General features: G+C 41.4%; 1 protein-coding gene and 1 long non-coding RNA gene across 4 annotated transcripts; one reads left to right on the top strand and one right to left on the bottom strand.

The window, feature by feature from the left end:
• Positions 1-13,059: 13,059 nt before the first annotated feature.
• TAS2R1 (taste 2 receptor member 1) lies at positions 13,060-460,863 on the bottom strand. 3 transcript variants are annotated; one of them, XM_065546093.2, is made up of 4 exons: positions 460,734-460,863; positions 278,727-278,803; positions 31,515-31,584; positions 13,060-15,725 (listed from the first exon to the last, which is right to left on the bottom strand). In XM_065546093.2, the coding sequence occupies exon 4, from the start codon at positions 15,643-15,645 to the stop codon at positions 14,866-14,868; it is 780 nt and encodes a 259-aa protein (XP_065402165.1). In that variant the 5' UTR covers positions 15,646-15,725; positions 31,515-31,584; positions 278,727-278,803; positions 460,734-460,863; the 3' UTR covers positions 13,060-14,865. The 3 variants fall into 3 exon arrangements, with proteins under 3 accessions (XP_065402165.1, XP_015306696.3, XP_065402164.1); XM_015451210.4 differs by lacking the exons at positions 278,727-278,803; positions 460,734-460,863 and adding exons at positions 103,054-103,273; positions 104,956-105,112; XM_065546092.2 differs by lacking the exons at positions 31,515-31,584; positions 278,727-278,803; positions 460,734-460,863 and adding an exon at positions 17,483-18,498.
• LOC135971084 (uncharacterized) lies at positions 240,594-244,888 on the top strand. The gene is made up of 2 exons (XR_010587159.1): positions 240,594-241,788; positions 244,666-244,888. It is a non-coding gene; the product is annotated as an uncharacterized lncRNA (long non-coding RNA).
• Positions 460,864-576,716: the final 115,853 nt, after the last annotated feature.

Below are 576,716 nucleotides of genomic sequence, written 5' to 3' on the forward strand. Positions count from 1 at the left end.
TTGTTCATTATCTAATTCTGTATTCTTTTTTTTTTCTAAAGTGGCTTACAAATTGCATAAGCTTTAGACCACAAACACCTCCAGCTGGGCCTCTTCCCACTGCTTATGGAAGACCCCCCAAGGGCCCACAGGGGAAAGCAGGCCTCTCGTCTCAGCAGAATCTCCCAATTTCTTGTTATTTGGTTGGTCAGTGTAGTCACTTATAATTAAAAAACATTTTACCTTATCTGTTTTGTCTCCTTTGTAGTCACTGGTATAATTTGTTTTTGTCTTCTTCTTTATTTAATAAGCTATGTCAGATTATTTATTTTATGAGATTTTCTTTAAAAAAGTTTTTGCTTTTATAGATTTTGTTTCCTTGTTATCTAATTCAATTTCTACTATTATCCTCTTTTACTCTTTCTGCCAAAAAATACAGACCAGATTTTAAAAATCAAAACAAAAAGCTATGGCTACAGCAAGGATGAAGGCCAAGTCTTCACTCCCATGGAAATTTTCTTCCAGCTAAGGTGAGGTAAGAAAACAAATTAATAGCTGAATGTATAATTTATTATTCCAGCTAACGTGAGGTAAAAAACAAATTAATAACTGAATGTAGAATTTATTTTCAGGTGGTGACTGGTACTGTGAAGAAAAATACATGTAGGTAAGTGGATATGGAATGATGGAGGTGGCATCTGCTTTAGATGGGATGGTCAGGGAAGCACTTTTCAGGAAAGTGACACCTGAGCAGAGACCTGAGTAGGTGAGGAAGAGAGCAAGACTGTGTGTGTTCTGGGCAAAGGGAGAGCAAGTGCAAAGACCCTGTGGTAGAAATGGGATTGGAATGTCCTAGGACTCGCAAGAAGGCCACCGTGTGCCATGCAGATCAAGTAAGGAAAGCAGAGAGAGAGGTTCCAGAGCTCAGATCTTATGTAACCCTACAAACTATAGGGAGAGTACAATTTTTATTCTAAATACAAAAGCAAGACAACAGAGAGTGTGGGGCTGGAGAGCGCTGAGGCAGATAGACGTATAAATCTACAACAACCGCTGGTAGGAAAACCTCCCTTGCATTTGACTCTGCTTCTCAGAACTTGCTTGTTGGTCCTAGAAGCACAAAGGAGCTGGGTCCCACCAGGAACAGCTGGGCAGCAGTGAGTGCTGGAAAATGAGAGAGGAAGAGACAGATGGATGAGGATTAGAAGAACCCTCCAACGGGTCCAGCTTTGAATGTGAGGTGGAAAGTGGGAAGGTGAATGGAGAGTCACTGACACAGGGACAAGTGCTAAGACTCGGAACAGGGGGCAGAAAATGCTCAGCAGAAGTTAGAAGGAGTCTCTCTTCTGCCGTTATTATTCATTTGTTCCACAAGTAACACACGTCATTTGTAAACATATTAGAAAATACAGATAAAGAAGAAAAAAGTCATTTTAAATTGCAAATCTAAAGATTGTTAGACTAAATTGCAAACCTAAAGATTGTTAGATTTGCAATTTAATTGTTAATATTTTGGTCTGAACAGTTCCATCTTTCCTACACATTTACATATATATAAATGTATATATACATATATTTAATGTACATTTTTTACACAAAATCATATTTGCATTATACTCTAATTTTTGCATTAAATATTTTATAAACATCCTCATGTCAATAAAGGTAGGTTACTCTTAACATTTTTAATAAGTGCAGGAAGATTGCTCTGTATATTTTTACTATAGTTTATCTAAACACTTCCCTGGTCATTTAGGTTTTTTTCACATTTTGCCTTCATAAACAGCCACGTAACAGAGCTGTCTAAATTTAGATGCTGGGCACTTGTTGTTTCTTGATACTAAATACCTACATAGGCTATCGCTAGGTTAAAGGAGTAAAGATTTCAAACCTCTAGATATATTGGCAAGCAATTCTCAATAACTATTGACTTAAAAATTCCCCCAACATGGTGTTGCTACTACCCCCACACCATCACCAGTACTAGCTACTTCATTATTTTGCATTTTTGTTATCATCAGGTCAACTGTGACACTACTTAATTGTTGTATTAGTTTTTACTTTTGTTACTAATTTTCATGTACTTATTCATCTTTCTGGAACTGCCCAGTTCATATCTTTTGCCTACTCTGTTGAGCAGGCTTGTCTTTTTCTCATTGTTTTTGAGAGTTCATATTATGTTTATAGTAATTCTATTACATATGTTATGATGGTTTCCCAATTTTTTTTTTTAATTTTTTTATACAGAGTCTCACTCTGTTGCCCAGCCTGGAGTGCAATGGCACAATCTTGGCTCACTGCAACCTCCACCTTCCAGGTTCAAGTGATTCTCCTACCTCAGCCTCCCGAGTAGCTGGGACTACAGGCGCCCGCCACTACGTCCGGCTAATTTTTGCATTTTTAGTAGAGATGAGTTTAGTAGAGATGAGTCACCATGTTGGATAAGCTGTTCTCGAACTCCTGACCTTGTGATCTTCCCACCTCAACCTCCCAAAGTGCTGAGATTACAGGCATGAGCCACCGTGCCCGGCCCCAATGTTCTATTACCATGGTGAGATTTTATTTTCCTGTAGAGATAGTTTAAATTTTTTATATAATCAGACCTATGAAGTTTCTGGTTGTAACGTCCAAGTTCGAAAGACTTCCCCTGCCCCAGAGGTCTATCAATACTCATTTTATATTCCTCCTGGTAAAGATTTATATTTACATTTTAACTTAACTGGCTACCCTAGTCCTACTAGCATTACAGTGAGAAACAATTTAAAAACAAAGTCACCCCGTTCCACCAACATCCCTCCTTACACCAGCATTCCCCGTTCCACCAGCCTCCCTCCTTACACCAGCATTCCCGTTCCACCAGCCTCCCTCCTTACACCAGCATTCCCCGTTCCACCAGCCTCCCTCCATACACCAGCATTCCCTGTTCCACTAGCACTCCTTGCGCACAAGCTCTCTTCCTGACTCTGTCTTTTTCTCGTAGGTTATACAGTGTCCTGAGAGTAATTAATCTCTAGCTCTGACAACAGTGAGGCTCAGCAGGCTCCAGTCATATAAGGCACAGTCCCTAAGGCTTGCTTCTATCTTTCCTCAGGGGAGGGCTGTCCCCAGCTCCTAGAGTGGCCCCTTGTGTCTTCTCACACACACAGGGAGGAAAAAGATGAAGGAATGACACTCCTCTTAGCCTGCCTATTTGACTTGACCTTTCCCTACATCTGTCTAAAGTCATGATGGATGGCCATACTGGAGTCACTGCTAGACTCTCCTCAGAAGACTGTCTGGACCACCAGTGACCCTTAACACAGACAAGTATGTGCTGTGGAAGAGTAGCTTCTAGACTTTTCTTCTTCCTCTGCAGCCACCCCCATTTAGTATATGCCCCCAGAAGGCAATCAGGGTATCAAATCATTCCGTTTGAGCTTTAAAAACAGTGCTTTTTAAAAACAACCAATACAAGGAAGAGGTAAACGTCTTAATCCCCACAGACTGTTGATCTTCTCTTGAGATTTCTGTTCAAATGTCACTGTGAATTTTCTACTCCCTAAATTTATTAAACCAACAGCATTCCCAGAGCACATGTACATACTCGGTATTATTGAAATGCTGTCACTTTGGGGAGAGAGCAGCTGTTTCTTGGAGGCAGTAAACAATGGTTTTCAACAGGAAGCAGGAGAAAACATGTCCGGAGAAAACTTTCTGGGAGAAAAACAAACACTGACTAAGTTTGATTCTGGTCAAATGACACAGTTTTGTTTTATCTAGAAAGTGATATCACAGAAACTCCATGTTCTAATATTTAATTATATGATTAATACAATGATCACAGATTACTTCATTACAAAATTGTTACTCTACATATATACTGGTCCATTTGCAAAGTAAAACACATGAGTTCCTCTATCAGTGTTGTTCTTGAAGGCAGGGGTAGGGTAGGGTGGGGTGGGGGGAGCAATTTTGCCTGCCAGGGACATTTGACAATGTCTGGAGGCATTTTTTTAATTGTGACAACTGGGAGGGGTGCTACTGGCATCTAGTGGCTAGAGACCAAGGATGTTGCTCAGCCTACTACAATGCTCAGGACAGCCCCTGCCGCTGCTCCCATCAAAGCAAAGAATGACTAGCCCCAAATGTAAATAGTATCGAGAGAAAAGCGATCGAGAACAATTAGGAAAGGCATCTCCTACACATTCTCTCTGATTTTCTCGCAGTTTAATGCAGGAAGAAAAACATTGACCTATGCCCAGAAGGACACTAGTGACGCAGGAAAAGTGGAACCCTAGGAGGCAGGAATCATTGCCTGCTGATGGGAAGGTCCTGGGAACATGGAGTATTAGAACCATGTTTATGGGGGCCTAGTCCAGTCCCTCACCCCGGGTCTTGTTCCCTCCATGTCACGACTTCAGTGCCCTCCACACTGTAAAAGTCACCAGTGAATGGCGTGTGAAACTTTCCAGACTTTCTTTGGTTGGGAGCATAGGTGCATGTCAAGTGTTGTTGAACCCTGGTCTCGGGTCGGCTCAGCTCAGCAGCTTGAGCTCCTTATCAAGCTCCATCTTCAGCTCCTTATCATGCTCTTCCTCTCCACCTCCTTTCTTCTTTTCTTCTCCTGGTTAAGGTTAAGAGCCTGCAGTCCCATCCACCCCTGCTCCAGGAAAACCTCAGCAACACTTCTCTGGTCTACTCAATCCCTTCTTTCCTAGGGGCTCTTTCTCTTCATCTGTGATCTCCCAGGAAGCAAAGTTTCCCTTGAACCCATCTACCGTCCTCTCCCCAAGGCTCCAACTCACCTTCTTGCAAACATGGTTTCAGCTATCTCCTCTGTCATTGATAATAATGTGTGCCATGCACTGTGCTAAGAATTTGACCCTCAATACCCTAAGGAGGTCAACATTGCTATTCAGCCCATTGTACAGATGAGTTTGAAAACCTGGGTTCAAACTGTGGCTGTGGCAGTCACTCAGCCTCTGAGTCTCAGATTCCCTATTTGTAATGGGACCAATAACATCTTCCTTGGTACTCAGGTTTTTAAAATATAGGATCAAGTGAATTAAAGCACATTATCATCATCATCACCATGAGTGCTTTCATGTATTGTTGATTCGATATTAATTTCTAAAGAAACCAAATAAGGAGACAAGGTAAAAATCATTTAACATATTCCTGACTTCCTATCTGTGTCAAGACTGAAGAAATCACACACAGGGTCTGTTTCCCTATGCCCAGCCCATCAACAACAAGCCCTCAGAGCAGGGACTGTGCAATCCGATCACCTGAGCCAGAATCCTCATGGCTGAGTGACTGCAGGCAAATTATACCTTCCAGTAATCCTGTTTTCTTATCTGGAACCTGAGGATGAAAATAAGGATGCCTTCCGTGCTGTTGGGAAATTCATTCAATTAATCTTTTACGATGAGCTGAGGACAGAGCCCAGACCATGTTACACACAAGGTATGTAGCCGATCTTACCACAGCTCTAGGGAGAACTTGCAGTAAGCAACGTCACTCTCTGAAACATCCATGCTTATGGCCATGAGCCTTCTCTGTCCGCCGCAAGCAGCCGCCAAGTCTCTGGCCTCTGCTGTGCCTCTTGGAGAATTTCTGTCTCCTTCCATGGCCACCCAGGCCCAGCATGCATTGGCATCCCCCATGTGCCAACCTGCATGCCAAAGGCAGATGTGGAAGGTCCAGTGACTTGGGTAATCTTGGTAGGACACAGGGGGTGCAGAATCCTTCACATGCTAATTTTGGAGGTCTCTAACTTGCTGAGATTTATTGAGAAAACGTAAAAGCTAATTAGGTTCTATGTCAGGCCCTAAGAAAAAGGCTTAAAAAATGAAGATGAAAAGCAAAAGTTACTGGATAATTATTTTAAGAGAGAGATTTGCAAATTAAAGTCTCTCTCTTTGCACCTATTAAATTAGCAAATGTTAAAGAATAAGATATTAACTAGCAATGTTGGCCAGGATATAAAACACCAGCACATTGGTGCACGGCTAGTGGAAATGCAAATCCATACGATTCCAATAAAAAGAAATTTGCCACTGCATTTCGTAGCCATTGATCCAGTAATCCTCACTCTCGGAACCTTTGTTAGTGAAATTGTAAACAGTAAGAAAAAAATCCACAAAGGTGCCCACTACATATTATACATAACACTAAAAATGGGAACAAACGCAATGCCCCTAAATAAGGAAGTTGATAAGTAAATCTATTAATTCATATTTCCAACAAATATTTACAAATTCCTCCATTTCTGAGTTCTCTGCTATATCAGCTCAATAAAATATCTTGCAGTCATTAAAATGATCAATAATAAAATATTTAACATGAGAAGTGAAATGAAATTCATAAAAATATACTTTTGCCATGATTATAATGATGCAAAAATTAAATATTTTTATTTGCAGTGTTTGAATGGGAACATGGACAAATCAAAATTGCTCATTTATTAAGATGGTGAATTCTAGATTATTTTCTTCTCCACTACTTGTTATTCATTATTACATTATTTGGAATGAAGAAAAATCTTATTAAAGATGTAAAAAGGCCGGGCATGGTGGCTCACACCTGTCATCCCAGCACTTTGGAAGGCCGAGGCGGGTGGATCATCTGAAGTCAGGAGTTTGAGACCAGCCTGGATGACGTGGCGAAACCCCGTCTCTACTAAAAATACAAAAATTAGCTGGGCATGGTGGCAGGTACCTGTAATCCCAGCTACTCGGGAGGCTGAGGCAGGAGAATCGCTTGAACCCGGGAGGTGAAGGTTACAGTGAGCTGAGATTGCACCATTGCACTCCAGCCCGGGCAACAAGAGCGAAACTCTGTGTCAAAAAAAAAAAAAGATGTAAAAGTCCCCATTCTTGCAGCCCTGTGTGAGCCCTGCTCTGAGACTCCCACTGCCGATCATAACTCTCTGCACATGAGTAGCACAAGCGGCCTGGGTCTTGCTTGACCATGGCCACAGGAGGGCTCAGCCTGTGGACCTGAAGCTACTTTCCCTGGAAGCCCCTGCTTGTTTCTCCGGATTGCTCTGCTGTACTTTATTTTTGCTCTCTCAAATACGATTTAAAACCCCAAAGAGAATACATTGGAGAGTCATTTCACAAGAAGTCTAGTCATTCTATTCCTATAAAAACAGGGAGATAGCCATTCATCTTGGGATCCCTCTGGGCATTCTTTAGAAGCAGCAAAGCTCAGCCTATAACTGACAGGCTCCGCTCCGCACATTCCAGTGGATCTGGGTGCAAAAGCTGACCAAGCAGCTGCGATTTGCAGGGGGTGGAAACCTGGAATGTAACAAAATACAAAGCATGGGAAAAATGTGTGGCATTTTCAGTTTAAATTGGCCAGCTGAGCTAGCTGAACTAAGCCCTGGCTAAACTCATACGGTGGCAAGGGCAGCTATCCCCAAAGATAAGCCCTCTGAGAGTGCCTTGAGAGGGTTTATAGCTATAGATATGGAAACCAGTCCCACCCAAGAAGACATTTTTATTTTTAACATTCTGGAAGCATGCCATCTGTAATGAGTTTGTTCACTCTGAATGAGCTCGAATGATTGAATCAGTCTTTAAAATTCTTGACTACAGGCAATCAAGCACAACTTTGATGCCCTGAGGGGTTAGAGTTTCTATTCCCTGACCATTTGCTCCAAGCACTTTCTGTGAAAGAAAGGAAAGGAAAGGAAAGGAAAGGACAGGGGAGGAGAGGGGAGGGGAGGGGAGGGGAGGGGAGGGGAAGGGAAGGAAAGCAAAAAGAAAAGAAATATGCTTTTTAGGTTTCAGTTTGACCCTTAAGATGAGTTTCAAACTAACCTCATTTTAAAGACAACGTTCATGGACTTGGTTCTTTTTTTTTTTTTTTTTTTTGCTGTATTTCAATCACTGCACATGCTTGTGTTCAATGGCCTGTAAAATGTCTTGTGTACTCGGAAAGGAGAAGGAGTTCATATTGGAATGGCCATTGTCTATTTGGATTCTAAAAGTATCTGGGCGCACAGTATTTATCTGTTAGCCTAAACACAGTATTTATCTGTTAACCTATAACATAACCTGATTCTAATGGGGAAGACTAATTGAGGTTTAATCGTGAGTTCATTCACAATGGAGATTCGGTCACCTGTGTTTTCCCTGTGAACAGGACCAGAGTATCCTGGTAGAAGTACACCTCGTTCTTCTCCTTTTCTTTTTTGGTAGAATTATATTTTTTATTGTGGATATATATATGTGTTATATATTGTGTATACATATACACACAATAACATTTACCATTTTAGTGTATAAGTCAGTGGCCCTCAGTTGTGTAACTATCACTACTATTTCCAGAAGGTTTTCACCATTCCAGACAGAAATTCTCTATCAATTAAGCGATCACTCCCCATTTCCCCTGCCCCCTAGCCCCTTGTAACTTCTCTTCTGCTTTTTGTCTCTGATTTTGCCCTCTATGTGGGATGGTACAATATTTGTCCTTTGTGTGTGGCTTATTTCTTTTAGCATCATGTCCTTAGGGTTTATCCATGTCATGACATGTATACAAACTCCGTTCCTTTTTAAGGAGTGTTCCATTGTATTAACATGCGCTTTGTCTCCGCATTCATCTGTTGGTGACATTTGTTTTATTTCCACCTTTTGACTACTGTGAATAATGCTGTCATGAACATGGGTGCACATGTATCTGTTCCAGTTCCCGTTTTCAGTTCTCTTGGATGCATATCTAGGAATGGAATTGCTGAGTCATGTAGTCATTCTATGTTTAACTTACTGGGGAACTGCCAAGCCACTTTCCATAGTGATTACACCATTTTACATTCCCGTATGGTAGGATGATTTTATCCCTTCTCTGAGGAATTCCATATCTCTCCTTTTTACACCAGGCTTGGCTGCCTGATTTGCAAGTGGATATGACAAAAGTTTTAGACCTCCTCAGTCCCCATTGTTTTCACTCTTTCCTCTAGCCTGTCCCAAACAGGAGCTGCTCCTGCAGGAGTGTGAACAGTAACAGGGCTGCTGTACAGCCACAGCCAGTGCACAACACAAGTGAGAATGAACCTGTGTCTTGGAGGTGCTGCCGTCCTGGCGTCATTTTGTCCTGCAGCAAAAGCAACTCCACGTACCTTTGATTGTTCCCTTGGCCTCTCCTCTTTTCACTTGTGCATGATTCTCTGTGGGGTTTCTGCTGCCTTTCTTTGCCAGGTACTTTTACATGTGCTGTTTCCTTTTTCTAGAATTAGCTGTCCTCCAAAACCTGTGACTGTTTATTAGGGGGAAGCATACAAAACTGTCATCGTTGCAGATGGAAAGTCATCAAAGTCTAGCAGTTTCCTCCGGCTAACATAACTAAAAACAACAATGGCAGCAGCCAGGCATTGTGCTGGGAACTGGGTTCCACTAACCACTCAGCTCCTCTCATTAAGCTTGGAATGATTCCTAACCCCATTATGAAGATGAGGAAATGCGAGGCTCAGGCTCATCAGGTCATTTAGCTCATTAGTGGTGGATCTAGACTCCAAATCAAGCTCTTAATTAGGACCCTCTACTGTTCAACGTTTTCCCTCCTGTGCACTCCTCTCTTCTCTGGAGGGGCTGCTGGGGATTCCTCGTGACAGTACTTATTACAGTCCCCATTACCTGGAGGTTACATTCATGTGTGCTCACAATGGTGAAGAAGCTTAGCCAAGCATGTGGTTTGTATTATTCTTAATCCCATTTTGCAGAGGAAGAAATTGAGACTCAGTTCATGACAGGGCTTACTGCATTGCACAAAAGTTGCCTAAATCACCAAAATAAGCAGGCACGGTTCCAGGCAGGAGAACTGAGGAGACTGGGTTGCTGGCTTTGTCAACGCAGCGCTGTGACTTGCCTACGGACTAATGACTTTCCTCTCAACAGGACTACACATATCCAGTCAGCCTCCCAATCTAAAATGTCACACTCTAGGTTCCCTCTCATCCCACAGAGCTGCTTCTGCACACCCACCAGGAACCGATGCTGCTGAAAACATCATACCTCATTATCAAAGGCATAAGCCCTTAGTTCAGGAATTTCAAATATTTTAGCAGATAAGCAGTGGTATTTTGGAGACTATTAATCATGAAACTAAACTTCCTGACCAAATCCTATATCTGGTCAATGTTTCTAGAAGCCACCAGGCTGCGTTTCAAGTGAAGTAAGACTTAGTAATTTACAATCGCAAATGCAGCATCTGCTGTTCAAATGGGTGGGTTTTTTGCCAGAGGACAATCCATGTATTTAGTGATATAAGATCCTACTCCACTGTTAGCCGCTTATTTAATTTCTACACTCCTTTTCATCTGTTCATCCTCAGAAGAATCTGAAATTTCCCCAGCAGCTGTGGAACTGGGGTCATTCAAGCGGTGCCCACCAAGTGCCAAGTCCAGTCTAGCTACAGGACTTAGTCCCTGCACGCTCCCGAATTCAAATTCCACCCGGCACACTTACGTGCGTGCTTATCTTGTAGGACTTACACCGATCCATGGGAGGGAGAGAGTTTAAGTCATGGACGCGAAAGCTCTCTCTAAAGAGCATGCATTCCAACTTCAAAAATAGAAACAGAGTTACGCTGTACCTTTTTTCCTCAGAAACGTTGAAGTTTAAACAAAATGAATCTTTAGTATTTTAAAAATTGACCTGGGCCAGGCACGGTGGCTCATGCCTGTAATCCCAGCACTTTGGGAGACGGAGGCAGGCAGCTAACCTGAGTCTGGGAGTTTGAGACCAGCCTGGCCAACATGGTGAAAACCCGTCTCTACTAAAAACACAAAAATTAGCTGGGCATTGTGGCACACGCCTGTCCTTCTAGCTACTTGGGAGGCTGAGGCAGGGGAATTGCTTGAACCCAGGAGGTGGAGGTTGCAGTGAGCAACCCAGGAGGTGGAGGTTGCATCACACTCCAGCCTGGGTGACAGAGCAAGGCTCTGTCTCAAAAAAAAGAAAAAAAAAAAATTGACCTGTCGTCAGAATTTGAAGCAATTTTTGATTTAATATTATGTTTATGATCTTGTGGAGAAATGTTTAAAATAGAAACAATATAAAATGCCAAAAATAATAAAAGGAAATCCACACTTCATTGATTTCATTGATATAAATACGTTTTCAATTTTAGGATACAATTGCCAATTCCTGATCCCTAGTCAAAAAGATTAAGTAGATCCAGATGTCACAGATATGAATCCACATGTTTATATCTTGAAAACAATCATTATTTTAATCCTACCAAGGTATAAGTTGCTGTATTAGTGAGAGAGAGAAACTAGTTTTGTGTAGAAAGACAGCAGTGAAGATGGCAGTGAAACCCATGTCCATGAGGTATCTTGAATTTGTATTGACTGTCCCCAAATCTTAATGTTTTCAGCTTATTGAGGAAATTTTCCTAGTACATGCCCTTCTCCTGGCATAAAGTTTTCCTAGAGAGTCTGCATTTAGGTAACAAAGAATATTAATAATAAAAAAGGAACTTTCTACTGATCTCAAGCTTGTGTTAATACAATGTTCAGTCTAACTCCGAACTCATTCCCTAGCAAAACCCTCTTTAAAACATGTGGGTCTCCCTGCCCTCGTCATTTGGATTTTTCTCCATTATCGGTGCCATCTCTCTGTAACATCTGTCTCCCCTTTGATTGCCAATGTGAATTTCGATGGTCTGGCTGGTTTCTTCCTCTCTTGCGTATTTCTGAGTACCTGTTTCTCTTCTCACCCAAAGAGGTATAACTCTACAAGGACAAAAGTTATGGAAACTATATTTTCAAACCTAAAATCACAATATCCTTAGCATGAGAAGTATGCCTGTACTTAAACATACAATGGGGCAAAACATTTGAACTGTCTGAAACACCTGGGATGCCTGGTCATCAGCCTGAAGAAGACAGATGGCAGACATTAGATGTCTTTCTAGCACCTTCTTGTCCGTAGCACTGTATCTTCAAGTAATTGTTACACTTCAATGAGTGGCTGAGAATTTAAAGGCATTTATCATTGGTGAGGCTTTTGAACTTATGTTGAACATTAAATTTTGACTCTCTCTATATATAGACACATATAATTTATTTTTTTAGAGTCTCACTCTGTCACCAGGCTGGAGTGCAGTGGCACGATCTCGACTCACTGCAACCTCCACCTCCCAGATTCCAGTGATTCTCCTGCCTTAGGCTCCCAAGTAGCTGGGATTACAGGTGCACACCACCACACCTAGCTAATTTTTGTGTTTTTGGTAGAAACAAGATTTTGCCATGTTGGCCAGGCTGGTCTCGAACTACTGGCCTCAAGTGATCCACCTGCCTTGGCATTCAAAGTGCTGGGATTACAGATGTGAGCCACTACATCCGGCCAACATTTATATTCTTAACAGTCTATTTCTAGAGCCACCACGCCCAGTCAACGTTTATACTCTTAAGTCTTTTTCTATAAGCATACAGATTTAGCCTTCTCTGTTGGTGTTATCATGTTCAGTCAGTGGAGATTGTGCAGAACCCCTGGGACTGGGGACTGAAAAAGCCAATGATAGAATAGACACTGGGACAGAGTAAGATAGCCCTTCTCTCCTGATTTCGGTCTGCTCATTGAACTTCCATCTAAAGTGGAACGGAAAAAGACTGCTGGTTCCCATTTCACTAAGAGTCAGCCTCCTAGTGCAGAGTCTATTTGGAAGCTACAACCAGAAGCCACTTAACTGAGCAGCAAGCGCTGAATCTCCTCGGGGAGCCACAGGATGTAGAGGAAGTGTGGCACCACCACGTCCTGCAATCAGCAGTCAACTGCCCTCACCTACGGGCATGCCATTCCACAGCCAAGACTCCCCAAGGCTATAATGTCCAGCCCCATCTCTAAAACTACAAGAGTGAGTACAAAAAGATGTTGCACCATGATAGAGGTCAACCCACTGTTCAATGTGGAAAAAAGCAATTTGGCAAAGCTGGTGAGTGCAGATAAGCGTGGCTCCAGAGAGACAAAGGCTCAGTCTGTTTTGCTTCTAAATTTGAGCAATTAGTGTCCTATGCAATACTCATCAACTCAATAGCTAGGCAACATTTCTGGAAGAAATATATTTCTAGGAAAGTAGACTATGAAAATGTTTTTAGAATAGTTTGTTTTATTATGAATTCTTTTTAAAGCATTTCTTGATAACAGTATACGAACCTAGTCATCCTTAATAGTTATCTAATTAGCTAACATTATTAAAGCAGGAGTTGCATGAAATAGAATCAGAATTTAATATCAGAAGAAAAAAAAAACGCATGAGACTTGTATCATGACAAATTTCTCCCTGAATGTTTGAAATTGCTCCCACTCTTTCAGGTACACATATCACAGGTTCAAGGAACAGGATATTCTCTGAACTTGAGACAAATAAAACTGACTTTTCTTTGTCCTTCCCCCCAATCAGAAGCAATAATTACATCCAGGATACAACTGATCTTCCCACAGTTGGCTTCCTGAGTGCGTGATTAGCTACAAACCTTCCTACCTACTGGGATGTGGGAAAATGAAATAGCAGGAAGATGGAGGCTGACATTTTGCTCCTTGGGGAATGAAGTGTGAAACCCGTGGGAAGTTGAGAGTACACTCAGAGCTTAGTTCCCATGCCCAAGAAGATAAGTATGCCCCTGAATCTTCTGAAGCTAAATCCTTCATTTGTGTATTATAACCAGGCCTGTATGGCTTGGGTTAGAAAAGCTGTATTTGGGTTCCTATTACTGGTGATGGGCAAATCTAAACCTAAACCTGCTTTGCATCATCGCACCTGAACTACAAGTTACAGCTAAGCTTGAGAACATTTTTTGCTTCATTTACTTGTCTGGAAGCAAAATGGTTCTGAAGCTGCTTTGGAAATACATAAGTATATCTATCTCCATAATTATCTATCTGTCTGTCTATCTATCTATCTATCTATCTATCTATCTATCTATCTATCTATCTATCTCTTAGTATTCAAAATCTCAACCAAAGAGAAAATGCATATGTGACTTCAAGCAGATGGGGACACCCCCAGCCCCAACCACCTACTGATGTTGCTTCATTGGGAAGACATGCAATGCAGGAGGAGTTCCAAATTTCCACCCTTGGCTGAAAGGGTCTCAAAGTCAGGCACACAAATACAAAGTAAAACATCTTTGCAAGTTATTGTCTGTTCAGAGTGCACAGCTAGGAGAAATGGAAAACAGGCATTCAGCCTTTGACTCATCCTCCTCCTCCTCCATCTGTCTTCCCCTTTATCCTTTGATTGGCCATGTCACCATGGCATCTAGACTCTCTGCAGAATGAAGTAGTAGAATATGCTTATAAGGATGGAGAAGGCCTGCTTGTCTTTGCTTCGTTTGTGATCTGAGGAGAAAGAATGGCTCCATTGCCTGCAACTCCAACAAACAGAGCAGAAATAATATCCAGGTAGACTAGAAATGAACAGTCAGCCCGTTAAGGTCAGGATAAATCATCGAAGACTAGGCGTCAGAGAGTCATGGACCACACAGCATTCATGTGTCCTTCTGATATCACAAGTTCAAACATGTGCTTTTCTTTTTCACCAAACTTTTAACTATGAAATAATTGTAGATATGAATGCATTTGTAAGAAGGAATACAGAAAGACCCTGGATCATTTACTCAGTTTTCCCAATGGTAACAACTTGCAAGATGATAGTACAATATCACAACCAGGATATTGACATTGATGTAATCCATCAACATATGTTGTGCTTTCAAAATCAGTTTAACTGCTTGAAAAAGTAGCAAATCCATAAAAATACCTCAGGCTGGATAAACAGCCTGAAGGGGATGTGTTGCATATTTATAAACAGGCTGCTTTGTCTGGCTGAGGGAAGTGTGGCCGGCGTGGGTAAATCATTAAATCATGGGTTCTATAAACTGATCAAAGTTCTCTCTCACTGACAGCACTTACTGTGGCAGAGGAACTCTTTTGTATTTTGTTTCAATTTAGGATTTCCTAAAATTAAGATGAGAGAGTGTCCAGAAGGGTATGTACCAATCACAAGGATGCAGAACAGAAAGACGAACCTTTTGACATGAAACTTTAGAGAAGAGAGAAAAGCTTTTATCAGGTAGTGGGAGATGTAGAGGATCAGGAAGGACAGGATGGACAGCAACGCGCTGATGTGGGCACCCCTGCCAGGAACCCTGCTGCCAGCCACTGTGTTTCTCATTTGCCGGGTGTGCCTCCCCAGAGAGAAAATCAAGAGCAGAACAGCAACAAGGAAGATAAGTAATGGCACTAAGAGCTCAGCAACAAAAGAGAAAATCTGTATAGCCTGTTTAACTTCTATTTGAATTGTGGCATTTTGGAAGAAAAGGTTCCTTAAGAAGTACGGGACCATAAACCCTGTATATTTGCTATGGAAAATACAAATCACAGATACATATAGCAGAGACCCCAGGATCATCCACGGGACTAACTTGGATATCCTCATCTTCAACCAGACGAAGAGTGGGTGAGGGACGCTGGCAACCTTGGCACAGTAGAAAACGCCGAGCCATGTGGCAAGCCAAAGTTCCAATTCATTTACAAATACGATAAATGCACAACTCGCAGAACACGTGATGAATTCTATCAAGAAGATAACAACCACATTAATGTAGAAGATGAACAACTGCAGAAAAATTCTAGAAACCGCCAGGCAAGAAAGAAGAAGATCCAGCGGAGCCATTTTTCTGTGCTTGATCAAGTCGATGCCATTCACCACCACAATGATGCCATTCGTGAAAGTCCCAAGAAGAAATTGTATCACTGCAAAAAGAAAATAGATAATCAGGTGTGACTCTAGCATTTTAGGAATAAAAAATTATTTACTTAAAAAATAATGCAGTTATAGAGCTTTGGACCAGCTGGGTTATTCACGTTATTCTTCAATTAGATCAGGATTCCTCTGGAGAACAAGACAAACAATAAAGGCATGAGGCAGGAAGGTTGTGTATATTTGTTTATGTCACTGCTTTCTCAATTTAGTTCTGAGACAGTCAAATAAGGAGGAGATACTCTAGCAACAATTTGCTTCTTATTGATGGCTTTTGCATTTTACAGGTTTACCTAGCTTTCAAAGTCATCACAGGCAAATAATGCAATCAGACACCTTCAGATGGCTGGGAGAACGGCTCCTCCACAGTAATTAGTCAAAGATACTCAATTCTTCATCTCTACTACAAATAATTGATTTTGTCTACAGGTGTGATTCTACTTAATGTTATCTGTGTACTCTTTTAAAATACATATTTTTGAAATTTTCACTTCCGTTATGATGATATAATACAACCAGCAACATAGGACTCCTGAGTAGTTCCCCAATATGCAATGGTTGAGCAATTCAAAACTATCTATAAAATAGTTATAGAATAAAACATACATAATAAAACAAAAGTATCACTAAGTATAAAAGCAAAGTAATTAAGCTTGCACATACGTGTGTACACCAGGTCAAAGGCCTAAGGGAAAGTAAGGTGCAATGAAATGAAGACAAGCACTCAGCACTGCTCACTCTGGTCAGCATCTGCAGGGTAATTCAGGGGTTAAAACCTTTTCTCTCTTATTTTTTCCAAAACTATGAGAGTTTTATGACATGAGCTAGTTGTTCTAGTAGAAAAGTAAAGATAAAATAGTACATGATTAAATTTGTTGCTTTCACTGTCTAATGCACTATGAAAAATTAACTTGGTATCTCTTAATATGTATACCATGCCGCCTGTAATGCTGAAGTGGGTTTTTTCAGTCTTCACACTATTGACATTTTGAGCTAGATAATTCTTTGTTAGGGCAGGGGCTGTCCTGTGCAATCTAGGAAATGTAGAGTGTCTATGACATTCCTGTCCTCTACCCACTAGATGCCCTCCCCAGGCTGTGACAACCAAAATATTTCTAGACATTGCCAGATGATCAACAGTGGCAGAACCACTATGAGGGGACAAAGGTAGATAAAGAATAGTTTGTATCTTCCAGTCATTCCAAGACTAAAGGCAGAGCAAACCACATATATAATGTGATATAAAACTAAGTTCTCTCTCTCTCTCTTTAGAGACAGAGTCTTGCTTTGTCACCTAAGTTGGAGTGCAATGGTATAATCGCAGCTCACTGAAGCTTCAAATTCCTAGGCTCAGGTAATCCTCCTGCCTCAGCCTTCTGAGTAGCTAGGACTATAGATATGAACCACCATGCCTGACTGCTTTTTAAAAAACTTTCGTAGACATGGAGTCTTGCTACATTGCCTAGGCTAGCCTTAACCTCCTGACCTCAAGCAATTCTCCTGCCTTGGCCTCCTGAGGTATTAGGATTATAGGCATGAGCCACCACTCCCAGTCAAGTTAGTTCTTTAGACAATTCATCACCAGAGCACAAAGTGGGGACCAATTCAATAAACATTGAGGGAATTAAAGCATCTCCAACTTAGCACTTAATCAAAAGTTACCTGGCAGACCCGATAATGAGACATATGTCTTAATGAATGTGTTACTTTGTCTAAATTTGTCGTAAAGAATACTTAAGATTAATCTTACTTTTAGAAAACTGGAAGGGAAGTCATATTTAAAAAAATTAGTAGTGAGAGTAAATCTGTAGGTTCTTTTATGGCTCTTCTCTGAATAGGACCGTCTATGCCATCTTGGGCTCACTTTGTTCTTCCTGACACAACTACAGTGAGATGAAGGAAAGAGACAGGATCGTCTTCAAGGAAGCACCAAGGGAGGCGTTCATGAGCAGATGCTATCAGAATAGGTCCAAATGCAAGCATGCCAGGAGGATGAGCCTTGTTTTCCCTCGAGTAGAAAGAAGAAGCAGCTTTGAAATTTCACATTCTGCAGCTTAGAAAAACAAAAATATAAGGGCATGCAGCTATGAAATACAAGCATACTTCCATAATACTGTGCATTCAATTCTAGACCACCAAAATACAAGAATATTGCGATAAGGCCAGTCACACTAATTTGTTGGTTTTCCAAGACATATAAAAATTATGTTTATACTAAACTATGGTCTATTAAGTGTGCAATAGCACTATGTCTTAAAAAAGATATACATACTTTAATTGAAAATACTTTATTACCAAAAAACGCTAATGATCATCCGAGCCTTCAATGAGTTATAATCTTTTTGTTGGTGGAGGGTCTTGCCTCAATGTTGATGGCTGCTGACTGATCAGGCTGGTGGTTAATGAAGGTTAGGTGACTGTGGCAATTTCCTAAAATGAGACAACAATCAATTTTGTGCATTGATGAACTCTTCCTTTCACAAAAGACCTCTTTGTAGCATGTGATGTTGTCTGACAGCATTTTACCCATGGTAGAACTTTCAAAACTGGAGTCAGTCCTCTCAAACCATGCCACTACTTTATTAACTAAGTTTTGAAGTGTTCTAAATCCTCTGTTGTCATTTCAACAATGTTCACAACTTCTTTACCAGGAGTAGTTTCCATCTCAAGAAATTATTTGCTCATCTGTAAGAAGCACTTCCTCATCTCTTAAAAACTTCATCATAAGATGACAGCAATTCAGTCTCATCTTCAGGCTCCAATTCTAATTCTAGTTCTCATTCTATTTCCACCACATCTCCAGCTATTTCCTTCACTGAGGTCTTGAACCCCTCCAAGTCATCCAGGAGGGCTGGAATCAATTCTTTTTTTTTTTTTTTTTTTTTTTTTTTTATTATACTTTAAGTTGTAGGGTACATGTGCATAACGTGCAGGTTTGTTACATATGTATACTTGTGCCATATTGGTGTGCTGCACCCATCAACTCGTCATTTACATCAGGTATAACTCCCAACGCAATCCCTCCCCCCTCCCCCCTCCCCATGATAGGCCCCGGTGTGTGATGTTCCCCTTCCTGAGTCCAAGTGATCTCATTGTTCATTTCCCACCTATGAGTGAGAACATGCGGTGTTTGGTTTTCTGTTCTTGTGATAGTTTGCTAAGAATGATGGTTTCCAGCTGCATCCATGTCCCTACAAAGGACACAAACTCATCCTTTTTTATGGCTGCATAGTATTCCATGGTGTATATGTGCCACATTTTCTTAATCCAATCTGTCACTGATGGACATTTGGGTTGATTCCAAGTCTTTGCTATTGTGAATAGTGCTGCAATAAACATACGTGTGCATGTGTCTTTATAGCAGCATAATTTATAATCCTTTGGGTATATACCCAGTAATGGGATGGCTGGGTCATATGGTACATCTAGTTCTAGATCCTTGAGGAATCGCCATACTGTTTTCCATAATGGTTGAACTAGTTTACAGTCCCACCAACAGTGTAAAAGTGTTCCTATTTCTCCACATCCTCTCCAGCACCTGTTGTTTCCTGACTTTTTAATGATCGCCATTCTAACTGGTGTGAGATGGTATCTCATTGTGGTTTTGATTTGCATTTCTCTGATGGCCAGTGATGATGAGCACTTTTTCATGTGTCTGTTGGCTGTATGAATGTCTTCCTTTGAGAAATGTCTGTTCATATCCTTTGCCCACTTTTTGATGGGGTTGTTTGTTTTTTCTTGTAAATTTGTTTGAGTTCTTTGTAGGTTCTGGATATTAGCCCTTTGTCAGATGAGTAGATTGCAAAAATCTTCTCCCATTCTGTAGGTTGCCTGTTCACTCTGATGGTAGTTTCTTTTGCTGTGCAGAAGCTCTTTAGTTTAATGAGATCCCATTTGTCAATCTTGGCTTTTGCTGCCGTTGCTTTTGGTGTTTTAGACATGAAGTCTTTGCCCATGCCTATGTCCTGAATGGTACTACCTAGGTTTTCCTCTAGGATTTTTATGGTATTAGGTCTAACATTTAAGTCTCTAATCCATCTTGAATTAATTTTCGTATAAGGAGTAAGGAAAGGATCCAGTTGCAGCTTTCTACTTATGGCTAGCCAATTTTCCCAGCACCATTTATTAAATAGGGAATCCTTTCCCCATTTCTTGTTTCTCTCAGGTTTGTCAAAGATCAGATGGCTGTAGATGTGTGGTATTATTTCTGAGGACTCTGTTCTGTTCTGTTGGTCTATATCTCTGTTTTGGTACCAGTACCATGCTGTTTTGGTTACTGTAGCCTTGTAGTATAGTTTGAAGTCAGGTAGCGTGATGCCTCCAGCTTTGTTCTTTTGACTTAGGATTGTCTTGGAGATGCGGGCTCTTTTTTGGTTCCATATGAACTTTAAAGCAGTTTTTTCCAATTCTGTGAAGAAACTCATTGGTAGCTTGATGGGGATGGCATTGAATCTATAAATTACCTTGGGCAGTATGGCCATTTTCACGATATTGATTCTTCCTATCCATGAGCATGGTATGTTCTTCCATTTGTTTGTGTCCTCTTTGATTTCACTGAGCAGTGGTTTGTAGTTCTCCTTGAAGAGGTCCTTTACATCCCTTGTAAGTTGGATTCCTAGGTATTTTATTCTCTTTGAAGCAATTGTGAATGGAAGTTCATTCCTGATTTGGCTCTCTGTTTGTCTGTTACTGGTGTATAAGAATGCTTGTGATTTTTGCACATTAATTTTGTATCCTGAGACTTTGCTGAAGTTGCTTATCAGCTTAAGGAGATTTTGGGCTGAGACAATGGGGTTTTCTAAATATACAATCATGTCATCTGCAAACAGGGACAATTTGACTTCTTCTTTTCCTAACTGAATACCCTTGATTTCTTTCTCTTGCCTAATTGCCCTAGCCAGAACTTCCAACACTATGTTGAATAGGAGTGGTGAGAGAGGGCATCCCTGTCTTGTGCCAGTTTTCAAAGGGAATTTTTCCAGTTTTTGCCCATTCAGTATGATATTGGCTGTGGGTTTGTCATAGATAGCTCTTATTATTTTGAGGTACGTTCCATCAATACCGAATTTATTGAGCGTTTTTAGCATGAAGGTCTGTTGAATTTTGTCAAAAGCCTTTTCTGCATCTATTGAGATAATCATGTGGTTCTTGTCTTTGGTTCTGTTTATATGCTGGATTATGTTTATTGATTTGCGAATGTTGAACCAGCCTTGCATCCCAGGGATGAAGCCCACTTGATCATGGTGGATAAGCTTTTTGATGTGTTGCTGAATCCGGTTTGCCAGTATTTTATTGAGGATTTTTGCATCGATGTTCATCAGGGATATTGGTCTAAAATTCTCTTTTTTTGTTGTATCTCTGTCAGGCTTTGGTATCAGGATGATGTTGGCCTCATAAAATGAGTTAGGGAGGATTCCCTCTTTTTCTATTGATTGGAATAGTTTCAGAAGGAATGGTACCAACTCCTCCTTCTCTGCATTAATTATGACCTTCTCTGCATTAATTACTCTAGCCATCAATTCTTCCACTTTTTTTTCAAGATTTTTAGTTTCTTTGCGCTGGGTACGTAATTCCTCCTTTAGCTCTGAGAAATTTGATGGACTGAAGCCTTCTTCTCTCATCTCGTCAAAGTCATTCTCCGTCCAGCTTTGATCCGTTGCTGGCGATGAGCTGCGCTCCTTTGCCGGGGGAGATGCGCTCTTATTTTTTTTTGAATTTCCAGCTTTTCTGCCCTGCTTTTTCCCCATCTTTGTGGTTTTATCTGCCTCTGGTCTTTGATGATGGTGATGTACTGATGGGGTTTTGGTGTAGGTGTCCTTCCTGTTTGATAGTTTTCCTTCTAACAGTCAGGACCCTCAGCTGTAGGTCTGTTGGAGATTGCTTGAGGTCCACTCCAGACCCTGTTTGCCTGGGTATCAGCAGCAGAGGCTGCAGAAGATAGAATATTTCTGAACAGCGAGTGTACCTGTCTGATTCTTGCTTTGGAAGCTTCCTCTCAGGGGTGTACTCCACCCTGTGAGGTGTGGGGTGTCAGACTGCCCCTAGTGGGGGATGTCTCCCAGTTAGGCTACTCAGGGGTCAGGGACCCACTTGAGCAGGGTGTCTGTCCCTTCTCAGATCTCAACCTCTGTGTTGGGAGATCCACTGCTCTCTTCAAAGCTGTCAGACAGAGTCGTTTGCATCTGCAGAGGTTTCGGCTGCGTTTTTTATTGCCCTGTCCCTATAGGTGGAGTCTACAGAGACAGGCAGGTTTCCTTGAGCTGCTGTGAGCTCCACCCAGTTCGAGCTTCCCAGCAGCTTTGTTTACCTACTTAAGCCTCAGCAATGGCAGGCGCCCCTCCCCCAGCCTTGCTGCTGCCTTGCTGGTAGATCACAGACTGCTGTGCTAGCAATGAGGGAGGCTCTGTGGGTGTGGGACCCTCCCGGCCAGGTGTGGGATATGATCTCCTGGTGTGCCTGTTTGCTTAAAGCGCAGTATTGGGGTGGGAGTTACCCAATTTTCCAGGTGTTGTGTGTCTCAGTTTCCCTGGCTAGGAAAAGGGATTCCCTTCCCCCTTGCGCTTCCCAGGTGAGGCAATGCCTCGCCCTGCTTCAGCTCTCACTGGTTGGGCTGCAGCAGCTGACCAGCACCGATCGTCCGGCACTCCCCAGTGAGATGAACCCAGTACCTCAGTTGAAAATGCAGAAATCACCGGTCTTCTGTGTTGCTCGCGCTGGGAGTTGGAGACTGGAGCTGTTCCTATTCGGCCATCTTGCTCCGCCCCTCAAATTCTTTTATACTCCTGTTATTGATTATTTTTTTACCTCCTTCCATGAGTCACAAATGTTCTTCGTGGTATCTAAAATAGTGAATTCTTTCCAGAAAGTTTTCAATTTACTTTGTTCAGGTACATCAGAGAAATCACTATGGCAGCTGTAGCCTTATGGAAAGTATTTTATAAATAATAAGACTTGGATGTCAAAACTACTTCTTGATCCATGTGTTGCAGAATGGATGTTGTATTGGCGGGCATAAAAACATTTATTTCCTTGTACATCTCCATCAAAGCTCTTAGTTAATTAGATGCATTTTCAATGAGCAGTACTATTTTTAAAAAGCTATTTTTTGCTGAGCAATAGGTTGCATTCACTTTTTATGGCTTAGCATTCCATGGGGTGTGTGTGTGTGTGTGTGTGTGTGTGTGTGTGTGTATATATATATATATAAATTTTCTTTATCCACTCATTCATCGATGGACACTTAGGCTGGTTCCATATTTCTGTATTTTCAAATTGTGCTGCTATAAACATGCATGTGCAAGTGTCTTTTTCATATAATGACTTCTTTTCCTCTGGGTAGATACCCAGGAGTGGGATTGCTGGATCAAATGATAGTCCTACTTTTAGTTCTTTAAGTAATCTCCATATTGTTTTTCACAGTGGTTGTACTAGTTTACATTCCCACCAGCAGTGTAAAAGTGTTCCCTTTACACCACATCCACACCAACATCTATTATTTTTTGATTTTTTTAATTGTGGCCATTCTTGCAAGAGCAAGGTGGTATCTCATTGTGGTTTTAATTTGTGTTTCCCTGATAATTAGTGATGCTGAGCTTTTTTTTCATATGTTGTTGGATATTTGTATATCTTCTTTTGAGACTTGTCTATTCATATCCTTTGCCCGCGTTTTGATGGGATTATTTGTTTTTTTAATGCTGATTTGTCGGAGTTCCTTGTGATTCTGGATATTAGTTCTTTGTCAGATGCATAATTTGTAAATATTTTCTCCTGTTCTGTGGGTCATCTGTTTACTCTGCTGATTATTTCTTTTAATGTGCAGAAACTTTTTAGTTTAATTAGGTCCCACCTATTTATTTTTGGTTTTGCTGCATTTGCTTTTGGGTTCTTGGTCATGAACTCTTTGCCTGAGCCAATGTAAAGAAGAGTTTTTCTGATGTTACCTTCTTGAACTTTTATGGTTTTAGGTGTTAGATTTAAGTCTTTGATATATCTTGAGGTTGTTTTTATAAGGTGAAAGAAGAGGATCCAGTTTCATTCTTCTACATGTGGCTTTCCAATTATCTCAGCAGTAATTGTTGAATATGGTGTCTTTTTCCCACTTTATGTTTTTGTTTGCTTTGTCAAAGATCAATTGCCTATAAGTATTTGACTTTATTTCTGGGTTGGCTATTTTGTCCCATCGGTCTATGTGCCTGTTTTTATAACAATACCATGCTGTTTTGGTAACTACAACTTTTTAATATAGTCTGAAGTCAGGTTTTGTGATGCTTCCAGGTTTTTTGTTGTTGTTGTTGTTCTATGATCTTGCTTTGGCTATGTGGTCTCTTTTTTGTTTCTATATGACTTTTAGGTTTTTTCTAGTTCTGTGAAGAATGATCGTGGCATTTTGATGGGAATTGCATTGAATTTGTAGATTGCTTTTGGCAGTATGGTCATTTTCATAATATTGATTCTACCCATCCATGAGCATGGGATGTGTTTTCATTTGTTTGTGTCATAGACGATTTCTTTCAGCAGCGTTTTGTATTTTTCCTTGCAGAGATCTTTCACCTCCTTGGTTAGATATATTACTAAGTTGGTTTTTTTTTTTTTTTTGCAGCTGTTGTAAAAGGGATTGAGTTCTTGATTTGTTTCTCAGCTTGCCCATTGTTGGTGTATAGCAGTCCTACTGATTTGTGTACAATGACTTTGTTTTCTGAAACTTTACTGAATTCATTTATCTGATCTAGGAGCTTTTTTGATGTGTCTTTGGGGTTTTTTAGGTATACAATCATATTACTGGTGAACAACAACAGTTTGACTTCCTCTTTACTGACTTGGATGCCCTTTATTTCTTTCTCTTGTTTGATTGCTCTGGCTAGGACTTCCAGTACTATGTTGAATAAAAGTGGTAAAAGTGGACATCCTTGTCTTGTTTCAGTTCTCAGGGAGAATATTCTTAAGTTTTTCCCATTCAGTATAATGTTGGCTGTGGGTTTGTCATAGACGGATTTTACAATCTTGAGGTATGTCCCTTCTATGCCAGTGTTGCTAAGGGTTTTAATCATAAAGGGATGCTAGATTTTGTCAAATGTTTTTCCTGTATCTATTGAGATGTTCATATGGTTTTTGTTTTTAATTCTGTTTATGTGATGTATCACATGTATTGACTTGTATATGTTAAAATATTCCTGCATCCCTAGTATAAAATCCACTTGATCATGGTGGATTATCTTTTTGATATGCTGTTGAATTTGGTTAGCTAGTATTCTGTTGGGGATGTTTGCATCTATGTTCATCGGGGATATTGGTCTGTAGTTTGCTTTTTTTGTTATGTCCTTTCCTGGTTTTGATATTAGGGTGATACTGGCTTCACAGAATGACATAAGGAGGATTCCCTCTTTCTCTATCTTCTGGAATAGTTTTAGTAAGATTGGTACCAATTCTTCTTTGAATATCTGATAGAATTCAGCTCTGAACCCCTTTGGTCCTGGACATTTTTGTTGGTGATTTTTTTTTTTTTTTTTTTTTTTTTACTACTGTTTCAGTCTTGTCACTTGTTATTGGTCTGTTCAGAGTTTCTATTTCTTCCTGACTTAATCTGGGAGGATTGTATATTTTATCCACCTCCTCTAGATTTTCTAGTTTTTGTGTGTAAAGGTGTTCATAGTTGCCTTGAATAATTTTTTATGTTTCTATGGTATCGGCTGTAATATTTCCTGTTTCATTTCTAATTGAGACTATTTGGATCTTCTCTCATCTTTTCTTGGTTAATCTCACTAATGGTCTATCAATTTTGTTTATCTTTTCAAAGAACCAGCTGTTTCATTTATCTTTTGTGCTGTTTTTATTTCAATTTCATTTAGTTCTGTTCTGGTCTTTGTTATTTCCTTTTTTTTTTTTTTTTTTTTTTTTTTCTGCCAGGTATGGGTTTTGTTTGTTCTTGTTTCTCTAGTTCCTTGAGGTGTGACCTTGGATTATTTATATGTGCTCTTTCAGACTTTCTGAAGTAGGCATTTAATGCTAAGAACTTTCCTCCTAACACTGCTTTGGCTGCATCCCAGAGGTTTTAATAAGTTGTCTCACTATTATTGCTCAGCTCAATGAATTTTTTTAATTTCCATCTCCATTTCATTGTTGACCCAAAGATTATTCAAAAGCAGATTATTTATTTCCATGTATTTGTACAGTTTTGAGAGTTCCTTATGGAGTTAACTTCCAGTTTCATTTCACTGCAGTCTGAGAGTGTACTTGATATAATTTTGATTTTCTTAAATTTATTGAGACCTGTTTTGTGACCCATCATATGGTCTATATTGGAGAATGTTCCATGTACTGAAGAAAATAATGCATATTCTGCAGTTGTTTGGTAGTATGTTCTGTAAATATCTATTAAGTCCATTTGTTCTAGGGTATAGTTTAAGTCCATTTTTTCTTTGTTGACTTTCTGTCTTGATGAGCTGTCTAGTGCTATTAGTGGAGTATTGGAGTCCCTCATCTATCTCATTTCTTAGGTCTAGTAGTAATTGTTTTATAAATTTGGGAGCTCCAGTGTTAGGTGCATATATATTTAGGATTATGATATTTTCCTGTTGGATTATCCATTTTATCATTATATAATGTCCCTCTTTGTCTCTTTTCTACTGTTGTTGCTTTAGAGTCTATTTTGCCTGATATAAGAATAGCTACTCCTGCTTGCTTTTGGTGTCCATTTGTATGGGATATCTTTTTCCACCCCTTTACCCTAAGTGAGTTCTTATGTTTGGGTGAGTCTCTTAAAGACAGCAGATACTTAATTGGTGGATTTTTAATCCATTCTGCCATTCTGTGTCTTTTAAGTGAAGCATTTAGGCCATTTACGTTCAATGATAGTATTGAGATGTGAGGTACTTTCTATTCATTGTGCTAGTTGTTGCCTTAATACCTTGGGTTTTTTTCCATTGTGTTATTATTTTATAGGCCCTGTGATATTTATGCTTTAAGGAGGTTCCATTTTGGTGTATTTCAAGGTTTTGTTTCAAGATTTAGAATTCCTTTAGCACTTTTTGTAGTGCTGGCTTAGTAGTGGCAAATTCTCTTAGCATTTGTTTGTCTGAAAAAGACTTTGTGTCCTTCATTTATGAAGCTTAGTTTTGCTAGGTACAAAATTCTTGGCTGGCAATTATTTTGTTTCAGGAGGATAAAAATGGAACCCCAATGCTTTCTGGCTTGTAAGGTTTTTGCTGAGAAGTCTGCTGTTAATCTGATAGGTTTTTCCTTTAAGGGTTATCTGATGCTTTTGTTTCATAGCTCTTAAGATTCTTTCCTTTGTCTTGACTTTAGATAACCTGATGACTACTTGACTAGGTGATGATTTTTTGTGATGAATTTCCCAGGTTTTCTTTGAGTTTCTTGTATTTGGATGTCTAGATATCTAGGAATGCCAGGGAAACTTTGCTCAATTATTTCCTCAAATACTTTTCCAAACTTTTAGATTTCTCTTCTTCCTCAAAAACACCAATTATTCATAGGTTTGGCCATTTAACATAATCCCAAATTTCTTGGAGGCTTTGTTCATTTTTTAAAATTCTTTATTTGCCTTTTTCTGATTGAATTCAAAAGCCTTGTCTTCAAGCTCTGAATTTCTTTCTTCTACTTGTTCAGTTTTATTGTTGAAACTTTCCAGTGCATTTTGTATTTCTCCAAGTGTGTCTTTTGTTTCCAGAACTTGTTATTGTTTTAATGATATATATTTCTCTGGATAATTTTTCATCCATAGCCTACATTTTTAAAATTTCTTTTAAGTTGGTCTTCACCTTTCTCTGGTATCTTGTTAAGCAGTTGAATAATCAACTTCTGAATCCTTTATCTGGCTCTTCAGAGATTTCTTCTTGGTTTGGATCCATTGCTGGGGAGCCAGTGTGTGTGATGTTTGGGGGTATTATAGAAACCTGTTTATCATATTACCAGAATTACTTTTCTGGTTCCTTATCATTTGGGTAGACTATTTCAGTGGAGAGGTCTAAAACTCAAGGCCTGCTGTTAAGATTCTCTTGTCCCATGGGGTGATCCCTCAATGTGGTGCTCTTTTTCTTCCCCTAGGGATGAGGCTTCCTGACAGCTGGAATGACTGCAGTGATTGTTGCTATTCTTCTGGGTTTAGCCATCCAGCAGGCTACCAAGCTCTGGACTGGTATCAGGGGACGTCTGCAGAGTCCTGTGATGTGATCTGTCTTCAGGTCTCCCAGGACATGGATACCAGTACCTGCTCTGGTGGAGGTGTCAGGGAAGTGAAGTAGACTCTGTGAGAGTCCTTGATTGTGGATAGGTTTAGTTTGCTGGCTTTCTTGAATGCTGGTTATACTAGCAGTGAAGTTGTCATGTGGACAGACTCAGGGCCTCTGCTTAGCCCAGGATATTGCAGGCAGTGGAATTAAGTGTTGTCTTCTCCTTCCTGGGGTCAGTGTTATTCTGTCCTGAGTTGCTTTAATGGCCTGAGTTGGTTGCCCTCCAGCCAAGAGATGGCACTTTCAAGAGAGCACTAGTTGCAGTAGTAGTAGGGAGCTTTAAGCTTGCCCTAAGATGGCCAGGGTAATTATTTTGGTTTCTCAGGTGATAGGTGGGGCCATAAAGTTCCCAAGAATTTCTATGTCTTGAGTTTGGCTACCATGGAAGGTAGGGAAATACCATCAGGTGGAGGCAGGGTTAGTGGGTGTGGGCTCAGACTCTCCCTGAGTGGGGCTTGCCACAGCCACTGTGGGGGATGTGGGCGGGGGAGGGGGTTCTCAGGCCAATGGGGATATGTTCCAGAGAGAATCTTGGCTACCTCTGCTGTATCATACAGTTCACCAGGGAAGTGGGGGACAGCCAGTAGCAAGAGGCCTGACCCAGCTCCCACACAGTTGGTAAGGCCAGTCTCACTCCAGCAGTGCCCCCACTCAGACCTTGCCCAAGACCATGAGGTACCCCACTGGGAAAGCAAGCATGGCTTTCAGACCTAACCCCTCTCCAACTGCCCACTCCATTGGCAGCAGCTCCTGTGCTTGCTTGCTTATACCTACAGCAGCTCCTACTCACCCCCCAGACTCTGCTCAAGAAAATTTGTACCCAGTCAAAACTATTACCAATTTCTGATGGGAACTTCCTTCACCCCGCAACCCCTCCCCAGTTGCATTGGCTGCCTTCCCCAAGGGACCCTGTGAGATACAGTGATGCCTTCCCTGGGCTCCAGCTGGAGACTGGGAGTGCATGCAAGGCACTACCCGCTGCTACTTCTACTTTTATATTTGGCACAACTCGCTAAATCCACTTTATCCCTAGGTAGGTTAAATCCTTCTTCTGTGATCTGGATTTTCAGATTCCCCAGTGAGTATGCGTGTTCAAAGGTAGGTTTTCCCCCTATCATGCTTTGCGAACTCACAGTTTGTTGCCTGTTTTGTGGAATTCGCAGCAGCAAACCACTTCTTTCAAAGGATCTGTGAATTATTTTGGTTTTCCTGGCATGTTCTCGCAGTGGTTCTTGGAGCAAAAAATCATGATGTTAGTCTCCATACGCTGTTCTGCCATCCATGTGGAAGATGCACGTTAGGCCTTTCCTTTATTTGCCATCTCCCCCCAATCTCCTATCCTAGCTAAATCTTCTGAATTGCTGCAGCTTCTACATAAGCAGTTGCTGCTTTACCTTGTACCTTTATGTTATAGAGAAGGCTTCTTTCCTTAAACCGCATGATCTATCCTCTGCTAACTTCAAACTTTTCTTCTGCAGCTTTTTCACCTCTCTCAGCCTTCATACCATTGATGAGAGTTAGAGCCTTGCTCTAGATTAGGCTTTGGCTTAAGGAAATGTGGTGGCTGCTTTGATTTTGTATCAGAGCCCTAATACTTTCTTCATGTCAGCAATAAGGCTATTTTATTTTCTTATCACTTGAATGTTCACTAGGGTAGCACTTCTAATTTTCTTCAAACAGTTTTCCTTTGCATTCACAACTTCAGCATTTGGCCTATCATGGCTTTCAACGTGCCTTTCTCACTAAGATTAACCATTTCTAGCTTTTAATTTAAAATAAGAGACAGACAACTCTTCCTTTCACTTGAACACTCAAAGGCCATTTCAGGGTTATTAATTGGCCTCATTTTAATATTGTTACAAGTCAGGGAATAGGGAGGCTCAAGGAGAAGCAGTGCAATGGGACAGCCAGGTAGAGGATCAGTCAGCATACACACAACGTTTATCAATCAAGTTTGCCATCTTGTTTGGACACAGCTGGTGGTGTCCCCCAAACAATTACAATAGGAACATCAAAGATCATTGATCACAGATCACCATAATGATACAAAAATAATTTAAAAAGTTTCAGATGGTGAACGAATTACCAAAATATGACAGAGACATGAAGAGAGCACACGCTGTTGGAAAAATGACCCCGATAAACTTGCTTGACACAGAATTGCCACAAACGTTCAATTCCTTTAAAAAAAAAAATCTGTAAAGCACAATAAAGTGAAGAGCAATAAAATAAAATGAGGTACGCTTGTAGGAAAGCCAAGAACTCTCAGAAGAGCAGTTACTGCTAGTTCCTTGGTTTCTCAATCAAGCGTCTATCATTGCACCTGTCCTTTCTATTGCAAATCTTGGTTAACCCACCTGTGCCCTGCAAGACTCAGCTCTGTGAAGCAGATTTGTGCTTTCTTCTCATCCTCAGCACTCTTTATTCATTAATTCATTTAGAGTTTAACATATGGTGGGTTTGTTAAGTATAACCAGACTCAATTACACAAGGGAGGAAAAGAAAAATAAGTATTACCAGAAGAAAAAAGTAAATATTACCAAGCCACTTTGAAAGACAGTCATTGTTTTCTAGCTCTCTCTTCCTAGAGAACCCAGGCCATAATACCAGCATGGAGTTCATCCCTGTTTGCTGTCATATTGCCATGACATTTATATACTGATCCCGTGGTGTGCGCCTTCAGCAAGGTCCTGGCATTTCAGTATTGCAAGAAAAGTAACAAGAACACTAAAGTGGGGAAGTGAAAAAAAAAGTTCACATCCTGAGTCTAGGATAGCAATACAGTTTTTCAGTACTGACAGAAAACTAGCAGAAATAATGCATATTGCACCAAAGACTTAAAAGAAATAACGAGTCCAATTCTATTTGTTAGCATGTTATTTGGCTTTTGGATTCTAGTATCCTGAGGGGCCATTTGGTTCTCAGATATTCTATTATAACTTTTGTTAGAACTAACTTGGAGAGCAGAGACAGTCCTTCATAGAGAGCTTTATTTTGTGTAGAACAGGTCTTCTGAATGGGAATCCACGGAGTGAAAAATAAAAATTCGTAAGGCTTGTGCTACATTTTTTTCATTACATAATTCCTGTCACTGTCTCTTCCATGAGCACACACAGAGGCTGCCAAAGATTCACCGTTCCTCACTCTCTTGAGACTCACTCTTCTTACCCTGAAGGATGGAAGTATGAGAGATATCTGTCTGCAGGTGTGCAGCATTCATGTGACTGCTAAACTAATGTCCCCTTTTGCTTCCTGAATGAGCCTCCTTTCAGTGCTGGGGTGGAGACCTCTAAGGACATGTTCTCCAGCCTTCCTCTGAGGATTCTACTGCATCAATCAAGCCACAGATATTGGTCATGCTCTTGCACTAAGCAAGAGTGAACTAAATATTTTAACAATCAACACAACAAATACAATTTTTAAAACAATGGTCCTGAGTATAAAATCCTTTTAGGTCTTTAAACAGTTTGCTTAGTAAGAAGGGCACATCAGAGAATTTCTGGCTCTCAGATGAAAAACGTACATGTCTGGCCTCACCTGTCAGTCAGTGGCTCAGAATGTTGACAGTTTTACATGGACAAATGGCTTGGAACAGATGGGACAAGACCTGATGTGGAGAAATTCACATGATTATTACCCCGTATTACCCTGATTAAATCCATTCACTTGCACTCATCTTAATGAGCAATCATTAAAGGAGACAGCACTAAATATTCTTGAGGTAACTGACAGGCGGAAAGAGTTGCTTATTTATATTCAAATCATTTAGCTCCTCAAAAGAAAGTGCGAATTTTTTTCACATGCAGTTAGATTGACGTTGGAAAGCTTTTCATCAGGTAGAAGGCTGTAATGTTCATCTTTCTGCTTTCCAGCAGCACTTGGACATTTGCTTTGGTATTAGAGGCATCCTGAAAGTGAGTGGTGGTTTTAATACCTTTCCCAAGTGGGCCCTCACACTTCATTATCAAGGGAACAATTCCTGCTTTAAGAAACATGTGCATGTATTAACATTGTTGTATATTTAATAAGACCATTCAATAAGAAAGAAATAGACCTTGAGCAAACCAACCCAGACATCCTTTCTGAATCTTCCCTGTAGCAGAGCTCGTCCCTTGTAAAGCCTATTTGGAATTTATTTCATTTAAAATTCACAACATCTTGGTTAAAAAGCACCAGATTCTTTCAGGCTAATCATTCTTCAAATCTATTCATTTGCTTCTCTCCACTTGAATTTGCAGTTGATCTTTTAGACTAAAATTTTTGTCTTTAATATTCAGATCACCTTCATATACTTGTCCCTTCCCTTGCTCAATTTATTCTAGTAATATATTTCTGTGCTTTTTCTTACTCCACTCAATATTCTGAGATGTATTTGCATTGCAGCAAATAGAATAATGGAGCAATGCAATACACTGAATTTAAGTCTTCCACATAAAGAACTCAAAGTGCTTTACAAACAAGAATCCCTTGTTAGTTACAATGAGGAAACAGAAGCCACAGATGCGGCAGTTGAATCATGGGAATAGTCTCTAGTCCTCACGATTTTGTCTTCAGCTCTAAACTGAGTTCCTCTGTGGAATTTCAAATCCTTCCTTGCTTCTTCCCTCTCTCCCTCCCTCCCTCTCTCTTCCCTTTCTTTCCTTTTTCCTTCTTCACTCCCTTCCTTTTTATCCTTCCTCTCTTCCTCCTTCCCTCCCATACCCCAGCACACACTTATTGTTTGTCTTATGAACTAGGCACTGTTCTAAACACACAGCATTTACAGCCATGCACTGCTTAATCACAGGGATAGGGGATACACTGTGAGAAAGTAAGCCATAGACAATTCCATTATTGTGCAAACATCATAGAGTACACTTACACAAACCTAGATGGTATAGCCTGCTACACACCTAGGCTGTATGGTATAGTCTATTATTGCTCCTGGGCTACAAATCTGTACAATACGTTACTGTCCTGAATGCTGTAGGCAGTTGTAATACAATGGTAATTATGTATTATTTGTGTAGCTAAACATAGAAAAAGTACAGTAAAAATGGGGTATAAAAGATGAAAAACGTCATATGTGTGTGAGGCAATTACCATGAATGGAGCTTGCAGGACTGGAAGTTGCTCGGGGCAAGTCAGTGAGTGAGAGGTGAGTGAATGTGAAGGCCTAGGACATTACCCTACTATAGACTTTATAAACATTATACACTTAGGCTACCCTAAATTCATAAAAAATAAAGTAATTGTGTTAGGACATTACAATGGCTTTGATGTCACTCGGTGTTCGAAATTTTTCAACTCTGTTATAATCTTCTGGAACAACCATTGTACACGCAGTCCTCTGTTGGCCTAAATGTTGTTATGTGGTGCATGACTATAGTAATGAACAAGACAAAGCTTCTGTCATCTTGGGAATCACGCTGTAGTGGGGAAGAGGAGAGTTGAACAAGTGAAGAAATAAATAATTCCAGGTAAAGTAGAGAGAGGTGCTATATTAGAAAATGTGGTCAGGAAAGCCTGACCTCCCCAGAGAGGAGGTGATAAAAGACCTGGATGGAAGATCTGGGAATGAACACTTCAGGCAGAGAGAGGAGGAAATGGTATCCTCACTCCCCATCCCATCAATAAAAGAGATCGCAGCATTCCAGGAATAAACAAAGCCCAGCAACCCTGCAATGTGTGGGGCAGAGCAGAGAGGAAGTTCGAGGAGAAGGCACGGAGACTGCATCTCACCCTCAATTGAATGGGAACCCACTGAAGTGTTTGGGTGAGGGGGAAGCTTTGTTATAATTACATTTGTATCCTACAACATTTACTCTGACTGCTGTTATTTAAAGAAAGGCATTTACTCTGGAGAACATACGTGGAGGTTGGGAGAAGGCAAGTGTGGAAGCAGAAAGAACAATTTGAAGGCTGTTGCCATAGACCAGGCAAGGCATGTTGTTAGCTTAAATTAGGTTGGTGGTCAAGATGGGAAGAAGTGGCTGGATTTGGAATAGATTTTGATGGCAACACCAACAGGAAATTCAGTTGGCTCTGAACGGGGAGTGAGGGAAAGAGAGGAATGAAGAATTACTCTTGGGTCATTGGCATTATCCCCTGGTGAGCAATGGAGCCATTTTTCAAGAAGGGGAAGGTTGAAGGAAGGATAAAATCAAGAGCTCTGTGTGGACATGCTCCTGAGATGGCTACTGCAGGTAGAGATGTTATTATGTAGTGGATGGTAAGTTTGGAGTTTGTGGGAACTATCAAGTTTGGAAATACGCATTTGGAATTTGCTAGCATATAGAGGATATTGAAAGCCATGAGGTTGGATAAGATTATGTAGGGATGAGATTGTCAGCTGGAGTACCTGAGCACTGTAAATAAGAAATCACGTTTTGTGCATTCGTGTCTCTTCGATTGTCCTGTCTGATGCCATCTCTTTGTGGAAGGAAGCCCTGACGAGAGCAGAGTAGGTGAGTCAGAGCTTGCATTCCTGAAAACAATTGCGGAACTAGTACAAGTCATGGTTTCCTAATATCTTTATGTATGGCTGACTTTATTTGCTGTTTCATTTAGAATTCTTCCTCCTTCTAAGGAAGATTGGTCTGTAGATTTTTATTGGTGCTATATTTAATAAATTTGATTATCTATGTTATGCTGGATTTATCAAAAGATTGTTAAGCTTTTCTTATTTCTATGCACCAGAACAAATTAAATAACATGGGAATTATCTGTTTATTTGTGGGATGGAAAGAATTCACAGTGAGAAATTCTGGTGCCAGAGGCATTTGGGAAGAAGCAGAATACTTACCATTCATTTAGTGCTAAAAATGCTAAACAATTGAAAGGCATAACATCAATTTGCCCTCTTGACAACTTTATGAAATCAGTATTCTTTCCACTTTAGAGATTATTAAGTTGAGGTGCACAGAGGTCTGGAAATTGCCCTCAGTCATGCAGCTAAAAAGCAGCATTTCAAGATGTGGGCCACAATCTGATTTCAAATGCTCTACGTGCATTTAGCCATTAAGTATCACTGTCTCCTATGTTAATACCCACAGTGAGGGTGAAGATTCCTTCCAGTGGTTCAGGCATAAAATTTGGGCAGCTGCCATTTACTGCCCATCCGGCATTTGTCCGCTTGTCTTCACCCTGACTTTCTTTGCAGGAACCACTCTCCTCCACCCTTGTTTATAGGGCTCACTCCATCCCTGAATCCAGGAGCAGTCACAGAAACCCAGGTGTGGCAGTCAATACATCCACTCACCTGAGCAAAAGAGATGTATTCGGGGATAAATATGAGACCCAAATTCATCAAGTCAGAACTAATACCAAAACTTCTCACTGGGCAGGCTCTCTGTAGATAGGATGGTTGCCTGGCACATCCATCTTGCCACCGTGAGAGAAGGACTTCAGCCTGCCCAAGAATGGATTCTATCTAGAGGACAAAAGTGCCCAGAAAAGAGAAAGCAAGACCATATTCTGCTCAGAATATGTCAGCCTCAGAAACAGCCCTCACTTACTGCTGGCCTTGACATTTAAATGAACCCGTAAATTCTCGGTTGTTACTTCAGTGGGTTCCCATTCAATTGAGGGTGAGATGCAGTCTCCGTGCCTTCCCCTCGAACTTCCTCTCTGCTCTGCCCCACACATTGCGGGGTTGCTGGGCTTTGTTTATTCCTGGAATGCTGTAAGTTCTTTTATTGATGGGATGGGGAGTGAGGATACTGTTTCCTACTCTCTCTGCCTGAAGAGATGGTATTTGGTTGAGATGGTTTTTTGTCCCATTGGCTGTGCTGCAATAGTTGTGGACTATTATAGAAAGGTAACGATGTATTTTCTATTTCTCATATTTAGTCATTGGAACCAGATAAGTTATCTGCCTAATGCCAGTCATTTAGTGAGGTAACTAGGGCCCATACCTGTGACTTCTATATTAGAGTTTTGAGTATTCTATTTACTAGATCATACAGTTTTCTCAAACATATCTGTGGAAGAGTTAGTTAGAAAAAATAAAATACAAATTTTTTTTCTGGAGTCTTTCCCTATACATTTATTCATTTTCCAACACTTAGTTACTCTGACAGTTCAGATTTTACTGTGCTATAGAAGAGTTCTCAAAGCATAAGGTTACCATATGGGCATCAGAAGTTTTATTCATTCCAAACCAAACAGAATGTCTTTGGCATTGACTAGCTATGCTTTGTTCAACAGATGTATGGCCCAATATATTTTAATATGCATTTGCATATATGTGGCTGCAACCATTGGATTGGACACATGGAAGATGATAATGTGTGCTCTTGAAACAAGCAGTGCCTTTTCTGCCCTGGTCCAAACTCAAATGGTTCTCTTTTGTCCTAGGAGTCAAATTTACTTTTCCCGACCTTCAAAGATACAATACTTGCTTACAAATTACCTTGCAATGATAGAGCTGGCTATCCCAGATTTTCACATATAGAAGCTGCCCTGGGTCTTGCTGCTGCCTCTCCCCTTCAAAGCAGCCATCTCCAGATACAGGTCTGTCAACTTCCAGAAGACCAAAATTGTTGTGTCTTGCTTTGTTTTTCCAGAATCTGGGACCAGGCTTTGTGGTTACTTAGTTCATGTGGTTTGGGGAGACTGAAGCTATCTCTTGCACCCTGGAATAGACATAAATGTCTGGGTACAAATAGGGATGCTCTAGAAACAGCTGCTGAACTAACAATGAAAACAAATGAATACAATTTCTCATCTTTAGGATGTCCTTGCTAGCCAAACTATTACTATGCAAACTATGTAATGTCTGTCATAGCACATAAAATATTATTCTATCTACCCGTATTTGTGGACATTTGTAGCAAATAAGTGGGGTGAAGGATAGGGATTGTGACCAAGATATGGCATGAATCTCACTGACTCAGAGGAAATGAAAAACCATGAACTTGGCTTTTAAATTCAATACAGTAAACTTAATACAGAACCGCATCAAATCAGATCTGTAAAGAATATTAATGATTATTTGTGTCAACTCCTTACCATATGTAAAAAGAGAAAATAGAATTCCAACAAAGATGCATAAGACCCTGCACCTTGACCCAAGGACTATTCAGATGTCTTTTATTCTAGAAAAAGGAATATTGTGGATTTATTTGCTTTAGTTTTAACCAGTACAGCCTCCACAGAAGCATAGTGCAACAGAGTGGGTGGATGGGACAGTGGTAGCTGTTATCACCCCAAGGCAAGGCTAGTGACCATGCTTTTGAGGAGAGCTGTGCAACCTCACATACATACATCTGAATCTCACCACAGTTGACTGAAAAACCTAGATATAGGAGTTTGCAACTCTTCCTTAAAATGTGAGAAAAGTAAAAAACATTTAGCAATGATACTCAACGTCCTCCAGCCATTTGAATAGAGTAAAATTGGTCCAATATATTTCAAACCGCAATAGCAATATATTAGAAAGGGAAATATGAGGGAAACTTTTAGTTATAATTTTCTGTAGACATTTTTATTCTTGTGTACATCAGACTTTCTACAGATAGATGCCATAATATAGAAGATTCATTTTATAAAATATTCTTTCTCAATTATTCACAAATCTGAATGTTGTCTTGTTATAGTTAAGTACATAATATGAATTTATTATCTATTCTCCCTGCCTGGCATGAAATATAATTTAGATAATCATAGATTCTACTGAAGAGGAGGAAATTTGAATAATGTTAACAAGCAGTTCATAGTGGGGGCTTTTGCTAGGTTTAGTCAACTTTATTTTTCTAGTTTGACTTAACATAGTGACTCACAAAGTTTACTTCCTCCTAAGAATTCACATAACCATGAAAAAAGTACTTTTGGTCATAAAACAGGATGAGATCAAATGTATCTCAAAAGCAATTATTATCAGCTATATTCAAAATGCATCATTCTTTGAGCTAAAATGGAGAACGTAAGTGTGGCCATGGCTACACAGCAGTATGGATTGGGGAGAGGATACTTCAACATGCAAGAGAAAAATGTTATCTTAATTATAGGGACTTGTAATTAATGCATTTCAGGCCTTGATATTCAGGTTGCATTTTGGTAACTTTTAAGTAAATAAAAATTTTAAATGAATAAAGCTTTTAAGTAGTTTTTAAATAAATAACTTAAAACTACGATAAGAAATCTGTTTTTATGCCTTTTATTTTTTCCAATCAATCAAATCGACAATTTAACAGATCTGCATTGTTCCTGCATCATTTCAGGTGGCCTGAAATTTGACAAGAAGAGGACATATGAATGTTTTCTGTAAGGTTAGATGAAGATCCCAATGCACTGAGCCAAGGTATCTGAATTGTGGGGAATATGAGGTAGTTACCCCAAGCAGAAGCAGGGGCCACATCCCTCAGCTAGGTGTCCAGTGGCCCCCACATTCATTCAGATTGGGAGATAGAAGCAAGGAATGATACTTTCTTTGCAATACATGGTACTGTCAAAATGAAAAACTCAATAATCCTTTACAAGATCTCCATATTTTTTTTTTTTGGTGGAGGGGGCAGGGGCTAGGGACTTATAGACTCTGTACTAACAATCTTTGCCCTTAACTAGAAATATCATGGCTGACCAGTGATCTTTTGGATACATTTGTACCTCAAGCCAAATACAGCCACAGCAAGGCCACAGGCTCGTGAAGAGGAAGAAAGCAGGGTCGGTGCCCAGGCATCCTTCAAAAACCTCTGTCTCCAATTTTTCCCATCTGGAAAGCCCCTGTTCCTTTTGCTCATTGTAAAGTCTGACTTAACACTCTTTTATCTGGCAGTGCTTACAATGAGTTTGACCTGAGGTCCACGATTGCTAGTTGTTGAAAGAGAATTAGAAACACTTGCTTAATTCCAAGGGTCAACATCAAAAACAAACCTGACTGAAGTAGCAGAGGAACTATTTCACAACTAACAACCACCTTAACCTTACTTCCTTTATCAAATGTCCTCAGGATTATGACACACCCAGATCTTTGGCATTGTATTTTTTGTCCACTGAACAAAACTGGGAAGCTACCAAAGCCATGCATGGAATTCATGGTACCACTAGCAGTGTGTGAGATCAGCAGAATGTTTCTGAAAGCTAATAGATGTATTCAAAGAACTGATCACAATTGCATTTGAAATAAGTTATCTGCCATGATTTCTTTTGGCCATAATGTGGCAAATGTTATACAGACAAGAAAATATTTAGTAAAAGTTGGAAGTAGTTACAAAATATTTGTGCAGAAGTTTGCTGACTTTAATTGTATGACCTCATCGTAGTTGCTCAGGGAGACTCCAGCTACATCTTATCTTTTCAAAATACTCCTGAGCAATGGCTTTCCTACAGCCTCTCTGGAATGTAGCATTATCAGCTTCTATTTCCCCAATTTCCTATAATTCAATAAAAAGTCAGCAATAACATGTCCAAGGGCAAGCTCTATCTCAAACATGGATTTTAATGAAACACAAATATGCCCATGCATGTTTCAGCAAATTGTTCTGTACCATGCAAAAATACATTAAAAGTGGAGCCACATTTACATTTGTTTTGCATTTGTTATTTAAGAGGTCAAAATATGCAAAGTGCATCCACTTTTGTCGATAGCTTCAAGGAAAAGAAAGTTTTGTTAAAGTTAGATTCATGACAAACAGATAAGTTAGTATCTGTCATTTGGGGGAAAAGGTTTGGAGAGGCTACATTTTAAAAATAATAGGTATTTATTACTTCTCCAAAACTGAGAATACTTAACAAATGTGCCTGTCTATTTTAAACCAGGTATACTGGTCTGCAGGTAAATTTCCAATTAAAAAGCAAACTTAATTATAAACAGTTTACAGCACAAAGGGAGATTGTTATATAGTCTGGAATTGGCCCTGGAAATTTTAACATAAAAAATGAAATTAGTAATAGAAGAATAAAAGACATTTAGTGATTTCCAAAAAAACTTTGAGACAATTCTTGCTCAAGATTTACAGATAAAGAATGCAATAGAAAAGTTGGTATTCTAAGATGATAGAAAACAATATATTATAGCATTGCTTAAGAGATATAATCTTATATACTTGCTGGATTTCTTTGTGGTTGCCTTTGCCAAAGGAAACTTTTTTCAAAATTAAAGTTTTTTTTTTCTAAACCAGCCTCTGCCTTTGCCCCTGAATGCTGGAATAAAGAAAGCGGGGTGTGCAGGAGGGGTGGGCAAAATAAAAATTGTGTGTGTGTGGTACATTTTCTCTACACTCCTGCCTATGTAGGATGGACAGACCCATTTCTGCAGTGTTACCTGGATTGTCTATGTAGCTACAGATCTATTACATTGGGTATTACACAACTCTATGTCTCTAATATTATGTCACTCTTTGTTGGACCCAGCACACAAAGGCCAGGGTGGAACTTGTGGTGTGCACATATGCCATCTGTGAAGCCTGAAGTCTAACGTGCTTAGGACGTTCCTTCTTCCAGAGTCACATGGATTCATGACCTCTCCTAATTCATCTCTATTCAAATGCCACTTCATCAAAAAAGACTTGGTCCGATTATTACACCCCATGTCACCAGCACTCTCCTCATCCCTTTCCCCTGCTTTGTTCTCCTTATTTGGTTAGTACTTACTACTATCCAATATATTTTCTGTCCCTCTTCCTAGAATATAAAGTTCCATCAGAACACAAACTATTTTTGTTTGCTGCTATATACCCAGTAACTAGACAGTGCTTGGCACATGGTGGGTGCTCACCAATTTTTGTGGAATGAATGTATAATAAAATGTTTAAAATAAAAATACACCTGCTGATCAATGACATTGCAGAAAGGTCCACTAGAGAATGTAGCCTGAAGATTGGCTGGGAAATAATTAATGTAATGGCTGTTGTTTTGAACACTCAGAAAGTATCAAGATTACTTCTACCTGCTTCTGACAGACTCAGAGTATAAAAAGTATCAAAAGGTTTTGCTGTGGTGTGGAGAAATTCCAAATGGAAAAATTGAACATATTCTCTCATCGGCTCCTTTCACACAGATGGTCTCAAGGTGATCAATTTGGCGGCCCTGGGGAGGGATCGTTTCACATACACATCACTGGATTCATCCTCATTGTGTTATTAAATCGAATTAACATAAATCTGTGCAGTGACTTATGTTTTAAATGATGGGGTAATTATTTAAATACTTTCTACTGTGAAGGGAGTTAGGGGCTTGGGTTGCAGAGACATAGCCAAACCAGAAATAGGCAACGAAAGACTTTGCAGAAGAAAAATGTGACATAGTCCAATGCTATGAGCGTTACTTAAGAACACCCAATATGCTAAATACTGATCTGACAAAGAAGATAAATTGGGAAATGATGATTCACATTCCTGAAGATTTTTTTCACGTTAATATAAGCATATATAATGGAGAAATCTGTAACAGATTTTAAAGATTTCATTTTCTAAAAGATTACAACTCATATTTTTAGAAACATATGTATGATATCAACAGAGGTAAATCCATCTCATTTGAGTGAGTGCAGCTCCAGCTTTGTGTAGATCTTGAGCATCCTGGGTGAGGGCTTGAGAATGAAGAACATTCCAGAAACCAGAAGCAACTTACAACTCACCAAAGCTGACTGCCACCCAGTAGCCTTCTAAGCCCTCCATTCATTCCCATTCCACTTGAGTGCCAAGCTTCGGAGATGGGAAAGTCGCCTACAGCCCACCAACGAGCCGTGAGTGGCTGGGCGTCCATCTCCCCATCTGTACCAGTGGCACACATCACTGTTCCATTCATCCCATCTATGAACTTGATCTGATTTTTGTCATGACTGTCATTATAAAAGTCACTCTGCATGAATGTCAGAAGGAAACTTAGGGGTCTGTTGCTGAGGTAATATATTTTCAGATCAAAATGTGGGTGAATTGAAATAATTATATGTATATTCACATGACTACATATTATCATGTTAGGAGATGGGACTGATCATGGAGACGTAGTATCTGTCTGCATCCCACGAGAAATATCTTTCTTACACAGTTCCCACTGCTAGGAAGATCGCTGAACTTTCCAGAAAGACGTTCACCAAATACGCTCTTCTAGTGGGACCCAACTGCATAACGTCTGTGGCAGAGACCTACAGTTCTCATGACTATCTGAGCATCTTCTTCGTGGACACACAGCTGAACATTTCCCAGGATCCCTTGGATTATGTGTGTCTCTGTGACAAAGTCCAGCCAATGGAACATGCCTAGAATCAATGTGGGCCATTCCGGGGCTGGGCCCGTAAACGCTACCCAGTTACTATCCTCACCCTCTTCCTCTTCACTGGTTGAGTAGAGAGGATTCCAAGGAGCTATAGGGAGGTGGAGCCACAAGATGGAAGGATGTGGCTTCCTGAATAATGGGATGGAGATTTACCATGCCTGCCTGTCCCCACCAAACACACAATGGACAGAAATAAGAGAGAAAAGTAAGGTTTTATTGTATTAATCCATCCAAATTCAGGGCTTGTTTTACGATTAACATACCCTAACAAATAAAATGAATTTGAATGGTTTTTCAGAATCTGTTGCATTTCATTTTCTAAAAGATTACAACTCAAATTTTTATAAACATATGTATGGGGTATCAACAGAGGTAAATCCATATCTCATTGGAGTGAGTGCAAATGAGATATGCATTTTTCTTCTGTTGCATTTACTTTTCTAAAAAATATTATTTTAATTGTGGTAAAACACACATAGCATGAAAATTGCCATTTTAATCACATTAAGTGAACAATTTAGTGGCATTAAGTACATTCACATTTTAGTGTGCATTACCATCAGCCATCTCCAGAATGTTTTTCACTTTGCAAACTGAAGCTCTATACCCATCAAACAATAATTCACCATTTCCAACTCCCCACTCCAACCGCTAGCATCCACCTTTCTGCTTCCTGTCTCTATGATTTTGACTACTCTATATACCTTTTCCAAATGGAATTATATAGTATTTTGCCTTCTGCGACTAGCTTATTTCACTTGGCATGGTGTCCTTCAGAATCATCCATGTTGTAACATACATCAGAATTTCCTTCCTTTTTATCACCCACGTTGTAGCGTATGTCAGAATTTCCTTCCTTTTTATCACCCACGTTGTAGCATATGTCAGAATTTTCTTCCTTTTTATCACTCACGTTGTAGCATACATCATAATTTCCTTCCTTTTTAAGGCTCAATGATATTCCATTTTATGTATAGACCACATTTTGCTTATCCATTCATTTGTTGATGGATGCTTGGTTTACTTACACCTTTGGTTGTGAATAAAGCTGCTATAAACATGGGTGTACAAATATCTGTTTGTGACCCTATTGTCAAGCTTTTTGAGTGCAAAGCCAGAAGTCAAGTTGCTGGATTATGTTGTAATTCCATTTTTAATCTTTTGAGGAATCATCACTATACTGTTTTTCACAGCACCAACACCATTTTACATTCCCATCCATAGTGCACAGCCATTCCAGTGTCTCCATATACTCACTCACTCTTATTTTCTGTTTGGATTTCCTAGGATCTTCACTTCCAGAAAACACAAACAAAAGAAGTGCATGATAGTGTATCATTTACTGTCTTAGATTTTAATGAATATATCTGAAAATTTGCTTCAAACTAAGAACTATTCCCAAATATTCAACATCTACTGTTCTTTCCTTGATAGGAGCCACAACCACTTTCTCCTAAGACCAAGCTTTTTGGTTACAAGTGATTTCGATGTCTGCAGGTAAGGTTACAGCTGGCTTTGTGGTTAGTAAATAATCTCTTGGTAACAGACTTGCTTCATCTGTAGGTGACTTCGTGAAGTCAGGCTGAGGGCTGAGTCAGACAGCTCAGCTGAGCTGCTCTGGTGGCATGCCTTGAGAGTGTCATAGCCATATCTGGAGCAGATTAACAAGAAATGTAAATTCCCTTCCAAAAAGAGATTCCAAGAAGTAGAGAATTTTTAAAATTACTTTCTATAGGAATTTCCATGATGCCTGAAGCTCTAATTAAAAAGACTTCTGAACTCCAGCTAGCTAGGTATAGAATTTTTGAAAAACTCTTCCTGCATTCGCTATGTAAGAATAATACCTAGTGTTTCTTTTTAAATAATAATAATAATAATAATATTTTGTGCTGTTATTTTCTTGGGCAAAAATTTTTAGAAGGCTGAAACCATCCTGTAATTTTGTTCTCTATCCTTCCATCATTCCTTTACTTATAAAAAATAGTATTTTTATTAAAATAATCCTGAACTCGATACAAGATGAAACACATGAGAATAGTCAGCAATCTTTTGGAACAAAAAAAAGAATGAAGAGTGACTTTCACTATCGATACCTGACTGTATTATGAAGCAACAATGACGAAAACTGAGTGATAAGGAGCCCATGGGAATAAGGGCATAGTCCAGAAAGAAAAAGAAGTTTATAAAATCATTTTGGTATTTAAAGCAATGGAGCAATTATGAACTATTTGATGAAGACAGTATTATAGGAACAAGTGGCTAAGCCACTAGAGAAAGATAAAGTTAGGTTTCCATTGTCTCAAAATTTACATAGAAATTCATTAAAGTATGAAACAAGTCTTAGTAAAGACACAGAACAATAAAAACTTCCATTCCTTACTGGTGAGATTGAAAATAATACAGCTATTCCAGAAAACAGCATGCCAACTTATTATGAAGTTAAACATACATCGTGTCTGTGATCCAGCAATTCTACTCCTGTTATTTGTCCAAGAAATATGAAAGCACGTTCCCACAAAAAGACTGGTATGAAAATGCTCACGGTAGGTTTATTTATAATAGCCCAAAATATGTAACAACATGGGTGAAACAAAAAACACTGCATTGGGATGAAGGCCAGACACAACAAAGAATTCACTATGTGACTACATTCATAGGAAGTTTTAGAATAGGCAAAGTTAATCTATGAAGTCAGAAGAAGGAATGGCCTGAGGCCTGCCGGGTTTATGGGAAGAATGAACTAGAAAAGGGCATGAGGGCCCTTTCTCAGAGAAGAGAAATGTTCTACATTTTGATTGTAGTCATGGTTACATGAGGCATGTATTTCCCAAAATTTGTCAGTACAAACCTTATCATAAGTCTCATATGTATCTCAATAAAAATTAATTGGGAAGGGTTTAACATTTAAAGGAAAAGACTGACAAATATAACTACTTCAAAATTTAAATTTCTGTAGGTTCAAAAAGACTATAAATAAAAGATGAGTAATAACGAGAAGAAAATCATTGACTAGGAGACTGAGTTTAGTTTAATTAAATTTAATTAAACTAAATTCAAATCTCATAACTGAAAAAACACGAAAAACTGCTGAACATCTCAAAGGAAAAACGAACAAAGGTTACAAATAGGCAATTTGTGAAAGAACTATATAAGCCTCAAACAAAATTTAAACAAAATTTTAAATGTATGATAGGCTAATATATCTCTAATGTAAAACTGTTTATAGAAATAGGTAGAAAATACTGTACATTTGGATTTTTAAAAAGCAGGCAAAATATAGGAATAAACAATTCACAAGAAAAAACACATGCTCAATAAGTGTCTTAAAGTGTCTAGCCTCTCTAGAAATCAAGGAAATACAAATTAAAACAACTATATACCATGTCTGACCTTGCTTCTGCTTTTTCCTGCCTCTGTGGTTTTCCTTTTATTATTATTATTATTATTACTATTTGTTTGTTTTTTCTTTTCAGAACCACTGATTCTCAACTCAATGCCTGGGAAACTTTTATTAATGTTTAAGTTATCAACTTGGACGCCACTTCTCTGGTAGCTTCCCCTGACTCTCAGTGCTAATAGGAGCTCTGCTTTGCAATGCTATGCCACTGAGTATGTCCCCTAGCAGGGCACTCATCACACTGCACTTACTATCCAGTTTTCCTACAATCCCCACAAAATCAGTTCTGTAAGGGCAATGCTACAGTCCAAGTGCCTACCAAGCACAGTACCTGGCACATATAGGTGCTTAATAAATATTTCTTGAATGTTTTATTGAGTGATGTGGCATTTTCAAATTGGGAAAAGCTAAAGAAAATTATCCAGTATTAGCAAGATTTAAGTTGCGGCACTTTTACTCACTACTGCTAGAAGCATAAACAGTTAGAATGTTTTCTGAAGATGTAGTAGATGGAGTTCTCCAGAGAAACTGAACCAATTGCATATGCAGAGAGAAATAATTTACCATAAAGGATTGACCCACATTATTATGTCCAACATCTGCAGCTGGCCAGCTGGAGACCCAGGGCAGCCGACAGGTTAAGTCCTACTCTGAGTCTGAGTCTAACTCAGAAAGCAGGAGAAGATCAATGTCCTTCCTCAAAGACAGGCAGGGAAAAAGAATTCTTTCTGGCTCAGCCTTTGATACTATTAAGGGCTTCAACAAATTGCATGGAGCCCAACCATGTTGGAGAGGGCAATCGGATTGACTCAAACCTGTGATTCTGATGTTAATCTCATCCAGAAACTCCCTCTCAGACACATCCATTAAAATGTTTAACCAAATATCCAGGCACCCTGTGGCCCAGTCAAGTGGACACATAAAATCAACCATTGCAGAAGGTAATTTGCCAACATTTAATAGAAGTCATGAAAATGCTTAACTTCTTTGATCTGGCAGTTCAGTCTGGAACAATGTTTTCTAAGAAAATTATCAGAAAAGTGTCTCTGAATACCTGTTAATGGCATCTCGCTGTTCATTGATTGTAAGATAAAAGAACCTAAAGAGTAACTGAATAAATTATAAATTACAATAAAATATAATTCAATAATTAACGATGATGTGTCATATAGACTTGCAATCATTGATATAAAAACATATTCACAATATGTTAAATGTAAAAGTCTATCAATAAAGACAATTGTAATATGATCTAATTTTAATTTTAAATATACAATATATACAATAAAACTTCCAGAAACATACATTTAAAATTTAGTGTGTCTTCTTTGGATCTAAAATTATACATGAGTTTTTTTCCTTTTCATTTTACTAACCTGATATTTCCTAGTTTCAATTTCAATTTAATTAATTCAATTAATTATGTAATTTTGAACAACCAAAAAACTAACCATATGCTTTGAAAGTTTGACTTAGATCGGCTACATCTCAAAAGCCTGTTCCAGTCGGCGATTAAAATTAAAGCAATTAGCTTAGATCCTTTTCCCTTAAGCGTTTCATTTGGGGTCTACTAAAAATACCCAGCTCTGATTGCTTTGGTCATCAGCCTAAACTATTCCTCCTGATAGAGCCTCAGCGGGACAAGAGACAAGATGATGTTTAGGTAGAGGATTGAAAGTGATCTGAAAAACTGACAGGTGTGGTGTGGTATGTCCATACAATGAAATATTCAGCCTCAAAAAGGAGAAAACTACTGACCCACGCTACAACATGGAGGACATTAAGTGGAGTGAAATAACTCGGATTCATGAAGACAGACGCTGTATGATTTCAGGAACATGGAGTTCCTAGAGTAGTTACATTCTTAGAGACAGAAAGTAGAATGGTGGTCAGCAGGGGCTGGTGCGGAGTGGGGAATGGGGAGTTACTTAATGAGCGCAGGGTTTCAGTTTTGCAAAATAAAAGAGTTCTGGAGATCTGTCTCACAACAATGTGAATGCACTGTTACTGAACTGTACACTGGAAAAAGATTAAAATGGTAAATTTTATGTTTATTTTACTGTAACTTAAAAAACAAAGCTGACATATCTGACTGGGGGAAAAAAACAGAGTCACATAGACTTGACTGGTTGAAGGATTTAGAACTGATGAGGGCTGTCACAGTGGCTCAGTCTTCCTGCCAAATCCAGGGCTCCTCCCCTTCATCCCACCACCTTTCCGATGCTGAGCTCTAGGCACATCAGAGCAATTAAGACAGATACTTCTATATTCTCAATCGATCACCCCTGGAATGAAAGCAATAATAATAGCTAACACATACAGGGTGCTATTAGCCGGGTAGTATTCAGAAAACACTTTGCATGCATTGACCAGACAATTCTCACAACTCTGTGAGGCAAGGATTATTATTAAATCTCATTTTACAGATGAGAAGCCTGTGTCTCAGAGAGGTTAAGTAATTTTCCCAAGGGCACGCAGCCTACAGTGGGATATCTACAATGCAAACCCAGGCGTTATAGCCCTAGAATCCATTTATGTAACCTTTGTAACCATGATTCTTATACTTTAAAGAATCACCTGATAGATTTGTCAAAGCCGTTTCCTAGACTCCACCCCAAGAGAGCCTGATTCAGTAGTTGCTGTTAAGGCCTGTGAATGTGCCTCTTTGACAAGCTCACCGGTGCTGCCAGTGCTGCTTGGCTGAGAGCTGCACACAGAGTAGAACAGGGATTGCAGTACTTTGTAAGTGTTGCAATAAAGCACCCCAGTTATGTTCTGGAATTAAATCTAGTAAATAATCAATAATGGATGAGTTACCTGTGGATCAAATTAATTTACCCCAAATGACTTGCTATTGATATGCACGTAATTGGTAGCAGTGTGAGTTGATAATCCAATTTAAAAGCTGTTACTTATTCAACTGTATTGTGGCAAGTATGAGGCAATGTGTTCTCATGACAAGCCTGCTAGGAATCTAGAGAAATGGAAAACCAAGGAATATCATTTAGTGTAAAACCACCATAACAGCACAACACGGTCTTCTAATCACTAGAGCATCATTTTCAGACATTACAGAAGATACAGTATGACTATAGCATTCCACAGAATCCTCACACTCCCCTTGCTCTCAGTCTATACCCTGCCTTTCCAGAAGAGGTTGCCTTGGATACAAGTATTGTCATGCCTGTAAATTTTATCCCCTGTGGCAAATTAGCAAATTGGCATCCAGGTTTAATAAATCTGTCTGTTATTAATGAATAAATCTAGTCTTTCTAGCAAGACTCATACCCACAATGTTTGATAACCTCTGAGAAAATGGGTAAAACCAGTTGGTGGACTCTCAAAGTGGACAATTGCACCCTACACCCATGTGACCCAGGGGAGCACAGGGACCCCATGAACTACTCCCCCCAGGGGAGTGAGTGGTATCCCTCTCTCAAGACTCTGGGACTGCAGTTAGTGAGGTTGGGTTCTGAAAAGATGCTTTCACATCCCCGATGATGACTACCACTCTAGACTGTCTTAGACCAGCTGCCCTAGGGAGAAGAAAGACAGCCCCACATTTAATAATAGATCTCAGGTTTCACTGCCCTCACTAGGAACAATCCACCCAGCTTAGAAGCTCTGGAGCTGTTTTCCCACACCCCAAGGTCTTCTATCGGTTTGAGAGCCCCTAGAGATGGCCCACGCTGCTGGCAAGGGGACATAGAGAGTCACACAGCATCACTTAGCTCCCCAGTCAGGTCTATTGCAGTATGAGAAACAGGGGAGGGAAATATTAGCTATTCAAAGATAGAAGGAAAAACACATGGCGTGAACATTTTTATTAGGTCATAAGGGGTCAGACTCAATAGAAGATCATCACTTTATTACTGGATTCCATTTTATACTACACTGCCCGAACAAGACTCTCACGATAACACCAACAGATTTGGCTTCAATGACTTCTCCCTTGTAATTTCCAATCACCTACACTTAAGGACCATTCCCCACCATCAGGAAAGTGATGGTGGGGAAATACTTCACTGCAGTGAAGACCCTTAAACTCCCAAGATTCAGACTCACCTCCCTGAGCCCTGAGCTCACCAGTGAGTCCCTCAAGACCGGGTAATGAATAATGCTAAGCATTCATCAGCTCTGAAGGAGTTCCTAAATAGGATGAGGTAGTTAAAAATATTTTTTTAAGAATAATTAAAAGGCATTATGGAAAATCCTGAGATATTTCTAAACAGACAAAAAATAGGGTCAAATATGAACTCATTCTTCCTTATATAGAACAATATATATACAGGTCACCTATTAGTCACCAAGGTACTTAGATTTCTTAATTGGTTTGTTCTTTGAGCTAATACCTAAAAGATGACTAACCTGGGAAGTGAAACCCAATGGTCATAACATCCTTAAGACCCATGCATCCAATCATCCTGTGCCTCTGGGTAGTCTATGGCAGGCTGAATGATAGTCCCCCATGGATGTCCCTATCCTAATCCCTAGGACCTGTGATTGTGTTACTATACATGGCAAAAGGGGCTTTGCAGATATGATTAAGGCTACATACCTTGAGATGGGAAAAAAATGACCCTTGATTATCTGAGTGGATCCAATCTAATTGCATGAGTTCTTAAATTGGAAGGGGAATCCAGGGTGTATCATAGAGATAGCAACATGAGGATTCAGTGTGAATGGCTGGTTCTGAGATGTAGGGACCACATACAAGGATCTGAGAAACGTTCTAGGAGCTCAGAGCAGCCTTCACTTGACAGACAGCAAGCAAATAGGGACCTCAGTCCTACACCCCTAGGAACTAAATTTTGCCAACACCTGAATGAACAAGGTGATCTTTTCCTTCTAGAATCTCAAGGAACACAGCAATGACAACACCTTCATTTCAGGTTAGGGAAATCTGTACTGGACTCAAAGAATTATAGAATAATAAATTTTTGTTGTTTTAACCTACTAAGTTTTTGGTCATTTGTTATGGTAGAAACATAAAACTAATGCACAGTTTTCATCCAAGTTTTCCTTCTAATTAAAACCTTACCACTTTGACAAATCCTATTATTTCTAGCCACAGGCTCTTAGCATGAACTCCAGTTTCTTTTTGTAAAGCAATCCTCTATAACTTTGTATACTAAACTTTCTATATGAAAAGCATCAGTAGATTTCCTTGCTGCATTTCAGCCCAAATGAGCTGGGCTTGACTAATCACAGCAGGGTCATTTAGGAGTGATGTAATCCTAAACACAATCCGGAAGGTGAATGCATGCTCTCTTTTCTGACCTTAAAGGTGGTCTCAATCACGTCTGGCACTGATTGAAAAAATGTATTCTGGAATGCCTCAGGATGAAGGAAAGAGAAACAAAGATATTGATCTTCCAACATCACAATCTGGTTTTAATATCAGTTGTCTACAGGAAGAATCCGCTGTTAGAGAATGATTTCCTCAAGTCCATTTTTAAGATCCCTTTAATGTAGCCATCTGCTAAATTATCTTGATACAAATGAGGGGAATTTCAGTGAACATCTGAATTTCCTTGTTTATAAAACAAAAACTGGATCACATTCCTTAGCTAGCCTGGTGATAAGAATTAATTTAATGTGGAGATATATATATACACATATCAGGATGTGCACGTAAATCATATACACAGATTTATACTACATACACACAGATGTGTACCGATCAGGGTAAACTAGTTTACGCTGCACCATTATCTTCTGCCTCAAACAAACCACCCAAACTTAGTGCCTGAAACAGCCCAGGTTTACTCCCTCCCAGTTCTGTGTGTCAGCCGTTTGGAGTGGATTCGGCTGGAGGTTCTTCTGTTGGTTTTACCAGGGGTCACTCACGTAGCTGCTGTCATCTGGTGGCCCAGTTGAGGTGGCATGGTCCAAGACGGATCCATTCACATGCCCGAACGTGGGTGCTGGCAGTCAGCAGAAGTTGTGAAGCCTCAGAAGGCTTTTACTCAGAACGGCCTCCCTGCCATTTCTCAGTCCCCTTTGATGTAAGCAAGTCACAAATCCAGCCTAATTTCAAAGGGGTAGAGAAAGAAAATCTATTCCTTGACGAGAAGAGCAATAAGTCACATTGCAAAAGGGCACACACATGGTGGTGGGAAGAATTTGTGGCTATTTCGATAATCTATCAACACCCCCAAATATCAAAGATTTATTTTTATTCCCACTGCATGGCCATCGTGGTTCACTGGGGGCTCTGCTGCCCGGTATTGCTTATTCCAAAATGCAAAGTGATGGATGATTCTGCCATGCAGAGCACGCTGTGCTGGTTATCAGAACCAAGGGGAAAATGTCAGAGAAGTGGCCTGCAGGAAATTAAATACTTCCATCCAGGAGTGACAGATGTCACTCCCAGCCAACTCCAAGTAAGTCATACGGCCACATCTAACTCCAGGGGAGTTGGAGGTGATTTCTTACAGGTGCCTAAAAGAGGAGAGCTGAAGTATGAATAAATAGTTCGAACAGGTAGCACAACATACATGCATGCTCTCACACACACACCCATACTTAACATCAATCTTATAGTTTGTCACAGGCAGCTCAAACATTTGGAACTACCCAAAACTCTATCAGTGTTCTGGAAATGATATTCTCTGACTATAACTCAGTTAAGAAAGAACAAGAAGATTGATAGTGTTTTTGTCATTTCCACAAGAAATTGTGTTAGAACACTCTTTCTTATTTGTTCCAGAGATAATGATGTAAATAGAATTCACTTGTCAACACCCAATTACTTTTGATCAGACATGAAGGGATTGTATCTACAAACTGAATTGTAGATACAAAATTGTAGATATGAAAATCAATTGTCATTTTGAAGTCAGTACATTATCATTTCTTTGTAATTCAAAGCTGTGGTAGTTAGGGCTATTCTCAAATAGTCTAACTTTTTCTCCTTCTGGTTGTACTTTCATCCACTTAAATGTGGTCATGTGACTTTCTTTAGTCAATAAAATTCTACGTTACACTTGCAAGCTATTCTATACTATAAAGCATTATTATATATATTAACTCATAAAGTTATCAGGATAATAATTGGAAATTAGCTTAATCTCATGCAAACTTTGCAAAAAAGGATGATTCTACAAATAATATATGTGCTAAAAGAAAAAATGACAAGATAAATAATACTGAATTACTACAATCTCCAACTAAAATTTTCAGACTCAACTAAGGCAATCAATTTTTACAAACTGAAATCAAAGTAGAAATATGTTTTAATTGTATTATATTTCTTAATATTTTCTTATTTTTAAAGTTAGAATATTTGTAAGTCTGCAGTGGAGGAGGATAGATTTATAAATTCCAGCTGCCTATAATAGCTCAACTTTTTCAGAGATGTAAATATTTTTCTTCTAAGAAGAAGCTTTTCACTTCATGTAGAAGGTTATACTAATATTTACCTGAACCCAGATTAGGGAAGGTTTATGTCATTGTTGTTTAACTTAATATGCTATCCACATTAATTCACTATACTGAGCTTGCTTTCTTATTTTCTCTTAGCAACCCACATTTATAAAGCTACGTGCTATTTCTCAATAAGTTTTAGGTAGCAGTCCTTGTAAGGAGTTGACTGTGACCCTCAGAAAAATCTCTAGGACTGGTGAATGCAACTTTATTTGGATAGAGAGGTTTGTAAATGTAATTAGATTAAAAATTTTGAGATGAGATTATCCTGGATTACCCAGGTAAGCCCTACAGCCAACAACCAGTGTCCTGATAAGAGACACAGAGAAGAGGGGAAGGCTGTGCACAGACAGAAGCGGAGACTGAAGCAACGCATCTATAAGCCAAGGAATGCCAACAATTGCCCACAGCTCCCAGAAGCCAGGAAGGGGTACGGTAAGGATTTCCCTCAGAGCCTCCAAAAGGCACCACCAACACTATCGACACCTTGATTTTTGAATTCTTATCTCCAGGACTGTGGGATAATACATTTCTGTTATTTTAAGTCACGGAAGTTGTGGCGGTTTGTTGCGGCACTCCTGGGAAACTCAGCGGCCCCTATCATACCATGCCTCCCTCATCACCCCAGGCTGGCTTTCCCTTCCACCTCTTCTATATTGGCATTTCCCAACAAGCCAGCAGGGCCATTATCTCTGCATTAACACTATCGAAAATTCATTTCACCATCTAGCCTCCTTTGAGTTCCGCAGAAAAGCAGAGGTTGTTATATCAAATACATCAGATGTCAATTGCAAATGTACATTTTTAACCATGCTTTCCTTTAGGTGCTGTGATGCATTTTATGCAGAAACATTTGAGCTCTGTGCTAAATGCAGGGTACAAGGGACAGGGGAGAAAGAAAAATGAGCCATGCACAGTCCCTCCCCTTCCAGGCAGCTATATGAACATATGAGCTATAAACCACGGTATATATTCTATACCGATTTCCATTTCCTTTGCTCCTGTTCTGTTTTCCAGGACTGAAAGTTGCCTCTAGAAGATGCCACAGTCTGCTATCAGTTATTGTCTTCCACCCATTAAAATGCAAATTGGTATTTCTATGCAGCATGTGACAGGTTTGGATAAACCCTGGGATTCTCTCCTCTCAATTCTTTACTGATTGAATTTTAATCTGGATTGCCTATCAAAGCTCAGCCTATTCCTTGAAGTTCAGATAAAGTGCCACATCCACAACTAAAGGTCTCACTGTTACCCCCTTACAATGCATTTTTTATACCTGAGAAATGTGATTACATTTATTTAACTTACTATGTCTCGGGCACCATGATTTCATTTAATCTTCAGGGAACACACCTACCATTAGATACTCTTTACAAATGAGGAAACAAACTTGGCAGTGTTCAGGAACTTGTCTAAAGTAATCGTATTAGTGAGCTAGAGATGCATAACAAAGTCCCACAAACTTAACAGCTGAAAACACCAATTTATTATCTCATAGTTCTGCCGGTCAGGAGTCCAACACAGAACAGCTGGATTCTCTCCTCAGCCTCTAACAAGGTGTCAGCTGGGCCACATTCTTTTCTGGAAGATCCACTTCCAGGCTCCTCCTTGTTGTTGGCAGAATTCAATGGTGGTAGGACTGAGGTCCCATTCTTTGACACATGACCTCCGTCTGTGAGTAAACCATGACATATCAAGCCCTGTTCATGCCTTGGTTCTCTCTGGCTTCCTCTCTCTGCTCTTAAGGGCTCCTGCTCCTGTGATAACATCCAGGTCATCTGAACAATACTGGATAATCTCCTCATCTCAAAATCAACTGATTAGTAGCCCTAATTACATCTACAAAGTCTCTTTTCCATGTTCAGTAACATTTCCCTGGGTGTGGCATCCTATCATCTCAGTTCCCACTGATTGGGGCGTGGAATGTTCTTGGGCCATGATTCTGCTTCCCATAGTCATTGACAATCAGTAAGAGACAGACCAGGGATTTAAATCCAAATTTGTTTTAGTCTTTGTACCATGTCCTGCTTCCTCTCTAAGACACACCTTAAACTAAAGCTGTAGACGTTGGTGAGAAGGGAGAGTGTGATGTCTAAGACCACAGCCTCTGGGCAGCCCTGCCTGAAGGCAAATCCTCAGCCCTTTCATCAGTAGAATAAGTATAAAACAATGTCTGCCTCTAGGGCTGTTATGAGAATTCAGTGGCTTAATACTTGGAAAGGGCTTGTATATTACATTGTCTGGCATATAATAAGCATTGTAGAAGAGATGTTAAATAAATAAAAATAAAGGAACATAAGGCAAGAGAGAAAAAGGACAGCAGTGTAGAAGGCATTTGCCCATTTTATTACACCATGATAATTCACAACTTTTTAAAAGGTGAAATATTTGTAACTGTAACATTACCCCACTTTTGAGCTAACAGTTTAAGATGTAGCCTTGCTAGGTTTCAACCTACTTTTGGGCAAGGAGTACGATTTATATGCATTAGATACTTACTAATCAATCAGGGAGTTGAACTGGATTCAGGAAAGTTATATAACAAGAACTTCATGATTTTTTTTAATATTGCCTATTTCCAGACAGATTACTAGTGGGAAAATAATTATGAGGAGAGAGTTTTAAAAATATTTTTAAAAGCTTTTGTTTTTAAAATGAATTTGGAGAGAGTTCTATTTATTGAAGCAGCTGCTCTGACTGGAAGCAAAATCAAAATCTAATTAAAAAAGAGTTACAACAATCTCTGTGACTGAAAGACCCTTGATGGGCCTAGGGTACTAGAGTTGACATAGCAACACATGCTAGGTCTGATGTGTGATAGGGAGGGCTCTATGAAACTCATATCTGCTCCTAAAGTGCCACATCCCCTGGCCAACCACAGCTATGTTCTTAATGTCTACAGAATATCTTCATTGATATTCATTATATCTGGGAGGAACAAGGGGCTTCATCAGTGAAAAAGCATCCAGGAATTTATCAGATGGTTGAGAGGAATGAAAGCCTGATTTTTTCCTTGATGATGATACTTACAGAAAACAGATTCAAATTTGCTAGTAAAATCATAGCACTGAGTAAGAGTAGGAAAAAAATAGGTTGTATATCTATCTTCCTACTGCTGGGTGGGGTAGGGGCAAAAGAAACGAAAACTAGATCTGCAGATAATAGAGAAATGAAAGAAAAGAAAGAAGAAAACAGAAAACAAGAAACAAGAAAGCAAAACTAACAGGTTAACATCAGTTACAACAACAAATGTGAGCTGAATTCCATTACAAAACAAAAGATTCACAGCATCATAAAGGAAATTCTATTATATACTATCCCAAATGTATCCCACCTAAAATAAAATGATACGTGGTTTAAAAATAAAGTGATGGGTAAAATATATTAGGCACACGAAATCAAACACAGAAAAGTAGAGACAGTGATATTAACTAAAAAGTCAAGCTCAAGGCAATTTTTTTTAAAAAAAGATGGAAAAAGATCCTTATATGAGTATAACAGATACGTTCCAAAATAAAAATACATAATGCATGAAATATTTTTTATTGACTTCTTGAGTCCATTTTTTCTACAAATTCTAATACATGCATACCATGTGCCTGGCATTCTGTTAAAAACTAGAAATACATTTAAACTAGACATAAGTACAGTCAGGACTTTACAAGTTTAGACTTCAGCACTCCCACTTCTGCCTCAACTTGCAACTTCCTGTTGTCCAGGAAAACACCCTGATGGCAGGGTGGGCAACTCCACCTACCCCACCGCTCATAGCCAGGAGAGCTTTACCTGTTAGAGCTTCCAGCCTACAGGCTCTACCTCTGCCTGAATTTGCCAAAGGGTACAGCCTCCTGTTGCCCTGGAAATACCTGGATGGCAGGACGGGCAACTCTGTCCACCCTACTTCTTGTAGCCAGATGGGGCATACCTGCTAGAGCTTCCTGCCCAGTGTTCTCACTTTTGTCTGAATTCTACAGGCAGGCATAACCATATACTCCTCCTGTCCCCTCTTGGACAGCAGATTTGGGCTGACCTGGAAAGGATACAGCCTGTCTGCAAGCTTTGGTTCCTGCCTGAGGGAGACACATGGAGGAGAACACCCAACAGAAGAAATGTGGGCATAAAGATAGTAATCAAAGAAGGCTCCTCCAAGACCCAGGAGCAAACTAAAATTGAAGCCAGTCAACTGAACCCACTCTATACCACAAAGAAACCCCCAAGAGTATCAACGAAAAAAAAAAACACCCAAAGGATAACAACTTCAAAGACTGAAGGAACATCAGCTCACACAGATGAGAAAGAACCAATGTAAGAATTATGGCAACTCAAAAAGTCAGTGTTTTCTTACCTCCAAACAACCACACTAGTTCCCCAGCCACGGTTCTTAACCAGGCTGAAATGTCAGAAATATAATTTAGAATATGGATAAGAACAAAGATCAGGCTGGGCGCGGTGGCTCAAGCCTGTAATCCCAGCACTTTGGGAGGCCGAGACGGGCGGATCACGAGGTCAGGAGATCGAGACCATCCTGGCTAACACGGTGAAACCCCGTCTCTACTAAAAAATACAAAAAACTAGCCGGGCGAGGTGGCGGGCGCCTGTAGTCCCAGCTACTCGGGAGGCTGAGGCAGGAGAATGGCGTAAACCCGGGAGGCGGAGCTTGCAGTGAGCTGAGATCCGGCCACTGCACTCCAGCCTGGGCGGCAGAGGAGACTCCGTCTCAAAAAAAAAAAAAAAAAAAAAAGAACAAAGATCATTGACATCCCGGAGAAAGTTAAAACCCAACACAAGGAATCTAAGGAATGCAGTAAAATGATGCAGGAGATAAAAAAAAAAAAAAATGAAATGGCCATATTAAGAACCAAACTGATCTGATAGAGTTGAAAAACTCACTTTAAGAATTTCATAATATAACACAAATATCAACAGCAGAATCTGCAAAGCTGAGGAAAGAATCTCAGAGCTCAAAGAGCAGTTGTCTGAAATAACTCAGATAAAAATAAAGAAAACAATAAAGAAGAATGAACAAAGACTTTGAGAAATACGGGACTAGGTAGAGACCAAATGTAAGACTCACTGCACGAGAAAGCAAGCAATTAGAAAACTTGTTTGAAAATATCCTTAACTAAAATTTTCCCAACCTTGCTAGAAAGGCCAATATTCAAATCAAGAAAATTCAGAGAACCCCTGCAAGATACCTTACAAGATGGCAATCCCCAAGACACTAGTCATCAGATCCTCCAAGGTCAAAATGAAAGAAAAAATGTTAAAGACAGACAGAGAGAAGGGACAGGTCACCTACAAAGGGAGCCCCATCAGGCTAATAGCAGATCTTTCAGCAGAAGCCTTACAAGCCAGAAGAGATTAGAGGCTTACATTCAGCATTCTTAAAGAAGAGTAATTCCAACTAAGAATTTTATATCTGGCCAAACTAAGCTTCATAAGAAAAGGAGAAATAAGATTCTTTTCAGATATGCAAATGTTATGGGAATTTGTGACCACTAGACCTATCTTACTAGAGGTCCTTAAGTGAGTGATAAATATGGAAAGGAAAAACCATTACTGACCAGCACAAAAGCACACTTAAGTACATAGACCATTGGCACTATAAAGAAACCACACAATCAAGTATGCATAATAACCAGCTAATAATATGATGACAGGATCAAACTTGCACATGTCAATATTAACCTTGAATTTAAATGGGATAAACACCTCAATTAAAATGCAGAGTAGCAAGTTGTATAAATAAGCTAGACCCAACTATATGCTGTTTATAAAAGACCTATTTGACATGTAATAACACCCATAGGCTCAAAGTAAAGGCATAGAGAAACACTGGCAAACAAAATGAAAAACAAAAAAAGCAGGAGTTGCTATTCTAATTTCAGACAAAACAGAATTTAAATAAACAATGATAAAAAAACACAAAGAAGGGAATGAGAGAATGGTAAAGGGTTCAATTCAAAAGAAGACCTAACTATCCTAAATAAATGTGCACCCAACACAGGAGCACCCAGATTTGTAAACCAAGTTCTTAGACATCTACAAAGAGACTTTGATAACCGTACAATAATAGCGGGAAACCTCAACATGCCACTGACAGTATTAGACAGATCATCAAGGCAGAAAATTAACAAAGGTATTCAGGATTTGATCTCCATATTTGACCAAATGGACCTACGAAACATCTACAGAACTCTCCATCCAAAACAACAGAATATATATTCTTCTTATCTGCACATTTCACGTACCTCTAAAATCAACCACACAATGGCCAGCAAATTTGCCTCAGCAAATTTTAAACAACCAAAATTATACCAAACACTCTCTCAGACCACAGCACAGTAAAAATAGAAATAAATACTAAGAAAATCACTCAAACCAATACAATTACATGGAAGTTAAACAACCTGCTCCTGAATGACTTTTGGGCAAACAATGAAATTAAGATAGAGATCAAGAATTCTTTGAAACTAATGAAAACAAAGTGACAGCACACTAGAATCTCTGGAACACAGCTAAAGCAGTGTTAAGAGGGAAGTTTATAGCTGCAAAGGCCCACATCAAAAAGTTAGAAAGATTTCAAATTAACAACTAACATCACAGCTAGAGGAACCAGAGAAACAAGACTGAACCACTCCCAAAGCTGTCAGAAGGCAAGAAATAACTAAAAGCGAAGCAGAACTGAAGGAAATTAAGAAACAAACAAACAAAAAAACAAAAAAACCATATAAAAGATCAAAGAATCTAAAAACTGGTTTTTTGAAAGAATAAATAAGATTGTTAGACCACTAGCTAGACTAACTTAAAAGGAGAAAAGATCAAAACAAACACAATGAGAAATTAAAAAGGGGCTATTACTACCAACCCCACAGAAATAAAAAAAAAAAACCCTCAGAGATTATTATGAACACCTCCATGCACACAAACTAGACAAACTAGAGGAAATTGTTAAACTCCTGGAAACACACAACCTCCCAAGATTGAACCAAGAAGAAATTAAATCCCTGAACAGGCCAACAATGAGTTCTATTAAATCAAGTTTATCCTAAAGCTGCCTCCCTATATTTTTTAAGTCTGGCCTAAAGGTTTCTCTGTACATAGTGAACTATCACCAAAATGGAGCTAAACAGACTGTAAGTTATTCTTGGGCCAATCACTGAGTTTGGGCCAATCGAAGAGGGCAAATGTTGAAACTGTGTTTAGATAAGACAAATGCTGAGCTGTTTCTGTGCCTTACTATTGTTTTCTGTATATCACTTTCCTTTTTCTGTCTATAAATCTTCTTCCACCATTTGGTTGCACTGGCATCTCTCTGAGCCTACTTTGGCTCAGGAGGCTGCCCACTTCATGAATCATTCTTTGCTTAAATAAACTCTGTTAAATTTAATTTGGCTAAGGTTTCTTTTTAAACAGTTCCAAAACTGAAGCAGTAATAAAAAGCCTGCCAACCAGAAAAAGCTTAGAACCAGACGGATTCACAGCCAAATTCTACCAGATGTATAAAGAAGAGCTGGTACCATTCCTACTGAAACTATTCCAAAAAATTAAGAAGGAAGGATTCCTCCCTAACTCATTCTATGAAGGCAGCATCATCCTGATACCCAAACCTGGCAAAGGTACAACAAAAAAGGAAAACTTTAGGTTAATATCTTTGATGAACATAGATGCAAAACTCCTCAACAAAATACTAAGAAACCAAGTCCAGCAGCACATCAAAAAGCTAATTCACCATGATCAAGTAGACTTTATTCCTGGGATGCAAGGTTGGTTCAACTCATGTAAAACAATAAATATGATTCACCACATAAACAGAACCACAAACGAAAAGAACACGATTATCTCAATAGATGTAGAAAAGGCAGTTGATATCATTCAGCATCACTTCATGGTAAAAACCCTCAACAAAGTAGGCACGGAAGGAACACACTTCAAAATAATAAGAGCCATTTATGACAAACCCACAGCCAACATTGTACTAAATGGGCAAAAGCTGGGAGCATTCCCTTTGAAAACCAGAACAAGACAAGGATTTCAACTCTCACCACTCCTATTCAACACAGTACTGAAAATTCTAGCCAAAACATCAGGCAAGAGAAATAAAGAAAGGCATCCAAATAGAAGAGAGGAAGACAAACTATCTCTGTTGACAGACAATATGATTGACATCTAGAAAACCCCATAGTCTCTGACCAAAGCTCCTAGATCTGATAAACAAATTCAGCAGTTTCAGGATACGATATCAGTGTAAAAAGTCAGCAGCATTTCCAAACATCAACAATGTCCAAGCTGAGAGCCAAATCAATAATGCAATCCCATTAACAATAGCCACAAAAAGAATAAAATACCTAAGAATATAGCTAACCAGGGGATATGAAAGATCTCTACAATGAGAATTACAAAACACTGCTTAAAGAACTCAGAGATGACACAAACAAATGGAAAAATATCCCATGTTCATGGACAGGAACTATCAATATCACTAAAATGGCCATATTGCCCAAAGCAATTTACAGATTCAGTGCTATTCCTATCAAACTACCAACATCATTCTTCACAAAACCAGAAAAAAAAACTATTTTAAAATTCATGTAGAAGCAAAAAAGAGCTCCAATAGCCAAGGCAATGCTAAGCAAAAAAAATAAATAAATAAAGCTGGAGGCATCCCATTACCCAACTTCAACACACAACAGTAAACAAACCAGCATGATACTAGTACAAAAACAGGCACATAGACCAATGGGACAGAAGATAGAGCCCAGAAATAATACCTCACACCTACAACCATGTGATCTTTGATGAAGTCAACAAAAACAAGCAATAGGGGAAGGACTCCCTATTCAATAAATGATGGTGGGATAACTGACTAGCCATTTGCAGAAGATTGATGCCAGACCCCTTCCTTATATCACATACAACATTTAACTGATGATAAATCCAAGAGTTAAATATAAAACCTAAAATTGTAAAAACCCTTGAAGATAACCTAGGACATGCCATTCTGAACATAGGCCCTGACAAACATTTCATGATGAAGATGCCAAAAGCAATTGCAACAAAAACAAGAATTGACAAATGGGATCTAATTAAGAGCGTCTGCATAGCAAAACACATGATCAACAGAGTAAACAGACAACCTACAGAATAGGAGAAAATATTTGCAACCCATGCATCTGACAAAGTTCTAATATGCAGAATCTATATGGAACTTAAATTTATAAGCAAAAAACAAACGACCCCATCAAAAAGTGGTCAAAGGACATGAACAGACATTTTCAAGAGAAGACATATACACAATCAAGAATCATCTGAAAAAATGCCCAATATCACTAATAATTAGACAAATGCAAATCAATACCACAATGAGATACTGTCTCACACCAGTAAAAATGGCTATTAATAAAAAAGTAAAAAATAACAGATGTTGGCAAGGTTGTAGAGAAAAGGGAACATTTATATGCTGCTGGTTGAAACTGATTAAAATGTAAATTTGTTCAGTCATTGTGAAAAGCAGTGTGGTGATTTTCAAAGAACTTATAACAGAGGTACCATCTGACCTGGCAATCCCATTATTGGGTATATACCCAAAGGAACAGAAATCATTCTCCCATAAAGACACATGCACATGTATGTTGATTGCAGCACTATTCACAATAGCAAAGACATGGAATCAACTTAAGTGCCCATCAATGGAAGATTGGATAAAGAAAAGGTAGTACATATACACCATGGAATACTACACAGCCATATTATGAATAAGATCACGTCCTTTGCAGCAACATGGAGGAAGCTTGAGGCAGTACCCTAAGCAAACTAATGCAGGAAAAGAAAACTACACATTGCATGTTCTCAGTTATAAGTAGGAGCTAAAGATTCATTACACATGAACACAAAGAAGGGAACAATAGACACTGGGGCCTACTTAAGGGTGGATGGTGGGAGGAGGGAGAGGATCAAAAAACTACCTCATGGGTACTACTATTCTTATTACCTGGGTAATGAAATAATCTGTACACCAAGCCCATGTGACATGCAATTTACCTATATAACAAACCTGCACATGTGCCCCTGAAGCTAAAATAAAAGCTAATCAATAAATAAATAATTTAGGCTTAAGGGTACATTAATATGCTCATAATTTAAATATACATGCAGAAGGAAGTCAGTGGAAGGAGATACAACAAAGCCTAACTGTGTAGGCATTATGGTTTTTCTTATTTATGCTTTTCCCTATAATTTTCTATACTAATAAATGTTATAAAATCATCACATATTTGTATCTAAGTGGCTTCTTTAAACCCCTCTATTTTTTATTTATAAATACCGAAATTCAAAGTATAAAAATCAAAATAAGCATTTTAAGAGATTTTTAAAATTACATATTTTATTTCTTTTTTTTTAAATTTATTATTATTATACTTTAAGTTGTAGGGTACATGTGCATAACGTGCAGGTTTGTTACATATGTATACTTGTGCCATGTTGCTGTGCTGCACCCATCAACTCGTCATTTACATCAGGTATAACTCCCAATGCAATCCCTCCCCCCTCCCCCCTCCCCATGATAGGCCCCGGTGTGTGATGTTCCCCTTCCTGAGTCCGAGTGATCTCATTGTTCAGTTCCCACCTATGAGTGAGAACATGCGGTGTTTGGTTTTCTGTTCTTGTGATAGTTTGCTAAGAATGATGGATTCCAGCTGCATCCAAGTCCCTACAAAGGACTCAAACTCATCCTTTTTTATGGCTGCATAGTATTCCATGGTGTATATGTGCCACATTTTCTTAATCCAATCTGTCACTGATGGACATTTGGGTTGATTCCAAGTCTTTGCTATTGTGAATAGTGCTGCAATAAACATACGTGTGCATGTGTCTTTATAGCAGCATAATTTATAATCCTTCATCGCTGATCCCCAAGAGAGGGATCTGAACTGGAAAAGCAAACCTCTCGTAACACTAAGCTTTTTTACTTCCCTTTTTTTCTGGAAGAAGCTGGTTTTTTTTTCCAGCTTCCTTTATTGGTTAAGAAACAAAATATATAGAGAAATGGGGAAAGGATATATTTTATTTCTTAACCAATAAAGGAAGCTGGAAAAAAAACCAGCTTTTTCCAGAAAAAAAGGGAAGTAAAAAAGCTTAGTGTTACGAGAGGTTTGCTTTTCCAGTTCAGATCCCTCTCTTGGGGATCAGCGATGAAGGCAATAAGGGCAAGGAATCTGTGCACAAGCAAAATTCTTCTTGCTGTCCCTTGTGGCACTTCTCCACCCCCTGTCTAATGGAATGGCTCTGAACCAACTGAGGCTGCTCCCCAGGCCCAGCACAACTACTCATTCCCTAAATGTGAGCAGGAAGGAATAGCTGCAGCCCAGTCCCTGCACCCACCCATTGGCTCCCACCCAATGCTCCAGCCTCTCTGTCTAAGCCAGGAGATGCTGGAGGCTCTGCTGAAATCTGTTCATGCACTTCTGAGAAGAGGTGATCCTTCACAAATCATGACATCAGCAATATGGTCCTCTCAAAGTGTCTGGCATCTGGATGGCTATCTTCTCTAGTTTTCAATGCTGATACAGGGATTGAGCATAGACATACGTGTAACAAAAATATGGAATAGCCCCAATAACTGTATTTTATATGCTAGCTATGTCTGGACCTACTGGAGAGTCAGGTCCTATGCTCACATGCCATTCAGTCTTCAATAAAGCAGTATATTATGGTAGCATATTATGGAGTATTTCAAATATTTTAAAAGATATACAGAATATTATGATAAACAACAGTATTCCAACCACATGGCTTAAGAAACAAAGAAGTACATCCCACATGGTCCTACACACCACATAATCCAAATACAATTAATCTTCCCCTGTTATAATGTTTATATAAAAAATTATATATGGTTAGAACCTGGGGCCAGATGGTGTAGGCTTAAGTGTAATCTCTACCACACAACTAGATAACCTTAAATAAGTTACTTTACCTCTCCATGCTTCTGTTCGTCATCCATATTATGAGCTGATAATAGTATCTACCTCACAAAGATGTATGAATATTACGTGGGTTTAATATATGTAACTGTATTTAATTACATATACATGCATTCAGTTACATATATTAACTAGAATTCTACAGTCCTGAAGATCATTTCTTAATTATACTACTTTCTTGATTAGACTACTATCTTTCTAACTCCTATTCCATTTTTCACATAACCCAGAAATTCATTATTTAAAAATGAAATTATTCGAACAAGGGAAGAACATCTCTCTCCTCACTTCTATTCGAGATTATCCTGGGAGTTCTAGCTGATGCTGTAACACAAGAAAAGGAAATTAAGTGTATAAGGTCCAGAAAAATAAAAATAAAACTGTCTTTGTAGCTGACATTCTCGTATATGTGAAAAACTTTAAAGTATCAACAATTTAAAAATCATAATGCTCATAAGCCATTATAGCAAGATTAAGGATACAAGGTTAATTTACCAAAGTTTATATATATATATGAACAATTGAAATTTGATATTGAAAATAAAAGCCCACTTATAACATCCAAAACTGAAATAATATATATACATCTAATATATATATGTAATTTATGTACAGAAAACTCTGATGAAATAAATCAAAGACGACCAAAATAAGTGGAGAGATATTCGATGTTCACAGATTGGAAGAATCAGTGTTGTTAATATGCTAATATATTCCAATTTGATCCATAGATTCATCCTAATCCCAATCAAAATCCCAGCAGGTTATTTTGTAGATATCAACAAACTTATTCTACAATATATACATATAGAAACACAATTCATTCTCATATGTTTATTAGTACCCTGCAACTTTACTGAATCCATTTATTATTTGTTTTTCTTCTTTTTTTTCTTTTTGAAACAGAGTCTCTCTCTGTCACCAGGCTGGAGTGCAGTGGCAAAATCTCGGCTCACTGCAACCTCCGCCTCCTAGGTTCAAGTGATTCTCCTGCCTCAGGCTCCTGAGTAGCTGGGACTACAGGCGTGCACCACCACACCCAGCTAATTTTTGTATTTTTAGTAGAGATGAGGTTTCACCATGTTGGCCAGGATGGTCTCAATCTCTTGACCTCGTGATCCACCCACCTAGGCCTCCCAAAATGCTAGGATTACAGGCATGAGCCACCATGCCTTGCCCTATTTATTATTTCTAACAGGTCTTGTGTGTGTGTGTGTGTGTGTGTGTGTGTGTGTGTGTACAGACTCTGAGATTTTCCACATATGAGATCATGCCATCTACAAACAGAAATCATTTTACTTCCTCCTTTTAGAGGTGTATGACTTTTATTACATTTTCTTGTCTAATTGCTCTGGCCAGGAATTCCAGTGTTACACTGAATTAAAGTGGTACGAGTGGGCATCCTTGCCTTGCTTATGATCTTAGAAGAAAAGCTTCTAGTTTTTCACCATTAAATATTATATTAGCTATGAGAGTTTTAAATATAGCCTTTACCATGTTGAGATAAATTCCTTTTATTCCTATCTTGTTGAGAGATTTAATCCTAAAAGGGTGTTAAAATTTGTCAATTTTTTGCATCTATGAAGATTTTCATGTGATTTTTACCTTTTATTAATGTGTCATATCACATTAATTGATCTGCATACATAGAACCATCCTTAAATCCCAAGGAAAAATCCCACTTGGTCATGATTATACTTTTGATGTGCTGTTGAATTCAGTTTGCCGGTATTTTGTTGAGGAGAAGAAAACTATATATGGAAATGCCAAAGACAGAATATCCAATACAGTGCTGAAGAAGAACAAAGTTGGAGAACTGACACTGACTTCAAAATGTACTAAAAAACTGCAGCAATCAAGATAGAGTGGTATGAGTGAAAGAACACACACAGATGAATTGAATATAACAGAAGGCCCAGAAATAGACCTACATAAAATATTCAGTTGAGTTTGACTATGGAGCAAATTTAATTCAACGAAGAAAGGATTGTCTTTTCAACAAATAGTGCTGGAACAATTGGGTATACATACATGCAAAAAAACATAGACACAGACCTTATAACTTTTACTAAAATTAATGCAAGATAGATTATAAATCCAAATATAAAATGCAATACTATAAAACTTCTAGAAGAAAACATAGGAGAAAAATCTATGTAATCTTGGATTTGGAAATAAGATTTTAGATACAATACCGAAAATGTAATCCATAAGAGAAAACTTTGATAAATTAGACTTTACTAAAATTTAAAATGTTGGCTTATGAAAAACCAGTTTTGATGGTAGTTTCTTTTGCTGTGCAGAAGCTCTTTAGTTTAATGAGATCCCATTTGTCAATTTTGGCTTTTGCTGCCGTTGCTTTTGGTGTTTTAGACATGAAGTCTTTGCCCATGCCTATGTCCTGAATGGTACTACCTAGGTTTTCCTCTAGGATTTTTATGGTATTAGGTCTAACATTTAAGTCTCTAATCCATCTTGAATTAATTTTCGTATAAGGAGTAAGGAAAGGATCCAGTTTCAGCTTTCTACTTATTCCATCACTGACAGATTGGATTAAGAAAATGTGGCAAATATACACCATGGAATACTATGCAGCCATAAAAAAGGATGAGTTTGTGTCCTTTGTAGGGACATGGATGCAGCTGGAAACCATCATTCTTAGCAAACTATCACAAGAACAGAAAACCAAACACCGCATGTTCTCACTCATAGGTGGGAAATGAACAATGAGATCACCTGGACTCAGGAAGGGGAACATCACACACCGGGGCCTATCATGGGGACGGGGGAGGGGGGAGGGATTGCATTGGGAGTTATACCTGATGTAAATGACGAGTTGATGGGTGCAGCACAGCAACATGGCACAAGTATACATATGTAACAAACCTGCACGTTATGCACATGTACCCTACAACTTAAAGTATAATAATAATAAATAAATTAAAAAAAAAAAAAAAAGAAAAACCAGTTTTGGTGGGAGTGTAAATTAGTTCAGCCCTTACGGAAGACAGTATGGCTATTCCTCAAAGACCAAAACAAGAAATACCATTCAACCCAGCAATCACATTACTGGGTTTTTACCCAAAGGAATATAAATCATTCTACCATAGAGACACATGCACATGTATGTTCAATGTAGCACTATTCATAATAGCAATGACATGGCATCAACCTAAATGCCTATCAGTGATGGACTGGATAAAGAAAACGTAGTAAATACACACAATGCAATACTATGCAGCCATGAAAAAGAAATGAGATCACAGACTTTGCAGGAACATGGATGAAGCTGGAAACCACTATCCTTAGCAAACTAAGGCAGGGACAGAAAACCAAATACTGCATGTTCCCATTTGTAAATGGGAGCGAAATGATGAGAACACATGGGCATAGAGTGGAACAACACACACTAACACCTGCTGGAGGGTGGAGGGTAGGAGGAGGGAGAGAATCAGGAAAAACAACTAAGGGATACTAGGCTTAATGTCTGGGTGATAAAATAATCTATACAACAAACCCCCATGACACAAGTTTACCTATGTAACAACAAACCCGTACTTGTACCCTTGAACTTAAAATAAAGTTACAAAAAAGAGAATCAAAAGACACGGCAGAATTTAAAAAAAAATTTGCAGGCCTCATATCTTAAAAAGCATTTGTATTCCAAATGTACAAAAACTGAACCAATACCTCACCAAAGATTAGACAAACCAAAGGCAAACAAGCATGTGAAAAGATAATCAGCATCATACATCATTATGAAAATTCAAATTAAAACATTATGTTACTACTACACACCTATTAGAGTGGCAAGAATCCAAAACATTGACAGCACCAAATGCTGGCAAGAATATAGAGCAAAAGGAACTCCCATTGATAGCTGACAGGAATAGAAAATGGTACAGCCACTTTAGAAGACTGACAGTTCCTCACAAAGCTAAATGTGGCCTCATCGTATGATCCAGTAATGGTGCTCACAGGTATTCACCCAATTGATTAGAAAACTCATGTCCATACAAAAGCGCACATGTGAATGTTTCATAGCTACTTTATTCATAATCACTAAAAAATGGAAACAACTAGTTGGGCATGGCGGCTCATGCCTATAATCCCAACTACGTGGGCAGCTGAGGTGGGAAGATTGCTTGAGCCCAGGATTTCAAAGCTGCAGTGCAAAATTTTTGGAATCTACCCATCTGACAAAAGTCTAATATACAAAATTTACAAGGAACTTAAACATATTTACAAAAAGACAAACAACCCCATTAAAAAAATGGGCAAAGGACATGAACAGACACTTCTCAAAAGAAGACATTAATGCAGCCAACAAACATATTAAAAAAAACTCAACATCACTGATCATTAGAGAAATGCAAATCAAAACCACAGTGAGATACTATCTCATGACAATCAGAATAGTGATGATTAAAAAGTCAAGAAACAACAGATGCTGGTGAGTTTGCAGAGAAAAGGGAATCCTTTTACACTGTTGGTGGGAATATAAATTAGTTCAACAATTGTAGAAGACAGTGTGGTGATTCTACAAAGATCTAAAAGGAGAAATACCATTTGACTCAGCAATCCTATTAGTGGGTATATACCCAAAGGAATATAGATCATTCTATCATAAATATACATGCATATGTATGTTCATTGCAGCACTATTCACAGTAGCAAAGGCGTGGAATCAACTCAAATGCCCATTAATGACAGACTGGATAAAGAAAATGTGGTACATATATACCATGTAATATCATGCAATCATAAAAAGCAATGAGATTATGTCCTTTGCAGGGACATAGATGGACCTGGAAGCCGTTATCCTCAGCAAACTAACACAGGAACAGAAAATCAAACACCGCATGTTCTCACTTACAAACGGGAGCTGACCGATGAGAACATATGGACACATGGTGGGCAACAACACACACTGAGGCCCGCTGAGGGGCTTGGGGGAGGGAGAGGATCAGGAAGAATAGTCAATGGATGCTGGGCTTAATATCTAGATGATAGGTTGATGTGTGCTGCGAATCACTATGGCATGTGTTTACCTATGTAACAAACTTGTATATCCTGCACATGTACCCTGGAATTTAAAATAAAAATTGATGGAAAAAAATGGTGTCTTTTAATAGGTGAGTGGATAAAATAAACTGCACTGCATCCAGAAAATCAAATATTATTCCACAATAAAAATAAATGAACTATCAAGCCACACAAACATGGAGTGACCTTTAATGCCTATTACTAAGTGAAATGAGCCAATCTGCAAATGCTACATTGTGTCTGATTCCAAATATGTGACATTCTATAAAAGACAAAGTATAAAGATGGTAAAATTATCAGTGGTTGTCAGGGGACAGAAGGGGAAAGGAAGGATAATGGGTGAAGCACAGGGGATTTTTAGGACAGTAAAACTATTCTAAATAATACTGTGATAGCAAATATATGACATTATGCATTTCTAAAGACCATAGAATGTTATAGCACAAAGAATGAACCTTAGTGAATATGAATTTAAAAGATCATTTTGAGATTGGGGGATCCCAGGAAGAAATTTAAACCATGACCAGAGAATCTAACTGTACTACAAATGTATTAAACATTGATAAAGGTGAGAAGAAAAAATTTCGACTTAAGTGACTTTGGAAATGAGTAAAGTCTGTGAAACAAAAGGCAACAGGAACAGCACATAAACACTGTACTCTAGTTGATAAAGTTATATACCAAAAATAAAGGCTACCAATGCTGATACTACTTATACGTACACTGGAATTGAACAATTAAATAAATGAATATCAGATGGTAGAATCCAGGCTTCTCACTGTGGAAGTGAGAATTTATAAACAAACAAGGGGAAGGGGCTAGAATGATACATATGGAAAGGGATTAGAGCTAGAGACATCAGTATGACCTCATGTTTAGCTTAATATAGATCTAAATGGTAACACACATAAATATTTATAGATACATGTACATATGAGGGTTAGTATATGCCCCTATATTCCCTTGCTGTGTCAGCTGTGCAGGTCTAAAGAAACAACACCCCAGTAGCAATGAGTACATCTAGCACCCAGATCTTAGGTTCTAATATCATTCTCCAGTGGAAGAAACCAGGGCTCCCTGGAGAAATGGCTAATTCTAGTACTGGGGCAGGAAATATACATGATAAGCCTAGAGTATCTTATAGAGTCAGATAGTAAGGAAGTGCTTAAGGGAAAACCCCATATTAATGGGAGTCTGTCAAAGGCACCCAGGAGCCACTGAAAAAGTTCCCAGCGACCAAAAGTTTTTAAAGATTGTGTACACCAAAAGAGTTCTTAGTGACCAATTTGAAAAACATAATAACATTACTGGACTATAACCCAAAGCATACAATAAATATTCATGAGTCCAAAGAGGTGTAAAGAAGTGATTAGTAATTACATACATTTATAAATGGGGAGAAGAGACAGTCTTACACGTGGAAGAATTCCCAATAATTTATGTAGATATTCTTTCCTCAAGAAGAGGGAGCAGAAGTTCCACTCCCTAAAGTGTGAGTTGTGCATAGCAACTATCTTCCAAAAACTGCAGTGTGGAAAGGAAGAAAAAAAGAATAACTTTATAGAGGAGAAACTTGGAAAACACTACCTCAAACAGGTGATCAAGTTCGGCATCAACAGCCACAAATCACGTTGATAATATGGACCTTTGATAAAATGAGATGAAAAATGGCACTTTACCTCTGTGGTCACTCTTCAAATAATCCGTAGCCCCACTCTTCTCATGAAAAAGTCATTTAAAAAATTCCCAATAAAGGGGTATCCTCAAAAACACCTGACCAGTATTCCCCAAAACTGCCAAGGTCATCAAAGACAAGAAAAGGATCAGAAACTGCCACAGTCAAGAGTAAACTAAGGAGGCATGCCAATTAAATCTAATGTGGTATCCTGGCTGGGCATGGCGGCTCACGCCTGTAATCTTAGCACTTTGGGAGGCCGAGGCAGGCGGATCACTTGAGGTCAGGAGTTCATAACCATCCTGGCCAACATGGCAAAACTCCGCCTCTACTAAAAATACAAAAAAAAAAAAAAATTAGCCCGGCGTGGTAGCATGAGCCTGTTATACCAACTGCTCAAAGGCTGGGGCAGGAGAATGGCTAGAACCCGGGAGGTGGAGGCTGCACTGAGCCGAGATCATACCACTGCACTCCAGCCTGGGTGATAGAGCAAGACTCCATCTCAAAAAATTAAAATAAATAAATAAATAAATAAATATTTAAAAAATAAAATAATAAAAATAAATCTAATGTGATATTCTGAATGGAATCTTGGACCAGAAAAAGGACATTAGGTATAAATGAAGCAAATCTGAGTAAAGTATGCACTTGAATACATAATAGTGTATTTTATTGGTTCATTAATTGTAACAAATATACTCTATTAATGTAAGATGATAAAAAAATAGGGAAAAATGGGTGTGGGGTGTATGGTGACCCTCTGTAATATCTTCTAAGTTATTCTGTAAATCAAAAAACATCCTAAAAACTTAAAGTCTATTAAAATTTAAGTTGGATAACGAAAATTTCCTTTAAGCCCTTTAATGTTTCACATTCCTTGCCGGGTAAAATTGAAACTCTATCCTTAGTACTGTGTATCATCTCTTATCTTTGTCCCCTTTCCAACTCTCACTCTCTTCAACACTTCCAGGGGACTTCTCATGTTCCTGCAGAAAACAAACATGATACCCTCCCACTATTTGCTTTGGAGATATTTCTTCTGCATGACATTTGATTACCCTAGATCTCTCCAGGAAAATGGCTTGTCTTTGAAAGTTCAGCTCACTCGTTCCCTCCTCAGACAAGTCTTCTGTCACCCTACTATAATGGATTGATTGGGAACCTTTTCCCTGTGCAATTTGGCAACCAGAGATTACAATTTAGTCCTGCTTCTCAGTGTGGGCCATGAGCCAACAGCATAGGCATTACCAGGGAGTTTGTTAGAAATACTGAACCTCAACTCATCCCAAACCAAAAGAACCAAAAGTGGCATTTTAACAAGATCTCCAGATTATTTATAGACTTATTAGAGTTTAAAATGCTTTGAGTATCTAGAATCTAGCTCTCCTTAAGTCCTTAGCATATGGTTCTCTGGTTGTTTTAATTACCTGTGTCCTTGCCAAGTTATGAAAACACCTGAGTGACAAGGGTTATGTTTCATTTTTTTTCTTTATCTTCAATATGATCACGGTATCTGGAACATTCAGGGGAACCAAAATGAATTAATGACTGGCTCAAGGACATATTAAATGAAAGTATGTGTTACAAAGCTTTACAGTGTTTATAGGTTTATACCTAACACTATTTTCCTTGCCAAAATTTGTGAACAACTGATAGTCAAGAGTCCGACAGATGATGTACAAAACATCGAATTTATTGCAGACAAAGCAGGTTTGGCAGAACATGGCTTTGTTGCACAGCTAAGCAGCTTTTTAATACTTTGCCCAGAATTAGGCAGACAAAAAGCTTACCCAAGGTTTCCCTTTGCGGGTGGGGATCTGCTCTTGGAAAACCTAAGGCATGGAGGAGCAGCCCTGCCTTGTGCTTTCTGCAGGCAGAGTCCAAAGAAAGTAGAAATAGAAATGTCTTTCACTCTGCTCAGCTTCATTTGCCAAACTCACAGTCAGCCCTCCACCCTTCCTTCTGTGTGACCCTCATGAAGAAATAAATACACCCTGTACCCAGTGGGAAACTGAGAAGAAAAAAAGGAGGAGGAACAAAAGGATAAAAGAGAAATACAACACATGAACTATGATCATGATGATTTTAACAATTCACGGGGAAGATCATGCACCTGACACTGAGAAAGAATACTGAAGGGTGCTTGACTTTTAGGATGAGGCCCTCCAACCTGCCAAACTGTCAATCAAACTAGAACTGCATATGTGGATTCTGAGGGTCTAAAATGCCTCATTCAGCCTACAACCCCAACGAGGACACCCAAACTAAAGGGTGTGGTTACAATCACTGCTTTATTTACCTCTGCCAGTGGGTTCATTGTTTTCCAACAACTTCTTCCTCTATTGACTAGAAAATTACATAATATGAAATGTAATGACATCCTTAACCTGTTCAGTAAGTATCAACTCTAAGCAACCAACAGTGATAAACTAAATTCTGAGGGAGCCAGAGACATAAAAAGATCCTTTAATGCAGTCTAATACGAAAATACAAGGGCTCAGATATTGTTATTTAAAGTATTATTTATTCTTTGCCTTTTCTGTACCATTGAATACTACAAAACTTGTTTTGTTTTCCTGCAAACCTTTGGGTAATTTACATTATAGTATAACATATATCCTAATAATTTAATATTAATATTATGTATTATAATAGCTTAATAATCTCATACATATTATAATCCTCAATCAGGTAGAATGCCATATTCTATAAGTTCCCAGGCCTTTTTGAAATGCCATTTAATATATGTGATTTAAGGTCCATTTGTGTATCACCCTAAGTGATTAAGATGATGATACTAGTTATACACATTTAAAAAATACACACATTCAAGTATATCAACTGTCACAATTCTGAAAGTTTTGATTGCTGATAGTATTGTCAAGGGGGAACAGAGTTTTCGAGGCCGGTGGTTTTACCCATAAGCCTGCAATCCATCCTAATGCCCAAGCAGACATGCAAGGCTGGTTTCCCCTGATCCTTTGGAAAAAGATCTATGTTAGCAACAGAGGATGTGAAATACTCAGCATGCATGGCCATACACCTCTAGCTAGTGCCCTTGGCAGGCATTACTAATTGATCACAGCAGACTTCTCCCTTGACCTGGATGTTGCTTTCTTGAGCCAGAACTCAGGACAGCCACTATTAATTGATTGGAGTTTGCATGTGAAATAAAAACTATCTGATATCCCACAGGCTTCTATGAGCTGGAAACCTTCTCTCTCAATCTCCTTCTCCCAACCTCAACCCAAAACATAGCTGTATGTAGATGCCTCAGCCTCTGCTTTGGTTGTGTGTGATCTTTTTCCAATGTCAGCTCAAGGTTTCCATTCTTTACTGCCAGGTTGCCAGCATCTAGAGAAGTGTGTGGTATATATTTGTTCCAAGAATGAAGGAATAGGTAAAGGTAGGTGATGAAAATTAATGCAGGCATTATAGGAGAAGACCAGGTCTGGACAAAGTGGAGGTTTGAGCAATCCCACTACTGGGATTCATTTCCAAAGGCCATGAAATCTGTATATCTAAAGAGTATCTGCACTCTCATGTTTATTGCAGCACTATTCACAATAACCAAAATATGGAATCAACCTAAGTGCTCATCAGTGGATGAATGGATAAGGAACATGCGGCATATATATACAGTGGAATACTATTCAGCCATAAAAGAAAATAAAATGTTGTCATTTACACCAACATGAATGAGCCTGGAGGATACTGTGTTAAGTGAGTAAGTCAAGCACAGAAAGAGAAATACTGCATGTTCTCACTCATATGTGGGAGCTGAAAAGTTGAGCTCATAGAAGTAGAGTAGAATTGTGGTTAACAGAGCCTGGAAATGGTAGCAGGGAGAAAAGGCTAAGTAGACGTTGGTTAACAGATACAAAATTACAGCTACATAGGAGGAACGAATTCAGGGGTTTTGCTGCACTGAAGGGTGGATATAACAATAACTTACTGTATATTTCCTCCTTTTTAGAGATGGGTCTTTACTGTGTTGCTAAGACTGAAGTGCAATGGCTATTCACAAGTGTGATCATAGCTCACTGTAGCCGCAAACTCCTGGGCTTTAAGTGTCCTCCCGTCTCAGCCTCCTGGCTAGCTGGGACTCAGGCACGTCATCACACCCAGCTAGTATATTTCAAAAAGTTAGAAGACAGGATTTTGAATGTTTCCCACATAAATAAATGAAAAATATTTGAAGGGATAGATATAATTACCCTAATTTGATCATTACACATTGTATACATGTATCAAAATCTTGCTCTATGTCACATAAATATGTACAATGATTATGTGTCAACTAGAAGTCAAAGGAAAAAAAGAGACAAGCTTTGAAATCAAGTAATACAACAATAACAAAGTTCAGGTTTGGACTGAGTGAGCCTAAAGTATCTGTGAAGCATCTTCCTCCCCTGACACCCTCTGCTATCGCACAGACCCCGGGAGCACAGGAGGTATGCATGGTTCAGAACAGGGCCTGGAAGCTCACACAGGTCCAGTCAGTATTTGTTGATGGAGGCTGAATTCACAAGCCCATGGACTGTATGTGCCTGGAGAGCAGAAGGGTCTGGATTAGCAGCACAGATCTGAGAGGCATTCAAGGTAAAGTCAAAGGGAGAGCTCTGGGTGAATAGAAAATAACCGGGTAGGATTCATCTTTTATTGATGAAAGTGCTGGAAAACAGTTTTATCATTTCAACAACCCAAGCTGAGACTTTAAGAAAAATATGAACTTTTGCTCTTTGAAATGGATTAATTGGCTACACAATATAACCTTGCAGAAACATAGAAAACACCCCATCGAGACTAAAACATGTCAAGGAAAAAGACTTTTGGAGAGCTATAGAGGTAAAAATATAACAACAAATACTTATAATAACAAAGTTATATACTGCATATTTATCACATATTATATATATCATAAATATATTTATAGAAATAAAACAGGGCAAAATATCTTTGGAAAATCAAGTACACTAGAACCACAGCCCACCATGAGTACTCAAAAATTTAAAACCTGTGTCTAAGTTTAGGCAGGCTGAGGAGGTTGTTAAGGATTCACAACAGATCTCAGAACTTTGGATGGCTTCTGTGCAAACACCTATCCAGGTCTGATGGCTGCTGACACAATGACATGCTCCAGTGTATGGCACACTGTATGGTGTCCAGGGAAGGTTGCTAAGTATTTCTATACCTATTTTTTTAAGTATAGTGCATTGTACTACATACAGAATTAAATATTCTTAAATTATGCAGGAAAATCCTTTAGGTATATAATGCCATTTTGATTTTTTTTTTTTTTTTTTTTTTTTTTTTTTTTTTTTTGAGATAGAGCTTCGCTCTTGTCACCCAGGCTGAAGTGCAATGTCGCAATCTCAGCTCACTGCAACCTCCACCTCCCGGGTTTAGGCGATTCTCCTGCCTCAGCCTCCCGAGTAGCTGGGACTATAGGATGCACCATCATGACCAGTTAATTTTGTATTTTTAGTAGAGACGGGGTTTCACCATGTTGACCAGGCTGGTCTCGAACTCCTGACCTCAGGTGATCCACCTGCCTTGGCCTCCCAAATGCTGGGATTACAGGCGTGAGCCACTGCGCCCGGCCTTGATTGCATCTGTTAAGCTGCGATTGGATGACTCTTTTATGCAAGATCTTCATTTACTATTAATCTTACATCTATTTCCTAGCACCTATACAACTGTCCTGAATGCCAGCGTGTCACCAACAAGACAAAGCTCTTGCCATTGGGAAAATACAACCTAAAAAAAAGTTATCATCATTGAGGAAGAAAGAAAATATTGGTCCAGCAATAAGGATGTTATCCCTTGGCATTTCTCAGGGAGTTAGTCACGAGATGGGAAATCCAGCCCACGGTGAACTCCTTCTTACTGGTCATTCAAGAATTTCCCTGGGACTTTGCTGTCATGTAATTAATCACACACTAGGTCTGCAATCTGATGTTCACTTTAGCTTTATTTACAAGAGTAAGATCAAAGGGGAAAAAATCAGAGAGAGACAGAGATGGGGGGAAAGGAGGAGAGGAAATAGGTAGAAGGAGGAAAACGAAAAGAGAAAGAAAATGTATCACCTAAAGGGCCAACATATGGGGAAATGGGCAAATTATATTACGTTCACATGACAGAAACTTTATGCCTGCCAACATTTTCTTTTCAAAAAACTTAATATAGGGAAATCCTTCTAATAAATGTTAAACTTTTAAAAGCAAAATTTAAAGCCATATCTATCAGATAATTGCAATTTCATTTGAAAATATCATACAGAAAAATGACTATAATAGTGAAAATAGTAATTATATCTTGGTAACAGTCAGATTATTTTTATTTTCTTCTATGTGTCTTCCTGTATTTATTTACTTATTTTTTGAGATGGAGTTTTGCTTTTGTTGGCCAGGCTGGAGTGCAGTGGCACAATCTCGGCTCACCGCAACCTCCGCCTCCCAGGTTCAAGTGATTCTCCTGCCTCAGCCTCCCGAGTAGCTGGGATTACAGGCATGTGCCACCACGCCTGGCTAATTTTGTATTTTTTAGTACAAAATTAGACGGAGTTTCTCCATGTTAGTCAGCGTGGTCTCGAACTCCCGACCTCAGGTGATCTGCTCGCCTTGGCCTCCCAAAGTGCTGGGATTACAGGCGTGAGCCACTGCACCCAGCCATCTTCCTGTATTTATCATCCTGTATTGCTCCCCAAACAAGCATGCTTTATTTTACAAACTAAAATAACAAATGCTACCTTTAAAAAATATACCTGATTATCTTTTGTGTTTTTTAAATACATGTAAAGTACTCAACCAAGATTAAAAAGTGTGATGTGTTGGGGCTCAGAAACCAATACCCCAAAATATGGGGTTTTGACGCATTCTGAACTGAAGATGGCCCCTCTGACCACCCGCCCCACCCCCACTGTCTCTCCCAAATCGTAGCATGAAGTCGTTCTCTGAAGTTTCTTATCTGCCTGTAGTTCAGACCCCCCAAAGAAGAAAACAATGTCCTCTGGTTGGTGCCTTCCCTGAGTTTCCCTAACTGTACTCCTGTCACAGGAAAAAAGATTAAAGTCTGTCAACAAACCTGGACAGACTTTTGTCACAAACCATTTTCTGCTCCGCGGGCCCAAGAGGCTTTGTTTGGAGCCCATGGAATCCTCCCTTGTCATCACCGATTACCCCTCAGCAGAAATCCTCATCTCCCTTTTCCATAACCTGTTTTGCCAGGATCCAAGTCCCCATTCTTTCTGTAACCTCAAGACATTTTATAAGCTTCTGCACCCCATGAGGGGGTGAGTGTTCATTCTGATCTTTCTGTGTATACACATTAAATAAATGTGTATGCCTTTTCTCCAGTTAACCTGCTTTTGCAAGTTGATATTTCAGCAAACTTTCAGAGGGTCAAGGGGAATCCTTCGACCTTACAGATATTTCCTTGATGGACAGCAAAAAAATAACTTGAGTTATTAATATATAATTCAAACAGATGTCCTAACACACATGACATATTCTAATTAGGAATCACTAATATATATATTGTAAACAGGATTCATAGAACCCATGCGATTTGACACGGTGTGTCTATTTAGAGTCTAGTATATTTCATCATCTCAGAATTGAGCATGTTAAGACAGAATAACAGTAATATCACCAAAAAGGAGTTTTAGAAATATAAACATCCTCAGCCCTGCCCCACCTCAATATTTTATTGGTGGTCTTGTTATTTATAGTAAACTATTATCACATAACAAAAGCCACCAATGAAAAGGGAAATACATGGACTCTGTTATCTTCTCAGGAAATGTCTTCAGGTAAGGCTGGTGTCTACACTGCAGTTTTATTTCATGACTTCCTCATCCCTGTCTGGGTGAGACGGCCCCATAGGAGCTGGTAAACCTGATTGATTATCAAGGCTGAATAGAAGGGCCGGATAATGCAGCACTGTGTGCTTTGGTCAAAGACTCCAGGATCACACCTAGACCCTCTTTTTCTACTCTCTTTCTGTCATCCTACCTCCCGTGGCCACCAAAGTGTCCCCAGCACCTCTAGCTTATTCCCCAGGGAGCTCCACGGGCCATACACAGAACAGGGCAGAAATGCTGGTCTGATGATGGTGTGTTTACCAGTGCCATCCCAGAGCTGCCAGCTTTATCTCGCACCCTCTCTAAAGCTTCCCCCAGTCCCAGAAGCCCACACACGTGCTTTGTAAAAGCCACTGTCTGCAGCGAGGCACACCAGGGCGGGAATGGAGCAGTGGGAACCTCTCCTGTGTTCACAGCTTCCTGCTTGGGGACTGGCTGCTTTGGTACTGGACAGAATTGCTTAGTCAGAGCCAGGCCCTGGGAAAAAGTGTTGGGCAGAGACGGCCCCGACCATCACGGCATCAGCACCACTTTCCTCTGCTGATACAGGGCATTTAAAGGCTCCAGAGAACTCACCTGCTTCAAGAAGCTTTTCCAGGATCACTCTCAATGGAGGACTTCGATTCTTGCCCATTTGCTGACTTTTCTCAACTCTGTGGCTCTGCTCTGACCTGGCTAGCTCACTCACTCCATCTATCTTCCTAGCTACCTAGCTCTCATCTATCTAGCTATCATTTATCCACCCCTGTGACCTTTAACATTTTTGCTTATGTTTCCAAATTTATCACTATTGTAAAACTATCCAGTGGACTCCCAAAACTATGAGACAGTCCTTCTCAAAGGGTGGTCCCCGGACCAGCAATGTCAGAATGACCTGGGAACACGTCAGAAATGCAAATGTCCAGGTTCCACCCCAGATGTACTAAATGAGAAACTCTGAGAGGGTTTAAAAATAAGCCACCCAGGTGATGCTGATTCGTGTTCAGGATTGAGAACTATTGCCGCAGGGATTTAACACCCACCAGTATCCATTTAAATATATATATATATATGTAATCATAAGCTGTTTTTTAACAGTTGAAAAATTTATATCATTCTTTTTACTCCTTGGACTCTTCTTCCACAGATTTTTATCACAATGTAATACATTTTTCAGACTTGAGAGTCTTTTGTTCATTACTCTATCACACTTCTCTGGAATAAAGTTATATACAAAAATATTATCACTTTAAAAATTTTCTGTCTCTAAGATACTAAATATTAAACTTTTTTCTAGCTGTTATAATTATACTATTATAATAATTTATAAAACATCAAACTTTTCATAAATATTATTCAACAAATAAAATATTATAAATTCATCTCCTAATAGGATGAGTGAGAATCTCTTTATTCTCAGTAGTTCACACATCCTCTGATGAACTAATCATCTTGCTTACTGCATGAATGAGCTGGGAGTCAGCATCAATTCTATTATTATTTAACACTAAATGTTAAAAAACTGTGTTTGCCTAAATAAGTAGATGAGAACAGAAGTTTTGTTAAAACAGTTCTTAATTGACTCTTTTCTTAACTATATAACCAAAACTGTATAGTAATCTCACATTGGAAATTATTTTCAAAACCTAAAAACATGACTAGAATCCTCTTCAACTTTGTTGAAAGAGAAAAACTAGAACCTGCTTATCTGGTAACAGGATGTTACCCTGCTATTAAAAAGTTCTTATAATTTTTGTAATTTCTGGAATATATATGCCCCCCAAATATTGACCAAGACCTATCAAATGACTTTCCTGAAGATGTACCTTTCTTAATATAAACATTTTGGAAGATCAAATGTTGTGATTTGTATTATAGTAATTTTTAACTAGAATATCCCTGTCTATGATGATGCTGCACTGTAAAGCTTCTACTTAAGGGAATGGCATTGGCACAGCCTCTGATACAGGTCATAGTCCCTGGATATGTGCAATGTGGTGGCCCTAACATGCTTTTGCCTTATCAGTTACTTAAAATATATTTTCATTAAAATTAAGAACACAACTCAGTTTATGGAAAATAACCTTCATGTGGTCTAATTAGCCAAATGAGGAATCGTCGTCAGTCCAATCAAGTCAGCCTTAATTTCTGTCAGAGGAAAAAAAAAAAAAAAAGGTGTGACTTAATTTTGAGTTAAAAGTGTTGATATGCACCCCTTGACCAACCGTCTTGCTTCTGAATTTGTAATTGGACACAGAGATAAATGAGGAGAAGATGCTTGCTGTGCATTACCGACCACATGAGATAAGGGGCAACAATTTTCATGCTAAAACCTTTGCCTCAGTTGTCCTGGGGCTCATCCTCCTGAGCAAGACATCCTTTACCAACAATCAGGACACAGAAGGGAGGTCACTGAAAACAAAACAGGGCAAAGCACTCTTTCCACTACCCACTCTGACACAGATCTGAACACAGTCCATTCGAAAACAGGACAAAGCCCCTCTTTCTACCAGGCCTCACTCGACAAAGTGTGCATAACCCAGGGAGAAAAACCAAGTCCTGTGGGTGTCTCTGCAATGCCATGGGTTGGATAATGGTCCCCAGAAAGATACGTCCACTGCCTAATATGCAAAGCCTGTGAATGTGACTTTATTTGCAGATGTAATTAAGTTAAAGATCTCAAAGATGAAATCATCCTGGATTATACTGGAGGCTCCTCAATCCAGTCGCATGTGTCCTCATAAGAGACACTCAGAGAGAGACAGATATACAGGGAGCAGAACAGAAGGCCCTGTGAAGACAGAGGCAAAGACTGAAGTGATGCAGCTTTGGGCCAAGGGATGCCTGGAGCCCCCTAGATGCCGGAAGTGGCAAGGATCCCCCCCTGGAAACTCCACAGGGAGTGTGACCCAGCTGGCACCTTCGTTTTGGACCTCTGGCCTCCAGAACTGTGAGAGTATAAGTTTCTGTTGTTTTAAATCACCAAGCTTGTGGTACTTTGTCTTGGCAGACACAGGACGCAGACACATGCACTTAGGCTAAGGGAGGCTTGCCAAAGCCAGTCTTCCTCACTGCACAGCATCTGCTGTTTCTCAGCTTCTTGGAAGATGCCAGATAAGTGTACCCTTATTACGTATTGTAAGGAAAGGAGATTATAAAAAGGGGATTGAGAAAGCAAATGATTGAGAAGCATGATTGAAGAAGTGAAGCAAAAGCATCTTCTAAAACAGCCAGGCAGGGGCTGGCCAGGTAGGGCCTGTGCTCCAGTTAAGGACAGGCGGAACCCTTACATGCATGTTACTGGGTAAAACAAACTGAGATGTTTGATGCTTTCTTTGAGATCTGAGTTTTTGGTTCTATAAATAGGAACTTACTCAATTGAGACTTAAAAAGAAAATATGTCCCTAGAGTCCTTGTCCCTTAATAATGAAGCAGAGAATCAGGTCTGGGCAAATCAGATCATAATTTTCAGAAGGATAAAACAGGGATGACATATTCTCCACCCCAGGCCCCTTTGCACTTTGGGTTCAAATGAGTCATCTCTCCTCCAGCATTTGGAGTCCATGGCATTCCATTCTCCGCTATTCTTTCGTCCCTGTGAAGAGGAGCCATGGGCTTGGCCCTGTCTCTGGGCCTGTGTCCTCATTGGGCTCCCCAGTCTGCATCTCATGCTCACTCTAGCTCCAGTGATTATCAAAGTCTGTGTTTCTCCCTTGGTTGGTGTGAAGGACATCTGCACTCTACGTGCCTGTCAGAGCGCACCTGCAGCTTAGCACCAAGCCGGGATCACCAGTTAGTAGTTCAGAGACAAACTATGTACATAGGACTGCCTGAGGGGTACAGTGCACCCTTGCTCCAGATTGGTACTTCTGAAAATGGAAGGTCACACTCTTTCAGAGCCTGGTGAAGGAATGGACTTTCAACCATGTGCTACACAATCATATTTTTGTATACAATTGTGGGGGAGTACAGAGACGCTCCCCCAACAAAGTCCATTCCTATGAAACTCAGTGGTTATAGATATCCTTGAAGTTATACAGACCATCAAAAAGCTGTACACCCAGTCTCAGAATTTATTTCCCTGTTAAGATGTTCATACCAAACTGCAGTTTAGCCTCCTGCCATCTGCTTCCAGTGAGGACTCCTGAACAAAGGTGCTCTGCACTTCCCCACTTACTTTGCAGTAGAACTATTGTGAATGATGTTCCTCCTAATATAGGGCATTGTCTTCATGACATAATGAGAAGACCTTCTCCCAGATCTGCAGGCCTCTTTCTTTGTAGAAAAAATAATTATTCACCATTAATACAATAAATACATTTTTTAAAAAATTAAAAAATAAGTGAGGAAATCAGGGTTGAGAAAAAAAAAAAAGATATGGCCAGAACGAGGCTTATCTACAAAGAGGAGAGCAGCAAATCCAGCTCCACATCACAAAAAGGATATCACACTGGGTCACGGACTCCACCCACATAAACGCTTATCCAAGGAGGCCTGGCTTTTTGAGGCCTGCAGATATGGGAGAAGGTCTTCTGATTTCAAACTATACTACAAGGCTACAGTAACCAAAACAGCATGGTACTGGTACCAAAACAGAGATATAGACCAATGGAACAGAACAGAGCCCTCAGAAATAATACCACACATCTACAGCCATCTGATCATTGACAAACCTGACAAAAACAAGAAATGGGGAAAGGATTCCCTATTTAATAAATGGTGCTGGGAAAATTGGCCAGCCATAACTACAAAGCTGAAACTGGATCCTTTCCTTACTCCTTATACAAAAATTAATTCAAGATGGATTAGAGACTTAAATGTTAGACCTAAAACTATAAAAACCCTGGAAGAAAACCTAGGTAATACCATTCAGGACATAGGCATGGGTGAGGACTTTATGTCTAAAACACCAAAAGCAATGGCAACAAAAGCCAAAATTGACAAATGGGATCTAATTAAACTAAAGAGCTTCTGCACAGCAAAAGAAGCTACCATCAGAGTGAACAGGCAACCTACAGAATGGGAGAAAATTTTTTCAATCTACTCATCTGACAAAAGGCCTACAAAGAACTCAAACAAATTTACAAGGGAAAAAAAAAAAAACAACAACCCCATCAAAAAGTGAGCAAAGGATATGAACAGACACTTCTCAAAAGACGACATGCATACAGCCAACAGACACATGAAAAAATGCTCATCATCACTTGCCATCAGAGAAATGCAAATCAAAACCACAATGAGATACCATCTCACACCAGTTAGAATGGCAATCATTAAAAAGTCAGGAAACAACAGGTGCTGGAGAAGATGTGGAGAAATAGGAACACTTTTACACTGTTGGTGGGACTGTAAACTAGTTCAACCATTGTGGAAAACAGTGTGGCGATTCCTCAAGGATCTAGAACTAGAAATACCATTTGACCCAGCCATCCCATTACTGGGGATATACCCAAAGGATTATAAATCATGCTACTATAAAGACACATGCACACGTATGTTTATTGCAGCACTATTTACAATAGCAAAGACTTGGAATCAACCCAAATGTCCATCAGTGACAGACTGGATTAAGAAAATGTGGCATATATACACCATGGAATACTATGCAGCCATAAAAAAGGATGAGTTTGTGTCCTTTGTAGGGACATGGATGCAGCTGGAAACCATCATTCTCAGCAAACTATTGCAAGAACAGAAAACCAAATATCGCATGTTCTCACTCACAGGTGGGAATTGAACAATGAGATCACTTGGACACAGGAAGGGGAACATCACACACCGGGTCCTATTGTGGGGAGGGGAGAGGGGGGAGGGACAGCATTAAGAGATATGCCTAATGTAAATGACGAGTTAATGGGTGCAGCACACCAACATGGCACATGTATACATATGTAACAAATCTGTACGTTGTGCACATGTACCCTAGAACTTAAAGTGTAAAAAAAAAATTTTACTCACCCAGGAATATTACAATATCTGGGGCACATGCTGAAGGCGGTTCATTTGGTTTCTCTCTCTGTGGACTTTTTCTCTCTTATTTCCTCCTACTCCTCTCTTTTCCCACCTGACACTTCCACCCAGACATTTCCAGAAGAAGAGCTTTCAAGGGCTACTCCTCATCACTGCATGAGCCTTTCTGGGCATGAGCAAAACACTCCACAGAGACTGACAGGTGCAGCTGAGATGGCTTTCTGCCTTCATCCCCCAAAGTGAAAAACAAATAGGTAATAATATAAATCCCTATGAATATATAGATTGTACAATGCTTATTTTAAAAATTTGGTCTCTTGGCCAGGCGTGGTGGCTCACGCCTGTAATCCCAACACTTTGGGAGGCCAAGGTGGGTGGATCACTAGAAATCTGGACTTCGAGACCAGCCTGACCAACATGGTGAAAGGCTGTCTCTACTAAAAATACAAAATTAGCCAAACGTGGTGGCACATGCCTGTAATCCCAGCTACTTGGAGGCGGAGGTAGCAGAATCGCTTGAACCTGGGAGTAGGTGATTGCAGTGAGCCAAGGTTGCACTATTACAGTCCAGCCTGGGCAACAAGAGCAAAATTCCATCTCAAAAAAAAAAAAAAAAAAAAAAAAAAGAAAGAAAGAAAGAAAAAAATAAAAGAAAAAAAAAGAAAGAAAAATAAATTTGGTCTCTTGCAGACATTTGTGAAAAGGTTCCTCAAGCCTGTTTTTTTTTTTAATAAAGAGGCATAATAAACAGACAAATACATTTTTTAAGTTTCTATTATCTCTATTCCTCATCCAATAATAATACCATGATCTCTGTCCTTATGCTTTCTGTCCCCAGAGTGAGATTGCCAACTACGTTGCCTTTAAAAAAAATACGTTTGTGTATCACACAACTAGCAGTTAACTGAGGTTTAGTCAGTTAGACAGGTGTATATAGGATGTTGGTTGTTATATAGCAGTTTAAATAATATGGCCAGTTGTTATGCTCAACAACAATTTAGAATGCAGTACATTTCAGTAGAATTAAACTGGCTATTATAACTCAATAACCCTCACCTCTAGGTGTGTCTTCAAAGAAATTACAAAGGTAAATTGAGAAGAACGAGCTTTTTAGTTTTTCCCCTGAGAGGCATCCAATTTTAACAAAGCTATTACTGGTCTAGTGCTGTCACATAGGAAAACTGATTCTCAGTAATTCACAAAGGAAGATTTGTAACTAATTAGGTCCCCTTTGCCAAAATTAAGACACAAACCAATTACAAAATTGACACTTTTAAGTGTAGCATCAAAGATGTTTGCAGCTGTTGACAACAAGAAAGCAGATGACAAATTGTAACAATGAAAAAAATCAAACACATTTTTAATACATGAAAATGTGGAGGAAATTAATAAGAGATCAAAGGGAACTGATTTTCAGTAGTTAAAATCAAACAAGAGATAAACCAAAAATGACTTCTTGTCTTTAGCTTAATAGCCACCAAACCAGAGCCTTGAAAAAAAATGTTTTTGTACACAAAAAAGTAAAAGAATAAGAAAATGGGATTTTGTTACCCTACTTACAAAACAAAGATTTTCTTAATTTGGGCTTCAATCATTTTAATAGTTACCATTTTTTGTTTGAGTATATTTCCTTCTTTCACAGCCCATAAATCTGTGAGAGAAAATGTCAAAGGACCATTTTCTTTCTAATGAGTTTCTATTGTCTGATCTTAATTGTGGATCTTTCATGTTATGTTATTTTAAATGTAGTGTAACTCATGATATATTTTGCCAATAACTTATGTCAGTTATAAACACTGAGGAGGTTGGTATGTAAAAATTAATTTAATAACTGTTGAAACAATTGCTCTCAAATTCTTTTTATCATATTGCTTAGTTCAATTTTGATCATTAATATCCCATGAGGGTCATTACACAGATTTGCCTCTTTCTGTAGAATTCACCAGTGTTTTAATTTTTATCATTTTATTTCACAATTAAAGGATTTTTCTCAAATCCATGACATCATTCAGTGTTTTATTCTTGAGCTCTAGGAGTAGGTTAAATGATATATAAAATCCTTTCTCCTTTCAGTTCATGGTGCTGATTCTAGCATTAACCACCTGGGTCAAATCCCAAGGGCACTGTTTACCTGCTGTGGGACTTAGTGCAGTTATTCACCAGTATGTGACATCTATCTGTAAAAAGGAAGGAATAATGTTACTGATCTCACAGAGCAGATTAAAACAATCCAATCACTCATGCCTAGTCCAGGGGAAGCTCCTAGCAAAATCACTGCTATCATTGCTGTTCTGACTGTAATTAGTAATAATATGATTACTGTTTTTGTAGTTTTAGTTGTCATCTTGCTATAGTCCTGAGAAAGCCTCAATTCCCTTCTCAATAAAATAACGTTGAAGATACAGGGAAACTTTAAAATTTATAACGAAATGAACAAAAAAATCTTGGATGAAGTCCAAGTTACTTTTCTGTTTTTGGCCTATGGAAGAAGTTTGCACCAACTCTCGGTAGATGGAACTGGGTTGAGATAAATTTAGGTAAATAAAGGTTGGACGACCTTTGATGTTCCCTACAGAGTCCACTAGAAAGGGTGAGGCAAGATGGGCCTAGATGCTGCGTTCTGAAGATCTGAAGATGGACAAACCTCCCTCTGATCATCTAAAAAGTGACTTGGGTGCACTGGGGGTGGGAGTACGGCTGCATGGAATCCAGAGATCCAAACGTGGAGAATTGCCAGGTCTCCAGGACTCTGCCCCTGAGGATGGCCTTGGGAAGGAAAAAGACCACAACCAAACACTGAGAAAGTACTAGCAGACATCATCGTGAGACCTCAGCTAGGGTACATGCCTCAGTCAGAAATCAACCATGGTAACTGAAGCCTGACTCCAAACAGAGCCTGCGGGAGGCAGGAAGAGAGACAGCCAGAAGCCATGAGAAGCGTGCAGGGAAAGGCTTCTGGGTGAAGAGACGTTACATAAAATTTGTTTTTAATGTGTGATAAAAACATTTTATAAAGCGATGAGCTACATTAGGGTGGGAAATAAAGTAAATTATATGGTGGACGAATTTAAGTGTGCTACTGGCTGTGCAGAAGACAAGACAGGCAAGATAGAAAATAATAACCTAACGAATAACCTGTTTGGAAAGTCTCAGATTATATAACAAAGCCAGAAAGAGAATAAAACATTTGCAGTTTCTCCTATCACTTGGTAGAGTCAAGATTCAAAAAAAAAATTTCAGTATTACCTTTAAAAATAAGAGGTTAAACAATTTTTGAAAAAACTTAAAAATGATAGGATATTTGACATGACCACTGGCTCAAAATGAAAATCAAAACCATAGTGCTGGGATTACAGGTGGATCATTTGAGGTCAGGAGTTCAAGACCAGCCTGATCAACATGGTGAAACCCCATCTCTACTAAAAATACAAAAAAATTAGCCGGGTGTGGTGGCGCATGCCTGTAATTTCAGCTACTTGGGAGGCTGAGGCAGAAGAATCACCTGAACCCGGGAGACAGAGGTTACAGTGAGCCAAGATCATGCCACTGCACTCTTGCCAGACTGACCAACACGGAGAAACCGCGTCTCTATTAATAATACAAAATTCGTCGGGCATGGTGGTGCATGCCTATAATCCCAGCTACTTGGGAGGCTGAGGCAGGAGAATCGCTTGAACCTGGGAGATGGAGGTTGCTGTGAGCTGAGATCATGCCATCGCACTCCAGCCTGGGCAGCAAGAGCAAAACTCCATCTCAAACAAAAGAGGAAGAAATTCACAAAAGGCACTGCACAGGAAGGAGGAAGAGGAGAAGGAGAAAGGAAAGAAGGAAGAGGAGAAGGAGAAAGGAAAGAAGGAAGAGAAGGAGAGAAATAAATAACACAATTGCAGGGGAAGTCTTTTAATTTGAATTAAATCTAAAAGATGCCTTTTTTGTTTAAAAAAAAAAAGACAACCTCTTGAAACAACAAGAGACAAACAAAAATTTCAAAAATCAGGAAAAATAAAAAAGTAAATTGTCCTCAAAAGCACAAAAACATATTTGTTCAAGTTCAAAATACTGCATATGATATCTAGCCTTTAGAGGTAGATCATTTTATAGATGAGTTCTTTGAATCTTCAAAGAAAGTAGTAGTTCATATAATAGGTAAATTATTCAGGGCATAAAAAAATAGAACCAAGTTACCCAGTTCATTTTATCAAGCTAGTAAAGGCACATTAGGCCAATGAGTGACAAATACAACACAGAATAAATTAAAGTTCAAGTCCAATTTCATTTGGAAATACAGATGTTGAACACAAATCAACTATTCATGAAAAAATAATCTGCCACAGAAAGAATTATTGATCCTATTAATGCAGACTAGTTTAGTATTAGAAAATATATATTTTTATACATTTAGAGATCCAATATGAAAAACTAATAATCATTCTATTTGCCAAAAAAATGTTCAATGAATTTCAAAACTATTTGCTATATTTAAAAGTGCAATAACAAATAGAAGACTTCATAGATATTGTTTTACAAGTCTCAAACCAGCAGCTATTATGCTTAATTTTAAAATGTTAAAGACATTCTGGTTAAAATCAGGAATAAGATAATCACAATTGTTATTATCTTATATAATTCTAGTTTACACAGTAAGATATGCAAATAAAGAAAAAAAATAACCACTAAGAAGGTTAAGACCAAAGTTATTAACAACCGCAGATTTAAAAAAAGATTTTAAAATCCAGCAAAATTATTTTAAAAATTTCTGAGCTTAGGAAGAAAATTCAATAAAGCAACAAAAAGAAATCATCAGTCTCCACCTCAGCAATATAAAAAAAACTTAACAGGTGGGGATATTTTCACAGCATATTAGTAATATAAAGCACTAAGGAATAACATTTTTAAAAAAGGCCATTTTATTATGAAAAATAAGGAGCAAAAGGCTATGTTCTCAGATGGGAACCTGTTGAATATTTTAATACGTTCGTTTTCCTCAGTAAATGTGTAGTCCTAATGCAATTTTAATCTAAATCCCAGTGTATTTTTTCCTGGAACTTCAAAAATATGACTCAAAAACCAAAAGAATAAGATTGTACAAATAGCTTAGGTATTTTGTATTAATAGTTTTCAAGTGAATTATTTATGTTTGATCACTACAGCAGTATCATAAAATAACTCGTATGATATTCTCAAATGTTGTCAACATGATGTCAAAGTTGGCATCCCAAAATTTCCAAGTGATATTTTTCAATGGTTGTACAGAAAGCATCTTTCTGGTAAGTTGTCATGTTTTGTCTTTTTAACAAAGCTGAGGCAAATTTTCCCACTGACTTTCACTCACAGTTCAAAAACGTGCTCTCACAGGAAAATCTAAGAGGGGAAGGGAAATAGCCTCCAGACACATAAACACAACCGAGAAGTCAGATGATTTATATTTAACAACAACAAACAAATTCCTAAGTATTACACCCTAGAAAGGCAGAGTGTCCTAGAAATGCCATCTTGTGCCGTGCAGTCTGTGGATTCCTGTGAGCGCCAGAGACAAGGGGCTGAACCATGATGAGATATGCAAACACCAGAAACTTCACAAAAGAATATTATCTTGTAAATAGCTTCAGAGAAAATAATTTTGTCCATGCTCTTTCTGTGTGTGTGTTTTAAATTAATCTTTCCCAATATTTTATGCAGCATATAAAGTATATAGAGTATCAAGTATATAAAGTATATATATTGAAAATGGAGTGGCATCCTGTTTCTGTTTTTACAATAAAGGAGACACTTCTTAAGAATTAAGCTCAAAACAGTTCCTGGCTCACTCAGAATACTTAGTACTCAACTGGAGGAATTTCAAAAAGATGAATGTCAGATGGTAAATACAGAAGAATAGAGGTAAATTGTGAAGTCAGACAGAATGAATCCAGATGCAAGAACATCAATTCGTTCTCACAGTTGCCTGCAAACTACAAACTAAACACAGTGATTAGAATGTCTATTTCATGTAAACATGTTAAATGATCGAACACGTAAGTTCAATCAGAGATGCAATTAACTCTGCACACCAAAAATCAAAGTGATGAAGCTGAGCGTTCACGAATTGAATCAGTTCCCTTCGACGCTTTCATGCTCCCATTAATATGTAGCTGATGCCACTTTCTGACTTCTAAGGACGATTTATTCCTCTGAGGAAGATTTATATGAGTTGAAATGATACATTTCTATTTTATTACTTGTGCCTCCTGACCTTGAGCCACTACCAAATCACAGAGATTCACATCGAAAGCCAAAGTCAGATTCTGTCACCAAAACGCATGGTCTCAGGGATTCTGCGATTTTTTTTTTCCTGGCATCTAAACTCTGTCTGTAAACACACTGTCCCTGTGGACTGTAATTACTCACAGAAGGACCAAGTGCTGCTTTTATGAAGTGTCTGATGTTTGCCGTATCTCTGGACCGTCATGATAGGAACCTGATGAGTTGAAAGCTGACTGCCCGTCAGCCACCTTGTCTTTCTTCTTTCTACAAGCCTATATTATTTTAATTGCAGTATGCTGCTGCTGATTCTTAACTACTTTGCCCTCTACAAAGACATTATTAGCTAAAGCCCTGTAGCATCTTTGAAGTAATGATTCATTTTTTTCTTAAATCAACATAAAGTTAGCGGACTCCCTTGGGCATTCTTAGTCCAACGAAGAATCGCAACTATGCATCCCTGACAAAAAAGAAGCAATCCTGTTTTTTTCCAAAGTTCTTCAGAAAAAAATATCCCACAATTTATCAGGTAATACATTCCAGTGTCTTTATTAACTCAAAAAAATCTGGTGTTTAATCTCATGCCAATGTGTGAAAAACAGAACTTCACTATACCTTACAGAAACAAAGCTAATCCATAAAATCCTGAACACAATGAGACATTTCCTCATCTGTTCCACCACTGTCTTCTCATCAAGATTCTGAGTGTGTTGATTTTTTAAAAATGACCCTGATTCAGTATCCAGCTTAGGTTTCCTAACATTGAAATGGAATCATTCATCAAGGTCACAATTACAAAATAATGAGGTTTCCAGACTAGAATCTATGTGTTTACCTAGTTTCATTATAGGCCCAATTTAACAAATAATAGAAATTGTGATCTTAGGCAATATAGAATTCTATTACAGACCAGTCATAAATTCATGGAAAATATACATGCCACCCTGGAGGTGCCCTTTACTATCCTTGCACCCATTTTCCACCCATGGACCCTGTTTTTCACCCATGCACTTGGCCAGGAAGCAGTGGAAAAGATAGATTAAGAAGGCCATTCTCAGGAACTCAAATCTATATCACATGATCACTCAGGAGCCTTGGGATATAATGCACTTGTTTGCTAGGACACCCATGACAAAGTACCACAGATGGAGTGGCTTAAACTACAGCATTTTATTTGATCACAGTCCTGGAGGCTAGAAACCCAAGATCAAGGTGTCAGCAGGGTCAGTTTCCTCTGTGGACTCTCTCCTTGGCCTGTAAATAACCGTCTTCTGTCTTCATGTGGCTTCTTTCTGTGCACGTCTCTGTCCTAATCGCCTCTTCTTATCAGGATGCTGGTCGTGCTAGATTTAAGACCCAACCTAATAACCTCATTCTTAACTGAATCACCTCTTTATAGACCCTGTTTCCAAATACAGTCACATTCTGAGGTTGTGGGATTTAGGACTGCAACATATGAATTGTGTGCAAGTGAAGTGTGGGGACACAATTTAGTTTGTAACATAGAGAAAGCATCAGCATTGCAGCAACATTTCTCAAAAAATGATGGAGTTGTTCAACACTCCTGACACAGGTGAAACCCACTGGCAAATTAGTTTCTCAAAAGTAGAAGTGGGAAGAACAAATTATATTTCCCTATGTGTGTGTGTGGAGAAGGGGAGGCAAGGGATTCGTGCTGAACAAGATTATTATTTCATTAGCAACATGTCATGTGCACGCGCGCATGCGCACACACACACACACAGAGTCTTATAATCATATTCATCTGTTTCTTCTTGGACCCCTCCTTTCAATGAAATTCCTTCTCTTTACCCATCTGGCAACAAGACGAATTGCAGCTTTCCTAGCTCTGGGTTGAGTAACTTTGAGTTACTGCAGGGAGAAAACCGCCTTTCTGACAAGAAGAATGAAATATGAAGGGGTGACTTTGGGTGTTTCAAAACTCCTCCTCAGCATCTTACAGATATCGCACGTGCTTATAACCTGGTACAATGACAAAGGGGGAAAAATGCCTGTTTCTCTGGGAAGCAAGAAACCAACCATCAATAGACTGACATGAACTAAAGGAAATCTAAATGCTAGAAATGATCAATGATGATTAGACAAATACTAATTTTAAAGCATATCTATGTGTATTGACTGCAAATGCTTTTGTAAATTTATTTCTTCATATATTGAACAATTTTCTCCAATTCTTACCATAACAGTTTTTCACATGTTCTTTATGTTTTATAAGATAACTAAACTTTTCCCAAACCAATTTACACACCAAAATTGTAGTTCCTCTTCTTTCTTGCAGTCATATTGTTACTATTTGTAATCAAAATTTTGCAGAAAGTAAAAAGAATCTTTTTTAAGAATGAACAATTTCTTAATTTAATATAAAGTTTCTGTTAGAGTGAGATATACAGGGGCAAAACTGCCCAAAAGGTCAGTTTATGTAGATAATGAAACAGAAGTTAGATTTCCCATCTTCAGAAACATTTAGGAGGATGTTGAGCATGAAATCTACTCCTAGGGCTGTATGCTTTAGGTTCTCTCATTTCTCCAAGTCAGCCAGTTTCAAGGCCATATTCTTCTTCTGTTTCCCTTAAACTTTCGAATACTCTTCCAGATAAACATCTATCAAAGACCTGTCCAATAAGTGCCAAATACTTCTAACAGTTTTGCATGTGTGGGTGTAAACAAGGCATTTATTCATTAACTACGTATTTATTAAACTCTTACTCTTCTAGGTACTGTGCTAAGTCACTGCTTCTGAACCAGGGAAAATTTTGCAACACACCCTCAGGATATTTTCAATGTCTGCAGACATTTTCATTATCACACTGGTTGGGGGAGAGGGTTGCAACTGGCATCTAAGTAAAGACCAGAGATGCTGCTAAACATCCTAAAATGCACAGGACAGCCCCTCCACCAAAGAAATATCTGGTCCAAACTGCCGTTGGTGCCAAGGGGGAAAAACTATGTAGATCCTTGAAAATAAAAAAGAAAGTCATAGATAAAGACTGGAAATGATTAGAAACCCACCCTGCTGAGCCTGGCCTAAATTGTCAAGCAGAAACTATGAGTTAAATAGTTACTGTTTCAAGCAAATACGTTTGAGGTTGATATGTTTCATAGAAATAGTTAAGTGATAAAAATTGTTAATTAAAACAATGGGCCTGAATGACAGCACCCAAAATGATGTTGTCACACCAAAAGAGATAGGGCAGAAGGATAGAAGGATGGAACGCTGGTGAGAGGCAGGTTTCAGAGGACTGGTGGAGAGACAAAGAGGAGCCAGCAAAAGTAAGGGCGTTGCGGGTGGGGAGTATCAGATGGAGGGAGAAAGAAAACAAAAAAGACAGAGATAAGGGAGTCAGCATGAACAGTTACAGGAAAGGAGGGGAAGGCAATCAGATGAAAGGGAGAAGCCAGAAACAGAAGTATTAATAGGAAGATCCTGTTAAACAATACCTCCTTTAACATCACACCTTAAAGAAAAAACAAAGCTAGACTCCAGGAATCTGTTTTTAGGCACAGGGACCAGGGTTGGGCTGACACTTTACTGGCCTCCTGAGAGAATGAGCAGATAATTGGGATTCTGGTTAGTGCCCATAATACCAGAATTAAGGGCAAATCCCTCTGCCAACAGCTGGAGAACTTCCTCACTGGGCAGTGAGGACATCTCATGTGTAGCCACCAAGATTTCATCAGGCCCACGGCTTGTCACTGTAAGGAGCCCTTTCAGGTGTGATACTGTTAGGTGGGGCTATAGATTTGAAAACTTTTCAAACCAACATCCTCCAAACAGAAGGCTGAATAAAAAACAGTAACTAAGTCTATAATATTGATGGGTGCTTTAGGCAATGAAGCTTATCCGACAGGTCCAGCAGGCATTTGATAGAAGGGCACTTGTTCCAGGGAGCCTGTAGAGCGGCCACGAGGGCACCCACTGGTGAAGGGAGCAGCAGGGCCACATGGAGAGAAGAGGGGGATTGTACCTGCACAGGGACTCCAACACATATATACAAAACACCCCCCGATCAGTAAGAGTGATAAGAATGAAGTAGACCAATCCGGTAAGCTATGAGGGCCAGCCATTGAGTAGAACTTAAATGACCACCAAGAAACCATGAAATAACAAAGTCTTGGGAAACCCTGGCATTCCTGTCACTCTCCATGTGAAGATTCAGAGGCTTGCTTCCATTGTGTCTGTGCCCACAACTGTCCTAGGTCAGCTGGAGTGGATGAGGAGGCAGGACTGGGTGTTAGAAGGAGATTTTATTCACAGTCTTCAAAGGTAAAGCATAGCTGCTCTTTTAACTACTAGACTAAATGCATACTCATAGAACAACTAATATCCTAAGTTCAAGATTTTCTTTAGGAGTGAGAGGTTCAACTTTGCAGTAATAGAAACTGACTCCAAAGTGGTCAAAATTATAAAGCTGATTTGTAGTAAAATCACACAAAATATTAATTTGCCCTGGATCCCTAGTCTAGAAAATTTTTGACTGCACTATGTTCTACTGAAATTAAACAGGAAATATTAATTGGCACTGTGATAGGTGAATAAATTAAGGGACAAAAACTGAGGTGCAGTGATTTCCCTACAACTAGACACAGGTAGGATGAAATTCAAATCCAGATCATAAGTGTTGGACCCCTTGAGCTTAAGAGTACCTTAATTTTTGTTTTATGTTATGTTCATCTCAATTTTCTGCATTACCATTTCTTCCCTCAAAAACTTACACCTCCCCAGAGTATCTTCTTTTTTTATTGACCCATGTTCTTTATCTACTTTCTGCAGCAACAGCTCCACTGAGGAAAAAAAATCAGATATTACAAATCTAATTTAGTAACATGAAATAGTTCCCATGAGCTGCAGGCTGGCTGCTTGTGAGCTGTGGTGAGATTTAAGTATTTAAATGTATATGGTTAATACCCTCAAAGCACAACAAAAGGCAATTCATGATGAAGAAACCAAATAAAGTCATTCTAAAATTGCAGATTTTTTAAGAAGCAGAAGCATACAGATGTAAAAAAGGACAAGGAAAAATAATGGACAGATAAAATGAAAAATTAGTTCACACACAAAAAAGTATTAGACAAGTGGCCAACTAATATACAACTGAGGTTCACACTTACAACAGAATGCAAATAAAATTCTAGTTTCTCATTTTTACTATCAGATTGCTAAAGATTAAGAAGTTTAATAACACTCAAGGATGATAAGAGAGTTGGAAAACAGACATTTTCATACATTCTTAATAGAAACGTAAATTGGTGCAAATTTCTTGAAGGAAAATTTGGAAGGAACTATCAGAATGCAAAACGGACGTGCCCTGTGGTATTACCAGTTTACTTCTAGCAATCTATCCAACAGGGGTATGTGCACAAATGAACTTACAAGTTTATTCATTGCAGGATTATTTGTAATAGCAGAAAACTAAGCACAAGCTAAGTACTCATTAGTGGTTAATTGGTTGTTCTTCTTCAATAGGAGAAAAACTATACAATCATTCCGTTTTTAATGGAAATAAATGTATACGTCTTCTTAGGGCTGAAACTTCACACTAGAATTACTGCAAAACAATTCCCACAACAATTCAGAAAACTGCTTGCAAGACATCCATGCGTGTGTATAAAGAGGTTTATCTGTGCATGAACCCTTCATAGACCAACACCAGAAGACTATTCAGAGTGGCTATCCCTGGCTAGAAGTTCTAGGGGAGGTGTGAGTAGAAATGGAAGATGATCTTTAATTTGTATACTATGCTCCTTTGTCATCTTTAAATTATATTTTGCAAGCATGCATGTATTGCTTTTCTAATAACTAAGCTATTGAACGAAAAGAAGTCACACTGCTTCAGATAAGTAAACTAAAATTAAAATTCAGTTCTGATTGATTGTATCAAATTCTAAGTGCCATTTTGGTCCACTGAGTCCTGAGCCCAGGGGATTTTTAGAGTCACCAACTTTGCTGGTGTGTCTGAGATTGAAGGGTTCATGGGATATAAGACTTCTAATGCTGGCCAGGTGCGGTAGCTCACGCCTGTAATCCCAGCACTTTGGAAGGCTGAGGTGGGCAGATCAACTGAGATCAGGAGTTCAAGACCAGCCTGGCCAACACAGTGAAACGCCATCTCTACTAAAAATACAAAAAATTAGCCGGGCATGGTGGTGCGTGTCTGTAATTCCAGCTACTCGGGAGGCTGAGGCAGGAGAATCGCTTGAACCTGAGAGGTAGAGGTTGCAGTGAGCCAAGATCGTGCCATTGTGCTCCAGCCTGGGAGACAAGAGTAAAACTCCATCCCACCCCCCAAAAAAGACTTTCAGTGCTAAAACTAAAGCAGTTCACGGATGAGGAAGTAACCTTACTGGGCTTGGTGACAGGAAGGGACCTGGGTGAGTGAGGTTCTTCTACAAAGACCAAATTCCCCTTGGGTGGATCCAACAGATTGAATGGAAGAAGCTAGAAGTCCCTTTGGCCCTCATACCTAAATTACATTCTCCAAAATCACTTCTTTTAGAAATAAATACAATGTTCTGATCTCCAGCAGAACTCAGGGAGAGAAGATGGGTTTTATTTTATGAGCCTTCCTCAAATCCACAACAAATAATTATATACCCGCTACTACACACTAGCACCATTTTTTATGGTGACAATTCAAATGTCCTCACCTCACTTTTCAGGAGTGCTGAGGCTACCTTGGGCCAGTGAGGAAGGGAGGAAGTAGGGCCCTGGCCATACTCAGAACCAGGGGAGCTGGCCTGGACTGCAAATCCACAACCCCAAACCCTGGTGCCCAAACCAGGCTCTATCACGCCAAGATATATACAAGTAGGAACTGTCCAGCGGGTAGACGGGGTCTTCTGAGCAATTCCCGGACTCTCAGAGGCATTCATGGCTCCAGGTGCTCTCTCCTATTCTAAGCAAAACCCAAAAGCACTGGTGGGGACCAGGCTAGTGAGAGTTAGACAAAATGTCCATGCTCCAGGGAATGATTAAAGGTTTTAGGGAAACCATCTTTCTCATTAAGGGAGATAAAACATCAGAAACCAAAGAAGATGTTGAGTTGTACAGACATGAAACCCTGTAGTATCTGAGTAGATGAGAGGGTAGGAGGGAGACAGGCAGGCAGAAAAATGGAGCTCAGAGGATATTTGAGTGCTCAGAACTCATCCCATGCTACATGACGGAAAGCAGAGAGGAAGTCTTGGTCCACTCCCTGGGTGCTGCTGGGGAGGGAGCTGCAGGCATGGCAAGGCCTGGCTTAAGCAGGTAGTGGAATTTTAAGCTTCTGCTTCCCCGACAGGGCAGGGCTGGAGAAAGCTGGCCCTGACATTAAAGAAGTATTTTTGAAATACTAAATGATGTGGTTTTTTTAAAAATATTTTTTCTTCCCTTTATTTCTCTCGATCCCAAAGCGTCCCCCATGCACATAGATATTTATTAGTTACTCATCTTACTCTTGCTTCAGGATAGAGATGAGACACAGTGAAGGACAGAAAAATCCTAAGCTCTTTAAGGTTCTTATTTCTAACAGCAGTCGCTGCCCCAGAGCCAAGAGAGGATCTTAGGCAGAGACAAAATATCCAAAACCTCAACAGGAGATGGAATTTTCTGAAGGCTCGGGAAGGATTCCCTCAAGCTGGTGGTGGAGCTGGGAGAGGAACAAGAAGGCAGGAAGATGGGAACAAAGAGATCCATGAGTCCTGCAGCCTCCCAACTCCCCAGCACACTCCAGGCCCAGGATGACATGGCAGACCCTCAGGAGGGAACAATAGCAGGCTACGCCCATCCTCATCATCCAGGACTCTCAATGGCCCATCAGACATTTCCATCCCCAAGTCATCTTAAAAGACCAGAGAACTATTTGACTTGAAGAAAACATAGAGCCGGAGCAAAGTGCTGATGTCAGGAGTTCAAGACCAGCCTGGCCAACATGGTGAAACCATGTCTCCAGTGAAAACACAAAAATTACCCAGGCATGGTGGCATGTGCCTGTAGTCCCAGTTACTCAGGAGGGTGAAGCAAGATAATCGAGAATCATCTGAACCCAGGAGGCAGAGGTTGCAGTGAGCCAACATCGCACCACTGCACTCCAGCCTGAGTGACAGAGTGAGACTCTGTCTCAAACAAAACAAAACAATACAAAACAAAAAGGCACTTTTGCAGCTCTTGGTGCAAGTCCTCCCCCGAGCTTTTGTTCCGTGTAACGTCACGGAACTGTGGCCCAACTCAGGGAGGGAGATGGTGCAAAAGAACTGAGGCCAAGTACTGTGCAGGAGCTGCAAAGACCCCACGGATGCCCCTGTGCCACTCGCTGGCTAGAACAACACTTTGCTCACAGCCTCTCCCTGCAAACACATGTGACTCTGCCTGGAGCTTCTTCTCACCAGAGTTTCTGGATGAACTGACTCATGGGCCTCAGTGTGAAGCTTTACCTCTAGTGTTTAATGAAAGTGAGGAAACAGAAAGGACTCCACCATGAATATTCTGTCTTTACGGTGCAAGCTCCTGGCTGCATAGATCAGCATGTGAAGGCAGCCGAGGAAAATGAAACAAACTTCAAAGTCCAAAGAGGAAAAAAAGAAGGGCCCATAGAATATTCTTCAAATGAAATTAACTGACCAACAGATGCTCTGAGGTTTTCAGGCTACTCAGCTTAAATCAGAGGGAGTGTATGCTAGAGATGGCAGGCCCTGCTTGGTTGCAGACTGTCACTTTCTTTTGGTTCTCAAGTAAGCATCCTTGAGGTGCTGTGCCGCAGAGCAGATTCAATTTTGTTCACTTAATTTTCATCTCTCCTACATGGTTTTCTTCTACAAAAATGGAGACACCATTTTCTTCAAGGGCCATTTACCATATAAAGAAATACATATAAAGAGAGTAAAAGAAAATTAATATAATCTAAGGCAATGGATTTTCGTCTCTCCTTTTAGGCAGTCTGACTTCTGCATACATTGATTAAAAGCTCCACCAGCGTCTATCACATACTATTTATACAGAAGCTTTATCACAAAACAGAAACAAATGGTCTTTTTTTTTTTTTTTTTTTTTTTTTTTTTGGTCTTCATGACTGCTACCTGGGTTCAGGCCACCCTCCTTTCATAGTTTTTATCTTACCTAGCATTCAACCATTAAATCTTGGGGTTTGGAGATAAGGCCTTTCTCTCTCCCAAGGAATGCTTTCAGCAGAAAGTCATGGAATGCCCAACCTGTGCTGACTTAAACTCCTGACATTTATTGCTATGTAACAAAAAGTTCTAGGTTTGATTGGCGGCTCAACAGTATCTCCAAACACCCAGGCTCTGTCTGTTCCCCAACTTAGCCACATCAAGCATAATGATTTCTTACCTCACTATCACAAAATAGCTGCCACAGCTCCAGGCATCATGCTCCCACATGGTTATATTCAAAAGCAAGAAACTCAGGGAGAAACCAGGGAAGTGAGAGTGCCTTTATCTTTCAGCTCTTTCTTCTATGGAGGGAGAGCATTAGGACAAATACCTAATGCATGTGCGGCTTAAAACCTAGATGATGGGTTGATGGGTGCAGCAAACCACCATGGCACATGTATACCTATGTAACAAACCTGCCCATTCTGCATGTGTATCCCAGAACTTAAAGTAAAAAAAAAAAAAAAAAAAAAGAAAGAAAAAGAAAAAAGAAAAAAAGAAAAGAAAACCCTTTCCAGAAATACCTTCCACAGACTCACTCATTGGCTAGTAGTGGGTCATTGTTTCAATTGTAGGGCCTCGCCGATTTTATTTTTTAAGTCATTGCCAATTCAGTTTCTTTCTCTTCTTTCTAATTGCTGCATTCCCCAAATCATCATTCTACTGAACCAATATCCTCCTAAAAGGTCCCTGCCTCACATCTACCCTCCACACCAATGCTACTACAGTACTCAATAAGGTGGCCAGTCCTCAAGAGGCCCCTGTGACTCCTGCCTCCTGGTATTTATACCCTTATCAAGTCCTCTCCCACATGGTTGGTGTGGCCAAAAGAACATGGCAGAAGTGGTGGGATTTTGCTTCTGAGGTTAGACGATAAAAGACACTGTGTTTTCCGTCTTGGTCTCTCTCATCTCTTCTCTGAGGACAGCCAATGCAACATTTTGAGGATACTCAGCCACTCTCTGGAGAGATCCACAGAGCAAAGATGGATGCCTCCTGTTCAACAGCTGCACGAGAGATCTTGGAGGTGAATCCCCACCCAAGTCAAGCTCTCAGCTGACATCGTGACTAACACCTTATGAGAAGCTCGAAGCTGGAAATACCCAGCTAATCTGCTCCCTAATTCCTTACCCATAGAAAATGTGAGATAATAAGTGTTTGTTATTTTGAGCCACTAAGTTTGAGGGTGACTTATTATGCAGTGATAGATAATGAATTCACTTACTGTGAAATTGTCCTGGTTAAAACTTATAAGTGGTCTCTATCACTTACAGCAGAGAACCTGCCATTGCCAGCAGGTGAGTTTTGATCCACAGAGTCTTTTGAAGTATTTTGAACTGATGTTTCAAAATTGGGAGATGTTGAACAGAAATCAGAACATCTTGCCCCTCAACTGTGTGGGGGCATGATGCCTGGAGCTGTGGCAGCTATTTTGTGACAGTGAGGTAAGAAATCAGAACATCTGCCAACCACAGAACACTCAAGGCCTGGGCCAGAGGATTGAGTGCCTCCTTTACAAAGAGCATGTGCTCCAACTACCCATGGCCTGGACCAGAGGACCGGCTGTCTCCTTTACAAAGAGCATGTGCTCCAACTACCCATGGCCTGGACTAGAGGATCAACTGTCTCCTTTAGAAAGAGCATGTATGCCAACTCATTGAGTTCCCTCCACTCACCTAAGGCCTGGGCCAGAGGATTGGCTGTCTCCTTTAGAAAGAGCATGTGCTCCAACTACCCATGCCTGGGTCAGAGGATCGGCTGTCTCCTTTACAAAGAGAATGCTCTCCAACTCGTTGAGTGCCCTCCACTCTAATTCCCCCAATAGCAGTAAGGACGTGTCATAGTTGCCACTTTTTGATGCCTGCTTGAACCATTACTTTAGTTATGTCTGAGATATAATTTTGTGAACCCATGTCGCTTCCAAAAATGGGTAAACAATAGGAAAGGAGGGAAGGAGGGAAGGAGGGTAGGAGGAAAGGAAGGAGGGAGGGGGGAGGGGAGGGGAGGGGAGGTAATAGAAGTTGGGAGAACATCTTTCTTTGTTAAAGAGAATGTTTTCATCTTTTAACATGCAAACAAAGTATCTAAGAACTATAAGCAGGTCTCAGTTCACTCATTTATCTTACCTGCCTGGTCCCTTTAGACATCAGTGTTTATGATCCCAGGTCTACGGGGCAATGGTGCTTCATAAGCACAGTCCAGGTTCTCTGGAATCCAGCCCAGACCACCAAATCTTGCTGGCTCACCACTTTTTGACATGGCTCCCACTGTGATGGTTAACATCATGTCCTGACTTGGCTGCGATATGGTGCTCAGTTGTTTGGTCAAACACCAGTCTAGATGTTGCTGTGAAGGTAAGTTTTAGATGTGATTAACATTTAAATTGGTGGAACTTAGTAAAGCAGATTATCTTCCATCTTGTAGGTGGGACTCATCCAATCAGTTGACGGTCTTAAGAGCGAAGACTGAGGCTTCTATAGAAGAAGGAATTCAGCCTCAAAACTGCAGTACAGAAAGCTTGCCTGAGTTTCCAGCTTGCCTGGCCGGCCACGTGGAATTCAGACGCCAGACTGTAACACTAACTCATACCTGAAATTCCAGCCTGCTGGCTTGTCCAACAGATTTTGTTCAGCCCCCACGTCATGTGACTCAATTCTTTAAAGTAAATAAATGTCTCTAGCACGTGCGCTGTCTCTCTCTCTCCTTCCTCCATTTATTACACACATACAGATGGGTGTGTGTATGTATGAAAGGAATGTGGGAGGGTGGGTATATTAGTTAGGGTTCTCCAAAGATGCGGAACAAAGATACAGAACCAGTGGGAAAGATAGATCTTTGTGTATCTTTGGAGAACCCTAACTAATAGACCCACCTCCCACATTCCTTTCATACATCAGACTGCCAGTTTCTATCCTCCATGTCCTTGGTCATGCACTTGGCCCTAGTTATGCCACCCCCTTCCACAAGGCCATCTTGCCCTCCCATCGCCCCAGCAATGCATTTTCCTTTAACTCAGTCCAGCTGTCCCCCTGCCCAGGAAGCTCCCCGTGACCACGTTTTTCTCCCCGATGACGCTCATTTGTGCAGATCCCTCTCAACCCACACATTAAGTTGGAACATGACAACTTCCTTTATGTGGCCTACCAGAAGAGGAACTGGGTCTTCTTCTGTCAAATGAATGAAATAAACAAAGGGATGAATCCCAACGTGTTATTACTGAGGAGGACAAACATAATAATCTTAGACAAAAGTAGTTTTATAGAATTACCATGTAAATCACTATAGAATAGAATAAATGCTTTGCAATTTAGGGGGAAACAGAAGGATTTTCTGGGCTTCTGGCAAAGCTTTTTCCTAACTAAATCATTTCAGGCACAGCTTTTGCAAATGCGTCTTCTGCTGGTCATAATTATGCGCCTCCCACCCCCCACTGCTTTGAATTACTTTGTGCTAACACCAAAATTGTTCCACAGAGAGTCGGATTGATTTGCTGAAATGTGATGAGGAGAAGTGGGATAAGAGACATACTTCACATGCGACACCCGTTGCTAGCACAGCTGTATTTCTGAGAAATATATTTCCGTCTTTTGGCTCCATTTCTTTTGTAGTTTAATAACTGAAGTACAAAGCTCATGAAAGCTGGGAATGTGTTGGAAGGTCAGTGAGGAAAAATGCACGTGGTGCAGTTAGGAGAGACAAGGGAGTTAAAATAACAGGAGAAATTGATCACTTATGAGCTTTCTGGTCAGTGGTTTATGGCTAAATATCTGTTTCAGCTGAAGACCAAACACTGGCTCACAGCCACCAAAAAGTAGAACAATTAAGAAACTCAGCAAGGAGAATTCCTTTTGTACCTCTATTATAAGCATATTTTTTATTTAAAATTATTTTATGTAATGCCAATAGAGTAATATCTTCATGTCATTATATAAAAGTAATGGCAGTGGCTAGTTTCGCCATTGGATGACAGTCCTACACATTGGAACACATTTTCTCACCTAGCAGAAAGCCGTGCCTGCAGCACTCACCAAATGCCTCCTACAGTATCTTCCTCATGTGCACAAATGGCTTTATGTCAGAAATCAACATCCACTGAGACACCAGAAATTTGAACAGGTCCCTGAAGACAGGTTGACTGCTTTTCCTCCCTGTGGCACAGTCATTTGCAGTCTTTACTTGGTATTGCATCTGTAAATGGGATGTAGATAATATCTCCATCATTTCCAGGGAATATAGTGTTATCCACATCAGCGTTCATGATAACAAACACGACGTCCCAACTGAACTTTTTAATCAGGACTTTTGGGAGAACCAAGTCTGTTTGAGTTTAACAGATGCATTTGATGTTGTTATCTAACCATCTGACGCTGTGATGAAGCACAGAACGCAGGCTTTGTCATCAGCCAGCGCTACACCATACCCAGGGCTGGCCTCACCAGATGTGTGATCCTGGGCAAGACGTTTTGCCTCTCTGACCTGCAATACTCCGCTCTATAAAAGGAGGTCCATAAAAATCTCTTTGGAGGATCAATATGAAAATCAGAAACAATAAATTCAACTATTTGGAATAGGGATTGGCACGTAAGAGATGATAAAAAACAAAAGAAGTGCTTGTAATAGAATATGGCTGACACTATTCCTGCTGCTTCAGGATTCTGGCTGAAGCTTTAAACTGAGAATGGAAGAAAAGCCTTTCAGGTTCCAAAGGAAAGTGCTAAACACATTTCTCAGTACTTCTGAAAGATCGAAGAGCCAATCTAGAAACCAAACTGTGTGTCTAGCATGATACCTGCAATATGTGTGCAACATGCAACTTGCAGGTCTATACACCTATATTATGTGTGTATATGTACATACAGTATCTAGATACACACCTAGACATACGTAAATAAAGCTCATTAAACAGAATGTGCCAATTTGTCAGCCAATGGGGAATTGATGTGGATTCTCCCTCCATCATGAGAGAGGGAACTAGGGTGCTTGCCCACCCTTTCAAGCTAAGGAAAGGGGACTCCAGGAAGATATGTCAAAAGAAGCTACTCACACTTCAAGAGGGAGAGATCGGCACCTTGCTCCCCAGCACAGCCAATGCACTACAGACTGAGCAAAGTGTAAAGGCAGCTCCTGAAAGAACTAAACGTGTGTGTGTCTAGGAATTTGGGGCATATGGAAGCAGAGACTGCTGCTTCTCCTATTCTGAGTAATTCTGAAGATGGGAAGCTGGCAGGAGCAGGGCACCATAAAAGCCAGGGACTGAGGACACACTTGGGGATGCTACAGCAGGTGGTTGAACCTCACAGTTTGAAAGCACCCACCCAATCGGGCATCCTGCTGGACTGAGGGCTCCCAGCACCAGGAGGCTGTGGGTATGAGGCCAGTGGAAGCAAAAATAGAGGAGAACTGCAAAAGGCTCTCCATACAGATTATTGATTTATTTGCAGAGGCTTCTGCGGGGCCACTAGGCAACCACAAAGGTGCTCCCCAGGGAGGGCCAGCTTTGGGGGCCAGTCACATGCAGAGGGGATAGGGCAGGTGAGTTTCAACAGCCTCACATACAGGAGACTTGTCTTCTTTCCTCCAATCTATTTTCCCCCAACCCCTGCCCTGGAGAGGTGAGGAGAAGGAGGGACGCCGCAAGCCGGGGAACAGAAGAGCTTTGAACTGGATGGGAGACTGAAGCTTTCCCTCTACCTAGACTGTTAATACCTGACAGTGAATCTTCTCCACAAACTGAGTCAGAGCATCAAGAAGGCTATGAACGAACCTCCCTGAGATGCCTTCAGTGAGCAGGGAAGGGAAACCCAACAGAGCAAGATTGAAATACAAGTGGGAGAAAAGTAAAGCCATTTCCTGTTTGTATACTTCAGCCTTCAGAGGCCACAACAGACCAGCTACATACGATTATGTTATTTCGGAGCCTCCAAATGGAGTGACACCTACTCTTTTATTACCAATTACCAAGGCGTGGAAGGTGGGGAGAGGAGTCTGTGGCTCCTCCGCTCCATCTGTTTGTGGCTAGCACGTTGACTTCAACACAATGTGACTTAGGTACCCAAATTATTATAGTATTGGGACAGGCAAGTGTAAAGGGGTCCCCGGAGAAAATTCCACCAGCCTGCTCACTGGGAGGAGTGTGCACTGGGGAGGGGCCTTGGGAAAGCAGGGAGCAGCCTGGCCTCTTCCGTTCTGGGGTGGGGAAACTGGGATTCAATCTGTGAGGCAGGAAACCAGCTAGCAGGACTCTGGTTTTGCTGAGAGTCCCTGTTTCCCTTTGGTCCCTTTTCACTCAATAAACCCTGCCCTTCTCACCCTGAAGTGTCTGTGAGCCTAATTTTTCAGAGTCGTGTGACAAGGACCCTGTTTTTAGCTAACTAATGAGAAAGTCCTACAACAATATAGTGGGACAAAACCCAGGGACAACAAGCAAATTCATCCCATCCAGATTCTACCAAGTCTGTAAAAAAAAAAAAAATATATATATATATACACACACACACACACACACACACACACACACATATATGCTTACGGCTACTTCCAAACCTCTTTTTCTCATAATCACCCAAACCTAGACTAATGGATTCCCCCATTTCTGCTCTCGAAATTTCTCCAAACACGTCCTTTTCTCTAGAGGTACAGAATTCCTCATCAGCTGAATATGTACCTTCTCTTTGCACTGTAATCTATGATCATGCATAAGTCTTTCTCTGAAGGGGGAAAAAAGGACAACTTTTGACTTGAAATCCAGCTCTGGATTTACCTAGAAGTCAAGCTTTTTAAAATATGGTCCTCAGGGTTTAGAAGACAAGGGTGGGCTAATTCTGAATCTCAGCCTGCCTACAAAACCAGCCATACAATCGATAAGGAAGACAGATAAAGCCACACAGGACTCATGCCTTCAGCATGACCAGACAACAGAGAACTCTGCAACCTTCAAATTGCCTGAAAGTAACAAATTCCAACAGAGCTCTCACCACCTACTCACAGCTGCTAAGAGCCTGTGGATGCAGAGAGCAGAGAGGGAGGCAGAAAAAAGAGCTCAGAAAATAAACAGAGGGAGCAGAGGGCTGTGAGGAAGCACAAACTTGCCCTAGAAAGAGGAAATGAAATCGTCAATGCAAAATAACCCAATAGCAGTCAGGACTTGGAGATTAATAGGAAGGCACTGGAGAGTGGGTGAAGCCAGAAGGGGTGGCCTCAGAAGGTACTACTTGTGGGGGATAATCAGATCTAAAGAAAAGATCTGATGCCCCTTGGAGATGAGACAGAGATGGGAAAGAAGGACTTAACGGGGGGGAATGAGGAGCCTGCAGAAACACAACAGTAAACTGGAACAAGTGGAGAGACCCCTTGCTCTTGATTTGGAGGTCTCAGTGTTATCAAGATGTCAATTCTCCCTAATTTATAAATGTAGTGCAAGACCAACAAAAATTCTAAGGAGCTTTTTAACGGTGACAGACATGTTAGAAAACAACACACAGGAATATCTAGGAAAACATTAAAAAGGAATAACTTGGTGGGGGTGAGAAGGGGATAGTACCCCTAGCAGATGTTAAAACATAATAAAGACTCCCCACAATTAAAACAGAGTGGCATTGGCACATGAATAGACTGACATCAAAGAAACAATAAAATGTCAAGGAAAAGATGAAAAAATAGAATTTCCATTTGGAAAAACATAAAAGGAGATCCATCCCTCAAACCCTACATAAGAATAAACTCCAAATGAGTCAGAAATGTAAATGTAAAAATAAAAGTACATATACCAGAAAAAAATAGATAAATTCTTCTATAACCTATGCATATAGTAAAAGGCTAGGTCTGACTTAAAATTTAAGTGCAATAAAATAAAATACTAATATGTTTATTTGCATAAATTAAAATTTTTAAAAAGGTTGTATGGAATAACTACACCAGTAGTAATTTTTTTTTTTTTTTTTTTTAGGTGGAGTCTTGCCCTGTAGCCAGGCTGGAGTGCAGTGGTGCGATCTCGGTTCACTGCAACCTCTGCCTCCCAGGTCTCCCAGGTTCAAGCTTTTCTCCTGCCTCAGCCTCCCGAGTAGCTGGGACTACAGGCATGCACCACCATGCCCAGCTATTTTTTTTGTATTTTTAGTAGAGACGGTGTTTCACCATGTTGGCCAGGATGGTCTTGATATCCTGACCTCGTGGTCTGCCCCCCTTGGCTTCCCAAACTGTTGGGATTACAGGCGTGAGCCACTGCACCCAGCAACCATAAGTAAATTTTTAAATGACAAAACAGAAGAAAAATTGGCAACAAACATTGCAAATAGAAGAATTAATGTCACTAATGTACAAGGCACTTTGCAAAATCAGGGATCAAAATATCAAAAGTTCTACAGAAAAATGGGCAAACACATGAAAAACTATTCATGAAAAGAAATACATGCATGGCCTAGAACCATATGAAAAGATGCTCAACTTTGTTTATAATAAAAGTACACCAAGACACTGGGTACAGTGGCTCACACCTGTAATCACAGCGCTTTGGGAGGCTAAAGCAGGAAGATTGCTTGAGTTTCAGACCAGCCTGAGCAACACAGAAACCCTCATCTCTACAAAAAAAAAAAAAAAAAAAATCAGGCTGTTAGTGGAAAAGGAGGCAAAGTTTTTGACCAGGTGATCAAAATTACACCACCCATGTGAAGGACACAGCATGTGCTTCCAGAAGCGATGACAGAGGACACAGTATCTTCTATGCAGCGTGCTGTCAACCCAATCACAAGGAAGCTTCGGTCAAGCATAAAATAGGGAGCATTCTGTTTAAAAATTGAAGAGGCTACTGTATTCAAAAAAAAAAGAATCAACGTCTTAAAAGGCAAAGAAACATTATGTAATTGTTATAGATTAAAGTAGGCTAAAGAGTCACGACAATTAAATGCCATGCCCAGTCCTGAACTGAACCCTATACTGGAGAGAAAGTGTTACAGAAGATATTAATTATTATGTTTACTGAAAAAATTGGAATATGGGCAGTGGATTAGTTAAAGGTATTGCATTAATGTGTGTGTAAATCTATAGTGTAACATCATTAGTGTATGTGGTTATATTAATAAAAGATATTTTTCTACTTTTAGGAAATACACACTGAAGTATTTAGTAGGAAGGACATACACATAACTTATCTGCAAATGATTCCAAAAAAATTGTGTGTGTGTGTGTGTGTGTGTGTGTGTGTGTGTGTGTGTGCGTGTACATAGAGAAAGAGAGAGAGATTGAGAGAATATAAATGAATCGAATGGGTTAAAAACAAGTGATTCTGGGCAAAGAATGTAAGGATGTTCCTTGTACTATTTTTGGTTTTGCAACCTTTGGAGATGTAAAATTATTTTTAATAAAAAGCCTAGAAGTAATACTGGTTTCACTCTTCACTCTTCCCACTTCCTCGCTTTTGTCTACCCTGCAATTCACTGTCACCAAGCCTAGGTCTCCACTCTTCCACCGAAAACTATTCTGACAAAAGGCCCCAGTGTTTCCCTAAATGGGACATCCAACAGGAGTTCTAAAACTCTTCTTCTTGCTTAGGTCGGTGGCAGCAATGGACTCTTGTGGCTTCTTGCTGCTGCTTAAAAAGCTACACTTCTTAGATCTCTATGCTATTTTCTTTTCTTGCCTTCATAACCACTCCTCTCTGGCTTTCCTTTCTTTCCTTTTCTTCCTCTGCTCGCCTTTTAAATGTGAGTTTCCCAAGATTCTTTATTTAGATCTCATCTTACTCAACATTTCCCTGAGAATATTCTTCCATTTTTATGGCTCCAAATATCCTAAACTGGAGAGGCAGTTAAATAATTACTAAAACTCGATTAGTATGAGTATATTACTTAGCTCTTGCTGTATGCCAAACCACCACAAACTCTCTGTAGCATTCCACAAAAAGCGCTTCCTCTCATGGATCTGTGGGTTGTAGAGTTTGGCTCATCCGGGCTGGGCTTTCCTGGGCATGGCTTTAAGCCACAGGGTGGGCTCATATCTCCTTAGTGGGTTTCTCACCCTCTGTGGAATGGTGGGCGAGTTGGGACGTCTTCTCATGGCAATGGCAGGAGGCAAGAGAGCAAATTGAAATGTGGAATGTACCTCTGAAGGCCTAAGGCCAGGACTGACCCACTGTCATTTCAACCCACATTCCTTAGGTCAAAGAAAATCATAGTCAAGTCTAACGCCAAGGGGAAGGGAAATCTGCTCCATCTCAGGCTGGAAGGATTCAGAGTCTGATGAGAAAGAGAGTGGCTGCAGGGAAGGCTGGGGAACTGCACCTGTCTCCAGTAGGAATGTATGAACTGACTTGGAAACTGTTTCAACCTGCCCTGGCAGGAAAGGATGAGCTACGGGGACCAGAGTTCCTCAAGGTGAGGCATCAACAAGGACAGATGAGAGGGAAGAAGCAGAGAGAAGCAGTCCACCTTGAAGATTCACTCAGTGAGGAATTTTAAAACCTCTGCATCTCAAAGGTTTTCAGATTTTCTTTCCACCCTGGCATTTTCCAGGGAGCCCCAGGAGTGCCATGCTCCACTTGCAGGGCTGCTGTGCCCATTTCTCTTGTCACATTCCCTTAGACAGATGCAGCAGTTGTTGCAATGCTGGAAAATCTAGAACATGATGTGCTGTTCGACTAGGGCTGCTGCAGCGCCCACCCTGCCTGCTGCAGGGCAGTTGCTAAGAACTGTGAGATGCGAGGTTTCCCTTGCCCGTGTGCAACTTGCTTACCTATATAAATAGACAGCTGATCAAGCCTTTTTTTGGCAAAGATTCTCTGACAGGGTAGGAGCAAAGCACATGCCAGCAAAGGGCAAAGGGGCTCTCCATAGTCTATCTTTGAGGGTTCTTGTGAAGTTACTATGTTTGACATGAAGGCTGCTTACATTTTTACATGTATTTGATCTCGTTAAAATGGTCCAAAAGAAAGTGGCGTATGAAAGTACGTTCTGAAACCAGAAACATGGAGCATGATACTTCAAGCTACAGGCTCTGGAGTCAGGTGGGTGTTTCCCGGTGCTGCTAGCCAGCTTTGAGCTTAACTCTCCCAAGGGTCATCTCTTCATCTGGGAAGCATGGCCAACGCTAAGTCACAGCATTATATAAGAGTGAAACAAAAGCCTGTGTGAAAACCCCTGGTGTCCTGACTAACCCACAGTAGGCGCTGAATGAATAAAACCTTTGAAAGGTGTTGTCATCATCATCATCCTTTGCAGCATTGCTGGACCTTTTTCTTTTCCTAGCTCACCTCCTACAAATGTGTTACTCAATTGTGACACATATGTTTTTGGACATTCTTAGTTTACAGCTGCAAGTGATATTGAATATTGCAAATTAATTCACAGTTTAATGGCTTAGAGGATTTCTCTTACTTTGGGCAATTGGAAAATAGGAAATTAGAGGAGAAACAAATATGATATTATTTGAGTATTATTTGTGAAATATTTCATTTCAATAAAATTTCATGTATTTTCCAAAAAATATCAATTTTTTCTACTATACTACCTTCCACTTACCCAAAATAAAACCTAATAAGCAATAGTAATAGTTAACAGTCAAATATTGACTAACTTATGTTCTAGGCAGCTTCTAACATAGTTCCCAAGAAACCCTATCTCTTTATAGGTGGCCAGACCAGTAACTTAACTTGCTACTTCTAAGAAGATGTTTTAAAAGACCCTTCCTTATGACTGCCTCTCTCTCTGTCTTCTTACTTGCTCACTCTGATGGAGCAAGCTGGCATTTTGTAAACCTAAGGGTAAAGGAACTGATCATGATGATGGTCTCTGGCCGACAGCTGGTAAGGACCTGAGGCCCTCAATCCAACAGCCCAGGAGGAACTGCCACCAAGAGGACCCCTCCCCAGGGGACCCTTGAGGCCACCATGTCTCTGACTGCAACCTCATGAAAGACTCAGAGCCTCTGCACCCAACTTAACTATGCCCAGATTCCTGACCCATAGACATGGTGAAATAATAAATGCTGTCATTTTAAGCTACTAAGGGTAATTTTTTTACATACCAATAGATAACTGATACGACTACATTGTACTAACACTATCTGGAAGTTTAGATTTAATCTACGTAAGATGGAAAGGTTAAATTTGCTGCTTTCTGGAGAAACCCAATGGATCTCTTTGGAGACAAAATGTTCTCTTTCCGTGTCCTTTGGAGCAGGGGTTGTCATGGAGAATTCTTCTTAGAAAGTGAAATGCTAAGCTTCAGCATTGTGGGTCAGCCTCAAACTTGCAAAGCAAAGGTTTAGATCTCCATATTCTTTTTACTTGTGTTCAGTAGTAAATCTTCCTGTGTTATCTTCCTCCTTTCCATTGCCTGAGCTATTGTCTGCATTACTGATCCCTCACACAGCCATCTCAGCTTACTACAGAAAAATACCTCCTGGTATTTAGAATGTTTAAAGCACTTAAGCAAGCATATTCACAACCCATACTGATGCCAAGGCTGAATAATTGGGCTTGGACTATGCCTGGTACCATGACTCCAGATGAAGCCCTAGACGACTGCCATCAGCTCTGCTTTGCCCATACTGCTTACATGGAAGCGGTCATTTAGGCCGTGAAATGGCCAGACAGAGGAGCTCACCACTGAGAAGCCTCTGCTGCATGACAAACCCCTGCCTCAATGATTGTGCTTAATTCTTGAGTGGGCAACCTGCCTCGGAAGCAGATGGACAGAGTGAAAGCAGGATGGCGATGGAGAACAAGCACAGAAATATTTCAGTCTAGGGTCATATTGGCATTTGGGAGCTTGCCACCATCTGCTGTCCCCGGGTTCTCAGCTTGCTAATCCAGCTTGCAGATGGATTGACATTTTTCAATTTCTTAAATCTTGGGAAGAGTTTTGGTGGTTCTCTGTTGCTGCCATGAAGACTGTGCCTGTTCTCTGTCAAAAGGCAGCCAAGGTCTATAGCTAAGGCACCTAGATTCTACCACTTCATTATCGCGGGCTTGGAGTCTTTTCCTGAGGGGAGAGTGCACTGATAATTGTGGGCTGCAGGGCAAAAGCTTATTACCTGTCTTCACATCGTGTCACATGGGCCCAACAGCACATTGTTATACAGAGAAGACAATAAATTTGAAGAGATGAGGCCAACTCCTCTCAGCTCCTCACCTCCTGCCACCCCTGTTCCCTGTGACTGACCAGTCATGGACAGTATCTTACAAACACTTCCCCTTCCCAGGGCTCCTTTCCTTAGGATCACTCCCAGGTGTGCGGTGCCAGGAAGAGGGGAGATGCCCACCCTCACTGCCAAGGAGAGGCAGGAGTATGCCAGGGCACTTGGGTGCAGGGATGAGCCGCCATTGGCAACTCAGCTGGGCCCACTGGCCATGCCCTCGCAGGATCTCAGCTTTCTGGTGCACCTGGGGATGCTAGTGATGCTCGTCAGGGGTGAACTCACCTGGTTGGCATGATGGACGGTTGTGCTGCCGGGCACAGGGCTCCCAGCTGCTCTTTGCTCTCTTAGTCCTGGGAGGAGCTTTGCACTGGATCCAGGGAGAAAGGAGTAGTGCTTGGACATTGGTCCTAATGTCACCAAAATAAGGCAGAGGGCTCTTTCTTTGTTCTTCCTCATTGTTCCTTTGGCATAACCCTGACCTATGACCCGTGGAACATGGAGCACATCTCAGTCTTTCTCCTGTTGGGATGTTGGGATGTAGCTGAGAATTGCATTGATCACTTTGCAAAAGGGCTTCCTTGTGAAGACTTAAGGAACAGCTCATCCTTCAGTGTCAGGAAGAACAGTCTTCAATTCCTGAAAAACTGACCAGTGTACGCCTTATCGAAATGTGACTGTGGCTGATTTCATTTGCATCTTCCCATTGGCCACATTAGGCCAAGAACCATATTTGTGGCCCACCTCCCACCACATACAAGGCTGTGTGGCCAGCAAGACAACCTTTTTTCCAGGTCTATTTTAACTTCAGACCCTTTAATCTTTATTTGACCCTTTAAAAATGCCTATTTCTTTTTTTTTTTTTAACTACGTTGAAATATTGTATCCTTTAAGGTCATTTTCCCTGTTCTTTTGCAATGAGCTAGAACATAAATAGCATATTTAATATGCTAAAATAAACTTTTCTCCCAATGGTTATTTCCAAGATAAAAATCCATTTTATATCCCATCCCACCATGTATGGACTGCAAATGTAGTCTTTGTGTTGTCCTTAAGCAAATCTACCAATAAGATAAAGCATTTTCCAGGAAACCACTGAGGCACGCTATATCCTCTTCCTGGGCAGATTACAGTAATAACTGACAAATCTCCGACGTCACAGAGCCAGGTGGGGCACAGGAATGACTTCATTCTTCAATAAACATGAGTTTTCCTTGGGAGAGCTTTGAGCAAGTCTTCCCTGGTGTGTGGCTTCGGGGCATGTCCATGTGTAGCCACTTGGCTGGACACTGGGAGCAGAGTCAGAAAGTGGGTACGGAGGCACTTCTCTCAAATGACTTTACAATTTAGGAGAAAATCCTGATTGCAATGTAATTCTTCCAGAAGCAATGACTAAATCAGTCAACGCAGCATTATAGAATCGTTCAAGTGTGTGCATTAAGCCCTGGAAATAATGGAGGCATTTTGCAGGGGCGGCCCATTTGAAACACACTGGCGCTGTGCTTCTGTAATTTCCAGCAGCCGCATGGGCCACCTGAGTCACCGAGCTGCCTGAAATCAGTAGTGTACAGGGGATGAGGGGGACTCCTGAGAGAAGGGGGTGAACTAGATGATGGCATCCTAGGACCAACTGAGGATGATGGCTCACGGATTTCCCAAATTTAAAACTGGGACTTCTCAACAGAGAAGCTGAACAGGAAAGCTTCACAAAGTCATTTTCCTTTTGATAAGAAAGTGCTAATTAGCACCATCCATTCTCCATAGAAGACTTGTTTTCACACTAGTTTACCCATGGATGGAGTTTTCATGTAAACTGTGAGTGGCAGAGGGGCCCATCATCAATGTTTAAAATGGGATCTGTACATGGTGTTCCTCAACCTCTTTGAGAAATATGAGTGCTTTTTGTTTCATATTAGTGGTAGAAGCAGTCATTTGAAACTCTAGTCACAGCAGTCCCTGAGCCACAAACATACCCACAAAACACATGCTTGGATAGCGTGTGATCTCACCTGCACTGTCAATGTGTTTTGTTTACACTTGATCAAGCTTTTCATACTGTAGACAGTTCATTTCTTCCTCATTCCATCCTTGAATTGTTAGGCCTCAAAGAGATGAGGTATTACATGATAGTCATCTTTGTTCCTCAGATCTTAGTACATTTCTACCAGGAAGCAGACGTTTAAAAATGATCATTGAATAAACAGAGTTAATGGAAAATAAAAACAATTAGTCTCAGATACCATTTTTTGGAGTTAACTGACATGATGTTCCCATATTTGCTGGGACATTGTATCCCTCTCTATTTGAGAAACCAGAAGAGTAGACTTCATCAACTAGGTAATCTTACAGCAGAAAGCCGTGAGAATGCTTTGGAGAGTCACAAGTCTAGATCCTAAGTAAAAGACTGTCAACTCTTACCACCCGGGAAAGAAAGGGATTCCCCAGACTGGAGAGAGAAGAGAAATCAGATTGAAAATCATGGCAGCTAAGATATAGGTGGCCTCTGAGCAAAGGGTGGTACCAGTGTCCAACCTACACCAAGCCTCAGGGGTGCTGACAAGGAGGGCAGAACAGCTGGAGCCTTGAGAACAGCAGAGACCTGGTCCCACGTAGATGGTAATGAAGCTGCAAGAGCCAGAGTAGAAGTGTCTGTGTGGTCGGCTTCTTGCTTGAGGGCCCAAAGCAGCCTTGCAGAGTTCCCAGGGCCCCAGTGAGGTGCAGGACTAGCTAAACACTCCATGCGCCCAAGAACTTAGCCTCATAGGGTTGCCCTGGCCCAGTGAGCATGAGTAGGAAGGGGTAGAATGCATCTTGGGTATGAATGCAGAGCAGTTGCCAGATCTACAGATGAGCCAAACAGAAAAGGGGAATGATGGAGACATGTGAAGCCTGGAAAGCAAAGACCAGAGATGCAACCGGAGAGTCTGGACTCTGAAAGGACAACTAAGTACGACAGATCAAGCCCCCTCCCCCCAGATTAAATAGAATCCTAGAAAGGTTGGCAAAACCCGAATTGGTAGACTACATTTCTACCACCCCAATGGAATGGGCTCTCAAAGTTGAGTTATAGAAAAAAAATCATTTCTTGCACAGAGAGATAATGTAGATTAAACTTTACTGCTGTGCTGATAACAACTATATTGCCGCAATACACAAATGAAGATGCAATATATCTGATATTAGCACAGTTTTCATTGGTTTCATAACAGACATTTTCAAAAATAAGGGAACAAAGGTCCAATATGACATTGTATTTACATAGTGTTTTCACGACCTAAAATCCAAGTGCTTTTAGATAAAATCGTTCTTTACACAGTCACTGCTGGCAGACCACCACCAAGTAACATGTTTTCAAATATTCAAGGTGGGAGAAAGGGTCAGGACTCATTTAGGAAGTCTGGTAGAAGTCAAGTTTACAAAAAATGAATTTACCCAAATGTATAGAAGGCTTGCCCTACTAGGGTGGCCTATTTCATGTGGATGTAAATAGTTCATGGGGGATGGGAGCTGCTGGGAAGTAGGGGAGTAAGGGATAGGGAAGTCCATTTCCCAGATGAGCCAAGGAAATGGAGAGCGAAACCCAAGGACAAGCGGTACGTCTACAAGTAGAGCTCTTGCCAGCCCTTAGTGGCAGATCTGGAAACATGGGGTTTGCAAGACTCAACACATTCTATTCTTGGAGGAAACCAGTGGCTCCTTGAGACACAGAGACAGAAGATTCCATGGCGTCTCTATCTCAGCAGGGAAAACTGAGGCCCAGGGGCAGTTAGGATAGGCTCTCTTGTTCAGGACTGAAGAGGCTTCCCTGATGCAGGCAGGGAGTTGGTCAGTGTCTGCCAAGGAGACAAGGCATGAGCTATCTTCTGGCTCAGAGAGAAAGAGCAGGCAGGAAGAAAAACCAGCATCCACCTGTGCCACAGTTGTGCTTCCACCTCTGTCTTGCCCTCTGACCCTGGCCTTTAATCCCATTTTATAAAAATTCATACTCAGAGGCCTAGCTGGGGTGGACCCCAGTCTGACCGACCCACAGCCCAGGCTGATCACAATGTGTGCGTGTGCTTAGCAGTGGGGGGTGAGAGGGGCAGTTTTTGAGGACTGCAAAAGGAGGGTCTATAAAGAAGAACCTCATCTCTCACTCTCTAGGGGCAGCCTCTGAGGGAGGACCATGGTCCCTGACATCATGGGACAATCATGAGTGAGGGTCTGTCCTGGGGTCAGGCTGGTGGCCAAGTTGGTCTGGCCTCTCCACAAGGCTGGCTCTTGCCTCCCCATTAGTCAGTGGCACTGCTGCTCGTGGCTGTTTTTAATTTCTGCCTTATGACCATATTTGACACACTTTGCCTCCAACCTAGGGTCCCTATTTATTCTTGGACACATGCCTTGGTGACATGCTACCACTGCTCTCCCTGCCCAGATTGTGTTTGGCAAGCTGTGGAGAAGCTTCCAGAATCCAAAAGACCCTTTCTTAATTTGAATGGAGACAATTAATTTAAAGTAGGCACACATAAAGCTGGAGGCAGCACTTAGCAATAAGGCACAAATGTTTCTTTAAATGTTGTTCTAAAGTCAACCTTGACTTTCATCCTCAACCACTTAATTGACAGAAACACAAGTGTATTTGCCAATACGTGGGCCGGTTCAGTGACCCATCCACTGAAAAGTAGAAAGTGTATCATGTTTTGAGTTACAGCTTATTGAGCATTAAGCTTTCTTCCTGTTTTTTCTCACTTTTCATGGTGATATCCACAGATATTTTCCTGTACCTGTGTGTAACATGACTGTGCCCAATGTTAGACTGGTGGATGGTAGATAAAGGGAGCAAGAATTCACAAAAAGAAAGCTCTGGGAAAGGAAATTGAGAGTTTATAAATATATGAATGCCAGCTCATTTTTATTTTTTAAATAAAGTACTCTGCACAACACACCAACATAAAATCATAGTATATAGTGGTGATGATTGCCATTTTTCTGCATATATCTTTGGGTATTAATTTTATGAAAGATATAAAGACGATTTTGATGCAGACGGATTCTACATGTTACTGAGAACATGAAAAGGAGGCTCAGAGAGAAGTAAGAGAAAAATTCCACCTTAGGCTCTTTCTTGCAAGGTGCAGTTTCTCCACCATTGACATCTCCTCAGACCTCACAGTGCACTGGCAAGTAGGTCCACGGAAGAGATTTCTATAGTATCTTGGCTTTGAATAAAAGAAAACGGACCCAAAAACCTCATCTTCACAAGACGACCTTTTGGAAATAGATAGAAGACTTGATACCAAATGTGCTTGAGGTGTAGCTCCAAAGCAGCAAATAAAGGCAGGTGCCACACCTGTGCAGGTACCACACCCATGCAGGTACCATCCAGTGGGGGCCTGGGGCATCATATAAGGAGGCTGCCCAGCAGTAGGATGTGTGGCTTTCGAGGACTCAAGGACACATAGGGCTCTCTGCTTCTGAATCTCCAAGAGGATGGATAGCTGAGGCAGGTGCACCTCTGCAGTGAGACACCAGGGCATGAAGGGTGGCATGATATGGTTTGGCTGTGTCCCCACCCAAATCTCATCTTATACTGTAGCTCCCATAATTCCCATATGTTGTAGGAGGGACCCGGTGGGAGGTAATTGAATCACGGGGCAGTTCCCCCATCCTGTCGTCATGGTAGTGAAAAAGTGCCATGAGATCTGATGGCTTCATAAGGCATTTCCCTTTTCTCTTGGCTCTCATTCTCTCTTGTCCACTGCCATTTAAGGGGTGCCATTATTGTGAGGCCTCTCCAGTCACGTGGAACTGTGAATCCATTAAGCCTCTTTTCCTTTATAAATCCCCCAATCTCAGGTATGCCTTTATCAGCAGTGTAAACATGGACTAATACACAGCACATCGGTGGACTGAAATCCGCTGCCCCCCATGAGTGTGCACTGACAGGTATGCCCTCCACTAGCTGAGCACACCACCACTCACCTCCCCTCCCCGACCTACTCGCAGCCAGTCCACACCCAAGCCCTGCTGACGTTGGTCTCCTTTATCTCTCAGCCTGACAACTCCCCTCCTTCCCCACTCACACTCCACTCAAAGCAACATCGTCTATCACCCGAACCTCCTCACTGATTGCTCTGTCTCCTCTCCTGCCTCCCTCCCATCCACATCTGTCCCCAAGCTGCATGACTCCAGGGAACACAAACTTGGCTGCGGCACCCCCTTCGGTGACTCCTCCTTGTGTCTTCCGTTGCCCTCGTAGTAGGGACTGACATCCTGATGTGGCCCATGTTTGCCCCCGGGAGTCTGCCCCAGGGAGGCCCCCAGAGTCTGCCCCTACCCAGCGGCTTCCTCACCATCATGCTGGATTCCCCCTTCTGAACTTCTCCTAGGCAGCCGTCTGCCTGTGCCTCCAACATTCTACGCTCCCTTCTACCACCAGGCATTTGCACACCTGCAGTTTTCTCTTTCTGAAATATTCCTTCAGCACTCCTTACTTAATAAATTCCTACTCATCTTTTAAATACAGCCAACTTCCCATTCTTCTGGAAAGTATTCCTGGATCCCTGGAAAGGCCACAGTTTCCATGATATACTCCATGTGTGTCTCTTTGCAGCACTTACATGATTTCCATTTAACACGTGGTTGTGTCACTTTTTGATTACTGGCTGTCCTCCTACTAGACCAGAAGCTTCTGGCGGGCTGGACTTGTCTGCTTTTGCCAATCATGGTAACCATGGTACTTAGTTTAGTTGTTGACATGTAGTCGGCACTTTCTTACGATTTGCCAGTTATGGTTAAGGCTGTGCTAAGCTCTGGAGTTTTAAACAATGAACCAGGCAGGCCAGGCCTTGCCTTCATGGTGTTTTTATTTTACTGCAAGAGAAAGATACAAACACAATAGTTAGAGATTACAAAGTTTAAAAATAAGGACTGCTATGATACAGAATAATGGCAGGATACATGGAGTCATCGGCAAAGACCTCCTGAAGCAAGTGATATTAAGATAGAGATCTGATTGGTGGGAAAGGATGAGATTTGCCTACACCAGGGAGGAATATTCCCAACATTGGAAGCAGCAAAAGCGGAGGCCCTGAAGCAAGGACGAGGGCAGCCTTTAGGAATGTGTCCAGAAGGCCCGAGCTCTTGGAGCAGAGCATTGAAGGAAATGGTGGTTGATAATACAACTGGAAAGATTTGTAGAGACCAGGAGAGGAAGCGTTTGGATGTTATTCTGAGTGAATGGAAAGTCATTGAGGGGACTTAGGCAGAAGAATAACCACACCTGGTTTATATATAAGACTCTCCAGGTGGTATTTATGGAGAAAGGATTGGACACAGGGTGCCTTGGACAGGGCAGAGCCATGGAAATGGGGAAGATGGAAGGAGACCTGTCCCAGAGGCATAGACAGGAGGCCAGGACGTCCTTAGGAATTCTGGTTTCCATAGCAGAGTGGATGGTGGCTCATTTACTGAGGTGGAGAAGACTAGTGAAAGAATGCATGAGTTGATGGATGAATAAACAAGCAAACATGTAGAGAAAAATGTACAATAAAGGAGACTGAGCCTTCAGGGTGAGATATATTCATAAGGCATATAAGCTTCCGTATCAGTCAGGGTTCTCCAGAGGAAGAGAACCAATGGGATATGTATATAAAGAGATTTATTTTAAGGATGTAATTCACATGATCATAGGGGTAGCAAGTTGATATTTGCAGGGCAGGCCCACAGGCTGGAAACTCAGACAGACACAGATATTGCAGTCTTAAGGAAGAATTATTTTCTTCCCAGAGAAACCTTTTATTTTTTTCTCTTAAAGCTTTCAACTGATTAAATGAGGCCCACACATATTATTAATGATAATCTCCTTTACTTACAGTCACCTGATTATAGATGTTAACCACATCTGCAAGATGCCCTTCACAGCAACACGTAGCTTTGTGTTTGATTAAAAAACTGGGTACTATATATACCTTAGATACATTGACACATAAAAATAACAATCACAACTCTAAATGATTGTTCCATGGAAACCACTAGGCTCTACCAATAATATAACTCAGAGGTCAGCAAACTACAGTCCATGGGCCAAATTTTGCCTTCCCCCTGTTTTTGTGAATAAAGTTTTATTGGGACACAGCCATGCCAATTCATTTGTGCATTGTCTATGGCTGCCTTTGCGTAACAGCCGCAGAGGTGAGCAGTTAGGACAGAGACCAAACAGCCCGCAAAGCATAACATATTTACTATCTGGCCCTTTACAGGAGAACTTTGTTGAGCCCTGGTGTCACTTCATTTTGTGGAATTACTCAGGCAAGGTGACTGCTGCTAGGCAATAGAAAAGATTCAGGAGTCAAATGGTTAACGGGTTTGAAACCAGTGGAGATCTGGGAAAATTTTAAAAGAATAGTCAAACATGACAAGAGGTATCACTGGGGAAAAGAAACCCAAAACATTAGCATTTGGCTTCCAAGCAGCTCACATTCTGACCTTAGACAACTGTTACCTCATTGCTCAGAAATGGAAGCTTGGAGCCTGTGTGGAAAACCGACCTCCTAATAAATCTCACACAGAGGATGCAGCAATTTGTTATGTGTGAGAAAATGGCACTGGGAAAGCAAAACACAGCCAGCTTGCTTCATATCACAAGTAGCAATTGGGCTCAGATTTTCACCTAATTTTTAAGCAGCTTATCATCACCTCCTAAAAAAAAAAAATTCTAAAAATTGCATTGCTGTTTTTTTCTGAGAAGAGCATATTATGAAGTGTAAACATTAAGAAAGTCATTTCCCAATATAACTATTTCCAAGCTTTGTCTACCACTCGTGCTATCATCCAAATGTTGGTGTCCCCTCCTCCCTGCAAATTTGGATGCTGGAACCTAATCTTTAGTGGGATATTACTAGGAAATGGGGCCTTTGGGGAGGTGATTAAGTCGTGAGGGTAGAACCCTCATGAATGGGATCAATGCCTTTGTAAACAAGATGTGAGACAGCCTGTAAGAGAGTCTGTTTGCCCTTTCTGCTATGTGAGGACACCATGAGGCTACTTTGCATAAGATGCAAGAAGCAGAGGCCCTTCACTAGACATGGCATCTGCTGGCACCTTGATATTAGACTTCACAGCCTCCAGAACTGTGAGAAATAGACGTCTGTTGCTAATAAATTACCCAACCTAAGGTATTTTATTGTAGCAGCCCAAACTGACTAACACAACTCACTATCTTCAAATATTTTTGTCCTGTCAATACAGCTCCCTCTCCCTTTTTTGAGGAATAAAACCTTGCTGAAATGAACTGACTCTAATATCTTGATTTATTAACCCCCATCAGAGCCAAAATAATGTTTGTTTGAGAATCTACTTTAAGTACTGACTGAAAGACACTGTATAAGAGTATTTTATTGCCAGTGTGTGAGAAAATGTCAGAGATAAGATTAATCTTTACAAGAAACAAAAAGCTCACAATGTTTTGCCAAATAAAATTAACTTTCACAATTTGCCTACTATGTATTTACTATGCTATGCTAGCTATTTAGCATACAAACCCCCTACAATTCCTACAGAAATCCTAGATGGTGCCTACATTTTAATCTCAGGTTTATAGATGAGAAACTAAGACAACCTGGACTTAAAGCCAGGCCACCTTACTCCACAGGCCACATCCCCAACCATGGTGAAAGCTACAGCTGTGATGTTAAGAAAACAGAAAATGGCTTCTCCAAAATAATAAATTATATATTTATATTCCCTTTGACTCATCTGAATAGTGTTCATTTTTATTTAGAAATGTAACTGTATTTGTTTGTTCTCATATTGCTATAAAGAACTACCTGAGACTGAGTAATTTATGAAGAAAAGAGGTTTAATTGATTCACAATTCTGTAGGCTGTACAGGAAGCCTGGCTAGGGAGGCCTCAGGAAACTTACAATCATGGCAGAAGGCAAGGGAAGCAGGTACGTCTTCACGTGGTGACAGGAGAGAGACAGCAAAGGGGGAAGTGCCACACATTTTTAAACTACCAGATCTCCTGAGAAGTCACTCACTATCATGAGATCTGGAAGGGGGAAGTCCGTCCCTATGATTCAATCACCCCCCACCAGGCCCCTCCAACACTGGGGATTACAATTCAACATGAGATTTGGGTGGGGACACAGAGCCAAATTCCAACATCTTGATTTACTAACCTACATCTGAGCCAAAATAATGCTTGTTTGAGAATCTACTTTCAGTAACAACTGAAAAAAATTTATAAGAGTGTTTTATTGCCAATGCATGAGAAAATATATCACATACTGACAAGATAAAATAAGATTAATATTTACAAAAGGCAAAAAGCTCACAAGGCTTTGTCGAATAAAATTGGTAATTTGCCTACCATGTATTTACTATGTTATGCTGTTTATCAAATAAAACCCCCTACAATCCCTACAGGAATCCTAGACGGTGCCTACATTTTAATCTCAGGTTTATAGATGAGAAACTAAGACAACCTGGACTTAAAGTCAGGTCACCTTACTCCACAGGCCACATCCCCAACCACAGTGGAAGCTACAGCTGTGATGTTAAGAAAACAGAAAATTGCTTATTCAAAATAATAAATTATATACTTATATCCCTCCTGACTCATCTGAATAGTGTTCATTTTTATTTATGAATGTAACTTTTTTAAGAATGCAAAGTTTTATTGAAGAACCTGCAAAGTTATCTCACATAACAGCAATGTTCCTGCCATCACGCTGCATATGGAGATAGATACCTGTAACAATCATCTTTCCCTCTAACATTGCTTCCACTTTCTCCAGTGGATGACAGAGATGACAGACAGGACCTGCACATCCAGCTTTCTCTGCTACCCCTTGAAAAAGCTCCATTTATTCCAATCAGTGGACACGCAGCTTCCTGGTTTTCTTACACTTACTGTTACTCATAATCTCGTGCTGTTGTTTGCATTTTTACTAGTTTCAGCTTATTGTGGGATTTCAATTAACGCACAACTTTGTATTAAAAGTCATAGATTCCACTGCTCCTCCCAGTGTTTTACACAGGTTTTACTGAAATCCAAACCCCTGCCTAACACACCTCTTTTTCTTCCTCACTTTTCATGGCAAAGTCAGAATTTATTCTTGAGATTTCAGTCTTCTCAGTCTTTTAGCTTTCCTGGCTATGTGACCACAGAAAGCTGGCATTTCAGCTATGGTCTAGCAGGTCACTGTCCCAGTCTTATTCCCTCAGCACTTACCATTTCTGTGAACACCAGCTCAGTATCCAACCACAAGCCCCATCTGCTCTCCTGTGAATTGTCTGGCATTAATGCTGCTTGGGCTGACAGTAGGTGGATCAACATCCCAGCTCCCTCACCCTTCCTGTAGATGACATTTCAGGTTCATGTTCTATACTGTCTCCAGAGTTTCTCAATGGCGCCATTCTCCGGTTAGCCACAGTGGTAAATTGCTTGGTGATGTATTTTGTATCTCTGTTGTGCCTTGCAAAACTCACTTTCTAATTGCTGTTCCTTGGGATGGTCTCCCAAATAAAGCACTTGTGTTCGAAATCTTATTTCAGGTCCTGCTGGGGAGTCCAAATTAAGTCAGCATGATGTATAACATACCCCATCTCCCCTCTCTATAAGGACACTTCTTTTAGACTATCTCTTATTTCAGTCCTGAGCTCTACTCTGTCAAGTATTCTGGATACCCATGAGGGCTTAGCAAAAGGGCCTACACCTGTCACCCTGGATGGGAAGTAGCCACTTCAGGAAAGCTCTGGGTCACAGTTAGAAATGCCCCCACCCTTAAGTTCTCCCTACCCTTGTTCACATTTGGCACTTTATTTAACTCTTTTCATTCACATATTTTTAGACCTAGGCTGAATTTAGCAACTTTACATATTCTACCCTTTCTCATTGTGCTAGAGACTTCATCAGGGTCATGCAAATGGGGAAATAAAGGTTGAGCAAATAGGGAAATATTATTCTCCATATGGATTGTGAGAGTGTGCAACCTACACCACTACCAGCAGCAGCCCTGGTATTCATCCAGCCCCATTGTATTCTGAGGTACACAATCCAGCCTCCTACTAGACGAACCCAGACTCTTGTTTCTCCATTAACAATGGGGGTGTTGACTCACACATTAGGTCAACATAGTTGCAGGAGGTTCTGGAATCTGGCCACTTTGGTCTATCGCTTATTAGCTGAGTGACCTTAGACAAGCTATTTAACTTCTCTCCAGCTCAGTTTCTCATCTGGAAATTGAGAACAATAATGATAACAATGTCATAAAATCTTTGTGTCAGGTGAAATCGTGCATGCTGAGTGCTTTGACAGCACCCAGCATTTTGCAGGTTTTTGACAGATATCAGCCACCGCTGACTCTCTATCTTCCCCCTCTGCAGGCCCAGCCTCCAGGGCAATGACAATCGTGAGAGAGAAATATGAGCCCAGCCTGCCAGGTCAGGAACAAGGAGAGCGAGGTGCTGCCTTTCCTTTTCCCTGGCTCCTTCCAAATGGCAGTGTGGACAAACAGAACAGACAAGACTTTGTGGATGTGGAGCACATCAATTCATCACGCACATCAATTTAACCAGAGTCAGTTAGCAGTATCCCAAAGCTTTGAAGGACAGGGGCTCAATTAAGCTTTAAATACACAAATCAAATTTCTCGTCTTCATGACTTACTTCTTTACCAGCAAAAAGCCTCCAAAACCCTTCTCAGATCCTTGTCCAAGGTGAGGCTAAACTCTGCCACTGGTGCGGCTTCCTCTAATTCCCTGTGTTGTTTTGTCTGCTGTGACGTTATCACTCTAAGAGGGAGGCTGCATTCCAAGAATAACAGAGAAAGACATGTACGGTGCAGTGTTAACGCAGACCTGTCTCTCCACCTGGCTGGAGAACTACGCTCCTCTGCCTGCCCTCATGCTTGTGGTTAAAAGAATATAAATTATTTCACAATTCTCACCCCTTAAACACACTATTTCTCTTTCTTCCTGTAAGAGTTGAGTGTTTTTTTCTCTTCAGGATCAACTAGCACATTCTTTTAATTCCCAGGAAATTATACGTTTCCAGGGATGATTACCAACCACTTTTTTTTTTTTTTTTTTTTTTTTTTTGAGAGGGAGTCTAGCTCTGTTACTTAGGCTGGAGTGCAGTGGTACGATCTCGGCTCACTGCAAGCTCCGCCCCCAGGTTCACGCCATTCTCCTGCCTCAGCCTCCCGAGTAGCTGGGACTACAGGCGCCGCCACCACGCCCGGCTAGTTTTTTTGTATTTTTAGTACAGACAGGGTTTCGCCATGTTAGCCAGGATGGTCTCGATCTCCTGACCTCATGATCCACCCACCTCGGCCTCCCAAAGTGCTGGGATTACAGGCCTGAGCCACCACGCCTGGCCAATTACCACCCCATTCTTAAGAGTTTATAAGTCCAAAGCTAAGACCCTGATCCAATTGGAGCTGGAGCTACTGATGAGAATGAAAATGAGAAACCATCTCTGTGTGCTCCTGGACTGTGAGAGGTAAAATTTGGAATCTGGTAGCTGTCACATTTCCTGATAAATTAACCAGAGAAGTGGAGGGAGAGGGGACGCCCGGGGAAAAGGCGCTCCTCCTAGGCTTCAAGTCCTGAAGCCAAAGCATATTCTTCACTTTGACTCCCAAAAGTCAACTCACTATTATTCCAATAATACTACCTTTGTTTAGTCTGATTGCGGTATGGTTTCTGTCACTAGCCAACCTAGCGATGATTATTACATTATTTAAATTTGCCATCCATTTCTATTTTTAGGAGGCCCTCGTGGGTGATCAACCTCCTGGTTTATGAACCAGTTCATGCTATGGTAGTGATGGGAAATAACAGTTACCACACTACCCTCTGTAATACCAACTTTGCCTTGACACCCAATGTTTAATGCCTTGACCTAAAGTAATGACTAACAAACCCCAATGCCAGCAAACAGGAAGACCACAGAGAACCAGCATCAGTGCAGATGAGTCTCGAGGCAACACCCAAATATCCCATTAGGCCTCTCTCTTCCTACATACACATATGTTAAGGCTTGAGTTTAATTTTTTTCTCACACTATAAAGCTAAGCTTGTGTCAGTAATCCCCATGCCAACCTGCTGGAGAAAAAGTCAATCTAACATCATCACATTTTTTTGGCTATTTTAATTCAGTTAAGAAAATGAAAAACGACATTTTCCCTAGTACCTGCCTATTTCTAAAGCTAAGTGGAAATCAGAAACAAAGAAGACAGCCTTTCACTGCTTTACTAATGGGAGCTTGGTCATGTCATTTCCAAGTTCTTCTTTTTCCAAAAGACCCCACCGATAGTCCCGTATTCATAAGGCACCTGCTCCCTCACTGCTACAAGTTTGAATCCGGTTTTATTTCCCCTTTGGAGCTTTTCCTGGTGAAATTATAGCTTCTCAAAGTGAAGGTGAACAGTGTGCTGGCTTATCTGGTCCCTCTGTCACCTTCTCTACCCCTCATCTGCCCTCTGCAGGTCAGGGGGTCAACAGTCTCCAGGACAGGTGTTAACTAACCCTCCCCTGGAGGCACCATGTGTTGGGCAGTGAGAAACCCAAACTACATTCCAGACTCACTCATTTGAAAATGGAATTAATAAAACTGGGAATTAATGAATAACATTATTTTAGAAGAAGTCACAATTGCAAGGTGCCCTGCTAATCCAGCATCCAAAAACCTGCTGGAATTTACTCTGTCATCGTTGGTGATACACAGCATTATTACATCTTAGTTGCTTAATCCATAAGAAGCAGGTAAGATGCCAAGCAATTCCTTGGAGTTATGGTAAAAGTTATTCATGCAAACACTATATTTGTTAAGTGATTCAAGCATAAAGGTCATTCAATGCTTACGCTCTTTCTAATGCCCTTCTTATGCTTCTTCTTTTAAAGCCTGGTGGCAAAAGCAGTCCCAACTCAGAACACAGGAGTACAACTTGAATTCAGGGAATTTAAGATGATCTCTAAATCAGGATGAGTCTTAACAATCCAAACTATGTCTCAGAATTACATAAAATAATGGTGCATTTTATATAATCGGTGGCATTTTAGATTCGATGAAATACAGCAACTGAATTAGTCCTCCCAGAATTCAAGGTCTTTTTAAAGTGGGATTTAATTTATATTTCAGTAGCTTTCCCAAAAATTTTCAGCAATTGCACCCTCCCCGCCTATTCATGAAGTTGAGAGAGATCACCGAGGTTGTTAGTCCCATGTCCCCAGAGATGTTTTCTGGTGACAGACTTTAACCAATATGACCTCTGGTATTTAGTAAGTCTGCAAAATGTCGCGTCAAAGTTTTCTCAGAGCCTTTTATATGCTAATTGAAATTATGGATTTGTCCGAAAGGTGTTCTAGGCTTTAGGATTTCCCTCACTTACTTGACCACTAAACCTTTTTGCCTAGGACTGATTTGTACGCGAATAAAAATGCTGAAAAAAAAATGAGGCCTTGAAAGATGACACAACCTGCCCCAAAGACCCAGCTAAAAAGTGGTGCAGTCAGGAATGCAGTCTGGCTCTTCTTATTCCGGTTCTGACTCTCCTACCACACAGCACTGCTTCACGGATCAGTTTTCAATGAAATGAGGAAAAGGCACCATGGTGGAGTTACCTCTTCACTCACGCACTTCCCTGAGAATTTCAAAACCAACAAGTTAACAAAACTTAAAGACAAATTTACACTGGAAATCAACAACCGCCTAAGCTGTGGGATTTTTTAGTGCACTGTGATGTCCATTAAAATCTGTCCCCCAATTGCCTTCCAAAACCCCAGAGCAATTGAAGCACGCAAGCATTTTTCAGTGGGCAGGGGTTAAGGGGCAGAAGCCAAGACAGGATCACAGACATCTCCCAATAACATAGGGGCCCATTTCCCCGAACCTGTCAAAACCTTTGCACAGGTAACACCCGAGGAGTGGGTCTCCTGTAGCTGGCTTTGCAACTCCTTCTCTTGTGATTATGAAAATATCCTTCTTACCCTGCACTGCACCATACTCATTTGCATTTTTATTGTTTTCACTCAAAAGCTCCTAAGTTATTTAGATAAGCACCATTAAACAAAAATCTGAGTAATTAGTTCTTTTGATGTGTCCTAGTGGCAGCTGAGGAACTTGAAGATGTTTATTAACCGTAAGATCAGTCCCAGGTGGGACTTATTATAAACAGAGCTTAGCCCCAGAGCAACCGCTCATTAGATCCTGAACAGGAATTAGGAATTTCTCTCTTCCCATGCCATTTTTCATCAACCAGCCCCTGCCACTTGGGTAGGATTATTATATTATATATTTTATGCCACTAAAATACCACAAATCATTGCTTACATGAAGTCCCAGAGGTGGGGCTAGAAAACAATCACACCCTCCTTTAGAGACTGCAGACCCAGAGAGAACAATCAGAAGGGACTCTCAGAGATCCGCTACTTAATCCTCTCATTTGACTGGTCAGAGACAGAGATCCAAAGAAATTAAGAGATTTCCTCAAGGCCCACAGCTGGTCAATGGGACCCGCTTCTCCCGGCTCTTGCTTTTGTAAATTTTCCATGCCAAGACATTTCCAAGTGCTTGGCAGCCACCCACAGATGCGGAATGCTCTGAGTGATCTATGGCAAACCACCCACTCTTTTCCCAGAATGATAAATGTTTCTTATGTCCAATGTTGATAGAAAATATATGAAAACAAGAAAACTTCGGGGATCTTAGAAAATGATCAAAAGGAAGATTTACATGAAATAAAAATGAGTGGTTTGGAAAACAGACGTTGATTGGCATCTGTCGCAGAAGGGGATCTGGGTTCTCACCTGTTCCCACCTGTTGAAGCATGCCCAGGGCAGCCCTCAGTCCTCAAGTCTGTAAACCAGGCTGAACAGACCCTGCTGACTGGGACGCAATGAGAAATGAGTCAACTAACCCCTAAAAGCTCCTTCCGGTCCCAGTCGTGCCTTCATTCTTGAAGGCGAGTTTCTCTACAGCATAAATGTCATTATTCATAAGGCTTTCTCCTCTGTGTCATGTAACATAGGGCAGCACAAACAAGACAATTTTTTTTTAAAAAATAAATGGAGTTTTGCTCTTGTTTCTCAGGCTGCAGTGCAATGGTGCAATCTCGGCTCACCGCAATCTCAGCCTCCCGGGCTCAAGAGATTCTCCTGCGTCAGCCTCCCGAGTAGCTGGGATTACAGGCATGAGCCACCACGCCCGGCTAATTTTGTATTTTTAGTAGAGATGGGTTTCTCCATGCTGGTCTCGATTTCTTGACCTCAGGTGATCTGCCCGCCTCGGCCTCCCAAAGAGCTGGGAATACAGGCGTGAGCCAGCACGCCCGGCCTGCACAAACAAGATTTTAAATATGTTTCTCGGTTACTCTCCGAGTGTTTTGCTAACAGATGATTTGTGAAGAATATACATAGAAAGACAGCCCTCATTTACCCACTGAGAATCAGCCTCCTGAAAACTTTAGGCAGACTCAATAAAAATAAACTTATCACTACATCCTGCTCCTAAGCACCATGCAGAACACATGTCGGGAGTCTGTAGCAAAATAATTCTACTCCCCTGACAGATTTCTACATGCTAATCTCAATGTCCCTAACGTAGCATTTGACAGCTTCGCCAGCCACATACAAACAGAAGAAACACCACGTTTTTGTGGGGAAAACATTTCAAAAGGACAAAATATCTTTGAACCTGACTCTACCTTACTATCATTTCTCATTTTTATGTCTTATTTAAGATCTAGGAAAAACAATCCAAGGTTTAGTGTTGATTTTCTTAACAAAAGAAAATACTCAAGGTTGTTTTCATAAATAGACAATCTTAACTCAATTTTCTTCTGTTACCACTTGCCACATTTAAATAACCTCAACTGCCAGGAAAACTTAAAAAGGGAACTTTCATGGGTTAGGTGGGGCTTGTCTGCATGTAATTCAGTGTCATTCACAAGAAAAGCTAAAAATCTGTTGGTGGGATTGTAAACTAGTTCAACCATTATGGAAAACAGTATGGCGATTCCTCAAGGATCTAGAACTAGATGTACCATATGACCCAGCCATCCCATTACTGGGGATATACCCAAAGGATTATAAATCATGCTGCTATAAAGACACATGCACACGTATGTTCATTGCAGCACTATTCACAATAGCAAAGACTTGGAATCAACCCAAATGTCCATCAGTGACAGACTGGATTAAGAAAATGTGGCACATATACACCATGGAATACTATGCAGCCATAAAAAAGGATGAGTTTGTGTCCTTTGTAGGGACATGGATGCAGCTGGAAACCATCATTCTTAGCGAACTATCACAAGAACAGAAAACCAAACACCACATGTTCTCACTCATAGGTGGGAACTGAACAACGAGATCACTTGGACTTGGGAAGGGGGACATCACACACTGGGGCCTATTAGGGGGAGGGGGGAGGGATTGCATTGGGAGTTATACCTGATGTAAATGACGAGTTGATGGGTGCAGCACACCAACATGGCACAAGTATACATATGTAACAAACCTGCACGTTATGCACATGTACCCTAGAACTTAAAGTATAATAAAAATAATAATAATAAAAAGAAAGAAAAGCTAAAAATCTTTATCTGCCTGAAGTTCTTAATGGAAGGGGAGGAAGAAATCCAGAAGATAAATGAACAATGCATGTCTAAATTAAAATTGAACCAAAAAAAAAAAAGACATCAGTGAGAGAAACAGTCAGAGAAACAGGAACCAATCAGGAACCAATCAGAAGCACCAACCTGAATTTGCTGATTAATGGAAAGCAAATGTGACACACACACACACAAAAAAATTTATTTTTCATTTCTCCAACCAAACAACCCACGAAGACACTACACTTATGATACATTCCAGATTAACTTTACCAACCAACTCTCTTGGAGTTTACTGTTAATTGGTACAGAGGTAACTCCCTTTTTTCTCTTCTGCCTCCCAGGATTCCCCTCTGGATGCTAATGAAGTAGGGAGATTTCTGTTTCATCGTCTCCGTTCAGCAGTGCTATTCTTTTCTACAGGCAATATGGAAAAAATAAACGTGGAGGATTTCTGGATGGAAACAGTTTACAATCAAACGTCCCACTGTTGACAAAATCATCATAACTGTCACTTCACGCCTCTTTGCCAACTGTATAATTAGTGTCATTACCAGTAAGTCATGGAAATATAAATGACTGTGGATTATACAACACAAAACTGCATAAATATGAATATTTTATGGTACCTAAGCAATGTCACAAATTGTACATGACATAGACTTGGCATTTGCTTCCAGCAGATCTTAAGATTTCTCACCCAGACTAAGTGCACAGTCTTACCATATAGTTTTAGAAAGATGTTTCTGAGTGGATGTTACCAAAGGCAAGTGAGGAGAAGGAGAGGAAGGAAAAAATTCTCTTTGGAAATGATTTTTTGAAACATAATTATTAGCACATTTTTATGTTTAGGACACGAAATTCCATTTTTATATTTTCCTACATGGAATATAATTTCAAAAGAAAATATTTTTAAAATAACAGTTTAAGGCCAAATGTATTCAATTTTGTATCACCTTCTATCCGACCATTCATGTTTGGATACTTTGGCAAATATGTTAGACCAGATTGCTCTGCACCCAAGTAGTCTGTACTCTCCCTGACTGGAGTGGTCTCTTCCTTTCCCCTCTGCCCAAGACCAGCTCAAGACACACTACTCCCTCCCTTCTTTGAATTTCTAAAGGCCAGACTCTGGAAAGCACAGGTTTTGACATTTTTTAGACTCTGTAGATTATGGCAATCAAACTCTTTTTGTTTGCGCATACATTTGGAATTGCCATACTTCTATAAGCACTCCCCTTTTTAGTGTCTAATATTGGGCCAGTGGGTCATAGGTACTCTGTCAATATGTAAGGAAAATTATTAAGTGGGCATGTTCACTAGCTTTTATGGAAAATAAGATCGGAATGGAAAAATATTGGATGAAACCCAACTATTCTTTTCAACAGAATGAGATCACACCTTGGTAATCAAAAACCTCCATACACCAACAAGTGGTCCGTGTGGTCCTTAAAACATGCCAGTAGGGATTGAGAAATACCCTCCTAATCAAGGTGATTATTCAGGACAAACCTGGATAATAGTAAGGGGCAGGTGAGTCTTTCATGACATCACCAGGTTATCAGATCTTTGAGGAAACAAAGTTGTGTCTGGTTTGTTTATAGCTGTGGTGGGCAAAACAATGGCCCCCAAAGACATCCACATCCTAATCCCTGGAAGTGGCGACTCTGTGAGGTTATACCAAGCAAAAACAAGCACAATGTGTTCTTTTTTCTTTAATCTTAACCTAGAAAATGTTTATCATATTTAAATTATCCATTTTGACTCGGTGACTGTGCTTTCTGAACATGTATCCAATGTCATGGTGAAGTTTCAGAAAACTTTTGAAATCTGCAACTGCATTAGACAAAGAGTATAAATGCACCTGTTCAAAGCTCAAAACATAAATTTCTGTTTGTAAAATGAAGATGGACTGATAGGTTGGAACTTCATCTTACAAGGTGTATGGCGACACAAAGCAATTAACACAATGACATTTGTGCTCGAGGAAACTTACTCTGGGTACATTGAAGAGAATGAATTGGTGGAAAAAGGCTGTGGGCAGACCAAGTAAGAAGTTGTTACATTAACCCCAGCAAGAGATGCAGTGGCCTGGCCTTGGATCATGGCAGTGGGGCTAGGCAAAAGTAGATGAATTCTAGGGAATGTTAGGAGGTCATATTGACAGGAGTTGCCAACTGGAGGAAGAAGAGGAAGAAGTCAATGGGACCTAGACCACATGGTGAATGACAACCATTCAGTAACGTGCAGAGCATGAGATATTATGGTTGATTATGAAATTTATTACGGTTGGACATAATATAATAAGTCCTGAGTTAGGCATGTGTTTGTAATAGAAGAGGTGATAATAAGTAATTGTGTTAGATAATGATAAATATTCGAATACATAAGTTGAAGGGAGAGATTTTTCAAGAAACATAGATTTGGAAGTCATTGATATATGAATACAAATGGAAGTCACTGAGTATGAAAACACCCAGGGTAGTATAGCCAAGACAATCCTAAACAAAAAGAACAAAGCTAGAGTCATCAAGCTACCTGACTTCAAACTATACTACAAGCCTACAGTAACCAAAACAGCATGGTACTGGTACCAAAACAGATATATAGACCAACGGAACAGAACAGAGACCTCAGAAATAACACTACACAACTACAACCATCTGATCTTCAACAAACCTGTCAAAAACAAGCAAAGGGAAAAGGATTCCCTATTTAATAAATGGTGCTGGGAAAACTGGCTAGCCATGAGCAGAAAACAGAAACTGAACCTGTTCCTTATAACTTATACCAAAATTAACTCAGGATAGATTAAAGACTTTAAACGTAAAACACAAAACCATAAAAACCCTAGAAGAAAAGCTAGGCAATACTATTCAGGACATAGGCATGGGCAAGGCTTCATGACTAAAACACCAAAAGCAATTGCAACAAAAGCCAAAATTGACAAATGGGATCTATCTAAACTAAAGAGCTTCTGCACAGCAAAAGAAACTATCATCAGAGTGAACAGGCAACCTACAGAATGGGAGGAAAATTTTGCAATCTACCCATCTGACAAAGGGCTACTATCCAGAATCTACAAGGAACTTAAACAAATTTACAAGAAAAAACAAACAACCCCATCGAAAAGTGGGCAAAGGATGTGAACAGATGATTCTCAAAAGAAGACATGTATGAGGCCAACAAACATATGATAAAAAGGTCATCATCACCGATCATTTGAGAAAATGCAAATCAAAGCCACAATGAGATACCATCTCACACCAGTTAGAATGGTGATCATTAAAAAGTCAGGAAACAACAGATGCTGGCAAGGCTGTGGAGAAATAGAAACACTATTACACTATCGCTGGGAATGTAAATTAGCTCAACCATTGTGGAAGACAGTGTGGTGATTCCTCAAGGATCTAGAACCAGAAATATCATTTGACCCAGCAATCCCATTACTGGGTATATACCCAGATGATGATAAATCATTCTACTATAAAGACACATGCACACATATGTTTATTGAAGGACTATTTATAATAGCAAAGACATGGAATCAACCCAAATGCCCATCGATGATAGACCGGATAATATAGCACATATACACCATGGAATACTGTGCAGCCATAGTAAAGAATGAGTTCATGTCCTTTGCAGGGACATGGATAAAGCTGGAAGCCGTCATTCTCAGCAAACTAACACAGAAACAGAAAACCAAACACCACATGTTCTCACTCATAAGTGGGAGTTGAACAATGAGAACACATGTACACAGGGAGGGGAATATCACATACCAGGGACCATCGGCGGGGTAGGAGGCAAGGGGAGGGAGAGCATTAGGATAAATACCTAATGTATGTGGGGCTTAAAATGTAGATGATGGGTTGATAGGTGCAGCAAACCAGCATGGCACATGTATAGCTATGAAACAAACCTGCATGTTCTGCATAGGTATCCCAGAAGTTAAAGTAAAATTAAATAAATAAAAAAGGTAAGTGTACACATTGAGGACCTAGGGAAAAACCTCTGAGGAACATCATTTTTAAGGAGCAGGACAGAAGACAAATTGACAAAGGAGGCTAAGTTCATGACTAGATAGAATAAAAACCAGGAGAATTTAGTGTTATGATAGCTAACAGAGAAGCTTTCCAGATGGTGGATATTATCCAAGGTATCAAATGCTGCTGGGAAATGAAACAAGACAAAAGCGTGGGTATTGGAGTTTGCAATATGGATATCATTAGGGACCTGGATGAGAATATTTTAGTGAAGTATTGGGGACAGAGATCAGTCTGAAGGGTGTTAAAGAGGGGTGAATGTAAGACTGTGTCTCTATGGTGCTATACAGGAACACATGAGGCTGGGTAATTTATAAAGGAAAGAGGTTTATTTGGCTCACAGTTCTGTAGACCATTCAAAAAGCATGGCACCAGCATCTGTTTCTGGTGAGAAATTCAAGCTGCTTCCACTCAAGGCAGAATGGGAGGGGGAACTGGCATGCAGTGATCACATGGCAAGAGAAGAAACAAGAAAGAGGAAGGTGAGGAGGTGCTGGGCTCTTTTTAACAACCAGCTTTTGCAGGAACTAATAGACCAAGAAGAGAACTCACTCATTACCATAAGGATGGCACCAAATTATTCATGAGGGATCCACCTCCATGACCCAAACACCTCCCATTAGGGCCCATCTTCAACACTGAGAATCAAATTTCAACGTGCAGCATAAGGGACAAATATTCAAACTATAACAGAGCACAAGGTGAGAAAGTAGGAAAAACCAGTGGGACACCTCTTTCAATAAGTTTAGCTAAAAAGGAGAACAAAAAATGAGATGGTAGAGATTTGTAAATTTTTTTTTTTTTAAAGAGAGAAATGCTAATCTGGAGAGGCCAGCAAAGAGGACGAGGTTGATACTTCAGGTCAGCATGAGGATAACTAGTGTCACAGGGTCCCTGGGGAGCTGGGATGGGTCTAGCCCAGGGGTTAGGGGATGTGCTATGGATAATAACACAAAACATGTCTTCACTGTAATGGGATGGAGTGAGGAAAGAATGGACATGGTGGCTGCAGGTGAGATTTTGAATTTGATGGAGGAAAACTGAAGCAGTTTTCTTCTGCTGGCTTTTTATTCTTCTGTTAAGTAGGACATGAAGTTTTCTAAATGTGTAATTTTGAAAAGAGAGCTGTTCTAGCATTTAAACCAAGCTTTTAATACAAATAAATGTACCATCTCTGCATAGGTCTAAATTTTTATTTATTTATGTTTTTGAGGCAGAGTCTCACTCTGCCACCCAGGCTGGAGCGCAGTGGCGCATTTCGGCTCACCACAGGTCTAAATTTACAAGACCACAATCTAATGGTTGAAAACAATTTTAAAAGAGGTTGCAATGTTATTTGATGCTCAACTTTATAAAAGAGCTTGTCTTAGTCTATTTACTGTAGCTATAACAGAATTTCTGAGATGGGGTAGTTGATAAATAAAAGAGGTTTATTTGGCTTATAATTCTGGTGGCTGGAAAGTTCAAGATTGGATATCTATATCTCATGGGGCCCTCAGGTGCTTTCACTCATGGTGGAAAGTGGAAGGGGAGCTGGTGTGTGCAGAGATCACATGCCATGAGAGGAAGCAAGAGAAAGAAGGAGGGAGATGCTAGGCTTTTTTCAGCAACAAGCTCTCAAGGGAACTAATAGAGCAAGAACTCACTCACCCCAGAGGAAGGGCATTAATCTATTCATGAGGAATCTGCCTCCATGGCCCAAACACCTTCCATTAGGCCTCACTTCCAAAACTGGGGATAAAATTTCAATATGAACTTTGGAGGGGACAAATATCCAAACCATAGCAGAGCTCATTCATAATACACAAAAAGAATTCTCAACCCCCTTTGACTCCTCTACAAATGTCTCACTCCTGTAGCTTCTCAAGAGCCTCCCAAACACCAAAAATACCCCTCCATATCCAGCCAGGGCCAACGTTCCTTTCTCTCTTCTCATTCTCTGCTTTCTAGCTCTCTATTATGAAAATAAACCGAAGACTTTTAGCTAAATCTTTTTCTCTTTCCTCTTATTTTTAGACTTTTTCTCCCTCTATCCATTTTCCAGATTTAAAGTTTTCCATCACAATAGAGCCAGAAGCAGGTCTGGAAAATACAGAATTTTACTCAGAAGACTCAAATAGGAATATAAAATGAATGAACATAGGGGAAAAACTCACACATTATTAAGTCACAGCACAGCCCTCTCATCAGTAAGACACAAGCTGCCCTTATAGAATGTGATGCCAACGTTGGAGAATGGCCTAGCATAGCCATCACCATTTGTGTAGACCTTAAATGCTCAGGGCTGCTCCCTCCCAAAAGAACAGAGGGTAAGTGGATAAAAGAGTGATCAATAACTCTGAAAAATTGATCATGGCATAGTGATGTGGCTGATACTGGATTATTGAATTTGAATTATTGATCATGTACAGCATCTGCAAATTTAAAGCATTAATTCTTCAGATACTGAAAGATTTTAAAAGAAAGGAACAGGAATGTTGACCAAAGGACTTATTGGAGACTATAGGTTAGGTTGAGCCAGGAACAAAATCCCCCTTTGTGTTAATAAATTTAGTAAACCGACAGGGAATGTGGGAGATGCTTTCCACTTCCATGTCGCTGTTGAAGGGCTCATTATCTTTGCAAACAAACAAGAGAAACATCAAAATTTCTCCTCAGAGAAGTTGTCTTATCAGTAAAGTACGAGCAACAACAAAATCACACGGGATTAACACAACAAAAATGATTTCTTGCTCATGCAAAGTTATTTGTGGATCCAGCAACCTTGGAGAACAGGTGTCCTCCAAGGCAATGTCTCAGCCTCCTAGGCTGCTGTGAACCTCTCTCTTCTCTGACTCAACGTGCATTCATATGGCCACTAAGGGGAAAGAGTACTGGAGGGTTTCTGTGCTGGACATACCCCTTTGACTCTTGAGAGACCGTCACCAGCATTCTCCACCCTGCTCTTGGTTGCAGGAGGCAGATCTATTCGGAATGCATAAATGAGCTATCTTGTCTTCTTGCTTCTCATTAGATTTGACCAATAGGATGCACCAGCAGGATATCCAATGGCAGAAACTGGGTGAGTTTAGGGTGTTATTCCTCCACTCACTTCCTGTGAAATCACAGTGGCCTGGCTGCACCCCTCTACTGAGAACCAGCACTTGCTCACATACTGTCTGCCTCCCTATCTCTTCCACTCTCTACATTCTTGTACTTGCTCTCTTCCCTTGCCTTTTCAAGCTTAGGTGCTGTAAGACCTCCCCAGAGTATACCACCATCCTGCTTCTTTCTTAAAACATAGCCCACACCTTTGCAAACTTAAAATCCAGCCTAGTCCCTTGAGTAAACTCTTCCATTACCCAGATTTTAAATGATTTGCTCTGAAAGTGGCCCACATCAGTTCCACTGGAAATCATATACCAGAATTAGTTACATTCCTTGCTTAACTATAATGGGACTGGGAAGTTTAATCCTCTCAATTACCCAAGAGAAAGGAGAACCAGATATTGGCAAAAACTAGAAATCTATTGCCGAGACCTAGCAGTAGACGTAATGTGATTTACATGATAATTATTATAGAGAAGCAGGTCACTTTGTCACCTTCATCATTAGAAACAGCACATAACTCATCACAATCCGTTTTCAGTGTGCTGCCAAACAGTTGGAGCACTTCCAAAAGCAGTGATCAAATACAAAATTACCAAATTAATCCTCAAATTGGCGATCAGATGGAGATAACTGTTTCCTCTCAGGTTAGAGAAGATTAACCATTAGCTCTTTAGAAGAATAAGCAGGGCAGTCACAGACTTTGTGGAGTATTGATTGGATGTGTCCTCACAGACAAATGCCATAGAGTAGCTCTCAGAGAGCTATTAACACAACTGTCTCAGGAGAGGCAGACATACCATGTTATCCTTAATAGTTGTATGATGATTCATTAAAACAACCAGAGGTAGATATAGTACTAGTTACTGACCAGTCCAGAAACGACCAGGGCATGCAGAACAAGAATAGATTGGAGTCAGGAGCTGGATGTCTTTGGCCACATCTTTTAGTCTGGTTCCTTATATGTAAACTAAGGCAACTAGATCAAAGGTTTTTAATCTGTGATAAATGGATCTATCTCATGAGATCTGCTAAAATGTTACAATATTGGAGATATATTTGCTTGTGTGATTTTCTAATGGAAAATATTCACAGGTTTCATAGGACCTACAAAAATATCCTATAACCCTCCCCCACTCCCACCAAAAGAAGTTAGAACCACAGGGCTAGATGATATCACACACTTTTTCCAAATCCAACATTTAATAATTCTATGGTCACTTCTGGTCAATATATTGGTCTGATGAAAAAAACATATAATATATTCTCATGAAATAGTGAAACTTTCCTAGTATAGAGACAGCAGACAGGTAATGCTCAATAGAGGTATGTAAATCTGAATCTGTATTTATTTTTCCTGATTTTTGAATATGTCATTTGTAAAAGGTCAGAGAAACATCTGTTATAAATGATTCTGTTTTCTTTTTGCTTGTTATTTACTCAAAAATAAGGATTCCCTCAGTGCTTTACATTTCATATTTGTTTTACTCTCAGTGACTCTATGTAAAATAAGAGGTATACAAGAGTTTCCTCCAAATGAGATTACAGGACTATTCAACTTTGAAACAAGATTCTGAAATACCTATTTAAACAACCAGTAATTGTTCTGCACAAAATCTTCTCCAAAGAACAAACTTTAAAATGGTTATTAGCAACTCTTAATGGACCAAATTTTCTAACTTGATGTCCTAAGGTACCTAAACCACCTGCTCTCAGCTTCATTGTCCAGTTGCTTTAATTAACCATAGGTTCAGTTTAACTTGCATTCTAGTTGGGTCCTTGACTAATTGTGCATTAAATACTTGGTAGCGCAAGGCAGATAAGTAACTCCCAACTTTAATTTGCACATAGAAAGCAATCTGGGAAGGCTTAGGATGTCAGAAGACTGCAGTTGACGGTTTCCCATGGAAACAAAGGAAGAAGGAAAAGATTTAAATGACTCAAAAGCATGATCAATACCCACAGGCATACATCAGAGATTGGAAATCTTTAAAATAAAGTTGTGTGTTAAGTTAGATACACTATCCATTCTGGCATTTTCAAAGTGTATTTAGGGTGAGGCGGAATTCAACTCCAGGATTCAGGAGAGGTTGAATGTGCAGATTCTTATAAGAAAGAACATGTGAGTATATGTCCTGGTATTCACTGTCCTGTCAGCCAATGTTAGTTTTTGGCAATGGCAGAAAATAACTGAGTCCTCTGTACTCCAGGGTCCACGTAGCACTACTGAAAACTTGTTTCTTCTTTACATGCCCTTCTCTCCACTCTGGCTTTCCTAACACCTAAATGTCTGATGTCCCTCTTTCCCCAGCAATTACTTAAATATTGGTGTATTTCTGGTCATCCAGCCTTAGGTCCCTCACATTGTTTTCATGCATGAACAAAGAATTCCCACTTAGGAATTCTTAGCAAAGATACCATTTATAAAATCTTGTCTAACATAGTCTTCCTCTAATTTCCATTTTAGGTTTTAAAAATTTTTGATAAGACAAGGGATCCGTCAGATGGGTGAATTCCATCGTTTACAGCTCATTAGCCCAATTCTGCATACCCCCAAAACTTTCAGACTAAGAATCCGAGAGTCCTAGAGATCCTGCCTCAGTCTGGGGTTGTAGCTTTGTTACCAGAAAGGAGTCCCGATCCAGACTCCAAGAGAGCACTTGGATCTCACAAAAGAAAGAATTCAGGGCAAGTTCATTCAGTAAAGTGAAAGCAACTTTATTAAGAAAGTAAAGGAATAGGCCGGGTGCGGTGGATCACGCCTGTAATCCCAGCACTTTGGGAGGCGAGGCAGGTGGATTGCCTGAGCTCAAGAGTTCAAGACCAGCCTGGGCAACAGGGTGAAACCCATCTCTACTAAAATACAAAAAATTAGCCAGGCATGGCAGTGTGCGCCTGTAATCCCAGCTACTCGGGAGGCTGAGGCAGGAGAATTGCTTGAACTCAGGAGGTGGAGCTTGCAGTGAGCAGAGATCATGCCACAGCATTCCAGCCTGGGAGACAGAGTGAGACTCCATCTTCAAAAAAAAAAAAAGAAAAGAAAAGAAAAAGAAAGTAAAGGAATAAAGAATGGCTACTCTATTGGCAGAGCAGCCCTGCCGAGGGCTGCTGGTTGTCCATTTTTATAGTTATTTCTTGATTACATGCTAAGCAAGGGGTGAATTATTCATGAGTTTTCCAGAAAGGGGTGGGCAATTTCCCAGAACTGAGGGTTTCTCCTGATTTTAGACCATATAAGGTAACTTTCTGACATTGCCATGGCATGTGTACACTGTCGTGGCACTGGTGGGAGTGTAGCAGTGAGGACAATCAGAGGCGACTCTCATAGCCATCTCGGTTTTGGTGGGTTTTAGCCAGCTTCTTTACTGCAACCTGTTTTATCAGCAAGGTCTTTATGACCTGTATTTTGTGCTCCTGTCTCAGCCTGTGACTTAGAATGCCTAACCGTCTGTGAATACAGCCCCGTAGACCTCAGCTTTATTCTACCCAGCCCCAATTCAAAATGGAGTTGCTCTGGTTCAAATGCCTCTGACAGTTTGGCAGCAGCTAAATGACGTCAGTTTGGAAGTTTGTACCCCAAGAGTCTACACGAGGGAGCATAAGTAGTTCAGAGTGCCTGCTATAATCTTTTCCATGAGATCTAAGAGTAAAGGCTAAACTGTTGGCCTGTACCTTATGTGAGAGCCTTCAGGGAAGCATCAGAGTAAAACAAATATTATCTGGAGATGACAAAGACTTATGGTGTGGTCAATTTATTACTGTAATTAATATCAGAATGCAGGAGGATACAATTCCCATTAGAGTATAGAGAATAATTATTTCATAAGGGTTTGATCAATATCTCCCCTGAGAGTAAGGCAAATCCCCAGAATCTTCTTATAAGGCATATACTTTCTGAGATACTCATATTCATATTCATAACATTGTACCTCTACAAACTCAAGAGAAGGTTAAGCATCTCTTCTAATTTGACATCTTTTCCCATGGGACTCTTGCAATACTGTTGGGCCAATTTAAGAAATACATAGCACATAAAACAAAATTATTTTTTATGTTTGTCTTTTCACACAGTAAGAAAATAAATCTTTGTGATTGGTCGGGGGCCTTTGGGAAATTTCAAAGGTATTTTTTGGTGTAAAAGATATCATGACATTTTTATTTTATTTTTTCTAAATATAGGAGCTGATCTTTGCAAAGCAAAGTCAAACGGGTTGTCAGGAGATTTGGGGCACTTGATTTTGATTAGATCATAAGTGCCTGAGAACCAACTGCACGATGATCTGTTTAATCAACGTGACAAGAAAATATTTTGAAATAAACATAAAAGATAATATGCTCATAAAGAACATTAGTTCTTTCACATGTGAGAAAATTTTGTTCTTTGGATTTTTCTTCAACAATCAAGGACATAATAAAGTCAACATAAAGCACACACATAAAGCACAGAAAATGGTTCTGGTAGGCACAGGTTCTCTGCTCCCCAGATAGATTTCACAGAAGGTAAAGAATAATCTTTCATCCTGTAAACGAAGGCATTAATCATCAAACCAAGGAAATAAACCCATCAAAATGAACCAACATCTAAGATTTTAATTTACTTTATGACTTCTTTTCAGATTTAGTTATTAAAAACCAAGGCAAATAAAATTCATTTTCCAGGTCTCATATTTTACTAAGCTCTTTCATAGTGTGGAACAAATTGACTTTTATATTAGGATAAAACTAGTCTCCTTTTTCTCACAAAACAAAGGCATATGCTCACTTGTGTTTCTCTGTCATGACCTCTAATATAGTCTCAACCACAGATATTGATTACAGTTTCTCATCAAGGTGAATATTTCCTATTTCACAGAGAAAACTAGAGGGTATATGATTGAGAAGTGTCATTCTGCAGCATTTTAGCAGAATAGCACAGCTCATGAACACATTTAACACAGCTTTTGACAGTCACAGCTATCCCTTTTACATCTTCTTAAAGTAGCAAAAATGACATTCATTAACATGATATAGACTCTTCAGCATGTAGAAATATGAAACTTAAAATTAAGCTTAGACATCAAGATATCAGTATGCTGTATTACTTAGACAATGTCTAGATATCCAAGAATTACCCACTAATTAGCTTAATTTAATATTAGTTCAAGACTTTAAATTACCTAAAGACCTTGGAAATTACATTTAAGCTGGCACACTGAAAAACATAATTGCCATTGACACAAAAGTTTGTTAGAAAAATGATTCAATTTAGTCGAACACAAATTACTTTTCTCATAATCTTTAAAACAGTGTAGGAGTACTATTAGCTTATTTTATCCTAAAACCTATATAATTTTAGAAAGTTTAGGCTATTTTCTTCATGAGAAAAACAACCCAAGTAAAATAACATATATACAAATATACAGTTAACATCAATAAACAGGAAAAAGATGTAATTTTTAAACCATGATTATTAAATAAATTGTTCCAGTTTTCCAAAGATATATATTAATTATGTGAACCTGGATTCTTAAAAGTTTTCAATCTAGCAGTTTGTGTAAAAATAATTTTTAAAGTGTAGCACATTTTTAAAAGTCTAGCACTTTTAAAGTATTAGAAATTTGATTTTACTACTTTAAACAAATGCTAAGAATATTTGATTTACTTAAGTATGTATTTATCTCTTATAAGTAATCAGAACAAAGCTCTTTTCACTGAAGAACCGTAACAACCTAATTTATTAATATCTCCTGGAGGAAAATCATACCAATCCAATGAGGGATTACAGCCTTTGTCAATTATATATACACAAACACACAGACATGAAAACATACAGAAAATTTACAGCTTCAGTTCTACAGCAACTGCCCCAGGTCAAAATAAACATCGACACAATGAACTCTGTGGTCCAGATTTCAAAGAGCTGTTCTCCTTCCCAGAAATTTTTAATGGGTTGGAGCTCAAAACAGACAAACAAACAAAATCTAAAAGAACCCAACAAAGAAATCTGTCTCTCACCCCACAGAGAAGAGACCATTATTGTCCATCTATAGAGGTCAACAAATTGTAGATAATAGAACCAAATTTCCAATCCTTGCTGACTCCAAGAAGGAATAAATTAGTATCCATGTGAGCAAGAAACAAAAACAAAACACAAAATCGGGGAAAAGGAAAAAAATAAAGAGAATATCAAAGTTAAACTTCTACAGCTACTTGGAATTTAGACAGAGCCAAGTAAAGACACCCCGAGGCTTCAGTAGCCCATGAGGTGTACCTGTCCCATAATAGTTGTCAGGTAAATCCTGTCATCTCCCTGGGGCTTCTAAACTAATAAAGAATAATTTTCAAATGGTAAAATTCTGACTGTCATACAAATATAAAATAAACAGGGGTGAAAGGTTTTATTTTCCTCATCAATTCATGAAAGAACACTGATATTTACGCATCTATGCCCAGAACATGCAACTGGAATGGTGAACCATATAATTTTGCACAGCTTCCTTAAGTCATAGCTATTGGAACTGTAGAAGTCAAAGCAGATGGTGGTGACTCCATTCTTTAATCTGGTTCACAAAACATCATATCTGTCACATGCTCTTTGTGACATCTAAGGTAATTACAAACATTTATTATTTAAAGTTTGATTTTTTTTTTTTTTTTTTTTTTTTTTTGACGCGGAGTCTTGCTCTGTGCCCCAGGCTGGAGTGCAGTGGCGCGATCTCGGCTCACTGCAAGCTCCGCTCCCCCGGGTTCACGCCATTCTCCTGCCTCAGCCTCCCGAGTAGCTGGGACTACAGGCGCCCGCCACCTCGCCCGGCTAATTTTCTTGTATTTTTAGTAAAGACGGGGTTTCACCATGTTAGCCAGGATGGTCTCGATCTCCTGACCTCGTGATCCGCCCGTCTCGGCCTCCCAAAGTGCTGGGATTACAGGCTTGAGCCACCGCGCCCGGCCTAAAGTTTGATTTTTATAATTGTCAAAATACATTCAAAATTTAGTTGGCTAAATTGGTTGAATGATCAAACTGGACAAGCATCATTGTACCAGGAGGCTGGAACCATGGGCTCAGTCTCTCCCACTGACACTGACCAACTTTGCATTCACCACTCTGGAAATCCAGCATCTCTTTTATAAAATGTAGAGGTCAGGATGCCACTCTTTGAGGGCCTTTCCAGCTCCAAGGTCAATGGCAACATTGTCAATGAAAGATCAGCAGGTCAGTGCCTTATACCCAGAGTGCTTGTACAGTTAAAAAGTTTCTGGCCCCCTTCCCAGATACACCAAATAGAATTTGGGTGGAATCCAGGAAGCTGCATTTTAAATATCCACATTATTCTTACACAAACTAAAGTCTGAAAATCATTAGTATCTGGATGTTTTTCCCCTGGACAAAAACCAGTTACGACTGAAAAATAGTTATTGAGTGTTTCCGGTAAGTGGTACGCTACTCAGTGCCTTCAAGTAAAGGTGATCTACATTAAAAGTTGTCTAAAATGATGTTTGAAAAGGAACCAGGTTGTCAGGTTGTCACTATTTTTAAAGTGGTGGTTTATTATGGTACATGGTTCATTATACCAACGATAAGATTTTGAGTGTATGCTTAGTTCCCCGGTGAACAGCGGTGAATCAAAGTGCAGTTTCTTTTACCCATTCCTCTTGCTTTTCACTTTCTTCTTTCTTATAAGTGGTTTAGAGAAAACAAATAAAACCAAAAGCTGGTTCTTTGAAAAGATCAATAAACTTGGTAAATCTTTCACTACACTAACAAACAAAATGAGAGACAAGACACAAACTACCAATATCAGAACTTAAAGAGGGGTCATAACCACCAGTCCTACGGTTAATAAAAGGCTAATTAAAAATACTAGCAAGAATGTTTTACCCACAAATCTGATAACTTGGTAAAATGGATCAATTCCTTGAAAAATACAAATAATCAAACTTCATATGAGGAGAAGTAATTTGAATAAGCTTATATCATTAAAGAAATTAAATCAACAAGTAACAACCTTACAAAACAGAAAGGACCTGGCCCAGCTGGAATTACTGGTGAATTCCACCAAACATTTAAAGAAGAAGTAATACCAATTTTTACAATGGCTTCCAGAAGATAGAAGTAGAGGAAACATTTCCCAACTTAATATGAGGCCAGCATTGCCCTAATATCAAAACCATGCAAAGACATTGTAAGAAAGGAAATCTGTAGATGAATATTTATCATGTACACAGACTTAAAAACTCTCAACAGAGTATTAGCAAATAAAATACAACCAAGTGTAAGAAGAATTATATACAACTAAGTGGGAAATTTTACAGGTATGCAAGGCTATTTCAACATTGAGACATCAATCATTGTGGTCCACCATGTCAACAGGCTAAACAAGAAAGATCATATAATCATATCAATGGATGCAGAAAAAGCAGTTGACAGGGTCTAACACCCAGTCATGATGAAAATCCTCAGTACACAAAAGAGATAGAGGAACTTTCTCAACTTGATTTAGAGCCATCCCAAGATGTCAGGAGCTAACATTATACTCACTTGTGAGAAACTGAATGCTTTCCTCTAAGATCAGGAAAAAAAGTAAGATATTGTCTCTCCGTATTTCTACAAAACACTATTTCTACAAAGCATTCTAGAAATCCTAAGAAGTGCAATAGGACAAGAAAGGGTTATACAGATTGGAAAGAAAGGAAACTGTCTTTGTCTACCACCATACCACCATGAACGCACCCAATCTCATCTTGATCTCGGAAGCTAAACAGGGTCGGGCCTGGTTAGTACTTGGATGGGAGAAAACTGTCTTCATTCACAAATGATCTGTGCAGAAAACTCCCAAAGAATCCACAAAATAACTCCTGGAGCTAATAAGAGAATAACAAGGTCATAGGATATAAGGTTAATACACAAAAGATAATTGCTTTTATCTTATAAATGGTTGCTCTTTCATTGTGGAAAAATGTTCACCCAAATAAATGGGCCTTGCCACTCTGAGAAGGTTGTGGCCCAACTGAGGAGAAAATACATCTTCCTCTGAGAATTAATAAGCCTCTGCAAGGAATAGCAAAACATATTTTTTTCTTTTCATTACTTTATCTTTCTCATTTTTTATTTTCCTTGGAGTTGAATAGGAGGGATGCTAGCTAAGAATTAAAGGCCAAATGGCCTTACTAGAGGAAAGTCTTGATGGTTATACTTCAAGTTTCAGAAAAAAAAAAACTGTACAGTTAGATGAAGGAAAATGGAGATTTATGGTTGCTTTGCACAAATAATAAAAAGACTTAAATCTTGACTCTACTTGAAAACTCCAGAAGGATAGAAGAAATTGCATTAATGTCTTTTGCAAAAATATTTTGATAACTTTTTCTTACCTATGTGTTCCATTTAAACAAAGCCATTTGTCATTTTCTCTAAACTACACCTGCCCCACCTTGAAATGTTTTTATCTAGGCTTTGAATGCCTTTGCTCTGTTATCCAGTGGGCTATGATCCTCCGCGTCTGCTCTCTGATGATGTGTGAGAGCATCAAATGCAAGGGTTGCAAGAGTAATTACTACTCTGTTACTGCACAGGTCCGTAATCATGACAATAAAATCTGGTTTAAATGCTCCGACCACATCTTAGCCTGGTTCCAGACAGTTTTCATTTCTGAAGCTCACTTTACTTGGCTTTCTGTGTAGCTTTACTGAAAAGTTTTCTGAACCTTTGAAATCTGGCAAAATTCCCAAATCCCAGGATTCCTCAGGAGAGATGCAGCAGTGGAAGCCGAGCTGACTGCCTTTAGGCTGGGTCCTGGCGTCCCCATGAGCCTTGCGACACCCACCATCACTTCCTTGTCACTTTAGAGCCCTCAACAAGACAAAAGGACTCACCAAAAAAACACCTCCTCCTCTTTATTACAAGAACCTGGAAACCTTTTTTCCAGCCTCACACTGGTAATAATAAAAGAATATGCTGTCTAAAGTCTTTCTGTTTTTACCTCGGAGATGGAAGCCGCTAAGGGTGGGTCATTAGCCTATCCTGTAAGCTTTTCACTGTTCCACCTCCACATACAACCGTCCCCTAAAATAAAAGACCCCTATGTAGCAAAATACCTGCTCAAAGGAATTTCTGCAGATAAAGGCACAAAACAGGATATTGTATCTTTCATATTTTTGGGGAGAGTCAAGGGACCCCAGTCTCGGATTATTAAAATTACTAAACCTGGTTTATATCACCAAGTTCAAAGGGGGTAAAAGGATTAAGTTTCACAGCATTCTACACTAAAATATATCACTAGTAATGTGTCTTTTTCAACCACAACAAAGATGCCATGTGGGTTACTACATGGAGAAGTGTTCGAGCATCACATGTCGCAATATAGACGCGGTAAATTGTCCTGGGAACTTTCACTTTTCCAAAATGGGTTTCTGTGTGAAATTTTGCAATGATCTGAATCTTTTCCCTTCACTCCTGGTGTTTAAAAGATAACACAAAAGCTGCTAAGAAATCTAGGCTTGACACCTGCTAGCTAGAATTCGAAAAAGAAAGAGTGGCAAAGTTCACACCACTTGAGAAGAAGGTCTCTTTCAGAAATAGCCTTGTGGCAATGGATGGCAATTTGCAATTTGTAAGAGCTCCTTGTCTCTAAACTTACTTAGGAAATTATTCCACTGGGATGAGATTTGCCTAAATTGGAAACATAAAGAATTCTGTTTGGAGAATTCCTATCAAAAAGAAAGGAAAAACCATGTCTCATTGCCATTTCTCCATAGAATTCTTTTCTACAAACACACACCAAGATAACATACATAAGACTCCAAGAAGTCCATTCAGAGAAAAAACATATATACAAAATGCAAAAACAGAAGATAATTACTGAAAGGACCAGCATAAATTAACTTTTTGCTTTTCCTAAAATAACATCTATATTGAAATTTTGTTTAAGCTTAACCTTTGGAGAACTGGTTTTGAAGGATTTTTAATTAAACTAAAGGAGTAGAATCAAGAAAACTGCAAAAAAGGGGAAGCTGTTAGAAATACTATGTATGACCAGGAACAGTGGCTCATGCCTGTAATCCCAATACTTTGGGATGCCAAGGCAGGCGGATCACAAGGTCAAGAGATCGAGACCATCCTGGCCAATATGGTAAAACTCCATCTCTACTAAAAATACAAAAATTAACAGGGCGTACTGGCGCGTGCCTGTAGTCCCAGCTACTCAGGAGGCTGAGGCAGGATAATTGCTTGAACCTGAGAGGCAGGGCTTGCAGTGAGCCGAGATTGCACCACTGCATTCCAGCTTGGGTGACAGAGTGAGACTCCATCTCAAAAAAGAAAAAAAGAAAGAAAGAAAAGAAAAGAAAAATTATGTATGAGAGAAAACAGCAATGCTAGAATTTGTTCTATGACTCCATGAATGGGAACAAGGAAATACACCATACGAAGTTACTGTCTATAAATGAACCAGATGTGCAGCAGCATCTGCAAACCTGCTCTGCCATAGGGCACCGTAGGAAGAAATGCAAAAGCGAGAATCGGAAGAACAAAGGAATGAGAGGGTAGAGCCAAGTGCCGCAACCCAGCATCCAACCAAGAATTAAAGACATCAAAACCCGGGGATGAGGCCTTAGACTCTGCCAGGAATAAAGAAGTGGGAAATAAACGTAAAACAAGCCATTTTCAAATGAATTGCTGGGTGCTCCTAACCAATCCAAAAGCGCATCATTTAGCTAGTAAAACAATATGGAAAATAACAGTTAATGTTTGTAGAAATTCAGAAAGGAAAATAATGCAAGAATCTAATTACTTCCCAATTTAAGGAGGATAAAGGAGAAGACACAAAAGATTGAAGTGAAAATTGAAATGACCTCCTACACCTTTATCCTTCCTAGATTTCAATAGGCTTGATATTCAAAAATAAATTAAAAGGTCGTGTGTTTAACAGTCAGACTACAGAAGACAGAGAGATTATTTGAAATTTATAGGAGATAAACTTATGTTTTAAAAACTAAAATGCAAAATTCACACTTGTTTTCCCCTAATTCTGGGAAGGGTTATATTACTTCTGCATCTGAAATTTTCAAAAAGTGTATCAATATGGCACTTACTTTCCTGCCACCCTGTGTGACTTTGGGTGGTGTCTGATACATCTGTGACACTCAGTTCTATAAAAAGTTCTAAGAGTACTCTTAAATGTTAGCATTTTTAAGATTGAAGTACCCTCGGAGTATTGAGGCTTTCAGTATTAAAATAATTTCTGGCTAGTATTTTTGAGCTGCTCCCAACATCATATTAAATACCTACAGGAACCAGTTAGAAGACTGAAATTCACATTTTCAGCAAACTAAGACTCACAGTCAGTTTACAGCTTGGATCTAGGAGGAATTTCTACCAGAAAATGACAAATCGGAGAAGAATTAGGATGTGTTCACTAACGAGTGGGTCTCTCACACATAGAAGCATATATGCAAACACTGCCACCCTTAAAGACAGGAACACATCAGCTCATTCACACTCTGTCCTATAGCAGAGAAGCATTTTGGATGGAAAACAATTTCTCCAGATATATCAAACAAGAGAACACGGCACAGGATCCAGCAATTTCAGTTCCAGAAGCCATGTCTAAAGAAAGAGCCAGAGATGTTGACCAAGGTTTATGTATAAAATTGTTTATAGCACCTGTTTAAAACCAAATGAGGAAACTACAAACCACTTGCACCACCACTAGCAAGGGAAGAGTTAAATAAATCATCACACAGCCCATGAGACTAGTTACATAAACTCTGAAAAAAAAAAAAACACCATGAAAATGTGCTCACAATACAACATCAAGTGATAAAGAGTACAAATTTAGAATATAAAATGTATTTATAGTATAAACCCAGTTCTGTTAAAATCTCACACACACACACACACACACACACACACACACATCTAGAAAAACTCTGGAATTCAATAAATAAATGAGTTAGTAGTGGTTGTCTCCAGGAGGCAGAAACAAAATGACAACATTAAAATTTCTCTACACTGAGCAGATGTCTCTTCTATAATAATAAAATTAGTACAAGTATTGTTATTTACATAAAAAAATTAAGCACTCATTGTGAGGCTTAGAACAACATTGAACTTTTACTATCACTTATTCTTGTCTCAAGAGAGACAAATTCATTGCTTATTCCTGAATCTCAGATAATAACATATGCCACTGGGTTGAGATGGGATTAAGTGAAATAATTTAATCAAAATAATATATTTTAAGTGCCAAGTACAACTCTAGCACAAATTAGGTGTGAAAAAATGCTGGTCAAATCTGTATACATACATTGGTAGTCACTGATCTGTCCAAAAAAATGTATGTATATCCATGAAACTTCATTCCCGATAAGCAATTCAATTGCTGCTTCTCCACAGGCATGGGAAGCTCACACCCACAGTGCTGATCTCCAGCGCCCGCCACCATCTGGAAGATGCCTTCCAGTGCAGTTTGGGACTCTCCCCTTGATGGATACCAGATGGCACGGAAAGTCCTAAAGACATGCTTCATACTGGTGGCAGAAACACGAGCAAGACACACAGAGATGAAAATAATGGAAGACCTAATGCAAGAATAAACGATCCAGTACCTCATTCTATCGCAAGTTCTCACATCAGTGCCCCTGGAATAAATTTAGAGCATATCGTTAAAACTGTGTTTTCGTGTCCCACAAGGACATAGACTAGATTACCCGAAGACAAAAGCATCAATGTGTCAAATGTGCATATAGGTGGCCTAAGGCGATGAGAAATAGGTTTTCATTTCGTTGTATTAACATTTTATCTGAATTGCATTTCTCTTTGTCTGGTGCTCTGTGATCACACTGGGCTGAGTTATTCACAGCCAGGATGCTACTTGGCCTTCCAGATTTATTCTTCATTGTCTCCAAATAAAATAATTAAATTGTATGCAGGAATACAGCACAAAGCCAAAGATCTTGTAATGCGTTTTTAAAAGTAAATCATTATCATCCGTGCAGAAAAGAAATACAATGGAATATTTAAATTTCGCCAGTGAAAACCTCCAACAAACCTAGATAATCCTGAATCTGTAGGTGTTTAATATTTTTATTGCAGAAAGATGTTAAATAAATGTTTACAAATGCTTACCTTACATTCAAAATCAGTTTCTATGTGAAGCCAAAACATGTAGGAAAGAGGGGTCTAGAATATTTTTAACAATTTGAAGCTGGCTGAGGATCGAGACTAAACAGACTTCAGGCCCTTTTTAGGAAAACAAAACAGAAATGCTGGAAGAAGGTAGGAGGCAGAGTAATCAATACAGAACGGCAGTGAAGTAGGATTTTCTACAGTCATTCCTGCCTGGGGCAGTTCTGAGTACCCCAAAGGATCCCAGAGGTCACCTGGGTTGGATGGGTCTCATAACCGCTGACAAGGCAATGATCACATATCAGTATCTACCCTTCAGCTTTTGTTGTCCCAAGTACACATCTGTCAGCTGAATACAAAGTAAGGGAGGTGTTCCGAATGTGGGCCAGACTGGGCACTGTGGTGGCTGGTGTCTTTCTCTATGCAGGCCTGGGTTTCCATTCCTGGGCAACCCTGTACAGTGGAGGACTGACTCAGACCAATGGCCAGCCTCTGAACTACAGGACTGTGGCAGAGGGTTAAAGCATACAGAGAGGGAAGGAGGGTGTCACAGCCAGGAGCTCACAGAATCTGCCCTTGGTTTCCTCCACTGCCCTGGCTGCTCCTCACCTCCTCATTGATCACTGATGCTGGCATGCCTTGGGCTCCATCCTACGCTCTCTTCTCTCCCATCCACGCGCTCTTCTTTCATGAGTCTAAACATCACCTACACATGGATGGAGCCCAAATCCACGTCTCCAGCCACAGCCTCTCCAGAGCTTCAGGGAGTGCATCCGACTGCTTACCCCACGGACCCACTGACATTTCTGGAAGACACCATAATTTAACATAAAGCCTATCATTTCCTCCTCCAAATTTGCTCCTTTCAACATTCTTCCCGTCTTGGCAAATGGCACGCCCTCGCCCTCAACCCCATGCATCACCCAGGCCCCAAATCTAGGAGGTATCCTTCATTTTCTCTCTCTACCTCGGTGTTCATATGCAAACCATATCCTGACCCCACCCGCTCCTTGCCAGCTCTCCTGCCTCCTGCCTTGTCTGAGCTGTCCAGATCTCTTGCTCATACAAAGAGCCTCAAAGCTGGACCCACACTGCCAACTCTTGGATCCTGGCTCTACCCCTTATTCACTGAGTCAAATCTATGTGCCTCAGTTATCTCATCAGTAAAACAGGGAAAATAATATTCCCAATCTCCTAGGGTTGCTGAAGGGTTTCATCGAAATAAGGCTGGCACCCAGCAAACACTGCCAGCAAGCACTGCCTCACAGGGTCTTGATCCTCAGCAGACCTCCTGATGAGGTTTTCCCAAATATAACTACAGTTTGTTTCCTATGTAACAGCCAGGGTCACCCATTCAAAACCAGGTCAGGTGGGGCGTGGTGGCTTACGCCTGTAATCCCAGCACGTCGGGAGGCTGAGGATGGTGGATCACTTGAGGTCAGGGTTTGAGCCTGGCCAACATGGTGAAACCCTGTCTCTACTAAAAATACAAAAATTAGCCTGGCATGGTGGCGCATGCCTGCAGTCCCAGGTACTTGGGAGGCTGAGACAGGAGAATCACTTGAATCCAGGAGGCAGAGGTTGCAGTGAGCTGAGATCGTGCCGCTGTACTCCAGCCTGGGCCACAGAGCGAAACTCCGTCTCAAAAAAAAAAAAAAAAAAAAAGCCAGATTACATCATTCCCTCACTCGGAAGCCTGTACTGGATTCCCTTTTTAATTCAAATAAAGTGCCCCCACACTCCTTCCTCGGGCCCATAGGCATGATCTCTCTCCTCCCCCATCTAACTGCATCTACTATCAGGAGCCTCCTTGTCCATTACCCATCCGGCACGCCATCTATCCATCCTTGTGTTCCCCACACATGCCAACACATCCCTCCCTGGAGCCGGTGCACTCTCTCTGTCTGGAATGTTCTACCTGAAGTCTGCACATGGCTGGCTTCTTCCTGTCCTTCAGGTCTCAGCCCAGATTCACCATCTAAAAGACACCTGCCTTGGGTCCCAGACACTCTCTCACATGTTTGCGCTATTTCATTGTATTCACAAAACCCCTCATTTCCTTCTCTCCTCCCTAAAGTCTCTCAGTTTTGAATCACATGTGATCAAATTGTATCACCCACTGACCTTCACGAAGCTGTCAGCTCACTCTCAACATGTCTAGCAAGTTTGATTTCTTAGGTCAGCGCTGCTCTCCCATGACCACTCCTGTACTATCCTTGGTCACCCCGCGGCCTCTTGGTTCCTTAAACACTTCTCTTCCACCAGTCTCAGCCACTGGATCTTTTCTCCTCCCTCACCTCCTTGCTGACCTCTCTCTCCTCCTTACCCAACTCCCATTCCTTGAGCAGTCACTACCGTTTTCTTTGGCCAGTGCCCTCAAAACTCTTGGCACTCATACTTCGTCATACTTGCTTTGCAAAGCAGCTACTCTGAAATCCAGTTCTCTACCAACTGAATGCAGTAGAGAAAACATGTTGACTAATTGCTTGTTTTTTAAAACAACTGTTTTTATGGTTACCTAATATATATATTTATGGGGTGCATATTTTGATATAGGCATACAATGCATAATAAGCACATCAAGGTAAATAGGGTATCCATCAACTCAAACATTACTTTTTCTATGTATTACAAACAATCCAATCCTTTTTTTGGTTATTTCAAAATATACAATAAATTATTGTTGACTGTAGTCACCCTGTTGTATTATCAAATGCTAGATCTTATTCATTCTATCTAATTATATTTTTGTACCCATTAACCAGCCCCACTTCCCCCCACCCTCATCACTACCCTTCCCAGTCTCTGGTAACCATCATTCTACTCTCTATTTCCATGACTTCAGTTGTTTTAATTTTTAGCTCCCATAAATAAGAGAACTTATTTGTCTTTCTGTGCCTGGTTTATTTCACTTAACATAATGACCTCTAGTTTCATTTCTGTTGTTGCAAATGACAGGATCTCATTCTTTTTTATGGCTGAATAGTACACCATTACACTTATGTATCATGCTTTTTTTTCTATTAATCTGTTGGCGGAAACAGGTTGCTTGCAAATCTTGGCTATTGTGAATAGTGCTGCAATAAACATGGAAGTGCAGCTATCTCTTTTATATACTGATTTCTTTTGGGTATATACCTAGCAGTGGGATTTCTGGATTATATAAAAGTTCTATTTATAGTCTAGCGAAGAACCTCCAAACTGTTCTCCATAATGGTTGTACTAATTTACATTCTCGCTAACTATGTATGAAGGTTCCTTTTCTCTACATCTTTGCCAGAATTTGTTATTGCCTGTCTTTTGGATATAAGCCATTTTAACTAGAGTAAGATAATAACTCATTATAGTTTTGATTTGCATTTCTCTGATGATCAGTGATGTTGACCCCCTTTTCATACACCTGTTTATCACTTGTATGTCTTCTTTTGAGAAATATCTATTTGGATATTTTGCCCATTTTTGAATTGGATTTTTAGATTTTTTTCCTATAGAGTTGTTTGAGCTCCTTGTATATTCTGGTTACTAATCCCTTGTCAGATGGATAGTTTGCAAATATTTTCTCCCATTCTATGAATTATCTCTTCAGTTTCTTGATTGTTTCCTTGTCTGTGCAGAAGCTTTTGAACTTGACATGATCCCCTTTGTCCATTTTTGCTTTGGTTGCCTGTGCTTGTGGAGTTTTACTCAAGAAATCTGTGCCCCAACTCCAATGTCCTGGAGAGTTTCCCCAATATTTTCTTTTAGTAGTTTCATAGTCTGGGTGTTAAATTTAAGTCTTTAATCCATTTTTACTTGATTTTTTATATGGCAAGATGGGGTCTAGTATTGTTCTTCTTCAGATGGATATCCAGTTTTCCCAGCATGTTTACTGAAGAGATTATCCTTTCACCAATGTATGTTCCTGGCACCTTTGTCCAAAATGAGGTCATTGTAAATGTATGTGTTTGTTTCCGGGTTCTCTACTCTGTTTAATTGGTCTATGTGTCTGTTTTATACCAGTACCATGCTGCCTTGGTTACTGTAATTCTGTAATTATTGGTTACAATAATTCTATAATTTGAAATCAGGTGAAGTGATACTTCCAGTTTTGTTCTTTTTGCTCAGGATAACTGGCTATTCTGGGTCTTTTGTGGTTCCATATAAATTTTAGGACTTTTTTTTCTATTTCTCTGAGACATATCATTGGTATTTTGATAGGGATGGCATTAAATCTGTAGATTACTTTGGTTAGTATGGACATTTTAACAATATTGATTCTTCCAATCTATGAATATGGAATATCTTTCCACTTTTTGTGTGTCCTCTTCAATTTCTTGAACCAATTATAGAAATATTTCACTTATTTCATTACATTAATTTCTGGGTATTTAATTTCATTTGTAGCTATTGTAAATGTGATTGCTTTCTTGATTTCTTTTTTGGATTGTTCACTATTGGCATATAGAAAAGGTACTGATTTTTGTATGTTGATTTTGTATCCTGCAACTTTACTGAATTTATCAGTTCTAATAGTTTTTTGATGGACTTATTAGGTTTTCAGAAATATAACATTATAACATCTGCAAACAAGGATAATTTGGCTTCTTCCTTTCCAATTTGGTTGCCCTTTATTTTTTTCTCTTGTCTGATTGCTCTAGCTAGGACTTCTAGTACTATACTGAATAACAGTGGTGAGAATGGGCATCCTTGTCATGTTGCAGACCATAAAGGAAAGGCCTCCAGCTTTTCTCCATTCATTGTGAAGGTAGCTGTGCATTTGTCATATATGGCTTGTATTGTGTTGAGATACATTCTTCTACAACCAATTTTTGAGGGTATTTATCGTGAAGTGATGTTTAATTTTATGAACTGTTTTTTCAGCATCAGTTGAAATGATCACATGGTTTTTATTCTTCATTCTGTTGATATGATTCATTGATTTATTTGCATACGTTAAACCATTCATTTATTTGCATACGTTAAACCATCCTTGCATCCCTGGGATAAATCATCCTTGATTATGATGAATTATCTTTTTAATGTGTTGTTGAATTTGATTTGCTAATATTTTGCTAAGGGTTTTGCATCAATTTTCATAGGAGATATTGGCATGTAGGTTTATTTTTCTGATGTGTCTTTATCTGGTTTTGGTATCAAGGTAAAAGTGGCCTCGTAGAATGAGTTTGAAAGTATTCTTTCCTCCTCTATTTTCCAGAATAGTCTGAGTAGTATTGGTATTAGTTATTTAAATGTTTGTTAATATTCTGCAGTGAAACCATCAGGTCCAGGGTTTTTTTTTTTTTTTTTTTTTTTTTTTTCTGGGAGACTTTTTATTATGGCTCCTATCTTGTTATTATTAGTCTGTTCAGGTTTTGAATTTCTTCATGGTACAATCTTAATAGGTTGTATGTGTCCAGGAATGTATCTATTTCTAGGTTTTCCCACTTATTGGCATATAGTTGCTCACAGTAGCCTCTAATGATCATTTGAATTTCTGAAGTGTCACTTGTAATGTCTCATTTTTCATCTCTGATTTTATTTATTTGGGTCTTCTCTCTTTTTTTCTTCATCTGGCTAAAAGTTTGTCAATTTTGTTAATCTTTACAAAAAACAACTTTTAATTTTGTTTGTCTTTTTTATTGTTCTATTTATTTCAATTTCATTTATTTCTGCTCTGCTCTTCATTATTTCTTTTACTCTACTAATTTTGAGTTCGATTTGCCCTTGCTTTTCTAGTTGTTTAAGACGCACCATTAGGTTTTTATTTGAAGTTTTTCTTCTTTCCTGATGTAGGCACTTACAGCTATAAATTTTCCCTCTTAGTACTGTTTTTGCTATATCCCATAGTTTTGGTATGTTATATTGCCATTATGATTTGTTTCAAGACATTTTTCAATTTCCTTCTTAATGTCTTCATTGACACACTAGCCATTCTGGAGCATATTGTTTAATTTCCATGTGTTTGTATAGTTTCCAAAATTTCTCATTACTGATTTCTAGTGTTATATCATTGTAGTCAGAGAAGATGCTTGATAATCATTTCAATTTTTTAAATGTTTTAAGACTTGTTTTGTGACCTTATATGTGGCCTATCCTTGAGAATGATCCTTGTGCTGAGGAGAAGGTTGTGTATTCTGCAGTTGTTCGATAAAATGTTTGGCAAATGTCTACTAGGTTCATTTGGTCTATAGCGTAGATTAAGTCCAATGTTTCTTTGTTGATTTTGTCTGGAAGATCTAATGCTAAAAGACAGGTGTTGAAGTCTCCAGCTATAATTGTATTGGGAGCTCTCTCTCTCTTCAGTTCTAATAATATTTGCTTTATATAGCTGGGTGTTCCAGTGTTGAGCGCATATGTATTTAAAATTGTTATATATGCCTATGAATCGACCCCTTTATTGTTATATGATATCCTTTGTGTCTCCTTACAGTTTTTGTCTTAAAGTCTATTTTGTCTGATATAAGTATAGCTACCTCTGCTCTTTTTTGGTTTCCACTTGCATGGAATATCTTTTTCCATCCCTTTATTTTCAGTCTATGTGTATCTTTATAGATGAAGTGTTTTCCTTGTAGACAGTAGGTCATTGGGTATTGTATTTTTCATCCATTTGGCCACTCTGTGTGTTTTGATTAGAGTTTAGTCCACTTACTAATGTTACCATGTACCAATATCATTATTGATAAGTAAGAATATACTCCTGCCACTTTTTTATTTTTCTGGTTGTCTTGTGGTCTTCTTTTCCTTCTTTTCTTCCTTCATTTCTTTTTTTTAGTGAAGGTGATTTTGTCTGGTGGTGTGATTTAATTTCTTGATTTTCATTTTTTTGTGTATCTGTCATGTTTTTTGATTTGAGGTTACCATGAGGCTTGCAAATACTATCTTAGAACCAACTATTTTAAGCTAATAACAACACTGCATAAACAAACAAGCAATCAAAAAGTAATAAAAACTCTACACTTAAACTTCAACCTCTCTAACTTTTTTTTTGTTTCTATTTACACTTATTGCATGTAATGTCTATTTCTTGAAAACTGTTTGTAGCAGTTTATTTTGATTGGTTAATCTTATAGTCTTTATACTTAAGATATAAGTAATTTACACACCACAATTACACTGTTATAATATTCTGTTTTTCTGTGTATTTACTACTAGCAGTGAGTTTGTACCTTCAGATGATTTCTTATTGCTCATTAACATCCTTTTCTTTCAGACTGAAGAACTCCCTTTAGCATTTCTCATAGGACAGGTCTGGTGTTGACGAAATCCCTCAGCTTTTATTTGTCTGGGAAAGTCTCTTTCATCCTTGAAGAATATTTTCACTGGATATATTATTCTAGGATATAAGATTTTTCCTTTAGCACTTTAAATGTGTCATGCCACTCTCTCCTGGCTTCTATGATTTCCACTAGAAAGTCTGCTACCAAATGTATTAGAGCTCTATTAAATGTTATTTATTTTCACCTGCTGCTTTTGGATCCTTTCTTTACCCTTGACTTTTGAGTGCTTGATTATTAAATGTCTTTACGTAGTCTTCTTTGGGTTAAATCTGCTTGATGTTCTATAGCCTTCTTGTACTTGAATGTTGATATATTTCTGTACATTTGCAAAATCTTCTGTTATTACCCTTTCGAACAAAACTTTCTATCCCTATCTCTTTTTCCACCTCCTTTTTAAGACCAATAACTCTTAGATTTGCCCTTGGAGGTTATTTTCTAGATCTTTCAGGTATGCTGCATTCTTTCTTACTCTGCTTTCTTTTGTCTTCTCTGACTGTGTATTTTCAAATAGCCTGTCTTCAAGTTCACCTAATTATTTCTTCCATTTGATCAATTCTACTGTTAAGAGACTCAGGCATCCTTTGGTATATCAATTGCAATTTTCAACTCCAGAATTTCTGCTTGATTCTTTGTAATTATTTCAGTCTCTTTGTTAGGTTTATCTGATGGAATTCTGAATTCCTCTGCTGTGTTATCTTGAGCTTCATTGAGTTTCCTCAAAACAGCTATTTTGAACTCTCTGTCTAAAAGATCACATAATCTGTTTCTCCATGATTGGTCACTGATACCTTATTAAGTTCGTTTAGTGAGGTCATGTTTTCCTGGAAGGTCTTGATGTTTGTGGATGTTTGTCAATGTCTGGGCATTCAAGAGTTCGGCATTTATTGTAGTCCTGACAACCCGCATTTGTTTGTACTCATTGTTCTTGGGAAGGCTTTCCAGATATTTGAAGGGACTCAGGTGTTGTGATCCAAACTTTTGGTCATGTAGCCATATCTGCATTAGGGGGCACCCCAAGCCTAATAACGTTGTGGTTATTGCAGACTCATAGAGGTACCGCCTTTGTGGTCTTGGATAAGATCCAGAATAATTCTCTGGATTACCAGGCAGAGACTTCTGTTCTTTTCCCTAACTTCCTCCAGACAAAGTCTCTCTCTGTGCTGAGCTGCCTGAAACTGGGAAAGGTGACACGGGCACCTCTGTGGCCACCACCATTGGGAGTGTGCCGGGTCAGACCTGAAGCCACCATAGTGCTTGATTTCACCTAGGACTGGTGTAATCACTGCCCAGCTACCGCCAATGCTCACTCAAGGCCCTAGGGCTCTACAGTCAGCAGATGACAAAGCAAGCTTAGGCTTCTGTCCTTCCCTTCAGAGTGGCAAGATCATCTGAGTCTCAGGCAGGTCCAGAGACGCCATTCAGGAGCCAAGGCCTGGAGTCAGAAACCTTAGGAATCTACCCTGTCCTCTATTCTAGAGTGGCTGAGCTAGCACCTAAACCGAAAGACAAAGTCTTTCCCACTCCTCCCCTCCGCTTTCTGCATGCAAAGGACTCTCCCTGTGGCCACTGCCAACCCAGGCCTGTGGTGAATATTGCCTGGCTACTGCCAATGTTCATTCAAAGGGCTCTTTAGTCAGCTTGTGGTGAATGCTGTCAGGCCTGGGACTCTTCCTTCAGGACGGTGGGCTCCTTGCTGTCCCAGGGCAGTCCAGAAATGCTGAGAGTCAACTTCTGGAACTGGGGACCCTGACAGCCTACTTGGTGCTCCATCCCACTGGGGTTGAGCTGGTACCTGAGGCATAAGACAATGTCCCCTTTACTCTTCACTCTCCTTTTTCAAACAGAAGGAGTCCCTTCCATAGACACCATGGCTGGAAATGTGCTGAGTCACACCTGAAGCCAGGATGTTTCTGAGTCTCACCCAGGGCCCACAGTGAGTACTGTCTGGGGGCTACTGTTGATTATTCAGGGCTCAAGGGTGCTCTCTCTCTCGTCAGCAAGTGATGAATCCTGCCAGGACTGGGCTCTTCCCTTCAAAGCAGTGGGTTCCCTTCTGGCCCAGGGTATATCTAGAAATTTTGCCCAGAAGCCAGGGCCTTGAATGGGGGCCTCAGGACTCTGTTGGGTGCCCCATCCTACTGTGGCTGAGATGATATCCAAGTTGCAAGACAAAATCCTCTTTACCTTTCCTTCTCCTCACCTCAAGAAAAAAATAAATAAAAAGGAATCTCTCCCAGAGCTTTGAGCTGAGCTGCCTGGAGTTGGGGTAGGGAGGGGTGGCACAAGCTCTCCCTTGGCTGCCCCAACTGGTATCTCCCTAGGTTGCATGCTCCCCAACTCCAATGACTCTGAGCCCAGCACAGCACCCGGACTTGCCCAGGATTTGCAGCTCTGATGACCTAGACTGCGTTTCAGGTTGATTTAGAACCCCAGCAAGGCTTGTTGGAACTCAGGTTCTCACCATTGGGATGGGCGATTCCCCTCTGGCTAGGGCTGGTCTAACTGCTCCCTCTGTGGACACAGGCTGAGTTCTGCCTAGTTTTGCTTTCCACTATCACAGGACAGCACTGTGTTCCAATGCAAAGTCCTGTAGTCACTGCACTCTCCCTCCCACAAGCACATGGATTCTCTCTCCATGCCACATGCCCACTGCCAGGGAATAGGGGAGGGATGCTGTCAGCAATTCAAAACTGTCTTTTCTACCCCCTTCAGTGCCACTTTCAGTGACATGAAATTAAAATGAGGTAGTGTGATTGCTCCCATGACTTTTGGTTTTTATGAAGGTGTTTTTTGTGTGGATAGTTGTTTCTATCCAGAGTAATTTGGTGTTTCTGCAAGGAGGATGATCAGTGGAGGCTTCTATGAACCCATCTTGTCCTGTTGCTTCTCCTAATTACCTCTCAAATTCATGATGAGGAGATTCAAGTGGGCCTTTAGTGAGGTCAGCCACAACCACCCATAGAGCCCCATTTTACTCACTTTCCCATTCCTCCTAGATGACTATTTCACCTGACTTTCAGCTAATGACTCAGCTTCCTGCTTGACATGGAAAGTGGAAGCACTCAGAGGAAGATGGCCAGACTCCCCACACCACATTTTCCTTCTTACAGTCGTCTACGTTGACACATTCCACCTTCCAACTACAGGCATCCCTTGGAGATATTGCAGGTTCAGTTCCAGACCACCACAATAAAACAAATGTCCCAATACAGTGAGTCATATGAATTTTCTGCTTTCCAAGTGCATAAAGAAGTTGTGTTTACACTATAATGTAGTCTATTAAGTGTGCAATAACATATGCTTAAAAAATGTACATACAGTAATTAAAAATACTTTTTTGCTGAAAAATGCTAACGATCATCTGAGCCTTGAGCAAGTTATAATCTTTTTGCTGGTGGAGGGTCTTGCTTCTATGTTGATGGCTGCTGACTTATCAGGACGGTGGTTGCTGAAGGCTGGGCTGGCTGTGGAAATTTCTTAAAATGAGACAACAGTGAAGTTTGCTGCATTGATTGACTCTTTCCTTCATGAAAGATTTCTCTGAAGCATGTAATACTGTTTGATAACATTTTACCCAGAGAACTTCTTTCAAAATTGGAATCAATCCTCTCAGACCCTGCTACTGCTTTGTCAAATAAGTTTACATAATATTCTAAGTCTTTTGTGGTTGTTTCAATCATATTCACAGCATCTTTGCCAGGAGTAGATTCCATCTCAAGAGACCACTTTCTGTGCTCATTCGTAAGCAGGAGCTTCTCAACTGCTAAAGTTCGATAATGACATTGAAGCAATTCAGTCGCATCTTCAGGCTCCACTTCGAATTCCAGTTCTCCCACCATTTTCACCATATCTGCCATTGCTTCCTTCACTGAAGCCTTGAATCCCTCAAAGTCATCCAAGGGTTTTGGAATCAACTTCAAAACTCCAGTTAATGTTGATACTTTAACCACTCTGACAACACTGCCTCCCTGTGTTCCTGAAAGACAACAGACACACTCTGCTCCAGTGCTTGGACCCTGGAATACTCCCTCTGCCTGGGATCTGCTTCTCCCAGATGCCCACATGCTCTGCCTCCTGTCTTTCCACGAATCACAAGTGTTCTTAATGACATCTAGATGGGTGAATCCTTTCCAGAAGGCTTCGGATTTGCTTTGCCCAGATCCATCACAGTAATCACTATCTATGGCTAGCCTTATGAAAATATTTCTTAAATAATAAGACTTGAAAGTCAAAATTACCCTTTGATCCATGGGCTGCAGATTGATGCTGTGTTAGCGAGCATGAAAACAGCATTAATCTCCTTGTACATCTCCATCAGAGCTCTTGGGAGGCCAGATGCTTTTTCAGCGAGTAGTAATATTCTGAGAAAAGTTTTTTTTTTTTTTTCTCTAAACAGATCTCAATGATGGGCTTAAAATATTCAATAAACCATATTGTAAACAGATGTGCTGTCATCCAGGCTTTGTTGTTTCATTTATAGAGCAGGAAGAGTAGATTTAGCATAATTGTTAAAGGCCCTAGAATTTCAAAATGGTAAATGAACACTGGCTTCAACTTAAAGTTACCAGCTGTGTTAGCCCCTAACAAGACAATCAATCTGTCTCTTGAGGCTCTGAATCCAGGAATTGACTTCTCTATAGCTCGGGAAGTCCTAGATAGCATCTTCTTCCAAGACAAGGTTGTTTTGTCTACATTGACAATTGGTTATTTAGTACAGTGACATTCATAACCTGTCTTAGCTAGATCTTCTAGATAACTTTCTGCATCTTCTATGCCAGCACTTGCTGCCTCACCTTGCACTTTTATGTTATGGAGATGGCTGATTTCCTCAAGCCTCATGAAACAACCTCTTCTAGCTTCCAACTTTTCTCCTGTAGTTTTCGCACCTCTCTCAGCAGAAAGTTAGGGCCTTGCTCTGGATTAGGCTTTGTCTTAAGGGGCTGTTGTTGCTGGTTTGATCTTCTAACAAGACCGCTAAAGCTCTCTCCATGTCAGCAATAAGGCCCTTTTGCTTTCTTATCTTTCGTGTTTTCACCGGAGTGGCACTTCTAATGTCCTCCAAGAAATCTTCCTTTGCATTCACAACTTGGCTGTTTGGCACAAGAGGCTTAGCTTTCAGTCTGTTTTGCTTTTAACATGCCTTCCTGAGATGGTTTGGACGTCTTCTCCCCTGCAAATCTCATGTTGAAATGTGACCTGCAGTGCTGGAGATGGGACCTGGTGGGAGGTGTTTGGGCCATGGTGGCCCAGCTTGGTGCTGTCCTTACAGTAATGATTTAGTTCTCACTACAAGTTCATGTGAGATCCGACTGTTTAAAAGAGTCTGGGACTTCCTTCCTCTCTCCCTTGCTCCATCTCTTGTCATGTGACATGCCTGCTCCTGCTTAGCCTTCCACCATGAGTAAAAGCTTCCTGAGACCTCACCAGAAGGGAAGTACCTGCCAGAGTCATGCTTCCTATATAGCCTGCAAAACTGTGAACCAATTAAATCTCATCTTTATAAATTACTCAGTGTCAGATATTACTTTATAGCAATAAAAACAGACCAACACACTTCCTCACCAAGCTTAACCATTTCTAGCTTTTGATTTACAGTGAGAGATGGGCAACTCTTTCTGTCACTTGAACACTTAGATGCCATTGCAGGGCTATTAACTGGCCTATTTTCAATATTATTCTGTGTCATGTAATAGGGAGGCAAGAGGAGAGGAAGAGAGATGGGCAAACAGCTGGTCAGTGGAGAAATCAGAACACACACATTTATTGATTATATTTGATGTCTTATATGCGTGCAGTTTGTGATGCTTCCAAACAATTATGATAGTAACATCAAAGATCACTCACTGATCACAGATCATAACAGACATAATAATAATGAAAAAGTCTGAAATATTGCAAGAGTTACCAAAATGTTACACAGAGACCGAAGTGAGTATATATTGTTGGGAAGCGGCATAGATAATCTTGTTGGATGCAAAGCTGTCACAAATCTTCAATTTGTAAATAACCCATTACCTGCAATCTGCAGTAAAGAGAAGCACAATAAAATGAGATATGCCTGTACTCACCCTCAGCTGACTTCTGATGCACACTCGAGTTTAACAGTTTAACAAACACTGCTAGAGATGAGCCCACTTTCCTGTCAAAGGCCAACCTTTCTGTGTGGCACATTCCCTCTGACCTATTCAAAGACATTGTCCAGCATGACCCCTTTTCTCTCCTGCACCATCAGTTTTCCCCCTTTCTACAAGATCATTTCCTTCGACATAGAAGACTGCTGTTAATCATCTCATCTCATGGAAAAGAACATCACCCCCTCCCACTCTGACAGTTACCTGACCTGCAGCTCTCTGCCCCTATGCAGCAATTCTCCTGGGAAGAGGTTTCTTTACTGGACTCTTCTTTGCTTAATTCCTCTTCTGGAATTATTTCCTGGACCCATTTTCACCACGTTCCATCACCAGCCCTCCACTGCACTGAAAGGTTCCCTGTTACAGTTACACAGGACCTTTGTGTCACAAAATCCACAGGTCAGTTCTGAGATTCAGATCCCTTTGGCTAATTGGTCATCAGCTGCATTTGACAGAGCTGGGACCCCCTACCCACTAATACACATTGCTAATTCTGTAACTGTCCTGGCTACCTTGTCGCTTCTCCATCTCCACTTCTTTGTGAATCAACATTAAGAAGTCAGAAGAAAGGGCTCTTCCTTCTTCCCTAATGGTTATATTCTTTTGGTAAATTCAACCAAATTCATAGCTTCAATTCTATCTGTACCAGTCAAGATTCTCCAGAGAAACGGAACTAATAGAATGTGTGTGTGTGTATGTGTGCACGCACTCACACAGACATGCATGCGTGTTAGGTTATAGTACAGTTATTTAATCAAATACTAATCTAGGTATTTTTGTAAATGTGGTTAACATCTATAATGTGTTAACTTCAAGATAAAAAGAATACCCTCAACTCGGTGAGGAATAGGCCTCATGCAAGTAGTTGCAGGCCTTAAGAGCAAAAACTGAAGTTTCCCAGAAAACAATGAATTCTGCTTCAAGACTGCAGCATCAACTCCTTCCTGAGTTTCCAGTCCGCCAGCTTGCCTATGCATTTCAAACTTGTCAGCTCCCACAATTGTATGAGCCAATTTCTTAAAGTAAATCTCATAATGCATAATATATTTTATGTAGGATATATATTCTACAACCTAGCCAAGTTGACACATAAACCTAACCATCAAATGATCCATGTACCATGACCCTGATTCATATTTCCAGTCCAAATTGTTTTGTGTATCCACTTGCTTACTCAATATCTCCACTTGGGTAACAACACAATTTTTAAAGTTGAACTTTACCTGCAGCCTTTTCTCTCTCATTTGGTGGCGACTTGATCCTTCCTGTCCTGCAGTTTGAAAATGTTAGAATCATCCTTGGCTCCTCTCATTCACACCCTGCATTCAAATCCTGCTGGCTCCAACATCTCACAGCCTCCACTGCTCCCACATTTGTCCTCAGCACCATCTCTCCCCTGGACCACTGCAATGGCCTCCAGAGCTGCTTCTGCCCTTGTGTGCTGGGGTCTGGATTGCCAACACAGCAACCCAAGCAGCTCTCCTAATCTGTAACTGAGATGAGCTGTTTCTTCACACTAGACCACAACACATCTCCATGCAGTAAAAGCCACGGTCCCTGCCCAGAAGGCCTCCTTTTCCTCACTGACTTAAATTCCCCTCTCTGCTGTATGTGTAAACCACTCTGACAACACTGCCTCCCTGTGTTCCTGAAAGACAACAAACACACTCTGCTCCAGTGTTTGAACCTGGAATACTCCCTCTGCCTGGGATCTCCTTCTCCCAGATGCCCACATGCTCACTCTGCCTCCTTCAAGGAACTTGAATAATGCCCTTCTCAGCAAGGCCCCCTGCATGTGCCATTTGAACCTGCAGCCTCTCCATCCAGCATGCCTGCCTATCCTCACTCTGCTCTGACTTGTCCTTGTGTTTGAAGCCTTCTCACCTTTACCTGTACTATTCCATTGACTCATTACATTTATTGCCTGGTCTTTCTTCCCCGTTAGAATGGGGATAGATGTCTTTCTGGTTTTTTACACTGATGTTTTCCAAGCACATAGAATAGCACCTGGCTCAAGCGGGTCCTCAATAAATATTTGTGGAATAAATGAGTCATTTGTGAATATATCTTCTTGGTGGGCTATTCCTTCTCACTCTTGAGCATTAGAGTGGAAGCTCCATGGAGACAAGGGCTTGCCTCTCTTATTCAGGCCCCTCCAGCAGTCCATGCACAGGGCAGGCCTGGCAAATATTTGTTGGGAGCTTATAGGATCTCATGGTCCTCTTTTCCCAGGGTTCATTGTGGTGGGATTTACAGGTTTCCAGAAGATTTTGAAGTGAGCACTCCACTTTTAAAGCCACAGTATCCAGTTTACTGATGAACCCCACTCTGCCTTTTCCCCTTCAAAACCTGATGCCCTTACCAAGCTGATTTCCCCTGGGTGGGCATCCTGATGGGCAGGGGGGAGGTCCCACCCACACATTAAGCCCTGACTTGCTGGAACTGGTCTGAACATTTGTGCCTCAGGGCAAGTCAAAGCAAGACCCCTTTGCACCAAGCCAGGCCTTGTTTTAGAACTCTGACTCCAGCGCTGCAGGGACCTTGTCTTTACATCGCTGATGGGCGCATTAACCACAGACTAAGAGTCCTGCATCTAAGAATTTCAACCTACTTCATCTGTAGCTTAAAAAAACTTTTAAAGGTAATACATCTTTGCTTTTCTTTCTAAAAGAACTAAATGTTGCCTTGCCCTGTGGAAAAACAAAATCTACTTATAAAAAGCATTCTTTGGGGAAAGAGGGAGTGATTCTTATCTGAAAACCAATGGAGCAAAAGGACTAACATTTTACAAGCTGCAGTAAAATCCAGGAAAACCTCTCAGAATGAGGATAGCTAGGGAGGACAGAAACCCACGAGCTAGAGGGAGGTCAAAGTCCTGGCTCTTTAGTGGGTGTTGCTGAAGTTGACAAATAGCAGGCGTTCGTGTGGTTTGCAGACATCGCTGTCCTTGCCTCCCCATGGCTGCAGAAGGGGCCTGTCTCCTGTCTTCATCAAATCTCTGCAGCCCCATTGCCGTCTCCTTGCCTTACTCTATTGGCTTTTGAATACTTCATTAACTTTTAAATCCAGCCATTTAAATGCTTGCATAGCCTAGTTCCCCTTTACCTAAAAGAATCATTATGACATTGTGTCTCTCCTCATATACTTAAATCATCTCACTCGGGCATCTGGAAAGATAATCTCAACGATTCTACTTAAACTCCTTAGCTATTAAGAAAGGCAGTAACATCAACAGGCTGAGTTGGCCCTTGAAATGGGAGAAGTTCCTCACAGCATCTGGTCAGCTTAGGTGATGCAATTGCCAGGCTGGCCTGGAAAAGGCCCCATCCAGAGAGTCATCCCTGCAGAACCAGATGGCTTCAAGAATATGTGCATCCGTGCTGGGCCCTGGGAATACCTTCGGACCTGCCGGGGCATCCTTCCTTGAGTGGCAGCCCAATTTCTCAAGCCCCTATCCTCTTCTTTTGATTACCACACTGTAAATTATTGAATAAAATGTTCATCCTGATTTCCTTTAAAGAATCTTGTGCTTTTTTAATGGAATAAGAATATTTCAATCTTTCTTTCTTTTCTCTTGGTTATTTCTAGTGCTTTAAAATGTGAACACCAAAACTTTTTTATTATAAAAGAAAAGCCGAAATAGCGTTTAAAATATGTGTAGCCAAGACAAATCTTATGATACATGCTATCTTGGAAGAATTCGTGCACAGTTAATGGGTTGATGAGTGAAGCAGTCAAGACAGGGACTTGCTCAGTGCTGGAGTGTCCAGAGGTCTTGAGGGTCCTGGTTAGGAGCCCACTCTCCAGAGCCACGCTACCTGGATTCACATCCCAGCTTCATCTCTTCCTGGCTGTACGACCTTGGGCAAATGACTTAACCTCTCTGTGCTTCAGTTTTCCACAGTAAAATAAGTGTGATAACACTACCTAGGGCATCAGGATGTGAAGTTTAAATAAGTTAATAAACTTAAAGAACATAGGATGGTACTGACCATTGCATGCCATACAAGGGTTTACTATAAACATTAGCTCTTAATGTTCTATAATTGAATATCATTTTGATTTGGAATATCTATATAACCAGGCTAGCAGGAGTCTTTCTTCTGGTCTCTGGGGTGTCCTGTGAAGAGGGAAAATCACCCAAATCCCCAGGCCGGGACCAGGCCAAGGTCCATCCACACAGGACACTACTAAGAGCCCTTGGGCTCTCATACATCCAGGACTCACCACAACTGCTGGGTCTCCCTGAGGTCCATATGCCAGGACACACTTCTCGAGTACCTGCTCATGTGTGCCATCCCCAGCACCTGGCATGAGGCCTGGGAGTGTGCCCAGCACACCGGCAGATAGCATTCAATGCGGGCAAAGGAAAGAACAGACAGCCTAGGAGGATAGCACAGGGTTTCAACCTTATGCATAAGAATCATGAAAAGGTCTCATCCTCAAACCCCCAGCCTGCCCCTAAGAAGCAAGCCAGAGTAAAAAGGTTCAGAGCTCACAACAGAAATGTACTGCCTCTCAGTTCTGGAGGCTGGAAGTCCAAAATCAAGGCATCAGCAGGGCCCCATTCCCTTAGAAGTTCCAGAGGAGGATCCTTCCTTGCATCTTCCCAGCATCGGTGGCTGCCAGCAATCCTTGGGTTTCCCTGGCTGGTGGCAGCATTGCTCAAAGCCCCGTGTGTCTCTGTCTTTGCATGGCCATCTTTATATAAGGACACCGTTCCGATTAGATTAGGGGTCCATCCCGCTCTAGTACGACCTCATCTCAACTTACCTAATTATATCTGCAGGAATATTGTTTATAAATAAATCCCACTCTGAGATCCTGGGGCTTAAGACTTCAACATATCATTTTTGGGGAGACACAATTCCACCCGGAAATGTATCCCATGTTAAATTAAAGGGGCTATATATTTTTCAGCAAAAAAGAGGAATGCGTCTCTTTATAAAGACACAGACATACTGGAATGAAACCTTATCTTACATGCCCTTTTCACCATGGCTACCACCTCCTTCCAGCTCCCCACTCTCTCTTCTCCCCACAACCAGGTGAGTTCTGTTGCCATTTGTTGCATGTGTATCCTTCCATATGCTTCTATTTACTCAAATGAGCCTGCACGCACCTATGTAGGCAGATATTCATTGTGTAAATATGCATCTTCAAGGGAAGTTTTTGTCACTGTTCTACAAAAATAGAATCAATCATTTCAAGTGCCTTTTGTAAATTTTGCTTTCATCACACAGTAACATCTGGTGGAAGTCCTGCCAAGCCATCTTCCAAGGCTCTTAAAGCATTATCTTTAATGATTGTATTATGTATTCTGCAGTGTGGGCATTAGCCAAAAATTAACAGTGATTATCTCAAACACTTGGGGGTAGGGTCTCTCTTCCTTTATCTTTTGGAGATTTGATAGCTGTTCAATAAACATGAATGTGTTTGCATTGAAGCTGAAGCGTTTTTCAAAAATCTCAACTCAACTCTGATAGCATTGATGCCATTTATACAATCTTATTCCTTCTTGAGGACACTATTTTAGGGTTCCAGAGACTATGTTTAACATTCTCTATAAAACATCACATTTATTTATCTTAGCAGCCCAACGAGGTTAAAGTCTGCATCTGGAGACAGGGAAGGAGGTTCAGAGACCTAGGCACACAGCTTAGTGGGTAGACTGAGGACTCAAATCCTGAACTAACAACCTCCCACACCCATCACTCTCCACCATACTAGTTTCAAAAGTTACACATCATCTCATACGTTAGACTTGGCTCTGGAAGTCTAGTTTTGGTTGTTCCCAAAACCACCCTCCAAAGTTATATAACCACTGAAAATATACAAAGTAATGAAGCAGAGCTAAAAACTAAACAAATAAAAAAGTTTTAGTAATCCATGACCCCTGCTGCTCTGCAGAGAACTGTCCTAATTTTCCTTTGCTTATTTAAAATCAGTGACTTGACTTCAGAGTCACATGTGCTACACATACATGATCTAGTTTCTAGAAGCAGAATAGAAACTCTTACTCATACGTGACTGGGCAGGATGTCATTAGGAAAAGGTGAGGGAGGTGACAACCTGGGGTTTCAGGCCCTGAGTTGAGGGAGGACAGTGGTGACTTAATAAACTAGACAATGGCTAAGACTGTCATGCATGCTTGCCATCTCTGAGAGCATATTTCCCAGGAAAGATGTTTAGGAGCAGTTGACAAAGACCCATACGAAAGTTCCTTCACAGCATATTTTTCCTCTAATTGCCTACGAATTCTTGCGTGACTTTGATATAGATGCTGTAAATTTTGGTACACAAAGTATCCAAGTCCCTTCACAGTATGGAAGGGATGTGAATTTGAAAGGCGAGTAAGTGGTGCCTAGAATTTAGCTTTCTTACCTTCCTGAAATAGCACATACAATAACATGGTTCTCAATACTCAGGTGGGCTGAGTATGCTAACCACCTAGGAACTAAAGAGCGTTAAAAGTGCTGACACATGTGTTTCAGTGAATTGATTTAATTAGCATAGGATGTAGCTGAGCATCGAGATTCCATAAACTCTTCAAATGACTTGAATATGCAGCAGCAGTTGAGACCCACACCCCTAGGAGATTTGAGGGGAAAGCAGTAAAATTGTTAAAAATTAGAAGGACTCTTTGTGAAATAACATAAAATTAAGGAGATATAACTTCCTTTACTGAGCAACGTGGCCTTTGATGAGCCGCCCCCAACCTTGCTCTTCAGTCCCACCTTCCATTCTTCCCCACACTTTTTTGCTGCAGCTGAAACATACTTTCTCTGCACAAGCCAATCATTCTTCTCGTCTTACTCTTTGTAAATGTTTTCCCCTCTCCCAGGAATCTTTCTCTAAATGAATCCTGTACTTTCTTGGTGATTCCATCTAAGTGGTCTATTTGGGTAGAACCTCAGTGGACTCACTGCATTGCACTCAATTATCTGTTTTGGCCCAAGTTTCTCCACTTGACCTCAGTGAACACCAAACAGACAGAATGCCCTATGCATTCCCAGCACCTACCCAGGTGACTGGCACATCACAGACAGTCAACAAATGGCGGTGGGGTGAAGTCAGGAAGCAAAAGAGCGTTAGGAAGTATGTATCAACTTCTCACCAATTGTAGTATTGAGAAATTTATCGTCTTGACAGGCAAACACATGTAAGAGAAAATTTGCTTTGGAAATTTTGCACCCAAAAGCTTAAAAGAAAACATCATGGAAAAGACAGGCAAAATTGAACTCACTCCATCTAATATGGTGTTTAAAAATTTGTCTCCATTTTTTCTTTGTACTTATTATCAAAAACCGGGTATTGCAAAAGTATATTGGTAATCGCATTTCTTTTTTCAGTCTGATGGAAATACAAGATACAAGTGGTCCTAGAGAAGAACTCTTCCCTTTGGAAGATTGAAATGCCCAGCAACACATGGCTGCAAATGTTTGCTGACATCACTAATCAATCCCCCGCAAGCTCACCAGCCAAGTGGCAGTGACACTTTGGAAATATCAGAACCTGGTCATTTATTTCTTGACTGTCTTCCCAGACAATTAAGGACCTAACATCTGCGTGCTAAGCAACCCTGGGCTACTCCTTTCCAGCAACTTTCCAAGAAACACTGTCAGAACTCCTTAAAAACAATCAACTCTGAAAAAGAGGACTCCAGAAAGTGGCTGCACTTGAGTGAATGCTGCCTAAGCAAGGGCAAACTTCTGACACATACAACACACGTTTTTAAAGATGAAGTTCTCATCCAGGGTGTCTGGCAATTGTGTGGCACTTTGAATTAGGCTTTGCAGAATGACAGCAATTTGACCAACAGCACCTGAGTGGCAGATGCTTTATGCACACTGTCAAGCTCAACATGGTACAATACAGACGATTTTGCAATGTTGGGTGCATGGTCAGCCTGCTGGGCTGTCAACAGCCGCACAAAGTGAGGCCGCGCCAGGATCATGGGGTGGTCAACATTCAAAGAGAGCTCAGATATCACCTCATTCAGCCCCTTCACAGTACAGATAAATGAAGCGAGACCAGAGAGAGCTTAATGATTTCTTGCTGAAGGATCACACAGATAGGTATATGTGTGTTCAATCCAAATTTGCAGGCTTAAACTCGAGTTCTCTGCCTGCCTAATCTAAATTGGCTATTTGCACTGTCCAAACACACCAGTTGATATTCAGAACTTCCTTTGACTTTCCACCCAATAAGCAGTTTAAGGATGACTGACTGTATCGACTTGCACAAGCCAAGCTGGGTCTGCACGGATGGTCTCTATCCATGGCTTCTGCTGTGCATGGCTAATACAGCTCCGAGCCACTGGGTAATCCTTGCTAGCATCCAGTTATTTTGCTGTCACTCACCAACTCTGGGCAACCCTTATCTCTGACCTAAAAATCCTTGAGAGCTAATTCCTAGAATTTAAAGAGTTTCCAACAGGTGTGTGAGAGCAGAAGCATTTCTACTAAGATCTTTTTCTCTTAAAAAAATAATAAAAATAAAATTTAAAAGACGAGGAGATAGTCACAAAGAAACAAGAAAATATAATTATGGGTCTATTTGTCTTGCCTTTCATCTCAGAGAAAAATGTGGCGTCTTGTAGAGCATGTGGGTTGATTTCAGCTGAACAACAATAAACTCATTAGAAGCTACAAGATGGCATATTTTAGAAAAGAATACTGAGTGGAGGTTGTAAGTGAAATATGAAAATGTTTTTATTCTAAAACTACAATAAATTTTCTATGTAAATTTTCTTCACAACATAGAGACAAAATTAAGAGAAAAAGAAAAATAGAATGGTCTCTAATTATTGCCTCCCCATCACAAAACAAGGGCTTTGCAAGGACAATGTATATGCATTTATACGCACATCTACGAGCCACGAGTCTCCATTTTCTTGTTTGTATCATGGTTTCACAAAGATATTATCTGTCTCCTCCTTCTTCACCTCTAAAGCAGATACAACAAAAATGAGCTAGTAGACACCATTCCCACTCCTACCCCCAAGTAACTTATCCAGTGTTTTGAAAGAATTACCAACCAAAGGAGAAAACAGGAATCAACCCAGAAGCCTGGGAAAGGTATTTGATACAAAGCATCGAATCCTCTGGGCATTTGATACTAAGTAATGACTTCAAAAGCAAGGTGACCACAAGAAGCTTTAGATCGTCCCCTGCAGGAAGAGTTTGACTTTTGCTTTAAACATGGCACAATTTAATCTTTATTTGAAAGGTATACATACCGAGTCAGTTTCTTCATTAAGTTGCCTTGACATGCACAGATCCTTCAACAGATTTTTAAATCAAAACGCTTAAAAAATGGGCACAAGTGATCTGGCATGTGAAACGGGATAGGGTCTCCCCCAGAAAAACACGGAACTTCAACATGGAGCCGATAACGATGTCGCAGAGATTCTAAGACATCACCAATTGCAAGACAGATTTTCATTTTTCAAATGACTGAGAAAAAAAAATTGTGAATTAAGGTTTAGCAGGATCCCCCATGATAGCCTGTGTACCAGTCTCTCCTTACGTTAAATATCTTTATCCTGCTGTGGGGATCTGGCAATTTCTCCTGCCTTCAGCAGCATTGGTTGTTGTGCGCTAGGCAACTCTTCTCCACACATCTTAGTAGTCATTCGTGTTCACCTGCTTCTTTTCTTGGGTTTGGTAAGTTAGGCTGTGGCAACAAACACCATCCAAATCCCAGGGACTTACAGCAACAAGTATATTGCAGCAAGTCTATTGGCTGTGGCTCTGCTTCACAAGTCCTGCAGTCCAGAATCAAAGAACAGCCCCTACTGGGGACATGCCATCCTCGTGGCAGAAGGCCAAGAGGAACTGCAGAAGAGTGTGATAGCTCCTAAGGCCTCTGCCCAGAAGACACATATATCACTCTGCCCATGTTCTTTGCCAACGAAATCACATGGTCAGACACAACATTATCAGGATGTGAAGTATGCTCCTCTCGCACGCAATGCACAAAGGACAGGCCCTGGAAGGAGGGATCCAGTAGAGAGGGGCAGTGAATGTTTTCAACAAATGTTACCATCTACCATTAAGCCTTCGGTGGTCACTTTGCAAGGAAATAGAGAATGTGGTTATTCTAACAAAGACCAGTATTTGCTCCACTAACACATTTATACCCTGCCACCCTGTTTTCATGCCTTTTTGTATATTTAATAATTTTTACTTTAAATGCCCAAAACATGTAAATTCTGGAGATAATTTAAACATCAATTAAACTCAACTATATAGTTAGCAACAACATACATGACTCAACTGAAACCACATCAGTGTAGCAACTGGGGCTGAGTCTACCCAAACACAGGCAATGCCAACTGTGTCACCTGTTTCCCATCAATGGCAAGCGGAAATCATCATCATCTATAAGATGCATCTCACTTGCACATGTGTTGAAATGTGGGGGAAAAAAAATTTATCTTATAATTAAATACAGCAGTGTGTTTGTGTGTTTGCATGTGTGTGTGGGTAAAATACGATTTTTCTTTTTTTCTTTTTTTCTTTTTTTTTGAGACAGAGTCTTGCTCTGTCACCCAGGCTGGAGTGCAGTGGCGCGATCTCAGCTCACTGCAAGCTCCGCCTCCCGGGTTCACGCCATTCTCCTGCCTCAGCCTCCCGAGTAGCTGGGACTACAGGCGCCCGCCACCACGCCCGGCTAATTTTTTTGTATTTTTAGTAGAGACGGGGTTTCACCGTGTTTGCCAGGATCGTCTAGATCTCCTGACCTCATGATCCGCCCGTCTCGGCCTCCCAAAGTGCTGGGATTACAGGTGTGAGCCACCGCACCCAGCCTTTTTTTTCTTTTTTGAGACAGAGTCTCACTCTGTCACCCAGGCTGGAATGCAGTGGTGTGATCTCGGCTCGTTGCAACCTCCACCTCCCAGGTTCAAGCAATTCTCCTGCCTCAGCCTCCCGAGTAGCTGGCATTACAGTCACCCACTACCACGCCTGCCTAATTTGTTTTTTTGTTTTTTTGGTTTTTTTTTTTTTGATATTTAGTAGAGTTTTTTAGTGGGGTTTTGCCAAGTTGGCTAGGCTGCTCTTAAACTCCTGACCTCAAGTGATCCGCCCACTTCTGCCTCTCAAAGTGCTGGGATTACAGGCGTGAGCCACCATGCCTGGCCTGTAAAATAATATTTATTTATCAGCTCTTAAATACTCTGCATTCTTGCTCTTTGAAGCATGGTCTGTGGACCAGCACTATGGATATCTTCCAGGAGTTGGTTAGCAATGAAAAATCTTGAGCCCCAACCAAGACTCCTGACTAAGAATATTAACAAGATCTATGGGTGAACCATATGCTCACTAAGTTAGATAAGTAGTATTCTAAATGGCATTAGTCTTACAGCTGTGAAGTGTATTATGGTAGAGTGAACACACACACACACACATATACGCACACATACATACACAGATCATGGGTACAATGAGATGACTCCCCTCAGAATCCTCCCTTGCAGCCTTGGCCCCAGCATGTAGAGTGAGAGGGAAGAGCATCTCAGGGTTATCCCATTCAGCAGGATGAGTGCAATGACAAGGACAGATCAGGTATTTCCAACCCTGGCTGTGCATTAACATCACCTGGCAAAGTTTTAAAAAATGTTGATACCGGACCGGGCGCGGTGGCTCACACTTGTGGTCCTGGCACTTTGGGAGGCCGAGGCAGGCGAATCACTTGAGGCCAGGAGTTCGAGACCAACCTGGGCAACATGGTGAAACCCCATCTCTACTAAAAATACAAAAATTGGCTGGGCATTGTCGCACGTGCCTGTGATTCCGGCTGCTCAACAGGCTGAGGCAGGAGAATTGCTTGAACCCCGGAGGTGGAGGTTGCAGTGAGCCAAGATCGCGCCACTGCACTCCAGCCTGGGCGATGGAGCAAGACTCCATAGAAAAGAAAAGAAAGGGAAAGGAAGGGAAGGGGAGGGGAGGGGAGGGGAGGGGAGGGGAGGGGAGGGGTGAGGAGGGGAGGGGTGAGGAGGGGAGAGGAAGAACTGATACCTAGACCCTGTCCTCTGAGATTCATTTGTTTTGGGGCACCTGTGTTTTTAAACACCTCCCCAAGTGACTCTATTGTACAGCCTGGGTGTGGGGCTTCCAATGTAGAGGGTGCGTGCAGATAGAAGGTCTATTTGTGAACTCTTTTGTGAACTAGAAACAGAGCTATCCAAGCTCTCTGTGAGCAGCTGAATCTTCTTCACCGTCAAGATCACTGTATAGATAATATGTTCTCATATAGGGGGCAGGAAAGGGAATGAGATGTGTTAGATAGGTTTTAGTGCCAACAGGAGTCTTGATTCAAGTGGGGTAACAAGGGCTTCAGATTTGATCTGATTGCAAATCCATGTGTCATATCTAATACACATTCAATGTAGGGAAACCACACAAATGTGAAGTCCCAAGACCTGGATCTGGAACTTTTTTCTACTGATCATCTTTTTTTTTTTTTTTTTTAAAAAGATCTATATATGAATCTTTACTTCTACCCTTGAATAACCCATCTATGCTCCCCAAGGCCCAGTTTCAAATATGTGTACATATCACAGAAACACACACATATATGCATATTATGCATGAACATTCACATAGAGCAATTTTTAAAGCATAATGAACCTCTGCTATTTTATAAGTTTTTTAGGTTATCAGGGTCATAAATACAGAATGAACCCATCTGTTCTATCTGGTATCCCATAGATATAAACCCGGGGTTGATGACATGATTCCTGGAGGAAGTGGGCTTTCTTCCTGTGTTTTAACTTTGAAATGTCTAACCCATCTTGCACTAGGTTGCAAACATTGGCAATGATCAACCCGACCTCTGAAGTGTAAAAATTACTTGCACGGCAGCTACTGAGAACAGGACTTTCTTTCCAAAAGGACATAAAATTCAAAAGTGAGTGTGAATGTTGGTGATCCTATATTTCTTTGCTCAGGTGTCAATGCTATATCCTTGGGAAGTTCCCAAACGACTACTCCTGCTTGACAACTTAGGAGGAAACATGGCAGGGATCATTAATCTCATGGAGAAAGTGGCATGTGTGATGAAAAAAGATCTATATATGAATCTTTACTTCTACTTTGGGATATAAAAAATAGGACTCACTAGGAGAAAGAAGATGAAGGCCTCTAGATGATCTTTCTTCCTCCACTCAGTTCTGCCTTTCATCTTTAAAGGGGTGACATTCTGATCAAAATGTTCATTCTATCCCAAATCCAAGCATATTCTCTTGAAAGTGAAGGAGATCCCACCATTAAAAGTAAAAAACACAAGATCTCACCACTGTGCTGATAGGAACAATTCCATTGCCTATAAAAGATGCATTTTCTTAGAAAGCATCTTCATGAAACAGACTTTCCTCAAGTCCACCCATAAATAGGGCATGAAGATGATCAAGAGACTCTTCTAGGAGTTTCTTCTAACACACCCAGCAAACCACAGTCCTAAAAAGGCAGGACCAGAAACAAGAGCTACTCAAAATACATGAGGTACTTGTTGTCTTTGAGGGCTTTTTTTTTTTCCTATTAGGGGAGGAATTGAGGGGGGAAGGGCATAGGAAATGATGCAGGCATATTGTAGAAATTAGGAAAGGCATAAGCTAATTGAAGATAAAAGGGAATAAAACACACATGTTAGGGAAGTTCGGTTTCAAAACAACTCAATACTACCTATGCTGTTATGGGATAATGAGCAAAAAGGTAGTTCTTTCAACTCAAGTAACAAAGAAAGAGAAAACTAAGCTTTGATCACTACAAAGGAGACCAAATATGGTAAATGGGAAAACCTTCAGGACAGATGGAGAAGGGGAGTATTAAGTTTGTAGAGGTGTCATAAGATAGCAGGCCTTGGAAGACACAATAAAATCAGCTCAGATACCCATATGCACGCTCACTGCAGGTGCTCTGCTGTATTTCTCAGTCAAGGACCAGGCCTGCAGTCTGGGGCGGTGAGTCCTTCACCATTGGATTTGGTGTGTGGTCGGGCAGAACAGAAACCAGATGCAGCCCTGGGGTGCGGGGTCGGGGAATGAGAAGGTGTGCATTATTAGGCTGCTGTTTTTGAAAAGTGGATACGGAGACAACATAAAACACCAGGAGGCATGGACAGTGAGGCCTGGAGAAGTGCCGGCACCCTGCAAGCAGATCATTCTGGGTGTTGTGCCCAGACCCTGTGTCTCGGTCCAGAGCCACACTCCTGAGCTGAGCCTCAGATGGAAGCTGGCCCTTCCTGAAGGATTCAGCAACATTGTACTCTGGAAGATACAGAAGAATTCGGAAGGAACGAAGCGAAACTAACCCACAGAAGTAACACTTCTGTGTTGAATTTAGGAATGAACTGTTTAACCAGGATTTGTGTAACCAGGAGTTTTTAAGATCTTGTAACCAGGATTTTAAAAAATCTCTGTGTCATTAAATTCATTTGAAACATCTCTGTGATTCCAGCATATTGGAGCATGGGACTTTTTGGCCTTGGGTTTTGATTTAAAATTTTTTAGTTGATTCTAGACTTGTGGTTTGAATTTGAAAGAAATAAGATTTAAGTTTGCAAAGAGTCTTTGAGGTTCAAGAGAACTTGATTGATAGATTGATTGATTGATTATATTTATAAACACTAGGTAAGTGACTTGAAGGAATTGGTTTCTTGTGTTTGTAAGTTAGGGACTTTTAAGTTAAGGTAAGTTAGGGACTTGTCCCTTGTTAGGGACAGGAAGGGATTCAGATATATTAAATTTACCAAATATTTATTAAATGCTTAAAGGAATTCAGTTTATAAGTTTTGAGTGCGTAAGTGAATTGTATTTGTTCAACGGATGAGTTAATCAACAAATATTAGTAAATAAATACAAGTGATCATTCTTATTTTATACAAAAATTACTAAATTTATTATTTAAAACAAAGTTTGTCACTTTAACAGGTTAAGAAAAAATTTTCAACTTAAAAACTGGAGCCTCTATTTAAACAATTACCCTAAATAATCTTTTCTGAGAAAATATCTTTACTAAAATGTTTTTTCTTAAATCTTAACTGTTGCATACCTCATATGAATTCAGAAAGGGGTCACATTTTGCTTTGAAACGTGGTTATTCTATTTTCCTTACTACCATTTGAAGGGAGAAAAAAATGATCACAATGTTGCAGCTAAGTTTAGAGTCCTGTTGTGGAGATACAACCTTTCTTAGTAGAACGTCAAGCTTGCAACCGAAGTCAAGCTTGCAACCATTCAACCCACACACATTAATAATAATATAATAATGATAATTTCAGTATTTGGGTTTACCTTTTAATTTTGCAAAGAATAATTGTACATATTCATGAAGTACATAGTGATGTTTCAATACATATAATGTATGGTGATCAGATCAGGGTAACTGGCACAACCATCATCTCAAGACCTTATTATTTCTTTTTTGTGGGGGAAGGATATTCAATGTCCTCTTTCTAGCTATTTGAAACTATATCATATAGTTAACTGTAGTCACCTTACAGTGGTACAGAACACTGGAACTTACTCTGGTCATTGGCCTATCTAATCAGCATTTTCTACAAAGCAACCAGAAGCAATTTATAAGATTCTTTATGTCTACTTGAAACCTGTGGACACATGCACCTTACTAACGTCATGATGAAGTGTCCTTGGACTTGACCGCTAAGACCTCTCCATTTCTAGGAGACTTTTTCCCCTTGGGGCTAGAGGACAAAATAATATCTCCGAAAGCTAAAAGCTCTTGAACACAAAAAGGGCCCAGCACCATGTCTAGCACATAACAGGGTTGCAACATACCAAGGTTTCCCTATTCTCAGCTCATTTACTTCAAGCCTTAGTTGCCTTCTACCTCCAGGAAAGAAAAAAAAAGAAGAGCCAGGTCTAGGAGTCAGGATACCCTTGGGAGTTTTAGACAATGTCTTGAGGACTCAGAAGATGAGGCTGCTATAGGGCATAATTTCCCTTTCCTGGTCACACTTGGCCCCATCCCAGACAAAGTAACAATTTTCTTCAGCACAGGCTCAAGTGCTGAAGAAGTTTTTCAAGTTCATCCCCTCCTGGTTTTGCTTGTGCTCTCAAGAGTTCCTAATCTAAGGTCTAATTCAGTGTCCTTATTATGATCCTTGTGCTCAGAGGAACATGGATGTGCTTTGGAGCAGCCCTTGAATTTGTCTGTGTCGGTGTATTTGTGTGACAAATTTGGGGTAAGTGTAATTAAACATTGTCATTTTATAGGGAGAGGATCCACAGCTTCCATCCTGTTCTCCAAGGTCCAGAAAAGTGAAGCTCAACCACCCCAGACACTTCCCAGGTCCTCTCCCTCACCGAAACATACTGACCTCTGTCCATTTCCTGGGAACTTGTCTGCAGGCAAGTAGACAAATGACAAATTAACCCCAAGGAAAATGGCAGGAGATGACAGGGACCTCAGGGTTGCTCTTCAAGAGCCAGAATAAAGTTCATACAACAAAAGAGCCACTGATGTGGCATGTCAGGACACTGATCAAGGTATTAAAGGTGTTTGAAGATTGTAGGTTAAGAATTTAAATACAGCAGAATAATTTAACTCTTACAAGACCACACAGTAGACACACAAATGCTTGCTGAACAGATGTGTCCTCAGTAGCCCTTCGTTGTGGACAAAAGTCTTTCATTGACCCACTGCTCATGTCTACCCCATTGGGCCCAGGCACCAGCCCCAGCAGAAATGCAGGGACTCTGTCACCCTACCCACTTGCCATGAGCAGAACCTATATAGCTTCAGGGTAGGGAGAGGACAATTCAAAAGGATATGGCCAGCAAGAGTCTCAAATAGGACTTTATGCATGATATTGCTTCTTTGAGTAAGGTGAACAACTGTCTGGGTTTTAGCACTGAAATTCCTGCATCCTGGGAAATCTCTCAGTCCCCACAAATTGGGATGATTGGTTGCCCTGCATACAAAAATCCCCAAATTTTCTCCTTCTGGGAAGTATTCAGAGCTCCTCCTAAACCAAAACAACAAAGGAGTGGCCTGAAAGTCATTTAAAAATGTGTCATTTGAAAACCTAAAGGAAAACCTTTGGTGCAGAAAATAGCTATTTTCTGCAAAAAAAAAAAAAAAAAAAAAAAAAGCAAAGTGTCCCTCTGCCACTGGCACCACACCAATTCCTTGCTAAGTGGCAGACTTGGCCATCTGGTGGGAGGCCGCTTTTTGACTCAAGCAGCACTCAACTTTGAATCAGAGTTGAATGAAAAAGCTCTGCTTCAAATTGTCATATTTTCATCCACTTGTTTCCCGTAACCTCCCCCTGCTAGCCCAAACATGTTTCCCTTCATAGGACTGTCCTGACTTAGTCGGCAGACATTGTTGCTACAGTCACTGGGAAATACTGCTCCATATATAGGCGATGTGTCTTGGAGCCACATGGTCTGCCCTTCACCACCCTCCTGGGATCCTCCTGGGCTGCTAGGAGGTATTTGATTGGGCTCACCAATCCTCAGCCTTGCTAGATGAAGAGCATTATGGGGGATGAGGGGATGTCACAACTGTCCCCTAGACCAATGCTTCCAACCTGGATGATGGTGCCTCCTCCCCTGGGAACATCTGGCAATGTTTGAAGATGTTGATTGTTGTGATTGGAAGGTTTGCTACTGGCATCTAGTGGGTAGAGGCCAGAGGTGCTGCCAACATACTCTACAATGCACAGGATGGCCCCCGACAACAGAGAATTCAATGTCAATGTCAGTAGTCAGTGATGGTCCTCTCAGAGGCTGCTTAATAGCATGTGGGGTACTTGGAAGACTAGGCAGCTTGAAGCTTGCACATTTACCACCTTCTCTGAGACACAGCCTCACTGCTTCTGAATGAGAAAAAAAGCTTTGTTTTAGCGGGAGACAGAAGAAAGCATGAATTAATAGCAAAAAAATTCTAGTCTGTAGAATAAAATTATCTCCTACCCATCTCAGGAATCAGGAATGATTAGTGCTTAATAAAGGTTGTTGACGATGATGCCACTGGCGATTCTGCAGCTCATTCCTCTGCTGACTTAAATCCCAGGAATCAGGAACAATTAATGCCTAATAAAGGTTGTTGATGATGATGCCACTGGTGATTCTGCAGCTCATCCTTCTGTTGACTTACGTGGCAGGCTGTTTTTAGCTTAAGGTTGAACTCTTTTTGGAATATTTTGCAAATTCTACATTTAAAAAAAATCTAAGTGGATTTTTAAAAATGAATTTGCAAGGTATTCCAAAGAGAGTTCAACATTAAACTAAAAACAGCACTCTACATAAGTCATATTCAACTTATACACCTGCATATTTGCCTCCAAAGATGTGTACACGAATGTTCACAACAGCATTATTCACAATGGTTTAAAAATGGAAACAATCCAGATATCCATCAGCTGGTGAACTGGCCATCGAAGCGTGGGACATCCACACAATGGAATACGTGTGGTAATAAAAGGGATTGAGAACATAAATGAGCCTCAAAAACATTAGGCTAAGTGAAAGAAGCCAGACAGAAAAGATCGCATGGTGTAGGATTTGATTAATATGAAAGATCTTTTCTTAAAAGCAAATCTATAGAAAGAGAAGATTTGTGGTTGCCTTGAGTTGGGAGAGGGCTCCTAGGATTGGGAATGGAGATTGATCACAAAGTGGCATGAGGAATGTTTCTGGGGTAGTGTAAATGTCCTAAAATTGGATTATGGTGATAATTGTACAATTCTGTAAATTTACAAAAAAAAATTGAATTGTATACTTAAAACAGGTGAAATTTTATGGTTGGTAATTACACGTCAATAAAGCTTTTACCAAAAATCTACTGAACTTGGATTTTTTTTTCCTGATATTTGATAGGAAATGTTATAGAAAGAACATTTAATTAGAAAAAATTATATTTATGTCCTAGCCCCGATTCTACTCAAAATTAATTGCATTACTACAAGGAAAGCATTGATTTCCTCCTGGACTCAGTTTCCCCATCTGTAAAATGCTGACAGTGCCAGAAATACTGTTTATCCCTCATGCTGTGAGCTTTGGTTAACTGACTGCTCACATTTCAAAAGCGGATGGCTATAACTTAACCCATGAGCCTGGGTCACTACTTTACAACAATTAAATCAGGCTTGAAGTCCGCTTTGGTTTACAGAGAATAAAGTGACTGTGCCAACATAAGTAAAATCCAGCACCACATGGGCAGCTGAAGCACTCTCTCCCCCACACTCACCCTGCTTATGGTCAGAAAGGATGTTCTTTCCAAACAATATCCCTCAGAGGTACAGACAGAGGATGTCTGCCATCTTCCCACACAAACCCAGGGAAGGGCCAGGGCGCTGACTGCCTCTCAGGCAGGCACATGCACGCCCAGAGAGGTTCCTCTCCCCTTTCTAAGCCCAGCTATAGTGCCACTTCACCTGCTTTAGACCATCGCTGGGACATGCAGTGACCCAGAGACCAGTGTCTGTGGCAGGACAGTGCCTCTCCCTCAGCAATGCCTGTGAGGTTGTCTCTCTAAAGCGCCACTTCTCACTGTGTGGGCAGAAAAACACAGCTCTACTTATCGCATTTAGGTCATTAAAACAGCAACAACAAATTAAGGGGCCACCCCAGTTCAGCATATTTTCCAATACACAGACACTTTTTTATTCACAAATTCCCACCTGTGTCATGCATGGTGTAAACGAATTAACCAAGTATCAGTGACAATCATAGCTCCTCAACCACAAAATTATCTTCCAAGGAGAATTTCCTTAGCAAGGTGAGATTTAGCTAGGCTGTATCAAATCAGAAACATCATCTAAGAAAGCCAAAACTGAGGGATCCTGAGGCAGAGCGTTCACCTTGAATACTGGCTGGTGGCCAACATTTATTAGAGAACATGTTTCAGTGAGAACAGTAGACTACGATACACACCAGTCCAGAAATATTGGATTATTTCTTTTCTTAAAACAACTCAGCTGTGTCTTTTTCCACCATACTGTTTCACTGATCCTCTGAAATAATTTGCAACTCTGTCACTACATCACTAAATTAGGGGGCATAATTCTCCCAATTAAGCATTTAAAGTCAAACAAGAAGAAGAGAAAGAAAGAAACGTCTCCCGGCATCTTTTACTAAACTTTAAAGAGACTGAAGATGTGTTCTTGCCAAACGGTAAGTGCTAAATCCTGAGGGCTGTCACAGCTTCAAACGAGCTAACAGATGTTTGTTCTCAAGCACATTTTCCTCTCAGTGGCATTTTGAGGGTATCATAAACTTCCTGACACAGTATTTCAGTGGAAATGTTTTTTGTAAGATTATTTTGTCATCATAAAAAAAATCCCACAAGCATTTTTGAATATATGATGTTCTATAGGAAACAACTAATGAGATTTAGCAACGTGGAAAAAGGTAGAAACTGCCAAGGTGAGTTCATTCACATACACACTTGGAGATGAACCTTAAAGCAGGCCTATTTGTTTCCTCTTTTGGCCTACCTCCTATAACTCCTAGTATAGAACAGAGGGACAATTGGCAATGGCTGAAGACATTTTTGGTTGTCACAACTGAGGATGCCATTGGCATCTAGTGGATGGAGGCCAGGGATGCTGTTCAAAATCCTACGATGTTCCAGACAACCCCCAACAACAGAATTATCCAGCCCCATATGTCAATAGTGTAGACATTGAAAAACGTTGGCATAGACAGAATATAATTTCATTTGGGTTCGTATCTCTGGGAATGAGACTTATTTTCCACCCGTGTTTAGCTTAGTCTTAGACCAGACACATAAACATAGGTTTCCAATGTAATACAGAGTTCTCTCAAATACAGCAGCCTTTGTGGTGGGAGGGAGGGTCTGCTGTGGAAAGAATGGGAGGTGGTGAAATACACTTAACACAGTGAAGAGCTAAGGAAGGGCTTCCTAGAGGACATAGGCCTGTGATGGAAGATAAGTAAGAATTGGCCAACTAAGGAGAGGGCAAGGGCAAGCAGATGTGTAGTCACCTCCAAGTGCCTGTGTATAGAGTGAAGGGAAGAAGGGCCAGCTCTGCAGCACCTTGAATGCCAAGCTGGGGTTTCATCTGGTGGGCCATGGTCATGAGAGTCATGAGCCACTTCTAGTCCTTCTCATGCCACCTCTTTCAAATTATCCATTGGCCCTCTTGTGGACTAAATGTTTGCATCCCCCTAAAATTCATATTTTGAATCCCTATCTCCCAGTGTGATGGTATTAGAAGATGGGGTCTTTGGGAGATAATTACATTTAGATAAGGCCCTTGGGGTAGAGCCCCCGTAAGAGTAGTACCCTTATAAGAAAAAGACGAGGCTGGGTGCGGTGGCTCAAACCTGTAATCCCCACACTTTGGGGGGCCAAGGCAGGCAGATCACCTGAGGTCAGGAGTTTGAGAACAGCCTTGTAAACATGGTGAAACCCCGTCTCTACTGAAACTGCAAAAATTAGCCTGGTTTGGTGGCAGGACCCTATAATCCCAGCTACTCAGGAGACTGAGGCAGGAGAACTGCTTGAACCTGGGAGGCAGAGGTTGAAGTGAGCAGAGATCATATTATTGCATTCCAGCCTGGGCGACAGAGTGAGAGAGAAACCAGATGTTACTTTCTTTCTCCACCATGCAAGGATACAAGAAAAAGGCAGCCATCTGCAATGGAAGAGGGCCATTACCAGAATCTGACCATGCTGGCACCTTGATGCGAGACCACCAGAACTGAGAGAAATCAATGCCTGTTCTTTAAGCCACTCGGTCTATGATATTTTGTTAAAGAAACTCAAGCTGATATTTTTGGAGGATTAAGATGGCAGATAGGAGGCAGGACCACCTTGCAGCTCCCACTCAGGTGGACACAGCAGTATGTGAGACTTACATCGTAAACTTTTGCTCCAACAACTACTACAGGAACATACCAGGAAAGCCAAGAGAATCCACAGACCCTTTGAAGGAAATGGATCACTGTTGCAGGCTCCCTGAGATGCCAAAAACTGTGAGTCTGCTTGCTTTTTCAAGGGGGAGGCTGGTGGTGTGGGGCAAGTTCTCAGTCCTGGTCACTGGCTGCCTGGAAATAGACTCAGTGCTGTTGTGGAGCACAGTGGGAAGTGAGACCAGCCATTAGGGCTGCCAGCTGTGCCAGAACGGGGCGAAGCCTGTGACTGCCGGCTTTCCCACACTTTCCTGGCAACCTGCATGACACAGCAGAGGCAGCCATAATTCCCCTGGGAACATAACTCCATTGGCCTGGGAACCACTCCCCCATCCCCCACAGCAGCCACAGCAAGCCCCACCCAGGGAGAGTCTGAGCTCAGACCTACCTATCCCTGCCCCAACCTGGTGGTCTTTCTCTACCCACCCTGGTAGCTGAAGACAAAGGTCATAATCTCTTGGGAGTTCTATGGCCCTGCCAACTGCCTGAGAAACCTGAATACTTAACCAGGCATCCCTAGGGCAAGTTTGCATCCTCCTTATAGTACCACAGCTGATGCACTCTTGAAAGCGCCACCTCCTAGCTAGAGGCCAGCCAACACGAAACCAACACACTAAACAAAAATACAACCAAGGACCCTCACAAAGTCTACTTTACTCCCCTGCTACCTTCACGGGAGCAGGTTCTGGTATTCATGGCCGAGAGACCTGAAGACAGGACTCTGCAGGTGTTCCCCAGTACCAGCCCAGAGCTCAATAGCTCCTCTGCGTGGCTAGACCCACAAAAGCAAAAGCAATCACTGCAGTTTAGCTCTCAGGAAGTCCCAACCCTAGGTGAAGAGAGCAAACACCTCATCAAAGGAGCACCCCGTGGAACAAAAGAATCTGAACAAGCAGCCCTTGAGTCCCAGATCTTCCCTCTGACATAATGTACCCAAAGGAGAAGGAACTAGAAAAGCAATTCTGCTAATATGACAAAGCAAGGTTCTTTAGCACCCCCAAAAGATCATAGGTCCAAAGATCTATGGATCCAAACCAAGATCATAGATCCAAACCAAGACAAAAATCTCTGAATTAAAAGAAAAAAATTAAGAAGGTCAATCATTAAGCAAATCAAGGAGGCAGCAGAGAAAGGTGAAGTCCAACTTAAAGAAATCAAAAACATGATACAGGATATGAAAGGAAAAATCTTCAGTGAAATAGCGCAAATAAAAAACAATCACAACTTCTGGAAATCAAGGACACACTTAGAGAAATGCAAAATGTACTGGAAAGTCTAGGCAATAGAATTGAACAAGCCAAAGAAAGAATGTCAGAGCCTGAAGACCAGCCTTTGAAATTAATTCAATCCATTTAACACAAATAAAAAAGAATTTTAAAAAATGAAAAAGGCCTCCAAGAAGTTTGGGACTATGTTAAATGTTCAAACCTAAGAATAATTGGTGTTCCCGAGGAAGAAGAGAAATCTAAAAGTTTGGAAAACATATTTGAGGGAATAAATGAGGAAAACTTTCCTGGCCTGCTAGAGATCTACACTTCCAAATACAAGAAACTCAAAGAACACCTGGGAAATTCATCATAAGAAGATCATCACATAGGCACATAGTCATCAGGTTATCTAAAGTCAAGACAAAGAAAAGAATTTTAAGAGCTGTGAGGCAAAAGCGTCAGGTAACCTGTAAAGGAAAACCTATCAGATTAATAGCAGATTTCTCAGCAGAAACCCTGTAAGCTAGAAGCGATTGGGGTCCTATCTTTAGCCTCCTCAAACAAAACAAATATCAGCCAAGAATTTTGTATCCAGTGAAACTAAGCTTCATGAATGAAGGAAAGATACAGTCTTTTCCAGACAAACAAATGCTGAGAAAATTTGCCACTACCAAGCCACCACTACAAGAACTGCTACAAGGAGCTCTAAATCTTGAAACAAATCCTTGACATACACCAAAATAGAACCTCCTTAAAGCATAAATCTCACAGGACTATATAACAATAACACAATAGAAAAAAAGGTATTTAGGTAACAAATAGCATGATGAGTAGAATATACCTCGTATCTCAATACTAACATTGAATGTACATGGTCTAAATGTTCCACTTAAAAGACCACAGAATGGCAGAATGGATAAGAATTCACCAACCAAGTTTCTGCTGTCTTCAAGAGACTCACCTAACACATAAGGATTCACATAAACTTAACATAAAGGGGAGGAAAGAGATACTCCATGCCAACAGACACCAAAAGAGAGTACGGGTACTAGTCTTATATTAGACAAAACAAACTTTAAAGCAACAGCAGTTTAAAAAGACAAAGAGGGACATTATATAATGATAAAAGGACTAATCCAACAGGAAAATATCAGAATCCTAAATATATTTGCACTAACACTGGAGCTCCCAAATTTATAAAACAATTACTCTACTAGACCTAAGAAATGGCATTGATGGCAACATAATAATAGTGGGGGACTTTAATACTCCACTGACAGCACTAGACGGGTCACCAAGACAGAAAGTCAACAAAGAAACAATGGACTTCAATCACACCCTACAACAAATGGACTTAACAGATATTTACAGAACATTCTATCCAACAACTGCAGAACACACAATGTATTCTTCAGCACATGGAACATTCTCCAAGATAGACCATATGATAGGTCACAAAACAAGTCTCAGTAAATTTAAGAATATCAAAATTATATCAAGTACTCTATCAGACCACAGTGGAATAAAATTGGAAACCAACTCCAAAAGAAACCCTCAAAACCATGCAAATACATGGAAATTAAATAACCTGTTCCTGAATGATCATTGTTTCAACAATAAAATCAAGATGGAAATTAAAAATTATTTGAACTGAACAATAATAGTGATACAACCTACTAAGACCTCTGGGATACAGCAAAGGTGGTAATAAGAGGAAAGTTCATAGCATTAAATGCCTACATCGAAAAGTCTGAAAAAGCACAAATAGACAATCTAAGCTCATGCCTCATGGAACTAGAGAAACAAGAACAAACAAAACCCAAGCCCAGGAGAAGAAAAGAAATAATCAGGATCAGAGCAGAACTAAATGAAATTGAAACAAAAGAAAACAATACAAAACATAACTGAAACAAAAAGCTAGTTCATTGAAAAGATAAATATAATTGATAGGCCATTAACATGATAAACCAAAGAAAAAGAGAAGATCCAAATAAGCTCAATTACAAAAGAAATGGGAGATACTAGAACTGATACTACAGAAATCCAAAAGATTATACAAAGCTGCTAGGAACAACTATAAACACATAAACTAGAAAACCTAGAGGAGACAGATAAATTCCTGGAAATATACAATCCTCTTAAATTAAATGAGGAAGATATAGAGACTTTGAACAGACAAATAACAAGCAGCAAGATTGAAATGGTAATTTAAAAATTATCAAAAATAAAATGTACAGGACCAGGCAGATTCACAGCCGAATTCTATCAGACACTCAAAGAAGAATTGGTACCAATCCTATTGACACTATTCCAAACAATAGAGAAAGAGGGAATCCTTCCTAAATCATTCTATGAAGTCAGTATCACCCTAATACCAAAACCAGGGAAAGACATAACAAAAAAAAAAAAAAAACTGGAAACTACAGACCTATATCCCTGATGAACATAGATGCAAAAATTCTCAACAAAATACTAGCTAACCAAATCTAACAGCATATCAAAAAGATAATCCACCATGATTAAGTGGGTCTCATACCAGAGAGGTAGGGATGGTATAACATATGTAAGTCAATAAATGTGATACACCACATAAACAAAATTAAAAACAAAAATCACATGATCATCTCAATAGATGCAGAAAAACATTTGGCAAAATCCAGCATCCCTTTATAATTAAAACCTTCAGCAAAATCAGCGTAGAAGAGACATACCTTAAGGTAATAAAAACCATCTATGACAAACCCACAGTCAACATTACACCGAACAGGGAAATGTTGAAAGCATTCCCACTGAGAACTGGAACAAGACAAGGATACCCAGGTTCAATACTTCAATTCAACACAGTACTGGAAGTCCTAGCCAGAGCAATCAGACAAGAGAAAGAAATTAAGGACATCCAAGTCAGTAAAGAGGAAGTCAAACTGTCATTGTTTGCTGATGACACAATTCTATACCTCGAAAACTCTAAAGTTTCATCGAAAAAGTTTCTAGAACTGGAAAACGATTTCAGCAAAGTTGCAAGACACAAAATTAATGCACACGAATCAGTAGCTCTGCTATATATCAACAATGACCAAGCTGAGAATCATATCAAGAACTCAATTCCTTTTATAAGAGCTGCAAAAAAATAAAATAAAATACTTAGGGATATACCTAATCAAGAAGGTAAAAGACCTCTACAAGGAAAACTACAAAACACTGCTGAAAGAAATTGTAGATCACACAAATGGGAACACATCTCATACTCATGGATGTGTAGAATCAACATTGCGAAAATGACCATACAGCCAAAAGCAGTCTATAAATTCAATGCAATTTCCATCAAAATACCACCATCATTCTTCACAGAACTAGAAAAAACAATCCTAAAATTCATATGGAACCACAAAAGAGTCCACATAGCCAAAGCAGGATGAAGCAAAAAGAACAAATCTGGAGGCATCACATTGCCTGACTTCAAACCACTGTAAGGCCATCATCACCAAAACAGCATGGTACTGGTACAAAAATCATAGACCAGTGGAACAGAATAAAGAATCCAGAAAAGAAATAAAGAGTCAAATACTTACAGCCAACTGATATTCAGCAAAGCAAACAAAAACTAAGTGGGGAAAGGCCACCCTACTCAACAAATAGTGCTGGGACAATTGGCAAGCCATGTGTAGAAGAATGAAACTGGATCCTCATTTCTCATCTTACATAAAAATCAACTCAAGATAAATCAAAGACTTAGATCTATCACCTGAAACCATAAACATTTGAGAAGATAACATCAGAACAACTCTTCTAGACATCTGCTTAGGCAAAGAGTTCATGACCAAGAACCCAAATACAAATGCAACAAAAACAGATAAATAGATGGGAATTAATTAAACTAAAAAGCTTATGCACAGCAAAAGAAATAATCAACGGAGTTAACAGACAACTCACAGAATGGAGAAAGTCTTCACAATCTATACATCTGACAAAGGACTAACATCCAGAATCTACAAAGAACTAAAAAAATATCAGCAAGAAAAAAACAAACAATCCCATCCAAAAGTGGACTTAGGACATGAATAGAAAATTCTCAAAAGAAGATACACAATTGTCAACAAGCATATGAAAAAATACTGAACATCACTAATTACCAGGGAAATGCAAATAAAACCACAATGCAATACCACCTCACTCCTGCAAGAATGGCCATATTCAAAAAATGAAAAAATAATAGATGTTGGCATGGATGTGTTGAAAAGGGAAAACATTCACACTGTTGGTGGGAATGTAAACTAGTACAACTACTATGGGAAACAGAGTGGACATTCTTTAAAGAACGAAAAGTTGATGTACTATTTGATCCAGCATTCCCACTACTAGGTATCTACCCAGAGGAAAAGAAGTCATTGTATGAAAAAGATACTTGCACATGCCTGTTTATAGCAGCACAATTTGCAGTTTCAAAAATATGGAACCAGCCCAAATGCCCATCAATCAACTAGTGGATATGGAAAATTTCGTATATCTATATACCATGGAATACTATTCAGCCATAAAAAATGAAGTAAGTAATGGCATTCACAGCCACCTGGATGGAATTGGAGACTATTATTGTAAGTGAAGTCATTCAGGAATGAAAAACCAAACATCACATGTTCTCACTCATAAGTGGGAGCTAAGCTATGAGGATACAAAGGCATAAGAATGATGCATTGGACTTTGGGGACTCAGGGGAAATGGTGGGAGGTAAGGGATAAAAGAGTAGACATTGGGTGCAGTGTGTACTGCTTGAGTGTAACCAAACACAACCTGCTCCCTAAAAACTTATTGAAATAAAAAAACTCAAAACAAACTTAATAAAATAAAATAAACTTTTAAAATGAAGTATTAGAACATGAAAAAAAAAGTAGCCCAAGTTAACTGAGACAGAAATTTGTACCAAGAAGTGGGGTGTTGCTGTAAAAAAAAAAAAAAAAAACTCCTTAAAATGTGAAAGCAGCTGAAAGAGACTGAAAGAGTTTTGAAGTGCATGCTAGAAAAAGCCAAGACTGCCATGAAAGGACTACTAAAGGGGAGTCTGATGAAGTCTCAGAAAGAAAAAGAGAGAGCTGCAGAGAAACCTCCACCTTCTTAGAGACTACATAAGTGATTATGAACAGAATGTTGGTAGAAATATGAGTTATTCTGATGAAGTCACAGATGAAAACAAGGAACATGTTATCAGGCAATGAAGTAAAGGCAATCCTTATTATATAGTGGCAAAGAACTTGACTAACGTGTTCATAAACGAAGTTAGATATTTAGCTGAGATTTCTGAGCAAAGTGTTAAAGGAGTGGCTTGGTTCCTCCCAACTGCCTGTAGAAAAATGTAAGAAGAGAGAAATCAATTAAAGAAGGAATTGTTGAGTAAAAAAGAACCAGAACTTAAAGATTTGGAAAATTCTTACTCTATCCATATTTTAAAAAGAGAGAATGTTTGGAAGATAATATTAAGGGTATGGCTGACTATTTGATGAGGAGACTAGTGTGAGTGTCAACCACGGACCTAATCAGCCACACCAACAGAAGCAAGAAATGGGATTATGTTAGCAAAAACTTTGTCAAATGGGATGAAAAGAAACAGAGAAAATGAGACAGAATGAAGGCTGCAAACATATACCATTCCTCAGAGAATAAAACAGGATGATGGAGAAGACGATTCAGAGATTATTAGGGCTCCCACTTTCACCACAGGCTTATGAGGTGGAGCTAGTTCCTCCTTGGTCTCAAAGGATGGGGCTACCTCTTTCATTTCAATAGGTCAGAATGTTCCCACCTATTGCCATAGGGGTGAGGCCACTGAAGATATCCTTGTGGGTGGGTCCCCATGGAGCAGGACCAGCCCATTGCACTGTGAGAATGATGTGCCATCATTGTCTTGCTAAGACAAATTTAAATTTTTGTCTTGCTAAGAACTTCCTTATGACCCATCACTCCTTCTACCTTCTTTCCTATTCTTCCCTTTTGGAATGAGAATGTCTATCCTATACATGTCTCATCATTGCAGTTTGGAAGCACATAACTTGTCTGGTTTCACAGGTGCATAGCTGGAGAGGAATTCTGTCTCATGATGAAGCATACCTCAAGTCTCTCTTTAGGCTAGACTTTAGACTTTAAATTTTAGAGCTGATGCTAGAATAAGTTAAAATTTGGGGGACCATTGGGATAGAATACATGTCTTTTGCATGTGAGAAAGACAGGAATTTCAGAGGGCCATGAAGGGAATGTTATGGACTGAATATTTGTGTTCCCTCAAAATTCGTATGTCAAAGGCTGAACTTCCAATGTTCCCTTCATGGTATTAGCAGGTGAGGTCTTTGGGAGGTGATTAGGTTTAGATGAGGTCATGAGGGTGGACCCTCCATTATGGGATTAGTGTCCTTATAAGAAGAGGAGGAGATACCAGGCCTTATGAGACACAGCAAGAAGTTATTCATCTGCAAGCCAGGAAGAGGGCCCTCACCAGAACCCAATCATGCTTGCATCCCAATCTTGGACCTCTAAAACTGTGACAAATAAATGGCTGTTATTTAAGCCACTCAGTCTGATATTTTCTTATAGCAGCCTGAGAAGATGAAGACAGGTCCTCTCCACTTTCCACTTTTCTCCACGTCTGGCTTAAAATCCTTGATCCACTAATAAAAATCACATCACCACCTTGATTACATTCTCTGTTCTTTCCACCTCTATCCTTTATCAATGCCAACCAAGACCTTCATTCTTAAATGGGATCTCTTTGTATTCCTTCTTAGAGCCACACATGAATCTACAATTGTCTCAAAATAAAAGACTTTTTAAAGTGCACCTTCTTTCTGGATGATGCCAACTATCTGACGTGCCTAAAAGTGAACAACTCAAGTTACTGAAGATACTTTCAGGCTGATTGTGGTCATAAACTTGACATGGAACCTTTCTCCTCCATACTTTCCTTCTCTTACACTCATTCTTTTATTTTTATTATTGATTCTCATGTGTGTGAAACACAAGTAGAACAGAGGCTTGAATGTGCCTTGGTCTCTGGGAGACAGGACAAGCCCACTTTTAGCATGTGTGCTAGGGGAAGCTACATCTCACTTACTCTTCAACAAACTCCAATCTGTCTTTTGTTTCCACCATCCAATGAAAGGCAAGGTCACCAATGTCTTTATCTGCCAAATCCAAAAGGTGCCAGTGAGATATTACTTGACCTCGCATTAGCATTTGACATATTCTCTTCTCTGAAAATATTCTTCTCTCTTGACTTCTATGTGTCCCCTGTGGCAAGATATGAAAGTTTCAGCCTGTGTGAATACAGAAACTTCACCATGCTGGGGATTTTCTCCATTTGTTTTGTGCTGTATGAGAGAGATTAAATATGAATGCTTCTCTTCACTTGCGGAGGAGGTTGGAAGTCTTTGGTCTTCATGAAAAGGCAAGCCACACCTTGACTTACTTTGGTTCTGAGTTTAATGGGCCATGAGGAGTAAGAAGACCGTGGGTTTCAGGGGACGTGGGGGTATAAAGAAGGTTTGAGATGAGGATGCACAAGAGAACTGCTAAAGGGATACAGAAGCAATGGAGAGATTGCCACCAGATGGGACCCCTGGAAGTGAGGTGCTAATATCTGGAAAACTGCTGAGAAGGAGGAGGATCCATAATTCAGGGAGCATTAGAAAAGTGGACCCTTCTGAATACCATGGCAAAGGGCATTGCTTGAGGGCCCAGGAGGCTAAAAAGAACTGAACTTTGCCTGACAATCACCCAGTCTTCTTCCAATGGAAAATGTTGCACTATTTGCACATGAATGTCTTCTCTTTGTCTACACCCACACCAAAGAAAACTCTCTGTCTATATCAGCACTTTACCCCCTGGCTGAAAGCCCCTGGCTATGCCCCAAAACTACGCCTGGTTCCCATCCCATGACCTCCTGTGGATGTTCCATGTTATGGTTTAAATGTGTGTGTTCCCCTAAAACTCATATGTTGAAACCTAATTACCAGGGTGGTGTTATCAGGAGGTGGACCTTTTGGGAGATGATTAGGTCATAAGAGTAACATCCTCATAAATATGATTTGTATCTTTCCAAAAGAGGCCCCAGAGAGCTGCCCAGACACTTCACCATGTGAGGATGCAGCAAGAAGAAGCCATCTGTGAGCCAGGAACTGGTCCCCACAAGACACTGAATCTGCTGACACCTTGGTTTTGGGGTTTCCAGCTTCCAGAACAATGAGATGTAAATCTCTGTTGCTTGCAAACCACACAGTCTATGGCATTTTGTTATAGCAGTCCAAACGGACTAAAATTTTCTTACATATTTTAAAATCCCCACACCCATAAGCCTAAAGAGTGAGGTCTGTTTACGAAGTGGGCATCCCCTGCCCCCTGAACTTAGTGGTGAAGAGGGACAAAATATGTAAGCATAAAGGCCACAAGCTAGGACAGTTGTTCCTGAGCCTCGTCTTACACTGCCTTCCCCAGCTCTTCCTCTGACGTTGCCAGATGCATTTGCTCCATCTCCTCTGCTGGTTCCTCCCTGGTTCTGAATCCCTCGAAACTCTGTCCTTTTTTCTTCTTCTTCTTCTGCCTAGAAAATCATATCTATTATCATGACTTTAACAACACCCACATTCTGATCGCTCCAAATTGATACATTCAGGCCAATGAAATCCAGGTTTAGACATCCAGCTGCTTAATTCATCTACACACCTGTGTGTTTCATAGACATCTGAAGCATAGCATGTTGAAAATCACAAGGCCCTTATGATGTGTTTCTGCTAATCTCTCCTCCCAAATGACAAGCCAGTCTTTCCCTCAACAGCCTCTTGGGCACCCTTTCGTTTCTCAGACATGACACATTCATTCTCATCACAGGGGCTTTGCATGTGATATTCCTTCTGCCCCAAACTTCCTTCACCCCGCATTGCTTGCTCTTGTTGTCATTATTTCAACTGTCATCTCCTTAGAGAGACTTTCTCTCCCATTCTGTATCTAAAGTAGGTCCCACTGTTATTTTCTATGAATTCACCCTCTATAGCACAAATCACCATGTGTATATATCTGTATTGTTCTTCACCCCCCCAATAACCCATGCAATTCATGAGGACAAAGACTATACTACATTCCCAGCACCTGGAATAATGTCTGGTTCAGAGAAGAAGAGATGTTTCATAAATATTCATTAAATGAATGGTAAACATTAGAGTATATATATGATATTATAATATGTATGTATATATATGAAGTTGAAGGGGTGTAGAGAGGTGGGCAAGTGATGAGTTTTATTTCACATGTGTTGAGCTTGGAGGACATAGAGGACAAATGGATGAATCCAGCAGATGATCAGGCTATAAGTGTGAAGGTAAGGGAGGCCAGAGATAAAGATATAGGAGGAGGTCAACGAAACTATGGCCAAAGTCACAGAAGAGAATGAGATGGCCCGAAAATAGTCAGTAGAGAATAAAAAAGTCACTAGAGAATAGGGGACCAAGAACCTCATAGAAAACTACCTAGAGGTTACCTGCTGCTCAGTCACCTCTATTTCACCATTTCCACCAGGCTCTCCTGTCTACTCCTCCGCCTTGTCTAGAATAGGGGGCCAGGAACTTAGTAATACTCCCCATGGTAGGTCCTTGGAATAAACAGTGACCAAAACAAACTTGGTCACTGCCTGAGAACAGTTCATGGATAGTGAAGGCAAGCCATGTGGACAGTAACTTGGTGGCAGAGATCGTGCCTCTCAGTTTCTTTCTCTTCAGTTTTAGTTGGTCATCTGACTGCCCAGAGGAAAAGCTCCATTTCTTAATTGCCTTTCTTGCAATTTGGTGTAGACCTGGATTAAGTTTTAGCAATGGGTTGTAAGCAGAAGGAAGGGATTCTGTTGTGAGTTGAACTGTGTTCCCCACAAATTCATATAATAAAATCCTAACCCCTGTGGAGGAATGTGAACTTATTTGGAGATAAGGTCTTTATAGAGGCAATCAAGTTAAAATGAGGTCATTTTAAACAAGGACGTTATCTAATATGACTGGTTTCTCTATAAAAAGGGGGAAATTGGACACAGAGATACCTATAGAGAGAAGACAATGGAAGAGACAAAGGGAGAAGATGGCAACCTACAATCCAAGAAGAGAGGCTTGGAACAGATCTTTTCCTCACAGACCTCAGAAAGAACCAACTGCCAACACTCAGTCTTGAACTTCTAGCTTTCAGAATTGTGAGACGACAACACATTTCTATGGTTTAATCCATCAGTCTCAGGAACTTTGTTACAGTAGCCCTAGCAAACTAGTAGAGAAGCCACTTCGAGGTCATAACTCTAGAAAAGGATATGTATGAATCTCCTGGCCCTTCTCCCTTCTTGCTGGCCTGGGGATGACTAGACTTGCAGCAACCATATTGGATCCAGAGGTGGAAGCCATGTGTTGAGTTTGGCAGGGCCACACCACAGTTGACAAAGCACCCTTGACTGCACCCCTCTGGACTGTTATGGAACAGAGAAGGTCTGTTTGTTCTAAGCCACAAGGTTTTGGGTCTCTTTGTTACAGTATAGATTCCTTAGCCTATATTCTAACTGATACATATTGCATAAAGGTCATGGATAACTATAAATAAAGTCATGTATGACTTTCAAAAAATGCTTGAAAATGAATTATACTTGACCGCCTATCCTAATTATCCATTCTGCAACAAATTTATAGAACTAAAAGTACATCCTGCCACATCTGTCTCTCCCTCCTAAACCTCCAAATTGGCTGGTCTCATCAATTCTAACGTGGTTTTCATTATTGACTTCATCTCTCTTCCCATTTGCAGACCACTCAAAGAATCTCTTCCAAGATTTTTCCTTTATATTCCTCAGGTTACCTTAGCTCCTCTATTTCACTCCAGTCTGGTTTTCAAGTTTAAAATGCTTTCCAGAATACAAGTCTGACACTCCACTATTCTTTTCTTTCCAATCCAGGCACAATTCAACATGATTCAGTCATCATCATTACAGGTAAAGCACTTTCCTAAAACACTCATCTACCTCTGCTCTGTCTTTTGCTGAGGCATGCAGCCCCCTTTGATGTTAAATGGATTTCTTTCTGTGACAGTACTCGAAGACAATAGGATCTGGCTAGACATCTTCAGGCTTTCTTAATGTCAGCATTAAATACGGATTTATTGTTAATTGATACATTTATGCCTGACTTTTCTAAATCAATGGAAAGCAAAAAAAAAAAAAAAAGTTCACAAAATGCTAAGAATTTTATCTGACTTTAAGGAAAGTCCATGGCAAGAATGTTCTCTTATCTAAGCAGGAATATCTGGAGTAAAAAATTTGGACATTAAACATGATTACTGTGGTGTTTTTATTCTAATCAAGTCCACTGTTCTCGAGCCCATTTTTTTCATCCAGATATTCCATGAAAGTTAAAATAGGGAATACATTCTACATTCCAGATCAAAACTGAAAATCACTGAAGCATTTGTCTACAAATGCAAGTTGATCAGTCAGTCCCATATTTTTTCTTTATTCTAGAATGAAGAACAATGTGGATACATCAGAATCATTCAACAATGATATAACTTACCTTCTCTATGACCCAATTTACTTGCCTAATTTTGGAGACTCAATGGACTAAGAAGAAGATTAAATATGGAGAAATTATATTTCTTTTCCTGGATCTGTCAGAAAAAAAATGTACATGACTTTGGGGAGAAAAATATCCTTCCTCCGACTCTGCTTCCTCATTTGCAAAACAGGGAAAGGAAAGTCCCACTAATTTAGTAATAAATTATCTCATTACTGAGTGTAAACACTGTTATTGTTTAGCATTTATTTCTGCAATCTGTCAGGATATTTTGAAATTTCTGCATGAAATACACATCTTAATGCAGTGTTTCTCCTTCTCTCTCACATGGTGTGCCGGAGAAGGCGAGGCAGAATGGTGAACACATGGGTGATGTAAATGAAATGCTGTTTAATTTATTTTCAAATGGATAAAAGGAAATGTAATTAAGCTCCCTAAAAGCCTCCCAAATAAACTTCCCTTAAAGGAGTAGAAAAGGAGGTTGTAATTGATCAAAGTAGCTACCTCAAGTGTTTCAAGTGTCAGATTCCTTGACACTTGGAGACAAAGACCAGATTAAGATAGGCAGCAGAGAATCAATTGTAGTACAAGCCAGAGGCTTCACAGGATGGGAGGAAAATACCAGAAATGTGGATTAGATGCTGGTCAGCATCAAGAAGCAAACACACTTCATGTCTGAAGTCTCAGGCTTAGATGTACCACTGGTGTAAGTGAATCCTCTCTCTTCTTCATGCACAAACAAGTAAATGTGTGTTTATATTAGATAAATAGATGATAGATGATAGATAGATGGACAGACAACAGATAAATAGATAATCTCCTATCTGTTTATTTAATGAGGAAAAGCCAAGATATCAGCCTAAAACCACTAAAAAAGAGAGACAGAAAAAGTCTTACGGGTCTACTGGTCCCAAGAAAAAGACTTCCTTCTGCTGCATTGCATGCTACCAAGGACAGCAGGGGATCCACAGCAAATAATATCCACTCACGTCTGTACTGTACATTTGCTAAATTCTGATCTCTGACAAAAAAAAGGAGCCCTGGTAGAACAACTATAAATATATACACTCAACATCTCACATATCGCATAGTAAGTGCCACAAAATGAGCATGCGTTGTATTTGTTCTAAAATTGTTACTCTTCAGAGTATTCAAACTAAAAAACAAAACTATATTTATATCTCAGGATTCTATAACTCCACCAGCTTTGGAATGACAAGCATGAGAAGTGGTCACCCTCTTAGGGTCATTAAGGTTCCTGAAACTTACACTTCATAGAAACAGGCATTTTTATCCTTTTTAAAAATATATGTGTATGCCCCAACTAATCAACAGCCTGGACACATAGAGAGACCCAACTTTGAACTGACTGTGGAATTAACTCTCATGTGTCAATAGAGAGGAAGTCATCAAGGTGTAAATTTCCTCTCTCAAGGATTGTATGTCTTTATCATATAAATCATAAAATAAAATTCATGAGTTTCCATTAAAAAGTGAATATTTTATGATCCACAGTTTATCAACTGTCAGCTATACCCTGTTTTGATTCTTTGCTTTCCTCTTTTTCGACATGATCAAATATGAACATGCTATTAAGTCTTAACCCTAGCATGCTATTTTTGAAAAGATAGTATATAATGAATATCTGCCATAAAATAGTACATAAGTATGTGTGATAATCAATTACAATTGATTATTTTAGTTTATTGTCTTTCCAAAAAGACAGTGAAGATTTGAAGCAATCTATTGTTAAAATAAGGTTTTAAAAACAGAAACTAAAAAAAAACCAAAACCACCAGGAATGGAGAAGAATTAAAGCACAATATAAAACCCCTGTAATAAAAAGAGTCATTGCCTCACAGATGAACATAAATTGAAAAATCTATTGCATTTTTTCTGCAGACGTTCCTCAGGATAGTGCCATACTACCATTCATGGGAGATGTTTATCACAAATAGTCAGAAATAATGTATCTCAGGGAGAAGCATTTCATTATTAGGTATGATGAAAAGCAATATTACTAGAGGCATTCCATCATCAAGTTCTCTTGGCCTATTTTGAAAGGTCTTTAGGAAAAGTTATTCACAAGCAGGCATGAAAACTATGAAGCATCAAAGCGATTGATGATTCTAATAATAGTATAACTGATCATTTATACACTGTGAATATAACCTACTGAGCTCATCATAATGATCAAAGTTGAGGTTTAAATTAAGACACTGTAAAATAAATGTTTAAATGAAACACACTGAGATGACCACAGTAGTTAACTTAGAGTGGGTCTGATTAATGGTCTTTTAAATTTCATTACCTCTAGCTTGCAAATTTTCTATAATATATAGGTAATATTTTTATAATAAAAATTTAAATTTTGTTAATTTTTTCCAGACTTACTAATATTTTCACCTGCAATGTGTTTCCAATGTGTATGAGTCAAAATCTTTGATAGGACTTTGAGGTCTACAAAAGTGAGCAGAATATCAGGAAAATTAATTTTAAGCCCACATGTCACAAGCCAAAGGAGCATGTCCGATTTAAGCTCTCTGTGCATGAGCTTTAATATCTGTAAAAACATCTTCTCCCAGAAAAAGATACCCCTAACTGAAAACAGCCGTTGTGTCATGGAGATGGGAATGAGATTAGATTTTATTTTCTGCTTTGCACATGCCTATGCTTTAAATTTATTTCATTTGGAAAAAATAACTTTCTGTTTTCTCAGAAAAAGTTTGACTTTTTAATGACAATTTTACAGGCATCATAAATTATGCACTTTTTGACTGCACAGTAAGAACTGATCTAGAAAAAAAAATTGAATTTGGATACTTTCCAAACTGGAAGAAGTTTAAGTCACTCAGATAATAAGTATAGGGTTTCTTTTGCGGGTGATGGCAATGTTCTAGTTAGATAGTGGTGATGGTCGCATGACCTTGTAAATGCCGTAAAGACCATTAAATTTAAAATGGAGAATTTTCTTGTATGCGAATGATATCTCAAAACAAAACAAAACTAGAAGACACTGAGGAAGAAGCATCAGATTTAGGAAAGAATTATCTGAGCTTGTATTAGTTTGTTTTCATGCTACTGTAAAGATACTACCTGAAACTGGAAAATGTATCAACAAAAGAGGTTTCATTGACTCGTAGTTCCACATGGCTGGGGAGGCTTCAGGAAACTTACAATCACGGTAGAAGGTGAAGGGGAAGTGATTGTGTCTTACATGGTGGCAGGAGAAGGAGAGGGAGAAGGAGAAGGGGAGAGGAAGTGCCACACTTCAAAATCATCAGCTCTCATGAGAACTCACTGACCATCACGAAAATAGCATGAGAGAAACTGCCCCCATGTTCCAATCACCTCCCCCCATGTCCCTATCTCTACAGGTGGGGATTATAATTCGAGATAAGATTTGGATGAGGACACAGAACCAAACCATATCAGAGACCATTCCCTATAATCACTGTCTCCTCCTTGTCAAAAAGTGAGAGACAGACACAGTTCTCAGGGACAATCAGCAGAGGCTGTCACGCCCTTAAGGCCATCTCATCCACAACTCAGATTTTTTAAAAATCAAATTGTGTTATACAAGTGGACTCATTTGGCCACATCAAGGGGAGGCTGTCAGTGAAGACATTTTCCTACCTCATTAGGACAAGAAACATCCTTGCTCTCGCAGAGTCAGAGATTTGGGCGACATTATCTCTTTAGAGTATATGCCTTGAGTATGGTCGCCCCAAGCTTTTCTCTATCCTCTGTAGCCCATGTTGATACCTCTCTCAGCTGGCTTTGGCTGCATAATTAAACATCCCCAAATTTAGTGGCTTAAGGAAACCACCATTCATGTAGCTCGTGTATACAAGTCAGCCATGTGGGCTGAAGCTCTTCTGTGCTCAGCTGCTCAGGTGAGTGAGCTGGCTGTGGGCCAGGGTGATGGGCAACTGGGCAGTGTCTCCCTCTTCATACAGCAGGCAAATCTGGGCTGTCTCATCCAGCACAGCATGCTTCAAAAAGAACAAGTAAAACGTTCAAGATCTTTTAAGCCTAGACCTGGAACAGCACAGGCCACTTCATCCATATCCTCAGGGTGAGACTCGGTCACAAGTCCATCCTGGACCCAAGGGGTGGGGAAACAGGCCTCACCTCTTGATGGGAGGAAGCACAGAGTCACATTGCAAGATATGGGACACAAGAAGGGAAAACATGCTTGGAAGCAACCTACCATCACACAGCCCCAACAATAATAGATTCCAAAATTATAAACACAAAAGAAAGAAACATTCAAGGGCTCTCGGCTCACACAGTTAATCTTCCCAGTGGGACACAGGGAATATAATGATTTAATGACTTCAAAGTCATGTATTATTCAAAGAGGAAGAGTTCTCACTAGAGAAAACATCCCAAGTAAACTGAAATGCATCTGCACTCATTACTGTTCCTCTCCCTCCCTCCCCTCCTTAGAGCACTCAGTTACTGTATTAGGTAGATAAACAGGGTTTGATTCAACTGAAAGGGGAGCTGTAGCCCTTATACAAGCTCAGATGAGGATTGCTGAGAGAGATCTAGGGATGATAAATGGAGATTCAAAGACTCCTCAACAAGTCTAAGCCTAGGGAAGGTACTGAATTTGTGGTTCTTAAAGCAAAGGACTCAAGGTCGCCACCGCTCAGAGATGAGACGATCTAGATACGTTATATATTTCCTCAGATTCATTATATCCTGGCTTAATTTTTTAAGGTGAAGGTTTCTGTAACCTGGAAAACAAAGCAATAATCTTACAATACAGTAGAATTGGGCAGAAGTCCCCAAATATCTCTGCACATCAGAATTGCTCAGTACACTTAATAAAAACACTACGTCTCAGGCTCCATCCTCAGGCATTGTGATCCAGTAGGTTTGGAGTTTAGTGCAGAGATGTAATTTCAGCAAGCTTCCCAGTTGTCTGGATGAGCTTGGTTTTATTAGGTAAGAAATGGGGATAATTGTATCTGCTCCATCTGGATTCCACTGATGTATCAATAGATACGGATGGGTGCGGCACGCTGATGTGAGGTGCATTAAAGCAGATAAGCCATATCAAAAAAACAAAACCTCTGCAGCAGACAAGCTTATACTGGGCATACTCCAACCTTACTTTCCAAGATGTCCATTTTCAGCTTCTTGCCATCTACTGATTACTCATTAAAATCTAGGACATTCATGTTAACCCAGGCATACTGTAGGATTGCGTATAGCTGCAAGTTACAAACACGCAAAAAAAACAGTACTGCACAAGATAGAAATGTATTTGTTCCCACGTAAGTATCTCAGCCCTGTCATGACAAGCCAGCTCCATGAAACATAAGAGACCCCCAGCTCCTCCCGCCTAACCACTTTGCCATGCCTCAGCCTCATGATATAAAATAGAATTGGGGATCCAGAAACCACATTCATATCCCAGGCAGAAGTCTGGAGAAAGGTGAAAAGTTGAAGCAAACAGCCCCTTCTTTTAAAGAACATTCCCAGTTTGCACACTGTATTTTCACCTGCATTCCATTGATCAGAAATTAGTTACATGGAAAGGAAGTCACTAGAAAGACTGGAAGATTCCATCTCTATTCCAGACGGCCATAGGGGGCTGAATTTCTGTGGAAGAAAGATAAATTGTAGGATAAGAAGAAATCCCTGCCATACCCAGGCTGTGTCAGAACACCTATCTCTGCTTTGAGCCTATAAAATTTTTATACCTCAAAGTGTTGATTGTGGAATTATTGATTGTAACAGTAAAAATTTGAAAACAAATTAAACAGCCAATAGGAGAATTCTTAAGTCAACTACAGGACATCAATTTAATAAAATAACATAGAATCACCAGAAAAGTTGGTTACCAAGATTACACAATCCTTTTTAGCATGTAGTGGTGTCTAGCCTCTTCCACTTTCTTAAATACTTGCAAAGTACAAACACTCATAGCACTGAAAACCTGGCCTGAGAGGCAAGCCAGTTCCTCCGTCCTAGAGGAAATAACCACAGGCAGCAAAAAGAGTTTGATTAAGACAAATCCACCCAGGCTTCAGTTCACAGCAAACTCAAACTTTGCTTTATGAAACAAATTCCTCCTGAAAACAAAAACCAAAGAACAAAAACAATAAGACATTTTCCATCCCCCAAACATCTGTCCCAAGGCCCTGAACTAATTAGCATTCTGGCCCAGGATCCCAGGTCACCCTTCCAGAACTGGGAGATGAACAGAGTCGATTTTCCCACCAGCATTCCTGAGCTCTCCCACCATCATCAGCCTATATCCACATGGAAACACAAATCCCAGGAAAGAGCTTGGCAGGAAATCAGGAGGAAGGAGATGCCAGCAGAATCTCAGTGCTTTCTGGCCGAGGATATCTCAGGAATAACGCTTTATAGGTGGAGAGGGAGAAAGAGAGAGACCCTTGATAGCAGTGCAGGCCAACAACTGTAGCTGTGCAAGAAATTCACTGATTCTAAGTATAAAAAGCAACACAGGGAGGGCAGATGTACATTAGGTGAGAACCTTAGAGACTGAGAATCCCAGCAGGAGCTCTGCACATAAAGCAGCACCTCCCTTTCCTCTGTAGGCTCAAGAATGGATTCTTTCACTTTCTAAGTGAGAGAGAGAAGACTTGAGTACACCACCACCACCCCTGCATTCTTCTTCACAGGCACGGGACAGGAACACATATTTCCATGCTTGGTGAGGAGTATCAGTAAAAGCACAACCTCAAGTCTGGAAAGGTCACTGGAGGCACCGCTCTTTGATGAATTTGTGCATTAGACAGTTGAAATTTATAGTCATTATTTGGCATCTTAAGTAGAATGTGAGAAGGTCTCACTATTTTGAAACACCTGCAGAATGTACACAAGGCTAGGACCAACTGAAATGAAGAAACAAGAGCATGATCTAAACAGGAGGTGCCTGGGGACGATTCCAAAGAAATTCAAGATGCTATGGCAAATAGAACATTTCTGAAAGGATACATGAGAAATTGATAATAGTGATTGCCTTTGAGGCAGGGAAGTGGGGAACCACAGACGCCAGCATTAACTGGAAAATCATTTGATGGTATGTTATTTTGTACTTAATTGTATCAGTTATGTTTATTAAATTTTCAATAAAAAAGAGGGATACTTGAGACAAAAACAACACTTTCACTTTGGCTCTTTCTCCATTAATTTCTAGCCTTATGACCTGGAGAAAGATATTAAAATCACTCCACATGTCGGTTTCACATGTATAAAATCTAAAACCTGAAAGTCTAGAAACGATGCCCAGCCCTGGCAAATGTCACCTAAGGCCGGGGCTTGGAAGTCACCATCAAGAAGGGGAAGGAGCATTCCAGTTGACTCTGTGATCACGACCACTGCTCTTGCTGTCACTAACACCTGTAATCACACTACACGTTTGTGAGATTGGCTTCTTTCTTTTCCTCTAATACACTAAATTCTTTCCTTCCTTAAGACTTTCATATAAGTTAATCCACTAGTTTTTAATGTTATGTTTCTAATTTTCACATGGCTATATCTTACTCAATTTTCTGATACTGATTATCAGATGTCACTGTTCCGATTCTTTGATGTCACTTCCTCAAAAAGGACTTCCCTGATCCCCCATTTATACTTTCTCAGAAAATTTTATTTTCTTTCATAATATATATGTATGCATCTGTAATTTTTTTTTTTTTCAGACGGAGTCTCACTCTGTTGCCCAGGCTGGAGTGCAGTGGTGCATTCTCGGCTCACTGCTACCTCTGCCTCTGGATTCAAGTGATTCTCCTGCCTCAGCCTCCCAAGTAGCTGGGACTACGCGCACCCACCACCACGCCTGGCTAATTTTTCATATTTTTAGTAGACATGGGGTTTCACTGTGTTAGCCAGTATTATCTCGATCTCGTGACCTCATGATCCTCCCGCCTTGGCCTCCCAAAGCACTGGGATTACAAGTGTGAGCCACGTGCCCGGCCTGTCATATTTATTTCTGTAAAATATATGTAACATATGTTATATATACGTATGTCCTTTCCCTTGCTTTTTCACACATAAATTTATATGGCAGTTTATTGCATACTATGTATTCAGAGTTAGATAGCATTCCAATGGATAATCTGTGATTTTTAGTCAGTCCCTTATTGATGAAATTAAGATAATTTTCCCATTCTTTTGCTGGTAAAAATTGTGCTACAATAAAAAAAAGTAATAACTTTTTAAAAAGATACTATGACAGAGATAACGTTGCAAGGGTAGACAGTGCTGCTACTGCAGAAAGTAGACAGCAATGATAAGTCAAAGCTGACTCCTCTCTCAGAATGAAAGCATCTCTTCCTCCTCACCAAAAAAAAAAAAAAATATATATATATATACATATCTCTTGACTTGGAAAAACAGAACAAGAACTGTCCAGGACTTAGGTTTTTCAAGAATAACTATAAAGTGTCATGAAGAATAAAAAAGACTTAAATAAAAGTATATTTTTCTGGATTAGAAGGATTTCATAATAAAAAACAAACCAGTCTTCCCCTTTTGATAAGAGTGTAAAATGCTATATTTTGGGAGAGGAGGCAATTTGGCAGCTTATCATATTGTTTCTCAACTATTTTTCTTTCCCATTATCATTCCCTTAAAAAGGCTTTTTAGATATTTTTCCTCATGCTTTCATGCATGAAATTTTAATCCTACAAATATGCTGAATATCTGTTCATATGCTTTATATATAACTGTGCTCTTTACATAGAAACAGCAAGAATTTTTCATACACCTCCAGACAGGAATTGGGCGGGCAATGAATGGAAAGGAGGGAGAAAGGCAGAAGGGGGAGAAAGGCAGAAGGGGGAGAAAGGCAGAAGGGAGGGAAAGGGGAAGGGATAAAAGAGGAGGGGAGGGGAAAGGACGGGAGGCAAGGAGAGGGAAAGGGAAGAAGGAAGGGAGGGAAAGGAAGGAAGGGAGGGAAATGAAGGAAGGGAGGGAAATGAAGGAAGGGAGGAAGGAAAGAAAGGAGGAAGAAAGGGAAGGAAGGAAAGGAAAGAGAGGAAGAGAGGAAGAGAGGAAGGGAGGAAGGGAGGAAGAGAGGGAGGGAAGGGAGGAAGAGAGGGAGGGGAGGGAGGAAGGGAGGGAGGGAGGGAGGAAGGGAGGAAGGGAGGGAGGAAGGGAGGGAGGGGAGGGAGGGAGGGAGGAAGTAAAGGAAGATGTGCCCCTTTGGGTACAATTTCAACCTGACTGAAAATGCATGCTCACTACTAATTCGAATAGAAGTTGTCTCCATCTGGGTCCAGTAGGAAGAAGAATTCAAATCAAATGGTTCAAAGTGCCACTTACAGAATGTGGGCAACACTTACAGAACTAAAATGATGAGAGACCCGGAGACAAGCCACATGGAATGGTGCTGTCACTCAAGAAGGCTGCCTTGGAGGGCTGGGGGAGGAAAGTGTTGCCTGCCTGCCCCCTGAGAACTGAAGCTATGGAAAAGGAACTGCCCACCCAGCACAATTAGCAGATGTGTAGGACACAGGCACTGCCAAAACCTGGCACCAGCTTTGCAGTGGGAGGAAGTGCCTCCTTCCCGCTCTCCTGCCAGCTTTCCGTCTTCTGCGCCTGACTCCCCTTAGTCAAGCTCACCTGGAGGTCACACCTATAAAACTCACAATAATTCCTGAAATCATCGAATACCCAGTCCATAATCCTATCTCTCCAGTAGTCCCCCAAATGTCCTCCCATCTGGCCTAGCCAATCAAGGACCACTCATGCTTCTAGTATTTAGGGTTGTTAGGTCTTTTCTGATCTGGAACTTTCTTCATAAAACTGACATGATGGAACAACAGCCAGGTAGTGTTCTGTGCAATGTATCACCTTCTGAATGCGGCCAACTGCTTCCTTATGGTGCCATTTAGCTTGGTATTCTATCCTGTGCATTTCCTATAAACTGGAAATGAGGCATAAGGTCTTGACTAATGTTAAACTTTTCTAACATGATTACATCACGGGGATGGGTAAGGCTGTAGTCCACCTATGGTTCACTGTGGTGCCTCATGCCTATAATCCCAGCACTTTGTGGGGCTGAGGCAGGTGGATCACCTGAGGTCAGGAGTTTGAGACCAGCCTGACCAATGTGGTGAAACCCCGTCTCTACTAAAAATACAAAAATTAGCCAGGTGTGGTGGTGGGTGCCTATAATCCCAGCTACTCGGGAGTTTGAGGCAAGAGAATTGCTTGAACCTGGGCAGCAGAGGTTGCAGTGAGCCAAGATCATGCTACTGCACTCCGACCTGGGCAATAAGAGTGAAAACTCTGTAAAACAAAAACAAAACAAACAGAAAGAAAGAAAAAAAAAAAGAGACACGAGGTATCTATCCCACCTGGAGTTATGCAAACATGGACATCTCCTAAGTAGAGGTGATGACAACCAGATGCTTGCACTGTAAGATACAGCCCCCAACCCAACAGAAAACTGACTTGTGCAGTGTTTAGCTTGGCACCAAAGATGCAGGCTTTCACTAATCTACTGCCTAATGGTTTTTTAACCAATTGATGAAGCTGTTTTAAATAAATTATTTCCTGATATAAAATAACAATGTCTAATACTATCATTTCCTTTCCACTTACTAGGTGGTATTCTGTATTGTCTGTTCTCATGCTGCTAATAAAGACATACCTGAGACTGTGTAATTTATACAGGAAAGAGATTTAACAGTCTCACAGTTCCACATGGCGGGGGAGGCCTCACAATCACAGCAGAAGAGCAAGGAATGTCTTACATGGCAGCAGATAAGAGAGATCTTGTGCAGGGAAACTCCCCTTCATCAAACCATCAGATCTTGTGAAACTTATTCACTATCATGAGAACAGACAGGAAAGACCTGTCCCCATGATTCAATTATCTCCCACCAGGTCCCTTCCATGACACATGGGAATTGCGGGGGCTACAATTCAAGATGAGATTTGGGTGTGGACGCAGCCAAACCACATCACATTCTTCTGTAAGATGGAACTTTCTCTTAACAACTAGGCTATTTGGTTACCCTAAAAAACAGCTCCTGCTGGGAAGGCATGATGAATGCTTAATTTTCCCCCTTTGCAAATTAGAGTACATGGAATCGCTGCTTCAAATAAAGTCAATGAGATTTTTCAGGCTTTTTCTTTTGTAAATATTGTTAAAGACACATGTATTTCCACACATTCAATCTGTAAAAATAACAAAAATAGTTTTCATGCTCAAATTTTTATAAATTTAGCTAATGGGAGCACTTTCAAGCTTAAACCTATTTTTTTGTTTATTAATCTGAGAAACCTTCCTTGCTTTCTGGCACAACAAGAGATTCCAGACTCATTTTATACCTTTCTCGGCCTGCAATAAGTCACTGCTCCAAGGAGCCATGATTCCTTACAGGGGTAAATGGTATTAAAGGCCAAAATCCAGTGCATTAGGGTGCCCATTGCTACAAAGTTGATATTGTTTCTAGGCCATTTCAGTGGTCAGAAAAAGAAAAGGTAATTTTTATAATTACATTTAACATTTACATTACCTTTAACATTATAAGTTATGGATTTATGAAATATTTTTAATCTATCATAATGTCCTTTATCTTATAAAATATATAAAATAATTTTTGTATAATGATGCTAATAATATCATTACTAAAAACAAATCAATAATCCACTTGAAGCTTATAAGTTCTATGACTTTTCTTGAGCTGTAACAAATTAAAGATTTCTATTCAGTTCCATATATTAATGTCACTTAAAATAAATCTTTTCTATAGTATGATATGAACTTGACATACAATTATGTTTCAACTTGCTTTAAATTTTACTAATACCTACATGATTCCAGGGTTAAAACAATGTAAAAAGAAACACACTAAAATTTCTCAATTGGAAGCTATTTCATTGGTTTCTTATTTATTCCTGCACATTTTTACAAATATGTACATAAGAAGAAAGAATAGTCATTTTCTTTTGTAAAAATTCAGCCCACTGAAATACATTAATTAGTAAATTTTCCACTTAATATAGGTTAGGGCTAACCTATATCATTTTAAAGGCTGTTCAAGGTAACTTTTTCATAACTGCACATAAAAAAGAGGTTTGCTTTTTTCAGTGATCACGTACTACTTCTGACCTTAAAACATATTTTTGAAAAAGGAAAACAAATTTAGGGACACATTTTAGCCCCAGTCTTCTTTGTCCTATGGGCAGCATTTGGCATTTACTGGTCACCCCTCCTTTCGGAAACCTTCTTTTATTCCATTTCCATGGATCCACACCCCTTGATTTTCCTGCCTTCTACTTACCAAGTTCCACTGGCAACGCTGCTCCTTCTCACCAGCTCTTACCGCTTGGCATTCTTTAGGGTCTCCCATACTTCTAACACTACACACCCTCCCAGGACAATTTAATCCACCCTTCTGGTTCCAATTTCCACCTCTGATAATGAAATTCAATTCTATAACTTTACCCACCTCCTGAATCTCAGAAATCTATATCCAACTGCTGACAGGATGTCTCCCTTTTCCGCTCACAGACACAATATTTTCAACAGGCACCAGCTTGAGTTCATCATCTTGTGCCCCTTCCTCCTTCCTCCTCCAGTCTTCCTGGTGTTAGAAATGGTACCAACCTAAGGGCACAGGCATCAGGCTTCCCTTCATCCATCACCTCCTTTCTTACCTACCTCCAGGGCAATCCCAATCCTCTCAATTAGGCCTGTAACCCAACATCCCCGTACATCCATTTCTCTTAGTCCAGTCCATCTCCTGGATTGGGCAAGCATCGTCTCTAGTCTATTCCAACACCTCCTGCTTCCCATTTTTACCCTCTGTGACCCATTTGTCATGCTGTATTCAGAATAATCTTTTAAAACATAAATTAGGCCAGGCACTGTGGCTCATGCTTGAATGTCAGCATTTTTGGAGGCCAAAGCAGGAGGATGACTTGAATCCAGGAGTTCAAGACCAACCAGGGCAACATAGTGAGATTCCATCCCTATACACACACATACACACCCCCAGGTGTGGTGGCATGCGCGTGCACACACACACACACACACACACACACATCCAGGTGTGGTGGCACGCACCTGTAGTCCAAGCTACTCAAGAGGCTGAAGTGGGACGATCACTTGAGCCTGGAAGGTTGAGGCTACAGTGAGCCATGATCATCCCACTGCATTCCAGTCTGGGTGACAGAGACAGAAGGAGACCTTGTCTCTAAATAAATAAAATAAAAATTAAATATCAGATAAATACCTTTATCTGATTAAAATCCAGCAATTCCTTATTATCACAGTAAATTCCACGTTTATGTACTTATATTTCAAACTAATTTACCTACTTCTAATCCTTGCATGATGGAGATTTTCAGCAATACCCTCTATGATATTTTGCTTTGGTAAATGTTCGTTTTATTTCTACAATTCAAAATATTTTCTAGTACCTTCATATTTTTGCAAAGCTGTTTTTCCTCTACCTAGAATATTACTTTTCTCCTCAACTCCTCTTTCATATTCATTCTTTAGTTGTTGTTTTGTTTTTTCTTTGAGACAGAGTTTCGCTCTTGTCACCTAGGCTGGAGTGCCATGGCACAGTCTCGGCTCACTGCAACCTCTGCCTCCTGGGTTCAAGCAATTCTCCTGCCTTGGCCTCCTGAGTAGCTGAGATTACAGGTATCCACCACCACGTCTGGCTAATTTTTGTATTTTTAGTAGAGACAGGGTTTCACCATGTTGGCCAGGCTAGTATTGAGCTCCTGACCTCAGGCGATCTGCCCACCTGGGGCTCCCAAAGTGCTGGGATTACAGACATGAGTCACCACACCCGGCCTGGGTCCATGTTAATTACTACAACTGAGGCCTGGGAATTACAGCATTTTAAGTATAACATATAATAATTCCAAAGTACTAAGTATATGGTGTGACATGAGGCAGGTTGTTAATAAATGTTAGCTATTTATATAATTTAGGGCGTTCATGGATAACAAAGTAATCTCCAGACTGAATTCATCTTTGAAATCAACTGCTTTGCATTTGCATAATTCATATTCCTGTTTTTCCATACTGGAAGCTAAAAACTGTGATTTTCTAATTTTCAATGTCATGTAGAGATAAGCGGGAGATAACTTATTCTGAATGATACAGTTGAATTCCAGACCATTGTAAACAGCTGTCCATTCTTAATGCTGTAAATTTTGCTTTTTGTCATATATTTATGTTCTAAAACTGCTTTACATCAGAAAGATGATATGTCAACCTTGAAGCATCACTCTCTAGTAACAACAAAATGCCAAAATAAGACATAACTTTATTTTATTTTACTTCAGGTTGGTGGAGAAAGAGTTTCATTAGATCTGCTGGGTATACGGACTCTGTAGGAACATTCATTGTGAGGCTGAGGCCGTAGCCAGTGCTGTCATGAATATAGAGGAAACGGGTTCCTGCATAGCATGGGTAATAACCAGCAACTGATAAAGAACCTCAGCTTTGTTGAGAACTTGAAATAAATGGACTTGTGTTGGAAGGGAAGCCACCGAATGCAAGGCTATCTACTGCTAGAGAGAAAAATTACTGCAAAGTAATCATTGTTTAGCCAGAGGCTAAAATTTCTGCAAAAGCTCTGAGATAAAAATTTTGAATAATCAAGGCATTTAAATTTAAACCTCACTAGCACTTCTTCTTAATCATTCATAGACCTAATAATTCTCTTAAAAACAGAAAAGTTCAACTCTTCACCATATGATGGCAGGTGGGAGACACAGAAGGGGTAAAGAATTATATCAGAGGGAAGGGACCAGAGACACCCCCCAGTCATTCCTCTCAGGATGCTGAGACATTATCTTATCTTTGTGACCATAGACAAGGACATCATTTGACCAATGACCAAAATCATGTCTGTTTCTAGATCTCCTCCTGATGACCAAATTAATTGTACTGTGATTATTGAAATTAGAGTTCAGATAGATGTCTTTTTCTGCTTTTGATTGTAGTGAAGAACAATAAGCAGCACTAATTTCTGTCTCCATTTTCCTGCTGGAAAGGAGGAACCTGGCCTGCTAAACCCCAGCTGAGGGCTTAAGCCATGGGCCCAGGAATGGCAGGCAACTGTCCCTTCAGCTCCAGAATAGTGAGTCATGGTTGGTGCAAATAACCCAGAGGAGCATTCCTCCAGAAATCAAGACAGAGAGGTAAAGTTGAAGGGTAAGCTAAAACCAGAGGCAGTGCACCCCAAGGGAAAAAGCATTTCAGAAGAAAAAAAGAGGCTGAGACACAGAACGGGGGAAAGAATCATGGCACAACGAAGGGACCAGAGACACCCCCTGGTCATTCCTTTAATAATACCTCAGGACCCTGAGACTTGATCTTACCTTTGTGACCATCGACCTTGTTACATATGGTCACAAGGATAGATAGAGCTGCTCCCACAGCAGGTGGGAGGCCACAAGCATTTTTGCATAGACCACTCACAGCTTTGGCCATGAAGGGAAGTAGCTCTTAAGGCTACTAGACCTGCTCCAAGAGTTACTGGATAAAACAGGAGCAAGAGAGCAGATTGGATGAATGGATGGATGGATGGATGGATGGATGGATGGATGGATGGAGAGAGAGAGAGAGAGAGAGAGAGAGAGAGAGATAACAAAGGGAGAGATGATAGACATAGATAGTTATAGACAGATGACAAAGAAAGATGACAGATATAGATAGAAAGACAGGTAGGTAGATAGTTGACAGACACAGATGACAGATGATTGACAGATAGTTAGATAGGTGGATAATAGGTATATGACAAAGAAAGAGAGAGAGATGATAGACATAGAAAGATAGGTAGACAGATAGATGATAGATAGATGACAGACACAGAAAAATAGATGACAGGCTAGATAGATGATAGATCATAGAAAGATGGATGACAGAAAAAAAAGAGATGATAGACACAGAGATGATAGATGGTTGGTAGGTAGGGGGGTAGGTAGGTAGATAGATACACACACACACACACACACACACACACACCAGAGACAAAACAGACATACATAAAGCTTCTGAGTTTCTGCGTTGGAAGGGATTTTAAGATGCCTACCTGATACCAAAGTAAGAATCATTCTTCTACTATCCCCAACCAATAAGGTACTAACTCTGAGGTCTTCTTCCTTCTCTCCTCACTCTTCTCCAAGAGAATATTTTCATAGTCACAAAGATCATCCAGTCTGATACTTTTTAAGAGGTGAGCATCAATGTAGAGAAGACAGCAACTCAATCAAGCTGTTGGCATTTTTCCTGAGCCTCTGTTGACTCAGAGGCTTTAGTCTTTCCAGTAAATTCCTATGCATATGAATTTTAAAAAATCATCTCATGCTTGCATGTTCTTGGAAAAATCTAAGTCCATCGGGTGATTGGTCAAAACCATTAAGATGTCAGCAAATCAGTGGGCAAAGTTTATGAAGAGACATTTACAAAAAGAAGCAGCAAATCTCATTAACAAGCATAATATAATTATAATATAACTTCTGGAGGGTATGGTGGTGACAGGGGAAACAGATTGCAGTTAGGACTGTAACTTGGTAGAACTCTTCTCAAGGCAATTTGAGAACATTATTAACAACAGCAAATATGTTTATTTCCATTGACCTGGGAAGCTCAGCAGTAGTATTATATCATGAGGAAATACAGATAATATAGAGCAAAGTATTATGCACGTTTTCCACAGGGCTATGACTAGAAGCAAAAAATAATATAGTTATATAAACTGTGACATAATGTCACAAAAGAATAAAATTTTATAGCATTTAGAAGTGTTTTCTTCTAAATTTAAAATAACAGAATACAGAATTATATATATGCAATGTAATGTAGACATTTTTAACTAGAGAAAACTGCTAAAAGAAAATTCAGTGAAAGATTAAAGGTGAGTATGGGGGATGCAATTATGTTTTTGCTTCCCTGTGTGCAAATTTTTGGCAATTTTGTTTTCTTTAATGAGCATGGTTTTTTTTCCAAATTGTAACATATTCGTTTTAAAGAAAAACTAGACTTATTATACTCGTTTTTGTAGATTTCTGTTTTATCAAGGGGTTACTGTAATATCAACCCCTTTTCTTTTCTCCTCCAAGGCAAAATAATTCTTGCTTACTAAACCTTTCTTCACAAGTCTTACCTCCCAACTCCTTAATTATATTTGCGATTTTTCTCTGTAAAGGTCATTAGGTATTTCTTTAAAAATTTTCCAAAGAAAATTCTGATATACTAGAGAGCCCACCGAATCACTTACTTCTTAGGAAATTCTTAGAGATATTTCAGTTTAACGCCGACATTTTTGCAATGGAAAAGAAAAAGGAGGCCGAGGGGAATGGTGCGCCCTTCACAGTTTTAGAAAGCCAATTGGCACCAGGGCCAGCCTTCTTATTTATTTACTCTCTTTTATTTACATAACCTGTCATCAAGTCCAGTTCATCTCCAGCTTAGGTTCTCCTTGTGTCTTTGATCTGCTGACCACGCTGGGTCTTATAGTTCAGTAACAGGTTAAACATAAGGATCAATGAAAATATGCATACATTGACATCTTGGCACTTCACCAGTTTTCAATGAAACAAACGAGCAACAGTTTTCCTTCTTTTGCTCCAGATGTCCATATGCCTTCCTTGTTCACATACAAGGAGCAGAAATGAGGTTAAGCAAAGTCCAGCACATCACTCATCAAAAGATGCTGGTGATTGTCCTGAAATATGATATCAGACTCATGGCTGAACATAAGTGTGCATTAATGTTTGAAGGCTTTACTAAAAAGGTGAATCACAGATAGAAACGTAAGGCAAAATTATAGGAAGGGAGAAAGTGGACCTTTCTGCCATCTTCTGCTCCCAGCCAAGGTTCTCCTGTAACTGGAAAGCAGTGCTTCTCTCAGCCGCTGTCAGTAGGAATCTCCACTTCTCAAGTGTCCCTCTAAGCAGAGGAGAAAATTAACTGTTGGGATTCAAAGGTGTCCCTTCTAGGTCACCTTGCCTCCATGTAAATCAAAAGCAAAATGAGCAAAGTATGTGGCAGCTCATTCTACACAAGTGGGCAAACTTTGGTGTAAGACTAATGAAAAGAAATGAAAAAGATGTAGCAAGCCAAAATACCCATAACACAATTGAAGCGCTTTGCAAATATTCCTCTATGTGTTTGTAAACAGAATGTTATCTGAGACAGGTCTCAATCAATTTAGGAAGTTTATTTTGCCAAGGTTAAGGATGTACTCATGACACAGCCTCAGGAGGTCCTGATGACAAGTACCTGAGGTGGTCAGGGTACAGCTTGCCTTTATATATTTTAGGGAGACATCAGACATCAATCAATATGTGTAAGACATACATTGTTTTAATCAGGTAAAGTGGGACTACATGAGGCAGGGGCTTTCAGGACACAGGTAGATAAGAGACAAAAGGTTGCATTCTTTTGAGTCCTCTATCAGCCTTGCACTGAATACACAGTTTAGTCTGGCTCAGTGAATCTGCATTTATCACATAAACAGCAAGGCAGAGGAAGCAGCCAGGTATGCATTTGTCTCAGACGAGCCTCAGAGAGACGACTTTGAGCCCTGTCTGTCCTTTGTCCATAAGGAATTTTCTTGTAGGCAAATTGTGAGAAAGGTATGCAGCTTTTTAACCTTTGTAGCTATTTTATTTAGGAATACAATCGGAGGCAGGTTTCTGACACAGTTCCCAGTTTGATTTTTTTCCCTTGGCTTAGTGATTTGGGGGTCCCAAGATGTATTTTCCTTTCACATTTTATAACTGTAAATTTTTAATGCTGTTGCTAAAAGTATCCTTTATTATGGAAGATTTTCTTTGTGAGCTGTGAAAGACAAAGTTAAGGCAAAATGACAAAGAAGGGTCACAAATAAAAAGATGGCCTGATGCTGATGGATAAATGCAAGCTGGAAGACAGCTGGGTGACAACTTACATCAGGCGAAAAGGGACACATTGATGGCATCAAAAAACAAAAGAGGATTCAGAACAAATATCCATAAAAGAAGAAGAACAGTTGTGTGGTACAAAGGAAAAATCGCCCCATCTGATGAGGCAAATCTGATTAAGAGTGAAACATATGAATATCATAAAAATATAAATACAGTTGTATCATATGAAACTGCTGTTTTGGGAGGTCAAGAATAGTTGAATATTGGCAGTTTGAAATGGGTTTAGCCCAATGAATTCACTTAGAGCAGGCATAGACTTCCTGTTGCACGTGAGAATTGAGTTCCTGCAAACCAGTTCTTTTATTATTGCTCTAAACTTTCCAACTGTTATAAAAGACCCTGAGGCATCAGTGTTGGCCTCTCAGAGCCCCAGGTGAGTAAAACAGAACAGCTGACATGGTAAGCGGGCAACTCCTGTCTGGTGGGGCCACTGGCTAGTGACTCCTTTGTTCAGTACAGAGATGGCTTCAGCTCCCCGGCTGCTCCCTTAATCTTCACCACATTCCCCGTCCAGGCCCTGCATGGAACAGCATAAGGTCCCTGGCTGTAGGGAAAGGGGAAGAAGCAGAGCAGAACTGCTCAGGAGCTAGGAGCTGGGTGCACTGACTTGGGATCCCAACTGCCTGGGTCTAAACCCCAGCTGTGCTTCTCCCCAGTGTTTCCTTAACATCCTGTTTCCTCATTTAGAAAGTGAAGCCACAGAATCCCATCTCAGTGGGTTAAGTGACCCACAGTTGAGTGAGCACATGCAACGCGCTTAGAATAAACCGTGCCTGGCACAAAAAGAAACTCAATAAATGTTCGCAATTGTGATTTTAATCTTTTGTGTGGATGTGTGCAGTTGCAGAAAGGAAAAGCTGGGTACGCATAAAAACAGTTTTAAAAAATGCCCAGAGTACAGAGTTATTTATGCTAATGTGTTTACACCTATGGAGAAAAGTTTGTAGAATGAAAAAAAAAATCTTTTAAAGATCAATTACAGCAAAGCAACCACAGCAAATACTTGTATTTCTCTAGTTTCATCTTTAGACATTCCCCAGGGACACAGGCAATAGCTCCCTCCCCTGCATTAGAAAGATGACTGTCAAAATTAATCTGCAATATTAGGGGTAGTGCTGACAGTTTCATCTCTCTAAATGTTATTACTGCATTAAAAAAAAAGAAGAAACCCACAAACCTCTGCCCATCTTTCTAGTCCAGGCACTTGGAGAGTTCTTACGGGGAGAAGCACTTCTCCCCATCGATAGAAATTCAATTTGCTGCACAAGTTAAGACGCAGTAAACTTTTCTCTCCCTTGCTTTACTGCTGCTTTCACAAACATAAAACGAGCCTAATGTTTAAATGTTAGAAAGCACTTAATATTTAATTGTTGGAGATTAAGTCTTTTTCATGATGCCTGAGCTGCCCAGCAACAGGTTAGAAATTGAGCGTCTGCCGACTCCTAGGGGCACAGCAGCAGCTCAGCTTTCAACATCTGCCCCCAGCTTTCCAAGGCTCAGAAATGCCAAAGGAAATGAAAAGTTTCCTCTTCCAAAGCAGTTGCCAGTTCCTAGCAGCCAGCACACGGCAGCATCTAGAAAGGCCTAGCGGAGACGGATGTGTGCACATGAAAATGCGTGATGTTCTGAGACCCAAACATCTGGCAACAGGAGAACAGCAGAGCCGGAGCCTCAGAGAAGCTCTCTCCACTGTGCCCAGGAGGAGCCCTTGTGTCCCCACATTCATGTGACCCCACACTAGAAACACCTTTTTTCTGCCCACTGGACATTCATTCAGTGTCAGGTGACTTAGACCCATTCACAGATATCTGCTGGCACTTCACATCGTCCACATTTTTTTTTCTTTTGTGCCTGTAAATAAGAACAGAGAACACAGACAAAAGAAGGAAAGGAATAATTGCTTGTTGTCACCTATTCAGCCTCTAACAGAGCCAATTCTGAAAGAAAAGACTTCAGTGCTACTTCCCAGCAGGATGCTGACACCATGAATGACATCATACAGCCAGACCTCAGGCTACCAGGAAGCCCACATGAAAGAGGAGGGATGTCAAGGGAGAACACCCGTGGTGCCACCTGACAGCCGCTTCCTGCTGAGTCCTGCAAAGTGGCAGGGGGAGAGGAAGCCTGGGAGGCACAGGGCCTGGGCTTAAATCCCTGCTGGGCCCCTCTCCCACAATCTGATGTTGGGCAAGAAGAACCTCTCAACTCAGTGTGCTTGTTATAACACCAGGCTTAGGATGCCTTGATCCCAGGGTGGCTGAGCTAAACCTGTAGGAAAAATCGTTTTTAGGAAAAACCCTATAAATGTTTGTTGAAACTGGATCTGAAATAAGTTAATCATCAGATCCCAGATAAAATCAGTTATTCATGTGTGATATGGTTTGGCTGTGTCCCCACCCAAATCTCATCTTGAATTGCCACCTGTTGTGGGAGGAACCCAGGAGGAGGTAATTGAATCATGGGGGCGGGTCTTTCCCATGCTGTTCTCCTGATAGCAAATAAGTCCATGAGATCTGTTGGTTTTATAAAGGGGAGTTTCCCTGAACAAGCTCTCTTCTCTTGTCTGCCACCATGTGAGACGTGCCTTTTACCTTCTGCCATGATTGTTGAGGTCTCCCCAGCCAGGTGGAGCTGTAAGTCCAATAAACCTCTTTCTTTTGTAAATTGCCTAGTCTTGGGTATGTCTTTACCAGCAGCATGAAAACGGACTAATACAGTGTGTTATTTGGAACTTCAACTTTAAATAAATTCTGTCATCATCAAATCCCTTCATGGGTTGAAGTTTCTTGACCTTGGCACTACTGACATTTTGGGGCAGGATCATTCTTTGTTGGGGAGCTGCCACATTCATTGTGGGGTGTTTAGCAGCATCCCTGGCCTCTACTCACAAGATGCCAGTAGCATCCCTCCATTTCCCCCTAGGTTATGACAACCAAAAATGTCCCCACATATTGACAAATGTCCTGGGGCCAGGGGAAAATCACCCCAGGCAGGACCCACTGCTATGTATGATGGAACACTAAGAGGAATAACTGCAGAAGCTATTTTTTGCTGTCTATCTGCTGCATATTAAACACAGTGAGATAACTGTGGACAGAAAATTTCTTTTTCCTGGTGGTTAGTGACAACCTTTCCATAAAACAAATAGCAAAATCACCCCTTGTTCCCATACCTAAAGTCAGGTCTCAGCATACTCCAAGGACACAAACACAAAGTCTGACTGTAAGGACAAGGCTTACACTTGAAAATTATTGCAAGATTTTGCTTATTTATGTCAGCAAAAACTCAAGTAACATGCATGAGGATCTAATGATGTCCAACTAAGGAGCATGAAATATAACACCGAGTTGGTCTTAATGTTTTAATCAGGGTTCATTGCTGAGATATTCCAGATTTAATACATTATTTTATGCAGATGGAAGTGGCTCTAACACATGATTGGTCGGCTGGCTAGCTGAAAGTGGAACTCAACGGTGACCTGTTTTTAATGAGGTTGAGATGCCAGAACTTCCCTGAAATACTATAGAAGATGAACCCAAAGGCTTAGGAAAATAGATATATATGACTACAACATACATGCACATATGCACACATACACACAAATACACACACATCACTACATCCACAGAGAGCTCCCAAAGACTCTTCCCAAGGCATGGAGAAGTGAGGAGAGCCCTCCATCCTGAAGAGGTCTGTGCCGGCTGCTCTCTGTCAGCTGGTTATGGTGACCTAAGGGATCCTAGAATAGCAGAGGCCACATGGCAGCCCTTAACTAGAAGAGAGGGTGAGCATATTTACCATGGGGACAACAAGGTTTCCAGGAATGTTTTAATTCACAGGAACCTTTGGTGGATGCCAATTGCTCAGAGCATGCCTTGGAAGTAACTAGGTGGGCAGCTTCCTAAATTGTTCCTGGATCTACATATCAAGGATGAATTTGTCTCTGCGGATCAGAATGGAGAGATGGCCCCTCGCCCAGTTTCCAGGCTCAGGACCTGCACATTCCTGCGGGCCTGGCTCCTCCCAACCTTCTCACCCCAGACTTCTCGCCTCCTGCTTTGTTCTGTTTTCCTCCATCACACACACATGTCTCCATTGGAAACACCTTCTTCATTTCTTTGACAAAGGCCTTGTACACAGGAACTGCCTTGGCTTTGGGATACAGATGTGAGCAAAACAAAGACCCCTGCCTCATGGAGCGACAGCATGCTTCGCTGATTATCGCAGCGTCTGGGATGTCATCTGTCTTGTTGGTTGCTGTGTGCCCAGCACCTAGAAAAGCACGTGGCATGTAGAAGGTTCACATTAGACAGGCACTGAATGGATGCCTGCACTGTCTGCTCGCCATTGAGTAAGACAGTCTGTGTCTCTTTCATGGTCTCTCTTTACTCAAACATCTTTGAGTCCCAGCCTTGCTTCCTCAGTCGGATCACATCACAGAGCAAGCTTCGGCTATGGTGAGCATCTCTGTCAAGTCCATGGGTGAAATGCAGAGACAACCCCCGCCCAGGGCAGGAGTCTCCAAACCAGGATGATATCCGAATCACTTTGAGAAGCTTTGAAAAAGCACAGATCCCTGGGTATGGACCCCAGAATTTCTGACTTTCCAGGTCTGGGATGGAGTGTGAGTATCAGTAAAAGTGCCCAGGAAGCTTTCGGTGCTCTGCTGTGGCGCGCCCACTCTCTGCATCTCTAGCCCATCCTCACCCTTCTCCAGGAATATCTGTGGGCCCCTGGTTTTTTCCCCAGAAGCTGAGTCTGAGAAAGATCAAGAGGATGTGAGAAAGAGGAGAATGAAGGAGCGAATAGAATACACCTCTTAAAATACAGACACCCAATCTAAACATCTGCCCCTCATGCCAGCCAAGACAGCTCCTGAGTCATATTTTTCCATCCCTGATATACAAAGAAAAAGCTACAAACCTGCAGGTGTGCCTGTTATGCATACGTGATGTGAAAGGACACGTCAAGGTACAGATTTCTGTTCTTCGGCAGCTGAGGTTATTACTGACATTTGCCTCTGATTCTCATATCCACAGTTATGAAGATGGAATAAACCAGGGGTTCTGAGAGCTTTAAACGCTGGATAGTACTTCCGCTCTGAAAGCACAACTCTCCTCTGCATCAAGTCCTAGCAAGCCCAATAAAATGGATTCTTGGATATAAATTTTTTAGGAAGAGAGTAAGATGTAATGATCTCATAGGAAAAGAAGCTCAGTTCCTTAAGGTCATCTTCAAAGCTGGAAATGATTCACATTTAGAACACTGACCTCCCGTGCTTTTTCTGAGGTGTGTTTCAACGCCAACAGCAGGCTAAACCAAACATCTGAAACGCAGTGAGAGCTGGAAGGTTAGAAGGCTCTGGTTTCAGACCTGGACTAACTGGACACTGAAATCTGCGCTGGGGTGCTTATTCCAGAAGCTGATGGAAAAAACATAACGTTTTAAAAATCAAATTCTTGACTCAGGATCATTACATAATCAGCATCAAGCAGGTCTCTGTTATCACTACAGTAATAAAGCCTGAGCTGAGCAGCCACTAGGGTAAAGAGGGCTCTGTGCTCAGCTCTGTGAAGACAAGAAGCCAGATTCTCAAGAGCTTAGAGCCGTACACAGCTGCAGAGTAGGCAGGGATGAACGCAGGAGAGGGTGTGGGAAAGCCGCACAAACACGGTAAAAGGAAAAATAATTTAGGCTGATCGAACGCTCAGGTTTCTGACACTCAAACTGCCATGCTTTTCACAAGTGGTAAGAATTCATACATGATATCAGCAATAAAATAACATCCTGTTGTAGAACAAAATACACAAAAAAATACACTGAAAGACAAGCTTTAGTCTTTTATGACGACAAGCAGACCTCATAAGTAAATGAAAATCTAGTCCATTACTCTTTTTATTCCTTGAAACAAAATAAAAAAAGAAAAGCTTTCAGTGACATGATGAAATTACTATCACAACACTCTTGACAATCTCCACATAGGGAAGGTGTTTTTCTATGCTGAAACATGAGAAATTGTGCTTGAGGAACCCAATAAGTTCAAAGTGACTCAAAGCTCTATCACAGCTGTCAATAAAGAATGAACAGACAAAATTCTTCACAGGCTTAACATGAGAGGTATTGAGCATTTTGCAAGGCTGAACAAGCGACGGGTAGTTTTTGCATGTGCAGTGCTGTCAGAAGTTGTAAAAGTAAACACACATCTTTTTTATTTTTTTTAAGGTAGTCCATTACAGGTAATTACATAATTAAAGTATACTCATTTTTCCTGCCTTCCATATTTAATAATTAACTATTCTCATCTCAACCATTTTAATACAGAATACTTAATGTAAGAGATTATTATATTTCTAGGGGAAAGGAAACTTTTAGCTCCTTTGCAGGACAAACCCAGTTTGGCTCACCATTCTAGACTTTCGTCCTCCCAGAAGGGTTCTGAATCCAACTCTTCAGGAAAATGACTTTGAATGGGCTATGATTACAAGCAAATGAGATGATAAGAGTCAACGTTTTGGTATCTTGCTCTCCTTGCTACCTTGTATTTCAGCTGCATAAAGTTCCCTGGTGAGATTTTGCCCCCTATGTCATTCATTACATCAATGTGAGCTGCAGGAAGGGTGAGCTAAACTGAGGACTGTCTGCACAAGTGAAATATTCCTCACTCTTCTTCCATTTATCAGGAAAACAGGGTAGCGCTGAGCCTCAAAAAAGTGTAGCTCAGACTTCTGAGAGTCACATTAACTCATCCAACCATCAAGTTTACATCTCCTGTTCAATCTCTTTCAGAGTTCTTTATCTGAATGAATGGCACCAATATTCATCTTGTTTTTTTATTCTTCCCATCTTTCTCCCATACCATCCATTTTTAGTTATTCACATCTTATTATCTTTTGGTGGTGACTATAAAGATTAGGGCATGCACTCTTCTTGACTATTTAAACTCTAACATGAATTAAGATTTTTACCACTATCTTAATGTTATATTAACTCCATTTATTCCCTTATGCTTTCTGAATTGTCATGCATTTTAATTCTAAATATTCCTATATATTTTAGATCCCAAGACTTTATCATTTTGTACAGTCAATATTCATTTATGTTTATCACTTACGTTGCTCTTCATTTCTTATTGTATTTCTGTGTTTCTGATGGGATTACTTTTACTTTGCCTGAAGAACTCCATTTAGAATATTTTTAATGCAGGTGTGCTAGTAACAAACTCAGTTTTTATCTAAAAATATATTTATGCACATTCACTTTATTTTTTATTTTATTTATTTATTTATTTGAGATGGAGTGTTGTACTTTCACCCAGGTTGGAGTGCAGTGGCAGCTCACTGCAAGCTCTGCCTTCCAGGTTCACACCATTCTCCTGCCCCAGCCCACGTTCACTTTTAAAAGACGTATTCACAAGGCACATAAATCTAGGTTGGTCTTTCAGTACTTTAAAGCTTTCATTCTATTGTGATCTAATTTCCGTCATATTCATTTGGAAGTCAGCTGCCTATCTTATATTTCTACTTTGAGAGTCTATGTCCTATTTTTCTCTCTGGATGCTTTCAAGAGTTATCTCTTTGTCATTTGTTTTCACAAGCTTACTTTGAATTTATCCATATTGAGAATCACAGTGCTTGCTGAATATGGTGCTGAATGTCTTTAATCTGTCACTTTTCTCTTGAAATATTACATATTCCCTTTCATCTTCTCATCTCCTTCCAGGAAAACAATTATACATTTATTAGTGTCTTTCACCATATTTCGTATGTTTCTTTACTTATATACATTCAGCATTCAACTTTTTGCCTTGCTGTAGTTCAGTCTGGATATTTTCTACTTAGTTTGTTTACAAATTCTCTATTCTGATGTACTGAATTTGCTATTAAACTCATATTATGAGTTGTAATACAGTTCATTAAATTTTTTTAGAGTTTCCATCTAACTCTATTTTATAAATTTCAGTTCCTGAGGACATTCTCCACTCTGTTATTTTATTTTCTTGACCACAACATGATGGGAAATGCAATCTCTCTGGGATCCTAAGCATCCCTTTCTGTTCTTGCTGGTGGTGCCAACAATAACAGGCTGTGGCCAGTCTACCTGGGCCATTTTCTGAGACTGTGCTTGTAGTCAGTAATTTTGAGGGATGATGTAATGTCTCCCTCCAGAACAGAGGAGCAAGCTTTCTTAGTGCTTGCTATAAAAGCATGGGATTCTCTAAACTTGACGTTCCCCAGCTATGATGCAAACCCACTACGTGTGTAGCATTCATCTGAGCTACATAGCATTGCCCCTGTGGAATTTGGAGGCCAGGAGGCAATGTGAATATGCTTACATCCATCACATGCTTGCTGAGCCATAAGTAATTCAGTTCTTTCTTTGACCTAGAAGTCTCATGTTCTCTTCCAGCATGTGTAAAGCAATAACAGATTAACTTATTTGTAAGTAAGGTGAGGTCAAATTCCCGACCAGACAACCAAGCACAATTGTTTTAATGTACATGTGTGAAAACCTTCATCACTTGTAGATCTGCATCTGTCTCTATTGCCCTTTCTTTTTTCTTAGTCCTGGTTTTTGGTGTGTCTCATAATTTTTTACTGAAAGTCAGACATTATTGATTAAAAATAGTAAAGACTCTGGAGCATGTTAGTTATCTTCCTCCAGGGAAGGTTCAATCTATATTCTGGTAGGAAGTATATTTTTTTTCTTTCTTTCTTTTTTGAGACAGAGTCTCACTCTGTTGCCCAGGTTGGAGTGCAGTGGCACAATCTCAGCTCACTGCAACCTCTGCATCTCAGGTTTAAGCAATTCTCCTGCCTCAGCCTTTCAAGTAGCTAAGACTACAGGTGCCCACCATGCCCAGCTAATTTCTTTTGTATTTTAATAGAGACGGGGTTTCACCATGTTGTTCAGGTGGTCTCGAACTCCTGAGTTCAGGCAATCTACCTGCCTCAGCCTACCAAAGAGCTGGGATTACAGGCACGAGCCACTGCACCCGGCACAGTCTGTCTTTTGAAGCAGCTCAATCCACCCAGCTGCTAACCTGATTTGTGGCAAAGTTGCAGTTTTTACAAGTTTCTATCTCTGGTTTATCTCCACTCCTAGAGTCTAGTTTTCCATGGGTCCTAATTGGGAACCTGCAACCTTTACTGTTTACCAGGGCCTCTCCTCCTTGGTATGTCTTGACCTACAATTATTGGGTCATAAGTGCCTTGAGATGGCCAATATCTCTTCTGTACTTTTGATAGCTCTCTACTCAGCTTCTTAGTTTCTTGCCCATACACTAACAATTGGACAAATACCTTGAGGAAGAAAACCATGAATTTCAGCTTATTTCTACATGTCATGCTTATATATAAGAATCTAGCATCTTCTGTCCTGCCCATTTTGGACACTTCAAGTGACAAATTTTTACTATCCAACCTCAAGCTAAAAGCTCAGCTGGCTTCTCTGCCTTTTATGTTGGACTCTTTTCCTGGTTTTTCAACCTCTCACTTACTGTAAATTCTCTAAGGGAAGAAGTAGCTCACAGAATGTTGGCTCACCTCTCTATAATTCCTTTCCCTCTGGATTATTTGTGATTCAAGTTTTTGTTGCTTCAGCAGTTCTTCCATGTCTTTAATCTGACTTTTAAATAAATATTTACTCTGTCCTTCCTCATTTTGTGGAAAAGTCTTTGGTCTTCCACAACCCAAAGTATCATTTCTGACATGCCCCTATCTTTTATAACCAGTACTTCCTAAATGTTTCTCACATCATTCCACTTTTCTCTATCTCCTCCACCATTACCATTTCATCTCTTACCTAGAGTATAGAATATCTTGCAACTAATCTATCTTCAGCCACTATTTTCACTTTTAATCTGTTCTTTATAAGCAACTAAAGTGGTATTACAACACAAAAGTATTAGTTTTCATATTTTTGTATAGCAAGTTGCCACACATTTAACAGCTTAAAACCAAACATGTTTACTATTTCACAGTTTCCATCCATCCAGAGACAAAGGGTGAACCACAAAAAATATAAAGCATTTTCAGGCTAAAGACTTAATAAAGAATAATAGCCTCAAAATTCCTCTGTTTCTGAAGTGAGGAGATGGCTGGGTACCAGAATATGACCACAGTAGCACAGGAATCCAAACACAGTTTAGTTAGGTTCTCTGTTCAGAGTATCACTCGTCTTCAATATAGTTGCAAGCTGGGATACATTCTCAACTGAAGTCTTCAGTGTGGAAGAATCCTCTTCCAAACTCATTCAGGCTTTGCATATAGACAAAAAGCTACAGCGTTTTGTTGGCTGTCTGCTGCAAGCTGCCCTCATATCCTAGAGGTTTCACTCAGTTCCTTGCCATGTGAACCTCCTCAACATGCCTGCCCTCTTCATCAAGCTAGCAAGGATAATTTCTTGCTCTAGTATATTAAGACAGAATCCTACATAATGCAATATTATCATTGGGAATGACATCTCATCATCTTTGCATATTCTACTGGTGAGAAGGAAGTCACAGGTTCTACCCACACTCGAGGAAAGGGAAATATGAAGGATATAAACCGGGGGGTGGGGGGGGTGCTGAGATCATGGAGACAATCTTAGAATTATGCTGTTTTTCTATTACATTAGCCTCTTCCAAGATTAAAACCCTTCCATGACTTCCCATTGCTAATAGGAAAAAAATTTTTAATGACTTACAAATTCCTGAATGATCTAAACCCTAACTCTCTATCTTCATCTCACACTATGCCATCCCTTATTACTTGTATTCCCGTCACATTTTTTAGTTCTTTATATTTGCCCTATTCTTTCTTACCACAGGGTCTTCTACTATGCTTTAATTCTTACCTAGGTCATGCCTAACCATTCTTAAAGTTTCAATTTAAGCACAATTTCCTCTGTAAGTCTTCCCTGACATACTTAAACATGATAAACCTCATTATATAGCCTCAAATACATCTTGTTTGTAATTTCATGTCGTGCATCCACTTATTTATGTGATTATTTGGTTTCAGTACATCTCCCCTCCTAGACTATAAGCTCCATAAAATCAGATGCTTTGTCTGAATTTGGCTCCATTGTATCCTAATTAGCTATGAACTTCATATTCTGCTCGGAAGCTTTCAGCATTTTTTAAAGCCTTTTGTAATAGATGAACTTTTCTACAAAAAAACTAAGCTAATCAAAGATCTTTCTAAATCAGCTGATTCTATAAATCAGAGCCAGGATGAAAGAGAGTCTGAGAATGAAGGTGGCCCTTGCCAGGTGAATTTTCCCAAAGCTGAGGTCTGACCACGATATTTACATGATCAGTGTCTTCAATAGTGTCAATTGTCATCAAAAATTTTTTACACTCCTTATTGGACATAAAAGGCCCTCTGTGACCTGGACCAAATTAACGTTTCCAAACCTATTTCCTATTACACCCTGCTATGGACTGAATATTTGCGTCCCTCCAAAATTCCTACATAGAAGCCCTAATGCCCAATGTGATGGTATTTGGAGGTGGAACCTTTGAGTGGTAACTAGGTTTAGGTGATGTCATCAGAGTGGAGCCCTCATGATGGGTTTCATGCCCTTATAAGAAGAGGAAGAAAGAGATCTTTCTCTCTCTCCCTCCATCCCACATGCACCAAGGAAAGGCCATGCGAGCACAGTGAGAAGGTGGCTGCCAGCAAGCCAGAAGCAGGTCTTCGTGAGCATTCTTGGTATATTTGCCGGACAGATTAACATGCGTTATTAAATTTAAAAACTAGTCTGTTCTGCTTTATCTCCCCCACAGAATCTAGATATCTTGCATGCAGTAAACATTTAATGATATGTGCTGGATAAATTCGTTGCAAGTGAAAGTAGTTTCTGGGCAAGCTCCAAATTCAAGGCAGAAAAAAAAATATTAGTGTTCTTCGGGGATAAGGCAGTCATTCAATGTGTCTCAGTTGTCAAGTGTGAAAAAGATGCAAGGCGCCAAGTATGGTGCATTAATTCAAATGAAATTGGGCCCCAAGTACTTCAGAAATATGACAAACAAGCTAGATATCATATCAGGAAAGCAAAGAATAAAGGAAAGGGAACAAAGGCTGAAGCCATAATACAATGAGTCTATTTGCAAATTCAGCCTAAATTAAGGACCAAGTAAGAGATGAAATGAGAAAATTTTTGCAAAGTGTCTGCCAAATGCAATGGATTATTAGAGTAATTCTTTTTAATTTGGTTTACTGGTGGACATAACGATTATTGATAATGCAGTCGAGAATATCTTGGGAAATAAAGATGCACATTCTAGGGTAACAGTCCAAAACAAAACCAAAAACAACACCAACCAAACAAAAATAAGAGAGGAAACGTCAAATACCAAATAAAATGTAAAGGAATAAATGAAAACATATTATTCATATATTAGCATGAGCTTGAGGGTAATGTTTCACTCTGGGACCAATTACTCTAAGGAAGGAGATAGAAAATTGGGGCAATAAGCTATTTTTTAACAGTAGAAAAAAGTGTGTAACACAAATATAATTAGATGAGATTTATATAAACCAAGAAAGCTATTTCTGATGAAGGGCTAGAAAACAAAGAAGGTCTTTGAATGAAGAAATGGATACTTCAACCAAGAAGTAACAAGCAGTATGCAAAAGTTTACAAAGTCCTGAAACTTTAAGCACCACTGACTAATTACTGGGTATTGTTTCTACCAATAGGACTATATCTTTGAGACAAGAAAAAAGTTTTTGGAGGGCAACAACAATGTCTTATCTATTCTGGTCTCCTCATAGTCTGGGACAATGTCCTACACACTGGACAATGTGTCCAGCGATTCCCAGGTCATGTTGTGTGTGTCTCCCTGGCATGCTATTTCTATGCATTTGTCTTGGAACAAACACTCTTCTCCCCTCTTTTGGAATAAATTAAAGCAGACAGAACAGAGACCATTTGATATCATATTCCTATATCTTTCCATCAGTGCATGCAACATCTCCTATTAAAAGTATTCAACACTCACCTTCTCTGAATGTATTTTACTCTTATCAGAAACTGCATTTAGGTGAAAATATCTGCTCATGTTTAAACCAATCCCCAAACACACACACACTGCACACACACAAACTAAGACAAACAAAAATGAACTCCACTTGTAAAACCTGAAATTTCTTGAAGGCTCAGAAGTTCAAAATAACAGTATTTCAATATGTGCCCCCTGAGTTGACCAATTGAAAACAAAATCAGGCCCACACTTTTCTAACTCACTAACCCTTTTTATGCTTCCAGCTTATTTCAATTCTCTCCTTACACTTTCTTTTGAAGTCTGCTTTTCTCTCAGGTGTAACCATGGGCAGCCTCAAAGTTGCAGTCCCAGGCCATCTGCTCTTAGCTGTTCAATGTCTCGGTTACCTCATTAACTCCCATGATCTCACTACAAACTGTGAAAATGATTCCCAAAGCTACAGCCCAGCTCTGACAGCTCACCCTCTAGTAAGTCCCACATAGGCAGGCACTTACAGGAAAACTTCATGGATGACCCTAAAACTCACAAAACCTCATATGCTGAAATCCAAGTTGATCTTCCTCTCAACAACCTTCTCAAATTGTCCATTGTTACAAACAGCCTTATCATACTCATATCATATTCAGGTTTTGACCATCAGAAAATGTTTGTGCTTCTTCTCTTTTGTCCCATGTCTGATCTTACATAACATGGTAAAGGGGTCTATTTTAGATCCTTTTTTTAAAAAGTTCTTTGGGTTTCCCCTTTTGATTTTTATAAAGTTATACCCTCAATACCTAACTTCTAGATCCCTGAAACAATACACAAGTTGGTTTCCTTGGCCCTGGGTTCTCCAGCTCTAGGCCATCTGTCTTAAGTCAGTTTCACTAAACATAGAACCTGAGATGGGAATTCTTGCTCATGTGCTCATTTGAGGGGGTGCTCTTAGAAGAAGAGGGTGAAGGCAGCAGGATGCACCTAGGGCAAGATACTAACAAAAATGTACTCTCACCAGGGACTGGCTTGAGCCAATGTCACATGGAAGCTTTGGAGCATCAATGACAAGCCAGGTGGAGCTGGTGCCACCTTGAGACAAGGTGACCAGTCATTTGTAAGCTTTTGATGGCCAGTATGCCTGGTGGCTGGGTTGCTTCCCCTCCTAGAGGGTTCCATTAGCCAAGGGCAACTCTCCAGAGAGAGGACAGCTGTGGACCATAGCCACACTAAGAGCAGCTGGGGCCTGGGTGCACCAGTGGTGGAGGTCATCTGGGCAGGGCACCAACTACTTCCCCAACACCAGTGGTTCTCAAAGTGTGGTCCCTGGACCAGTGGAGCAGCATCATGCAGAAACTTGTCAGACATGCAAATTTCTGGGCTCCACCCCAGACTTAGTGAATCAGAAACTCTGGAGTGGGACTGGATCCCAGCTATCTGTGTTTGAACAGTCCCTCCAGGTGATTCTGATGCACACTAAGGTTTGAGAACCATGGCACTACACCATCCAACACAGAGCTCATGAATACCTCTTAAGTCCCAAATTAGTATTCACTGATCAAGAACCTGTAGTAACTCTTATCACTGCTTGTGTCAACAATAAATTCCGCAGGTTTACAATAAACACCTTCCATCAAATTAGATGCCTTTTATTCCTCCAAAGGCCCATCTCAGCAACCCCTCTTTCTTTGTAGCTTTTCATCATCACAGAATCACAGGATATTGGGAGAGAACTTGAAGGTTAATTAATCTAGCTTCTTCATTTTTGCAAATGAAACAACAGAGGCATCCAAATTGTAAGAATCTTAACCAAGATTATGCAATGGGAATGCAGGTCTCCTTATGTCAAGTTTAATGCTTGTTGTTATATATTATGCTGATTTCACTCTAAATTAAGGGTATGAAGTTTCAGGTTTGCCAGGATGAATGAGCTCTGGACATCTATTGTACAGCAAAATGACTACAGTTAATAATAATGTATTATATAGATGAAAATCACTAAGAGAGTAGATTTTAAATGTTCTCACCACAAAAAATAAAGTGGAATGTGAAAGGCATGTTAATTAGCTTGATTTAATCATTTTCCAATGTCTACACATATGAAAACATCACATGGTACACTGTAAATATATACAATTTTTATTTGTCTATTGTATATATGTTAATTAATTTGGGGAGATATTTTTAAAGTTAAAATACATTTAAGAAAAGAAAATTCATTACAACATAGTCACAGCTAGGTCAGTTCTACCTCTTTATATTGGTGTTTGTGTTTTTGCCTGCAATTAATATACCTGCTTAGCTTTTTTTTAAGTCTGTTTCCATTACTTCCTTAAGGAAACTGTTCATGACAGACATGGTTTATGATGTTCCCGTTTGTCAGATATCTACCATCCCCTCAACACTTACATGTGAAGAATATGTTTCCTTGCCAATCAATGTTGGTCTTGGAAGGCACGACCAGAGGAATGTGAGGAGCTATGAGGAACCCCGAGTGCACATGGAGCGAAAGCACAGCATTTGACTGGACCCAACCCTCCTTCTCTCCATTGTGAAAACAAGTCCCAGATGGAGATGCTCCTGGGATCTGAACTGAAAAGACACACGGATCAGAATTAAACCTGATCCCCACCTTAGAGTCAAGCAAGTCTAACCTAGCAGGGCCACCCCCAGCCCAGTGACCCATGGTGAGACAAGAACATTGAACCACCATTCTGTATCGTTTGTTACACAGCACTGCCACAACAATACATGTTCACACACACAGTTCAGATGCTGGAGGCCAAGCATGTTTTCATGCACTGGAAATATACTAACTCACTTAATTAGCAGCCCTATGAAGTAGGTGCTATTATTAAGTCAATTTTACAAATGAATACAGTAAAGCAAGAGAAGTGATGTAACTTGTCCAATGCTGCATGACTGTGATACAACCAGACCACCCAGCTCTGAAGGTCATGATGTCCTCCACTCTGCAGCTGACATTTCAGGCATCTGGATGCTTCTGTGTCCCCCCTCCTCTGGGTTCCCAGACTTCCATAGGAATTCCTGTAGCTTTACCTTTATCCCATCATGTTGATTTACAAAGGTCACTTGATATATCTCCCCTCCTAGGTGGAGAGGCCAAATACTACCTGGTCCACATAAAGAGCCTATAACAAGGGGTTCAGTAAACACTGGTTAATTGACAAACTATGAAGACTCAAACTCAGCTCTCAAGACCAAGGGATAGTGCTGATGCTGTGGTCTCCCAGGAAAGCTCCCATCTTCATCTATACCTTTCACGCATCTGGGGGCAGCACAGCTCCATCCCTGTCTTGACTAGCTCTCCTAGACCACTCAGTCACCCAGATATCACACTTCCCCATGATCTATCCTCAGCACATCTTTTCCACCTCCTCTTTCATTTATCTCACAGTTCATGCTAAGTCCCACTCAAGCACTCCACTGTATCTCACTCCTATCTGACATGAAAGTCCCTCAACCATGCATGGTCTCTTCCACCCTAACCACAGGTGCAAACCTTTCCCATCCTCAAAGCACAGCCCAAACACCTATCCCCTGGGGGTCCCCAGCTGAGCATCCTCTCCCCTCTTCTGGGCTTTAATAGCACATCTCTGTGGCTTTGGTGTGTGTGTCTCTAGGCCTATGACATTCCTTGTCTACCAACTCTCTATGTGTGTGCTTATATCTGTTACTTCCATAAGCCTCTTAAAGTTAGGGTCCACGTCAAATTCATCTACATCATCCCAAAGCACAGAACACATGACTTTCAATTAATAGCAAACATTCAACAACTATTTCCATAATCAAAAAGTAAAACTGGCTTGCTTTTGTGAGGTATTACTCGCTGTTAGCTTGTTCTAAAGGGAGCTGGGTGATGGCATGCAGCAGAATCCATCACGGAGGGTACATCACCCACCAGCTTCCCATCTGCAGATGTTACCCATTGTAGAGCAGCATGCCGCCTGTTCAGGCACTACTGCCAAACAGAAGGTTCTCTTGGCAGAAGAACTGGCACATGCTGTGCTCTGCAGGCTGTGCCCCCGAACCAGCTCTTCCACACTGGCAAATGGGCATCCTTGAAATTGCCCTGCTCCATCCCCCACAGGCCTCCTACCACCCAGACAGATGGGCACACGTGTAAGTATACCGGGGAGCAAGTGTGTACATCAGGTTGGAGCTCCTGACAAAAGATTTGTCTCTCATACATGGTATCAACCCTGTCCAAAGAGCAAAAGCACACCACTGTGTTATGGGAGGTGTTGCAAAGGAATTACCTTCATATTCTAATTTTGGGATCCATTAATTAAAGAGTCCCAGACCTGGAGGGGGAGGGGGAGAATGAGAAAGAGCTGAAAGAGAACATTCTGTCTCCCTTTAAAGTTTTGGCTGGTGGCGTCGGTAGACCTGGAAATGAATATTGTCTCTTTTCAGGTGGAATTCAGATTTAAGACATTTTTCAGGAGCAGCTAAATCCACGACCTGAGATGTCTATTGCTGCCTGCAAGACAGCAGGATAAGGGCAGTTCTCTCAGACACTAGCATGCCTCCACACCCAGGGATGAGTAAAAGTTTAACAAATTATCTATAAACCATGTTTATATAGAGAATGATACACTCAACATCCCACCTTCTTGATAACCTAGCTGCAGTAATGTCAGAATCGAGTTGAAAGCCTTTCTTGACTCAGGTTGTCTTCGTGGTCTGAAGGCACACGTTGGTTAGACAACAAAGACAGTGCTGGGAGCAGCCAACATGGCCTGTGGTGTACATTACAAATTTAAAAGCCTAAAATTGACAAAGAAATAATACTACCTATAACTCTAAAACACTTTAATTCTGGTCTTTTTTGAGACTAAAGACAAATAAGAACTGCATTGATCCACTTGATCTACAGATCTCACAAGTAATTTATTCTGCCGGGATTTGTTTTCTTTTTATTATTTTACTTTCCAAACTCTAAAATATCCATGACTCATTGGAACACAAGAAGTGCAGCATGAACATCCCAGTCGGTCATCTGCAGAATATGCCAAACAGCACAAGACTGCGGGGAAGCCACATAATGGAGAACAGATCATCATCTGGCAAAGCAACTGTCCAATGGCCAGAAGGTGGCCCAGTTGCTGGACCAATATGCTGCCCAGTACTGGAAGGTGCTCAGTCTCAGAAATGGGTTATAAATATCCATTCAGGGCTGTGACCTTTAGAAGTTAAGAGCCTTAAAGACCTCAAGCTTTGCTTGTCACACTAGAGATGTCAGGTGCTTCTCTGTAGATAGAATCTATCCAGTCTGTTTATTGTCTGCCTTTTAAAAGTCACTCCTCATTTCCAGACAGCTTCAGACAGAGGCTTGACTAGGGATTAAATATCCATCATTAATGTGGCTCAGAGACATTGAAAAAGAATGAGAGAGAAGAGAAGAAGAGTTTAAATACCTCCCGTAGAAGGGATATCTCACTGTGACAGCTCTGGATATTTCATTTATTAAACAATGGAAGGTACAGTACATTATAGATGTGCTTAAAGAATCATTTGCAAAGGAGAATTAACTTTATTTTTAATGAAGAGTCAAGCCTTATCCTCTAGGAGGCTTTACAAAAATGGTTTTGAAGAAATTAACCTCTAATTTTATTTATTTACATGCATGTATTTCTAAAGCTTCGAAAGTATTGAGGTCCACTAGTTTTGTTTTTTTTTTTCAAAGTTACTTTAGCTAGTTGGATGACTTAACTGTAGATTATAAGAGTGTCCAAACTTATTTTCACTCCCCAGAATTTTTTTCATTCTCTCCTGTTTCTGTCAGGAAGTCACTATGTTCACTTGCCTGGTAGCAGGATGAATGGCCAACTCCTGGCATGTACAAGTGAGGAAGCTGCAATTTGCTGCCCCTTTCCCTTGAAGGTCACTAAATTTAATACTGTGATTGAAACTCAGTGCCTCCCACAAATCTCCAGAGAACTGTGATTCATAAGGAGGAAGATAATTTGGAGGTGGGATATGTTAACCTGTGCACACATGTTAAGCAATTATAAATTGTTTCCTTTCATCTGTCTCAGATGTAATATATAGCAAGACTCTGAAGTATAAATCTTCTCTAAAATGAGACAGCCGGGAAATAGCCCATGAGGATACGTGGGTTCATTCACAGCACTGATACCCCTGTACAATTTCAGATGGTGATAAATGAGACTGATTTTCAGCCTTGGTTTGACTTGAACTGGTAGCTTCTATCTTTGGCTTCCTTCTTGCAGGAAAAAAAGAAAAAAAATATATATATATATGTATGTATGTATGTATGTCTCATTTAGCCCACTGGCATCATTCCCAGTCAATGAATGAGTATGACACTTCTCCCAGGTAACCATCTCAAAGTTTTCTAGCTGAGCTAGTTACTATAGAAAATGTTTTGGCACTGGAAAAGACATGATAGAAATCATTGTTTCACTTGGTGCATGGGAGGTAGGATATGCAGGACAAAGTAATTTTGACTTTGCTTCTCCCAGTCCATGTAACCTTTGATATCCCAGAATTGGAATCCCTGGATACACACTGATGCAAGACAGGCAAGCCCAAAAATCGGGGCTTAGTCCAGGAAGGTTTTCGGCTTTGCCCAGAAAGAATTCAAAGGTGAGCCAGTGGTAGAAGAAAACAACTTTACTGAGATGGCAGTGTTACAGCTTCGTGACTGCTCCCACAGAGCAGGGCTACCCTACAGGCTGTGTCAAGAGCAGCAGCTCAGAGGCAGTTCTGCAGTCACGGTTAAACTCACTTTTAATTACATGCCAACTAAGGGGTAGATTATTCAGAAATTTTTGGAAAAGGAACGGTAACTTTCAGGGCATTGCCATGGAAAGGGGCGGTAACTTCCAGGTGTTGCTATGGCAATGGTAAACTGTCATGGTGCTGGTGGGCATGTCTTATGGAGAGGTACTTTGGGCGCCTTTTCCCAGTCTTTAATCTGGTTCAGAGTCAAGTCCCACCTCCTATCTCAACATGACTGTATCCCTGATACACATGAAACCCTTGGCAATATCTAGGTCTTCTAATTGAGGATGACCAGAGGAGCATACACAGGAATAAACCTTTGCTGGAGAACCACACAGTGGCTCCTCGTGGAGTGGGAATGGACATAAAAGAGATTTGAGGCAGAGTGACCAATGACGGAGGATCACAACAAGAAAAGGCACATTTGAGAGCAAGTATAAGGTCAATAATACTGAGAAGTGCTGCACTTCTAAATCTACCTCCCAATAACCTTTCGGTCTAAACTGAAAGGGTTCTTCCTGTTTTTAATCAACCACGATTTTAATTTAACTCACACCATCTCCCTGTATTAGTTTGCTAGAGCGGCTGTGATAAAATACCAAAACTAGATGGCTTAAACAACAGTGATTTATTGTCACACAGTTCTGTAGACAAGAAGTCTAAGATGGAGCTGTCAGCAGGGTTGGTTCCTTGGAGGACTGTGAAGGAGAATCTGCTTGAGCCTCTCTAGCTTCTAAAGGTTTGCTCGCTGGGAACTTTGGTGTTACTTGGCTTGTAGACACATCACCCCAACCTCTGGCTTTATGTACACACATCATTCTCCCTGTGGGTGCCCCTCTGTGCAGAGATTCCCTTTTTTTTTTTTTTTTTTAAACAAGGACACCAGTCATATTGGATTAGGGGCTTACCTGCTCCATTGTGACTTCATATTAACTAATTACATCCACAACAACCTAATTTCCAAATAAGGTCACATTCTGAGCTTCTGGGAGTTCAGACTTCAACATGTAAATTTGGAGGGATGCAATTCAACACGTAACATTCACTAACACAGTATTTTCATAACAGTCTGTAGTATCTTCTTCAGGCTGAGGGATTGGGGCCTCATCTATCAGAGTTGTAATAAGGAACAAAGGTTGTTGAAGGTAAGATGAGACTCGAGATTCAAGAATATGTTCAAACTGCAGAATCAAAGAGTACATCAAGGCCTAACACCTAAAAAAGAAAGTCTGATGGATTGCCAAAGTAAAAGGATCAGAAGGAAGTATTAAAACTAAGATAAGGATACAGAAAGTTGTAAAATTGGATTTGACATAAAGGTACAAAAAACAGGGAAGGTTAAATAAATCGTGTTACAACCACCAAAATTAAAGATTTGGTAAGTATTTTCTCATCCCATGAATAAAAAGCCATTAATCTTTTTGTTGAAGGATATTCAGCCCATATTAACCAGGGTTGAAGATCCCACATAAAAAGATTTGAGTTGCCATTTTCTCAAATAATACAGTCAGACACTGACTCTTCGTAATGGGTTCAGCTAGTACAACTCTGGAAGGCTTGGAGAGAGGTTTATTCATTCTATTCAAAGGATACCTGTTTCAAGAGCCCCCAGCTAAATTTGGGTTCTAGTACCAGAGCAGCTAGCAACCCTGCCCTAGTGGGACATGAAGGGTACCTGGACATGGGTGTTTACAGTGTACCTCTCATGGGATACTTCTTTTACTTGGCAGACTTCCTAATGCTTACTTGTCTGACCTGCAATCAGGGAGTCCCTCACATAGGAAACTTGTTTACACTGTCAGATGCCCTTGTGGCTCTTATCCGTCCCATCTCCAGTTTAGTCCTGCCTGACCATTGCTCAGGCACTGGGAGCCTGACTTTGTGGTCTCCCTGGCATCCCAGGGAAAATTCAGCCTGGACAACCTCTAGTTCTTTAGATGGAAGGTGCAAATTCAATACACCATCACAATATGGAATAAGTTTAAAGAGATTTTACTTATAGGTCCTAGGCAAAGAGGACACAATGAGACAAGAGTAAAGTTCTCCATCCTCAGTCATGCAGGCAGAAATGGAGTCAGGTAGAGAGAGAGAGAGAGAGCGTGCACACATGAGAGCATGCTCTCAGCAGCGTATATAAAAGAACAGGGTATCAGTCACTTTAAGTAATCGGGCAAATGCCTGAATGGTCCCTTTAAAGAAAGCAGAAGGAAAGTATGGAGCTCAGTCTGCCAGATTGAAGAGAGATGCCTCCAAGTTCTTATCTTTGGCCACTGGCTTGAGCCATTTGAGTGTAGTATGGAACTAAAGGCTGTGTCAATGGTGACTGAGCCCTGCTTCTGATATGAGAAAGTCAAACTTGTTTTCAAAATAGATGCTGACGCAAGATAAAGTCATAAGTATTTACCACAATGCCTTCAGGTATTAGAGCCTAAGGTTTGGTTTTGCTTTCTGGTTTTTGCTTTTCAATCGTGGTTAAGAAGTGCTAAAAAATATTATAGCCCTATGTTCTGATTGTTATCAAGGGCAAATTTTCCTTCTTTTACAATGTGTTTTCTAGTTTTTTGGTTTTTTATTTTGTTACAATGAGCATAAAGGAAGAAAAGATTATTCCTTTGAATAAGAATTGTATTTACATTTTACTTTTTAAAAAGAAGGCAATAACTTGAATTTCTAACAATGGTTTATTAGAACCAAACCTTCAGATAGAAGCAACTAAGAATGCTAGATAAAATACTTAAAACATCTCCTTATAAAAATTTAAAAACTGACAGTCAAAAAAAATCTAAGGAAAGCTGAAATCCAGAAAGCCAAGCACAAGAAACTTAATCTACTTTGACCTGCAGTTACTTGCCTACCCTGAGAAATTCCCGCTTTGATTATGCAACCTCCCTTGTACAACACAAGATACAGAGGTCAATGCCCAGACTGTATCCCAAGTGGAGAAACTAATAGGAGGCTCTCCTTATATTAAGTAAGGGGATTTAAAAAAAAAAAAAAAAAAAAAAAAAAGGACAATGAACTCATGGTTATAGTGCTACAAATAAACTCCTCTCTCGCATCTTTGCAGGAGAATACAGAGGAAATTGTTGGGCCCTGTTTGGAGTAGGTATTAAAGGAAAAGAAAAAGTGTTCCTACCAAATTATAGCCATTAGCTACAGCACTGCCTGGGAGATACAGGGATCCACAGATTACAAACTTGTTTATGGTCACCTAAGACCAGATGTACAGAAACTTGGCAGTAGCAAATGCATATTCTCTCTATAGAGAAAATTGCCTATTGACCCTCAAAATATTACCACAATAAAACTCTGAGACAATAAACTGCACACAAACAACCAAGCACACAAGGAAAGAAATCACCATTAGTAAAATCAAGAAACAGTAGAATAATTGAATCATACCCACAAGATAACAGTATTTCAAAGAAATATCTGCACTCCCATATTTATTGCAGCACTATTCACAATGGTCAAGATATGGAATAAACCTAAGTTTCCATCAACAAATGAATGTATAAAGAATATACGGTATATATACACAATGGAATACTATTCAGCCGTAAAAAGGATAAAATCATGTTATTTGGCTCAATGGGGATAGAACTGGTGGTCATTATGTAAAGTAAAATAACCCGGCACAGAAAGACAAATATTGCATGTTCTCACTCGTGTATACACACACACACACACACACACACACACACACACACACACACAAAGAAAGCAGATTCTATGGAAGCATAGAGTAGAATTGTGGTAACCAAAGGTTGGGAAGGGAAGTAAGAAGGACGAGATGAAGAAAAGTTGGTTAAGGGGTACAAAAATACAGTTAGATAGAAGAAGTCAGCTTTAGTGTCTGATAATACAGTCAGAGAATTAAAGTTAACAATAATATTGTATATTTCAAAACACCTAGAAGAATTGCAAGACAAAGAAAAGTTAAATGTTTGAAAGAAAAGACAAATGTTTGAGGTGATGGATATCTCAATTACCCTGATTTGATTATTATACATTATATGCAGGTATCCAAAGGCAATGTAACCCAAAAATGTGCACAACCGGTATATATGGAGCATCAGGAAGAGTAGCTAATGGATACGGGGCTTAATACCAGGGCAGTGGGTTGATTTGTGCAGCAAACCACCATGGTTCACGTTTACCTATGTAACATACCTGTACATCCTGCACATGTATGTACCCCAGAACTTAAAAGTTGAAGGAAAATAAATAAATTTAATGTAAATATTTATTTTGAATTCTTTATCAGGAAGTTTATATAGCTCCATGTCCTTGGGGTCAGCTACTAGAGATAATTGTGTTCTTGGGTGGGAGTTATGTCTCATTGGTTTTTTGTGTTTCTTGTTGTCTTACATTGATGTCTGAACATTTGAAAAAGTAGAGGCTTATTCCAGTCTGCAGACTGGCTTTGTCTTGGGGGAGCCCTTCACCAGTCAGCCCACCCAGAGATTCTGGGTATACCACCTGGTATGGTTCACGAGTAGGCTGACCTGGTTCTCAGGTCAGCAGGTGAGCAGGCCCCGGTGCCTGGGTCTGCAGGTGTCAGCCTGGTGACTAGGGCCATGGGGGGCATTCTAGGACTGGGGTGGGCATGAAGTCTAGGGCTGTAGGGGCCATCCCGGTGCTTGGAGTGGTCTAGAGCCTAGGGCTGCTGGGGCTACCCTGGCCCTAGGGTGGGCCTAGGGTTTGAATCTGTGGGGGCAGACCTGGCCCTAGGGTAGTTACGAAGCCACTGGGGCCCAGTCTGCATCCTGGGCCTGAGGCAGGCCTGAAGACTGAGTCTGCCAGGCTGGACTGGAGCCTGGGGCTGCAGGATCCAGCCTTGGACTAGGGTAGTCCTGTCGGTTCAGTCCAGAGGGACCAGCCTGGAGTCTGAGGTTTTGGTGAGCCCAGTGTTGGGTTTTACTGTGGCAGGCCCAGTGTTGAGATCCAAAGCAAAGTGCAGTGCTCACTTTTCTCTCCCTTCCCCAGGAAGGGATACCCTCCTGGGGAAGAGATACCCTCCATGCTGTGCTACCTGAAGTTGAGGGCAGTGATGCAGGTAATATGACTGTCCTTCTCGCCCTCCCCAGTGCTACTCATAACATCAGGATGAAGCTTACAAACATCACATTGAGTAAAAGGAGTCGGCCATAAAAGAATACATTGATGTGATTCCCCTCAATGTTAGGTTCGAGAGCAGGATAACCTAAACTCTATTGTTCAGTGATGCTTTTTATAAGAGATGAAAATATATTTTAAAAGCAATAATATAATTAACAAAATATCAGAACAAAGATTAGTCTCTGGGAGGACAACACAGAAGGAAATTGGGAGTCTGACAAGGCTGTTTCTTAGACTGAATGGTTATGATGGGGTGTTTTCTTGAAAAGTGTTCCTTAAACAACAGCTTGTATAGATTGTTTGCACTTTCCTGTCTGTATAATATAATTGAAAATAAAACAAGAGAAATAATTTGCAAAAGAAAATGTATCCTGGATGTCTTGGACTTAGAAAATAAAAGCAAGAATGAGTAGGTAGCAGACAAGCTGTAAGCAATTTTGCACAATTGGGTATACAAAGTGGTGTCAGCTGAGAGTTTTCACGTTCCACTCACGGAGAGGTAGATGGGTTTAATAGCTGTGTTTAAAGTGTCAGATGCAAGAACAATGATAGGTTTCCCTTAAATGATTTTTACTAATTCCCTCCCAGCTCAAGAACCTTTTTGTTAAAATGGTCCTTTCCTGCCTATCAGAAACAATTAAATCTCACCTGGTAGCAGTCTCGGTCTTATGTCAACCACTCCCTTTGGCCCTCCAATATTATCTAACATGAATTGGAACTGCCGCATGGTCAAGGTAATAAAGAAATAAAGCCACGAAAGAAATCAAATAAAAGCAACGGTATAAAATGATATGAAATGTTAGTCTGCAGAAAGAAAAAGCTGAAGGAATTAGAAACAGCCACAGGAACTTTCTGTGAACCAGGCGAGGTACTTCCATTTACAAACCACACTTTGTTTTTCATAGAGTGGGTTGATCATCACTTAAGAACTGAAAATTCAGCATTCCTTCTAAGGTGCATTTTGTTCAAATTGATATAAGTGCCCCAGCTGGTTTGGCTTATGATATCCCATTGATTATTGCATTCTGCTCTTGCAAGCCATAGATCTGTTGTAATCTAACTGTCTAGGGAGTGTCCATTATTCTAGTTTCAAACCCCTTCTGTCCTCAGTCACACAGATTCAAGCAAAGTAATGCAGGGGGACCAGATAAAAGCCGTCCATTAGAAACCTCCGTTGCTGCTTGCCTCTCCCACAGAATTGAATATATTACTCCAGCTATTGTCAACAAACATGTATCACTAACAGGATCCTCACTGTTTGGAAGACAGCCCCTGAGACCCAGAGCAAATGGGTCAAAGTCTCAGTTGCGTCAGTGTAATTACAAAGACAATAATTCTTACCTCTCTCACAGGATTCAGAGAAAAAGTAAGTAAATAAAAATATATTGAAAACACCAATATAAGGAGCTAAAAGTACTGTGTGCATTGTTGTAAAATATTAAGTCAACAGTCCAATCATTTATTACCACTGAAAGTCTAATATCTTATCTGACAGGTTGTAAACTTTCAGAGACATAAGCTTGAAGTGTGTATGTTTGTGTGTTTTAAGTGTGAACTGAAGCGGGTGGCAATAAGGGGAAGGAGAGAAAATGGGAAGAAAAGTAATACAAAGAAGAAATGCATAAAGAAGAGACCATGATCCAGTAGGCAACTAACTCAGTTGAATCTTTAAAGAAACAGGTGTCAACGCTTGTTATAATGGTAAAGGTCAAGTAACATTTTTCTTTTTTTTTTTTTTTTTTTTGTTTTGTTTTGAGAATGCCAATTTAATAGCAACTTACACCCAGCTTTTTTTTTTTTCCCTGAAAAGACTGAACTCTAAGAAAAAAGTACATTTTTTTTTTTTTTTTTTTTTTTAGTTTCCAATATATTCTTTTTTTTTTTTTTTTTTTAATTTATTTATTATTATTATACTTTAAGTTGTAGGGTACATGTGCATAACGTGCAGGTTTGTTACATATGTATACTTGTGCCATGTTGCTGTGCTGCACCCATCAACTCGTCATTTACATCAGGTATAACTCCCAATGCAATCCCTACCCCCTCCCCCCTCCCCATGATAGGCCCCTGTGTGTGATGTTCCCCTTCCTGAGTCCGAGTGATCTCATTGTTCAGTTCCCACCTATGAGTGAGAACATGCGGTGTTTGGTTTTCTGTTCTTGTGATAGTTTGCTAAGAATGATGGATTCCAGCTGCATCCAAGTCCCTACAAAGGACTCAAACTCATCCTTTTTTATGGCTGCATAGTATTCCATGGTGTATATGTGCCACATTTTCTTAATCCAATCTGTCACTGATGGACATTTGGGTTGATTCCAAGTCTTTGCTATTGTGAATAGTGCTGCAATAAACATACGTGTGCATGTGTCTTTATAGCAGCATGATTTATAATCCTTTGGGTATATACCCAGTAATGGGATGGCTGGGTCATATGGTACATCTAGTTCTAGATCCTTGAGGAATCGCCATACTGTTTTCCATAATGGTTGAACTAGTTTACAATCCCACCAACAGTGTAAAAGTGTTCCTATTTCTCCACATCCTCTCCAGCACCTGTTGTTTCCTGACTTTTTAATGATTGCCATTCTAACTGGTGTGAGATGGTATCTCATTGTGGTTTTGATTTGCATTTCTCTGATGGCCAGTGATGATGAGCATTTTTTCATGTGTCTGTTGGCTGTATGAATGTCTTCTTTTGAGAAATGTCTGTTCATGTCCTTTGCCCACTTTTTAATGGGGTTGTTTGTTTTTTTCTTGTAAATTTGTTTGAGTTCTTTGTAGGTTCTGGATATTAGCCCTTTGTCAGATGAGTAGATTGCAAAAATTTTCTCCCATTCTGTAGGTTGCCTGTTCACTCTGATGGTAGTGTCTTTTGCTGTGCAGAAGCTCTTTAGTTTAATGAGATCCCATTTGTCAATTTTGGCTTTTGCTGCCGTTGCTTTTGGTGTTTTAGACATGAAATCTTTGCCCATGCCTATGTCCTGAATGGTACTACCTAGGTTTTCCTCTAGGATTTTTATGGTATTAGGTCTAACATTTAAGTCTCTAATCCATCTTGAATTAATTTTCGTATAAGGAGTAAGGAAAGGATCCAGTTTCAGCTTTCTACTTATGGCTAGCCAATTTTCCCAGCACCATTTATTAAATAGGGAATCCTTTCCCCATTTCTTGTTTCTCTCAGGTTTGTCAAAGATCAAATGGCTGTAGATGTGTGGTATTATTTCTGAGGACTCTGTTCTGTTCCATTGGTCTATATCTCTGTTTTGGTACCAGTACCATGCTGTTTTGGTTACTGTAGCCTTGTAGTATAGTTTGAAGTCAGGTAGCGTGATGCCTCCAGCTTTGTTCTTTTGACTTAGGATTGTCTTGGAGATGCGGGCTCTTTTTTGGTTCCATATGAACTTTAAAGCAGTTTTTTCCAATTCTGTGAAGAAACTCATTGGTAGCTTGATGGGGATGGCATTGAATCTATAAATTACCTTGGGCAGTATGGCCATTTTCACAATATTGATTCTTCCTATCCATGAGCATGGTATGTTCTTCCATTTGTTTGTGTCCTCTTTGATTTCACTGAGCAGTGGTTTGTAGTTCTCCTTGAAGAGGTCCTTTACATCCCTTGTAAGTTGGATTCCTAGGTATTTGATTCTCTTTGAAGCAATTGTGAATGGAAGTTCATTCCTGATTTGGCTCTCTGTTTGTCTGTTACTGGTGTATAAGAATGCTTGTGATTTTTGCACATTAATTTTGTATCCTGAGACTTTGCATTTTTCTAGACATATATCTTTACTGCTCTCTGCTAGGAATGACACCAGCGCATCACAATACTGCCCTCCTAGCCTCTTAGCCTGTGCTGCCTCCCACCATGGATGCACGCTGTTGCTGTTCTCCATTTACCTTCCCTCATCTCCCTCCCCAGCTCAGGCTCCTTGCCCCACAGCTCATCTCTCCAGGCTCTGAGCACGTTTCAAACTGTCCGTGGCACCAGATAATAAGACAAAACAAAATAGGAAATAACAAGCTCAAGAATCAGGTCTAGGAAAGAGGCTCCCTTTCCGTCAGAATCCCCTGGTTCCTTGTGTTACTTCAGGTCTGCTGTGGATTTGATGTGCAAAAGGATGTGTGGGGAAAGAGAGCAGAAATTAGGAAGAGCCTTCGGCTTGGGATGTAGGTCTGATGCTGCGGAAGGAGAGAGGGATAGAATATCGGAGAGCAAGAGTCTCAAACTGCAGGCAAAATGGCTTGGACAGACCTATGGGCAGTCCTTAAGGCAGTTACCCACTGGAGAGCTCCATGGCATGTCTCAGTACCCAGCTGTGCTCAGTCACTGGACGGCTGCGGCCTGCAGAGAGGTTGGTCTCATTGCAAATGTGGGAGCAGTTAAAAAGGGACACAAATGGAGTCATGTGTGCTTCCTGCAGCAAGATGATCTAAGCAGCAGCCTCTCAAGAAATATGTTCCTTTACCTATTGGTCACCTGAAGGTAATCAGGGCCTATTTTTATTGCTTACCCCAAAGCATAGAAGTTGTAAACTGACTGTAATGGACAATCTGGGAAGATGAGATTTTTTTTTTTTTTTTTTTTTTTTTGCTTTTGCATTTGGGTATTGAATAGTGTTTTAAAAACTTTTGAGCTAGTTACCAATATTTAAAACACAATAGCTTTTACATTTTTAAAATTCACACTTCCAGCTTTTCTTGAAATGAAATGCAAAGGGCCAACATTCGTTCATGTTGGTGGAAAAACAGCATTTCCCCTTAGCAGACATTCAACTCTGCAGCTGGCCGCATTTCCCACCATTCCTTTATGCCTACACCAGCCCATGCACTGATCACTTTACTGACTGTTCTCCATGATCATTTAAGCCTTTAAGTCTCCTGCATTCAAGCCTGTGTCACCATTAGAACATACTATCACTGAGGGCAATTATTTTGTCTGTTTGGGTCACTGACAGGCAATTAATTGCCTGCAGCAGTGCAAGTTACATATTAGCTGCCCAATAAATATTTGTTCAATAAAATGGGATGCTATCATCCTAGAGTGTTGGAAGAAACTGAGTGGATGGTGGAGGAGAAAAGGCACTTGTTTCAGAGTTTTGTCTATGGTTAGCTTTGCACTACCCACACACAACTAAACTGGCGCCTAACGAAGAAGGTGAGACTCCAGACACAGCAGTAGAGGGTGCTAGTTCTAAAGAATATGTAGAATCAAGGTGGCTACAGAATATGTGTGTATACAGCAGCGAAAAGTCTCCCCTTGCAGGTCCTGTACCCTCTGGCAGGGCTTCTTTCCTCTCCTTTCAAATTTAGGATGAGGGAGTGGGTTTGTACAGAGAAGCAGTGCTTATCTCGGCTCATGCCCTAGCCCCAGCTCAGCCTGAAGCATTGCTGCAAAATACTCACTGGGCCACATTCCAGGGCAGCAGGGCAAAAGGGGTCCTCACCGCAGAGCTAACACACACTTAAGCATAATGGAACGAATTGAGTTCCATGATGATGCGATGGGTGATCCTCAAATGGCATAAAAACACACATGGACAAATGTTGCAAATCAAACCGAGAACTGCTGCCAGAGGCCAGTCCCCTGCGGTGTCTCACCAGCTCTGAAAATGATTACCAGATGATAAAGCAGAGCAGGCTCCCTGCGATCTGATTACCAGGAGGGACTGGCAAATCCATTAGGAGCAAACAGGCCTCCTTCAAGTCCATTTTACTTGCTAAATAAAATCAAGCAACGTTACGTTTTTTTAAAAAGAGCCAGTTTTTCATCCCATTCTCACTGCCTTGTAGTCACTGCATTCATTTTCAGTTAAAAGAGCTAGGAAGGTTTGCGCTTTGAGAGCAAACCTTTCTGCTATTAAAAATCAAAGTCAGATGCAAGCCTGACATGAAGCAGAGAACTAGTACCTTTAGTTTGTGGGCAACCTATTCTGACAGCCTAACCTGCAGAAAAGCAGCCATGGAGGAAGGGAAGCAACTCTGACCTTCTGTGCATCAGACTGCACAGAGCCCTCTGCCTGTGTCCTGTCACATAATTCCTGATTCCCTGGATAAGGAGGTTTATAAAGAATCCACTAAGTTAGAACAGGAAGGGATCTTAGCACTTGTATAGTCTACCTTTCTCTTAGTCTTATTTCATTGTTATTATTATTATTATTATTATTATTTTGAGACAGGGTCTGGCTCTGTTGCCCAGATTGGAGTGCATGGGCGTGATCTCAGCTCACTACAACCTCTCCCCATCTCTTGCTCCCCGGGCTCAAGCCATCCTCCCACCTCAGCATCCCAAGTAGCTGGGACCACAGGCATGCACCACCACACCTGGCTAATTTTTCTATTTTTAGTAGAGATAGTTTCTTGCGATGGTGCCCATTCCTGAGCTCAAGTGATCCACCTGCCTCAGCCTCCCAAACTGCTGGGATTACAGCAGGAGCCACTGTACTCAGCCTTAGATTTATTTTTAAACCACATCACCTTTTAATAAGCATAAAAAATGTTTCTGCCCTCGAAAGATCTTGATGTGGCTGGTTCCAGCTCTACCCCACCTCTAGCCTGAGAGAGTCTTTTTACTGTACGCTCCCAGTAGCTGACATGTTTCAGAGCTTTATTCCATAGAGGACATGATGGAAACAATGAATCATTTTCCCTGAAATATGAAAATATAATATTAAATATGCTTTGAAACTAAACGCTTCCCTCTACCACCATCACCACCTATCAAGATTCTGATACAGGCTTCGCTGACTTGGTTTGGCCCTCTCATGTTATACAGAAAGCAGCTGAGACCCAAAGATTTTTTTTTTTTTTTTTTTGAGATGGAGTCTCACTCTGTCACCCAGGCTGGAGTGCAGTGACGCCATCTCGGCTCACTGCAAGCTCTGCCTCCTGGGTTCACACCATTCTGCTGCCTCAGCCTCCCGAGTAGCTGGGACTACAGGCGCCCACCACCACGCCTGGCTAATTTTTTGTATTTTTAGTAGAGATGGGGTTTCACCATGTTAGCCAGGATGGTCTCGATCTCCTGACCTCGTGATCCACCTCCTCAGCCTCCCAAAGTGCTGGGATTACAGGCGTGAGCCACTGCGCCCAGCCAGGCCCAAAGATTATTACTGACCTGAGGCTGCAGACTTGCTTTTCTTCCTAATGCTGGAACCTAACCCCGTGTTCCCTGACTTATATTAGATTGCTCTCTCAGTGCTCAGGGCTTTATGCTCCAAACCCAGGGTTTCATACATGAGTGCCCAAGAACGAGGAAACTGTGAAAAGTGTCTTTGAGGATGATCATATAAACAGTAATCTTTTGTATTGGCATCATTTAGACAATGGTGTTGGGACCCAAGGGTGAACACAACCCTTCCCTTCCAAAGTTCCAGTCAATAAAGAACACGCTCAGAGGACAGTGCTCCTTGGGACAGTTACCCAAGTAAAGTTCAGGTCTGTGCTCAACTAATGGCTAAGCAAGTCTCCAATAACCACCAGAGGACAGGGCTCTTGGGTGAAAGCTAGATTACAGAATATGACCTAGAGCTTAGGCCAAACATGATTTTTAAATTCTGAACACTACTCCTGCTATGCCCATAATTGAATACAAGTAGGCCGATAAAACAAAAGAATGGTGACTTCTTTGGGGGATAGGAAGATGGGGCCCTGTCCTGCTCTGCTTTCCTCAAGGGAGCAGAAGCATAGGTGCATAGTTGTGCTTGAACACACACCTGAGAACAAGCAGTCAAGGGGCCCTGCTGTGCCTGAGTGTGGTCTGCCTATGCGTGAGAGGTGGAGGAAAAAGATGGAACATGTTCATGCCAACTTTCCCACCCCATAGGAAGAGGTAACTTTAGCAGAAGTTTCCCATCTCTTCTTAGAAGGTGAAGTAACCTGGCCGGGTGCAGTGGCTCATGCTTGTAATTCCAGCACTTTGGGAGGCTGAGGCAGGCAGATCTCTTGAGGTCAGGAGTTCAAGACCAGACTGGCCAACGTGGTGAAACCCCATCTCTATTAAAACTACAAAAAAATTTAGCTGGGCAGGGTGGTGCACCCCTGTAGTACCAGCTACCTAGGAGACTGATGCAGGAGAATCACTGGAACCCGGGAGATAGAGGTTGCAGTGAGCCAAGATCACACCACTTCACTCCAGCCTGGGTGACAGAGCTAGACTCCACCTCAAAAAAAAAAAAAAAAAAAAAAAGTGAGGTAGCCTATGTTAGAGTGCTCTATCATCATCCAGTTCCCAAACACAAAAAATTAAATCCATTAACGGAATGGTAAAAAGTACATTCTTAATTGAACCAGAAACTGAGGAATTTCAGAGATTGGAAGTGACAGGGTACAGCTAGAGAAGTAGACTTCAGCCTGTGGCATGCAGGAAGACCCTCTGCAAAGGGAGAGAGGGGCCACAAACTGCCCCATAACCAAGCAAGGGCACTAGCTTAGGACTGTGATCACAAGGTCACCAGCAAGTGGTGGTGACTCAGCAAGCTGGATGGTTGACCTCCTCATACCTTCTTTCTTCCTTGGGTCAGGGAGCACTACAGGAATAAACACGTCCATGTGGGTGGATGAAATAAAAACAGGAGTTGGACCAGAGATAAGTGATTATGGAGGTTGTCAGAGGATCACTCTGGCTGCTGAGTGGAGAACAGTTTATATGAGGTATGGAGAGGGAGCAAGCAGGTCAGTGAGTGTGGCTGCAGTCTTCCAGGAGATGGAGCTAATGGTGTCCTGGATGAGGGTATGAAAGAAGGAATGGAGAGAAGGACACAGATTCTAGTGATATCCAGGATGTAAAAAAGTCAGCAAAACAAGGTCATGGGTCAAATATGATTTTATATCCCACTACGCCTATGGATTCACAATACAATGACCTTAGTATGCTTCCACTCTACTTACTCATCCTTTATAATTTTTGCTCCTTATGTTTGTAGTGATAATGTATGTTAAACATCTCAATGCATTATTTTTGACGTTTTTATAGTCACTCTTCATTTCATTTCCATTTTCTGTTGGTCTTCCTTTCAGTATTTTGTGTTTTTGCCTGGGATCATTTTCCTCTGAACTGAAGAACTCCCTTTGCTGTTTTCTGTAGCACAAATGGGTTCCTGAAAAGTTCTCTTAGTTTTTGATTTTCTGAAAGTGTTTCTTTTATTGCCACCTTTGTTTTTGAAGAATGTTTTGCTAATTAAAGTAAAATTCCAGGTTCACAGTTATTTTCTTATATCACTTTAAGGAGATTATTCAATTGTGTTGTGACTCTCATTGTTTCCCATCAGAAGTCAGTTGTCACTCTTCCTCCTTCCTTTCAAAGTTATCTGCCTTTTCAACATTTCTGGCTCCTTTCAGCATTTTCTTTTGCGTTTGGTATTCAAAAATGACAGTGATATGTGTAAAGCATGGTTTTCTTTGTATTTATCCTGCTGAGGCTCATAGCCCTTGATTTTGAGTCTTAATGTCTTCCAAAAGTTTTGAAAAATTCTTGTCCATGATTATGTTTCTGTTCATTTTATTTCTCCTCCCTTTCTGGAACCACAATTATACCTGAAATTCAATCTTTTCATTATGACCCATATATCTCTTACTCTTCTATATACTGAGACTGTTTATCTCTGTGTGTTTTTTAACATCTCTCTGGACATATTCTACAGACTTGCTTCCAGTTTACTAATTCTCTCTATAGTACCCTACCATGATGCCCATTGATTGAAATTTCAATTTTATTTATATTTTTCCATTATAGGATTTCCATTGGAATTTTTATGGTTTCTGGTTCTCTGCTGAAATCCTTCATCTTATAATTGTATTTCTTGAACATCTTAATTGCAACTATTTAATATCCATATACAATAACTCCACTTTATAATTGTCTATGGGTCTGTTTCTATGACAAACCTTATTTTGTTGTACACCTGTTTTTTTATTTTCAAACACAACATTGTCAAATGTTGTATGAAAAACTGTAGAGACAATTTAAGACTTTGAATAAGGTTATCATTCTCCAGAGAGAAACTAATTTTTCTTCTGGCAAATCACTTTGCTTCCATCTGGGACTGAGCTGATTAAAAGTTGTTTACAGTCTTTCTGAGGAATGATGTGTTTCCAGTTCACCCTTACTCACAGAATGTAGGCCTTAAGCATAACCACCAAAAATCTGCAGTAATCACAGGACTTCTCCTTGGAAAGTCATTTGCTACAAGTTTTGTCCCTCTATCCTTGTGAGACTACGAAGAACTTTGCTCATAATCTTAACTTCTCAGATGCCTTTTTTGTTTTCTGATTTTGCATTTGCCTTGTAGGCAAAAGCAGCTCCAAATGCCAGATGCCTCTCTTTATTTCCCACTTTTTTCTTTATCTTGGCTCTAGAAATGCTCACTGCGTGAGCAGCTCTTTGAAGCCTTCAAAATGTATCTATATATATGTGTGTGTATGTATGTTCTAGATTTTCTCATTATTCTTCCTGAATCCAAAACCACATAGTCAGCCAAAAACAAAAAGGGGCAAAAGATGATGCATGGGTTTCTGACTTGCTTAGTAGATTTTATAATAATGACATTCACCATTACAGGGAATTCCAGAAAAGGACTGACTGCTGACAAGGTTAGTTCTTGGCTAGCATCTGGGAACTTACATTTCAGGAAGGTTTCTGCTGTTAACTGATAAGCACTGTTCACTGAGCCTAAAGTATTTGTGAAAAGAATTGGTTTATGTTGAACTCCTGCTTTCCTGCTGGGAATCTGAAATTGCATACATGCCAGACAGGGAGGGGATATATATTATTCCATTCTCATGCTGCTAATAAAGACATACCCCAGACTGGGTAATTTATAAAGGAAAGAGGTTTAATTGACTCACAGTTCAGCACGGCTGGGGAGGCCTCATAATCATGGTGGAAGGCAAAGAAGAGCAAAGGAATGTCTTACATGGTGGCAGGAAAGACAGTGTATGCAAGGGATCTGCTCTTTATAAAACCATCAGATCTCATGAGACTTATTTACTGTCACAAGAACAGCATGGAAGAACCTGCCCCCATGGTTCTATTACTTCCCACTAAGTCCCTCCCATGACACATTGGGAATATGGGAGCTAAAATTCAAGATGAGATTTGGGTTGGGACACAGCCAAAACATATGATTCTGTCCCCGGCCCCTCCCAAATATTATGGCCTCACATTTCAAAACCAATCATGCCTTCCCAACAGTTCTCCAAAGTCTTAACTCATTTCAACATTAACAGAAAAGTTCATGGCCCAAAGTCTCACCTGAGACAAGTCAAGTCCCTTCCAACTATGAGCCTGTAAAATCAAAAACAAGTTATTTACTTCCTAGATACAACAGGGGTACAAGCATTAGGTAAATATGCCCATTCTAAATGGGAGAAATTGGCAAAAACAAAGGGGCTACAGGTCCCATGCAAGTCTGAAATCCAGCAGGGCAGTCAAATCTTAAAGCTCCAAAATGATCTCCTTTGACTCCATGTCTCACATCCAGGTCACGCTGATGCAACAAGTGGGTTCCAAGGCCTTGGGGAGCTCCACTCCTGTGACTTAGTAGGGTATAGACCCCCTACGGGTTGCTTTCACAGGCTAGCATTGAGTGTTTGCAGCTTTTCCAGGTGCATGGTGCAAGCTGTTGGTGGATCTACCATTCTGGGGTTTGGAAGACGGAGGTCTCTTCTCACAGCTCCACTAGGCAGTTCCCCAGTGGGGATTCTATGTGGGGGCTCTAACCCCACATTTCCCTTCCACACTGCTCTAGCAGAGGTTCTCCATGAGGGCCCCACCCCTGAAGCAAGCTTCTGCCTGAACATCCAGGCATTTCCATACACCGTCTGAAATCTAGGTTCCCAATCCTCAATTCTTGACTTCTGTGCACTCTCAAACTCAACACCACGTGGAAGCTGTCAAGTCTTGGGTCTTGCACTCTCTGAAGCCACAGCCCAAGCTGTACCTTGGCCCCTTTTAGCCACAGCTGGAGTGGGTAGGATGCAGAGTACCAAGTTCCTAGGCTGCACAGAGCAGAGCAGAGCAGGGGGCCCTAGGCCTGGCCCAGGAAACCATTTTTCCCTCCTAGGCCTCAGGGCCTGTGATGGGAGGGACTTCCATGAAAGTCTCTGACATGCTTTGGAGACATTTTCCCCATTTTCTTGGTGACTAACATTTGGCTCCTCATTATTTATGCAAATTTTTGCAGCTGGCTTGAATTTCTCCCCAGAAAATGGGGTTTTCTTTTCTATTGCATCATTAGGCTGCAACATTTCCAAAGTTTTATGCTCTGCTTCCTCTTCAACACTTTGACACTTAGAATGTTCCTCTGCTACATACCCTAAATTATCTCTCTCTGGTACAAAGTTTCACAGAAGGGGCAAAATGCCACCAGTCTCTTTGCCTAGCAAGAGTGACCTTTACTTCAGTTCCCAAGAAGTTCCTCATCTCCATTTGAGACCACCTCAGCCTGGACTTTATTGTCCATATCACTATCTGCATTTTGGTCAAAGCCATTCAACAAGTCTTTAGGAAGTTCCAAACTTTCCCACATTTTCCTATCTTCTTCTGAGCCCTCCAAACTGTTCCAACCTCTGCCTGCTACCCAGTTCCAAAGCCACTTCCACATATTTTTGGTATCTTTACAGCAGTGCTCAACTCTGCAGTATCAATTTACTGTATTAGTCCATTCTTACGCTGCTAATAAAGACACACCCAAGCCCCTTTGTGTTTGCCAATTTCTCCCATTAAGAATGGGCATATTTACCCAATCATGGCAGAAGGTGAAGGAAGAGCAAAGACATGGTGGCAGGCAAGAGTGTGTGTGCAGGGAACTGCCCTTTATAAAGCAAAACCAACAGATTTCATGAGACTTATTCACTATGATAAGAACAGCACAGGAAAACCAACTCCCATGATTCGATTACCTCCCACCAGGTCATTCCCATGACATGTGGAGATTATGAGAGCTACAATTCGAGATGAGATTAGGGTGGGGATACAGCCAAACTATATCAGAGTACCTATGTGATGACCCCCCATAAAAATCCTAAGCAGCAAGGCTCTAATAAGCTTCAATAATTGACAACATTTCACATGTGTTATCATAATTCATTGCTGGGGTAATTAAGTGCATCCTGTGTGACTCCACTGGGAGAGGATTGTTGAAAGTCTGCACCTGGTTTCCCCATGACTTTGCCCTATGTGCCTTTTCTCTTTGCTAATTGTGGTTGGTATCCTTTTTCTGTAATAAATCATATCCACGAGTATGACTATACGCTGAGTCTTGTGAGTTTTTCTAGTGAATCATCAAATCTGAGCGTGATCTTCGGGATTTCTCAAGATAGAACTGGAGTGGAGAAAATAATAAATTTAGACTTGGACATATTAAGTACTCTTTATCTTACTTGACCTTTTATTTATTTATTGTTTTACCATGTACTTCTTTAGTTCTCAATCTTTCAACAGCATTAGCATGGTTGACCATTCATCCTTTTGGAAACATGACTAACTTCGTCTTTTTACAACACAGCTATCACCTGGTTTACTTCTTACCTCTCTTCCTCTGACTCCCTTACAAGTGCATGACTTTAGATTCTTGGGCTCTCTTCTGTTCTCACTCTGTTCTCTCTATATTGGTACTTTCACCCACATTCACAGCTTCAAACACCTCCTACGTACAAAAGATTCACACATTTACAGCTTTGGCCTTGGTCTCCCTTTAGGCTCTATAACTGCATCTCAACAGCCTACTTATCTCCCACACAGGCCAGAGTAACCTCAGATTGCTGGTCACGCCAGCATTCTTACAAAATGTCAAAATGAGTGTTTTGTTTCAGAGCACCTTCTCTTTCCTCACACTTTTCTTCTAGCTTCCCATGAAAAGGTTTGCATCCTTTGTCTCTTTAGTCCTAGCTGTCACATGGTATGTCTCCTCCCTGTCTGTATCCTTTGATTTAACGGATTCATCCAATAAAACTTTACTGAGCATCTACCATACACATTAGACTAGACACTGCAGATACAAAGATGGTTAAAACATGGACCCAGTCTTCAAAGACTTGCAGGCAAATAAATAATGGCAAACATAGAAAAAAAAATGTACCATAAAGTATTATAAATGGGATTGCAGAGCAGAATCAGGACATAATATGAGATTCCAAAAGGGGAAGTAGTCCAATCCCCCAGAAAATGGAGGAGGAGATGCTGGAACTGCATTCTGAAAGCCCAGTAGCTGTTCTTCATATGGATAAGATGAATGAGAGGATCAAATGCACACTGCAGGGAGCGACACGTCACAGTCACTATGACAATGGAAATCCACAAGAGAAAATGTCACAAGAACAAACTAAACTAACTTAAAATGCAAGGTAGTAATTTTCTCAAAATAGCATTTATTTGAAAATGTAAGTACCAGAAGAATATAAGAGATTTTTAAAAAGAACAAGCATTTTCTACAGTTTTGTCACATAATGCAGGGTTTGAATCACCTAGGCTCTGGATCAGCCTATCTCCATTAGATCTCATGAGACCAGCTACTGTCGCCCTTCCTGTCAATAAGAGCAAAAGACAAGAACCAAGGTCAGTCTCCAGGGCACAATCAGGAGAATGTGAGCAAAAGGGATTATCAGAGGAAATCTTAAAAAGGAGAGAATTGGATTAAGAAAGCCAATGATAGATCCAAGTTGAAGGGGCAGGATCACTTCCACAGACAATTCTAGATGATTACAGGCAAGATGGACTACCAGCTTGACTACATCCTTTCCAAGCTTGGCCAGAAAACAGTTGTCATTTCAGAGGCTGGCTGCATTCATATCAGCATCATATTTTCCAGTAGCCAATGCCATAATTACTACTTACAGGAAGATTTGGATGATGAATGACTTTCTGGTACCACCCAAATCATGCCACAGTGTCCACTCTGCCTGATCCTATTGTCATCCCGGGACACAGACATAAAGCCCTCAGCCCTGGCTCACCAGAGCAACCACAGAGTTTCTCCTTGTCCTCCCCAACTGCTCAGACTCAGATGGGGGGAAGCTGTTCACCAAGACCAGCAGTATCTACAGGAGGAATTTTGCCCCAGGATTTTTCTCCCTTCATGTGTAAAAAGGTGCCATCTGAAATTATCTCATCTGTCAAAAGTGGTGCCCAGACAAAGGGAGAACGGTCCATTGATAGCTGTCATTCAGTTCAATAACTGTCAAGCCTTTTTTATGAATAAGGGGCTGTACAAGTTGCCATTGAGCATTTTAGTATATACAAGAAACGCCCTGTCCAAAACAGAATACACCCTGGGAAATGGACAATTCAACCCAAGGGTCATAATTTACCTACTGCCAGCAAACACAATGATCAAAGAGTAAATCTCTGATACGGACATACGCCCAGGGCAGAAAAAGAAAATCAATAGAAACAAAGTGATTGCAAATAATCTTGATTCATTGCTGATTTCAAAAGTGTAGATTTGATTACATAATAAAATTATATATATGCATAAATATTCTATAATATAGTTTTATCTCTAGATCACAAAAGTCACTTTATTTATGTATACATATTTTTGCTCCCAGGCTTATAAACTATTGCTTTTATGGTATGGTGGCCTTAAAAAGTAAAGCAAAATATTATCTGCAATGTTTCCCAAAAGGTTCCATGTGATTCAGAGAACTCAACAAGGATGCAACAGCAGGCACATAGACATAGCAATGCAATTCACACCCAGCTATCTAACTTGTTATTATCTAGACTGTTATGTTTAGCTGGATTGGAGGATGAATTCTCCAGAGCAGTTCACACCAACAAAGAGAGAATAATACCTGTAGCCACAGCTTCTAATTTTTATAATCATTTTTCCCTTTATAAAAAAAAAACCCTTTGCTTAAGCCAGTGCAAAAAAACTAATTCAAAAATCAAAATATTTATTATAATCACCATCTACCCATCACTCTGGGTAGCCAGAATCAGTGCACTGGAAATAGATATTTAATTAGATATTTCCAGACAGCCCTCATACCTTTTATTTTCCACTGCCCTTACAGTAACTCTGGGTTTTTTTAAATCTAAAATTATAATACGATACATGAATGCAAGTAAATATAGATATGTCCAGAAACTAAATTTCACCTGTGAGTTTATCCTACTCTTGGGCTACTAGCCAAAGATTATTTAGGTAGATTAATTAAATAGTTTAATTCTAGCACATGAAGTAATGATATTTTAATTAAATTTGGGAAAATAATATATGCAGGCAAAAGACGATAATCATACTCTCTGTCGGGTATAACTATATTGACTTGAAGAAACAGTGCATCTAACCCTAAAATTCACTAGTGCCCTATAATCATTAATTTTTCCATTAATTACATTAATCATTAATCTGTCAGACATGCTCTGGCCTAATAATAATTGCAATCTTTTTTTGAGGAATTAGGGTGCATTAGGAATGGTTCTGAGAACTTCACAGGCAGACATTACTACTCAGGTAATCTTCACAACAACCTGGTGAGGTAGAGCTATTTTGATTTTCCTTTTACATATGAGGAAACAAAGAATTAAAGGGGCTAAATAACATGTCCTGAGTTTAAACCTAACCAGTGGAGGTCCTGGTATCTACGTGGGTGCTTGCTGCTGAGACACAGGCCCCCACGCTGCACTAGGCTGGCGCTGTCCACTGACATCCTCCCCTGGCTTCTCTCTGTAGGATATTCTCCCTCTCTATCATGGGCCCTGGGGACCTCAGACTGACAGTGCTAAAAGGCTCCCCGTGGAGTTCATGCAACCCCAAGCATCTGGTCTGATTTCTCCCGGCCCCACAGGGGTGCCCTATAGGAGGAGAGCAGAAGAAACCACTGGAAGACCAGGCCTTTTTTTTTTTTCTTTAACCTCTTCTCATATTGCACAGAATATTCCAAATATTTGAAATGTCACCAAAACTCCCATATCAACCCAATTCACAACAATGACTGTGATAAAACCAAAGTATCTTCCATCCTAAGTGGGAGGTTAGGGATGGAAGGAGGAGAAATAAAAAAGGGCGGGGAGGCCAGGCTTGGTGGCTCACACTTGTAATCCTAGCACTTTGGGAGGCCAAGGCAGGTGGACTGTCTGAGCTCAGGAGTTCAAGACCAGCCTGGGCAACAGGATGAAACCCCATCTCTACTAAAATACAAAATAAATTAGCCGGGCATGGTGGCATGTGCTTGTAGTCCCAGCTACTCAGGAAGCTGAGGCAGGAGAATTGCTTGAACCATGGAGGCGGAGGTTGCAGTGAGCGGAGATTGCACCATTACATTCCAGCCTGGGCAACAGAGTGAGACTCTGTCTCTGGAAAGAAAAAAAAAAGGGCGGGGGGAGGGAAGAGGAGGGGGAAAAAGAGAAGAGAAGAGGAGAGGAGGGGAGGAGAGGTGAGGAGGGGAGGAGAGGGGAGAGGAAGGGAGGGGAGGGGCAGAAAGAAAAGAGAGAGAGAGAGAGAAAGAGGAAGAAAAAGAGAGAGAGGAAGGAAGAAAGGAAGGAAGGGAGGGAAGGAGGAAGAGAAAGAAAGAAAGACAAAGTACTATACGAACTGAGTTGGAGTTTATTTTAGGACATCAAATATATCTTTACAAATTGAAAAAATATTGCAAAAGCAAAATATACAACATAAAATTTTATAATGCATTTTCTCTACATGCAATATTTTAAACTATATCCTTTATCTTTCCTGGCTTGGTGGTAGAAATTTGCCAACAACTTTTCTTTGGAAGAACTGCTCTTACTTGAGATTATTTCTTTTTTTTTTATTTATTTTTATTTTTTTTTACATTTCTTTGTAAATTTATTTGACTTTCAAATTAAAGAATCCAGGCAAAAAATATTGTGTCACATATATGAGAAAACAATGAAGCTAGTATCAGACTTGCACACAACATTCCATATGAACTTTCTTCACATTCCTATAAGCTCTCCTTCAAGTATGTAGGGTAAAGACATTTTTTAAAAAATTTTTTAAACAACAAAATTTTATTTTCTCACAGTTTCAGAGGCTAAAAGTTTAGTATCAAGGTGTCAGCAGAGTTGCTTTCTTCTAAGGCCTCTCTTATTGGCTTGTAGATGGCCATCTTCTATGTCTTACCATGGTCTTCCCTTTATATAGGTCTGCGTCCAAGTTTCCTCCTCTTATAAGGACATCAATCATAATAGATTAGGGTCCACTCATATGACTTTATTTTAACTTAATTACCTCTTTAAAAATCTTCTATCCAAATAGTCATCCTGAACTCCAGCATGTGAATTTGGGAAGACATAATCAGCACTTAACAGGCACCAGTGGTAACTTCCTCTAGTTATTTCCAGAGCACATAGAGAACCAAAAAGAATTTCCTCAAAACCACAATGAGATACCATCTCACACCAGTTAGAATGGCGATCATTAAAAAGTCAGGAAACAACAGGTGCTGGAGAGGATGTGGAGAAATAGGAACACTTTTACACTGTTGGTGGGATTGTAAACTAGTTCAACCATTATGGAAAACAGTATGGCGATTCCTCAAGGATCTAGAACTAGATGTACCATATGACCCAGCCATCCCATTACTGGGTATATACCCAAAGGATTATAAATTATGCTGCTATAAAGACATATGCACACATATGTTTATTGTAGCACTATTCACAATAGCAAAGACTTGGAATCAACCCAAATGTCCATCAGTGACAGATTGGATTAAGAAAATGTGGCACATATACACCATGGAATACTATGCAGCCATAAAAAAGGATGAGTTTGTGTCCTTTGTAGGGACATGGATGCAGCTGGAAACCATCATTCTTAGCAAACTATCACAAGAACAGAAAACCAAACACTGCATGTTCTCACTCATAGGTGGGAACTGAACAATGAGATCACTTGGACTCAGGAAGGGGAACATCACACACCGGGGCCTATCGTGGGGAGGGGGGAGGGGGGAGGGATTGCACTGGGAGTTATACCTGATGTAAATGACGAGTTGATGGGTGCAGCACACCAACATGGCACAAGTATACATATGTAACAAACCTGCACGTTATGCACATGTACCCTACAACTTAAAGTATAATAATAATAAATAAATTTAAAAAAAAAAGAATAAAAAAAAATAGAATTGACATGGAAAGATGTTCAAGATAATGGTGAAACAGAAAAGTAGCCTGAAAAACAGTAGACACAGTAGGATCCTATTTTGGTAAACAAGACATATGTCTGTGTTAGCTATGTACACATAAGAAATGACCAGAAAGTATGCAGTGTGGGTCCCTGTGGGTGATGAGATTACTTGAGATTATTTCTGTGCTACTTGGGTTTTAAAAACTCCTTTATTTTATAAAATTATACAGATAGTAGGTGGTGCTAGTTTTATTGTTTGCTTTCAATGTCCTATACGGCAAAGGAAGATGTTAGGAATCAGGAAAAACTGTTGTTGTGGATGCCTTTTAAAGAATGTGTAGATTCTAAAAGCCTAGAAATTCCTGCATTATTCTTCAGGGATTCCCTAGCATCTTCCCCCTCCACCCAAGACTCAGGGATCCTATTTCATTCTCTGGGTAAGAGTAGAATCTCAAAGTCTTACTAAGAGCTCACTCTGCCATCTCCTTCAGGCTGCAAGACATTGCTGCCATAGGACTTTTCTATTTAATTATTTTTATTCTTGGTCCATAGTTTTGGATGACTCATGCTAGGTGTGAATCCCCCGCACTATATGTCTTTCTTGATACAGAGGTGCAAGTCCCAGACTTGGAGCCCAAAGTCCTGGGGTACAGATGCCACCTCCACTCTGTCTGAGCAATAACTCCGTCTCTTTCAATCCATTTTTTCCACTTCTCAGTCAAGAAGAAAGATCCCTGTAGGCCATATGGTGACCTCACCTTTGCCTCGATCCCATCAACTTTTGGTCTTTAAGCCAAACCAATTGATTGTAAACTTTCCCCAAAAGTAATGCAGATGAACATTATCCCTCAGACCTGGGTTTATGGGCATTCTTATAATAAGGGTCCTTCTAAAACCTCTTCTTGTGTGCTTAGGGAGCCCCATAAAAGAGATATGGCTCTTCTCTGATTCTGTGAAGTCCCAACAGGGATAGAAATTAAATAAAATCTACCGTGTGCAACAATGCACTGACAGACTTCATGGAAGACAGAGGAATTCTGAAAATTAGAAGGCAGTTAGGCATCACTTCCCTCCTCCATTTGATTGCAAACCCAAATGACTCTGAGAGCCAGGCAAGTAAAATCAATGAGGGAGTGGGCAGGAGCAAACAGGGGAGTGGTAGGGAATGTGGTGGGGAACTGGAAAGGGTACATCCTACCTACAGACATTCATATTCAAATAGTTTTACAACTCAGCACCAGCCAATCAAATAAGGCTGCCAGCTGAATTCAGCTCCTGTGCTTCCATCTTGCAACTTCAGGTTTAGACTAGAAAAAGAGTCTTGGAGTCCTGTCTGGGGAGACACACATTTATGAGCTTGGTCCAACCTGTGCCATATGAAAGGAACAGCATGCAGACACTCACAGCAGTGAAACAGCCAAGCGGATCTGTGCTCCCACAGGCTCATCACACAGTACGAAATCCCACAGCCTCCCCACAAACCTGTTTCGGGTTTGCTCAGGAAGAAGGGAGATCTGGCACACTACTGGCCAGCACTGTCCATTGTGCTGAAATCCCCATGGAGTTACCATGACTCAATGGCTCAGATGTGTGGCTGTGCTCGGATGGGGGAGGGATGCGTGGGAAAGTGGGTTGTGAGGATTCCCCAAAAGTGAGTAGCATCTCCTTCAGAGTAGGTGAGAAGCAGGAGGTTTCAGTGATTGGTACCCACTGGACAAATACAGTGAGTCCTGTGGGGAGATATCTTGGTGAGTCTTGAAAAAAAAGTTCATGAACTTCTCTGGAAAGGCTTTAACCTCTTAGGTGCTTTCTCAACGACCTCTGGAGACTGTCCTATTCAATACCTAAGATCAACCTCTTCATTTCTGCACTGTAACTCCCATTTTGCCCCACATCTTCAGAGAAGGCATCTACATACCCAGCTATGGCGGAGACTGGAGACTTAGGCCAGGCCATGCCCCACCTCCAGAGTGGTGTCCTCTCCCAGCATCTGCAGCCCAGGAGGGACAGCAGAAGTCCGGTAGCTCCTGAAGAGCAGAAACAGCTCCAGAAGGATGAGGGCCTGGAACGCATGGGCCCAGCTACATGTTTCAGGAAGCTGACCCCTGACAACATATGGAGGAGGAAAGGATGACAAACCAAAAAAAAAAAAAAAAAAAGTTTGAAAGGTTTAAATTGCAGCAATGTCCCAAAAGGGCAACCAAAATGGTGGCTGCATTGAGAGGACACGTGAGGCGTGGCTTAGAGCAGAACCCGAAGATGATTCCTGCACTTGCTTCTTTATAGTGTCATTAAAATAGGAATTCCAGGTCTGTCTGCCTCCTTTCCCCCTAGTTATGACTGTTGAAGGCCACAATTGCTCTCTCGCGAATTTGGCTAGAAAACTCATCCCTCATGGAAGCCACATGGAACATTTTGTCTATTCCTAAAGCAAAATCTGTCTTACCCAAGAAGCACAGTCTTTCTCTCATTCTGTTTGTAATGAACATTGCCTTTGCTGGTGGGGTTTTTAAAAAATATTATTATTAAATAAAACCTTGCCAAACGTACTTTGCAGAAGTATCTTTTATGGAAAACAGATGGAAAGAGCTAACCTAAAAATGCAAATCGTAACATTATAATGACTTCTTAATTTTAAAAATTATGAATACTACTTCCCAGGAGGGACTAAAAGAGACAGTGACAACAGCTGCGGAAGAAACATCAGGAGTGGGAGGGGACTGCAAGGCCAAAAATGTTGTCTAGTTGCAGAGATTACAAAGAAAATTCCTTGTATTTAAACGCAGGGCACTGAGCACTCACATATGTTCGATTCCGAAGGGTTTATTCAGGTAAAGGAAAGGAACGAAGAAACCACCAATACTCCAGATGCAGGTTGCTCCCAGAAGTGTCTACACATGCCGCAAGGAATATAAAGTTCTAGAAAAACACACTTAATGTGCTTTCTCCCCACTTTCTTCATGGATCCTCAGACAGGAGTATGAAACCACAGTTTGCAAATGCTTCTGACTCGTGTATGATTACTCAGGCGTTAAACTCCTCCTGAAACGGGCATTTAACACAGAGGTTTCTTATATTTTCACAACTGGCCTCTCTTGAAACCCACTCTTCGAGAGGATTGAATATTTATGCATTTTCTTATTTTTTAGAAAGTGGATGGATTTTCTCCCCAAATCATATTTTCCACTCTTGAATAACCCACCTTCTTCTTCCTTCCATCTCTCTCCTTCTTCCTTTCCAGATAAAGAAGAGATTTTAGAAAACTCTTTCTATCTGGAAAGGAAGTAGGAGAAATATTTTCAAAATTTTCTAGCAGCAAATTTTAATATTTCCCCTGTGAATGTAATTCAACACACATACAAATTATGCCTCTTTCTCCCCTTCGATTCTTTATACTTTTTGAATAGCAAGTCACCAAAGGTACTCAAATACACACATGCAGTCTCCCAACTAATACATTTAGAAGTAAATGCAAGAAGCAATCCTGTCATCAACAGCAATAACATACTGTCTCCGTCGAGCTGCTCCGGGCTTCCTGGCCCATGCCATGTCAGAGTATTAAGTGCTGTCTCTGGGTAAATGGTTGACTCACATATGTTTTGAGCAGCTCTCATCTCAACAGAGCTGAAAGAAATTAAACAGCTGGAAGCATTTTCAAATTTCTATCTGGGAACTGCTTAATGTATCAGAACTCAACATAGATTTCCCACTGAGACAGAAGTGTAAAAGTTGTTCTTTCTTCTTCCTCTTCTTTTTTCTGAAGGCATCTCCTTTCCTTTCACAAACAGAATATCCAGCCTTTCAAGTTCTCACCATAGGTTAGAGAAAAGAAAAGGAGTCTTAAAATCAGTGATCACCTCCTACTGGAGAAATTAATCAAAATCTCACTGGGGAAGAAACTAGTGGAGGAAGACAGGAATGAGGTTATAGCTACCACTTCTCTCCCCTAGAATTAAGCATAATCCACTAAGACTGGCTCCACTGAAAGCATTTTGACTGCTATGTGTGGAGAACATGAGTCATTTGGGAGCTCTCAGTGAATTCATGGGTTCAGAAAACAAACACAGTCACCTCAACATAATATAATACTATGCAGCAGAGAATAAAATGCGATATAAAATGGTTCATCTTGAACACCATCCAGGGTGTTTTGTTGCTGAAGTACCAAGAAGTCCCTCAATATTTCTCTGCCTTAGTGGAGTACTGTATTTCCTTTTAGATTCTCCTCTCCACACCCAGCACTGCCACACAGGACTGTGTCATAGAGTATAGTTCCAGGATGATTCATCCTCATCATCTGATTGCTTTCTCTCACTAGAGCCTTGGGCTAGTTAACAGATTCAGCATCCATGAGCATTCAAACAGAACTGGACCATCCAGCAAATAGAATCCGACAGCATTTGGAAGTGAAGCAAGAACCCTTGTATCTAAGCCGCAGCTGTCTGATTACTTGGATGATATGATTCTTCTAAAAGTTCTCTGTCTTTAGTTTGGGGTTGTTTTGACTTAGGCCATATGGTCACTTCATTTTTCTTGGTTTGCAGCTATAACAATTACAGTAAGCTCCAAACACAGTAATCATGTATGGGGAGAGACAAGGAAGTCAGCTGGGCTTCCTCCAAATGCAGTTTGAGAGAAGCTTTCAGAATCTGGAGGCATCCTCAGAATCTAGAGGCATCTATCAACATCTTTCCTACAAAAGGATAAAATTGTACAAAACTGTGTGGATGTTGTAGGAACTGTGTCAACTAAGCTGAGCTAAAAGCACATTTCCCAGAATTCCCTTCCCTGTGTGGTCCTGAGTGAGTGCTGGCCACAAGTGATGTTTTGTATGAGGTTTGGAGTGCAGACATAAAGAAGCAACTCTATCTCCTTCCACCCTGGAGGGCAGTGAGTGCAGGGTGCCAGGCACTACAGAGTTCACGCCTACCACCACTAACTTCCAGCCTCCCAGAAGGTGTAATGGAGTGCTCAAACCTGCAGCTCCTTCAGTTTCCACAGCAGGGCTGGGACTATGGTGAGGCAGGTGAGGAACTTCTCTTGGGACTTGACACTTAAAGAGGCACTTAGTAGTCAAGGTAAATAATATTTTAATGCAATGTTCTTTAAAAATCAAACTTAACGCAGAAAAATACATGGTGAACAAATTGTCAAAATATTTAATAGACAGGAACAGTTACAGCTCTGGGATGAACCGTATTGGAGCCTGAAGCACAAGGAAAAATTAATACTACTAATCTCATGGGTCATATGATCTTCTTCAACTTCTCTGATCCCTGGGGGTCAGGAACACGTGCATTTCCATGGTCAAGGGCACCTGCTTCTCCTGCACGCCGCCCAAATGGAGGTGGTGAGGGACATCCTCAAGCTCCAGTTTGCCCTCTTGGGATCCAGTTCTTCTTGTGGATCCCAGGTTTTCCATACTCCTCTGCACGTCTAGCTGTCCTTTCTAACTATCATTCTAGTAGACCTATAGCAACCTCATGCTCAGCCCTCAATACAAGACAACAATAAGTACAGGCAGCTTCAGCAGCCCCCACATTTGCAAGGCCTAATTCTTAATTTTTATAACAACCCCCATACTTCATACACTTGTTGTGGTTCTGCTTCTCTGACCCATAAAGACATCTGACCCATAGAGATGTGATGATTATACACAAACTAGAATACACCAATGAGGCATCAAACACAAATTTTGTGAGAGGTACGATCAAATTACATGGTGAAATGTCTACAGTTTTCCCCCAGCCTGTTTGAACCATCATTTTACCATTGTCAAGATGTTGCCTTGTGTGTTCCTTTGCTAAAGGACTAGAGGCTGGGTTGGCAGTGGGGCCAATTGTTTATAATTGATAAGAGAACAGATAACCAGACTATCCTTATGTCCCTACCAGGACAGAGATGTTCCCTGCAGGGTTTGCTTGATTTTCCTCTATCAGCAATAAAGACAAGGCTACAGGCCCCTGAAAAAGCCATAGAGTGTGCTTAATATACTCGAGTTCCACAAACCTGAAACCCATTGAAGGAATTTTAAACACTATTGTGTTTAAAAGCACCAGTTGCTAAGTTCAGTCATACATGAACTATATGTAAAAAGGAAAAAATATTTACCCTCTTTAAGGACCCTTGTAAAAGTCCTAGGTTATAGATTAGTCTCTGAGTAATCTTCTGTTGTTATGCTGAGCTCTGGAGCTGGCTAAACTGGAGAGTGAGGCTCTCACACAGTCTCTGGGGAAGACACCTGCTTCCTAAGGAATTTTGGCTCAGTTTGGATGAACTATGGTGCATCAGAAGGAGAAAGAATTTGCTCCTGAGGCTTCCTAGGAGAATAGCTGGGTCATAGAGATGAAAACCTAAGTACAGTTAAACCTAAGATTAACAACTGCTCTGTTGAGGGAGCCATTCTCTGTCATAGATCTAGACCATGGTTTCTCAGTATCAACAGTATTGACAGTGTTGTGAAATAATTCTTAGTTATACAGGGGCTGTCCTCCACGTTGCCGAATGCTCAGCAGAATCCCTATCCTCTATCATGTAGATGACAACAGCACCACCAGTTGTGACAACCAAAAATGTCTCCAGGCATTTCTAAATGACTCCTGGACAGCAAAAGTGTCCCCCAATGAGACGGCCATGTAGACAACAAAACAGGCTGGGATACTAAAGCCAGAAGCAGGGACAAATCAATGTCAGATATTGGGAGATAAGAGTTAGATAAGAATGAATCTTGGTAGATAAAGTAAGGCAGAATTGTAGACAAGAAGAGGCCCAATACCAAGTCAATAACCAGAGATACCATATACCAGATAAGAGTCATGTCAGTCATCCCTCCTTACTGGGAGGGGCCTTGCTGCAAGAATTTCAGCAACTCCAGCCAGGGGTTTAGGGACAGAACTCTGATGTCCCTGGGACTGAGCCCCTGGGGAGGAGGAGGAGCCACAGTCTCTGTGGATCAGCAGACTTAGTCTTTCCCACTGGTGGTTCTGAGGGATCCAGGCAGGGTGGACAAATAGGATTCCCCCACTGCAGCATAATCCTTCCACCAAGGGGCAGCCAGAGTGCTTCATTAAGTGGGTCCTGGAACCCTAGATGAGACCCCTCCAACAGGGGTCGCCAGATACCTTATACAGGAGTGTTCCCGACAGCCTCATGTTGGTGCCCCTCTGGGACAGAGATTCCCAGAGGAAGGAGCAGGCAGCCATCTTTGCTGTTCTGCAGCCTCCACTGGTGACACCTCTAGGGGCAGGAGGGACCCAGGTGAATGGGGTCTGGAGTGGAACCCCAGCAAACTGCAGTAGCCCTACAGAAGAGGGGCCTGTTAAAAGAAAAACAATCAGAAAGCAACAACAACAGCATCAACAAAAATGTCCCCACGAAAACCCCACCAAAGGTCAGCAGCTTCAAAGATTAACACTAAACTCACAAAGATAATAAACTCGTGAAGATGAGAAAGAATCAACAAAAATAATGCTGAAAACTCAAAAAGCCAGAGTGCCTCTTCTCCTTTGAGTGATCACAACACCTCTCCAGCAAGGGCACAAAACCGGGCAGAAGCTGAGATGAATGAATTGACAAAAATAGGCTTCAGAAGGTGGGTAATAATGAACTTTGCTGAGCATGTTCTAGCTCAATGCAAAGAAGCTAAAAACCATGATAAAACATTACAGGAGCTGTTAAACAGAATAACCAGTTTAGAGAGGAACATAAATGGCCTGATGGAGCTGAAAAACACAAAACAACAACTTCACAATGCAACCACAAGTATCTATAACTGAATAGACCAAGCAGAGGAAAAAATTTCAGAGTGTGAAGACTATCTTGCTGAAATAAGACAGGAAAACACGATTAGACAAAAAAGAATGAAAATGAATAAACAAAACCTCCAAGAACTATAGGATTATGTAAAAGACCAAACCTGTTACTGACTGAGGTACCTAAGAGAGACAGGAAAACATACTTCACAATAACATCCAACAGAACTTCCCCAACCTAACAAGACAGGCCAACATTCAAATTCAGGAAATTCAGAGAATCCCAGTAAAATACTCCATGAGAAGATCAATCCCAAGACACATATCATCAGATTCTCCAAGGTCAAAATAAAGGAAAAAATGTTAAGGGTAGACAGAGAGAAAGGCCAGGTCACCTACAAAGGGAAGTCCATCAGACTAACTCTGGACCTTTCAGCAGAAACCCTACAAGCCAGAAGAGATTGGGATTCAACATTCTCAAAGAAAAGAATTTCCAACACAGAATTTCATATCCAGCCAAAGTAAGCTTCATAAGTGAAGAAGAAATAAAATCCTTTTCAGATAAGCAAATACAGAGGGAATTTGTAACCACCAGACCTGCCTTGCAAGAGCTCCTGAAGAAAGCATTAAATATGGAAAGGAAAAACCATTACTAGCCACTCCAAAAATACACTGAAGTACAAAGGTCAATGACACTATGAAGCAGCTTCATCAACAAGTCTGCAAAATAACCAGCTAGCATCATGATGACAGGATCAATTCACACATAACAATATTAACCTTAAATGTAAATGGGCTAAATGCCCCAATTAAAAGACACAAAATGGCAAGCTGGTTACAGAGTCAAGACCCATTGGTGTGCTGTATTCAAGAGATACATCTCATTGCAAAGACACACACAGGCTCAAAATAAAGAGATAAAGCAAAATTTACCAAGCAAACGGAAAGCAGAAAAAAGCAGTGGTTATAATCCTAGTTTCTGACAAAACAGACTTTAAACCGACAAAGATCAAAAACAACAAAGAAGGGAATTACAAAAGGTAAAGGGATCAATGCAACAAGAAGAGCTAAGTATCCTAAATATATATGCACCAAATACAGGAGCACCCAGATTCATAAAACAAGTTCTTAGAGACCTACAAAGAGACTTAAGACTCCCACATAATAATAGTGGGATGCTTTAACACTCCATTGTCAACACTAGACAGATGATCAAGACAGAAAATTAACAAGGATATTCAGGACTTGAACTCAGGTCTGGATCAAGTGGACCTAAGAGATATCTACAAAACTCTCCACCCAAAAACAACAGAATATGCATTCTTCTTGGTGCCATATGGCACTTACTCTAAAATAAATTACATAATTGGAAGTAAAACACTCCTCAGCAAATACAAAAGAACTGAAATCATAACGGCCACTCAGACCACAGTGCAATCAAACTAGAACTCAAGATTAAGAAACTCACTCAAAACCACACAATTACATAGAAATTGAGCAACCTGTTTCTGAATTACTCCTGGGTAAATAATGAAATTAAGGCAGAAATCAAGAAGTTCTTTGAAACCTATGAGAACAGAGAGACAGTGTAACAGAATCTCTGGAATGCAGCTAAAGCAGTATTAAGAGGGAATTTTATAGTACTAAATACTCACATCAAAAAGCTAGAATGATTTCAAATCAACACCCTAACATCACAACTAAAAGAATGGAGAATCAAGAGCAAACAAACCCTAAAGCTAGCAGAAGACAAGAAATAACCAAGATTGGAGCAAAACTGAAGCAGACAGTGGATAAATGGAACATCCATTTGTTCAAATCTATTTGGACAAATGGAACATCCATTTGTTCCATTTATCCAAATCTATTTGAACAAATGGAACACAACAAACCCTTTAGAAAATCAATGAATCCTGCTGTTTTTTGTGAAAAAATTAATAAAATAGCTGCTAGACTAATAAAGAAGGAAAGAGAGAAGAATTAAATAGACACAGTGATAAAGGGAATATCACCACCAACCCCACAGAAATACAAACAACCATCAGAGAATACTAAAAACACCTCTCTACAAATAAACTAGAATATTTAGAAGAAATTGATAAATTCCTGGACTCATGCACCCTCCCAAGACTGAACCATGAATAAGCTGAATCCCTGAATATACCAATAACAAGTTCTGAAACTGAGGCAGTAATAATCTACCAAACAAGAAAACGCCCAGGACCAAGTGGATTTACTGCTGAATTCTACCAAAAGTACAAAGAAGAACTCGTACCATTCCTTCTGAAACCATTCCAAAAAGCTAAAAAGAAAGGACATCTCCCTAACTCATTTTATGAGGCCAGCATCATCCTGATGCCAAAACCTGGCAGAGATACAAAAACAAAAACAAAAACAAAAACAAAAAACAAAAAACAAAAAACAAAAAAAAAAAAGAAAGAAAAAGAAAACTTCAGGCCAAAATTCCTGTTGAACATTGATGCGAAAGTCCTCAATAAAATACTGGCAAACTGAATCCAGCAGCACATCAAAAAGCTTACCCACCACTATTAAGTTGTCTTCATCCCTGTGATGCAAGGCAGTTTCAACATATGCAAATTAATAAACATAACTCATCACATAAACAGAACCAAAGACAAAAATCACATGATTATCTCAACAGACACAGAAAAGGCCTTTAATAAAATCCAATTTCACTGCATGTTAAAAACTCTCAATAAACTAAATATTAGTGGAACATACCTCAAAAATAATAGGAGCCATTTATGATAAACCCACAGCCAATATCATCCTGAATGGGCAAATACTGGAAGCATTCCCCTTTAAAGCCAGCACAAGACAATAATGCCTTCTCTCACCACTCTTATTCAACACAGTATTGGAAGTTCTGGCCAGGGCAATCAGACAAGAGAAAGAAATAAAGGTATCTGAATAGGACGAGAGGAAGTCAAACTGTCTCTGTTTGCAGACGACACAATATTATATTTAGAAAATCTCATTGTCTCAGCCCAAAAGCTTCTTAAGCTGATAAGCAACTTCAGCAGTCTTGGGATACAAAATCAATGTGCAAAAGTCACAAGCCTTCCTATATACCAGCAATAGACAGAGAGCCAAATCATCAATGAACTCCCATTCACAATTAATACAAAGAGAATAAAATACCTAGGAACACAGGGAATACAGCTAACAAGGGAAGCAAAGGACCTCTTCAAGAACTAAAAACACCACTCCAGGAAATCAGAGAGAACACAAACAAATGGAAAAATATTCCATGCTCATGAACAGAAAGAATCAATATCATGAAAATGGCCATAGTGCCCAAGTAATTTATAGATTCAATGCTATTCCCATTAAACCACCATTGGCATTCCTCACAGAATTAGAAAAAAAAACTACTTTAAAGTTCATATGGAACCAAAATAGGTCCATATAGCCAAGACAATCCTAAGCAAAAAGAATAAAGCTGGAAGCATCACATGATCCAACTTCAAACTGTATTACAAGGTTACAGTAACCAAAACAGTATGGTACTGGTACAAAAATAGACACACACATCAATGGAACAGAATAGAGGTCTCAGAAATAAGACCACACATCTGCAATCACCTTACTTCAACAAACCTGACAAAAACAAGCAATGAAGAAAGGATTTCCTATTTAATAAATGGTGCTGGGAGAACTGGCTAGCTATATGCAGAAAATTGAAACTGGGCCCCTTCCTTATAACTTACACAAAAATTAACTTGAGATGGATTAAAGACTTAAATGTAAAACCCAAAACTATAAAAACCTTAGAAGAAAATCTAGGCTATACTATTCAGGACATAGGCACAGGCAAAGATTTTGTGACAAAAACATCAAAAGCAATTGCAACAAAAGTGAAAATTAACAAACAGGATCTAATTAAAGAGTTTCTGCACAGCAAAAGAAACTATTATCAGAGTGAACAGACAACCTACAGAATGGCAGAAAATTTTTGCAATCTATCCATCTGATAAAGGTCTAATATCCAGAATGTACAAGATACTTAAACAAATTTACAAGAAAAAGACAAACAACCCCATTTAAAAGTGGCCAAAGGACATGAACAGACACTTCTCAAAAGAAGACATTTATGTCGCCATCAAACGTATGAAAAAAAGCTCAACACCAGTGATCATTAGAGAAATGAAAATCAAAACCACAATGAGATACTATCTCACTCCAGTCAGACGGTGATTATCAAAAAGTCAAGAAATGGCTGGGCGCAGCGGCTCATGGCTGTAATCCCAGAACTCTGGGAGGCCAAGGTGGGGATCACTTGACGTCAGTAATTCAAGATCAGCTAGGCCAACATGGTGAAACCCCATCTCTTTTTTTTTTTTTTTTTGAGACGGAGTCTCGCTCTGTCGCCCAGGCTGGAGTGCAGTGGCCAGATCTCAGCTCACTGCAAGCTCCGCCTCTCGGGTTCACGCCATTCTCCTGCCTCAGCCTCCCGAGTAGCTGGGACCACAGGCGCCGCCACCTCGCCCAGCTAATTTTTTGTGTTTTTAGTAGAGACGGGGTTTCGCCGTGTTAGCCAGGATGGTCTCGATCTCCTGACCTTGTGATCCGCCCGTCTCGGCCTCCCAAAGTGCTGGGATTACAGGCTTGAGCCACCGCACCCGGCCATGAAACCCCATCTCTAATAAAAATGCAAAAATTAGCTGCGCATGGTGGCAGGTGCCTGTGATCCCAGCTACTTGGAAGGCTGAGATGGGAGAATTGCTTGAACTCTAGAGGTGGAGGCTGCAGTGAGCCGAGATCATGCCACTGCACTCCGGCCTAGGTAACAGAGCAAAACTGTGTCTCAAAAAATATAAATTAATAAATAAATAAATAGTCTAGAAACAACAGGTGCTGGTGAAGCTGTGGAAAAATAGGAAAGCTTTTACACTGTTGGTAGGATTGTAAATTAGTTTAACCATTGTGGAAGATGGTATTGTGATTCCTCAAAGATCTGGAACCAGAAATATCACTTGACTCAGCAATCCCATTACTGGGTATATACCCAAAGGAATATAGGAATATAAACCATTCTATTTAATTATTATTCCCAAAAGAATAAAGGAATATAAATCATTCTATTAAAAAGACACACGCATGCATATGTTCATTGCAGCACTATTCACAATAGTGAAGACATTGGATCATCCCAAATGCCCATCAATGATAGAGTAGATAACGAAAGTATGGTAAATATATACCATGAAATACCATGCAGCCATAAAAAGGAATGAGATCATGTCCTTTGCAGGGACATGGATGGAACTGGAAGCCATTATCCTCAGCAAACTAACACAGGAACAGAAAACCAAACACCACATGTTCTCACTTACAAGTGGGAGCTGAACAATGAGAACGCGTGGGCACAAGGAGGGGAATAACGCACACCGGGGCCTGTCAGGGTTGCACTGGGGAGGAGAGCATCAGGAATAATAGCTAATGCATCCTGGGCTTAATAACTAGGTGATGGGTTGATAAGTGTAGCAAACCACCATGGCACACGTTTACCTGTGTAACAAACCTGCACATCCTGCACATGTATCCAGGAACGTAAAATTTTAAAAATAAATACATAAAAATAAAAGTCAGGTTAGAAGTTGAGGGGAAGTCAGGCTCAAATGAGGGGAAAACAAGGTGACCAACCTGGAGAACCTAGAAGCATACACGGATTTCATACACATCAAGAATTTGTTAACAGTTATTGGAGAGTTTGAGAACCTGAGGAATATATCACTAATATTTAAAGGTAAAACAAAGATTCTCAGCCTTTCCAGATAAAACTGATTTTATCAGTTAGCTACTGATATGTAACAAGCTTCACCAAGAACTCATTGACTTAAGCCGTAAGCTTTTTTATTTTTCCTGAGTCTATGGGTCTGCTGGGAGATCTTCTCGTTCTGGCTGGGCTTACACAAGCATCTATGATCAGCTGTGGGTCCAGTGGGCAGCTCTGAGGCTCTGAGCCAGGCTTTCTACATAGTTTGGGTAAATATCATGGAATACAAGTTTACAATACTATCGTAGTCCATTTTCGGCTGCATAACAGAATACCACAAAGTGCGTAATTTACAATGAATAGAACTTTGTTTGGCTCACGGTTCTGGAGGCTAGGCAGTCCAGAGGCACAGCACCTGCATCTGCTCAGCCAACTGGTGAGGACCTTCCTGTTGCATCTTCCCTTAGTGGAAAGCAGAAAACAGAAGGACAAGTAAACATGGGAGACAGTGAGAAAATCGGGCTGAACCCATTCTTTTATCAAGAAACTACTCCTGTGGTAACTAACGCACTCCCAGGATAATGTCATTAATCCCTTCATGACAGTGGAGTCCCCATTGCCTAATCATCCCTTAAAGTCCCCGCATCTTAGGGCCAGGTGCAGTGGCTCACATCTGTAATCCCAGCACTCTAGGAGTGTGAGGTGGGTGGATCACGAGGTCAGGAGATCAAGACCATCCTGGCTAACACAGTGAAACCCCTTCTACTAAAAATACAAAAAATTAGCCAGGTATGGTGGCGGGCGCCTGTAGTCCTAGCTACTCTGGATGCTGAGGCAGGAGAATGGCGTGAACCCAGGAGGCGGAGGTTGCAGTGAGCAGAGATTGCGCCACTGCACTCCAGCCTGGGCAACAGAGCGAGACTCTGTCTCAAAAAATAATAATAGTAAATTTTAAAAGTCCCCACCTCTTAATACTTTACAATCACAATTAAATTTCAACATGAGTTTTGGAGTAGACAATCAAACCACAGCAGATACCTTTTGATCTTAACTGTTACATCATAAAACACAAGTTACTATTATTTATTACTAAAGTCGCAATCTATGGGAAGTATAATGGTTAGATTCTGTCTGTATGGTCACTCCAACCATTATTATACTGTCAGAATAGCCATCAACAGCAGTCACTCTTGCCAACACTAATTTATTTCTCTCAGTTAATAACTCTTATTTAAATGTTAGCTTCAAAATAACTTTGACCTTTTTCTAGGAACTAGCTGTTTGTCCAAAAATAATCATTTCTTTTTATATATACTCCCTTTTGCCCAAATTGTCCTTTTTGTTGTCACATAAACTGTGATTCAAAATGTTCTTACTTTCTAAATTGACATTCACTCTCAGTCCTAAATAATATTTCAGCAAATGTAACAATAGCAACAAATCACTAGCATTTACTGAGTGCCTACTATGTACCAGGCACTGTCTTAGGTGCTATACATAAACTAACTCTTTCAATCTTCACAGTAACCATTTTCTGCAGACAAAGAACCTGGGTACCCAAAGGATAAGTGACTCACCCAAGGTCACTCAGACAATACATGAGCTGGGATTCAAACCCCAGTAGTCTGACATAGAACCCATGTTTCTAATCAATACACTATTGCCTCTGTAATGTTGAATAAATTATAGTCAATACAATTTTTATTTTTTAATTGTTATGAAGTTATTTCTTTATTAATGGAAAGTTAAATATATGTACAGCCATGTGGTTAAAAAATACAAGATTTGTGATCACTTAGAAATTCAAAAACTGCTGACTTGGCTAATCAGAGAGAATATTAATTCATTTCATTTGCCTTATGCAGATATCACTGTAGGCAAAATACAAATTATTTAGTGTAACAGAATCCAATCTCTAGCTATAATAAACTGTAACTTTGTTTCTGCAACACTGCTCGAATTGACTCTGATCAAACATTTTTCAGTTGTGTGGTGTTGTTAAGTTTGGACGTTATAACAAATTGAACTAAAAATGATATAAGTTGGGGAAAAAAGGAGCTACAGTATGAGAAGGTACAGTTTTTATCAATAGTTCCACACCAGCATCTAATTAAGATGGAAATTTATCCTTTAAAAGAATGAGTTAATCGATTAAAAATTAATGTGGGAGGTGAACAAGTGCCACTGAGTCAGAAAGTTGGGTGTGGGAAGAATACATTGCAGCAAATTAACCTTTGAGAGAAGGAAAGTATGTGTGTGATAAATGCATATAAAAATATAAAACATACATAGTTTTTTTAAAAAAACAAAACTCGCAAAGTGATCATTTGAAAACTCATTTGCAAATAAATGAGAAAAAATATTTGGGGGAAGAAACATCAATAAAATTATTAGCACTATCAAATAACTGGTTTTTCATATAAAAAGGATATTAAGAAAACTGAGGATGGTGCATATATTGTTACAAGCTTAAAATAAGATTTTTAAATATAATTTTTTTTTTTTTTTTCAGAGACGGAGTCTTGCTCTGTTGCCCAGGCGGGAGTGCAGTGGCACGATCTTGGCTCACTGCAACCTCCACCTCCCGGGTTCAAACAATTCTCCTGCCTCAACCTCCCAAGTAGCTGGGACTACAGGTGCATGCTGCCATGCCCAGCTAATTTTTTGTATTTTAGTAGAGATGGGGTTTCACCATGTTGCCCAGGCTGGTCTCGAACTCCTGAGCTCAGGCAATCCAACCGCCTCGGCCTCTCAAAGACCTGGGATTACAGGTGTGAGCCACTGCACCCAGAATTTTTTTTTTTTTTTTTTTTTTTGAGATGGAGTCGCGCTCTGTCACCCAGGCTGAAGTGTAGTGTTGCAATCTCCGCTCACTAAAACCTCCCTCTCCAGGGTCCAAGCTATGCTGCCTCAGCCCCACTAGTAGCTAGGATTATAGGTGCCCGCCACCACGCCCAGCTAATTTTTTTGTATTTTTAGTAGAGATGGGGTTTTACCACGTTAACGAGGCTGGTCTCCAACTCCTGACCTCAGGTGATCCGCCCACCTCGGCCTCCCAAAGTGCTGGGATTACAGGTGTGAGCCACTGTGCCCAGCCTATTTTTATATAATTGTTTAAACAAGCTTCTGTTACAGTTTAACACATATATGAAGACATTATAAATACTATCTATATATTTCAATGAGTAATCAAAAAGTGGTAGGAGGAGAGTGAGGATCAAAAAGCTGTCTATTGGGTACTATGCTTATTACCTTGGGGACAAAATAATCTGTACACCCAACCCCCATGACATGCAATTAACCTATATAACCTGCACATGTATCCCTGAACCTGAAATAAAAGTTAAAAAAAATAATAATAAACTGGAACATCTACGTAACCATCACCAAAGGTAATGGCGATGGCCCTTAACACCACAGCATAGCTTGACCACTGCTGCTGGAACATTCTCACACTTGTCTTTTGGTACAACATATACCCATTTCTTTTGGGAATGGAATTGCTGGAGCATTAAAAAAAATATGTGTAGTCACTTGCATGGAGACTACCAAAGTGTTTTCCAAAGCAATTGTACTGATTTACACTCTATCCACAGAATCTGAGAGTCTCTGTTGCCCTTATTCAGATGTCATTTTGATTTTAACTAAATGACAACTTGATCACACCACGTAGTAATAATCATAGGCAGTTATTACTTACATTGGTCTTTGACATCATCTATTCACCAACTGGTATGAAAGTATTTCATATTATAAGAACTTATATAACCATATTAGTGCAAAGGTGCTGAATATAAGCCTTGCCTTCCACTATAATGATGTCAAATGACTTTCAAATATATCTCACATTTTAGCTCAGCGCATTCCAAGCTATCCTTCCCAGTTTCATCAGCACCCTCATCAAGCAGAAATTCAAATGTTTCCTCCTGCTTCCCCTACTATGTTCACAACTTCGCCCTTTCACTATCTTCCTGTTGAGTTTTTCTTTAACATTCGTCACACGAGGCTCCTCCACCACCTGTGTATCACATGTGGTGACCCAGCTCTCCTGAACCACACTCTATCACCTGTCACTCATGTACTCATTGGCTCCAACAATAGCCACTTGCGCAACATTTACCATGTGCTTGTTACCAGGCTGGCACTAAGGACAAAGGTGAACAAAGCATGGACCCTGTCCTCGAGGAGCTCACAGGAAGAAACAGACATGTCAATAAACAAGTGCAATCTGTTTTAATAAGCATAACTAGAAAAGTGGAAAAATAGATGGACATAACACAGGCATAAGAAAGCAAGGGGTCAATTTGCCTGACAAGAAAAGACAACAGATAGAACTTTGCTCGGAATCTCCAAAGCTAAGCAGAGTATTCCAGGAAAGGAGGTGGGGAGCAGGCAGGACAGCAGGGCCACAGGAGCACTCCCAACAAGACCCTCTCAGTCCTATACAGACCTAGGAACTCAGTACCAGATTTCACAAGCAGCACCCTGACAGCACCAGTGAGGCAGGCAGCTACGGAAAGGGGGTTGGGGCTTGCAGGGGACTGCTCAGGGTACATTTTCTGGTTGCCTCTTTCACTCTGAGTGCAGGCCCCCATCTGCACCATGCCCTTCCTGCCCAGCCCCTCTTTCCCCTCCACCCTCACATCAGGAGTAGCCTTGTCAAGGGCTCCTTTACTGCTCAGCCCTCTCACGGGAGCTGCCATGGCCGCTGCCTGACTCTGAAAAACCTCTGAAGCCTTCCTTTTCTCCTCGTACTCTAGTCCTACTAGAAAGGCTTAACAGTCACCAACAGTGAATCTCCAAACTAATTATTCAACCTTGCCTACGTTTTCTCTGTCAAGTCACTTCCCCAAAGCCCCAAAGACTTGAAGTGATCTGCTAATTCCAAAGCTCCTAAGAAATAAAGAAAGACTTCTGCTATCTCGGACTCTCCACAGCCTGCTGAACTATTTTAAAAATTAATCAATCCGTAATGCATGTATGAAGAACCTTCTGCCTAAAGCACACAGATTGCAGGGGGAGCGTTTCACAGAATGGACCCAAAGCTGTGTGCTATGGTGAGAGAAGGGCATGCTGTTATTCCTGCAAAATCCCAGATTTCACAAGCCTACAGTCTGATTAGGAGAACAGACATGAATCAGAGTTCCAGAAATAAATAGCAAATTACAACTAGGATAAATGCTCCAAAGGAAGCATCCATGGTGCTAACAGTGGACAGGGAGGGGATGACTCAGAGAGGAGGCAAGGGTGACCATGTGAGGGTGGGGTAGGGAGTGAGCCGTGAGAGGAGCCCTCCACCAGGGAGGAGCAAGGATAATGCCAACATGGCAGAAGACAGATGGCATCTTCCAGGAAGGGAAATTAGGTGAATGTGATCAAAATGAGGCATATTTGGAGGAACATTTCAGGGATGATGATGGAGGACTATATAAAAGTTATGCAGAAGCCTGAAGGCCAACTTGAACATTTAAGATTTGAGTTTGCACTCCCAGTAATGGCTAAGTATCTGCTATGAGAGCAACCATTCTCAGACTATTTCTTAAAAACACCCTTAAACTATACAGACCTATCAACTCAGTGCTAGATTTCATAAGCAGCCGCCTGACAGCACCAGGGAGGCAGGCAGCTACTGAAAGGGGGTTGGAGCTTGCAGGGGACTGCTCAGGGTACATTTTTGGTTGTCTTCCTTTACTCTGAGTACCCCCTTCTGCACCATGTCGGAGCAGATGAAAATGTGCAGTTTTACTGTGCTGACGATGGAGGGACAGGTAGGGGAGCCCTAGTAACTGAAAGGAAAGCAGGATGTCTGGTAGCGAGAAGGAGAGTCCCAAATTCTGTGCATGGATCCTGCTCATGTATCTGGCTGACGTAGGACCACACATGCACAGGGTAGACTCCAGGCAGCCAAGCTATGGCTAAAAATACCTAACCCAGGTTTGGGCTGCTGTGATCCACCGGGAAAATCGTGTTTCCATTTTGAATTAGGCTGTTGAGTTTACAGTTTGAATTAAAGCATTACAGTGGGGGTTTTGTGCTCACTGTTTTTTATCGGTGGCAGAGGGTAACAGATTTGCATGTTTGCATTTTCAGATAGTGCTTCTGACTTTATTGTGTGGAGCAGATTGTGTTGGGGCAACAGTGATGTAAAGAGACATCAGGAGGCTGCCGAAGCCCCTTCATGTGAGAGGTCATGGAGTCTCACAGGAGTGGGTGAGAGGGGGCAGAGTCTGAAAGAAGTGGACACCAAGTCATCAGAGTTGGGGAGGGGATCCAACCCAGGCTGACGAAGCAAGAGGGCCAACAAGGACTCCGTGGTCTCAGACCTGAAAGCGGAATAGCAGTGACATTTGTGATGATAAGCAAGCTGGGAGGAAGACCAGGCTTGGTGGGGAGTGTGAATGGCTTTCTGGCAGCAGAGGGTAAGGTATATCGAGATGCCAAGTAAAAACGTCAGGTGGGCTGATTCACACGGAAGTCAGAGAGCGGTCGGAGCTAAAGACATAAATCTGCAAGACAACTGGGTTTAAGGAGTAATAAAGCGGTGGGTGTGAGTGGGATCCCCTAAGGATAAAATGTAGGGTAAAAAGAAAAAGGGACTCAGGATCCAGCCTTCAGAAGAAATCCCACAATTGTCATGAACAAGTTGAGTTGGAGACACCCGCAGAGAAGCTAGAAAAAGCAAGGTAAAAAAAAAAAAAAAAAACAAGAACCTTTGTGTTCTCTCAAAAAGACTGCCTACATAACGGTTAAGAGCATAAAACTTCCTAACATTCTATAATCCTCAATTCAAATACTTTGTCAATATGTCTACCCATGACCTCACCCTTTCCTGCTCTAACACTTAACCCTGATATTCCCCCTAGAACCTGCTCCTGCCTAGCCCTTAAGGAACCCATCCTCCGCCTCACATCTCAGGGTCCAGCAGCTTCTGCAGGTCCCCTCTCTGTTCTCACTTTGTAATCATTATTATCTTTTCTCCTCCCCAGCTTTCCAATCCATATATCTATCTATCTATCTATCTATCTATCTATCTATCTATCTATCTATCTATCTATATATATATATATATATATATATATATAAAATTGCAGGGCTCGTGTTGCCATCCTAAAGTAACAAAGACACAGTATCCTTAAAAATATAATTTTACAGTCTGATTTATTCTCTTAAAAGGGGCATAAAAGAGTATTTGAAATCAGCAAGACTGAAGCTCTACAAAGACTGATATTTTGAACACAAGTGTCCACATAAAAGAATCATTATTAGTGGGCCTCACTTTATGTTATTTTTTTCCTTTTGTCAATTCAATATTTAAATGACTGACCTAGTGAAATTGCCTGAACCTGCTTTTAAGAGCCACTGTGATCTACTTATAACCCCATGTCAATTTTAACACAGGATTCCAAAAACAAGGCACAATGTAGAGATGAAATGATAACTCAAGTGGATTACTGGAGGTTTGCTTGGAATCCTGGTCTTCCACGTGGACATCGTTTTTTTGGGGACAGCATCTGGGGCTTCCTTCTGCTACCACAACCATCCTCAAAGTATAGTCTGGAGACCTCAGGAGGTGCCCATGGCCTTTTTAAGGGCCCAGAAATTCAAATCTAATGACATTAAGTCATTATGTGGCTCTTAAAATATCATTCTCTCTCTAGTCTACATCAGTAGAGTTTTGATACAGTATCAAAGAAGAATATTCATAATTATCTAAAAAGAAAGTAAATATTAAAATGCATGCCCCTTTTCCAGCCACACATCTGGAAAACAGCAAATCACAACAGACTGAATACAGAAGCAGATATAAGCAGGCAGCCATCTTCTATTAAGCAGGACATTAAAGAGCTATGCAAAAATGTAAAACAATGCCAATCTCTCATTTCATGTTCTTTCATTTTGGAAAAATTTGTTTTTTATAAAAACATATTACTTGTTAGCATTTAATAGATGTATTACTTTTGTCTTCAGTGAATTACTAAATACTTTTAAAATTTAATTCCTAAATGGTAAATATCTGCCAACAAAACCCACATAAGCAAAGCTCTTTGGGACCAGGGGATACATGAGTACTTTGGATCCTATGCACAGAGTGTGGGTTCCAAAGCTGGCTGGGGGAGGGCTCAGCATTGGCCCTCCCTCTGCTAAGCCTGCTGGCCCACCAAGTGCACCTACCTCCAGGTGGCTGCTATGACCCCACAATCCCAAAAGCAAATTGAACAAAAGCCCCCAGCCCACAGTGTTTCCTCTGCCCATATAGCATGCCCCTCATCCTCTGCAGATGGAAGTCCAGAGAACAGATATTAGACCAGGGCTCGTATTACACCCAGTGCTCATCAGGGCAGTTGGACCAGTGGCTAGAATATTAAAGAACTTCGGTACCCCAAGCCACCAAAGCACTTCATCACCACTCCAGCTCCTCCCCAAGAACTCACAGTCATACTTGACCCCTTCTGCAAATAAAAGGGATAGAGCTTGGCAGGCTGACCCCAGTGCATCCTACCTAACCACTTCCAGCTTCCCCAGGACCCCATGGGCTGGCCCAAGCCCTCCCCTCCCTCATAGCTCACCTTAGGTTCTGTTCTTGTTCTTATATATCTCAAGTTTCACCCTTCCCCATCAGAACCCTTACGGCCCCAACACACACACCCCAACCCTCTGCCTTTATTCCTCTCCCCACAATCCCTCTGACCCAGGAAGGGCAGATTTGGGGATTTTTCTTTCTCTACTTTCTATCCTTTTCCTACTGTAGAGCAGCCAGCCTCTTGCCTAGAAATTAAGGCAGAAGGGCCATCCTTGCAGGCTGCAGAAGACATTCTGATCTGAGGATGCTGGGCTCAGTCTTTGAAATGCTACATGAACTTCAGATCTACTCTTCTTCCCACACCATAGCCTAACAACTTCATTACTAGTTTCTCAAGCTTTGTAGAACTCTTGCCCGCAACAGTTCCTGGGCATTGTCATGTTTTTCTTATTCCTTCCTTTCCAATTACATCATTTTTAGGCCAGTGATTATTAGACTTTGCCTCACCTTAGAATTTCCTAGGGAACTTCAGGTGTCTGGTTGAGCTGGTGTCCAGGTTGAACCCTGAACCAACTACATGACAGCCTCAGGAAGGGACCCGGAATTCAGGAGTGTTTCATGCTCTCTGGAGATGCCACTCTGCTGCCAAGACTGAGAACCGGTTATCCAGGCTGGATACTTAGGCGTGTCTTCTTGATTCCTTGCACTTGCCCCCTGTCCACTGACCCACATTTAGAATTGTCTGAGGAAAAGCACCTCTTCTGCCCATTCTTTCCATTGGAACCTCCCCTCCCTGGATGAATGGGCTGGTAGAAGCAAGTTATGAGCCAGGTACAAGATTCTTACACTCAAAACAAACAAACAAAAAAGCAGCCCTTCTTCAAGAGACACAAGCCCATTTCTATTCTCTTATCTTTTCACTGATAAGAAATAAACGGACCAAGTATCCCTGCATTCATTTGCCCCTGTGGTCACTCCCAGGAGAGTGCAGGGCAGATCTGACCACCAATCGTGCACCAGAAAAAGCCACGCGTCCCACAAAAGAACCCTTGGCAGCTTTATAAACTACCAACGACTGCGCCGCTACCAAAACCAAGTCACTCCAGCTGTCTGGGATAGGGTCCTGGCAGCAATATTTTTAAGGTTCCCCCAATAATTCTTACATGCAGCCAGAGAGAAGGGCTCAGAGAATCTTTGCAGGTCCAGCCTTCTTCCTTCCTCTACAAATATCTGCGTGATGTCTTGGTTGCCCTGGCTTGCTTTCTTTTTGGTCTTTTTTTTTTTTTTTTTTTTCCAGAGAAAGAGTCTCAGACGCCCAGGCTGGCGTGCAGTGGTGTGATCCTGGCTCAGTGCAACCTCTACCTCCCGTGGCCCGGCTTTCTATTCCATGTTTTCTTTTGTCCATTATCTTGTATGTCACCTGGGCCACCTGTGCTTCTGTCCATGAGTCTTTCAGTCTGGTCTGCCTCATTCCAAAGCCCAGCCCAGACCCTCATCTCAGACTTCTTGGCTCAGATGGTTGTTGGTCTTAAATGAGAAGTACCTAGAGCCCAAGGGATGACAGTACTCATTCAACTGTGTTTTCTAATGGGCTGGTCAAAAGGTCCACTTGAAAATTTTTTTTAAGTTAGTAAATGCATTTTTTACTAAAAAAGTAATACATACTTGTAATTTAAAAAATCCAACAGCATAAAAGTGTATTACAACAATGTAATCTCCTTCTACCTCAGTTCCCTATCCCCTGCTCCCCGCAGAGGGAAGGACATCTATGCAAATGCCTGTTCACTTTTGTACATCTATCCTGAGGGGCTGGTCTACTTTGCAGAAACAACATAGATTCCTATGTATGATCTGTCTACTAAATAAGATTCTCTGGGAGGAAGGTTCCTCCTTTTTCCTTTTAAAGGTAGGAATCTACCTTTAAAGACTGCTTAGGTGGTCAAAGATTGGATGGGTGTGAGAACTACTGCCAAGACACAGTACCTAACATGGCCTTTAGGCTTTTAGGGAACTTGGAAATATGATAAAAAGTGAATATATGTTGACCCCATGAAAGTTCATCTGTTAAAGTCCTAACTGCCAGTACCTCAGTACGTAACTGTGTTTGGACAAGAGGTCTTTAAAAAGGTGATTAAGTTAAAATGAGGTCTTTCCCAGGGGCCCTATTCCAATCTGATTTGTGTCCTTTTAAGAGGAGAAAATTGGCCAGGCGCAGTGGCTCATACCTGTAATCCCTGTACTTTGGGAAGCCGAGGCGGGTAGATCACATGAGGTCAGTAGTTTGAGACCAACCTGGCCAACATGATGAAACCCTCTCTGTACTAAAACTACAAAAAATTATCCAGTCGTGGTGGTGTGCGCCTGTAATCCCAGCTACTCAGGAGGCTGAGGCAAGAGAATCGCTTGAACCTGGCAGGTGGAGGTTGCAGTGAGCCAAGATCACGCCATTGTACTCCAGCCTGGGTAACAGAGTGAGACTCTGTCTCAAAAACAAAAAACAAAAAAAAAACAAAAAAAGAAGAGGAGGAAATTTGGACACACAAACAGAGGCAGCAGGGAGACACACACACACACACAGAGACAATACCATGGGAGGAAGGCCTCAGAAAAACCAAACCTGCAGACACCTTGATCTTGGACTTCCAGCTTCCAGAACTACCTAAAAATAAATTGCTGTTATTTAAGCCATCCAGTCTGTAGTGATTTGTTATGACAGCACTAGCAAACTAATGCAGTACGTTAGTTCCATCCTGGTCACCTAGAGATGCTAAGGCAGGCTATAAAGAGATTTATAGACATTGGAGACTCCTAAAATGAGGTCATCAGCCCCAAGGCCATGGGGCCCCTTTGCAGGTGAAACCACTTCACAGCAGGTTTCTTTGTGTGGTTCAGCTGGTAAATTTTTGGCCAAGATACAAAGCAAAGGTTGCCTTATACCAACTTCTACCCAGCAGAGTGAGAATGAGGTTTTCAGGCTTTCTGGATGAAGTTCAGCATTTCTCTAAAACTTAAAACATGAATGCCAGAAAGCGGTACACATACACATCTAACATAACTGGAGAGGACCATGTGGTGGTAGGGAGGCTTCCTGATGAACAAGTATAGCCGAGACTGACAAAGAACCGCCTGAGTAGCCCAGTGCAGCAAGTTCAGCTCGCTCCCTACCTTAGACCAAAGCCCTTGGCTTTCTCATGTCTAAGCCCACGCCACTGTGTGTGTGTGAGAGGGGGTGATGGGGGAGGAGGAAGGGATTAAGGCACCACGGCTCCTGCAGAAGAGCTGGGACTGCAAAATTAGTGCCTTCTGATGGAAAGCCCACACATGAGGAGGAGACACCTGGTTTCTTCCTGCTTTGAAAGTGGACCTGGCTTTGATCAATAAGCTATTATAAATATGATGCACAGTTGTGAGAGAAAATAACTTCTGTTTCAGAGGAAATGGCACAGATGAAGGGACCGCCATTGCCTTTGAAAGTCAGTACCACCCCCCTGCAGTGATGTAGCAGCTGCAGCCATATGCAATCACTGTGGCTGAGCCGGGCAGCAGGCAGTCTGCTGATTACTGGAATAGCACTGCCTCGGAAAGCCTGCAGAGGCGACGCTTCCTTTTGAATCAGTGCAATGGTCGATGGGACGTCTTTTTCCTTTCTTATCCTTTTCTGCCTAAACTCTAGAAATGAACAATAACCATCAGAGATCTGTTCTCTTACAAATCCAATATGTGCAGTCTGCCTTTCTGGGCACTCTATCAACAGATCTGCCCCAGCCCACCAACCTTAAATCACACTGTCTACAATGCTCTCAAAAATATTTTATCACAGGTAGTGCAATATTCTGTGTGTGCCAGTCCACTGAAATGATCATTCTAGAGGCGTCAGTTGCCCTAATAAGAAACAGAGAGTCCAGCTGTAGTCTGATGGAGTTACAGTCAAGAAACCATTGCTCTGTAAAACTGATATGAATGCGTCTGAATTTCAACCTCCAACCTGTACTGTGATTATTATTAGCACGTCCATTGTTAGGGATGGGTCTTTATTGGTGAAAATAGTGGCTTCTAAAATTTCTATGATGAATGTTATAACTAGCTTCTCAGTGTGAAATTAAAGTTACCCAAGATATGTGTATTGGTGAAAATATTTTAGAGTTATTCCCACGCTTATACAAGGTATATGGATCCTGAGAGAACTGTTCCCTTCCCCGCCTTCCCCAGCATCTTGGGTCTAGTCACCAAGGTAAAAGGTTTCTGCCTATCAGAGGGTGAACACAAAACACAAAGAACTGGGACTTCATGAATCTTACAGAACTGGTTGGATTATCTCTCATGTCTTTTGCTAAGAGTATTTATTTAGTAAATGTCTATATGGGTAGCAGAATTTGGTTTGAGATTGGCTTTCTTTAAACTGGCATTTGAGGTTATAGGAGAATAGCTAAACCTCAGCCACCTTTCATTTTTTGGAGGCTGCATTTTATACCAAAAAGAACCTAATTGGCTTAGGTCAGTTTAGAAAACGTATCCATCATTATTCTCCAGACTGGCTGAAGCTCTGTAAGCCTTATCTCTGTTACTTGCCCTTCCTTCTCTAACCCCTGACCCAAATTCTAGGCCTCCCTCAGAGTTCAGCCACGTGAAGATCATTTCCACTTGAAGAACACTTTCTATGGAAAGTGTTCCTCACCTACTGGCTTTACTTTGTGCCCTGAAAACAAGGGCTAAAGAAATCACACTAGACTTTAACCACCTTGCATGCCTGTTTGGCAATGTTGTTTAGGTTTTAGCACTTCATGCCTATATTCTAAGTTCTTTCAAGGCAAGGACCTCATTTTCCACGCTAGTTAATTATTTTGTATCTCCTCAAGCAATGAATCCAATCCCATGAACACAGCAGGACTTGCTAAATGCACCCACTGCTTCTGCATCTACTGTGTGCATGACAACTTTGGGACTAAGAAGGGAGACAGCAGTTTGGCTCTGATCCCCAAGTGATCAAGGAGAAGACAATGAACGTTGATGGTTCAGAGAGGCAAGTCTCTTAGTAAGCCTCTGCACTCATGCATTTTACCACGAAAACATCTGTGTTATGTAATTTCTAGGACACCAGGAAAAATGGCTACTTACCCAGAAGACTAAGGATGATCTTAATTTTTCCTCCAGCTAATTATTTAAAGGTATGTAATGTGATGTTTTCTTAAAAAAAAAAAAAAAAAAAAAAAAACTAGATCTGGCCGGGCACGGTGGCTCATGCCTATAACCCCAGCATTTTGGGAGGCCAAGGCAGGTGGATCCCAAGGTCAGGAGTTCGAGACCAGCCTGGCCAATATGGTGAAACCCCATCTCTGCTAAAAATACAAAAATTAGCTGGGCGTGGTGGTGCATGCCTATAATCCCAGCTACTCGGGAGACTGAGGCAGGAGGATCACTTTAACCCAGGAGGCAAAGGTTGCAGTGAGCCGAGATGACGCCACTGCACTCCAGTCTAGGTGACACAGCGAGACTCCGTCTCACAAACAAAAAAACAAACAAACAAACAAACAAACAAACAAAACCTAGATTTACAACTGGTGTGTTCAAGTTAACAATCCACTACTGTGTGTGTAACTTTAGGCTAACTGCACTTCTATACCCAGAACTTAGACACTGGCTGTTTTTGACTTCAATAACTTTCCTGAAATGACAAAGTAGGCATGTATTTTATCTTTGCCTAAAAACAAGTTTTATGAGATCATACATTCGCATTCTTGGGAGGGTTCTTTCTTTCTTTTTTTTTTTTCTGAATTAACATTTGAAAGAAGAAGTCATTTGGTTTTATTAAGCATAATTCTTCTACTTTGGTAGACTAAGCAGTTCAAAATGTACTAGGAAGATGATGAAAGCAACTAAACAATTTATCTGAAGAGAAAGATAAAATCACTAAGAGCCTGCAGATTAAAGAACACATTTTCTGTTTTAGATTGATATATAAACACAACACTTAAAGAGGAAACATGGGCCAAGGATGCATCTACAATATACTCCCTTGAATTTTAACTTTAATTAATCCTCGAATTTCATACCAATGTATTTTCTAATTACACAGGGACTCACTTCAGAATTCTAAGACTGCTACTGTTCCCAACTCATGCTTGTGTTCCTAATGACTAAGCTTTGAACTATTAATACATATCTTAGGTTAATTAAGTGGGCAATTTTCCTTGCCTAATAATTGTTCACAATAATCTGACATTGTTTAAGCTCCAAAATAACCATCTTTGAAAAATATACATCCTTAAGTGTGTCTCCTCCTGTTATCAATGGGGAAAATGTGAAAGTAAATTACTGAGTAGGAAGTACAGAATTCTCAGATACAAAGGGGCCCAGATTTTAAAGTACCTCCAGTTTTATGGCACAGTAATCTAATCTTATCCTCACGAAGTCTCCTCATCTCCTGGCTCCAAGATCAGAGGAAATTCTTTAAGAGAGAGGGACAAGGTAGAAGCTGGGTGTGCGTGGTTTACAGACCCTCCCTGAGCTAAGCCTATTCCTGCTGGCCCCTAGTTATGAGAAAGAACACTGAGGCCTCTCGCACACGGCTTTGCCACTACCAGATGGCACACCACCATGAAAGCAGGTTGCAGACAGAATTCTGCCACAGAAATCAATGTTTCTTGGCAAGCAGGCACGAAACAATCTGTTCCTAGAAACTCCACAAGGTCCCAGGTCTTGGCCACTTAGAAACTCAAGTCCCTTGCATGATCAGGTCACAGAATTCCCAATTAAGAGGCAGGAAGCAAAACAGCAGACAGCCCTAGATCAAGGGCAATACTCTAAACGAGAATACATAGCCGCTGGGCCCTCCAGATTCCTGCACCCCTGTCCACAGACAGGCAGAGGGGCCTGGACAGGGATTAACCAACCCACATATTCCAATGATCATGCGTACCACCCATTTCTTTCAATAAAATTTATCTGCAATAATCTTCATGCTAATTAACAATCATCTAGTGCAGACATTTACAGAAGGAGGTCGTTGAAGACGGGGAAGTGGACATGGAACTGTGAATTCCTGTTGGTTATCTTTAAAATGCTAACCGTGCCCACCACTGGAATGTGTGTTTCTCTTTTGGCCACTATAAATGCCAACTAACCACCCCTAGGCCATAGAGTGAAACTAGCCCACACATATAAATATTTTACACCATCTATACTAAAATACTTTAAAGGAAAATTATAGACAGACAACAGTATGAGCTTAAGGGTGGAGTTGGCACTCAGGGTGTATGACCAGCAGAAGAGTTCAGAGGGACAGGAGTGACCACTGTCTTCACTTCTCCATTCCACTCCCTCTTATACAGTCCAAGCGTTCTGAAATAGGATACCATGGGGAACTTCTTTCCCTCTCAGTTTGAACACAAGACAGCAAAATAGCTAAAGGTGGCTGAGCGTGGAGGCTCACGTCTTTAATCCCAGTACTTTGGGAAGCCGAGGGGGGCAGATCACCTGAAGTCAAGAGTTCAAGACCAGCCTGACCAACATAGTGAAACCCCATCTCTACTAAAAATAAAAAAATTAGCCAGGTGTGGTGGCAGGTGCCTGTAATCCCAGCTACTCAGGAGGCTGAGACAGAAGAATTGCTGGAACCCAGGAGGTGGAGGTTGCAGTGAACCCAGATCATGCCACTGTGCTCCAGCCTGGACAACAGAGCAAGATTCTGTCTAAAAAAAAAAAAAAAGAAAAGAAAAGCTAAAGATGAAAATTTCAAATAAGCAGCCCCTCACAAGAAGACAAAAACTAAGTTCTATATAAATAGGTGTGAAAACAGTGCCCTCTTTAAAGTGCTTTTTTCCCCCGATTAATGGTCTAGAAAAGACACATAATTGCTTTATAATCTTACAGAACCTCTATTTGAGCAAGAAAATTGACATGTCCCACTGGAGTCCAGTTGGTGATTACATCACTAGAAGGTGGTTCCCAGCCTGTGGTCCAGTCCCCAAATGAATCCATCGATTTGGTTGTTCCCATTTTTTTTCTGTTACAAATAAAGCTGAATCACACAAGATGTGGAGTGAAGATAAGTTTCCATTTCTCTAAGATAAATGCCCAAAAGTGCATTCGCTTGGTCATGTGGTAAGGAAATGTTTAGTTTTACAAGGGCAGTTATGCAAGGCTGAAGTAGGCAGAATTCAGAGAGGCAGAACTGTATACTGAGAACAGATATGTTCTGCCTATGAAACCAAATGTCTTAGTTTTATACACAAGCTTCACAACTTACCACTCATCAGATCTTCATTGATCAAATTGAGATTATGATGATAATATGGCCATTTCAATAGTATCATGGTGATGATTTGATTAGTTAATTCATGGCATGTTCTTAGAACCACCTCTGACAAACAGTATTCTTTCAATAGAAGTTAGTTAGTAAAATTTGCATGATTTCAGCCACCAATAATATTTAATATTTAATATTTTACCCTATATTCATTAACTTATTGAATTTCTTCTCTTATGGATTAAATGTTCATGCTTGAAAATACAAGAAAAGATTTCATTTTGTTTCAGTATCAAATGCCCCACTACATTCAAGAAAGCTTAAATACAGAAACATCCCGCCAGTGGGGCAGAGTACAGTCAATTTACATGAGACAGAGTTATACGTTTCATTATGTATAGGATATCACTCTATAGTCTAAGATACACTTGCTCAAAGGGATTTAATTTGTGAGGGGAAGAATAATGCTGGTTGCATTCAGCCACAACAGAGCAGTTGATCAGGAACAGACCCTGTCTGAGCAGCGTGTCTCTGTTTGCACTCAGTCGTCCTTGGAGGACACAATACCTTGACTCAGATTCGCAGCTGCTTTGCTTTGTACCCTTCACTCGCTCGTTAATACATACTAGTGCCTCCCATTTGAGGCCCTAGGGTGGACCCTGAGAAGACCACAGAGAAGGGTAGGCAATGGTACCCTCTCTCAAGGAGGTTTGATCATGAACTTGACTTAAACACCAGAACAAATGGCTGTGAAAGGTGGCGAACAGCTCAATACACATGAATGTCACAGTCTAGAAATGACATAGCAGCATAAAAAAAGAATCGCTAGAGATTGTGGGAGACAAAATAAAGATGAAATAAAACTTTTTACAGAAAGCGACTCTGGTGAGACGCTAAGATACCAGAGAACCTGTTTGGGCTGAGAGAAAACCATCAGCCTAGAAAAGAGGGCATGGCCAAAGATTTAGGTATGCACAGGGGTGTTCATTCTTCTGAAAAACACTGTGGCCAGAGGGGACAGTAGAAGCCAGGAAACAACGAGAAAAAAATACTGAAAGAATTGTAGTCTGAATGTAGAAGCTCTAGAATACTGACTGAGTTTACACTTTGCTCTGGGTGTAATAGGGGCCTTTGAAAGCTTTGTAAAAGGAATTGCACATCATAAGCAGGATATTTTAGGGGATAAACCTTCCTGCAGTAAGAAGAATGAATTGGAAGGAGAAAAGACAGAAAGTAAGGCAATCTGTGGGAAAACAATTTCAACTGCACAAGTGTGAAGCGATGTGGATCCAAGCCGGAGAGAGGCAAGAAGACTGGAAGTCAGATTGTTCTATTTATTTTCCGGAGAAAAAGAAAGTACATCTATACTAGAAAAATAGCTTCGGCAAATGCCCGATATAATAAATTGTCCTTCACTTATTCCACCCATGTGTTTTTGCTTTAACTGACCATGAATAGCTGCTTCAGCACCAGCCTGTTTATCATCCTCCCATATCCAGGCCAGCAGGCCTGAACTGAAAGGATCTCAGAGTGGTGGACTCACTGGATTTCAAGATGTTATTCCTGTTAATCTTCCATTACTCTTTGATGTTACCTCTGTCCCCCAGATATCACGGGCAAAGTATGCCAAGATATTACAGTTGACACCTGGGGTAAGTCAGTCTTTTACCCCCTATTATAGCTGTATAGCTTTTAAACATAGTGTGTCACTGAATACCATGCTCTACTATTTAGCCTTACCAAACCTGTGAGGTTATAAAATCTTTATTACAAATTTCTTATTCATAAGCTTATAGTTTAACAGTATGCTATTGAGGCATACATGAACTGAGTGGGTCAACTACCGCACTGGGGACATGTTCTAGAATGTTACCGTACTTTTGGTTCTTCCCAGAGGGCTGCTGTCTCCCCAGATCCTGGAAGTAGAATCCCTATAGAGCACATAACACCCCCAAATTTAACCCAGCCATGGCTGTCATTTGGCTGGCCAGCAACTCACGAGATAATTTCTTCTAAAATTTGGCTTTCAGTTTCTGGTCCAGCATATAAGGAGCTTGGAAGTCACTGCTCCACCTTAGCAACAAGTAAAAAGCTGAACAAATGGAAACATCAAAAACTCTTCTCAGATCCATCAGAGAGGTGAACCACAGGGCAAACTTTTGCCCCACAAATTGGAGAGACAGGCAGATATTAAAAATCACAACTTACTGGAGCAGAAATCCACGAGCAAAAGCCTCTTTGGAAAGTCATGCTGAGGTAGGAAAACCTGAACCGTAATTGACAGTTGCTATAAACTCAGCGCAGACAGGTCTGAAAGTTAAAAACTCCAGGTCAATACAGTGATCAGTCCCCACCTCCCCACACCCCTCACCACCTTTGAAAAATTTAATCTCATGGAGCTCAACCAGGTTCTCACAGTGGCTATCGGAGAAAAATTCACTCGTGTCTTCAGCAGGTAGAAGGGAAAAGTAACCATTTTGAAATACATCAGATAATTCTTTTTTAAAAAAAATGTGTATGTAATAAGCGTATATATTCACGGTGTACATGAGATGTTTTGATGCAGGCATGCAATGTGAAATAAGCACATCATGAAAAATGGGATACCCATCCCCCTCAAGCATTTATCCTTTGAGTTACAAACAATCCAAGTACACTCAGGTTATTTTAAAATGTACAGTTGAGTTATTATTGACTATAGTCACCCTGTTCTCCTATCAAATAGTAGGTATTATTCATTCTTCTTTTTTGTACATATTAACCATCCCCACCTCTACAAGTGAGAGATCCTACAAGTAAGTGAGAACATGTGATGTTTGTCTTTCTGTGCCTAGCTTATTTCATTTAACATAATGATCTCCAGTTTCATCCATGCTGTTATTTTTTTTCCAATAGGTTTTTGGGGAACAGGTGGTGCTTGGTTACATGGGTAAGTTTTCAGTGGTGATTTCTGAGATTCTGGTGCAGCCATCACCTGAGCAGTGTACACTGTGCCCAATGTGTAGTCTTTTATCTCTAACCCTCACTCCGCTTTCCCCCAAGTCCCCAAAGTCCGTTGTATCATTTTTATACCTTTGTGTCCTCATAGCTTAGCTCCTACTTATGAGTAAGAACATATGATCTTTGGTTTTCCATTTCTGAGTTACTTCACTTAGAATACTGGTCTCCAATTCCATACAGGTTGCTGCAAATGCCATTATTTTGTTCCTTTTTATGGCTGAGTGGTATTCCATACTGTGTGTGTGGAATTTTCTTCATCCACTCATTGATTGATGAGCATTTGGGCCAGTTGCATATTTTTGCAATTGCAAATTGTGCTGCTATAAACATGCATGTGCAAGGATCTTTTTTGTATAATTACTTCTTTTCCTCTGGATAGATACCCAGGAGTGGAATTGTTGGATCAAATGGCAGATCTACTTTTAGTTCTTTAAAGAATCCCCACACTGGTTTTCCATAGTGGGTGTACTAGTTTATGTTCCCACCAGCACTGTAGAAGTATTCCCTTTTCACCACATCCACGCCAACATCTACTGTTTTTTGATTTTTTTGATTATGACCATTCTTGCAGGAGCAAGGTGGTATGACATTGTGCTTTTGATTTTCATTTCCCTGATAATTAGTGATGTTGAGCATTTTTTCATATGTTTGTTGGCTGTTCGTATATTTTCTTTTGAGAATTATCTATTCATATGCTGAGCCCACTTTTCGATGGGTTTTTTTTTCTTGCTAATTTGTTTGATTTCCTTGTGGATTCTGGATAGCAGTCCTTTGTTGGAAGTACAGATTGCAAAGATTTTTCCCAGACTGTGAGTTGTCTGTTTACTCTGCCAATTATTTATTTTGCTATGCAGAAGCTTTTTAGTTTAATTAAGTCGCATTTATTTATTTTTGTTTTTGTTGCGTTTGCTTTTGGGTTCTTAGTCATGAACTCTTTGCCTAAGCCAATGTCTAGAGGGGTTTTTCCAATGTTATCTCTTAGAATTTGTACGGTTTCAGGTCTTAGATTTAAGTCTTTCATCCATCTTGAGCTGGTTTTTGTACAAGGTGAGAGATAAGGACTCAGTTTCATTCTTCTACTTGAGGCTTACCAATTATCCCAGCACCATTTGTTGAACAGTGTAAGTATTTGGCTTTATTTCTTGGTTCTCTATTCTGTTCCATTAGTCTACTTTCCTATTTTTGTACCAGTATCATGCTGTTTTGGTGAGTATGACCTTACAGTATAGTTTGAAGTAGGGTAATGAGATGCTTCCAGATTTGTTCTTTTTGCTTAGTTTCACTTTGGCTATGTAGGCTCTTTTTTGGTTCCATATGAAGTTTAGAATGTTTTTTCTAATTATGTGAAGAAGGATGGTGGTATTTTGATGAGAATGCACTGAATTTGTAGGTTGCTTTTAGCAGTATGGTCATTTTTACAAGATTGATTCTACCCATCCATAAGTATGGGATGTGTTTCCATTTGTTTGTGTCATCCATAATTTCTTTCAGTGGTGTTTTTTAGTTTTCCTTAGAGAGGTCTTTCACCTCATTGATTAGGTATATTTGTAAGTATTTTATTTGTTTATTTATTTATTTATTTATGTGCAGCTATTGTAAAAGGGGTTGAGTTCTCGATTTGATTCTCAGCTTGGTCACTGTTAGTGTACACAACTACTGATTTGTGTGCATTAATTTTGTATCCTTAAACTTTGCTGAATTCATTTACCAGTTCTAGGAGCTTTTCAGATGAGTCCTAGGGTTTTCTAGGTATATAATTATGTCATCAGCAAAGAGCAACAGTTTGACTTCCTCTTTACTGATTTGGATGCCCATTATTTCTTTCTATTGTCTGATTGCTCTGGCTAGGACTTCCAGAACTTTGTTGAATAGAAGTGGTGAAACTGAGCATCCTTGTCTTGTTCCATTTCTCAAGGGGAATGCTTTCAACTTTTCCCCATTCAGTATAATGTTGGCTGTGTGTTTGTCATAGATGGCTTTTATTACCTTAAGGTATATCCCTTCTTTGCAGATTATGCTGAGAGTTTTTTAATCATAAAGGGATGCTGGATTTGGTCAAATGCTTTTTTGCATCTATCGAGGTGATTGTGTAATTTTTGTTTTTAATTCTGTTTATTGATATATCACATACAACAGTGGATGTATGTGATACACACCCTGCATCCCTGGTGTGAAACTCACTTGATCATAGTGGATTATCTTTTGGATATGCTGTTGGATTCAGTTATCTGGTATGTCACTGAGGTTTTTCTGCATCTATGTTCATCAGGGATATTGGTCCATAGTTTTCTTTTCTTTTGTTATGTCTTTCCATGGTTTTGGTATTAGGGAGGTGCTGGCCTCACAGAATGGTTTAGGGAGAATTCTCTCTTTATCCTGTGGAATCACTTCAAAAAAGATTGGTACCTATTTTTTTTTTTTTTTTTTTTTTTTAAGATGGAATCTCACCCTGTCACCCAGGCTGGAGTACAATGGCGTGATCTTGGCTGACTGCAACCTCCACCTCCTTGGTTCAAACAATTCTCCTGCCTCAGCCTCCTGAGTAGCTGGAATTACAGGCGCCCACGACCATACCTGGCTAATTTTTGTATTTTTAGTAGAGATGGGGTTTCACCATGTTGAACTGATCACGAACTCCTGACCTTGTGATCTGTCCGTCTCAGCCTCCCAAAGTGCTGGAATTACAAGGGTGAGCCACCATACCTGGCCAGTACCAATTTTTCTTTCAATGTCTGATAGAATTCAGTTGTGAATCCATCTGGTCCTGGACTTTCTTTTGTTGGTAACTTTTTAATTATCATTTCAATCTCATGGTTTGTTATTGGTCTGTTCAGAGTTTCTATTTCTTCCTGGTTTAATCTAGGAGTGTTGTATATTTCTAGGAATTTATCCGTTACCTCTGGACTTTCTAGTTTATGCACATAAAGCTGTTCCTAGTAACCTTGAATGACCTTTTGTATTTCTGTGGTATCAGTTGTATTATCTCCTGTTTCATTTCTAATTGAGCTTATTTGGATTTTCTTCTTTTCTTAATCTCACTAATGTTCTATCAAAGAATCAGCTTTTTTCTTCATTTATCTTTTGTATTGCTCTTTTGGTCTCAATTTCATTCAGTTCTGCTCTGGTCTTAGTTATTTCCTTTTTTCTGCTGAGTTTGGGTTTGGTTTGTTCTTGTTTCTCTAGTTCCTTGAGATGTGACCTTAGATTGTCTATTTGTGCTGCTTCAGACTTTTTGATGTAGGCATTTGATGCTATGAACTTTCCTCTTATCCCTGCCTTTGCTGTATCCCAGTGGTTTTGATAGGTTGTGTCACTATTATTGTTCAGGTCAAATAATTTTTAAATTTCCATTTTGATTTCATTGTTGACCCAATGATCATTTAAGAGTAGGTTATTTCATTTCCATGTATTTGCATGGTTTTGAGGGTTCCTTTTGGAGTCGATTTCCAATTTAATTCCACTGTGGTCTGAGAGAATACTCGACATAATTTTGATTTTCTTAAACTTACCGAGATTTGTTTTGTGGCCTATCCTGTGGTCTGTCTTGGAGAATGTTCCGTGTGCGGATGATGAAAATGTATGTTCTGCAGTTGTTGGATAGAATGTTCTGTAAATATCTGTTAAGTCCATTTGTTGTAAGGTATACTTTAAGTTATTTCTTTGTTGACTTTCTGTCTTGATGACCTGTCTAGTGATGTCAATGGAGTATTGAAGTCCCCTGCTATTATTGTTTTGCTGTCTATCTCATTTCCTAAGTCTACTAGCACTTGTTTTATAAATCTGGGAGCTTCAGTGTTAGATGTATATATATTTAGGATGGTGATATTTTCCTGTTAGACTAGTCCTTTTATCATTATATAATATCCCTCTTTGCCTTTAACTGCTGTTTCTTCAAAGTTTGTTTTGTCTGATATAAGAATAGCTACTCCTGCTCATTTTTTGGTGTCCATATGCATGGAATATCTTTTTCCACCCTTTATCTTAAGTTTATGTGCCCTTTTATATCAGATGAGTCTCTTGAAAACAGCAGATATTTGGTTGGTTCATTCTTATCAATCCTGCCATTCTGTATCTTTTAAATGGAGCATTTAGGCCATTTACATTCAATGTTAGTATTGAGATGTGAAGCACTATTCTATTCATTGTGCTATTTGTTGCCTGAATATCTTGGGGGTTTTTGTGTGTGTCATTGTTCCATATGTCCTGTGAGATGTATGCTGTAAGAAGATTCTATTTTGGTGTATTTCAAGGATTTGTTACAAGATTTAGAGCTCCTTTTTAGCAGCTCTTATAGTGCTGGCTTTGTAGTGGCAAATTTTCTCAGCATTTATTTGTCTGAAAAAGACTACATTTCTTTCATTTATGAAGCTTAGTTTCACTGGATAAAAAAATTCTTGGCTGATAATTGTTTTGTTTAAGGAGGCTGAAAATAGGACCCCATCCCTTCTAGCTTGTAGATTTTCTGCTGAGAAATCTGCTGGCAATCTGATAGGTTTTCCTTTATCAGTTACCTGATGTTTTTGCCTCACACCTCTTAAGATTCTTTCCTTTGTCTTGACTTTAGATAACCTGATGACTATGTGCCTAGGCAATCATATTTTTGTGATGAATTTCCCATGTCTTGAGTTTCTTATATTTGAATGTCTAGAGCTATAGCAAAGCCGAGGAAATTTTCCTCTATTATTCCCTCAAATGGATTTTCCAAAGCTTCAGAATTTTATTCTTCCTCAGGAACGTCAATTATTCTTAGGTTTTATCTTTTAGCATAATCCTAAACTTCTTGGAGTCTTTGTTATTTTTTTTAATTTTTTGTCTTTGTTGGATTGTGTTAATTCAAAAGCGTTGTCTTCAAGCTCAAAAGCTCCTTTTTCTACTTGTTCAATTATATTGCTGAGACTTTCCAGTGCATTTTGCAATTCTCTGAGTGTGTCCTTCATTTCTAGAAGTTGTGATTGTTTTTATTTATGCTATTTCACTGGAGATTTTTCCATTCATATCCTGTATCACTTTTTAATTCCTTTAAGTTTGACTTCACCTTTCTCTGGTGCCTCCTTGATTGACATGATATTTGACCTTCTGAATTCTTTTTCCGGCAATTCAGAGATTTTGTCTTGGTTTGGATCGATTGCTGGTGAATCAATGTGATCTTTTGGAGGTGTTAAAGAGTGCTGTCATATTACCAGAATTGTTTTTCTGGTTCATTCTCATTTGAGTAGATGACATCAGAGAGAAAATCTGGGGCTCAAGGACTGTTGTTCAGATTCTTTTGTCCCACAGGGTGCTCCCATGATATGGTGCTCTCCTTTTCCCTACGGATGGGGCTTTCTGAAAGCCAAACTGCAGTTGTCATTATTTCTCTTCTGGATCTAGCCACCCAACAGAGCTACCAGGCTCTGGGCTGGGAGTGCGGAATGTCTGCAAGGAGTTCTGTGATGTGATCCATCTTCAGGTCTCTCAGCTGTGGATACCAGCGCCTGCTCTGGGGGAGGTAGCTGGGGAGTTAAGTGGACTCTGAGAAGGTCACTGGTTATATTTGTGTTAGGTGAGCTGGTTTTGTGTTGGATGGCCTCCAGCCAGACTCCCCTTGGGTGAGTGAGACTTGCTGCAGCAGCTGCCATGACAGATGCGGGTATGATTCCTAGGCCAATGCAGTTGTGTTCCCAAGGGGATTATGGCTGCCTCTGTTGTGTCACACTAGTTGCCAGGGAAGTAAGGAAAAGCTAGCAGCCATAGGCCTCACTCAGCTCCTGTGCAGCCCAGAGCCAGAAAGACCAGTCTCACTCTCACCATGCTCCACAAACAGCACTGAGTTTATTTCCAGGCAGCAAGTGAGCAGGCCTGAGAACTTGTCCCAGGCTACAAGCCTCCCAGCTGAGAAAGCAAGCAGACTCACAGTTCCTCAGCTGTCCCACAGAACCTGCAGTGGCAATCCACCTCCTTCAAAGGGTCTGTGGATTCTCTCAGCTTTTCTGGTACATTCTTGCAGTAGTTCTTGGAGCAAAAGTTCATTATGTGGGTCTCCACATCCTGCTGCGTCCATCTGAGTGGGAACTGCAAGTTAGTCCTGCCTCCTATTCACCATTCTCCCCCAGAAAATGTCCCTGTTGCTCTTTTTAACAAGTTCTGACTGCAAGATAAAGTATTTTAGCAAAGCCTGATCTTCTGGGGATGTATCAGAGCCTAATTGACCTGATGAAAGGAAAATACTCCCAATCAAGCTAGTTCTAGCCTTTCACATGGGAGAAAGGACACCCAAATCCAGTGCCCTACATCCATCCTGTCTCACCTAAGGCTTGAGATCAACCCATAGGACTATGAAACACTGTCCTACCTCTTACCATCTACCACACATTAAAGGCCTATTTACAATACTTCCTTTTGCCCAGCACATCACATCTACATTTCACCAAACATGACAAGGCATACTAAATGGCAAAAAATACAGTTTGAAGAGATAGAGTAAGCATTGAAACCAGACCCAGATATGGCAGGGATGTCGAAACTATTAGACCATGAATTTAAAACGACTATGATTAACATGCTTAGAGCCCTAATAGAAAAAGTAGATAGCATGTAAGAACAAATAAATAATGTAAGCAGATATCTAGAAATTCTAAGCAAGATAAAAAGAACACAAGGGAACAAAAACACTGTAACAGAAAGGGAAAATGTCTTTGATGGCTCATTAGTAGACTGGATACAGCTGAGGAGAAAAATCACTGAGCTTGACTACATTAAACAGAAACTTCAAAAACTGAAAAGCAAAGAGAAAAAAGACAGGAAAAGAAATAGAACATAATATCCAAGAACTGTGGAACAACTATGAAAGGTGTACATGTAATTGTAATAACAATAGGAGAAGAAAGAGAGAACACACACAAAAAAAGTGTTTGAAACAATAATGGCTTAGAATTTACCCCAAATTAATGTTAGACATCAAACCACAAATCTTGTAAGCTCAGGGAACACCAGACAGGAAAAATGCCAAAAAAAAAAAAAAAAAAAAAAAAAAAAAAAAAAAAAAAATTCCTACACCTAAGCATGTCGTATGTAAATGGCAGAAAATCAAGATACAGAAATATCTTGAAAGAAGCCAGAGGTGTGGAAAAAACCTTATGTATAGAGAAGCAAATATGAAAATTGCATCCAATTTCTCTTCAGAAGCCATATGGGTAAGAAGAGGGTAAAATGAAGTATTTAACATGTTGGGAGAAAAAAAAATGAACCTAGAACTCTGTACTCTGCAAAATTATTCTTCAAAAATGAAAGAGAAATAAACACTTTCTCAGACAAACAAACATTGAGGGAATTTGCTACCAGTAGACATGCCTCTAAAGAAATGTTAAAAGTTCTTTAGAGAGAAAAAACTTAAGATATATCAGAAACTTTCATCTACATAAAGAAAAAGAGTATTAAAGAAGAAATAAAAGCATATGAAATGTATTCAGGAGCTTATAGAATTTACTGAACCTGGTCAGTTTTCCACAGGATAAGCAGTGAATTGTACTGCATCTTAACAGTATGTATTAGGATTCTTGCAGTTGCACACAGGAAGATATATTTTACCAGATATTATTCGTCCAAGCTACTGAGCCCCAGGGGGGAGGAAACTTTGGGTAGCTGGCTAAACAGATTTAGAGAAAAAAACTGCTGTAGTCTCCATGATTCTTGTCTGGAGTCAGGCATTAGGTCAAGAGCTTTCCAAATTGCTGCACTTGCTGTTCCATCCTCTGCTGAAAGACCAGGAATATAGCACAGGTTGACAGCAAAAACAGGGATTTAAAGAATGTGAGAAGGCCTGGAAGAACACTAATGAAGAGCAATGGGGAGGAGTTGGAGTTCCAAGGTACCAAAACAGGAGACTTATCCCCCAGACAGAAGAGACTTGTGGCCTCCATCTTGGCTGTTTCTTCTTTCTTCGTTTTGTATTTCAGAAATGTATCCTTTAGTTTTGATGATTTGGTTCAGACTGAGATTGCAATGTGATATCTGTTCTCCAACATAATTCTGTTTCTTTATCTCAGTTGGAGAATCAAATAGCATATTAATATGATACATTACACTAGATTTCACCTAGAGTGGGTAATAAAAGCTATTTTCCAACCTTTTCGGTCTGAGCTCAAATAAAGTTAATCTAATTTAATATGTCATCAATAAAAGTTGGTCTATGGGCCAATAATTATTTAGGGAAGGGGGATGGGGGGAAGTTTGAAGGATAATTTAGAGGTTGGTTTGATTTAAGACAAGTTCAAGTTTAGCAAATGCAATTTTGCTGCATCTACTATATATCTCCATGATGAGTGCAAGGCAGAAAAACCAACCTTTACATTTTCTATCTGTAATTAATGAGTGGCTTCTAGCATGGTTGGGGAGAGGAGAAAAGAATTGTGATTACAGGAGACCAGCTCACTTGAGTGATGTCAAATCTTCTAGAGGCCAATTTAAACCAGTCAGCATTCCCACTTGTATGTTCTGGGGTTTTGCTACTTTTTTAAGTCATGATAGGATGAAACCTAATTAGAAAGGAGGCAAAGAGACCAATGATAAGATGATGGTTTAAATTACTAAAGCCAATTAATTACACACAATAAGTTCCACCAATAGTGGTAGTCTGGGATTGCTAAGAAAGTGTTGATAGGATTGGGAGGGAGACTCAGCCCCAACATCTCCTTCTCTGTCTCGCCAGAGCAGGATCTCTCCCAAAGGTCTCTGCTCACAGACAAAGTCCACCCCAGTGTGGCAGTCATAGTAAGAAATTCCAAGTATAGAAGCCTTAGCCCCACTAAGCATTCAGAATTCCATCCTGCTTCCCATTGAGTGAAGCCTAAGCTCTGAAGGCTTCTGACTCTCAGCCCTCTTCTCTCCTTCCTTGCTGCTTCATGAAGAGTGGCCTCCAGGAGAATGGACAGGGATTTGCAATCCCATCCAGGGTGGGATCAGGAAGTGAGAAGCAGTGGTAACCACACTGCGTGTCTCCCATTCCTACAATGCCCCCCTCTTCATGAATCCAGGTCAGCTAGCTGGAGATCATACATAGTCTCCTGGCAAAGTGAGCCTGCTTCTACACCTCATCCTCTGACAGGGGCATTGTTTGGAATGGGCAGACGGCCTGGAACTGCAACCCTACTGGACTTCGAGCATCACCCCCTTTGCTAATTGCCCTACACTGCCTGTCAGAATGAACACCGTTTCTCCATTGACCCACATCCTAGGGCAAAGGTATGTCTTCCCCATTCCTGATCTTTCCCTCAACTGGACATCACACAATTTGCTTGACCCAGTCTCCTAATAAAAGAATCTAAGCAAAACACAGTTATTTTGTTAGGGATGTATTGTTTTCAACGCCTTAGTCAGTGGTTGTCAACCCTGATTATATGCACCTAAAATTTTAAAAAGGAAAAAAAAAAAAAAAAAGCCAAGATCAGCCCCTGTCTCATGGGGATTATGAACTAAGTGGTCTGGGTGGAGCCAAGGCATTGGCATTTTTGCTGTGAAGTGCAGCCAGGGGTAAGAACAAGTGAGTTAACTAGTTAAACTCCAAACCCTCTGACCCCCACAGAGCTCCCATGTTGGGAGGGCCACCTTCAGTGCCCCTTCAGTCCGTGCCCACTGGGTCTCTTGCTTCTAAATGATGAGCTCATGTACCAGTGGTGCATGCACCTGCTCCCCAAAGTGAGGCAATGTGATTACGGGCAGGACAAAACACAAGGAATGAAGAAATGACAATGCTCCCTTTTGAAATACCTGATGAGACTACTGAAGCAATCAGAATGAGCAATTTGAACATTTCAGGTCTTGCCTTGTGCCAGAAAAACTGCAGTAGAAAATTCATAGAGCTTGAAAGGGGTCTTGTGAGGCCCTTTTCTTCATGGCCATTTTGCACAGATGAAAAGGAACCTAACTTTGCCAACTGCCAAAGGAAGACTCCAAAAGAAATTTCATCTAATGACTCCAGAGCGTAGCTCTGTTGCTGCCTAGAAAATCCTCTACTGAAGTCCCTGTGCAGAGGCTGCTCTGCTAGTTTCCTGGGGGGCAAGAAAGAGAGGAGCTCCAAAGCCCAATTGCTTCATAGTAAATAACAGCATATTTTTAGTTAGAAGAAATCGCATTTTGCTTCAGTTTCTTTATATTAATAAAATATTGCCATATTAATAAAAAATTCATCCCACTACAAAGAAACTTTTCAAGATATTTTTCTTAGAAAATGGCATAAGCCAATACAATAACTTATAAGTAACACCTGGAAACAACTGAAAAAGCAAAGAAATGATAGTTGAACACAAAGATTCCAGACCCCTAATGTATCGATCCCCTATTTCCCACTAGCAACATGCATTTCACCAAGATTTGCTCACAGGATGAGAGATGAAAATGACAAAGACACAGGAAAGGTACCATCGATAACCAATATGCTGTGTTTTTTCTGAGAGTCAGTCAGGTAACTATCTAATGACCAACAAATTGTGCACCAGTTTCTTGTTCAAACAGTGTAAATATGTATATATATGCACACTATGGTGGAAATAAAAGTCATAAATCTTTAAAAATGAATCTATTCTTGCTTAAAATTAAAAAAAGAAAACTCCCGTGTTGCTTTTCTGGTTTTGATATTTGATATGGGAGTCATATGGAATGTTACAATAGGAAATTGAGTGAAGGCTACACCAGGTCTCCCTGTACTTTTTTTTTTTTTTTTTTTTTTTTTTGCAAATTCCTGTGGGTTTCTAATTATTCCAAAATAAAAAAAGTTTAAAAGACAAAATGAAAGGAAAGAAACTCTACCCATAAAAGAAAGAAAGTGGGGCCTTAGAAGGAAAGAAGACTATGCAAGAACTGTACAGACCATCAGTAGTAATAATAGAAATAGTAGTCGCAATTGTAGCAGCATCAGTAGTAACAGTAGCAGTAGTAGTAGTAACAGGCAGTAGTAGTAGCAATAGTAGCAGTAGTAGTGGGCAGTAATAGCAGTAGTAGTAACAATAGCAGTAGTAACAGCAGCAGTAGTAACAGTAGCAATAGTAGTAGTTATAGCAGTAGCTTAACAGTAGCAGTAGTAGTAATAATAGCAGTACTATACCAGTAGCAATAGTGATAGCAATGGTCAGTAGCAGTAGTTGATAGGAAATATTTATATTCTCAAGCCACTGGGGCAGAGTGAAGAAGGAGCTATGCTACATTGAAAGGGAAATGAATATCTTACTTAAATTTAAATCTATGTAGGATTTATCTCTCGTTATATTTGCTAAGAGGAAGCAAGGAGCTTTCCAAAATAATTCAGTCCTAAGCTATGTATTTCTCACCTACCTTCCCCAGCACTCAATCTTCAATTTGACAACACATGAAAATCTCAAAGCATGTGAAACCGTACATTATTCATTAAATCAATAGAATATGTTTGTTATCAGATATGGGGTTTATTTAGTTTACAAATGAGTTCCACCACCTGGTATCAACTGCCCCGCACTGTATTAGGCATGTGGGTTCTTCTATTCTGAAAGCTCCAGCCTCTCTGGGCCTTAGCTTTCTCCTTACAGGCCGGCTTGAAAATAACTACTCTAGCAGACTAAACCCAAACACAATTTAAATTTGCTTCCTTGTGAAGCATCTCCCACCATTAGTCACACAGAGAGAGGCAATGGAGCCGGAAATGGAAGCATCCCCAAGGTTCTGGAGATGCTCAGAACACAAAGTACCTGCCATATATGCTGGGTGCTGCTCTAGACACAAAGGGCTCAGCAAAGGGCACAACAGCCACAGCCTTTCTGTCCTCAAGAAAGAAAATCAGCACTGAACAAGATGATCTCAGGTGGGGCTCAAAACTACAGAGAAAATAAAACAAGGAACGTGATAGAGAATGGTGGCTTGCAGAGGCCCTGGCTCAGAGATCTCTCTGCAGGGAAGCATTTGAGCAGAGACCCAAGAAACCACCAGGAGCAAGCCACAGGGAAGAATTTCCCAGAACAGGGAAATCAAAGCCCCTGATGTGAAAATCCGCGTGGGCTTTTTGTGATAAGCAGAAGGAGGAAGGACTAGAGTAGACAGAGGCAGAGAGGAAGGGACGGGCCAGGTCACCAAGTCTCTGTGGTGGGTCAGGCACGGGGGTGTGAGGAGGAGGCTTCAGTGAGAAAAGTTTCCAGTTTTCTGTTTTGAGGCACTAGCTGGAAGAGATACCACTTACTGGGCTTGAAGAAGAGAAGCCTAGGTCCAGTTTAGAACATGCCAAGTATGGAGTGCTGCTAAGAGACCCTTCCTGCCCCAGGTCTCCGGTCTGTGAGCCAGGATAGCCCAGGGTCCCCCCTTGCAGGGATCACCCACTGCAGCCATTCCCCTCTAGAGCCTGGGAAGCTGATGCAGATGCCTAAGCTCTCAGGACCCACCAACCCCTCACCAGCCTCTGCCTTGCCCTTCTCCCCTGAGCCTGGGCGAACCACTAATCCCCATAGGTGAGTGTCCTGTTCCTCTGTGGAGTCTGTATCAATTCCTATGGCTTCTGTCACAAACTGCCACACAGTGGCTTAAACCAACACAAATCTGTGTTATAATTCTGGAGGTCAAAAATCCCAAATGCACCACCCTGGGCTAAGATTCAATGTTCCTTCTGGAGATTCCGGATGGAGACACGGGCATCTTTGGAGGGGCCGTTACTCTGTCCATGACAATACCCTAAATCCTCTTCCTCACACTGCAGGTTATTTCTCATTCTCTATCCTGCCACAGGTTTTTTACTGGGAAAAAAATCAGACAGAACCAGTTCTGGGCAGGAATGGAAGGCAGGAAAAGAAGAAATACAGGAAGAAATCACACACTGAAATTAACAACGAAAAATACTATACAACCACAAAATTGTAAAAAAAAAAAAAAAAAATGGATACTTACAATCCAAACCAAAGTTTTACAAACATGTGTTAAAAACTTTAGACCAGTTAAATTCAATTGAGTTTAATTGAGCAGAGAACAATTCACAAATCGGGCAGCTCTGGAACCAGAATAGGTTCAGAGAGGCTGCAGTGTGGCTGCATGGTTGAAGGCTGATGGACAGAAAATGGAAGTGGGTACAGAAACAGCCAATTGTTTACAGCTTGGTAGCTTGGTGTTTGCCTTATTTGAACATGGTTTCAACAGTTGGCTGCCTTTTGCCAAAACTTGGTGACTGGCCAGAGCTAAGTGATTGGCACAAGAGTAAGTTATGGTCTGTTTCCACATCCAGTTAGGTTACGGTCTACTATGTACAGAGAGACCTTTAGGCTGAACCTAAAATATGTAAGGAACCAGCTTTAGACTAGACTTAATTTAGTCTAAAGTATTAGGGTATAGGCCCAGTGTGCACAATTCAAGATTAAGACATACATAAGATTGCTGATATCAAGTTCATGATCAATGTATGCACAGTTAAACAGCTTCAGTGCCTTTGGGATTGAAGATGGAAAACAGGCACACACTGGGTGTTGACTTCCATTCAATGAAACACCAGGAGCTGGGTACCAAAGCAGCACCACTGTATACTGTGCCTCCCTGGGATCTGGGCAGGGCCCCTGCACAGAAAGCATGTCTGTGGCAGGGATGGGAGCTGTTACTTAGGAATAAAAGTGGCCTAAGGACCTGCCTGGCCCAGCAGAACTGAGATGTGGTGGCAGGCACACTCTCCTGGGAACTCTCAGATAGGTCATGACTGTTGTCCCCTCCCTGGGGGAGCCATGGGTCTCTCCTCCTCCACCTTGTGAGCTCTTGCACCCCATGTGTAGGAAGCAGCTCCTCTGGGAAAATGGTAGATGGACATCGCATTAAATACACGACCAGCAGCCAATGCCATGTGGCATGCCATCCACCTCGGCTCCATTCCTCTCTCCATGACCACCGCTTCTGCTCTTCCATATTCTTCCCAACCCTCCTGCTCACAGCACCGCCACCTTTCACCTCCCTCCAGCATGAAAGATTTTGAAAATGGGAACTTGCCTCCTGCTAGGGTTATGATGAATAACATTTTCAATCACAACACATTTCAATCATAAGGAAAATAGCTTTAGAGGATCCCCAGGGAGTAGGAGTAGGTAAAGAAAAAGCATATTCATACAAGTTAGATTACCTATTTTTTTAAGAAAAGAAAATTGCCAATGAGAAACTGGGACTCCTTTTGAGCCACTAAAATGTTAATGTCTGCGCATACCTAAAGAGCTATGGATTCCTAATCTTTCTTCCTCACAACAGTAACATGCTTCGGGGTTTAGAGAGCTGCAGTCTGAAGGCCACACCCATGGGGACAGCACCACAGCTTAACCCTAAGTGGTCCTATTGGCAGAAACTAAATTGGAAGATTCTGGATGTCTGCAGCCTAGTAGGATGGAAGGGTTCAGTCACTGGAAAACTGTCACATGTGTGTCTTTGAGGCTTCCCCGCAAGGTGTGCAGAACTCATCTAGAAGGACATAGAGCTGAGGTTTGATCAGGCTCATGGTATGTGCTGTATGAACTGCTCTTGCCTGCTTTCTGTAGAGAGCAAATTTTGTTCAAGACTTGCTTTCGCTACAAACTAGTAGCAAGGTGTAATAGTTAGGGTTCTCTAGAGAAAGAGAACTAAGAGGACAGAGAGAGAGAGAGAGAGAGAAAGAGAGAGAGAAGTTTATTAAGTAGTATTAACTTACACAATCACAAGGTCCCACAATAGGCCATCTACAAACTGAGGAGCAAGGAAGCCACTCCAGGTCCCAAGGCTGAAGAACCTGGAGTCCTATGTTGGAGGGCAGGAAGCATCCAGCACAGGAGAAAGATGTAGGCTGGGAGGCTAAGCTGGTCTAACCTTTTCACGTTTTTCTGCCTGCTTTATATTCACTGGCAGCTGATTAATTGGTGCCTACCCAGATTAAGGGTGGGTCTGCCTGCCCCAGTCCACTGACTCAAATGTTAATTTCCTTTGGCAACACTCTCACAGACACACCCAGGATCAATACAACCAAGTTGACACTCAGTACTAATCATCACACAAGGTTTGAGGGCATAACTATCAACCACCTCTTACTGTTGACCAGACAATTACCAAGCAAGGAACACATCAGAGCTGAGCATGGGGCATCAAGTTCAGGGCAGTCCTCAGCGGTGATATTTAGTGAGTGTCTACCGTGTGCCAAGGCAGGGGTTACTGAAATGGATGACAGGACTGTCCTTCTCTTTCAAGGGGCTCCCTTCCCTGTAGTTCAGTGGTTATGTGGCCTTGCCAGGCTGACCAGAACAAACGCCAATGCTACCATTTTCTAGAAAGCCAGTGTGAGCACTGTCTGGACAGCACACACTATTGAAGGCCCCGGTGAGGGCCCAAAGAAGGCACTGCCCACAGGTGGTGCCCAGACAGACAATCCCTGATCTCCTGGCCCTGGGTGATCACCCCGGGATGAAAGCTCTGGGGAAAGACCTTTTTTTTTTTTTTGAGATGGAGTCTTGCTACATTGCCCAGGCTGGAGTACAGTGGCACGATCTCAGCTCACTGCAACCTCCGCTTCCTGGGTTCAAGCAATTCTCCTGCCTCAGCCTCCCAAGTAGCTGGGACTACAGGCATGTACTACCATTCCTGGCTAATTTTTTATATTTGTAGTAGAGATGGGGTTTCACTGTGTTAGCCAGGATGATATCTCGCTCTCCTGACCTCGTGATCCACCCGCCTCGGCCTCCCAAAGTGCTGGGATTACAGGCATAACCCACTGCACCTGGCTAGGAAAGACCATTTTTAAGGCAGTGCACACCCGCCAGTGGCTGAAGGCCTTGGGTCCTCAAAATGCACTATTATAAATCTCCATGGCTCACAAGGTTTTAATACTGCACAAGCTTACCAGAGGAGATTGTCACAAGTTCACAAGAGGAGAACAGATATGTGTGTACAGAGGCTAAATGGGAGCTTACAAGATGAGAATTCACACAAGCTTACAGGAAAATATACACACAGGCTCACACAGAGAGATGCACGAGGCTCACACGGAGAGATGCATGAGGCTCACACGGAGAGATTACACAGGCTCACACGGAGAGACGCATGAGGCTCACACGGAGAGATTACACAGGTTCACACGGAGAGACGCATGAGGCTCACATGGAGAGACGCATGAGGCTCACATGGAGAGATTACACAGGCTCACACGGAGAGACGCATGAGGCTCACATGGAGAGATTACACAGGCTCACATGGAGAGATGCATGAGGCTCACATGGAGAGATTACACAGGCTCACACGGAGAGACGCATGAGGCTCACACGGAGAGACGCATGAGGCTCACACGGAGAGACGTATGAGGCTCACACGGACAGATGCATGAGGCTCACATGGAGAGATTACACAGGCTCACACGGAGAGACGCATGAGGCTCACACGGAGAGATGCATGAGGCTCACATGGAGAGATTACACAGGCTCACACGGAGAGACGTATGAGGCCCACATGGAGAGAGGCATGAGGCTCACATGGAGAGAGGCATGAGGCTCACACGGAGAGACGCATGAGGCTCACACGGAGAGACGCATGAGGCTCACACGGAGAGACGTATGAGGCTCACACGGAGAGATGCATGAGGTTCACATGGAGAGATTACACAGGCTCACACGGAGAGATGCATGAGGCTCACATGGAGAGAGGCATGAGGCTCACAGGGAGAGATTACACAGGCTCACATGGAGAGACGCATGAGGCTCACACGGAGAGATTACACAGGTTCACACGGAGAGACGCATGAGGCTCACATGGAGAGACGCATGAGGCTCACATGGAGAGATTACACAGGCTCACACGGAGAGACGCATGAGGCTCACATGGAGAGATTACACAGGCTCACATGGAGAGATGCATGAGGCTCACATGGAGAGATTACACAGGCTCACACGGAGAGACGCATGAGGCTCACACGGAGAGACGCATGAGGCTCACACGGAGAGACGTATGAGGCTCACACGGACAGATGCATGAGGCTCACATGGAGAGATTACACAGGCTCACACGGAGAGACGCATGAGGCTCACACGGAGAGATGCATGAGGCTCACATGGAGAGATTACACAGGCTCACACGGAGAGACGTATGAGGCCCACATGGAGAGAGGCATGAGGCTCACATGGAGAGAGGCATGAGGCTCACACGGAGAGACGCATGAGGCTCACACGGAGAGACGCATGAGGCTCACACGGAGAGACGTATGAGGCTCACACGGAGAGATGCATGAGGTTCACATGGAGAGATTACACAGGCTCACACGGAGAGATGCATGAGGCTCACATGGAGAGAGGCATGAGGCTCACAGGGAGAGATTACACAGGCTCACATGGAGAGACGCATGAGGCTCACATGGAGATTGTACACTGACTCACATTGAGACAGGCACATGTGCTCACACAGAGAGATGCTCACAACTGTTGGGTCCCTTAGAGGCCATCTTACCCAACTCAGTGTACAGAAGGAGAATGGGGCCAGGGAGATTAACGTCTTACTCCAGACAACCTGGCCATTTCAGGACAGTGCTAGAAGTGGAGATCATGGTCATCTGACAAGATGTGTTGTTTTCTAATCTCCATTCATACTAAAAAATTACTAAGGCACAATTTCACCCACAGATGCTTCCAGCTTTGTGTACAAGCAGGACAAGGAGCACTGGACTGAACTCTACAGCTCTGGGGCAGTTCCCTCAGGGCTGCCTGTTGGCTGACAAAGGAGCATCAGACAGTCCTTTTATAAGATAACTCTCTCAGCAGTCTCACATTGGCCCACCCCAGGCCAGCGTACTCCCCACTAAGTATCTATTGCCGGTTTCTTTCAGGATGTTCCGGTCCTGCTCACATCTCCCTGGTTAGAACACCTGTCCTCACCCCCAACCACAGTAGGGTCCCTCTCGCCCTCAGCCCCCATGCCTCCTTTTGTTTTCCTCTTAGTTTATGCTACATGGTATTTTACTTTTTTTTTTTTTTTTTTTTAGATAGAGTCTTGCTCTATCACCCAGGCTGGCGTGTAGTGGCACAATCTCAGCTCACTGCAACCTCCACCTCCCGGGTTCAAGTGATTCTCCTGCCTCAGCCTCTCTAGTAGCTGAGATACCGGCACATACCACCACACCTGGCTAAGTTTTAAAATATTTTTGGTAGAGATGGGGTTTCATCATGTTGGCCAGGCGGGTCTCGAAATCCTGACCTCAAGAGATCAGCCCACCTTGGCCTCCCAAAGTGCTGGGATTGGTATTTTCCTTTTTGTGCCTTATCTTCTTTACTATCTAGAATGTTCTCTGGGAGAGGGTAGAAAGAGAGGCTAGTTTGCTTGCTGCTTTATTCTCAGTGCCTAGAACAGAGCATGGCATGTAGTAGACACTCAATTGGCCCAGCATGAATAAAATAATGAGTTAAACACACTTTATTTCTAAATGCAAATATTGCTCTGTTTTGTTTGCAAAAGGCTACCTTGAAGGACGTAGGCTCTTACATTAAAAAAAAATTCTGGTGAGTTTCCAGAGAACAATGATCTTGTATCTTTATAACTCACCATGGTTCCTGGAACTGTAATCATAGAATAAATGAATGACTACTGAATGGATAAGGAAAAGGAAACACGCATTAGTTTCTCTGTGATCTTGCCACCAGCAAATTAGGCTTTCAAATGTCCATCTGCCTGTCTGGGCTCAGTGGCTCGGGCCTGTAATCCCAACACAGGCGATTACTGTGAGGCCGAGGCAGGCAGATCACTTGAGATCAGGAGTTCGAAACTAGCCTGGCCAATATGGTGAAACCCCGTCTCTACTAAAAATATAAATAAATAAATAAATAAATAAAATTAGCCGGGCATGGTGGGTGGTGTGCACCTGTAATCCTAGCTACTCTGGAGGCTGAGGCAGGAGAATCACTCGAGCCTGGGAGGCAGAGGTTGCAGTGAGCCAAGATGGTGCCACTGTACTCTAGCCAGTGCAATAGAGGGAGACTCTGTCCAAAAGGAAAAAAAAAAAAAAAAAAAAACAAAGTCCATCTGCTCTATTGTGAGATAAGGAAGGGAAAAGGGGACACACTCTGCAAATGCCTCCACCTGAGGACGGGTGCCAGAAGACCACTGTGTGGTGTCACTATGCCATCGGAAATTTCCATACAGTTCTCTAGACTCCCTCCTAGGGCATATTTGTAAATTATTCAAATGTGATGGAAAATAACACTGTACCATAGTCTTTCATTTTCCTGACAAACTGTCATACAAGCAAATGCAATTGGACACGATGCTCTTTGAGATCACTCCATGCTTGGATGAGGAACCTGGAATATATAAATAATGTAGGTAATTCCAAGGAGCCTTTATTTTAAGTCACGGTTACACTCCGTAGCAGGTCCTCAGTAAATGTTTACTGGACTAGAAGCTTCCTCCCAGTGGTGCCCACATAGACAATAAATTCCCTGAGAGGGAAGTCACCACCACTTCACCTGCACCTGCCTCACCCCCAGCTCCAGAGTTATGGTACAGCCGAGAGGGACCCCTGACAAGTACCTCGTAGAGGTCAACACTGACCGAACGGTTTGAAATCAGTTGTCTGGGCAGCTAAGGTGAAATATGTTTAATGCGAACCATTTTGGCAAATTGGCCGGTACAGTTGCCAGAAACTGAGAGCTGTGAGCAGCCAGTAAGCAGTACTATGGGATCATTTGTATGAGTTTAAAATTATGGTGAAGGAGAAATAAGAAAGCTAGTCCACATATCCAACATTTATAAAAGCAGAATCTCAATTATATTATCATGGTTTGTATCTGAGCTTGTCGTGTCCTTTTGAACCTCCTTTCCCCATTGCCCTGCATGGTGTGTGCGAACACACACACACACACACACACACACACACACACAGTCCACACTCTAAAAAGCCTCCACCGACAACAACCTCTTTAATAATGCAGCGTGGAGAAGAGAGCTTGAAAATTGTTATCATGTTATTCTGCCAGAACTCAAGTGACAGGAGAAAATATTTTCCAGCCCTCACATCCTTGAGATGCTAAAACCTGATTTGCAATTAGTTTGGTGCTGAATACAAGTGCCTGATGGAACGGCATTGTAGCAAGACCGATGATGCCACTGTGCAAAACCATAAATAGCACACTTATTTAAGACGATTTGAATGCAGAACAAAAGGTACCTTGGAAATAACCAGCCAGCAAACGAAGCTGCATTCCTGAGTGGCTAGGCCTGAATTTAATGAAATGATGTGAAACATGTGACTGTGGTATCTAAAAGACTTGAAAAGTAGGCCCTTGTTCTCTTTGGAATAGTTTGGGCTTGCATTGCTAATTAAGTTCCCAGTGAAGGGGTGTGTGTGTGTGTGTGTGTGTGTGTATGTGTACATGTGAATACATGTGCATGTGCATCTACTGGTGTAAGCCAATAGCAAATAGCTACACACACAATGCTAGAAACACACACAATGCTAGAAACAGCATTACTCTACAAGCGAACACCGTTAAGTTTCAGCATCCAGCCTGCAGGATTTGAATGCAAGCACTGAATTAAGAGGTTGCTTTAGGGATCAGGATGGTCATGATTCCTAGTAATCACTTCCCTTTGCCACTAGCAGCCTCTGCATGCAAAGGTATCTAATGGAGGTCTGCAGAGAATAATCTGAAAGTTAGGAGGCCACAGGGACCTTCAGGATGCAAACATTAAGACATAAAAACAAACTCAGCCAATGTGAAAAGAAAAATTAAATTACCTTTAAAAGTGTTATGAAGCCAGCTAGGAACACTAAGGAAATTTATACGAGCCTTTTCTAACCATCTTTGCTGCTAGAATCTTAATTCCAGAAGGCGCTGATGTGCAGTCCCTTCAGATTCTCGAACACATACAGGGATGAGGGTTCAACACAGAGTCAATATGCAGTTCCCATGTGAGGTGGGTGAAAACTTCAGGGAAGACAACAGTTAACAAAAAAAAAAAAAGAAACGACAGCCTAAATGTGAATGTGGAGAACACCTTTTAAATTGTTTGCACAGATGTGACATTATTTACATGACAATTTCATGCTCCTCAGCACACAGAAAATAAAACGAGTTAGATGATGTAATGCAACCATTATTTCTATTAATGGGTTAAGGGTTGTTTCTAGAACTTTTCTGTTGCTTCATCATCTTGAGATAATTAAAAATATTTGTTATATCTGCAATGTTGTTCCATTACCTACTGGGAAAAGCAAGTCAGAAAGAAAAAGAGTTTGCTAGTTTTCCTAGAAAAAGAATGTTTACTCTTGTCAAAAATGTTGAAGGGCCTTGGGTTCATTTATTTAGGCTGATCCCATTAGTCCAAATGTTGGAAAATGTTTTAGGACTAAATATTTTTCCACTCTGAGGAAAACAGAATGAAGAGCATTGACTACAATACTTATTTCAGAAAGCAACAAAGAAATAGGCATGTATCAACCAAAAAAAAATCACTTAGCTTCTTTAACTTGATGCTGCTACTGTTTCCTCAAACTCAGCTGAATCAGCTCCGTTTAAGTGGCAATGCTTTGGAAGCAAAAAATGATAGATTACGGTTGTGGCCAGCTCCATTTCGAAAACACAGGAGGAATTCTCTTCCCTTCTCACTCACATTTCATCACTGACTTGCAATTTCTGTAAAGTACTCTCCAAACTGGGAAAGATGAGGAGGCCGTGGCAAAGATTCGCATTCAAGAGATTCAAGACTCACCCTTTACCCTGTAAAATATTCCGCGTTGTCGATCTGCAAATAGAATTATAGCTCTACCATCAACTAGCCGTGATGCAAAAGTGTCTGAGTGAACTAAAATTAAATGCCAATGAAAAATACCTCTCTGCACATCAGCATTTATCTGCTTGGGCCTTTTTTGGCTTCCTCATTTGTCTTTATTTTCATTTAGAGCCGTGTGGTGTGCTGCCTTTCGCTCAAGGCACTCTCCCCCACAGTCATGGGTGGGTGGGTGTTGTCCTTGTCACCCACGGCGCTACATCGGGGAAAGAAATTACTTATTGATTTTCCTGTCTGTGGAATGGTGTCTTTGGCTGGTTTCTTGAAACAGGGCAGTAATGCACACAGCCCCAGCGGTGGGGACGCAGGCAGCGTGCCACACTGGGCTGCACCACCAGGGTCACCCGTGCCCACCAGGGTCACCTGCGCCCACCAGGGTCACCTGCGCCTAGCTCTTTCAATAAAATAGACAGCATACACTTCAGAAGTTGAAAGAATGAACAAAACAGTGGTATGTTCCCATCTGAGTAGTGGAAACAGCATGATTTGAATTTTGTTTTACTCTTGTATTCTAAAAAAAGGTTTGGTTGGGATGGTGTACTATCTGGTTGGTTCAGGAAGTATATTTTACATTTTTGGGTTGGACCTAAATTTAAAGTCAGAACAAAAATTAGGAATTCTGTGAGTTGCGAATCAAGTCTTCATAATTTTGGGCCGATTACCAGAGATGCCATTTTTGGCTTCTTGAATTGTTACTAGAGATAGTGGTCTGGGCTGGGAGCAGTGGCTCATGCCTGTAATCCTAGCATTTTGGGAGGCTGAGGCAGGAGGATCGCTTGAGGCCAAGAGTTCAAGACCAGCCTGAGCAACATAGAAAGAGACCCCATCTCTAGCAAAAAAATTTAAAAATTAGCTAGGTGTGTTGGTGCATACCTACAGTCTCAGCTGCTCAGAAGGCTGGTGTAGGAGGATGGCCAGGAGTTCTAGGATGCAGTGAGCTATCATTGCACCACTGCTCTCTCTAGCCTGGGCAGCAGAGTGAGACCCCATCTCTAAAAAACTAATAATAATAGCAACGGAGAGAGATAGTGGTCTGACTTCCTACAAGTCTGACTTCTAGAGAGCAGGCTGGCTTTCTGAGCTGGTTACTGTAGATAACAACTTGGTTCTGTGCACTGGTTGCTACAGGCTGTGGGTCAGTTCTATTTTTATGCATAGTCTGATCGTGCATTGCCGGTTTGTATAATCATATATCCAGTGTCTCACTCTTTACTCAAAGAAGATCGACCTGGCTTTTTGCTGCTGAAGATCGAAGGAGAATGTAGCATACTGTCCAGTCCAAAACACACACCCCACTAGGGGACAACTGGCTTTAGCACCCAGAGCTTCTCCGGTGGTTTGAGACACCCTGTTCTGGGAGCCGTTTCTGAGAGCCACACACAGCATGAGTGTGAGTGCTGTTCTGTTCAGCTGTCAGAGATGCTGATTCCTGTGGATGCCGCTGAAAACTCAGCATGAGTGGATTGTTTTCCCCACTCACCATAGAGGAGCTCTGTATTCGCAGACTTTAACCTTGCAGCAAGAACTCTGCACTGGTTGCAAAGTCTTCCAGTTCTCCAAGGCTTACATGCAAAGACCTACCCCACCCCCATAGTACTTTCTCCCATGACTATCACGGTACCAGGCCCAACACCAAAGCCACAGGGGCAGGGTCTAGAGGTGTCCCCTTCTGATGTACAGTCACCATCAGGCTGCTGGGTTTCCTGCAGCCAGCAAGTGCTCACTGGTGTCCAGCTTGGCCTCAACATCTTCTAGGAGCTTCATTGATTGCTGGCAACTCACTGTCTGAGGCTGCACAACAGGAGACCCAGCTCTGATGCCGATCAGCCCCCTTATTCCTGTTGAAAGCCTCTTGGGGGAACAACCCCAGGATCAAAGATTTAAGAAGGAAGAATAACAGTGATGTTGGCCTCTTCCCATAAACGTCCCAAGAGAACTCAGTGGTGTTTCCTGATGCCCAGAAGCGGAGTTAGAGCATGTGGCCTCTCCATCCACTGTAGACTTGGAGGTCCTGGGCAGATGTCCAAGAGCCTGTTTCCAAAGAGAATGGTCCTAATGAGTGACTGACCCACTTAACTTCAGAGCATTCCACCTCAGGCCAAGGTGGTCCAGGTAGTGGCCCAGGTAGACCTGCCTCTATAGGGATGGAAGCTGTATCTGCGGGACACTAAGTCAGACATCAGCTTGCACCCAATCAGCCCCAGAGGCCACTGTGGGTGCTTCCTGCCTTTGCTCCCCTTTGACCTCTGTCCCAGTGTGCCTGGTAAGATCTCACCAGCCCAGCAGCTCAGTCTTGTTCTTCTTATCATCTGACAAACCCTCTTCTTGCCCCTAAGGCTCAGAGCACACTGAAGCCTGGGAGGATCGGTTGGTGATACTTTTATTTTTTACTTTAAGTTCCGGGCTACATGTGCAGAACGTGCAGGTTTGTTACATAGGTATACACATGCCATGGTGGTTTCCTGCACCTATCAACCTGTCATCTAGGTTCTAAGCCCTGCATGCATTAGGTATTTGGATAATTAATTTTTTAATGACTATAACAAAAGCCAGTTTAAATCTTTTTTTCAAACTCATAATTTAATTTTATTCAAAGTGGTCTGCTGTATATAAGAAATACAATAACCTTTGAAGAAAACAATTTTGAAAAGTCATCTTTCTTACTACTCTAAGCTTCTATATTAAACTCTAGCCACCCTTTAGAGCTTGCTGGAGAAGTAAACAAGCATCCAATGCAAATTGGGTTAAACTTAGTTCCAGTTAAAGAAGAGAAATAGCTAAAGGGGACATTGAGTCATGAGTTCTTCTAAAAACAAAGAGTAAACACAAAAAACTTGTAATTAGGAAATTATCAAGGGACCTTATATGCATACAGGCAAAATGCGCTACTGATTAGGTTACTTTTTTTCTACTGAGTTTTGCTATGTAGAAAAATTCAACCTGTTGAAGTGGATGAGTAGGAATGCCCTGTGCAACCACGTCTATACCAGCCCTGGCCAGCCTGAGGCACCAACAGACTGAAATGCAGATCTGCTATGAGCTCTCACTGGGCTTTTGCTATAAAATATTCATGGTGAATTACAAAGGATGGTTTGAATCACAATCTCTAGAAACACATTGGAAAGGAGAAAGGCATCAAATTGCATCTTAGGCTTTTATCTGTTTTTTACAAACCATTCTAAAGTAATTATACATTATTCAGGCCAATGTTAAACTCAAATTTTTAAAAATCAACACTTACAATAAAATGACCTGCTGATTTCTTACCCTGCTCACCATATGGTGATTTATATGGTGCAATGAGGGCCACTGGATTAATCCCACTGCTGCCTCTTGGTGGTAATGTATTGTAATTGCAGGAACCATTTTACAAAAAACAGGCTTTGAAAGATGAAACATGAAGTTACAAATACTGTGACATAAAAAAATACAGACTTGACATCTGTGGTAGGAGAGATATGCCCAACTAACCATTCTTACCATTTGAGGGAACCTATTGTGAGCTAAGCGTTGAATTAGTGAACAAAATTACTACCTTGAAAATTCAGTTTCATCAATATAAAAATTCAGATTACTCAAGCCAAATGATTGAATGTCACTAGAAAAAGAAACACATAATATAATAAGGTGCTGTTAACTCAATATATATAATTGTTTTAATCCAGAAACACAATAACATTCCTCAGACAGCTTGACATCAATGTGGACGGGACACCTACTTGATTTCTCTAAAATCAGTTTAAGGAACTGATTGACCCATCCTTCATTAATCACCCCTAGGTTTTTCTCCCTAACAATTTTGGTCATGCAAAATCTCCAGAAGCCTTTGTGCCAAGTGTCTAACCCAACTCTATTTTGTATACCTCAAAATCCAATTCAAATTCAACTTTCTTCATGCCATTTTTCTTTCCCACTCAGAAATAAAGTGATTTCTCCTTCTAGCAGTTAGATTGGCAAAAATAAAAACTATGACCCTGTCTACAATAGTTACCTCCACCCCCTTATGTTTATATAATATTACACCATTGGCATCCTTTGCCCAACCTATCATGGTACTTTGCTGAGCTATGTGCTTGTTGGCTTACTGTGTGCTTCTGCCACTAGAATGGAAGTCTCATGATGGCAGGAGCCTTGCCTGCTCTGATACTTTGTTTAAGGAGCATACCAAGCTCCTGATGTACTGCCTTGCCCGTAGATGCTCACTAAATATTTTCTGAATGAACTAACAGTCAGTGTTAGTGAAGGTATTATGGTCAAACTCTTAAACTTTCTGGTGAGAATGTAAAAATTATTCAGAGGACAGTTTGTTAACATGAATCAAATTTCATTATACAAATATAACAATTAAATATAAGAAATGTTTGCCAACAGAATAGAAATTATGTATATCATCCATAGTATGCTAAACAGTCATCAGAAATGATGATGTCCAACTATATTTACAGACACACAAAAAAGGTCCTTGACATACATTTAAAATTAAAAAGCAGAGTTTACAGTAGCATGCATGATGGTTAATTTTAATATGTTAACTTGACTGGGCTACAAGGTGCCCAGATATTTGTTCAAACATGACTGTGGGTATTTCTGTAAGGATGTTTTTGGGTGTGATTAGCATTTAAATTGGTAGACTGAGTAAAAGAGATTGCCTTCCCTAATGTAGGTGGGTCTCAACCAATCATCCAAGAACTTGAACAAAAAGACTGGCCCTACCCCAAATAAAGAAGATTCTTCCCTACTGACTGCCTTTGAACTGGGACATTGACTTTTTCATGCCTTTGAACTTGAACTGAAACATTGGCTCTTCCTTGAGCTTGCCAGCCTTCAGACTAAAACTACACTGTCAGCCCTACTGACTCTCAGGCCTTCAAACTTGAGCTGGAACTAAACCATCAGCTCTCTTGAATCTCTAGCTTGCCACCTCACTCTGGAGTGAATGAGATATTGAAACTTGCCAAACTCTATTATCATGTGAGTCCATTATTTACAATAAATATCTTTCAGTGTATACATATGTCTCCTATTGGTTCCATTTCTCTAGAGAACCCTGACTAGAACAGTGTGTATGTAGGATCTCATTGTGCTAAAATGTTAGAACCATGTATATCTAGTTTCTGTAGTGTGCCCAGTTTGTTCATGCCTCCCTGTATTCATGCCTTTCTATGGTTTCTTTCACACTGACTTGAGACTTAGTCATGCAACTTCCTTTTCACCAGTGAGACAATAGCAAATGTGACTTAAGCAATGACTTGAAAAGTGCTTGCATATTGGAGTTGCCTTTCTGCTGCTCTTGAAACCTGTGACAGCCTCATGAACCAGACCAAGTAGCCTCCTGCAGCAAGAGAAGCCGCTGAAGAAAGGATTTAGCTCTCCTACCCATGCTAGTCAAGGCCCATCACCAGCTAACTGCCCACAGAGGAGCAAGCTCAGCTGAGGTCACCTGAGACTGGCCTGGACCAGAACTGCCCAGCTGAACCCAGTCCAAATTGCAACCTTAAGAATTGCAGACTAAGCTGATTTTTTTTTTTTTAAATCTTGCCCAAATTCCTATCTAAGGGGTTTGAGGAGTCATGCCCTACAAACTATAAATTCTCATCAGATGGGTTTTATTTAACCCTATATATCGTGACTTACTTTCCAAATCCAATATGGCATATAACATTATGTGACAAAGAAGACAGTCAACATATGTTATCCCAAAACATGTTTCTTTGCCATATTTTGAAATGGTTCTGCAAAGCTGTCCTTTGTCGGGGAAAATGTGCATTTGTAAAGAATCTCTATTAACACAGCTAGATCTTTTTCTTCCAGGCCTCCCAATCCTGAAGAGATTAAGTAAGAGTCTAACACCTTTTATAGGAAACATTTGTCATCTATTGTCTCTAAGGGCAGCCACTATAACACTTTAAAAGAACCTGGTCTCCACAATCTTTTATCTTAACCTGAAGGTTTTCTTTCTATTGATCCCAGGTCTTTAGACAAACTCAACCAATTGTCAATAAGAAAATGTTTAAATTTACCTATAGCCTGGAAGACCCTCCCACTTTGAGTTGTCCTGCCTTTCTGAACCAATATATTTCTTAAACGTATTTGATTGATGTCTCATGCCTCACTAAATTGTGTAAAACCAAGCTGCACCCCAACCACCTTTGGCACGTGTTCTCAGGACCTCCAGAGGGCTGTGTCACAGGTCATGATCACTCACATTTGGCTCAGAATAAATCTTTTCAAATATTTTACAGTCTTTTTGTCAACAGAATCATGAATTAAATAAATGGTTAGCAATTCAAGCTACTATGTTTTGAGGTGGTTTGTAATGAAGCAAAGACTAACTGATATGTTACTATAGAACAACAACAACAAAAAAGCCTAGAAGGCTATATCCTAAATTGTTAATAGTGGTTACCTCTGTGTAGAAATTACAGATGACTTCTGGTTCATTCTTTTTAGCAACTCTGCATACTGTTTATAACAAGTGCATATTATGTCTGCAAGCATAAAAAACAACTAAAACCCATTTCATTTTGAAAAATAATTTTAAGCTGATCTCTCCCTTCTCAGATTTCCTGCAATAATTACTGTTTGCATGACTAATTCACCAATTAACCATGAAGTGTTTTGATATCAAGAACTGATATTTAAGGCTTTGTTATTTGACTATGGCAATAGAACATGCAGTGATACTTTTTAAAAATTTTGTGTATCATCCATGGTTATTAAGCCTATGACTGGCATACAGCATGCAGCCATCAATGATATTATTTACTTTGATTTGAAATCACTGTTTTGTATTAACAAATAAGGCAGAGTAAAGAGTACAATATATGCAAGAAGAGGAGAGGTCCTGGCAATGGCAGTGTCCAAAATAAACCTGAGTATCTGAAAACTCAACACCAAAGGCTTCGATGCCCATTTGCAACTGCCTATGCCCTGTGGTAAGAGTGGAGATTCCTGTGGCCATGCCACGATTCTCTGCTCAATGTCCAATTTCAAGCTTAACTCAGATTGATTTAAATATGCGCAAACATATCTACCAGAGAATTAAACAAATCATGGAAATTTAGAATATAAATTAAAATTTCTTATAGAGACCTAATCTGGAAAAAGAATAGCATTTGAAAACTAGTAAAGCAAATAATGTGGAAAAAATGGCTTAAGTAAAAAGGGTTCAGATGTGAAAGGAATCATCCTGAACTAACTTTCCAGAATTTAATTTTTAAACAACATGGCCAAGGAGTCAAAATTTATTCACCTCCATCCAAGTTGATGAAGAAATGTAAGAAAGCAGGTGTTATGTAGCTTTATTTTATTTTTCAAGAAGACTCCACGTAAAGCTTTGAGAGAGAGAACAAAATAGTAGATGACAAAAACGAGGCAAATACTAGATTAAGAAACTAAAGTGAGCCTCGCTTGCCTTCAACTTCGAGTTAGCAAGGACGGTCACCGGCTCCTTCGAGGAGCGCTGCCACGCATCATAAAGCTAAGTGGCTCTGACAAGGATCTGAACATCGGGGCTCTAAAATCTGCTGACAACACTAAAATGGGAGGTTGGAAAGAAGAATGAGGAGCTGTGTGACCAGGTTTAAAGGAATTTGAATCATTTAGGTAATTGGGCCAGCAGATGGCAAATGCAGTGTATTCTGGAAGACTGTGAAATAATTCGTCTGAAAGACAGAAGCTAATCTAGTAATAATGATCTTCCATTTATGTAGCATTATTTTTTACAAAGCACCGTTCGCCAAGTGGTTCCCATAGTGCCTTCTGTAATGATCACGCACGGTATGTAAATGTGTTCACAGTGATAGAAGAGGCACCCTTGGTGGAACAGTGTCATCCGCACGACTGTCGCCAGAAGAGAAGGCAATGCCCGAAGGAGAGGTGGGAAACCCCCGGGATGATTCGCCAAATAGAAATATCTTTTGGACACTAAGGTTAGAGAACTAAACCGGCAGGATGTTGGCCTGAATTTGAATGATGACTCAGGAAGGATCAGAATGCTATTTCCTTGGGATGAGATTAAAAATACATGTGTACCAGGATTTAGAGGTTTATCTCTAAATAAAGGCTGAAAGAATTTAGCTTTATCTTTCTAAAATGATAAAAGCACCAAACATTTTTTTAAAACAACAACAACAACTTTCAGTTAGCCAAATGAAACTTTTCAATTTTGTAAGTAATTCCCAAGGTTAAATAGGAAACATGACGAGTAGTTCAAGGGAGAGTGGAGAGAACATTGTTTCACAGGCTGCATTTGCTTCCCTCCCTCAGAAGCAAACCTCTTCTCTCCCAATGCCCCCTCTACTCCCCTTCTTCTAGAACTTAGTCAAAGCAGAGTTTGTAGGATCAATATGGCCAGGGGCTACCATATTGATCAGAGCAGCTCTAGAGAGTGAATCAGGCTGTGGTGCCCTAGAAAGAAATATCAGAAGGTCTGTTTCCAATGTCCTGTGTGACCCAAAGCTCTTCCTTCTCTAAATCATTATTAGCCATAAACGTTCACTGCTGATGATCATTTCGTAATCAGAAAAATACTTTTTTACTGCACTTGGCTCTTTTCAACTCATGCTAACAGACAGCCACATTTCCCCATGTGCCTTTCTCCCTGTCATAAACCACACCTTTCCTCTACCTGTGCAGAACAGCCCATGCTTCCTCCTCTGCCCTGTCCCCTCCCACTTCTCTCTCACATTCTGAACAGGCGACACCACCTCTGGGTGCACCTGACACTTCATTCTCACTACTGAGCACCCATGGACTGAAACATGGTGGCACATTACAGCAAATCACAGGCAACTTACCACCACCATTCAACAGCTGCAAGCAAGCCATTCCAAGCAGAGGAATTCTCATAGTCACGGTGCTTCAATAACACATTAGTGCTTTTTGAGTTTCTTGTCTGTCTTACAGTTGCTGTTATTTTTGTGTTAGCAAACAGAGCTACATAAACTGTTATGAAAAGTATGCCCTTTAAGACCTGCCTAATTTTATCTAATTCCAGGATCCTAAGAAGTTTTCTGGGTGTGAATTTTGTTCCATTTTGTTCCAGGCAAGTCTAAGAATGTGTTACCCAAAGAGTGCTCCACCAGGAGAAATCTAAAGCTGGTAAGATGAGCCTGAGGATCTGGCAAAAATCAGCATCCATGGTCTTGGGGATTGCAAATATTCTGCTTGCAGTCTCTTCATAGATTATTTTGCAGATGGCAATTTTATATGGCTTTACACTGTAACAAGAAGGTAATAAATGGGGTTCTTATACTTCTCCTCTTCACTGATGCCAGGAGAACATAGCCTCTGGTTCTCACCAGCAGGACCTTCTCACTGTTCTTGGCACAAGAAGATGCCAGCAAGTAAAAGTTGCTAAGCGTTGCTTTTAGATCAAAAATAAGATGCACATGGTAGGTTTCACAGCGTGACTTAAGCAAAGTGCCAGGTGCTGTTTTCTTTTAAATATTCTCACTGGAGGGATGGGAGAGGGGAGAAAAAGTGTCAGACTAATCTGCAAATCCAAATGCTTTTTAATGGGGATGTGCACCGCGGCTTTCCTCTGATGGTTTCACGAAACCTCTGCACGCTCAGGAGAAGAATGTATGTTAGCTGGTAAGAGCGCTGCTGGCAGTCTCCACGGAGCGGGGACGGAGGAGTGCAGATTCTTTTTAAAACATTATTTAAGGTTCTTCTCAGCCATCCACACCGCACATTGATCTTCTGTCACAGTTCTATGCCTGGAGGGCTGGTGCTCTCCATTGATCCACAGAGAGCATTTTTAGTGCATCAAAGAGATACAGAAGGTGACACTCAGAGGGAAAATCAAGAACCACACTTTTGGTGCTGGACACAGCTCAGCAGTATAAAAGTCACATAAAATATTAAGCTGAACTTGAGAATTTTTTTTAATGTTATGAAATCTGTTGACATATGAGACTCTATGGGACACAAAAAACGGAAAGGATTAATACCCGCTTCTAATGGAAAAATCTCCCCTGATGGAATAGAAGCAAGCCCTAGGACCTGACAAACTGAATCCCACACTCATCTTTCTGCGAAGGACCTTAGGTTGTAAATCACAAGTGTCTAGGCTGAAAAGTTCAATCAGTCAAGATGTGGTGGTAATGGGTCAAGGTCAGGCGTCAATCCAAAGACAGACTGGTTAGTTTTACTCCACAGTCAAGAGTTATGCCACATCCCAGTGATAAAATCTATGCTCTTCTCAGGAGCAAGCGGGTGGCTGGCTTGACGGAGCCTGTCACAGCAAGGGACAAAACTACTATAAAGATAGAACTTCCCACCCAAGCCAGAGTGCCAGCCACCCATGGAAGTTCTACCTGTGCCACAAGGTTAGGCTCAGGGTCCCTGTCTCAGTCAGCTTAGGCTGCCATAACAGAATACCACAGTGGTTTAAACAACAGAAATGTATTTTCCCATAATTCTGGAGGCTGAATGTCCCAGATTAGGATGCTGGCGGGGTTGGGTTCTGGTAAAGGCCCTCTTCCTGGCTTGCCTTTCCTCCTCAGTGCAAATGCATGGAGAGAGGAAGAAAGAGATGAGTCTTCCTCTTTTTTTTTTTTTTTCTTTTTTTGAGACAGAGGCTCGCTTTGCCTCCAAGCTGGAGTGCTGTGGCATGATCTCAGCTCACTGCAACCTCTGACTTCCTGGTTCAAGGGGCTCTCCTGACTCAGCCTCCTGAGTAGCTGGGATTACAGGCACGTGCCACCGCACCCAGCTATTTTTGTATTTTTAGTAGAGACGGAGTTTCATTATGTTGGCCAGGATGGTCTTGATGTCCTGACCTCGTGATCCGCCTGTCTTAGCCTCCCAAAGTGCTGGGATTACAAGCGTGAGCCACCACGCCTGACCGATTCTTCCTCTTCTTATAAGCCTACCGATCCTAGTGGACTAGTTCCCACTCTTATGGATTTGTTTAACCTTAATTGCCTCCAGAAAGTCCAGTCTCCAAATACAGTCACACTAGGGGTTAGGTCTTCAATATATGAATCTAGGAAAACACAGTTCAGTCCATCACACTCACCGTCCATACACAGCCTTCTTTCACCTCCCTAATCAGACATAATCTTCCCTGGGGGGAAAAAAAAAAAAGATGAAAGAGGATGTTTTTTCTTTGAGGGAGACATTTTAGACACTTTTACCTAAACCTTTTTCTAAACACTGTAAGTTGAACGTGTAAATCAATAATGAAAAGATAACCTGCTCATATCCAAGTGGACAAGTAACTCATGAAGGCTATGGAACAAAAAGCAAGGTCAAAAGAAGACAGTTCTTATGAATTTGCAGATTTAAGCTTCCAAAATGGTGAATTGCACAATCTCTGGTACTTAATAGATTCTCAATGTCTAGTGAATGAACAAATGAATACACAAATGATGGATATTTTCTGATAATGAGAAGAAACTAATATAAATTAAAATCAAAGCTAGAAATGGCCTCATCCATGCTTATTCAAGGCTAAAGTGAACTAAAATGACTACTCCTTTAAAAATCAGGATTTCAAATTATAAAACTATAACATTTCAAACACAGATAATTACACTTCTTATCAAATGCATGAGTTCTTATAAAATAATTCAGTTTAATATATACCCAATTTAATTAAAATTTATAAGTGGTTGTGGACTAAACCAAGTGTATCTTAATTAAATCAGAACATGACTCACAGATGCTAAGGTCAACCCCAATTTTAATAAAGAAGATGCAAATATAATCATTAGGGACTTGGCTGAGTAATTGTGGTCAGGTGGAAAGTAAGATGAATGGAAGGCCAGAAAGACCCCTTCTACTCACAGAGTGCACATGCAGAAAGATGAGGTTTCCTGCTCAGTGAGCCACTGAAATGGAGGTAGGAAATTCAGGTATGAAAAACCAAGTCAACAATCAATTAACAAATTCACATTGGATCAGGAAGGAGAGGCACTTTCTCTGACAGTTCACACATCATGGAAGGTTGCAGTGGGTTCTGCTATCATCAAAACAATCAGAAATGAAAACACAACATTCTTAAAGCCAACGCTAAAGCCTGAAGGACTGCATGAATAAGGTTGACAGATAAAATACAAAGTTTTCAGTTAAATTAGAGTTTCAGATAAACAACATCTTTTTTTTTTTTTTTTTCCTAAAAGTATGTCCTATGCAACATGCATCCTGTATTGTCTTTTCTAAATTTGGCACCTACACATGAACTTAGACCTGTAACAAAAGGCTTATCAAGGAGCTTTCTGTAATTCCAATATAAACCACAACATTTGTTGAAGAATTATCATTAAGGGCTGACCAAAGTCTTAAAATAGAAAGTGCATACCTGAATTACACTGTAGGCTCATTGCCAGCCCTTGGAAGGGATGCGGAGAGACGATCTAAATTTTAACATTCGGGTCATTCCTATCCACCTGTCTGGGAGTCCTTCTTCTGAATGTATCTCCCCCAGAGCACAGCAGACTCTGAGGAATGTGTCAGTCACAGGGAGCTATGCTGGTCAGAAAATCAATCCAGAAGTGGTGATTTCAGGTCTATTCTGTAAACAGAACTGTGCTGCTAATCAAAGCCCAATGGCACCTCTGCACCCCTGGAGACTCCGTGGGCAGATGAAGAAATGGAGGCCCTAGATAGTGAAATGGCTTTTCCAAGGTTTAGCTGGGTCTCCCTGGCAGAGCTAAGACTAGCACCCTGCTATTGTAAATCACCTTTCCATCAGTCTTTCAGTATAGAATGAAGCTTATAAGTGCTATTGAAGCTTGGAAAAAAAAAAATATATATATATACACACACACACACACACACACACATCTATTATATATATACAGATATATATGAATTTATATATATATATATACACACACAAATTTCTTGCTCTTTGGATATTTAGGAAAAAATTTAGATAGGTGAAGATATCACTCATTTAACAATGTTTATTCACTGTCAACTTCATGCTCGGCACTGTTGTAGATGCTGGGACCACAGACACAATGTTGCCCTATAAGAAGATTTAGCAGATGCTCACCACAGCCTTCCCCACCTCCTGCCAGGCACAACCAGACTACATTTCCCAGCCTGCCTTGCAGCTATGTGGACATGTGACTGAGCACTAGCCAAGGGAATGAGGGTGGGAGTGATGTCAGATATTCCCAGGCTAGGTCTATTGGAAAACTTCTGCATTAGTCGGAGTTCCTCAGAGAAACAGAATCAACGAGAGAGATGGAGATGGAGATAGAGAAACATGAAGAGATCTAGAGATAGAGATTGGGAGAGGTAAAAAGATCTATTATAAGGTATTGTCTCACATGATTATGAAGGCAGAGAAGTCTTACCATTTGCACTGGCAAGCTGGACACCCAGAAAGCCAGTGCTGTAGTCTGAAGCCTGGAGAGCCAGAGAGCTGAGAGTGTAGATTCCAGTCTAAGCCTGAAGTCCTGAGAACAAGAAGCATGAGAGAAAAAGAAGGTTGACGCCCCAGCTCAGACAGTTGGTTAGAATGGGAATTCAACCTTCCTCAGGCTTTGTGTTCTGTTCAGGCCCTCAGTGAATTGAATGATGTCCACCCACATGGGTGAGAGCAAACTACTTTACTCAGTCTATGGATTCAAATGCTCATCTCTTCCAGATATCCCCTCCCAGACACACCTCCCAGACACACCAGAAATCATGTTCAACCAGCTACATGGACACCCTATGGTCCAGTCAAGCAAACACCTAAAATTAACCATCATACCCTCCATGCGAAAGGAGGCAGAAGATCCAGCAGAAAAGTCCCAGGCCCCAGAGGAAGAAGGACTCACAAAACATGTCCCTGAATCACTACCTGGAAGGCTGGGCACCAGACACTCACATAGAGCTGTCACAAGAAGAGAGAACTAATCCTCTAGTGTGTGAAGTGGCTGAGGTGCATGAGTCATTTGTTCCAGCAGACAGACAACCAGGATACACTGCCCTGGTGGAACTCAGAGAAAAGACAGGTTCTGGGCAAATACACAAACAAAAACAGATATGATTGCAACTTCTTGTGAGTGTTTTGTAGAAACAATATGAGCACAATGATAAAGAAACGCTGAGATGCAGGAGGCTGCTCTGATAGGTTTGGGCATGACTGATAATGAGCCAATTATAATAAGAACAGTGAGAATAATAGCAGATGCTACTACAGTGTCCCCTTTGTGGAAGGCCCTGGGATAAATATTTCATGCACTGTAACTCATTTACTCTCACAACAACCTATGAGGTAGGAATTATTATCATCTCCATTTTACAGATAAAAGTGAGGATCCTTGAAGCCACCTATATTATTTCATTCTCATGCTGCCATGAAGAAATACCTGAGACTGGGTAATTTACAAAGGAAAGAGGTTTAATTGATTCACAGTTCGGCAGGGCTGGGGAGGCCTCAGGAAGCTTACAATCATGGCAGAAGGGGAAGTAAACACGTCCTTCTTCACATGGCAGCATGAAGGAGAAGTGCCGAGCAAAGAGGGAAAAGCCCCTGATAAAAATCACTGGGTCTCGTGAGAACTTATTATTGTGAGAACAGCATGGAGGGAACTGCCCCCATGATTCAATTACCTCCCACCCGGTCCCTCCCATGACATGTGGTGATTATGGGAACTACAATTCAAGATGACATTTGCATGGGGACACACTCAAGCCTTATCACCAGCATATTTCCTGATTGGTCAAAGCCTGTACTATACCAACTGTTAAGTCTTTATTATTATAATACTTTAAGTTCTGGAATACATGTGCAGAACACACAGGTTTGTGACATAGGTATACATGTGCCTTGGTGGTTTGTTGCACCCATCAACCCGTCACCTACATTAGGTATTTCTCTTAATGCTATCCCTCCCCTAGCCACCCACACCCCAACAGGCCCCAGTGTGTGATGTCCCCCTCCCTGTGTCTATGTGTTCTCATTGTTCAACTCCCACTTATGAGTGAGAACATGCAGTGTTTGGTTTTCTGTTCCTGTGTTAGTTTGCTGAGGATAATAGTTTCCAGCTTCATCCATGTTCCCGCAAAGGACATGAACTCATCCTTTTTTATAGCTGCATAGTATTCCATGGTGTATATGTGCCACATTTTCTTTATCCAGTCTATCACTGATGGGTATTTGGGTTGGTTCCAAGTGTTTGCTCTTGTGAACAGTGCTGCAATAAACATACGTGCACATGAGTCTTCAGAGTAGAATGATTTCTAATCCTTTAGGTATATACCCCGAAATGGGATTGCTGGGTCAAATGATATTTCTGGTTCTAGATCCTTGAGGAATCACCACACTGCCTTACACAATGGTTGAACTAATTCACACTCCCACCAACAGTGTAAAAGCATTCCTATTTCTCCACATCCTCTCCAGCATCAGTTGTTTCCTGACTTTGTAATAATCGCCATTCTAACTGCCATGAGATGGTATCTCATTGTGGTTTTGATTTGCATTTCTCTAATGACAAGTGATGTTGAGCTTTCTTCATATGTCTGTTGGCCACATAAATGTCTTCTCTTGAGAAATGAGAAATGTCTGTTCATATAGCCCACTTTCTGATGGGGTTGTTTTTTTCTTGTAAATCTGTTTAAGTTCCTTGTAGATTCTGGATATTAGCCCTTTGTCAGATGGACAGATGGCAAAAATTTTATCCCACTATGTAGGTTGCCTGTTCACTCTTATGATAGTTTCTTTTGCTGTGCAAAAGCTCTTTAGTTTAATTAGATACCATTTGTTAATTTTGGATTTTGCTGCCATTGCTTTTGGTGTTATAGTCATGAAGTCTTTGCCCATGCCTATGTCCTGAATGGTATTGCCTAGGTTTTCTTCTAGAGTTTTTCTATGGTTTTAGGTCTTATGTTTAAGTCTTTAGTGCATCTTGAGTTAATTTTTGTATAAGGTGTAAGGAAGGGATCCAGTTTAAGTTTCCTGTATATGGCTAGTCAATTTTCCCACTACAATTTATTAAATAGGGAATCCTTTCCCCATTGTTTTTTTCAGGTTTGTCAAAGATTAGATGGTTGTAGATGTGTGGCATTATTTCCGAGGCCTCTGTTCTGTTCCATTGGTCTGTGTATCTGTTTTGGTACCAGTAGAATGCTGTTTTGGTTACTGTAGCCTTGTCTAGTTTGAAGTCAGGTAGCATGATGCCTCCAGCTTTGTTCTTTTTGCTTAGAACTGTATTGGCTATATGGGCTCTTTTGGTTCCATATAAAATTTAAAGTAGTTTTCTTCTAATTCTGTAAAGAAAGTCAATAGTAGCTTGATGGGGATAGTACTGAATCTATATATTACTTCAGGTAGTATGGCCATTTTCATGATACTGATTCTTCCTATCCATGAGCACGGAATGTTTTTCCATTTTTTTCTTTTTTTTTTTTTTCTTTTTTCCTCTCTTATTTCATTGAGCAGTGGTTTGTAGTTCTCCTTGAAGAGGTCCTTCACATCCCTTGTAAGTTGGATTCCCAGGTGTTTTGTTCTCCTTGTAGCAATTGTGAATGGGAGTTCACTCATGATTTGGCTTTCTGTTTATTATTGGTGTATATGAATGCTTCTGATTTTTGCACATTGATTTTGTATCCTGAGACTTTGCCAAAGCTGCTTATCAGCTTAAGGAGATTTTGGGCTGAGACAACGGGGTTTTCTAAATATACAATCATGTAATCTGCAAACAGAGACAATTTGACTTCCTCTCTTCTTATTTGAATACCATTTATTTCTTTCTCTTGCCTGATTGCCCTGGCCAGAACTTCCAATATTATGTTGAATAGGAGGGATGAGAGAGGGCATTCTCGTCTTGTGCCGGTTTTCAAAGGGAATGCTTCCAGCTTTTGTCCATTTAGTATGATATTGACTGTGGGTTTGTCATAAATAGCTCTTATTATTTTGAGATACATTCCATCAATATCTAGTTTATTGAGAGTTTTTAGGATGAAGTGATGTTGAATTTTATCAAAGGCCTTTTCTGCATCTATTGAGATAATCATGTGTTTTTTGTCATTGGTCCTGTTTATGTGATGGATTACCTTTATTGATTTGTGTATGTGGAACCAGCCTTGCATCCCAGGGATGAAGCTGACTTTATTGTGGTGGATAAGCTTTTTGATGTGCTGCTGGATTCCGTTTGCCAGTATTTTATTGAGGACATTCGCATCAATGTTCATCAGGGATATTGACCTGAAATTTTCTTTTGTTGTTGTGTCTCTGCCAGGTTTTGGTATCAGGATGATGCTGGCCTCATAAAATGAGTTAGAAAGGATTCCATTTTTTTCTATTATTTGGAATAGTTTCAGAAGGAATGGTACCAGCTCCTCTTCATACCTCTGGTAGAATTCAGCTGTGAATCCATCTGGTCCTGGGCTTTTATTGGTTTGTAGGCTATTAATTAATGCCTGAATTTCAGACCTTGTTATTGATCTATTCAGGGATTCAACATCTTCCTGGTTTAGTCTTAGGAGGGTATATGTGTCCAGAAATTTATCCATTTCTTCGAGATTTTCTAGTTCATTTGCACAGAGGTGCTTATAGTATTCTCTGATAGTTCGTATTTCTGTGGGATCACTGATGATATCCTCTTTATCATTCTGTTTTGTATCTATTTGATTCTTCTCTCTTTTCTTCTTAGGGGCAGCTGTTGGTGCAGCTTCAGCAGACTTAAACTTCCCTGCCTGCCGGCTCTGATGAGAGCAGCAGATCTCCCAGCACAACATTCAAGCTCTCCTGACAGACAGACTGCCTCCTCAGGTGGGTCCCTGACCCTCATGCCTCCTGACTGGGAGACACTTCCCAGGAGGAGTCAACAGACACTTCATACAGGAGAGCTCTAGCAGGCAACTGGCAGGCCCCTGTGTGAAGAAGCTTCCAGAGGAAGAAACCAGCAGCAGTTTTTGTCGTTCTGCAGCCTCTGCTGGTGATACCCAGGCAGAGTCTGGAGTGGACCTCTAGCAAACTCCAGCAGACCTCCAGCAGAAGTGCCTGACTGTTAGAAGGAAAACTAACAGACAGAAAGGAATAGCATCAACATCGACCAAAGAAAAGTCCACACAAAAACCCCATCCAAAGGCCACCAACATCAAAGACCAAAGGTAGATAAATCATTAAGAGGAGGAAAAAACACTGCAAAAAGGGTGAAAATTCCAAAAACAAGAATGCCTCTCCTCCAAAGGATCACAACTCCTAGCCAACAAGGGAACAAAACTGGACGGAGAATGAGTTTGACGAACTGACAGAAGTAGACTTTAGAAGGTGGGTAATAAGAAACTACTCTGAACTAAAGCAGCATGTTCTAACCCAATGCAAGGAAGCTTAGAACCTTGAAAAAAGGTTAGAGGAATTGCTAACTAGAATAACCAGTTTAGAGGAGACCATAAATGACCTGATGGAGCTGAAAAACACAGCACGAGAACTTCATGAAGCATACATAAGTATTGATAGCCAAATCAGTCAAGTGGAAGAAAGGGTATCAGAGATTGAAGATCAACTTAATGAAATAAAGCATGAAGACAAGATTAGAGAAAAAATCAATGAAAAGGAACAAACAAAGCCTCCAAGAAATATGGGACTATGTGAAAAGACCAAACCTACGTTTGACTGGTGTAACTGAAAGTGACAGAGAGAATGGAACCAAGTTGGAAAACAGTCTTCAGGATATTATCCAGGGGAACTTCCCCAACCTACCAAGGCAGGCCAACATTCAAATTCAGGAAATACAGAGAAAACCACAAAGATACTGTTCAAGAAGAGCAACCCCAAGACACGTAATTGTCAGATTCAACAAGGTTGAAATGAAGGAAAAAATGTTAAGGGCAGCCAGAGAGAAAGGTTGGGTTACCTACAAAGGGAAGCCCATCAGACTAACAGCAGATCTCTCTGCAGAAACCCTAAAAGCCAGAAGAGAGTGAGGGCCAATATTCAACGTTCTTAAAGAAAAGAATTTTCAACCCAGAATTTCATATCCAGCCAAACTAAGATTCATAAGCAAAGGAGAAATAAGATCCTTTACAGACAAGCAAATGCTGAGAGATTTTGTCACCACCAAGCCTGCCTTACAAGAGCTCCTGAAGGAAGCACTAAACATGGAAAGGAACAATCAGCACCAGCCACTGCAAAAACATGCCAAAATGTAAAGACCATCGACACTATGAAGAAACTGTATCAACTAACAGGTAAAATAGCCAGCTAGCATCATAATGACAGGATCAAATTCACACGTAACAATATTAACCTCAATGTAAATGGGCTAAATGCCCAATTAAAAGACCCAGACTGGCAAATTGGATAAAGAGTCAAGACACATCAGTGTGCTATATTCAGTAGACCCATCTCACGTGGAAAGACACACATAGGCTCAAAATAAAGGGATGGAGGAATATTTACCAAGCAAATGGAAAGGAAAAAAAGCAGGGGTTGCAATGCTAGTCTCTGATAAAACAGACTTTAAACCAACAAACATCAAAAAAGACAACGAGGGGCATTACATAATCATAAAGAAATCAATGCAACAAGAAGAACTAATTATCCTAAATATATATGGAGCCAATACAGCAGCACCCAGATTCATAATGCAAATTCTTAGAAACTACAAAGAGGCTTAGACTCCCACACAGTAATAATAGGAGACTTTAACAACCCACTGTCAATATTAGACAGATCATTGAGACAGAAAATTAACAAGGATATCAAGGAATTTAACTCAGCTCTGCACCAAGCAGACCTAACAGACATCTACAGAACTCTCCACCCAAAATCAATAGAATATACATTCTTCTCAGCACCACATCACACTTATTCTAAAATTGAACACATAATTGGAAGTAAAATACTCCTCAGCAAATGCAGAAGAATGGAAATCATAACAGTCTCTCGGACCACAGTGCAATCAAATTAGAACTGAGGATTAAGAAACTCACTCAAAACCGCACTACACGAAAATTGAGCAACCTGCTCCTTGATGACTATTGGGTAAACAATGAAATTAAGGCAGATATAAATAAGTTCTTTGAAACCAATGAGAACAAAGACACAATGTACCAGAATCTCTGGGACACAACTAGAGCCGTGTTTAGAGGGACATTTTTAGCACTAAATGCCCCCAGGAGAAAGCAGGAAAAATCTAAAATCAACACCCTAACATCACAGTTAAAAAAATCAGAGAAGGAAGAGCAAACAAATTCAAAAGCTAGCTGAAGACAAGAAATAACTAAGATCAGAGCATAACTGAAGGAGATAGAGACACAAAAAACCCTTCTAAAATCAATGAATCTAGGAGCTGTTTTTTTGAAAAGATTAACAAAATAGACCACTAGCCAGACAAAATATCCAAACCGTATCAGCCCCTAACTGTTAAGTCTTTTTAATGTTGCCCTTGGATTGGGGGATGAGTGGTGGGGAGTATTTTAGATAGAGCAGTGGTTCTCAATCGAGGGTGATTTTACCATGCAGGAGACATTTGGCAATGTTTGGCAACATTTTTGGTTGCCACTACTTGGGATGAGTGTATGCTACTGACATCTGGTTGGTAGTAGCCAGGGATGCTGCCACAAATTCTATAATGCATAGGACAGTGTCCCTTACAACAAAGAATTATCTAGCCCCAAATGTCAATAGTGTTAAAGTGGAGAAACCCTAGGGGAGAGTAAGAAGTATGTGCAATGCCCCTCTATTAATCAATTTTGTGTTGCTATAAAGGAATACCTGAGACTAAGTAATTTATGAAGAAAAGAGGTTTATTGGGCTCTCGGTTCTGCAGACTGTACAAGCATGGCATCTGCATCTGCTTGGCTTCTGGTGAAACCTCAGGAAGCTTACAATCATAGCAGAGGATGAAGGTGGAGCAGGCATGTCACATGGCAAGAGAAGGAGCAAGAAAGAAAGGAGGTGGTGCCAGGCCCTTTAAACCACCAGGTCTCACATGAACTAACAGAGCAAGAACACACCCATTACTATGAGAAGGTAACCAAGCTGTCCATGAATGATCTACCCCCATGACCAAAACACCTCCCACTAGGCCCATCTCCAACACTGGAGGTGATATTTCAACATGAGATTTGGAGGGGACAAAATATCCAAACCATATTAGCCACCCCTATAATGTCAGAGCCCCGGTGTGGCTAGCACTGGTGTACACCAGATGGAGCATACATCAGATGGAGTGGCACCAGATGATGTTAGCAAGGTAGGCAGGGGTTAGAGCACACAGAGGAACCCTTGTAAGATACAGTAGGAGTTGGGATTTCACTTCAGATGTAGGGGGAAGCATAATGGACCATTGATGACTGCTATAGAAAACAGAATGGAGAAGGAGCCAAAAGATACAAAGCTGTTCTGTGGACCAGTGAGATATGAAAAGGGTAAGAACAAAACGTGATGGCAGAGGTAGAGCAAAGTGGATAGACTGTAACTTTAACTTGGAGCTGGAAATGGCAGAATGTGTTGATGGCTTGCATGGGATGGCGGGCTGGGAAGAGGGAGGAGGAAAGGATGATGCTCTAGGCTCTAGCTTCAACAACTGAGAGTGCCAAAGCGGGAGAAAATTAGGAGGAGGCCATGACAATTCTGAAATGCCTGTGAGCAAGCACACAGATATGTCAAGTGGACAGCTGAATGTGTGGGTCTTGGGTTCACATAAAACATATGGACTGAAGATTTATGTGGGAAGGATGAGGATATACCAGCTCTCCCAGGGATAGAGAAAGAGGACCAAAGATGAGTCCTATGGCTCTCAAATATGTAGAGTTAGGGAGAACAGGAGGAGCCAGCAATGGAAAAAAGCAAAGGCCAGATCTGAAGACAATGTGGATTGTGATTATCTGGAAGAGTAAATGCCTTCCAGAAGAAGAGAGTCATCATCTACCCTAGTCATAGTGAGAAGAGAAATAAAACACAATATGAAGGCCATTGGTGACCTTGAAGAGCACAGTCTAAAACAAAGGTCAGAGTAAAAGTCAGATTACCAAGGCCTGAGATAGTAAGCAGAGACAATATGTGCACAGAATTCTTTTGAGAATTGAGAATTTTTTTGCTGTGAAATGGAGCAAGACGATAGGATAATTGCTGGAGCCAGAAAGGGTCAAGGAAGATTTAAGAGGATGAGAAAAACCACTGCCTGTTTGTAAGCTATGAAAAATGATATAGCAGAGAAAAACTGATGATGCAGGAGGAAGGGGGAGGAACAAGAAGCAGTTAAATCCTTGAAAAGACAGTAGGAGTGGTGGCTTCCAGAGAACACAGACCCCGAGAGGGAGAAAGGAGAAGTATTATACTTCCAGTCCAGATGGGTTCCCAAGTTTGATGCTGCTAAATGAAGATGTGTCCATCTAACTCCTCCTATTTTCACAGCTAACTGACACTTAGCTAATGACCTGGTTGTGAGAAGGACAGAAAGGAATAGGGTGCTGGGAGGTTTGAGGAGAAAAATTGAAGTATGAAATACTTATCCCAAAGAATGGAGAGCAAATATTCTGGGAGTTGTGAAGGGAATAGGTTTGATGGGCAATGTTGGAAACTCATGAAAAGTTTGAGACCATGAGTTTGAAGTGAAGAGCCAGCCAACTTGCCTGAAGTCCTACAGCAACATTTTATGTCTCAGATGCAGAACCAGACAAAGCAAGTGCTGTGGGTTCTCCAGTACACACCCACACCTCTTAAGGATGTGGCACTCACTCTCCCACTGACCAGAGCACTGTCTGTGGGAGGCTCATATCTGAGTCCCCACTATGGGAACTGCCCTTGACTGAAGGGAGATGTTCCCCCAGGTCATGGCTGGTCAGGGCAAGGAACAAAGGCCTTCTTACCTCCATGAAGAGACACTCAGGGCATGACAAGGTTCAGGCTGTATCCATCAGTGTGAAGAGAGCCACACTTTCTCAAAGGAAGAAAAAAGAGGCAAGTCATCCATTTTATTAGACTAATTTTTAGAGCAGTTTTGTGTTCACTGCAAAATTGAACAGAAAGTACAGAGAGTTCCCATATATCCCTGCTACCCCTCCATACACAGCCTCCTCCACTATCAACATCAGGCACCAAAGTGGTACTTTTGTTACAATAAAAAACCTACACTTAACACATCATTATCACCCAAAGTCTATAGTTTACATTAGGATTCACTCTTGGTGTTGTACATTCTATGGGTTTTGTATAATGACATCTATCTACCATTAGAGTATCATATGCAGTAGTTTGTTACTGTAATACTCTATTACTCTATTATGCAGTTTATTACTGCATATGATACTCTGTGATGTCCACCAATTTTCATGGGTTACTATATTCATTTGCTAGGTCACCCATAACAAATTACCACAGACCTTGTGGCTTAAAGCAGCAGAAGTTTATTTTCTCTCAGACAGAATCCAAATTCACAGAGGCCATCCAAAATCAACGTGTTGGGAAGGTCATTGTCCCTCTCAAAGCTCTGGGGAAGAATCTGCCCTTTAGGTCTTCCAGTGTCTGGTGGCCACTGGTGTCCTCCGTATTCTTTGGCTTGAAGACAATCTCTGCCTCCATCTTCTCACCACCTTCTCCTCTGTGGCTGCTTCTCCTTGCTGTGTCTCTTATAAGCATCTACTCAGATATAAGGACCCATTTGATAGCCCAGATAAATCATGTCAATATTCTTATTTGCACCGGCAAAGACCCTTTCTTTAAATAGGTCACATTCACCAGGTTTCAAGGATTAAAGACATGGACATGACTTCTTAGAGGCCTCTGTCCAACCCGCTACAGTTACTCAGAGGTGGGGCAGAGCTGGACAGAAATATCTCTGGCCTTCTCCACAACTGGTGAGAAATGAGGATACTAGACGCTGGGCATGGGTGAGAACAGAGGCCATGCTGGGCTCCGTTAATAATGATGGGTGACGTGGGGAAACCAGAGTGGATGATGAGAAATTACTTAATAGGTACAATGTACATTATTTGGGTGATGGATACCCTAAAAGCCCTGACTTCACCAGTACGCAATCTATGCATGTAGCAAAGTTGTACTTGCACCCCATATGTACCCCTATACCCATTTTTTAAATAAATCATTTTTTAAAATAAAAATGTATTTTAAAATAAGGATGATGAAGCCAGTGAGGAGTGCAGTGGCAGTTCAGAGGAGCCTTATTTTGATCAATACTTGAGAATTAAGATCAGCTCCCTCACGCTCAGCCCCTCAAGGCTGTTCTCAGTGACTTGTGTTAAACCTAATTGCCAGAGAATAAATGAACCACAGCCAAACCCAGAGTAGACCCAGTTGTTCCAGTAATTTTGTGCCAGCACCAGAACGGCAAAGAGGAAGAGAAAAGGCTTCTTGCTTCCCTGTGATATTTATTATTATTATTATCATTATTATTATTATTGAGATGGAATCTCATTCTGTCACCCAGGCTGAAGTGCAGTGGCACAATCTTGGCTCACTGCAACCTCCGTCTCCGGGGTTTAAGCAATTCTCCTGCCTCAGTCTCCCAAGTAGCTGGGATTACAGGCACCTGCCACCACACCAAGCTAATTTTTTTATTTTTAGTAGAGATGGGGTTTCACCATGTTGGCCAGGCTGGTCTTGAACTCCTGACCTCAAGTGATCCACCTGCCTCAGCCTCCCAAAGTGCTGAGATTACAGGCATGAGCCACTGCACCCAGCCTCCTGTGACATTTAAACTGTCAGTGAGAAGGACCTCAGATCTGCTGTGAAAGGTTCAACTATTTTAATTTAAAGCTACATGTCATTGTTTGCTTTTTATTCACACATAATCAACATTCATGTTTTCAGGTACATGTGACAATTTAATACATTCATATAATCTTTAAAGATCAAATCAGTATCATTGGTATATCCATCACCTCAAATATTTGCCTTTTCCTTATGCTAGAAACGTTCCAATTATTCTCTGCTTGTTATTTTGAAACGTACAATAAAGAAAGAAATAAACTTGTCTATGTTGATATCTACTCCCATTCTGGGGACAGACATGCTTAGGGTATATTTTCTTTCACTAATAAAATGGTGGATTAATTTTTCTGTGAAAATTCTTCTTTAAAGTTTACTGCTTCTGAAAGCATGGAATTGTATTTCTCTGGTGATCAGTGATGCTGAGATTTTTTTGTATGTTTGTTGGCTGCATGTGTATCTTCTTTTGAGAAGTGTCTCATGCCAGTCAGAATGGCAATTATTATAAAGTCAAGAAAAAACAGATGCCGGTGAGGCTGCTGAGAAATAGGAACACTTTTACACTGTTGGTGGGAATATAAATTAGTTCAACCATTGTGGAACACAGTGTGGTGATTCCTCAAAGATTTAGAACCAGAAATACCATTTGACCCAGCAATCCCATTACCGGGTATATACCCAAAGAAATATAAATCATTCTATTATAAAGTCACATGCACATGTATGTTTGCTGCAGCAGTATTCACAATAGCAAAGACATGGAATCAACCCAAATGCCCATCAATGATAGACTAGATAAAGAAAATGTGGTACATATACACCATGGAATACTACACAGGCATAAAAAGGAATGAGACCATGTCCTTTGCAGGGACATGGATGAAGCTGGAAGTCATTATCCTCAGCAAACTAATGCAGGAACAGAAAACCAAACACTGCATATTCTCACTTATAAGTGGGAGCTGAACAATGAGAACACATGGACACAGGGAGAGGAACAACACACACTGGGGCCTGTCAGGGGAGGGCGGGGTGAGAAGGGAGGGCATCAGGAATAATGCATGCCAGGCTTAATACCTAGGTGATGGGTTGACAGGTGCAGCAATCCACCATGCCACACGTTTACCTATGTAACAAACCTGCGCAAACGGTACACGTACCCCAGAACTTAATGTTTAATTTAGTTTAAAAGCATGGAAGTACAGTCGGCCACCACCACCCCCCACCCAATTTTCAATCAGATTCAACTCCAAAGTACCTGGGTCTGTTGCTAGAATGTGGGGTGCATTATTCCAGAGAGCAGAGCCACAGATAGCTCTGGCTCCCCAGTCAGCCCCTCAAAGCCATCATCTTAGAGTCTAACTGGAAATGTTTTTAGAAAAAGGAATTTTGCAATAAAAAAAAAAGTTATGAATACAGTTCCGGTAATCATGACTAAAACATCAGAACAGTCACGTAGAAAACACAGAAAAAGAGTGTCTTGTTAGGACTCCCGAATAGTGACTGAGGAGAGCCTGGGTGAAGGAACCTGAGAGGGGAGAGAGGCCCACGGAATCCTGCAGTTGGTGCTCAGCACTCCCGAGAGCACACGGTGGATGGTGCTTGCTCACTTTATCACGTGTTTCATTTCGGGAAAGGGATGGCAAGCAGGACCCGTTGTCACCTGGTGTCTTGTTCTTGTTTGTTTTGTGATTCGGGTTTTGGTTCGGCAAGAGAATTATGAAAGGGAGAGAGAAGAAAATATCCTTGATGTGCCTGAGCAAAATTATAGAAGAAAGAGCAGGGGAGGGTTAGGGAGTTCAGTGTGGGGCTGAAAGAGGTTGCAGCAGCTGGATATCCCTGGGCTGCGGAGTAGGAGGAGGTGGGAGGGACACGCTGAAGAATACCAGGCCCCTCACTGGCACTGCAGGTCCCCTCGCCCCAGCCTCCCAACCCTGTGACCTGGGATAGGTGTCTACATATGACAGTCGCTGAGAAGGTGGGCCTGGCAAGGTGGCCTTTGTATGTACTAATACATGGAGTGGGCACCTCTAGAAGGGGCTGTGATATGTGGGAAGGGTCACGTGGCAGAGGTGAAGGCGCACTGAGAGGCAGCACGGGAGGCTGGCTCCGCACATTCCTACCTGAGGACAAATGCGAGGGCTCTGCCTTCCCCAGAGCCAGCACCCTCCACGCTCCACCTTCTGCTTGGGGGAAGGGGTGCCTGTGACATCCTGGACCATTGAAAAGGGAGGCTAAGCACACAGAACAACTCAGATGGGAAAAAGCAAATCACAGGGCTTAGACGAACCTCATCCTACAGTACAATTAAATGACATCCAAGGATGAGCAGAAGGACAAGACACAGCCCTTGGCACTGCCTTCATGTGGGGTCCACTCCGGCACAGACAGGAGAGTCTGCAAGGGCTCTCCACCGAGCACTTCGCTCCCAGAGCTCTGGGCAGAGCTCAATGGCAAGGACTGATTCCTGTCCTTGCCATCCATGGCTCCGCCCAACCTAGTCCTCTGCTCCTTGAACCACTGAGCCCTCTGTCTGTTTCCATTCCCTCCAATCCCCCTACCCTGCACTTTGTACTGAAATCACTGAATCTTTATCCAGTGGGGTGACAAGGCATCTGGCTCTATTTTCCCCCAAATCCAATCTTCATAGCATAAATGTTATGAATCTATGCACAGGAACTTCTTTAGCTTTTGATAGTCAAAGTTATTGAATCTCAAACACCATTTTTGCTTTCAAAAAGCCCAACTCTTACAAGTCAATAGCTTGGATCTCAAGACTATGGTCTCTTCATAAACTCCAAAAACCATCCAAGAAACTCATGGTGAGACATGACTTCTCCATTATCTATGCTGTTCACTGTTCATGGCTATTATGGGGGAAGGAGGTGGCCATTACCACCTCCATGGAGACCTAAGATCAAGGGAAGGCAGGTGTAAGAAGCATCAAAGTGTGCGTGTTTGCAGGTGTACTACCCTGGCTAATAAATCTAAGTGTTTTCCTAATAAAGCAGCTGGGTAACAACTGCAAAATATTTCATATGCTTCCAGAATGTCCAAGATGTGTGTAGGTGTGAACGTGCACATTTGCCTATAACACAGGGGTATCACCTTAGACTAGCAGGTGACTGGACCACAGGATTCTGACAGACTTATGGGTTTTTTAATTATCCAAATGTTTCGCCCTGAACTTGTGTTGCAATAATTGTTAGAAATATATAATAAATATACATTTTAAAAGAGTGAACAACAGAAATAAAATAAAATTAGGTGTTTTTGAATTGCATTTCTGTGGCGGCCCAGGAAACTGATGCTAACTGACTGGCCAGCAGGTGCCCAGGGTGAAAGACAAGCTGGGCCATTGGCCCTCTGTCCTATGTCATTTCCAAGGCTCAGGCCATGGCCTCACACAGAGCGCTCCCAGCACTCCCGCATCTTTCTGACTCTTTCTAAAGAGCTGATGAAAATTCCCCATCCCAGAGCTTTTGTGCCCTCCCTTCTCCATGTTCCAGTTCTAGAGGATGAGAGGTTTCCAAAATCCAGACAGTTTGAGAATCCTGCAGTGCTGTCAGAGGCCCAAAACCTCATCCTGTATCCAGCTGGTAACAGAAGATTCTCGAACACCTATTCGCCTTGCCCACTCTCCCAGAGGAGATGGCGCTCCTTCCAGCCTCAGTTGAGTCTGCAGCTTGGATTCACTCTGCACTCCACCCAGTCTAAGAACCTCCTAGTAAGGTGGGCTGGACAGTGGCCCCTCATGAGGTCCGTGTCCTAGTCCCTTGGCCCTGTGGATACGTTCTGTCAATAGGACACTGTGGATACGACTCAGCATCTTGAGATGGGGAGAGTATCCTGGATTCTCCAGGTGAGTTCAGTTTCATAGCACAGGTGTCCTTATAAGAAAGGGCTGAGGAAGAAGCACTATCACAGAAGAGGAAAAGGCAACGTGACCTTGAAAGTGATGGAAATGATGCACCCAGCAGCCTTAAAAGTGGGAAAGATGAGGAACAGGTCCTCGCTGGAGCCTCCAGAAGGAGCTGGCCCCACTGACACCTTGATTTTAGGATAGTGAGACACTGTTCTGAGTTCTTTAAACTACGTTTGTGGCAATTTGTTATAGCAACCAGAGAGCAACGCCTCCCTTCCATACACCCCTATCCTGTTCTAACTGGATGATAGCTGGAGTCTTTCAGAAACCCTTGTGAGTTATAACCCAATGGCCACAGTGAACCTAGGCGAGGCCCGGGTCCTTCAAGCTGCATGGTCAGTATATGTGCTGCAGGCCCGGGGTCCACAGTGGATATTAAGTAGAGAGAAAGATCTTGTTTGTTTTTTATTTCACTTGCTTCCCAAGCAGGAATTTCAATGCTGAAATCCTATCTTCACCATAGAGAAGCTGAGCGTAAGTTCTGTGGGCAACAAAAATTAGCAGTCAGTGGCTACTCCCTACTCAGAGGCAGCAGACAAGTTCAAAGTCAGCTGTGCAAAAAGAGGTCATGGATGGCTGGGGATGTTGGGCTTGGATGTGGCCGGCTCCAGTTCTGGTTGTGGCTGTCCTCATGACCCATCCAGTATCATGCAAGGTAACCTTTAAATAGTTTGCATTTCCAGCTTTTCATCTGTGTGATCAGAAGCAATTACGCCTTCTCTCCAGGGGTGCTGCAAAATCAGTTACGTTATGTCTGTGCTAATTTTCACACTGTTTGTAACTAGTCAGTGACTCAACTACAGCCTGATAAGTGGGGGTCGCCAACACCCTGGAGCGAGGTGAGTGAGCAGGGACCATTGTTGCGTATTTCCTGAAACATGCATATTTGACATGTAGCTTGGTGATGCAGCCAAAGACAGGAAAGCCAGACTGCTGGCTCATGTCATACTGCCCAGCACACTCTGCTTCAGTGTTTTCAAAAGGTTTAGCTAAAAGAAAATTTCTTCAAGGTGAAGCATAGATAGAAGCCCAACATAAAAACTGATAAATGTGGCATTATTCACATCAACATGAGGAACAGATCTTGAGGGCAATCCAGGGTCCCTGTAAGCTGCCCCAAGCAACTTCGTGAAAAACCTAGACGCTCCCAGGGGAGCTCAGCTTGGAAACCACTGTTCCAATCCATCCTCGGGGCTGTTAGAGTCAGCCGGTCCCAGGGACTACACGGTGTTTTAATGAAAGCTGGGCCTTTTCACTTGAAAAAACAGAGGCCCAGAATTATTGTCTCATTGAGCAAATGTCAGACTAGTACCAGAGCATGAATTGTGGAGCAGACAGGAGTGACGAGGGTCCTATAAATTGGGCCCCTGTTTGACGTCACCTGACCTCAGCCCCACGCTGTTTATATCAAACCACATGGCCTCTTCCAGCTTCCCGCACTATTTCTTGCTTTCCTCTCCTGCGTTCCAGATTTGCCCCTTTGGAGTTAACCCCTTCGGGCCTCTCCTTGCTTCTCCCTTCATAACCAGCTTCATGCAGTCATATGCCTAAAAAATCTATTACTGCTAAAGGTAACTCCCTGTCAACGGTCCATACTTATAGGGCAATAGAAAATAAACACTACTATATCCCAAAGGCAACCTCATTCAGTGACCAAGAAAAGGCCAGAGAATTCAAGGAGAAAATCTAGAAAACAACACAATTTATAAAATGTCTGCGTTGTACCCATGAGGAGCTTTTAATACATGCAGATTTAAGAGTGGGGCTTGAATCATTTCTGAGGTGCATTCTGACACCTGGCCACAGGTCCCGTTGCTGTCCCCACTCTGCTGGTTCTGAAGCCACCGAGCCCTCTGCTTGTTACATCCCCTTGTCTCCCTTCCACTGCCACCCAGTTCTAGTTGCATGAATAGTTTGAATTTGGCTCCTGTGTGGTAGCAGACAGATATTGCAGGTGTGGAAAAGAGATGTTCAAGGAGAACTCCAGCTGAGGATGTTGGCCCGATGCAGCCAGAAGAATAGCAAAGGCTGAAATAAACAAAGACCAGCAACAGAGAGCAGGCACAGGCTGTTTACTCTTTACTTGTTACAGCAAGGGAGGCGGTCACTGTCACCGGTGTTTCGCAGAGACTGAAGGGAGGCAGACGATCAGGGAAGCTTCACAGTGGCAAAGGGGGAGGCTGCAGGTGTGCCCTGAGCGGAGGCTGCTGGCCTGGGGAAGCTGCAGGTGGGGTTCACTAGAAGCCAGGAATCCCATGGGATTGGTTAGGGGAGTGAATCTGGCTTTCTCTGGCAGGTCCTGTGTTGGAAGTAGGGGAAAAAATTAGAGTTGTCGGTGATGCATCAAGTCCTGGCCACCTGGGGCTGGTTGCTACAGGTGCTATTGTTTGGTTCATTTGGTGGCGAGAGGAAGCAATCTGACTTCCTGGGCTGGTTGCTATAGATCAGCAGTCCCCAACCTTTCTGGTACCAGGATCCAGTTTTGTGAAAGACAATTTTTTCACAAGACCGGGGCAAGAGGTGGGCGATGAGGTGGGAGGGGATGGTTTCAGGATGAAACTGCTCCACTTCAGATCATCAGGCATTAGGTTCTCATAAGGAGAGTATAACCTAGATCCCTTGCATGTGCAGTTTCCAATAGGGTTCACGCTCCTATGAGACTCTAATACCACTGCGGATCTGACAGGAGGCGGAGCTCAGGTAGTAATGCTCACTCGCCCACCACTCACCTCCTGCTGTACATCCGAGGTCCTAACAGGCCACAGGCTGGTGCCGGTCTGCGGCCCAGGGGTTGGGGATCCCTGCTGTAGATAATGAGATGGTTTCCTGGGCAGGTGATGTGGTTTGGCTCTGTCCCCACCCAAATCTCATCTTGAATTCCCATGTGTTGTGGGAGGGACCGAGTGGGAGGTAACTGAATCATGGGGACAAGTCTTTCCCGTCCTATTCTCGCGATAATAAGTCTCACAAGATCTGATGTTTTTTAAAAGAAGAGGTTCCCTGCACAAGTTCTCTCTCTTTGCCTGCCACCATCCTCTTAAGAAGTGACTTGCCCCTCCTTGCCTTCCACCATGATTTTGAGGCCTCCTCAGTCATGTGGAATTGTTAAGTCCAATTAAACTTCTTTCTTTTGTAAATTGCCCAGTCTCAAGTATGTTTTTATCAGCATGAACATGGACTAATACAGCAGTTCTCTACAGATTATGGGCTATAGTTCTATTTTCACATCTGGTGTGGCTTTATCCATTCATATATTCTGTCTCTCTGGCAGTGAACCAAGCAGCTTCAGCCTGCTCCAGCCACATCAGCCTGCAGTGGAGCAATGATGGCAGGTGGGGGTTAGGGGAAGGGTAGTGGATTGAATGGTAGTCCCCCAAAAAGATATATTCATGTCCTAATCCTCAGAATCAGTGAATGTGACCTTATCTGGAAGAAGGGTCACTGTGAATGTAATTAAGTTAAGGATCTCCAGATGTGATTATCCTGGTTCACCCGAATGGTCCCTTAATCCAACAACAGTGTCCTTAAAGAAAACAGAAAAGAAGACCAAGAGAGGAAGAGAAGACCACGTGAAGACGAAGGCAGACATTGGAATAAGGCAGCTATGACCCAAGGAACACCTGGAGCCACCAGAAGCTGGAGGAGGCAAGGAAAGATTCTCCCAAGATCCTTCAGTGGGCCTGACCCTGCTGATGCCTTGATTTTTGACTTCCAGCCTCCAGAACTGTGAGGGCAACAAATGTCTGCTATGATCTACCAAGTGTGTGCTATTTGTTATGCAGCCCTATCTTGCCCTGCCTAAGGGGGAAGACTAGGGAAAGAGGGTATTTCCTAGACTTGGTTCCAATAACCAAGATTTTTGGAAGAAAATTGAAAAATTCAAACACTCAGATATTTTAGAGTGACTTTACGTTTTATACTGTGAAAATAGACATCCAGATTTATTTTTATTTTCTCCTAGATGTTTGGCCTTTTGGAGATCTAGAGATCCTTTGGTATGTGGTCAACAGTCCCTCGAAGATGTATCTGTAGCTATTTACCTAAATGCACCCACCATCAGATACTGTCATTCATATGTTGGTAATTAATAATATAGAATTTGTTTACAGAACCAGAGTAATAGGCATGATGGGCAATACATATTACCTGAGGAACTGTAACCTACTCTAGCATACTTAGGATTTGTCCAGTTATACTCTTACTACACTCTCCCACACTCTGGAGTTTCTCTTTCCCCTCTTATCTCCTGTCCTCCTTTATGCATAGATTCGGGTCACTTCTGAATTAACCATAATATTTTAGAAGCAAAAAAAGGTGTCTATAGCCAAATAAGTACTACATTGCTTTCTAAATTGAAACCCCAAATTGTTAAAACTCTGGACTTATTACCATTTTCCCCATGCAATATCCATGTCATATTAATCGTTTAGTCCCTGATTGACTCTAATAGACTCAAATAATAACTTATTTGAAAATAAATTTCAAATAATAGAGTGTGGACATGTAATTAACATGCATAACAAATGCTCTTGGAAATTCATGCAGAATATTCCCAACTGCAGTACCAGCTATCATGGCAGCGTGCCCACAGAGGGTCCACAGCATCCCAAACCATGTGCCCAGTCACAAAGGGGCAAATTCACATCCACGCGGGTAAACACGTTGGAGAAGAAGTTGGTATATTCAAGTGCAAGTGATGCATGGGTTCAACTTCCTTGACCCCAGCTTTGTTTCAAGATGTCATTTTCTGACGCTCAGCAGGAATTCCCCAGAAAAGAACCTGCCGATTGACATCCACAAAGCAGGCCCCCTCTCTGCACTATTTTAGATCTTTCTTTTCTCATCTTTGTAGATAGAGAACAGCAGGAAGACTAAATGATCGGATTCAAATATGAAGGAATGTTCTCTTTTAGCAGACCTAATTTCATCATGTTTCACAGAGAAGGACTGATGAAGTCAACACATTCACACAGAAAATCTCTATGTCTCAAATGCAAATGTCAACGTATGTCACAAACCTTTGAAATTTGCATTCCTTAGAACTACACTTCTAGAAATTGATCCTACGGAAATACCAGAAAAGTGCAAAAGGACATATCTCAAGGGTATTAATCACAGTAGTGTTCATACAGCAAGAAAAAAAAAAATATGGAAGCAATCTAAAGTGAGGCAGGATAGGTCATCAAGGAAGGTTCTCGGATGCAGCAACCGTAGTGACCCGAGAGTCAACACAATCGCATTGTAGTTGAGCTTATTCAAGCAAAGCTATCTTCAGTAGGGACTTTCTCCTCTAGAGAGCATGTGCACTTTGATTCTACCTGTCCTCAAACTGACCTTTTGCTCATTATAATAGTAAAAAACACACCCCTGGGTGGAGATTTAAGATGCTAATGAGACATGCAATGTACAAACAGGAATGTGCAGCTACTGCGCGTGTGCACCCAGAGGACCACCCAGAACATGTTTATAGCAAAACCTCTTCCCACCTACTTATGAATAATTGTGTAAGACTCCCCTAACGGGAGTCTCCCTAGAGCCAGTCTTTGCTGTCTCATCCTTTCGAGCAGCCTGCCCTGATTCTCTTTCTTACAATTACTGTCTATTCTGCGACTAACTTTCAGAACATTCTTTTTCTCTAGCAATAAATTACTCTATGCTGCATCTCCTTTGCTGTGCATCTCTTAAATTCTTTTAAACTACGACAAGAACCAAGGTATCACAACAGTGCTCAACAAAGGAAATTAGTAGATAATTATGGGATAGCTCCATAGTGGAAAATGATTAGAGTCATTACAATGAAGCTAAAAGAATATATTTATGGGTCTGGAAAATGTTTATTACTTAAGTAGAAGTTTTAGTTTCCTATGGCTGCTGTAATAAATTACCACAAATTTAGTGGATTTAAGAAACAAATGTATTTTGCAGTTCTGGAGGTCAAAATTTAAATGGGTCTCTGTCGGCTAAAATCAAGATGTCAGCAGGATGGTATTCCTTCTGGAGGCTCTCAGGGAGAATACGTTCTCCTTGCCTTCCCAGCTTCTGGAGGCTGCCTGCAGGCCTTGGCTCATGGTTGCTTTCTCCATCTTCAAGGCCAGGAGTGAGGCATCTTCTACTCTGACTCTGACTCTGCCCTCTGCTTCCACTGGCACATCTGCTTCTTGACTCTGACCTTTCTGCCTGCCTCTTATAAGGCCCCTGTGATTACATGGGGGCCACACAGATAATCCAGGATACCCTCCCTATCTCAAGCCCCTTAATCACATCTGCAAAGTTGCTTTAGTCATTTAAGATAACATAGTCACAAATTCCAGGGATTAGCATATGGACATCTTTGGAGGTCTATTATCCTGAGTGCCACAAAAGTTCAAATTGTAGAATAATAAACCTAGGCATGGTTCCATTTGTCTATGTTTTGACAAAAATTATATAAATATTAGCCAACAGACACTCCTATCACTCAGGAAATGCCAAGGTTTTGAAGACCTGCGCCAGGAAGTGAAGATGAAGACTGGATATATTCCTTGTTATACTACATTCAGCTTTTACAATTTGCAAACCAGAAGGAGACCTGCCCCGCTTTTCTCAGCTCTTTGCTCTTAGCAGCCCTTTCCTTCAGGAATGATTGCAAAATGCACAGATGTACCAAAAGGGAGAAGGGGATAATGGAGGAGGGGAGACATATTTGGCTAGTATTTACTCACATTATCTTTCACTCATACATACATGCATATATATATATATATGCCAAAAACCTTGAAGCTCATATGAGACGTTTCCCTGGCACAGTGACTCCATGCTCATATTTTTCACTTATTTTTCTATTCAACAAATAAGTAGTAAGTCCCTACAATATAGTGAGCTCCAGGAAAAGCTCTGGAATGGAGAAGGCACGGCGCTTGCCCCACTGGGAGCTTACAATTTAGCAGGTGAGAGGGACACCAAACAGCTAGGGAAACAGAAATTACTTGATCACAATGGTGCAGTGAGGGAAAAGTACTGGGTGGTGTGAGCACATGCTGGGAGAGTAAAACTTGACAACAGGCTCAGAAAAGGCAGTCCCAGGCAACTCTAGCCACTGTGAGGGCTGAAGCATAAGTAGGTGTCAGCAAGATAAAGTTGGGAAGGTGGAGGGGGAAGAAGAAGGTCCCAGCATTAGAAATATGCTTGTGAGCTTTGGATTGAGAAGCCTCTCTTCAAAGAACCGAATAAGGGTTGGCATGGAGCACAGAGGATGAGAGAGGAGGAGGATGCAGCTGCAGGGGTAACCTGGGGCCAAGAATCGGGGTCCAGTGGGTCAAAGTAAGGGTTTTAAGCTTATCTAAAAAGCAATGGTGAGCCATTTAGGGGTTTAAGCAGAGGGTCAACATGATGAAATGTATGTTTTAAAAACCTAACTCCACTGCAGTGTCAAGAATAATCAGGAGGGAGCTAAGGAAATTTGGGGAAGAAAAATCAATTGCTATTTCCACGATATGATTATAGATCTGACCCAGATGATGGTATGGAGGCAGAGAGAAGTGGACAGGTATTTAGGAAGATGAACTCTGCCGCAGGGATGATGACCAAGTGTCCAGCTTGAGCAACCTGATGTTGCTTTGAAGTAATAAGGAATGGTGAAGGATCTAATTAGAGGACAAAGAACGGAAAGCATCAGGGTATGGCATGAGTTTAGTTTCACTAATGTAGTCCCAAATTTGTCTCTTGTCTTTATAAACTCTCAACATCTCCCAGAAAATCTGCTATTTTAATACCAAACCACATTTCTGACTTCTTTCAGCATAAAAGTATTCCCAAGGTTCTTTTTTCTTTTTTAATCAGACCAAGAGCCTTTGGGTACAAAAATACAGCCACAAAATCTGTAAGATATCCCCTTAAGCTTAAGAAGTGATGTTAATTAACCACTCTTCTAAAGCTTATATCTATTGTAAATTTTAGCACAATGATTATAATAAACACAAGTAAGCTTGTTTTCTTTTAGGTAAAAAAAATTTGGAAACCTCAACCTGGAAACTTAATTCTATCCTGGCAAAGACCAGATCCCTCTGAGATGATTATTACCATTACTATCCCACTCTCTTTTCTGTACTCAACCTTGATTAAATAATGGGAAACACATGGATAAAATGAGTCCCCTGCAAATGTCAACAAGAGTACTTTTACCCCTAGTTCCTCCTGCAACATGGCAGGTTTCCCTACCACACAGTGATTAATTCAGAGATATAGAGTTAATCTATAACAAAGTTCCAACAGAAACATTTTAATACTGTTTATTGTAACCAGAAATGGATGGCACGTATTGAAATGGTTACTAACCAATTTTCATAATCAGAAAGAATTATGCTGTATTGGCCAAAATATTAGTCATGGGATTAGAATCCATCTTCCCTTGAATAGCCTAATCCTCTTTAAAATAGCTTAATCAGGTTAGCTTCACAGTAAATTTTAGTAAACCCATCACTCTTATAAAATAATTTCAGAAAAGGGAAGATCAAAGTTTTTTAAATCCTTGATGCTGATGAAACATTGGGCAAAATAAATGTCTTACAAAGCACTTAAATAATTGGTTAAAGCTAACTATCCTAATAGAGACACATTTGCCATTACAAATGGATTTGTATTATAAAGTGGAAACCAGCACTAGCACTGTGGAAACAAGTTATCAGTGCTAGTTTTCTGAAAAATGTGACAGTAACAAGAAAAGGCATATGGAAACGTCTCACCAAGCACCCTGCCTTCCAGCCATTTTTAAATGAAAGCCCTTTTTGGCAATGCTATTTGAGTACACGATGACCAGATAGGGTGGCTGATTGCTTTGTGACTTCTGTTTAACACAGCACCCTCTCCTAGTCAACACCATGTTGGCAAGCAGGCAAGCAAAAACAGCCCAAGCTTTTCAAAGCATCTAGTTTGCTTTGGGGGAACTGTCACCTTAAGACTTCTAAGAATTTCTTATGCATGCTGTATTACTTGGCCACAACCCTATCTTCCTATAGACTGCAAAAGTGCTTGAGAAACCAAGAATGGGATCACAAATGTGCTCCTGTAAGTTTCCACATAGATTCAACTCCTTATTGGATCTTTTCATGTCATCTTGGATTCTTATTTTATTCTAATTTATACACTGTCAATCCAGACTTATAACATCAAAAAAAAATCACAATGATCACATCTATATATCTTCATTCAAGTTACTGATAAAAACATTGAAGGTTACAGATCCTAGAACAATGACCTTTAATCAATTCCAAGTCCGCATAGAATGACCTCATCACCCAACTGGTTGTTCTTCCCAATAAGTGTCCTTGCATCGAACCCAAAATTTTCTAAAGGCTTATCTGAAACCGAACATACATGAAATCAACAATGTGGGTCTCATGAATGCATGTCCTCAAACAGGTTCTAAGATTCAAAACCTTCCATTGACTAATGAAGAAAATTTCCCCTGGTTCCACCCCCCAAACATGGATTCCCATTACTGTCTCTTCTTTGCCATCTGCCCACAAGTCAGCCACCTTGTTGAAAGTGAAAAAGCTACTGCCAACATAATTTCAATCAAAATGCTTTTATACTTTTGGAGAGTATTAGTGTGATAGTTAATTTTATGTGAAAACTTGACTAGGCCGTGGTGCCTACATATTGTTCAAGCATTATTCTGTTTGTTTCTGGGGACATGGTTTTTCAATGAGATTTACACTTAAATTGAGACTTTGCTAAGAATGATGGATTCCAGCTGCATCCAAGTCCCTACAAAGGACTCAAACTCATCCTTTTTTATGGCTGCATAGTATTCCATGTCACAAGAACAGAAAACCAAACACCGCATGTTCTCACTCATAGGTGGGAACTGAACAATGAGATCACTCGGACTCAGGAAGGGGAACATCACACACCGGGGCCTATCATGGGGAGGGGGGAGGGGGGAGGGATTGCATTGGGAGTTATACCTGATGTAAATGACGAGTTGATGGGTGCAGCACAGCAACATGGCACAAGTATACATATGTAACAAACCTGCACGTTATGCACATGTACCCTACAACTTAAAGTATAATAATAATAAATAAATTTAAAAAAAAATAAAAAATAAAAAATAAAAAATTGAGACTTTGAGTAAAACAGAATGTTCTCCATAGTGTGGTTGTCTTATCCACATTATGGATGAGATTGCGTTTCATCCAATCAGTTGAAGGTCTGAATAGAACAAAAGACTGACTTCCCCCGAGTAAGAGGCATACGTTCATATCCTATGGGCTCTGTTTGTCTGGACAAGCCTCACTAACACAAGAATATATAATACTTTTTATTACAAAAAAGTGCAAAAATTTGCTAATACATTGCACAAAAACAATCTTGTACCCATACTTCTTCAATTAGTCATTTTATCATACTAGCCTCTTTATTCTCTTTAAGTGGTTCACACCCAGAGTTCTTCAGACTTCTCCTTTCAGGATGCTTCCACCTTCTTGTTTGTCCTTGAAGTCTTAGGTAAAGGAAATATAAATATTTCACCACTGCAACTCCTGTTTTCTAGTCTTCAGAAGATATCTCCTGAATCATGGGTCAAAATACAGCCACTCTTTGGTATAGAAGTCATAGAATATTAATAACTCATAGTGGATTTATCAGTCATGCTTATTTTAATAAAAACAGTACATTCAGGACACAAGAGCCCCTTCAAGGCAAATGAGAAAGGGAAGCCTAGCTGAGAGTGACAGGAACTGGAGTGGCTAAGGGCAAGAGGATGCTGTGCACAAACACTTCTGTGGAACATGAAGAAAGGCCTCACCAGTTCTAGGCATGCCAGAGACATCCACTTTTTTGTGGCTATAACAATGATATTTTCAGTGACAAATGATTTCTCAGGAGAGGTCTTGGTCTAATGAGACGCTACCATAAAGTAATAAAACCACAAAAGACTGCAGAAAAATAGAATGATAGATAAGCTATGGAACACTGCCAAGTTGTCTTTGCATTTCAATTACTTGCGGCAATAAGAGACAGACATAATATGGGTAATAAAAAGCCAACCATAATCCAAAAACTTAATTTTAGCAAATGGTTCAAAGTCTTCCCACAAGATCCTTTACTAAAACCATTGACAAATGTTGCATTTGCAGGAGAAAGCTACAGAAGCCTGCCTGAGAAGACCACTTAAAAGCCAGTCTCCCAGAGGAGCAGTGCTGGGTGAAGTATTCAGAGGTCTCAAAGAGACTGGCTCCATCCATCCTCAACAGACAGATGTGTAAATAAGAATGCCAGTTCTAAATCCCAACAAAAGAATTCTTGACTCAGCAGGATACTTCTGATCAGCACATTCTCTCCCTGTTGAAAACTCCACCATTGACAGTTACAAACAAAAGGTTGTTTGATGAGCATGAAGTGAGGACAAGGGAAGCTTGTAGAATAATTTGAAGGATAGTGATATCAAGTCTTGGGGAAACAAACCTTTCAGAGAGACCAAAACCTGTGCCTACTACTAGACATCCTCTCTATGAGCAGTGAATTTCCTGCACCAGAAATGTTCTGCTCGCCAAGTTTCAATCTCTGAGCTCCTTGTTTATAATCTGCTCTCTACTGACAAGGTCTTTTTTCAGATGAGGTGGTTTAGAATAGACTAAGTACAGCTTTAGACATGTTAATACACCATAATTTCCTGAGAGCCACTGACTCTCCTTCCTAATCACTGACATCATGATTAGATTCCAAAACTCCCCTAATACCCATTTATAGATCAATGCATAGGGTGAGTGTTGTGGGCTGAAGTGTCTCTCCAAAAATGCATATGTTGAAGTCCTCTCCCCTCAGTTCCTCAGTATATGACTGTATTTGAAGATAGGGTCTTTAACGAGGTGATTAAGTTAAAATGAGGTCATTTTAGATGAGGTCCTCATCCACTACAAATGGTGTCCTTACAAAAGGGAAATTTGGACACAGAGAAAGGTACAAATAGAGGGAAGACCGTGGGAAGGCACAGGGAGATGACGACCATGGACAAGCCAAGGACGGAGGCCTGGAACAGAGTCTTCCTTCACAGCCTCGGAAGGAACCAACCCTGCTGACACCTCTGTTCCCGGTGGAAGAGATCTGAGTTCTCCCGAGTTACTGGTGCTGAATCTGTAGGGATCCACAGCAACTTCAGTCCTTGCCTCCTCAGAAGAAGGAATTCAACTGAGGGGCATAAAGCAGAAAAAGAGACCGAGGCAAGTTTCAGAGCAGGAGTGCTAGTTTATTTAAAAGGCTTTAGAACAGGAAAAGAAAGGAAAATTCGTTTGAAAGAGACCCAAGTGGGCACCTGGAAGATCCAAGAGAGAAAAGAGAACAAAAAAAGACTGCAAAACGAGAGCCTTTCACCTTGATCCCAGGACTTTTGGGCCTCACCTCTTTCCCATGATTCTTCCCTTTAGGATGGGCTTTCCACGTGCCCAGTGCTTGTTTTACCCTTTGGAACTGAGCACAGCACAGTGTGTTTAAGGACTTATATGCATGCCCACCTGAGCCTTTCTTCCCTTTTCTGGTGGAGTTGCCCCCAGAAGATCATACTTCATCACTTTTGTCTCTTAACACGTATGCCCAGGAAGTTGCTTCTCCCTGGGGTTTGCGTTCAATTAACATTTTGATGTTAATGGGTGTGGACCATTTGGAAGTGGCCTCTCCCTGGCGCTGCCAAACTATCATTTTTAGAAAGGCAATGCAATAACCGCTGACCATCACCGGACATTCTAGTGGGTGGAGGAAGGGCCCCCTCCTGCCCTGCTCATGCCTAACTACCTGTAACTCCTCCATATAAGACAGACTTCCAGCCTCCAGAACTGTGAGACAATGCATTTCTGTTGGTTAACTCACCGAGTCTATGTTACTTCGTTACGACAACCCTAGAAAGCTAATACAGTGGGTGGCTTCAGAACTTACATGTGGATTTTTCCCTCTCAGAGTTTTTCACAATTTTAAGAGGTTTGGGTTTGTTTGTTTGCCCCTACCTACCACCACCACCAAACAATAAAAGTTACTACCCACAGCGAAGCTAATGAGCATGGAGCTCCCTATTACCAAAGATGGAGGGAGGGGAGCTCTGTTAAAGGAGGGAGCAGGGATGCTTGTAGACCCCAAATCACATAATTAGCTCAGAGTAACTGGTAAAGCATAGGTTGATAAAGAATCATGCATATATATTCATTCATACTATTGAATATCCATGAAACCATTGTCTTCACTTAGATCCTCAGTATTCACTTATCCCTTTATTCCCAACCCCCTGCAATCTCTTTTCTTTTTTCTTTTTTTTAGTGATAAATGCTACATATTTATGGGAGAAGGCTAGAGTATTGTGGTGGTGATGGTGATAACACTTTTTTTTATTATTATACTTCAAGTTCTGGGGTACAAGCGCAGAACGTGCAGGTTCGTTACATAGGTATACACATACCCTGCTGGTTTGCTGCACCCATCAACCCATCGTCTACATTAGCTATTTCTCCTAAAGCTATCCTTCCCCTAGCCCCACACCCCCTGACAGGCCCCAGTGTGTGCTGTTCCCCTCCCTGTGTCAATGTGCTCTCATTGTTCAACTCCCACTTATGAGCGAGAACATGCTGTGTTTGGTTTTCTGTTCTTGTGTCAGTTTGCTAAGAATGATGGTTTCCAACTTCATCCACGTCCCTGCATAGGACATGAACTCATCCTTTTTTTTATGGCTGCATAGTATTCCATGGTATATATGTACCACATTTTCTTAATTCAGTCTATCGTTGATGGGCATTTGGGTTGGTTCCAAGTCTGTGCTATTGTGAACAGTGTAGCAATAAACATACATGTGCATGTGTCCTTATAGAATGATTTATAATCATTTGGGTATATATCCAGTAATGGGATTGCTGGGAAAAATGGTATTTCTAGTTCTAGATCCTTGAGAAATTGCCACACTGTCTTCCACAATAGTTGAACTAATTTACACTCCCACCAACAGTGTAAAAGCGTTCCTATTTCTCCACATCCTCTCCAGCATGTTATTTCCTGACTTTTTAATGATTGCCATTTTAACTGGCATGACATGGTATCTCATTGTGGTTTTGATTTTTATTTCTCTAATGACCAGTGATTAGCTTTTTTTCATGTTTGTTGGCTGAATAAATGTCTTCTCTTGAGAAGTGGCTGTTCATATTCTTTGCCCACTTTTTGATGGGGTTGCTTTTTTTCTTGTAAATTTGTTTGAGTTTTTGTAGATTCTGGATATTAGCCCTTTGTCAGATGGATAGATTGCAAAAATTTTATCCTACTGTGTAGGCTGCCTGTTCACTCTTATGATAGTTTCTTTTGCTATGCAGAAGCTTTTTAGTTTAATTAGATCCCATCTGTCAATTTTGGCTTTTGTTGCCATTGCTTTTTGTGTTTTAGTCATGAAGTCTTTGCCCATGCCTATGTCCTGAATGGTATTGCCTAAGTTTTCTTCTAGGGTTTTTATGGTTCTAGGTCTTATGTTTAAGTCTTTAATCCATCTTGAGTTAATTTTTGTACAAGGTGTAAGGAAAAGATCCAGTTTCAACTTCTGAATATGGCTAACCAGTTTTCACAACACCATTTATTAAATACAGAATCCTTTCCCCATTGCTTGTTTTTGTCAGGTTTGTCAAAGTTGAAGGAATGTTTTTTATGGCTCTTTAACTACCAAATCCAGTGGATGATTTTTTGCTATCTTTCTGGACCTCTTCTACATGAGATCCCTTCCTCCCTGTTGAAACGCTCCATCTTTATTCACTCACATCACAATGAATCAAGCCTCTTCTGTGATCTCTGCCATTGATATTATTCCTCCAGTTGCCTTGGTAAATATCACTGTCTCTTGAATTTGTGCTACCCCACTTCTATCAATACATAAATGTATTTGCCACTTACACACTGATGGCCCTCATACCAACAGCAAGAACCTGAAACCGATTTTGCAAAAATTGTAACAATGAGAAAAATTATGGCAGTGGGGGAGATCTGATCTAGCTAACTCTCATCTTGCCTTTAGCCTTCAAGATGCCCTTAATAATTCCCAGGCTTAAATCGAACTAACTTGAGGGGATATTTAGTTTATAGTTTAAATAATAGCCCTTCCCCAAAACTTAACCACCTTTGTAAAGTTAATGAGAGACCACTGGGCTAGGAGGATAGAGGGGCCTGAATTCTGACAAGGCATAGACATAAATGACTGCTAGCCATTATTCCAGAGATCACAAGATAGGCAACTTCCCCAATTACTCTTGCATATAACATCACTATTGTAGAGCCTAACTTTGCCCTTTTGAGATATCTTTTCAGGTTTTTTGCATGTCTGATGACCAATGGCTCCACCTAGACATGCCAACTGCTCCTTTGGCCCCACCCAGAAGCAACTCAGGGCACAAGAGGACCATTGGCCACACCCCTATGATTGTATCCCCAACCAATCAGCAGCAAGCACCCATCACATAGCCACTCCAACCCCTTCTCCTAAACTACGTTTTTATTTTTTATTTTATTTATTTTTTTTTTTTTTGAGACGGAGTCTCGATCTGTCGCCCAGGCTGGAGTGCAGTGGCGCGATCTCGGCTCACTGCAAGCTCCGCCTCCCGGGCCGACGCCATTCTCCTGCCTCAGCCTCCCGAGTAGCTGGGACCACAGGCGCCCGCCTCCGCGCCCGGCTAATTTTTTGTATTTTTAGTAGAGACGGGGTTTCACCGTTTTAGCCAGGATGGTCTCGATCTCCTGACCTTGTGATCCACCCGCCTCAGCCTCCCAAAGTGCTGGGATTACAGACGTGAGCCACTGCGCCCGGCCCTAAACTACGTTTTTAAAACCCTAGCCCACAAATTCTCAAGGAGATTGATTTAAGTAACAACTCTGTCTCCCATTTGGCATGGTTGACCTCGCATCAATGAAACTCTTTCTTTACTGCAATGAAATTGTCTCATGTGTATTAGCCCATTTTCACACCACTATAAAGAACTGCCTGAGACTGGGTCATTTATAAAGGAAAGAGATTTAATTGACTCACAGTTCTGCATGGCTGTGAAGGCCTCAGAATACTTACATGCATGGTGGAAGGCACAGGGGAAGTAGGCACCTTCTTCACAAGGCAGCAGGAGAGAGAAGAGAGTGAACAAGAGCAGGGAAAACTGGCTTATAAAATCAGCTTTCATATGAACTCACTCACTATCACAAGGACAGCATGAGAGACAATGCCCCCATAATCCAATTACCTCCTTTCCTCCCTCAATACATGGGGATTACAATTCAAGATGAGATTTGGGTGGGGGCACAGAATCAAATCATATCACTGTGAATTGATCTTGTTTGTGCAGTGGGCAGGAAGAACACGATGGGTGGTTACAAACCCAGCCATTTCCCATTGCATCCAGCCTGATACAGCTTGTCCAGCTTTCTAATAAGGAAACTCAATGCCAATTCCACTCATATTTTTTTAGGACCATATCCTTGGCTCTTCCTGCAACCCCTCCTCAGTGGCATCCTCACACTCTGGAAGAGGACACACATATTTTATTGGCCGTCTCTGCTTTCTCTGTTTATAAGTACCTGAGGATTTGCACTGCCTGTAGAATACGTGGAAAACTTTTTAACATGCCATGCCAGACCCTGCACAAACTGGTTCAGTTTATCTTTCGGCCTCCACTCCATTCTCTCTCTGATCTTCCATGCTATTCACAGCAGACAGCTTGTTTCTTCTCAGACATTTCCAGGCTTTTGTTCATATTCTTCATGTCTGGAGAATCTTTCTCTCCTAATCTGACCTAAAAATAGCTACTTGTCTTCCTGATATTGAAAAAGCACTCCTTCTCTTAAGTTTTCAATGAATCATACTCAGGCAGAATTCCACCATATTTCATGTTTCCTCTGTATGTTACAAGTGGCACTACTGCAGTATTTATATACTGTGTCATGGTCATTTGCTTGTGAATCTGCCTTCTCCATCACTGCATGAGCCACCGCAGGAAACGGCCACTACTCTCTCAACATTTAAGAAGTCTCTTAAACCCCCTACCATCATCAACATGGTGACTCTGAGTGCTCCTGAAGGGAATTCGGCTCTTTAGAGGAGAGAGTACGCACTACCCACATAAGACTGGGAGAAAGAAATGGCTTTGCAAAGAAATAAAAAATGGTATTCACCAGAGAATCAGCACACCACTTACCCTTTTCAGGATTTATGACTTTCTGAATATAAAAATGTCTAGGATATATCATGGAGAATGGCACCATCCAAGGCTGGGACCTGGTCCCTGAAATTCCTGACAGGCAGTTCTGCTAATTACAACTTCAAATGATCCCTTCTTCAATTTAGCTACGTGGAAGTAAAAATTGACCTTTCATCTGCCTGACAGGGTTGATGTCAAGATCAACACAGCTTGTGAAATTTAGCTCTTGATATTAGTGTGAGAAGTCGCCCTAAGATTCCTGGAGCAGCAGAACTGTCTCAAGAAGGGGAGTCTTGGGGATGGCTCATTTGTTTGAGGGAAAGTCTCTGAACACACCCTTTTGGTTCCTAAGATGTAAAGCTAATGCCTGCCCACTGTTCTAAAGGAAAACTATGAGACTCCCTGATGCAAATTCAGGTTATATGATTAGTCTGAACTGTGTCTTTGTTGACTCTTTATAGGAGGCTGTGGAAGACGAGGAGCAGAAAGAAATGGCTCCTGATTTGGTGTGATTTTAGAAAGAACTATTGCTTATTGAAGATAAATGTCAGCGTTTCACAGTAACTCACTAGATCCTCCAACTTGAGACCTGGAATATCAAGAAAGATGCCAAGACATGGATTGTCCCCTAATGCTGGAGTTTGGACTACAAAAGGAAATAAGCTTGGCATGGGAAAACAAAAACCGCACTGGGTGGTCCACATGTGCACTGGTGTGATGGGTGTGGACTAGTCCTGGCCCTTAGAGCACATCCTAATGTTGAACTAGCCTCTTCTGATGTGGTCACTCTGAGAGCCCCTGGGGTGAGAGGTGAGCACTTTCCCCTGAAATGAGTGTCTTTATGAAATCCATACCCCTGGGAAGAGGGAGATATGAGAACAAGGAATGCAGACTCCAGAGGTAAACCCTGAAATTATATAGTGGGGAGCCATTGTCTTCTCTCTGATCTTATAGTGGTTGAATTTCAAATGGTAAGGGAGTGACTGCCAGGTCTCATAACTGACCTCACAACAGTTGAAAACTATTCTCGGAATTGTACTTCCCTTTTGTTATCCACAGACCTTTGGTAGAAATTTTACCAACTCTGAGCCTGATTTTAGTCATGCTATGAGCTCTCAGTGGAAAGGTCTGTGTGATTTTGGGGATAGAGAGGCAAAGGGGGTCAGTAATGTCCCTCCCACATGGCCCAAGTAGTGGCCCTTAAGCCTTCCCAAAAGAGAGAGACTGGATCCACCATAGAAGATGCCACATGAGAGGAGCAGGGGATGTGGGGGGTGCCAGGAGGATGATGCTGGAGCCAAAGATGTGAGGGAGTGAAGCACACAGAGCTCAAATCCCCAGAAATCCCTCAAATACCCAAGGATCCATTGGAGGGGAACAGGCACCTGCAGGGGGACGTTTGAAGTCACATCACTTTGCAAATTAAAGAAAATACAATTTCTATTTGTACCTGCGAGCTGATGAGGACTGGACACCCCAGTTACCAGTTCAAACCAGTTATTTCCCATGCAGATGCTTGATTGCATTTTTCCACTCACTTAAGGTACACTCCAGCAACCAGGCCATAGAGGACCATACTCATCCTTTCTGAGTTTCACGTCTCCTGGTTGTGAAATCCATGGCTTATTCTTAGGAGGAGAATCTGGGGAGCGTGGCACATGTGAACAAGTGCCCATTGCAGAAACAGTAACTTTTCTGTAGACTCTCCCTCACCTTGCCCATTTATGAATCTCAAGTAAGAAACGTGTGGGTGTGTGTGTGTTTACAGTTTATATTGGAAGGTATTATAGGATAAAATGTTCTGTTGGAGAGCTATAACCTTTTGCGGCTCACACAACCAATGAAAATTTACGTAAAATTTTAAAGCTTTCAATGTAATTGACAAAAATTAATGAACAAGTAGAAGAGCAGCATAAACACTTGGAATTATTAGCAAGAACATACCTTCCTTATCTATTTGTGCAGGAAGACCAGCTCCCATAGGACAACTCCTTAAAGCTGAACACTGGACTTTTAGCCCAGAATTACTTCTGGAAGGCCAATTCCAAAAGTCACTGACTAATTGGGCTAATTGGAAGAGAAAAATTGCACAAAATGTCCCTTCAATATACACATTAATTTGCTTTTGTTTTATTTTCAGCTAATGCTTTTGTATCTAATTGTATTGATTTGTACTTCCAACAAATGAAAAATCCTGAGGGAGAAAACATTTATAAAGGGCAATTCTAAATGAAAATAGAGACAAAGAAGAAGGAAAAGAAGGTCACATGTGCTATAAAATCTAAAATATTATTCTTTGACAACTTGTTTTAAGATACTACAATCACTTAAAAACTCAGTAAAAAATACCATCTTGAACACTCTCAGGAACGGAGAACTGCACGTCCCAAATAATTGTCAACATGACATAGAGCTTTTGTTTTACGGGAAGGCAGTTCCCAACTGACAAATGGGTTGTGCTCAAAAAGTTCTCTTGAAGTGAATTGTTCAGAACTTGGACCAGCTCACAAAAGGAAGTTAACCCTAAGTGCTCCTTGTCCTAGTTTGCTAGGGCTGTCCTCACAAAATACCACAGACTAGGGCTGCAACAACACAAATGTACTGTCTCACAGCTCTGGAGGCCAGAGGTTTGAGATCAAGATCTCAGTGGAACTGGCTCCTGTTGGGGGCTGTGAGGAAAATCTCCGCCCTATGCCTCTCTCTCTTCTTCTGGTGGGTTTCTGGTAGTCTTTGGCATTTGATCTCCGTCTTCATCTTTACCTGGTGTTCTCCCTGGGTTTATGTCTGTTTGTGTTCAAATTTCCATTTTTTCAGAGGGACACAGTCACACTACACTAGGAGCTCACACTACTCCAGTATTACCTAATTTAAACCCAACTAATTACATCTACAACAATCTTGTCTTCAAATAAAGTCACAGCTTGAGATACCGGGAGTAAGGACTTCAATATGTGATCTCTGGGGAGGGGGAACACAAACCAACTACTAGCATGCCTAAACGTTTTGCTAATACACGTTTTGCTAATGGCTCTCAGACAGCCATTCTGAGCTGGGTAGCTCTCAGAGATCATGGGGCTTTCGCACCAGGAGTAGGGGTAAGAAGAGGGCAGGACCGAGTCTTTGGAGCCCGTGAATTGTGAACTCCATATCTGCATAAGCCAAGGCAGAGCACCGAACCACAGTACTGCAGACCAGAGTTCAAGTCTCCCAGCAAAGGCATCTGCCTCCTACAGCAGAGGTTCCAAGACTTGGGACGCATCAGAATCACCTGGAGGGTGCGTTGAAATGCAGGTGGCAGGTCCACAGCCCCTGTTCCTGACTTGGTACATCTAGAATGGGACCCAGGAATTTGCATTTCTAACAAGTTCCCAGGTGAAGCTGATGCAGCTGGTGCTGGAGCATGCTTCGAGAACCATGCCCTAAAGGATGCATGAATGAAAAGATTTGGTTTCTGATTAGAAGAAAATACTTACAAAGGAGATAAAATCTGTCTTCCCAGGAAACACGTTTGAAGGAAGAGGAGGTATAATAGATTGAATAGTGGTTTCCCCAAAACACAAAATAGGAACAAGTAAATCTGACTTTATTTGGAAAAATGTTTTGCAGATGTCATTAAGTTAAGGATGTTGAGGTGAGATCATCCTGGATTAACCATGTGGGCCCTAAATCCAATACTGCATGTCCTCCTTGTCAAAGCAAGAAGAGGAGAATACACTGACCCTGAGAAGGCCAAGTGAAGGCAGAGATTGGAGAGATGCAGCCACAGGTCAAGGAATGCCAGGAGTCACCAGAAGCTGAAAGTGGAAAGAAGAATCACCCCATAATTACCCTAGAGGGACTGTGGCTCAGCCAGCACCTTAATTTTTGACTCTGGCTTCTCAGACAATAGGAAAATTAATTTCTATTGTTTTAAGCCACCCAGGTTGTGGTGCTTTACCACAGCAGCCCTAAGAAATTAATGCAAGGGAAAATCTATACAAAGAGACAAAGGAGGTCACCATATAATGATGAAAGGGTCAATTCAGCAAAAAAAAAAAAAAAAAGAACAATTTTAAACATATATGCACCTAACATGGGAGCACCCAGCTATATAAAGAAAATATTATTAGAGCTAAAGAGAGAGATAGGCCCAAATACAAAAATAGCTGAATTCAACATCCCACTTTCAGCACTGGACAGATCTTCCAGACAGACAGAAAATCAAAAAAGAATCATCAGACTTAATCTGTAAATGGATCTGTTACACAGATCCATTATTACCCTGATACCAAAACCAGACAACGACACATGAAAAAGAAAAGAAAAGAAAAGAAAACTACAGGTTGATATCTCTAATGAAATACTGATGCAAACATCCTCAACCAAATGCTAGCAAATAGATCTGTTACAGACCAAATGAATCTATTAATAATAGGTACTTACAGAATATTTTATCTGAGAATTGAGGAATACACATTCTTTTTCTTAGCACATGGATCATTCTCAAGGATGGATCATTTGTTTGGTCACAAAATAAGTCTTAAAACATTAAAACAAATTGAAATAATATCAAGCATCTCCTCTCACCACAATGACAAAAAACTACACCACAATGATAAAAAACTAGAAATTAATAAAAAGAGTTTTGGGAAGTATATAAACACATGGAAATTAAACAATTTGCTCCCCAATGACCAGTGGGTCAATGAAGAAATTAAAGGGGAAATTGAAAATTTTCCTTTTTTTGAAAAATTTCTTAAAAACAATTACAAACAAGAACCTATGGGATACAGCAAAAGCAGTATTCAGAGGGAAACGTATAGGTATAAGCACCTACATCAAAAAAGAGGAAAAACTTCAAATAAATAACTGAATGATACATCTTAAAAATTAGAAAAACAAGAGAAAACCAAACCCAAAATTAGTAGAAGAAAATAAATCACAAAGTTCAGAGCAGAAATAAATGAAACTGAAATTTAAAAAATACAAAAGATCAATTAAACAAAAAGTTGTTTTTTTGAAAAGTTAAACATAATTGATAAGCCTTTAACCAGACTAAGAAGAGAGAAGATACAATTAAATAAAGTCGGAAATGAAAAAGGAGACATTACAACAGATATTGCAGAAATATCTGTTCTACAATATCATTAGTGGCTACTATGAGCAACTATATGCCAATAATTTGGAAAATCTAGAAGAAATGGACAAATTCCTAGATATATACAACCTATTAAGACTGAGCTAGGAAGAAATCCAAAACCTGAACAGATCAATTACAAGTGAGGAGATCATAGTAAAAAGTCTTCCAGTAAAGAAAAGCCCAGAACCTGATGGCTTCACTGATGAATTCTACAAAACATTAAAAAGAACTAATACTAATCTTACTCAAACTATTTCAAAAAATAGAGGAGAAACTCATTTCTCCTCATTCAATAAGGCCAGTATTATTACCCTGATACTAAAACCAAAGACACATCAAAAAAAAAAAAAAAGAAAGAAAAGAAAACTGCAGGCCAATATCTCTGATGAATATTGATGGAAACATCCTCAACAGAATGCTAGCAAACCCAATTCAACAATGCATTAGAAAGATCATTCATCATGACCAAGTGAAATTTATACCTGGGAAACAAGGATGGTTCAACATATGCAAATCAATCAACATGATACATCATATCAAAAAAATGAAGGATAAAAACCATATGACCATTTCAACTGATGCTGAAAAAGCATTTGATAAAATTTGGTGTCTGTTATGATTTTTTAAAACCCTCAAAAAACTGGAAAAAGAACATACCTCAACATAATAAAAGGCATATATACAACAGACCCACAGCTAATATCATACCGAATGGGGAAAACTGAAAGCCTTTCCTCTAAGATCTGGAACACAATAAGAATGCCCATTTACACCACTGTTATTCAACATAGTACCGGAAGTCCTAGCTAGGACACTCAGACAAGAGAAAGATATAAAGGGCATCCAAATTGGAAAGGGGGAAGTCAAATTGCCCTTGTTTGCTGATATGATCTTATATTTGAAATAACCTAAAGACTCCACAAGAAAACTAGAACTGATAACAAATTCAATAAAGTTGCAGGATATAAAATCAACATACAAAAATCAGCAGCATTTCTAAATGCCAACAGTAAACAATCTGAAAAAGAAATAAAACTAATAATCTCATTTACAATAGCCACACATAAAATTAAATATCCAGCAATTAACCAAAAAAGTGAAAGATATCTACAATGAAAACTATAAAGCACTTCTGAAGGAAATTGAAGAGGACACCAAAATATAGGAAGATATTCTGTGTACATGAATTAAAAGAACAATATTGTTAAAATGTCTATACTACACAAAGCCATCTACAGAGTCAATGCAATCCCTATCAAAATACCAATGGCATTCTAAACAGAAATAGAAAACACAATTGCAAAATTTATGGAACCACAAAAAGACCCAGAGTAGCCAAAGCTGTTCTAAGCAAACAGAATAAAACTGGAAGAATCACATTACCTAGCTTCAAATTGTGCTACAGAGCTATAGTAATCAAAACAGTATGGTACTGGCATAAAAGTAAACATATAAATCCATGGAACCAAATAGAAACCCAGAAACAAATCTACACACCTACAATGAGTTCATTTTTTACAAAAGTAACAAGAACATCCACTGGGGAAATGACAGTCTCTTTGATAAATGGTGCTTGGAAAACTAGATATCCATACACAAAAGAAGGAAACTAGACCCCAATCTTTCACTATATACAAAAAATCAAATCAAAATGGATTGAAGACTTAAATCTAAGACCTCAACTATGAAACTATTACAAGAAAACATTGAGGAAAATCTCCCAGACACTGGTCTCAGCAAAAATATCTTAAGCAATACCCTACAAGCACAGGCAGCCAAAGTAGAAATGGACAAATTTTATCACATCAATTAAAGGATACAATCAACAAAGTGAAGAGACAATGCACAGAATGGGAGAAAATATTTGCCAACTACCCCTCTAACAAGGGTAGTAACCAAAATATACAGAGCTCAAACAACTCTATAGGAAAAAATGTAATAGTCTGATCAAAAGATGAGTGAAAGATTTGAATCGACATTTTTTAAAAGAAGACATGCAAATGGCAAACAGGCATATGAAAAGATGCTCAATATCATTGATCAGAGAAATGCAAATCAAAACTACAATGAGATATCATTTCAGCCCAGTTAAAATGGCTTATATCCAAAAGACACACAGTAACAAATGCTGGCAAGGATGTAGGAAAAAGGGAATTCTCATGTTCTGTTGATGGGAATGTAAATTAGTACGACCACTAAGGAGAACAGTATGGAGGTTCTTCCAAAAACTAAAAATTGAGCTACCGTATGATCCAGCAATCTCACTGTTGGGTATGTACCCAAAAGAAAGGAAATCAGTACATCAAAGAGATATCTGTACTCCTATGTTTATTGTAGCACTGTTCACAGTAGCTAAGATTTGGAAGCAACATAAGTGTCCATCAACAGATGAATAAAGAAAATTTGTTACATATACACAATGGAGTAGTATTCAGCCCTGAAAAAGGATGAAATCCAGTCATTTTCAACAACATGGATGGAACTAGAGATCATTATGTTAAGTGAAATAAGCCAGGCACAGAAAGACAAACATCCCATGTTCTCACTTACTTTTGGGATCTAAAAATTAAAGCAATTGAACTCATGGACACAGACTAGAAGAATGGTTACCAGAGGCAAACTCCTTGAACACCAAGAGCAAGGAGGTTGCAGCAGCTGCAGTAAACAGGTGGGCTTGAGAGCCGTCGCTCCTGCCTCCGGGTGGTTGTGCCTGATCCCACAGTTCGCTCCCAGCAGAGGATGACTGCAGGAACCCACAGGCGAGAGAAGAAAAGAGCTAACGGAATAAAACCTTCTCCCTGAACCAGGGCCACACTTGCCCTTGTAATAGAATATTCAGAGGCAATCCATGCCCAAACCCGTTATGGTTATTTTTTAGAAAGTCAGGGATATAGACATCTCAAAGTTTATCAAGAATAAGACATATACAACAGGATAGGTCCTATGTTAGTAACATGACTTATTCTGGAAAATTGAGCTTGTCTCCAGGGAATATTTGAGGGTAGCCCCAAATTCAACACAGAAGATGAAGCACTGTAACCCCAGCACTTTGGGAGGCTGAGGTAGGCGGATCACCTGAGATCAGGAGTTCAAGACCAGCCTGGCCAACATGGCAAAACCCCATCCCTAATAAAAAATACAAAAGTTAGCCAGGCATGGTGGCGAGTGCCTGTAATCCCAGTTACTCAGGAGGCTGAAGCAGGGAGAATTGCTCAAACTCGGGAGGTGAAGGTTGCAGTGAGCCAAGATCGGGCCACTGCACTCCAGCCTGGGCAACAGAACAAGACTCTATCTCAAAAAAAAAAAAAAAAAAAAAAAAATAGATGAAGCAGAGGTGAGTTTAAATTAACAAGTGCAAGCATAAGAGGCCAGCATTTCTGGGTCCAGCATCCTCAGGGGCTGGTTCCAAACATTCTAGGTACTTTGCAGGCACAGGGAAGAAAAGCAAAAAAAGAAAGAGTTTCTGGAGATAATCTAATACTAAAGACTATTCTTAATGATGAATCACATAAGCAGAGACTGTAAAGCTCTGCAATTAGTCAAGAGGGCCTTAAGAACACACAGGGAGCAGATCTCAGCCCAGAGGATGTGGAGCACAGAGGAGGGTGAGCAGAACCTGGGCCAAGTGCAATCCACTGTGGGTCACACCCACGGCCAGGCCTGAGGAGGAAGGGAACCGGACAGCACACCCATTTGCATTGTGTATCTCAATAAATAAGTGCATGCAATCTTATACCTCATATGTAACATAGGTGTATCAATAGAGATGTATATGATACAGATATATAGATGTATATGGTATAGATGTATTAATATTACATCATATTATATATTGTATTAATGCAATGTATAACATCAATCTGTATGCATAATACATATTACATATATACATAACTATGTATTATCTATATACATATTAATATATTATACATCATATTATTACATTAGACTGCCTCATGAATTATTTATATGTTTGGATCTAAATATCTATAGATCTCACTCCAGAATTCAGATCTAGTTGACTTCAACACATCCCTTTGGGCACCTTTCCAAAGTGTTGGATGGAGACCCTGTTTGACCAGCACAGAATGAAATCATGAGTGAGCCTGGCACAGGCCACATGGCAGGGCTTCTGTCGGCCTGTGTCTGTGAGGTGACCCCCTGCTCTGTAGGTGGAAACAGGAAAGCCTTCAAGGCTTCACTGGCCATTTGAGTTTGAAGCACCTAGTTTCCCTTCAGCAGCATCCACAGCAGTCAGTTTGCGGTCTGTAGAGTCCTGCCCACTTTGTGCATTTTGCAGGTGGGTTTCTCCAACCCTTCATTACACTAGACTTTTCTCTCTCATTCCATTGAAGGCAAGCCCCAGGAGTCAGATGAGATAGTGACGCCCTGACAAGACATTGTCTTCCTGATGTTTCTGCTTACAGATGGCATGGCACACACCGGATAAAGCCACGCTGAGGTGGAGATGGTCACAGCAACTAAACTGCTGCCTGCTTTCACCCCAGGGGATATCTGACTTCCTCCTGCTGACCCCAGCTCACACCAACTAGACCTTGTAAGCCCCTTGCAGCTACTGGGTCAAAACCAATCTCCAATGAGTCTAAACTCCCATGCAATGACATGGGGAGAACAAGATGAAAGATCACTGTGGCAATACAAACTGTATCTAGTTCAAAGCTCTAAGTGAAGAATTAAAAATATAGAAATTTCAAGAGAGTGATTTTCCCCTATATCTTTACAATTTTCTCCTAGTTGTTTTCCTGGAGCATAATTTTTCCACATAATTAAAAATGATGGCACAGCATATAGCCTGTAATCTCAGTAATGGAAAGGGTGTTGTGTGTCTCTTGTTTAATAAATGCTATCAGATTTTTCTGGCACTGAAGAAACTCATTTTACTAAAACCGGCAGAAACCGCTTATATGATAAAGCTACTGGAACAGTTTCCCTTGGAAACATTTGTAATCTGCTCTATCAGGGATGGAGAGTTCCTATTAAAAATATATCAACACCCTCATAAAGACCATTTTCCCTGTGCAATTTATTCTGAGAAATAACATCCAAAACACAAATTTGTTGACAATCAATTTTTGCTTCTCCGTGCAATACAGTAGAAGAGTATCTGTTTCTTAATAGAATGTTTCACATACAAAATAACATTCAATTACCAGGTGCCATGACACTGCAAACCCTCCAGTGCCTCCTCTTGTGTGGTGACATATCTATATATCAGTCATTAGCCCTAAACCCTGGCCACAACAAGGACAGATTGTCCTGTGTGCATTAGAATTCCTCGATAGATTTCATTGACTTCAGGCGTGAATACTATAAATATTGAACCTCAACTACATTGTGAAAAATGTCTCCTGTGTCTAGATGTGTAAAAGAGTCCCTTAGAAGCTAATGAGGGGCACCCTTTTGATCATGTTTTTCATCAGAGAAAATAATGAAAGGCATGCATCAGGTAAGTCTAGCAGATGGCATACACAAACTCAATGATTCAGATACCCGAGGCTGTCTTGCTTTGAGTTCTGTAAGACTGCTGAGGTGGACAACTGTAATTATGGTTTTATCTTCCCACACTTTCCCTTTCCCCCATTACTTCCTGTAACAGAATCCCTTAGAGGAAACATCTTCCAATGGATGTGTTTAAGGCTGACCTCTTCCCCAGCCCTAGGGGAGGGGACATGACTCAGGTTTGATCAATCTGAGCACCACATACCCATGGTCGGAGTGATTACTTCAGGGACAGACACCCACCTGAGCCATGGAAAGAACCTCCCTTCCCCCACAGGGACTTGGCTGAAGTCAGCAGAAAGGAGACAGTGTCCAATGGAGTTAGCAATCCTTTGGGAAGCTTCATCACTGGGAAGAGGAGAGCCTAGGTGAGCTGGCAGCCATCTTTGCCACCCTGTGGAGAGCCTGCCTGCAAAGGAGGCGAGTCCTCATGCACCCCCAGGACCCAGGCTCACCTCAGGCACCCCAGGCTTTGCTGAAACAGGAGGCATACATTAAATAAATTCCAGCTGAGTTTCTGTCACTTGTAGCCAAAAATGTCCTAATACAGACAGAGAGAGGAAGAAAGAGCATAACCTGTGTCGAGGGAAACCTTATGTTTTTAAAAAATAAAGGATGATGCCCTTTAGCGCTTGGGATGGTAGCTAACTTTGAATGTGTGTGATAAGACTTTCTATTATTTTGGGTGTGTGTGTGTGTGTGTGTGTGTCTGTGTCTGTGTGTGTTTGATTTTGGTTTACTTCGTAGGACAAGAAACAATGGGCACCAATTCTCTTAAAAGGCATTTCTTTAACAAAAGGGTAAGAAGGCAGAAGTTCCCAGCCATGGCGTTGGTTTAGTTTCCTGCCTAGATGGTTCTGTCCACACAATGGCCCTCATCACATGAAGGCCCGAAATCCGTGGAGTCATGCAGCTGTTAGGTCACCAGCAGAATGTGACCTGCTCAGGATGGCCTTGCGGCAGAAAAGCCAGTCCTGACACATGAACCGTGGCTCCCGGGTTATCTGGGGGCTGGTATCTCACAACGCTGCTATTAATCAGATCATCGCCACATTTTCCTCTGGGGCATAAATAATTTATGTATGGCAACTCATCCCGGAATCTCATTTTAAAAACAGAACAACTCATTCCCTTTCGTTTTAAGAAAGTTTTTGGTTTGTGTTATTAGAAGCGGCCTGAAATAAACGAAGGGGACTCAAATGTAAGAGGTCAATTCAACAAATGTGCATTCAGTGTCTCTTTCAAGAAAAATGTTATGCTGGGGTAGTGTGGAGGGGTGGAGGGGACAGAGAAAACTGTGCCCTTCCCCAGAGAGCTTACAGTCTAGTTGGACAGAGAGGACAAACATAAAGCCAGGGGAATACGACAAACACACACATCTCAAAAAAGTTCAGCAAAAAAAAGACAAAACATTTCATGAACCTTTAGAAAAAGGGTGTATTCGGGTCCTTCAGAGATACAGAACCAATTCAATAGATATAGATGGAGAGAAAGAAATGTCTTATGGGCATCAGCTCACATAATTATGGAGGCTGAGCAGGCTCACAATCTGGCATCTGCAAGCTGGAGGCTGAAGAAAGCCAGTGGAGTAATTCAGTCCAAAGCCTGAAGGCCTGAGAACCAGGAGAGGCCACGGCATAAGTTCCAGCGTGAGTCAAAAGGCCCCAGAGGCAGGAGCACTGATGTATGAGAGCGGGAGAAGCACGCCCAGCCCAAACAGAGCAAATGTGCCCTTCCTTCTTTTTGTTCTATTCAGTCTCTCAATGGTGACAGCAGATAATCTGTGCTCAGTCTACCTATTTAAACGCTAGGCTCTTCTGGACACCCCCTCACAGACACACCCAAAAATAATGCATCCATTAGGTCAAATTGACACATAAAATTAACCGTCATAAGGGCTTACACATTCAACTAAAATTCCAGATGTATTTAAAATTTGACATGGGCCATAAATAGTGGAGGGTGGATATCTTCAAATTTCCATTTTGAAAAAGGATTATACTACTCAGTCATCAAAATGGATTAATTAATGGCATTTGCAGCGACCTAGATGAGATTGGAGACTATTATTCTAAGTGAAGTAACTCAGGAACGAAAAACTAAATATCATATGTTCTCACTCATAAGTGGGAGCTAAGCTATGAGGATGCAAAGGCATAAGAATGACACAACGGACTTTGGAGACTCAGGGGGAAAGGGTGAGAAGCGGGTGAGGGATAAAAGACTACCAATAGGGTGCAGTGTATACCACCCAGGTGATGGGTATACAAAAATCTCACAAATCACCACAAAAGAACTTACTCATGTAACCAAACACCACCTGTTCCCCAAACTATGGAAATACAATTTTTTAAAAGGATTATAGACACATGTGTTCATACATGTATATTTGTCTATATCCTTTACATGCTCACAATGATCATTAATACACACTTTCAGACTCATGTGGTTTTTGAAAAGTTATTGTCAAGATAACTCATTCTCATTGTGAATGATCAAGCTTCCACTACAAACAGAAGAGAAAAGTGGGTAGAATGGAAAGGAGAAACCGGAAAGGATCAAATGGGAGAGGACAAAATTATTAGCTCCCTGGACTGGGTAGATTTTGAGAACTGGAGGAAGACCAGCATCAGCATGATTCATGAGGTTTTTAGCAGTGTGATGACCTCAGTAGCATCTCCACCCATGGATATGCCTCAAACCCAGTCTGTGTCTTTGGGCCATACCCCGTGCTCACGGGCATCCTCCAGGAAGAATCACAGCTCTACATAAATGGAAAGGAAACAATTAAACTATCATCTCCAAATGAATGCATGGAGGTCTACTGCTTAGAAATTGATTTCCCAGGCCTGGCACAAAATTTCAGCTCAGGTAAATATTAAGATGAACTTTTACCATGAGCACCTGTAGGGCAGAGTCTCTCCCCAGCTTTCACAACATGCAGCAGTGTTTGCATACTGCACTTAATAACGGCTGTTATTATAAGAATCAAGATTTTGACAGAGTCTCTATAATTTTCAATAGAGTCTCTATAATTAAATAATCTGATGTTTTGCCCAATCCTCCTCACTTTTATCCCATTTAAAGTGGGCATACGCTCTTTTTTCCACATGCTTTTTTCTCTTCTCAATCTCTCACCTTTCTGGGTGGCTTCAGATCCCATGTTTGAAACTCATTCTTCTCCTCTCCAATTAAACTTCATTCCTGGCTCTCTATGGAATTCATAGAGAATAAATAGAACATGTGACAGATACAAGTTAACTTTCTTTGGGCAATTTTAATTGACAATCAGATGGAACTAATACCCGATTGATCAATTAAAGTGATAAACAGGAAAAAAGCAAGAACACAGACAGAAGGCCATGCCAGGAAGAAATCCAAAACTATTGACAAAACAGATAAAAAATTGTAAAACATTTTAATCATTATCAACTTTGGTATATGAATAAATGTTTGACATCTTATCAGTTGCAATCCTGCATTGAACTGCCATAAGATGTCATCAGAAACATATGAGAGGAAATTAGGAGGAAAAGCCTAAATCAAAAAATATCATCATTTTTATGGCATTTGTGCTGGAATTATTTCTAGAATAATGCAGTTTCACAGCTATAATTCAAACTAGGTTTTAGTCTATTGGTTTAACTGCAGCATATCTGAAGTTAAGAAGTTTTTACAGTGCTCAATCCCACAGAATGATCGTTAAAAACCTTAGAGAAAATGCAATCATAATAGACGGCAATTTTCTTCTTTCCTTTTTCCTTTTTCTTAAAAATGGACTTCATCTGGAGACCTGCTAAATAAATAGCTGCTTTCTAACTCCCAACTGTATTAATCTGTTCTCATGTTGCTATGAAGAAATACCCGAGACTGAGTAATCTATAATGGAAAGAGGTTTAATTGACTCACAGCTCCAGGTGGCTGGGGTGGCCTCAGGAAACTTACAATCATGGCAGAAGGCACCTCTTCACAGGGCAGCAGGAGAGAGAATGAGTGCCCAACAAAGGGGGCAACTCCTTAAAAAAAAACATCAGATCTTGTGATAACTCACTCACTATCATGAGAATAGGATGTGGAAACTGCCCCCATGATTCAATTATCTCTACCTGGTCCCTCCCCTCGACACCATGGGGCTGCGAACTATAATTCAAGATGAGATTTGGGTGAGGGAGCAGCCAAACCATATCACCAACCCAGTGTCTGTCACAATGGATTGGATTACTACTCTAGAAATGCTACAGAGGAACACATAGGTTATTAAATATAGTATGAGAGTGTTTTAAAAAATAATTCCTTAATAATTCTTATTCAGGTAAAATAGATCCTAATACAGTTTTAAATATATCACGTGATAAAGTCATTACACAAATTTCTACAAATACATGTGGCATCAATAAGAATCCAGAAAAGGCCCAATCATGCTGAGGACTGGAGGTCTCACCTTTTATCTTAAGGCAACGAAGAAACAGAACTGAAAGATGCCCTAGGCTTGTGGGATACTGGTGTTCTGGCTGCCAAGGACAGCTCCATGCCCAGGAGGTGTGCTGATGGCCCCTGCTATCCTATAGGCGGTGATGAGGGCAACTGGCTAAAGAGGTGGCTAGGCACCTCTTGTCTTCCTTTCCACATACCCCTCTTAATTAGGGCCATTTTTAAAAGCTATTTGGAAATGGGCCGAGTAGGAAGTGAGTACCAGGTAAAGTTTTGAGGAAAGGATTTCAAAATTATTTAGGGTTCATTCTTAGAGATTATTTAACCCAAATATCTCTGTTTGATCCAAGAACATGAAGTCCAAGAAATTAAGTAGCTCACCCAAAACCAAACAGCTAATTCATGGCAGAGCCATTGGAACCCAGCCTCTAGATCACCGTCTCCAGCAGCTTCCCATACATCAGAGCTCAGAAAAGCTCTTCTCTCCCGAGATAAACATCCTCTAATCAGAACCTTCTCTCCTCCAGGCTGTGGAGGTCTTGGGCTGGCTGAAGCACCTGGCCAGCTTATCTGAAGGGTGACAATGGGCTCTCAGGCTGAGTTTGTACTCAAATGAAGAATAGAACTTTATTGGTAGGACTCAGCTGAGAAGCAAGTTCAAGTGAGTCACGTTTATTAATGTCTATCTTGAAGTCTCCACGTGCAGTGCTTTATTAGTATATATGCATTACACATCATGATTTACTTGCAGTCTGGGGCACAGAGAAGAACCAACGGCTCCAGCAGCCTGGCAGTAGTTTCAGTCTTTGTGAGTTCCCACACCTTGCAGCAAAGACCTGCAGCCTTTAACTATGGTCTAGTCATTCCTACAGTGAGATAGTATTAAATAGATTATTTCAAAATCAAATATTTAAGAAAGGATACAGCAAATATGAAATATACAATAGATTTGTTTATCTCATGAACAAAGCCAACTTTCTCCCTTGGAGTTACCATTGTAGGGGGCGGGATTTGCACATTTAAGCAAATTAGCACCATGCCAAGAGCTATAATTTATTTCAAAACTATGAAGACTCCATTACTCTTAGTGAATTTTAGCAATTTCCTTTAAGGGGATCATTTGTTTGCTATTATACTGCATGACGCCTTGTTTTGTGTGTGTGTGTGTGTGTGTGTGTGTGTGTGTGTGTGTGTGTGTATTTAGTCTTATAGTTTCTCATCCTATTTTTTAGCATATTTTCATATGTATTAAAAGAGATTTGCAAAGTGAGTCAAATCCATTTTTTATCTTTTTAGGATGTTTTTCAGAATTAAATATGTATTCTTAATGAATTTTTTAAACATACACACATATAACTAGATATTGTATTAACAATTTAAAGGGAAGAGTAATTATAAGAGAAGTTCATTTGGATTCCATTAAAATCATGTGTGTGAGATATGCTACATCCCACCAACTCTTCATACAAGAATGCTATGGAATAAAGTAGTAGGGAAAGCCTACCTGTGGTCCAGTGAGATTTCTACTGGATTTCTTATAATCTCAGAATAGTGCTAGCATCCTTGCAAATTTTGAGAGTGGCCAGGTGTATCAAGGATGGTCCTGGCTGCCACTAGAAGCGGGTCCAGTTGATATTCCAGTTGCTGTCACTCACAGCTACAGAGCTTGTACCATGCTTGCTTTAATTCCAGATAGCATTCTTTCTCCTTGGTCAGGCAGATTTGCCTGTGTTGGGTCAGTATCTCAACCACATGGCCCTGATGAGGGTAGATGAGCTTTCTAGTCCCTTGGTTCTGCATGTCAGCCCTCCTCTTTTTACATCCATGGTTAGCATGGACTCCTAGTTACCGGAATCAGGAGGCAGAGAAGTGTATCAAATTGCTGATGCTACAAAATGTATGGGAGTCTGGCAATTGTAGACACTCAATAACTAGCCCATTAGGCTAGTCATCCTAGGAGTATAGAATTCCATAAGGACGGTATTAGGCACCAGGCTTTGTCTTTTGTTTTTGACTCCTAATCAGAGAAGGCCAAAACTTTGCTGCTGGACACAGTGAACATTGAACTGGTTAATGACTTAAGCTACACGGCTTTATTAAGAATCTGCTAGGTGTTTTGCCTTTTCTGGAAATCCAACATAAAATGGTTAAGAATAGTACAAACCACTGTGAAAACAGCACTGATGTCTGCTAAATATTTAATTTGTGATTGAGATATTCTGGATAAGATCTGTACCCTTCATGATGAAAGCCCATCTGTGCCTTTAGGAGCATTTTGTAGTAAAAACACTTTCTCATCCTTAAGTGCCTGCAGCCTGCCCATCCCCCTCTTTCATCTTCCCTGCCAGAGGTTTTAGGAGAAGAGGACCACTTCTACATCCTTGATAAAAACAGTTCTGAGAATCAGTTAACTGAGACAGGTTGTAATTTCATACCATGGCCAAGTTGCTAAGTAAATATTGCAAAGCAAACAGAAAAGACAGAAGAGTTCATTTCTCTTCTAACAAAGAAAAACAAAAAGGTAGTTTCTTGGATATGAGAAACAAAGGGAAAAGGGGAAATCATTCTATGTTTGCTTTTTTAACATAGGCTTTGAGTCTCACATGCCTTTTTTATTATTTCGTTCCAGTTTTATTTTGGTTTGGCTTCAAATAAAAAAAAAACTGGAGGCCTGATATTATGCTAAGTGAAATATTACATAATCTCATTCTTATGTGGAACACTCTTTTAAAAGGTCAAATATAGACAGAACGGTACCAGTAGTTACCAGAATTGGGGCTAGCTGGGGTGGAGGGCATGAGAAATGGGGAAATATAGGTCAAAGGATACAAATTAGCAAATACGTGTGTGAGATGTGCTATATCCCAGCAACTCTTCATACAAGAATGCTATGGAATAAAGTAGTAGGGAAAACCTACCTGTGGTCCAGTGAGAAATGGGGAAATATAGGTCAAAGGATACAGAGTAGTAAATATGTACCATAAACAAGTCCAAAGATCTAACTACAACATAAGGACTACAGTTAATAAAAGTATATTGTATTCGGAATGTTTGCTAAATGTGTATATTACAGCTGCTCTTACAGTGGGGTATGGGTAACTATTTGAGATGAGGGATTTGTTAATTTGGTCCACTATAGTAACATTTTACCATCTCTATGTATTTCATAATATCATATTGTATACCTTAAATATATACAATAACATTTAGTTATAAAGAAAAAGAAAAGTTACGGAGCACACTAAGTCCCTGTTTTTCCCTGATAGCTCTTGAGGGAAGAGGTGGAGGTTCGCACTGAAGTGGGAAGGAAGCCAGGATGACTTGATCCTAATGCAAAGTTAGAGTGAAAAACTCACCCAGGCTTCACACAAAAGCAGCACAAAGAAGTAGTCAGGTTTATCTCTGAGTAAAAGTAAATGTAAAAGAGCTTTCACGTGTTATTGACCTCATACATGTGCTATGAAAGATACAGAGAAGTAAGAAATCTGAACCTAAATTCAAGTCTCTCATAGTCTACTGTGGTACATACACAAGTCATTCCCTATGGGAAAGCTAGGTAATGGCAAAGGTGGAACACACCAAGTATGCAATGAGTGGTTCTTAAAGCAAGTAGAATGGGACGATTTTTCCCTCTCATGTCCTTGGCTCCAAGTATCATCATCAAGATGAGCTTTCCTACATTGGTATCCCCGTTTTTGATCTCTCCATTGAACTCCTGATCTATGTATTCAACTTCTCGATTGACATCTCCACTTGGGTATCAACAGGATTCTCAGATGTTTTCCCCTAGATTTACTTCTCCACTGGTCTTCCCCATCTCAGCAATGATTCTTCCCCTGACTCAGCTTCTATAGTCAAAAGCCTGGCAGTCATTTTTAATGTTTTGCTTTCCCTGACAAGACACATCCAATTAATCCTTAAGTCTTACTGGCTCTACCTCCCCAGCTTAACCTGAATCCACACATGTCCTGCCATGGCCACCACCACCACCGCCATCTCTGGCCTCCACTACCGCAATGACCTCCTTCCTTCACTCCTCTCCCTCTATGGTCTGTTCTCCATAATTTAGGGAGAGGTCATTTTTCCAGCCACCACAGGGCCTTTGCAGGTGTGCTTCCCAGCCAAGAATGCACTTCTCCGAGAGCCATTCTCATCCTTCTACTATCAGCTCAGATGCTCTCTACTCCCCGCCCATCCAGATCAGCTAATCGGAAGGAGCAGTGGGTCACTCTCTGTCGCTCCATCCAATCTTAGTTCAGAACTTTATTACAACCTGCTATGTTATTATTTAATAGTTTACACGCTGGCTGCCTGGCTTCCCATTTAGGATGCACGTTCCAGAGAGCAAAGACTGAATCCTACTGGCTTGTCACCATGTATCGAGTACCTGGAATAAAGCCTGGAATACAGTAGGCACTTAATAAATGTTGGTTAAGTAAGTAACTAGATGAATGATTGTTCCTCTCCACACTGAAATCAACCAACACATCAACATTAAAAAAAAAAAAAAATGGAAGCACCCACTGGTTTTTGTAGGAAGGCCCTCTTTGCCTTTACATGTTCATGTCCAACTCCCTGCTCCCTGGTCCCAGGCTCCCTCTCTCAGTGTGATCCTGCTCCTGCCTTTGGATCCTGCTCAGGCTCCACCACCTTCTGCCTCTCTACTTGTTCTCAAGTTCCTGAGGAATACTCCCACAGGGCAGGTCAAGAGGTATCCTGCAGCAGGTGAGCTGCTCTGGAGCCCAAAACCACCCACAGGCCTGGTGCATCACCTGGAGGGCTCCCCTGACCTCCATTCAAGGGTTTCAGACAGGGTCAGAAGACATCACCACAGATTAAGAAAGGAGACTTCCTAGAGAATCCTAATGGTAACTGAGCCTTGCAAGCTGGTGAATACAATGACCTCCCTTAATGTATATTAATGTTTCTCAACCTTGTTTTCATCATCGCCCCTCCCCAGCATGGAGCCTTTTCAGTCTTTTCACCCCCTTCCCACAAAATCTGAATGGCACAGATATGCTCTATATCTGTTTACATACTACAGTCTTTCAGAGAGCCACAAGCCTTTATAATAGCTAAGATTTTTTTCCACGACTTTCCCCCAAAAATCAATTTTCCCTTTTGGGGAGAAATATCACCTCTGTTGAAAATGCAGGCCATATGTGTATTTCTCTTGTGTGAACAGTGATGTCTTTCTGTTATCCTATGGATGGTAGGCAAATTTCCCCTTTAAGAAAACTATTTTCCAGTATTGGTTATTTGAGAATGTTTGGATCCCTTTAGGGGAAAAAAAATTGAACCCCTAAAAGAGGGGCCTCCAGTTGTCAGAAGAAGAGACACTTCATCCCTCTCATGACTTTGCTCTTTATCTCCAGACTTTAAGGAGTCCAGATGTCTTTGAAGGATGAGAGGTGGCCCCTGAATCATAGAGAAAGCTGGGCATTGGGAATGGTGACTTTCCCAGAGCAGACATTACCTAAAGATGAGAAACCATGTTTGGTGGGCTAGACATTATTTCATGTTACTCTATATACTTTCACCACCTCTATGAATTCATGAGTCAGCAAGGGTAGGAAAGAGAGGTGAGGAAGACAGAAGAGCGAGCATGCAGTGTGTCTTCAGCGGGATCACTGAGGACAGCCGACTCCTTCTTCTGAGGGAAGGGCAGCATCACAAAGGGGATAGAAATGGAATTTGGCCTGTGTCTCAATTTTGTATAGATCTGGCACATGCTTACAGCCTTGATTTTAACTGAACCAATCTAGCTATCCTTCCTTCTCTCACTCCTTTCAATAAATATTGAGGGTCAAGTATTTGTGAGTCCTAGGAAATGCAAGGTCAAGAAGATGAACTTTGTTTCCCAAACAGTCTGCTGCAAACAGGGAAAGCATATAGGTGATTATATTAGGAGAACTGGTGAGTAGAAGCACAAAGTTCTCCCAGAGCATTTGCACCAGCCCTCCATACTGTTGAAACAGGCAATGTTTCTTATTCTTCAAGAATGAATGCATCTTTTGGGAACTTTTCTGTACTTCCAAGTTTGTACTTCCAAATTCATTGTTTTTGAGGAACATAATCAAGTAGCATAATGTCAAGCTGCTACCTAAATTAAGATCTCTTCCTTCATTTCACTCTCACCACAAAATCAGTGATTACAATCAAAGAAACAATTACCTTTGTTTGGTAAAATCTGCTTTTAATTAACCTATGTTTGTTCCTCGTTGAAAATGCCTCCATGAAGAGTGCACCTAGTGAATCCTGCTCCAGTACCTTGAAGAACAGACAGGTGATAAGCAAATGGCCTAGTGGCACCACAGCTCCTCCATTCTCAAGACTGTAAATCTCAAAAAAATCAGGTCTGCACATGCAGAACCCGAAACCAGAGCTTGCCGCAGGCTGCTTCTGAGGACACAGAGTTGTCTGGAGAATGGGAGAAAGAGAATACAGCACTCCAGCAAGAGTGAAACTCCATTTCAGAAAAAAGAAAGAAGGAAAAAAAAAAAACAGAAGAAAGAAGAAGGAGAAGAAGAAAATTTGAACATGTACTACAATATGGACGAACCTGGAAGACATTATGGCCAAGTGAAATAAGCTAGTCACAAAAAGGTAAGTACTGTGAGATTCCACTTCTGTGAGGTACTACAGAACTGGACACTTAAACATGATTAAGATGTTAAATTTTATGTTATGTGTACTTTTACCACAATTTTTAAAAATCAACAAATCAAAGAATAAAAACATAAAAAGAGAAAGTGTGCTGGCATTAACTACTAAATACCACATGTTTAACTACCAAGGATTCTTTTGCTCCATGCATCTCCAACCCAGCCTCTCCTCCCCTTCATGCCACTATGACCTGGCTGTTATGTGGGACAATGAGAAGATATGGAGATGGAGATAGAGATGGAGAGAGACAGTGAGACACAGACACACAGAGAGAGAAATATCTGTATCCCTCTTTTCTATGTGGATAATAGAACTTGAACGGGATTAAATCCTTATCCAAAGGAGCCTGAGACTTTTACCAACCAGATTAATATGAAAATCACTAGACTTGGGTTAACTTGCCATACATGACAGATATTTTATGAGCTGGAAACATCATGATTCCCCTCACCCCATGTCTGGAGAAAAAGATTGAAAGAAGCAAGTTGATGGCGGTTTTAGAAAACACCAAAGCACTTCCATACCTGCATTTTACTGAATGAAGACTATACAACTATGAGTCTAGGTTTATGCCCGGCATATGAATGATCTTTGGGATTTAGTCTGCAATTAGGAAAACCTGCTGGCGCTCGGTGGTGATAGTTGGTGACATCCATGTGGGCTAAAGAGATGGCAGACTCCATATAGCAGGAGTTTTCAATCAGGAATGACTTTACCACCTACAAGATGTCTGATATCTAGATGGTGACATTTCTAGTTGTCACAGGTTGGGGGTTGCTCCTGGCATCTGGTGAGTGAGCCAGTGATATTACTAAACCTCCTACAACACACAGGACAGCTGCCCACAACCAAAAATGATCTCACCCAAAATGTCAGTAGTGCTGGTGTAGAGAAACCCTGCTGTAGATTCACCAGAAACAGGGACAACTGCACTTTCCCGCGTTGGTTTCTGTATTAAAATAGCTAAGTGAATATGAAAAATAAAATGGTCACACAAATCAGCTACGTAGAGAAGGATCGTCCTCTGCTAGGGAGGTTGAGGGGCAGCAGCTTCTCTATAAAGACCACCCTCACTGCCGCCAGCTTTCCCAGCCAGACTCAGTCAAGCAGCTTTCATGCAGGAGCAGGCTACCCTTGCTTGTTCTATTGAGGAGTGGCAGAGGCCAGCAGAGCAGCTAGCCTGCTAAATGATTCCTCAAGGAACCTGATTCTGAAAGCCCTTTTCTCACCCTACCTGAGCTTCCCTGCTGGGCACTCCCACACAGTCAACTCCTCCCTCCAGGAGGCAAGATGCTCCCTGAGTTCAACAGCTTGTCCTAAAGCTCACATTTATGGCTTCCTCTTGCAACCCTGGGGCTGAATCTAAATGGCCATTAAGAAGGCATAATCCTCTCCTGCAGAATTCCTGTAAGAATTATCAGCAGAACAGCAGAAGTGTGTAGGGCAGGGATACATTTAGCTGCAAGCATATTTCAATATTACGGTCTCAGGTTTAAGATCTCTGTGTTTATACAGTGTAAGCAACTTTCTGGGTACAAATTAGTAATCTGAAGTTTAACAATTAACTGTCCTTTATCCTTAATTGATCTAATACTGGAGATCAGATTGATCTCCAAGCTTGAAGAGAACATGACTTTTGAACATCCTGAATTCTTGCCTGCACCTACCAATCATTTCTAATTTTATGTCTATTACAACATAGGATCAGCAGAAGCGACTAAATAGGACCCAGATTCCTGAAAATCTGGGGATTAATGCAAAGACCTGTGAGCTTCTATCTGCATATATTCTGTATTTTTTTTTTTCAATTTTGTGGGAGTTTTCACTAAATTTCTTAGTATTCAAAAAGGATCCTTGAAGAAATTAGGAACCATTGCTTTAGAGTATATGCAATTACTTCGCTGGAAATGCCATTTCAAATTTATTCTCAGCAAATCTGAAGAAGCAACAGCACACTCAGCTCCTCTGTACTCAGACTATAGAATCTGATCTACAGCAGGGTTTCCCTACCCCAGCACTACTGACACTTTGGGTCAGGTCAGCTTCCAAGTTTGAGAAGTTGGGAACTTGGGAACTACTCTACGTCTTCAAAGCGTTTCTGGCAATCCACTCTCCATCTTCTGGCCACTCTCTGCTTTCTCCACTGTAATCACAAGCCAGCCGTTCCCATGGCAAACGAGACCACTCATTAAAAGAAATTCTTTATTCGCCCCTTTAGCATAGCAGTAGAATTCCATCAGACCTCTAAATTCCACCAGTTCAAAGAAGAAAAAATATGTATCTAGATATAAATGAATCACCCCACTAAAAAAATAAGATTTAGGTTGACTATTTCTCTCCAACAAATTCCCCCATCATTTTCCATCTTCTGAAGATGAGCAAAAAGTTGTCATTGAATTTCTTCCCTTGTTTTATTTAATTTGAACTCGAATTTAAATGCAGCGGTTCCCCAAGAAACTGTTGCAGCCTGAGGTTTTCATAGCCAGTTTCGAGCTACAAACTCAAGCTTATCTACAAATGTACAATAATACTGAAATAGAATTACAAACTTTACAAAGAGGATTTATTAGTAAAGAAATAAAAAAAGTTGAGAAAGTAAAGTTTTGCGTATGAAAGTAAGTACACTGTTCCGGAAACGCCATCCCTCTGAATGTGTTAGGTAAGGAGCTGAGTAGACAGATGTTTCTTCAGATTTGCTGAGAATAAATTCGGAATCACATTTCCACCAAAGTAATTGCATATCCTCTAGAGCAATGGTTCCTAATTTGTTCAAAGATCCTTTTTGAATACCAGGAAATTTAGTGAAAACTTCCACAAAATTGAAAAAAAAATGCAGAATATATGCAAATAGAAGCTCACAGGTCTTTGCATTGATCCCCAGCCTCTCAAGAGTCTGGGTCCTACTTACTGGCTTCTACTGATCCTATATTGTGATAGACATAAAATTATTACAGAAATGATTGTCCCATGCAAACATCCTAGAACGTGCTCACTGCTCCCATTAAAACTTCACAGATAACTGTGCCTACATCGTATCTGCCTATGTTAGAAAATAAATGTCCTCTTCTTTTTCTTCAGTCTTCATACATAGTCTACTATTGATATTTTATGCCCTATAAATTTACCTTTCTAATACTCTCTAATTAAATCTAAAAACGACTTGCCTTCTTCTTAAGCATACGGTTGAGTTGTGAGAACCCACAGAATTCATGAAGGGCCTTTCTATATGCAAATAATAAATGTGAAAACTCATCATTCCCACCACTGGGATGATTATCTACATAAATCTTAACTGCACCATTGAAAGCCACATTAAATCATCCTGCTGGTCCATTGCATTGTGGGAGATAAGCCAGCACTTTCACGTCTTTAACCCCACTGCAGTATCCCAGGAAATTCACACCCTTGCCGTCAAGAATCTCCGAAAGAAATCCAGGCCAAAATTGAACCATGCCAATTCTCACCGATCTTGTGGGCATAAGAATGCAATGTTCTGCTGCTTCCCTAGTCCCTTATATCATGAAAGGTGCTTCCACAATAAATGTTTTGCACTTTTAAGAGGCATTTTCTAATTTCCACGTGCTCTAAGGAAAAAACAAAAAACAAAAAACTTCCTACTGACAGATCAAGAAGACTGTGGGCCGTTTGGTCGTTCTTCTTTTCCTGCCTCTGGCATACCTCACACCACCTGTATATTTTCATGCATCTGGCTTTGGGACATAGAATCCTAGACATTATTTGGGTGGCATGCATTCATGAAGACCATAAACTTGGATAGGGGAAAAAAATGACATCTTTATTTTCACTAACCTCTAACTTAAATTTAGTATTTCCTTCAAATATGAATGCAGGCAGCAAACCTAGTCTCAGAGACTTTATGGCCAAGAGAAATCATAGATATTTTCATATCACATTAAGGTTGTGCAGGTATCTCAAAATATTTACTCTCATCACTATTTCAAAATTTCGGTCACTGTTAGAGCTGCCACGAGAGCTTGCTGTTTAATGTGGTAATAAAGCCCATATATCACAACCACTAAATCCCCAATTTGAGCTGTGTGTGTGTGTGTGTGTGTGTGTGTGTGTATATTATATTTTAACCATTATATTATAATTAGTTTCTTTAGTAATTCTATGTATTTTATTTTATGCATCTAAAAACATTATTTGGAGAAAGAGTCCGCGGCCCTCATCTGATAGCCAGAGGTCCAGGGCACAAAGGTTTGCTTTCTTGCCTGAATCACCACGGCCACATCCTCCAGTACCCTGCATGGTTTTCAATACAGTACTTTAAGGAGCCCTGGATGCGTCCTGTGCGCCCTGTGTTGTAGGGGCTCTTCCTGTTTGGCCTCTACAGATGAGATATTCTGAGCAGAAGGTCTGTCCAGGCGACCTCATCTTTTTTTTTTTTTTTTTAACTTTTGCAAATTTAGTTTATTATAGAAAGCTTATAGTAGTTTAAAAGCTTTCAGTTGTATAAGTTGACCTCAAAACAGTGTGAACATGTGTATGTGTGTTTTCTTTTCTTTAAATTTTTTTATAACTTCAACTTTTATTTTTAATTCAGGGGATATATGTGCAGGTTTGTTACATCAGTATATGGCTTCATGCTGAGGCTTGCGGTACCACTGATGCTGAACATAGTACCCTGTAGATTTTCAAACCTTGCCCTCCTCCTCCCCTCCCCCTCTAGTAGTTCCCAGTGGCTATTGTTCCCATCTTTATGTCCACGAGTCAGGTGGGCTTATCTTCATAGTCACCCCTTGTGACTTTTTTCCAACACCTTACTCACAGGGGAAATGGCATGGTTCTCCAAGGGCCTCCCAGTCATTCGCAGGAATGAATGAGGGCCCTTCGAGAACATTTCATCTGCCTCCTAGTTACAGTCTAGTCAACAGAATTCCAGAGAGCAACAAAATGGCCTGCCTCAAATTCCCACAGATAGTGAATTGACTTGACTAGTTAATTAGAAAGCTCTTTTCTATATATTACACATGGACAAATACAATGACTAGCATTTTGGTGTATTATTTATTTTTTTAATTGACACATAATAGTTGTATTATGTATCATGAGGTACAGTGTGTGATGTTTCAATACATATATACAATGTGTATTTAGCATATATACAAGGTATTTAGCATATCCATCACCTCAGACATCCATCACTTCTTTGTGGTGAGACCATTGAGAATCCTCTCTTCTGGCTACTTTGAAATATACACCATAGCATTGTTTACTATCATCACTCTACTATGCCACAGAACACCAGAACTCATTCCTATCTAACTGCAACCTTGCACCATTGACCAGTCTCACTCCATCATCCTTCCTCCCTAACCCCAAACCTCACATGACTAGTGTTTTTTCATGCTCGTTGTTTACTAGGTGTTGTTCTAAGTGTTTGACATGTTAATTCCTTTAATTATCACAATGGCCCCATTAGGTAAGTTCTATAATTATTCACATTTTAAAGATGGAGAGATAGAGGAAGAGAGTGGTTAAGAGACTTCCTAGTCTACATCGATCAATGATGAAGCCAGGATCCAGATCAGGCTGTCACTTCTCCCCCAGTCCCTTTACTGTCCTGCCTCCCAACCTACTACCACCACAGAGCATGTGGAAGCTGATTAAAAACAAACAAAACAAAACCACCTCAGCATCAAAATGAGCAGAGGTGATCCCCCCAAGATCTCTTTGGCTCACGAAAGTCAAACAGTTTCCTCATCTTGTAAAATAGGGATACAAAGGCCTACCTTGCAGGGGGGGTCTGAAAATTAAATAAAACACATGTATCAAGTACTAAGTGTATTCAGTGCATAAGTTCCCCAAAACAGTAGTTATTACAATATTTACTATTATTTTTGTCAAGATGTACACAAAAGATAGTGGGGAAAGATGAGATGGATGTTGAATAACAAACCTTCAGGAGTATGGGGATGAGCATAAAATCACGGTAAAGTATAAGAGAGGTCACATAATCCAACCCACATGTATGCCAGTCTACTGGGCCCCTCCAGGCTCCTGAAGTTTAAAATTGACCTGTTTCCTCTGTCTTCCCCCAGATTTGTCCCTCCACGTGTTTGCCTTCCTTCGTGAAAGTTGCCATGTTGGCCTTCTTTCACCTGCTTTCTTATCTCCCTCCTCCAAGTTCCATCCACAAATCCCGTCAACCTGCCCCAGAAATATCTCAGACAGTTCAAAACATAATTCAAGCACTGAATGTAAATCCCTCTCAAAATTAGCACCAGGTGACCAAAGGAAATCCATATGGAAGCTGGAAATTTGGAAAGGTTGAAAATGACTTTTAAATGATATTCAAGGATTTTCCACATGGAAAGCAAGACCAGCCACAGAACAGGACCCTCAGGCCCACAACCGCCAAATGCAAGGGGAAACCCACATGGGAACAAGTAGCAGGGAGCCTCAGCTAACCCCCCAGCACTTCCTGGCTTGGGAAGTGTGAGGGATGTCGGTCTGTTTTGACTATCTCACCTCTTCACCTCCTTCTTTGAGGGAACTGTGCCTGTCCCACTGGTGTAATCGCACAATGGGCTCTTCTCGCCTGCTGCACAAATAAACCCATTCACTGAGACAACATGATTGCAGCAAAGAAAGAGTTTAACACAAGTCTGGCCAAGCAGAAGGACAGGAGTTTATTATTACTCAAATCAGCCTCCCTGAGAACTCACAGGCTATGGTTTATATGGATAATTTGTTGGGCAGGGGGCTAGGGAATGGGTGTTGCTGATTGGTTGGGGATGAAATCTTAGGGGTGTGATAAATGGTCTTTGTGTGCTGAATCTGTCTCTGGGTGGGGGCCACAGGAATGGTTAGTGATGAGTCACAGGTCTGGGTGGGGTCAGTTACTTGCCAGAATGCAAAAGTCTAAAAAATATCTCAAAAGACCAATCTTAGGTTTCACAATAGTAATGTTATCTACAGGAACAACTGGAAATGTCACCAATTTTGTGACCTCTGGCCACGTGATTCCTGAGCAGCAAGAGATTACAGAAAGACAAGCAAGAGAATAACAGCTGGTTATTTTTTATCTACACCTACATCTTAGCAGAATCCAGGTCCCTCCCAGGTCCCTCCCATAATCCTAATCATGTGGCCTTTCATTTGTATTACAAAGATAGTTTTAGTCCTCAAACAAAGAGGGGATCAGTTTTAGGGAGGGACCATTATCGTCCTTGCTTTAAAGTTAAATTATCAACTACATTTCTCCCATGGGTAGCTTGGCCTATACCCAGGTAGGAGCAAGGCCAGCCAGCTGTGAGACTGGAAGCAAGAGGAGGGTCATTCATGTTAGACCCATCTTGCTGTCATAATCTTTGCACAGGTGGTTTCAGAGGGGCTTCCAACCATACGATTTGCCATACCCTAACCACAAGAGTAGGTATGAGACTGAGGTAGCTCAAGCAGACTTTCCCTCCTGAGAATTCAACCTTCGTTGAGACACACAGGGACGAGAGAGGGTAGAGTTGAATCACTGTAATAACACCAAGGTCTCCAGAACTGCACCATGTCCAGCTCTCCCAAGGCCCATGGTCCATCTTTCCTTGATTTTATAAGATATCTCAGTGCTCCCTGTGTTTATCTATTATGCTTCATAACACCTGTGTACACTACATACATCTTTCTATAACACATGAATCAATATTTCATAATCAACATTAAAGAATAAAACAGCCAAAACAAAAGATAATTTTAAAATATTTGCTCTCAGATAGTGGGATAGGACTCACTGCAGACTTGAATGAATGGAAAGAATTATGTGCTAATTCTGCTAAGGAAAATGGAAACTATTAAAATGACTTAAGAGAACTAAAGAAATGAAAAATCTAACCAGGTAAGAAAGGGAGTTAGTGGGATCTCAGTGAGGTTGAAGATTCCACTCCACTCACAGTTAACTAAAACATTGAACCCTATGGGCAAGGCGTGGTGGCTCAGCACTTTGGGAGGCCGAGGCGGGTGGGTCATGAGGTCAGGAGTTTGAGACCAGCCTGGCTAACATGGTGAAACCCCGTCTCTACTAAAAATACAAAAAAGTAGCCGGGCATGGAGATGGGCACTTGTAATCTCAGCTACTCAGGAGGCTGAGGCAGGAAAATGGCTTGAACCCGGGAGGCGGAGGTTGCAGTGTGATGAGATTGTGCAACTGCACTCCAGCCTGGGCAATACAGCGAGACTCGGTCTCAAAAAAAAAAAAAAGAGAACCCTATGGACATGGGCTGCAAGACCACCTCACTGAAGGATGTAGTTTAGGAGCCCCAGTAGTTTCTTCATAGACAATCATTAAAAAGCCGGCATGTCTATTTCACACACAGGAAGACCCGAGAATCCAAGGCATGAATCCCACAACAAATTATCTTCAAGAGAAGCACCATCTTTCTGCCTAGGATGTGAGCCCAATGTACCTGGAATGATAAAACTTCTTTTTCAGTGAGTATCATTTTACCCTTGGAACCTTCCAAGGTTTCAATGATTTTAAGGTAGTATTTTAACACACAAGTATTTTAAGTATTTTAAGGCAGATTACCCACATCTTAACACCTACCCTAAAATCCTTGAGCACACACAGTGTGATGCCATAACATGTTAGTTTAACTTATAACCTAGGCACAGCCAGTGGCCCGATGGAGACTTGCCAGCCAGTCAGCAGATCACCAGCAAGTCCACACACCAGAGAGGGCTACAGCAAGAGCGTCAGCTAAGCAAATATTCATCAACACCAAAGGCTTTTCTAATTGACCTAGGGAAGGTTGGTGATTTCTGTTGGTGGAATTAATGGTATTCAAGTTGTGTGGCAGAGTAAAATATTTCAGTAACAATCCCCACACTTCATGAACAGCACAAATATCCCAGGAAATGATGCCACTCAACATCTAGTGTCTTAAGAGTCCCAGATCCCTCACTGAGTCAGAAGCAGTCTGGACTACAGATACCATCATATCTACCTTGGGTGAACCTGCCACGCAATCTGTCAGACTACCCACAAGACAGAGAACACACAAAAAATTACCAGTATCGGAGATAACGCATATGTTAATTAGCTCAATTCAGCCACTACACAATGTATACATATTTTAAAACATCATGTTATACATGACAAATATATACAACTTTGTCAATATTTTTAGTTACTTTTTTAAAGAAAACAGAATAGGGACTTCATTGAGCTCACAGGCTTGATAATAAGTGCTCATTAAACATCCAGATAGAGGGGAGAGTTTGGTCGGCCGCCTGCTTTGCCTATAACCTGGTTGTGCCATTGTCTTCCACCTAAAAGAACCCGAGAGTTTCTGACAATCAAACAGGAAAGCTCACCACAGAAGGTTAGAATATCAATGCCTGTATGTTACAATAAATAATAATCTACATATGTTTGGTATTTATAGTGTTTAGGGATAATTTTGTCTATAAAAACCAACAGATTCGCTTTATGATTCCATTAAAATGTACCCTTTATTTTCTACTTGAGATTTTAAGCTGAAAGATTTAAGAGTCTTGTCTGGGTTTGTAAACAGCATTGGATGCTTAAGATAACTTGAGATTTACTATACTCATAAGATTAATTTATTATATTACCTACAGAGGGGAAATCAAATATATTATATTTATAAATGCAGTAAAAATGTTTAAAGGAATTTAATTAACCAAGTTGTAAACGGGGCTGATTATTTAAGGTAGTTTTGTCTGTTCAGCTGGAACACTAATAAAAGCGCCCTTGAACAGGATTGCTGAAATTCACTGGATTTATAAAAAGAACAAAAAGATTTGTAAGTGGGACTTATATGGGCTTAAGGAAAACAAGACTTTTTAATTTATGATTTGAATAAATTGTATACTAATTCATAATAAAACTCCAAAATAAATGTAAGTCATTCCTTTTGCGGGGGAAAATGACCTTAAAGACCAAAAAAACTCACAGCAACAAATCAGAACTGTGAATCATTATTAATTGAGGTGTTGGCATTATTCTCCCGCAGAAAGAATCGCAGCATTCTATAATAGTTGCTGCCCAACTCTTTTGATTATGCACCCCTAATAGTAAAAGAAGTTTGAAAATGTATCTTTAAAATATGTATATTTATTGACACATTGTGGTGGGCACTGCTAGGCACTGCCCAGAGTCCCCAGCGAAGGACATGTTGTCCTGTGCTGTGGACAGAGAGTCCCCAGTGATCAGTCCTTCAGGGATGCTGCAACTGCAGAGGGCCACCTGGATGAATGCATGTCCTTCTCAAGACAGCCCATATGCAGTGACTTATCCGTGCAGGTATACAAAGGCCTGGCCACCTGGGTCCAGCTCTAGAGAGCTCTGAAGGGCCATTCTAGCTCCCATGCTCTGCATGGGGTTGGCTCAGGCTGTCACAGAGCCTGTGTCACAGATGAACTTCTCCCTCTGCTCCATCCTGATTCCTTCTGTCCCTCCTACAGATGTCAGTGCCCAGGATATACCCTAGCAAATATCCCACACACTCCATTTCTTCCCAGAGTCTGCTTCCCAGGAAACCCAACCTGTAACACAAACTACATAGGCAAACCTCTCAATTACTTCGTTAAACATTAGCAAAGCTTCATGTCTTTATGATTTGAATACCTCAGCCTTGGAAATGGTAGTGAGGAGACCAGAATGCTAATGAGCCATAAAGTATGGATAATTGAGAGATTACCCTTGTCACAGTCCATTATGGCTGCTATAGGAAAGTATCTCACAAGAGGTAATTTATAAAAACAAATTTATTTCTCACACTTCTGAAGACTGAGAAGTCCGAGATAAAGGTCCACTGCCAGATCCAGTGTCTAGTGAGAGCTCGCTTGTTGCTTCAAAGATAGCACATTCTAGGTTTCCTCACATGGCAGAAAGGGGAAAAGAAACTCCCTCAAACACCCAGAGGGCAGGGCATGTGGCCCCACAAACCCCTACCACTGACAGCCAGGTGGGAAATGCCAGAGCTTCCAGCCCAGTGATCTTGCTTCTGTGTGAACTCAGAGGCCACAGCTTCCTGTTATCCCAGGAAAAACTCAATGGCAGAGCATGCTACCTCGCTCACTCCCTCCATGGGTAGCCAGGTGGGCAACACCTACTAGAGCTTCTGGCCCAGTGGTCCCACTTCTGTGTGAACTCAGCCAGCAGGTACAGCCTCCTATTGTACCAGGAAGCACCCAGACAGCAGGGCAGCTGCCTCCATCCACCTCTACCACAGGTAGTAGTCAGGTGAGCCATGCCTGCTAGAGCTTCCAGCCCAACAGTCCTACTTCTGCCTCAATTTGCCAAGGGGCACACCCTCCTATTGCCCTGGGAACACCAGGATGGCAGGATGGGCAACTCCCCCCACCCCTGCCTCCTGTAGCAGAAGGGCCACACCCACTAGCGCTTCCAACCCAGTCACCCTACTTCTGCCTGAGCTCTGCAGGAAGGTACACACCTGTTTCCCCAGGAAGCAAACAAATAGCAGATTAGGGCCAATCTAGCAAGGATAAGGCTTATCTGCCAACTGCGGCCCCTGATTGAGAGAGTCTCATGGACCAAAATACCCAACAAAAGAAATGTGGGCATGGAGACAGTAATTGGAGGGGGCTCCTCCAAGAGCCTGCAGCAGACTAGAATTGAAGCCAGTCAACCAAACCCACCTTACAGCATCATCAAACCCTCAAGGACATCAAAGAAGAAAAAAGCAAAAAAAAAAAAAATCTATCCAATCTATCTTTGAAGGATAGCAACTTCAAAGATTGAAGGAACACCAGGTCACACAATTAAGAAAGAACCAGAGCAAGAACTCTGGCAACTCAAAAAGCCAGAGCGGCTTCTTTCCTCCAATGACCACACTAGTTCCCCAGGGTATTAGTCCACTTACACACTGCAATAAAGAACTACCTGAGACTGGGTAAATTTGTGAAGAAAAGAGGTTTAATTGAATCACAGTTCTGCAGTCTTAACAGGAAGCATGTCTGGAAGGCCTCAGGAAACTTATAATCATGGCAGAAGGGGAAGGGGAAACAAGCATATCTTTACTGTGGCACAGCGAGAGCGAGAGAGAGAGAGAGAGAGGAGGGGGAAGTGACAAACACTTTTAAACATCATTTCTCATGAGAACTCACTCACTATCACTAGAACACCTCCCACCAGGCCCCTCTTCCAATTCAACATGAGATTTGGGTGGGGACACAAATCTAAACTATATCACCCACCAAGGGTTCTCAACCCAGCTGAAGCGGCTAAAATGACGGAAATAGAATTCAGAATATGGATAAGAATGAAGATATTTGAGATTCAGGAGAATGTCAAGACTCAATACAAGGAAGCTAAGAATCACAATAAAATAATACAGGAGCTGATAGACAAAATAACTATTATAAAAAAGATGCAAACTAATCTAATAGAGCTGAAAATATACTATAAGAATTGCATAATACAATCACATGTATTAACAACAGAACAGACTAAACTGGGGAAAGAATCTCAGAGTTTGAAGATTGGCTGTCTCAGATAACTCAATGAGACAAAAATAAAGAAAAAGGAATGAGCAACACCTTTGAGAAACACAGAATTATGTAAAGAAACCAAATTGATGATTCGTTGGCATCCTCAAAAGAGATGGGGAGAAGACAGGCAATTTGGAAAACATATTTCAGGATAGCATTTATTAAAACTTCACTAGAGAGGCCAACATTCAAATTCAAGCAATGCAGAGAACCCCTGTGAGGTTAACACAAGAAGAGTATTCCCAAGACATATAATCAGATTCTGCAAGGCTGAAATGAAAGAAGAATCATTAAAGGTAACTAGAGAGAAGGGGCAGATAACCTACAGAGGGAATCCCATCAAGTTAACAGTGGACATTTCAGCAGAAAGGCTGCAAGCCAGAAGAGACTGGGGGCCTATATTCAGTATTCTTAAAGAAAATATGTTTAACCAAGAATTTCATGTCCAGTCAAACTAAGCTTCATAAGTGAAGGAGAAATAAGATTCTTTTCAGGCAAGAAAATGCTGAGGGAATTTGTTACCACCAGACCTGCCTTACAAGAAATCCTGAAAGGAGCAATAAATGTATAAAAGGAAAGACCATTACCAGCCCCTACAAAAACACACTTAAGTACATAGACTAGTGACACTAAAAAGCCACCACACAAACAATTCTGTATAATAACCAGCTAACACCACAATGACTTGATCAAATCCACACAAATCAATACTAATCTTGAATGTAAATAGGCTAAATGCCCCAACCAAAAGGCACAGAGTGGCCAGCTGGATAAAAAAGCAGGGCCTAATGGTATACTGTCTTCAAGAGACCCATCTCACATGCAATGACATCCATAGCCTCAAAATAAAGGGATGGAGAAAACATATCAGGAAAAAGGAAAACAGAAGAAAGCAGGGGTTGCAATCCTAATTTCAGACAAAACAGACTTTAAACCAACAAAGATCAAAAAAGATAAAAAGGGGATTATATAGTGGTAATGTGTTCAATTCAACAAGAAGATCTATTTTAAATATACACACAACCAATACAGGAACACCCAGATTCATAAAGCAAGCTTTTAGAAATCTATGAAGAGATTTATATTACACACAATAATAGTAGGCAACTTCAACACCCCACTGACAGTGTAAGATGGATCATTGAGACAGGAAGTTAACAACAAATTATTCGAGTATTTGGGACCTGAACTCAACGCTTGACCAAAAGGACCTAACAGACATCTATAGAACTTTCCACCAAAAAACAACAGAATATACATTCTTCTCAACACCACATGGCACACACTCCAAACTCGACCACACCATCACACATAAAACAATACTCAGTAATTAGAAAATGAAATCTTACCCAACCACACTCTCAGACCACAGCACAAAAATAGAAATCAATAGTAAGAAAATTACTCCAAAGCATACAATGATATGGGAATTTAACAACCTGCCCCTGAATGACTTTTAAGTAAATAATAAAATTAAGGAAGAAATCAAGAAATTCTTTGAAACTAATGAGGACAAAGATAAAACATACCAGAATCTCTGGGACATAACTAAAGCAGTGTCAAGACGAAAGTTTATAGCACTAAATGCCCACATCAAAAAGTTAGAAAGATCTCAAATTAACAATCTAACATCAGAACTAGGAGAACTAGAGATGCAAGAGCAAACTCACCCCCAAAACTAACAGAAAACAAGAAATAACAAAAATCAGAGCTGAATTGAAGGAGATTAAGATGCAAAAAAAAGGTATTAAAGAGAGATTAATGAATTTAAGAGTAGGTTCTTTGAAAAAAAATAAGAGAGACCACAAGCTAGACTAAAAAATTTTAAAAAGATTCAAATAAATGCAATTAGAAATGACAATGGGGACATTACCACTGACCTCACAGAAATTTAAAAAAAAAAAAATCAGAGACTACTATGAATACCTCTATGCAGACAAACTAGAAAATCTAGAAGAAACAGATAAATTCCTGGACACATACAACTTCCCAAGGCTGACCCAGGAAAAAATTGAATCCCTGAACAGACCAATAACGAGTTCTGAAATTGAATCAGTAATAAAAGCCTACTAACCAAGAAAGCCCAGAACCAGTTGGATTCACAGTAGACTTATACTAGATGTATAAGGAAGAGCTAGTACCTTTCCTACTGAAACTATTCAAAAAAAATTGAGGAGGGAGAACTCCTCCATAACTCATTCTATGAGGCCAGAATGGCAGAAACACAACAAAAAAAGAAAGCTTCAGGCCAATTTCCTTGATGAACATAGATGCAAAAATCTTCAACAAAATACTAGCAAACGAAATCCAGTGGCACATCAAAAAGGTAATCAACAATGATCAAGTAGCCTTCTTCCCTGGGATACATGGTTGATTCAACATATGCAAATCAATAAATGTGATTCATCACATAAACACAACTAAAAATAAAAACTGTAATTATCTCAGCAAAGACTTTCAGTAAAATTTAACATCCATTCATGTTATAAGCCCTTAATAAACTAGGCATCGAAAGAACACACTTCAATATAAGAAGAGTCATCTATGAGTAAGCCACAGCCAACATACTGAATGGGCAGGAAACATTCTCCTTGACAACCAGAACAAGACAAGGATACCCTCTCATACCACTCCTATTCCATATAGTATTGGAAGTGCTGGCCAGGGCAATCAGGCAAGAGAAAGAAAAAAAGGCATCCAGAGAGAAAGAGAGTATGTCAAAGTATCCCTGTTTGCAGAAAACATGATTCTATCTCTAGAAAATCTCACAGTTTCAGTCCATAATCTCCTTAATCTGATAAACAACTTCAGCAAAGTTTCAGGACACAAACTTAATGTATAAAAATCAGTAGCATTCCTATACACCAAGATCCAAACAAACAGCCAAATCACAAATGCAACTGAATTCACTATTGCCACAAAAAATAAAATATCGAGGAATACACCTAACCAGGCAGGTGTAATTCTCTACAACAAGAATTACAAGACACTGCTCACAGAAATCAGCAATAACACAAGCAAATGGAAAAACATTACATACTTATGGACAGGAAGAATCAGTATCACTAAAATGGCCATTGTGCCCAAAGCAATTTACAGATTCAATGCTATTTTTACCAAATGATGAATGACATTCTTCACCGAACTAGAAAAAACTATTAATATTTTAAAATTCATATAGAACATAAAAAGAGCCCAAATAGCAAAGGTGATCCTAAGCAAAAAGAAGAAAGTTGGAGGTATGTTACCCAACTTCAAAGTATACTACAGGATAGTGGTAACCAAACAGCATGGTACTTGTACAAAAATAGACACATAGACCAAAGGAAGGGAACAGAGAACACAGAAATAATGCTGCACACTTATGACCATCTGATCTTTGACAAACCTGACAAAAACAAGCAGCGGAGAAAGAATTTCCCATTTAATAAATGGTACTGGGATAAATGGCTAGGCATATGCAGAAGATTGAAACTGGACCTCTTTTGCATCCAAAAATAACAAATGTATACTTTAATTTCTAAAACAGATATGTGTCTTGACATGTGTACAAGTGTGTTTTCCTAGTGCAAACTTTCCCATGGATTAATATTATAATTTTTAAAAATTATGCTTTAAGTCCTAGGGTACATGTGCACAATGTGCAAGTTACATAGGTATATGTGCCATGTTGGTTTACTGCACCCATCAACTCGTCATTTACATTAGGTATTTCTCCTAATGCTATCCCGCCCCCAGCCCCACACACCCCAACAGGCTGCAGTGTGTGATGTTCCCCGCCCTGTGTCCAGGTTCTCGTTGTTCAACTCCCACTTATTAACGAGAACATGCTGTGTTTGGTTTTCTGTACTTGTGATAGTCTGCTGAGAATGATGGTTTCTAGCCTCATCCATGTCCCTGCAAAGGACATGAACTCATTCTTCTTTATGGCTGCATAGTATTCCATGGTGTACATGTGCCACATTTTCTTTATCCAGTCTGTCATTAATCGGCATTTGGGTTGGTTCCAAGTCTTTGCTATTGTGAATAGTGATGCAATAAACATACATGTGCATGTGTTGATTTATAATCCTTTGGGTATATACCCAGTAATGGGATCGCTGGGTCAAATGGTATCTCTAGTTCTAGATCCTTGAGGAATCGCCACACTGTCTTCCACATTGGTTGAACTAATTTACACTCCCACAACAGTGTAAAACTATTCCTATTTCTCCACATCCTCTCCAGCATCTGTTGTTTCCTGGTTTTTTAATGATCACCATTCTAACTGACGTGAGATAGTATCTCATTGTGGTTTTGATTTGCATTTCTCTGATGAGCAGAGATGATGAGCATTTTTTCGTATGTCCATTGGCTACATAAATGTCTTCTTTTGAGAAATGTCTATTCATATCCTTTGCCCATTTTTTGATGGGGTTGTTTTTTCTTGTAAATTTGTTTGAGTTCTTTGTAGATTCTGGACATTAGCCCTTTGTCAGATGGGTAGATTGCAAAAATTTCTCCCATTCTGTAGGTTGCCTGTTCACTCTGACGGTAATTTCTTTTGCTGTGCAGAAGCTGTTTAATTAGATCCCATTTGTCAATTTTGGCTTTTGTTGCCCTTGCTTTTGGTGTTTTAGTCATGAAGTCTTTGCCCATGCCTATGTCCTGTACGGTGTTGCCTAGGTTTTCTTCTAGGGTTTTTATGGTTTTAAGTCTTACATTTAAGTCTTTAATCCATCTTGATGTAATTTTCATATAAGGTGTAAGGAAGGGATCCAGTTTCTGCTTTCTACATATGGCTAGCCAGTTTTCCCAGCACCATTTATTAAATAGGGAATCCTTTCCCCATTGCTCGTTTTTGCCAGGTGTGTCAAAGATCAGATGGTTGTAGATGTGTGGTGTTATTTCTGAGGCCTCTGTTGTGTTCCATTGGTCTATATCTCTGTTTTGGTACCAGTACCATTGCTGTTTTGGTTACTGTAGCCTCGTAGTATAGTTTGAAGTCAGGTAGCATGATGCCCCCAGCTTTGTTCTTTTTGCATAGGATTGTCTTGGCTATGTGGGCTCTTTTTTGGTTCCATATGAACTTTAAAGTAGTTTTTTCCAATTCTGTGAAGAAAGTCATTGGTAGCTTGATGGGGATGGCATTGAATCTATAAATTACTGTGGGCACTATGGCCATTTTCATGATATTGATTCTTCCTATCCGTGAGCATGGAATGTTCTTCCATTTGTTTGTGTCCTCTTTTATTTCATTGAGCAGTGGTTAGTAGTTCTCCTTCAAAAGGTCCTTCGCATCCCTTGTAAGTTGGATTCCTAGGTATTTTATTCTCTTTGTAGTAATTGTGAATGGGAGTTCACTAGTGATTTGGCTGTTTGTCTGTTATTGGCTTATAGGAATGCTTGTGATTTCTGCACATTTATTTTATATCCTGAGACTTTGCTGAAGTTGCTTATTAGCTTAAGGGGATTTTGGGCTGAGATGATGGGGTTTTCTAAATATGCAATCATGTTATCTGCAAACAGGGACAATTTGGCTTCCTCTTTTCGTAATTGAATACCCTTTATTTCTTTCTCTTGCCTGATTGCCCTGGCCAGAACTTCCAACACTATGTTGAATAGGTGTGATGAGAGATGGCATCCTTGTCTTGTGCTGGTTTTCAAAGGGAATGCTTCCAGTTTTTGCCCATTCAGTGTGATAATGGCTGTGGGTTTGTCATAAATAGCTCTTATTATTTTGAGATATGTTCCATCAATACCTACTTTATTGAGAGTTTTTAGTATGAAGCGATGTTGAATTTTGTAGAAGGCCTTTTCTGCATCTATTGAGATAATCATGTGGTTTTCGTCTTTAGTTCTGCTTACGTGATGGATTACATTTATTGATTTGTGTATGTTGAACCAGCCTTGCATCCCAGGGATGAAGCCAACTTGATCATGGTGGATAAGTTTTTTGATGTGCTGCTGGATTCAGTTTGCCAGTATTTTATTGAGGATTTTTGCATCGATGTTCATCAGGGATATTGGTCTAAAGTCCTTTTTTGTTGTGTCTCTGCCAGGCTTTGGTATCAGGATGATGTTGGCTTCATAAAATGAGTTAGGCAGGATTCTCTCTTTTTCTATTGATTGGAATAATTTCAGAAGGAATGATACCAGCTCCTCTTTGTACCTCTGGTAGAATTTGGCTGTGAATCCATCTGGTCCTGGACTTTTTTGGTTGGTAGGCTATTAATTATTGCCTCAATTTCAGAGCCTGTTATTAGTCTATTCAGGGATTCAACTTCTTCCTGGTTTAGTCTTGGGAGAGTGTATGCATCCAGGAATTTATCCATTTCTTCTAGATTTTCTAGTTTATCTGCATAGAGGTGTTTATAGTATTCTCCGATGGCAGTTTGTATTTCTGTGGGATCAGTGGTGATATCCCCTTTATCATTTTTATTGAATCTATTTGATTCTTCTCTTATTTCTTGTTAGTCTTGCTAGAGGCCTATTTTGTTGATTTTTTGAAAAAACAAACTCCTGGATTCATTGATTTTTGAAGGGTTTTTGGTGTCTCTATCTCCTTCAGTTCTGCTCTGATCTTAGTTATTTCTTTCCTTCTGCTAGCTTTTGAATGTGTTTGCTCTTGCTTCTCTAGTTCTTTTAATTGCGATGTTAGGGTGTCAAATTTTAGATCTTTCCTGCTTCCTCTTGTGGGCATTTAGTGCTATAAATTTCCCTCTACACACTGCTTTAAATGTGTCCCAGAGATTCTGGTACATTGTGTCTTTGTTCTCACTGGTTTCAAAGAACATCTTTATTTCTGCCTTCATTTCGTTATGTACCCAGTAGTCATTCAAGAGCAGGTTGTTCAGTTTTCATGTAGTTGTGTGGTTTTGAGTGAGTTTCTTAATCCTGAATTCTAATTTGATTGCACTGTGGTCTGAGAGACCGTTGTGATTTCTGTTCTTTTACATTTGCTGAGGAGTGTTTTACTTCCAACTATGTGGTCAATTTTAGAATAAGTGTAATGTGATGCTGAGGAGAATGTATATTCTGTTGATTTGGGGTGGAGAGTTCTGTAGATGTCTCTTAGGTTGGCTTGGTCCAGAGCTGAGTTCAAGTCCTGGATATCCTTGTTAACCTTCTGTCTTTTTGACCTGTCTAATATTGACAGGGGGGTGTTAAAGTCTCCCATTATTATTGTGTGGAAGTCTAAATCTCTTGTAGGTCTCTAAGGAATTGCTTTATTATCTGGGTGCATATATATTTAGGATAGTTAGTTCCTGTTGTTGAATTGATCCCTTTACTATATGTAATGGCCTTCTTTGTCTCTTTTGATCTTTGTTAGTTTAAAGTCTGTTTTAGGCCGGGCGCGGTGGCTCAAGCCTGTAATCCCAGCACTTTGGGAGGCCGAGACGGGTGGATCACAAGGTCAGGAGATCGAGACCATCCTGGCTAACCTGGTGAAACCCCGTCTCTACTAAAAAATACAAAAAACTAGCCGGGCGAGGTGGCGGGCGCCTGTAATCCCAGCTACTCGGAGGCTGAGGCAGGAGAATGGCGTAAACCCGGGAGGCGGAGCTTGCAGTGAGCTGAGATCCGGCCACTGCACTCCAGCCTGGGCGACACAGCGAGACTCTGTCTCAAAAAAAATAAAATAAAATAAAATAAAGTCTGTTTTATCAGAGACAAGGATTGCAACTCCTGCTTTATTTGCTTTCCATTTGCTTGGTAGATCTTCCTCCATCCCTTTATTTTGAGCCTATGTGTGTCTCTGCACATGAGATGGGTCTCCTGAATACAGCACACCGATGGGTCTTGACTCTATCTAATTTGCCAGTCTGTCTTTTAATTGGAGGCAATTAGCTCATTTACATTTAAGGTTAATATTGTTATTTGTGAATTTGATCTTGTCATTATAATGTTAGCTGGTTATTTTGCCCATTAACTGATGCGGTTTCTTCATAGTGTCAATGGTCTTTACAATTTGGTATGTTTTTGCAGTGGCTGGTACTGGTTGTTCCTTTCCATGTTTAGTGCTTCCTTCAGGAGCTCTTGTAAGGCAAGTCTGGTGCTCATGAAATCTCTCAGCATTTGCTTGTCTGTAAAGGATTTTATTTATCCTTCATTTATGAAGCTTAGTTGGATATGAAATTCTGGGTTGAAAATTCTTTCCTTTAAGAACGTTGAATATTGGCCCCCACTCTCTTCTGGCTTATGGGGTTTCTTCAGAGAGATCTGCTGTTAGTGTGATGGGCTTCCCTTTGTGGGTAACCTGACCTTTCTCTCTGGCTGCCCTTAACATTTTTTCCTTCATTTCAATCTTGGTGAATCTGACAATTATGTGCCTTGGGGTTGCTCTTCTTGAGCAGCATCTTTGTGGTGTTCTCTGTGTTTCCTAAATTTGAATGTTGGCCTTTCTTGCTTGGTTGGGGAAGTTCTCCTAAATAATACCCTGAAGAGTGTTTTCCAACTTGGATCCATTCTCCCCATCACTTTCAGGAAGACCAATCAAACGTAGATTTGGTCTTTTCACATAGTCCCATATTTCTTGGAGGCTTTGTTCATTTCTTTTCACTCTTTTTTCTCTAATCTTGTCTCCTCACTTTATTTCATTAATCTGATCTTCAATCACTGATATCCTTTCTTCCACTTGATCAAGTCAGCTATTGAACTTTGTGCACGCATCACGAAGTTCTTATGCTGTGGTTTTCAGCTCCATCAGGTCATTTAAGGTCTTCTCTACATTGTTTATTCTAGTTAGCCATTCATCTAACCTTTTTTCAAGGTTTTTAGCTTCCTTGTGATAGGTTGGAATATGCTCCTTTAGCTTGGAGAAGTTTGTTATTATCAACCTTCTTAAGCCTATTTCTGTCAACTCATCAAACTCATTCTCCATCCAGTTTTGTTCCTTTGCTGACCAGTAGCTGTGATCCTTTGGAAGAGAAAAGGCACTCTGGTTTTTGGAATTTTCAGCTTTTCTGCTGTTTTCTCCCCATCTTTGTGGTTTTATCTACCTTTGGTCTTTGATGTTGGTGATCTACAGATGTGGTTTTGGTGTGGATGTGCTTTTTGCTGATGCTGATGCTATTCCTTTCTGTTTGTTAGTTTTCCTTCTAATAGTCGAGCCCCTCAGCTGCAGGTCTGTTGGAGTTTTCTGGATGTCCACTCCAGACCCTATTTGCCTGGGTATCTCCAGCAGAGGCTACAGAACAGCAAATATTTCTGCCTGATCCTTCCTCTGGAAACTTCATCCCAGAGGGGCACCACCCTCCTGAATGAGGTGTCTGTCAGCCCCTACTGGGAGGTGTCTCCCAGTCAGGCTACATGGGGGTCAGGGACCCACTTGAGGGGGCAGTCTGTCCATTCTCAGAGCTCGAATGCCATGCTGGGAGAACCACAGCTCTCTTCAGAGCTATCAGACAGGGATGTTTAGGTCTGCCAAAGCTGTCTGCTGCCTTTTGTTCTGATATGCCCTGGCCACAGAGATGGAGTCTACAGCAAGGCAGAGGTCTTGCTGAGCTGCAGTGGGCTCCGCCCAGTTCGAGCTTCCTGGCCTTTGTTTACCCTGTGAGCACGAAACTGCCTACTCAAGACTCAGCAATGGTGGATGCCCCTCCCCGCCACCAAGCTGTAGCATTGCAGGCTGATGTCAGACAGCTGTGCTAGCAGTGAGCAAGGCTCCGTGGGCGTAGGACCCGCTGAGCCAGGCACGGGAGGGAATTTCCTGGTCTGCTGGTTGTGAAAACTGTGGGAAAAGCATAGTATTTGGGCAGGAGTGTACCATTCCTCCAGGTACAGACTGTCACAGCTTCTGTTGGCTAGGAAAGGGTAATACCCCGATCCCTTGCACTTCCTGGGTGAGGCAACACCCTGTCCTGCTTCAGTTCACCCTCTGTGGGCTGCACCCCCTGTCCAATCAGTCCCAATGAGATGAACCAGGTACCTCAGTTGGAAATTCAGAAATCACCCTTCTTCTGTGTTGATTTTGCTGGGAGCTGCAAACCAGAGCTGTTGCTATATGGCCATCTTGGAACTCTGAAACTGGACCTCTTTCTTACACCACATACAAAAATAAACTCAAGATGGATTAAAGACTTGAATGTAAAACCTAAAACTACAAAAACCCAGGAAGATAACCTAGGAAATACCATTCTGAATACAGGACTTGGCAAAGATTTCACAACAAAGATGCTGAAAGAAATTATAACAAAAACAAAAATTGACAAATGGGTTCTCATTAACCTAAAGAGCTTCTGCACTGCAAAAGAAACTATGAACGGAGTAAAGAAACAACCTATATAGAATGGGAGAAAATGTTTGCAAACTATGCAAACAGGTGATGGCATCTTAGACTCAATAAAATACCCAAGCATGTGTAAATCCATTTTAATCCACAACCTGGGGGTAGGGAGTTAATATTGTACATGCCTCAATCAAGAATCTACCCTCTTGCAGCAATTCTTTAGTATTTGAAAGATCCTTTCAGAAGCCGACAACCTAGAACTATTCAACCAAGAGCTATTCAACTATTGCACTCTGAATCAGAGAGTTTGTTTTGCTAGAAATAATTTTTTGTTAGCAAAATGAATGGTGTTCCAGTTGTTTGAATTGGCCAGAAATATTTTCCAGGCACCTGTGCTCAGGCATGGCCAGGGCAGAAAAGTCTCGCCAGCAGTCTAACACCAGGTCTATGATGACATTAAGTTTTTGGATTCTGCAAAATTGCTAAGAATTCTGCTGTGTGCTCTAATTTTCAAAGAGGCTAAGGACAGAGAGTGGAAACTTCCCTGGGTTCCCAAGACAGGTTTTTTGCTTCCTTGTTAAACAAAGCTTTTTGGCGAAGAGGTGGGCAGAATTCATTCTGAGACTTGCTTTCGTTGTCAGCACTTGGTAATAAGGTGATGGAGGATGAGAACGAAAGCCCTCACCCACCTCTGCTCTTGGGAGGCAATCTATACCTCCCAAAATCACTGGACAAGTGTGAAGGCCAAACTGACCCATCTGCAGCTGGGAGCCTGCCCAGTTCCGTACCTCCAGTCACCATTGTCACCAAAGTCACTTCTATTAACCACCCAGGGTACAACTGATTCAAGAACTGTAACTCAAGTCATGAACTTTTGCAATCATGAAAACCTCTCTTCTTGGCACAAATATATGCATCAAATGATATTGGCACAGGTTCAGCTTGTAGAAATTCATTTAATGTTGCCTCAGGTAATTAGTTTATTTGTTCTGTCAAAGTGACCCAAAACTTATCCATTTGGAGTCTCTGTTATGAACTGACATATAGTGGTTGCTAAGCAACATCATGTATTGTTGTTTCCTCATCCAATTTAAAATTTTCAATTCACAGTAAAGGTCTTCAGAGAAAAGTTATTGTGCAGGGTGGGCCAAATACCATTTTTCACTGTAGCCCATTCAATTTAGAAAAGAAATTACAGCGTACCGTTTAATCAACATAAAATGATTTGTACAGAGCATTTAACATCTTCTTGAAATGTAGCTGTCTTCTTTTACTAATCAGATCTACTTAATTTATTTTAAACTTTCCCAAGGAGATTTTCTTTCTCCTTCAATCCTTGACCCTTCTTCCATTCCCTCAACTTTCAAGCCAATTTGCAGATACCCGTCAGCATGGGAACTGGGAGACAGGGGAAGGAAGATTTAGAAATATAAGATATACTCTTCTTATCTTGTAATTTAGTCATGGGAAAGGAGTCTCAAGTAGTTGAGTCATTCTAATGAGTCACTTACATGAAATTCCAACTTTATTATAAAGAAAACTTATTTAACATAGTAGTTTTCTGGCCAGGCATCATGGCTCCTGCCTGTAATCTCAGCACTTTGGGAGGCCAACTGGAGGATTGCTTGAGCCCAGGAGTTCAAGACCAGCCTGGGCAACATAGGAAGACCCTGTCTCTACAAATATACATTTTTTTAACTAGCTGGGCATGGTGGTAGGCTCTAGTGGTCCCAGCTACTTGGGAGGCTGAGATGGGAGGATTGCCTTACTCCAGGAGTTCAAAGCTGCAGTGACCTATGATTGCACCACGGCACTCCAGCTTGGGCAATAGAGCGAGATTCCATCTCAAAAAAAATAAACAAACAAAAATGCTAGTTTTCTGATATGAATGCTGCAAAATTAATCAATTGTTTGCTCTAATAACACCTGGTATTGCTTCAAGTATCTTGAAAAAGTGTCACTGAGGTTCCCTCCCAAAGGATAGAATGTCACATTTTTTTCATTTCCCCAATAATATTTCTTGGTATTAAGATTAACTTCTTTGCAAAAGTCATTGGCAAGGAAATACGTTTTCACAAAATACACAAAGATATTTCTGCACAGTGACCCTCTCATTGTGTGTTGAGTAAATGAGATTGAAAGTAAATGTATTGAAACATCAAGTAAATCAAAATGGATTAAAATACACTCTTGATTATCACAATTTCTTGGAATCTGGAACAATCTAGAATTGAAACCTTGCAAATTTAGGCTGATGGAAGAAAAGAACTATGAGCATGAATAAATGGACAAAATAAGTGGAATATTTTAAAGGAAATATAATTTTGTTACCATAACAATATGGAGAAAATCTGATTCTCTCAGCAGTACAATAGCTCCTAGGACAAAATTGATTTTTATTGCCTTAAAACATTAAGTTTCTTGGCTTGTGTGTATATGATGGGAGGATATTCCCCAGGTAATATGTTTAAATTACAATAGAACAGGGAACCAATACATTACTGGGGGTTGGGGGGAGGTCAGTTTATTCTTGACTTTAGGATTTGTTTTCATGGTAGATAGAGGCTTTCATTTTAGGAGATAAGAATGTAGGAGCAGGTAGACACTTCAGAAAAGAAACCGTAGAGAAACAGTCCAGAGATTTAACTGAGGGGGTTTACTAAAGTTTGCTGTAGGTATGGCCCCACACTCTCCTCCCTAGTGAGGCAGCTGAGCATGCTGTTTAAGGAACCAAAAATACCTGGGTTCAAATTTCAGCTGTGCTGTCATAACCCTATGATCTTGGACTAATCACATATACATTTCTGTACCTCAACATTCCCATTTGTAAAACAACATTCCCATTTGTAAAACAGGAATGAGGATGATAATACCTCAAAATGTAGTAATGCAGATTAATGGGTTAATCCACAACAGAGCCAGCTTCCTGGGTTTATGATCTCTGCAGTCCCACAGGGCCTCATGCTTAATATGGTCTCCTGCTTGGTTTAATGCTCTGCTGTTATCTTGAAATTCTTAATCAGTTTAGAACAAGAGAGAAAATTTTGACCTGGGCCCCACAAATTCTGTAGCATGCCCCTAGATACATAAAATATTTAGAACAAAGCCTGGCCCATCATCAGGGCCAGATGTTGTCTTTATTCCCCTTCTCCCACCACAATTTTTGTTTTACTTCCCAGTACTCAGACCTAATAGTGATGCTAAGATTTGGGGGGTAAAAGGAGAGCAGGAGGTTGACAGAGGAGCCAGTCTGCTGCACAAAGTACTCACTTCTGCAGTGTCCCACCAATGAGGCAGGATTAAAAACAGGGGCTATCCAAGGGGATCCAGAAAATCTGGGTTATTTTACTTGCAAGTTTGGATAGAAACTATATAGGCTGGTAAAACATGCATTGATGGAGAAGTCTTCATGAATCAAATTTAATGAGTAGCTAGTAGTATGTCAGCTATTATCTAAATCAATTATTTACATGTAAACAGGTACTTTAAAAGTACAAGACAACTTCTGGTTCCACAATGGCAGCACAGAAACAAGCTGGCTTCACTTCTCCACACCCCCGACAGAAAACCAAAAAACAAATACATAGCACCAGGATTATCACCAACAATATTCCAGAACTCAAATGCAAGGAGACAGTTCCTGGGGTCACAGAGAAGTGAATAAACTCCAAGTTGACAGTAAGAGAATCAGACTTTCATGTCCAAGATGTTTCTCACCGCAGTTTATCCAGCACCAAATGTGTGGAATAATTCCCCACAACTCACAGTTTCTACACTGGAAAAAGTGAAATCAAGGTAGAAAACCACCCTGCCCACCGTCTTGGGTTCCCTGGCAGGAGACTTGTCCCTGCCCCAACCCACAGAAGCACTGGGAGTATCCGAAAGGAGAAATGTCCCTGAGGACAGCCAGAGACAAAGCAGGGAGCCCTGAAAACTCTGCTCTGTAGATTGGCCAAATCAGAATGGCTGTTGCGCAGCACCACAATATAGGGGATTTGTTCTATGAGTACCTCGGGCATGAACCGCTACTCAGCCTTCCCATGCTGCCAGAATATCTGAGACCTCCCATATTCAAGATGGGTGGAACCGTGTTTCTTTTCCAGGACTGAGGCAAACCTGGGCTTAACCACCATCTAGTGTTGAAAACAAGGCAGTAACATTGTGGGGGTGGTGGGAGAAAGAAAATCTGCGGGAAAATTAAAGAAAAACTCTAAGTAAACACATCCAACAAAAACCAGTATAAGCCAGACAAAGAAGATTAGAATGAATAACTATTCAACACAAAGACACAGATGTACATCCAAAAGGAACAACAGCAAACAGAGAACCATGACTTCCCCAAAAGGACAAAGCAAAGAACAAGTGACTGACCCTAACAAGACAATGAAACATCAGCTTTCTGACCAAAAATTCAAAATAGCACTTTTAAAGAAATTCGGTGATCTCCAAGATAACACAGAAAGGCAATTCAGAAGTTTATCAGAGAAGTTTAACAATGAGATTAAAATAATTTTTAAAAAATCAAACAGAAATCTTGGAACTGAGAGATACACTGACTGAAATGAACAATTCATTAAGGTCTCTCAACAACAGAATTACTCAAGGAGAAGAAAGAATCAGTGAGCTTAAAGATAGGCTATTTGAAAATATATATAGAAGAAAATTTTTTAAAAAAGAATGAAAAGAAACAAAGATCACCTACAAAATATAGAACATTACCTCAAAAGCCCAAATCTAAAAATTATTGGTATTCGAGAGAAAGTTGAGCAGGAGCCAAAGGTAGAAAGTTTACTCAAAGAAATAAAAACAAGAAACTTTCCAAAACTTGAAAAAGAGATAAATATGAGGTACAGAAAGGTCAGAGAACATCAAACAGATATGACCCAAGTAAAACTACCCTAAGGCATATAATAAACAAACTCCAAAGGTCAAGGACAAATAGAAGATCTCAAAAACAGCAAGATAAAAAGAAGCAAATAACATAAAGAAACTCCAATGCATCTAGCAACCAGCTTCACAACAGAAACCAAACAGGCCACAAGGGACTTGGATGACATTTTCAAAGTAATATAAACAAACAAACAAACAAAAACACTGTCATCTGAGAATAGCGTATCCAGCAAAGCTATACTTCAAATATGAAGGTGATGGAAAGTCTTTTCCAGACAAACAAAAGCTGAGATAATTCATTACCACCAGACCCATTTTACAAGAAATACCAAAGGGATTTCTGCAATTGGAGAGAGAAAAACCCCACTAACATGCAAAAAGAAAACATTTGAATGCATAAAACCCACTGGTATAAGTACATGGACAAACCCAGACTAATGCAATACTGTAATTGTGGTATGTAACCCAGTCATATTCTAGTATGAAGACAAAAAGACAAACCTATCAAAAATGGCAATAGCAACAGCAATGTGTTAAGAGACAGGTAATATAAAAATATGTAAATTAAGTTAAAATATAGGGGTGGGATGGAGTTAAAGTGTAGTTTATTTTTCTCACTGTTTATTTCTATTATTTTCTTTGTGATCTAAGTAAAGTTATCATCTTTTTTAAATAACTTGTTTTATCTATGTTTTTGTAAGCCTCATGGTAACCACAATGCAAAATCCTATGGTAGATTCACTAAAAATGAAAAGCAATGAATTAAAACATACTTCCAGAGAATAATCACATAACCACAAATGAAGACAGTAAGAAAGGAAGAGAGGAGTTACAAAACAACGAGAAAACAAGCAATAAAATTGCATTACTAAGTCTTCACTTATCAATAATAACACTAAATATTAATGGACTCAATTCTCCAATTAAAAGACACAAAGTGGTGGAATGGATAAAGAAACAAGACCCAACTACATGTTACCTACAATAAACACATTTTACCTATTAAGACACACAAATACTGAAAGGGAAAGGATGGAAAACGTATTCCATGTAAATGGAAACCAAAAAATAGCAGGAGTAGCTATACTTAGATAAAATAGACTACAAATCAAACGTGTAAAGAGACAAAGTCACTATATAATGAACGAGGTCAATTCAGTAAGAGGATATAACAGCTGCAAATATTTCTGCATCCAAAACGAAAGCACTCAAGTATGTAAAGCACATATTAATATCCAAATGGAGAGAAAAACTGCAATACAATAATAGTAGGGGATGTTAACATCCCACTCTCAGTAATGGGCAGATCATTTACACACAGAAAGTGAACAAAGAAATATTGGAGTTAAACCACACACTAAACCAAATAGGCCTAACTGACATTTACAGAACATTTTACCCACCTACAGCAGAATACACATACTTTTCATCAGCACATGAAACATTCTTCAAAATAGACCATATCTTAGGCCATACAACAAGCCTCAACAAATTCAAGCATGGGAAGACAGGTGGGGGATGAGGGATGAGAAATTACTTAAAGGATGCAATGTGTAATATTTGGGTGACAGCTATTCTAAAAGCCCAGACTTCATCACTATGCAATATGCCCATGTCACAAAATGACCCTTGCCGCCTAAATCTATAGAAAGAAAATGTTTTGGAAAAAAAATCAAGAAAGTAGAACTCACAATAAGTATCTTTTCTGGGAACAATGGAATAAAACTAGAAATCAATAACAAGAGGAACATTGGAAATGACACAAATGCATAGAAACACATAGAAATTCAACAACATGATCATGAACAACAAATAGGTAAATGAAGAAATTAAGAAGGAAATTTTAAAATTTGTGTGAAAAAATGCAAATACATTTGTGGTGAAACAAATGCAAATGGAAATACCACATACCAAATTCTAAGGGATACAGAAAAAGTGGTACTAAGAGGGAGGTTTATAGCAGTAAACACCTATATCAAAAGGCAGACAGACTTCAAATGGATAACGTAATGATGTACCTCAAGGAAGTTGGAAAACAAAAAGCAAACAAAATCCAAAATTAGAAAAAAGCGAAATAACAAGAATCAGAGCAAAAATAAATGAAATTAGGACTAAAAAAATACAGGTCAACAAAATGAAAAGTTGATTTTTTAAAAGATAAATGAAATTAACAAAACTTTTGCTAGACTAAGAAAAAGAAAGAAAACTCAAATAAATAAAATCAGAAACGAAAAAGACATAACAAATGAGACCACAGAAATACAAAGAATCATCAGAAACTATTATGAAAATCTATACACCAAAAAAAACTGAAAAACCTAGAAGAAATGGACACATTTTTGAACACATACAAGCAACAAGATAGAACCATGAACAGAAAACAATTAGATTATTTACTATAGTCACCCTGTTGTGCTATCAAATAGTAGGTCTTATTCATTCTTTCCAACTTTTTTTTATACATCCCACCTCACCTCACCCCCATTCCCCAGCTAACCTTCCCAGCCTCTTGCAAACATCCTTGTACTCTCTATGTCCATGAGTTTAATTGCTTTGATTTTTAGATCCCACAAATAATTGAGAACATGTGATGTTTGTCTTTCTGTGTCTGGCTTATTTCACTTAACATAATGATCTCGTTACGTAGGTATACATGTGCCATGTTGGTTTGCTGAACCCATTAACTCGTCATTTACATTCGGTATTTCTCCTAATGCTTTCCTTCCCCCATCCCCCCCACCCCACCACAGTTCCCAGTGTGTGATGTTCCTCACCCTGTGTCCAAGTGATCTCATTGTTCAATTTCCACCTATGAGTGAGAACATGAGGTGTTTAGTTTTCTGTCCTTGCTATAGTTTGCTCAGAATGATGGTTTCCAGCTTCATCCATGTCTCTACAAAGGACATGAACTCATCCTTTTTATGGTTGCATAGTGCACATGTACCCTAGAACTTAAAGTATAATAAAAAAAATTTAAATAAAAAGCATAAAAAAAAAAACATAATGATCTCTGGTTCCATCCATGTTGTTGCAAATGACTGAATCTCATTCTTTTTTATGGCTGAATAGTACTCCATTGTGTATATGTAACAAATTTTCCTTATTCATTCATCTGTTGATGGACACTTATGTTGCTTCCAAATCTTAGCTATTGTGAACAGTGCTGCAATAAACATAGGAGTGCAGATGTATCTTTGATATACTGATTTCCTTTCCTTTGGATATAAACCCAGCAGTGGGACTGCTGGATCATATGGTAGCTTTATTTTAGTTTTTTGAGGAACCTCCAAACTGTTCTCTATAATAGTTGTACTAATTAATATTCCCACCAGGCCGGGTGCGGTGGCTCAAGCCTGTAATCCCAGCACTTTGGGAGGCCGAGACGGGTGGATCACTAGGTCAGAAGATCGAGACCATCCTGGCTAACACGGTGAAACCCCGTCTCTACTAAAAAATACAAAAAACTAGCCGGGCAAGGTGGCGGGCGCCTGTAGTCCCAGCTACTCAGGAGGCTGAGGCAGGAGAATGGCCTGAACCCGGGAGGCGGAGCTTGCAGTGAGCTGAGATCCGGCCACTGCACTCCAGCCTGCGCGACAGAGCGAGACTCCGTCTCAAAAAAAAAAAAAAAAAAAATATTCCCACCAACAGTGTACAAGGATTCCCTTTTTCTACATCCTCATCAATATTTATTGTCTTTTGAACATAAGCCATTTTAACTGGGGTGAGATGATGTCTCACTGTAACTTTGGCTTGCATTTCTCTGATAATCAGTGATGTTGACCACCTTGTCATATGCCCGTTTTCCATTTGTATGTCTTATTTTGAAAAATGTATATTCAAATCTTTTGCCCATTTTTTGACTGGATTGTTAGATTTTTTTTCTTACAGAGTTGTTTGAGCGCCATATATATTCTGGTTATTAATACTTTGTCAGAAGTGGGGGTAGTTTGCAAATATTTTTTCCATTCTCTGGGTTTTCTCTTCACTGTGTTGATTGTTTATTTTGCTGTGCAGAAGCTTTAACTTGATGTGATCCCATTTGTCCATGTTTGCTTTAGTTGCCTGTGTTTGTAGGGTATTACTCAAGAAATTTTTACCCAGAGTGGTGTCCTGGAGATTTTCCCCAGTGTTTTTTTGTAGTAGTTTTATAGGTTGATGTCTTAGATTTAAGTTTTTAATCCACTTTGATTTTTGTATATGGCAAGAGATGGAGTCTAGTTTCATTCTTCTGTATGTGGATATCTAGTTTTCCCAGCACCATTTATTAAAGAGACTGTCTTTCTCCAGTGTATGTTCTTGGAACAGTTGTTGACAATGAGTTCACTGTACATGTGTGGATTTATTTCTGGGTTCTCTGCTCTGTTCCACTGGTCTGTGTCTGTGTTTATGCCAACGCCATACTGTTTTGGCTACTATAGCTCTGCAGTATGATGTGAGGTCAGATAATGTGATTCTTCCAGTTTTGTTTTTTGCTTAGGATAGCTTTGGTGATTCTGGGTCTTTTATGGTTCCATATAAATTTTAGAATTTTTTTTACTTGTGTGAATAATGTCATTGTTATTTTGATAGGGATTGTATTAAATCTGTAAATTGCTTTGGTTAGTATGGATATTTTAACAATATTGATTTTTCCAATCCACGAACATGGAATTTTTTTGTGTGTGTGTGTCCTCTTCAATTTCTTTCAGCAGTATTTTATAGTTTTTATTACAGAGATTTTTTTACTTGTTTGGTTAATTCCTAGGTATTTAATTATGTTTGTGGCTATTGTAAATGAGATTACTTTTTTGTTTCTTTTTCAGATTATTCACCGTTGGCATACAGAAATGCTACTGAGTTTTTTTTTTTTGTTTTTTTTTTTTTTTGGTATGTTGATTTTGTATCCTGCAACTTTGCTGAATTTATCAGTTCCGATAGTTTTTAGGTGGAGTCTTTCGTTTTTTCCAAATATAAAATTATATCACCTGCAAACAAGGATAATTTGACTTCTTTCTTTTCAATTTAGATGCCCTCTATTTCTTTCTCTTGTCTGACTGCTCTAGCTAGGACTTCTAGTACTATGTTGAATAACACTGGTGAAAATGGGCTTCCTTGTTATGTACCAGATCTCAGAGGAAAGGCTTTCAGTTTTTCCTCATTCAGTATGATACTAGCTGTGGGGCTGTTGTATATGGCCTTTGGTTATGTTGAGGTACGTTCCTCTTATACCCAGGTTTCTGAGGGTTTTTTACATGAAGAGATGTTGAATTTTACCAAATGCTTTTTCAGCATTAATTAAAATGATCATTTGTTTTTTGTCCTACATTCTATTGATACAATGTATCCTGTTGATTGATTTCCATATGTTGAACCATCCTTGCAACCCAGGAACAAATCCTACTTCGTCATGATGAATGATCTTTTTAATGTGTTGTTGAATTTGGTTTGCTAGCATTTTGTTGAGGATTTTTGCATCAAAATTTATTAGAGATATTGACCTGTACTTTTCTTTTCTTGATTTGTTTGTCTTGTTTGAGCATCCGGGTAATACTGGCCTTGTAGAATTAGTTTGAAAGTATTCCCTCCTCCTCTATTTTTTGGAATACTTTGAGTAGGATTGGTATTAGTTCTTTATGTTTGGTAGAATTAAGCAGGGAAGCCCTGGGGTCCTGGGCTTTGCTTTACTGGGAGACATTTTATTCTGACTGCAGTCTTATGATTTGTTATTGATCTGTTCAGGTTTTGGATTTCTTCCTGGTTCAATCTTGGCAGATTGTATATATCTAGGAATTTGTCCATTTCTTCTAGATTTTCAAATTTATTGGCATACAGCTGCTCATAGTAGCCACAATGATCCTTTGAATTTCTGTGGTGTCAGTCATAATGTCTCCTTTTTCATCACCGATTTATTTCAATCTTTGTCAGTTTTGCTTAACTTTTCAAAAATCCAACTTTTTGTTTCATTGATGTTTTATATTGTTTTCATTTAAAATTACTTTATTTCTGCTCTGATCTTTATTATTTCTTCTACTAATTGTGGGTTTGGTTTCCTCTTGCTTTTCTAGTTCTTTCAGATGCATCCCTAGGTTATTTATCTGAAGTTTTTCTTCTTTTTTGATGTAGGCACTTACTCTATGAACTTTCCTCTTATTACCACTTTTGCTATATCCCACATGTTCTGTTAGTCATTGGATGAAATGTTCTGTAAATATTAATTAGATCCATTTGATCTATAATACAGAGTAAGTCTGATGTTTCCTTATTGATTTTCTGTCTGGAAGATTTGTCAAATGCTGAAACTGTGGTGTTGTAGTCTCCCGCTATTATTGCATTGGGGCCCTTCTCTTTCTTTAGCTCTAATGATATTTTCTTTAAATATCTGGGTTCTCCCACTTCAGGTGCATACCTGTTTAAAATTGTCATATCCTCTTGCTGAGTTGACCCCTTTATCATCCTATAAGTGACCCTCTGTCTTTTCTTACAGTTTTTGTCTTGAAACTTATTTTTTATAAGTATAGGTACTCCTGCTTTTTCATTTCCATTGACACTGAATATCTTTATCTATCCCTTTATTTTTAGTCTCTTTTGTCTTTATACGTGAAGCGCATTTCTTGTAGGCAATAAATCAAACAGGCTTGTTTTATCCATTTGGCCTCTGTATGTCTTTCAGTTGGAGAGATTAGTTCATTTACATTCAGTGTAATTATTGATAAGTAAGGAGTTACTCTTGTTATTTTGTTATTTGTCTTCTGGTTGTTTTGTGGACTTCTCTTCCTTTTTTTTCTTTCCATCTTCCTTTTAGTGAAAGTGATTTTCTCTGATGATATGGTTTAGTTTCTTGCTTTTTATTTTTTGTGTATCCATTTTTTTTTGTTTTGTTTTGTTTTTTTTGGTTTGTGATTACCATGAGGCTTGCAAATTCTATCTAAAAACCCATTGTTTTAAGCTGATAACAACACTGTTGGCATAAACAAACAATCAAAAAGAAAACCAATAAAAGTTCTACCCCTTAACTTTCTCCCCCTGCTTTTTAATTTTCTGTTGTTCCTATTTACGTCTTATTGTACTGTCTATGTCTTGAAAAGTTGTTGTAGTTATTTTTGGTTGGTTCATCATTTAGTCTTTCTACTTGAGATAAGAGTAGTTTACACATCACAGTTACAGTGTTATAACATTCTGTGTCTTTCTGTGTATTTACGATTATCAGTGAGTTGTGTGCCTTCATTCAGGTGATTACTTACTGCTCATTAACATCCTCCTTTTCTTGCTAACTGAAGTACTCCCCTTAGCACTTCTTGTAGGACAGGTCTGATGTTGATGAAATCCCTCAGCTTTTGCATGGAAAAGTATTTCTTTCTCCTTCATGTTTGAAGGATATTTTCACTGGACATACTATTCTAGGGTAAAAGGTTTTTTCCTTCTTCAGCACTTTAAATATTTCCGTCACTCTCTATTGGCCTGTAAAAAGTCAGATGCTGGATGTATTGGACCTCCATTGTATGCTATTTATTTCTTTTCTAATGCTGCTTTTAGGATTGTTTCTTTATCCTTGATCTTTGAGAATTTGATTATTAAATGCCTTGAAGTAGTCTTCTTTGGGTTAAGTCTGCTTAGTGTTGTATGACACCAAACCTTAGGTATCTAAGTTTGGGAAGTTCTCTGTTATTATTTGTTTTGAATACACTTTCTACCCCTATCTCTTTCTCTACTCCCTCTTTAGGAGCAATAACTCTTAGATTTGCCCTTTTGAGGCTATTTTCTAGATCCTATAGGTGTGCTTTATATTTTTTCCTTTTGTTTCCTCTGTGTATTTTCAAATAGCTCACTATTTGCAAATAATAGATTATTATTCTACTGATTCTTTCTTCTGCTTGATCAATTCTGCTATTAAAGGACTCTGATATATTCTTCAATATGCCAATTGCATTTTTCAGCTCCAGAATTTCTGCTTGATTCTTTTTAATTATTTCAATCTCTTTGGTAAATGTATCTGATAATTTCTAAATTTCTTCTGTTATCTTGAATTTGAGTTTCCTCAAAACAGCTATTTTGAGTTCTCTGTCTGAAAGGTCACATATCTTTGTTTCTCCAGGATTGTTCCACGGTGATTCATTTAGTTTATTTGGTGAGGTCATGTTTTTCTGGGTTGCCTTGATACTTGTAGATGTTCATCTGTGTCTTGGCATTGAAGAGTTAGGTATTAATTGTAATCTTCACAGTCTTGGCTTGTTTTTCCCTGTCCTTCTTGGGAAGACTTTTCAGATATTCTAAAGGACTTGGGTGTTATGATCTAAGCTGTATCTGCTTTAGGGGGCACCTCAAGCCCAGTAACACTGTGGTTCTTGCAGACCCATTGAGGTATCACCTTCATGGTCTTGAACAAAATCCAGTAGAATTTTCCGGATTACCAGGCAGAGACTTGTTCTTTTCCCTTAGTTTCTCCCAAAACAAAAACAAAACAAAAAAACAAACAAACAAACAAACAAACAAAAAAAAAAACAGAGGCTGTCTCTCTGTTCTGAGCCATGTGAAGCTTGGAATAGAGTGACACTAGCACCCCAGTGGCCACCACCATTAGGACTGCACTGAGTTTTGCCCAAGATCTATAACCACTCCCTGGCTACTGCCTGGGTTCTGTCAAGGCCCTGGGGCTCCGCAATCAGCAGGTGCCAAAGTCACCCAGGCCTGTGTCCTTCCCTTCAGGATGGCGAGTTCCCCCCAAGCTCTAGACAGGTCCAGAGGGGCTATCCAGGAGCCAGGGACCAGAGTCAAAAACCTTAGAAATCTACCAAGTGTTCTGTTGCACTGCAGCTGAGCTCAAACCACAAGATGCAGTCCTTCCTACTCTTTCCTCCTCTTTCCAAAGACAGAGCCTTGCCCCACTGTGGTGGCCACTGCCACCCCTGGCAACAAGGAGTACTGCCAGACTATTGCCCACGTTCCCTTAAGGCCCCAAGCCTCTTCAGTCAGCTCATGGTGAATGCTGCCTGGCCTGGGACTCACTTTTCAGGGCACTGGGCTTCCCTCTGACCCAGAGCAGGTCCAGAAATGCCATCCAATAGTCAAGTCCTAGAATCAGGGAGTCAGAGCCTGCTTGCTTCTCTATGCACCTGTGGCTGAGCTGGTACTTAAGGTGCAAGAAAAAGTCCCCTTTACTTTTCCCTCTGCTTTTCTCAAGCAGGAGGAGTCTCACCCTATAGCCCCCACAACTGGTAATGTACTGAGTCTCACCTGAAGCCAGCAAGTCTAAGGCTCACCCAAGCCCCTCAACATAGTACCTGGGTATGGCTGTCGGTTATCCAGGGCCCAAAGGTTCTTCAGTTAGCAGGTGATGAATACTGAAAGGACTAAGTTCTTCTCTTCAAGACAGTGGGTTCCCTTCTGGCCCAGAATGTGTCTAGAAATGTTGTCCAGTAGCTAGGGCCTGGAAAAGGGGCCTCATGACTCTGACTGGTGCCCTATTCTGCTCTAGCTGAGCTGGTATCTAAGATGCAAGAAAAGTCCTCCGCACTCTTCCCTCTCCTCCCCTCAAGCAAAGGAAAGGGTCTCTTTTGGAGTGGGTGAGCTGTGCAGCCTGGGGTTAGGGGAGGGGTGAGGCCAGCACCTCCTTAGCCACCCCAGCTGTTGTCTTAGTAGCTTACGTGTCCACCCAGGCCACTGGCTCTGGGCCCGGGACTCACCTAGTAGTTGCAGTCCCTGTGGCCTAGACTGCCTTTCAAACTTACTTGGGGCCCCAGAGCACTTTAGCTCATGGTGGTGAGGCTTGCAAGAACCCAAGTTCTGACTGCTGGGATCGGTGATTCCTCTCTGGCTAGGGCTGGTTTAAATGTTCCATCAGTGGGCAGATGTCAGCTGAGTTTGCTCTGGTTTTCCTCTTTGCTATAACAGGACAGCACTAAGTCCAATGCCTCACAATTGCTGTACCCTCCCTCCCTCAGTGCACAGAAATGCTCTCCACACCTCACCTCACTGCTAGAGAGTGGAGGATGGGGGATGTCAGCAATTCAAGGTCGTTTTTTTCTCTATTCAGTGCCTCTTTTAGCAATATGAAGTTAAAACAAGGTACTGTGAGTGCTCACCTGATTTTCTGTTCTTATGAGGTATTTTGTGTGTGTGTGTGCGCGCATAGATACTTGTTAAATTGTTGTCCTTGTGGGAGTGAATGATCCATGAAGTCTTCTATTCTGCTAGCTTATTCTACCCCTCTCCCCATTATGTAATTTGAATATCAGGTGTATCCTATCATTCACAGGGCAAGAAAACCATAGATACTTGTTAAATTGTTGTCCTTGTGGGAGTGAATGATCCATGAAGTCTTCTATTCTGCTAGCTTATTCTACCCCTCTCCCCATTATGTAATTTGAATATCAGGTGTATCCTATCATTCACAGGGCAAGAAAACCATGGAGGCCCACGTGCTTTTATGTCTAAATAGGTACAAGTTATTCATGAATCAGGCAAACTCCTAAATAATCTTTTCTTGTACGGCTTTGGCAAATATACCTTCAAATGACTTAGAAGGCCAACTTCAAGTTTAAAAATTCTTGAAGCTCTCAAAATTGCTCATGTGCCCACCTATGTGTGAACAATCCTGCCCTCTCATCTAAGCTTCGGTCACTGCTCATATCTGTAAACAGCCAAACTTCAGCCACCCTTAGGGCCGGGGCACACATGCACCAGAGGTATAGGTACCCTCCATAGGACAAATCTGAGAAAGACATCTATACAGGGCTTGGAAGGAAGCCTGTGTGGACAGGGAATACCAGGGCCTTGGACACCTAGAATGAGTCAAGAAAGTGAGGTAGGCGGTAAAGGTGTACACTGCCTTTTTGTTCACAGACTGCTCACCTGGTGCAGAGGAGCATGGTTGGAATGGGGTTACAATCATCCTCTAAGTACAGGATGAGCATCATCCCTGAAATGTTGGTTACCCTTTAAGTCTGTATTCTGAAGGGTCAACTTAAATTAAATTGAGCTTCATCTACATATTACTATACAGTTATAAATTCCAAATTATAGCTGGCTTTGTGTATACAGGCATCTAAATTTTCTAGACTCAAATTTATATCCCCAACTGTGCTCCCAATTATCCCCTTCAACTCCCACCCAGCCATCCTCCAATTCTATCCAACTATTCCCAGCCAGCAATCTTCAATGCCACTCCTAACATGCTCGACTGCACTGTCTCCCTCAAACCCCTCAGCAAACATTTCAGATGAGCTGTTCATTTACTCTCTTCTCAGTGATGAGATCATGGCACATTCTCCAGGAGCAAATGGGTTAATTTATATTGCTGTGCTACTACCTAAAATGAAAATATTAGAAACCTATCTATTATAAATATGAAGGTCGCTACAAAAAAGAGAGAGAGGGATGTCATCATAGCAAAGTGAGCTCATGAGTATTCTAAATATAGCCTTAGCCAGGGCTTGTACTAAGAATCTAGGGACCTTTTAGAAAATCATTTTTCTCATGTTGCTGCCCTTTGTATCTGACAAATATTGATTTCAGTTATGTTTTGAATAATAACGAAAACAGTGCCTTAAATAGAACTTTAGTCATAAACTGACACCTTAGAAAGTTGAAAGAACTCTGGACTTACAGTTCTGAGGCTGGGTAGTATCCTTTTAGCAGCTGGGTGTGCCTCAGGCAAGCTCCTCAATCTGTTTCCTACATTGTAGAGAGTCATAGAATTTTGGAGTGGGAAGACACCTTTCAGATAATCGAGTCCAATAAGCCAATTTTACACTTGAGAAAACTGAGGCTTGAAGTTATTACATAACAGTCTAATGTCACATAGGTCATTGGAGACAGGTTGCAAGTTTCCACTAAAAATGGTTTGGGCCAGGTGCGGTGGCTCAAGCCTGTAATCCCGGCACTTTGGGAGGCCGAGGCGGGCGGATCATGAGGTCAGGAGATCATGACCATCCTGGCTAACAAGGTGAAACCCCGTCTCTACTAAAAATACAAAAAAAAAAAAATTAGCCGGGCGTGGTGGTGGGCGTCTGTAGTCCCAGCTACTCAGGAGGCTGAGGCAGGAGAATGGCGTGAACCCGGAAGGCGGAGCTTGCAGTGAGCCAAGATTGCGCCACTGCACTCCAGCAACAGAGCAAGACTCCGTTTCAAAAAAAAAATGGTTTGGATGCAGTCACCGACGGGACTCTTTTAGGTCTAAAAGTCATTGCTTTTTAATATCAAATCATTTCAGTAACATTTCTCAATTAGCACAAGTATAGTTCTCACTAAATAGACTTTCTGTTAAAAAAATTGTTTTGTAAAAAAATCAAGTTTTTTTCATTAATTAGGAAATCAAGAGAATAACAGAAAGAATTAAGAGATAAACCAAAGAGGGAGCCTGAAGAATTGAGTTCTGGGTCTTGTTCTTGAACATTCCATCATGGACCTTGGATAGGTATTGTCAACTGACCTCAGTAATTTGTCATTATACTTGAATGGGACCAGCAATGACAAAAGTCCTTGAGTGGCTGAGACGAAGACAATAAAAATCTTCCCTTGGAAAGAATCCTAGCATTTTTGTCAGAAGGAACAGAATAGAATGAAGTGGGTGTATATTTTGATGGAAAATAATTTGATCAATCATACACAGAAGGACCATAAACATGTGACACTATCTTAGTACACATTTCCAGGACACACACACCGACGGAGAGTGCCCGTAACTGGTGTGCTGACATTTTAAAATAAGAAAACAGCTTTAATTAACACTCTCTGCTAAGCCCTTCTAAAAAGCCAGACTTTCCAAAAGAAATCTTTAGTAACACACCATTAATAGTTTTTAAAATTTCTGAGTGTTAAAATTTCAAAAGCCTTTATAAGAAGAGGTATGGCCATCAGGTACCATCTGGAGAATACATTTAATTAAGAATGGTTAATAATGTTAAGGCCATGACTGAGCTGTCTGTAACACCAGGCATCAGGGTGAAAACTGATCCTTGTTATGTTAGCATGAAATGCAGGTAATAGAGCAAGAAATGTCTATAATCAGACTGTTAGCCACAGAGCCCAAGATGGTCATGGTTAACTGGCCTGTCTCGAGCACTGTCTTTCTGCTGGAAGCACTCGGTATCCTGCCTTTAGCCTGGCCCTGGCTGACACATTCATCGCCATGGACCCACTAAAAGCCTGCCCTTGCTGGGCAACATGCCAAGACTGCATCCTTTTACTAGCTCCTTCTCACACTGGCCTGTAGTGGCCTGTTTGCTTGTGTGCATTTCCCATTTGACGGAGGCAGGCCCTCCCACGGCACGGGCTGTGTCTTGTTTACCATTTTATCCCCAGGGTGCAGCCGAGGACTCCCTATAGCAAGAGGTCAAGAAACATTTGTTGGATGAGGACATGGTATGATGACAATCCTGGTTGTAAGAATGAGGATGGATTCCCCTCTTTTTTCCTACAAAAGGAGTAGACCCTCACTTTAGCTAGCTTATTCAAGAGTTTTTATAAGGAGAAGGTTCCACCGGATTCTTCAGAAATGACATTTTTCTAGAAAATGACCAAGAGCTGGGAGAGCTTTGTCTTCCTCTCTTCTTTATCCCCCTTTCTCCCCTTGCATGCTTCATTCTCCTGCTCCTCACCACACAGCAGCTTTCTTACTCTTTTCATCACAGTGCACCTGGCTGCCTCAAGCTCAATTCCACACGACCTTCAATTCTGTTGCTTAAAAGCACTGATGTAAAGCATGAAGATGTATCAAGTCCACCAGGCTTAAAATCCAATGTACTCACTGTAGAAAGTAGGTAAAAGCCTACCACAGTCAAACATTAGTGTGCTCCCATCAAGGGGGAACTGCCAAAACCCTTTGCCTCACATTTGCCTCCAGTCGCCTTCTAGACCAAGATGGCAGACACCAAGACGCAGTTCCCTCTCTCACCTCAGCCCTGACCCCACCTGCAAAGAGCCACAGCCAGATCTGTGCCTCTGTTCCATGTATCCTCCCCACACCCTCACAGAAGAGAAGGATACAACACTATGGCATTATTTGGATTTACCTGATAGAGCAAAAAGAAGTCATCAAGCATGAGGAATATTTTAGTGGTCAGGTCACTAGTCTCTGATGCTGTGACATGTGTCCAGAAAGTGGTACTAATAGGGGACTCAGTCTCCTCATTCAAGCTTTCTGATTTGCGGTGTTAAGAACCAGAACTTTAGAACCACCCACTAGGTTCCCTCTGCAAATGGCCACCATGGCCCAGGAACAAGTCAAACCTGGAAGGATTGTGAGTCTCATTTCTTGCATTTTGAGGCTACAATGTCTGAAAGATTCTCAGGCTTAGGGACCATGACGACTCACCACTGTAGGGGGCCATTGTGATAGGCACTCCACAACACCTGGAGACTCCCTCTAGCAGGTTTTGAAACCCATAGTCTAATGACAGCCTGTCATTCAATTACATTTATGAGAAAATAAAAGGCTATCTAGATACAACTTCCGTGGAGGGAAGCTTCCAGAGAAGGTAGCATGGGCTTATTGACACTCCAAACATGTCAGTCAAACATATACTTACATATCTAAAAGTAGATAGTTCCCCTGGGCAAGAAGATCCTCTGGCAGACCACTGACATTGTGAGAGGTGGTACTTAGGGAAAGTTACCCTAAACACAGGCACCCAGGGAGAGTTCACTAAACACTAACTAGTACTGAAATGTTCAGTTCACCGATGTTCTCTGCACCGGTTCCTGGTAGAAGTAACTAACCATTACCAATATCTCATTCATCTCTCATTCTGGCTAATGGAAGACTGCACAACTCAGCCCCTTGCATTTGGGGGCTGGAGGGCCATCAGACTAGTTTCTGGCCAATGGATTGATCTGAGGTAGCAAACAGCTCCAGTCTCTCTTCGGCTGCTGTGGCCAACTAGAAGTCCATGTGTTCCAGGTGGTGCAATTAAACGATGGTGAAGACGCCATCAACCATCAACCTGGGCCACAGATGACTGGCACTGGCACTATCATTCACCCAAATCCCATTGAATATGCAGTATATTGAGAATAAACTCTTACGTTAAGCCATTGAGATGTTGGGGGTTTTTTAGTGCATAAAACCAAGCCTATACCCATTAAAACACTCAATCGTCTCAATTAAGTTGCAGGTGAATCAAGCCTAGTCCTTAAGCCAACAAAAAAAGGTTTGCAGAAGGCCTTTGACCTTTGAGCCACCTTTCAGAATTAATAGGACTTCTGGTTCTTCCAGAATTGGGAGAGAGAGAGTACTATGAACTATAAGATTATGAAACATAATTCTAAAGGAGCTTAATATACAACAGCACTTGAGACTCTGCCAATTAATTTGGGACTGGAGAAACCAACCATGGCTAATCAACCCAGAGCATGCCAGACCACCGCCACGAATGCTCATTAAGAACTATCTTCACATTCAGATCAGTGGGTCATGCAACTCCATAATTTCTTTAAGACAATGACACAAAATTGCCTCCCCACTTTTCTGCCTTAAACTGAACACTGCTCTGACCTAATTTCCTACAATTTTGTTTCCAGTCATTTTTTTACCCTCAAACAACCTTATAATTGCGATAATGAGGCACATTAGAGCCTGCAGAAGTTTTTAAGGGGAAATTAGATCAGTTTAGGGTACTGCCCTACCAAATTAAGGTAATTATCTTGAAATTCAAATGCCACAACCAGAATTCAGAGCATCCTACTTACATCCGTGTCACTCCTCATCATAACCACTGTGTTGTTATTAATAATTGTCATTCCAGAAACAAGTATGCCATCAGCCAAGGCAGGGGAAATCACAGAGTTCTCTTTAATTTAAGTCCACGCAAACATGGCAGCTCAGACACCTTAGGATCCAGCAACCATCTTGGTCTCACTTGTCCCTAGGGACTGCACTAAACACTCTCCAGGAAACACTCTATTGCCTTTTCCTCTCAATAGGACTGACTCATGGCCCTCCTCCTACCACTATGACCACTCCTTCTTAGTCTCCTTAATGGAGACCTCCCGTTACCTCCCCTTAGTTATTGACGTTCCTCAACGGCCCATTCTCAGTCCATTGCTTTTCCTGTGTTCTCCCTGAATAATCTTACCTACTCTCATCTACCAAGTACAATGATGCCCAAACTCCCCTCCTGAGATCTCATGTCATATACCTTTGCACCTCTCCACTCAGATATTACATAGACACTTCAGAGCTACATGCTTGAAATAAACTCATCACTCTCTCCCAATCTCTTTCCTCATTGGTGTTCTCTATTCTGTTCAGAGGGTGTACTGATGGAATGTGTACCCCAAAAGACATGTCCACATGGAAACTCAGAATGTAAACTTATTGGAAATAAGCTTTACAGATGTAATTAAGTTTAGGATCTCAAGATAAGATTATCCTAAAGTTGGGGTGAGCCCTAATCTAATGACTGATGCCCTTAGAAGAGGAAGACAGAGGAAAATTTGAGACATACAAAGGAAACGGTCACATGAAAACAGAGGCAGAAATTGGACGAGTGCATCTGTAAGCCAAGCACACCAAGGATTTCTGGAGCCACCAGCAGTGGAGCAAGAAAGAGGTATTGGTTCGTGAACACAAAAATACAGTTAGAGAGAAGGAGTAAGATAAGATCTAGTGTTCTGTAGCACAACAGAGTGACTAGAGTTAACAATAATGTATTGTATATTTCAAAATAACTAGAAGGATGGAATTGGAATGTTCCTAACATGAATAAATGATAAATGCTTGAGATGACAAATATCCCAATTAGCCTGGTTTTATCATTACATATTGCATGCGTCTATCAAAATTTCACATGTACCCCATAAATATGTATAACTTATATATCCATAAAATTAAAAATATAGAAAAAAAATTTTTAAAGAAGGGGAGCAGGACAGAGATATGGAGTGGATTCTCCCTCAGAGCCACCACAAGGAACCAATCCTGCGGATTTTATTTTTTGGACTTCTAGCCTCTGGAACTGTGAGACAATAAATTTCTGTTGTGTTACACCCCCAGGTCATGGTAATTACTTACCATAGCACAGGGACCCTAACACAGATGCCTGCCTCCAGCCATCTAAAACCTGGCAGATGCCTTCCTCACTCCCTTCCCATTCCCAAGCAATCGCCAAACCTTGCTGGCTCTTCCTCCAACACATTCCCCACACCTGCCCTCCTACCCCACCAGTCTCCACCATCCTATTGAAATCCTCACCATCCTTGCCTGGAGTCCCATCAGAGCCTCCACCCTGGTTTCCTGGCCTCAATCTCTCTCTCTCAAGTCCAGCCTTTACACAGACATCAGAAATAACTTCTTAAACACAAAGAAGAGGCCCTAAAGCAGTGCTTACAGCCCTTCCTTGCCTCGCCCCATGCACTCCTCCAGCTTCATCTCATTCCACTACTCACTTCCCATGATCCCCTGGATAGCACCTCAAACTCCTCCAGTATCTGAATTCCTGAGGTTCTCACCCCCTTGCATTTGCTCAAGCTTTCCCTTGGATTGGACCACCTGTCTTTCCTTGGATCGGGATCACCTGTCTTTACCCCAAACCCTTTACATCCTTTTTACCTAAATAACTCCTCACTACTCATTTTTGATATTCCAGCACGTATCACCTCCCCTTAAAAATCATCCTCCCCTGGCTGGGACCCAAACACGTCCAAGAGTGTTGGCCATAATACTTACCATTTAGGCACCAATCAAGCACTGCTAATGCTGGCCACAGCACTGGGCCAGGGTCCTGAGGCAACCTCATCCCCTGCAGCCTCACCAGGTTTAACCCTATCATTACTGATTCTAGTGGTGGAGCAACTGGAGCAGCCATACCAATGCATACTCTCCAAATATCAGCTGTCTCCATTTATAGTGTTAGACCTACCAAACTGCATTATAATTACTTCTGTGTCTATCACCCACTAGGCTAGAAACTACTAGGGCAAGTGTGGAGGTCTCAATTCATCTTTGTATCCCTAACAGCCAGCAAGCACAATATCTGTCAAAAGTAGACATTCTATGAGACTTAGCTAGGTGCACAGATCTGAGTGAATTGATGAGTGAATGAACACATGAATGCACTAAATATAACAAGAAACTATTAGCTCCCATTAAATTAGAATAGAGGAGTTGTAGCAGAAAGATTTTGTGTTGATTCGAGGAAACGTTCTGGCAACATAGGACATGCCCTGAAAGTCAGGCAAGCTGAGTGCTCCCAAATGGAGGGTTCGCTCCTGAGGTCCTAACTGGGTGGCTGACCTCTGCCCAGCTGGTTCCGAGGAGCATAGAGGCAGTGCGCTCCCCAAGAAGGAAGTGTCAGGTGACCTATTAGTGGGAGCAGAAGTACAGTGCTCACTGCCTTGCTTCTTGGATTGGGCAGTGATCCACGCGTGAGGGCAGGAGGAGGATGGTTAACACAATAGGGGTTTTGCCAAACTTGGCTGCTTGACAGTGGAGGCTCATTTTTTTACCTTCCTGAGTAGCACATCAACTATGACCCATGTTTAGATGCTTATAACTTGGCCTCCTACCCTAATATATCATAAGAAGAAACTCCTAGGGAATTTTAAGGAGTGAGAAAATGCTGAGGTCCCAGCCAGAGGCACTAGAAGATCCCCTGAGACTGTCATGAGGCCTAAATTGTCCGTGAAAGTTTAGCCACAATTACAGGACTTAGAAAATTTCATCTATACATATTTGCACAATAATACTTGCAATTACCTAGTAAAAGAGATACGCTAAATGCCTCAGAATGGAAGCTTGGAGCTCAGTGAACAGTAGAACAAGGCATACCTGACCAGGTGGCAACATGGAGATGAGGTTATCTGTGAGACTAAGGAGGCACTGGAGCCAGCTGACCACCTAGCACGTCAGAGGGTGATATGGCCTACATGAAAACCTAGTTTAAAACAACCTTGATATAAACTATGTGATGTGGTTGCACAAATGTATAATCTCAACACAAACTCAGCGAAACAAGGAGATGAACCAATACACACAGGGCATGCTGAGGGGCGAGGAGCCAATGGCAGCCACTCAGCTACCCAGCTCTAGCTTTGCTGCAGAAGCATGTGAGCTGCCAGTCAAAACCCACCCAGAAAGCAGAGGACTGCAGAGGGGTCCTGGGAGAGAAAGGCGAAGAACAACGTGGACAAGAGTTATCCAATGTGAATTTAATTCCATTTCTGCTGTGCGGCCAGTGATGTGAATTTCTTTGCCATCTCTTCAGAAAATCTAAGGCCAAGTATCCGCTTCTCATTAACGCAAGGTCACATCAGATCTGCTTGGGGGATACTTGGAAATACCCAGTCCCGTTTCAAGATGGGCTTGGGCGAAAACACAATTGCCTCACAGGCTCTTACGTCACCAAAGGAAGACAACTTACAGACACAGTTGTTCCTCAGTATCTGCAGGGGAGTGGTTCCAGGACCCCCAGAAATACCAAAATCTGCAGATGCTCAAGTACCTGACATAAAATGAGGTAGTATTTGCATATAACCTGCATCCACCTGTGTACTTTAAACCATCTCTAGATTGTTTATAATGCCCAATTTTATGGTAGAGGCACCCGACAGCAATAACTTGACTTGAGCATATCCAGAGAATGACTGCGTATGGCAGATGCACCTGAGCATGGGTTCAGCGTTCTGAGCTAAGGATTCTGGGAGTGGACAACCCAGAGATCAATTGCTTCCCTATGAGAAACATCTGAGCCCCCCACCCGACCCATAGTATTATATATAAACTGCATGTGCTCTGTAAGTAGTTGTGGTTCTCCTGCCCAGCCCGCCACCACTGGACTCTCTCCTGGTGTGTAAGCCCTCCAATAAAACCCCATGACTCATTTGCTGCCTCTGAGTCTCTCCTTCAGACTCTGGAACCTGGTGCTATCCCCACTGGAGTCAATAAAGGTTCAGCACAACACCAATACGATGTAAATGCTATGTAAATAGTTACACTGTATTGTTTTTGTTAGGTTCAAGTTCAGTTCCAGCCCATGCTGAGGTCTGAAGGGAGTGAATGGATGAGTGGCAAACAGTAGAAAGAACACTGGTTGGGGGCATAGGTAGAGTGAAATACGGCTTTATTCAGCAGCTTTCTCATCAGCAGCTCTCTCACACTGTCCGCTCTGTATCAGCTGCTTGAGCTGGCTGCTCCCACACACAGCTGCGCAGCCGGCTCTTCCTTGCCTTCAGGGTCAGCAGCTGAACTCTTTCTCTGGGCACAGGTGCACCTGTGCAGCGTCAGCAGCGCAATTAAACCTTTTACAGACAATGGTGGCTTAGAGCCACGTGATGGTCTTCCATCATTATGGCTACATAGCTGTGATAACAAGTGGAGTTATACACCTGTGCTCTAAACTCGCTGAGTCATGCAGGATATTTACCTCAGCCCATGCCCACCTGGCCGCAGCGCAGCCATGTACCTTACAGCTTTTAATTTGTATTTTGTATTGTTGTATTGTTTAATATCTTCAATCCATGATTGGTTGAATTCGTGGATGCAGAATTTGCAGATACAGAAAACCAACTATACAAGGAAGTCAAATAAGCATAGGGTATGAAAAGGGACCTCACTCCCCTTTTTATTCTCCTTTTGGGCTTAGATTCTGTTTATTTCTTAAGGGACCTTCAGCATTGTTTTGTCTAAGCTGCCGTAGCCCTATGGTCCTGTGTTGTAATTAGTTTTAGCCATCAGCAGAAAGCACCTTTGTTTCATATCTTGAAAGTCAAAACCAATCAATACACCCTACACTTTATTCCTCCCCTGGTCAATCAGGTCAACTGGAAAGAAATGCTCCACCCTGGGGATGGTGGAAAATCCCTAGGACCACAAAGAAAGCAAAACGCACACTGCCTTCTTCCACTTTCCCCTGAGAAGCTGTCAGAGGTGAACCAAAGGGCACTGCCGAGGGTGGCAATAATGAATGTTACAAGTGAACCTCAAAAAGCGGGTGCTGGGACCCAGACGAAGCTCAAACACACGTTTCCGCGTTGGTGCCTTTTCATAGCCTGGGGCCCCACTATTAAAAATGAATATATTAACTGGATCACAGCCAGCCCTTTTAACTAAGATTCTGATTTGCAATTTAATAAACTGCTGCCACAGTGACTAGTTAATGAAAACTAGAGCATTAAGACCCCCCTCAAACACCTCCTTGCGGGTCTTATAGAGCTGGTTATCAATAGCACCCATTTTAAACACCGATCCTCATTTCAGAAAGCCTCAAGATCGCATATGGTTTGCCATGCAAGAATTCTACAAAATGAATTTAAGTCTGCTTATAAGGTACAACGCTGCTTAAATCCAAAATGGAACACTGTTTTTATATTACTCCTTCTGGAGAACAGTCATATCCCCCAGGTATTTACCATCAAATAAAATGATGGCCAAGCACAGGCCAAGAGCAGAGACAGCCATTGGGTGGCTGTCAGGCAGCTTGGGAAGAAACTACTTCTGCCATTTTTGTGCAATCCCAAGAAAAGGAAAAGTACGTTCGATAAGAGAAGCAGGAGGTCACGCCTTGGCATTAATAACTTCAGTGAACCAAGCACAGGCTGTGGTCTCGGTTCAGTTGCCACTCACCTCTGGGTTGGAGGAGAAAACATCAAGGTCCAAAATTAATAGAAGCCACAGGCCTTCCCAAGCAAGTCCTAAAGGGGTGGAGCTGATCGGTGGAACAAGGGTGCCTGTGGGGCCGCTGTCCCATAGTACCTGGGTGGCATTGGATTCATCCTCAACTTCACTCCAGAGATGTAGCTAGACAAGCAAGGCAGATACAGCTCCCCAAAGAGTGAGCTCAGAACTCAACTAGATTTAGGTCTACAGACTCAGCCCGCGGGAATCTGTGCTAACACTTTTCAGGTGACTGACTAAGGTAAGGCTGATCCCACTTAACAGTGCTGATGAGTTATTGCCTTCCGCTGTGTCAAAATAGCCTCCACCTGACTTTCAAGGCTCTGCATGGCCTGGCCTAGGCCTACCTGACCAGCTTGATTTCTCATAAGCACCGATCTTCCCACTGTCCTGCAGATTTCTTGTTTTTTTCCTGCTCTCCTTTTCCAGGGACCATCCCTCATGGTCCATGAGATAAAACCATCACATATTCTCTGAGCCTGAGGTTCTGAGTTGTCAGACCCCAGGGCGCCACAGGAATGCCAGCCTGAGGCCTGGGGAAGCCGCATTTTTACAAGGCCTTCATCAGGAGACATTGCTCGAGGTCCAAATCCAGATCCCTCCTCAACGTCGCTCCCTCATGATCCACCCAGGGTTTCCCAAGCTGCAGGATGTGGCCCCCTAGTGACATCAACTGGGGGACTTGAGAGGGAGGTGAGCATCTCTAATGGATTGCAATCAAATTGGAAGTGTCAGGAATTAGTGCAGAATCCCTCAGAAATATCTTGTACTCAGAATGGTCTCCCTGTTGGTGCACAGTCACCCACTCACAAGATAACGGTGTGACAGGTAGGACCCAAGGTGGGTTGTTGCTACAGGAAATTGGAAAATGATGATCTCAACCCATAAGCTCCAACTGTTTTTTGTCTCACACTCCATTTTTTAAATGTTTGAATATAAACTCCCGATATATGTATCAACTGTAGTATACCAATTATATTATTTATTAACTTTATACATGTGTACTACTCTATGAGATGTACCTTATAAACATGTCCAGAAGTAGAAATTAAACGTTACATAGAAAAATAAATAGAAACATAACTTCCAATGTTTGCTGCTGTGTCCATGCCAGAACCTGCCCTTTGGAGATGATGACTCCCTCACTTCTCTGAGTTCCACCTTTTCTCCACCATCACAAAATTCAGCATTTAGAATTTATGATCCCTGCTCACAAGTTTCTCAAAATCTTGTAAAGTGTCTGGTGCAGTGGCTCACACCTATAATCCTAGCACTTTAAGAGGCTGAGGCGGCCAGATTGCTTGAGCCCAGGAATTCAAGACCAGCCTGGGAAATATGACGAAACCCCATCTCTACAAAAAAATACAAAACTTAACTGGGCATGGTGGCATGCACCTGTAGTTCCAGCTACTCAGGAGGCTGAGGTGTGAGGATCGCTTGAGCCTAGGAGGTTTCAACCGAGACCGAGATCATGCCACTGCACTCCAGGCTCAGTGACAGTGTGAGACCCTGTCTCAAAAAAAAAAAAAAAAAACTGGTGAGGAAACTGATACACAAATATGTCAATATGATACAAGACAGAAAGTGGCAGGATGCAAATGTGAACAAAACGTTGTGCATTACAGAAGCGGCAGCTCTCGGTCTTCCCGAGAGAGGCAAGGAAGACCTCATCAAGATGGAGATGAGTGAGCTGGATCTTGAAGGCTGGATGGGTACATGCCAGGCCACAAACGAGGTGGGCTCTCCAGAGAAAAAGAACCAATGGTGTTCAGCTGTTCGTGCCCTTCAGAATCACGTGGGCACTTTTAAAAAAATACTCTGAACTCCTCCTCTCAGAATCTGACTCAGGAGGCCTGCACAGGGAGGGCCCAGCATTTGCATAACACTCCCATCCCCTTCCTTCCTCACCCCTGCAACAAGATGGCAACAAGTCATGGAGGAGCTTCCTCTGGGGCTGCAACAGTAGCTAAAACTTGATTTAAAAATCAAAGCTTCTCAGTGTGTGGGAGTACCATAAACATAGAAGCAAGCAGGTCACTCATGCAAAGCAAAGCAATTTTTTCTTAGATTGATACAGTTCAGCCTCGAACCATGTATTAGTCAGCTCAGGATAGTATAAAAAATACCACAACTCAGTGGCCTAAACAATAGACATTTATTTTTCACAGCTCTAGAAGCAGGGAAGCTCAGGATCAAGGTTTAGCAAAGTTTAGCTCTCTTCCTGGCTTACAGGTAGTCACCTTCTTACTGTGACCTCATAGGGCAGAGAGAGTGCTCATGACTTCATCTAAACCTAATTACCTCTCAAAGGTCTCCACCACATTGGAAGTCAGAATTTTAAAGTATAAATGTACAGGGGTGGGGAAAAGGCACAAACATTCGGTCCATAACACGCCACTTACACTAAAGTGGCAAAAGGTTTAATACCCCCAAATGTTGTTTGGCTATATATCCTTTGTAGAAAATGTTGTTAATCATTTCTCCAGCTACCAGTCATTCCTCTTCATTCTTTTTTTTGGTAAACTTCTTCTCATACTTTCTGGGATTCTCACCTTGGCTCCAAAAGTAATCACTGTAGCTCCTAAGTGATTAATTTTGGGATAGAAATCCACACAGGAAATCCAAACCTAGGAGGGACAGAGACTTCGGAGACTTTGGCTGGGACTGCTAATGGAGAGACTAGTATCTTGTGTAATATTGACATATTTCCTTTCCCATTCCTACCTGAATGATGAGCTGGATAATGGTAGACAGCCTGTGGCAGTCATCTTGCCGTTGTGGGATGGGGAAGGGGCCTTTCTGCGAAATAATTCATGTAGGAAGTAGAGCTCATAACTGGAAAGGAAGCAACCAGGGCATGATAACAATGCCAGAGCCCTGGAGTCTGGTCCACCTTTTCCGTTATGTAAACAAAAATTTTTCTACTTTTCTTTAGGCCAGTTGGAGTTGCATTTTCTATTACTTACAAATGCGAGGGTACTAATGATACATCTTCCATGTCCCAGACACACCGTGAGCTAACTGGAAACTCCTAGCTCCTCTAACATCTATGAGCATGGTAGGAACTTGGTAATTTTTTACTGATTAAGTGAACAAGCAATTCTTTTCCAAAGCAGAAACATACAAGTTACAATGGAAAATTTTATCTTTCCAAAGAACGATTTTAGACACAATTATCATTGTTTACATGATCATATGTTTAAATCCACTTTCTTTAGCATTTAAAAAAGAAACCATAAAATGTAAATGGCCAAAATGTATTTGTTCTGTATACACAATATATGTGATAAACTGAAGTTATGAGAGGTTCCTCTGATCTTCACTAATCTGATTCTATAATTTTCTAAGATTCCCTTCCAAAACCCAAATGTAAAATTAAGATTAAGGGGTCATTATGATTAAGTTCAGTTAAACATTCATCCATTCCACAGTAAGTCAACCAATAGGGACAGTGTGATTTTAAGTACCAAACCCCATACCAAGCATTAGATTCATGGACGAAATGTAGATGTCTTATAAACTATGATGAAACTAGACTTGATAAGCAAAGGAGAAGAATGAATTATACCACATTGTTCCAGGCATTTTGTAGAAAAGAATTCTGTCCTATCTGCAAAATTAGCCTTCAAGCCCTCTAAGATCCCTTCCAACCTAAATTTTAATTACTATTTTCAATGTTTCCACTTCCTATTTTGTAAGTTTTATAAAACTGGGAAAAAATATAATAAAAAAGATTAAAAGATAGTAATTCCTGGGTTGTCTAGGGGCAAACATACTATATTAGGATTCTTTGGTTGTAATTGACAGAAACTCAATTAGAATAGTTTGGGCAAAAGAAGGAAGCCCATTGGCTCACATTAAACACATTGTCCTTGCTAAAGGTGGGGAGAAACTAGAGACTCAAATGTTTTGGGAACTCTGTTTTCACCTTGTTCTCAGCAAGTATACTCTATTATTTCAGAGTAGCTGAGTCCTGAGGTCAGATGCAGAGCTGCCAGCTTCCCTAAACTTAATTTTCATAGCTTTTGACCAGAAGAAGAAAGACTCCATTTCCAGTCTAAATCTCCCAGGAAGAACTCTAACTGGCCAGGTTAGGTTCAATGGAGGGCAACCAAACATCCCACTTTGCCTGGGACTGAGGAGGTTCCTGAGACATGGGACTTTCAATTTTGGAACTGGAAAAGTCCAAGCAAACCAGAACAAGTTTAACCCTAGTTTAAAGCCACCTCCTAACCAATTACTGTGGCTAGCTGTTGCCAGGGAGTTGGAATTTACAGGGCCCGTTCAGACCTCACAGTGGGATGAGGGGAAAGAATGCTTTCCATCATGAAGGTTAGACATGACCACTAAAATGTGATTACTGTCAGTCAGGCAGCTGCTCCAATTTGTTTCTATCATATATACCTACTAATTTGGCAAGTATTCCTGAAACCATTCCAATCAAATAAACTTATCATGGAATTTTAATTTCTTAAACTCACCACAATGAATCATTTCCATTACTGCTTCAATGTAATAAACACTACCCTAATGAACCGAAATAGTTAATACACAGCTTAAATCACCTCCATATCTAAGAAGCCCAACTCATTTCTTAGAAACTATCCCACTAAGTACTACATTAATCATTTGTCATGTCTTCAAAACTACTATACTCTGTCAAAACACATCTTATAGTTTGATATTAAACAGTCTGAAGCATTTGTAACAATATAACACATGCATACTGTCAAATTGCATATTTCACCTTCTAGCAATTTTCTTTTCTTGAGAACTTAGTTTCTCCTCCAAGCGCTTTAGAATTGCTTGAATTCTTTAGCTCATTCTTTCAGGAAATAGAATTAATATTTAAAGGCAGTAACAGGGTAATTTCAAGAATGTCTTAGTAATAAGCAGAGTTCTCATAACATAAATTACCCTAACCTTTTAGTAGTCTTATTCCCTTTTCCAAGTCACACAATCAAGATAAGCTGGGAAAGGGGAATTTCAATTATATTAAATCTCCCAGGAACACTTAGGTTTGCTGAACAAAAATGCAAAGTCAACAAATGCAGAGACACATGGACATATCTCAGTTGTTGTAGGTAGCCTGTGCTTTTAAGAAAATAGATTCAGTACCACGTGAGCAAAGTAGTGTAAGAAAATATCCTGGGTCATGAAGGCACAAAAAGTCACAACTGCCTACAGCTCTCCCACTCTCAGAATTTCAGCTGACCACTTTTGTTCCAGTTGTACAAATTGTTAGAGTACTCACTCTGGGGACCACTTATTGTCTCCACTGATGTCTCTAGCATGAAAGATCTTTTTCTCCTTTGATCCAACAGATTCAAGTTAGATATTTCTCCAAAGAATATTTAGTAGAAAAATAAAGGCAAATAAGCAGAAGAATATAAAAAAGGACAGATAAGGATATATTTACAGAGTAAAAGTGCTTTGTTCTGAGGTTGCTGAAATAAGAAAGGTCTTGGGTGGGCATTGTTGTTCGTGCCATTAATCCCAGCACTTTGGAAAACTGAGGCAGAAGGATCACTTGAGGCCAGGAATTTGAGATCAGCCTGAGCAACATAGAGAGATTCCATCTCTACACAAAATTTTTTTTAAAAAAATTAGCCAGGCATGGTGGTGGCGCACCTATAATTCCAGTTACCTGTAGGCTGAGGCAGGAGATTGCTTGAGCCCAGGAGTTCAAGGCAGCAGTAAGCCATGATCATACCACTTCACTCCAGCTTCGGTGACAGAGAGAGAACAAAAAGAAAGAAGAAAGAAAAGAAAGAAGGGAAGGGAAGGGAAGGGAAGGGAGGGGAAGGAAGGGGAAGGGAGGGGAGGGGAGGGGAGGGGAGGGGAGGGGAGGGGAGGGGACGGGAAGGGAAGGGAAGGGAAGGGAAGGGAAGGGAAGGGAAGGGAAGGGAAGGGAAGAAAGGAAAAGAAAAGAAATAAAAGGTCTTACCTCCTTCTGGGAAAAATCAGGTCCCCCTTGTCCTCGGCTCTAGAGGACTTAGATGACACACTACTCACAACCCTAGTAGAAGACCCGAGGCTCACATGTTCCCTAACCCATTTCATCTCACACCCAGCCTTTTCACAAAAATCAAACAAGGCTAGGTATACTAGAAGTTGGAAGAGAGAATGGGGGAAGTACATCCTTGAGAATGGACAGAAAGGCCTAAAAAGAAACAGAAAGTCTTAGAAAAGAAGGAAAGATGAGATAACAGATTATGCATCAGCATAAAAAAAAGTAGCACCAGCCTCAAGCCTAGAAAGCAATCAAGACATCCTGATGAGCACAGTGAGCCTGGGGGATGGAAGGAGTCCCCACAGTTGGGCAGGGGTAGAGCCCCCACTGAGTCCAAGGAGGGTCAATGGATCTACCATTCTAGGGTCTGGAGGACAGTGACCCTCTTCCCACAGCTCCACTAGGCAGGGTCCCAGTGGGGACTCTGTGTGGGGGCTCCGACCCCACATTTCCCCTCTGCACTGCCCTAATAGAGGTTCTCTGTGGGAGCTCCACCTCTGCAGCAGGCTTCTGTCTGGACATCCCAACTTTTCCATACATCCTCTGAAATGTAGGTGGAAGCTCCCAAGCCTCAACTCTTGCACTTTGTAAACCCACAGGCTTACCATCATGTGGAAGCCTCAAGCCACCAAGGCTTATGGCTTTCACCCTCTGAAGTAGCAGCCTGAGCTGTACCTGGGCCTCTTTTAGCCAGGACTGGAGCTGGAGTAGTTGGGAAGCAGGGATTCGTGTTCCAAGGGGGCCTAGGCCTGGCTCATGAAACCATTCTGTCCTCCTAGGCCTTTGGAGTCGTGATGAAAGGGGATGCTGCAAAGGTCTCTGAAATGCCTTGGAGGCCTTTTTCCCATTGTCTTGGCTATCAGCACTTGGCTCCTTTTTACTTATGCAAAACTTTGCAACCTGCTTGAAACCTCCCCAGAAAATGGGCTATTCTTTTTTACCACATGGCCAGGCTGCAATTTTCCAAACTTTTATGCTCTGCTTCCCCTTTAAATATAAGTGCCACCTCCTGAGTTCAAGCGATTCTCCTGCCTCAGCCTCCTGAGTAGCTGGAACTACAGGCGTGCACCACCATAACCGGCCAATGTTTTTGTATTTTTAGTAGAGATGGGGTTTCACCATGTTGGTCAGGCTGGTCTCGAACTTCAGACCTCAAATGATCTGCCTGCCTCTGCCTCCCAGGTCATTTCTTTGCTCATGCACATGAGCATAGGTTATTAGAAGCAGCCAGGCCACATCTTGAACACTTTGCTGCTTAGAATTTAATCTCCCAGATACCCTAAATCATCTTTCTCAAGTTCAAAGTTCCACAGATCCCTAGAGTAGGGACACAATCCAACCAAGCTCTTTGCTAAAGCATAGCAAGAGTGACATTTACTCTAGTTTCCAGTAAGTTCCTCATTTCCATCTGAGACCTCCTCAGCCTGGACTTCACTGTCTACATCACTATCAGCATTTTGGTCACAATAATTTAACAATCTTCTAGGAAGTTCCAAACTTTCCCTCATCTTCCTGTCTTCTTCTGATCCTTCTACACTCTTCCAACCTCTACCCATTACCCAGTTCCAAAGTCACTTCCATATTTTCAAATATCTGAAATTGCTATACCATTGCAGGAGTAGCAATGCCCCACTCCTCAGTACCAATTTTCTGTATTAGTTCATTCTCACATTACTATAAAGTAAGACCTGAGATTGGGTAGTTTATAAAGAAAATAGTTTTAATTGGCTTACGGTTCTGCAGGCTGTACAGGAAGCATAGCAGCTTCTGTTTCTGGGGAGGCCTCAGGAAACTTACAATCATGACAGAAGGTAAAGGGTAAGCAAGCACATCTTACATAGCCAGAACAGGAGGAAGAAAGAGAGAGGGAGGGGCTACACACTTTTAAATAACCAGAGCTTATGAGAACTCACTCACCATCGTGAGAACGGCACCGAGAAGATGGTGCTAAACCATTCATGAAGGATCCACCCCCATTATCCAATCACCTCTCACCAGGCCCCACCTCCAACACTGGAAATTATAATTCAACATGAGAATTGGGTGGGGACACAGACCCAAACCATATCACAAGCCATATCACACACACATACACAATATGGAACAATACACTCTAACGTTTTAAAAGTGATCTTAGGGTATAAATAAGGTGGGGGTTTTTTCTTATTCTTATTTATCTGTGTATTCTAACTTTCCAGGATGTTCACTTGCTGCATTTGCAATAATGAAAATTATATTTTAGATAGAAAATAAAATCCATTTAGTACTTTCATTTTGAGCAGTATGAAAGAATAGATACTCTAGCCAACACTCCCACTGAAACAACTAAAGTGCTAAATAAAACATAAAACCCCCTTTTAAACATTGTAGTCCATTTTCACATGGCTGTAAAGAACTGCCTGAGACTGGGTAATTTATAAAGAAAAGTGGTTTGATTCACAGTTCTGCATGGCTGGGGAGGCCTCAGGAAACTTATAATCATGGGAGAAGGTGAAGGGGAAGTAAAGCATATCTTACATGGCGGTAGGAGACAGAGAGTGATGGAGGAACTGTCAAACACTTTCAAACCATCAGATCTCATCAGCACTCACTCACCGTCACGAGAATAGCATGGTGGAAACCACCCTGATGATCCAATCACTTCCCGCCAGGTCCCTCCCTCCCTACAATTTGAGATGAGATTTCATGGAGATGCAAAGCCAAACCATAACAAACATATTAATAAAAGAGGAAAAAAAAAAGACTTATCTAAAGTGAAAAAAAGTAACAAAGGAAGCCAGTAAATTTACGTCAGTTGTGTGCATGTTAAAATTTTTAGAGTTGACACTAAAAGAATAGAAAAAGAGTGTAGAACTACTAAACTAGTAGATGAAAAATAGAATGGGGCAGGAGAATCAGAAAGAAAAAAGAAGAAACAAATAACAAAGGCAAAAGTATATGGTAAATATTTACCCAAATATATGCTATGATAATAATGTAAGTGAACTAAAGGATTCAGTATAAAAATGAAGATGATCAAATTGGATTAAAACATCTAACTACCTAGTTTACAAAAGGCACATATAAAAGGATACATGAAGTTTCAAAGAAAAAGGATAGGAGAAAAATCAGAAAAATGGTAGCCAAAAGAAAGCTGTCATCACTCTATTAGATGTTTTATAGACTAGCTAGGTAGATAGATAATATATAAATATATAATAAAGATACACACACATATATGAATTTACATATTAGGTATACGAAAGAGGCTGGGCTTTGTGGCTCATGCCTGTAAACCCAGCAATTTGGGAGGCCAAGGCAGGTGGATCACCTGAGGTCAGGAATTCGAGGCCAGCCTGGCCAACATGGCAAAACCCATCTCTACTAAAAATATGAAAATTACCGGGGCATGGTGGTGCATGTGTGTAATCCCAGCTACTTGGGAGGCTGAGGCAGGAGAATCGCTTGAACTTGGAAGGCAGAGGTTGCAGTGAGCCGAGATTGTGCCACTGCACTCCAGCCTGAACGATGGAGTGAGAATCCACCATAAATAAATAAATAAATAAATAAATAAATAAATAAATAAATAAATAAAAGATATATGAAAGAGAGCAAAAGGCATTTCTAAATATAGGATTAAAACAAAATAACAATTTTTAATTTACCAGGAAGATACAATAATTTGAAATCTGTAGGCAACTCTTAAAATAGACTCCAAAGACAAAGCAAAAATGACAGAACAATGGGAGAAAAATTCAAGTCAACAATCATATGGGAAGTTTTCTCATACCTCGTTTAGCAATTGATAGAAAAAATAGACAAAAATATGTATGTATATGTATTATTAAAGCTGGAACAGATTTGAACACTATAATCAATAAGATTTATTTAAGGGGCCTGCAAAGAACATTACAGCCAGAAAATTGGGAGATACAAACACTTCTCAAGTGTACATGAAATATTTATAAAAATCAACAACATATTGGGCCATAAAGCAAATTTGAACATATCTTAAAGATTTGGGTTGTACAGACCACAGTGCATTTGTTAGAAATCAAATAAAGAGATAAGAAAAAACTATTTTATTTGTATAACCATAGAGTTCAGACTGCAATAAATCTAGTTATAGTCTGGCGGGACAAGCCGGCCATACAGAATCGTCTTTAGGGTTCTAATAAATGAGTATCCGTGAACGGCCACCAATCATCCAGGACAAAATTAATGTTTCAGTCTGTGTACAAAGGGTTGATTTGGACTTCACAGGATTATTTCTTCTTTGAAACGTGGGAAACCGTCTGTTCCTATGCAATTCATAAGGCTATCTGGTTCAACCCATGCTTTCCCAAGTCAGAATGTTCTTTCTCACAGCCCAGCAAGATAAAGTACTCAGGACAGCTGGATTTTAAGAACACCCTTGTGATTTGTGTCTTTATTGGGATAATCAGAGAAAATCACTACATTTAGGTCTTCTTTCATATTTTATGTACTTAGGATACAGCTCTAAGTACTAGCACCAGAAAATACAAATTGGGTGCAGAAAACCCAGGTGCATGAACATTGCATGTTTAAACCAAGCTAAAAAGAGAATTTGTAGCCAAACTACAATGGAACTTATTGACAATGGCTACAGAACTGCTATGTGGTAATTTTATGTTTGACATGATATGTCGTTCTCTCTACTTTTATTTGGAAAATATTCTGGACCTTGGAAAAGATGAGTGTAAATTTAACTATGTGAGGTTAGAAGTACCCCTGGGAGCCCTGTGGTCAGCAGACTCTTCAGGTTGTAACTAGAACCATGAATCACCATTCTGGACACATTGAGGGTTTTTAGGTCTGTTTCTATTGATTTACACAACACTCTAGGAGAAATCACGGACTCAGAGATAATACCCTTTACCTTGAACCGTTTCATCTCCAGGTGCAAACAGAACCCCAGGAAATTGTTAAAGGATGTTATTGTAGGATATTGAGAAAAAGGGTCATGTGCATCAAACAAGAGGTGACAAGATGAAGAAAAGGAATGGAAGAGGATAGTGAGTTTCAAAGTGAGTTTGAGAGTAACCGTGTACATTTGGCTCTTGGCTAGAACCAGACTACAAGTTACTCAGTGGGTAACTAAGACTGAAAGAATCTTGTTATTGCTTGCCCTATCTGAGCTACTTTGTTCACAAGCGGGAACAACAGTGGGGCCGGCCTTAGTGCAGTGCTTCCCGAGCTTCTTCACGCCATGGACTCAGAGAAGGATGATTCCTGTTCAGTGCACTGTGGGAGGCTGCCAGCCACCTGGACCAGCCTAGGCCCACTCTCCAGCCCAGGTCCTGCCCTGCACACACCCCAGGCTGGAAGAGATCAATATTGAGTCCAGTATTGAGAAGTTGATGTTAGGACCCCCAAATGAAGAGCTGTCTTACAGGTATCTCAAACTTGGCATCCAAAGCCCAACGCATGGGCTTCCCCGCATCGTCTACTTCTCCCACAGAGTTCCCACCGCAGCAGGCGGCAACTCCATTCTCCCAGTTGGCCAGACAAGAGCTCTGAGGTTGAATCCTGACTCAGCTCCTCTCCTTACACCCTGTTATGGGCTGAATTTGGTTTCTCAAAAAAGATATGTTGAAGTCCTAGCCCCTAGTACCTCCAGATATGGTCTTATTTAGATGAGAGTCATTACAGAGGTCATTAGCGAAGTTTAGATAAGGCCATACGGAGAAGGGTGGATTTCTCATCCAGTAGGACTGGTGTCCTTATAAAGGGTGGAAATCTGAACACAGACAGGCACATAGGGGAATGCCACGTGAAGATGAGGCAGCGATCAGGGTGACGCTTGGAAAAAACCAGCAAAGACTGCCCACAGCCCACCAGAGCCTGGAACAGACCTCACAGCCCTCAGAAGGAACCTGCCCTGCCAACACGTTGATTTTGGACTTCTGGTCTCCAGAGCTGTGTAACAATCAATTTCTATTGTTTAAGCTGCCCAGTGTGTAGTGTTCTGTTCCAGTTGTTCTAGCAAAGTCAAACACACTCCTCATTCAGTCCAACAGCAAGTCCTCTGAGCACTGCCAGGCTCAGAGTATGGTCATTCCATCCTGCTCCTGGGGAGGCTCCCACGATCTGGCCCCTCAGTACCACTTCCAGCTCACAGCCTCACTCCCCTGTCTTCCTTGGTCATCCCTCGCATGCCTCCCACTCAGAGCATTGGCATGGTGCCTGCTGTTCCTCCACCTGGCACATACTTTTTGCAGGGATCCATGGGCCTGGCTCCCTCATCTCCCCCAGCTCTCATCTTCCCAGTGGGTCCTTCTGGATCACTCCACAAAGCCACAGTGCCCCTCCCCAACCCTCAGCACTGACCCTCTACCCTCTTTTCACATACTGTGCATTTTGATTCCTCTTCACTGTGCAGCTCACCACATCAAGTGGTGACATTTATGAAGCTGGGGAATCTTATCTGCTCTTTTCACTGCTGTAGTCCTAACACATAGACAGTCCCTTAATTTATAATTATGGAATGATTAAAGGAATGAATGCTTCTCAACATCCACGACCTCCTACTCAGACCCAAGGGAACAACTCTCTACTTGTACCATGGTGCTTCTATAAAGCCTGGCACTGGTGGGTGGGGGCTGCAAACCTTGGCAGCAGAAGAGAACGGTTGCCTGCAGCATTCTAATCTGCTAAAAGGCCATGCAAGTGTGGTTTTAATAGGAAGCATTGAAAGGTTCTTTAAGATGGCCAACTAAGAAGAAAAAGGAAAAAGGGAATGGCTCATGAAACTACCTGCAACAAAGAAAGAGAAAAACAAGATCACAGAAGAAACCCCACATGCCAAATGGTAGGTTTGCATAGCATGGGGTTGACAGAGGTACACCAGGCTCATACAACATGTTTTGGACCTGGTGTGAGAACAAAGAAAAGAACTATGGCAACATTGTTAAAGCTTCCAAAAGCAACTATGATTTATTTATCATTCATATTATTATTTCATTATACTAAGGAAGCAAGGAAACTTGCAAAACACATTAAGAGGCAATTCAAAAAAGAAACCACCAAAAGGCAATAAACGTATGAAAAAAAGGGTTTAACCTCACAAGTAATCCAAGAAAACACATTACAACAATAACAAAACATTTTCCTATACACTCGAAAAGATTAAATAATAATATCTAATGAATTCCAGAATAAGTATAGCAATATAAAATTGGCATAATCTTTCTAAAGGAAAAGTTGGCATTATATATCAGAAGACTTTTCAAATTTATATTTCATTATTCAACAGTGCTTATAATTTACTCCGATTTGCCCATAAAGTTTTTTTTGTGTAAAAGATAATGGCACCCTCCAGTCAGCCCATTGCCATGGATTTTACAAGCTGGAATTGGAATCAAAGTGTGTCAACTCCAAAAATCATAGACTTACCAAGCTCTCAGCACCCCACAAGAGGGAGAGTGGGCCTTCAGAACTTAAAAAAGACTTTAGATTCAGAACTACTTTCAATCTACTGGCAAATGGGATGTAAAATGCTTTCACTCTATCTAGTAAAAGCCATGATTTGACCTGCAGAATGCCTGAACCTAGATAATTCTGAGCCAAATGAGACAGTACATGGAGCATTTAAAAACCCAAGTACAGAGGACTTCCGACTATAGGAACACATTACCAATTCACATCACAATGATATACTTAGAAAGGTTATCTTAACAAGAAATTTTCTGACATTCACATGAATAAATGCATGTACACATCTGAATAGATTTAAGATGCGTGCCTGCTAGAACTCTGCTAAAAAGAGCTTTAACTTGAGACACCAAACACCAGTTACCTTGCAGTCTCAAGCTTAAGCAATTTAGCATTATTTTGAAAGCCTTTGTCATAAAAGCAAACAAAAGACAAGCAGGGCTTTGCAGTGTCTCAGCCTCCCCCTCCCATCAGCCCATTGCCACGGGATTTTACAAGGTTAGTTGCAAACGTGGACAAGACAACTCTGGTGGCGAGCTGTTCTCTCGGAATTAATACATTTCAAAGTCGAGAGCCAGGCAAGTGGCGGTGCTAATCAAGCTAGTGACAGCATTAATCTCCTTCGGCTCAGCTCAAAATAGGATATGCCACAGGTGACCCCAAGTCCTTCCCTCCCCTTCTCAAGCCATTAGCTGAACATCATATTTCTTTCTGCTGCCAAGGCCGGCGCCAGCAGCAGCACAATTCGAATAGGGGGAAGAGCACACGTGACGAGAACAGCTTATTAACTCTGTCTGGGAATTTCTGCACTTACCTATGGCTGGTTCTAAGGTATTCTCTCAATTTACCAAAAGTAATGAGAGGACAGCCCTTTGCCAGTTACCCTACACACCTCACAGAAAGATGAACAGTTAAAAGTATTAGGATTCAAATTTAAGTTGTGTGTTACAACAACCAACGAAAGGTTTTTGCCAAGGGAAATTTCAGGAAGTGATTTAAATAGAAATGAATTGTCAGAAAAACCTAGGTGTTGCTGTTCTATTGCACTATCTCAACCATGACAAGGTGCCACAAATGATGTGAAATGAAGGTCTGACAAGGTATCAGATCTGTTTAAATCCAGCCAAGCTCTACTCTGAAGGAATGGCTTAAACAACAAACCTGATATGAATGTATAAATCATTCTCCATAAACAAGGGTTCTATGGAGAACCTAGAAAAACCCAATCCTAAGTTCTGAAATCACCTGTGTAAGTGGGGAAATGCCCCTTAATGCTAATTTCCATTCCTTAAAATTCTAAATGCCCCATAATTTAAAGGCCAACAGGGTGGAAATCTCCCTTTTAAAAGTTCTTTCCTATTACATGTGGATGCCCATGTGCCCTTCTATCCAGCTTATAAGAGTCCAGGATTCTTTCCCAGGGTTCTCTGTTTTGATCACCTTGCAGAGACTAGAATGGTGCTGCAGAATTCAGATTTGCTTCTGTTGGCAGCTTCCCACTCTTGTCAAGCAGAGTCTAAGTCATTCCTGCTCATTTCCAGATCTGAAGCACATCATTATTTCTCTTCCGCCTCCTGGAATATGTGGTCTTCAGGAGGTCGGCATGTTCTCCCCTTCTGAATTACAAGTTCTAGCAAAAGTCTCTGAATCTATTCCTTTGGAGAAGAAAGTAAGGGAAGAAATTACCGCAAAAGCACATTCCACCTACTATTCCACCATGAACGCCTTGGATCAGACTGCAGCCAGGTTGACCCAATGGGGCCCCGGATTCTGCAGTGAAGAAGCCATGTTTAGGGACCCCTGAGCCCACATTCAGCCACAGCTTGTTGGACCAACTGTGAACTCCTGACCCAAGGGCCACCAAACAGTGGGCTGGCAAGTGACTTGAAGCAGAATCTCAGCAGCAGGTGACGGGGAATATGTACACCTCAGAAAAAGGAGAGTAAGATGCAATGTAGAGTTGGAAATGTATGACTGGAGAAAATCAGACCTGCTGTTTTCACAATATACACTATAGAAAGGATGACTTTGTTTGATGACTTTCTGGGCCTGTGGAGATGCACAGGAGATAGTGATGTGAGATTTCAAGGTTGGAACACCACCAAAAAAGAGGGTGAGAACAAGATAATGGTGGCAAGGGTGTGGCCTTCCCCAGGCTTCTGTGTACGCGCATCCTACAGGAAAACCCTAAATACCTAAAGTAATACAAGTGAGTCACGCCTCCTTAAAACCAAAGAGTCTATGGAGGACATTTTAAATGGCATTTAAATTAATAAAGGAGAGAAAGTGATGTTAAAATTAATTTACCACTGAATTATCATTATAAAATCATTTGTATATAACTTAAAACCATTTTCCCTAAAAATACTGCATTTCTAAGAATAACAATAATTTTATATGTGTGTGTATGTGTGTGTGTGTGTGTGTGTGTGTGTGTGTGTATGTATATCTGATATGGTTTGGCTATGTCCCCACCCAAATCTCATCTTGAATTGTAGCTCCCATAATCCCCACATGTCATGGGAGGGATCTGGTGGGAGGTAATTGAATCATGGGGGCAGTTTCCCCCATGCTATTCTTGTGATAGCAAGTTCTCAAGAGATCTGATGGTTTCATATGAACAGATGCCCAAGTGCCCTTCTATCCAGCTTATGTGACTCCAGGATTCTTTCCCAGGGTTCTCTCTTTCCCCCTTCACTAGGTTCTCATTCTTGTCTTTCCTGACACCATGGAAAGAAGGACATGTTTGCTTCCTTCTCTGCCATTATTGTAAGTTTCCAGAGGCCTCCCCAGCCCGGTGGAACTGTGAGTCAATGAAACGTCTTCCCTTTATAAATTACCCAGTCTCAGGTATTTCTTCATAGCAGCATGAGAATGGACTAAAACAATATCCCTTTAACAATATGCAATCCCAGGGAAAGGACTAATACCACTATTAAAAAGTAACAAGCAGCCAGACATGTTGGCTCATGCCTGTAATCCCCACACTTTGGGAGGCCAAGGCGGGCCAATCACAATGTCAGGAGTTCAAGACCAGCCTGACCAACATGGTGAAACCTCGTCTCCACTAAAAATACAAAAATTAGCTGGGTGTGGTGGTAGGCGCCTGTAATCCCAGATACTCAGGAGGCCAAGGCAGGAGAACTGCTTGAACTCGGGAGGTGGAGGTTGCAGTGAGCCAAGATCGCACCGCCGCACCCCAGCCTGGGTGACAGAGCGAGACTCCTTCTCAAAAAAAAAAAACAAAAAACAAAAAACAAAAAGTAAGCAGCTTATGTACCATATGTAAATTTCTGTGGATTGTATCTCACTCAAAAATGGTCTGGTGAAAAAAAGGATAATAGAGTTCAACACGTCATTAATAAAGTTACTTGAAACAACCAGTGCTAATGGTTTCTTTTGGGAGACTGAATATATAAGCAGACAATTGCCAGAACATACATAAAAATAAAACTGTGCCCCACAACCTGCAGCAACCAGCCCAGGAAACCAACTTATTATCCATAGCAACCAGCCCAGGAAGCCAGCCTGCTTTCTGTAAGTTAGACTTGTAGAAAGTCAGACCACTCTCCCTCCCTTGTAACAATTCAGGAAGCCAAAAAATAATGCCTGTAATAATTGGCCCCAAATGGCTGGGACTTGATTCATAATCACAATATTCCTAATTTTTACCCTACTCCCCATTTAGGACCAACCAGAGAAAGGCAAATATGCTCCCCCAACCAATTACACTGGATGCCCTGCTCCTGGTGAGCCGCCTCCAGCTTCCCTAGGTCAGCAGCCTCCAATCAGAGCACACGCAGAGCCTCCCCTTCTTATAACGTGATGCTTTCCCCCTCCTCTGTCTGCCTCTGTGTCTCTGAGAAACACAATGATAGTGGCCAACTTCCTTGCTGTAGCAAGGTCAGAACAAACAGCTTTGACTTGTTCTCATTTGGTTGGTCTTCATCTATTTCCACGCATTAATGGACATTTCTAAAAAGAATCCTTATAAACACAAGCACGGCAGTAAAGCAAGGACAGAAAAGGAGTGGGGATATGTCACTGGGGCACCTGGATGTGAGAATTTCAAGCCTTGTCTTTTATACCATCTTGCCTGAAAGAATGTTTTGAGTTCTTATTCATATGACACATGGAAAAATTTGTGAGCCCATTTCTGTAAAGCATGGTTTCCATATGTATAGATTTCATAATCAAAACAAGAATGCTTTTCCAACCTAATGCAATGACACTTCCAAATGAAACAATGAAAAGAAGATGATATCAGGGGAACCCGCCCCCAATATTTCAATGTAGGTTCTTTCTATTTTCCCTAAGTGTCAGCCAGTCTGAGAAACAAAGAGAAAGAGTACAAACAGAAGAATTTTACAGCTGGGCCTCCGGGGATGACATCACATATTGGTAGGTCCATGATGCCCTACTGAGCCACAAAATCAGCAGGTTTTTATTAAGGACTTCAAAACGGGAGGGGGTGTACGAACAGGGAGTAGGTCACAAAGGTCACATGTTTCAAAGGGCAATAAATATCACAAGGCAAAGGGTAAAGCAAAGATCACAAGGCAAAGGGCGAAATGAAAAACTCCTGACAAGGGTCTATGTTCAGCTGTGCATATACTGTCTTGATAAACATCTTAAAAAGCAGAAAACTTCAAGAGCAGAGAACCACTCTGACCTCAAATTCACCAGGGTGGAGTTTCTTCCCCACCCTAATAAGCCTGAGGGTACTGCAGGAGACCAGGGCGTATTTCAGTCCTTATCTCAACCACATAAGACCGACACTCCCAGAGCGGCTGTTTATAGACCTCCCCCTGGGAATGCATTCCTTACCCAGGGTCTTAATTATTAATATTCCTTGCTAGGAAAAGAATTCAGCAATATCTTCCCTACTTGCACATCTGTTTATAGGTTCTCTGCAAGAAGAAAAATATGACTCTTTTTGCCTGGCCCTGCAGAGAGTCAGACTTTATGGTTGTCTTCCCATGTTCCCTAAAATCGCTGTTATTCTGTTCATTTTCAAGGTGCACTGATTTCATATTGTTCAAACACACGTTTTACAATCAGATTTCATATTGTTCAAACACACATGTTTTATAATCAATTTGTACAGTTAACGCAATCATCACAGGGTCCTGAGGTGATGTACATCCTCAACTTACAAAGATAACAGGATTAAGAGATCTTATACCTAAAGTAAGATATGTGTAAGAAATTATAAGAGTATTAATAGGGAAGTGATAAATGTCCATGAAATCTTCACAATTTATATTCCTCTGCCACAGCTCCAGCTGGTCCCTCTGTTCGGGGTCCCTGACTTCCTGCAACAAGATGATAAAAGAAAGCTGGGCCAACTGGGTGCAGTGGCCCACAGCTGTAATCCCAGCACTTTGGGAGGCTGAGGTGCAAGGATTACCTGAGCTCAGGAGTTCAAGATCAGCCTGGGCAATGTGGTGAAACCCCATCTCCACTAAAATCCAAAAAAAAAGAAAGCTAGACCACCACAGAGTTCCCCAAGCCATCCCAAAAATTAGAAATGGAAGAGTAGGGAAGTCATTGTTACTCTATTGATCTTATCAATCCCCTTTAAAGAGCCTATTGAGAAAAAGGAAACTAATAATCTGGTGAAAGAGGTAAAAAGAAAAAACAGACATTGGGTGTCCACAAGTTACCCTTGCTCACTGAGCCTCAAGCCACAGGTCTTAAGGCCCCCACTGTAAGGGTTGAAAGTTCTCAGCCCAGTAGATGCCCTGAGCACCCCCAGGAACAGGAGAACAGGGAAGGATGTTCTAAAGTAACAGAAGTAAAATGACTTTTGTTCCTGCAACCATTTCCCACAGAACACTAGCCTTCCAGTACACAGACTCTCAGACTCAGAAATTAGCAAAACAAACAAAAATCCCCCCAAAAAAGAAATTACAGAGAAGCAAGGGCCCCGCAGATCCTTGTGCCATGATAAATTAGTTATCTAAGGAACACGAGCAGTTAAAAGTCAGGCACGCATCCTGTCAGTATTCTGCAGGGATCTAGTTTTGCTGAAAAACTTGCTTTTCACAATATACCTCAAACCTGTCAGCAATAATTACCTGAGAATCAGAAAGGTGACATTTTAAATTTTAGTGACACATTAATGAACAAGATAATCCTCTTGACAGATACAGAGCAAGATTCACCACAGGAAGCAAGGCAAGGGCTCCTGAGATCAAAATGTAAGCCATATAACTGGCCTTGGCAGGCCCAGCGCGCAACAAAGTTGCATTTCAGATCATCGCAGCCCTTTCAGACCCCTCGCAGCCACTGACATGTTTGCTACTTTTATTTTCCCTGGAAGATGTTTGGCAGACTCCTCATCTCAGAAGATTCGTGCCTTTGTCTCAGAGTCAAGGGTTAATAGGACCCTTAATTGTGGTCTCAGTTATAATAAGGTCCTGCCTTTTTAAAAAGAAATGCCTTCTACAAGCTTAATAATTGGTCTTCCCATTTGAGATTATATAATCTCCAAGTCAAAGTACAAAGTTAGAACATGAAGGGAAATGGACAGGACCCTGTACCCAGACACTGTCTGTGGCATCTGTGGCTGGTCCCAAAGCCAGTGAGAGGAAGGTGGGTGCTGGGATCAGTGCTCCCAGGTGGCTGTCCCCAGACCCCTTCAGGGTCCTCCTGGTGGCCAGGGCCCCTGCAGACAGCTTGAGCAGTAACTAAGCTCAGGGGTGCTGGTAAGAGCTGAATTTTATCCCTGAAAAACTCGTATGTTGAGGTTTTATCCCCTAGCACCTCAGAATGTGACCTCATTTGGAAATAGGGTGATTATAGATGTAATTAGTTGAGATGAGGTCATTAGGTGGGCCTGAATCCAGTACATCTGGTGTCCTTCCAAAAAGGGACGATTTGGACACAGAGACACACACAGCAGGGAGAATGCCGTGTGAAGGCAGCAGAGGTCAGGCTGCTGTGTCTGCAAGCCACAGAATACCAAAGACAGCCAGAGAAACACCAGAAGCTGCGGAGGCCTGGGACAGTCTCCCTCCAGTCCTCAGAAGGAAGACAACCTTCTGACACCCTGACCTTGAACCTCCAGCCTCCAGAATCATGAAACAATAATTTTCTGTGGTTTGAGCCCCCAGCGTGTGTTGCTTTGTAAACATGATGTAAATTCCCAATAACCAGCCAGGTCGCCATCAGTACTAACCTTCAGCCTCACGTGAACGAGACTCTTCTTAAACTTACAGCACATTCTTTTTCTTTAGTCTACTCTGCCAACCCATCTGCTCTTCTAATATTCTGAATCTTCTCATTTCATTTTCTACAACATTAATTTATATTTCAGCTAAGGTACTATGGTGCCTGAATGCCAAATAAAAAGAAAAATGAGTGATCCTGAAATATAACATTTTCTTGACTTGAGGTCATAGGTTTATAAAGCATTCTGATTCTAGAGAATCAAAAGGAAAAACTACAGAAAACAAGGAAGTGAGGGAAAATGTAAGGAAATTATAAACGAGTGGCTTCTTCACTGACTGATCCTCATTAAAAGGGAATATTGAGCTGCCATCGATTGATGGTTCTGTTAAAATTCAAAACAGTGGTTCTCAAAATACAGCCCCCAGACCTATGTGGTCTGGGAGAGGTTCTCAAAATGTGGTCCCCAAAGTCCTGTGGCTTTGTCATCTGCACCTGCACATCCATCTTTCCCCAACCATGCTCTCCAGAAAGCCATTTCCATCAATAGCCAATTCTCAGGCTCCTCCCCAACCCTACTAAATCAGCACAGTGGGATCCTATACCTGTGTTAGGACTAGTCTTCTGGGTATTTGCACTAAATGAGAGAAACACTCCTCTTCTCAAAGCAAGGAGGCAACGTGATTCCACCTGACGGCAAATTCAGCCAACAGTCACTGTCCAGGGTACTATGTTCAAAAGGATTCTGAAGCAGATTTTAAAACGAAGAATCTCTTGGGCAAGAAAGAGAAGGGAACTATGGCCGGCAAACCACCTATTGGTCATCTGGGAGTCTCAAGCTTAAAAACCAACACCAATTTTTTTTTCCTACTTATCAGTGGTTCCAAATAAATCAGTGCTTCCAAAGTGCTAGGTGCCATCTTAGCAAATAAAAACCTCCCAAATTTCTGAAGTGACTTGGACCCTAGGTATACTGACATAAAAGTGAAAAGAATAAAAAAGTTTGCTCTCAGTTCTAAGACAAAACTTGAAATAAAATAAGAACATGGTAGCACTGCTCTTTCTTCCACTAAACAGATATTGCTCCCTCTCCTCCCCATACCTGACTCTCTTTCAGGATGGTGCTATTGTAGTGACGAGATACAGGAAATTGGGCTGGGTTTTGCCTAATTCAAGAAAACAAGCAACACACAAAACTTAAACTTAGAAGATAATTGAATTTGCAAGTTATTGTTTACATTACACTTAGATGATGAAGGTTTCTCTTCACTTTTAAAAGGATTTTAAGAGTTCTTTAAAAGACTATGCTCCCCTGAGACATTTCATACCTGACTTGATTTATTTAACTATTGCTTTCCACCTGAGCCCCTGGAAGCCAAGGACTGCAGCTGAGTCTGCCCACCCTCCAGCCCCTTCTTCCACCCAGCCCCCACCAGCTCTCCCTGCCGGATGATGTGGAACCTGTCAGCATATCCCTTTTTTTGTTTTTGTTTTTGTTTTTGTTTTTGTTTTTTGGCGTAATTGAAGTATACCAAATAAAAACTATATACATTGAAGAAGAACAACTTGACGTTTTGATGCACATACACATTGTGAAATAATCACCACAATCAACCATATCCATCAACTCACAGGGTTACCATTTTGAGGGGTATGTGTTTGTGTGTGAGAGTGTGTGTGCGAGTCGAGAACACTTAAGAAGCTGTTCCGTGCTCAGTGCCCGCCTTCTTAGCAAATCTCAAGTATTTCAGCATTGTTAACTATAGTCATGCTGCTGTATCTTAGATCTCCAGAATTGATTCATCCCGCAGAAACGAAACTTTGTACCCTTTGAGCAACATCTCCCCATTTCCCCTAGTCCCAGCCCCCGCAACCACCCTTCCACTCTCAGCTTCTGTGAGTTTCACTATTTTAGCTCCCACACGTAAGTGAGATCATGCGGCATTTGCCTTTCTGTGCCTGCTTTATTGCACTTAACCTAATGCCCTTCAGATTCATCCATGTTGTCACGGTAGTATTTCCCCTTTTCAAAAGACTGAATAATATTCTGTTGTGTATACATACTACATTTCTTTTTTTGAGACAAACTCTCACCCTGTCACCCAGGCTGGAGTGCAGTGGCGCGATCTCAGCTCACTGCAACCTCCGCCACCCGGGTTCAAGCGATATTCCTGCCTCAGCTTCCCAAGGAGCTAGGATTACAGGCATGCACCACCATGCCCAGCTAATTTTTGTATTTTTAGTAGAGACAGGGTTTCTCCATGTTGGCCAGGCCTGTCTCGAACTCCTGGCCTCCAGTGATCTGCCCACCTCAGCCTCCCAAAGTGCTGGGATTACAGGCCTGAGCCACCCCACCCAGTCATACTATATTTTCTGTATCCCTTCATCCATCGGTGGACATTTAGGTTGTTCTAACATTTGAAAGTGCTTTCCTTTGTCCCTGCCCCTGCTTCTGCTATTGCCACAGATATCTGACCTTCCTCCTCCATACCCAGGTGACATCTTCCCATCCTCTGTGCCCTGCTGTGTCCCTTCACCTTTCCAAATCCTTTCCAGTTCAATCCAGACTTGGATGGAGGGGCCTCTTCTCTGAACTTCCAGTAACTTTCTAGGGTCTGATGTCACTTGCCCTGAAGTCACATACTTTGCCCTATGGCTTTGCTATCTGCACCTACACATCCGTCTTTCCCCAACCACACTCTCCAGAAAGCCATTTCCATCATATGCCCCACAGCAGCAATGCAATGATTCAACAGATTCATCGCATGAATAGATTCATTCTCGGGGGATTGCAGTAAGTAAGTTCCTCTCATTTTCCTTTTGGGAGCTTTGCATACATACATCAGTCTCCAATTGAAATAAGTGAATTTCTTACCTTTTAAGGGTCATTGCTGGCCTCAGGGAAGCACTCAGAGTGATCAGGCTACCAGATAATCGACATGATTATTTGGAGAGGTTGTGTGACGTGCACAGACTAGAAAGCTAGAAAATCCAATTATGTCACTCTCCTGCCCCTAATGAATTGTGAGGTCTGGGGTATTGTGGTTCTTCTCTGGCCTGTGCTTTGACCACAGTTTCTCTCAATTCTTGGTAGTAAACCATATGAGGATCAGCTAAAACAGCTTAAAGCATCAGCAACGTCAGCATATTCTGAAGAGTATTATTAATCCTTTGCCCTGTCCTCCTAAAATATTCCTCTGATCCTTATATTTTCTAGTACAAATGACAGGAGGCATCTCTATCTTATTTATAGCTCTAAATAAATTGGTATGAGCATCAACCAAACATAGTTATTTTATTTCCCAAGAAATATACCCCCAGAAAATGTCAAGGAAATGATCTTTGAAAAATGCACATCCAAATGCAATATGAAATATTTAAGGGAATCGCTGTGCTCTTGGCTTCCATTTTCTGTTAGATTATTCTACAGGCTCTTGTAAAAGTCAAGTCAGTGCTTTTAAAGGCAGAATGTGGCCGCGAGTTGAGAAAAGCCTTCAAAGCCCCTGGGTTCTTGATTTCGCTTTTACTTTCAGCATTTTGCCTTGAATGAACGACCTCAAATACCTTAGATATTCAAAAATTGATGAATGGTACTTAGCAAGGTAAAACTCACATAAAGATGATGATAACTAAGTCAGCCACCGGTGGCCTGAAAATTCATGGCAACATTTGCTGCTTCTTGTGGAGGCATCTCTTCATGACACTTTCAGTGGGCTCTTCCCATCCATCCACCATCCCAAAATCCTCTGCAATTGAAGGAATATCTCCCACACTGGCCTGTGGTGTTAAACCAGCAAATCACATTGGGTCAGCAAAAAAGAACTCAAGAATAGAAGTTTATTCTTTAAATATCCCCCTAAATCCATTCAGTTGAGTTGGCTGGGGAGCAAATACTCACATAGATCAATGCATTTAATCCTCCAACAACTCTGTAAGCAAGAACTATCTTGCCCCCATTCCAACATAAATAAATGGAAGCAGAGAGAGTTGGAATAATTGGCTCAGCAGTCACATAGCCAGGAAGTGGCCAAGCCAGAGCGGGACTCAGCTGGTCCCAGGGCCTGGGTGTCCAGGCCCCATGCTACACTGTCCCTACCAATATGGTCACTCCACATGTGCTGATACGAAAATTTTGGTGAACTGAAGGTTATCAAATTCACTAGTAAATTGCATTGGTACAAATGGCTATGGCCTAGAGAAGAAGGGTAAAGCCCGTAAGAAATGAAGACTTGCTCAGGATCTATAAAAGTGACCCAGGGGATGAGAGCCCCCAGGAAAACATGGCAAGGCCAAATCCTGTTGTCTAAGCAGGCAAGGGAGGCCTCTACAGACAAACCTGAAGAAAGATCCACTGCTCAGGCAGCACCCTGTCACAGCTCTGGGATGGTCAGTTGGGGGCTGCTATGAAGGACAAGCCCAGACAACAGTTTTGGACAGCTGTAGACAGTCTAAATCCAACATACATATAGCCACTTCGACAGACTGTCTCTGGTTAGCTGGGTAACTGAGGCTCCTATGCCAAGACCTTTCACACTGGCTTATCATTGGACCACTGAAGTCAATATCTCTGCACTCACTAGCTATCGACCTTGAGAAAATTTAGAACTTCTTGGGGCCACAGTTTCCTTATCTGAAAGATGGGGCTAAGAAGACAGCTCCACTGGATTATTACGAGGAGTAGATGAGACAACCCAGAAAAGGGGTCTTATTAGCATAAGGTACTTGGAACAGTGATGTGCCCCACATAACAGCTGCTGCTGTTAGCCCTGAGGTCACCTACAGCAGCAAAGGGAGCTGCAGGCAGAGCCTCCACTCACCCTTTACCATCTTTTGTTAACTGCCTTGTCTAGACTTACTTTTAAATACTCCAGATATACAGTGTCATATGAAGTGTGCTGCAGGCGTCCTCACTGAGAATTCAGAGCCCGTGTAGACCCTGAAGTTCCAGTCAGGAGCCCAGACATGGGGCAGCTACTATGAGCACTCTTGTTATTTAAAAAGCTTTCTTGAATATCAAAAATGGTTTCATATCAGAAACATCAGAAATGAGCTATAATTGGTGACATTAAAGATATTCGAACCATATGGTGTGTTAGTCCATTTTGACTACCATAACAACATACCTTAGACTGGGTAATTTATAAACAACAGAAATTTATTGCTCACAGTTCTAGAGGCTGGGAAGTTCAAGATCAAGATGCTGGCAGATTCAGTGTCTGGTGAGGGCCTGTCTGGCATAATCGGTTGCTACAGAAAAGGTCAAATAGCTTCCTCAGGCCTCTTTTATAAGAGCATGCCTCCCATCCATGAGAGCTCCACCCTCAGGACCTCATCACTTCCCAAGGGCCCCACCTGTTGCTCCTACTGCATTTGAGATCAGGTTTCGACATGTTAATTCCGGGGAGAAGACATCAACAGTCAAACCGTAGCATAAGGATTCGTTAAAATATTCAAGAAATCTTCCCTACCCTTTGCAAGAAGAATCTAATGATGCCCAGACCCTTTTCCTTGGTGGAGATGTGTTATATAGCCTTCTAAAATAGCCTAATAGGCTACTATATAAGGACTTTAGGTCCTTAAACTTGGAGGATCTTGTATGCCTGATGCCAGCTCTAGGGGTGACAGGATCTGCTTTCACAGCCTTGGCACTGCCTTCTGGCTCCCTCTGTTCAGCGGAACTCTGAGCACCTAAGAGACAAGGAGCTGGACTTCATTAAGCTTACAGCACAGGTTGATGAGCACTTTGGGGCCTGCCAGCAAATTAATGCTCCTTTAATAAGTGTTTTTTTGTGGTTGAAGCTGCTTTGAGAGTTGCTGTCATAAAAATTGAGGAGCAAAGAGTCAAGGGACGAGCCAGCCTTCACCTGCTTCAAACTTCCTTAGCTGCTTCTTGAACCTACCAAAAAGAAACCAAGTTGTGTACGTGACCAAATTGGCTTGGGTACGTGACCAATTGACTTTTTCAGTGTGCCCATGCCTTAAGCTTTAGAAAGGAAGATGCAACACAAGTTTCCTCTGCTCCGTAGTAGCCTCTCAGGCTAAAGACAGCTGTAGCTACCCCCACGGAGTAGCAGGCAAAAGCCACCAAGGTCAGGAGATCACAGTCAAGGTCATACCATGAGGAGGTGGACAGGAAGAGAAAAGATTCAAGTAAGTAGTTGTTTCTCCCTGTTTGCCCTGAACATTAAGTGGCCAACATGAAATAAGTTCTTTTTCTCTCCCCACAGCAAATATAATCCAAAATCCCCATTAGAGGCAAATAGGAGTATCTGAATTCAGACTTCCAGGTCCCTGGTTTGGAGAAGGGCAGCATGGGTCTTCACCAAAATCCAGCTTCGGGATTTCCTGGACTTTAACCAAATCCCCTGGGTGGCCCCTTTATATTGAAGAACCTGTCTTTGACTCCATCCTGACCTGCTCTCCTTATACTGGGAAGTGTGTATATAAACGTACCATTTCATGAAAATAGCATGTGTCACCAAATGAGGGTTCCAGAGAGTCAGCATCGTGCATTCGTCCAAGAACATTCGCCTGAGAAACCCTGGCCACCATCTGCCAGAAACCTGAGACCAAGAGCTCATGGAAAACAGAAACTGCTGCTCTGTTCAGCCTCTGTAAAGTGCTCAGTAATGCCAACTGTTCAACAGGCTCAGAAGACTATGACATGGGGTAGGGACACAGGTGAGGACATCTCTGTCATTTGAGCATTTTTCCAAATCCCAAATCCTGAGCAGAAGTGCAGAGCTGAACGTGCATAACGTGCATGTCAGTTGATCAGGAGGAAAATGCACTTCCTCTGTTTAGATTCTCTGAAAATAATCTCAAAAGACATGAGCTCAGTTAGAGCTCAGCGATGCTCGTTGCCACAGCAAGAAAGCTCAGACTCGGTGCAGCAGCGGAACAGCAAGAAGCCTCTTTGTTCATGGAGTCTGGTGGGCCAGCGGTGCTCCTGCATCCTGCAGCCATAGGTACCATCTGGGGCAAGTGTCAGGTGAGGTTGCCACAGCCAGAGAAGAGAGGACGAGAGGGTCACTCGGGACGGTTTTAAGAGCTGGGCTTAATCACTTTTGCCCACACTTCTGGCGCGCCCCATCACTCATCCTGCCTGTAAGGAAGCCTGGGAAATGTGGGGGATCCCACAGGTAAGCGGGGAACCCACGGGTAAGCAGGAAGATGTTATAGTCTCTACCCCAAGAGGTAAGCTGCTCTGGATGTGATGTGTGTACAGGACCTGTCACAAAGCCCTGAGCGCCAAATCCTCCTCCCTGCTCACATCCTCGCCTGCCAGAGATTCCTTCTCTGTAGGATAAGAGACATTTGGGAATTCATGATACTCCTTCTGGACTAGACATGCCACCTGGAATGGACAAAACCTGTTTTCATAATTAATACCATTTCAAGGTGCTGGCATGTGAGCAGGAATGATAAAACTCTAGAAATTCCTCATGGCCAATGTCCGAGTCCAGGAGGTACAGGTGAGTTATGAAAGTCAAGAAGAGGTAGACTGAGAGCAGAAAATGAGTATGAGCCCAAGTCAGGGTCAAGAAAAGGAATGAGCTGCTAAGCCCTCAGGGTGGCGGCAGGTGGTGGAGAGATGGCAAGAAGCTGTGGGAGGTGAGCAGAGGGCCGGGAGCAGGGAAGAAGCAACAGAAGGGAGAAGCAGCACAAGGTGGCCAGAGGCACAGGAAGAAGGGGCCACCTGCTGATCTGAGCAGAGGTCCTTGAGCATCATTACTGAGGACCCAATGGAGGACTCCGGAGGACCACGGGTGAATGGAAGGTGAGGGAGGCAGGGGATGGGGCTACTTGTACCTCCAACCAGAAATTGAGAGACCCCCAAGTATGTGGGCTCTACTCGAACTCCTCTGACCTCCCACAAGCTGAGCCCTGCCCACTGAGGCCAAAAAGCCAGTCCACACCCCACTGCCTTCCCTGGTCTCCAAGAATTTGACCCTTTTTTTGCCCAAAAGAAAAATAATAATAACCTACCAGAATCCTCCTTCTTAGCTAGTTCCTGCGTTCCTGGTTCTGGCCTGGTCCACCCTCTGTTCTGGTATCATCCACAACCTGCCATGAGAGTGAGGTTTATTTTATTTATTTGTTTGTTTATTTATTTATTTATATTTGATTGCCTAGGGTACGGGTCTTAAGCCTGACCTTTCCAAAAACGTTCCTTTCCTCAGTCCGGGATCTTGAATTTTTCTTAAACCACTTCAAGAAAGTGGTCTGTTTCCTGTTCTGCCTATATTACTCTACATACTAAAGACAGTCCTGATTCTCAGCATGAGAACATTTATCTCTATAGGTCACCTTTTCACAAAGGTTAAAGCAATTGAAAGAAGCCTTTTCCTTGATATCAAAGCCATAGACTTAGATGATTTTTTAAGCCTAAGAAAGCCCATTCTAAAAAATAAAATAAAATAAAAATACAAAAGAAGCATTTCCTAAAAAGAAAAATACCTGCTGATTTTTCTTAGCCCAGAAAATTATTAGTTCACAAGGTGAATTTCCCCATGAATAAACTCAAACATGGATGGGGAAATAAATCATTTGACTATCTACACCTTTTTCTTTGTGACAGTCATCTTGTTGAAAAAGGCCGTTATTTTTTGTGCTAACGGAAGTGCCTTGCTAGGTAAAATGTATACACTATCTAAAATATATAGAAAGATTCATCTTTCCAGTGCATTTACTTCTGTTAGCTAATAAATTCCAGCAGAAGTGCTCCAAATTACATTACAGGTATAAATACCAGCATGTCAACGGTGTGACTATTAAGAAACATGACTTGAGTTCACCCTTCAATGACCTTGACATTATCTTGGTCCCTCCTGCCTGTATCTACTACGCCAAATGAACCACCACTTGGTAACCACATGTTCCAGAGTTTCTATCTTTTCTTTTTCCCTACACTATATGTTTTTAAAAATTTTTTTTAAGCTGTCCTCTTTTATTTTGGAAATTGTGTCCATCAGAACTACAGCCAGGTCTGGTATCAGCTCTCCCTGCCTGCAGCCATCCCACCGGGCACGTGCCCATTGCTATAACAGCTGTTAAGTGACTTGAACAGACCTCCGGCTACAGCTGCTTTAGCACCCATTTCTGCCCTCTGCTCCCCTCTTCTCCTTGATCCCGTCCAGCCTGGCTTCCACATCCAATGCTCCATTTGGACGGCTCATTCAAGATCACCAGGGACCTTCATGTCCTCACAGGCATGGAAGGTTTGGAGTCATTATCCTGAACAACAGCCAGTGGCAGGACAGTGCATCTCACTCCCTCTTTCTCCAACTTACTCTTATTTTCTTGGATGCCACCTCCCTCTGGTTTGGCTTCTGCCACTCCAGCCCCTCCTCTGGAAGCTCCTCCTGCAAACCTGTCCTTGAACATTTTGTTTCTCAGAGCTCTTCTCTTCTGCCTCCCCTACACAGCCTTATCAACCGTGACTCTCAAACAATCATCTCTTGGGGTCAGTAAACAAATCTGAGTGAATGTCCCTCAGGAAGCGCAAACTCTGTGTCCAAAATGGTACTCAACATCATTCTGCAATATTATTCACATTCTTCCAGCTGCTACTGAAGAAGCCAGCACGCTGTCTAGTGCACCGTGGAAATGGTACCCAAAACGTTTGACTTGCCCAGGCAAAAATGTGAACATCTTCCTTGCCACCTCCCTCCTATTTCGCTTCAAGTAAGTGCCCTGCATTCTGCCTCTTCAGCATATGGGTTTGCTTTGGCCACTGCCATCCTCACCACGCTGCTCCGAAGGCCTCTCTTGCCCCTCCCAGCCCATCAGCCTCAATGACCTCCATGCCCTAGTTGGTTTTCCTCCAATCTCACCTCAACGCTGCAGCTGGACTGAACTTCCCAGAACTTAAATCTGATCTGTCACTCCACTGCTTTAAGACTTTTAAAGTCTTCAATATTTTTTAGGGTCTTTAGGATGAAATCTGAACTCTTAACTAACTCAGGCACTCCCAGTAGAGGGCCCTGTCTACTTCTGTAGCCTCATCTCTCTGCTCTCCTCCTGGCATCTCTGATGTGCAGGACCACACCCCACTACCCTCTCACTCTCCTCCAAATTTTACACAAGCTGCTCCATCTGCCTCAAACAATGCTGCTCGCTCTGCACCCCGTCTCCTGACACACACTCATTCAGGTGCCCCCATGTGACCATCTCCCACTACGCCTCCGGTTGTGGTTGAAGAAATATTTCACTTTGGAAGAACCTTCCTGACCTCATGGCTGAGATGGGTCTTCCTGTGGTGGGTTCCCTGGGCACCTTTGCTCCCCCATCAACATAATCATCATACCTTAATTTTTTCCCGAACTGTATTTTTTTCACACTAAACCTAAGAACTACTTTGGCCACAGAGCTACTTTGATTCATTCCCTACTATATCTCCGGGACAAAACAGACACTGGCTAAGAGTAGGCACTAAATAAATATTGAACAAATAGAAGAAGGAATGAATGAAAAGGGAGATTAAATCTCACCTCCTCCATAAAGCCTGACACGTTACTTCAGCCCACACGAGGGTCTCTCCAGCCTAGCACCATCGGTATTTTGAGCAGGACAATTGTTTGTTTTGGAAGCCTGTCCTGTGCATTGCAGGATGTTTAACAGCATCCTTCAATACCAGCAGCACAAGCCTCCCTGCAAGTTGTGACAATCAGAAGTATTTCCAGATGGTGAGCCATGAGATGTGAGAACCACTGGCCCTCACTGGCCCCCCTCCCTTCTCTGACCCTCTTCACTGCCCCTTGCAGTCATCACCATCCGTTATCACATGGTTTTTCTTTGCCGGAGCCATGTACAAGTAGTCTTGTCACCCCAAAAGAAGAAAATCCTCCTTGAAAACAGGGTTCTGTCCTCTTGGCATCCCCTGTAACACCTCATGCAAGACTGATTGTAGCCAACAGGATTGGCATGTGTGGCCCTCTGTTGAAAGGAGGGGACAACAAGATGGCCACGTTGTACATGAAATTCTGACTCTCCAGCCTAAGTCTATCCTTTCTATCCAAATATCCTTCACATCTCAACACTGGAAAACAGCCTTATCAGCAAGCTGCTACCGAAGTCTTGATCGAATACAGTGCTGTTCTGCGTGCTTCGTAAAGAGGATTTAAAACATTGCAGAGTGAATAATCTCTTCATCTGGAATTCATTAAACTCTCATTTTCTAAAAATTCAACAAAGTCAGCTGAACCCTTAGCAAGCTGCCCATGCCTCAGTGGTCACTCACTTGAAATGCGGCTTCCTCCTGGTAACTCAGTTTCACCACCTGGCACATTCAGGACATAACCAAAGGAACTGAAGCCAATTTGCCCTTGACCCTGTAGCATGACCTCTGACTTCCCTTAAACTATCTTAGATGTCTCTCGTGCTCTTTAAATAAATTATGATGATAATTAATATCAGCCCAAAAAATCAATGGTTAAAAATGAATTATTTATATTAAATATTTAGCAAGTGTTCATGCACTAAAGACAATTTAGCATTGTAGTGGTCCTTAAAAAGAATCCAAACATGCCATTTCCTATCATTAGAAAAATACATTTGTATTTAGAAAATCTCTTGATAAATAAATGTGCACACAGTAAAAACAGAGAGGGAAAAAACACAGTTTACGCTTATCATGTGCATAGTCTCAAACCTACAATAAGTCAGTAAGTTCGACAAAGCCTTTTCCGTGAGTTCAGCCACGCAGAAAGAACACCTCCCAAAGTCGTGACTCTGCTCTGAGCCTGTTTCTGCCACAGTCACCCTGTGTGCTTGAGAACATTTTCCTGTACATCTCCCTGGCCCTCAGTTTACTCATGTTTAAAATGGGGAGAAAGGGCCAGGCACAATAGCTCACACCTGTAATCCCAGCACTGTGGGAGGCCAAGGCAGGAGGATCACTTGAGCCTAGGAGTTCAAGACCAGCCTGGGCAACATAGGGAGACTCCATCTCTACAAAAAAATAATAATTATTAAAAAATCAGCTGGACATGGTGGTGCATGCCTGGGGTCCCAGCCACTCGGGAGGTTGAGGCAGGAGGATCACGTGAGCCAAAGAGTTGAAGCTACAGTGATCCATGATGTGCCACCGCACTCCAGCCAGGTAACAGAGCAAGACCCTGTCTCTGAAAATAAATAAATAAAATAAAATAAATAAAGTGAAGAGAAAAATTCCACATGAAAACCAAAGTCCCTTTTGGAACTAAAATTTCATAGTTTTAAGCAAATCCCATGACATTCTTAATTTAACTCCAAAATGACTTTTCTGCTCCTTATTAACTGACAAGTGACAAACATAAAATTGGTAAAATCATATCTACACTGTCCTGGAATTAAATGGCACAAAAGAAAAAGCCATGATTTTGGCATAGGGACAATTTTCCTGGACTTAGAAGTTAGCAATGAGGGGCTTACACAGAAATATTTACATAGCAGAAAACTCCAGATCGGCAGACTTAAAAGAAAATATGCAGACATTCAGAAATAAAGGATGATAGAAAATAAGGTTTCAAGACAGAAGTAAGCAGTAACCGTGAAACTCAGAGAATACATCCCCAAGAAAGGACCTGGCACCATCTTTGTCCTTCTCTTTCATGTGGTCGTTCCAAATTCAGGAATTCACTTTGGTAAACCTTCTCTTGGAGGGTTTCCTCCCTTTCCCAACTCTCTCCAATGAGCATGGAAAATGACCACAGACAAACCTGAGCGTATGTATTATAGAAGCAAGAAGTAGAAAATGCACTAATAAGCCAACCGATGGATCAACTCCACATTTCTACAGTTATTAAAGCAGCGATATCAGTCGAGGCTCATATACAGGAAGCAGAAACCACTCTAGCTATTTTAAGCAGAACAAGACAACGCAGGGAACTAAGTACCTATAAAATTGTCAGAAGGGTTGGAAGAGAGAGCTGGGCCTCCAGGAATAACTCCCGGAACCAGGAGCCAAACTGACCCTCAGAGGCCAGTTAGAAATACAGGAGTTAAAAGTCCAGCCCTAGTACAACTCGCCACAGGGAATATTGGCTCCTCCTGCTCCAAGCTGGGGACAGAAATCACAATGCTGAGCTCCTCTGCCTTCAAACGAGCGATGCCCAAACACTGCACTGGCTGCCAACACTGCTGTGAAGTCCGCACCATCCAGCAGCTAAACCCTGTCATCTCCATGACCCTACTTGACAGCAGCAACAGCCAAAGCAGAAGAATGAGGGTCCCTCTGAACCTGCACTTCCAAATCTCAGCAAGCTGCCTCTGAAGGCTAGAACCCAATTCACATTCATAACCACAGTTGCAAGGGAGACTGGTAATGTGACATTTAGCCTCTAGACTCTGCGGTACAGGAAAGCTCATTATCTAATGGAAAGAAGCTGGAATACACGTTGAGTTCCAGTCCACCATGTCCACTAGAGTTGAGATGGAAGACAGAAGTAAAGTCCCCCATAAGATCCTAAAAACAGTAACAAAGCTACTGCTCAACAAATCTCAACCGAGTTATAAGACTTCTCCAGGTCGATTTTTATCACTTTACCTCAATGAAGACATAACATTTTGAGATCAATATTTTATAGATTTGCATATGCTATAAAAGTCTTAGCTCTTATATACTCCCTGTACAATGTTTATTTTCCATAAGATGAAGAAGTGATAAAATAGAGGGAAGTCTGTGACTTTATTCACTCACTTACATATTTACCAGCCTGCTATTAATATTAGATTCCAGGTGCTGGACCAGCCATGGAGATGCCAAGGAGGAGGACTCATGGGTTAAGATCACTGGCTTTAGCAGGAATCACGTCCAGTGTAAGTCCCATTTCTGCCACTTACCAGCTATGTGATCTTGGGCAAGTTCTTCACCTGTTCTATGACTCAGTTTATCCACTTATCAAGTAAGAATAATGATACACTCTTTAGGAGGCTGTCACCTGAGGGTTAACTGAGATAATACGTATTGCTTTTAGTACAGTGATTTGACCATATATTAGTCAGGGTTCTGCAGAGAAACAGAACCAATAGACTATACGTACAAATATGTATACAGAGAGAGATTTATTTTAAGGAACTAGATGATACAATTGTGGGAGCTGGCTAGTCTAAAATCCGCAGGATAGGGTGGGAGGCTGGAGATCCAGGAAAGAGCTGATCTGGCAGCTTGAGTCTGAAGGCAGTCTGGTGACAGATTCCCTCTTCCTCTGGGAGGTCTGTGTTTTCTCAAGATCTTCAGCTGATTGGATGAAGCCCATCCACATTATGGAGGGCAATCTGCTTTAATCTAAGTCTACTGATTTAAATGTTAATCACATCTAAAAGACAGCTTTACAGCAACATCCAGACTTATTTGATCAAATATCCGGGTACCACGGCCCAGTCAAGTTGACACATAAAATTAACCTTCAGAGTCCATTAAGAGCATTCAGAAAATGATGCTGTTGTGATTAAGCTATAATCAAGGACTTGAAGGGGTTTGCGTCTGGTGCTGAAGATAGACAATCACAATGCCGTGTGATCAGTTCTATGAAACAGATGTTTGGGAGACCATGGGTATAGGCAACAGGGTGTATGTAGAAAGCAAAAATGCCAGGGAGGGTTCTGAGAGGTAGGAAAGAAGGCTTATGTTACAGGCTCTAGGATGGCCTCTGCTGATGCAGATGTCTCAAGAGTAAGAAGAAAACCCTACGTGGACACCAGAAAGACCAAAGATGTCTAGTTCCCCCTCACCAGGCCTGAGCACATTAGGGTTCAGTGAAACTATATTCCTTAAATCGGGAGAGTCCCCCCGGTCTAGGTGGGGGTGAGTATTCAAGGTAGCCACAGGCAGCAGAGGTGGTGATGAACAGTCAGAGTCATGGTCAGGAGGCGGTGAGTTCATGGTCAGGAAAAAAACCAGGGCATTAAGCCCAAGGGAAAGAACAGACACAAGACCACAAGCTTCCAGTCAGGAGATGGGAGAGGCAGCATGGAAAATAAGGTGTGAGGACAGGAGAAGGGAAAGCTTAGAATTCAACTGCAAACTCAAGCTTGCGCAAAACACCGCCCCGCCCCCGCTTCTCCACATTTCCAGCCATGGCATTTCTAGCCAGGTAGCACTAGAGCAGCAGTGGACTATAAAGGACCATGTGGAAATGGACAAGTGGACTCACAGGCCCCTGGTGCCAGCAAATGATTGACCATTGTTGGTACTAGAGTTTCACCACTGAAAAAATCCATTTTCCAGTGCACCATGGAAGCATAAAGTCCAGAAGCCAACAGCCTTGTCATGACGCTTTGCCAAGGAGCCATCCTTTCCTAGCCGCCTCGACCCACAACACCCAAGGGCCACAGATGTCCTTATCTCCAGTCACTTCCTCTAGCCTGGTCCCTCCCAATGAGGTTAAGGTTCACATTCAAGCCAAACTTTCCAAACGCATTTCTTATATCTTTGAGCCATAAAAATGGAATGCTTGGTCCAGGTTACATCCTGGGTGCTCAGAATGTTTTGCTGCCAACTATTTGGCCCAAGTCCCCAAAGGCGTTCCTCCAGAGTGGAGATGCTAATAGGTTTTGAGCAAGTGAAAAACATTTGACAACAAACTGAAACTCGAACATACTGATATCTCCATTACTGACAGCAAGAGTCAGAGAGAGACAAGTGGGATTCATCTTGATTGGCATATGGCAACAATAGCCCAAAGCCTCCCAGTTCTCCCGCAGCCATGTGTGCCGCCAATTGCAAAAGGGAGAAGGATGACAAGCGGATGAAGTCCTTTGAGATTGTTTTCCAACATAAACTGATAAAAAGGCCCACTGGGCATTGATGTTAGAAAGACTCAAGATAGTGAAACCTAAAAAAAAGAGTCTAATGCAACCTCTTTTACCTAACGTCTCCTATATTTTTTACCCTTCTGCAAATTTTAGGTGGGTACGTGAATCATTTAAAGCCATTTCTGTCTTTTCTAAACTTCCAATTATACCACCCACAGCACCAAATGGAAGGGGAATTGTAATCAATTTTGTAACTAAATTCATGTAAAATAAATTTAGACCCAAAGGATCTGAGTAACAAAGCCATTTTATTCAACCAAGAAATCAGATTTTGACAGCCAAAGCTTTTTTTAAATTCGAATCTGTTTTCCAGAGAATTTATTCAAAATGCTTACCAGACATCACCAGGCACTGTAACAGAACTACAACTAACCCACTGTTCTCATATGGGTATAATTGTAATGGGAAATAACACATTAGATAGATGGTGACATGGGTTATTCTCCCAGCGTGGCCACCAAGGAACTGTACATCCTGAAAAAGTCACTTCATCTCTAAGCTTTGCTTCTGTACTTGTGAAATAAGGTGCTAAAGTTGATGCAATGATGACCCCTTTCTTTACCCCTCTTGTATGCTCACCCTTTAACAAGTAACTTGGTAATGTCCCCTACTCTGACCCTAGGCTCAGCCACGTGATTTTGGTCAATAGAATACAACAGAAACAACGCCCCAGTTCCCAGCCTAGGCTGAGTCCTTGCAGGTTTCTGCTTGCTTTCTTGAGCCTCTGCCATTGCCATTGGAAAGACAACCCTGGGTCAGCTGCCTGAGCCCTGAGAAGGAAGAGAGACACGTAGAGCAAAGATGAGTCTCCCAGCTGAGACTCTCCAGCCAAATCCAGTCAACTCTCATTCCACACCAGCAAATGCAGCAGAGATCATTACAGCCACCCAGCTAAGCCATCCATGAAAATCAATAACTCAGGATGGATTGTTCTACAACAAAACCTAAGTGCACAGAACAATACCACCCACTCCAACTATCTTACTGGTGTGTTGGGAAGATCAACTGCAAATATGTACATAAAAGCACTTGAAAGACTGCAAATCTGCCTCTCAGCCATGAGGAAGACCACATGCTCTATAATCCATATGCCCTATTCCTGCATCTTGAGTGGTCTTTTCAGGTGGACACTCCATTCTAAAACTAACTTCCTTGGAGGCTCAATTTCTATATCATGCCTTATAAATACATTCTGCCTTTCTACTCAGTCCCTTTAGATTCTGGTAGACAGTATGATTAACTTATTCTTCTAACCCACCCCATCTCTTTCCCACCAAAAAAAAAAAAAATTGTTTAACATTTCCTTTGGCTTCACGTCCTGCAGAATCTAGGGCCACACAGTCTTCCTCCTCTTGGATCCACCTGCTTCCTGTACCCTCATCGGATGTTCTCCAGTCATGACTTAATCTAAGAGGGGACTCAAACATATGGTATATCATTATTACAAAAGTTCACAGCAAAATTAACTTTATGCCAGAGGAACTGTTTATGCTACTAATTGTCACTTAGATGGCTTATTGAATATTGGGTAGCTTAGTAAACAAACCCTTTCCCAAGGCTACTTAAACATATGCTTCTTCTTGCTTTGTGCTGGGATAAATGTAACCATAGTGAGCAGAGTAGAGAGTTGCTTTCCTTCAGAGTGGGCTAAGAACATGCTTGGAATGCTACCTTCCCTGGCACCCAATTTGGAGACAGGTAAGGGAAGGCTAATGGCTGTCCTGGGGTAAATTCTGTGCCCTTCATTGGTAAATTGTAGGAGTCCATGCCATGTCTAGCAAGAGTCACCTGAAGGAAAATTCGCAACCAAGGCACAGCCACCAGCGTAGAAACCACCAAGGTTGTTGTGGGAAGGAACAGCATATCCTACCACAGTTACAGACCACAGCCTGACCTGCTCCTAACTGAACCATGGGAGAAAGGGAATATCCAAGCAGCACTGGCGCAGCTTACCACCTCTCCTAACTCTGCCTGTCTCCAGGATACAGGGATGGAGCTGTGGTCAATGCACAGCTTGAAAGACAGATGATCTCTGTCCTAGCTCCTTGGCTATAGGGGCCAACTACTTATTACCCCAAGAGGTAATACTCAAGCCCACCTAAAATAAGCCAAGCAATACCTGTGAAAGTCCATTGGTACCTGTGGGTGTCATTAGATAATATGGAGACTAGGAACAGGAACCCTGAAGTAGCAAAAAAAAAATCAAAAGGAACACTTGACAAAGGAACAAAGACCCAGGACCCACAAGAAAGGCAGAATTTCTTTCAGCAAAAGAAAATACTTTAAGTGATTTTAAGACTTTTCAATTATCAGTTCACAGGCATCTGCTGAGTGCCTGTTACAGGCCCGTCACAAAGACTAGGAGGAATACAAAGAAAATCAAGATATACTATCTGCATCAGAAGATTATAAAACTGGTGTAAAATTTATTACTAAAACACAAGAAACAATAGCTAAGAATAACACAACGCAATATAATTATACCTCAGTTGTTCTCAATTTCCTGTGTAATTAAGAATCACTTAGGAGGCTTGAGATATATATATATACTGAAGCCCAAGTACACCAAACCTCACACAACAGGATCTTCAGGAGCCGGCTAGTGGCCGCGGTGCACACCTGGTTAGGGGACCTGGGACACACACAGTGCTCTGAGAATTCAGAAGAGATGGCATCAGTGGAACATCCTGGACTACTTGGAAACAGCAGCTAGTCTAGACATCTAAACAGCGGCTAGTGCTCCCACAGGGAGAAGACTGACCCCCAAATCCAGCAAGCAAATGCTAGATCGTGGGCCTGGCACACTTAGTGTTACATTTTAAGATAATGTTAAAATTACTGAACTCCTGTTTTCCGAGGCTGGCCTTGAGACTTTCAGAAGATGATGTTCACGCAATTTGCCCATGGCTCAAACTAACAAGGTGTCAGATCACTAAGAAGTGATCTGAAAGCTCCCGATCAGCTCAGAAAGAACGAGATTCCTAAAAAGCATTCAACTATTTCAAACTATTGCTTAAGGCTACCTGGCGGACTTTGTGCTGTCAAAGATCCCTTCCACCTCAAATAGAAAGCTCCCCAAAATACATTTCTATTCTGGTAAGTTATGATCAATAGGTGGGACCTGAGCAGTTTGATATCTTTCTGACCTTGTGTGAGTCACTGTGTGGAAGTACAGATTAAATTAAATGATGAAAGTTGTATCAGATGATAAATGGGACCTCAAATAAGTACTCAGACAATACAAATGTACAATGGAAAATCCATATTTTAATGTCCTAAAAGAGGCATGGCACTCTGCTTCAAATGTATTTTTAAAATATGCATTCACCAAACAAATGCTGAGTGTTCCCCTGCGCTTAGCACAGTATCGGGTGCAGAGGACACAGTGGAGAGCAACCAGACAAGGTCTCGCCCTGTGGTCCAGCGACCTGGTGATTGGGACCTCACCCAAGTACTGAATGAGGAGGGAGGAGTGCCACTGGAAAGATGATGTGAAAATCATCCCAGAAAGCTAGATCTTTCAAATCCATGACACCTCTATTATTTCACTGTCTATGCCATCTTCCTTTTTCCTCCCAAATTACTTTCCAGAATAGCTGCTCTCACCTGCACCTCTCGCCAGCAGGACACAAAGAGGTCCCCATGTTCAAGTCAATGCTGATGCTTTCCAACTTCAAAACGTCTGACAGTTTGTGGTTATCTTGACTTAATTGGCATGTCTCTGATGGCTAATGAGATTGAGCATCTCTCCATATCCTGACAAGCATTTGGCTTTCCTCCTGCAAGTTGCCTACCCATGTCCTTTGCCGGTGTTTCTACTGGTTTCCTGCCTTTTATATTCTAGAAACTAATCCTTCCTTGGTTGTGTGACTTACAAACACCTTCTCCCATGGTATTAGTGCTGGCTGTGGTGTCCAGGGTAGGTACTCACTGCCCCTACCGGAAGGATTACACACACACCTGACCCGTTGATGAGAAGCTTGACCACGTGACTTGCTTTGGTCAATAAAAGGCCAGCAGAAGTGACGTGATTTTTTTTTTTAAGCGAAAGTGTTAAGGGCCATTTTCTAAAACCGCGGTGTAATTTAACTCAGAGAGAGGCTGCTCTTTCAGCCTGAATCCTGGAATGGAGACCCATGGAGCAGACTCAAGGCCAGCCCACAGCCACCTCAGCAGAACTCAGCCTTTATTACCATAAGCCACGGAAATTTTGGTGTTTCTTGTTACTACAGAAAAGCTGAACAATTGAAAGACATACTGGAAGTGAGGTCCCAACAATAATAAAACACAAAACACATGCATAGGCTTTAGGGCTGAGTGGCAGGTGGCAAGAAAATTGATATTAAAGGCTTTTTATGTAGTGGTGAAGCATATGAAGAAAACTATTGCCTGTGATAACTAGAAGGCAGAAAGTGTAACTAATAAACTTGTGGTTTCAGCAAAGAAATGGGAAAACAGAATGTGGATAACATTGGATATTTGCTAATGGCTGCATTTGACAAGGTGCAGTAAGAAAAAAATAAGCTCATAAAAGAAATGGCCATTTTGCAAAAGGAATTCAAAGAGAGTTCAGAGAGGCCATAAATTTCAGGACTTGCAGGGCTAGAAAATGGAACTGTTTCTCATCTCCAATTGGCAAAAGATAAAACTGAGAAGGCCTTGAGCTATAAAGTCCAATTAAGATTCATCCTTGGGGCAAAGATAAAGTCAAGTAGCCTTGTCAGCCCATTGTTAGAGCTCTAATTGGGCAGAAAGGGGGAGAGGGGATGAAGTATTGTAAGTGAACTCTTTGCCCTTCAGAAAAAGTGGAAATATGTGATGTCTTAAAATTAGTAATTCCATAAATAGCAACATAAGCATAGTATTCAGAAATACTATGTACTGAATACTAAGGTGTAATTGTTTCCCACTGCTGTGTAACAAATACCACAAACTTAGCTGCTTAAAGCAACATGTGCTTACTGCCTCACAGTTTCCACGGTCAGGGACTCGGCATGGGTTAACTGGGTCTTCCACTCAGGATCACATCAGGCTAAATCAAGGTGTCAGCCAGGGCTGTGATCCCATCTGACACTTGGGGTCTTCTTCCAAATTCACTTGTTGTTGGCAGAATTTAGTCCTTTTACAGTTGTAGAACTGAGGCCCTCAGCTCCCAGAATCTACCCAACACTCCTTATCATGTGGCCCTCTCCACAAAACGGCATTTTGTTTTCTAAAGATCTCTGTTGCTTTGAATATCTCTGGCTTCCCCTCTCTCTTATCTCTAGATCTTCTTTTTTTTTTTTTTTTTTTTTTTTTTTTTTTTGAGACAGTCTTACTCTGTTGCCCAGGCTGGAGTGCAGTGGCATGATCTTGGCTCACTGCAACCTCTGGCCCCCAAGTTCAAGTGATTCTCATGCCTCAGCTCCCCAAGTAGCTGGGATTACAGGCGTGTGCCATCACATCCAGCTAATTTTTGTATTTTTAGTAGAGACAGGGTTTCGCCATGTTGGCCAGGCTAGTCTTGAACTTCTGGCCTGAAGCAATCTACCCGCCTTGGCCCCCCAAAGTGCTGGGATTCCAGGTGTGAGCCACCACACCAAATCTAGAGCCTCTAGACCCTGTTTAAAAGGGCTCATCTGATTAGCTCAGGCCCACTCAGGATAACCTCTTTCAATTAACTTAAAGTCAACTGATTAGGAACCTTAATTACCTCTGCAAAATCCCTTTACCTTTTCTATATAATGAAACTTCGTCACAAAAGTGATATCCCAATCACATTGGCAAGTCCTACCCACACTCAAAGAGAGGGGATTAGATAGGCATGTCCACCATGCAGAGGAAATCCTGGGGCCATCTTAGAATTCTGTCTACCATGGAGGCAGTCACAGAATAAAAAATTTAAAGTGTTTTCCTCTGAGGAGTGAAACTGGTAAAGGCGAAAGGCAGAAGAAGAGCATAATCTGCACGATTAAAACTACCTATATTTTATATTTTTAAAACCACCTACAAATATCATCTTGATAGAAATTTATCTTGATTTTAATAAGCTATTTTATATAGACCACAAAAAATAGCATGAGCAAAGAAATAAAAATGCACTCTACATTAGAAAGCAATCAAAACAAATTTTCCCCTACAAAACGGACTAGCCCCGTGAGGTAAGTAAAACCTTTTTTAAAATTTCTGATTCACATTCTCAAAAACAAGAAAAGATACATTCTTTAATCAAATGAAATGATTCTACATCAGAAGTATTGGTTTCAGATTTAAAATTACTTGCAATAAATTTAAAACGCAACAAAGTTAAGAACAGAAGATTAGACACTGTGATGAACCAAATAAGTCATTTAGAAGATTCATGTGGGGAATTATAAAACTCAGGATATCAGATAAGGAGATAAGACTTACTTTAAATCTACATATAAAGGAATCTACTGAAGGAAAGAACAAAACAAAGTGAGAAATACAATATGTTATATCGCATGGCAAAGGTGAATCGGTGTTGTAGATGGAATTAAGGTTGCTACCCAGCTGACTTCAAAATAGAGAAATTAACCTGGATTATCCTGGTGGGCCAAATGTAATCACAAAAGTTCTTAAAAGCAGAAGAGGGAGGCAGAAGAGGAAAATCCAGAGAGAAGCATCAGAGAAACAGAGAGAGCAAGAGGAACTCAGCCTGACTTTTCTGGCTTTGAAGATAGAGGAAGGGGCCATGAAGCAGGGAATGTGAGCATCTAGAAGCTGGAAAAAGCAATGAGACAGCTCCTCTAGAGCCTCTGGAAAGGAATGCAGCCCTTCCAAGACCTTGACCTGAACCCAGGAAGATCTGTGTTGAGCTTTAATGGCCAGAACTGTAAAATAATACGTTTGCATTGTCTTAAGTCACTAAGCTTATGATAATTGATCACAGCAGCAATAGAAAATATAAGGGTTGAACATATTCAGGTGACTGACAGTTTTATATTCAAAGACAAAGTCTTACACCCATTTACTTGGGGAAAAAAATGATGCCTACAAATGAAAAGTGAAATCAGGCTGGCGTCAGATTTATCTCCCATAGCACTCATGGCAGAGGAAAATGAAACGTTATCCAGTTATGGGGAAGGAGGAGTGGATGGTGATCCAAAAACACTAAGTCCAAACAATTTGAAGTTAGAAACAACAAAAAGACACTCTCAGGCATGCAGGAAAAGTATAAAGATTACCTATATTTTCTCAGATTTAAACAAATACGCAGAGGGAATAATCCGGTCATCAAATAAGTAAATAAAAATGCATTCACATATTCAACAAATATTTATTGAGACTCTCTTTCTCAAAAAATAGTATTAAGGGATACAGCCGCTGAGATGTCAACTGTCTCAGTAAGATCACACAGGTAAAATCTCAGCTCTCAAGGAGTGTATATGCTAGGTGGGACAGACAATCTATTAACAAGCAAATGAATAAACAAATAATACAATATCAGTTTGTGATAACTGCTAAAAAAAAAAAAAAAGTAAAGCAAGGTAAGAGTGACAAGCCTGGAGGAAAAATATTTTTGATAGGAGTTTCTTAGAGTGTCTTTCAATGACATGATTCTTAAGCAGAGAACTTAAGTCACTGAGGAAACAAGCCATATAAAAAGTAGAATAAAAAAATTCCGGTGAAGCAACAAAATCTTTGAGGCTGAAACAAGCTTAGTATGTTTAATGGAGAGCAAAATGTTCTATATGGCTACTTGGGCTTCCTCACTGTATGGTGGCTAGGTTCTAAGACCAAGCATCCCAAGAGGACCATGTGGACGCTATAGTGCCTTTTATAGCCTAACCTTGAAATTACATAGTCTTACTTCTGTTGTTGTCATGAGTCCACCCACATTTAAGGGGGAGGGACCATACACCCAGTTCTTCATAGGAGAAGTGTCGAGGACCTACTGTAAAAAAAACCATGAGGAATAGGAGCTATTTTTTGGCCATTTGGGGAAAATACAGTTCGCCAAAGCATACTGAAACAAAATGACATATCAAGGCCAAAAAATAAAGCAATGAGCAAAGACATCACAGAAAACTCTAATCAAAAAAAAAAATAGCAGAAGAGATAATATGGTTGAAATAGAATACATGGGAAATAATTATAATTGGACAAGGAGAGTCCATTTATATCAATGAAAGGCAAACCTTACAATAAAATTGTTGGTTTTTGCTGTGTAACCAACCATGCCAAAACTTAGCAGCTTAAACAATAGCCATTTATCTAGCTCAGTATTCTATGGGTTAGCAATTTGAGTTGAGCTCAACTGGGCAGACGTCATCATCTCAGCTGGGCTCGTTCTTCATGTGTGATCAGCTGCCATGGCTCTGCAACTGTGGTTGGATGACTGGGCCAACAGGGGCAGTAGTGGAATTGCGGCCACGTGGATCTCATCACCCAGCCTGCTGGCCAGTGCTTGCCTACCCAGCCGCTGCAATAGGAGTCCCAAGAGCAATGAAAGAACAAGCCCCGTGAGCAGGTGCTTTTCAAGCCTATGCTTCTATCATGTCTGCGCCCATGAATGTTTGTAAGTTAAGTAAGTTAGCATCAAAATAAACCCCTAAAGCTAACAAAAGCACAAGAACAAACTGATAAAAATCACAACGATAACTTCATCTTTTTTTTTTTTTTTTTTTTTTTTTGAGGCAGAGTCTTGCTCTGTCACCCAGGCTGGAGTGCAGTGGCCAGATCTCAGCTCACTGCTAGCTCCGCCTCCCGGGCTTACACCATTCTCCTGCCTCAGCCTCCCCAGTAGCTGGGACTACAGATGCCCGCCACCTCGAGCGGCTAGTTTTTTGTATTTTTTAGTAGAGACGGGGTTTCACCGTGTTAGCCAGGATGGTCTCGATCTACTGACCTCGTGATCTGCCCATCTCGGCCTCCCAAAGTGCTGGGATTACAGGCGTGAGCCACCGCACCCAGCCTCGATAACTTCATCTTGAGTTCTCAATCTTTAGACAATAAGCAAATAAAGAATTAAGGTTCAAACAAATAATGAGGTCAACAAATATCCATTTTTTTCCATTCAGAATATGCATCATTTTTCAACGTCCTTGGAACATTTACAAAAGTTGAGCATACCTTTAGGCCTTAAAGGAAAATTTTTAAAGGATGTTAGGGGGTTTAGAAAAAAAGAAAATCTTAATAAATCTAAAAAAATTGAAGTTACATAGGCCATATTCTGTCTAAATGCAATAAAACTAGAAATTAACAAAATTATAAGCAAGAAAATTCAAATCATTAGGAAATTAAAATGCCTTCCTAGATATATTTTGGGTCCTAATTATGGATGACTTAGAAAATAAAATAATCACCAAATTATATGTCAAAAATATGACATACTTTATGTTAGAGACCAGCAAACTTTTCCAGTAGAGGAAGTACATATTTTAGACTTTGTGGACCATAAGAACTGTCACACTACCCAACACATACTGTGGTTATGCAGAAGTACACATACACAATACACGACACATAAAGAAATGGGTATAGATGTGTTCCAATAAAACTTTATTTATCAAAACATGCAGCAGGCTGGATTTGACCCATAGCCTTGGTTTTCGAACCTCTACTTTATATAATATTAATCAAGTGTTAAGCACTTAGAAATTTCTAACTTTACATGTATTTATTACTAAAAAAGGAATAAAAATCAACGAAATAATAATGGACTCTAGAAGCTAGAAAAAAATCATCAGTAGCAAAACAGAGAAAGCAAGAATTAAAAATAATGAAGTAAAACATAAATTAATAATAGAGAAGATAAGAAACTAATGGCATTAATAAATAAATCCAATATTTGAAAATACCAATAAAATAAACAAACTCAAAACAAAGCAAACCAAGAAAAATGAAGAGAAAAGCACAAGTACATATCATTCAGTATTGGAAAGGAATGGCAATGACAGATGCAAAGAATTTTTTAAATCATAAGCTATCAACTAACACTACAAACAACTGTTTTGTAGTAAATGTTTAACTAGGCAAATGTTAATTGCCTAGACATGTCCTATTGACTAAAATTGCCTCCTAAAAAGGTAGCAAATGTGAACAAATCAAGCAAGCATAAGAAAATGGCTAGGGGGAGAACTCAGCACAAGATGGTCGAATAGGAACAGCTCCGGTCTGCAGCTCCCAGTGAGACCAATTCAGAAGGCGGGTGATTTCTGCATTTCCAACTGAGGTACCCAGTTCATCTCATTGGTACTGGTTAGACAGTGGGTGCCGCCCATGGAGGCGGAGCAGAAGCAGGGTGGGATGTCGCCTCACCCAGGAAGTACAAGGGGTTGGGGAACTCCCTACCCTAGCCAAGGGAAGCCATGAAGGACTGCGCAATGAGGGATGGTGCTATCTGGCCCAGATACTACGCTTTTCCCACAGTTTTTACAACCAGCAGACCAGAAGACTCCCTCAGGTGCCTACACCCCCAGGGCCCTGGGTTTCAAGCACAAAACTCAGCAGCCATTTGGGCAGACACCAAGCTAGCGGCAGGAGTTCTTTTTCACACCCCAGTGGCATCTGGAAGGCCAGCAAGACAGAACCATTCACTCCTGTGGAAAGGAAGGTGAAGCCAGGGAACCAAGTAGTCTTGCTCAGCAGGTCCCACCCCCACAGAGACCAGCAAGCTAAGATCCACTGGATTGTAACTCTCACTGCCAGCACAGCAGTCTAAAGTTGACCTAGGGCCGCCATTACTGAGGCTTGAGTAGGCGGTTTTCCCCTCACAGTGCAAATAAAGTCACGCGCCCAGAAGGACTTGAACTCAGCTCTGGACCCGGAGGACCTAACAGACACCTACAGAACTCTCCAACCCAAATCAACAGAATATACATTTTTCTCAGCACCACATAGCACTTATTCTAAAACTGACCACATAACTGGAAGTAAAACACTCCTCAGAAAAGGTAAAAGAACAGAAATCATAACAATCAGTGCAATCAAATTAGAACTCAGGATTAAGAAACTCACTAAAAACTGCACAACTACATGGAAATCGAATAACCTGCTCCTGAATGACTACTGGGTAAATAACAAAATTAAGGCAGAAAGAAATAAGTTTTTTGAAACCAATGAGATCAAAGACACAATGTACCAGAGTCTCTGGGACACAGCTAAAGCAGTGTTTACAGGGAAAATTATAGCACTAAATGCCCACATGAGAAAGCAGGAAAGATCTAAAACTGACACCCTAACATCACAATTAAAAGAACTAAAGAAGCAAAAGCAAACAAATTCAAAAGCTAGCAGAAGGCAAGAAATAACTACAATCGAGCAGAACTGAAGAGACATGAAAAACCCTTCAAAAAAATCAATGAATCCAGTTTTTTGAAAAGATTAACAAAATAGATAGATCACCAGCCAGACTGATAAAGAAGAGAGAAGAATCAAATAGACACAATAAAAAATTGATAAAGACGACATCATCACTACCCCAGAGCAATACAAACTACCATCAGAGAATACTATAAACACCTCTATGCAAATAAACTAGAAAATCTAGAAGAAATGGATAAATTCCTGGACACCTACACCCTCCCAAGACTAAACTAGGAAGAAGTCAAATCCCTAAATAGACCAATAACAAGTTCTGAAAGTGAGGCAGTAATTAATAGCCTACCAACCAATAAAAGCCCAGGACTAGATGGACTCACAGTCAAATTATACCAGAGGTACAAAGAGGAGCTGGTACCATCCCTTCTGAAACTATGCCAAACAATAGAAAAAGAGGGACTCCTCCTTAACTCATTTTATGAGGCCAGTATCATCCTGATACCAAAACCTGGCAGAGACACAACAAAAAAGGAAAATATCAGGCCAATATCCCTGACGAACATCAATGTTAAAATCCTCAATAAAATACTGGCAAACTGAATCCAGCAGCACATCAAAAATCTTATCCATCACGATCCAGTTGGCTTCATCCCTGGGATGCAAGGCTCGTTCAACATATGCACATTAATAAACATAATCCATCACATAAACAGAACCAACTACAAAAAGCACATGATTATCTCAATAGATGCAGAAAAGGCCTTCGATAAAATTCAACACCCCTTCATGTTAGAAAACACTCAATAAACCAGGTATTGATGGGACATATCTCAAAATAATAAAAGTATTTATGACAAACCCACAGTCAATATCATACTGAATGGGCAAAAGCTGGAAGCATTCCCTGTGAAAACCAGCAGAAGACAAAGATGCCCTTTCTCACCATTCCTATTCAACATGGTATTGGAAGTTCTGGCCAGGGCAATCAGGCAAGAGAAAGACATAAAGAGCATTCAAATAGTAAGAGAGGAAGTCAAATTATCTCTGTTTGCAGATGACATGATTATATATTTAGAAAACTCCATCGTCTCACACGAAAAACACCTTATGCTGATAAGCAACTTCAGCAAAGTCTCAGGATACAAAATCAATGTGTAAAAATCATGAGCATTCCTATACACCAATAATAGATAAATAGAGAGCCAAATTATGAATGAATTCCCATTCATAATTGTTACAAAGAGGATAAAATACCTAGGAATACAACTTACAAGGGATGTGAAGGAACTCTTCAAGGAAAACTACAAACCACTACTCAGGGAAATAAGAGAGGACACAAACAAATGGAAATACATTCCATGCTCATGGACAGGAAGAATCAATATCATGAAAATGGCCATATTGCCCAAAGTAATATATAGATTCAATGCTATCTCCATCAAGCTACCATTGACTTTCTTCACAGAGTTAGAAAAAACTACTTTAAATTTCACATGAAGCCAAAAAAGAGCCCATATAGCCAAGAAAACCCTAAGCAAAAAGAACAAAGCTGGACACATCACACTACCTGACCTCAAACTATACTACAAGGCTACAGTAACCAAAACAGCATGCTACTGGTACTAAAACAGATATATAGACCAATGGAACAGAACAGAGGCCTCAGAAATAACACCATACATGTACAACCACCTGACCTTTGACAAACCTGACAAAAACAAGCAATGGAGAAAGGATTCCCTATTTAATAAATAGTGTTGGGAAAACTGGCTAGCCATATGCAGAAAGCTGGAACTGGACCCCTTCCTTATACCTCATACAAAAATGAACTCAAGATGGATTAAAGACTTAAACATAAGACTTAAAACCATAAAAACCCTAGAAAGAAGAAAATCTAGGTAATAACATTCAGGACATAGGCATGGGCAAAGACTTCATGACTAAAACACCAAAAGCAATTGCAACAAAAGTCAAAACTGACAAATGGGATCTAATTAAACTAAACAGCTTCTGCACAGCAAAAGAAACTATCATCAGAGTGAACAGGCAACCTACAGAATGGGAGAAAAATTTTGCAATCTACCCATCTGATAAAGTGGTAATATCCAAAATCTACAAAGAACTTAAACAAATTTACAAGAAAAAAACAAACACCACCATCAAAAAGTGGGTGAAGGATATGAACAGACACTTCTCAAAAGAACGTATTTATGCGACCACCAAACATATGAAAAAAACTCATCATCACTGGTCATTTGAGAAATACAAATCAAAACCACAATGAGATACCATCTCACACCAGTTAGAACGGCAATCATGAAAAAGTCAGGAACCAACAGATGATGGAGAGGATGTGGAGAAATACGAACGCTTTTACACTGTTGGTGAGAGTGTAAATTAGTTCAAACATTGTGGAAGACAGCGTGGTGATTCCTCAAGGATCCAGAACCAGAAATACCATTTGATCCAGGAATCCAATTACTGGGTATATAACCAAAGGATTATAAATCATTCTACTATAAAGACATGTGCAATCTTATGTTTATTGCAGCACTGTTTACAATAGCAAAGACTTGAAACCAACTCAAATGCCTATCAATGATAGACTGGATAGAGAAAATATGACAAATATACACCATGGAATACTATGCAGCCATAAAAAAGAATGAGTTCATGTCCTTTACAGGGACATGGATGAAGCTGGAAACCATCATTCTCCACACCACATGTTCTCACTCATAAGTGGGAGTTAAACAATGAGAATACATGGACACAGGGAAGGAAACATCACACACTGGGGCCTGTCAGGGGGTGGGGGGCAAGGGTAGGGATAGCATTAGGAGAAATACCTAATGTACATGATGAGTTGTTGGGTGCAGCAAACCACCATGGCACATGTATAAACCTGTAACAAACCTGCACATTTTGTATATGTATCCCAGAACTTACAGTATAATTTTAAAAATACGAAAAAGAAAAAACAAAAAAAAAAAAAGAGAATAACTAACATTTGTTCGGCGCTTGTGAGTATCAGGTATTCTCTGGCTAAGTGCTTTCTTGTATTGTCACAATTAATCTGTCCAACAACCTTATGCTGTAAGCCTATTATTATGCCTATTTGTTCAGATAAGAACACAGATGTTTGTAAAGATTAAACAGCTTCCTGTAATCTAGTAACCAGAGTTGGCACACTTTGACCCAGGCAGTCTAATGACTCTGGAACCTTTATGGCTTAACATTGCAGAAGAAATTGAACAGGGTATCAAAGAGCAATCCCCAAAAGAGATAGTGGGACAACATGATATCCCCAGTGAGCTCCCTCAAACTCTTGAGCAACTGATAATTCCTATGTAATTTAAATTATTTCAGGGAAAAAAAAAAAAGAGAAAAAGAAGAAAGTGTTCCATTTTATTTTAAGAAGCTTAAGCCATCTAAAATTAAAACTTGATAAAAATAACTTCAAACTTAACTCACAAATATAGATGCAAAAATCTTTATTATATCAAATCTAGAAATATATTAAAATAATAACATGCCCTGAACGTGCCAGTTTATAACAGGAATGTATAGATGGTTTATAGTGAGAATTAAATTCTGTGCATAATTCATTATATTAACAGATCAAGGGAGGAAAATGATTCTTCTCAATAAATGCTAAATTTAATCTCTTTTCTGATTTTTTTAAAAACTATAGAAAAATAAGAATAGACCAATAATTCTTTAACATGTTAGATATCTTTTTTTTAACCAACACTCAGCATAATGTTTACCATTAAAATACTGGAACAGTGTTTCCCAAACCATGTTTTGTTGACAATAAGCTGCAAAAGGTAGACATTCTTGTTCTATCTCTTGAAGGAATATAATATTCCCATAAATACAAAAAATACTACATATTGTATTCCCATCTTAGAAATTCAAAATATACCTCACTGGATTAAGTCTAGAAGAACAGCTAAAATAGCAAGTAAATTCTGAAAAAGAAGACAAGAAAAACATATTATAAACCCACAGTGTTAAAATACTGTGGTTGTAGTAACTGAAGGAACAGACATAATAAAACAGTCCAAAAACAGTAAATATAAGATTTTAAAATATGATAAATAGTCCATTTCAAAACAAGGAACAGAATTCAGATTATTCCATAAAAGATAATAAGACAGCTAGAAAAATATATATATATGTATATATATCAGACCTCAAGTTCATATTTTACAAAAAAGGTAAAGTTCTCATGCCCCAAAGAGTTCTATATCAAAAACGAAATTATAAAGATTGTTTAAAAAAATATAGATGGACTTCAGGTATGAACATGGCTATGGAAGTCTACACATCTCTCTCCTTCTCCCAGAAATCATACAAGCAACAAAAAGCATTACCAAAAAAATGAAGAAGCTTCATTCTCAGTGAAACTTGGAAAAAAGGATAATTGAAAGACTTTAAATCACACGTAAAGACTTACAAATGCAGCTGAAATAGAATAGAAACTGCATAGAAGGTAATAAAAAGAAAAGTGCAAAGAGTTAAGAAAAGCCATAATGCTATCAGGACTCAAAAAATGCTGCACAAATCCATCTCCTTAAGCGAGAGTCACACTTTAGTATAATAGGTATGTCCCTTGTCTACAACAGTGGTTGTAACAGATAGGAGATGGGCAGAGCTAGTGGTAAAAAAAAAAAAAAACCTCTTTGATCAAGTTTGGTTGAAAGAAGCAGAGAAAGGTCTACATGAAGAGATTGTTTTAAGCTCTATCCAATGGAAGCAGTCTGTCTCTCAAACCATTCCCAAAAAGGGACTTCCAAGCTGGTGGAGGAAAATATGAGCATTCAACAATGACCAATGAAATCAATTAGCACAGCATTAATATAAGGAAGATCCAGTGAATAATGGGTAAAAGAGCAACAAAATTTATCAATAGGTAAGAACACTTACCAGAAAAATGTTGCCACAGAGCAGACAAAAATTTTAACTAAATTTTTTACCATGAATTTTAATTGATTAAATGAGGCCTTTATCTTTGTAAAGGAAGAACAGAAATACAGGAACCTAGAAAAGATGTGATTATTCAATAAAAGAGATAAAACATGAGCTAATTATATATACTCCAAGAAAGAATAAATGAATAAATAGTGGAAGAAGCAAAAATGAGTCTAGATACTCTGGAAACACATTAAGAAATCTAGAGAATATTAAGGACAACCACGAACACCATAAAAAAAATTCAAGAAAGCATTTCTATTAAAGAAAAAATGCAGATCTAGAACACAGGTAAAGGAGGTGCAATATATATATAATTGGAGCCTCTGAAGAAACCCAAACAATGCAATGAAGCAAATATTTATGACATCATTCATAAACTGTCAGTGCAATAAAATAGAATATAATCCGCATAATTGAAAGCATGTACTGTGTACCAGGATTTTTTTAAAATGACCTAGAACAGTTAACATGAAGACTCAATCATGGTAGAGTTTCCAGACTTTAAAGAAAAAAAATTCTGAACATAGAAATTGATCTAGCTCCAGATTTATCCACTGTTAAACACCAAAAGACAGTGACACAGCATCTAGAAGATTCTCCTGGAAAAGTATGCCGTGTCTTTCCAGTGTAAAGGCTCTAGTTATTTTTAACTGCAAGAAACCAGAGAATATTGGTATCATGATGCTTCTTAAGAAGCCACTATGGGATAAACTTTAGCCAACCAGAAGATAATTAGGAAAACCACAAGCTGAAAATGCAATGGTGAGCGCTGGATGGGTTTAATTGTGAAGTAAGAGCAAAACAAATGTGTGGACTCGATCACAGAGTAGAAGTAAATGTTATATGCCATGACATTGTAAAAATGATGTGAAAATAAAACTTAGGAAAGGAAGGGAATGAGAAGGTGAAGGGCAGAGTAAGTTTGCCAGTTACCTCACTTATAAGACAACAAGGCGTCATTCACAGCTGACAAATCAAGTGGCAGAGGAATAAACACATCTCCCTTTGGAAGGTCAACTGTAAGACCAATAGGCATTATTGACTAAAACTGGGTAGAGAGCCAGGGGAGACAGGAGCAAACGCACTAACTTCATCATTGTTTTATTAAGAGGAACAAACACATGTTGTGTCAAAATTAGGGGACCAAGGGTATGTTTTTTCAAGATGGGGTCTCATTCTGTCACCCAAGTTGGAGTGCAGTGGCACGATCTTGGCTCACTGCAACCTTTGCCTCCCCAGGCTCAAGGGACCCTCCCACCTCAGCCTCTTGAGAAGCTAGGACCACAAGTGCAAGCCACCAAGCCTAGCTAGTTTTTTGTGTTTTTCGTAGAGACGGGATTTCGCCATGTTACCCAGGCTGGTCTCAAACTTCTGAGCTCAGGTGATTCACCCCTCTTGGCCTCTTAAAGTGGATATTTATTTACTTATTTAGAGATAGAGTCTCACTCTGTCACCCAGGCTGGAGTGCAATGGCACGATCTTGGCTCACTGCAATCTCCGCCTTCTGGGTTTAAGCGATTCTCCTGCCTCAGCCTCCTGAGTAGCTGGGACTACAGGCACGCACCGCCTCACCCGGCTAATTTTTGTATTTTTAGTAGAGACAGGGTTTTGCCATTTTAGCCAGGCTGGTGTCAAACTCCTGACCTCAAGTGATCCACCCTCCTTGGCCTCCCAAAGTGCTAAGATTACAGACGTGAGCCACCGTGCCTGGCCAGCATATTTATCTTAAATGAAATTATGAAAGTAACCATTACCATAAGAATACAAACCTTTCTAAACTAAAAGTTTCAAAGAAAACAGACCACCTGGTGCCTGACTTTATTTGAAGATATACAAATTTAAAATATCAAGTAAAATAATATGGAAAAAGTAAGATCAAAAGCATCTACCACTAATGAAGGTCAATGAGCTTCTTCAATTCCTTTCAACTCATGTCCGATGAATGAAAGGAAGGAAGAAAGGGAGGAAAGAAGGGCTGGTGGGAGGGAGGAGAGGGGAGACTAGATGACAAAGCAAAACCCAACTCCAGGCTGTGTGTGGCAGCCATTCCAAAAACAGAATAATTCACAAGGATTTGTAGAAGATTTCAAAGCTCAAACACAAAGAAAAAAGAGCAGAGGTTGTGATATTAACATCACTCAAGACAGACTGCAGATGACAAAGCACTGAAAAAAAAAATGCCCCTTTATTAGGTTAAATGGTGCAATTTCACAAGAAATATATAAAGCTCTTAATATCGGTGGACCTCCCTCTGTCCTTGATATGTAAAATGGACAAAAAATAAACTACCGAACACCTAAATGGCCTAATTAATAAAGGAAGTCTGGTTTACAGAATCAGAAACACATACGTGCATACACTCACACACACACCCTGAAAATTAAAAAAACACCTTCAGCTCAAGTGCCAATGAAAGTGGATAAAAATTGGTCATGGTTAGGCCTGTCAGGCCTCTGAGCCCAAGCTAAGCCATCATATCCCCTGTGACCTGCACGAATACATCCAGATGGCCTGAAGCAAGTGAAGAATCACAAAAGAAGTGAAAATGGCCGATTCCTGCCTTCACTGATGACATTTCACCATTGTGATTTGTCCCGGCCCCACCTTAACTGAGCAATTAACCTTGTGAACTTCCTTCTCCTGGCTCAGAAGCTCCCCCACTGAGCACCTTGTGACCCCCGCCCCTGCCTGTAAGAGAAAAACCCCCTTTAACTGTAATTTTCCACTACCCACCCAAATCCTATAAAACGGCCCCATCCCATCTCACTTTGCTGACTCTCTTTTCGGACTCAGCCTGCCGGCACCCAGGTGAAATAAACAGCCCTGGTGCTCACACAAAGCCTGTTTGGTGGTCTCTTCACATGGACCCGTGTGACAAGGGCAAAAAGAAAACCTTGGGAAAGTAAAAACAGGGCAGAAAATTATCTGTGGTCACAATGCTACAAAACTAGAAACTGAAAATCAAATTGAAATACCAAAAGGCCCTTCCACCTGGGAGGGGAAAACACACACACACAGTTTTAAACAATCCTGACTCAAAGAGACTAAAGAGAACCGCAGAATGCCCAGAAAACAAGAATGAAGTGGTCACATGTAAGAATCTAGAGGAAAAAGCTAAGCAATACTCAGCATAAAACACTTAAATTCTATTATTACGAAGAGAAGAAAAACAAAGAATGAATTGAAACAAATGAATTAAGCGTACAACTCAAAAAAGTTAGGAAGAGAACAGCAGAGCAAACAAAAGAAAAGCTAAATGAAGAATTATTTTAAAAGCAGAAATGAATAAGTTAGAAGTCAGAAAAACAGTGGAAAATAAATCTGAAAGTTGGTTTCTTTTGGCTGAATAACTTTTTATAGTAGCATCTGGATTTAAATACCTGCAAAATGTCAAGCGGTCATGCAGTAGGGAGGAGAAGGAGAATTCTGAATAGAGAGAATTGACTATTTTAGGTGGAAGTTCCCGGGGCAGAACCAGCGGGGGCCAGGAGGACAAAGAGAGGACTGAATTGCTTTGTATAATAAAGTGAGAGGGCTCTGTGGGGAGTCTGAGACTGAGGGGTTAGGGTTCCAAAGAGGAAAGAAAGCAGGAAATATGATAAACAGAGAAAGAGAGAGAGAGAGTAACATAAAGGAAGGTTGAGGAAGATGAAGTGCCTGGGCAGGATCCACTCTCTCCTGCATTGTGTCCACTCTGTGCTGTGGTTTACGTACCTGTTACACTTGGAGTGCGTCCTTCAGTAACCCCCTATTACAGGAAAGTCAACCGTGTTCTTGCATGTCTGAAAATGTCTTTAAGTGTCCTGCAAACTTGGTGATATTTTAGGCAAAGAATTCTAGTGTAATTCTTTTTTTTTTTTTTGAGACAGAGTCTTATACTGTCGCCCAGGTTGGAGTGCAGTGGCGTGATCTTGGCTGACTGCAACCTCCATCTCCCGGGCTCAAGCGATTCTCCTGCCTCAGCCTCCCGAGTAACTGGGCTTACAGGTGCCGGCCACCGCACCTGGTTAATTTTTTGTATTTTTAGCAGAGACCAGGTTTCATTACGTTGGCCAAGCTAGTCTCAAACTCCTGACCTCATGATCTGCCCGCCTCGGCCTCCCAAAGTGTTGGGATTACAGGTGTGAGCCACCGCGCCTGGCCTCTAGTGTAATTCTAATGTGAAATCATTTTCCCTCCGGATTTTCAAGGTATGACTCCATGTGTCTTTACATCCCGCACTGAGCGGTTAAAAAGAAAACAGCAATCAATATGCACTAAAATGGATAGCTCTCCAAGGCACAATGTTGAATGAAAACTACAAGTCTTCAAGTAAATTATAAAGAGTGATACCTTTTATATCAAAGCAATCTGGAGGGGGACTCACCAGTGCTTCACTGGGGAGAGGGGAAGGGGCGCTGGAATTGGGGGGCCTGGTCAAGGTTGGCAACAGACCTATGGATTGATTATGTACTTTTCAGTTTATCTTATCAATGAAACTTCCACCCACCAGATGCTCAATAAGTACACAATTCTATGTTCTTATAGCTTACTATTTTTACCACCTTTATATTTAATTTTTAAATACAACTGGAATTTACTTATATAGTATTTAGTTATATAGCATGGTTTACAAGAATGTTTTTTCCTATTTCATTTTTCCTGTTCCCTATTTCCTTTCCTATTTCCTTACCATTTGTTCCTACACCATTTATTTAATATTTCTTCCCTTCCCTACTGATTTCAAGTGTCTCCTCGAGGCATGTATCAATTTGAAAAATATGTAGTATAGAACCCGGGTGTCCTAATTCCCAGCCTGGTGATCATTTCACTCCATCACTGAGTAGTTTTTTTAAATTATTTTTCTTTTAGACATTGTCTTTTTCTTAATTTTTAAAACATTTCAGATTTCGAACACTCTGTTTTGTTCTTGGATCTGACTCTCGTTGGATTTTTACCACCTGCTTTTGGTCTGTTTTTCTGGGGTTTGAGTAAGGGCTGGGAGGGACATGTGGGTTTGTTCCTTCATTCATTCAGCAAGCGTGGCTTTAGTACCAACTATGTTCCATGTACTGTTCTGTTCCCAGCACTGGGGATATTAGGACATGAGGGCAAGGGGTTGCCTCGTATGTTTTTCTTGTGCCTTTTATTTTATTTCAAGCTATGTAGCTATTTCCCCAAGTCTTTTCAGTTTAATTCTTCACTTCATCTGCCCTATGGCCACAGTTCCATGGACTGGTAGCAAGTGACTACCTGCCCTTTGGGATCATCTGTAGCTTTGACAACTATTGCCTTTTTTTGGCCACCCCATATCCCTAGCAAGCTACTTTTCCCAGGACTTACAAAGACGAAACCTCCTCCGCTCCTGTGACACCAATGCATTTCACTTCGTAAACGTGGGGGTTCAAAATGCTCGCATCTTGACTGCGAACCCTCTTCTACCTCCACCTCTGCTAAAAAACAAAAGGACTAGATCGTAAGATCTGCTGTGCACTTTCCAGAGGAAAAAAAAAAAATGTTCTTTGTAGCATAGAACCACCCAGGAAGCATTGTGAGACCTTTTCCAGTTAGTCCTGATTTATTATACAAACTGCAGGCCTCCAAGAGCACCAGGTTTCATGGAACTCTCTGCGGTATTTTGAATCTATAAGCCAATGAATAGATATTATATCTAAACCACAGGAATCATCTACTCATCTGTGGTAAGCGTTGCAATGTCCTTCGTTTAATAAACCACTTAGAGACACTGTGTGACTGAAGTGAGGAGACTCTGTATTGGAGCTTAACTTGCTCAGGTGAACTAAACTCAGGGGAAATTAAAGAGAGATTGCATTTTGTGTTTGGATCCATGACAAATCTGAAAAAAACTAAAATAAAAGTAGTATATAGTCATGACAGTTCAGTGAGCAGCAGGCGACCATCTTTACTACTTTGACTGCATGCATCACTGTCATATGAATCATGTTTGATTCTAAAGTGCAGATACTCTGCATAAAAAGAGTGATTTTGGGCCGGGTGTGGTGGCTCACGCCTCTAATCCCAGCACTTTGGGAGGCCGAGGCAGGCAGATCACGAGGTCAGGAGATCGAGACCATCCCGGCGAACATAGTGAAACCCTGTCTCTACTAAAAATACAAAAAATTAGCCAGGCATGGTGGCGGGCGCCTGTAGTCCCAGCTACTCAGGAGGCTGAGGCAGGAGAATGGCGTGAACCTGGGAGGCAGAGCTTGCAGTGAGCCGAGATCGCGCGACTGCACTCCAGCCTGGGCGACAGAGCAAGACTCCGTCTCAAAAAAAAAAAAAAGAGTGATTTTGAACCTGAAACAGCCCTCAAGAAGACAGTTTCCCAAGTGGGATGCCACAGCACAGTGGAGTTTGTCAAACGAGTTAACCCCCTCCGCCCTCATAACATCAGAGCCAAGACCTATCACCACGGACGCCCTCCTCTCAGTACAAATGCTGTCATTTCCTGACAATGCCATGATGCAGAAAAAAAGAAAAAGAAAAGAAAGCCATAAAGCATTGCTATAGTATAACTTAAGCCAAGGACATTATGGTGTCAATTTTATAGAAAAAACATTTAGCAAATTGTCAAAGTTGTGGACATTCCCAATATGCAACTGATTTTCCTATTTTCCTTGCAGTAGGTATGCTGAGAAGAAAACTCTCCGGAAAAGAAATGCTTAAAAGTGAGCACCTGGTACACCGTTAGTGAGACTGTTAAATAGTACAGCTGCTGTGGAAAAAGTTTGGCATTTCCTCAGAAAGTGAAATATAAAATTACCATAGGACCCATCAATTCCACTCCTAAGTATATACCCCAAAAAGTGAAAACTAGTACTCAGCTATAGATAGATAGATAGATAGATAGATAGATAGATAGATAGATAGATAGATAGATAGATATAGATACAGATATATAGATATCTATATAGATAGATAGATAGATATACACATATATATATATATGCACATTCAAAGCAATGCAATTCACAATAGCCAAAAAGTGGAAATAGCCCAAATGTCCACCAGCAGATTAACAGATAAATAAATTGTGGTATATTCATATAGTGGAATACTATTCAGTCATAAAAAAGGAATAAAGTTTGGATATATGCTACAATGTGGCTGAACCTCAAAATGTTATGCTAAGTGAAAAAAACCTAATACAAAATGTCTCATATTGTAGGATTCCATTTATATGAATGTCCAGAATACGTAAATGCATAGAGAAAAAAATGCAGATTGGTGGTTGCCAGGGCCTGGAGGAAGCAGGCGAAGCAACTGCTTCAGGGGTACAGGCCTCCCTTTTTGGGTGATGAGAATGTTTTGGAACTAGGTAGAAATGGTGATTACACAATGTTGCAAATGTACTCATTACAACTGAAACTGTTCACTTTAAAATGGCTAATTTTTTTGTTACGTGATGAAACATTAAACAATTTTTAAAATGGACGAGAAAAGAACTGTAAGCAAACACATGAAGTAAAATACCTAGGGCACCAGACCCTAAGCATAACATCAATTAAATGATAAGAACTTACAGTCTGCTCTTTCACACTTTAGTGCCTTCTCTTTTTTGCAGAAGCTTTGCAGAGTTTGATTTTTGCAAAATGCCACACCTTACATGCATGCCACAATGCTATACTCCTCATTGTTTGTGAGTCACTGACAGATGAGGAAATCTGTCCTCAAAGAGAGAGCTGGAAAGGAGAGGCAGAGGGGAAAATAAACCTTACATCCTTATGCCTGCATAGAGGACATCGTGCTCATGTTTAACAAAAAACAGACAGCAATACCTACTTGCTGTCAAACGTTCAGAGAAAGGCCAGTGGAAAGCAAAGAGGATGAAGAGAAGTTTTGGAGCATGAAGATACTCCGGGCTGGTGTGATCGTGGGAACACTGTCATTTCTGGAGACCTGACACTTCCAACCGACAACCATTTAAAATCACGTACATGCCATTTGCAAGTGAACATGCTAGTGGGTGATTCGTTATTTTGAGATGGAAAACAAAGGCACACAGAGGTTCTCATGACTTGCTGAAACAAGAGACCAAGAATTAGAACCCAGTGCCCCGAGTGACGAGTGCTGGGCCCTGTTTGCCTCTAGCAGGGGCTGTCTTGTTGGTGACGCTTTCTAGAGCTGGTGGAGTTTGGCCTCAGCACAGAACCTGGGTGAAGAAGCTGTCCGAATGCGTTTCTCCTTTCCCTACCTGCAGGGCTTACCCGTCATATGACCCATCCTGTAAACTGATAATAAGACAGCAATTCTTAAATGCCTTTTCCAGTGTGTCAGGTACCTACCAGGACTTCCCAGATCCTACCCTACTCCATCACCGCGTCCTCTGTCCCGGCTACTCATAGCCAATATCACTTCTCCTACCCCGGTCATCTACCCTCTGTTTGCTCAGTCCATGGGGAATGGCCGCCCACATCTCATCCTAGACTCTGGCTCTGCAGCCTTCCCACACCTCTACCCATCCAAACCCTCTTCCTCCCCACGGCACGAAACACAGGGCTAAGAACTCCAGTAAATACTTGAGTGAGCTGCTTGTCTCTTAGGATTGAGAAACCATTGGCATCTCAACTTCTACGAGCCCACACCTCCTCTGAAATAACCCTGAAAGCTCACAGCTTCAAATCCAAAACCAACTTGTTTTCAGCCACACTGTTCACCACCTTGGGAGTGCAAAACAAGACCTCCCAGGCCACCCGAGAAGAATGAGAAGAACAAGAAGCTTCTCCTCTTGTAAGTTGCCCCCACATAGCGACTCCTCTTTTAAGAGGGTGAATTAGTTTCCAGGGCTGCTGTAACAAATGACCACAAACTGAGTGGCTTAAAACAACAGAAGTGTTCCCTCTCACAGTTCTGGGAACCAGAAGTCCAAACTGAAGGGGTCAGCGGGGCCGTGCTCCCTCTAAAGACCCTGGGGAGACTTCCTGCCTGCCCCCCCGTGGCTCCGGTGGGTACCTGCAGTCCAAGCCTTCTGTGGCTCATAGCTGCAGCTCTCCAATTTCCACATCCATCGTCACGTGGCCTTCTTTCCATCGCCATGTCTCTGTTCTCCCTTCTTAGGAGAACACCAGCCACTGGATCAGGGCCCACCTTCATCTTAACTGTTAGGTTGGTGCAAAAGTAATGGCAGTTTTTGCCATTATTTGCAATGGCAAAAGCCGCCATTACTTTTGCACCAACCTAACACTTATATCTGCATGACTCTATTTCCAAATAAGGTCACCTTCAGAGGCTCCAAATGGACCTGGATTCTAGGGGGACACTATCCAACCCAGTACCAGAGGGAAGGTGGGGAGTGGGAAAGATTTGGAATCAGGATTGTTAGGAGGATCATTCCAGTTTCTGTGACTCCATCTCCTCAGCTCCCCGAAGGACTCAAGTGCCAACTCAGCCTTTGCCATCTTGTCGCTCCCTCTCTCAGCCATCCCCAGTCCCAGATGGGCTGGCTGTCTACAGGCACCAGCTGCCTTTCCTTAAGGAAATCCTGAAGGAATTCCTTAGCCCCGGCCTGCCTCACCTGAGTGTAAAGTTTGCAGAGACAGATATTAAAGCAGATTTTCACCGGGTTCATTACATTCTGATGATTTTGAACTACTGGGATTTTCAATCTGAAAGAAAATATTTTGATACGGCAATGCCCACAGGACAGCTCTAGGCTGAGCTGTGTTAAAGGACATTTAGTACGTCCTGGGAAGCAGCAGAGTGTGAGGCTATGTACAGACGCGCCACTTAAAACCCACCAGTCAACTCGCTAGACAGCCCAAAGGGAGATGTAGTTATGTGGAAGAGCTTTAATCAGAATTTAGGCATAAAATGAAAAGCTCCAAAGGAAAGCAGGTCTTTCAGTCTCTGCACGGCATGCCACGGATTCAGCCCAGCTCCTTTTAATGCAAAGTTTACCAAGTCAAGAAGGAACAGGCAGCCCAGAGACACTGAGGGCAAATCATGGCTTTGCCAACCTGGTTCCTGGCATGAACTTTGACTGGGCTGGACCACACTGTTTCAGAGAACCTAGCTCTTTCTTTTTATTTATTTTTCTTAATAGGAAGGGCTACTTGCATCCCTCAGTCTATGAACTGTTCTGGAACTCGGACTCGCCATTGCCAATGCGGGGCATCTGCACGCTCATCTCTTCCCAAGCCTGCAGTCAGCCTTGCGTCAGAGGATTCCTGGGTCTGACTTCTCTTTGTCTCTTAGAGCCCCTGGCAGAGTTCCCCACACAGTGCCTTGCTCTCCCGGGGGTTCAGTAAGTTGGGTGCAATGAGCAGAAGCAATGTGATGTGTTCACAGGATTGGATTTGCATACATAAGACAATATACAGCACACACTGCATTCACATATAGTGATGAGTAATGCCTACTGGGCAGCAGAAGGGGAAGCTGAGGAAAAGGGAGCGTGTCCTCTGAGACCCAGGCTTCATCTCCTGACACTGGCAAACCAGCTGTGCTGTGCAGCCTTCAGCTCTTTCTCAGCCTCCCAGACATCTCAATCAGAGGTTCCGAGGGGCATCTACCAGATGCGGATGCCTGGTAAGAGCCAGAAGAAAAAGCCCCAGGCCAGTTTGCCACTGTGAGCCAAGTTGGATGGAAAGGGGGCTAAAATATGAAGCCACATGAGACGGGAGCCCAGAAGGCCCAAAGCAGAAGCCAGGTGAGTCGGACCCCTACTGTGCCCACATGTCCCCCGCCCCTTCTTCCCCCACTCATATGCCAAAGTCCTAACCCTAGTACCTCAAAAGTGCCCTTATTTGGGGATAAGCTCTTCACAGAGTTAATCAAGTTAAGGTGAGGCCATCAGGGAGGGCCTCATCCAAGATAACCTGTGTCTTTATAAAAGGGTGAAATTTTGACACAGAGACAGACACAAATAGAGAGAGAACCGTGTGAAGATTCAGGGAGAAAATGGTCATCAACACACTAAGGGCAGAGGCCTGGAACGGAGCCTTCCCTCCCTCACAGCCTCAGAAGGAACCAACCCTGCCGGCAGGGTTTTAGGTTCTAGTATTAGGCATGTAGAAACCCAGGGAATTCTATAGACCTGAGCCCATTTCCTTTATTGTCAAATGTCCCCTGGTTAGAGGTGGTATTATGCAGGATACCAGGGTGCTGGTTCAGGGATTGAAGCATCTGTAACTCCACCACTGGTGAGTCTGATAGAAGTGCTGGGGGCCGGGAAAAGACATTCTGGGTCAACAGGGTTACTTTTTGGGTTATACAGTTAAAGCAGCATTTTCAAATGTGGTTCTGAGAGTCAATCTCAGACTTTTAGTTTCCAGAACTGTGAGACGAAACACTTCTGTTTAATCCACACTGACAGTTGAGCCGTAACCTTGTTACAGCAACTGTAGCAAACGAATATGCCTGCAGTGACCGGTCCTGTATTCCTGCCCTGCCTTACAGGCACATGGGGGCATTGAAAATGGAATCCATGCCCAAACCAGCCTCAACCAGGCCCCTTTGGTCAGGTTGTGGTGCTGTCAGCTTTCATCAGTGATGCTAACTTCCATTACATTCTAGCTTAACAGATATAGTGTACCAGAAAGCTGCCCAGCAATTTCACAATACCAACCAAATTATTTTAACATGGCTATATTTTGATTCAGCAATTTTGTGTCCAAGGATGCAGAGAATTTCCCCCAAGAAATACAGACAAGTCCTCAGAGATGCATATAAGGATGTCTGCAACATTTTTCTGTTTCTTGTTTTTCTCACCTTTTGTTTGAAAATAATTCAAATTTATAAAAAGTTGCAAGAATAAAAATAGTAAATGCTTGTATGCCACTGACCCAGAGTTTCTCATTGTCCACATTTTGCTTCATTTATCACCTTCATTTATCACCCTCACTCTCTCTCTCTCACCCTCTCTCAACCATTTGAACAAAGATTGCTTACCTTTCAGCCCTTTAATTCTAACTATTTCAGTGTGCATTTCCTAGGAATGAAGATATCATCTTACATCACCAACTTCAGTAAATTTCTCAGTAAACCAGGATATCCCCTCATCAAAACAATGTTTTTATTCAATCTGCCTTCCATAATCCAATTTTATCAACTGACCCAAAAACGTCCTTTTTTTCCTCCACCACAAAATCCAGTCCAGGCTCAGGCATTTCATTCAGATGTCATGATTCTTTCGTTTCCTTTAGTCTACAACATTTCCACAGCCTTTCCTTGTCTTTTATGACATTGACACTATTGAAGAACACAATTTATTTTTAATAGAGTAGTCCTCATTTGAGGTTTGTTCCATGTCTGCTCGTGGCTGGGTTCAGGTTACTCCAGTTCAAGGTAGAAAACCCCACAAGTGATGCTCTGTCCTTCCCTCCCAGGTGTCCCACCTGGAGGTCCAGGATAGCCTCTTACTCCTCAGTGATGATGTTAATTTTTATCGCTCAGTCAAGTATTGTGTGAGCTCCAGACAATACTTTATCAGCTCCATTGTATAATTGCTATTTTTCACCTTGTAAATAACAAGCCGTATGTAGGGAGACTCTGTAAGACCCCGCAAATATCTTGCTCCTCTTCAAAGTTTCCCCTAGGTTTAGCACACATTGATGACTTTGGCTGAGCCAGTCTTGACTCTAATGCCTATGAAACGATAATTTTCCAGCTCCAGCATACCCTTTATAGTGATTGCCGCACTCAGCATCCTACTACAAACCTCAGTACTCACACGTGTGCCAGAGGACAGAGACACATCCTGCATGGCTTCCTAAGCCTGGCCTGGTAAGGAAGTTTCCAGAGCTTTTGCAGTCACAACATCTCCTCTACACTGAGAGACAAGTTCCTGCCCTTGCATTACTTGCCACGAAAAAAAGACACAATCTTTGCAGGCTGCTTTGAATTTTAGAGGCAAGACGAACCACCTTTGAAAATGCTGCTTTAACTGTATAACCCAACAAGTAACCCTGTTGACCCAGAATGTCTTTTCCCGGCCCCCAGCACTTCTATCAGACTCACCAGTAGTGGAGTTACAGAAACCTCAATCCCTGAACCAGCACCCTGGTATCCTGCATAATACCATCTCCAACCAGGGGACATTTGACAATAAAGGAAATGATCCCGTGGGCTCAGGCCTATAGAATTCCCTGGGTTTGCTACACGCCTAATACCAGAAGCCACTGGCCGGACAGAATGATGAATGGTCTGCTGAAATCCTGGTTATAGTACCAGTGGGAAGAAAACATTCATTCATTCTATGAAGTAACAGGGCACAATGCCTGCCTTAAAGTTTAGGGATTAAACCAATGGTCAACCAAGTGTCATCATCCCTCATAGTCAGGAGCATAGGCCAGGGAAACAAGGAGTGGAGGGGGAAGCACCCTTCTCACTATTACATGTGGTAACACACTGGCAAAGTTTGCTTCCCATGCCTAGAACATTGGCTTTGGTGGATGTGGAGGTTGCCTTAGTCCATTCACACTGCTAAAACAAAATAGCATAAACTGATAGCTTACAAACAACAGAAATTAATTTCCCAATAGTTCTGGCAGCTGGGAAGTCCAAGATTACAGCAGATTCCGTGTCTGGTGAGGTCTCATGTTCTGGTTCATAGATGGTACCTTCTCACTGTGTCTGCACATGGTGGAAGGAGTGGGGAGCCCCCTAGGGCCTCTTGTATAAGGACACCAATCCCATTCACAAGAGCTCTGCCCTCACGACCGAATCACCTCCCAAAGGCCCCACCTCCTAATACCATGGCCTTGGGGGTTAGAATTTCAACATATGAATGGGGAAGAAAGAACATAGACATTCAAACAATAGCAGAGGCCCAAGTCCAAAGCAGGAAAACAGGCATGGTTCTGAGCAACTGGAAGTCGAGATCCCCCTATAAGGTTTTTTGGCTTCCTTGTGTCAATGAACCAAGGACCAGAGAGGGGAGTCCAGCAGAAATGTTGGGGAAGGTACCAAGAAGGACTATGTTTGAAACCTAGAGAATCGATGAAGTTCCTGCTTTGTTCTCCCTTGCCTCATGTTCCTGGTCAACAGAAAACTGCAGAAAGGTCACCATGCTCTCATGTGCTGCAGGAATGCAGCCGTGGGTCACCTCACCAGGTAAAGAATCCATCCAGCTAGGGTTGGCAAAAGGCAAGGGAACTAGGGAAAGGAACAGCTGGCGGAAAGGAGCGCTGAGCCTCTTCGGGCCTCCTGACCGGCTGTCAAGCAGGATCATAGCAGCTGGGTGTATGTATCCACTTGATTATCACTGCCTCAGTCCTATTGTGAAGGACATAGGCTTGGCTGACCTTTCAGGTTTCAAGTGGAAATACAAGTAAATTAACATCACTTTGCAATAAGAGTAGTTGATGAGCTTTTTATCCAAAAGAACAGAATAGATGCTGGGGGCAAAGGGGTGGGCTGGGCCAGATGCCTTCTGTTTGCTCTTCCAGGTTTGTCTCCGCCTGCTGCACCTTGGCCTCGGCCCCACGAGGCTGGATTGCTCATACTCTATGACAGGCCCCCAGAAAGCCTGTCCTCTAGTTGGGTTTGTTCAGTGGGAGCCCTAGCAGCAGAGGAAACAGCATGAAGTCAGGGTATTTCTTCTCTGGTTCCTCCCTGAGGTCACCTCAGGCTGGTATGTGCTTCCACAAATGTCACTGTTCCTCCCTAAGTGGCTTACTCCAACCACTCTTTCTTCCGGGTTTCAGTGACCTCTCCTGTCCTTCAGCCTAGGTAGGAATGGCTTCACTGTCACAAGCCTAACTCCTGCACTGGGCTATGGTTTCCTTATACCTGCCACATCTTTCTGATTATTTTCTTTATCAATAAAACCTCCTTGATTTATCCTAAGAGAGCACACCATGTGTTATCCCTTGGCCCCCGAACCAAGACATAGAGAGTTTCAACAGTGTGCCCAGGGTCCTGCAACTGTGAAGCAGTAGGGACAGCAGTGACTTGAGATCAGCCTCCCAGCCCTGATGCTTGTTCCTGCCCCAGCCCCTCGGCCCACCCAGGAGATTCCTGCACCTTGATGGACAATCCACCCATGCTCACAGCTGCCAGCTCCCAGCACCCACATCCTGTGCATGGGGCAGGCAGAAGGGCTACACACAGAAGGCCCCACATAACCCCTCTACCCACAGGTAGGGGACAGTTGATAAATGCCCAGTGTCCACAGAGCCCCAGCAGGCTCCGGCTCCAGCTGAAAGGACACAAAGACACAAAAATGCATACCCGCTCCCCCGCCACACCCTATTGCTAAACCCTTTGTTCTGCTCTCTAATCTCTGCACGTACCAGAGATTTCGTAAGTTCTGTAAGTACCTGTTTTTCTTTCTGAGGCCGGGTCACAAGACGTGTTTAAGTAAGATACACTCATGCTGCCATAAACCAGTTGTGCAACCTGACGCAATATAATTAACTGCCTTTGTGTAAAACTGCTCTCCCGCCTCAAGGGTTGAACCGAAATATCAGAAATGGCGGGAACCAATCATAGTTAGCCAAATCGCCTTGTTCAAACACTAGCCAATCATACATCTGATTTGTATAATAATTCTATGCCCACTTTTCTTAGACTATATAACACTGTTCGGAGCTCAGTGGGGGAGCTCTCCTGCCCGTCTCGTTTCACGAGCGAGTGAGAGTTCCAGGTTCGAACCTGTAATAAAGGTCCTTGCTGCTTAGCTTTGACTCTGGACTCTGGTGGTCTTCTTCGGGGAATAAACGGTCTGGGCATAACAAATGGGGGCTCGTCCAGGATTTCCCCCAAGCCCACCAGACCCCCAAGTCAACGGATCTTAATCTGTAGGTAAGCCAGCTTTGTCACTGTCTCTGTCTTTGTCTCTGTCTGTCTCCCTGAAATTTCACGAAATCCGTAATCTGTAATCTGTATTGGTCTGTTCTGTAAGTGGCACGGTCTTGGCGGACGCGCTAAAAGATAGCTGCTCGGGACTGGTGGGAGACGTCTCCCAGTGCCCATCTAGGGGCCTCCATCCTTGGTTGCCCCGTCTGACTCAGGTCGGAAGTCCGACACGCGCTCGCGAAGGATCATCGTTTATCACTGTCTGTCCGTCATTGTTAAGCGTAAGTCCAAAACGAAACATAAAACCTTTTCTTCCCCTTCCAGGACCGGACCTGTCAGATACTCCCCTCTGCTTCACACTCATTTTCGTCCCTCCTTCTCTTTGTAGGAGCAGTCCAAAGATGGGCAACAACCAGAGCACGCCGCTCTCACTCCTTGTTACCAATTTCAAAGATGTGAAGGCTCGGGGGCGTAACTTAAGCGTAGAACTAAAGAAGGGAAAGCTAGTTACTTTCTGCCGTTCGGAGTGGCCCTCTTTCGGCGTAGGGTGGCCCTCCGAAGGAACTTTCTGTCTCTCTATCATTACTAAGGTAAAAACTAAGGTTTTCCTGCCAGGGCAGTCAGGACATCCTGATCAAATTCCTTATATTCTAGTGTGGCAGGATCCTGTGGAAAACCCACCGCCCTGGATAACTCCATTCATCCCTGAGCCCTGCAAGGTCCTAGTAACGCGACCTACAAGACAAAGGACTCCCTCTGCTCCCTAGGCCCCTGTGCTGCCGGACAGCCAGGACCCCCTAACGTTAGAACCCACACTTCCCCCACCATATCCGCACCTTATCCCGCAGGACCCAGTCCCCCAGAGTGGTGCTTCCGTAGAGGGAAACCGAGAAGCGGAAGCAGCCGAGAGCGAAAGTAACCCGGGGGGGCCGGCCGGCCGAACGCGAGGCCGCGTACAGCGGGACCAAGCTTCCCGACTCCCTGACTCCACTGTAGCCCTGCCTCTCAGAGAAATAGGATCGCTCGATGATACCAGGCTCTCCTGTCTCATGTATTGGCCTTTTTCCACTAGTGATTTATACAATTGGAAGTCCCAAAATGCTCGGTTCTCAGATAATCCCAAAGATCTAACCTCATTGTTAGACAGTGTCATGTTTACTCACCAGCCGACCTGGGATGACTGTCAACAGCTCCTCCAAATCCTGTTCACAACGGAGGAGCGGGAAAGAATCCAAGTTGAGGCCAGAAAGCTGGTTCCAGGAGATGACGGCCAGCCAACTGCAAATCCTGACCTCATTAATGCGGCTTTTCCTTTCACGTGGCCCAGATGGGACTACAACACGGCAGAAGGTAGGGGACGACTGCTCATTTATCGCCAGACTCTAATGGCGGGTCTCCGGGCTGCAGCTCGCAAGCCCACCAATTTGGCTAAAGTATATTCTGTGTTACAAGGTAAGACAGAAAGCCCCGCTGTGTATTTAGAGAGATTAATGGAAGCCTTCAGACAGTTTACCCCTATGGACCCGGAAGCACCGGAAAATCAGGCAGCGGTAGTAATGTCCTTTGTAAACCAGGCAGCACCAAATATTAAAAGAAAACTCCAGAAATTAGAGGGTTTAGAGGGAAAGCAGATTCAGGACCTCCTTCAGATGGCCCAGCGACTTTATAATAATAGGGATACTCCAGAAGAAAAACAGTTCAAGGCAACCAAAGAAATGACCAAAGTCTTAGTAGCAGCTTTCCCCCAGGCAGGGAATGGCCAAAGCAGAAAGCAGAAAAAGCAAGGCTCTAGGCAAGGATTAGAAAAGGATCAGTGTGCTTATTGCAAAGAACGTGGTCACTGGATTAAAGACTGCCCAAAGAAACGGAGACCAGCTAACCCTACCTCCGTACTCGTTACACAGGACTCTGACTAGGGAAGACGGGGTTCGGACCCCCTCCCCGAACCCAGGGTAACTTTGCAAGTGGAGGGGTCCCCAGTTCGCTTCTTGGTCGATACTGGGGTGGAACGCTCAGTCCTAACCAAACCAATTGGAAAAATGTCTAAGAAAACATCCTGGGTGCACAGGGCACAGGCATCAAAAAATACCCCTGGACAACCCAGAGGACTGTAGACTTAGGAACGGGAAAAGTCTCCCATTCCTTCCTAGTCATCCCAGAGAGCCCCTGCCCTCTACTAGGGAGGGACTTGCTGACAAAAATGGGGGCCCAAATCCACTTTGAGCCAGAAGGGCCCAAGATAACTGAATCCCAAAACAGGCCAATGTCTATCCTGACTGTCACCTTAGAAGATGAGTACAGACTCCATCAAGAGCAAAAGCCCCCCAGTCAGGAAATTGACTCTTGGCTCCAGCGTTTCCCTGAAGCGTGGGCAGAAACTGGGGGCTTGGGGCTAGCTAAACATCGACCTGCCATATTTGTGGAAGTTAAGCCAGGGACGGACCCGGTTCGGGTTCGGCAATATCCTATGCCCCTGGAGGCAAGAGAAGGAATTATGCCCCATATCCGCCAACTCCTAGACCAGGGAGTCCTACGGGCTTGCCACTCATCCTGGAATACTCCACTGTTACCTGTTCGTAAACCCAACAGTACGGACTACAGGCCAGTACAGGACTTAAGAGAAGTTAATAAAAGGGTCATGGACATACATCCCACTGTGCCCAATCCATACACCCTTCTGAGTGCCTTACATCCTGAAAAACAGTGGTATACCATTCTTGATCTAAAAGATGCTTTCTTCAGCCTTCCTCTGGCTCCCAAAAGTCAAGGACTCTTTGCATTTCAATGGACGGATCCTGAGAGGGGCATCAACAGTCAGCTAACATGGACCAGGCTGCCACAAGGGTTCAAGAACTCGCCAACCCTGTTCGATGAAGCCCTTCATGAAGATCTGGGTGAGTACCGGCGGCAACACCCTGAAATAACTCTTTTGCAATATGTTGATGATCTCTTAATAGTGGCCAGGTCCCCGAAAACTTGTGTTCAAGGGACTGAGGACCTCCTGAAGACTCTGGGGGAGCTAGGCTACCGAGCCTCAGCAACAAAGGCTCAGATCTGCAAGTCGGAGGTAACTTATCTGGGGTACCTATTAAAAGGGGGGCAATGCTGGCTAACCAAAGCCCGAAAGGAAACAGTCCTACGTATCCCTAGACCCCAGTCAACACGGCAAGTGAGAGAATTCCTGGGGTCGGCAGGGTTCTGTAGGTTATGGATACCCGGAGTTGCTGAGTTAGCCAAGCCCCTATACCAGGCAACAAAGGAACGGCAGCCCTTCAATTGGACGGAAGAGGCTGAGCTGGCCTTTCAACAAATCAAAACTGCCTTGTTATCAGCCCCCGCGCTGGGGGTCCCTGATGTCTCCAAGCCCTTCCACTTATACGTGGATGAAAGTAAGGGTGTTGCAAAAGCCATGTTAACGCAGTACCTAGGCCCCTGGCAGAGGCCAGTTGCCTATTTGTCAAAAAAATTAGATTCAGTGGCTGCTGGCTGGCCACCCTGCCTCCGGATAATCGCGGCGACCGCCCTAATGGTCCGAGACGCTGATAAACTTATCATGGGGCAAGAGTTGCGCGTTATAACCCCGCATGCCATTGAAGGCGTCCTTCAGCAGCCGCCGGACCGATGGATGAGTAATGCCCGGCTCACCCACTATCAAGGACTGCTGTTAAACCCCCTCAGAATAACTTTTCTGCCCCCAACCTCTTTAAACCCTGCTTCACTGCTGCCAAATCCAGACTTGGATGCCCCGTCCCATGAGTGCACTGATACTGGCTCAGGTGCATGGGGTGTGGGAGGACCTGCAAGATCGTCTGCTCCCCGACACAGAACTCATCTGGTTCACTGATGGCAGCAGCTACGTCCACCAAGGCCAGCGGTATGCAGGAGCGGCTGTAACGTCAGAGACTGAGGTAATCTGGGCGGAACCCTTGCCTCCAGGGACATCGGCCCAAAGAGCCGAACTGATAGCACTCACACAGGCCCTCACCCTAGGGGCAGAGAAAAAACTAACAGTATACACGGATAGCCGCTATGCTTTCGCTACTGCGCATATACATGGGGCCATCTACAGAGAGAGGGGACTATTAACAGCTGAAGGCAAAGAAATAAAAAACAAGCAAGAGATCCTAGCTCTATTAACTGCTTTGTGGAAACCAAAGAAATTGGCTATCGTACATTGCCCTGGGCATCAGAAACCAACTACGCCAATTGCTCGAGGCAACTTCTTAGCCGACCAAACCGCAAGGAGCATAGCAAAAGCTCCCAGTCAGCTCCTCGCGCTCCAGCTCCCTGATCCTGGCCCGCGAAATTTGCCATGTTTTCCCGACTATACCAAACAGGATCGCGAATGGATGGACACGCTTCCCCTAAAACAGGTTCAAAATGGGTGGTGGACTGATGTAAATGACCAAACCATCCTACCAGAAAATTTAGGACGGCAGGTGTTGGAACATATCCACCGGACAACCCACCTAGGTGCCCGGCGAATGATAGACTTAATCAGGCATGCCAAGTTCAGAATCAGGCGCATAGCTGAACTGGCCAGCGATGTCACAACAAATTGCAAAGCCTGCCAACTGAACAACGCTTGCCCCCAAACCCAGACCGCCGCAGGAATTAGGTGTAGAGGAACTAGGCCTGGCGTCTATTGGGAAATAGACTTTACTGAGATAAAGCCTGGAAAATATGGGTATCAGTACTTACTTGTCTTTGTAGATACTGTTTCAGGATGGACGGAAGCGTTCCCAACTAAGAGAGAAACTGCTCAGGTTGTAGCAAAGAAAATTTTGGAAGAAATCCTCCCCAGGTATGGCTTTCCCATCCAGATAGGGTCAGACAATGGACCAGCCTTCGTTGTTAAGGTAAGTCAGGATTTGGCTTCCATTCTTGGGGCAAATTGGAAATTACATTGTGCTTATAGGCCCCAAAGCTCAGGACAGGTAGAAAGGATGAATCGGACTCTAAAGGAGACCTTAACTAAATTGACCATGGAGACTGGCGCTAATTGGGTAGTACTTCTCCCCTACGCTCTGTTCTGGGCCCAAAATACCCCTTACAGACTGGACCTCACACCATATGAAATCATGTATGGCAGACCCCCACCCCTGGTCCCCAGTCTAAAGGATGACTTACTCAAACCTGAAACTGAAAATGTCTCTGAGCTCTTGTTCTCCTTACAAGTCTTACAGAAAATTCACCAGGAAATTTGGCCCAGACTACGAGAACTGTACGAAGCAGGACCTCCGCCAACACCCCATTCGTTCCAGCCGGGAGACTGGGTCCTAGTCAAGCGCCACCGGCAAGAAACTCTTCAACCCAGGTGGAAAGGACCACTGCAAGTACTCCTGACTACTCCCACCGCTCTCAAGGTAGAAGGCATCGCTTCGTGGATCCACTACACACACGTCAAACCAGTAGACCCAACATCGGACCTTCTCGGGCCGTCTGGAGCACCAGTTACATGGACTGTAGACAAAGCTAAGAACAATCCCTTAAAGCTAACCCTGCGCCGTCATCCCCATGGCCGTAACCATGTCTAGCTTACCTATGCTTTTATGCCTTATGCATCTGACTCCCCTCACTACTGCGCCGTCTAATCCCTATGTCTGGAGGTTCTGGCTCTATGAAAACAAAACTCATCCTGGGGAAACCCCCCAGGCGGGTAAACTGCTAGCTAGTGCAGACTGCCCCCCCTCCGGGTGCAATACTCCAATTTACCTCAATTTCACTAAGTTCCAGATTGCCCAACCGGGGATACCCATGATCTGTTTTGAATATAATCAGACTGAATATAATTGTAAAAATTATTGGTGGCACCAGAATGCAGGCTGCCCATACCACTATTGTAAAATGCACTCAGCCAGGGTATGGGACGAATACCCGAGAAAGTCTAACCTCCTCAAGACTCGCTACCCGACAGGGACTCCCAACATATACACTTGGATAATAACAGATCCAGAGCACTCCCGGTGGACATCGCCCCAACATGGGGCAGTCTACTACGATTCCAGAAGTAGCTGGCCTAGTAGCCACCTGTACCTGTGGTGGAGTCTAGTCCAGATTCAACCCTTAATCCATACACAAATCCACAGACAAGAAACCAAGCTATCACAAGACTTGCAGCCCTTCTCCTGGCTAACCCTATTACAGGAAGGGCTAGCATTCGCCAACCTCACCGGTTTAGGCGACCTGTCCTCTTGCTTTATGTGTGCAACCCTAGGAAGACCACCATTAACCACTGTTCCCCTATCCTCCCCTCCCACAAATTATACAGATTTTAATTCATCAACAGTCACAATACCCGATGTGGCCCTGTATCGTGACCCATACCAAGAGAAATATCCCTACTGTTATTCTGCATTTAGCAACAGCCTCTGCAACCAATTGGCTACATACCCTAATAGCCCCATATATGCTCCCCCTGGTGTGTTCTTCTGGTGTAATATGACTCTGTTAAAAACTCTGTCCAAAAGCATCTCTGATGGACAGTTGTGTATCCCTCTTACACTAGTTCCCCGACTGACCCTGCTAACCCCGGCAGAGTTCATAGGCTGGGCAGGGACTGCCCCAACTGAAACTGCGCGACATAGACGGGCAGTTTTTCTACCACTAATTGCCGGAATATCCTTAACCACCTCTGTCGTCGCAGCGGGGTTAGCAGGAGGGGCCCTACAACACTCCATGATAGAAAATGACAAGCTGTTACAACAATTCTCTGTTGCTATGGAAGACTCCGCCTATTCCCTAGCCTCCCTTCAGCGGCAGCTCACCTCCCTAGCACAGGTCACTCTTCAAAACCGCAGAGCCTTAGACTTACTCACGGCTGAGAAAGGAGGTACCTGTATGTTCCTCAAAGAAGAATGCTGTTTCTATATAAATGAGTCAGGGTTAGTTGAGGAAAGAGTCCAACGCCTACATAAACTAAGCTTAGAAATGAAGAAGCAACAATTCACTATAGCAGCTAACAATTGGTGGAACTCTTCAATGTTTTCCCTTCTGGCACCCCTTTTAGGCCCCCTAATGTCTTTACTGCTTCTATTCACTATAGGCCCCTGTGTGGTAAATAAAATTTTACAATTTGTCAGAGAAAGATTTGATACCATCCAACTAATGGTCCTCCGTAGCCATCACCAGCCTCTCCTGCACCCAGAAGGTGAGACTACATTGTAAAACTCTGGAAATCCAAGATTGGACGTCCAGTTACTTATGAGAGGGGGAAATGAAAGGACACAATGACACAAAAATGCGTACCCGCTCCCCCGCCACACCCTATTGCTAAACCCTTTGTTCTGCTCTCTAATCTCTGCACATACCAGAGATTTCGTAAGTTCTGTAAGTACCTGTTTTTCTTTCTGAGGCCGGGTCACAAGACGTGTTTAAGTAAGATACACTCATGCTGCCATAAACCGGTTGTGCAACCTGACGCAATATAATTAACTGCCTTTGTGTAAAACTGCTCTCCCGCCTCAAGGGTTGAACCGAAATATCAGAAATGGTGGGAACCAATCATAGTTAGCCAAATCGCCTTGTTCAAACACTAGCCAATCATACATCTGATTTGTATAATAATTCTATGCCCACTTTTCTTAGACTATATAACACTGTTCGGAGCTCAGTGGGGGAGCTCTCCTGCCCGTCTCGTTTCACGATCGAGTGAGAGTTCCAGGTCCGAACCTGTAATAAAGGTCCTTGCTGCTTAGCTTTGACTCTGGACTCTGGTGGTCTTCGGGGAATAAACCGTCTGGGCATAACACAGCCACCCATGAGGGTGACCAGCTCACCAGCAGGCCCTCCACTGGTCACCCCCATTTCCCAACTCTTTTCCTCCCCTCTTGGTGTCTCCTGGGAACACCTCTCCACACACTACTCACACCCAAACCTTTGGTTCAGCAATTGAAGACACCCAAACTGACATAGCACCCAGCCTGCCCCAGCCTGCACTCCCTCCCTCTGTGCAAGCCGCCGCCCTGAGCTGCTGAGCGCTCAAAGGCAAGTGTGTAGCCTTCAGAGACAGAGAGGAAATCATTTTCACATTAGAATGGCAGAGCCAGCCAAACGATCAACGGAGGGAAATAGCAAAATGGTACATCTTCTGAGACACACAGAACATGGTTGACAGGACTGGGCGAGGTAGCTCACACCTGTAATCCCAGAGCTTTGGAATGCCGAGGCTGGCGGATCATTTGAGGTCAAGAGTTCGACACCAACCTGGCCAATATGGTGAAACCCTGTCTTTAATTTTTAATTTTTTTAAAAAAAATCCAAATCTTAGCCCAGCATGGTGGCACATGCCTGTAATCCCAGATGCTTGGGAGGCTGATGCAGGAGAATCGCCTGAACCTTAGAGGTGGAGCTTAAAGTGAGCCGAGATTGTGCACTGCACTCCTGCCTGGGCAACAGAGAGAGACTCCATCTCAAAAAAAAAAAAAAGAAAAAAAAAGGATATGGTTTACAGGATAGCAGCTCCCAAAGACGTCTATGCTCAGGAACTGTGAATATGCACCTTACATGGCCAAAGGGGCTTTGCTGCTTTGGTTAGGGTTACAGGAGCCCTTAAAAGCACAGGACTTCCATGGGCTGGAGGACAGACAGGCTGGACATGTAGAGAGGAACTCGACTGCCGTTGCTGGCCTTGAAGACCAAAGAAGAGGGTCAGGAGCAGGGAATGTGGGTGGCTTCTGAATGCTAAGAACACCCCCCTACCCCAGCCAACAGCCAGCAGGGACACAGGGACATCAGTCCCACTCCTGCATGGCAAGAAATTCAGAACTTTAAAGTAAGAAATGGATATTGTTGTTCTCACTCTTAGGTGAGAGCTAAACAAAGGTACGCATGGACATACAGAGTGGAATAATAGACACCAGAGACTCCAAAAGGTGGGAGGGGGCTGAAGGATGAAAAATGACCTGCTGGGTACAATGTACACTATTCAGGTGCTGGCTACACTAAAAGCCCAGACTTCGCCACTACACAATATATCCATGTAACAAAACTGCACTTCTACCCCAAAATCTATTTTTTTAGAAACGGGAAAAGTTTGTGATGCATCTTTAAAATGAATAAATAGATACTGTTTTAAGCTCCTAAGTTTGTGGTAAACGGTTATAGTAAAAAGAAAACAAATACACAGAATGACAAAAATTTATTTCCATACACCCTGTCTTAGAAAACTGCCTGAGGATGCACTCTAGCAAAAAGAGGGAGTAAACAAAGAAAGGGGGTGATGCAGGGCTAGAAAATAGTGTCCTCCACTGAGGACAGTGGAGACCAAACACAGATCCCACAGGGGCGGGAGCTCTCCAGGGCAGACTGGGGAAGTGGGGCTAAGCCCCCCAAGGGTGCAGGGAGTGATCGGCCCTCAGTCTCCAGCAGGGCCAAGCCAGTCTGGAGAGGGGAACCCATAGAAGAGCAGCTGCCTTAGTCAGTGACCCCAAAATACTAAGGTGGGAAGAAAGCCCCAGCTGCCTGCCCGTGATAACGGGCAGCCAGTGGTGCCTCCATCATCATGCTCAGTGGAAGGACGGCGACTTGGCCCAGGCCTTAGTGGAGGGCTTGTACCTTAACTGTTTTCATCTTTTCTTTGGGTCCAGATAATGAAACATCTGTGGCAAGAGAGAGAAGAGAAAGAGAAAAGGAGGGAGAGAGAAGATGTGTCTCTTGTGTCGATGAAACACAAGAATTATATGTTTAAATATATTGTTTAGAGTTACACAGTGAAAGAAAAGTGGAACTAAGTAAGTGATGTCGTTATAGGACGGGGAGAAGCAGGGGTGGGGTGAATCCTCCTCTATTTCAGCAGGAAGCTAGTAGATGGTGTTTACAGTTGATAAATCAAGAGAGAGCCGCATAAGTGCATTGTTTACAGACATGGAGGTAACCACCAGATTTAAAATGAGACAGTTAAAAGCAGTTTGTTTAGAGAACTGAACTGAGGAGGAAGAATAGAGCAAAAGCCTGTTATTTTTCACTATATGCCCCTCTGTACTATTTGGTTTTCTAATCCCATGCATGAAATCCTTTTATATATATATTGTTTTTACAAAAGAAGAAAGAGAGAAGAAGGGAGGGAGGGAGGAAGGGACCCCTGCCTGAACATGCCTCACCAAAGCCAGAGCCAGCAGGAGGTTGCACCAAGCTGGAACTGCTCAGGCTGTGCCCAGGGAGCCCCCAGCATTGCTGCCCTCTTGCTGGTGTGGGGCGCATTTCTCCAGAGATCAGGGTGGGGTCAGTTGGCAGCACGGGAGACAGGCTCAAGGATGGGAAACAGCCTGGGTCAGGAGATTGTGATGGTGTTGAAGCTCCTGAGGCCCCAGGGGGTCAAGGCAGGTGTAGCAAGTCTTCCAGTCCCTCCAGCCTTTGGCCTGAGCCTGGACATCTGTGTTTGCTAAGAAGACTCCATCATTTGGGGGACAACTTGAACAGATCACTCAAGGAATGAAAACTGGGCATACGACCAGCCTACTCCTCCTCCTCCTCTTCCCAATGTCCTAAGAGAAGTAAAATAAAACCCAGACTCTCCAGCAGAGTACAAGGTACTTGTTGGAGGAAACGAAGAGAAGGCTGCTCTTTGGATGACTTGACCATAGCAAGGCCAGCTGGGGCCACCTGGGAGAGACCTTGGTCCAATCAAGAACGAGGTGTCAGCTAGAGCTTGGGGTCATATTGACTCCACACAAGGGTCATACACAGAATTTGAGGGTTCACAAAACACGTTGCATGCGTTACCTGATCTCGTGCTCATAAGCACCCTGCAAATATAGAAGGCCAATATAACTTCCTACTGACAAGCAGGGAAAGCTCAAACTCACAGAGAGTAAGTAGCAAAGCCAAAGTCAACTGTCCTGAGTAGCCAGGGACTCAGCTCCCTGTGTCCCTGCTGGCTGTTGGCTGGGGGGATTGTTCTTTGCGTTCAGAAGCCTCACACATTCCCTGCTCCCGTGCCCCTTCAAGGCCAGCAGCAGCGATCGAATCCTTCTCTATGCTTCCAGTCTCTGAGCTCCCTTCTGCCCGTGAAATTCTGCTGCTTTTAAGGGTTCCTGTAACCAAACTGAGCTCACATGGAAAATCCAGGATTATCTTCCACCTCAGGTTTTATAACCCTAACTACAACAGCAAAGTCCCTTTGGCCACATAAAGTGCATATTTACAGCTTCCAAGAATCAGAGCGTGGATGTCTTTGGGGGCTGCTATCATGTCAACCACATTCTGCATGTCTCAGAATATCTATCATTTTGCCTTTTCCCTTAGGGAAAAAAGAAGGAAATGGAAGATTTGCTGGGCCCGCCTTGGCCACCTGGGACCGCTGTTTTCTAAACACCAGCTCCATGACAGGTTTCGTCCACAGACATGAACAAACAGGCTCTAGGGACAGCAGCCCTGCATCTGACAAGATGCCGATGCTGACTGTGACCCCCTAGACATGCTCAGCAGTAAATGATTTGGACACGAGAGCCGGTTCTGCCATGGATGAAATGTAAGTACTGGTGGGCTAGGGACCATGGTCAGCCTGCCCCTGGGCTCACCCTTTCCTTTCTATGCAGAGAGAATAGTTTAAGCCCCCATAATGCAAAAGTGGGGACCTCCCGCATCTCTCAGGCTTCTCGGGGTCCCCACAGGTCTTCCAGTACCTCTTTTTTCTCTTTCCTCCTTCATGAGTCTCATCATCTTTCACGCAGATACCCCTGGGCTTGCACTTCTTGCTTTCCCTGCCATAAACACCCACAATGTGCAGAGCCTTCCCCTTCCTTTCTCCAAAAGACAGCTCCTCCCAAGTAGTAAAATTGTACTGTACACTCAGAGTCATAGTGAGCGGTTACCTCACAGAAGATAAATTAAACATTAGACATTTCCAGTTTTAGAAAGAAGAGTCATTCTCATTTGAGGAAATAAATTACAAGCCAAAGTTTTTCCAAATCCCTCAGGCCCTGCATTGCATTTCTCAAGAGGGCTTGAGACCTATTCTGGTCACTGTTTCTTTCTTTTTTTTTTTTTTTTTTTTTTTTTGATACAGAGTTTTGCTCTTGTTGTCCAGGCTGGAGTGCAGTGACACCATCTTAGCTCACTGCAACCTCTGCCTCCCGGGTTCAAGCGATTCTCCTGCCTCAGCCTCCTGAGTAGCTGAGATTACAGGTGTGCGTCACTAAGTCCAGCTAATTTTGTATTTTTAGTAGAGACGGGGTTTCTCCATGTTGGTCAGGCTGGTCTCGAACTCCCTACCTCTGGTGATCCGCCCACCTCAGCCTTCCAAAGTGCTGGGATTACAGGTGTGAGCCATCACGCCTGGCCACTGGTCACTGTTTCTATGTCACAAACCAACCTAAACTAAGTGGTAAAAAAACAACATTTTATTATGCTCACGGATGTGGGGTATCAGGAATTCTGACAGGGTAGAGTGGGGCCAACTTCCTTCTTGAAGTTCTCTTCTAGGAGGACTTCAAGGCTCGATGTGATTTAATAGCTAGAGGTAAAGTTATCATGAGGCGTCTTCACTCATATGCCTGGTGGTCTTGGCTGATTATTGCCTGAGATTGTTGGTCATAGCACCTTCCCATGTAGTCTCTCTACCTGGGCTTCCCCACAGCATGGCTGCGGGGTTCTAAGGGCAAGTGTCCAGAGACAACTTGACAGAAGTGCCTGGCATTTTTATGACTTAGCCTTGGGAGTCATACAAAGGCACTCCCGCTATGCTGCACTGATTGAGGCAATCACGAAGGTCCATCCAGGGTCCAGGGGAAGAGGACCCAGACTCCACCTCTTCATAGAAGAGCCAGTGGGATGGGAGATATGACTGGGACTCATCTTTGGAAAATACAATATGCCTCACGACCACTTCACATTTCCAACCTCCTCTCCTCCATCCTTACCAGGTGCTCGGAAACCCCAAAAGCTTGCCTACTTGATGTTGCAAGGCAATCCATTGCTCCCTTTGTCTCTCCTGGCCATGCCAGGTGATATGGTTTGGATCTGTGTCCCCACAAAATCTCCTGTGGCATTGTAATCCCCAACGTTGGAGGTGGGGCCTGGTTGGAAGTGATTGTATTATGGGGGTGGTTTCTAATGGTTTAGCACCATTCCCCAAGTGCTGTTCTGCTGACAGAGTTCCAAGAAGATCTGTTTGTTTAAAAGCGTATAGTCCCTCCCATCTCTCTTCCTCCTTCTCCTGCCACGTGAGACATCTCGCTCCCCCTTTGCCTTCTGCTATGATTGCGAGTTTCCTGTGGCCTCCCTCAAAGCCTCACAGATGCCAGAATCATGTTTCCTGTACAGCCTACAGGACCGTGAAACAATTAAACCTCTTTTTATTATAAATGACCCAAGCTCAGGCATTTCTTTGTAGCAATGCAAGAACAAACTAATATACCTGGGAAGCTATCCTTTCCATACCAGAGCATTTCCCCAAATAGCACTATTTAACAGCATGCAGATGCTCAAATCTAGGTATTATTAAGAAATACCTAGCCAAAAGAGTATCTTCCCTAAGATTGATTATGTGTTACTCAGGCATAGAGAATTTGTTTCACCATGATTTATTGAAGCCATGTCTGCAAAGCTATATTAATACTTTACCCATATTGCGGGCGAAGGCGGGGGGGGCAAAAATATTTAGAGTGAATGGATAAATAAATGAATGAATCAAATATGGATCATCAGCCAAGATATGGAAATAACCCCATTACTTGAAATTGAATGTTTTAATGTTATTCATTAAAGTAGATTTTGTCTGTATTTGTGATATATGTGTGCTTAAAATTCATGGAGAAAATGAGCATTTTAATTACAAAATGCTGAAATCATTAATAATTTAAAGATCATCATTCAGCATCCCTTTCTAAGTAACCTAGTCTTTGCTAAACCCTCACAGACACATCAGACAAGTCAAGGGCACAGTCAAAGGGCAGGTCCAAGGGGAAGGGGGTGGGGCCAATTTCTCCTTTACTCGTGCACACAGAAGAATTTAAGCCCAACCTACCAGAATGTATGTGGCCTAGGATGTTGTAGGAGAAGGGGAAGAACTAGAGATCACATAGATGGTGTGACCATCTGGGTGATCTCAATCTCTCTGCTAAAGGCTACAGCCACCACCCACTCCTTCTCTCACCCAGGAACCCACACGAGGCAAGGCAGCCTCCCCTGGCTTCAAAGCAGCCTGCTTCCTTTTCACCTTGCTTCCTTCATCTGCTTGCGTGAACCCCCAGGAAGGCACCTCTCCTCAAGTCCCATCCACTAAAGCAAACCCACCAGTTAAGACCTCATCAAATGCCACATCCTCCAAGAAGCAAGAGGGCCCCCAGCACCCAGCCCAGTCTTCATTTCACCTCCTCTGTGCTCTCCTGTTCTCAGCACTGTCTCTGTGACTGTACCTACCATGTGCTCTTGTCTCTAAAGAATAGCAAAGGCCCAACATTCAGGATGCGTCTACCATATGGTCTCATGACCAGCTCACACCTCCTCCACTCAGCCACCCTCAAGGCAGGGAGAGTATCCTCACTTTACAGAGGGAGCCGAGGCCAAAGGGTAAGTGACTTGCCCACCGTCCCACAAGCAATGTTAGAAATACAGATGAATGCTGATACACCCATTCTGTCCAGGGGGCCACCAATCACATGGTCACCTGAGTACAGGATACCCCTGAAGGCTGAGCAAGGCCACGCTAAGGAGGATATGGTTCCCCCACTATTATCCTCTCCCATGTTGGGGTTCATTTTCAGGGTCTGATGGTGAATTGTGAGTTACATCTGCCCCGTTTGGGAGATGTACATGTTATATGCCTGATAAGGTTGGGCTGTGTCACCACCCAAATCTCATCTTGAATTGTAGCTCCCATAATTCCCATGTGTTGTGGGAGGGAACTGGTGGGAGGTAATTGAATCATGGGGATGGTTTCCTTCAGAGTGTCCTCATGGTAACGAATAAGTCTCATCAGATCTGATGGTTGTTTGTTTGTTTTTGAGATGGAGTCCAAGTTGGAGTGCAATAGCATGATCTCTGCTCACTGCAACCTCTATCTCCTGGGTTGAAGAGATTCTCCTGCCTCAGCCTCCCAAGTAGCTGGGATTAGAGGCGCACACCACCACACCTGGCTAAGTTTTTGTATTTTTAGTAGAAACGGGGTTTCACCATGTTAGCCAGGCTGGTCTCAAACTCCTGACCTCAGGAGTTCTGCCCGCCTCAGCCTCCCAAAGTGCTGGGATTAGAGGTGTGAGCCACTGTGTCTGGCCAAGAGCTGATGGTTTTATAAGGGGTTTCCCCTTGGCTTGGTTCTTATTCTCTCTTGCCTGCTGCCATATAAGACGTGGCTTTCGCCTTCCGTCATGATTGTGAGGTCTCCCCAGCCATGTGAAACTGTGAGTTCATTAAACCTCTTTTTCTTTATAAATTACTCCTTCTCAGGTCTGTCTTTATCAGCAGTGTGAGAGCAGACTAATGCAATGCCTTTAAATAACAGTGTGTAATGAAATAGGGAACCACAGATACCTTCTGTTACTGCACAAAAATTTGCCAGTAAGGGCAAGGTACTTGTAACAGTTGTCAAACATAAAGAGTTTAGTTACACTTTATTTGCACTCAAAACACAAGTTTTCCAAATTGGCTTGATTTTTGTTATTTTTAAGACAAGAAGTAAGTACTCAGCTAACGTACAAATATTTTTGAAAAATAAACACAGTCCATCTGTCCCTTCAAAGTGAAAATAACATTTTAATTAGTGCATGAAAGACAGTAATGCTATGCAGAGTTTCTGAAAACACATACCTGGGAATGTTTTCATTATTACATGACTTTGCTGCCCAAAACAATATGTAACCTATTAAAAGACTCTCATATCTGCACACTTAAAACTGACTTTTCTAATCCATTTAAAAGACTTCCAAATGCATTTTTGAGTGGATTTTGATTCCATATGTTTAAAATTGCATAACTGGTGGATGAGATTTTTAAAATGAATTTCATGGTTTAGTAAGCACACCCTTGTGGATCTACATATATCTCTGAGGTGTTATATCTCTGAGGTGTCACTCCCAGCTAAGACAGCATTTAAACCATGTCAAAATGAGCTGATCTTAGAACCAAGCTTCAGATCACTGTATCACAATATATAAAACAAGATTTTTTTAATAAAGCATATTTGATCATATTGCTATTATTAACATTTTCAATGTATTTTAATAAGAAAAAAAGGGGTACCAAAAATTTCAGTACCATTAATAAGTAAGTGGAAATACAGGTCTGGCACAGTGCCTCACGCCTGTAATCCCAGCACTTTGGGAGGCCGAGGCAGGCAGATCGCCGGAGATCAGGAGTTCGAGACTAGCTTGGCCAACATGGTGAAACCCTGTCTCTATTGAAAAAATACAAAAATTAGCCAGGCATGGTGGTGGGCACCTGTAATCACAGCTACTCGGGAGGCTGAGGCAGGAGAATGGCTTGAACCCAGGAGACAGAGGTTGCAGTGAGCCAAGATGGTACAACTGCACTCCAGCCTGGGAGACAGAGCAAGACTCTGTCTCAAAAATAAATAAATAATAAATGGAAATACATTACTTTGTAAATATTGTATATTTTATCTTTAGTTCATTTGTAGTTTCTATTTTTATATACTTTGTGTATGTGTATTGTCGATGCCTTTTAGCCAAAGACCACCAGGAAAACTCCCAGCGAGGGTCTCAGCCACAACTACAAAGCGGTAAAGGAGTGAATCCTAGTCAGAATGATCACAGTGAGAAGCAGCACAATCCTGGCCTTGTGGCTACCATTTTAACACTCGAAAAGCACCATTCTAATGCTAGAACACCCACCTGCAATCTCTGCCTAACTCCTGCAAACTAGATGGTGATGCCCCCTCTCTCAGGAAGCCTTCCTGGACTGATTGTCTACTCTGGGCAGAGTCTCCTCATCATCCCCTCTGCTCTGCTTCTCACATTGTGTTTTAATGATCTGTAAACTCAAATGGCTTCTTGCTAAGGCTGAAGGCCTTAGACGCTAAGGGCTATGTTTTATCCACCACCACACTGCCAACCCCTATTTCACTGAAGAGTCCATAGTGTTTGGTGAAGAGTGTATGTTCTGCGAAGTATATCCCTGGAGTGGCATAGCCCTGGCGCCCACTCCCCCTCTGTACTCAAGGAAGGGCAGTGCAGCTCCCCTACTCCGCTCTGCAGAAACGCAGGCCTGGTTGAACTGGATTCTGCAATCCAATGAGCTCCACTGGCAACCAGCACGCAGGCCTGGCACCAACTCTCGGCACCTGATTTTCGGTCACATAAAGTATATTTTAAGTATACAGGCTTTGCTGTGATTACAGCTTCTTAGTGATAGGCCCACTGGGAACTGCTGCCTCGTGGCTTTCCGCAGCATGAGGGAGGCCAAGGCTCTTCCAGAATTTTCCCTCCGGGGGCTTGCTTGCCTATCTCCACCAACTTTCCCGTCTTCCTGTCCTGCAACAAGGGTCACCTTCCCCACCCCTAAATCTCCCACCACATCCACACCTGATGGCTACATTTGGTTTGAGTGTTTTTAAATGAAACTTTTAGATCTCTATGGGATGAACTGACAATTTCCTTTGGAACCAAATCCATTATACATCATGAGCCGGGCTCTCATAGTTCATAAACAATGGGCATTTTTCACCATTACCAAATAATGACCAAACCTTCCCTCACTTTTGTATGCCATGATCAGTGATAGGATCTTTCAGCATCAGCGATGAGACTGACAGTTGCTTTCCTTTATTTCAGCCTTAACCTGGAGCTTGTCCCTTGGGCAGATTGCCGTAAACCTCCTGGCACTGCAATACAGCACAGCACCATTGTTCAATCAGCAACAATCCCAAGGAGAGCATCCAAAGTACCAAGCCTGGTGCCAGCAGCTGGGCTGGAGAAGAGAGTGGGGCACACAGTTCCCCAAGGCCAACAACCCGGCAGTGAACAAGCTGCAGCTGTGACTGCAGAGCCTCGTGATGCTGGCTGCAAAGACTCGACACAGATGCATCGAAAATCAAAGAAGTCATTTGTGATATGAACAAACCACACTGTGTTGAGCTGAATTGAGTCTCCCCAAAAAAAGATATATTCAAGTCCTAATACCCAGTACCTCTGAATGTGACCTTATTTGGAAACAAGGTCTTTGCAAATGATTAAGTTAAGATGAGGTCATGAAATCCAATGTGACTGTGTCTTTATCAAAAGGGGAAATTTGGGCCAGGCACAGGGGCTCACACCTGTCATCCCAGAACTCTGGGAGGCCAAGGCGGGCAGATCACCTGAGGTCAGGAGTTCAAGACCAGCCTGGCCAACATGGTGAGACCCCATCTCTACAAAGATACAAAAATTAGCCGGGCCTGGTGGCAGGTGCCTGTAATCCCAGCTACTCGGGAGTCTGAGGCAGGAGAATCACTTGAACCGGGGAGGCAGAGGTTGCTGTGAGCCAAGATGTTAACTTTGCACTCTAGTCTGGGCAACAGAGCGATACTCCGTCTCAAAAAAAAAATATGGGGAAGGTGGAAATTTGAACACAGTGGGAAGATGAGTGAAGAAGGCCCTGTGATGACAGAGGCGGAGACTGGAGTGGTGCAGCTGCAGGCCGAGGAACACAGAGGATTGCTGGCCCCCACCAGAAGTTGGGAGTGAAGTGAGGAGGGATTCTTCCCAAAAGCCTCAGAGGAGTGAGGCCCGGCCAGCACCTGGACTTCTAACCTTCAGAACTGCAGACAACACACGTCTGTTGTTTTAAGCCACCCAGTTTGTGGTACTTTGTTGACAGCCCTAGCAAACGAATACACCTACCACAAAGTGGAGGGTGGCAGCCATCCAGTTATCCAGTGAGTAATTGCTTGGCACCCTCTAGACATTGAGGAGACTTTTCTAAACATAAAGGAGTGCATAGGAGAAGGATAACGGACAAAGAAATATCTAAGACAATGTCAAGGACGAGTGCCGCTCAGAGAACTGTCATGGCGAGGGCCCAGTGGCTCCTGTGGACTGGACGGTCAGGAACAGTGTCTCTGAGGAGGGACACTTAGGCTGAGAGATGGAGGAAGAGAAGGGGCTGTTCCTGGCAGAGGGAATGCATAAAACAAAAGCCCTGAGGCTGCAGCTGGGCGTGGAGGCTCATACCTGTCAGCCCAGCATTTTGGAAGGCTGAGGCAGGAGGCCCTCTTGAGGCCAAAAATTCGAGAACAGCCTGGGGCATATAGCAAGACCCTGCCTCAACCAAAATTTAAAAGAACAAAACCCAAAAAAGCCCTGTGGTGGGAAACAGGTGGCATACTTGAGGAACGGGAAGCAAGGCTCTCCTGGAACAGAGGGGAGGAGATGCAATCAGAGATGGATACAGAGGGGAGGAGATGCAATCAGAGATGAGTACAGAGGGGAGGAGATGCAATCAGAGATGGGTAGGACTCGAACGATGTGCTCCAGGGCGCTCAGATCCTACAATCCCCATAGGCAGGGCATTTCCAGACACCACCTGTGTGAGTTTCCTGGGGCTGCTGTGAGAAATGACTCCAAACTGGGTGCCTTAAAACAATGGAAATCTATTATCTCATAGATGAGGAGGCCAGACGTCTAAAACCCAGGTGTCTGCAGCGGGAGCTCTGAGAGAGGGCCTGTTCCATGCCTGTCTTCTGCTCCATGGCTGCGGCCATCCCTGGCACTGCTCAGCTCACAGACGCTCATTCTCACTCCACCTCCACGTGGTCCTCTCCTTTCCTTCCTGTAAGGACCTCTGTCATTGGATTAAGGCCCACCCTAATCCAGCATGGCCTCATCTCAATGCGGCTGCATCTGCCCAGGTCCCCCCTCTATTTCCACATCCACAGGGAGCAGGGGTTAGGATTCCAACACACCTTTCCCAGGACATGGTTCAACGCACAACACTACCCAAGGCCTATTTTCTCCTCCGGGCCCCACTGGCGCTAGCAGGGGATAGGGAAGGCTGGGTGCCCTCCCATATGGCCAAGGGAGGCCCAGATGCAGCCCACACACAGCACTGCCATGGCCCAGACAGCCCATGGAGGGGGCAGCCCCACCTACCACAGCTGGCCACTGACAGCCAGGCCTCCACGGTGCCAGGGAAGAAGATGGCAAGGGCTGACAATTCTTCCCCCACCAACCCAGTCACAGGCTCAGCACTGCACGCCACGCAGCCCCAGACAAAGAGAAGAAGACCACAAACCAACTGGATTCACACATCAGGCACCTAGCAGAGCAGGGCCCAGAAAGACAACAGAGCTACAGGCCAATCGCGATGGCCCCTGCCCTGCACCCCTGTGTATGGTGGGGTTCCGCCCTCCTAGCGAATCTGCCGCAGCCACAGCCCTGCTGGTAGTCAGGTGTGTAAGGCACAAGGTTGGGCCCCGTGTGGGACCCATCTTCTGGGACCAGAGTGACACAAGCTTAGTGGCACCACCTGGTGTGCCCTCCTCCACCCCAATTGGTCCTGTTCCCAGAAACCCCAGGCATGAGGAAGGGGATTCGGGGAGGAGGTGAAGGACTGGACTCTTATTCAGACCCACAGAGACACTGGGGCAGGAGAACAAGAGCACGAAGCGGGTGCAGGGAGAGGGGCTTTCTCCCAGCTCCGGGCTTCAGGGAGCACAAAACCCTGGGCACCCCGAGGGCTCCAGCATTTCCGTGGAGCAGTAGAGGGCCCCGAGGCAGCATGCCGGGGGATGGCAGTGCCTGAGAGGTGGTGGCGCTGGGGAAGCGGGGCTCACCTGGGAAACCTCCACACAGTGCAGGAGGCTGCCAGCTCCAGGGGCTGCTGCAGAAGAAGGGAACAGACTACGGGGAAAAGGGTGGGACTGGTTCATGAGAACCAAGGAAAAGCCCCCAGACTCCCAGCTCTGTGAAGACTTCACAGCACAGCCTGGGGAGCCCAGAATAAGCTCGCATTCCCACTGCAGAGCCGCCCAACTGAGCTCATCCGTTTCGGGCCCAACATGGTGAAGGAGCCAGTTTCCAAAATGCCACCTACATATTCTATGGTTCAATCAACATCATGGCAAACTAAACAGTATGCAGCCACCTGGCTGTCATTCTGCCCTGTTGTGTATGACAATGAGGTCTGTTGTTATGAACTGAAGTTTGTGTCTCCCCAGAATCTACATGTTGAAGCTCTAACACCCAGTGTGGCTGTATTTGGAGAGGGGGCCTCTAAGGAAGTAATCAGATGAGGTCATCAGGGTGGGATTCTGATTCTATAGGATTAGTCCTTATGAGAAGAGACAGCGCAGAGCCCACTCACTCTCTCTGCCTGCACCCAGGAAACGTGACGACACACACGGGTCGTCCACAAGCCAGGAAGAGAGCCCTTGCCAGGACTCAAAGTGGCCGGAACCTTGATCTCGAACTTCAGCCTCCAGAACTGTGAGAAAATAAATGTCTATGTCTTAAACCACCCAGTCTGTGGTATTTTGTTACAGCAGCATGAGAGGACTGATAACATCTGTCCATGCAAAACCTCCCCACGCCGGTCCCTGGAGGGGCTCCAGAGCAGCAGCTTTAGCATTGTTGAGAAGAAGAAATGATATCCTTGGCCAACCGCACCCAGAATCTCAGGCAGTTATGGGGAGGGAGGCTCAAATGCAGATTCCCCTTGAGGCCAAGAGATCCTGATTCTGGGGTCTGGATGGGAGCGGGGTCTGTGCACTGTTAGCCAGGCCTCACTGTCTGCCACAGTGACTCTGATGCAGCGGTCCCCCCAACACACTTCAGCCAATGGCTGGAGTGCGGAAAGGGAGCCCCAATGCGGTTGGTGAGGTGTGAGTGTTAGGTTCCTAATAGGATCAGGGATAGAAAGAGCTGAACTTCCAGAAAAGGAATCAGACCAGGTGAAGACAAACCTCAAGAGCACTCTCACTTCCTGTTTCTCCTTCCTGAAATTAACCTTACACAAAGAAATGATAAATATTTGAGGTGATAGATACAATGATTTGATCTTTACATATTGTATTCATGTCCTAAAATACCACATCTACCCCATAAATATGTGCAAATTTTTTTGTTGTTGTTGTTACAGAGTCTTGCTCTGTCGTCCAGGCTGGAGTGCAGTGGCGCAATCTCAGCTCACTGCAGCCTCTGCCTCCCGGGTCCACGCCATTCTCCTGCCTCAGCCTCCCAAGTAGCTGGGACTACAGGCACCCACCACCATGCCCGGCTAATTTTTTGTATTTTTAGTAGAGACGGGGTTTCACCGTGTTCGCCAGGATGGTCTCGATCTCCTGACTTTGTGATCCACCCACCTCGGCCTCCCAAAGTGCTGGGATTACAGGCGTGAGCCACTGCACCCGGCCTATGTATCCATTTTTAAAATGAAAAAAATAATTTTTAATGACAAAGTAATATATGATATAATATATGACATTAGTTTGGTTGAAAATTGACATTATGATAACATTAATATCTTTTCCTTTTTCCAAAGGAAATGGCTATTAGAAATTGGGGCTACGCATAGTGGCTCACGCCTATAATCCCAGCACTTTGGGAGGCAGAGGCAGGTGGATTGTTTGAGCCCAGGAGTTTGAGACCAGCCTGGGCAATATGACAAAACATCGTATCTACAAAAAATACAAACATTAGCCAGGTGTGATAGTGCACACCTGCAGACTGAGGTGGGAGGATCACCTCAGCCTGGGAGGTCGAGACTGAAGTGGGCCGTGATTAAGCCACTGCACTCCAGCCTGGGTGACACAGCAAGACTCTGTCTCAAAAAAAAAAAAAGAAAGAAAAAGAAAGAAATCAGTGCATAAACTTTCAGACCTGTTACATACCTTTACATACATACAAATTCCCATATGAAATATACAAAATTAATCAGTGTGTGTTTTTGATATAAAATATATCCTACTTTACGTATTATTCTCTAACTTGCTTTTTTTATGCAACGGTACTTCCTGAAACTCTAACAATGTCAGCATATTAAATTCTGTTGATATCTTTAACTGCTGTATAATAGTTCAACGTATAAATAAAATGCATTATATATTTGACTATTGGTGGGCGGTTATCAGTTCCAGTTCTTCTCTATTACAGTCTAAGATTCAATGACCATTATTCTACATGTTTCATTGTTCACAGTATAACTGCTTTCTTTTTTTTCTTTTCTTTTCTTTTTTTTTTGAGACGGAGTCCCACTCTGTCATCCAGGCTGGAATGCAGTGGTGTGATCTTGGCTCATTTCAACCTCCGGCTCCCAGGTTCAAGTGATTCTCCTGTCTCAGCCTCCCGAGTAGCTGGGACTATAGGCGCCTGCCACCATGCCCAGCTAATTTTTTATATTTTTAGGAGAGACAGGGTTTCACTATATTGGCCAGGCTAGTCTCAAACTCCTGACCTCATGATCCACCCGCCTCAGCCTCCCGAAGTGCTGAGATGACAGGCATGAGCCACCAAACGCAGCCCCCAGTCTGCACATTTAACCGTCACTTTGTCCTCTCACTGTAACTGACATTAGAAAGCTTTTCATCATTTGATGATCTGATGAGTAAAAGAGACTTCACTGTAGTTTTAATTTTCTTTCACTAGATTAAAAATGAGATTGAGCATTTTCCCATATGTTTAATAGCCATTTGTATTCACTCTCCCATAAATTTCTTTTCATATCTTTTGGCCATTCTTCTATTGGATAGTTTTCTTTTTCTTACTAATTTATGGAAGTTCATTGAATATTCAGCATATTATGGCTTTATCTGTTGCATATATTTTTCCTCAGGCTGTCAATTGCCTTTTAACTCTGTTTACAGTATATTCGTTATGATACCATAGTTTTAATTTTTATCTAACCAAGTTTATTCATCCTTTCCTTTATAATGTGTGCTTTAAGGCCTCTTCTACTTGGGGAAAACAGATCATGGCTCCTGCAGATGTGTCTGTGTCCTAGTCTGGATCTTATAAACATTACCTTATCTAGAGAAAGGGTCTTTGCAGATGGCATTAAGTGAGTGATCTTGAGACAAGGTGACCCTGGATTATCCAGGTGGCCCTAAATACCATCACAAGTGTCCTTATAAGGGAGGCAGAGGGAAGTCGGACTCACACAGAGGAAGAGGTCATGTGAAGACACAGGCAGAGACTGGAGTGCTGTGACCTCAAGCCCAGAGACTCCTGAAGCCCTGGGCATTCCAGAAGCTGCAAGAGGCCAGGAACGACTCTCCCTAGAGCCTCCAGAGGGAGCATGGCCTTGCGGACATCAGGATTACACACTTCCTGCCTTCAGACTGAGACAATAAATGGATGTTGCTGGTTTTAAGCCACCAAGTAGCTCTAGTTTATTGTACAATTTGTTGCAGTGGTGATATAAGACACTAAAGTACTACCCAAGGTTTGGGGCGGAGGGGGGAAGCCTGTATTTTCTTCAAGTGGTTTTAAAGTTTTACTCCTGCATTTAAGTCTTTAATCCCCATGAAATTTATTTCTTTGGGGAATTAAATTCAAGGTTTTTTTTGTTTTTGCTTTTGTTTTTTTTTTCCTGCAGATAACCAATGGTTCCCATAGCACTTATTGAATATCTGTGTTAGTCTAGGTCCTCTGAGAAGCAGGAGCCAGGATGGGATGAAATGAGCAGGGGTGGCTGGGCGCGGTGGCTGACACTTGTAATCCCAGCACTTTGGGAGGCCAAGACGGGCGGATCACCTGAGGTCAGGAGTTCGAGACCAGCCGACCATCATGGCAAAACCCCATCTCTACTAAAAAATACAAAAAAATTAGCCAGGTATGGTGGCGCACACCTGTAATCCCAGCTACTCGGGAGGCTGAGACAGGAGAATCACTTGAACCCAGGAGGCAGAGGTTGGGGTGAGTCAAGATCATGCCATTGCACTCCAGCCTAGGTAACAAGAGCAAAATTCCATCTTAAAAAAAATTAAAAAGAAAAAAAGAAATGAGCAGGGGGACTACTGGGTATTACTGGGTACGTACCCAGAGGAAAAGAAGGCATTATTCAAAAAAGATACTTGCCCACGGATGTTTACAGCAGCACAATTCATAATTGCAAAATTGTAGAACCAACCCAAATGCCCATCAATCAACAAACGGATAAAGAAAATGTGGTATGTATACACATACATATATATACGACGGAATACTACACAGCCATAAGAAGGAATGAATTAACAGCATTTGCAGTGACCTGGACAAGATCGGAGACTATTATTCTAAGTGAAGTAACTCAGAAATGGAAAACCAAACATCGTATGTTCTCACTGATATGTGAGAGCTAAGCTACGGGGACACAAAAGCGTAAGAATGATACAATGGACTTGGGGGACTTGACGAGAAGAGTGGGAGGTGGCCAAGGGATAAAAGACAATAACAGGGTGCAGTGTGCACTGCTTAGGAGATGGGTGCACCAACATCTCACAAATCACCTCTAAAGAACTTACTCATGTAACCAAATACAACCTGTACCCCAATAACTTATGGAAACATAAAATTTAAAAATAAAAATTTTTTTTAAATGAGCAGGAGTTTATTAGGGGAATCACCGTTGAGAGATCGGGGGTAAGAACTGAGGAGGCTGGTGGAGGATGGGGAGGAGGCATTCTAGATGCCCCACAGTCTAAGGGGGGAGCCCCTAGTCAAAGGCACCCATCAGAAGAGGCCTGTGTCTCCCAGGAAGAGCTGGTCCTAGCTCCCCTGCTCGCAGGCAGGAGCTGGTGCAATGGACTTCCCAGAGCGGGGCCTTTGCTCATTACCCTGTGTAGCTGAAGCTCTGTAAGGTGCACTCCCGTGGCCACCAGCCCACTTATTCCCATTGACTTGACAGCCACCTCTGTCACCAAATCCCCTCATGCACAGTCAATCACTTCCTCACCCTCGCCAGTGTCCCACTGCTTTCGCAGCTGCGGCTTTAGGGTCTGTCCAGGTCCTGGGAAGAAAAGCACCCTGCCCTTCTCCTTCCCCTGGGACCTGGTAGCCTTGGCTCTTCTTCCGTGTGTACTCTTTCGTATGAAATATAGAATGAATTTGTCAACTTCCTGGAAAACTCTTGTAGAGATTTTGATTGGCAACTCATTGAATTTATAAGCTCGTTTGAGAAAACGTGACCTCCTTACCACATGAAACCTTCCCATTTTTTAACATAATTCATCTCTTCTTTTATTTAGGATTTCTCCATTTACATCTCACATTTTTTAAGAAAGACTTCTTTTTTTTTTAAGAGCAGTTTTAGGTTCAAATCAAAATTGGGAGGAAGGTACACAGACTTCTCATATCCCCTCTGTCCCTACACATGCACAGCCCCTCCGACACAGCTGGACAGCTGGCATCTCACACCGGAGTGTATGTTTCTTACACTGCATCCACCCACACTGATATGTCAGTATCACCCAAAATCCATGGTTTACATTACGGTTCCTCCTTGGTGCTCTTCATTCTATGTGTTTGAACACGTGTATAATGACATGTATCCACCATTATAATATCACACAGAGAATTTTCACTGCCCTAAAAATGTTCTGTGTTCCACCCATCCATCCATCCCCCCAACCCTAGGCAACCACTGGTCTTTCTACTGTCCCCATAGTTTTGCCTTTTCCAGAACATCATATATTTGGAAGCAGATGTATGTAGCATTTTCAGGTTGGTTTACTTCACTCAGCAATATGCATTTCAGGTTCTTCCATGTCTTTTTATGACTTGATAGCTCATTTTTTAACAATGAATAGTATTCCATTGTCTGGATGTACCACAGTTTGTTTATCCATTCACCTACTGCAGGACCTCTTGGTTGCTTCCAGGTTTGGGTAATTATGAATAAAAGCTGCTATAAACATCCATATGCAGGTTTTGTGTGGACAGAAGTTTTAAACTCATTTGAGTGAATACCAAGGAAAGCGACTGCGGGATCCTATGGTAAGAGTATGTTTTCTTTTATAGGAAACTGCCAAACTGTCCTCCAAATGGGCCACACCATTCTGCATTTCTACCAGCAATGAATGGGAGTTCCTGCTGCTCTACATTCTCACCAGCATTCAGTGTTGTCAGCTTCCTGGATGTGGGCCACTCTAATAGCTATGTAGTGACATCTCATTGTCATTTGGTTTTAACACTTTTTTGTTAGATTTTGCATCTGGGCTGTGTTCACTTGTGAGTTAGGGGAAATCTAAACACCAGTGGCTGTAACCAGTAAGGTCCTCTACCTCTTTGTCTCTCCCTCCCAACCTCACCCTTCACCAAGAAGCCCAAGGTAAGGCAGCCCAGGCCAGTGATTTGCTCCAAGAGATCATCAAGGAACTGAGCATCTTCTATCTTTTCCTCCACCATCTTCAGCAGAAAGTGGTCACAATGTGATCCCAAGAAGGCTGCTGTACCTTCTGGTATCTTGTCTGTATTCCAGGCAGGAAGAAGGTGGAAGAGCCAACAGCAGCTTCTTACCAAGTGCTGTCTTCTTACCAAGTGCTGTCTTCTTAACCCCCTCCCACAGGAATTCTGCTTACATATCATTGATCAGACCTTCATCACACGGCTAATGCCACCTGCAAGTGATGCTGAGAGATCATATATCTCTGGTGAATATATTGCCAAACCAAGAAAAGCTTAAGGGATTTTTTAGAAAAAAAAAAAAGTTCAAAAAAAAAAAATGGAGAATGGCTAGGCCTTTGGCATGGTTGCCAAAGGTGTAGTCTCCAATACCTAAAAGATTTTGTTAATAGTATGTATTGTCAGTATTATGCATTTGTTAGTATTAATGGGGTCATTTTTCCTATTGCAATTTCTAATTGGTTTTTGCTGAAGGAAGAAAAATTGCTGATCTTTATATGTCCAGCTCACATTCAGCACTCCGACTAAACTAATTAATTGGTTTTAATCATTTGTCGGGTTATTCTTTGGATTTTCCAAATTAAGCAATTATGGCCTCTGAAAATCACAATACTTTTGTTTCTTCCTTTCCAATTTTTATTTCTTTTCTTGAATTTTGGCTAAGCTGTGATATAGGAGAAGTGATTTGACTTTAATTTTGTGGCACCACTCAGTATGGTGGTTCCTACAGTTTTCTCGTTTACATCTTTTAATAGTTCAGGGAGTTCTCCTTTATTCAGTTTTCTAGGTGTTTATATCATCAGTGAATGTTTATGGGGGCAGGACAGAGGGCAGGATCTACTGTGAAAATTATGGGAATTTTTTCCCCAAATTTATTAACGCATGGACAAATTGACAATTTGTCCAATTTTTTTGTTGTTGAACCAATCCTAGTGGCTCAAGATTTATTATTAATAAATTATAGGATTCAATTTACTAATATTTTCTTTGTGGTTTTTACATGTAAGTATAATGATCCTTTCTGGTTTTTTCTTCTTACGCTTTCCTTATCTGGTTTTGATAACAGTGTTTTTACTAACTTCACAAAAGGAGTTGGTCAGCTGTCCATCTTCTTCTAAACTCTAGAATAGTTTCAGGGAACTTAGGTTATTTGTTCCTTAAATATTTTATAAAAATCATCTTTTAAACTCTATGGATTGGTTGCCTCTTTGGCTATTGATCTTTGTCTATCATTTCCATTTATCTAATGATCATGTCTCTATCCAGGTTTTCTACTTGCCGTTGGGTTAATTTATTTATATATATCATCTTAGGAAGTTTTCAACATCAGTCATTTTCTTAGTGTATTGGTATAAAAATATTCAATTATTTTATAATTTTTGAAGGTTGATAGTATCCACAGTTATAAATCCTTTTTTGTTTACTCATGATATTTATGTCTTCTCCCCTTTTTATTGATTATACCTGTCAAAAATTTGTCTATTGTATGAATTGTGTCAAAGAACTTGCTTTTGGTTATATTGATGACTGGAATTTCTGGCCTTCTGTTTCATTAATTCCTGCTTGTATATTAGTTTTTTTCTTCATTCTACTTTCTTTAGACTTTTCTTATTCCTTTTTTATAGTTTCTTAAGTTGAAAGCTTAGCTCATTTATTTTTAATCTTTCTTGTTTTCTAATAAATGCACTTCTGGATCTAAATTCCCCTCTGAGTACCACTTTGGCTTTATCCCATAACTTTTTATGTGTAGAACTTTTACAGTCACTTGGTTTTAAGTACCGTACTCCATTATGATTTCCTCTTTAAAACGTGAATTATTTAGAAGTTTTTTTTTTTAACCTCCAGATGTTACATGGGGATATCCTGTATATCTTTATGTTGTTGGTTACTATTTTTACTCCCTTGCCCCCATTGGAATAAGAACTTGATGACTTTAGCCTTTGAAAATTGTGGATTTTTCTTTGTTGCTTAGTACATGGTTAATATTTTATAAATTTCCCCATGTACTTAAAAATAATGAGTCTATTCACTTGGATGTATAGTTAATTAAATTCTTCAAATCCTCTATTTTCTTATTAATTATTCTTCTACTTGCTATGGTAGTTTTTGAGAACTCATTTCTTGCGGCTGCTGTAACAAATTATCACAGACTTGGTGGTTTAATGCAGCAGAAATTTATTCTGTCCAAGTTCTGGAGGCCAGAAATCCAAAATCAAGGTGCCATCAGGGTGGTGGTCCTCCTAGGGGCTCTGGGGGAGTCTGTCCCTGGCCATCTTGGCTTCTGGTGGCTGCCCACCTTCCTGGACACTCCGTGACTTGTGCCAACTTATTATAATGTCTGCCTTCCCCTTGCCATGGCCTCCCCCTCTGTGTCAACTCTCTGCCTCTCTCTTAAAAAGATACTTGCAATGACATTTAGGAACCACCTGGATAATCTAGAGCAATCTCATCTCAAGGTTCTTAAATTAATTACATCTGCAAAGACCCTTTTTACAAGTAAGGTGATATTTACAGATTCCAAGGATTCGGATGGGGACATGTCTTTGGAGCCACCATTCAGCCCACTACAGGAAAGATGTGTCAAAATCTCTCCAGGACTGTCAATTTCTCCTTGTAATTCAAGGGAACAGCTGTATTTCAAAGGTATGGTATTAGGTGCATACAATGTCAAAACTATTATATCTCCTTCGTGCATTTTCACTTGTATTAATATGAAATGGCTGTCTCTGTCCTTCTTAATACTTTTCATCTTGAGATTAATTTATCTGTGTGAATATTGCTACATTCTTCTCTTTTATTAATTTTAAAACTTTCTGAGTCAGTTTGTTTCAGCCTGATTTTTATTTCATTTTTTGTGTTGTCACAACTGATAAGTTTGGGCTTATTTAGCCATTACAACATATTTTTTTCTCTTCCCCCTGATTTCTCTAGATTTCCTTTCCTCATGCCTTCCCTAAATCTGACTTCTAGTTACTCTACTGCACAGCTGAAGCCACAGCCTGGGGTATTTTCTGGTTCAGTCACAATTTCCAGGGTAGGACTGTATTATAAGAAGAATGCAGTCACTCTCCCCAAGCACACATTATCACACTTCTTTTAAGCATGAGATCTTAGGACTGTGTGAGTGGCCAGTCACATTTCCATTTTGCCAGAATGACCATTATTCCCACAGCCTCTGGAACAAAACCTCTTGCTTGAGAAGGTGCTTCAAATGAACTCACTATTTGAAAATGCATCTGGTTATGCTGTTTTGTTTTTTGTTTTGTTTTGTTTTAGTTTTGGCTATAAATAACTAAGTTTTGAGGGATTCCGTAGATGCGCCAAAGAACACGTCTGGGGTAAAAGCTATGGAAAGTGCCCAGTTCTAAGGACAGCGAAGGAAAGCCAAGTGGACCCTGTCATCTGAAATTGTTTTGTCATCCACTGACTTTTAAAAATAAAACAAGCTGTGGCAGAGTAGGTTCTGAAAGGGACAGAGGGGACAGCGTGCTCTGAGAAAGTTGGGCTCACGAAGGTAAACAGACGGCGCTCCCAGCCTGCGGTGTTGCTTTGCCACCCACAGCAAGCACTCTTGGCTCATTTCAGCTGCAGCTGCTGAGCTAGTAAAATCTGAGAAAAGAAGGAACACAGTGAATAAAGAAGACAGAAGTGAAAGAAGAGAGTGCAGCCAAGAGAGGCTCCAGATAAGGCCGCGACGCTGGGGAGAAAAGGAATTTATAACGTGGAGAATACATGACGCTGGGGCTTTCTCACATTTCTGCTATCGCCGTTAAAATTATCCGGGTTCAAATAAAGAAATGCTCTGTCCTAGTCATTATTCATGTGTCTTTCCAAGGCACAAATTCCAGCATAGGCAATTTCGGCAGGAACTGAACTATTTATTCACTGGATTCTTGCTTACGACCAGGCAAGCAGAAAGCCCTCCAGCACACACAGAACCGGGGCTGGCTTCTTCTCTCCGCTGGCTCCGAGGGGGCTCTGCCTGACCCAAATGAGTGCGGGCTATAAAATCTCAGCAAGGCCAAGGGCAGAGGCAGCACCACTCAGCGAGGGAAGCCATAAACCAGACAGAAAGACCGCCTCTCTCCACACTCTCCTGGATCACATCCTCAGTTGGAGTTTAAATCACTCTGTGTCCCAGTTTCCACGTATTGTGGGCAGGTGATCTGGCATCCACTAATTCAGAGCTGCTGGAAGAAAACCCTGTAAGGTGATTAGACACACTGGCCACAGGAGTGTTTGCTACAAACACCGCATTTCCTGCCCAGGGCTCGTCCAACCTCATATTCCGTTTTGCTCTGAACGTGCCACAGCGATCCATCTTCCAGGTCCAATGGGACCTCTCTCCAGCTCCCCGCCCCTGACCTGAACCCTCCTCCTAGTTTTATTTGAAACTGCAAACTCATGACTGCCCCCACTCCCCCCAGGTCCTAGGCTGTGCCCCTTATGATTCAGCGCAAGTCCCTGGGCTGCTAGTGAGGAGGGCACCTTGCTTCCCGGCCCTCAGAGATGCCTCTCTCCCAGGCTTCAGGCTTTATGACACCTGGTTCTGACCTTTTCTCAAAAGGACCTGCAGATCTTGGCCTGCAACGGGGAGGAGCCCCTTGGGGAGGTGTAGAGGGAACTTCGGTGGAGAGCAGAGGGAGGAAGGAAGGGTCCCTGGGGAGCCAGATCAGCTGATTCTATGCAGGGAATTCCCAGGGGAGTGAACAGTCACTCAGCTGTCCTACAAGCCAGCACGGCTCATCTTCTTCCCTCTAGAATTTATAACTCTTCAAAATTCTAGCCTTGGGCCAGAAGTGGTGGGCTCCCACCTGTAATCCCAACACTTTGGGAGGCCAAGGTGGGAGGATGGCTTAAGGTCAGTAGTTGGAGACCAGCCTGGGCAACATCGTGAGACCCCCATCTCTACAATAGATAGATAGATAGATAGATAGATAGATAGATAGATAGATAGATAGATAATAGTCTAGCCTTATTTAGGCCCTACTCTCTCAGAACATTTGCTTTGTTGAAGTGTCGGCATTCCCCAGTAAATTATGAAAGCTGGTTGGCTAAGCTAATTCCTCGAGACAGCTGCTATGGATGCAATGCTTGTGTCCCCTCAAAACTCACGTGTTGAAATCCTGGCCCCCAAGGTGATGGTATTTGGGGGTGGGCTGTGGGGAGGTGATTAGGTCACGCAGGTGGACTCCTCATGATTGAGATTAGTGTCCTTATAGAAGGGATCCCGGAAAGCTCTCTCAGTCTCCTTCTACCATGTGAAGACATAGTCAGAAAGCAGCGATCTGCAGCCAGGAAGAGGGCCCCACCCAGACCCCAGCCCTGTGGCACCCTGATCATGAACTTTCAGCCTGCAGAGCTGTGAGATAGATGTTTACTGTCTAGGCCCCTCAGTCAGAGACAGCAGCTCAAGCAGACGAAGACAGTGACCCTGGCACACAGCCTCCCCTGACCCCTGGCCCCACGGGAAGGTTACTCCATGCATCCCCGCACTCTCTGTCCAGTGAGCCCTGAGTCCCTGTCTTCTCTCTGAGGGGCACTTCCAGCCCCAAGCCAGTGCAGGACAAAGATGATGGCTGTGTGGTGCCCCCAGAGCCTGGTGGCCTCCCATGTGCACAGCAGCAGGTCTGCCCTGTGTGCCTCGGCCCTGGGGCCCAGTGTTCAGGGCATCTCAGAGGCCCCACCTTCCTGCCCGCCAGACTCCGTGCCCTACACACCAGCAGAGGGAACATGATCTGAAAGGAAAAGATCCATGTGTCCAGTTGTTCCTCAGTAGGCATGTATTGAGAACCTGCTCTGAGCCAGGCACAGGCCCAGCCCCCAGGATGATCAGGCATGCAGTGTCCCTGAGCTGGGGAGCCGCTGACTGTGAAGGAGACTAGAACAAACAGCCGAAGCACAGGGCAGCACGGATTCCACAGAGCCTCCCACGGCCTCCTCCCATGTGTGCAGGGAAGACCTGGAAGGGGGCCAACAGTAGCTGGGCAAGGAGACCCAAGTCTCCCAAATACACAGCCAGGCCCCACCCTTCAGGTTCAAGGAGCCCTAGGCTGGTCAACAGTCAACCATCTGCCCTGCTTTGCATAGTGGATTCAGGTCAACAACACACTCCCTTGGTGTGCATGACCAGCGTCAGCCAGGCTCCTTGTACAGCGCCTCCATGTCCAGTCCAAACCAGGCCACCTCAAGCCCCCAGGCCAGAAGCACTGCTGAGAACATCCTTCTCACCTCCCAGGCTGCCCAGGGGGCTGGGTCCTGCCAGGCTCCCTGGTTTCTCGTGGTGCCCTGTGGGTAAGCAATACCTTCTTGCAAAGACAGAGAGTGTCCTGTACAGACCAAAGCTTCTCAAAGTGCCTGTGGGCAAAGACCAGGTTTTGCTTTCTAATCTACCACAGACTGACACTTGTATAAAATTTAAAATAATTTTTAGAATAGTGAAAGGCAAAAAGACATACAAAATATATGCCTAAACAGAGTAAAGAGACAACTTATTGAATGGGAGAAAATATTTGCAAACTATTTATCCAACAGGAGACTACTATCCAGAATACACAAGCAATTCAAACAACTCAACGACAAAACAAAACCCAAAAATCCCACTAATAGGTGGGCAAAGGACCTGAATAGATGTTTCTCAGAAAAAAGATAAAAATGGCAACCGTTATATGAAAAAATGCCAAATATTGCTAATCACCAGGAAAGTACAAATCAAAACCACAACGAGATATCATCTTACCCCAGTTAGAATGGCTGTTATCAAAAAGACAAAATATGCAGAGAAAAGGGAACTCTGAAACACGGTTGGTGGGAGTGTCAATTAGTACTGCCATTGTGGAAAACAGCATGGAGGTTTCTCGAGAAACTAAAATATCCAGTGATGGATGCAGTGAAGCTCCCTGACTTGCCACAACGCAATATATTAATGTAGCAAAACTGCACTTGTACCCCATGAAAATATACACTTTTAAAAAAGAAAATATTTTTAAGAACTGAAAATAGAACTACTATACCATTCAGTAATCCCACTACTGGGGATTTATCCAAAGGAAAGGCAATCAGTATATCTAAAGGATAAGATACCTGACTCCCATGTTTACTGCAGCACTATTCACAATAGCCAAGATGTGGAATCAACCTACGTGTCCAGCAGCAAATGAATGGATAAAGAAAATGTGATGTATACACAATGAAATACTATTCAGCCATTTAAAAAAAATGAAATCCTGTCGTTTGTAGCAACATAGATGGAACTGAGGATCATTATGTTAAGTGAAATAAGCCAGGCACAGAAAGACAAATACCACATGTTCTCATTTATATGTATGATACGTGCGTGTCCCCAACCAAATATGGTCTTGAATTGTAATTCCCCTAGATGTTAAGGGAGGAACTTTATGGGAAGTGATTGAATTAGGGGACGCTTTCCCCCATGCTCTTCTTATGATAGTGAGTGAATTCTCACGAGATCTGATGGTTTTACGAATAGTAGTTTCTCCTGCATTCTCACACACGTCTCTCCTGCCACCGTGTGAAGAAGGTCCTTGCTTCCCCTTCACCTTCCACCATGATTGTAAGTTTCCTGAGGCCTCCCCAGCCATGTGGAACTGTGAGTCAACGAAACCTCTTTCTTTTATAAATTACCCAATCTCAGGAAGTTCTTCATAATAGTGTGCGAATGGACTAATACAATGTGGAAGCTTAAAAAAGTGGATCTTAGGGAGGCAGAGAGTAGAATGATAGTTACCAGAGGGTGGGGAAACACAGGGAGGAAGAGAGGTTGGTTAATGGATACAAACATACTGTGATGGTTAATACTGAGTGTCAACTTGATTGGATTGATCCTGGGTATATCTGTGAGGGTGTTGCCAAAAGAGATTAACATTTGAGTCAGTGGGCTGGGGAAGGGAGATCCACCCTTAATCTGGTGGGCACAATCTAATTAGCAGCCATCAAATATAAAGCAGGCAGAAAAACGTGGAAAGGAGAGACTGCCCTAGCCTCCCAGCCTACATTTTTCTCCTGTGCTGGACGCCTCCTGCCCTCAAACATCGAACTCCAAGTTCAGTTTTGAGACTCGGACTGGCTCTCCTATCTCCTTAAGCTTGCAGACAGCCTATTGTGGGACCTCGTGATCATGTAAGTTAAGACTTAATAAACTCATATATATGAGTTTATTAATATCTATACATATATCTCCTATTAGATCTGTCCCTCTAGAGAACCCTAATACACATGCAGTTCTAGTGTTCGATAGCACAGTAGGTTGACTATAGTTAACAATAATCTATTGTATATTTCAAAATAGCTAGAAGATTTGAAATGTTCCCAACACAGAGAAATGATACATGTTCAAGGTGTTGAATATTCTAAATACCCCGATTTCATCATTACACATTGTGTGCATGTATCAAAAATATCACATGGGCACCATAATTATGTACAAATATCATAAAGTGTACATATGCATGTAAATGTTTTGTCCTTAGCTTCAACGGATATAAAATTACTCTATCAAGTGCTATAAAAGTTGCTAAACACTCTCCATTTCAGCACTGATCTCACCACAGAAAGTAACAAAGAGTTCTTGGACTGGCATAGCCCGTGAACTACCTGGAATTGTGCTGGCCGGGACTGAGGGTCAGCAAACTACTGCCCAAGGGCAGGCCAAATCCATCATCTTGTCATTTAAGTATTGTCTGAGGCTGCCTTTGTGCTTTCGTGCTACAAAAGCAGACTCGAGAGAACCACTTACTAAGTGGCCTTTTATTGAAAAATATTTGCCAACTCCTGCCCTAGTCTACTTCAAAAGACACTGCCCACCCATCTCAGTACCTTCAGTCTCCCCAAAGCCACAGCTGCTTACCTCCTCCAGTAACCATGAGAGAATTTCTTCAAAAATGACAAGAAGATAGTATTTACCAAGTGGATCAGCTTCCTAGGGCTGCTGTAACAATTACAGCAAACGGTGGCTTAAAAACAGAAATTTAGTTTCCCACAGTTCTCAAGGCCAGAAGTCCAAAATCGAGGTGTCAGGATGGCTGTACTTCCTCCAAAAGCTCTATGGGAAACTCCTTCTTTCCTTCTTCCAGTTTCTGGTAGCTCCTGGCATTTCTTGGCTTCTCCCTGCATCAATCACCCCAATCTCTGCCTCCATCTCCACATGGCCCTCTTGTCTATGTCTGGGTCTTCTCTTTTAAGTCCACCTGCCATTGGACTTAGGGCCTATCTGAATAATCCAGGATGATCTCATCTCGAGATCTTTAAATTGATTACATCTACGAAGACCTTCGTCCAAATTAAGTCACATTCGCAGGTTCCAAAAGTTGCAACATTGATACTATGGTTTGAACGTTTGCCCCCTCCAAAACTCATGTTGAAACTTAATCCCCAACGTAATACTGTTAAAATGAGAGGCTTTAAGAAATAATTGGGTCATGAGGGCTCTGCTCCAATTCATTCACGGGTTAATGAATTAATGGGTGATCACTGGAGTGGATCTGTTAAAAAGCCAGTGTGGCTCTCAGGGAACCTCTCTTGCCCTGTGATGTCTTCACCGTGTTATGACACAGCCCGAGGCCCTCACCAGAAGCCAACCAGATGCAGCCACCTGATTTGGACTTCCCAGGCTCCATAACTGCAAGAAATAAACTTATTTTCTTTATAAACTACCCAGTCTCCATTACTCAGTTACAGTAACAGAAAACGGACTATGACGGTGGACATATCTTTTGGGGGGGCACTGTTCAAGCCACGACACTGAGTGTTTCCTCTGCACCAGATGGTGTTCTCATTCTCTGATCTCAACCTCACAGCACCTTTACGGGGAAGACATTGTTGTCCTCACTTTACAAATGAGTAAATCAAGTCTCCAAGAAGAATTCACATACAATTTTCCAAAGATTACACAGTGAGGCAGAGTTAGGATTCAGGCCCATACCCATAACCACTGTGCAGCCCACCGTCCTGAGGGTCTCGGGAGCATTCAGTGGGTGCTTTGCGTGTGTCAAGCAGTGGTCTCAGCACTCTGCACATGTCATGCCCCTTAATTCTCATAATAAATATGGGAGGTTGTCATTATTATTATTTGTACTTTATAGAGGAGAAAATAGAGATTTACTCTTAAAGACTAAGGTCATCAAGCTAATTAGTGGCAACATTAGGGCTTGAACCCAGGTCTATTGGAAAACAAAGCCAGACTCATATCTACTACACTAAACAAAACGTTGCATAACAGCAGGGCAATTCCCAAGCTCAAACTCCATCAGCCACAGAGAGTAAGCCCATGAAGTTATCTTGAGCCACTGAGATTGTCACCTCCTATCCTTGTTGAGTGAGTCCTGACGGGCCACAGGGCCCCAGGCTCCCTTGGTCCTGTGGCTCAGACTTCATCAGGCCTTTCAGTCTTGTGAATCCAGCCAGCAGATGGGGAAGAGGGGAGGAAAGTGACACACTCACTTCCTAACTTGCCTTCTTGGAGGTGACAACGCACTCCTGTTCACATTCCATTGGCCAGAACGAGACACATGCAAGGGAGGCTGGGGCACTCCACACCATGGAAGGAGGTCCCTAAATTTTAAGTAGACAACTAGTCACCTCCCTATATAAAAAAGCTATTTTATAAAACCTTCAAAATTCTCAGGGTTTTGGCACATAGTAGTAATTTAGTAATTTTTTGAGTGAATGATTGAAGTGAACTGGGGAAAAAAAATAAAGCTGGCTCCCCAAGCTGGACAGCAGAGCTACTGGAGCAGTCAGTCCACAGTGGTCAGGTGGAGTCCAAAGCACTACTGGCCTCTACGGTCCTTTCCTACAAATTATTAAAAGGCACCTCTTCTTTAAGACTTCCATCTATTATAAAGTCATCACACTCTACTGACTTTTGTTAGAACAAGGCAATTTACTGCCATCTGCTGGAAACATAACATATACAAATGTCTGCAATGTCTGTGATGCGAGTGGTAGCTGCCAGCAAAGGGCACCATTGTGCAATGTACAACCTGCACAACTGTACAGAGCAGCTCTGAGTGCTGATGGTAAGACCAGAGGAGCAGCAGAGGAAAGTGAGGTCCTCACTGTGTGGTGAGGAGTCCTCTGCATGTGGGGAGACCTCAGGATGGACCCAATGGTGCTGATACTGGCTCCTTGTATTTTGCTTGCTGGTGGAGGAAAGATCTGGGGGCCAAGGCAGGGGCCCAGGCCTCCTCCATCATCAGGAGGGACAAACACGTCTTCTGTACAGGCCTGGGTCTCAGAGGCCAATTCAACAGAGTTCATAAGGAAGGCAGAAACTTTATGGTTCTCAGTCTTGCTGACAAGCCACAAATGTGAATTCCCTGAGAGCAGGGGCCACTTCCACGTCATGGGGTCAGTCAGATGCCCCAAGAAGTTCCCAGACTCACATCCCCGGAGTGGGCCTTGTCCTCAGCCAGGAAGGCAGCCTGGCCAGTGGATCACTCCCACCGGGTGGGACACATTGGTTTCAAGGGACTGTGCCATACTGGGCTCCCAGAATGGTGCTGATGTGCTGGCTTGGGGAGGACTGCTCACAGCAGACACAGGACAAGTTCAGGGCTCTGAGCCCCTGCAGGGCCCCTTTTGACTCTGGGACAAGAGTCGAGTGTGCAGGTCTGTGCATGGCACTCACCCATCTGTTCTAACTACAGGGCCACCTCTGGGCCACAGTGCCTGGGGAGCTCGGGTGGTGGAAAGCATCCTTGACCCTGGCAAGCAAGGAGGTTGCCCCAACTCCTTTGCAGGCTCGGTGCTGCACCCTGCTTCCAACACTTTCCAGACCAGCAGCCATGGGGCTTTGGGATTGATCTCTTCTCCCATTTCCAATCGATGTGGTGATACCACTCATCATACCTAGAACAATTTTTTTACGTTTTTTTCCCCTTTTAAATAAGCTTTACTTTTTATATCAGCTTTAGTTTACAACAAAATTGAGCAGATACTAAAGAGAGTTCCTATATGCCCCTAACCCACACAGGTACAGCCTCTCCTACTATCAACCGTGGCTCAGACTTCATCAGGCCTTTCAGTCAGTTTTTTATTTTGGGGAGTTTTGTTTTTATGAGACAGGATCTTGCTTTGTTGCCTAGGCTGAAGGGCAGTAGCATGATCACAGTTCACTGCAGCCTCAACTTACTGGGCTCAAGTGATCCCATCACCTCGGCCTCTTGACTAGCTGGGACCACAGGACCCAACAGCAACACCACACCTGGCTAACTTTTTTTTTTTAAGCGATGGGGTCTCCCTGTGTCGCCGTGCTTGAACTCCTGGGCTCAAGTGATCCTCCTGAGGATCCCAAAGTTCTGAGATTGCAGGTGTAAGCCACCATGCCCAGCTAAGTTTTTAATTTTTTTGTTACATTTTTATAAAAGAAAAATAACATCAAGACACTTCATAAATGGGTACAGAAAATTATAACAACTAAACACTTATATTTAGTCCCATATACACATGTACAGTGGCTGGAACAGATGGAATGCCATTTTTACAAACTATCAGGTTCTTGGACAATCCAGGATTTCTCAAATTTCCCAGATCTCTGAGAATACCTAGTGAATTATCTCTAGGATAACTCAGGGAGGCAGTCTGCCAACCTTCAGATGGACTTTTTTTTTTTTCAACTTTTATTATAAGTTCAAGGGGTATTAGTGTGGGTTTGTTACGTAGGTAAACTTGTGTCATAGGGGTTTGTTGTACAGATTATTTCATCACCCAGGGATTAAGCCTTAATTTTCCTGATCCTCTCTCTCCTCTCTCCCTCCACCCTCCAAAAGCCCCCAGATGAACATTTTTATAGAAGTAACAGGAAATACAGTGGGAATCCTTGAGTTGTATTTTCTAGGGTCAGTCTGAAGCTCCACAGGATGAGGGGAGGATACCTCTCGCACCCACAGTCCACTCCCACTACACCCCTGGGCCCCTCGTGATTAACACTGAGCAAGATCACCTCCTAGGAAAGCAGCAATCAGTGTCTAAAAGAAAACGTGGCTGGGAGATGGGCTGCTCTACCTTTATGCTATAAAATCTGTACATTCAACATGGTCAGAAATGAATTCTCCCTCATATTTACTTTCTCTGAGGAAGACTTGCATTTGTGGTCATCATCGACAAAGCGCAGTCATCATCTCGAAGAGTGTCTGGAAGCCAGGGTCAGGGTCCCCGGCCAGCACGAGGGATGGGGCAGTGTCACGAGTAATGGTGTCACCAGCCATGAGGAAATGGACTGGGGACATTCAGAGGCAAGACAAGCTCTGCCGTTTCAATGCAAACAGCTTGCAAAGAGCCATGGTGTTATGAGTGACAATGTTAACATAATAACCAGGTGAGATGTGGAATTGTTTTGGAATGTAGTCTTTGGCAATAAGGACTAGGAAGCTATGGTTTCTAGATCTGAACAGAAAGAGATGGTACCTGGGGAGGAGAAAGAACTTTCACGTGCCTCGATTGGAAAACATGTAAATACATAAGTATCTCTTTGCTACTTATTATTCTAAATCCTCATTGATAAATCACTATGCCTCACACGGGCCCATACATTTTGTCACACATTTATTAATCAAATAATTAATATAGACAGGGACCTCACAAAAGAATATTTTCCTGGGATCCCACACAACCTAGGGAAAGCCCAGGTGACTACCGCAATGAATACTGCTTGAAGGAGATTAGGAAAAGAAATGAATGGGCTCAAACAGGAAAGTTGGAAGAATTCAAGTATATACATCAGGAGGAAAGATGGGGGGAGGGAAATGAGTTAATAAAACAAATAAGAATTGATCATGTTTCACATTTAAGAATAGTTATAATTGACCCGGCGTCTCATATTTTGGATAGAAGAGAAGAAACTCAGCTCTATACCTTGTCAGAAAAACATAGCATTGAGATTCAGAAAATACGCACACAGCTGCGGCATTTCCCTTTCCAATAATGTGCCACTAGTAGAGTCGACATAACCAATAGAAACATTAATATAGGTTTAAACAAGTGTATCTCCTAGGCAGATCCTTAAATTCCTTTAATTTTACATTAGGATATAAAATCGCTCATTCTAATGGGTTAGTAAATGCATAGTCCTTCAGAAGCCTCATTGACGAAAACACAGCATAGGCAGAGGGAAATATACTGTTATTTCTGCTCTGGCTGTATTTCCATTCCTAATAACAGTAATGAACTTGAAGCATCATATTTGCATACAGATAGGTCTAGATTCCAGTTTGGCTGCAGCTATACAGTTAAGCATGTCGCTGATGTGCACTTCCCAGCCTCAAAACACAATTTAAAGATCACTTTATGAAGAGTCGAATTACAGCAATGCGCTTAAGCATTAGGGCTGTGGTTTATCTAAAAACTGTTGGCAACAGGGCCAAGTTCTATGGCTCATAAAAGTCGATCACAAAGTTCTGAGCTACTGCAGCTCATTGATTGTGGTTATTCTTTAAGTTTCTTAATGTTCCCACCCATGGTATACTGGCACCCATTCCATTTCTCAAGCTTTGACACTGTTCCTTCCTTCCTTCCCCTCCTCCTTGCTCACACGTTCACAAACGACCGTTCTGGGCCAGGCACAGGTAGAGTCGTGCACAGGTCCTACCCTCCAGCAGCTCAGAATGTGCTCAGGCCGACTCGAAAACAAGTAAGTACAATGTGAATATTGATGCGTACCAGTCACCATGAAAACACAGAACGGGAAACACCCACTGCCGCCCACCTGAACTGAGCCTTCGTGAACAGGAGTTCAATAAGCAAACAGTGGGATGGGGGGCAAGAAATGGCATTTCCAGCAGATGTAAAGGAACACAGGTACGTTTAAAAACAAAGCAAATGTACCAATGCTCAATGTCCTTGGGGAATAGGGGCGGGATAAGCAGGTGGTGTGGCCAGATGGTAAAAGAGGGGCGGGGCTGGAAAGTTAAGGCCGGATGCTGAGTGTCCTTTACTACTAAGCTCAAGAGTTCATACTACAGGCAGCTGGGGGCCACCAAGAGGTTTTCCTGGTCTGGTTGGTTGTTGTTGCTGTTCTTGTTGTTGCTTTGAGTAAGCAGAAGAGATGACAGCAGCGTGGAGGACGACTGTGACCGGGTAGAAACGTGGGGAGTGGAGGCTGGGAGAGCAGCCGAAAGTCTCTCCCAGCACTTAGGCACAAAACCCCGATTCTGAATGAAGCAACTGCAGGAGAAGAGGTAAGCAGTCGGCTTCAAGGGATCTGTGAGCAGGGCTTTACCCCGGGCTTGGTGTCCAGATGGATATAAAGAGCAAGAAGAGGGTGAAATAATGGCACAAAGTTTCCACGCCAAGGAAATAGGCAGAAGCTGATGCCCGTTTTTAAAAACTCAGGAATATAAAAGGAAAAACTGTTTAGGAGATCAGAATTATTTTGACTTTGGACGTCACGTTTGTGTATCCGTAGGGAGAAGCCCAGAGGCCACACCAAGGCAGAAGAGACTGTGGATGTAGAATTTGTGAGGGTCCCAGGGAAAGAGGAGAGGAGGGCTCAACACCCGGGTAGTGGTCGTGTCCAAGGAAGCCGGAGCTGAGACTCCGGAAGGGGAAGCCTGAGTTCAAGTCAGCACGGAGCGCCGACAGACTAAGCCAAAAACCGATCACATGCTGTTGGCAAAGGGCTGGCCCAGAAGAAAGCGTCACAGGTTATGGGCCTCAGCGCAACTGGGCCTTCCCAGAAAAGGGTGAAGAGCGAGGTCACAGGTGAAGAGAGAAAGTGCTGGCACCTGTCAGAGTGGAGGCGGAGGACCTGAGATCTGCCTTATCAGATGGGGTGGGATGAGACGAGCTCAACTGAAGATACACCAACCAGATAGGCACCGAGGCTGGGCATGGTGGCTCACACCTTAATCCCAACACTTTGGGAGGCCAAGGTGGGAGGATCGCTTGAGCCCCGGAGTTTGAGGCCAGCCTGGACAACGTGGTAAAACTTCGTCTCTACTAAACATTTTTTTTTTAATGGCGAGGGGTGGTGGTATGCACTTGTAGTCCCAGCTGCTCTAGAGGCTGAGATGGGAGGCTCACTTGAACCCAGGAGGATGAGGCTGGAGCAGGCTGTGATTGCAACCTGAACTCCAGCCTGGAAAACAGAGTAAGACTCCGTCTCAAAAAAATAAATACATAAAAATAACTAAAATACAATGTTTAAGATGATGGGCACCTAAAGGGCAAATGGAAATATGAGTCTGGAATTCAGGAGAAAAGTCAGAGGAACAGGGACAACTACTCCAGTTCCCAGAGTAGTTTAAAGAAAAGGTGTGCTGGATGTATAATCAGGAAGAAAAGTTGCATTCTTCCACAAAATATTGACATCAAGCATTTAATTCTTTCTTCATATACAATAAAGATACCTATGAAATCTCCTTATGAATCTATATGATTTCAGTTTTAATTTTAAATAATATTTAGTAATAAAGTACTTAGATGATTATAAAATAATACTTTTCCCAAAAAAAAAAAAACATGTTCCAATTAATTTTATGTAGATATGGTTTATACTGAATGGGCTATCTTGGAATCACCAGGGAAGGCCAGCACAGACACCAGGAAAGCTATCATAGGTGGCATTTACCTTAGTGAATTCTCCATGGTCTGATGCTGGCCTCTGACTGGGCACCCCAGAAGCTTGATCTGTAGATCTGGGCACCCCAGAAGCTTGATCTGTAGGGTGTGACTCATGCTAACAAAGCAATGATGTCTAAACCTAGACCTGGACTTGCCAATTCACAGCAGAAACACAATCATCAAATGGCCTAAACACCCTGTTTAGTGTGGCCACTGCATTCTTTCTCCGTGGGAAAACTGGGGAGGAAAATGATGAAAAGGTTACCTGGGGAACAAGGAGCCAGCTCCCACGAGCAACCTGGCCTCTACATGTGGCAGAAACAGGTTGGTAGAAATAGGGGTTTCAGTGGGTTTTTTGTTTGTTTGTTTGTTTGTTTGTTTGTTTGTTTTTTAGTCAGGGTCTCAGTCTGTAATGCAAAAGTGTGAACATAGCTCACTGCAACCTTGACCTCCTGAGCTTAAGTGATCCTCCTGCCTCAGCCTCCTGAGTAGCTGGGACTGTGGACAGGCACTACCACGCATGGCTAATTTTCTTTTCTTTCTTTCTTTTTTTTTCCTTTTTTTTTCAGAGATAGGGTTTTGCCATGTTGCCCAGGCTGGTCTTGAACTGGCTTCAAGTCATCCTCCTGACTCAGCCTCCCAAAGTGCTGTGATTACAGGCATGAGCTACTGCACCTGGCAGGCTGGGATCTAATGCACCCAAAACACCCAGGTCACCCACAACCTCCCCTCTGCCCTGGGCATATTTGTCTTGCTATCTCCTTTCTCTTTGTTCCACCCCTGACTAGATCTCTGTTTTCCTTCCACTGAATCACTCCCTAAATCCTGTACTAGCACATTCATCTTCAAGAGTCTTCAGTGCTCTGTCAAGCCAGCAGAATAAAGCTCAGATGCTTCCACGAGGCTGAGAGCGGGCCACACCCCACCTTCCCAGACTCGCCACCTCCCACATCAGTACACATGCCCCATTCACCAACCACAGGTGGCTGGTGCTTCTCCCACTCTGTAAGCTTTGAGTTCTCATTTCTGTGAACTCGTGTTGATGGTTCACATCAACGATGTACCTTCTTTGTGCAGGTGCTATGCTAGGGTATGAATACCTATTTGTGCATCCAGTCCCCAACCCTGGGAAGTCCGTACCATCATCACACCCATTTGATAGATGAAAACACAGAGGATTGGGGAATGAAGACACTTGCCATATAGCAGTCGAGGAGAGGGGCAAGCCTGGAGTCGGCATGCTCGAAGATTCCACCACACATAACTGCTTCCCAAGGCACTCACACGTGGTCTCCACTTCACAGTGTTTGTTTATCCATACACGAAGAGTTTATATTTGTACTGTGAAAAAACGTGGATCAGAATAAAGAAAACACACCTTAAAATAAAATACTTCATTATTTTAAAGAACAAACGTTTTTGGCCGGGCGCAGTGACTCGCGCCTGTAATCCCAGCACTTTGGGAGGCCGAGGCGGGCGGATCATGAGGTCAGGAGATCGAGACCGTCCTGGCCAACATGGTGAAACCTCATTTCTACTAAAAACACAAAAAAATTAGCTGGGTGTGGTGACGCACGCCTGTAATCCCAGCTACTTGGGAGGCTGAGGCAGGAGAATGGCTTGAACCCAGGAGGCGGAGATTGCAGTGAACCGAGATTGCGCCACCACACTCCAGCTTAGTGACAGAGCGAGACACCATCTCAAAAAAAAACAAACATTTTTGAACAAGTAGTAAATGAGATCAAGACTCTTGCCTAACTTTAAAACCCTAGTTGAGTTTATCTACTTCAGCATAAATGCCGGCTCTACCACAAAACTACTGGGTGACCTTGGGCAAATTGATTACCCTCTCTGACTCATGTTCTTCATCTATCAAATAGGAGTGATCATCATGGCCCATCCATTCTTCATTGGTGAAGTACCCAGATAACCTGGGTACCACGGGCACAAGCACTCAATAAATACCATCTATTATTATTCTACACTATGTCCTAAAGACATTGTTTATTTTGCTGAATTTTAAAGTGGGAAATCAGGCTCTCTTTGCTCAAGTCTATTTTTAAAACTCTTGGGGAAATTGTAAAATATAAAATTATTAAATGAAATTAAAATCATGAGCTTGCTTTGGTCGGGTGGCCAATCTTTTTGTTTTCTTCTTTGTGTCTCTGCAGGAAGAAGGGTGCCACCGTTTGCCTGGGCTGCCATCAGCAGCATTGACTCATGGCTAAAAGAGGGGAAAGCTTAGGACTCTAAATTCTGAATCCTTCAGACAGTCCCGCCATTTTCCAAACATTGCACCAACATCATGAAATACTTTAAAATGAATAAAAATGCATGTGGCAGCAGAAGGCAATTATTCATACATTATCTGAAAACAATAAAGTAAGATATACCTTCCATTCAATTTTCAGGATTATATATATTACAGGTGAGTATTTATTTTTAGTGGACGTTTTCCCCTTTCTCTCTTTTCGCTCCAGTTGTTGGTTTCATAGGGTCAGAGAGAGTTCAGTTGTATAGAGAAAGTACTAACTGCTGAATGGCTCTGTCAGGCTCCTGTATTTAAGGAGACGGAATTGCATATTACAAGAAAATGATTGTTCAGCTACCTTTTCATTAACAATTTGTCTACAAGGAGACAGGCTTAACTGCTTCTATTGAAGTTGGGAAGCAACAAATTGAATGTGTTCCATAAGGATTATGTCATACTTCAAACATATGGTGAGCTACAAACACCAAGATATCATGTTTGGAAATAGTGGTGGGTTCACTATTGTTTGGTGGCTGTTTAATTGAATAGTCATAAGTAATACTTTTTTAAAAAACTTGTCATTATTTGCACAATCTTCAGTGAAATACTGTAATAGTTTTCTTTTATATATGTGTTTGATCCTTGACACATTAAAGAAAAATGGCTTTGGGGAAACTATACTGAAGGTTATTAAGGAAACATCAGCTATAAAATGCATCCTAGGTCAGCTTCTTGTAATGGGGTTCCACTTTGGAGCACACAGAAGACATCCAAAGGTGTGGAAGGGAAAAATTCTAGCTGAGCCCAGGGTTGATGCAGGAGAGCTTTCCCTGAATGCACCCCGAGATTGAGGTCCTGGGGTAAATAGTCCAACCAGAATTCCTTCTGCCTCTGTCTACTGAACAGAAAATCTGTTCCTCCACCTCTCGCCCACAATGTTCCAAACTGAATGCTCAACCTTTTAACACATCAAGTGAAAACACTAACTTTAGACACTTTCAGAAAGCACCGTGTTGGTGCTGGGTTGTCATCATGTATATGGCCAGTAAGTCCACAAAACGTCAAAGCCCTGGAACCCCAGCCATGGTTTCAAGGGGTCCAGGTTTATTATGTCATGTCTGTGAAACATGTGTCCATCAGGAAACCCACTCTTGCTCAGTAATGGAATATTACTCATGAATGCTCACTGTATATAAAGTTCATATGCTTAATGCCAAAACAGTATTCTGTTCTCCTACTTAATAGAAAGAGATCATTAATTACTAGTGCAGAAGGAAAAATACCTAATTCCACACAGAACAAAGGATACCCATGGAGGCCATGCTGGGCAAGGCCGGCTCCAAGTGTTAGCTACAGACATAAATGCATTGATAGAGAGGAAGAAGGGGAAGGTTGTTTTCTAACAAGTTTTTGTTTTGTTTTGTTTTTCTGTCTGTTTTGTTTTTTTGTTTTTCTGTTTTTGAGACTGAGTCTCACTCCGTCACCGAGGCTGGAGTGCAGTGGCACTGTGTCGGCTCACTGCAACCTCCATCTCCTGAGTTCAAGCAATTCTCCTGCCTCAGCCTCTCAAGTAGCTGGGATTACAGGCATCGACCACCACGCCCAGCTAGTTTTTATATTTTTAGTAGAGACAGGCTTTCCCCATGTTGGCCAGGCTGGTCTTGAACTCCTGACCTCAGGTGATCCTCCCACCTCGGCCTCCCAAAGTGCTGAGATTACAGGCGTGAGCCACCATGCCTGGCCTTCCAACAAGTTTTTAAAGGTTGACCTGACTGTTGTTAAGATTACGAAGAAAGACACTGGAACAGTCATTCTCAACCCTTTAAACTCAATGCCCTCTTTTTATAACATGATTTTGTACCTACCCCTTTACTGTCTTGAAATGTAATTCATATAAAATATAACCTAAGACAACACTCATTAGGATGGCTACTATTAAAAATACAGGAAATAACAAGTGTTGGTGAGGATGTTGAAAAATTGGAACCCTTCTACACTGTTGGTGGGAATGTAAAATGGTACAAACCTCCCTGGAAAACAGGAAGGTAGTCCTTAAAAAATTAAAAACAGAATTACCATGTGACACAGCATCCCACTTCTGGGTGTATATCCAAAAGAATTCAGAGCAGGGTCTTGAAGAGATATTTGCACACTCACGTCAATAGCAGCACTATTCACAATAGCCAAGAGGTAGAAGCAACCCAAATGTCCATTGATGAATGAAGGGATAAATAGAATGTGGTATATACACAGAATGCAATATTATTTAGTCTTTAAAAAATTTCGCTACACGCTACAATATGAATAAACCTTAAGGATAGTGTGCTAAGTGAAATAACTCAGTCACACAAGAGAAAAACTAATTCTATATCATTCCTCTTATAGGCAGTATCTCAAGTAGTCAAATTCATAGAAACAGAAAGTAGAGTGGTGGTTGCCAAAGGTTGGATGGGAGGGGTAACAGGGAGTTGTTTAATGAATATAAGGTTTCAGATATGCAAGATGAAAAGTCCTGGAGGTCTCTTTCACAATAATGTGAATATGATTGATACTACTGAACTGTATGCTAAAAAATGGTTAAGAAGTTTTAAATATAGATAGCTACAGATAGATACAGATATTAACCTGTTTTGTGTTGCTATAACAAAATACCATAGGTAATTAGTAAAGAAAAGAAATTTATTTCTCACAGTTCTGGTGGCTGGGAAGTCCAACATCAAGGTGTCAACATCTGGTGACGGCATCACCCCATGGCAGAAGGTGGAAGTGCAAGACAGCATGTGACAGCAGGAGAGGGACAGGGGGTCAAACTTGCTTTTTTAATGAAGCCACTCTCTCAATAGCCACCCACTCCCAGGATAACAACATGAATCCATTCATAAGGGCAGAGCCCTCGTGACCTAATCACCTCCTATTACGTTCCAACCTCTAAACACATGTGCATTGGGGATTTCCAACACATCAGCTTTGGGGGACACATTAAAACCACAGCATTCTGCCCCTGGCTTCCAAAATTCATGTCCTTTTCGTAATGCAAAATACATGTATTTCATCCCAATAGCTCCAAAAGTCTTAACTTATTCCAGCACTAACTCAAAAGTTCAAAGCTCAGTCTTATCTGAATCAGATATGGGTAAGACTCAAGGCACAATTCATCCCCAGGAAAATTCCTCTGCAATCTGTAAGCCTGTAAAATTAATAAATTACGTGCTTCCAAAATACAGTGGTGAGACAGGCATAGGACAGACAATCCCATTCCAAAAGGGAGAAATAGGCAAGAAGACGTGACTGGTCCCAGGTAAATCCAAGATTCAACAGGGAAAACATCAAGTCTTAAAGCTACAGAATAATCCTCCCTGACTCCATGTCCCACATTCTGGGCACACTGGGACAGGGGCTGGACCTGCAAGGCCACAGGCAGCCCTACCCCAATGATTTTGCTGGGCTCAGCCCACCCAGCCACTTTCATGGGATGGAGTCTCATGCCTCCAACTTTCCCAAGCTGGAGTTGCATGTCGGTGGCCCCACAGTTCTGTGATCTCTGAGATGGCCTTACTCCCATAGGTCAACTAGGCAACGTGGCAGCTTGGACCCCATATTTCAGCTCAGCATTGCCCTAGTAGGGGCTGTCTGTGTTGTCTCCATCCCTGTGAAAAGTTTCAGCCTGGACCCTCAAGCTGTCAAATACATCCTTTGAAATGTACAGATCCCACAGTTTTTGCATTCTGTATACATGCAGAGTCAACACCACGTAGATGCCACCAAGGCTTACTGCTTGAGCCCTCTGGAGTGGTGGCACAAGCCATACCTGGGCCCATCTGAGCCGTGGCTGGGACAGCTGAGGAGTGCTGTGCCTGAACGCAGGGAGCAGAGTCCCAGGCATCTCTAAGCAATGAATGTTGAAGTCCCATGGGCACCTCTCTGGGAAACCTTCTCTGGAAGGCCCTGTTCTGGGCCTGTGATGGGAGGGGCAACCTGCTGAGCCCATCAAATGCCTTTGATGTCATTTCCCCATTGTCTTGATGAATGGCACCTGGCTCCCTTCTATCCATACTAATCTCTTTAGCAAACAGTCTCTTGGCCACACTCTTAGTTTACTCTCCTAAACATGCCTTTTCACTCTTTACATGAGCAAGGCTGCTCATTTCCCATATCTTTTGTTCTGCTTCCCTTTTAACTATAAATGCCATCTTTACATCATTTCTCTTCATTCACATCTTATTATATGTGGTTAAAAGTAGCTATGTAGCTCCTCCAGTATTTTGCTTAGAAATTTCTTTCAACAGATGTCCAAGTTCATTGCTCTTAAATTCCACCTCCCATAAAGCCCCCAGTCGTGGACATGATTCAGCCATGAATTTATAACAGTTCTTTGTGAATTTATAACAAAGATGGCCTTTACTCCAGTTTCCATTACTTTGTTTCTCATTTCCATCTGAGATCTCATCAGAATGGCCTTTACCATATCAGAAATGTTCCTATTTCTACCAGTATTTTGATTAGGACCACTTAAGTAATCTCTAAGAAGCTTCAGACTTTCTCTACAGTTCTCTCCAGGATCATGCTTAATGCTCTGTTCACAGCAATATAGGCTTTTGCTTGCCTGCTCCTGCATGTTTTCCCAGCCTCTACTCATTACCCAGTTCCAAAGGGGCTTCCACATTTTCAGGTATTTATTATAGCTACAGATCCGCTTCTCAGTGCCAATTTTCTTTCTTGGCTCATTTTTTGTGGCTATAACAGAAAGATACAGACTGGGTAATTTACAACGAACAGAAATTTATTTGGCTCGTGGTTCTGCAGGCCAGGAGTCCAAGAGCATGGCACTGGCATCTGATGAGGACTTTTGTGCAGCATTATCCCAGGGCAGAGGTAAAAGGGAAAGAAATACTGAGAGCAAAAGATCAAGAGGGGGCCAAAGGTTTTGTAACAAAGTCACTCTTACGGTAACTAACCCACTCCTGGAATAACAACATTAATCCAGTCATGAAAGCAGAGACCTTGTGACTTAATCAACTCTTACGACACCCTGCCTCCCAAAACTGTTGCACTGGGGGTTGACAGCACATAAACTTTGAGGAATACTTTCAATACTGCCACATGAATGCACAATATAGAGTGTTCCCAGGCCATGCCTACTAAATGCAAGCAGAGCCCCCAAGTCTTTGCCACAATCAAAACTGACCCCTCCAAATTCCATAATGTAGCAACCCCAGGGAGAATCACCCCTAGAGAAAGCAGTGAGAATTGCCTCACTAAACTATGAGATCCAAAAAGAAAATCAAAGAATGAAGCCTTTTATTCAGGGCTCTGTCACCTGCCAATCAAACAGCTCAGGGCCTACCCCAGGCCACTGCCCAGGGGAGATTTCACCAGGTCTCAGAACACAAGCAAAGATTTGTCTTGGCAAATCCATCTCAGAACAGAACACATGGATACCGGGAGGGGCACATCACACACCAGGGCCTGTCGGGGGGTTGGGGGAAGGGGGGGGCATTAGGACAAATACCTAATGCATGTGGGGCTTAAAACCTAGATTATGGGTTGACAGGTACAGCAAACCACCATGGCACATGTTTACCTATGTAACAAACCTGCACATTCAGCACATGTATGCCAGAACTTAAAGTAAAATAAAAATTAAAAATCCATTTCAGAACAAAAGTTGGATTTTGGTTCTTGATTTTTTGACATTCATTTATCTCCTCCTACACATGTTCTCTGTCCTAAAGAATTGGAAATTTTAAAGTTAGCTTTCTGGAGTTTTATTTTACTTAAGACTCTTGAAAATTAAAAGTTTCAGGCTCAAAGCAGCAAAGCACTAATGGTGAAAACTGATGTCCTGTTAGACCTCTGAGAGAATCATCTCTGGTCTTTCTGATCCCAAGTAATCCCATGCCTGGAGCCACCCATTCTGCCAAAATCTTGGCACTGATCCCAGACTTAACACTAACATCCATATATTTTCACCTGGTGATCGGCAGCTCCCTTCTTGCTTTGTTGAATTACGCAGCTGCCTGGAAGCTCAATGGAGCCACCACTGCTACAATGGCACACCCAGCTTCTCTAGGTTCCTCTGGCCCACAGCACTTATTTAGTGTTAACAGAGACAAAGGCCTAAGGAGGAATGATGTTGTCAAAGGTGTTCAAACCAAAGCGACTCCACCTTGAATAGTGGCTGGGTAAGATAAGGCTGAGATCTACTGGACTGCATTCCCAGGAGGTTAAAGCATTCATAGTCACAGGATGAGACAGGAAGTCAGCACAAGATACAGGTCATGAAGACCTTGCTGATAAAACAGGCTTCGGTAAAGAAGTCGGCCAAATCCCACCAAAACCAAGATGGTAACAAAAGTGACCTCTGGTCGTCCTCTCTGCTCATTACATGCTAATTACAATGCATTAGCATGCTAAAAGACACTCCCACCAGTGCCGTGACAGTTTACAGATGCCATGGCAACATCAGGAAGTTACTCCATATTGGTCATAAAAGGGGAGGAAACCTCAGTTCCAGGAACTACCCACCCCTATCCCTGTAAACTCATGAATAATCCTCCCCTTCTTTAGCATATTATCAAGAAATAACCATAAAAATGGGCAACCAGCAGCCCTGAGGGCATCGCCTATGGAGTATAGAGTAGCCATTCTTTTATTCCTCTACTTTCTTAAAAAACTTGCTTTCATTTTACTCTATGGACTCCCCACGAATTCTTTCTTGAGCGAGATCCAAGAACCCTCTCTTGGGGTCTGGATTAGGACCCATTTCCAGTAACAATGTCACAAAGAAAATAACACTTAAAACACCAATCAGACACTCATTAACATATTAACTACATGTCTTGTACATAAGGAGAGGGGCAGAGGGCTCCCTCGCAGGAATAAGACTGCCTAAGAAGGGGGCTTTAGAGGTTCTTATGCCGGCCAGTTCTCCCTGTACTCATGTATTTAACCTACATTTACTGAGCACATACTGTGTGCTGGTACTTATTACAACAATAAGACCCAGTGCCCATGTCCACACAGTTCCAACTTGGGGTGCTGGCTGCCATAACAGAGCATCTGACTGCTGTAACATCATCTTCAAGAGCAGTGAGGGTAGGATAAAGATAGGAGATAGCTGTTGACAGTGAAAATGTCTCCAAAAATAAAATGTCTGAGATCCTGAGATAATGAGGGCAAAGGGGTTTTATGTGCCTGCGCGACAAAGAACGTTAAAAACTGTAAGCAAGTTTTTTGTCTAGACAGAGCCAAGTCGAGTCTAGGAACCATTATTTGATATGCAATTTTCTACTTAGCAGTGCAGGTATGCAGAATTCAATTTGGGAGTGATCTGTATTCTATTCAGTTTCCACAATAGCACTTCAGACGTAGTCAGGAACAGGGGAATTTATCTTCCTGCAAATTCACTCCCTAGGGGTCCTGTAGCTCACCAATGGGTTTCAGTGCTAGCGAGGTGGGCGGCAGAAGAGACAACAGTGAGAAATTACAGCCACAAATCGCCCGCAGGAGCCTTGCTGCTGTAGCTGCTGGCTTCTGCCCGCTCCTGTAATTGCAGAGCTAAAACCACTGCCAGAAAAGGGATAACTAACCTGCAAAAAAAAGAAAAAAATCCTCGCCAGCTAACCAAGGAGGTGGCCTTGCTCTAGTCTAGAGCAGAAAATCTTTTCTAACATATTTCCTTGAGCTAAAAAACATTTTACCATTTCACCACATTTTATCATTTCTAACATTTGTAGTATGTTTTGCAGTCAAGTTGCATATATTAAGTGGTAGTATTTCTTTGTTTCCCCCCCAAAAAGAAATATTCTTATTAAATTGATAACGCATTTTACAATCAGTGTACTAGTTTAGAATCAAGGAAATTCAGTAATTACCATGATTTAAAATGCCTTTCCACAGAACAACTAGAAACAAAGCTAAGAGGCTAAGCATTGCTTCCCACCCACATCCATGTAATCAAATGTCTTTTGCTCACATCTCATCAGCAACCCAGTGGTTCAACTTTCGGAAACCCCAGGGAGATAAGTCTTCCCATTAGGCCTAATCCACACCAAAGCCCCAGCAAGGCACGTTGGCTCCCCACGCTTTCCCTAGGTAGGAGGCAGCCCACCTCTCATTAGTCTTAGGGCACACTCAAAGACTAAGCCAGGTGGAGTCAAAATGCCTGCACTCAGCCCCATATTCCAATTGTCAATTTTAAGAAAAGTGTGGCCCTGGCGCCCTGACTTCTGCCTTTCCACAGCCAGTGGGGACAGTGAGTTAGAGGTGCCAGGGCCAGTGTTTGTCCCAGCATCCCCCCAGTGCTATGAACAGCTCCGCAGCAGCCTCCTCATTCAGCAAACTTCATGAATACCCAGGAAAAATAACAACAATGATTCCGTTCTGGGAAGTCGCTAGTTCACTGGGAATCACTCACTGCATGACAGAGTTACCTTTAACCTCTCATGTACTGTTCACTGCTCCTTCGTGGCTTTCAAATTTGAGATCTACCATCTTGGGCCCCAAAGGGGCTCACTAAGAAAGAATCGATGATGATAAACTGTAGACATTTCCTTTCAAAGTCTTGACCCTAGAATGAGGGAGAATGCTTTTCTTTTCCTAACCACTCTAGGATCTTCATGATCAGCAGCTAAATGTGGAGCAAGCATAAGAAACATCACTAGCTCCGGCAGACAAGCCCGCAAAGGCCAGGGGTGACTTGAGAGCTGAGTCTTGGTAAATCCATTTAAGGAGCTGTTAATAGCTGGAGCAGTAACTCGAAGCTGCCAAGAAGCATCCATGCTTCATGGGATCCTGCTTAAGCCAGACATCTGTCACCACACCTACAGTAGCAACTGTCAACATGAGCAGTGAGCAGGGAGGAACGCAAAAAGCAGATCGTGTCAGGAAATGCAGTTTTACTGGGGTAAAAAAAAAAAAAAAAAAAAAAAAAAAAAAAAAAGGCTAAAGGAAAATAGAAGGACAATATTTGGGAGTCAAAAAAGTGCCACTGGATGTTGCAAGGTATGCAATGGAAAAGGAGCCTGAGAACAAAAGCCACCAAGCAATTAGGAGCACCCCAACGGGGTTATCACATGACAGTAAATGTCTATGTATTAGGTGCTGAAATTCAGAGGTTTACTTGTCACAGCAACTACTGTGGCCCTAAATAAGATTTTGTATCGGCTTGGCATGGTGGCTCACACCTGTAATCCCAGCACTTTGGAAGGCTAAGGTGGGCAGGTCATGAGGTCAGGAGATAGAGACCATCCTGGCCAACATGGTAAAACCCTGTCTCTGCTAAATATATAAAAATTAGCTGGGTGTGGTGGTGCATGCCTGTAATCCCAGCTACTCAGGAGGCTGAGGCAGAAGAATCGCTTCAACCTGGGAGTAAGAGGTTGCAGTGAGCCGAAATCGCACCACTACACTCCAGCCTGGCAACACAGCAAGACTCCGTCTCAGAAAAAAAAAAAAAAAAAACAGAATGTGCATCAGGCCGGGCACAGTGGCTCATGCCTGTAATCCCAGCACTTTGGAAGGCTGAGATGGAAGGATCACTTGAGCCCAGGAGTTTGAGGCCAGCTTGTACAACATAGCGAGACCCCATCTCTACAAAATAAATTTTAAAAAATAGTCAAGCATGGTGGTGTGCACCCATGGTCCCAGCTACATGAGAGGTGCTCCATCCAATGGAAACGTCTGCATCTAGTCACTCTCCAGTCCAAACTCATGCCTTTCCATTATTCCTGAACCTCATCTTTTTCTACAAATACACTATGCCATAGATGTGCTGCATGTGTGATTTAGAGCTTTTTACATTGCCTTGCTATACTATGATTGATGCATAATCATTTTTGTTGTTCTTAAGACAGGTCTCAATCTGTCACCCAGGGTGGAGTGCAGTGGCATAATCACAGCTCACTGCATCTCAACCTCCTGAGCTCAAGCCATCCTCCCATCTCAGCCTCCCATGTAGGTGGGACCACAGGAGCATACAACCACGCTTGGGTAATCTTTTTTTTTTTTTTTTGTAGAGACAAGGTCTTACCATATTGCCCAGGCTGGTCTCAAACTCCTGGGCTCAAGCAATCTGCCCACTTGGCCTCTCAAAGTGCTGGGATTAAAGGTATGAGCCACCTTGCCCAGCCTAATACACAATCTTTTTTTAAAACTTTTTTTTAAATTCAGGTGTACACGTGCACGTTTGTTATGTAGGTAAACTTGTGTCATGGGGGTTTGTTGTACAGATTATTTTATCACCCAGGTATTAAGCCTAGTAGCCATTAGTTATTTGTCCTGATCCTCTCCTTCCTCCTACCCTCCACCCTATGAAAGGCCCCAGTGTGTGTTGTTCCTCTCTATGTGTCCACATGTTCTCATCATTTAGCTCCCACTTATAAGTGAGAACATGTGGTATTTGGTTTTCTGTTCCTGCATTACTTTGCTAAGGATGATGGCCTCCAGCTCTATCCATGTTCCCACAAAAGACATGACCTCATTCTTTTTTATGGCTGCATAGTATTCCATGGTGTATATGTATCACATTTTCTTTATCCAGTCTACCACTAATGGGCATTTAGGTTGATTCCATGTCTTCACTATTGTGAATAGCTGATGCACAATCTTAATGAAGGTCTCTAAGTTCTCTGAGCCTCAATGCCCTCATTCATAAAATGAAGATAATAATAGCTAATAGATAAAAATAAGAATGTTGACTTTACAAGTTTGTTGTGATCATTAATTGGGAAGGGAGGGTTTGGGAACATGAACCTGGAACATTATAATTCTTCTTTTGGATTTATTTTTGCCTTTTTCCAAAGAATAAAGGCTAAGAATGACCAGGAACTTCAAGAAGGTAAATAAAATTCAACATCACTAATAACAAGAAGTAGCTTACTAGAAACAGCTATGAGGGAAATAACACTTAAACACAGTTTTGTTCTGTGTAACAGGGGGCATTCCATCTTTGAGTTTTTTTCTTTTTGAAAACTGCTTAGGGTTGGGTCCAGTGGCAATTGTGAAGTGCAGGATATGAGGCAGAAAAACTATTGCTTAAAACCAGTTTCTCCTCTGCCTGTTGTTCACATGCTGGTCTTTTCCATTAAACCAGGCATATCCTCAGAAGACAGACAGGAACTTTCTGGAAGGAAGGAATGAGAGCAGAAGGGATGAGTACCACCTCCAGGTTGGGTTCCTGAAACCTTTCACCTAGCTCACCTCCAACATTCTTTCTCCCCTTCCTGCTGACTGGAGTGCCAATATCTAGGGTGACCTCAAAAGCAACAACTGCAGAGCCATTGTCATCCAAAGTCCCTGAGTGACCACATGGAGCAGAGCCACTCACGAACCTGAAGGGCTCTCCTGAGAACCATTACAAACCTCTGATTTATTATTATTCATCTTCTCTGTTTTGAGCTTTCTTTGTTATAGCAACTGGTGCTACCCTAGCTAAAGCAAACTTACTCACCTTTGTATTCCAAGTGCCTACAATAGGGCATGGCTCTGTTCTTAAGGTGCTTAATGAATAGCTGTCTCATTGAATAACCCACATATAATATCTATACCTGGGAAGCAGCTCTATCCAGAATTTCTCCCAATTGTGGGGAGAAAAAAAATAGATAAAACAAAACATATACCTCCCATTATGAAGAAAAAGAAAATCTCATTAAAAAAATAAGAATGCTGACATCTGCAAGTATCTGTTCCAGCCATCTGGAGGGTACATACAATGTAGACAGTATCAATGCCTCAAATAGGTATCTTCATTTCTTCCCCAGACAGTGTCTCCCTTCCGTTAAGGTGCAACATTCCAAAAGAATTTGAGGAAACCTCCCCTCCACCATTCACTGCATGGTTAAGTGAGACTGACTCCACCTACTCTGCCTCATTCAAGGTTTGTGTTGCATCTCCCTTGCCACAGAGATTGATCTGGGGATGGTTTGAGGAGTTTGGCTAGACCACAAAGTCTGGCCGAGGCATTAAAATCGAATCGAATCAAAGGTGTGAACTCAGTTTAAGATTGTTTTCACTTCTATATCCTACTGAGATAGCAAATAGTGCAAAAGATATTCCTAAGATAAAGTTACATGTACAAGCCAGGGGTTTCCTAGATACTCAAAGAGGCAGATCCAAAATTAGAAGTCAGTGCAGCCTTTGCAGAATGAACAATGCATCAGGTTAGAGAGTCTTGCAGCCTGGAATTCATCACCCAGAATTCATCATTTCATACTATGAGGTCGGAGGGCTGCATCAGCAGACAAGGGTCTGAGTACTACCACAGAAGGAAACTATAGCTGTAGTTCCCTGCTCCCTGCACCATGTTCTATGAGGCACTGGGCCTACAGTAGGCTTGGCCAGGACCCACCAGAGTCCACCCATTTGTGGGGATACAGATGGACGGCTCTCATACTCACCTTGTCTAATCACTCCCAGTGTCACAAACAACTGTTACTAGGATGCAGCATCACACAAAAATAATGATGATAACCCAAAACTAAATAGTATACGATACTAATTATAGAGTAAGCCCTTGCTCAGAAAAGGTAATCACACAAATCTACCAGTATTTCCATCTTGAGCCCGCTGGAATATGTGAACATCATTTATGAGGTTGCCATTATTTGCCCTTACCTGAGAGTACCTTGAGTTTTCCTTGTGAGGTTTCTCTCAGTAGAATGCTCTTTCAAAAAAAAAGTGTGTTCTTGGGACCTTCAGCTGCTCACAGAGGTTGCTGCCCTTCTAAGATGATGATGTGATGGGATCAGCAGTCCTTGCTGGGAACCCTAGGCTCCAGGTCCCTTTGGCGAGCCCAGCCCCTCCATCCCAGCATCCTCTGTCATCTGAGGAAACAGCTAGAGGAAATCACTAGCTATACCCACTACAATAACCCCTACCAGGAGAACACTACTTCATGATCCTTGACCTCTCTCTGCCACTCAGTCTGTAGTGGGTTGAGTGGAGTGCTCCCAAAAATTCATGTCTATCCCAAAATTCACAATGTAACCTTATTTAGAAATAGGATCTTTGCAGATGCAGTTAGTTAAGGAACTTAAGACAAAATCATAATGGATTTTTAGGGTAATCCTTAAGTCCAATGGCTGGTGTCCTTACAAGAGGAGGAGACACACAGGGAAGAAGGCCATGTGAAGATGGAGGTGGAGACTGGAGTGATGCAGCCACAAGCCAAGGAATGCCTGGGGCCACCAGATGCTGGGAGGATCCTCCTCTGAAGCCTTCAGAGGAAGCATGGCCCTGCTGACACCTTGAGTCTAGACTCCTAGCTTCCAGAAGCGTGAGATAATAAATTCCTGTTATTTTAAGCCACCTAATTTGTGGTACATTATTATGGCAAACCTAGGAAGCTAATATGAAATCTGTCTTAGTCCATTCAGGCTGCTATAATAAAATACCTTAGACTGGGTAGCTTATAAACAACAGACATTTATTTCCCACAGCTGTGGAGGCTGGGAAGTCCAAGATCAATACACTGGCAGATTCAGTGTCTGGTGAGGACCTGCTTTCTGTCATTTCCTAGATGATGCCTTCTGGTTGTGTCCTCACATGTTGGAAGGGACTAGCTAGCTCTCCGAGTTCTTTTATAATCCCAGTCATGAGGGCTCTCCCCTCATGACCAAATCACTTCCCAAAGGCACTACCTCCTGATACCATCACTTTGGGGGTTTGAATTTCAACTTATGAATTGGGGTAGAAGGGATCACAGCATTCAGACCATAATGCAGTCCATATTTACCAGAGGATCTTCTCAAACTGCATCTGCCTCCCCAGCCAGCAGTGCCTCAGCAGGTACCATGCAGCCCCAAACACTGCCTCACTGGCTCAGGCCCTTGGGCTTCCACCCCTTTTGTTTTTCCCCCAAAGAAAAGTGGCAGGACCAGCCAGGTGGCTTTATCCCCTCTGCCACTCAAAGAACGAGTCCGACATTCTGTAACCATACCACTTCCTCCTGATGGTGGGAATCAACCCACCACCTCAAAGGTGCCAGGTAACTCAAGGGGATGTGCCAGGCCATCCCTAGGAAGGTGAGTGCTACGAGGCCTGTCCAGAGTCCACTCTTCTCTGAGGACCAGGCAGCAAGGTCCCACCTGCAACCTTACAGTGAGGTGGTGGTGCAGCCTACAGTCATTTGGGGAAACATATTCTCCCACACGCTCATCAACTGTTCAGCACGCTTTGACTTTCTCTGCCCAAACTGGGTGTACCCAGTTTGCCTATGACAGGGCAGGGCATCAGCCGTTTACCCTTGGAGGCCGCCTTGTGAATGGTCCTTTTTCTTCTGAGCAGTGAGGGTCACCCCTGCCCCTGCCACAGCAGTCTGCTTTCCCCTTAGGTCGAGTCCTGAGATTTTTAGCCCTCCAAGGAGGAATGTGGCCACCACTTGTCACCTGGGTTAACAGCAGGCAAGCCTGTAGGTTTCACCCAGCACCTTGGGACACTTACTTTTGAAGCTTGCAGCATGAACCTGGGCTGTGCACCCAGCAACCTAGCATCCTCACGAAGAAAAAGCGAGAGTGTGGACATGAGGACACCCATGCAGTGAGCACACAGCTGCACCATATCGCATCCCGCCAGCCCACAGCCCATGGCTTTGGTGCAGGGCCCTGGGGTGAGGTGCTACCTCCTGCCACCCCTGGGTACCCTCCGGGAAATACCCTCCCTCCAGGGATACTCAGGCAGGGGCCACTGGTGCAGCCTTATTTCTGATAGACCCAGCTGTAATCCTAGTATAGGAAACGGGCTGGCCACCTCGCCCCTGCCACTGGCACAGCAATTTCCCCTTTCCCTACTTCAACCTGGCTTAGATTTCTAAGTCTATTGTCCTTAGATGATACACCCACTACACCAGGAGAAGGCCCTTTCCAGCTCCCAGGCTGTTTATGATTGACCAGATGGACAACCGGACTCGAGCTGCACTCAGAGGCGACAGCAATAAACCCACAATTAGGCAGGGGCAGCACCTGTGGGTCTGGGCTCCATGCCATGCCCTGGACAGTACAATTAGAGGAGCGAGAGGCACTGGGATGATCCTGGTCCTCACCAGGTATTACCAGCATCCGAGCAGAGACTAAGCAGCAAATTCCATGTGGTTTTGTGTGGCACGGACAATTCTGGGAGCAGGATCAGCCTGCTCCGGGCCCCTCTCCTCATGCTCCAGCATGGCTGGCTAGCCCTATGTGTTGGCTGACTCACAGAAGAGCCTGGTTTGTGCCCAGGACAGCAGGTCCCATTTGCTAGGCCTTGTCCCCATGACGAGAGGTCAGGTGTCCTCCAAGTTTCACTCCAGAACCTATTCCAAGATAGTTGTTTCTCCCTCCAGTCTTGGCCCAAGGGAAAGTGTGCTGAGTGCCCAGGTGGCTCTTCCATCTCAGCAGACCCCCCTCCACATGCCCTCATGCCCCCATAGAGGACCCCACAGGGCCCGCAGCTCAGGACCCGCGAATGTCCTGGGCTCCAGTCAGGCCTCCCAGGAGACAGGGCTCTTGCCTGGATTTCCCTCTTTTCCCATTTTCCACTTAAACTTGAGGTTATTCTTATCAATACTGTTAACTATGCCAAAAGCTAGGCCTAAACATGCTGTCTATCCAGGCTTAAATTTTGGCAAGAATAAGGCCAGGGTCTTCCTGAAGATTGCTTTCACTTTGGTTTATCATCAAACCAGACAACAAGCAGCGGTGACTACACATGAGATAAGGACACAAAGGAAGTTGAGACACTGCCCGCGGCCCCCCAGTCTCTCCTGAAGGTGGGCCTAATGTCATAGTCAGCATCTGCATGGAGTGGCATGAGGTGAGCATTGTCCAGGTCACAGACGCTCAGAGCCTTGGGCTCCATGAGGCCAGGAGAGGGGCCACGTCAGCACCAAGTGTTTTCTTGCCACTGTAAAGGAGGCCATCACTGCACTCAAGCCTCCTCTTTCCTGGTCTAGTTGTCCCAGAGCAGGCCTGTATGACCTCTTACCACACATCATAAAAGCGACAGAGAATACTTGTTAAATGCTACGTGCATACAAGTATGAATGCACTTAATCATTACAGCAATTATTATTCCTATTTTCCATATGAGGAAACTGAGGCACAGAAAAATTCAGTGACTTGCCTAGTCCAGCTCTCCTCAGGCATGGAGAAGAGGGACAAGCAAGTCCTCCAGCTGATAGTCTGGAGCACCACAGCATGTACCCGGCTTTCAGAAATCTCCCGATCCAAAGACGTGCTCTTTCCTAATCTTTTTGAAATGCCCCTAAACTTCAGGAAGTTATGTCCAACACTGTCTCTCTCATGAAGTAAAAACAGGGCTGCTGAAGTCAGCCGACAAATTTGGCGCCTCCCCAGATTTTGCTTTGACGTCCCTCCCCTAGTAGAGAGAAGGAATACTTGGTCCTTTCGGTTTCCTCCACAATCTTCATCTTCCCTGGCAAAGTTTCCACTGAGCCCACCCATCGACATGGCCAGATGACAGCCACAGGTCTGAGCTCACCCATTGAACATGGCCAGATGATAGCCACAGGTCTGAGCCCACCCATTGAACATGGCCAGATGATAGCCACAGGTCTGAGCCCACCCATTGAACATGGCCAGATGATAGCCACAGGTCTGAGCTCACCCATTGAACATGGTCAGATGATAGCCACAGGTCCAGTTAGCTGTTTGAAGCCTCAGATGACTGCCACAAGTAAAATGATGCCCTGAGGTCCAGCAACGGTAAAGACTTCTCCAGAGTACCTCTTCCAGAATGTTCTCATAAGGTTGAACTTTTCCTGGGTACACTACAAGCTACCCAAGCAATAGAAGTGATCATCAGGAGTGACTGGCAACAGGAGATAGGGAGACAGGAATGTTTGTGTTAAAACGCCTCCCAAGAGATTTTGACAGCAACCCATCCCTGGGTAAGCTCCAGGAATAAAAATGTGAAATCTCACCTCCCCAATCTGGTCTTCATATTTTTTATTTTTTCTGATGATAGAAAATAATATATACTCATTATGAATTTTTAAAATTAAATTAAAAGTGAATAAAGTAGAAAGTGAAAAGCCTCTAACATATAGCCTCCTCAAAAAAAAATCCTCAAGTAATAGATGGGTGCATATCTTCTAGAGCTTTCTATACCTATATAAATAGATGTAACATTGACCACTTAGTCAAGCTATCATGTGTCTTAATGTTCCAGCAGTAACATGGGCTTATAACACATTGAAAATGTAAATCAATCATTATATATACTTAAAGGCAAGTAGATTTTTATAATAATGTCTGGCTTCTGTATTTTTCCCTATAGTTTTGTACTGCTATCTCCAGCGTAACTCTTCCTATTCCTATGTCTCCAAGCATAAGGTTACAGTTCTGGATGAGTTGGTCAGATGACACAGATTAAAATGGCCCAACCATGTCCCAAATGACAGAAATTTGTTCTGAATACTGGGATGTCACCCACCTGGGCGCTTGCTTTAGTGAGATGACAGCATGATACCCTCAGGTTGATGACAGGTGATGGTGCTTATTGTTCGAGAGAACAGATCCAGGTGTCTCAGGTGAGGGAAGGAGGTCCTAGAATCCAGAAATTCCAGGAAGTCTCTTCTTCCCCTATTAAAAGCCAAGTGCACAAGGTTTGACAAGATTCTTGTGATGGCCACGGGCTCAGCTTGGTAAAAGCCTGCCCTGGAGAATCTAATGGGTCAGCTTAGGGAGATACCACAGTGCAGTCTATGAACCAAGAAGCAGGCCCTCGCCAGACACTGAATTTTCTGGTGCCTTGATCTTGGACTTCCCAGCCTCCAGGACTGTGAGAACTAAAAGTCTGTTCCTTATGAATCATGCAGTCCATGGCATTTTGTTATAGCATCCAAATAAACTAAGATACCTCCTCTCTTATGTACAAAATCCGCCTATGGACCTCTAGGACCTCCATGGATTCCAGGCTAAGAACCCCTGCCTTTAATTAAAGGAAAAAAGATTCAGCAGTTCTCTGCCATCCTACACAGTTGCCCAACTTTCCCCGGGTTAAAGTGCACTAATATAAAAAAAAAATCTGAAAGATGAAGAACTAAAATGAAGAAACAGCTCTCACTAGGAGAACACCCCATCTAATATGCATAAGTAAGACATGTTTTATCTGTATGGTTGCCATTTATTTTTCTAACTTAGGTAATTTATCTGAACATATTTTTCTTTTCATTTCCAGTCAGTGTATGAAAGAAGTCTTAGCTTCATAATTTTAGTTCTTGGGGAATTTGGTAAAACGTACTGGCCATCAAATTCTTGGTAGAATCTTCTCCATAGCAATAAATCTCAGGGAAAAAATGAAAGAAAGACGATGCACTACATCATTTCTGATTCCAGTACTATTTCTGGTTTAACATATGACTTTTATGTCTTTGTTAACATTTTTATCTAGCTTTGTGCAAATAGATGGGAAAATATCTAATGTGGTACAAAAATATAACTGTAAAATAAAAGCTCTAGGTAAAGCCATAAGCAGGAATAATCAGCTACAAAAATATCTCTCAAGTTGAATAATATAGAGTTTTAGCTGAACTATCAATTTTGAATACAATTACAGCCCAGTAGTTAGTAGATCATTCAGAAATGGATATTTTACTGTTCTACTTTTCAAATTACAATGTGGAACTTTCAGCAATAAAGGGCAGTTTGAAGAAGTGAAAAGTCATAAAATGGGAAATGGAACATATCTAGCAGGAGCAAGGGGAAAAGGGAAGTGTGAGGAGCATTTAATGGGGCTGGCATCACTATGGTTTTAGGAAGAGAATGACTTCTGATCTGAATGTCCCAAGAGACTGGGTAATAAAGGAACACTGGATGAGTTCAATTTTTAAAAAAAAATGAGCAAATGCTCTGAAATGAATATTGAGGAGAAAAACGCACACTATGTCTGCTAAAATTAAAATTAGTATTGGTAAATTGGAGAAAAATGCTATGCCAACTGAAATTTAAGGATATTACCACCTGGAAGCACCTACATACTCAAGACAAGTTCATTAAAGTGATTATTTCTCTAAATTGGTAAAATTCCTATCCAGAAGATATTCCCTATGCTCCAAGTCAAAACAGACAAAGCTGGGCTCAAAAACATCTCCTACCCTCACACATGAAAGAAAGTTTAAAATTTCAGTTCATTGAGGAGAGCTGAAGTCCCTGAGGGAGACACTAGATCTGACTTCCAACGCTCTGAGCAAACCTACCATTTGCTCCAGAAGAAGACAGCATCTCTATCTGGCCATTCAAACAGCCTTGGAAAGTTAGTCCAGAGCAAAGGCTGTCAGTGCTGCTTTCGCAAGACATTCAGAAACACAAATGATAATTGCACTGACATGGAGTTCTCTTCAACAGCGATAGATGTCAGAAGACAATGGAATAATATCATCGACGTAATAAGAAAAAGCTTAGAATTTTATCCCCTCAAAAGTGAGGGCAACATAAAACTATTGTCAGATACATGTAACCATTATAATGAGCTATCAAAATTTGGGGACATATGGCCGGGTGCAGTGGCTCACACCTGTAATCCCAGCACTTTGGGAGGATGAGGCAGGCAGATCGCCTGAGGTCAAGAGTTCGAGACCAGCCTGGCCAACATGGAGAAACCCCATCTCTACTAAAAATACAAACATGCACACCAGTAATCCCAGCTACCCAGGAGGCTGAGGCAGGACAATTGCTTGAATCCGGGAGGTAGAGGTTGCAGTGAGCTGAGATCGCACCACTGCACTCAAGCCTGGGTAACAAAGTAAGTCTCCATCTTAAAAAAAAAAAAAAAACAAAGTGGGGATATAATCATAAAGCAACTGAAAATTACTAATTTCTGCCTCTCATTTTCCCTTTAAAACTACTGGTCGACAAGTCCTTCTACTCCTGGATAAAAAATCAATCCTGTGAATTTTCTGGTCACCATGAGAATAAAAAACTTTTAAAGACCTAAATCACAAAACAAAAGATCAATTTCACATTATAAATATCCAATAAGCATCAAAATTCAAAGTTTGATTCCCAGTTGAGGTTTTTCTCCCTCCCCCAGGTCAGGGTGTTGCAGGTGAAAAACTTGTAGTTAAGGAAGAGGGTAGCATAGTCTCTTCTCCTTTCTCCAGCTGTACTTCTATGTCTCCTCCCTAAATACGACTTCTGATCCCTCCAGGTCAAGCAGGAAAAAAGAAGAGGCAAGGGCAGCAGGAAGGCTCCCACTGACTAGTATGGGGAAGTGAGCTAGCATCCATGCTCTTGGGGTTCCGCAAGTGTTTATATCTGACTCTTTCTGTCATGGTGCTTTCAGGGGTCTTCTGAGACTCCCCTCTCCCATCCATAAAAACTATTCATGAAGTTCCCTTGATGAGCATGAGTCTTTTCCAGCAGGTAAAGACCCTTTCATGCTCATCAAGAGAACTGCATGAGACTTTCCTGCTCGTCAAGGGAACTCCTGGAGACCCCTTCTCTGATCTCTAGGAATATGGTGAGACCTCCATTTTCTCTCTTCTTGGAGACAATTTTCCTCTCCATGTGGCCTGTTGGGCAAGACTTAAAAAGCCACGCACTGGCTTTCTTAGGAATATAGTCCATATCTAGTCCACAAAATGCATTCAAACATCCTTTGCCTCCACAAACTCTGGGAAAGTAATGATCTTCCAAAGACGCCCTCTCCCTTGTTGCCAAAAGCCACATCAGCCTATCTTAGCATTGCAATGTCACCAACCTGACTCAGTCACCATCTTTTCTGTCTTCCAAAATGCAAGGCATTCGTATTATTCTTTTTGGCAGTCCTCTCAAAATGCTTCTTCTTAATTTGCAGTTAGGAAGTTATTTAATAATGTACAGCACTTTCCAAAAGTAAATTATGATCTTCAAAACTCTTCATTCAATTTCTATTCATCCATTTCTTGGTCTCTCCAACTTCTTTCCAAAAGTAAATTATGATCTTCAAAACTCTTCATTCAATTTCTATTCTTCCATTTCTTGGGCTCTCCAACTTCTTTATAAGGCATTGATTAGTAGTCAAATCTGAACAGAGTCAAATCTGAATGAGGGGAAAAGCTGGTTTTCTGCCATTTTGTTTTACAGTCCTTTGGAATATAGCTTCTGTCATCTTCATGGCTGGGAAATGTTCCATTTTACCACCTTGTTACACATCAGGTAACTCTTCCTGAAGAGCTATGTATCCAAGTAGGAAAAAAAATGAACCCACAGAGAAAGCATTGTATACAAGGAACAGAAATTGATAATGTCAATAAATTTAATCATTAATTACCTCAAAGTTACTAATATTGCCATTTTTAAAAAGGATGGGAGTTCCCAGTTAAATATGTGAATTAAATAGATTTATTTATCTTGATTTCCTATTAAAACTCCGCTATAGGGACAATAAAGATATTTTTAAGGTCATAAATACACAAGGACAGTGGGGAAGGCAATGACAGCTGAATAGAGATATTAACAAAATATTTGAAGCTAGAAAGCAGGTGTATGTGTATAACTAATTTAAAAGAGCAACGGAAGCTGAAATTGATGTGCTTATGAGTGAGAACATGAAAAAGAAGCAAGCTGATTCAATACACACTTCCAAAGACAGGAATTGGGGGCACCTTTGCTGACAGGGCTTGGGGACAAGGCTGAAAACAGAAAACTTGGTTGGAGGTCTTTAAAAAGGCAAGTAGACATAAAGATTCTCTTTCACCCCGGATAACCAGGCAACTCTACCTCCCTTGCATTGGCAGTATGCTACAGCTTTGCAGCTCTGACCTCAGTGGCACTGTTGAAAACAGAGGTGAGACCCCTACTGAATTAGGGGATTCAGATTGCAAGTGTCAAGTCCTGAGTTGAGACCAGCCTCCTTCTCCATTTATCTATCAGATGGCTGGAAGTAAGGTTTCTAAACTCCAATAAGTGACAAGGGTAACCCAGGAAGAGCAACAGCACAGTAGCAAGATCTGCAGATACTGACATTTGAAGGCTCCCAATGAAATGACCAAGTCACTGCATATTCACCATGAAATCAACAAGCCCTGTCAATGCACAGAGTCCCAAACACCCCATCCTAAAAAATGAGCCACCAGTTTTTCCTAAGAAAACTAAGGAGGATTTCCTTATATATTTAGAGATCCTTGTCTAGTGGTTTATGTTTATTGCTACAGTAATCCTGCATGGCAAATAAAGACCAAACTTACCAGAATAAGGATTTGCTTTTCTTCTCCACAGATCCACAGGTCAGCCATAGTTGAGCTTGGCTCGCCTGGGCTCAGGTGGACATAAGGCAGTAGAAATCTCTGCCATGTGCTCTTTCTCAAAGGCTGCAGTTGATACAGTATAAATCAAGAAAGGGCAAAACATAAAATCTAGCAGAGAAAAAGGAAATTCCTAGGATGCTAACAGTTGGAAGTACAAGCCCAATAGCTGTAATGCAATAGGGATAGAGAGGGGCTATAGTCAATAATAACTTAACTGTGCATTTACAAATAACTTAGAGAGCGTAATTGGATTGATTGCACCTCAATGGATAAATGCTTGAAGATATCAATACATGTCTTGCGTGCCTTCATCAAAACATCTCATGTACCCCGTAAATATATATACCTACTATGTACCCACAAAAATTAAAAATATAAATAAATCACAGCAATAGAAAGCAAACAGACCTATTAGAACAGGAAGATAGGGCTTATTTTACGAGTTTGACCTAATGGAAACTTGGAATAAAACGCCTTGTTATAAAAGAGCTGATTGAGAGTGTGGAAAGCGAGGAATGAGAAAAGATGCAAGGGAAGAAGAAAAAAAACCAATTCCTAATAGAAGGAACTAAAAAATGCACAGGAAAGGAAATGGAATCACTAAAAAATTATTTGGCTCATCTGTGAACAAGATTTACACAGCTAAAATAAAACACTGAATATGCGAACCCCTCTATCCCTAAATGTGGAAGGTGGAGGGGAAATTATATATAAACCTATACATGTAATACATGTAACCTCATGTATACATAATCAACATTTTACAGAGAGAAGATGTGATGAGGGGAAATGCAGGCATGTGAGGGTTGTATAATAGTATGGCAAAGCTAAACCCTGATCTTTCATAGTATAAAGTCAACAGTAATAAAACTGTAACCTAAAACTGAAAAGCCAAGAAATGACATTATCTGCATCATATTTAGAATCATAGAGGGAAAGACATGAGAAAACAGCAACAAGAATAGAAAGTGTTTGCTAATGGGAGTGGGAAAAGATGGAGAAAAGGAACACCTTCTTTCATTATACAAATTACGTAAAATGCTAATTGCCTAATGTAAAAATTAAATTTAAAAAAAGCAAAATTAAAACTCCAGACAAAAGTAATAAGCTGGGAGGGTATCAATGAGTAAGCAATTGTTTTGGTTGTTCTTTAACTAGGGAGGAGGAAGAAAATACATAATAACTCTAATCTCTGTTAGAAAAACGTATAGTCGGAGGTGGCTGGCAAGATGGCCGAATAGGAACAGCTCCAGTCTGTAGCTCCCAGCGAGATCAACAGAGAAGGCAGGTGATTTCTGCATTTCCACCTGAGATACTTGGCTTATCTCACGGGAACTGGTTAGACAGTGGGTGCAGCCCATGGAGGGCAAGCAGAAGCAGGGTGGAGCATGACAAGGGGTCAGGGAACTCCCTCCCCTAGCCAAGGGAAGCCATTAGGGACTATACTGTTTACTCCGGCCCAGATACTACTAGCCAGACTAATAAAGAAGAAAAGAGAGAAGAATCAAATAGACACAGTGAAAAATGATAAAGGGGATATCACCACTGATCCCACAGAAATACAAACTACCTTAAGAGAATACTATAAACACCTCTATGCAAATAAACTAGAAAATCTAGAAGAAATGGATAAATTCCTGGACACATACACCCTCCCAAGTCTAAACCAGGAAGAAGGCAAATTCCTGAATAGACTAATAACAAGTTCTGAAAGTAAGGCAGTAATTAATTGCCTATCAACCAAAAAAAGTCCAGGACCAGACAGATTCACAGCCAAATTCTACCAGAGGTACAAAGATGAACTGGTACCATTCATTCTGAAACTATTCCAAACAACAGAAAAAGAGGGAATCCTCCCTAACTCATTTTATGAGCCAGCATCGCCCTGATAACAAAACCTGGCAGAGACACAACAAAAAAAGAGAATTTCAGGCCAATATATCTGATGAACATGAATGCGAAAATCCTCAGTAAAATCCAGCAGCACATTAAAAATCTTATCCACCACAATCAAGTTGGCTTCATCCCTGGGATGCAAGGCTGGTTCAACATACACAGATCAATAAATGTAATTCATCACATAAACAGAACCATTGACAAAACCACATGATTATCTCAATAGATGCAGAAAAGGCCTTTGATAAAATTCAACACCTCTTCATGCTAAAAACTCTCAATAAGCTAGGTATTGATGGAACGTATCTCAAAATAATAAGAGCTATTTATGACAAACCCACAGCCAATATCATATTGAATGGGCAAAAACTGGAAGCATTTTCCCTTTGAAAACCGGCACGAGACAAGGATGCCCTCTTTCACCACTCTTATTCAACATAATATTGCAAGTTCTGGCCAGGGCAATCAGGCAGGAGAAAGAAGAACATGTATTCAAATAGGAAGAGAGGAAGTCAAATTGTCTCTGTTTGCAGATGACATGAGTGTATATTTAGAAAATCCCATCATCTCAGCCCAAAATCTCCTTAAGCTGATAAGCAACTTCAGCAAAGTCTCAGAATATAAAATCAATGTGCAAAAATCACAAGCATCCCTATACACCAATAACAGAGAGCCAAATCATGAGTGAACTCCCATTCACAAATGCTATAAAGAAAATAAAATACATAGGAATACAACTTATAAGGGATGTGAAGGACCACTTCAAGGAAAACTACAAACCACTGCACAAGGAAATAAGAGAAGGCACAAACAAATGGAAAAACATTACATGCTCCTAGATAGGAAGAATCAATATCGTGAAAATGGCCATACTGCCCAAAGGAATTTAAAGGTTAATGCTATCCCTATCAAGCTACCACTAACTTTCTTCATAGAATTAGAAAACTACTTTAAATTTCATATGAAACCAAAAGAGAGCCTGCATAGCCAAGACAGGCCTAAGCAAAAAGAACAAAGCTGAGGCATCACGCTACCTGACTTCAAACTATACTACAAGGCTACAGTAACCAAAACAGCACAGTACTGGTACCAAACCAGATATATAGACCAAAGGAACAGAACAGAGGCCTCAGAAATAACACCATGCATCTACAACCATCTGATATTTGATGAACCTGACAAAAACAAGCAACGGAGAAATGACTCCCTATTTAATAAATGGTGTTGGGAAAACTGGTTAGCCATATGCAGAAAACTGAAACTGGACCCCTTCCTTACACCTTGTACAAAAACTAACTCAAGATGGATTAAAGGCTTAAACATAAGACCTAAAACCATAAAAATCCTAGAAGAAAACCTAGGCAATACCATTCAGGACATAGGCATGGGCAAACAGTTCATGTCTAAAACACCAAAACCAGTGGCAACAAAAGCCAAAATTGACAAACGGGATCTAATTAAACTAAAGAGCTTCTCCACAGCAAAAGAAGCTACCATCAGAGTCAACAGGCAACCTAAAGAAAGGGAGAAAATTTTTGCAATCTATCCATCTGACAAAGGGCTAATATCCAGAATCTACAAAGAATTTAAACAAATTTACAAGAAAAAAAACAAACA

This window comes from Macaca fascicularis, chromosome 6, assembly GCF_037993035.2.
Source record: "Macaca fascicularis isolate 582-1 chromosome 6, T2T-MFA8v1.1".
Lineage (NCBI taxonomy): Eukaryota > Metazoa > Chordata > Mammalia > Primates > Cercopithecidae > Macaca > Macaca fascicularis.